The sequence below is a fragment of the Podarcis liolepis genome (genome assembly GCF_965112155.1).
Source record: "Podarcis liolepis genome assembly, chromosome: 8".
Classification (NCBI taxonomy): Eukaryota; Metazoa; Chordata; class Lepidosauria; order Squamata; family Lacertidae; genus Podarcis; species Podarcis liolepis.
This window is the reverse complement of record NC_139560.1, coordinates 87,370,726-87,947,441: the sequence shown is the minus strand read 5'-3', so window position 1 is coordinate 87,947,441 and position 576,716 is coordinate 87,370,726. Positions and strand designations below refer to the sequence as shown.

General features: G+C 42.4%; 5 protein-coding genes and 1 long non-coding RNA gene across 23 annotated transcripts; 2 read left to right on the top strand and 4 right to left on the bottom strand.

The window, feature by feature from the left end:
- The first annotated feature begins 172,958 nt into the window (after positions 1-172,958).
- RALGAPA2 (Ral GTPase activating protein catalytic subunit alpha 2) lies at positions 172,959-376,351 on the top strand. Of its 17 annotated transcripts, none has more exons than XR_014529577.1 (42): positions 173,024-173,441; positions 183,815-183,925; positions 185,951-186,000; positions 193,798-193,855; positions 196,499-196,542; positions 201,689-201,866; positions 203,132-203,247; positions 203,768-203,906; positions 204,722-204,921; positions 205,293-205,517; positions 209,038-209,208; positions 210,656-210,793; positions 211,720-211,868; positions 215,073-215,184; positions 215,907-216,144; positions 221,438-221,602; positions 229,193-229,333; positions 231,895-232,062; positions 235,553-235,647; positions 236,522-236,600; positions 236,741-236,917; positions 247,956-248,149; positions 249,429-249,527; positions 251,252-251,407; positions 271,539-271,667; positions 273,513-273,638; positions 275,325-275,383; positions 276,351-276,459; positions 277,837-277,947; positions 278,670-278,738; positions 289,273-289,410; positions 292,432-292,615; positions 296,495-297,266; positions 300,806-300,877; positions 305,029-305,152; positions 306,298-306,453; positions 312,475-312,633; positions 321,552-321,679; positions 345,024-345,145; positions 365,091-365,130; positions 366,549-366,648; positions 373,672-376,351. XR_014529577.1 is itself a non-coding variant. In XM_083518968.1 (41 exons), exons 1-40 carry the CDS (start codon positions 173,336-173,338, stop codon positions 365,093-365,095), a joined length of 5,772 nt encoding a protein of 1,923 aa, XP_083375094.1. In that variant the 5' UTR covers positions 173,023-173,335; the 3' UTR covers positions 365,096-365,130; positions 373,672-376,351. The 17 variants fall into 17 exon arrangements, 12 of the variants coding, with proteins under 12 accessions (XP_083375087.1, XP_083375093.1, XP_083375089.1 ...); XR_014529578.1 differs by having other exon boundaries at positions 366,549-367,340; XR_014529579.1 differs by having other exon boundaries at positions 366,430-366,648; positions 373,672-373,781.
- On the bottom strand, positions 322,698-325,664 carry LOC310714446. Its single transcript, XR_014529777.1, has 3 exons — positions 325,561-325,664; positions 325,011-325,141; positions 322,698-323,012 (listed from the first exon to the last, which is right to left on the bottom strand). It is a non-coding gene; the product is annotated as an uncharacterized lncRNA (long non-coding RNA).
- A 10,849-nt stretch (positions 376,352-387,200) lies between the features above and the next one.
- Positions 387,201-389,696, bottom strand: INSM1 (INSM transcriptional repressor 1). The gene has a single exon (XM_083519692.1). The coding sequence runs from the start codon at positions 389,572-389,574 to the stop codon at positions 388,222-388,224; it is 1,353 nt and encodes a 450-aa protein (XP_083375818.1). The 5' UTR covers positions 389,575-389,696; the 3' UTR covers positions 387,201-388,221.
- A 17,724-nt stretch (positions 389,697-407,420) lies between these two features.
- On the bottom strand, positions 407,421-546,760 carry CFAP61 (cilia and flagella associated protein 61). Of its 2 annotated transcripts, XM_083519053.1 has the most exons (28): positions 546,640-546,712; positions 545,849-545,932; positions 542,472-542,637; positions 542,235-542,385; positions 537,827-537,903; positions 536,210-536,277; positions 534,366-534,492; positions 525,668-525,800; positions 520,247-520,397; positions 515,889-515,944; positions 513,613-513,705; positions 508,018-508,217; positions 501,505-501,544; positions 498,183-498,322; positions 493,337-493,463; positions 492,947-493,024; positions 491,638-491,844; positions 485,973-486,107; positions 469,729-469,856; positions 457,681-457,779; positions 449,369-449,537; positions 440,874-441,048; positions 430,442-430,734; positions 426,601-426,928; positions 425,820-425,911; positions 425,079-425,284; positions 413,187-413,277; positions 407,421-407,847 (listed from the first exon to the last, which is right to left on the bottom strand). In XM_083519053.1, the coding sequence occupies exons 3-28, from the start codon at positions 542,627-542,629 to the stop codon at positions 407,647-407,649; spliced, it is 3,723 nt and encodes a 1,240-aa protein (XP_083375179.1). In that variant the 5' UTR covers positions 542,630-542,637; positions 545,849-545,932; positions 546,640-546,712; the 3' UTR covers positions 407,421-407,646. The 2 variants fall into 2 exon arrangements, with proteins under 2 accessions (XP_083375179.1, XP_083375178.1); XM_083519052.1 differs by lacking the exon at positions 545,849-545,932 and having other exon boundaries at positions 546,640-546,760.
- CRNKL1 (crooked neck pre-mRNA splicing factor 1) lies at positions 546,383-559,393 on the top strand. The gene is made up of 14 exons (XM_083519261.1): positions 546,383-546,865; positions 548,970-549,122; positions 549,988-550,079; positions 550,196-550,354; positions 550,767-550,933; positions 551,834-552,012; positions 553,070-553,240; positions 553,363-553,554; positions 554,450-554,509; positions 555,197-555,277; positions 556,191-556,430; positions 556,644-556,745; positions 558,301-558,549; positions 559,154-559,393. Exons 1-14 carry the CDS (start codon positions 546,491-546,493, stop codon positions 559,316-559,318), a joined length of 2,385 nt encoding a protein of 794 aa, XP_083375387.1. The 5' UTR covers positions 546,383-546,490; the 3' UTR covers positions 559,319-559,393.
- Positions 559,394-562,503: 3,110 nt separating this feature from the next.
- NAA20 (N-alpha-acetyltransferase 20, NatB catalytic subunit) lies at positions 562,504-572,381 on the bottom strand. Its single transcript, XM_083518230.1, has 6 exons — positions 572,248-572,381; positions 571,499-571,523; positions 569,615-569,705; positions 566,005-566,140; positions 563,438-563,583; positions 562,504-562,984 (listed from the first exon to the last, which is right to left on the bottom strand). The coding sequence occupies exons 1-6, from the start codon at positions 572,298-572,300 to the stop codon at positions 562,899-562,901; spliced, it is 537 nt and encodes a 178-aa protein (XP_083374356.1). The 5' UTR covers positions 572,301-572,381; the 3' UTR covers positions 562,504-562,898.
- Between the last annotated feature and the right edge of the window lie 4,335 nt (positions 572,382-576,716).

The window sequence follows — 576,716 nt, the reverse complement described above, 5'->3', positions numbered from 1 at the left end:
GTGTTCACTTGAATACAGGATGATGTCCTCCATCTCTTTTGTACTTTCTCACTGCAGACACAGGGGAAATAAAGTTCTCATCATGCAACTCTTGTGGAAAGCAAAATTTGAGCTCTTTAGCTTAAGTGCCGTATTTGGGCTGGATGCAACAGATTGTATAGAGAATGGGACCCAGCATGACCCAGCAGTGGGATCCATTTCCCAAAAGTCCTTTTCCAAAGGCTCAGTACACAGGCAATTAAAAAAGGAGTGGAAAGGCCTTGACCTACCTTCTGACGGTTTTAATTCAGTTGCTTTGTCTGAATGTAACAAGTGGTAGGTAACTAGTTCTATGTGAGATCTGAACTGATATAGCAGATATTACAATGGGCCTTCTCTAGTAATAACAAAGTTCTCATAAGAACTTTTTTGTTTTGCTCTAGAAGTCAAGTCAGATAATACTAGCACTCCATGTTTTATAGGTAACTACTTCCAGACCACAAAGTGGAACTGGATTACAGTATCTTGAGAATACTCACCCTTCTCTTGTGTCAGCTTATTTGGAAGTTTCTGTATTAAAAAAGAAACCATATGAAACTGACAAGCTAGGAATTAAACATAGCAATTTCAGCTCATGAGTATGTGATTATCTCCATAAAAATTTAAGAACCACTTTTGGATTTCTGGATTGGAAAAAGATGGGTAGGTGATGCCTGAGAAAAATTATGCCTGGCAGTTATATAATATGATATACCTAGATCATAGAATCATAGAATTATAGAATTGTTGAGTTGGAAGGAACCCTGAGGGTCATCTAGTCCAAACCCCTGCAATGCTGGAATCTCAGCTAAAGCATCCCTGGCAGATCGCCACCCAGCCTCTGTTTAGAAATCTCCAAGGCAGGAGAGTCCACCACCTCTTGTGGGAGTCTGTTCCACTGTCAAGCAGCTCTTACTGTCAGAAACTTCTTCCTGATGTTTAGTCAGAACCTCCTTTCTTGTAATTTGAAGCCATTGTTTTGAAGCCTGCCCTCTGGGGCAGGAAAAAGCAAGCTTGCTTCATCTCCCATGTGACAGCCCTTTAGATATCTGAAGATGGCTATCATATCTTCTCTGTCTCCATTTTTTTTCAGGCTAACTATACCCAGCTCCTTCAACCTTTCCTCATATGGCCTGGTTTCCACCCCCCTGATCATTTTGGTTGCCCTCCTCTGCACAAGTTCCAGCTTGTCAATACTGTATGCTTCTTAAACTGTGGTGCCCAGATTTGGTTACAGTATTCCAGATGTGTTCTGACCAAGGCAGAATAGAGGGGTACTAATACTTCCCTTGATCTGGACACTATACTGCTGTTGATGCAGCCTAGAATAGCATTAGCTTTTTTTTGCTGCTGCATCACACTGTTGACTCATGTTAAGCTTGTGGACCACTAAGACCCCATGATCCTTTACACATGTACTGCTAGCAAACCAGGTGGCCTCCGTCTTATATTTGTGCATCTAGTTCTTCCTGCCTAAGTGCAGAACCTTACATTTGTCCCTGTTGAAAATCATTTTGTGAGTTTCAGCCCAAGTCTCCAATCAGTTAAGGTCATTTTGAATCCTGATAGATGTTATCCTGTAGTATAGGTTTTGAATAATTTGAATGATCACTATATATAGAATTGGCAGATACTGAATTGGAAGCCCACACTTTTTTATTTTCCGTTCCCTCCTTAACTCAGCTGTTTTTAAATTTTAGGTCCTCTATCCTGCATTAATGAGGAGATACCCATGAAGGTGGCCGGTGGACGATGAGGGGCTCCAGGTGAGGGAGAGAGAGCATAAAGGAGCAGAGCGGAAATAGGTGAATACAGGACAAGCTGCATTCTGTATTGAATAAACACAGGACACAACATTTTACATTGAAATAAGGGACATTCTTGTATTATACAGGACAGGTGGCCACCCTGCCTAGTTTCCAGGCAATGCTCTTTTCTCTGTAAACAGGAGACTTTCCACATGGAGATTCTCCATCCTGAATCCCTCTGACTAGCCTTTTGGCCACCCTTTTGGTTCTGTGGGAATGTCTCTTTTTTTGGGTGGTGGTGCAGGATTCACAGATCTGCCCAGTTATGGAGCAGGCACAGACAAAGAAATTTGTTCTTTAAAAAAAAATAATAAATTGCATTTATTGATACTTATTCAGAGATATACCAAAAATACCTATCAATTACAAAGTATATTTTATAATATACTGATATAAAACAGCTACTTAGTCTAAAAAAGAATGAAGGCAGAAAGAAGAAAACACAAGAAAAAGGAAAATCTAAAGAAAGAGAAGAGAGAGAAGAGAAAGAGAGAGAAAAGATTACTGCAAGATAAAAAAGAATAAAGGGATTTCTGACTCTCTGTTCTGCAGCTAAATATAGTATTCACTCCATAAGAGCCAAACATTCTATCTTCTATAAATCAGTATTTTTTTCTCAGTCTTCAAAATCCAGCTATTCAAGTCCATTTGCTCTTTAACGGAAAAAATTCATAAGAAACTTCCAATCCCTAATCAGTGTCAGTAATGTTTTTTCTCTAATTAAGCATGTTAACTTTGCCATATCAGCCAAGTCCAATAGTTTTACCAGCATTCTTCTATAGTGGGTAAGGCTGCATCTTTTGATCTTGGTGCATATAGCAATCTCACCACTGTAATCACATTTTGGAGTAAACTTCCACAATCCTTTTCCAGCTGTTTATATTTAACCCTAAAGGAAAGAGTTATGGCTTCAACTGAATATTAAGCTTTAAAATCTGCTGTATTAATGCATGTATTTGTGTCCAATATTCTTTAGCCTTTTTACAAGTCCACCAAGCATGATAGAACGTCCCTTGATGTTCTTGGCATTTCCAGCAGTGGCAGAGCTTCATGCTCCTGCACGGGGGGCAGAGGGGCGGAGAGCAGGCAGGGTGACTGGTGCGTGTCCTGGGGGCGTGGGACACTGCCTGCGGGGGCATGGCGCCCAGCGCAAGGGGGGCAGCTGCGATGGCACCCCACCAGGACCGTGTTGCCAGGGGCGGTGCGCTCCCCCCTCCTCTTCCGCCACCACTGATTTCCAGCAAACATTTGAAACATCTTTATACATTCTGAAAAGTTTCTCAAGAGCTAAATACAATCAAAACATCATTTTATTTAAAAAAAAATCTCTTTAAGATCATAACACAATGTAAAATTTAACCCCTTAGTCCACATATGTTCCCACTGTTCTATATGTATATTGTGTTTTAATTTATTGGAAGCTGCCCAAATGGCTGGGGTCACCCAGTCCGTTGGGTGGCTATGTATGTATGTATGTATGTATGTGAATGAATGAATGAAATCCCCCCCCCCCCATTTAATCATGTATTCTTTAACCTGTTCTTCAGTTTCAAATTTCTGCAAAATTCATGTTCATCATCTGTGCACAGTTGATTTTCAAAGTCTGTCTTTTCTTGCTCTACGGCAAAATTATTTCCAGCTAGAATCTCTCAACTAACTGAATATAAGGGAACCAATGGAGATTGTAAGCTTCCATTATTAATTGCTCCCTTGTTTTAATTTTGTAATCTCCTTGATGTGGTTCTATTAACTCTTGGTATGTTATCCATTTCCCTTTGCCTGTCATCTCTTTTTCGGCAAAAGCTTCTTGTGGTGAAATGCATAAAGGTGTCTTTTGCCACAACCTGGGCTTGTATTTATTCCTAATTTTTAATATGGCACTTCTAATACAGTGATCTTTAAAATCCACATTCACTTTATCATACCACCAATATTATGTGCACAACTGAAAAGTCAAAGCATTTATTTCTTAAAACTTGAAAATGTGTTTTTTTCCTTATGAGTTACAACCGTGGGAATGTTCTTTTTACATACATTTTCTCAAATTTGGTAGGCCCAGCAGATTAGAATGTCCTTGGGCAAACAGTTGGACAGACCTGCTCTATTTAAAGTGTTTTTGTGAATCTTTAAGTGATAAAGATGTATATTCACAGGCTGGTGATGAAAATACCAAAACAATTCAAATGTTGGCATCCTTGGCAAAAACAACAAAACACTAGAGCATAATGGCATCAAAAAGACCCGTGAAGTTTTGTGTCTGGACTGATTATGTAAGTGGTGGCTGCAAAGGTGGAATATTGTTATGACTGGATTTCTGAAAAGCTCTCCGTGAGGTTTTCTGTTGTTGTTGAAAGTGGGTCTATTAAAAAAAAAACCCACACGCAATCTGAGGCCACCAAGCAACCAAAGTAATACGTATTATGTCCCATTTTTAAAAATGTAAAATTTATTTTTATTTTTAATGCAAGATGTCCAGCATATGCTTGAGTCTCCAATTGAAATTTCTCGGCCCTAAAATGCAGGTTCATGCTCATATTTTGCTGTTACCATAAGATAACAAATTAATACCAGCAATGACTTGTTCCACCTCCCTGTCCTATCTGGCCTAAGTGTCAAGAAGGAGAAGCAGTTCACCCTCTTCTGTTTAACACAATCTGTTTAACCTGGGTGTAGCCAGGATTTGTTGGGGGGACAGGCTTTTGTAGGGGGGGCAGAACCTCAGATTTGTATTGATTTTTACTGATTTGGGGGGCAGCTGCCCCCATGCCGTCGCCCATGCTGTATAAGATCACTGTCTAAAATAAAATAAAATAGAATAAAATAAAATAATATTTGCCACCACCCGCCCTCTGGGTAGGTGACAACAATTTCAAATACATTGTTTAAAACCATTCAAAATGTTATTATGTTCTTTTAATTCTATAGATAGTTCAATTACTTTGTAACCATAAACTTTTACAGACCCTCCAAGTGTCCCTATTTTCCAGAGACGTCCCTGATTTAGAGAAACCGTCCTGGTTTCTGATTTGATCCCAGAATGTCCCCTTTTTCCTTAGGATGTCCCTATTTTCATTGGAGAAATGTTGGAGGGTATGGAGTTACCCAACCCCCAAGTCGTCTGAAGGCAATCCTGTATAGGGAAGGTTTTTTAGCATTTAATGTTTTATCATGTTTTTATATACGTTGGAAGCTGCCCAGAGTGGCTGGGGCAGCCCAGTAAAATGTGCAGGGTATAAATTGTAAAATTATCATTATGGAATGGGACGTCCCTATTTTCATCAGAGAAATGTTGGAGAGTAGTATCCTTTTATATGTTTGTTTTAATTTTTGTGAGATACCTTGAATTCCAGTTCTGGGAGAAAGGCAGTATATTGATGATGACTAGACTAGATAGTTTATTACGGCCATAGGCCCACATTCAATACATCATACAGCAGAACAGGTGTAACAAGATAAAATTAATTAAATTACGTTTAAGTCAAGTACATCTCAATCTGTAAGTTTCTAAATTCCATTAAAATAAGAACAATATAGCGCTTAAAGTATCAAAATTATCAATATAAATCAATATTATTTAGGCAAAATCAATAATCATAGAGTAATCCATTTTTCTTTTTATAGGCTAATACTGTTATCAGAAATCTGGCAACAGAAAGGGACCTACTCGGATCAGAATCTTGCAATAAATGTATTAGCTGTGTTTCCAAAGAGTCACCTGAGATTTCCAGTAATAAAGGGGACAAAAATCTGCTCCGAGAAACTGAATGTAGTGAACAGCAGAATAGTATATGTTGTAAAGATTCTATAGATCTATTATCACATACACACACCGCTGAGATCCGACCATTGGAAAATCTATTGTTCAAAACATTGGAAGGAAAGGCGTTAAATCTTGCCTTAATAAAGGCATATCTATGGGCCGCTACAGACAAAGAAGTCAAATAAGATGGTATTTGCTGTGAGGGCACTATGCCAAGATTTAATGGTGAGCAAGTGCCACTACCCAAAATGGTGTTTTGTTGTAGGTCAATCTCCTCAAGTTTTTGAATGAGGTTTTTTTTTGCTGTGGCTAGGTCCAATTCCAATAATTCTGATGGAGACAATCCATAGGTCACTGCTTTGCAATGGATCTCTTTTGCCCCTAGGACGGGAAAATTATCTCTCCAGAGGCATTGAATCAAATACAGATTCGGGAGCCTATGCCTTAAGGACAACCAGTAACAAAGGCTGCGCCTCCAAAGAGTATTTTCTAAAGATGTAGTTTTTAATTCTAAGCGAATAGCTGCGTTACTAACGCACTGAGGAAGTTTTAGCAGTCGTCTTAGAAATTGGTTTTGAATTACCTCCAAGGGCATCAAGTTTACTGCGGTCCCCCATAAAGGAACAGCATATGCCAATGTTGCAATTACTTTAGCTTTAAATACTTTCAAGGCAGATGGAACATGAAGAGCTCCGTCCGAAAAGAAAAAGCGCAAAAGCGCAAAGGATAGGGCCTTGGCCTTGTTTAAAATATGTGCAATATGTGCCTTCCAACCCAGATTATATTGGAGAAAAACTCCCAGATATTGAAATTTATAGACCTGTTCAATAGGTTTTCCATCTAATTGCCACTTATAGGATTTCCGACTTTTTGAGAAAATTAGTACTTTTGATTTAGATTGATTTATGGTGAGGGAATTTGTTTTACAATATGAAACAAATAATTTTAGTGCTCTCTTGAGGCCAATTCTTGAGAAAGATAAAATCACAGCATCATCAGCATAGAGTAATAATGGGCATCGATAGTTTGCGAGACGGGGGGCATGGGTGATTTCCTGAGATTCAGCCAATGGTATCCTCATGTCACTAATGAATAAATTGAAAAGAAAAGGAGCTAGGATACATCCTTGCCGGACTCCTCTGTTGATGGGCACAGAATTTGTGAGATCGCCAGCTGGGGTTATTCTCACCCTAGCAGCTGACCCCTCATGCAGCTGGATTATTAACCATAAAAGTCTTCTATCAATTCCCCATCGGGCCAACTTTTCCCAGAGTAACCTTCTTGGGATGCTGTCAAATGCAGCCTTAAGATCGATAAAAGCCGCACAGAGTTGGCCTCGATTTGAAGAGGAATATTTCCGGGCTAGATGGTGCAAGACTAAAACATGGTCCGTAGTTGACTGGTTCGGTCTGAATCCTGCTTGCTCGGGGCCTATCAGTTTCTTTTCTTCAGCCCATTGGGTAAGCCTATTCAGCAGAAAACGTGCATATATCTTTCCAACTATTGATAGTAAACTAATATTCCTATAATTCTCCGGATCGTCTGGGGAGCCTTTTTTATATATTGGAATTATAATAGCGTCCTTCCATATTTTTGGCACCCTTCCAGTTGCATTAATAGCATCGAAAGTAACAGCCAGGATTTTTGCCCACCAGTCGGGATGTAGTTTTATGGCTTCCGCCGGAACCAAATCTGGCCCAGGGGCTTTGCCGATTTTAAGTTTAGAAATTAAATTCAAGATTTCATCGGGGTCAATAGGGGGCCAGATGGGCAGATGGCCAAATACATCATCCAAGGCGTTGGTATTAGAATCTGGTGACGCAAAATATTTCCTTAAAAAGGATTCCCAGACTGGGGCAGGAATTATTGTTAAGGGATATCTCCTTGAGCTTCTATTAACCAATTGCCAAAATTGCCGTGAGCTACTTGGACTAGAGGCGACTATAAGCGCCTGCCAGCGATTTTGTTGCCACTCTTGCTTAGCCATTCTCTGGGCTTGCTTATATGCTGTTTTTGCTTGTTGGTAACTTCTAGGTAATACTGAAGCACCAGAAGATTTATATTCATTGTAAATGGCACAAAGATGTCGTCTAGCTTGTTTGCATTTTAAGTTAAACCAAGGGGCACCGGTCTTAAAATGGGCCCGATTTACTTGGGTGGCTGGTACTGTAAAAAAGGACGTAAGATCTTCTATAAGCAGAGAAAATGAATTAATGATTTGCTCATGCCCATACAGATCTAAATCTAAAACAACATGAGTTTGAATTATCTCTTGTTGGAAAAAATCCATATATTTTTGGGCTTGAGTTACTGACCATTTTATTCCTCTCACTTGTTCTGCAGTATTTATTCCCATATATATGGGGTGTCTGGCCTCGATAGACTGCCAGTCTAGGGAAAGCTTGGCACTCAAGGGGAGATGGTCACTCATTTGGACGTTTTCTATTTTAAAATAAGAAAAGTTTGAGAATAAATCTCTGGAAACAATAAAATAATCGAGAACACTATTTGTAAGTGTGCTCAAATGAGTAAACTCACCCGGAATATCCGGGGGGCAATTTCCGTTTAAAATTATCAAATTCAAACGTAAAATCAGTTGATAAAGGAGGGTTCCCGCTTCGTTAACCCTATTATCTTTCGATTTTCTTTGTATATGGGGGGAGAGATCCGAGTTCTGGTGATCAGGTATGACCCACCATTTGGCCTTGCCTAGCGCTTCCCAGTTTGCAGCTGTACGAGCATTAAAATCACCTCCCATGACTGCTGAAATATTTGGGAACTTAGTGTAACAGAAAACTAGATGTTCTTCAAGTGTTTCCCATTTGGAATGGAGGTCCACTACCTGCCCCCCAGGGGGGAAATAAACATTTGTTACCAGTAGTTCAAATTTCCCTCCTGAAATCAATCCTGTGATCGCGTAAGGCGAGGAAGATTTAACAAGTGTAAGTTTTGCTTGTAATTTGAGGGAAATGGCTATTACCAAACCTCCCCTAGGGCGTCCACCTTTAAGAGAGGGGCTAGCTGGAAGCAAAATGGTATCGTATCCACTTATGTCAATCACCTCCTCTTCCCAAGTTTCTTGCAGGAGAATTACTTGGAATAAATTAACAAATTTTAAGAAGTCTGGGTCAGATTTCTTCCCCCTCCATCCCGCAATATTCCAGCATAAAAAAGACATCGAGGAGTGGCTGGGTTGGTCGTTAGGTAGTCAAATCATGTGGGATTCTAAATTTGGGGGAGTTTCAGCTTCGAAAAAATCAGTAATTTTCCTTTGAGAACGTGGCAGTCGTGCTATACATCCCAACTGTTTAGATTTATTGGGGTGGTTTGGCTGTAAAGTCGTGCCACTTGTCTCATTAAAGGCAGATGTTAGGCCTAAGATAGTCGACTTTTCAAAGCCAGATGGTAGAATTAGTGGGGTATTACTTAAAGAGAGTGAATTTAAGTCAACAGGTATCTTGCCACTAGTTGAGGGATCATTAATTGTTTGGATAGCTTTGTTGAAAGGACCTGTCAGGGCTTCAGCCAGATCATTCTTCGGGACTAAAAGTAAAATGGAGTCGTCTCTCATTTGTTGGTCTGGTTCAGCTGGTTCTGTTATCGGTTCGATGGTATCTATGGATTTATTCAACTTGCACACGTTGGAAGAGAGTGGGTTAATAAAGTTACAGGTAAGTGGACCCATATGGGGCACTTTACATGGAGAGCCTAATTCAGATTCGTTAAGTTCCCTCATTTTGTCCCAGGCAGATGTTGTAGTCATATTTGCCTCAGAGATGGGGTGCATGGTAGTTGGGTCTGGTGGTAAGGTTTCCGCCTCCAGAATATGGAAGAGTGGATTCATTTCCGCAACAACCAGTTGGTTGGTAGGGGTGGGTGCCTTCCCAACCCACAGGTCCAGTTCTTGGTGGTATAAACGTGGAACAGAATCTGAACCACAATCTCTATCAAGTATATTTTGTTTAGGTAATCTCAGCTGTTCCTCCGTCACTTTTGTCAGGCAGAAGTAAAGGGTATCAATTTTATGAAGTATTTCTTTCTGAGCTTCTTGCGGGAGAACGCTATAAGAGTAGAGTAAGTTATTATCAAAGCTATCAAGATCGATTCCCTGATTCTCCGCATATCTGGGCCCAAGGGATTCCAACCTTTGAGAGTCCTTGGCAACCAGGCCAGTAGGGTGTTTGGAGATGTCCTCCACAGAGTTTATATCAATTAATACGTGTTGGTCAATCTCATGTTGAGTTTTTGGCAAGTTTACGATATGGGGGATGAGTGGAATTGGAGGTGCTTCATTTTTAAAGTACCTTGAGATTCTTATACCACTCATCTCCAGTTGTTCTCTACATTTGTACACTTGTTTTGCCAGTCTCCCCTCATAGAATGAGACCACCGCTCTGGCGAGGAATCCATTGAAGTATAGATATTCCACTTGGGCCAAATCAGTAGGGTTATTAAGGATGCCCGGCATATAGATCTTTAAAAGGTTCAATAGATGGGCTTTACGCTCTTCTTGTGACAGGAGTCCTGGGGGTTTAGGATAATTTGATAAAACGAGTTTGTTTCGGTACAGCACCAGATTCCAGTTTTTGTTTGTTAGATTTATCAGATTTCTCTTCTTAGAGGGATTGGTTTCATCTACAGATAGAATGTAAGACCATGGATCTTGGATCAAGATGTCTTGCTTGGAGTTAGGTGTTGGGATAGGTGTTAAGGGTTCCAAGCAATCCATCGCAGCATCAGGGCAAGGGTTTATAAAACATTCTTGCTTAGAAGATTTCCTGGTTAAAAGTTTCTCAGTGTTCCCACTGGTCTCGGTTATTGGGATACTCTTGAGAAGATTAAAGAGCTTTTTAAAATCCATTTTTTTGTAACGCACTGCTTTAAAATTTTTAACATTTCTGCTCTTTTTAACCCTTATGGGCCTCCTTTTCAAGGCAGTAGGCCTACAAGATTTCTTGGCCTTCCTTGGTGGTCTGTTTTTGCAGGTGGTAGGAAGGAAGTTGTTATTACTTTCCAATTCCGCAGTCATCCCGCTGGACTCCCTACAGAGGGTTTTGCAAGTGTCCATCATTATAGTGAGGATTTTTGTACAGGTGGTCAGATAAGATTTTATATTTTCGATATCCTCAGTTAAAAGCACAAGCCATTTGACAACTGATAAATCCTCATCCTCATTTGTCTCAGGTTGGAAGCAGGAGTCTCTTGATGTTTTAGAGTTTCCCAAAGAGATCTCTGCAATTTGTTTCAACATTAGTTCTTCCACTTCTTGGACTTGGGATGGTTCAGGAGAAGCTTGGGATTTAAATCTATGTTTTGGGAGTACTTCGGTGACTGTACCAATTGTGTTTGGATTTACTTTGGGTTTTATTTGCCCTTTGTTATGGCATTCTTCAGCGCAGGAGGGAGAAGTTTCAGTTTCCTGCTGATTCTCACTCGGTTTAACTTTACCCCTATTCTTAAAGGGCCGAGTGCTTTTTGTTTGAGTTCCCTTTGGGGTAGCTCTTTTAGAGAGAGGTCTTAGATCACTCTGATAAAAGCCTGATGTTCTGCAGCCACTCCTGGTCGTCACCATTATTTATCTTGTAGGGTCAAGTTGGTAAAAATCTCACCTCGGTTCATTAGCTCCGTCGGGTGTTGTTTCTCGGCGTTTTCCTCCCCCTTTTCCTTTTCCTAGGACTTTTAACTTGAGCTTTCAACTCAAGCCTTGTGAGTATATTAGTTGAAGAGCAGCCACCAAATATTGTAGATAAAATACTGAGGCTGATAAGAGCTGGCTAAAAACTGATAAAACTAATAAAAACTAATAAAAAACCGCACAACTGCTGCGGAGCTCAAGCCAGTGCATATTTTTTTTGGTTTCTAATCAGTGCATGTCCCTGGGGCAGTATAGAATCATAGAATTGTAGAGCTCGTATATTGATGATGATGATGATGATGATGATAAATATAGCATTAATCCCTTTAAATAGAACCATTCCTTTAAAAGCAGTTCCTGTGTTATCTTTCCATCTACCAAAAGGTCTCATACTTTCACCATAGCATCCAAAATCTGCTTCCTCACTGCATCCCACACGGCTCCTTCTTAGATTTCCTCCTCCTCTTCCCGGTCTCTGCCCTACTGTGTTTGGAAGAGGTGTGCCTGATTAAGTACCCTGCATACTTCACGTTTTGTACACACCCAGTATTGTACTTAGCAACATTTTCTTTTGCGAAAACAGGTGCTCCTTCTCTTACTTGCCTTTGTCAGCTTCCAGGACTGGCACCCTCACCCAAAGCTTTGCTGAACAATATTCTATTCTATTCTATTCTATTCTATTCTATTCTATTCTATTCTATTCTATTCCAATGGTATTATAAAACTAGATCTCAAGGTTTCTGAAGCGATTCTAGGGGCTAATGTCATTCTAGCTAAGCTTAAAAGGCATATGTTCCATTGTTTTGTTATTCAATTGTCATTAGTAACTATTGTTCCTAGAAATATGAATTTTCCCCAAGGCCACCAAGCTTTGAAAAATGACTTGGGTAGGCACAGCAGATGTACAGCAGCACCTCCAATGTTCTGGGAGGCCTGGAAGTGGCTTTGGAGAATTTATGATGCAAACCAAAGCTTCCTTACATGGAAGTGTCCCACACAGAAATAAATCAGATTTCTATATAGCCTTGATTAGAACTGGGCTGAAAGGAAATATTTATATCACAAACACTCTTTTACAATAGTCACTATCTCTTTCAAAAGAATGCCAGGAACCACAGTATATAGTTTGATGAGAAAGTTGATAACTCTTTGTATGTGAGTCCTAGCTCTCCTGAAAGAACTTACAGGAGAGGGAAGAATTGGTGAATCATTTTAAGCCTGTTACACCATAATGGAATCTATCCAGTGCTTCCAGCAACAGTTATTACCAGGACTCAGCCACTGAGATCAGCACTACCACTACTGAATCCTAATCCTTATACCAGGGGTTTTCAAACTTTCTGAGTCCACGGTTCCCTTGACCAATCACATTCTTTCTGCGGCTCCCCCATGGAAGCCACTTACACTGGAGTTCTGTTACAGGACATTCCTAAGTGGGGATTTGCCCATTCTGCCCTGCCCCTTTTCGGCACCATTTTTCAAAAACAGAACAAAAAAACCCCAATTAGAACAGACTGCTCAATGGCAACAGAGCAGGGGTGGAAATCCCGAGGAAATAAGAAAATTCTGGAAAGAGTACTGGAATGGAGTGTCCTGTACAAGGTCATAGCTGTCTGTCACATTGTGGAAGCAAATTGCAGGAGTCTCTACAGATTTTAGAAGACAGATTCATAGATGGCAGATCCCACTCCAGCCCCCCTAATATATGCCCAGTGTTATTCCACCAGTGTCCTAAATCAACTTTACGTAAGTTACATGCAATATATAGCATCTTGGCTTCAATAATTTGTATTAAATTCTGTCATATAGTGTCATAATATTATTTCAGTAGAAATTTCAGTGCAGTTTTCATATCCTAAACACAAGGAACCAATCCGTATATGAAATACAATGTCAATCCCACATGCAAAAGTAAGGGATGCAAAAGCTACAGCTCAGGAGTGCAGGTGAAGAGAGTGGATATTAACCCATGGTTTCCTGATTAGCACCCCCTGAGCCAGCTCTCAGCACTTTCTTGGAAGAAGACTGGCTGGCATTTAGGTCAGGGATAAAAAAAAGATGCCACTGTGGGCAGCAGAGTAGCCTCCGCAGGGGACACCACCCAAGAATACAGATCCCCATATCAGGGTGAAAGTATTTCATTTTATGTGTACTGAAATTTGTGGCATCTGTGAATGTCAAAGAACAAGTCAGCAGTAAATCACACCATTCCAAGTTGGAGTTAACTATTTATTAGCAAAAATACAGAGTTACAGGTGCAGCAGCTCATCCCTGGGAGGTCTTCTCCCCATGAATTAGTTGCCCAGACTAAAGGTCCCCACCTCCCCACAGTTGTCTGAGTCCCCTCCTCTCCAGGGCTTTCTGCTCACAGCCTGCCACTGCTCTATCCATTTCAGCTCTCTTCTGGTTCTGGGAGACAAGGGAGGAGGGGTGCTTGTTGCAGCAGGAGGGGGAGACACTTATGACTCTTCTTCAGCTGGACTCATCTCTGTCTCTTGGTCTCCCACCACCCACTCACCTGCTTGAATTACTACGTCTGATTCTGGACTTCTCTCTGCCACAGACTCGTCCAGCTCACTCAGCCTTGTCGCCTCTTCAGCTTCTAATACCTCCTCTTCCTAGTCTTCTTCCTTGGCCCACTCATTGTTGTCCCACTATCACTCCCTGGGCTCTGAGCCTTCTTCTCTTGGTGGCTCCCCAGCTGGTACCCCCCATTTCTCTGCATCCAGTGCCATGACAGTGAGGTTCTTCCCATATTCTAAATATTTAAATGGTTTCTCCCTTGTGTGAATTTTTTTGATGATGCACAAACCTGTTGTGTTATCAAATATCAAGTTATTTCCATGTCCCAAGGCCTCTAGATGCAGCAGTAAGATCCACTACAGGTGGGAGAAAGAAGAGCCAAAGCACCAAGCCCAGAGGGCGGTTCCTGGAGAAGTGACTGCAGTTAGTTGGCCCCAGGAGGGGAGTGAGGCACTCTTTGGGTGGCAGCCCAGAAAGCTTCCCTTGACCTGGAGTGAGGTCTCCTCATGAGCCTGCTCAAGACTTAACACCTCTACTCAATTAATGAGCATAGCTAGATAGCCATATTTTAATAAGAGCAAGAAGAAGGGACAAGGTTTGTAATGGCCCCTTAGACCCAAGAGGTAGTCTCAGAGCCACCTGGCGCAATGCCAGAGATGCATTTTTTTAAATAACTGCAGAGGTGGCTAATTCTTCCATACTCCCACCCCTACATGCCCAGATAGAATCTCTGCCTCTGTTGCTGCTCTTTTCTTCTCAGTGGTATACAAACTGGAAATGCTTACTTAATCAAAGGGACGCCGCAGAGCACGGGATTTCCCAAGTGAGGTATTTGTAATTGTTTACATAGTGGGAAACATCTAATCACAACCACATTTTTGACAAAGCCCAATGTATACTCCGTCCATTACACAAATATGAAAACTTTTAATTACATCCATATAATTTCCCCAATGGAATAATGACTACAGTGAATGTTTCCCAAGATGGGTTAAGTTTCCATGGATACAGCTGAGCATTTCCTTAGTTTGTGGTGCTGGCAGATGTATTCAAAAACACTTGACAGTACAATCATGATTAGGTTCTTTCTGGTGAGTGAATATCTTACTTTTTCTAATTTTTATGCATTGGATGTTAAAGTTGACAGAGGAAGAAAAATATGCCTCTAATAAACTACAGTACTGCGGTGTAGTTTAAGGATATGTTTCACAGTAAGGTGCTTTTTAAACCAAAAATTTAGTCACAATATTTTTAAGGCTCTAAATTCTTCAAAATACTAAATGGCATTATAGTCGTTAAAATAAGCTATCAAAGATGGGTTAGGAATGAAAAGAAAAATTTATAAAACAGGATGGGAGGTGGGACAAGTATAATGAGCAAGTCAGCAGGGTGATTAAACAGAATATAAATGAGAGTTTAATTACTCAGGGTTCAGTTTTTAGTTTAAGGTCATGGGGAAGGGCAAACCAAGAAAGTGATATAACGGTGATAGATCTTAAAGTAGCAATATCTCAATTAAAAGGTAGTGAAAGTGGTAGTATAACACAGAGGGTAGGGGGGGGAAAGTTATGGACCAGGCAGTGCAGAACTATGAGCCCAGTATGGATACAGCCATTGGAGACACTAAAGGCATTTCTCAAAAGAATGAATTACATGCTGGACTTACATCACTCTTCAATTTATTAATTGCAGCATGAGAGCCAGTTGGGACCCCAAAGCATGGCATGCACCAGGTGAAATAATTTCATAGGAAGATCTTTGGGTCTTTACTCGCTCACTAACTCATAGATGTTATCTATATTTCTCAACAGGAGAAAGCTAAAATTAGGTTTTCTAGCAGGTGTTACAGTTACAGTGATTTTTCAATGTTGCTTTATAGAATCTGAAGCTTAGTCCAATGTTGGTAGATTCATAAAGACTTTTAAAAGACTTGAAACATAATTTGAATTCTACATTGTGTTTGCTAGCTCCACCAAACATACTAAATATTAGGTCCTATTATGGGAGTTGCAGCGATTTTTCAAGTCTTTCATGTGAGATATTTATAATACAGTCAAACCAACAATGTGTGTTTGCTAGTGTTATTAGAATTATAAGGTCTCAAATATGGAATAAATGTTGATAATCGCACAAGGTAAACATACATAAGTATTTTAGACCACATGTCTAAAATAGTACAGGAGAGCAATCCAAAAGCCATCTTGGCTCTCCTAAAGACTCTCAGTATTTCCTCTGCCTCCTTAATCCCCCTTGCCTGAGAACACGGAGGCAGACAGCAATCAGGGGAACTTCCTGAAGGGGATTCCTCTCCTATATCTATGAACCTCCTTGGTATTAATGGTCATTGTTTGCCCAGATGCTCTGCACTGAGGGATGTCTGACGGGCATCCTGATTGTCTTATCATATGCTAATGTTTTGTGTAAACTGTGCCTGGAACTATAAAACTTGCTAAATCCTCAGGAATATCACACCTTGGCTTGTTTGAGCCACAGTAACCTCACCATATGTGTGATGTAATTCTGACTCCTCTGCAAAATGCAAACGCTTAAAAGAGATGTTTTTTCTTGGTTTTGGGTCTCTCTTCCCTCCTTGCTAGGAGGGAGGGAACTCTGTTGCAACAGAAAAATAAAGATCTGCCTTGTTTTCACTGCATCCTTTCTCCATCCATTCATCTCTGACCAATCATGGACTTAGAGACTCGGTTGGGCAGCAAAAGCCATCCATCCCTATTTTTCTATATCACTCGAAAGGCACACACAAGATTAAAATTTAATTTAATTAAGATTTAATAAAATAAATAAATAATTCTATTTACAAACAAGAAACATAATATTATGTCAATATGGAAGTATATACAAATAGCAGATTGTAATACGAGATGTAATAAACCAGGGACGGAAGTTGAGGGAAGTCAGTAGGAAAGGGGAAACCAAAATTTGAATGTAATGTAATGATTACAGATATTGTTATAAGAGGGGAAAAAACCTAATAAAAAGGGTTTAAAAAAGAAAGGCACACACAAGGAAAGTTGAATCTCAGATCTACAGGAAATCCTCCCTGTGAGAGCCACTCCTTTGTCCAGCCAACCAGGTGCAAGTAGATAAATAGGTACCACTCCAGCGGGAAGGTAAACGGCGTTTCCATGTGCTACTCTGGTTTGCCAGAAGCGGGTTAGTCATGCTGGCCACATAACCCAGAAGCTGTACGCCGGCTCCCTCGGCCAATAAAGCAAGATGAGCGCCGCAACCCCAGAGTCAGCCACAACTGGACCTAATGGTCAGGGGTCCCTTTACCTTTAATTTCTATACACATCCCAACATTTTAAAATCTACCAACAGTGTACTTAGCTTCAGACTATATAAAGCAACATTAGCTCTATTTTACAGATTCCTAACAGTGCCATCTTACATATGTCTACTCAGAAGTAATAAGTTACCATATTTTTCTGTGTATAAGATGATGTTTTTTGCTTTAAAAAATTAGTCAAAAATTGGGGGTTGTCTTATACATGGATGGTGAATGCACAGGAATTTGGGCTCGGGGTCTTGAAATATGGCAACCCTAACTTTGGCAACCCTAACTATTTTAAAATATTGATTCCTTAATTTGGGGTTCAAAAAAATAGGGGTTGTCTTATATATGGGGGCATCTTATACACAGAAAAATATGGTACATGGAACTTTCCTCCAGATAAGCATGCATAAGACTGAAGCCTAATTATGATATGATCACACAAAGTTGAGATTAAAATGCAATCTTCTAAACATTGCCATTGTATTATTATTTTTAGCTGTTGCTAACATAACTGTAGATACTCTAAGATCAGATTTTCATTTATGATCCTTCAATAAGAAACATGGAAAATTAAATGCAACCATTTTCAGCTTTATGTTTATGAACTCCTCTCTTTCCTGTGGGAATGCTGTGGATAGTAGGAGAGGATATATTGATTAAATATAATCCTTCCACACGCATACTAGCGAGTCAGTAGCACATTCCCCAGAATATAGCAGGAAGCTAATTGGTAGATTCATTTGAATCTTTTTACTTAAACTATCCAATCTGGCTTTGTCCAGATTGGGTTTGATTCTGGTAAATCCCCTTTGTTTCCCTCTTAAAAAGAATAAAGGCACAACAGTATTTTCTTAAAAGGAATAAGAAGTTTACTCACATCTAGTTCACAGTTGGATCCCTGAAGGCAGGCTTTAGCTTGTAGTTACAGAAGACAGTTTGAGTTCATCCCATATGGAGATTGAGCCCATGTGCTGCTGTCTGAGAGCCAACAGACAGCAAAAGCATCAGTATTCGAAGAGAACAGCAAAAGAGAAGGGAAGATGGCTGCATGACCAGGGTCATGCCCACCTACCTGGTCACATGCAGGGGGAGGATGCTCCAGACCTGGTGTGACAGGAAGTCCTCCTGGCTGGAGTAACAGCCCCCTGCGTGTCCACTCTGGGCAAGCAGGAAATGTTGTACTTGACTGCTTATGTTACACCCCACATTTCCTTGTACCATCAGGCTGTGCACCTAACAATTATTACTCTTATGGCCCAATCAAACTTTCTATCATGACCTTAGCAGCTTTGCTTTGGAGTATAAGGCATAGATGGTGTTTTATTCAGCCTGGATGACCCAAGAATCTCTTTGGCTCACCCAAACCCCAACATTTTATCTCAAAAGAATAACAACCTGCAGATCTTCAAATCGCTTCCCTCTGACAATTTTATAGGTTGAAAGATGCTTTCAGCCTGAGATCAGGACCTAGACACCCCCTTACCAGTGGTGTGTGGTCAGTGGACTGGGGGGACTAGGCTAGTCCCCTAGATGTTCCCAGTAAATTAAAATATTAAAGTATTAAAGCTTGGTGTCTCCTTCCCAAAGCCCAGGAAGCTTCTGCCCAGCCTAGGGAGGGAGGCAGGTTGGTCACACACACGACGTCGCCCCTCTCATCACCCTTGCAAGCTGGTGCCTCTGACCCTCAGTTTACCAGCACTATATTCAATAATTGTTATAAGAGAAAGAGTTGTCATCAGTGCCAGCAACAGAATAAGCAAGTGATTGATTACAATAGCTTTCCATACTATCAAAACCTCAACAGAGTTTTTGGAGATAACAGAAGGAAGTACCGGGGAATGTACCAGGATAATAAAGTTATGGAGAGGAAACGTGCTGAGCTGTGTCGTAGGCGGGTGAAAGTTTAAAGGCATGTATTTATTTTCCTCTGGCAAGGTTTTGGGGACCAAACTCAGGAGAACGACATGCTTCTGTGTGTAGCTTGGTTTCATAAGAGTAGCAGCAAAAGAACCATCATTTTGATAGGTGGGATTTGTGTGGAGGAGGGTGGGTTTGTATACTGCAGATCTCTGGGGATTCCAATATGTCTCTGTGCTCTCTTTAGCCACTGAGTGAATGGCAGATATTCATTTATATGGAGAAAAGTAACAAAGTGCACTTGAGGATATACTGGAGTGAGGCTAAAGGAAGCCCGCCCTACATCCTGATGATGTGCATGGCTGGGTTTAGAGCCAAGCAAGCCCCATCTCTTTAATAGCATCCTAGAGTCCAACCTGTTTACTTTGTCCCATAGACCTTAATGGGATCCTGGGGGAAAGGCCAGATCTCAGGGGCGCTGCGCATACTGTGTATGGAAAAGCTCCCAGGGTCAGTTCCAACATGTGCAGCGCTGATCTCGATGGACCAATGTTCTGACTTAAGGGAGTTTCCTGTATAGGTTAATAAGCTCCAATTCACAAAAGTCCCACCCATACTATCGGCATATATTCTAATGCATATATGGAGAAAGACAGCAACCAGCAGTCAGTTTTCTTGTATATGTGGTGCTCAGCACCACACGTACAAATGTGTACAAAATTCACACTCCCTGGGGGGGTTTGAGGACAGGATGAACTCACATCCAGAAGTCCTGACTTGCATCAGCAACGAGGCTGCGGCAGCCAGGTTTGTGGAAGCCTCTCAGGCTCTGCCACATGGCATGTTTCCCACACCAGGGTTCAGAGAGGAAAACAACAGAGGATGCAGTCACGGGCAAACAGGATTCTTATGCCTATTCACTGCATGCATTCTTAACTGTGGCTTTCCAAGATGCGAGCACAATGAAATAATGATGCACTGCAAAGATTTATGTAGCACTTTGCAATGCTGGTAGCTTACCTTCCAGGGGTGTTGTAAAAATTACAGAAATATTCTGCATGGAGCAGGTTGAACATATCCCAGGTAAACATCATTATCTTCATGTTGCCGTAGAAGAAGGACTGGAAGTGAAGGGGAGTAGCTTGCCTAAGGCCCCATTAAATTAATGATTTGGGGACGTTCTCATCCAACCATTTCCCAGCTCACAAGACACATTACACATAGCCACTATGTTACCCCAGATTTTAGATACAGCATTCCCAAACATATGTGTTGTTTCTGTCAAACAGTACGCCGAAAACGGCTTAATCCTTTAGTATTCACAAAACCCTACAAACAGGTTACTGTGATTGCGCCCAGGTCTACAGGAATGGGTGTGCTGTTTCCTGCTGCAGCGGGACCTGTGCTCTCCCCACCTCTCTTCCTCAACGGTCAGGGGTGCAACCCCAGAATCTCTTTGCTCTTCCCCCTGTGCTCCAGTGGTGCTGTCCCTGTCAAATGCTTTGCACGGCATTTGGGGGGAGTCACCCCATAGGCACTTTCTGCTTGGCCTGAGGCCTTTTAATGTTACCACTATCAGGGGCGGATTGGGGTCATTTTTTGTAATATTGTGCATGCCCAAAATTTGGTGGCCCCAAATGGATCTTGTAAATTGTGGATCTAATAATAAGCCCTCTCCACAGATTATTACAGGTGAAGGGCTCCATGACAGCAATGGGTAATGGAGTTGGACTGCTGGCCCCACCCCCAATGTTATACCAGTTTGTCTGAGTCTAATCCTGACCTCTCTGTGCTGCAAGTGGATCTGAAGTGAGGATCTGGTTATATTTGTGGGGGCTTCTCCCACATGACTGGGAGCCCCAATCACACAGAGCTCGGGATCACATGGAGCAGTCTTCACAAGGCCCATCAGCTCCCCCCTCAGCCTTCTTGCAATACAAGGATATGGGGAGGGGGCTGAGCCAGGCAAGTGGTTACAACAAGGCAAGGGGCATCCAGCAGCGCAGCCCTGTTCACATTTCGTTGTAAGGCACCTTTCACAAAGAAGAAGGCATGGAGGGAGCTTTGCTTATATTACTCTGTAAAGCAATGCAGGGGAACCTGTGCCCCCCCAGGTGTTATTGGACTCCCATCAGCCCCAAGGCGAAGATGTGAAGTACCTTCCAGTAACACCTGGGGGGGTCCAGGTGTCCCCAGCCAGGCCCTAAAGCATTGCACTATATACCCACTACTACTTCTGATAATACTAACCATAAATTATGGCGTTGAGTTGAAATAAAACCAAGCATGAATTTAACTGATAACAATGCAAAATAGAAGTGAGGGAACACAGACACGGAACGGGAAGGGGGGGGGAGCCATTCCCTGTGTGGCAAGTTATCAAATCTTTAGAGCCAGGCAACCAGCAGCTTGGGGAGGTGGTGGTGGTAGAAGATTGTGTCTCTGCTTTCTCCCCTGCCAGTAAATCATTGGCCTTGCATGGCTTTTCAGGAGCTGTGCCTGAATAAAATATGACAGGTCTCTCGTAGGGCCTATATGTGTGGCTCTGTAACAAGTCCCATTACTCTCGCGCCATGCATACTGACTGCAAATTGTGTAGGTTATCATGAGACGCCATAAAAAAAATCCTTTCCTCAACTGATTATGAACCTCATGCATAGCAAATGACGGCGCAATAACGCTCCTGATTTCCAGTAGCGGAGGTAAGAAAACAAATTTACACACTGACAGGCTAATGGATACTTTCCCAAAGAGCGGTTAGAAAGAAGTAGTAAATGGGACTGCGCTGATGCAGGGCAGCAGACCCGGTCAAGGATCAAGACACCCAGCAACATATCGGATAACACATAATTGGCAGGTCACATCCAAATGAGTGCAGCCGTGCATCATGTGGATGGCTTTTGCCAGCGATAAAGACACTTGTAAACAATTCAGTCACTGAACATGGCAATAATATGTTGATCCAGCATGTAATGAGGTGTTCCTGGAATCAATAAACTAGTCATGAAGAGCAGGGAGCAAGGTCAGTGTCTGCCTGTTTGATGACCTTTCCTTGCCAGTAAGGACATCATATACTCTGAAGAGGCCTTTTTCTCATATTGCAGGAAAAGCGCCAGAGTGTCAGAACTTTCATTCGCAGCAAGCAAATGAACAAGCAAGCTCTGCATGCTAATGAAGTCCAGGCTATTTCCCACCTTTTCATCTGCACATTATGCTCTTGACTTTGGAGAAGGTGGGAATTAGGTTGGGCCCTGATGTCAGGCTGCCTGATGGCTCGGCTCCGGGAAAACTGGTAATTGAAGCTGATGACTGATGCGGAGGAGGCCTGAATTTGGAAATAAACAGTTTCAAGCACTGCATGTCATTTCTAGAGAGACTGCTGAGTGAATGGAAATGAGCTGTGTCCCTTGAATCTAATGCAGTTTCTCAGCAGGAAAATCGCCATCTTTTAGGCAACAATGCCTGTCATTAAGATTTAAATGTTCGGGTGATAATGCAAGGAATAGCTTCTGCTTTTACAAACAGCACTTATGTAAATTCCCTTCAATTCCAAGATCTGCATTTAATCCACACCCAAGAAGAGAGCACTGTTTTAGAAGAAGAGAGACCTCTAAATATCCTTTCTTGGAAGCAAAAGAAAACAGGACGTTTTTTGCCGTTTCATCAACAGAGAATGTGGTCTTTGTACCCCAGAAAACAGTCAAAGCATAGTTTTTGTGTGTGAGAGAGAGATAACACTTCTTCAGTTGGGTCACATTTTATATTACAATTCTTAATGCTTCTTTTTAAATCTATGCTCCGTACACACTCCACACACTGATTTATGGGTAGGACTGCCTATCTGGGGCCATATCTGCCATGTAGCTGCTTGGACTTGCATGAGCTGAGGATCAGGCCATTGAACCTAAAGGCTACAGCACAACGCTAATCTCTGAAGACTGTTTCTTGATCCTCAAAACCTAGTGCTCTCTGACTAGGGAATGGATTATATTATCTGTCAGCTGTCTCAAAATGCACACTGGAAATGTCATAAACTGTTTTTAAATCTTATCTGATCATGTGAAACTAAATCTAATGACTTGCTCCTTTATGCAGAAAAAGAGAGAGTGTAATCCTAGCCCAATTTATATTAGTGATTTGGATATTCTCCTTCCAAGGTAACTATTATTCATGAGTGATTTTTCCCCCTTCTGTAAGAACTTACTAGTATGAAAGCATTTATCTACTTGAATAATTGCCAATTAGCTGTTTTTTGGCAGCCTCCAGAGAAGTGCGAGGCTTCCCTTGACAGAGGAAATTGCATGATCGGAACCTGTTAAAAGCCAGCTCCTGATAACACAGCTGACACGGAGGTCCAGGCTTGGCATTGTGCAAGTCTTGTTTTACAAGAGAGGGACACCACGGATTTCTATAGAATCTAACGGGCATGAAATTTGAGTGATTACATGGTGAATTAGGCCTATAGTTGCCTGGCTAAGAGGCATCATTTAAGAATCTGCACACCCAGCCAATAAAGTCAGTAAAAATAAATACATTGTAATGCCAGTGAAATACTTATAGCGTGAAAGATGGATTGGGCACAAATGTATTGCTCCCATGTAATGGAGGTTTAAGAAAATAGGAATTTAATTTAAGAGGAAAGTTGTCATTTACTCCATTGTATCCTTCTTTAAATTTTGGGAATTTCAGAATTATAAACATTTTGGCCGAGATCCAGCACTGTTCGGTCACATAAACCCGCTGAAAAACAACATAGGTATGCTTAAGTCAACATGACATTTGTATTTAGTCCTCTTAGAACAGAGCCCGGTTTGCTGCACATTGCGTGCTGAATGGTAGCTTTATTCTATGGGAAGTTCCATAGAAAAGAATGGGGAAAATCTCTGTGGTTTGCAAAGCACTAATTGCTGGATGGAGACATCCTAACACAAGTGTGGTTATTCCCTAACCACCAATTTGCCCAACTTGCCAACTTTGCAAATTCTACTCCATGGTAAACTATATTATTCTAATTTAAAATCCAACTTTTTTGGTTGCTGCTTGTGATGATGGGGCTAGTGAAGATTCCAGGTTCTGTCAGCATACAGTTTTCAAGCACAAAGGTCACAGCACTTTCTCTGTGGTCTTGCAGTAACAGAGTAAGCTGCTATCTGGCAGCATATGAACATTGTAAATACAGTGGTACCTCGGGTTAAGTACTTAATTCGTTCCGGAGGTCCGTTCTTAACCTGAAACTGTTCTTAACCTGAAGCACTACTTTAGCTAATGGGGCCTCCAGCAGCTGCCACTGTGTGATTTCTGTTCTCATCCTGAAGCAAAGTTCTTAACCTGAGGTACTATTTCTGGGTTAGCGGAGTCTGGAACCTGAAGCATCTGTAACCTGAGGTACCACTGTAAAACTAGTTTCTCAAAATTAGTATTGAAACTTTACTTTGAATTTATATTGATACATGCACTGCCATTAATGACACTGTCTACTTTAAAAAAAGAAATGATACTGTCCTCTGTCCGAAGGAGCTTACAATCTAAGGTTTGACAGTGGAGCAAGTAGAGAGCAATGGGAAAGGCAAAGATTACAAGGCATAATGATGAACAAGACAAAAAGAACAAGGGACTAATTGTTATATGTACTTTTACTGCTACATCTATGTGTACCCACTGGTGTCGCCGGCCTGCCTCTTAAAACACATTAAGTGCTTGCTAGCCCAGTCATGGTTTAGAATGCAATGATTCTCACAGGGCATATTTCAGCCTAAGACTTTGCACCTGAGCTCATTCTCTCCTGCAGCAGTACTGAGGCAGGATTGACTTTCTCTGGGTTGACCCAATGTATTTAGGGTCAAGATGCAGTTTCCATTCCTAACACACTTAGGGGCAGATTCGGTTCAGATCTTCAGAACCTGCTTCACTGAGATAAGGGTGCCAGTATGGAATGATGTAAGTATGATGGGATGTCTGTGAGCTATAATGGGCAGCATGCTGGACTTCACTAGGGAGATCTGGGTTCAACTTCTCACTCAGCCATGGCACCCATTGGCTGATCTCAGTTGTTCATTTATTTTATCTGTGCATCACTGCCTACACAAAGTCCCAAAGTGACAAACAGCTATAATATTTGTGTGGGGTGTTTTGTGGATCGACTTTTGGTGTGTTTGTCCATCTAAAAAAATAAACAACACTCTCCTGCCCAATAAGATGAACCTCTGCTGCCAGAAAGGCCACCAAAAGCGACACAATTTGTCTTGTCACATTTGCTATAATCTACTTTACAGGATTGAGAGGGGGAGGGGGACCCATGTGTGCTTTTCTGAGATACCTGGAAGGATGGTACAGAAATGTAATAAATAATTTGGAATGATCAGGATGTTAACTGGCATTTAAAACACATCACATAGATATCAAAAGAAAATCAATGGGAGTTGCTTCTAAGTAATATTCTAAGAATTAAAGGATGTTCATCCAATTGAACAAAAGACACTGGGCTTAATACTTGCATGTTATGACAGTTCAATGCTATGGGCATGATTGTACAGCTTAAAAGAGGTTTGTAGACCAAGGTTTTACATCTTAGTAGCCCATAAATATTTATCTGGAAGTAAGCAAATACAAGGCCTTATGAAGGCAGCCTTTTTTATCTTGTTAAGATGTTGCCCCAATAGCTGAATGTTCAAATTACTTCCTTCTTTCCTGAATTCTGTTTGAACTTGAGCTGTCTCATTATCTCCTTACCCCCAAAGTGTTCTTATTACACATTGGTGGCTCTATATATACCGTAAGTTCAGAGAATGCGGCAGTGAATGGTTCTTCAAAAGGCCACATATTCTTGATCTTTCTTGTTAGTAGTAGAGTAATCAAATTACTTTTTTATTAAAAAGAAAAACAAATTGACAAGAATTGAAACAATCTCATTTCAGTGGTTTCTTATTGTTTAAAGGATGCTCTGTTATAACTTTAATTCTTCTGCTAAACTGGAGTTACTGTCCTATAGCTTTTAATATGCAAATTTGCTTCTAAGTTCTAAAAATAATTACTACTAACATAGCATCTCCAGGAAAAGTTCCCTGCCTGAAAACTTGCTTTTAGTCAATGTAGAACACACAATACTGTGAGTTAGAAGGACCAATAGTTTGATTTGGTACACATCGGATTCCTATGTTCCAACATATTACCGTAGTTAAAAGAGTTTCTTAATACAGTGGTACCTCTGTTTATGAACAACCCTGTTAATGAACTATTCAGTTTACGAACTCTGCAAAACCAGAAGTAATGTCCCAGTTTGCAAACTTTACCTCAGCCTAAGAACGGAATCTGAATGGTGGAAGGGCACCGGTGGCGGGAGGCCTCATTAGGGAAAGCGCGCCTTGGTTTAAGAATGGTTTCAGTTTAAGAACGGACTTCCAAAATGGATTAAGTTCGTAAACCAAGGTACCACTGTACTCAAGAAAGAAAATGTTGATCTCAACTGCATTTAGTAACCCCACCCCCACATTTTCTCTGAAATACTGATTGTGAAATACTTTCATTGAACTAGCTTTCTTTGTTTACCATGAATCCAGACATTTCTAGAGTATGAATGGAACCTAGTTTCTCTAAATGGAAATCACTGGTCCAAAATAGCATTCTCCCCTCTTGCATAGAAAATATATTTACCCAATTTTTGAGGATGTTTATTATTTAATTGAATATCAAGCAGTGAAATGAACATTGATCCATTCATGAAGACGGTGATTTATTAAAGAGGAAGCAGTGACAGTCACTTTGGGAAATAGCTGACAAGGATTGTAAACCTGATCTATTAAAATCAATGGGCGTTTGCTACTGATTTCTGTAGGACTGGAACTGCATTGGAGAGATAGAATTTAAAAATCACTTTACTTTCCTATTAAGCATCATGAGTGACATCCCCCCCCTTCCAGAATAATTCTCGTAAAACATTAAATTTAACTTATTGCAAAAAAAGATGTAAAATGATGTTTCATTTATTTGAATAATAATGATTTCAGGAGCTGATTTTTCACTGTATATATACATAGAGCTTGTTCCAAAATCCAGGATTCTCTTTACTAACCCCAACAAGAATTTTGAGGAAAAATAGTGTATCTTCAGTGCTTACGAATTATTCATATGAATATGAGTTTGCAACCTCTGGAGTATACCTACACCTGCCACGTCCTGCAGTTTGAAATAATCCACATAAGTGAAGTGCCTGGCGTGCTCTGGTCCAGGGGGTCACGAAGAGTCGGACACGACTAAACGACTAAACAACAACAACAACTAAGTGTGATTGTAAAGCAGCTGTAATAGAGATAATTTATTATATACATAAAGGGTACACACACACACACACACACACACACACACACACGCCCGGCCATTCAGGAGTGAGTCTGGAGCCCTGAGGCCCTTGGCTACACATCCTGGCCTTGTTCTGGGTGGATGGCTGTGGATCCTTTGCACACACAAAGTAGCAAGTGCTAGCGAGCTTGTTGGGACTTCCTTCTGAGTAAACACACTGAGGATTGCACAGTAGAAGTTATAGGTTAAAGGACAAAAATACTTTTAAAAACAGAATAGACTCATATTTAATAGTTTCTCATTCAGATTTGCCTAGAGGCCACAGTTTACATGTGATTAAATGCAGTCACTGTTAACACGATTTGTTCTGTTATTTATTTTCCTTAAAACTAGGCGTTGTCTAATTCCCCACTTCCCCCTGTAATTTTATACTGTTTAGGTTATCAGCTTCCTGTTTTCTTTTTGCCATGTGCATATTGTAGGTGGAGGCCAAATGCATTTGAGATCTGCATCAGAAAAAAAGTATATGAATTGGTGCGGCTTGGAGGTTTGTGATGAACGACATGCATATCAAGGAAAAATCTGTGTGAGAATGAGAAGAGTCTTTTTGCTTTTGTCCATCACATACAGGAAAACCTCTTCATGGTCCCCAAACTTCATTAATAATGTCCTTCTCTATGCTAATACAATCAGAAAATTATGCAGACTGTTTATATTTCTTTACAGGCAGAACAGGCTGATGACATGAATCAGCCATTAGCGATGCACATGGAGGAGTCGCCACTAATTGTGCAGAATGTAATTAGTGATTATGTAATATCTAAGCTCTTGCAACTGTCATTAATGTCCACTATTCACCAGAGATACTTCTTACTGAATTAGAGAATGATTACGGCATGCTAAATCTACTTAATCATAAATATGCTAATTAACACTGGGTGCACTTTAGCCAGTGGTTAAAAGCACTAGTCACCTCAAGGGGAAAAAATGCAGCCCACCACCATCTAAATTGCATGCAATGAATTTTCCTTTAAAAAGGTAAATGTAGTTAATTAAATGGTTTAGTAAACGCTAAGGCCGGACTATTGGCTACTGCAACCTAAGCAAGCCTCTTCTGTAACCGATATTGTTAGGCTCTGGTTAAGCATAGAAATGTCTTCTCTCCATTCGCTTTGGGTGCTTCTTCTCAGTCTCTGGTGCTACACAGCAGACATTTCCCAAGCTCTCCCTCAAATGAGGCGCAGATGAGTAAGCCTCGCACGTTTGATGCCAATTGTTCTTCCTGTGCTGTATTACAAAATAGAGAGCTAATGCATAAAGATAGAATAAGCTTCTGCATAATTTTTTCTGTTTTTTTCCTTTTTCCTTTTCTTAAAAAAGAGATTAATTTATATGAGAGTCAGTTAGATTTTTAAATGCTACCAAATGAATGGAGGAAATGCAACAATCACCTAGTTTTTTTTTACATCTTTTCCTAGTGCCTACATTATTTAATGTATTCTGCTTTTCCATATAAAAAAGATATGGCTGTCATGAACCCCTAGGATAATACCAGCTTGTGATTTATGACAACTCTTCCTGCTTATATATTTTGTATAAATAATAAACACTCCTGCATGTATCACACGGCACTCATTCATAATCAAAAGATGCACGGGCTATAAAAAGTGTTTTCCTAATAACATATTTAAAAATCATCCTACACAATTGGGCAACTCATACAGCAGGCACAAAATAAGTCACAGTAACAAATACACTGAATGAAAATTAACAGCATAATGCAATGCCTTCCATTCTTTTATCCTGGGGGGAAAATAGCAAACACAGAACACAATCCATGGGGAAGTTCTCTTGCGCAAGCTCCGTTGAAATTAAGGGAAGATACACAAACCGACTTCCACAAAATTATAATCCTTTCAGAAGATGGGGAGTGGGGTCGAGAGAGAGTGAAGGAGAAATAAGGTATGAAATAAACAAAAGCTATAATTTATGTTGGGCAGATTTAATGTTTGCAGCTAAAGATGAGATTCCAAGGGTTCTTGGAATGTCAGGAATATATTGCAGGTGATAAGTATTCTACCAAACTGCATAAATGGATGAGAAACTGGTCATGTCAACAAAGGCCAGAGCTTTTTCTCATCAGCTCTGCTTCTACCCACCAAGTTCATCCAGCAATGCACCAAGAATGGCCTAGCGACTGCCCAGGTTCAATTTAGTACACAGGCAACATTACAAAAAATATGGATTTCTACAGTCAGTAAACAATAATAGTTTATTTCATTTTAATAATTCACCTGTGGAATTTAGTCTTTTTCATGCATCACCAGCCCATTTTTGTTAACCTCTGCATCTTTACCAAAATGCAGTTGGTATTCTTACACAAAGGGAATTAAATATTGTCCCCAATTATCTTTGCTTAGTGGCTACTAAGTGAAAGTTGGGGCCCACACCCATGTGGATGTCACAAGACAGTGGTGGAAGCAGTGGGCAACTGGATATTCTTGGTCTCTGCCTACAGGGGATGTTGCTGGTGCTTCCCAGTCCTTACCCTAGGAGTTCATAGCTTGAAACCCAACTTAAGACCTGCTGTATGGCATGATTGTGTTGTTCTGTCCAGCCACACACTCAAAATGCTTCCTTTGGTACTGGGCTAAATTTCAGCAGGGAACCCTCAATTGTATGCATGACAAAGAAGTATCAGTGTCATGTTCTTCTGAATTTATGGGTATCTGGTATAAAAGACTTGGGTTCTAGACCTGTTGACACTCCTCTTTTCCACCCAAAAATGTTGTTACCAGTAGGGCAGCCCAGACATACAATAGGGGTGCCCTGCTGACAAGAGCACCTGTCAGGTATGGAAATCAAAGCAAAATCTTCTGTTGACCACTGAAAGCTGCTCTCCTACTGAGTAACCAGCCAGTACTCCCTGTTGTGACTTTGCTCTTACAGTGTCTTTTCCTCTCTGTCCATATGGTTCCATACCCTCCAACATCCAGGTGATGAAAATTTGGACACTTTTTTTGTGTCCCCCTCCCTATCAAATTTTCCCCTTGAAGGGGCAGATTTGTGTATTGTCGTCCCCAACGCACACACCCACCCTCCCCAATCCGGACCACCACTCTCAGCTCATTTTCACCCTTCTCCTCTGCACTCACCTTTGCAGGGCTGCATGCCCCCCATGTCAAGTCTCCTTTGCCCACTCGCTTCCTCCCCTATCCCAGCTGCCAAGGTCCCCACTTGGCTCCAGCCCCAACTACCTCCCACATGCCTTCATTCTTCACTTCCAACCTCTGGTGAATGCTCGCGGTCACCCACCAGCCTTCCTCCCTTACCATGCTCCCAATCCCCCGCTTGAGCCACCTGCCTCCCTCCTAGCTGCCCTTACCAGTGGAAGATGGTTGTCACTTCCCTCCCTCCAAGCTGCAGCCTCAATCTCTCTCCCCGCCCCCCGCGTGCCCATTCCATCAGGCCTCTTCCCAAGCCTTCCTTATTGTGGAGGCTCCTCCGCCATCCCCCTCACAGCCACTATCACTGTCTGCTTCAGCCGGCCGCCTGCCACCAGTACTACACATCAAGGGACTCCCCACCCACAGGCCTCCACGATAACCAGAGAGAGAGGGAAAGTGGCAGGAGGAGCAGTGCACTGGCTTCAGCTCCTGGTCCCAGTGATGTTGTCCCAAGCCAGGGAGGGGGAAGTATTTGTTGCTATTGGCAACGGACGGGCATGACTCAAGGCATTAATGGTGGTGGGGGGGAACACAGTGATGAAGTTGATATTATTAAACTTGATAAAGAATAAAGCACCCCTACCATTGCTAGAGAGAGTGTGGAGGGCCCCCTCCCCTCATATGCATCTGCCACACCAAGCATGCAAACATTGCTGCTGTCGTTCACAAGATTATGCGCTTGCTCTTCACCTGGCTCATGAAAGACCCCGGGGCAAGGCACGTCTTTGGGGTCGCACAAGAGCATCACAAAAGATGAGATTCCAGGTTCCAGTCAGAAGCTGGGATAGCTTCTGTAATTTTGGGGTGTTCTGGTCAAATTGGGATGGTTGTGGGATACGTGGTTCCTGTCCTCCCTGGTAAAATGGTGGTTCTCTTCACAAAGACACCAATATAGATATGTTGTATGACTTTTATGAGACTTAGTTGATTGAACTTGCCCTACTGACTTCAGTAGAACATAATGCATGACTAACTTGCTCCATTGATTTCAGTGGGACCCAAGTTCAACTAATTTAATCTAATTCCAACCCATTGTATGGCATGGAAGAATTAGTACCACAACAGGATTTGATAATGGGTTAGTGCAATCTGTGCACCTGAAAAATGTTAGCCACCCCTGTCTTAATAAGTAAAGAAGCTGATCTACCTGTTGCCAATGCAGCAGTCCTTGTAAAGGAGTAATAAAATTGTGTCGTGTTCTCGAAGCTACCAGCATGAGTTTGACCAAACTGCAGGAGGCAGGAGTGCCTGGTGTGCTCTGGTCCAGGGGGTCACGAAGAGGTGGACACGACTAAATGACTAAACAACAACAACAACAACAACAACAACACAAAATCGTGTAATGTACTGTATGGGGGTATTCAGTTTGCCAGTAGCTGCAGGGTGAGAGACAGAGTGAGGAGTGGGTAGTGATGGCCTGTAGCCTGCAGCAAAAGACCTGTTAAATAGGGAAGGCGGGAAAACTAGATAGGAAGGAGATTGAGATGAGAGCAGTTGATAGCTGCACATGAGGAGGAAATGCTAGTACTGAAAGGTATAGAAGCAGAGCACCCTGGGATTTGATTGGAAGGGGTATTTTTTGAGGCTAATTGTTCTATGAATTGTTCTGCGAACAATTATGGGTGCAGCTCTTGGCTGCTTGCTGATTGGGGAGTTCCAACCATGTTTCATGCCCCTTATGTATATAGTCCATTTAAATAGTTCTAACTAATTTGAACACATTTTCTTAGTAAACCTTACAGCAACCCTGTAAGATAGGTCAGTATCATTATCTTGATATTGCAGATGGGGATTGAGATAGTGACTCGCATAAAACAACCTAGTACCTTCTTGACTGAGGTGTGATTTGAACCAGGGACTTCAGGGGTTACAGTCTTAGGGTGGTTTTACTCCAAGCAGATCCACTTAATGGTCCTCCCTTAAGTTTACTCAGAGCAAAACTAAACACTTAGTTCTTAGCCTCTGCATTGCACATGCCTTTCTCTGGGTCCTTTCATAAGGGCCTGCGTGTCTACTAACACTAACTCTTAAAGCCTGACCCCCATTTCATTTTCCCCCATAGAGGTATGTCCTACTGATTTTAGCAAATAAACATGATCAGGATTTATTTGCAAAAGTGTTTGTCCGCTTTCTGCTAAATTTATCCATGTTTGATAGATTACAAGGATGTGAATTTTCAGGGTAACAGATTTATTGGTACCCTGCAAGCTCAACAAGGTCATCTGAAATAATTTCTCTGACACCAATGGGAGCTGGGCTGGCTGAGGTCCATCAAAGGTCACATATGCAATGGATTTTGCATTCATATTCATTTTAATACAAATTTCAAAAAAGATTAATTATAAGTCAGTCCGGTATGTGTGAGTGACAACAACATGATCCTTGGATTTAACTGCCCCGGTTTTATGACTTTTCAAAAAGAAGCCATTGCACTTGAAGGAACTAGATTCCTAAATAAAGACCATATCCAATCAATCAGCATTGTAAGTAATCTAGAACCTGACCTTGCAAATGCCTGCTCACTTGAAGAAGGGTCTCCAAGAAACATTCTGGTGTTCTACAATTACCTGCTCAGTGGAAGAGTGGAATGTTATAATTCCAGAAATGCAGATGAAACATTGCTCATTCAAGAGATCACAAAGTGGTTCACTTATACCTATTTCAGTTTCTTCCCTGCCCCCGCATTTTATCCTATGGGCCCAACAATGCATTGCAGGCTCTCTGTGCATGCTATTAGTGTGGGAGTTACTGGTGTCTCCACCTTTGATCTGTCTTCCAAATGCTGTAGCATTAACTCCTCTACTCCATCTTTAGCACCACTCCTGGCGGAAATGACCCTTACCTCCTTTCAGGGCCTAGAGGCCATCCTTGATTTGGACATAAAGACCACCAAGGCCACACACATGCCCTTCGGAAAAGTATTCCGGACGCTCTTCCTGTTGCAATGACTTTAATTGTGAAGAGGAAAGCAGGGGGTGTAGGAGAGAAAAAATTGCCACTGTCACCTCACCATTCCACTAGTCACTGATAAAGAAATTCCCATTGCTACTGTAGTGAGTGAGGGAAAAGGTTCCTTCCCATGCTTGGGAGAGTGTCTGGTAGCAAGTCAGACTAAGAGTGGACTAATCCATTCCTTCTCTGCTTCTCATCAAACTTGAAGAGTTATTAAAACTAGGGATTAAGGGCAAGGCAGGACTAAGCAGGTGTAATGGTACCATTAATACAGAAACTGGCTCAGTATTCTGAATTATTATTAATGCTTTTATATACCACAAGGAGCTCTCCCTCTCACCACATCCTCCTCCTCACAGCAGCCCTGAGAGATGGTGACTGGGCCAAGGTCAGCCAGTGAGCTTCCTGGCTGCCGATGGCTTTGAACCCTGGTCTCCCAGGTCCTAGTCCAACACTCTAACCACTACACCATACTTGATCCCATTGCATCCTACAGAACAGGCACCCCCAAACTCAGCCCTCAAGCTAATTTGGGACTACAACTCCCATCATCCCTAGCTAACAGGACCAGTGGTCAGGGATGATGGGAGCTGTAGTCCCAAAACAGCTGGAGCAGTGGCGTAGCGTGGGGGTGCAAGGGGGGCCGGCCGCACCGGGCACAACATCTGGGGGTTAGGGTTAGGGGGCCCAAATCCATGGGTTAGGGGGCGCAAATCCATGGGTTAGGGGCGCAAATTACTTGCCTTGCCCCGGGTGCTGACAACCCACGCTACGCCACTGAGCTGGAGGGCTGAGCTTGGGGATGCCTGCTATAGAGCCAAATCTATAGGCTTCAGTCTGGGAAATAGCAGGTTCACAAGTGATGTCCTGAAGTGCATCTCATTCATTCTTTCTGCTAAAGCACTTGCACCTGGAGACAGCTTTGTGTGCTGAGAAAACTGCTGAACACAATTGACACCAAATGGTCCAGCAACCTCAGCTGGAGATCCCACGGAAGGGGCATTATCCCTCCTTTCCATCCTGAAGGCAGCCCAGAGAAAGGATTATATTTCCAGTGCTTTCTTCCCAAACCAAAACCGAAACAGGAGCTAGCTTCAGGAGGAAAGGGGGCAACAAATAGCATATCACAACCAACAGACAACTCACATTAATTTCTTTTCCTTTACTTTGCATGGTTCCTCTGTGATGGTGCAGACAAAAAGAGCCAGCTTGCCAGCTGGAGCAAATTTCTGGAGTTCCACTGGAAATTTTATAAGGTACATCATGCAATTTGCACCAACAGAGTGTGCAAACTCCAGTGACCTCTGATATATATCTTGATTCAAATGTAGTACCATCTGGGTAAACATCTCCTGTTTCATCTTGTCCTAATCCACCCATGAATGAAACGCAAAGCCTGACTGGCTTAAACCAAAATAGGAGCTTCCGTTGGCCTTTTGCACCAGCTTAACTTAATATAATTCTTGATTTACCTAGAGGAAATTCCAAAGCAATGCCTTGTTTTCAAAACATTTGTTTCAAAATAAATGCTTTGAAAAATGCTGAAATTAATCATCTGGGGTGCAGGGTGTGGGGGGACGCTGGAAAAAGAAATTGCTCCCTTTGGCTGGACAGGGAGCCTGCACTGATCAGTAAAAAGCTTTTCCATTGTCTCCGCATGCCCCCAACTGGCAGATGGGCTGAAGGGATCTGGGAGGAAACCAGCATTCTCTAGTGCTGATCTAGACCTTACGCAGAATATTTGCAATCTATGCACGCACAAATTGCACAGATAGGAAAGCCATACTGAAAATTGATTATTCATAACAAGTCCTGATTAGGATCTACTCTTATGAAACACTAACTGCACAATGCTGGAACACCATCCTCTCCAGAAGTGCTTTGCACGATGGTACATTACACTTCAGTTCCTAAGCATATATTTTTTTCAGGAAGAAGCCATCATCACCAAATGTGTATTGTTTAACTAAAGATTATCTCAATGGAAAGAAGTCACATCATGCAACAGGGGGAATATGTAGATATCCAGCCAAGGCTGTGGCACAACTCCAGAGCTCTCCTTCTTTGTCGGATTTAAAATCAACAAAATCAGCAGACCCATCCTTAGCTTCGGTCAATAGAAATTGGATAAACAATTTATCAGAACAAGGAACTCCCATCCCTAAATCTAGAGAGTGAACATGATAAAGGTGGAGACCTAGAAGATGATAGCAACCCTCTCAGGATGGGACTGAAACTGCAGCAGCCTCTAAATGATGCTGTAAAGTTTCTCACATAAGGAAAGTGATTGCACTTCTGATGATGCACATTTACTGTTTTAGAAAATAGTAACCTCATATTAAAATGGCATTTGCAAATCTGAATGAGATTGCAGTCACGGCCAGTAAGGCAGAGATTACTAGACATTGCTGAAAAGCAGTAGATAGACATTAGGAGGATTTAAGCAGCAAATGTAAAGCTTATGGAGAACATGCAACACAGATTCTAGATCTAGGGATACTATGGTAGAGGGAATGGGCCCCATCTCCAGCCCAGGAGCTACACATTAAAATAAAGAGACAGGTAGACAGTCAGCCCTCAATCCCAACACGGACGCCCAAATTCACACAGAGTGGCACACTCATGTAGCACATCAAAACAAAAATGCTCCTGTGCATTGCAGCGCACAAGCACTTCATGCACACATCCTCTAACATGGACACTGAATCCACCTCGCCAGCCCATAATGACAAAGCTCTACTCTACTATTCACTTTAAAATCAGTGTACATGGGCACATATGCACACCCATTGACACACCCCGTCTCCAGCCTCTGCCCCTTTATGTTACCCATTGCTGAGTGTTGTAGCAAAGAATGGGAAGGCTGAGGGAGAAAGCTTTTGGGGAGCTCAGTTCCTCCATGACCCTGGAGCCCAAATGCTGAAGACAGGTTCAACTCCCAAGTTTTCTTCCATTTATTTGCAAACAGTAAGGTTGCTTACATTTTAAATTGTATGGTATCTTTTGTCTCTCTTTAAAAAATGCCTTTTATTAGTCACTATTTTCCCTCTGCAAATCTTAAAAACAGTCATATACTTTCACAATTACTCAACAAAACAAGGTTCTTCACTTTATCAGAGCTGGCCTCGCACTTCACTTTGTGAATTTGGAATTCTCAGAAAGTTTGGAAGGGTCAATATTTCAAGAGTCTCACCTATAAATATATTCAATGTTAAAGTTCAAAAAAAGGAGAGTAATATTTTCAGAGCAGTTCCTATCATTACTTTTTTTGCTTCACATAATAATAGGCTATGATACATTATAAATGCAGGTCCAAAATACAAAATTTACCCTGAGGCAAAAGGGCTCTGTCTTTGGTATCCATAACTAGCGTGTGTGTGTGTGTGTGTGAAAATTGCCATTGGCCAGCAGAGTGTGTGTAAAGCAGGCCAGAATGAGCCAACATGGTAGCTCCCCATATATATATATTAGGACCAGGGTTGGCACATTCCATTTTGTTGCTTAAGGCAAAATGGGAAGTGCTGCTATGCCCTACCCCTGCCTCAGCTCCCACCACTACCTACCTGCTCCCACTGCTGCCACCTCCTCTGCTGCTGTTGACACATCTGTCACTGGCAGAGAAGCAGCACTACCATCAGCACTGATTTGGGACAAGATTGTGTTGATTTTGGGTGAGATCTGACCCCTTGGGGGCTTCTGCAGTCTGAAACAGCAGCCTCACCCTACCTAATGACTGAACTGGCTCTAGGACTCCCATCTGTCCTGGTTCTCCATTTCAGGCTCAGAACGCAAACTGCTACCAGGACTGGAAGTTTTGAAAGCTTTATTGATGAAATGAAAGCAACATTCCCATGCAGGTCTACAGGTTATAAACAGGTAAAGGTTGGCAGAGCATTATGAAACATGGCTAGGCTTAGCTAAGATGTTGATCCAACATTTGACTATACTTTCCTGTTGAAATGCTGGAAGGCACAACTATTCATGTGTGCTACATCAGACTGTGCTAGCAAAAGGGTAGTCCTTTGTTGAGGTTGGGCATATAGAGCTTTTGCTTGCTCTGGCTGTGTAACCACCATGTCCTTGGAGATGGAGTCAGAGGAGCCAACTCACAGCTGGACTTATTCTTAGATGCCTCCCCTGAAGGGGAAGGCACTGGACCGCTTCAACAGCTGGTGATTGAGTGCTTGCAGTGTTTGGTATCACAGATGTGGCTGTTCTTCGTACAGATCACTAGGCTCTTCTCCTGGCTCCAGATCCCCACCTCTCAACCTGCTGGGACACTTCCCTGGAAACACTGGGGGAGGAAGGTGGGTGTGGTCTGCCCCGGGTGTCATCCCTGAGCGGGGGTGACATTGCCATGCCCCCCCCCCGGACGCTCACTGCTCACTGTGGGTGGCTAGCCCCACCCCCGGGTGCACAGCATGTGTGCTGCTGCAGGTGCCGGAGCAGCTAGCTCTGCCTCTGTCTGGACCAGTCCCATCCTGGAGTCCTAGGCTGTCATCCCCCAACACACTAGGACCTTCCCCAAGGCCAGCCTCCTCCATCTCCCTGAGCTCCTCCCATTCTGCACCATCACCTGACCACTGTCTTGATGACATATCCGCAGGGCGCTTGACACCATCAATCCCAGTTACTACAGCCAGTGATCAGGGACCCTGGCGGTTGTAGTCCAACAACATCTGGAAGTCAACACATTGGCTATCCCTGCCTTAGGCCTTGGCCTCTCTACCTTATACTTTGCACTGGAAGTTAGTATGGAAAATTCCAGACCAGAAGTGCCAGTAATAACTGTGATGGCTTGTGATTGTACTTTATTTCCTCCAAAGTACCTAGGACTTTATAATTATTTATAACAAGTCCCTGAGCCAGCCGAAGATATGGGGTTTTCCCAGAAGAATAACCTGGGGTGGGGTGACACTAGTGACTCTTCATCCCACCCTCCCTAAACAGTCTTATTTATGGGTATTTTCAGCCTTATCCTTTTTGTTTCCTTCTTTTTTTGTACTCTCATTTCCCTTTGTCTGTTTTGGGTTTGAACTTTCACCTCAGACCTTTTTAATAGTTCCATAAATCTACCACCCATTCAGAGCCTTTGGGAAAGGCAAGCGCTGCACATCTAAATAGCTCCTACACCCCTTATTTGTGAGTGAGGCCCCAAGCCTATGGGGCTACTTCAGAGAGCTCAGTGAGCAGGCACCAGCAGACAGCATAAGCCTATAATGCCATCGAAGCACGCCTGAGATGAAATTGTGAGGAGCAAGGTCAAAGTTCAAGTGCTTCCTGCACCTGAGAAGTGTGCATATGACACAGTGATCACACACCCTAAAGTGTGTCACTGTGCATATAAAAAGCTTTTTTAGGCATAATAATTATGGGTGATGCTTTCATTAATGAACTGAAACCAATGCAGGGCCAGGCTCGCAATTACGCAGTTTGGGATCTTCCTTTAGCGAGTCTGATTGCAACATCAATCAAGCAATTATAAAATGTGGGGAGGAGTCTGGCTGCACATTGGCTCCCTGAGGTAGTGCACAAATATTATTAAGCATGCTCCAGCCACAAGAAGCTCCTGTTCTGATCCACATCAAGACCAGGAAGGGCCCAAGACATTTTTCAGCCTGAGGTAAAGGACAAGAGAGCCCATTCCACATGCAGAATTTTACCTTCTGAGCCATAGATAGATAGATAGATAGATAGATAGATAGATAGATAGATAGATATGCCACCGAATAATATTGTTCACCGGGCAACTCTCAGATATGAAGAGTAAAATAAAGTCTTTTGAAAGAAAGATTTCAGCATTAACACTGTCAGTTGAGACAGAGGTAAAACAAGTTTCATAGCATGGCAAAACATACATGGCATGCAAAGAGTTAGTTGCAATTCAAAATATTGAAAAATTGATTTTAAAATGCCTGGGAGATTTTTTTTTAAAAGGAAATATTTCCCTAGTACTGAAATGATAAAAAGAAGGCACCAAGTGAGCCTTTCTGAGGAGGGCGTGCCAACCAGGGTGCCACCATCAAGGTGGCCACATTTTGGCAGCCAACCATCTCCCCTCCCCCACAACACATAACCAAGTTCCAATTATATTGTGATGCTGGAGTGTACAGATGGGGACAGCAGGCAGCTGCCAACCGATTACCAAGACACTGAAGTGCATTACGACCAATAGGTACCTGTTAAGGTCCAAAGGGAATTGAGTTTCAAACTCCTGCTGAAGAGGACACACAGTCTTATATATGAAACAGCAGTGGCAGTTCCACTTATCACACTATTACCAACATTTAGGTGGAACAGCTCCAATTTATGTCTACATACATCAGATTACAAGATACGTATCCCCCAAATTTGCAAGTGTGCAATTCATAGAATTCAACACAAGCTGCTGCATCCACTGTCTAGCAGTAACTGGATAGACAACTGCTAAAAAATCTCCCTGTAAAAGCTCCAGTCATGTATGGAATTAGGTCGCTTCTAGACTCAAGCCATAAATTTAATTTATAATTTGGCATTAATGAAACGGTAGAAAGGAAAGCGGATTTATCAGACATGACCTGGCCCTGGGACCAGGCGCACACCAGAGGTAAGTGAGAAGGAACAGCTTGGTTGATTACCTGTGATACAGTTCCCTGACAAGGGCCTCCAGACTCCTAAGCATGCAATGACTCAAGCTCTCATGCTAATTTTGTCCTGCCAATATTACATGGGGGACAGATCAGCAGCCAGCATTGGGCAAGAAATGGCGCTGCAAGGCCATTTGGGTGGGTAGGTGGAAACTTTGCTTCATTAATCCGTTCTAGCTTCATTTGTGAACTGTCTGGAAATGACTTCTTGCCCTGAAGTCTGCATAAAAGTATGTAAATAATGGACCAAAATTTCTTAAAGGGCTAAAATAGTAGTGTTTGGACAGTGTGGTGGTCAATACGGGATGGACCCCAAGTACCATAGGAACCCCTATCAATGGCAGGCACCACAGACGAGCCCAGAACACTCCTTCCTCCCATTTCTCAACTGCTCCAAAGTAGATAGGTAGCCGTGTTGGTCTGCCATAGTCAAAATAAAAAATTCCTTCCAGTAGCACCTTAAAGACCAACTAAGTTAGTTCTTGGTATGAGCTTTCGTGTGCATGCACACTTCTTCAGATACACTGAAATAGAAGTTGCCAGATCCTTCTATATAGTGAGAAGGTGGGGAGGGGTGTTACTCAGAAGGATGGTGGGAATGGGAGATAGGCAGATAGCTGGGAGAGCCTGTTGACGACTCTTAACGACTGTAATAGGTCTTACAGGAAAAGGCAAGGGGTGGGAAGGTGAGAAATGGTTTAGTTATGTATAGTGAGATAAGAATCCAATGTCTTTGTTAAGCCCAGGTCTTTTCATGGTTTTAAGTTTGGTAATGAGTTGTAATTCAGCAGCTTCTCTTTCCAGTCTATTTCTGAAATTCCTTTGTAGTAAAACAGCTACTTTGAGATCTTGTATAGAATGCCCTGGGAGATTGAAGTGTTCTCCTACTGGTTTCTCTGTTCTGTGATTCTTGATGTCAGATTTATGTCCGTTTATTCTTTGGCGTAAGGTTTGGCCTGTTTGTCCAATATAGAGAGCTGAAGGACACTGTTGGAAACAGGCCAAACCTTACGCCAAAGAATAAACGGACATAAATCTGACATCAAGAATCACAGAACAGAGAAACCAGTAGGAGAACACTTCAATCTCCCAGGGCATTCTATACAAGATCTCAAAGTAGCTGTTTTACTACAAAGGAATTTCAGAAATAGACTGGAAAGAGAAGCTGCTGAATTACAACTCATTACCAAACTTAAAACCATGAAAAGACCTGGGCTTAACAAAGACATTGGATTCTTATCTCACTATACATAACTAAACCATTTCTCACCTTCCCACCCCTTGCCTTTTCCTGTAAGACCTATTACAGTCGTTAAGAGTCGTCAACAGGCTCTCCCAGCTATCTGCCTATCTCCCATTCCCACCACCCTTCTGAGTAACACCCCTCCCCACCTTCTCACTATATAGAAGGATCTGGCAACTTCTATTTCAGTGTATCTGAAGAAGTGTGCATGCACACGAAAGCTCATACCAAGAACTAACTTAGTTGGTCTTTAAGGTGCTACTGGAAGGAATTTTTTATTTTGCTCCAAAGTAGTGTTTGCATGGTGCATGCACACTAAGCACAACAAATATGTACATGTAGATACATAAACAACCATTATGCTGGTACATGTAAAAATATAAGCAAATAAAATAATGTGTGGCATGGAGAAAACAGAGAAAAGATTTTCTCTCCCTCTTATAGCACTGGAACTTGTGGACATCTAGTGAACCTGAACATTGAAGAATTCAGGATAGACAAAAGAATCTCCTAATTCCCACAGGGCATTCCATTTCCTTGGAGGCAGATGTGGCCACCAGCTTGGATGGCTATCAAAAGGGATTAGGCAAATTCACTGAGGCTATCAGTGGTCACTAAGCTCTTCCTCCATGGTTTGGAGGCAGTATGCTTTTGAATATCAGTTGCTGGAAACTGCAGGATGGGGAAATGCAGTTGCATCCAGGTTCTGCTTGCAAACTTCCCAAAGGCATCATCTGTTTGGCCACTGTGAAAAAATATGGTAGACTAGGTGGGCCACTGGCCTGTCCCAAGAGTCCCCTCTTGTGCTCTTATTAAACACACATGCAGATGAGCACACAAGGACACAGACAGGACAAATGCTGTATTCTAATTGCTAATGTGGGAAATGAAATAATAGATTAGTCACACAATAAAGGCCTTAATTGCTTGCCAAAGCATTTAGGGGACATTACATCGATTTCTAACTGCTGCCAGAGAAATAAACTCCTGTATCATTAGATAACAAGAAAAGAAATGGGATATTTCCTTTTTGAAAGCATCCAATTGCCTGATGTATTTGCTCAGTAGATTATTTTCTGTCATCTCAGTTAATTGAATTTTATCCATTGCTCTTAGAATTCTTCCCTTTCATAGAAGGTTAAAAAGTTCAGAGGAGTCACATTTTTCAACTTTGTCAATTTATCGTATAAACCAACTTGAGCTGCACAAAGTGTGCTGGGTGGTGGGGAGATGGAGCAACAAAAACTATGAAATAATTGCTTTTTAGTGTCTTGGTGAATCAGTGTTCAAATAATTGTTTGTAAACCATCGCTCTGTAACATGGCACCCAACTGAGATACTGTAACAAGTACCGGTACATAAAAGACGTTTCATGGATATGGGTTCATCAATACATTTTTGCTGGGAAGTTCCATAAAGATTCCTGATGTTCCATCACTTTCATTTTTATTTGTTGTGGGGGGGGGGCGGTTTGAAACCCAACATTATGTTGAAATTTCACTATAAGTTGATTTACAATAGAATATTTACCTTGCCATGAAACACAGCCCTGGTGGAACTATTTTACAATGTGTGAACCATGCAGTTTTTTAAAAAAGTTTTTTTAAAAAAACCACACACAAACACACAAATAAACACAAATTGTACAGCTGTAGTGCAATTATATTTTTAAAATGTACTCTTAAAACTTTAACCTGATGAATATTTTCTGGGGGAAATTTAACTAACACAGCAAACTCTTTTTCTCCCAAAATAATCCCACCATTAAAAAAAGGGGGGTGTTTTGGATTTCAATCTTGGGTCCAATAAATGCCCAATGGATGTATGAATCATATTCCCCCCCCAACACCATGGCACAGCTGACATTGACACTGAAATAACAGTGTGTCAGCTAGTCAATAAAAGGTAAAGAAGACTGACAGATTAGTGCTTCTTATCTCTCTGAATCAGCTCATAGTGTAGACTGAACTGAAGGTCAACATCTAGTGACTCTTCTGCAGTAAACAAGTGTCTAGAGACTATGGATTTTCTGCTATGTAAGCTGCAGTGTCCCTCATTGTTGGGTAACACAGCACCAATTTCAAAACTGTCAATGTGTATTATGGAAAAAAAACCTCCCATGTACAAAGCCCTACATTTGTTGACATCTCTCCTCCTCAACTTTAGGTGGGGCTCACTCCTAACCACTGTGTTCTTTCACTCTGCCACCAACCAGCTTTCTCAGCATGACTAGCGAGCTTAATGGAGAGGATCAAAAAGTTTGAGCAGTCCAGATGCCAATTCTCCAACCATGGATGGATGCTTCAGATGGAAAGGAGCCTATCATTCTCTGGGACAGAGTATGTGGCCCTGGCAGTGGAGTAGAGCCGCCAACTACAAGCACATGGAATGGCACTCTAACGAAGCACTACTAAATTGGTAAAGTCCGCATTTCGAATTGGGGGTGAGGGAGAAGCAAAATCAATCAAGTCCTCTCTTATATATTATCATGACTAGCGCTCCCCCCCCACAAGAAAAATAGGTTCCAGAACTCACCATGAAGTTGTTACAGCAAGTCACCGCACAAAAAGGGGAAGCCCTGAACAGATGCCGTTTGACAACAGCTGCGTTCACTGCCCATGGAGGTGCTAAAAACTATGGCAAGCTGTCTCCCTAGCTGCTTTAGGGTTGCCCCTAGTTCTGGTGCAGGTCAAATAAATGCGCCCCCGCCTCCCTCCCTCTCCTTGATTCAGGCAGATGGCTGGGCCCTTGCGCAAACGTGTGCATGGCTAGAAACATGAAGCCTGCTTTCACTACACAGAAGAGAGATGGAAGAAAAGGAAATAGGAATTGGCTCTGCCCTGTAGATTAGGGGTAGGCAACCTAAGGCCCAGGGGCCGGATGCGGCCCAATCGCCTTCTAAATCCAGCCCGCGGATGGTCCGGGAATTGTGTGTTTTTACATGAGTAGAATGTGTGCTTTTATTTAAAATGCATCTCTGGGTTATTTGTGGGGCATAGGAATTCGTTCATTTCCCTACCCCCAGAATATGGTCCGGCCCCCCACATGGTCTGAGGGACGGTGGATCGGCCCATGGCTGAAAAAGGTTGCTGGCCCCTGCTGTAGATTGACCAAGAGTGGCTAGGAGTCGGTGGAGTCATAGGTCTAAAAAAAGTGTAGACACACAGGCTGGCCAGCTTCCATTTTGACTTGAGATGTTTGTTTTGGGCTTCTCAGAAGTACGTAAATGCAAGAAGTGGGCAGGAGGAGAGCCAGCCCGCAATGGTGCCTACCTGAGAGGTGCTGGAAATGTGCTCTGGCTGAAAAAAGCAATGATCATAGTTAACTTTCTCTCATAATAGCTGTAGTACTTTTATTAATACAGGATAGTGACCCCTCCAATTTTTTTTATTTTAAAGCAAAAGGATTTATGTCTTTTGTATGAATTCATAGTGCATATGTTCACTTTATTCCTTATAAACTATAGGCACTCAGTGCATAGAACCAGCGAACTGAGTGAGCCACAGATGTTGCTCCTGCAGATTAACCATAATATATTGTGATTCAAGGACCCGTCACCCGCTTGAGTTTAAGAAAGACACATGGACACGGTATATTAGGTTAATGGGCTAGAAAAGGCCACAACTTTATTGATCACAGCATGTGAGAGGTATTGGCTTAGGCACTGGATAAAACAACAGAGCGTGACTCCACCCCCTCGGGGAAGGGTGAGTCTATCAAGGGTTAACCAGGGAGGAGCCTGTTGATGCAAATACAACTGAAAGCTCCCCCTGATGTCACCGGGGGTCGTGCCATGGCCCTGGCCACCAGCAAGGGCGTCAGACAGGATCCACAACCGCCGGATTCCTTTACCGGAATACCCATAAAGTGGAGGGGTAGGTGATGGCCACACCCTGCCCTCCAACACACAACCATATTCCAATGCCTAACCGCCACCCGAGCCAAAGAGGCTCGTCGCCAAGACCCTCACAGCTGCAACCAATCCCTAAGGCTTCTGATGATGTCGCCCAGCCAAACATCATTGCCGAGGTCTGAAAGGTGAACTCCGTCATCACGAAATAAAGACCATTCGTTGTCAGCATGCTGAATCACTTGGCCATTCATATATCGCAATTTGCGCGCCACCACACGGTTTAAAAGTCTCCTGGATTTTTCAACGGCCATAGGGCTGTGGGAGCCACGCCAGCAGCACAATGGCTGAGAAATGCTGCTGGGCTGCTAAACCCCGCCCCCAAGCCTCCAGCCGATTGGCTGGCCACCTGGGGGCGTGGCACAGCAGCCAAAGCAGTTGGGCAGGGGGCGGCACCCCCCCTGCCAAAGCAGGAAATGGCTCCTGCTCACAACTCCCCCCCCCCGAGGAGGAGAGGCTTTATTAATTTATATACTACTTACTTGCCAAAATGGCTTCTAAGTATAAAACCAATTATCAAAATATAATCACACATGATTAAAAATACACAATTAAACAATGTCATCAAAACATTAAAACAAACACCCATAATTAAAATGTTTGATAAACAAGCCCAATAAAACAGCATAACCTTTAAGACAGTTAAACAGCAATTAATACAATTTAAGCAGGAGGGTCAAGGAGGAGATCAGGGGAATGCGTGCCAAAAGCAGGCAGGATGTCAATACCAACAGGGACCCTCCTATTTCAGTGCTGAGAACATTCATACCTAAATGGTGACCCCAAAGGTTACCCACACTTTGGCTTTTCCTATTAAGAGTAGGACTGGGGAATCGGAAGCGCAGCTGAGACCCTCACTTTCTGAATCAGCTCTCAGGCTCTTATTCTGTGGCCACACGCCTGCTGTTATAACAGAGATTACAAAGCTGGGAACAAGTTAATGTATTAAAGGAATTATGAACGAACAAATCCTTATTTCACCTAGATACAGGCTGAATTCTAATCATCTCAAGCTTAAATGGTCCATAAGTTCCATTAGCTGCACAACCAAAGGACTTACAAGTTTATTGATCCATGAAGCAAACAATCTCACCTACTGTGTAAAGACAGATCTGCAGGTGTCATATGGACAGAGAAGGTCGGCACAGGGATGTTTCTCTATGCTTAGCAGGGTTTTTTTATATACAAGAGAATCTTAAAAAATGTATTAAGCACATGCAGAGAATCATGAAGATGTCAATAGTAATATATTATTTTGATAATGATGATGATTAGAATTTATAAACTGCATTTCATTTCAAGATGAAATACCAAGGCAGTTCAGAAACAATTAAAAACTAGCAGTAAAATAAAAAGAATAAAAAGTTATGAAAATGCAGCTATGTGTAATTAAAATATATAATAGACAAGTGTGTTAAATAAAAGTTTAAGCTACCTGTTGGAGTAGGTGACAGTCTTTCAACTCCAAGTGCTTTTGGAGTATACTCCAAAATTCATTCCAGTCCAGTTTCATGACTGGATTTGGGATGGAAGCAGCTTCAGTTGCCCTGGTGGGTGACATGCTGGGGAATGGACAGAAGGAATGCAACCATATTGGCTCTCTTCAACACCTTCTGGCCTTGGTTTCCTTCTGGACAGCCCAGCTGTGTTGGGCCCAGGTGACCCAGGGACATGGTAGCTTTAATCCTTCCTGGATTAAAGGTAAATCCCAGAAAGTGGTGCTGGGGCGCTTTTGTTCCAGCCCATGGCCTTTATTTTACAGCAGGTGTGGGGAGGCTTTGCTCCTCCAGGTGCACATTTGTCAAGACAGGTATCCTGGATCTGGAGCTGCCTGGAAAAGCACAGGTCGCGATGGCCAGGAGTGCCTTTACCAGCTCAGGCTTGTACACCAGTGTGACCTGTCTAGAAAGGGTGGACCTTACCTTACCTCTGTTACCTGTGTAGTGATGACATCCAGATTAGACTGCGGCAATATATTGCATGTGGAGCTGCCTTTAGAGATGATTTTGGAATGTCAACTGGTGCAAGATGCAGCTGCCCAGTTATTGAATAGAGGCAAAGTGGTTGGAACAAACAATACTTCTACCAGTTGCCAGTGTGTTTATGGGCCTAATTTGGTGGTAATGATCTTTACAGGCCTAAAAAACTGTGGCCATCTTATCTGAAGGACCACCTTCACTCTTAAGGTTAGCTGAAGTTTCTGAATTGTCTTTAAAGGCAGCCCCACGTGCAGCATATTGCAGTAGTCTAGGCTGGATGTTACTTACTATGGTTGCTGTGTTTCTGAGCTTCCCATGAACATCTGACTGACCGCTGTTGGAACAGAACGCTGTACTGGTCTTACCCAGCAGGGCTCAAAACAGCAGTCATGTTTTGAGTTGAACAAGGGCTAAAAGGTCAGGAATATTGGCTCTTATCCTGCTCCCACTTGGTGGGGAAAGGCTGTTTATTCATTCACCCCTTCTCTCCACTGAACAGCAGCAGAGGTTTTGGCACAGTCCATTATGCCTCCTTAGTCACTCACTCTAAATATAAATAGCTCTTTAACCTATTTCCCCACATTCTAAAGAGCAACAGAGATTATGACAGAATTCTCCCCTTCCACACTTTGGCTGCCCACTCTGATGCACAGATTAAAAAAAGGATTATGAAATAACAAACTAAGAGATGGGTCAGTGGGAGCAGCCACCTAAGGTGCATAGTGGGAGAATTCTGGCAGAGCCTCTGTTGACACTGGTGGAGCAAGGGACCTATTTACGTCATGGAGTGAGCAACTAAGATGCATAGAAGGACAATCATTTTGTTGCTATTCTTACCGGAGAGGATGGAGTTAAAGAGGCTTTGCCTATGTTGGAGTTTGCACAGGAGAAAGCAGTGCAGGAAAGTGGGTGGGAATTGAGGTGACCATGCTGCAGCCTCCTGGGGGTCAGATGAGGCCGTAAGCTACCAGTTGCACATCCCAGCTGTTGAGCATCTACTGAATGGACTGTAATGCAGCTTAACTGACCACATCTTAAAGAATGTGCATTGCAATTTATTAACCAGGCCAGTATGTGTGTGCATGTGCACACTCCATCTTGGTTTCTCATTACTTTGGAGAAGAGCACCACTCAATAATGAAAGCTGATTGCCTTTACCACCAAACGATTACCCAAATAATCAGCTTGTGACTTCAGAGCTGCTTGATTTTAAACACTCTCGAAAACCAGCTCCATTTTCTGCTTTAGTGAATAACAATTCTGCGCACTGGCATATTAGAATAAATAAGCTCCAACTGTACTGCACTGTTATAAAAGTTTCCAACTATTATAAAATAGTTTCTATAAGATCAGTTTTTCTTATAGCTGGTCAAGTGGAATAATTCCTGAAGGCAATTGTTTGTGGCAGAAGAAGTGTGCTCAGCTTTCTGCCTTATGTTTCCCAATCAGAACATTTCCAATTTAACAAAAGCAATTTGAGAGCCTTTGTTGTTAAATGATTCGGAGGCACTGACGTATACAAAGACCAAATAAGAAACTAGAATTGCCAGCTTATGGAAGAGGATAGGACAGAAAGTTAGAACGCAAATGAAATGGAAAAATATGCAAAACAGTAGCAAAGCCCCTTGCACAAGTGATTGACAGCTGCCAAAATCCCTTGGGCAACTTTCCCCATACACCCAACAACCAGCTAGTTGTTGGGCACTTGGGAACTGCTGTGCAAGGCACTTTGCTGACCATATGCTTGGTGCTCAGGAAGAGCGGAGCACAGGGCAGCTGGTTTGCAAATGACTGGCAAAGGGGGGGGGCGGGGGGGATAGGAATGTGGCCCTGCAGGCCAAAAAGTTTCCACACCCTCAGGATGAAGAGCTAGAGCGAGCCCTCTTCTAGTACCCATCATCCTTACACTGGCTCACCCCAGAGGGTTTTTTGTGGCACTGCAATAAGGCAGAATGACATGAGAGTTCACCTGTCTTATTCAGGTTTGTAACTGCAACCTGAAAAATATCCATTCACTGCCATGTTGCAAGTTTCACCAACAGGCATCCTACAAGACACATGGGGCTGCTTGTGAACCTGAGCTGCTTCAGAGGCAGATTTGGGGGAGAATGACCATTTTGCCTGCACTGGGCACCAAGCCCAGAGGGCGCCACAGGGGACACGGCAACAGTGGCAAACCATGGCATGCAAGAGGCTGGGGGGCACAGGATTTTGGTGCTGCACAGGGCACGCACCACTGAAACTTTAAAGCCCAAGGTCAGCCATTGGGTGCTGGGGGAGGGGGGATAAAATGTGCTAGGTGGTGTTGTGCAGCGTTGGCAAATGTGGTAAGTGAAAGGATTAAGCACTTTCTTCCAGAGCACCATTTCTTTGCTTCAAAATGTACTCTTCCATTACCATTTTGCAACACGGAAGAAAGAGGAGAGTTAAGAGGGTAAGCTCCATTCCGTCACTTGCTGTTCTGTGTTAGCCCCCATGTAAGCAGCAGCTCTCCAGGGTTTCCAGAAGGATCACACCCTTCCCTGATGTTATAAGAATTCCAAGGTCTCAAATATAAATTAAATGTTCATAAATGTACAACGCAAACACATACATAAGTATATATAAACCTCGTGTCTGAAATAGTACAGGAGAGCAATCCGGAAGCCATTTTGACTCTCCCAATGACCCCAAATTTTCCTCTTCAGAAAGAGCAACAACAACAATTTATTATTTATAGCCCGCCCATCTGGTTGGGTTTCCCCAGTCACTCTGGGCAGCTTCCAACAAAATATTAAAAATACAATAAAACACCAGACATTAAAAACTTCCCTAAATGTTGTCTTTTGCTTGCAAATCCTGTCTTTAGGCCACATTTGGGTATGAATAGGGTGAGCCTGTGACCTGGATTCAGGAACTAACTATTAACCATCACAAAAGAATGGCAAGACTGCCTAGGTACAGTGGTGCCCCGCAAGATGAATGCCTCGCAAGACGGAAAACCCGCTAGACGAAAGGGTTTTCCGTTTTTGAGCTGCTTCGCAAGACGATTTTCCCTATGGGCTTGCTTTGCAAGACAAAAATGTCTTGCGAGTGTTCCGATTTTTTTCTGCCCCCCCTTTTTCTAAGCCGTTAAGCCGCTAATAGCCTTTTAGCCGCTAAGCCGCTAAGCCTTTAATAGCCGCTAAGCCTTTAATAGCCGCTAAACCGCTAATAGCGCTAATCCGCTAAGCCGCTAATAGGGTTGCTTCACAAGACGAAAAAACCGCTAGACGAAGAGACTCGCGGATCGGATTAATTTCGTCTTGCGAGGCACCACTGTAATGCAATCAGTGACCATTATCAGGTATCCTGGCAAACAGGATTTCTGCTGTAGACCACCTCCTCTGCTGTAGACCACCTCCTTCTGTGATATATGTATGATGTTTCAGGGGGGTGGTCTTGGGCTACAGGGTGGGCAATTTCAAAAGTCTATATATAAGGGCTTGCACACCATTGTCCAGGGATTTCTCCTCCCTTCTGTATGTGGTGAGTGGGGACCGTGTTGCAACAGTTAATAAAGATCAGGCTTACTAGCTACTTTGCTTTTCAGTATACTCTGGTTGGCCTCTGTTATTTTCTCCTACCAATAGGGGACCCACTTAAGGACACCATACGGGCTCTTGGATACCCCACCAGGGAAAAGGAGCAGGGTTTTTTTTCTTATAACACTACCTAGAGACAACCTAGACGTGAACCTGGGGTCTTTTGTCTGTTGTTATGATTGTTACCTCTGTTTTCTGTACTAGAGGAGGAATGATCACTGGGAGGAGTGCAGATAGAAGAAACAGCAGGTGCACCTGGAGCAGCAAAAATGGACACCTTCCTCTGCCCCACCTGTAATAAAACATGTCTCCACAGCCACAGCAGGAGCTGTAACCTTCCAACAGTTTTACTTTAACCCCAAAGGCATACTCTTCCATTGTCTCCTGAGACAGACTGATGCCAACAACAAATTTATATACATTATAAAATGAAATAATAATATGAATAAGTATACGCACACAGACATTAAAAACTTGTGTATCATTCTCCTTCCACCCTCTCTGTAACTATGGGTTGTATTCATTCAGAGTAAACCCAGTGAAGTTAATAAGCATGACCAACCATTAATCTCAGTGGGTCAACTCTGAGTAGAACACCTTTCCAGACACTAATGTTTTTGAAGAGGTTCTTTAGTGTGTAACTTATTTAATAAGAGTAACTAGTTCCAGTGTGGAATCTTAAAGCATTCCATTCAACATTCTGAAGCTAAAAGGGCTCTTTTAATGGTCAGTTTATTAACACAACTTGATGTAGAAGCCACTGGAGGACGAACTATTGCAGAGGATATGAATACAGAATACAGCAGCCAGAAAAGAGTCTTAATGTCTAGTGGGATGGGAGAGCTCAGGCGGTGATCCTGGGTTTCAGAATAAATGTATTATAAAACACAAAAGAATGTCTCTCTGTGAAATGTCAGAGGGTATGCATTAAGAGCTACTTATGCTAAGCACTTTTCTGAAGGTTGATCTGGGATAAGCAGCCCACACCCCTGCCATAAGGGTGGTACCTTCCAAAGCTGGCATAGCAGAATGCTAAGAGTATAAGCTGGAAAGTGCCCAGTTCAAATCTCACTTCAGCAACCAACTTGCAAGAGCTGCACTGACACACACTTATTTGGGAGTAAGTCTCAATGAACTTGAGCTGCAGGTTTCCCCAGGCAAGTCACTGTCTATTCATCTCTGCATCACACAACATAGGGAGAATAGCAACACAGACATTGGTGAAGATTCCTGAGATATAGTATATATGGCATGCTTTGAGAGCTAAGGAAGTATTATTTGACCTGAAGATTTCCAGTTCTGTGGTCCATGTGTACATCAGTGTAAGATCACAGACTTATCCTTGTAGAATTCTGCATATCATACTTTTGGGAAAGTAAATACACTTGTATGGACTCATATCATTGCCAGATTTCAAGACCACCAAGCTGTGGTTTAAAGGCATGATAGCAGGGTCAGTAACTAATTACACCACAAGTTGTAACAACAAAGAAATACCACGGAGTACAAAATTTGTCCTAACTGTGCCACATGTCTGAGCTTAAGAGCAGCTACCTTAAACATCAACAGGTTTGGATACCATCAGCATGACCCAGGGAGATATACTGCTGAGGAAAGCAAGTGGCATTCTTGCCTGCAAAAAGCCTGCAAAATTAGTACCTTGTAATAAAAAGTGCAGAGACCTTATGCCTTTGAACACCAGCTGCTTGGAATTGCAGGTGGGCAGAGGACTGTCGCGCTCATGAGCAGCTTGCAGGCTTCCTGCAGACATCCGGGTGCCTGCTGTGAGAAGAGGGTGCTGGCCTAGCTGGGCCATGGGCCTGATCCAGTAGGGCTGCCTTTTTTCTTTTTCTTTTTCCCAAGTAAAGCAGAATGGAGTTCCAGTTGATACTCTACTAGCATTTAAAAGATCATCTCTAAGTTGTACCAAAATGCACTCCCAGCAAATACCAGGCAGGTTCATCAGTTTCCCCCAAGATAAAATAAATACTATACAAACTTTCATATTGGGTATTACAGTGTCATATTGCTAAAACTTCTGCTATGGAGTGAAATCTAAAAGGCTCTTCTCTTCAACACAGTACTTCTGGTCTGAGGTCAGTAATAGAAGATGACAATCCCACTTCTTTCCCAAGTACCAAAACGAACAGGTACAAAAAACAAAGAATGATATAGTTTCAGATATTCTTGAAGCAAAACATATCACACTGCCACTCATACAAGAATATTTGCTAAATCACTTGAAATGTACAGACATTTTGCATTCAGTGCATTTGATCTATTCAGATATTCGGTTGGGAGCCGCCCAGAGTAGCTGGGGAAACCCAGCCAGATGGGCGGGGTATAAAGAATAAATTATTATTATTATATTATAAGTTCCTATCCTTTCCCCTCTAAAACTTCAGTGCCATTAATTGGTTATGGGGCAAAAAGTACAAGGGTAAGTCCGTGTGAGAGTGTTACATCTGCTGTATGAGGATCAGTAAGGACTCATTCACACTTCATCTTATCCCGTTGGGAGGAAAACCGCTCTCTAGTGCTCTATCGGAGCAAACAGCAATTGGGGTTTCCATGGATTGCCATTTGCTCCAATTTAAAGCTAAAGAGCAAGTTTTCCCTGGGAATGGAGCTGGGCATGGGGAAAACTGCTCAGACCTGAGCTTTCTAGGCATGGGACAAGCGGAAGTGTGCATGAACCTAAGACTTGTTTTATAGTATTTTGACAACTGGCAACTACTTTTCAGCAATCTAAGCTATAGGCTACACTTCCCTGCAGAGTTAATTCAGGCATCCTGTGGTAATGAAAGAGGACAATGATTTGCATTTTTAAAATGCATATGTTCTGTGTCACATGGAAATTTGCACCCTCCTTTGCAGGTGGAGTGGAGGGCGCAAAAACAAATTAGTGGCCAAACGTGTTATACAGTCTCTGACAGACAGAATGTGAATAGGCAAAGCTTTCCACATGATTGCATTTCCATACTAGAAACAGTTTAACCTGTTGAATTTCTGCCTCCCCCATAGCTGTTAAAGGTACTGGAAACTTGCTTTCACCCAATGCCAACTATTACCTAGTTTGTTAAGGGGGGTGGGGGAGGAAGGGAAAGCTACAGTGGCTTCAAATACTAGAAAACAAGTCAGAAGCTGGAAAAGTGTGCTACCACTGAGTGAAAAGCAGCAAGTCTAAAGGACCCCACAGATTCCTACTACAGGTGCCAAACAACTCACTTGGCAATCACAACTCTGACTTCACTCAGTGGCTAAAAAACACTGAAAGGTGGGAGCAGCCAGGCTGGCTGATCTCACAGAAATCAGTTAGTAGCGTACAGTACCTGTATATTCTGCTTCTGTATAAGGATTGCTCAAAGAAGAGGATATTACAGTGTGTGTAACCTTTACAGTATTTTGAAAATTAAAATAAATCAGAGGTGGAGCCTTCCTCAAACCGAACAATAATAGTTAAAACACTAGCAGTGAAGTAGGGAAAGCAAACTGTTCTGGGGCACATTAAAGGCTACCAAATTTATTATGACTGAAAGTCAGCCATGGCTCTCCTTTCTCTGCTATCTCTTGTACCCAGGAAAGGGAAAGGGGTTATTACCGGTAATACTGCAGAAGTTTAAAAGTCATCTAAGTCTGTAAATGCCATCTGTAAAAACAACAACACCACACTCTCTATGAAATTTCAAATAGAGACCAGCTTCGATTCAGCACCCCAGAAAAACAGTAAAGCAATACAATTAACAAAAAAAACTTGAGAAAAGAGATACTGATTTTTGAGCTTAAAAGAATGAATGAAAGAACCCATTGGACACATACAGGGATACTATTCATTAGACCAGCTTCTTTTGCAGCCCAGAAGGAATGAACTGTGGCAAAAACTACTTTAACACAGGTGCGTTTTAAATCAAACCATTGTTACAATTAATTTCTATTTATTTATTTTTCTAGATGAATATGCATTATTCTCAAAGTTCTCATCTGCGTGCTTAGGAATACACACTTCTATTATTCCTTCAATAAAGGAAACAAGAAAAGGAACAGGCCAGCCAAAGATTCATGTGAACCACCAACTGCAGCAGAAACTTCATTTCCTTATGTCTCCCTCTCTTTCTCCCTTTCATTGCTTATTTGTCTTGCTTTTTTGTTTCAAAAAGAGCTGTTTTGATGAATTCCTCCAACAGCAAGACCATCCTCAAGCAGTCTGGCTTTTCACAATTAAATGGTGAGCTAGAATTGTTTTTAAGCTACAAGCAGTAGCCTGACACATAGAAATTTAAGCAGGTGAATCATTTCTGAGCATACAGATAAATGGATGGGGGGAAATCCATCTGCTTAATTTTAGTATGTCACACAGCTGCTAAAGGCATAGTGAAGGCCACAATAATACCCCTTTAGTTGTTTCCCCCACCCACCCCATTTCCATTTTTTTAAAAAAAACCCTATCCATCCCTTTTGTACTTTCCTCCCTTCCCTGGGGAGCAAAAAAATATTAATAATGACAGGTACAGATGCAAAGGCAGAATAAAAACTGGCAACTCCGTTTCATTATTAATTTATTTGGGAGGTTTCTATCTTACTCTTCAGCCTGAAGACATTCCGAGTGGCTAACATAATTTAAGAATAACAGAGCATCAGTTAGATTAATATAATAAAAACAGAAGAGCTTCAGAAACATGTCTGTTGCATTTCAGATAGAAACAGCAACCTAGCCACCTAAAAGGGTCATCACCTGGTCCTGAAAGGACAAGTGATCTGGTGCCAGGCAAGCTCTTTAAGGTGAGCTTTTCAAAGCTTGGGTGCTACAACTGAAAAGACCTCTGGCTATCATCACAATCCACCTCATCATTAGCTCCATGGCAAAGGTACACGGAATGGCTTCTTTTGATGATCTGAGCATGTGGGCAGGAACCTGTGGTAGAAGTCTCAACCATGACACATCCTAGTCCCAAACCATTTGTTAAAACCAGCACTCTGAATTATGCCTGAAACTGACTAGGAGACAGTGCAATTATTTTAAGACTGGTAGGATTTGTTTTATGAGCTTAGTCCTGCTGTATTTTGTACTAGCTGAAGTTTCTGAGTAGTCTTCAAAGTCAGCCCAGCATCTGCTATATGTTTTGGAAAGTGATTTGTCTGCCTGCCTGTCCACCTGTTCTCTATACAGTAGGTTTGGCTGCCTCTAAAGGGATCATCGCTAAGTGGCATGAGGGTTCCCAAGGTGGGGGCAGTGGTTTTTGTCAACACCGGGCTGCCATTTTGAATCAAGGTGGCAGACAGAAACATGACTTTGGTGCGACTTCACCTGATTTTGGATGTGGCAGGTCCAATCTTGCTAATTTGGATTTCCCTGAAGATAGTGTTGCCCATTTGGCAGAAGAGCTCCATCCAATGCCAATTTAGATATTGTCACCCAACTCTGTATGCGGGTTACCAAGGGGGAAGCAGCAATCTCCATTTATGTTTGGATGCTGGCCAGCGTGTTGAATCAAGATGGCAGAACAAACCAGATGGTCCAAACTGCACCAGATTGGATGGTTCTCAAGGGGTTGTTGCCCAGTTTGGCAAAATAGTTCCAACTTGTGCCAATTTGGATGTCTCTTGAGATATTGTTTCAAGGGTTCCCAAAGTAGAGGCAGTGTTCTTCTATGTACATTTGGTCACTTGGTGCCTCGTTGAATTAAGATGGCAGACCAAATCAACCCCAATATTAGCTCCCACAAAAACCTAATTGATTCGGGGATGGATCAGGTCTTCCCCAGGTCAGAATCCTAGGTTGGGGCGTGTGGGTGTGTGCATGCAGCCTGACAACTCACACATTGCACCATCCAATTAAAAAATCACTATATGTTTTTCTTTCCTCAAATTCCTGGGCAGCTGCAGGACACTTCCCACTAGTATAACATATTGCAAAAATCAAAAAGGGTTATTGTTTTTCTCATGCATGGGTAACTATGACTGCTCTATTTCTGTCCAGGAAGGGTGGTTATCAGCTGGTGGAATATGGAGGCTACTTGGGCACCCAGTGATAAAGGAGGGTCCATCAGTTTCCCAGTTATGTAGGGTTAGCTGCACTGCAGAAAACCTACAAGAGTAGTAGCTCCATCTTGTCAGGCTTGAGCTTGTTTATTGGCTCTCATTACTGATCCTTAACACAATAAATATAAATATGGTTTATACAGGCAACAACTGATTCAGGCATGTCTGAATGACAAACAGTCGCACAGGCATGCATGGCATTGAGCCTGGAAGTAGCCCCAAAACATCGTGAAGACATCCTGAAAAGGGATGGAAGGGGGAAGAACAGGTGCTGGGAGGAGTGGAGCGGGCTTACCCACGCTCCAGAATGCAACTGTAGCTGTTATCGTATAGACTTGAACTAAACGGTTTGTTATTATTTTCTTCAAACAACATTTTGCTTTGTTTATCTTTAGTATCTTTTTTATTCTTAATAAAATTCCTAAAATTTGGCTGTTGGAATCTTGGGTGCTTTTCTGCCAGATGCAAAGAAAATTTTGTCCTCACACAAAATTTAACAGAGCAAGGGGTTTGACAGAGCAAGGCAAGCTATCTTGGTTCGGGGGGGGGGTAAGTTGGATGCACCCTCTGCTTCCCCTCCTAAGAATATTATTATGAGTTGGGGGGGGCAGTATGCAGAGACCCTCCTAACCCCTGGATCCAGCAAGTGTTAAAATATAAGCCAGGCTAGCTTCTTGTTGATGTGATGGGTCATGAAGGGGTACAAAGGACATTGGCCTCTGTGCGAGATGGCAAATGGGTGCCCTGCTAACGCACTATTTGTTAGGAAGACAAAAGGCCAGAGTTGGGAGTTGGGAGAGTTGCAGTGATGTAAGCTAGAAGTAAAGCAGCAAGCTGGAGAGAGAGTCAGAGCAACATTTGATTTCTGTTTGAATCCAAGGCTGCAGCTGCGGGAGAAACAAGACCCCTTGGGGGTGTTGATGCTGTGAACCCCTCCATCACAGGCTCAGGCTCTCTCTCTCTCTGTGTGTGTGTGTGTGTGTAAATATATCATAAAGACACACCATAGTCTCCACTATCTCTCATTCCCAAAGGAAACACAAATCCTAGGTAAGTGCCTGGAACCCCTGGAATCTCATACCACTCTGAGTTTGGGGTGCTGTGCAACAATATGTTTGGACCCTCAAGAAGCTACTACTGTTACTGAGCCTCTCCCAGGGGTTGTGGCAGCCGGCCTGAGAACCTATGGCACCACTGGTTTACCCAGGCTGAGAGTCATGAAAGGGAGCGAAAGGGCTCCCTGCCCCTTTTGTTACAACATAGTTGGAATTCTTTTTGAGTAATTGCACAAACACACACGTGCTCAGTCTGCCCAAGTGGCAAAGTAGGAGATAGTCAGGAATGCAATCTACCCTTAAGTTATCCCGTATAAGCGCCATACTCCTGTTCACTCGAGGCTTTCACAGGAAAGAAACAAACCTCTCTAATACTTATTCAGATCACTGGTCCATCCAGCCCAGTGTTTTCATCTCTAGCTGGCAGAGCTGTCCGGGGCTTCAGGTAGGAGTCTTCTTCAGTCCAACTGCGACCCAAGATCCTTTGTCACTGGCTCTGCCACTGAGCCATGGATTCTCCTCCTTGCTGGATTTTGCCATGTTAATGTGAGCGCCAACTACTTTGAACTTGCCCCGCTCTGAAGACAGACCCATGCAGGTGGGTTACCATTTCGACACCCTCTCAGGCCCCAATCCCTGACTGTTATTATTTTACCAGCAGTTTGGCACACTGAAATTGAGCAGATTAAGCTTTTCCTAGCATAGAGATAGCAATGCTCTTTCTAAGCAGGAAAAGATTCCCCAAATCCATTCTGAATGCCAGGCTACGGTTTGGGTCACAGGGCCAGTGAAAAGAAACAAAACCAACCAACACCCCCCCCCAAAGGGAGCAATTGTCCGTATGTCTTTCCCCTCCTCAGAAAGAAGATGCAAATGAGGCTGAAGCAAGGCCCTCCAAGAAGGGGGCAAAGAAGTCTGAGTCTTGGAGCTCAAGCAGCTCTTGCAGCCTGGCTGAAAGTGATGGACACATCCTTATTTGTAAGTATTTAATGTTTCTTAGGAGGCACTTCTCAAAGAAATTGGTATGTAATGGCAGCACTCACTGGAAAAACAGGCCGATTAGAAAATGCACTAACTTATCTGGTATTCATTTGAAAAGTAAATGGATGCAAGCAAAGGTGAGAGTTCACTATCAATTCAAATATTTTTGCTTTAACAGGCTCTAGCACTCCTGCTTTAATTCAAGCAGAAACACAAGTATGAATAATCAAAGTGGATGATGCTCATATAAAAAAAGAAACCCCTTTGTGCTTTTGCACCATTTCCAATGGCCATTGAAGCTTAATGGCACAACATTTACATTCTTCCCTTTAATTTGTATTCCGTTCCTTCCTTCCGAGTGATGCGATTGTGATTTTTCTCTTGCCCGCCGTATTATTTTGATGCAAATGTTATGTTATGTGTTGCTCCAGTCCAATTTCCTGCCTTGCCTCAAGCAGCGCCCCTCCTCTTCTCCTCTCTTGCACAGACAGGAAAATAGTGCAAAAATTGGGGTGATGGAAATAAGTTCTTCAACTCCTGCTTCTAATTAAGGGAAAAAACAAGGCAGGGATCTTGAAAAACCTTGAAAGGAATTATTATCTGCTGTACACGGAGAGAAAGAGCAGCACCAGGCAGGCAGGCCGGGGCGCGAATGGGCTTCCAACCTCCCCCCACCCGAGGAACCAAATCCCAATTCTGCCCCGTTTGTAATGCGCTGGTTTGCAACGCTTCCTTCCTCGCTCGCGGCCTCCTGCTCGCCAGGGACGGCCCGCTTTCTTGCGAGGCGCCGAGGCTCCGCGCCGCCGCCGCCTGCGCAGGGAAGGCCCCGAGGGGCCCGGCGCCGCCTGATGGATGCACGGGCTAATTGAGCATCCTGTGACTAATTTCCATTTCTTGTGCTCGGAGCTGGCTTGCTAATTACAGGGATGTTGTCTGAACTCCGGCTAATTGCGTCCGCCTGGTTTTCTCGCAGGCAGCCGAGCAAATGCAGGAGGCCTCTCGCGGCGGAGCCTCCCAGGCAGCGCAAGGCGGCGAGCGAGCGAGCCAGCCACCCTCCGCCTCCGCCTCCGCGGCCCCGATCCGGCATCCAGGCATCTGCGCCCCGCCGGGCGGGCGAGGGGGGGGAAGGCTGCCTTTGCACCCCCTCGGCCTGAGGCTCCCCGCCCGTGGGCGTAACCAGGCTTCAGGTTGGGGGGCAAAACCAAGATATCTGTCAGGCAAGTGATCAGATTTTCTTCCTTGATTTAGAGGGGCTCCTGCCCCCTGGCTACGCCCATGCCCCCCCCCCGGGTGTCAGAGCAAAAGTGGAAAGGGGGGGGGGATGCCTGCAGAGGGCAGAAAGGAAGCCCATCTGATGTGTGTGCGAAGGCCGTTCAGATGCAGGATTTCCCTTGCAGACGGATTAGGTACCAAAGATTCCGGGTTGCACCAAAGCTTCCTAGGACAAAGCTGCAGCCAGAACAAATGATGGTGATTATTCAGATCTTTCACAGGACTCTCGATGATTATGATTGGCTCTTGGAGACTGATCAAAAAGCGGAGAGTGGAGCCACACGGTGGCCCTGCGCCCACCAGACTTTCTACTGGGCTTGCTTGCTTCTCTTTTTCCCTGTGCAGGTGCCAGGCGGGCATCTTTTTAAATGTACCCACACATAAAGAACTTACTGCATATAATATGAGTTGGAAAGAAATTGTCGGGTGAAGCTTCCCATGGCATGGAGAGGAGTGATGGGAGTAGTTTTATCTGGTACATTTCTGCAGGCAAAACTGTTTTTAAAGGCACGTGAAAGGAGCAAACCAAGCTGTGCAAATGTTTAATTATTTGAACTGTCGAGATTTTCAAGTGTCAGATGTATGAACATGCCTCTGAGCATGTGCAGAATGCCTTTTCTACAACACAGAATCCTCACAGACAACTGCCAGTCAGCTCTGATTGGGAATATGGAATTTTAGGCCTGGTTATTTTGAGCCCCAGCTTCGAGTTCCAGCATTGATTTCAAGACTGAGCATTACGCTGGAGATGTCCATGTGGTAGATACATGGTGGACTTTCAGGTGGAGCTACTAGAGGAAAAGAAAATACTATACACATGAGGTGTGTGCATTTTCTGTCACAACGCCTGCTTTTAGGGCGTCAGGACAATCTGAAGGGGACACTTTTATTAGTCTGCCATAATCTGCACCAGACACAACATCCTCCTGCACAAAACTTGCAATGAAGTGGGTTATGCGAGGGTGGGTGGAAGAAGGGAACGGTTCACCCAATGCAGTAGAATGAGCTTTCCTGGCCTAGCTTGAAAGCGGCGCATGCACAATTGGCTCCCACCCCCACCCCATGCACAAATAGTTTGAAATGCCAAGGACAGCCGCAGTGAGCAAAAGGACAGCAGTGAACAATGGACATGCAAACAAACTCCTTGTATTCAAGCCCTGGGCAGAGGTTTCCAGCTCCATGCTTCCTTTCACACAAAAACAAGTTGGGGGGGGCAGGAGGAGAAAAAGACACTGTTGTTTTCAGACGGGGGACTGTACAGCTGTCATTAATAGGCCTAGACAACATTGTCCCAACTAGTGCTTCCGTTGTGGGGGAATCACAGTTCTTCAGCACCCCAAGCACTAAATCAATTATTTTTGCCTCAAGATGTGTAACTGTCCTTGTGCTAATATGGCATGAAAATACTTCTCATGGGTAGCTATTGGATGGTACCAAGTCACACCAGAGCTTTACATCAAGAAGCACACACACACATCACCAACCCATGCAATTTGGAATATCCCTCTGTTAAAAAAACTTCCCCTGCCCCCCCCCCACTGCCCCGCCATGCAATCTCTCTGGACTGGAGCAAGAACACATTTCTCTTATACCAAAATGCACATTGTCCTTACATTTAAGACTCTCTGCAGCCCTTCCTTATAAAATATATCTACCCGTGATCTTTATTCTGCTCATTCTACCACCATATGCTGCCCTCTAAGGCTGCAATCCTATGCATGCTTACCTGGGATTCAGTGGGCTTACTTCTGAGTAAACATGAATAGGCTTATGCTGTAAAACATTTTTTGTTGTTGTTGCTGTCCGCTGCTCTTGGGACTCCTAGAACAACTGTGATAGCAGCTCCCTCCTTCCAAACCTTAGCTCAAAAACAGCATTTTCTATAAAGCCAGTGGATTAACTCCTTAGCCTGTATCTCCAACTGAAATGAAGCCCAAGTATGTGTACCTATATTTGCTTTCATTTATCCCTTGTTATTTCTCTCTATCTTACATATCTCTCTTTCCCCTATGCTATAGTCAGTATGTTTATAAAGTGAGAAGATCAGAAGTCTCTCCTGATTTTATCTATGCCAACCACTTGTTCATATACATAAGATTAGTATCAAGAAGAAGAAGAGAAGAAGAGTTTGGATTTGATATCCCGCTTTATCACTACCTGAAGGAGTCTCAAAGCAGCTAACATTCCCCTTTCCCTTCCTCCCCCACAACAAACACTCTGTGAGGTGAGTGGGGCTGAGAGACTTCAGAGAAGCGTGACTGGCCCAAGGTCACCCAGCAGCTGCAGGTGGAGGAGCGGAGACGCGAACCCAGTTCCCCAGATTACGAGACTACCGCTCTTAACCACTACACCACACTGGCTCTCAAGAGTGTCAGTTACCCCACACATAGTTCTAAAGTGTTTCCACTACAATTCCCATCACCTCTGACCACTGGTAGGGGCTGATGGGAAAGTGAGTCCAACAACAGCTGCCATTGGACACCAACAAGAACTGTGGTAGGAGCAGCTTTGTCCTCCTGACCTTGTAATTGACTGGTTTGTAGTTGTATAAAACACTAAGCAATGGTTTGTTTAACCATGAGTGGTCCACAGACAAACCATGGCATGTTACTCCAAAGTGTGGTTTGTTTTCCAGCTGCCCTTGCATTCGTGCCTGGATATACATCTGGGGCATGGTGACCAAACAACCTATGTTGGGTTAACATGCAACCGAGTGATAGTTTTAAAAAAACAAACTTTGAAAGCCAACAACAAACCATAGCTTTCAGTAAACAAAATGATAGTTAAGCAACTGTGTAGTATTCAGAGAACCAAACCATGATTTAATAAGCCATGGCTTAGTGTTGTGGTTATGTGCAAGCCAGGTCATTCTTTTCTGCTCCCATACCTGATTGTGAGGGGTGATATTTCCAGGGCGTGGTTCAGTGGCAGAGCGTATGCTTCCACCGCCAGGGGCATGGAGGGAGCCCACTGCGGCTCACCGTAACCCAGTGGAGCAGCGGGGTGGCAGTGCTGCCCCTGACTCTCCTTCACTCTGCCCTGACCTGGGAGTGGAGCTGTGGCTGGGGCAAGGAATCTTCCTTGGCAGCTCCCTCGCACACCAGAGCCAGGCTCCAGTGGGAGCTTGTGAGGGCATCTGGTTGTGCCCCTCCCAAAATGTTCCTGGGGCGAAAGCCCCCCTCTGCCCACCCACACTATGCCACTGGTGAGGTTGCTCTTTGTCAGAGCTGCCACAGGCATCAGGAGGGGAGAAAGGGAGCTCCATCAAGTTCTCTCCTATGGGAATACCAAATGCCATCAAGTCAGCTCTCTGAGAGAAGGTGCCTTGTCCTCCTGACTTGGAACATGGTCCCTTCTCTGCTTCTGGATCTGATTGTGGATGGTGAACAGGGAGAGGGGCTTTTTGGGGGGAGGGGCTGCTCTGCTAGACAGCAGAATCTGCAAATTTAGAACTATATAACTGCATCGTAAGAACTATAACTTTCAGAACGGGTGCCTGGCCTTGCTTCTCACCCCCTTCCCTTTTCTTCATATGACATGCTTTCGGATTATAAACCTGAGGGCAAGGAATGGCATACTACTGATTTTTGTTACAGGCTCTGGGTGCTATAAACAAGCAAACTGGAAGGCCACAGATTCCTCACCCCTGTCTGGATCCCTTGCGTCACTTTGAGTGTATTGTGGCTGCATACATGGGGTGACTGCTTGAATTCAGTAATTCTGCAGTAATCATCTGGAATCAGTGTAAAAGCAAGTCCCTGCCAAAGTTAGACCTTGTCCCATGGGTGTTTTTTCCTGTTAATGGTAGGGAAAAGACCCTGCAAGGAACAGATGCAAATAGTGTGTGTGCACAAACACAGTGAGTGAAAAGTAGAATGAGGGAAGTTGCATTAGAGTTGCTGTTTTGGACTTCAAAACTCACAAATATCTTTCTGTTCCCTGGTGTATCATTTGGGAACTGCACTGGTACAGTCCGATAGGTGTCTACTGGGATGGATCAGTGTACCTGGCAGCTAAAGACCCTTTATCCTCCAGTTCATTTATGTTACAAGAACCAGTCCCCTGCACGCATCCTGCAGCACTAATGAAAAGCAGGGTAGTGGGCCATAGTCTTCACTGTTTTTATGAAATCCTGATCTACAGTTAACATCAAGCTGAATTCAGTCACCAAATTAATGTCTGCCCTCAGGAGAAAATTTCAGCCTGTGTTTCTTTAAAACCATATCCAACCTCTTCCCCACTTTTGATTCCTCCCCCCTGCTATGGGAAGTGTACCATAACAGTGGTCAAGCTGTATTGGCCCATAGCTCTCCCCAGAAAAGCTAGAAAGCAGAATGTAAGGCCACCAACCCCGAAGAGTTCCTTGTGTCCAGAATGGGACTCACTTCCACACAGTGCTTTTAGGCTCCTGTCCAGGGTCGATTGCCAAAAATAGGCACTCATTTAACGGGCATCAGTTTGCTTTATTAAGAAACCCCCATCTTTGGCAACTTTTCAAGATTCCAATTTTGCAATAATAAAAGTCCCCACCTTCTCCCATAGCCCGCTGTGTGTGCTTGCCTGCCCCCCTCCATTAGTAATCTATTTGTCCCCTCTTGAAAGTCTGCTGTGAAAAACAAGCCACACTCTCAATGGGACCATTGACCAAACACGAGGCTCTCAATGGGGCTTTGTTGGAAAGAAGTGTGAATAGCGTCCTTTGGATCTGGGTGAACTGGCCCACACGCCCCTTGTGACTGACGATTGTTCCTGCCTATTAATAAATCTACTTTAGCCTCTCTTTAAGCGGAGGAGCCCACAGTGGCAGAGAGACTGCCTAGCTGGGCTAGCAGCAAATATTGGCTGTTTTTCCTACCAGTTATAAACATTTAAAACTAACCCTTGGTTAAGTTCCAGCACAAAAGATGGTGTAGGAAGAGTATGATCAGTGCATTTACATCATGAATATATAAAGGAGTCACACTCCAAAGAAACGTGCACACTGCACAAATAAAGAGTCTGGGCTAAGGGCTGCCTATGTCACACTGGTCCAACTAACTGGTTTGCAAATCACTTAAAACTCACCATTATGAGAAGCCTGGGATAGCTCAGTTAGTAGAGCTTGAGACTCTTAATCTCAGGGTTGTGGGTTCAGACCCCATGTTGGGCAAATGAGTCCTGCAGTTCAGGGGTTGGACTAGATGACTGGTCTCTTCCAACTCTGCCATTCTATGAATACCCGCTTCCAAAGAACCACAGATCTGTGCTCTTTAAAAACAGTGGTGGATTTTTTTATTACTATTATTTGATTTGAGCCAAAGGTTGCCAAAGCACACAAACATGGGCTCCTTCCATGACATGCCTCGGTTCCCTGACCCTCTGTTATTGCCAGAAACAATTCTCTCCCAAACCACCTTTAAAAAACCCAACAACATCAACATAGCTGGATAGCTTTTCACATTTTAAGCATAAGCTAAGAACATGATACCTCAAGCTGACCTTAATGTTCATACACTGAAATAATTCATCCATTTAAAACTATTACGCAGATAATCACTTCCTTGAAATCATGTCAGCACTCATCTACAAGAAAAAGAAAAAGAATTCTTTCAAAAGACTCTTAGGTAAATGGGCTCAGTGCTACTTTCTGTATGATGCAGGTCAATTTAATTCTGTTCTGTACTCCCTATACAGCTAAACAATTGCTTTTCACAAACTAGAGAGCAGAGTAAATGCAGTTTGTAATATCCATCTAGAGGTGGCCTTGAACACTCTCCTTAATAAGAAGCTTGACACCTGAAATTCCACCTCTCTATTCATCTCCTATCAAAGAGTTAGGCAAGATTTCAGAAAATTAATGTTGTGTTAATCAATGGGCATAATTAGGAAATGAATGGCGTCAGACATTAAAAATGACATGAACATTGCCTCTATTCTACACACACCTTTGTTGCATCTGCACATGGGGGGGGCAGGTTAGGCTTCTGGTCCTGCAGCAGGAACAGTAAATGCACACAAAAGAAAGAAAAACCAATAAGCAGAAACAAAGCTGCAAAACAGAGTGAAAATTACAGCCAAACTGGATTCATTTGTTTACAAATGCCTGATCATTACAGGAAGTTTAGCTGGAATTGAAAACGATCACATCCATTAGCAGCAAATCTAAGAGCCTGTGACAGATCTGGGGTAACACAGTTTGGGGGTGCAGGGGCACCCACAACTGCAAAAGTCATTGAATATTAGAAACTAGCAAAGGGGTAGAAATTAGCTGATATTTGGAATATTAAAGGGAAGATGCCAGAGACATTAGATTTAAAACACAGGGTGAAGCAGTTTTCTCTTCCCGTGCTCCATTCCACATCACTGTTGCAGCGCTCGCTGCAATACCGGTGCCCAGTGTAGCTGAACCTGTCACACTACCGTAACACCACCTCTGAGGAGATTCTTGATAGTGATGCCATTAAGAACAGGCCTTGTTTCTTCTAATAAAGAGTTAACTTCCATTGACTCCTTGTCATTTATTGCTGGCTGGCTCCCTGACAGTACCTGACCAGGCAGCTGTGTGTGTGTTAGCAGAATAAACAGCAGAGTTGGGAGGGGAGGTCACAGGACACATGGGGTCACACAGGAAAAATGTGTCCTTAAAAACCCAGACCAGAGGTCTGGCGAAGTGGGGTGAACAGATGGATGGGGTCCTGGGAACAAGAAGGAGGAAGTAAGGGCAAGTCCATGCGACGCTGGCTGGAGGAGGATGTGCTGAGAGACAGGGGGCCATGACAGGCTTCCGCTTTGTATTAATCTGAAGCTAGGACAGCAGCTGTGAGGGATGCTCTTGAGGCATTATGTTCTGCACCCCCCCCCCATGAAGGCTTTAGTCTCCCCTGTGCCTTGATTTCCCAATGGAAACACAGCCCTGGGTGAGCACCTAGAACCCCCTGGCATCCAGGGGTGGGGCTGGGGCGCGTCCCAGGGGCGGGGCACCCAGCAGGGGGGGCCCGCTGCGATGGCACCCCACCGGGATTGCGCTGCCGGGCGCGGTGCGCTCCCCCCGCACTCCTCTTCCTCCGCCAGTGCTGGAATCTTGACAGAGACTGGGGAGGTCTACAATCTCTGTAACAAGCCTGTGCCTAAGCAACAATTTGCTGGGAGTAGTAAGTCAGACCCCAGTCAGCAAACTGATAGGGCTTGGTTCTTGGAGTCCCAGGTAGCTGCAATACCACTCTCTGGTAATGGGTGGTAGTGGTGAAGTAGTAGAGCAGAGAAGAGGTTAACAGTGCCTTCCTCTGGCAGATTACCATGATGGTACAGAGAGTACCCTGACAAACTCCCTTATTCAAAACCCTTGACATCTCAAATCTCCTTGGATCAGGTAAATAATTGGATGATATTGGATCCTCCTAACTATTGGATGCTTTAAAACATTTTTACTTTATGACGTCTGGGGTTTCATCATAATGCAACTAAGAAACATCAATAGCAAGCAAGCAAACAAACAAACAAACAACAAACAAACAAACAAACAAACAAACAAACAAACAGGATTGCATTCCATTGTGTCCCTCTACTTGGTGGAAGGCTCTTTGATCCAGCAGAGGTTTTTGTGAATGGAAAGGTGAGGAGGTGATTTTTGCTGCTTCCCTTCTCTTCACCCTCCTGCCTTCTTCTTATCTGCTCTAGAGGGTTGAAGAACTCCCTGGAACAGCATGGAAAGTGGTGTTTGGGCTACAGACAGTGGCGTAGCGTGGGGGGTGCTAGGGGTGCCGGCCGCACCGGGCGCAACATCTGGGGGGGCCCGGATCTGGAGCTCCACCTACAGCCCAAGGAGAGGAGGGGGCGGGGAGGCGCCCGAGGGGAGGGGGCTTCGGCTGCCTCGGCCCGTGGGGGCTCTGCAAATAATAAATTTAATAAATTCCTGCTGGTCCTTGGCTCCTTCGCTCGCCCCCAGTCCCAGTCGCGTAGCGTGGGGGGGGCAGGGGGCCGGGCGCAACATCTGGGGGGGCGCTCGCACTCGAGTGCTAAAATCCACGGGTTAGGGGGCGCAAATTACTTGCCTTGCCCCAGGTGCTGACAACCCACGCTACGCCACTGGCTACAGAAGAAAGGTTTTTTGGGGTAAAAACCACCTCCTTTGCCTTTCTGCTCACAGACGCCTCACGGGATCAAAGGACCTTCTGCGTGTGAAGGCCAGGACACAACTGGATGCAATTCATTACCGGATGAGTGTAGGGGTGATGGACTGGTTAGGGGGATGGACTCCTGGAGGCCATTAGAGCCAGTAAGTTCCATGCATATGTAATTTTTGAAATTACATTTCTCACACATTTTCACAATACGTTTCATAAGTTGACCTCCCACCCTCACACAGTGTTTTTGCCCAAAACTTTTCTACTGCATTATATCTTTATTACAAAAGTTTCTCTATTACAATTATTTTGTCATTTTTATGCTGCTGCTTTTATATCAAATCTTGCTTGCAATTTCATCTGACTGATGTATTTTTAAATAGCCCACAAAAGGCAAGTTCATTGTTTTGATCTCTTAATTTGGCTGTCAGCTTTGCCATTTCTGCATATTCCATTACTTTCAAAAGCCACCTTTTTCCATTTCTGAGCTTATAATATTCTAGCTGCTGTTGTCAAATACATAAATAGTTTGGAAATCTTCTTTAGAACACCTGTCCCTATTATACCTATAAGAAAGACTTCTGATCTTCTGGGAATAACTGATTTTAACATTTTCTTCATTTTATTTTATATATATATATAATTTTCCAAAAACCTTTGGCTTTTTTACATGTCCACCACATACGTAACAATGAACCACCTATCTGCTTACATTTCCAGCATTTACTTGACACATTTTTATACACTTGGCCAGTTTATGGGTGTTATATACTACTTTTACATCATTTTAAGATAGTTTTCTCTTAATGTATAACACGCAGTAAATTTTGTATGCTTTTCCCATAACTTCTCCCAAGAAGCCATATCAGTCTTATGACCTGGGCCTGTCTGGGCCACTGTATTGTGGGGAAATGATTGCTTGTACATGAGAGCATGAGCAAAGTTCTTATTGTTACAGGGTGATTTCATAGCTAGAAGCATCCTTGGAGCATGAACAGCGCGTGAACAGCTCGTGCTGTCCCATATGATTGGTTAACGTAGCATAGCCTGATCGCTCGCATGGTCTAGTACGAAGGTCTTTATCTGCTGACTAGAACAAATTGCTTGGCTTGTATTTTTTGTATCTTTCTGATTTCACACAATAAAAGCTGTGCTGCATTAGCCCTAGGAGCAGCCATATTTCGGAACCTATCATGGTGTGAGACTGATTTTTCTTTGGATGCCGAGCTGTAACTCGACAATTGGTGCCCCTGTCCCCTTTTCTTGTTTATATTATTAGAGGAAAAGAGGGACCATTAGTCCAAATCGTACACTTCATTGCCTAAGCGTCTACACTTTGCAACATAAATTCCTCTTGTAACCCCTGTGGTGGGCCGTGGTCGGTACCACCATGCAGTGCATTGGGAAATCAAAGAGGGTATGCATTGAATGCAACAACACACCATAATGAAGCCAGCAATACATGCAATTACAATCAATAATATTTTTCTTAACCATAATCCATTAGGTAACCAAGAAGACAACCACTCCCATGGATCAAAACCTTCAGGTGGATTCAAAGGATTATGGGCTATCATTTGTTCCATATGATCAATAGTAGCAGAGATATTGGTCGATTGATCAGTTATATACATGCAGCAATGAGAATGAATTAAGGCACAAATTCCACCTTTAGAAGCAAGGATCACATCTAAAGCATAATGATGTTGAAGAACTACATTTCTTATTTCTGATATTTCTTTGTTAATCATTTTTAAAGCCAAAATGGTGGAATTAAACAAATTTTCTGTCCAGTTTGCCAATTTATGCAAATCACGGTAATTCATGGCTGCACCTAAAGAAGGCAGAAGGGACCTAGAGATAGCTGTCCCTGTATATTGAGAAATAGGTGATTGTACTTCCCTTCTGTTACGCAAACGGACCGCTGGGAGCTTATCTATTTTATACACCAAGGGTACTACTATACCTAACGTGCAGGTACCAGAAAAGGCAGAGGGGATTTCTTTGTAGGCACGTGTGCCACAAAATAACCATAAATCAGATTGAAGCAAACATGTAGTTCTGCTGCTCTTTCTCATCCAGTCGAACCAAACATAAAAGTCTCTACACGCAGCTTGTTGTTCATAGGTCATGTAAGTTGTGACATTATTAATTAAAACCTTTGGTCTGCCACTCATGGTTGTAACATTAAGAAAACAAGAAGATCCGTTAATGTACTCATATGTCCAATTACAATATGGATAATGACCTAAAAAAATTTTTTTGCTATTATGATTAAAACGAAAACAATAAGACACTATTTTTACAAGCGATAAAAAAAAAAACAGGGGGTGAACTTATACGATTGTCCTTCATATTATTGCTAATCTTAATGAAGCATTTACTGGAATGCTAGAATACCACCACCAAAAAAAAAAAAAAGCTCAAAGCTTTGTGAAGCTTTTAAAAATCATTTTTCTCAGCAGCTAAAAGGCACTAGGTAAGCAGTAACTAAAAAGATTGCAACAAGGTCGAGAACAGAGCCCATTGTCTTCGCGGGCCTTGCTAAAGAACCACATTGCAACTTGCTTTCTGTCCGGGAACCATGCCAAAGCACAAAAATGAAACAACTGGAACACACTGAAATCCCCTCACCCCCTCCCTTGCCAAGAGTCCACAATAGTTCCAAGACAGCCCTCTGTACATGCTCAGGGGAACACATCATAGGGCAGGACTCCTGAGGGAGGAGAAAAAAGGAAGAGATCTGGGGGGTAAAATCCAAGTGATGTCAATAAGGATGAGAATGGTAAATTAGTTCAATGGCCACTTCCGAGCAACCTGTGTGATATTTCGTGGCTCGATTATTGGCATGTAAAAACCACAATCCAGAAGAAGTCACACAACCATTTCTGCAGATACAGGAGCCCATTTGCTGTAAATAAGTCTGATGTATTGCTCCTTGTACTGCTGAGTCAAAAGTCCAAGCCCAATGAAGCGTGATGATACAGATGGGATGGTTGCTATTAGGAGGCAGCAAAACTGTAATGATGTTTGGTGGTTGAAGTGGCTTCCCAGGGAAAAGGGGGGCCAATGCAGTAGGGATGAAGATGGCCTTTCAGCGTGCCAGGAAACACTGGAACAGCTGTGGAAGAGCCTCTTCCATTGCAGAGGTGATTGTGATCTTGTCTGCTGGATCCTTATGTCCTTTAAGGGCAGAAAATAGTGGAGGCAAAGTGGAGGTGGGCAGGTCCAAATAACTCTTTATCCAATTTAGCTGTCCAAGAATTTGTTGTAAATCCACCAATCTAAGATGACCAGGAAACTGTAGTTGAGGTGTAAGTGGAATGGCTGCAGATGCTGTCAGCTTGTGTCCCAGGTACGTAATGGGTAAGGTCCGCTGGATTTTTTCCTTAGCCACTGTCAATCCAACAGGTTTTTTCCTTTGCAGGATTTTGGGACATTGCGGAGGACAAGGCCGTGGCTAGCAGGCCGTGGCTAGCAGTGCCCACTGACTGGCAGGCTTTAAGCATATCAGCAATGGCTATATTTGATGTTGCCATTAGAAGGCGCAGCGCTTGCTTACAGTCCTCATTTCCATTAGCAAACGCAAGCTGGCGTACAATCAGTTCTTGTGCTGCCAGGTCCTGAACTTGCCGCTTGAAGGTATTGTACAAGCGATCAACAAATTGTCCATAGGGCTTTGCAGGACCCTGTCTGATGCTCCCCCATCGGCCATCGCGCTCATTCCTGTCATCAGGGACAGAGGCCAGAGCCTCTTGGGCTGAGGCTGTGGTGGCTGCCCAATACATAGGATCAAGGGCCAACTGTTGGGCAATAGGAAGAAAATTGCCTCCTCCCGTCAGCCCATCAAGAACATCGGTTTGGGTCAGCATGACGGGGGCTGGGGGTGCAGGAGCAATCACAGGAAAGAGATTTGGAGTATCAGAATCAAAAGGCAACAACGGAGCGGCGGCACGGAGAGATTCTTGGAGAGGAGTAGTAGAAGCGGTGCCAAATGCCTTGGGCGGAGGAGGTGGAAGAGCGGGGGGTGCTGCAGAATTTGAAGAATGCAGGGGAGTGACAGGAGGAGCCGAAGAGAGAATGTCCGGCGGTTTAGGAGGTAGGTTTGAGGCAGGCAAAGCGGGAACCGGGGGGGCGGGCGAAGAAGCTGTTGCAGCAGCCAGAAGAATGTTTGAAGGAGTTAAGCACGACATAGCTTTGTAGACGTTACACCAGGCATGCAAAACCTTGACATCAATCTGAGGATGATTTTGAAAGAAGTGTCCAATTTTTTTCCAATCGTCTAACTCCCAATTTCCGTCCTGGGGGAACCAGGGGCAGTGAGTGTCCAGGGCTTTTATAAGGGACTTAAGGTCAGCTTTCCGAACAGCAAGGTTGTTACTGGCCAAAAGGAATTTAAGGTCTTTAAAAAAAATTTTCTGTGGTGCAGAGAGAGATTTTCCCATGATTGCAAGAGTTGCAAAAAGAGCAGGGAGCACTTACCGGAGGGATCCTTAGGAGGATGAGGGAGGCGCCTTTTGCCCTGTCCGGGCGGAGATAAGTGCTGATAAGTCCGTAACGTAGTCCAGAATCACATTCACACGGGAGCTCTCACCGGGGATCCACTACGTGGATGAACGACGCGTCTGCAGCCCTGTTGGGCGAGGTGAGGCTGAACGTTGTAAAACAGCATGAAGTCCGAAAGAAATCACACGGGAGCACTCACCAGGGATCCACTACGTGGATGAACGACGTGTTGGTGAGTGCTGAATAATGAAAAACAACGTGAAGTCCGAAGGCAGTCACACGGGGCACCAATTGTCGAGTTACAGCTCGGCATCCAAAGAAAAATCAGTCTCACACCATGATAGGTTCCGAAATATGGCTGCTCCTAGGGCTAATGCAGCACAGCTTTTATTGTGTGAAATCAGAAAGATACAAAAAATACAAGCCAAGCAATTTGTTCTAGTCAGCAGATAAAGACCTTCGTACTAGACCATGCGAGCGATCAGGCTATGCTACGTTAACCAATCATATGGGACAGCACGAGCTGTTCACGCGCTGTTCATGCTCCAAGGATGCTTCTAGCTATGAAATCACCCTGTAACAATAAGAACTTTGCTCATGCTCTCATGTACAAGCAATCATTTTCCCACACTGTATCATTGTTGTCTTAACTAATTCATCTTCAGTGTCCCATTCTAATAACATTTTATACTGATTTTAAAAATCAGTTATTCATTACTCTTAAGCAATCCCATTTCAAAATCAGATCTTTCTTAAATAGCTCATTTACTCGATGATATGGAAACCAACCTGCTACCAGGTCTTGGATTTCTTCTAATTTTTTGTGCTTTCAGTATAAGTTAATATATCTCTATCAGTGGCGTAGCGTGGGGGGTGCAGGGGGGGGCCGGCCACACCGGGCACAACATCTAGGGGTTAGGGTTAGGGGGCACAAATCCACGGGTTAGGGGGCGCAAATTACTTGCCTTGCCCCGGGTGCTGACAACCCACGCTACGCCACTGATCTCTATAACTCCCCCAATTCTATTTTATTTCATATTTATTTCTTTTTGGGCACAAGCCTCTGTAGGGGGATACCCACAGTGGTGTTTTCCTTTCTAGTGGATTCTTATGCCTGGCCCATACTCCAAATAAACTCCTTACAGTTTTAAAAGTCTTTATGGACCTTTACTTTTTCATACTACAGATATGCTTGCCATACCAGATCCTTCGAGATCCAACAATCTAGTATTTTTAAATACCATCCATTCCTTTATCTATGTCAAACATGCTGCATTATAATATAATTTTAGATTTGGAAGGGGGAATCCACCTCTTTCTTTAGCATCTGTTAATATTTTAAATTTAATCATTGGTTTCTTCTCTTGCCCGATAAACTTTTACAGCTCTTTTTGCCATTGTTTTAAACACCCAATATTGCATATTATCAGTACTGTTTGGAATAAAAATGACATCTTAGGCAACACATTCCTTTTTATAGCAGAAATTCTCCCCAATAAAATTCACACACCCCAACTCAGCATATCTTGTTTTCCAGTAAGTTTCTAGCCCAGCTTGAGAAGTTTTCTATTGATTTGGCAAGCTTTCTTGTCACTATGCAATTCAATCTATACAGTACTGAATTGACCCAGACAGATTGTTTTTGTGAATTGATGTACCGGTATATCCTGCTATCTCCCATAACTCAGAGTGGCATATTGGAGTTCTTCTAAATGTGAACAGTTCTGCCCCCCTAAGATGCTCCTTCACAATCTAAGGATTTGATGCTCTTGCACAATAAACTTGCTTCTATCACTTCCAGTCTTTTTGCAGTAAGAAAAGTGATGGGGAAGAGCACTGGAAAACGTGGGGAAACAATTTCTTGATGCAACATCATATAAGGTCCCTGCAGACACATTGGAATGAATGTTCAATAAACAGCTTGCTTGGGAGTGACATAAGTGACATTTCCTACAACTTTCTTTTCTCTTAAGTGGAAAACAACAACTGATAGATGGCTATCTCAAAGGGACAGTAACACATGTGACACTGCGAACACCCAATAATCAAATTAAGCTGATTATCTGGATCCATTTCAATCTGCTTTTAAGCCTGGTTTGGGTTCTGAGATCACGCTGGTTGATGAGATGCTCCAAGAGTAAAAGGTGGGAGGCATGGCCCTGTCAATTCTTCTGGAGCTGTCAGCAATCTATCATGGTACCCTTCTGATCCATTGCATTGCATTGAGAAATTAGCCACTCCACAATTTTATGAGCAGGAGAGTGGGTCATCAGTGACAGACCTTGTGTCTCAATTTTCAGCAGTTCCTGTGTGACGCCAAAATCCAGTGCCCCCACACCGCCTCTCGCCTTCCATTGGACACCATAGTTATGAAGCCTGTTGCAGTGTGACAGAAGCTCCACACCTGGTGTGACTGAACTGGTTGTGCTCCCCTAGATTCACCTGGGGGCCCCTGCCTGGTAGTCTCACATTCCCTCCTCCACTGTTTACACTTTGGGAGGCAACTCTGTAAAGGTGAACCTGTTCTACATCCATAGACTCCTCTTGTGATGTTCAGTCAGGTTTCCACATCACAAGGGAGTCTATCTATGCAGGCTCCTCCCTACAGATTACCTACCCACCCCCAAACTCATGAATGGCAGGGTGGCTAGACTGACAGGGATACAGCAGCAGGGGCTGTCCGCAATTGGGATTGCTTATATAGGACTTGGGATGCATTGCTTTGTAGAGGCTCTGATTCTTGAGATACAAGTTTCAGACTATGATATTGAGGTACTGTTACTTCTCTCCAACTGCTGCCATTCTGCATTTTTAAGGTTCGGTATTGTCCTCCACCCTATTTAACATCTACATGCTAGGAGGGATCATCTGGATTTATGTAGCAAGATGGTACCAATATGCTGCCAACACCCAGCTTCTTCTTTTCATCCAGTTCAGGTGAGCCAGCTGCTTTCCGAAATAAGTATCTGCATCTAGAAGCTTGGATGAGTGTAAACATGTGGGAATGTTGTAGATACTAGGAGAGGATATATTGATTTAATAGTATCCTTCCTCACTCACACTTGTGAGTCAGCAGCAGAACGACATTCCCCAGTATATAGTAGGAAGCTAGTTGGTAGATTCGTTTGAATCTCTTTACTTAAGCAATCCAGTCTGGCTTTGTCCAGATTGGGTTTTGTTCCTGGCAAGTCCCCTTTTATCCCTCCTAAAAAGAATAAAAACACAACCATCTTCTTTGAAAAGTAATAAGAAGTTTACTCACATCTAGTTCACAGTTGGATCCCTGAAGGCAGGCTTTAGCTTGTAGTTACAGAAGACAGTTTGAGTTCATTCCATATGAAGATTGAGCCCATGTGCTGCTGTCTGAGAGCCAGCAGACAGCAAAATACATCAGTATCAGCACCAAAAGAAGAAGAAAAACAACAAGAAGGGGGGGGAATATGGCTGTGTGACTAGGCGCTTTTATGGGGTCTCCCAGGGTCACATGCCGGGGGAGGAAACTCCAGACCAGGTGTGACAGGAAGTCCTCCTGGCTGGAGTAACACCCCCCTGCGTGTCTACTCTGGGCAAACAGGAAGCGTTGTACTTGACTGCTTATATTACATCCCACAAAACAAAGTTCAATCCATATAAGACAGAATTTTTTGGGGGGGACGACTTAATGGAACAGTTAGTTGAGGAAATTTCCTGTTCTTCATTGGATCACATTCCCTTAAGGAAGTAGATTTATAGCCTGGAGGAATCTTATGTAGCTGACATTACTGAATACACCTCATTAGTTAGCTTTTTATTTTTGAAATATATTTACTTCGGCAAACACTGACTATGCCTGCAGCTGCTCATCCTAACTGTCTCATCCAACAGGTGGGAATTTTAAAAGAGCATACAGCATGACAAAACAAATGTAAATATTAAAAAGCGAACAAAATAGGTAATTAAGCTGCCTTTTAAAAAGTATCTTAAGCAAACCTAGTAATACGCTTTGATTTAAAGATCACCCAGAGGACCAACAACTATTTGGGGGGTCTGCTTCTCCTTCTTTCCTCTTTTCCTTGAAGACCTCAGTTGACCCATGGCTGCAGAAGGGAACAGGAAGATAATCTGGCCTCAGGCACCAGCCAGTCATCTCCAAGCGTAATAATATTTTCAATAACATTTATTAATTGTGTCATGTTATTTGCGTAGTCCTATGCAGAAAATGTAACAATGGCCTCTGTTCAATGAATTCACATCCTAATTTATGCATTAATATCCTTCTAATTCCAGATACATGTAACAGATACAAGCTACTCTCAGAATCACTGAGGGGGAAAGCTATTTTGGAGGTGTTCAGGGAAAATTAAATTTATTTGTGTCTTTCCCCCTTTTAAGAAATGTAGATGTTAAAACATGTAAGCCTCTCAGAACCTTTCAGATTGAGCAGAATATCAACCAACCAGACATCAATGAATAAATTGGTTATCTATAGGTTACAATGCATTCCCAAATTCAGACTTTGGCAGACCTTAGAGGGAAAGGCATTATAGGTCTGGGTCCGATTCATGAAAACAGAGCATCCTTACTGCTACAGAGGACTCTGTCAAGAGTGTCACTCTTGTCCCTATTACTAGGCTGTGTGCTTAACTAGTGCAGTTATATGCTGTGCTGGACGTGCCCTGCAAGTGTGCAGAGGGAAAGGGGCATGTGCATAAATGTTTGGGTGCCTGAGGTGCAGTGGGATGAATATTTCCTCAGATGTCTGCTGGCTATGGTGATACTGAGGGTGAATGTGTGAGAGAACAGGAGGCTGCTTGAAAGCAAAGATGAGAATTGCCTTGCTGGCCCAGACCTAGGATCATTCTGTTCCAGCATTGTGTCTCCCAGAGTAGCCAAAGAGATGCTTTCAGAAGCTGACAGACTGCAGGGCATGAGGCAACAACCAGGCCCCATTGTTTGTCACCAGTAACTAGCAGTCAGAGGTATAAAAACCTAAGAGAGCGAAAGGGAACAGCTTCTGGCTGCAGCTTTGTCCCCTGTTTCCCTGGAGAAGGCTGGCACACGTCCCCCTCACAGAGCAAAGTGCCCAGTTGCGCTCCCCATGCCAGAGCAGGCACACCCTTCCCCTAATCATTTCCCAACATGAAAATGGCTCCATTGTCATTACAGTGCTGAGATTGAATTCGCCTCATCAAAGCGGAGGGTGACAGGTGCCTCAATAGGCTAGTGCCAAGCGTGGAGGCAAGGAGATTAGCGGGCCACTGATATCATTATTTCCGCCTATCACAGATTCGGCAGGGAGGCAATTGTAATTTCTGGGTTTATTAGTCTGCATTCGGAGGGGAAAAAACTGCGATAAACCTCAGTGTGACAGCCAGGCATTTGTGCAGCAAGTGCTGTCATAGCGACACTTACAAAATGCCAATGCGGTTGTGTCCTCCTAATCCCCCCTAATGGAGGTTAAAGCACTGCACAAAAAAGCACTCCTATCAACGATCAGGGCACTAATAACATTTGCATTTTTAACTTCAACACAGGAAGTAAAGAATCTTCTCTGCAGTTTTGGCAATTAATGTTCCATTGGAATTATTCAGATATGATCCTTGTCAGAAATCAGTCAATCCATCTCCACCTTCCCCGTTGCCCACAGAAATAATAACACAGAGAGCTTCTGGGATGACGCCTGCCCAATCTGCAGCAACATCTCTGACTCCCCAAATATTCTGTGCCTAATGGGGAGCTGACTAAAGGGAGAGTGCCTGGCCACACGTCTGTTTTAACAGCCTTGCTTAAATCGCATCTGAAAGCTCTGAAGAGCCATCCTAGAAATTCTCCACGCCGAGAGATGGAGAGCACAGGCTTCCCTCTCTCTGCCTCGTGAGCCAGCTTGTGGGGTCTCTGGAAGCACCTTGTCTGCTGGAAGGGCAGTTGCAATCTTGGAAATGTTCAAGCACAGAAGTGCTTTCTGTGTCTTTGACTTGCTGCTTCCCCTCCCCCTCATTAGTATATATTTTGCCAATACTACAGCTTTAGTAGTTAGTATGACTATTATTAACCCATGCACACAGACCTAAGGAATGTCTGGGGGTGGGGTGGGGGGTGGAATCCAGTTGGTAAACTCTTATTACATTTACGTAATAGACCAATTAAGATGACTCTGTAATTCAGTTCTTGAGTGACTGCAACTGAATTCAATTTCTTTCAGGTCAATGAATATAATGTGAAGTCATTAACTAAAAGGTCAGGGACAGTATAAAAAATGTACACACATGACACAGGCTGCAGTTATTAGTACACACATCACATGTCCCGTCGTTTTGACATATGGTGTACAAATTCTTAACAGGATTAGATGATAATAAATGTTTGGCTCTGTGTCTGACTGAAATTGTGTTGTTTTGTGTGTGTTCTTTAAAAAAGCCCCATGGCACCTTCCCAGTCCATTGATAATTCAACACAGCATGCAGTACCAGTGATATTCCGTGTGGTTCCTTAGAAGCTTATCAGGGCTTCCTCAATTAAAAGATCTGTAATAGTGGATAAGCTTCCATGAAAGACAGCTTGTCTGCCATTATCCACTTTCCCTTACAATATGTAGCCCCTGGGGAGACTTGGGTGCATACGGGGCCTGGTGTCTGCCCTATGCAAATGGAGAGTGCACCATAGTGGGTATACCAGAATCTTCTGCAGTCTGAAATTCATGGCAGGATATACTAGCAACATGCTCCAGCAAATTAAAGCTTTGAGAAAGCTGTTTATTTGAGACTTCTCTCTCTTTAGCAGGCTGAATGGAAACATATTGTTGCATGCCACCCCGATCTCCAAGCGATGAGAGCTTCCAGGGGCTCCAGGCATTTGCCCAGGGTTTGTGTTTCCTTTGGGAATGAGGCATAGCAGACCATGGTGTCTTTATGATATATGGCTTATTTTCACATAAATACAACCTAAGCCTACGAAGAGAGGGGTTCACAGAATTAACACCCCAAAAGGGTCTTGTTCCTCCCTGTAAGCGGCAGTGACGCAACCTCCTCCTGGTCAGGTGAGTGGCAGCACCACAACCTACTCTCTGCTACCAATAAAAAGACTTCACTTTGCGTGGCTTGTGGCCACATTTAAAAACTGGTCACAGCTTTAAAAGACATCAATTGTTGCTTTAAAACATCAGTTGTTCCCCCAAATAGGAGAAAACAAAGTAGATCAGAGGTGGCCCTTCAGGTGCTGTTGGATGGCAGCTTCTTCATCTCTGTCTCTGCTGGTGGGGGCTGAAGGAAGTTTGGGGTCAACAACGTCTGTAAGGCCATGAGTGCCTTGCCCCTGAAGTAGAGAAACAAAATTTCAGAACATGAGATTGAACACAAACCTGTAACAGATTGTGTTTGAGGAAATGTGAGCATCATCAACATTAAATTTTGGGTTCAGTGTTTACATGGGTGCTTAAAAGTGCAAAGTTTATAAGCTTTTTAGAAAGCCAAAATGAGAATTTAAATATTTTAGAGTTAGGAATTTTGTCAAATTTCAAGGAAATCTGTTTCAGGCAAGAGCACAGAGAAAGTAGTGGAATTCAGCTCTTGCTCTTACAATTTGCTGTCCCATTGCAAAGCAACACCACCCACATTGCACAGCTGAAAACAAAGAAATAAAGACCGAGACATCCATTCAAGGGAATACAGTGCTGTCAGCGTGCCAGTAAATCAAAGCAATGGCTAGGACAATAAATTACCATCTGTTTGGCAACACTGTTCAGCCATCACTCTCTTCAGCACCAGAACCAGATGACTTGGCTGGGGTGTGCTTCAGCGAAGCTGCAGATAAATTCTTTTTGATAGAATAACAGGGTGGTATTTTAGGAGCCATTTCTGTCTCTTTTTCCGGAGATACGATTTTTCATCTTTTTCGTATAAGCACTGTGGCTACAAGATGTGCTGGGTGAACCAGAATTTTATCTGGTTCAGAGCTTGTTTGTGCCATGAACTTACTAAGTAACCTTTGGCAAACTATGCTTCTAAGTCTTTCAGTCTGCATTATGAGGGTCGTTATGTTGACCTTCCTCACAGGATTGTTTGTGAGTCTTGTTGAGATAATGTGAACTGAGTGTGATGAGATTACTTAATATTATATTCAAATCCAAAGAGATTGACTACAAATATACAAAGATGGAGGGCACAAGGAGAAGGGGACGACAGAGAATGAGATGGTTGGATGGTGTTCTTGAAGCTACCAGCATGAGTTTGATCAAACTGCGGGAGGCAGTGGAGGACAGAAGTGCCTGGCGTGCTCTGGTCCATGGGGTCATGAAGAGTCGGACATGACTAAACGACTAAACAACAACAACAACAACTGAAACAGGAAAACAATCTGAATGACCACGTAGCAGGAATGAGTTAATGAGACTAAAATTCCCTACTTTAAACATTATTGTATTTAATAAAGGTTTGGAAGAAGAAGAAGAAGAAGAGTTTGGATTTGATACCCCGCTTTATCACTCCCCTTCAGGAGTCTCAAAGCGGCTAACAATCTTCTTTCCCTTCCTCCCCCACAACAAACCCTCTGTGAGGTGAGTGGGGCTGAGAGACTTCAGAGAAGTGTGACTGGCCCAAGGTCACCCAGCAGCTGCAGGTGGAGGAGCGGAGACGCGAACCCGGTTCCCCAGATTACGAGACCACTGCTCTTAACCACTACACCACACTGGCTCTCAGAGACAGAGGAGGAGGAGAGGTAGGAGAGTGGTTCCCTAGGAGAGAGCTTCCAAGTCACTTGGGGACAACCATCAACCGTTGTAGCTCTGTTGGTGCTACAATGACAAGTTAATGGAGGACAGGTCTATTTAACAACTACCAGACACTCAATGGAGCCTCCGTGACCAGAGGCAGCATATGTTACAGTACCAGATGGTGGGGGGTGGGGGTGGGGCGGATGGTAGAGGACTGTTGCTTATGAACTAGTTTACAAATCACTGGCCATTGCTGGAAACAGGATGCTGGGCAAGACAAGCCCTTGATGGTCTGAGCAAGCATAGCTCTCCTTATATTTTTACGCATGCACTAACCCCTTCCTCAAGTGCAGGCTTCCCCATTTTCACCAGTGATGCAATGCAGACCAGTGTTTTGCTTGTTTTTTTGATTGCACTGTTACCTTATTTCGTACTGGGCATCACTTAAGATTAAGGCTGCATCCTCACGTTCTTCTGTGGCTTCATAAAACCATGGTGGCTGCATCCTCTTCGCGCACCCCTTCGCCACTCATGTGCGGGCTTTGATATGGAAAATGGATTTGCATCAAGCAGGGTTCCCTGCTATGCCTGAACCAGAAGAGGGAAGAAGAAGAGGGAGGGGGCAAACTTGTTACATACCCAAGGCTGCGTGTATATATACGGATGCATGGCAGCCAATAAGACTAGTTCAAATATAAGGCTAGAGGAGAAGAAAAATCCAGAAGCTTTATCTCATAGAATCACAGAGTTGGTCGGGACCCTGAGGGTCATCTAGTCCAACCCTCTGCAATGGAGGAATATGCAGCTGTCCCTTATGGGGAATCAAACCTGCAACCTTGGCATGGTCAGCACCACACTCTCACCAGCTGAGCTACACACTCCTCTTTGTTATTTCTCCTAGTCTTCTTCATGGTTTTCTTCTGTGCTTGTGGGGTAGGGTTAGTAGCGCGATATTTTTGATGCATGTCCTCCATAGTTGCATTTGTAATGTAACTTTTACAACTATGCTGAACATCTTTTATTCTCTACACCTCACTTTTAATGATTGCATCCCTTCCTATTCTTCATTTTTTCTAAAATGGTAAATCCCAGTTTTACTTGAACTACATTAAAAACAAGGTTAGAAACATCCAAGTAGATTTTCTGGTCCATTGTGGTATTCTCAGAAATAATTGCAAAATCTTATCAAGATTCAAAACACATTATATTATATGCCATATGAACAAAGCGTTAGGTGCTTCTTCTGCCTGAAGAACTCTGAGCTTGGGAGCAGGAGAAGAGAGGTTACTACCCTCACTGCAGAGACAAGGAAAAGAGGCCAGAGCAGTGAAGTAGCATGGTCAATGTTATACAAAGAGGCTGGATTTGAATCCAGATCTCTCAAGTGTATTAAGCAAAATTCTAGAACCAAATAAAATGTATTTAATATGTAAGTTGTTTAATAAATGGTTGGCTGTAGGGAACAGTATAAAGATTGGTGAAAACAGGGGCTCAAAGATCATTCTATTTCCTATTGTTTTTTGAGAGAAAAAATAAGAAAATCTGTAGCAATGAAAAGTCCACACTCCATTATTTCACTTTTGTGTCAGTATGTGATTGACTCATACAGAGTACTTTGTGATGTTTTTTCCTGTTGAGATTTTAAATCTGTAAATAATTAGTGGTTCTCCCATAAAGAAGTAAGATTCAAATTCCTCTTAATTCCATCCCTTAATTAGACTGATATAACATGCATTTTCCACTTCATAAATGAATGTTCCTCCAGTTTTTGTAGAAGATTATTGGATGGGTGGCAGTTGTTTCTTAGCTAACCTTTTATTCACCATCCAAAGCAGAATGACCAGTTCTCTGTTTTCTGTTTTGCTTTTCTCCCCTTAACTTTTTTCTGATTGTAGCTGTTGGAAACACAGTGTTGGAAAATGAAAGCAGCAGCCCCTAGGCACCTATTATATGAAACAAAAAATAAAATAAAAATGGTGCCAGGGGTGAAAATTCTCACCAGCTCCAACTTTCAAGGAAGCAAAGATTCCTGAGAGGCTCCTTTAAGCACACAGCTGACCACACGATAAAGCTCTTTCTCGACAGCACAATTCCAGACTGCAGATGGGAGAGTTCACATGACTGAATAAGCACTCCTATATATGTCTGTATATAAACTCCACCTGCAGCCTAAAGGGTCTGGTTGAGGAAGACATGATGAGCTGTTTATCCAGAAAGGATCTTGGCTGCAGAATGGCCTCATTTATGGAACAGAGCAGAGAGGCACCTCCAGCTACCATTTTGTGTGAGGACCTAGCATTCTTTGTTCCCATATTTCTATTTCTGTTGTAGAATGAACAGGCTGGTGTTGACACTGCCTTTCATGCAGACTTTTGACAATGATGCAGACATTTGAAAGACTGCAGCACCAGGACCAGAAGTTAGCGCCACCTTTCAGGTCACGTGTTGGTCAGAATGGGCAGTGCTACTCCTTTCTAAAGTGCTGCTTCATCTGCATCTCCGCATGACCTTAACTTTCCCACACATTGATCTTTCATGTCATCCCAGCAATTCTCAGTCACTTCCTTTGACACAAGGCCTTCAGCTGGGGGAGGCAGGAGGTGCAGCTTAAGTTTAAGCTAAAAAGGATCCGTGACAGTTAAGTCCAGTCGCGAACGACTCTGGGGTTGCGGCGCTCATCTCGCTTTACTGGCTGAGGGAGCTGGTATTTGTCCGCAGACAGTTTTTCCAGGTCATGTGGCCAGCATGACTAAGCTGCTTCTGGCGAACCAGAGCAGCGCACGGAAACACCATTTACCTTCCTGCCGCAGCGGTCCCTATTTATCTACTTGCACTTTGACAAGCTTTCGAACTGCTAGGTTGGCAGGAGCAGGGACCGAGCAACGGGAGCTCACCCCGTCGCAGGGATTCAAACCGCTGACCTTCCGATAGGCAAGCCCAAGAGGCTCAGTGGTTTAGACCACTGTGCCACCAGCATCCCTTTACACTGCTGCTACACAAACTTTTTTCTTTTTTTTTAATGCAAAGAAAGTTCTTAAGATCATGTTGTGAATGATTATCCAGCCTCGTCTTTCCTGACAAGAATGCAGAATGCAACCTGGGACAACCATGCCTCCCTTCTAGATGCCCTTCAAGGTGGAAACTAGCTATAAACCATGTTATAGCTATCCAACAGCACATCAGGAGCAATGGTCCCAGCTGGCAGGTGTCAGATCCAGGTGAGGAAAAGTGTCAGTTTTTAAACTTTATACAGGAGGTGATATCACTCAGGCAAGAAGTAGCACCCATATGGGAGAGGGTAAAAAACAGCACCAAATCTGAAGCTGTGTACATATTACTGCCTATTGCAGCTCCAGTACACTTCCACAACTGATGTTTAAAGTTCAGTAAACAGAGTGTTAGCTAGAACCCATATGTCTCCTGTAGCTTCTTGAGAAATACCGCTGTTTGATGCATTGCTGTATGGTGCAAGAAAGAGGCCATCCAATCTTAATGAACCTTGCAACTGCCCTCACTTCATCATATCTGTGTCCTTCAGATTAACCTGCATAATCCAGACTGCAGGATGCCATGAACAGAAAGGAGCGGCACAAGATGCGTTGCACATGAGATAACTGCAGGTGCTTCAATAAAGTGAACCAAACTATGCATTATGCCAAAAAAGGTAAAAAGTGCTATGACCTGAACCATTATGAAATTTCTCCAAATATTCTACAAGAATATAAGGCAAAATTGATTGTCACATTCACTGCTTATTTGTAGCTGGAATCTACATTGGAAGAAATGTCATTCTAAAAGAGGCTGTGGATAACATGCCCACTTGCCAACTATGTCACATCAGAAATGCAGCACTTGCATTTTCACCAGTGGGTGCTACGCAGTCTCCTGGCGCAGAGGTGTCTTGTATTTCACCTGTGGGGGGAAATGAGATGCAAGCACTCCATGCACATAAGCAGAAAGGAAGGACAGGGAACCTCCTCACTAGTGGTTAAATGTTAAACTAGTTCGGGTTTCCAATTACATACAGACTTGCAAGCATGTTTCATTGAAAGATGCCACTCCATTTCAGGAAGATAGATCCACATGTGGAAACAGGTTTCTGTGTGTATTGTTCAGTGAAGATGCTGATTTGCCTCTAGGTGGGCCTTCAGATCTACACTGCAACGGTCCCCTGGGCCTCAATGAATCTGTTTGGACGTGGCTTTTTGGTGCAAATGGGGCTGCACAGCTCCACCTGGACTCCAGAGCCAGTCCTTGTTTGGCTTGGTTGGCTGTATGCAAAATGTACCAGATTGCGCCCACTGTCTTTCCTCCAAGTGGGGAAAGTAGAGGTGGTCCTGAGATTCAGAGTAGCAGCTTCCTCTGGAACAGAAGCAGAACAGAAACTCATTATGATTGCAAGAAAGCATGGGATGACGACAACACTTAATTTTCTCAGAACAGGACACAAACCAAAGGAAAAGAGGTGAAAAGGCTAGTGGGCAAGGACTCTGCAGAAGTTAAATGGTTAACACGAAAGCTACTGCAAGAATCCATGCCGTTTAAAAAGTTACATAGATATGCAGCTTCACAGATTCCTTCTGAATGAGATGTTGGTTTCTATTTAAACTTCTCTCTCTATATATTTCTTTCTAGGATTACGGTTTGGTCTACAAGTCCAAGTGCTTTTCCTTTAAAATGTGTCTATTATGCCTCTGCTATTGCTGCTGCCCTTCCTAATACACGGCAAACAGCTACCACTAAAGTCAAACAATAGGGAGAATCAATAGCGCACAGATAAACCAGTGCAGCAAACTTTGCACACTCAACAAGTCCTCTTTACAGACAATTAGGGGCAAAAGATAAATATTGACATATTAGACTATTTTCTCAAATTTGTTTTTTTGTTGATTGCCTGAGCAATCTGATGTGGGTGAAATTCCGCTTTCCTGATGGTGGAGATTGCGTGGTTAATAGAAACAAATAAAGGAAAAGCCTTTGTCCACACTGGGTTAGGGAACATCTATTGTTAGGAGGTACTAATCGGATTAAATTGGCTCCTGGTTCCATTGCTAGGAGGCGAACGCATTCCCAAAAAATGTTCACATCTCAAGGAGATGTGTCGTTATTGTTTTCTTACTATTTAAATCTGATAGGAAGATATAAAGGAAGGCTCAAGGTTACAAGAGTGTTTGTAACATAGTAAAATATATTGTTACACACATTGCAATTAAACTAAACGTTAAAAGATAATACAAGATATGTTAATCCTATTTTCCTGTCTTGTTTTCTTCATTGTTAATAATAGAATACAAAAGGGTGGGGGACTTAAAGTAACAGTGAATATGTAAATTACATGGAAACATATTATATACAAGCAATGCAGTGCTTTCTAACCATTTAAAAATGCTAATAGAGTAAAGGTAAACGGTTTCTTTTTTAATTTTGGGTTGTTTTCTATTAGCATTTTAATATGTATCTTTTGCATTAAAAGAAACAAACACATTTATTCAGGGCATATTTTTTTGTTAGCCTTAATAGGCAGCAGCCTTAAATAATGTCACTCATCTCTCCATTTGGACTTGAGCCTCTGAGTCAGGAGGTGAATTTCTTTTTTTTTTTTGCCTACAGTCTGATAATTTTCAAAGCTATTGGCAACCTGGGAATTTTCTTTCCTTATCACTAGGGCTCAGCTAACTTCAGTAACACTAATCAGAGCTGAAATCATTCATTCAAGGATTGCATGATCATGTTTTTCTTTAGCAGTGACAGCTGCCTGAGCTACATTAGCAATGCAGATGAGTCAGCCTAATAGGTTAATGCAGAACACGCGAAAATTAGGTTTAATCCCCAGTGAAATAATCTAACATTTTCACATTTCTTGATGTTAGGATAGAGACATCGGTGGTGACTCAATTAGGTGTAATGTAGATCAAAGCAAATTTACCTTCTGGTGGAACCTTCCCAATAGTTTAGACAGTAGCATATAAGGGTTGTATTTAATAGTAATTGGTGAAGCTGTAGGGGAAATTATACCAAAAGGAGAAGGTACAACAAGAATTGCTTTCTGGTTTCACACAGCAGTTGCTGTAATTTGTAAAGAAAATAAAATGTGTTCCGTCTGACACAGCTACAGATATTTAAATCATGGCTTCTACATTAACAAATTTAGAACTATCCCCCTCTTTAAAACAACCTATTTATTTGAAATGTCCCATAGAGAAATATCACCGGTGGGGTTTGAAAAAAAAAAAAACCTTAATTATATGGGACCCATAAAGGAGAGAGACAGTGTGTATCTAGCTAATGTTTTCATTCTTGGGGAATAACATATCAAACGCCGGTCTTCTTCAGCTGTAAAGGAAAAAGAAACAAAAATTACAAGTCCTTCCTTCGTTGCCATTTTTTTTTTTTTTTTTGCCTTGACATCTTAATTCTTAATCCTTGTGTGTGGTCAAATCAGTCTACTATAGACAACCAATCAAGCTATTATTCCTAAATTATATTTGCCCAGCTCACATTGATTGGTTATTCTTTTCTTATTGGCTAAGCTCATTAATTCTGAGCAGCTTGCTTATTATGCTTTCCACATCATTTTCTTTCTGAGCCTATCTCCGCTCACCAGCCTGCTGATGTTTCAAGATGCCATACCGGGCGGGGGGGGGGGGGGAGGGAGCAGGGCCAGTGATCTACTGCATTGTCTCTTCCAGCAATTACAATTCACATTGCTGATTAACTTTGATGTGAAAACTAATGAGATAAGGCAAGTTATCAAGGCGGACCTGATCGTCATCTCATTTATACAGCATTTGCCATCGGTGAATGACAAAAACTAATGAAGATGTATCTGACAGCAGGCCGAGCCAAGACAGGATTTCGTTTCTCATCAGCAAGTGCTTTGCTTCTTACTCATCAGTCTATCTGAAACATGTTGAAATTAGCTTAATAATGAAAACACTTCATCTAAACGGGCAAATGTTTACATTAAAATAACTACATGACAAATAGATGTGGAAGATTTTTGTGCGTTCCTGAGTTTAAACAATAGAGTTAAAATGTTCACTTAGAATTCCTTTGACTCTTGAGGTTGGCTGGGGTCTCCTCCCCCTTTCATTTACAATTTATACCTGCTATAGCACAGTGCTCATTTAGTTATATCAAACATTGGGCCCATATTTCCCCTCATAGTTTTCCAGTGATACTTTAATGATTTTGCTCAACAAAAAAGTGTGGTAAGCAGAAAAAACAGACATGTCTGAGGACAGTTATTTTTCCCCATGAAAAAATATGGGGGCATCTTGCAACCGTATTATCTTCCAGATTGTTATTTTGCCCCTTTAGTACATTTCTCAGCTTGTGCAAAAAATAACAATTAGCCTGTGAGAACATATGAACATGTGAATATATATATATATGTGTGTGTATGTATGTATATATATCGGGCGTTCTACAATGCTAATTGGGTAAGTAGATGTTATACGATCCCCAGATCTTGCATCAGAAACGTTCACTGCAATAATACACCCTAGTGAAGATTAATATATCAATAAAACATAAAATCTACCTCTGTTATTCCTTTTAATGTTTGGGGTTTGGCAACTTTATTTCTGAGAAGTTATTTTATAAAGCTGGCTCAAAAATCCTGTGTGTCTTTAAAAAAAATCCAGCTCTGATTTGGCATTTTGAACAAAAAATGCTATTAATATTCTGCCAAAGGTATATTTTCTTACATTTGAGACTAGGTGTTTGTTTGGTTTGTTTTAGCAAAAGCCTTTTTTTTTTAACCAAAGCCTTTCCTTTATTATTATTTTTTGTAAATCACTTACACTGAAGGTTTTAGTTTTTAAGAGGTCATTGTCAATTGTTATGATTTTCCTCTTTCATACTCATCATTTTGACCTTCTGTGCCGCCAAACTCACGCAAAATGTACATTTATGTTAGAGATTCATAAATATTTGATCAAGTAAGACAGTCTTGCAATTTTTTTAGCGCGAGCCAAACACTCCTCTAGATTTCAGTAGAGATTAGTAATTGTGCTTACAGATCTAGCTACAAGTCAGAGCAGACACAGGAAAGCTTAATTTTAAAAAGGTAGATACCAATCTTTACCATGTGCAAACGTGGGGGTAAAATTGTGAAAAAAGATTTTAACATCCTTTTTAGACTTCTAATTTTTAGTGTTTTGATGGAGTTAAGAAAACTATGTGTCTAAACCAATCAGAATAATTCTTTTTTACTTTAGAGTATCACATCTTAAACAATTATATATCATCCTTGTAACAATGTAAACCCATATTTTATGAGTTACAGAGTGAGACACAACACATCCCCCCCCCCCCGAAACTAACACTTCATTTTCAAACTGCCTAGACAAAAGTGTCTGCATCTTGAGAAAGTTAAAAGAAAATCTTATTTTAAAGCTGTGGCAACAAATTGCTACTCCAGTGCTGGATTAAATTTAAAAGCTCTTCACATGGCTGAAGATAAATCCTATATATTAGTGGAAACCATAAAAGCACTTGCTGAAGAGACAAGGCACAAGTGGAGAATTGACCTCTGAAGATTTTTTTTAAATGGTCTACTAAATTTATAATTTGATCCAGCAAATAGGGCGAAGGCTGCCTCCCCTGTGCTACCATCCCCCCACAATTTATAGAAATGGGATGGGAGAGAGGGCTTTTTAAGTAACAAAACAAAATCAGTTTGCAACAATGAATGTGCACTATTAAATAAAACAATCCCAAAGTTTTACTTATCAAATGCACCACCACCCATAGGACCCTCTGCCTTTTTATGAGATCTTTTTATGAGCTCTAACTTTATTTTGATATTTTGGTGGAAAAGCATAAGAAAAAGGGGGCAGAGGTAAGAGGGTTGTTGTAATAGTAAGTTTTGCTTTGTTCACAAACCTCTTTGCCCAATTTTATCAGAACACCTCTTTATTATACCTGTCTCACTGCTAAATCCAACGTGGATGTTACATTCTTTAGATACATAACTAATGAAAGAAATGCATATGGGTGATTTATAAAATATTTCCTCATGGTGTTTTCAACAGTTTTGAGGCCAGCTTCATTCAGAGTGATTTCTCCTCCCTTCTTCTCATGCTCCGTGCGTCTGCTCAGTCTTAATAAAAAAATTACATATAACTAAATGATTTGTACATTTCAAAAGGTCTCACTCACACATATTTCCGAGGTTCTGCTCAAGTAGACACCACTATAATAAGAGGGGCTTGGAATCCCCTCCCCACAAGGTCTTCAGAACCTAGCCTTTAAAAAATATGTGTACTTGTAGGGGGGCAGGAGTGAAATGTACATTATACCTAAAAGCATTACAAGGTTACAGTCTCATCTCCAAGAATATGGAATGTTGATTGAGAAAAGAAGCTAATCCAAGAGAAGCTTTGGAAGGAGATTGAAAGGGGGGAATTAGATATACACTTTATATTTTAAAATGCTCATTTACATACACAATGGCCAGGATTAATCCTCTGCTAGCACAGGGCTTTCATATTATTTTTCCTAATTATCTTCTAAGTTGCCTGCCTAGTAGCTTTTGCTTTTTTCTCTACTCTATGCTTTTTAAAAAAGTATCAAGTCCTTTATTATCTGACTTTAACACTGCACAACAAGTCATTACTAACCATGCAATTTTGTTCCTCAGAAATGTGCTGAAAGGATGGATTGATACTCCTTTCTTTAGGCGCAGGGACAGCAGCCCAACTAGCTGGGAGGCTCCAGTCTGATACCGAACTCAGACAGAATGATGAAAAAGGAAATGAGTTTGGAATATTGGCTGGGGGTCCAATTTTATATATAAAAAACACCAGTGTAAATTAGCACAATGAGCGAATGTTCATTGCTATTTCACTGTACCCACAATGGGATCTCTTGGAAAGGTCCAGAAACAGATACATATTCAAAGCCATACTCAAAACGGCACTTCACAAAAGCATTGGTCGCAGGTTCATCTCAGTTTTAGCATTCAAAAAGTACAGTATTTAATGCCAAATAAAAGCTAGCTGCCCAAATATTACTCACTATAATTTCTAAGGTGTCCTTCCAAACATATTGACAGATAATTTTGCATGTACCCATGCATATGTCTGTGTATACATATATATTCAGATATTCAGGCAAGAGTAATGTTTTATTTAAAATAGTTACAGTATGCCTTTTGATTTAGAGTTTAAAGTAAATAATATTTGTACATCTGAAACATACTCAAGACAAATGAAAAGCCTCTAGATGCTTTTGTATAAGGCGTTGAAGAGCTCTACAAACTTAAAAGCACAACCTCAATTAAGCTCATCTTCATCTGGAAAAAAAATTAGCAGCTGAAAGCTGAATATATTAGATAATGCACACTTGCAGAAGAGCATTCTCTTAGGAAAAAAAATTCTTGATAACCAACCTAACGCCGGCCTAAGAGTTGTTCAATGCTAATTTTGTTTGAAACTGTCTAACTAACTCTGAATAGCTATCCATATTCAACAAAGGCATAATTAATGGCAACCTTTTCTTCCGCTTATAAGACATCATAACAAGTAGGAAAGTACAAAAAGATTTTTATAGTAACTAATTTAAGGACAAAGGGTTGACCTCTAGCATTTCATTAAATAAACTGAGTGAATAAAAGGAGACTGACAGCATTCATCCTTCTTCAATTCAAGCAGTCTATTTCAAAATGCTAATCATAATCTGCAGATGTTGGGGGCTGATTCCCCCCCCTTCAAATATCATTTAAGAACATCAGACATTCAGAGTTTAAATAAAAATCAAATACCAATTTTAGGCATAGGCAAAAGTTATTCATGGAACAGCAGAAGTCTCCAGGTTAGCTTTCTTCCTTTCAAGTGTTTAAAATTATTACTGTAAACCATTAATTTCTTATATTATTTCGAAAAGCTTTGAATGAAGACGTTCTATCAGAAAATACTCCCCCCCCCCCCGATTATCGCACTAAGTAAGTGCCAATTCGTTCAAAACCTTGTAGTGGGGGGCAGGGAGCAGCTATATAACCCAGAGACATCCTATTCAGACATGTGGACATACTTTGCTAGGCACTCCTGATTCAGTTACACAATTTAAACTGTCTAAGGGTCAATTCACACATGACCTTCCTACACTTAAATGTCTAACATGACTTTCCTCCTGACATACTTGTGGGTAGCATGATATTTCACAAGGGACAACATACATGCCAGGTTCATCTCCGTGTACTGAGGTTATCTCTGAAGGGAAAATAAATGAAGCAGACTGGAAACGGGTTTCATATGTCTATTAGAACAATGGCTCTCAATCTTTGCCTTCAGGGAACCTTTCCCATTTTCTCCTGCAGAACCTCTGTGCAGTGTAGGAAATTCTGAATCATGTTCTAGGGATGGTGCACATTCAGTTTATGCTGAGTACCTGCCAAAATTTGGTGTCCTCATCACTGCCCTTGATTAATTAAGCATGTGCCCTGGAACACATCCATTCATCTCCTGCATTTATGCAAAGCAGGGGAAGATCAGCAGAGGAGGAAAAGCACTTTTGACATGCTCAAGGGATGTCCATCATTGCTTACATATTTCAGAGCCATGACCTGGTATTGAACACAAGTTCCAGAACTAGTGAGCCCTGGTATAAATCTTGGTTGTTAATTTGATTGAACTGTAAAAGAATACTGGAGGCAGCAGAACAGAGGCATTTTGAGCAAGCACGCATACAACTGGGCTGCATTCAAGTTAAAGATGCAGGCAGGAAGAGAGCCAGCATGAGCTGGAGTGGGTGGGAATGGCATATTCCCTTAATAGTTTATGAGGGGCGGAGAGGGAGATGAGCTTCTGTTATGTACTGAGCTTGGATCCTAGAACAATAGGCAGGTAGGATCCTAGAATGCAACAACTGATTGGCCTGCAGGAGCAGACCAATCAGGCTCCAGGAGGGAAGCAGAATCAGCCAATCAGACAGAACCCATTGTGTAAATAATGGATATAAGCCTGAGGTCTGTGGGGAAATAAGATTCACTGTTGTACGAGCTGCCATAAAGAGCATGAAATCACTACACGACTCCCTGTATATTTCAGCTTCTGTTCTTTTTGTATTTTGGAAACAAATAATTTGATGGGGGTAGGAAGCAGAGAGGAAAATTTATTTGAGGGGATTCTAGGAGCAATAAATATTTGGAGGAAAACGGTTTGGGGAGGAGTCTGGGAAGGAAATGAATATGTACGGACAGTGGTGTAGCGTGGGTTGTCAGCACACGGGGCAAGGCAAGTAATTTGTGCACCCTAACCCTAACCCCCAGATGTTGCACCCGGTGCAGCCGGGGGCCCCCCCTGCACCCCCCCATGCTACGCCACTGTGTACAGAGTGGTCGTTGGGGTTGACTGTTATTAAAGGCCATAAGTCCATCTCTTGTCAAGCATTCTGTTTCCAAAGCAGGCAGATGTTTCTTCCTCTCTTGACTGGCCCTGGCTTTCAAAGGCAACCGGCCTTTGCACAAGGAAGTTTCACCTGGCTAATGGTCTTTAATGGACACATCTTAATTCTTTTAAAAAGCCATTTAAAGGGTGCACGATTTGTTTCCAAAGGCTGCCTTAATTTGTTTTTGTCTTTGTAAACATGGGAAGCTTTGGACTGGTTGGTACCAATTGCGAACCTGGCATGTTAAAATGTAATTATAAATATGCACCTGAAATCTCATGGGGAAAGCAGGTGGGGCTGGGGGTGGACAATGAGTAGGGAAAATTGCCTGTGGGAAGAAGTCTGAGAACCCTTTCCTTCCTCTAGTGACAACTGCAGCCACTCAGTTCTTAAAGCAGCGGGGTGGGGGGCTTGAGTGCAATGTGTAGTTTATCCCGTTAGCAATATAGGTGTGTTTTTTTAAAAAAAGATCAGCATTGGCAGACTTACTTAATTGTGCAGAGAACTACCTTTCAAGATAAACTCTTTCTCAAACACATTGGGAATAAAGGATGCCCTCATTTCCTTTCCACCTAATCATTGTTTTGTTTTTTACCTCTGGCCATCATGGTCAGAGAGGGAAGCAGTCATCTCGGAGGAGGCGGAGCTTGGCAAAACCACCCCCTTTTATCTGGCTGAACCCAAAGGGGCATGAGGCTCACCCCATCTACCCTTTCCATAGGCATAGTCAGGATTTATGTTGGGGGAGGCAGGTTTCATGTTAGGAGGGCACACCTTGCCCCAGTCAGAGACAAAAGGTAGGCAGAACTGCAGATCCTCCAAGTGCCCCTATTTTCCAGGGACAGTCCTGGATATACAGAAGCTGTCTTGGTTTCTGATTTGATCCCGGAATGTCCCGCTTTTCCTTAGGCAGTGGCGTAGCGTGGGTTGTCAGCACCCGGGGCAAGGCAAGTAATTTCTGTCCCCTAACCCGTGGATTTGCGCCCCCTAACCCGTGGATTTGTGCCCCCTAACCCTAACCCCCAGATGTTGCACCCGGTGCAGCCGGGCCACCCCCTGCACCCCCACGCTACGCCACTGTCCTTAGGACATCCCAATTTTCATTGGAGAAATGTTGGAGGGTATGGAGTTATGCGACCCCCTGAGCCAAGGAGATAAATAACTATACAGCCTTTAGAAAACATCCGAAGGCAGCGCTGCATAGGGAAGTTCTTTAATATTTTATTATGTATTTATATATGTTGGAAGTCACGCAGAGTGGTTGGGGTAACCCAATCAGATGGGTGAGGTATAAATAATAAAATCATTATTATTATCATTATGGAATAGGGCATCCCTATTTTCATCAGAGAAATGTTGGAGGGTATGGAACTGGCTCAAGCAATGGTCAGTCATCTTTCCCTTGCTCTTTGCCAGGAGCAAGCGCTAAGAACACCCACCCACCCACCCAATAATAAGGTGGTTGGCTTGCATTATTAACACACACCTTTCATACATTTACCCCAAATGAGGCTGCCCAGTTGGAGAACTTGAATATGGCAATTCTGGATGCAATGATAGTCACAGTCTGTTTGGAACTGCAAAACAACAGAGATGAAGGTTATCAACCACCAAGCAGGCCAGAATACACTGCAGTGTTGTCACAAATTGTACAGGCCCTGTTTACCTTGTTGATTCAAGTCCATTTTGACACATTCCTATTTTCTCTCCCTCCCTCCCTCCATTTACATCAGTGCCTCTCTGCCCCTTGCAGTGTCAAGTCAGCCCTGCAGAATGACCTTCAATAGTTATGTTCATCAAATATATTCTTCTTCTTTAAAGTTATGTAGCCGACCATCAGTAAATATTCCCCAGGTGGCTTAGTGCAAGAAACTATTCAAAATACTACCAATCTAAAACAACAGCAATAAAAGCCAAGGAAAAACAACAACCCTTCTCTACAACAGATACCACATAAAACAATTTAGTGCCTGGATATCACAGCAGGTCAACTAGTCACTGCCGGAGAGGTAATGCTACCACAAAGTCCCTTAGCCCTTTATTGTCTATATCAAAAATATATCCTACCTCACCCTTTCAGGTCAGCCCTGGAGGTCTAGCAGCCCAGATGGAATATGGGGAGTCCAAGAGAGCACACTCATAGAATCATAGAATCATAGAGTTGGAAGAGACCACAAGGGCCATCGAGTCCAACCCCCTGCCAAGCAGGAAACACCATCAGAGCACTCCTGACATATGGTTGTCAAGCCTCTGCTTAAAGACCTCCAAAGTAGGAGACTCCACCACACTCCTTGGCAGCAAATTCCACTGTCAAACAGCTCTTACTGTCAGGAAGTTCTTCCTAATGTTTAGGTGGAATCTTCTTTCTTGTAGTTTGGATCCATTGCTCCGTGTCCGCTTCTCTGGCGCAGCAGAAAACAACCTTTCTCCCTCCTCTATGTGACCTCCTTTTATATATTTGAACATGGCAATCATATCACCCCTTAACCCACACTGCACAACATGATGCTAAACAGGCTGGTGTCAGGAGGCAGCATGGCTGGGTATCTGCTGGGGCCCCTCCCTCCCCCCCCCCTTACAGGGACCCTGCAGGGACTCCAGGCCTCCTCCTTCTTCCTCTTCCTTAGGGTGGCCACTTTACATACTGCTGAAAAACAAAGAAACAAGGCGTCACCAAAGAGAGGACCAAAGAGGACGCATATTTACATAAAATGTGTACATGTTAATTTATATGCATAGATGCATATTTAGAAATAATTAGTATAATTTAAATAAAAATATGATACATCTCACCACAGAGTAGGGACGTTGGTGACCAGGTGAGCTTGGGCTTGCTGAGTGTGCTAAATGCAGGTGGGCAGGTTCAAGGGCCCTCCTCTCCCTTCTTAGGGCTTTTTGTCTGTAAACCAGACAATCCTTCATACAGAAGATTCTCCTCAGACAGTCTGTCACATGGAGGGCTGCCCTCTGTCGAATAGGACACCTACCCTCCTCCTTGCTGTTGCTGTCTGCTCAGGTGCCTTCCCCAAGCAAGTGAGGAGATGGGGCAGCTCCTTCAACTAGCCCTTTGTTCTCCCTCTGGCAGTGCCACTGAGAGGGCCCAGAGAGGGAGCATCACTGAATGAACAGCAGTGACAGTGGCAAGAAGGGACAGGCCCCCAGTGAGGACATCTTGCCTAAAGGCCCCTCAAAGCCTTGAAGTGGCACAGATGTTTATTTAAACATCTCCACAGGTCTCTGGTATTCCTGCCACTGCTGCACTTAAAAGTCTGTGCTGCAGTGGCGTAGCGTGGGGGGTGCAGGGGGGGCCGGCCGCACCGGGCGCAACATCTGGGGTTAGGGCAAATCCACGGGTTAGGGGGCGCAAATCCACGGGTTAGGGGGCACAAATTACTTGCCTTGCCCCGGGTGCTGACAACCCACGCTACGCCACTGCTGTGCTGAGATTATTTCCTTGGTAGGCTAGTGGGATATTTAAGAACCGTGCTTGTTAGGTGAGGGGAAACATTTTTTTCTTTCCTCACCCTCCCACCCCCTAACTCAGACCCCACCACACACTTTATGTTTGCAGTTTAATGTTTGCAGTTTAACTCTAAACTAGACTTGGACGGGACAGTCCTTCAAACAGAGAACTATCCTCTGCAAAGTAGGACACATTGCCAACAGAAACGCAGCTGATGAAAATGGAAAATGAAAGCACATACCAAATAGCTTTGGCTCCCCACTATGCTAGATCTTGACCTTGGCATCTGAAAGTATTGCCTCTTCTCACATGTATCCCTCTGTGTGTATTGAGATAATTGTCAGACGCCTTCTCCAATGGTCAATACCAACTGAGATATGGTGGGTGGTTTTAAGAGAGAGGGCTTTTTCAGCAGTGGCTCCTTGGTTGTGAAATACCCTCCCAAAGATGTCCGTCAAGCCCCTACTTTAGCATGCTCCCAGATGGGAGTTTATTGTGGAATTAGTGCTGCCTATGCAGGCATGTGGTTTCCCCCCCAGTGTCCATATATAGTCATTATCATCAATATGGATTCTCATGCTTTTTTTTTAATTAACCTTTAAGCAAAAATAACCCAGTATACATTTGATGTCACCGCTGGTGATGTGGAAGCTCATCAACACGTTTTTATGGTGGCTGGTCTGTCATGTGTGTGCTGACGTTTCATTGGGGGGCCTCTAACATGACACCCAACTTCTCTTGGCTCCTCAGCTGAGCACAACATAGCCATCTTGTTTCTGGCTATTTTCACCACTTGGCAGATGCTGAAAGCAAGAGCTGATGCTGTTGAGAGAGCAGTTCTCTCAAGATCTCCTTGTGGGAGGTGATTATGTATTTTTCGTTTTTAGTCTATATTTTTATGCTGTGAACTGCTCTGAGATCTTCAGATGAAGGATTGTGTACAAATTAAAAAATAAGATAAAATGAATACTTTGGAAACTGTGCTCAGTACCTGCACTTTATTATTTTTAAGAAATAGGTCTCGTGCATGACCTCTTTATCATGCTGGTGCAATACTTCAGTACTATTTCTTTTTAAAAAGCACCAAATGGAAATTGATGTTGCCCCACACCACAAAAAAGCACAAACTTCCATTTTGACCACTGTGGAACATGATAACATGAAAAATTTGCTTTTGTGCACTTTCTGATATTTTTTATTTTAATATATCTGTGCCCAGCTATCTGCATGCATATGTGGGGGATGAGAGAGGAATGAGTGAGGGAAGGGACAAATGAAAACCTACATTAAGTTCCATCCACTGGTAAGCAGCCAAATAGCAATGAATATCCATGACAGGGGGAAATGGAAAGGGGTAGAAGCTAATCACAGAAAAACCTAGGTTGAACAATGAATTTGCAATACATTGTTTATGTAATGGGAGAGGTGTGTCTCTATTTTTGTGAAATGCTTTTAAGGCATAATAGTTGCAGAATTTCAATGTTCATCTAAAAGCCTGGTTCTGTGAGCTGCTGGGTTGCTCAGGTAGCCTTAGTGAGTCCATCCTGCTGGCACAGAGCAGAGACACCAGGCTGCTAAATGCCGTGACATCTTTTCGACAAAACAACACAACAGAGTTGAACTGAAGTGAAAGATGCACTTCTACAATGCCAAGAGAAGCAGCAATAATGCTTGTGAAGGAAAGCAACAAGGAAATATAAATATGTAAAATAAAGTGGTATTTGTGGGCTTTTATGTTTTTTAAGGGAGTATAGTACCATACATTTAATTGTAAATATTCTTTGTTGATACAATTTGGAAGAAGAAAGTTAAACTAGGCAGAAATATATCTGGATTTTTTTTTAAATCAAAAGATGTCATCATGCTGTTGAGAAATAATGAGCAATTCCTGTTCTAATATCAATACTTGCTTCCTAATGCCACAAGGTGCTCTTCAAGGAAAGGGCTTTTAATAAAGAGCAACTCCAAACTATGCACAACTAATTAATTCCAATCACATCTTTATATCCTTTTGGAGCCAAAGCTGAAGTCCGCCCCTTCCGTCAGCTGTTGACTTTCTGAGTGTCTGAGACAGCTGTGCGTCTGTCTATAGTTCCCTCAAATGACTTGTCTTGCCCTGATTTTTTTAAAAGACTGCTGACTTGTAATGGGGCTTCCTGACAAAGGCTCCGCTTTGAGTCGGATGTGTGCTAGGCTCCGAGCCAGGATGCAGGAGGAGATCGGGCCAGGACCAGGCAGTGCAATCCTCCGTAACTGCCTTTTTAAAACCATGTCACGCTTGTGTGACAACTGCTTCTCTGTGCTTGTTTGAACTGTCCCTCCCAATTAGTGGTAATAAGTAACTCTGTAAAGATGAGCAAACATAGTGCATTCATTAGCTCCCTGCCAACCTCAAACCTTCCTCCCCCACCCCCAGCCCCAGCCCCTTCTTCATGGTTAATCAGTGCCACAAATCTCCCAGGGGCTCTGCTCAGCTCATACTTGGAGAAAGCTAAACAAAGCTCGTTTGGCGTGAACAAGTGCTGGCAAAAGGCAAATTAATGACAAAGAGTTGATTTGAAATTATTTTATTCTGTCCTTCCGCTGAAGGATTGCCTTATTCTCCAAGTGAAAATATGTCCAGATCAATAAGCTCAAGCCTTAGAGCAGGAAAGGCATGCTCCAGCCCCATTTATTTAATCCACTTTTTGGTGCAAAGGGGGCACATAATTTACAGGACAGGAACTGCTAAGCAAGAACTAATAACAAGTTCTGGGAAGCTTGTGCTGCCATCCATCTCCCGGGTGAAGTTCAGGTCATCACATTATCCAACCACTATCTCGGCTGCGGTGAAAACCTCCAGGTCATTGACAACAGGCCCCCCAACCATCTTGCCATCTTTGTCTGACAAGCAGATGCGCAGATGAGGAGCTTCACTCAGAGTTCCAATCGAGGAGACAATTTCAAACCTCTCATTTAGGTGAATGATCCAAAAACGCACAAACACACAATACAAGGAGAAGCAGCAGAGATGAACACTGGAATAAACATGTACATATGCTGTTTTACTCAGGTTCAGAATCTAGCCCATTCTCATATTTTAAAACGCCAGCATTTTAAAATGCTGATGTTCAGAGTGTATTTGAGGACTTTGAACATTTTGTGAAGAAAAAGTCCCTGCAGTTTCTAGTGATGAGGCGCCTCATCCTATTATCTGTTTGTGCTGCCCCAGAAGCTGATAGGCAAAGAATTGCCAGTGCTATTCTGAAGAAACAACTCAGATGCATTTATGATGGGGATAGGTAACAGGAATCCAAATCTGTCATCCGGTATCCAGGGCCAGCCCTACAATTACGTAGAGGGAGGTGGTCACCTCCAGTGGCTGATTTGGGGTGGAATGAAAGGACAGCAAGTGGTTTATTACTTAATTTATTGTTGTATTTTTACTGCCAGCAAGGTGAAGATGCATTTTCGAGATATCCTGCCGTGTACCAAAACAACAACTTGACCGATCTTGGATACTATACACCTTTACTTGGGGGCATTGAGGGACCATTTGCTGTCCACCTCCAGCAGTCAAGGTTTTGGGATCAGCCCTGCCTCCTTTGCCCCCAACAGAGTCTCTGTGGCACCAATACACAGTTAGCCGTATGATAACTGCCCCAAATTTCAGACTCTTCTTAATGACCAGTAGGCGAATTTCTCCATTTAACAACGCTTCTTCTGGAAAACATCATCTGAACATTTAGTTTTGAAGGACCTAGAATTTAAGAAGCTTAGCCTTTAGAATGCAGATATAATTTGTAACCAAGAATCTTTCTCAAAATTCCAACTCTACAATTCTATGTTTCTGTGAAATATTTGCATATCACAGGGCCTCAGTCTGTGCTTGCTAGCTTATTAGTATTGGAAGTGGCTACATTTGCCAGTCTCCGTGCAGCTTTGCAGATGCTCCACACACAAGTCATGACAAAGGGAGATTTTAACTTTTTATCCCCCACAAATTTTACCAAGGATGTAAGGATTTCTTCTCTTGGTCCTAAGGGCAAAGCATAAATAGAGAGATGCCGAGGCCCAGCCCGTGTTGAAATAAATATTTAAGGCATTAGTGCATGCTCATCAATCTAGTGTTCACTCAATCTCTGATTTCATTGCTTGGTGGTGTATTTCAAAATATGTTGGCAAATCCATTTGAATTGAATAGTTTTGCAGCAGTCGTGTTTTGTAAGAATTATTGCTTCCTGCTCTAAAGATATATCTATGCTACAGCAAACATAAATTGGTTTCAAACCAATTTACCCATCCTAGTTTCTCCCTAAAGAATCCTTGGATCGGTGTGTGTGTTTTTTTGTGTGTGTGTGTGTTTGTTTGTTTTTTGCAGGGGTGCTAAGAATTCCCTATTGCAGTTCTCAAGATTACAAAATATGCCAGTTTTAAAGCTGTTGATGATACGCCAACACTTTCTGGAAATATATTAATGAACAAATGTAAAGCACTACTATAGAGTTTCATTCTTCAGTCGCTATAACTGCAGAATGTAGCATTTCAGCTCTGAATACATTTTGTAAAAGTATACTACTGCAACAATTATTCTTGGAGAGTTTGCACAAATGTCAACAGAACCAGTCCCGAATCAAATTTATTAGCTGGTGAAGACCTCTAACAATTTTACATAGAGACTGATAAGGCCAGCTGAGAGTTCCTTTCAATACTTTGTGATTTACACCTCCCCCCCACTCACAAGACCCCTGATTCCGTTTTTCGCATATGGAAACAGTTTCTTGGTACTAAATAACACGTTACTGAAAAAGTAACAATTTGGTCATTAAAAATGTTCAATGTATACAATTTGCTTTAATCTGGAACACTTACCAGCAATTCACAGAGAGCTATTTTAAAACAGTGAACATCAATGAGCTACTGTCATCCCTTCCAACATTCCTTAGATGAAAATAGGGACATTTCTCACTCCCCTCCCAAATGACCCTTCTCAACCCCCATTTTTTTGTCCTTACACCCCGGCAGAGCATTTCCACCACCACTACACCAATGGGACACAGTGCACATAACTTCCACCATCCTGAGAAAATCCCTTAATCCTGATTTTATTTTATTGTTTTATTATTTGACACACACCAATTAATAAATTTTAGAAAGGGGCAAAATTAGACATGGACACACATAGTATTTTTTTATTTAAAAAACACAAGACTCCTTGTGCTCTGCTCCAGTCCCCCTTTCTTCCTGACTGAGGCAGCCGCACCCTCTGTCTGCACCTCAGAACTGGCACATCACGTGAGGCTGGGCTTCAGGGGTGACAACCTCTCCTGCTCCTCGCCCGCTCTCCAACAGCTGCCACAAGCTGCCCAAAGTAGGAGGCCAGCGGCCGCTGCCATGGAGAGGCCATGGAGAGGCAGCAGAGAGGCCAGGGGTTGCTCACTCGCAGCTGCAGCCGCCATTGTCACTTCAGAGAAGGACTGGCTCCTCTCCCAGCTCGATGGCCTCAGCACCGGTGGGGGAAACAGGGACACTCCAGGATCAAATCAGAAGCCTGGATGGCTTATGTAGTTCCAGTACTGTCCTTGGAAAGAGGGGCAATTTGGAGGGTATGCTGTATTATAATAATAATAATAATAATAATAATAATAATAATAATAATAATAATAGGTTATTTATATGCTGCCCATCGGGTTGGGTTGCCCAGCCACTCTGGGCAAAACATAGTAAAAACACAAGACAACATCAACACTAAGAACTTCCCTGAAGTGGGTTGCCTTCAGATGTCTTTGAACAATCACACAGCTGTTCATCAGACATCTGCTGGGCAGGCATTCCACAGAGTGAGTTCCACTACTGAAAAGGCCCTCTGCCTGCTTCCCTGTAACCTCACCTCTTGGAATGAGGGAGAGGTGTACTTTTAAAGGCCTATCTACAGTTTAACAGCAGGCTTGGAATATGCAGTGCCATCAATGGTTACTTTCACATTTGCCAGGGCCCACCAGTCCCAGAAAGCCTAGCTGAGCTCTAGCCGTTGTATTATTATTATTATTTAAAGTTTTTAAAATTTTCAAAATTTTCTATAATTGGTGCTGTAAAAGACGTATGGGTCCAGGCAGCTGCAGTGGCTATCGTATTTCCCAGTCCTTTCCATCTAGCGGCCTGGGGGGGGGTGATCTAAGTGGCATTTCTCCTCAAAGTTGGCTGAGGGGGAGGTGCAGATCACCTGGGAGGCAGGTGTGGGTGATGGGGAAGCCCCAGAGGTTGTCCTGGGTTGCTCCATGACTGGAACTCCCTTAACCTGTTGCCAAGCCTGCTTCCCCCCAATGTAATTACATACCCCCCCAAGTGTCCCAATTTTTCAAGGACAGTCCCCAAGTTATGAAAGCCAGCCTGGCTTCTGATTTGATCCTGCAGTGTCCCTATTTCCCCCATCAGTGCTGCTGCTGCGAAGTTCGGGGAGGAGGATGAGCCAGCACTTGTCCCTGGCGATAATGGCAGCTGTGAGGGAGCAACCTCTGGCCTCTCTGTGGCCTCTCTGGTCTCTTTATGGCTGCTGCTCTCGGCCTCCTTCCTTGGGCAGCTCCTAGCAGCTGCTGGAGAGGGGGCCAGGAGGAGGAGAGGCTGCATTTGCTGAGGTCCAGCGCTGTGTGAGACACCGACTCTGAGGGGCAGGCAGAGGACAGGGCTGCCCTGGGTGGGAAGAAAGGAAGAGCATAAGGAGAGGTTGTGTGTGTGTGTGTGTGTGTGTGTGTGTGTGTGTGTGTGCGTGCGTGTTTAAAAATGCTTTGTGCATCTGCGTTTAATCTTGCCCCTTTCTAAAACTTATTGGTATGTATTTTTCTTTTTGTAAATCAACAAAATAATAAAATATAATAAAATTGAGATGAAGGGGTTTCCTCAGGACGGTGGAGGGCGTGTGTGCTGTGTCCCGTTGGTGTCGAGGTGGCGGCACTCGGCCCTCCTCTGATAGGAAATGGTCTGGTGGGGGGGGGAAGCAGACAAAAATGGGGAGTTGAGGAGGTCTGTTGGGGGAGTGAGAAATGTCCCTAATTTCATCTGAGGAATGTTGGGTGGTATGTAATTAACTGGTAAATGCTATTAATCCATTTAGTACTGTTTGGGACACAACATTACAGTGCAAGCTTCTGGCCTCTATAGACCAGCTGAAGGGCCAGTGTACCAAGTAAGGCTCTACTTCATTCAACACATTGGGGCTTACTTCTGAGTAAACATGCATAGGATTGTGCTGCAACTAAGTCCTCTCATGTAATGATCCCGGCAGGTTTGTGTGTCAGAGTCCCCTTCCTCTGGAGATGAGGTCAAGGAATGAAGAGTCAGAAGGGGAAGGCTCCCTTTTGAATCCCTGCCGCCTGGCTCAGCTTTTAAATAGACAAAAGCAGTTTAATAGAAAGGTCTGGGGAAATCTGCTGTTCTTGCAGCACAGAGAGAGTGTGGGTTGTGCTTTATTTAAAGGGATCCTCAGGGGTCGGGTAACTCCATACCCTCCAACATTTCTCCAGTGACAATAGGGACATCCTAAGGAAAAGGGGGACATCCTGGGATCAAATAAGAAACTGGGACAGCTTCTCTGAGAAGTATAATATTTCTACAGCATTTAACTTGTAATAATAATTCCTATGGGAGAAACTCAGTGTCACACTATTATGATCTTTTCATCAGGGCAAGCATTTCTGCACCCCCTCTCCATCCCCTGCTTGCTGTTCTTGACAGCCACCCTCACCCCCAAACTGATTTGGGATGGCATGGTGTCAGGGGTTCAGGAGCAGAGGCAAGGGCAAGGGAGGAAACAGAGAGCGAGGGGGAGGAGGCAGAAGAAAAGATGAGTGATGACGACGACCCGAGATCTCCGAGTCTTTCCAGTGAATCAGAAGATTCACAGAAAGGAGCACCAGTGGCCAGGGCAAGGGGGGAGCCTAGGGGGACACCCCAGGAAGAAAGGGCCAGAGGGGGCTCAGAGGGGAGCAGTTGGAAATCGGGACCAGCGTCACCAACAGAGAGCAGGGGAGAGGAAGGGCGCCAGGTATCAAGCACTGGCAGCTCACAACAGGAGGGAGGGCACGAGTCAGGATTGGCCACACCTCCATCGGGGAGTGAAGAAACGGTCAGACGGAAAGTGGGAGGTTGGGCGCGCGCGCCAAGTTCAAATGCACAGGAAGGTGGCGCAGTAAGCAGCCCGGAAAGGGAGCCAGGTCCTAAAGCCCGGCGCAAGGAGACAGGAGGGTCCCGGGGGTCAGCGTCAGAAGAATCCCGGAAGGAAGAGACCCCGGGGGGCAGAGGGACCCAGAGAAGAACAGTCAGGCGGAAAAGGTGGAGTAAGGCTAGGGTATTAAGTTGGTGTACAGGGGGCGGAGACTCAGACGGAGCTTCGCCGGTCTGACCCTTAAGACGTAGAGCTGCGCGCAGCAGCTTGAGAATGGAAACTGTAACTCAATAAAAGACTTTTACAAGTGACCGCTGGCTAGCGTGATCCTCTGTGAGCTAGGATCTGGAAGCAGCTCTGACACATGGGCAAAAGAGGGGCATGGAAAACCCGGTTGCACTAGTGGGACTTGTGCTGGCTCCTGCTAAAGCAGCTATTTCACTGAATCTGGCCCAAGAAATATAAATCAGATGATGCACATTTTATGCAAATGTTTTTTGGGGTTTTTTTGTGTGGTGGTGCCTAATTTGTCACCCTCTTTAGGAGCCCCATATAAAGCTCAGGGAAAGGGAAATGTCATGTTGCTCTGTGACATCCCATGTCACATGGAGAGGGAGAATTGGAGAAGAAACAAGATGAGAATAAACCCTTTTTGATCACACACACTATCTTCTTGCAGCACCTTTGTTATCTTAATTCCAACTTTAAAGGAAATCAGTCTCGGACCTCCACTCAGGGCTGAGGTTTAAATTTCAGACTAAATATAAGTACAGTCATCCTATTAGCTTTTGTTGTAGCTTTGCAAAAATTTGTGTGTGTGTGTGTGTACAGGAAAATAAATGCAGCCAACCTCTCTCCCTCTAATTGCTTTTTTTGCACACATTTTTAAAAATATGTCATTTGCATTTTAGTCGATACAATATCTACTTTTTAAATTTAATCAATTGTTGTTCTTTTCTGTGTCCCAAAGGATAAAGAGTCTTTTGATTTCTCACCCCACATGTAAACGATTTCCCAAACTGCAGGAGAGTCATTTCAATTAGTGCAAAGCTGATCATTAGCTAACTAATAAGGACTAATTTTCTATCACAATTATTTCCTAATTAAATCCCAAACTGAGATTTCTAACCCAGATGGTCAGTGATGCTACAGATTTGTTTAAATTTCTTAGCACAGTAACAAACTGCTAATTAGGTTTTGTAAATACATTAATTCCCTTGCGATTGAGTTAATAGTATTGCATGCTGCCAGTTTATTAGCGCATTAATTGTGACAGGCTTTCCGTGGCCTGACATATAATCCACTTATCACACACTGCTACTAAAGAGATTATAAACAAAATCATAACTGAAGTCTTCCCTTTAATTTAAGAGTGCTGTTGTCAGTGTCTGACGTCACAGTTAAGGAATATTCTGTTTCTGTAATGATTAAACCCATTTATCTTTACAGTCATATTTCTTCTTCTTCTTCTTCTTCTTCTTCTTCTTCTTCTTCTTCTTCTTCTTCTTCTTCTTCTTCTTCTTCTTCTTCTTCTTTATTGCATTTATATTCTGCCTTTCCTCCAGAAAGCTCAAGGCAGCATACATGGTCTCCTCCCATTATTTATTCAATTTTGTGTATTACAACCCTCCATGTTTCATGTACTTTGACTGAGCCCCAAGAGCACTCGTTTGTCCCCCTCTTTGCTATCCTTCCACCATCAGGCAAATACCTTCTTCTTCTTCTAAGACAGGCCTTCTAGCTGATTAGTCTCTTAAAGCTCAATATATTTTGACTAGCTACTGCTTGGTGTTTTATTATTTTATTGTGTCATCCTTGATTAATTCCCCAACCCACTTTGCTCTAGTAATTATCAATTGATGTGCATTATTATTGATTATTGTGTTTTTGTTTTTATTGTGTCGTTGGTAAAACCATGGGATATAAATGGAAATAATGAATACATAATAAATGCTATAGACATTAAAGAGGGATGTATTCTGGCCCCTTAGTATTCACATCAGGTAAGATGGCTCTCTCCCTGCTGTTATTATTTTAAATTAATTAATCAGCCTTCCACACACATATCAAATCAATTTACAATATATTATATAAATAGCTAAACATAGTTTTAAAAACAGCACAAAAACAACACAAAATAAATATCTAAGCAGAGTCCTTTTCATCCAGCTGGAAAAGCTTGTTGAAACAACAACAACAAAAAAGCCTTCTGTTGTTTCCAGACAGTGCAGATAGTGAGCGCCTGTTGTATCTCAACAAGAATGTGGTTCCATAAAACAGGGGGAAGCCACAGTGAAAGTCCCTTTCTGAGTTACTGTGGAGTGGACTTCTGGGGCTTTGGGGGCCTTCTGTGTCAGTGCCAACATCCTGAACTTGGCATGGCAGCAAATCAGCAGCCAGTGAAAATCCTACAAACAAGGTGTTCTATGCTGGCAGTAGTTTGCTCCCACAAGCAACCTAGCTGCTAAGGCTAGCCCCACATAGAGCACATGGTGGTAATCCAGCCTTGATAGGTTGCCATATGTCCTCTTTTTCCAGGACACATCCTCTTTTTCATGGGTATATAAAATGAGAATCATCATAGTTAAAAGTAAAAGTCAGCAAATCCTCTTTTTAGCTCTTCAAAATATGTCTTCTAATAGACAGCTGTGGTTAAGTGATCTCGATACAGGAATGGTCATGGCTATCCCTATTATTATTATTATTATATTAATTTATTTGTTTATTTATTTACACACACGCATCCCTTGATGAGGATGCATATTGTCTAATCCTGGGTCAGTGGATGCCAGCCTATCTTCCCTGTCAAAGCTACTAAAAGGGGCTGCGGAGACTGCAACCCCATGCAGAGCAGGCAACTGTTCAGCGTCCCATACTAAAGTGTGGGATATTTAAATTGCAATCAAACCCACAATTCATGTTTTGACAGACTGACGCATGAAGGGGCTGAGGCTCACAGAGCTCTCCCCTCTGTGCCCTGACAGGAAGAGGGCATGGCTATATTTGCTCCTCCCTGCCTGGGCACCCTCTTTCCCTGTTCTTCTTCACCATGCCTAAGACATAAGAGCAACAGCAAACCTGAGATCAAGGTCAGCCTCCATATCTATATCTATATCATCTCTATCTCTATCTCTATCTCTATCTCTATCTCTATCTCTATCTCTATCTCTATCTCTATCTCTATCATCTCTATCTCTATCTCTATCTCTATCTCTATCTCTATCTCTATCTCTATCTCTATCTCTATCTCTATCTATCTCATCTATATCTATATCTATATCATCTATATATCTATATCTATATCTATATCTATATCATCTATATCTATATCTATATCTATATCTATATCTATATCTATATCTATATCTATATCATCTATATCTATATCTATATCTATATCATCTATATCTATATCTATATCTATATCTATATCTATATCTATATCTATATCTATAAAGTTTTACATTACAAATTTAAATTCAAACATTAAAGATCAAAATCATCATTTAGGATTCCCTGAATCCTTCGACTCCCCTCCACCCTTCCATGGTTACCATTATCAATCTTTTTTTCCAACTACTTCTCTTATTTTCTCTATTTAAAAAATAATAATCCATTTTTACCATAGTTTTTCACACATTACAAGCATTATTCAAATCCTGCCAAAGTTTTTAGTTGTTTACAGTGTTCTCTTAAATACATTATAATTTTTCCCATTCCTTCTAAAAGTTCTTCCTAGTTTCTGATTTTCCAGGTCAATTTCGCCATTTCGGCCTAGTCCATCATCTTCATCAGCCATTCATCTCTGGCCAGGACTTTATCTTCTTTCCATCTCTGGGCCAGTAGTATCCGCGCTGCTGTCATCGCATACATAAACATTCGTTTCTGCTCCTTTTGTATCTCTGCATCTAAAATACCTAGCAAAAAGGCCTCTGGTTTTTTCACAAAAGTTATTTTAAACATTTTTTTCAACTCATTATATATCATTTCCCAGAATGCTTTTGTTATCTTGCACATCCACCACATGTGGTAGAATGTGCCTTCCTTCTTACATTTCCAACAAACATTTGAAGTAGTTCTGTACATCTTTGCTAATCTTACAGGTGTTAAATACTACTGATACATCATTTTCATATAATTCTCCTTCAACATACAGCACTCTGTAAATTTTAAATCCTCCCTCCATAACTTTTCCCGAGATGAAAATTGGATATTGTGCCCAATATCTTGTGCTCATTGTATCATTACAGATTTAACTTCTTCGTCTTTTGTATGCTACTCTACCAATAATTTGTACATTTTTGAAAGTAACTTCATATTATTTTCCATTAAATATTTTTCAAACCTTGAAATTTCTTGACTATATCCATTTTTCTTATCTATTTTAAACACATCATTTAATTGATGGTCTTGCAACCAGTCTGTTACTAACAGTCTTATCTCCTCAAAACTTTTCAATTTCAATTGTTGTTCTACTTCCATGAGCAACTCTTTATAGGTTGCCCATTCACTTTTTGCATTAGTTTTTTTCAGGGATATCACTCCCACTGGGGAAAGCCACCATGGTGTCTTCTGCTCTAACAGGTTTTTACATTTTTCCCATACACCATAAATTGCTTTTCTTACCAAGTGATTCAAAAACCCTTCATACACTTTGGTCTTCTCATATCATAAATATGCATGCCAACCAAATCTATTATCGTGACCCTCAAGCTCCAAGATATCTGTATTTTTTAAAGTTGTCCATTCCCGTAGCCAGCAGAGACATGACACCTCATAATATAATTTCAAATCTGGCAAAGAGAAGCCACCTCTTTTTTTGTATCTGTTAATAATTTATATTTAATCCTTGGTTTCTTCCCCTGCCAGATAAATTTAGAAATGTATTTTTGCCATTGTTTGAAGTGTCCCACTCCTTTGACCACGGTATTGTTTGAAATAAGAATAACTTTCTTGGCAATACATTCATTTTCATAACTGAAACTCTTCCTCAAATTGATGAATTCACCCTTCCCCAAACATCCATATTCAGGCTCCATTTTTAAGCTACCATTTTTAAGGTTACCATTGTAAGCCTGCCTGCATCAAGCTACTGTACCTGTTACTCTTCAAGACGTATTCTGAGGTCACAATTATTATTATTTTTACTTTTACAATACTGTAATTATTATTTTAAGGGGGAGAAAAGGAAAATCCAGTCTGCCTTAAAGAATCCTGAATTACTTAAACTAAAAGGCTATTTTAGCTTCCCTTTAAGCTGCAAAGGGATAGCACTCTGCTGAACTGACAATCATGAGAAAGGAAGGATAATATATAATAAATATATCCTCTCCTAGCATCTAATCAAATCCCAACAAGAGATTCCATCTTGGCAGCATTCAAACCCAGTTCATTTGCCCCCATCCAGACAGGGAAGGGATAGAACTATCTGTTAAGTTTGCTTGTCTCTGTTTCTCATTCTTTCTGGTCTTAAATGTGGGTCTGAACATTTCTGCAGTAATCTGCTAATTTTCTTTTTAAAAGCCCTCATGAAAATTCTTAAGCATTTTTGTGAATTTCACCTGATAAACAGTTTTGTCCAATGTATACGCTTTTGCAAGCAGTTTCTTGCAATATAATACACTTTTGTACATTATTTTCACCAATAGATCCACTTTTAAGCATGCTTTTACCCGATACATGCATTTTTGTAAACACTGGCTGCATGGAGAGCTGGTTTGCAAAATTTGTAGAAGCGTGAATTTTGAAATAAGACTATGTTTTGGTTCTCATATTGTTTTGGAAAATGTGAATTTGATAAATTTGGCTTTAAACCCAGACTGAACCAAATTTCCATCCCATCCATAGCCTAGGGCCTTCTCAGCCATTTCTAATTCAGATGTTACAGAGAATTAGAGTTTGATATCATTAACATGTTAATGTCACCTTGCTCCTAATGATTGCTCCCAACAACTTCAATAGCATTGAAGACGATTTAGGGCCGTGCAGCACCCCATTGCTCAAAAGCCAGTGGGCTGAGAAAAACTACTTCCTAGATTGCAAAGCCATGCCTGCAATACTCATCTTTCATAGACAGTGCAGCAGTAGATAGTATCAAAAACTGAAGCATGAGCACAAGCTTGCATCCCCCCTGCTGCTCCCAAAGACTGGCTCATTCCCAAACCCAGGTCTGAATCCAGACTAGAATTGGACTTGATCATCAGTTTCCTCCAGTTAGGTCTGCAGTTGGCACCACAACTTGCACACAAAGCAGGCAACCCCAACCCTCTTGCATTCACAGGCTGGGATGCAGCAGGTGCCGAACTTGCCAAGGATGCGCTGCCCGGGTTGCAGCCACACAAGGCAAGCCGTACAGCTGGGATCTTCCTTTGCAGTGACTTCCAAGCCCTGTTTGGATAAGCTGAGATTTTCCTTTGCAGCAAAGGGAAAGTGGGTTATCTGACGTAATAGTGATTTCAAGTGATAGATGTGTGACCTGGACAACATGTCAAAATGGTCCCCCAGGGGTGGGGTAGATAAGGAGCTGACCTGTTGGGCTAAAAGGGTTTCTATCCATTTCTATTTTTTTATATATTTTGAAAGTTTATTGCTTTGCATAAGCAACCTGCTTAAAAAAAGACAAAGGTTCTCATTTAAAATAAGAAAGTACCCCATTGTATTTGACTTCATTTACTTTCTTATTACAAGCATGTTAATCTGCCACACATAGTGTGTGGCTAAAGAGCCTTAACTGTAATAATTCCTGTTGAGTGCCTGAAAAACAGAGTAAATGATAGATAATTCTGAATGGCAAGATTATAGAAACATTGAGGGTTTAGCAGGGGGTTATTAAAACAAAAAAATAGCAATAGTTTATAGTACTTCTTTTAATAAACAGCTTAAGAGATAGAGGAACAAAGAACAAGGTGCATTATTGTTACATTTCAGGGGAATCCATTGCAGTTCCTAATGATGAAAAAAGAGAGTAATTAACGAGCAGCTGAAATTCCCTTCAAACGCCAGTTGCAGATATGCTGTCACCCTATCCTGCTTGCCCCACTGCTTCCATTGCAAGCCTATATGAGATCATATAGAGAGGAGGGCATGACAGAGACACCAGAGGCTGCCCAACCACAATACCTGGGCAGGGTTGGCACCAGCACCAGTCAAATATGCCAGGATGCCTTATAGTAAAAATTAGGGTTGTGCATGGCCCCTCAATCCTAATTAAACCCTAAAACCCCAGTTAAACCTGTGGTCCATAGGATAGTGAGGTGAAGCAGTAGTGCCTGGCAGAGCGGCAGAGCAGGCACAGTGGCAGGAGCACTGGCAGGAGTCAAGGTAGGCAGTGCCACCCGATCTTCTGCCCAATGGTAGGGCTGGCTCCCTGCTGCTGCTATTAAACATTGGTAGTCAGAAATCCTTGCCACTCTAATGCAAATCACCCATCGATATATACTAATCACACACCCTCCCCTCTTCTCCAGGCAACTGCAACTAGCAATAGATAACAGATCAGAAACTTGATATCTCATAAAATTATCCTTGCACCTTGAATGTGGTACTAAAACAAAAGCAAACTTCCCTAACCTGCCAAGAAGCAGCCTCATTAATTGTGTGTTAAAATTCCACTCATTACGCACAGCAGGTAATAAATTCTAAGCAAAGCAGATGTTCTAATTTTTAAAACCATTAAGTTGTACGTCTGGTACACAAGGGGGAGGTGCTGTCTAGGGCGCACATAAGGCACTCCTTGAGATATGAAACATTTCCTCTCTTCTACATCTGGGTCAGACTCACATCTACTCTCTTAGAAGATAGTTTATGAACCTGGTGAATAGCAATATATATAAATATACATGTAGAACATAAACACACAATGCATATGGAGAGAATAAATAATGGCTAACTGTGAATTAAATACATTGAATGAGTTTGTTAACATTATAATAAACCATGAGAGCAATGTCTGAGTGTGCTGGGTGTGCTGCTGGACACATCATTTTCTAGTAGCGTCTTTCTGCCCAAGGAAGGGCATGGTCATGTTCCCCAATCCTCTTCTCTTGAACCAGGAGCTGGGTTTAAATGCACAGAAAGATGCCCTAGGCTGCAAATCCTATGCATACTTAATTGGGAATAAATACATTTGAAGTGGGTTGTCTTACTTCCAAATAAACAAGCATGGGCTGTAGAATCACAGAATCATAGAATTTTAGAGTTGGAAGGGACCCCAAGGGTCTTCTAGTCCAGCCCCCTGCAATGCAGGAATCTCAGCTAAAGCATCCCTGGCAGATGGCCATCCAGCCTCTGTTTAGAAATCTCCAAGGCAGGAGAGTCCACAACCTCCAATGGAGACCATTCTACTGTCAAGCAGCTCTTACTGTCAGAAACCTCTTCCTGATGTTTAGTCAGAATCTCCTTTCTTGTAATGTGAAGCCATTGCCTCGAGTCCTTCCTCTTAAGAGCAGGAGAAAACAAGCATCCTCCCTCTTCCATGTGACAGCCCTTAAGATATTTAAAGATGGCTATCATGTCTCCTCTCAGTCTCCTCTTTCCCAGGCTAAACATACCCAGCTCCTTCAAGTGCTCCTCATAAGGCTTAGTTTCCAGATCTTTGATCATCTTGGTTGCTATCCTCTGCACACGTTCCAGCTTGTCAGCATCCATCTTAAATTGTGGTGCCCAGAATTGGACACAGTATTCCAGGTGTAGTCTGACCAACGCAGAAAAGAGTGGTGCTATTACTTCCCCTGATCTGGACACTAGACTTCTCTTGATGCAGCCTAGAATAGTGTTTTTGCTGCTGCATCACACTTGTGGTCCACCATGACCCTTAGATCCTTTACACATTTACTGCTAGTAAGCCAGATGTCCCCCATCCTATATTTGTGCATCTGTTCTTCCTGCCTAAGTGCATAACCTTACATTTGTCCTTATTGAAATTCATTTTGTTAGCTTGCGCCCAGTTCTTCAATCTGTTAGACTCATGTTGAATTCTGATTCTGTTACTCCTCGCAGTTTGGTGTCATCTGCAAATTTGATGAGTATCCCCTCAATTCCTTCATCCAAGTCATTTATAAAGATGTTGAGCAACAATGGGCCCAGGACAGAACCCTGTGGCACCTCACTTGTCACTTTTTTCCAGGATGATGATTAGCCATTAATGAGTACTCTTTGGGTTCGGTCACTCAACCAGCTGTATGACCAGATAACTATATCTTTTGGCTGATGCGCAAAGTGGTGAACTCAAATCTACGCCTCCTTTTTCTTCCTAGTGTTTGCAAAACATATGGCATGACATCATAGTGATGCCATTTCCACTACCGCTGCAAATGTCCACTAAGCTAAGCACCTGGAAATTAGGTGTTCCAGTGTTCCTGTCCTCCAACCCAGACACAAAATGCAATTTTCCAACTTGGGAGGTGGGCTAGAGTTGGTATCCAGTTTGTACTACATTAATCCAATCTGGGGTTTTTTAAGCACTTCTTACACTGTCAGTCAAAAACAGTATCTTCCTAGTAACAAATCAAATAAAACCATAAGAGTGTGCTAAAGGATGTTGTAATCAAAGCTCTCCTGTGGCTTTGTGATATCTCACAGAGGCCATAACTTGCCTTTAAGGACACTGCTATAAAATTTACCTGAATCAAACATCTTTAGATAGTCCAGCTAAACAGCACAGGGTTTCACAGCAGAGCCTGCTGTGCATTAGAGATTATGCTTAATAACTTTCCAATTCCATCCCACTTGCAAAAAGAAGGGTGTAAGTATGTTCAAAAAGTCAGTGACCCTCTCATTCACTCTGGAAGGGCGTTCCTGAGATTTGTTGAAAAGTTTGCTACATTTTTTGTGGATCAAGAAGATGGTTACTGTATATCATGTGTTGGCAAACTAAGGTTCCCAGGCCGGATCAGGCCCAATTACCTTCTGGATTCAGCCCGCAGACGGTCCAGGAATCACCATGTGTATCGCCAGCATGCGTGTTCTTTTCCTCTCCCTCACACAGCGGCAGTGGCGCCTCCCCCCTCCCTCCTCCTGGCTTCTCCCCACCCTGCCTAGAGCAGGAAGGGGGCTGGGCTTTGTTGGTGCCAGAGCTCAAGCGGCCACCATTTTAAGCAGCCCCTCTCCGGAGCCCTTTCATGTGCCACTCATCGTCCCCCCCCCTGCTGCCGCCGCCGCCAGCCCCTGCCGCTCGCAAGACACAGGTAAGCAGCCACTGGTGCTCTTGCATCATTTTCCCCCACAAAATATAGTCCGACCCCCCACAAGGTCTGAGTGACAGTGGACTGGCCCCCTGCTGAAAAAGTTTGCTGACCCCTGCCGTATATGAGCGAAGGTATGCAACAGTTTTGATTACATTCCAAAATTTACACATCAAAACTGCAGAAAATAAGGATTTCAAAATATTAATGAGAGTAATGAGAATTCTTGTATATTATTAGAGGGGCATTGTGCCCTGATAGGTGCAGTTCATTCCCGTTTAGATATTGGTCCTTTTAGAGCAGGGGTGGAGAACCTCCAGTCCATGGGTCCAATAAGTCCCAGTCTGGGTCCCTATTTGGCCAAGGCCATTTCCCTAAAATCACACCCACCTGCCCAACACCTGCTGTCATATCTCATGTCAGGTGATGCAGGTAGCAATGCAGCTGTGCATGTATGGCCAGGAGCCTTAAAGTGTGCCCTTAAGCTGGCTGGTGCTGAGAGAAAGCCCACCAGCCTCAGCTGCGCCGCAAGGTTCTCCACAGGGACCTCAGCAGTGCAGCCTCTCCCTGTCCCAAGTGGGGCTTCAGGTCATCACTTCAAAGTCACCTATGGGCATCACCTGTTCTCCTGTGAATGTATTAGACACTTTGAACAGCCTTCTACAGATGCTTCTGCTCTAAGAGTTAGGGAGCAGGGAAAGAGTTAGGATTGCCTAGTTTAAGTTCAGAAATGTATCAGAAGGGAGAGCAGAGGCCAGGAAGCTGCCCCCACCAACAATTAGTACTTGTCAGAGATGTAGCTGAATTGAATGTCTGGGAAGAGTCTGACTCTGGAGATGAAGGAACACCGGTACAGAGGGAGCCAGAATCTGACTCTGGAGACAAGGGAATGCAGTCACAGACAGAGCAGGATTGGGTTAGTTTGGCCTCCCCCCCCCCCTCATCACGAGTTCCCAGACTCAGATAGAGCAGCAGACTCAAAAAGCTCACAGGCATTGAGGGGGTTGCTTTGCAACCAGGAGGGAGGCAGCATTTAGAGGGCTATTCATTTGAGGGGGGGGGGAGTCCACCCACCTTCTCCCCGAACCAGAAGAGCTGAAAGGGTTAAAATGCAACGGAAGTACAAGAAAGGAAGGACTGGACTTTGACGCCCTTCGTGCTGCGAAAGGGGCAGAGACTCAGAGCGACCAACTCACAGCTAAGAGCGGCAGGCTCAGAGCCGATCTCTGGATGTTAATTGTAAATAAACGTACAGTGGTACCTCAGGTTACAGACGCTTCAGGTTACAGACTTGGCTAACCCAGAAATAGTACCTCGGGTTAAGAACTTTGCTTCAGGATGAGAACAGAAATCACACAGTGGCAGCAGGAGGCCCCATTAGCTAAAGTGGTCCTTCAGGTTAAGAACAGTTTCAGGTTAAGAATGGGCCTCCGGAACGAATTAAGTTTTTAAGCTGAGAAGAAGAAGGGAAATGCCTTTTCCAGTGCTGCGCATACCAGAGGACGCTCAGAGTTTTGGGGGCTTGCAGGCACCCCAGGGCGTTTTTCCAACAGGAGAAACTTCCCTAAAAAAATGATATAAATTTAATCAAAGCTTTTCTTGCCTCCTGCAAAATTTCTTGGATTCTTGCCCCAAGCTGGAATGTTTTCATATTTGCCGTAGAATTTCTGAAGTGCAATTCCATTCCCTGTTCTTGCCTGACTTTTTTTTTTGTTTGTTTGATAGGGAAAAAATGGGGAAGAAGAGGAAATAATGAGCAGACATTATGTAATCTCATGGTTTGACTTCCTCTAGATTTTCTAATAACAACCAACTTCTCAGTGTATTTTTGGCTTTCATTTAACATAATCTCTGAAAGTCTTTAAACTGACAATTTCCATTTCTCACAGTGTTTCATTTTCAAGTTGAAAGTACAGTGGTACCTCGGGTTACAAACACCTCAGGTTACAAACACTTTGGGTTACAGACTCCACTAACCCGGAAGTAGTACCTCGGGTGGAGAACTTTACCTCAGGATGAGAACAGAAATCGCGTGGCGGCAGCGGGAGGCCCCATTAGCTAAAGTGGTGCTTCAGGTTAAGAACAGTTTCAGGTTAAGAATGGACCTCGAGAACGAATTAAGTTCTTAACCCGAGGTACCACTGTATCATTAAACTGCCAGAGACTAATTAATTCTTATCAGAGCTTGCTTGCCTGCCTGAGATCATTACAATACTGTTGCCAGCAGACTGGGCAGGCACACAGATCACCCAGACCTCCCTGCTATGGTGAGATGCATTTCTATTTAAAATTATAGTAAAGGTAAAGGGACCCCTGACCGTTAGGTCCAGTCATAGCCGACTCTGGGGTTGCAGCGCTCATCTCGCTTTACTGGCTAAGGGAGCCGGCATACAGCTTCGGGGTCATGTGGCGAACCAGAGCAGCGCACGGAAACACTGTTTACCTTCCTGCCGGAGTGGTACCTATTTATCTACTTGCACTTTGACGTGCTTTCGAACTGCTAGGTTGGCAGGAGCAGGGACCAAGCAACAGGAGCTCACCCCGCCGCGGGGATTCGAACCTCCGACCTTCTGATCGGCAAGTCCTAGGCTCTGTGGTTTAACCCACTGCGCCACCCGCGTCCCAGGAATAGTAGTTATTCCTAAATGTGCATCTGGTCATATAAATTGGCACTTGTAAATTGTATTCGAATCTGTGCCCCTTTTTTGGTGATGTATTTCCATTTTTTTGTTAATGCTGAAGACATAACTACTGAAGACCTACCGGTAAACTGAATTGTTTATATGGAAACAGCAGTTCTTGTATCTTAGGCCTAAGGTTTAAAGGTTTAGTGCTTTAAGGGATCAGAATAAGCACTGGTGACATGGCATTCTTGTAATATCTGTTTTTTTCCGGTGGGTAGATGGGAAGCAATTTGGCTGGGGTGGGGAGATAGCAGGTCAAATCCAATTCCTCCCCTCCAAGCTAAGTTTGATATGTGGGTGGAGCTGCCCACCAGTCAGTCACTTGTCACGAGGTGCCTTGAGTGGCGCTTTGAAGTCCAGACAATCAACTGATAGTAGGAGCACCATGTGCAGCCCTCTGAAAGCACCAGTAGTGCCTATATGCAACTTTACCTGCACCACACCTGATGTCACATCACAGGGCAAATGGTGAACCTACTTAAACCCACGGGCTGGAGGCTCCCAAACACAGAAGTAGACTAACCTACAGGTACTGCTGTGATTAAAGCAGCTCTGTCATGTCCCTCAAAAGAACCACTGCATGACTCTTGCAGCGCCCTAAGCTCCAAACTCCAACTGCTTTCCTTTCTTTCTAGCCAAATTAAAACGTCTCTCTTCTTCCCACCCAGGACGTTGGATTTGACATTAGTAGTTGCCACAGGAGCCAACTGCTAGGGGTCAAGGTCCCTTCAGCCCCCCATAAAATATTTGAGGGGGCCAGACTCCCCCAAAGTTGATGGACATTGCCATTCAAAATGTGTGTGCATCTTGTGATCGTGGCTTGATGACCCATCAAAGACCAAGCTGTTACCTAGAAAACAGGTAATATTTTTATGATCAAAGAGCATGTTTGCAACAGTGACATTTGCAATGCAGATGAACATGGATGCCCACAAAAACACAGCGCTTCAGACCCAGATCCTTCAGTATCAAGAAGTGCGGTACTTTCCAGTCAGAAGAAGTGAAATGTACAGTAATGGTGATGAGGCAAACTGGATTTTCATTACAAGACCTGTGCATACTTTCTAATATGTCATTATAAATTCAAAGATGAATTCCTCTTTGAAGGCTAGATGCAGCAGTAGATCATTAATTTTAATTACCCATAAATAGTTAGAAACTCTGTTTCTGGGAACTGGAAGTGGATATAGCTACCCAGGGAGTCCGACACAAGCCTTCCTTAAATTGTGAATTATTTTCAAGAAATATAAATGCAATTTTTTTCTCTAGCAGAAGTTTTGAACTTCATAAGCAAATAAGCATAAACCAACAGTATAATCCACTGCAATATCCAAACTATTTTTTATTTACAATTATTGTTGTTGTTGTTATTATTGTTATTTATAATAATAAACAAAAATGAATAAAACAGGTTCTACCCACTTATAAATTAACTCAACACCTTAACAGCAGAGCTGACAGTCCCTTACTATCTGGCATTCTTCATCCTCCTTAATTATTTCAAATTATACTGGCAGTCAGTCATATGAGATCCAGCTCACTTCTTTTTAAGAGGCAAAGCCACAGCTAGAAAAGTAGCTAGAGCTGCTTGGCCTGGGTGTGCAAGAGAGCTCCCTGCTCCCAAACGCCACAGCATCAGCTGCTGTGAAGGGAGGGAGAACCTGCCTGGTCCAGGTGTGCGAGTGGAACATAACTGGAAAGAGGACACTATTCAGTCTTGCTAAGGCGATTGCTTTTTGTTTTGCGTTGTGTCGCAGAAGCGTGTGCCTGACATCCAGTCTTGGGTAGAAGGCAGGTAGGTGTTCTTTGGGGACCAATTAACAAATATCAATGGCAGGCCGTGTATTGAATGATGCTTAATTTTAACAAGGCATTTTGGTCAAGGAAGTCCACACAATATGTTTCCTAGAAAATGATACTTATGCAAGGGCATTTCTCTTACATCTGAACAAAAACAGAATTCTTTGTTAGTGAAAGACATGATTTTAATAAAAGAGGATACACAAGAAGAAAATAGATATGCTTGATTTTAGACACTGCAACTAGTGCAAAGTGACAAAGCTGGCTGCTCTTGACATTATGATTTATACCTTATAAAGCATCTTCTAATTCTCACAAGATGATAAAACATGCCTGTACAAAATTATCACATATAAATAAGAGTGCATGCCTATTAGTTGCTCTATTTATCACCTGGTCCACGGGCTGTAGAGTTGTTTAGCCATTTTGTAAAATACCGTAAATTTATTTGTAGAAATGAAGACTAACTGACAGCCCAAGACTCTCAGCTGGTGTAGAATGACATCACATTGCTGAGCCTGATAAAGCAAATGCTGAGAAGCTTCTGAGGTACTTCAGGGACAAACTGAGAATACGGCTCAGTGCTTATGAACAACACAAATTCAATGGAAGCTGTGAGAGAAGGAGCAGCTGCTCTTGACACTTCCTTGAAAGTATATTTTATTTTCCCTCATCTGATCAGCAGCCCCCACCCACCCAATGCACACACACAACACGCACCAGAAAACTCAACTTTGCCACTGAGCATTCACCTTTTGAAAAAGGAAGCACAGCGAATCCCAGCTCCCTGGTGAAGCTGATGCATCTCTGCCACAAACACTGCTTGGGCATCATGTCTGACCTACGTCAACGTACATGGAGCACTTGTAACACTCTAAGCATGAAACAGTAACAACAGCAATAACAAATAGCAGCAATATTGAATATTTGGCTGAATTCGACCTTTTATATATATATATATCATTATTTAATGTCACTATATTTGATAGCTGGAAGTCAATATTATTTAAGATGTACCAATGAGTCTAAAGTTCTTAGTTGTTGTTTTTAATGAGATTAAAAGTTGAAAATAAAACGCATTTTCGATTAAGAAATTGTAAATTCTATTGAATTTGAAGTATTTATGAACATCTGTTTGAACTTTGAAATGAATGACAGTGAAATAACCATTACAGGACATTGTTGATTCCAGCAACATTCATTCTTTAAATTAGCCTACTCCAAACTCCTGCCTTCTGATGCTTTAAACCACAGTTCTCTTGAGGCCTCATTTATGGGACCATACATTATTTCCTGAGACACATAGGAAGTCACATTTTCTCACATTTGTTACTCAGGGTGCTAACGTTCAAGTGCCTAATATATGGGGAAATTAACGTTTTAAATGCATACATTTGTGGAATAGATATTTGAGGCTGAAAGAAGTACCAACGATTTCAGTATGCTGGTTTGTGGCCAGTTTTAAATCATATATGAACCACATTCCACTCGGCAGTGTCCAAAATAAACTTTGCCAATGCCAAAGTGTTAAAAACGGTTGGCCCTGAAAAAGTAAAATTTTAGGAAAAGTTGGCATGTGGAAAAGTCATCCCACCACTGCTTGTCCTGGTGCTTCTGTTGTGAGGAAACCGGGACCAGAGCAGCTCCCAGCAAGGGATAAAGAGGCAAGCTAGGGCGTACCTGCCAAAACCATATGCCTGTTATCACACCTGCACCCTCACTCAATTCCAAGGTGGCTTATGGGGCTGAAGGGAATTGTTGAAGTCTTTCCCCCACACAGCCTGACATTCCCTGAAAGGATGCACACAAACCTTGTATGGATATCTGTCAAAGAAAAAATCCTCACTAAATAAAGCTGTCAGTCATTCTTGTTGGACAAAACATAGGACATGAAGGATTACATCAGTAAAACTCTAATAAATGACTAGGATAATACAACTGGCACTCTCGCCATCAGTAAATACCACAGGCTATGTGCTAGTCTCACTCCCACTCATTTTCCCACTTGTCGGTCTTTTTATGGAAAGCTTTGCTCCCCTTCTTGGTCAAAGAGTCAGGATTCTGGAGCAGAAGAACAGGGTAGTGAGGCTGCTTTTACTCATGTTGAAAAGAACATGACAGACTTCTTGACCTTACTGCCAAGGACCATCGGCTGCGGTGAGGACTGCAGGGCCTGCTTCCTTCCAAGGCCTGGCCCAGGCCCTCCCATCTCCAGCAATGAGGACTGCAGGGCTGAGAGGGTGGGGGCTGGACTCACTGGAACAAACTCTTGGGGAAGTGCTGGGGGGGGGGTTGTTCTGCTATTGCTTCCCTGCTCCAAGTGTCTAATGTGTTTTAAGCAATCAGTTGCATTTTAAGTTTTGGTTTTGGTTTAGTTTGTTTTTGCTCTGTTGAGGGTGGGATAAACATTTAGTTGGGGCTAGGGATTAGTTTAATTTTAGTATAATTGTAAATTTTATTAGTTAGATAGTTAGTTAGTTAGTTAGTTAGTTAGTTAACCATGTCATTACTGAGAGGCAGGTTTAGTAATTGTTTGAAGACTATCCCTGCCTCCAGGTCTGGTCTTGACGGAAGGATACTGGAATCAGCAAGGGAGACCCACATGACCTGAAGGTGCTGCCGTGCAATGCCAGGTCAATGATTCATAAGACTGCTGCCATCCATCGCTTGATCATGGATGGGGGACTTGTGTAACAGAGACTTGGTTGGATGAAGCAGATGGGCCTGTCCTTGCCGCTGCTTGCCGCTGCTTGTCCACCAGGTTTCCCTTACGCACAGCAACCCAGATCATGTGGGCAGGAGGGGGTATTGCAGTTATTTTTAGGAAGTCATTAGCTTACACCAGGCACCCTATTGGGAAGACCCAGTTTTCTGAGTGCATGTTTTGGAAGTTGGGCAATAGGGGCAGTACAGGATTTCTTCTGGTGTACTGACCTCCCCACTGCACCAAGGATTCCCTGCCCGAGCTGCTTCAGGTTGTGGCAGAGGTTCTCCTAGAGACACCTAGTTTGGTTGTCCTAGGGGATTTTAACATCCATGCCGGGACTTCATGGAAAGCTGTCCCTGAATAAGTTTGGCCAACTCACAGTCGTGGACATGTGTGACCTGGTGTGCCCTGCCACTTAATGGATCCAAATGGCTTCCAGATAGTGGTAGGGGATGCTTTATCCCATGTTGATGGCATTTCAGCTGATTCCCTGGTAGCCCACTGGAATGCAGAGTTAACCAGGGCTATCAACTGTCTGCCTCTGAAGTGTCCTCTCCGATTGCATGGAGCCCAGACAGCCCTGTGGTTTTCCCCAGAGCTGAGGGTGATGAAACAATTGCTGAGACGGGTAGAGTGCTGGCGGTGGAAAACTCATTCTGAATCAGACCAGACACTGGTTAGAGCTCAGCGTTGAGCCTACTAAGTGGTGATAGCGACAGCGAAGAGGACTATTTTCACTGCTTCTATTGCATTTGCAGAAAACAGCAGCAGGAAACTCTTTCAGATGGTTCGCAATTTAATGGAACCGCCTTTGCCATCGGGGCCTGGTAAAGACCCCAAGATCTCCTGCAATGATTTTGCAAAGGTTTTTTTTGTTTTGTTTTTTTGCAGATAAAGTCGCTTAGATTCAGAAAGAGGTGGACTCTACCATGGGAGCAGGGCCAGGGCGGGAGAGTACTAGAGTCCTGTCTAGTCAAGTTGTGTGGGATCAATTCCAATCTGTTACCCCCGAGGATGTGGACAGGCTGCTTGGATGAGTGAAACCAACCACCTGTCTCCTTGATCCTTGCTCATCCTGACTCATAAAAGTGAGCTGGCGATGGGCTCTATGGGGTGGTGAATGCTTCCCTCTGTGAGGGAGCCTTCCCAGACCCTCTGAAAGAGGCGGTTATTAAACCACTTCTTAAAAAAAACATATTTGGACCCGGCCAATATGGCCAACTATCACCCAGTCTCAAATCTTCTATTCTTGGGCAAGGTGATTGAGCAGGTGGTTGCTGAACAACTCCAGGCACGCCTGGAGGATGCAGACCATTCAGATCCCTTCCAATTGAGATTGAAGCCTCATCATGGGACTGAAACTGCCTTGGTCACGCTGGTTGGTGATCTCTGGCAGGCTGGGGACAAAGATGAAAGTTGTTTCCTAGTTCTGCTGGATCTCTCAGTGGCCTTAGATAGCATTGACCATGACATCCTTCTGGACCATCTAGAGGAGCTTGGAGCTGAGGGCCCTGTTATACAGTGGTTCTGCTCTATATGGGGCTACCTTTGAAGGTGAACCGGAATCTACAACTAATCCAGAATGTGGCAGCTAGACTGGTGGCTGGGAGTGGCTGCCAAGACCATATAACACTGGTCCTGAAAGACCTTCATTGGCTCCCAGTACTTTTCTGAGCACAATTCAAATAATAATAAAATAATAATAATAATACCTTTATTGTAATTGTACAACCTGTGTAAAATGAAATTAAATGAGCCTCCCCCCCAAACACTCAATCTCTTATCAAACAACACAATTCAAAGTGTTGGTGCTGACCTTTAAAGCCCTAAACGGCCTTGGCCCAATATACCTGAAGGAGCGTCTCCACCCCCATCGTTCTGCCTGGACACTGAGGTCCAGCGCCGAGGGCCTTCTGGCAGTTCCCTTACTGCAAGAAGTGAGGTTACAGGGAACCAGGCACAGGGCCTTCTTAGTAGTGGCTCCCACCCTATTAAATGCCCTCCCATCAGTTATCAAGGAAATAAACAATTATCTGACTTCTAGAAGACATCTGAACACATCCCTGTTTAGGGAAGTTTTTAATGTTTGATGTTTTTATCATGTTTTTACTATTCTGTTGTGAGCTGCCCAGAGTGGCTGGAGAGGCCTGGCCAGATGGCCAGGATATAAATAATATTATAATATTATTATTACTCCCTGCAATATTTAGGAGTGTCATTTGGGAAACTCAATGGCAGCAGTGCACTTGACCATGTTTCAGACCACATGTGATCATTCCCCAGGAAGACTTATAGTTCTCACTAGCTTATGGGTTCTGCACATTGATTGATCATTCTTAGAAAGGGACTTGCACCAGAGAGACATACCAGAGTCAAAGGAGCCCTTTCCCCTGGCAGATCTGCACAGCTTTGCCACTGCTTGCATGTGACACGAGAGAGTGGTTAAAGCTTTTCTTTTAAATAGGCTTTTAAGCCCTTTAAGGTATTTTGGCTGCTGTGAATTTTGTTGCTTACTATTGCATACAGGAAGAGTGAGCTATACATGATTTGAAATAATTACATTAAATTCTAACAACAAATGGGAAGAAAGCTTTGTGTAGATTTCTATAGATGGATTTGTATAGATAGCATCAACTACAACATATGCTTCTTCTTTTTCACAATTTATGTCATAAATATATCATTTAAGTGTGTCTTTGCCTTGCTGTGAATTCTTATCAGCATTCAGAATATTATTGGCCCAAAAATGGAAGCAAGAAGAATTACCAACGATGGAAGAATGGAGGATGAAATTAATGGATTATGCGGAATTCGATAAACTAACAGGAAGGATCCGAAACCGGCGAGACCAGAAGTTTACCGAAGACTGGAGTAAATTTATGGACTATTTGAAAAGTATTTGTGATGATCAGTCGCCGTTTGTAGGTTTGCAAGAAGTTCTGTAAGGAGTAATATTAGAAATATTGTAAAAATGGGAAAAGAGAGATGATATGTTAACAGATTTAATGGCAATATTAAGTTAAGAAAGGCATAAGAAGTGATTAAGATGGAGGATTATCAGAGGTGCTGATGGAAGTCCAAATAAGAATGTATCTGTGGTAAACTGTGAGGTATGTTTTATAATTTTGTAAGCTAAAAACCAATAATTGTGAAAAACGGGGAAAATATTTAGTTTTTCATGTACTTAGAATCATAGAATCATAGAATCATAGAATCATAGAGTTGGAAGAGACCACAAGGGCCATCGAGTCCAACCCCCTGCCAAGCAGGAAACACCATCAGAGCACTCCTGACATGGTTGTCAAGCCTCTGCTTAAAGACCTCCAAAGTAGGAGACTCCACCACACTCCTTGGCAGCAAATTCCACTGTCGAACAGCTCTTACTGTCAGGAAGTTCTTCCTAATGTTTAGGTGGAATCTTCTTTCTTGTAGTTTGGATCCATTGCTCCGTGTCCGCTTCTCTGGAGCAGCAGAAAACAACCTTTCTCCCTCCTCTATGTGACATCCTTTTATATATTTGAACATGGCTATCATATCACCCCTTAACCTCCTCTTCTCCAGGCTAAACATGCCCAGCTCCCTTAGCCGTTCCTCATAAGGCATCGTTTCCAGGCCTTTGACCATTTTGGTTGCCCTCCTCTGGACACGTTCCAGTTTGTCAGTGTCCTTCTTGAACTGTGGTGCCCAGAACTGGACACAGTACTCCAGGTGAGGTCTGACCAGAGCAGAATACAGTGGCACTATTACTTCCCTTGATCTAGATGCTATACTCCTATTGATGCAGCCCAGAATTGCATTGGCTTTTTTAGCTGCCGCGTCACACTGTTGGCTCATGTCAAGTTTGTGGTCAACCAAGACTCCTAGATCCTTTTCACATGTACTGCTCTCAAGCCAGAGAGCAGTACTTCATTTGGCATTTTCCACATGGAAGGAAAATGACACAAAGCCAGAAGGAGCTCACTGGTTATTTTTTGAGGAACAATGTTTTAATGACCCTGATGAAATATTTTGTTGCCTTTTGGCTTTACATAACAATTTCAAGAACCACATGTACATCAGTTTTAAAGAAAAAGAAAAAAAATGTATTTTATGATGTTTCCATACAAGAAAAGCATACTCGTAACATCATGCTCTAATACTATTGCATTTGGTTTCAGAAACTTTACCTTGTTGAGGGAGCAAAAAGATTTGTGCTTGTTCATCATATTTTCATTTTAAATCATTATTATGCTTCTTTCTGTGACATATAATGCCAAAGTCCACTCATTCAGGATGCAGTTCTGCACAAATCACATACTTTGTACCGTTCATTTCAGAGAGGGTTAAAAAGCATTTATGTGGTTCATTTATATATTGTTCTTAATTTAGAAAACTCCAGAGTGGTTCACAAATTAAACTATCAAAATAGGTAACAAAACAAAACCATATTCAGCCTTAAAACAGCAATAAGTTAAAAAAAATCCCATAGACTTTTACACACATTCAGAATATTACACACATTCAGACAGTTAAAATAACAAGTTAAACATATGCATAATTGGGTTTAGGTCTGCCATGTTATGTATGTATTATCTGAGCGGACACAACCCCCCAGGAAGTTCTCCTGGGCAAACCCAAGTCAAATGAAGGGCAGCTGTGGGACAGTGTTCATTGACAGCTTCCATTCATTTACAGGAGGGGTGGAGAACCCTCTTGATGGCTGGACTATAACTCTCATAATCACTGACCACCTGGACATGCTGGCTGCAGCTGATGGGAGTTAGAGTGCAAACACACCTGGGGGGCACAGGTCACCACCCCTGATTTATAGGGTAGGGCTCCTGCGCAGCTACCATTCAAATTGATAGAATGTGCCAGAGATTGAGCCAATTGTCCTTTTTATTTTCATTCTTTATCTTCCAGAGGGGCAATGTGAATGTGTTTAAGATTTGATTCTGGATGAAATACCACTGAATATTGAGTGAACATATTTCATCAACTATATTTCTCCTAAGCACATTTGTTCTAGAAATATATTACAATATCAGTTCTGCATTATTTAATCAGCAATTGTATGCATATATCAGAACAATACAGGACACCCATGGCAGTGTAATTCAGTGGAAATCAGCAGAGATCCCTTTAAAAATGATCATTCCCTATATTTTAATCTTATTTGCCACCGAACTCGTATTGTCTCCTTTAAATTATCTTTGAAGTGCCACTTCTACAAGGTCACTAGTAATGAACTACGAGGCTCCCATTTTGCACAGTAGACCAAAAGATACGAACACATGAAGTAACTTCAAGTTTTACCCCTGAGCTGAAAGTTAATCTAAATTCAAGAACAAAAGTATTCATATTTGTCCTTGTATGTCAAGGATTACTACTATTGAAAGTGGTTTCCATTATCTGCTTGTCACTTTCTGAGCTTCTTAATCTCTTTCTTTCTCTTATTCAATGGTTGCCTCTTGCTTGCTTTCCCACTGCAGAAGTAAGTCCTTCCCCCCTTGCTCGTGTGTGTGTGTGTGTGTGTGTGTGTGTGTGTGTGACTCCCTCCCCTCCCCCCCCCCGCTCTTTTTGTGCTTCCAAAGTTAAAAGGACTAGACTCAGTCTGACCACCTGGGCATAGCAATGGAGCTTACACTCAGGTCTGGCTCCCAGCCAGTTGCCAGCTGTGACATTGTATGCAAGCATCTTATTTAATTCCATACACTTGGATTGCACTGGTTCTGTTTACAACAACCTCTTGTCCCTGCTGTGTCCAATCGCAATTGTCCCCAACGTTCCTTGTTTAATACTGTTTTGCAAATTATTAAGCACTGGAAGTCTATTAATCACAGTTCACGCCCTGTGCTAGCCCACACAACGAAGGGAGAGGACGGTGAAGCCAGGATGTGCTCAGATCCCTGAAAGAGCTTGGATGGTGGTCCATTCAGATCCTTAACGAGATCATTAATGCTAACTAAATACAAACCTGACCCCATGACCCCCTGGGAAATTATGTGGGCCAGTGCAAGACATTAATATGTATCCCAGCCCCCTACCCCTCGAATCCCTTGATAGGCTGAAAGCTAAACCTGTGATCAAAAGAGGCCTAATCACTGCTCTGATTGTAGTAAACCAAGCCGGACACAGAGTTGTCTGAATTCTCAATAGCTATTGCAGTGCCACCCCCACAGCCTTGCCCCCTCTTCCAAAAGAGCCCCGGCTTTTCAGTTTACTTGACACACTGTGTCTACTTTCTGGGACCACCTGGTAGGCTAATTTTAACATGACACCAGTTCAGCACCCCCACTTAGTGCTCTGCTCTCCCACACAGCTGAAAGGCAGGGGAATTCCTCAATTCACTAGCCCACTGGAAGAGTTCAAATTAAACAAAAAGTAACATAACACAGACTATGCAATAATAGATTACATGAATTTAACTCTCCCCCCCCCTTTTGTGGCGACACCTGGAGGGAAAAAAGTGGTGTGGGGAGGTGCAAAATAGGCCATGCAATAATTAGGCCACACAAAATGTACACCTTTTCGTGTTTGCTTGTTCAATCACAGCAGTCTGCTAACCCATCCATAAAGACTAAGTATCACAAATTTACTTGAAGCAGCATGACATATCGGACTCTTCTTGCTCACTTAAACAAGGATAAACAACCCCAGGAATATGAATGGGCTCTGCTACTTTTCACTATCTGTCTCCAAGAAGATGCTGTCATTGAAGAAGACAAGTAAAATTTTGCAGCGCTGCCATTAGTGCTTTTCAAACTGCTTCAACAACATGGTAAACTGTGGGTTGGGGAAATGAAATGCAAATTTAAAAAGGCTTCAAAAGATGCTTTTCTGTTTCTGACATTGCTAAGGCATCCATAGAAACAAGGCAGCATCCTTTACACCACTGCCATCATTTTCACTCTTTGTGCAAATGGACCTCCGCATACAGGGCTGGAGCTGTGCATACAGGCGCTCTTACTGGATTGGGGTTATGCACATGTTGCTAGGGACAAAAGATCAACTCTGATCACTATCATCATCATCAAGGATTTATTGATCACCTTCTAAACAACTCAATGCAATTTACACTAAAGATAATTAAAAGTTGTTAAAAACACAAAAGCATCAAACACATTTAAAACAAGAGTAAAACCATGCAAAGTAGACACACATCTGGGACAGCCTGTTGGGACAAAATTTTCTTCCATTTCACCCCAGAAAGCACAACTAGCGGGCACCTGTCATATCTTGACAGGTATGCTATTCCACAGAGCAGACAATGAAAGCCCTGCAGACTGGGTTTCTGAGGTTTTTGGAGCTTGCAGGAGAAGCTGTACTGCAGACCACACTGAGCTACTGGGTATGCATAAGCCAATCAGAAAGTCGGTGGTTCAAATCCACGTGACGGGGTGAGCTCCCGTTGCCCTGTCCCAGCTTCTCACAGTGTTCCACAGCTCCAGAAGCGGTAGAATCCTGCTGGCCACATGACCCAGAAAGCTGTCTGTGGACAAACACCCTTGGCCTGAAGCGAGATGAGCGCCACACCCCAGTCGCCATTTGACTGGATTTAACCATCCAGGGGTCCTTTACCTTACCTTTACATAAGCTATACACAGTGCTTTTTTCCCTGGGGGTACACAGGGGTACACATACCCCTAAACATTGTGTGAATCTTTGTACTTTTCTCCATATACTGTATTTATTTTTCCTGATCTGCACTATAAAATGGTGATTTCCTTGATTCAAAATGAGAGTACCCTCAAACATTTTTTTAGAAAAAAAGCACTGGGTATACATAAATAAAGGATAAGGCCATCTCTCAAGTAAACTGGTCCTGAGCTGTATAGGGATCTTTATGTCAACACAAACACCACCCTGAACTTGGCCTAGTAGCAAATGGGCAATCAGTGGAAATCCTGCAAGCGAGTCTTTATATGCTGGAGGTAATCTGTCCCCCAAAGCCCAGCTGCCATGCTCTGCACCATCTGTAGAAATCTAACCAAGAGGTTACCAATGCACAGTCAACTGGTCAGGCTATCCCAATCCAGGAACAGCTATACAGTGGTACCTCAGGATGCGAACGGGATCCGTTCCAGAGCCCCATTTGCATCCTGAATGGAACATAAGATTCAACGGTACATCTGCACGTGCGCGTGCCACGTTTTTTCGCTTCCGCGCATGTGTGTGACGTCATTTTGAGCATTTGCGCATGCGCGAGCAGCGAAACCCGGAAGTAACACGCTCCGTTACTTCCAGGTTGCCACGGAGCGCAACCCGAAAGCGCTCAACCTGAAGCACATTCAACTTGAGGTATGACTGTAACTGTCTTACCAGCCAAAGTTGGTAGAAGGACACCTGTGTCTCCGGTGGCCGAGTTGGATCCAGGAGCATCCCCAAACTGTACACTATGTTTAGGAAAGTTCCTGTTTCCCAGCATTCAGACTCAGTTAATAAGCCCTCATCCAGCCCACCACTACATCATCCAGGGCCTTCTTAGCCATTCCTTATGCAGATGTTACAGAGAGAAGGAGCAGAGTATCCTGCAGAACAGTGCCCCTAATGCCCCTCTCTAGTAGACAGTCTTGGAGGGCAGCATGGTTGGTGGTATCAAAAGCTGATGAGAGATCTAGTAAGAGCAAGAGGGTTGCACTCCCCCTGTCCCTCTCCTGAAAGAAGTCATATTGAGTGATCAATTGGGCATGTTCAATCAGCCTATATTTCAGATTTCATCACATATACAATCTTTGGATAAAAATACATTTTCACCCAGATCCGCCAATTGCTTCTGGATAAGGGAACTTCAATGTGTCCAGAGGGATACTCACCTGTTCCCTCATTCACTTCAAGAGAGAGGACACACCTGCTCATTCATATGTTGCCTGTGGAGACCTGTCCCCTGGCTAAAACGAACAAGGAAGTCCACCGGAATATGAGCTTCTTGACTGTTTCTGAACTCTGGATGAGTTTTTCCTCTCCAGCTCTGTTCTAGTGCTCAAGCACAGTCAATGTGTAGAGGGGAACCATTATTCCCCCAACATCCATCTCTTTGTCAACTCTTGTAGATGTATACAAATAGTACACATTTAGTATCCTGTTTGGTCATGTGAATGGGGCTTTCATATATATATGTATATATGGAAAGGAACTTCTTTAAAAATGTGCAACTCACCAAATGCATTGAAAATCATTGATCTCTTAAAAGCACATGCTACACTGAAAAGCAAGCTTTCACATGTCTCCATCTCATTCTAAAGAGTCTATGATCTGTAGCTGCCATTTATTTTAGGGAGAAAAGCAGAGGAGAGATCAATAAACAAACATCAGTTTATTTATTAGAAACTGTGCATTGCATTTAAGAGTTTTGTGGTGGGTATTGAGAATTATTATCAGTGCCCATATAAAAAACATGATAAAACTTTACAGACATTAGTAAGCAAATGGTATTTAACCTGTTCACTTTTAAAACAACTGAATACAACCTTTCTATTGTTTCCAAGTTACTGTCTGCAACTAGGTTTCTCCCATGCATTTCAACTAGTACTTAGTTTTCTCTGTCTTGTGTTCACCTCTCTCTCACCTATACTTTGAGCATAGAGTGTAACACAATCCACTACAACTAAAGACTCAGCTAAGAGTCAGATTAAAATTATCCCTGTCTGCCCTGACCTCTTTTCTCTGCAGGTGAGAGTGTCCCCCTTCACGAGCTAAATGAAGCAGAAATGATGAAGTGTTTGTTTTCCCTGACTTTTCCTCAGCCTGTCAGTAAATTTACAGGCACGAATATGGAGTGTTAATTTAATGTTCCCACTGAGCATCTCATTGTCAACAAAGGCTTCAAACCATAGCAGAGGAAAAGGTTAGCTCATGCAGAAAATGACCCTTATGGCTTGATTGCCTCGTGGTCCAGACTAACAGCGAGCAAAAAAACCAGAGAGCTTTGACTTCCAGCGTCACACATTTGATGCTAGTAATAAATGAACACTCTCCACCTTAGCTCAAATAAAGAGGCACCTGTAATGCTCACTAATTTATTATCTTTGCAGGTAATCTACACAAACTGAAAGGGAAAACGGGACTGTCTTTGCACAATAATTGCTAATTTAATTTAACCAAAAACTTAAACCCTTCATTATCCACACTTTAAACAAAATCATTTTGGTCTCAAAACATTTTTTTTAAACACACACGCACTCATGATGGCATGGCCCAGGAAATTGCTTTCTTCACCAGACAGTTTGAGTCTTTCAGGACTCTGGTGACATGTCACACAGAAAGTCCTACAAGAAAGAGTTAAAATGTTTTTAAAGGTTAAATATCTATACACATATATTTATTTGCTCTTGTTTGGAAGAAAGAAAAACAAAACGTACTTAAATAAAATATTTTACACCAGGCTAGTGTTCACAATCTAGGAAAGCAATTCGGAAACCTACACCATGGTGAAAACCATCTTGATTATAAATGAGGGAAGGAATATACTTTCCTCCAGTATATAACACCCCTCCAAGGCCACATGCTTTCTGGCATTTGAACCAACACTCCAGTTCTTTCTCACAGCTGAGTCCCTAATGGTGCCAAGGTGTTGTCCAAATGTTTCTGTCCTCCTGCACCTTACATTTGTTCGTGTCAGCTGTCCCTTTCCACCACCGCCAGACCCAGAACCTGATCACAGGTTCATAGAATCATAGAATCATAGAGTTGGAAGAGACCACAAGGGCCATCGAGTCCAACCCCCTGCCAAGCAGGAAACACCATCAGAGCACTCCTGACATATGGTTGTCAAGCCTCTGCTTAAAGACCTCCAAAGAAGAAGACGCCACCACACTCCTTGGCAGCAAATTCCACTGTCGAACAGCTCTTACTGTCAGGAAGTTCTTCCTAATGTTTAGGTGGAATCTTCTTTCTTGTAGTTTGGATCCATTGCTCCGTGTCCGCTTCTCTGGAGCAGCAGAAAACAACCTTTCTCCCTCCTCTGCTGAGGTCCTCCCTTCAGCAGATGCCCTTCACAAACCCACAGCAGCACGTTCCTCTTCCTTGCTAGCCACCCCTGCCTTCCTCTTTCCTCCCTCTCTTCCACTACCCCAACTTCACCTGTCACACTAGCAACTGGAATAATCCTTAAACCTGTGAAGGTGCAAACTCATTCCATGCAGGAAGTAAGGTTTATCTAGAAGAGTTGTTGGTTTAAAAAATACCTTAACACCAGGCAGGGCAGCACTCACCTGCTGCTTACTGGAAGGTAAAGGGGCAGGGAGAAAACAGTTTAGTGCTACATTAATGAAGAATGGGAGGAATTTTGCCCTTCACCTCAAGTGACAAACTGCCCAGGGCCAGCCCCGTGATTCATCTCAAGGCAGCCTGATCTTATACCCACCTACACATCCTTCAAAAATAAATGCAGATTGTATAATACCAATGGCTGAAGGCTGAAATATGTATACCACTTGGAGGATTTTTGTAACAATTATCCTTTGTCAAAAGAACTCAAAAACATTTTGAAGGAAATTATTTTGTCAGGGCTACTGTGGGCTCAGATGTCTTCTTTTATGCACAGACTCATGACAACGCCACAAGGCAACTGGTACAACCGATAGTTAGAAAATTGTGACTTGGGAAACGGACAAGTATAAGCAATATAAAAACTGTTACTGGACTTCAGGCAGTGTTCTGACCTAAAAGGGATGTGAGAGAATAAATTGATGAAGAAGACTGGAATCAAATACAACCCAAACCTCCCTTTAAATCAGTATCAGCCCAGGCCAGAAAACTGGGTCTTAAAACTCTTCACAAGTGGTACCTAAAACCACAGAGACTTTCTTTTAATACAGAGTCCTCTCACTTTTGTTGGAGAGGTTGTTGTGTAACAGGCACAAAACAAACAAATGAAAACAAACCTTGCATAACCTGTTTAAACAGGGGGCATAGTGAAATGGGTGTACATGACCACACCATTCTATCATTTTACTTTCAATACTCTGAACTGGCCATTGTTGGCCTCCACTAATGTTTAGTTTCTGTGGCAAAAGAAGTGTCCAAAGTTTACAAATGGGAAATTTACTACCTCACCTGCAATTTCCATTTTGCTTCCCACTTTAATATGCAATTTTGGGTCACAATGGAGATCCAGGTATAGATCACGAGACTAAGTGGCAGTGTTGTCATGGCGGGTGAGAGGAAGAGTGTGGACATGTCACAAGGTGGAGCCCAATGGACATGGAAAGGGAGGTAAGAAGTTCTCAGGCCAAGCATAATAAAATAATCTGCCACATTAATTCTGGCCTTTTTTGTATTTCTTCCCTTAGAGACCCTGAAAAGAAGGTTAAAACCTTGAAATGGGAAGCCAAACCTGCCATCTATCAACTCTAGGCCACAGTCTATGACAGAGTTAGGCCTCAGTTCATTGAAATAAATGGGCTGAAGGAGACCTAACTCTCAGCTTCATCGTGATATTAATCTTGTTCCCCGCAGAACAAATTAGATCCTGTACTTCACTGCCACTGTACCATGATTTCCTTTTATTGATGGACTGTCGTCATTTGCACTTCAGAATTATCATGGACATACTATAAACTGAATTGCATTTAGAAATCCAGTCTGCAACTGACAAAACGTTATAAACAAAAAACATCCTGTTTTTGGCAATCATTTGCCAGTTACATTGTCAGTGAACAGGACTCATTCTGAAAGCAGTGATTCATTCTCGACAATCCTTTCTTAACACAATTTTCAGCCTGCAATTTAGATGATAGGAAAATTACAACCTTTGTGAGCTATATCTTGCAGTATAAATGTTATTGCAAGCCAATGAGATAGTCCCCACAAAGCACAACACTACCTTCTCCTCCTCTTAGTCTCCTAAGTTTTATTGGGACATAATGTGGAGGACAAGGGACAAATTAATTGACATATGTAGAGTACACTTGTAAATAAAAAGTAATTAAAAAATAAGAAATATAGTTGTTTGGCCAGTGATTTGGGAATTTTAGATCAAAGCAAACAAGCTATTTTCTTGGGAGATGCATAAAATAATATAATAATAATTTGTTTTTTGTACCCTGCCCCTCTGGCTGGGTTGCCCCAGCCACTCTGGGTGGCTTCCAACAGAATATATAAAAATACAACAGAACATCACACATCAAAAGCTTCCCGATACATGATTGCCTTCAGATGCATGCATGAGGACAGAATCATTATCTGAATTTTCAAAATATTACTTAAAAGGTTGCAGATAGTAAAGAATCCTAGCAGTTAATAAAATAGAGGAAAACTGCCTTTGATACTACTCTCTGTATCCTCACTTCAGATTTAGTTTGACTCAGAGTTAGTTTACTCCTTTTGCTTTATCATGTTTTCTCATGTTTTAGGTCGCTAGCCTTCTTCCATCTATGCGTCTTTAAATCCTCAGCCATCTTTGCATCCCTCCTCTTACCCGCCCAACTTAGTAGTGTGTCTGTGTGTCTGTGCCCTGTATTTCAGGGGAGCACATAGTGTAAAAGGTAAAGGGACCCCTGACCATTAGGTCCAGTCGCGGATGACTCTGGGGTTGCAGCGCTCATCTCGCGCTATAGGCTGAGGGAGTCGGTGTTTGTCTGCACAGCAAACCAGAGCAGTGCACGGAAACGCCATTTACCTTCCCGCTGGAGCAGTACCTATTTATCTACTTGCACTTGACATGCTTTCGAACTACTAGGTTGGCAGGAGCAGGGACTGAGCAACGGGAGCTCACCCCGTCGTGGGGATTCGAACTGCCGACCTTCTGATCGGGAAGCCCTAGGCTCTGTGGTTTAGACCACAGCACCACCCGTGTCCCTGTCAGGGTATACCGTAGATTTGTATAAATGCACTATGATTGTTTTCATACTATTTTCTACTGCATTCTGCACACACCACAACATTCTCAGTTAGAAGTTCCCGCAACAGCGCTTAGCTAAGGGGCAGGAGGACTCCTTTCAAGTACGAAGAGTGGTCTGAAGACATGTAACACTCTAGAGGAAAGAATTGCAGCATCATTCTGAGGTATGGAGGTGGGGCATCATCACCTGGCATTCTTGAAAAAGAAAATATATGTGTCCTGTTGCCCTATAGCTCTTAGCAAAAACAACAAAAAGGTGGGAGATGCCCTTTCATGATGCTTTTTGAGCTTATATCCAGGACGATCATACAAATCCTTGCATGTTTATTATAACAATGTTTTGCTTAGATAAATGTCCACAGCAAATTTGATGGCTTCCCATAGGAACCTAATGGCCGCTTGGAGCACACTTTCTAGCTTACACACAGAAAGATCCAGACCTGCACATCAATCAAGTAGGTGAACATCAGGTGTTCTGAAGCTTATTCTGTGCTGGCAACATTTATGGAACCAAATGATGAGTGAGAATGTTTAGCAAAAACAAAAAGCAATGTTACTCTACCATATTTTTGAGATGGAGAAAATATGCTGGAAAAAATTAACCATAGAGATTGATTACACAGATTGGATCTTTAATTTCTGTGCTATCAGTCTATGTCCTCCAAAGAATACTTATTATAATTTGATAAATCTTTATCTTCTCTTAAAAAGGGGGGCTAGGAGTTGACTCTTAGATTACAAAATAGGTAAGGTTAATCATTTTTAGCTTACATATGAAATAATTTATTATGCCTTTTAATTTAAATCACATATATGTGAAAAACAGTTATAAGCTGTATGTTTACAAAAATAACAATTCATCCGTTTCTTCACAACATATAATTTATCCAACTTAATGTGATTCTTGTTATGATTAACTTCAAGAAGAGACAGCTTCTTGTAATGTTGGATGGTGTGTGTGTGTGTGTGTGTGAGAGAGAGAGAGAGAGAGAGAGAGAGAGAGAGAGAGAGAGAGAGAGAACGAGAACTAAAGTCTCTACTGTTGATATATCAGAGAGGGCATTGACAGTCCCTTCATAAAAAGCAAATACTTCTGAAGCAATTACATAACCTGCTCTGCTCTCTTGCCAACTATGATGGCACCATGAGGAAAACAAATAAAAACAGTCCTGACAAGGAATCTTGAAAAATAAGAGACAGCAGCTGACATAACTCTTAGTCCTTTGCATGCAGTGTAGATAATCACAAAATTGCTCTTGTGCACAAATTAATTCCTGAGGGCAAAACATCTGGTGATTTGATAGAGAGCATCTGTAGTTAGGCCTTGAAGACCAGCACATAACACTGAAAGAATTTATATTATCCTTGAAGTGCACAATGATACTGCCATTAAGAGGGGGGAGGGACTCAGCAAAGGGAAACAAAGGGACGTTCTCTGTATTTCTAGAAAAAATATCTATTTATGCATAAAGTCCAAAAAATTGTTTCTTGGCTGTTCTGTTAGCAATACTGCTTTCCTATGCAGATGGGAAACTCACAAATTATCAGGAAAAATTAGGATAAGAAAAACCCACGTATGCCTCATGTTGGAAATATAATTAAGATTTTAGCATGCACTTTCTGGACAATTTCTCTTCTCAAGAAGCAACAAACATTTGCAGAATGTTACAATCAATGCACCTTTATTAAAAAGTCCCTTGAAGAGCTTGTCATTTTCTGAATTGCCACAACTCCGCTGCAGACATTTGATGGCTGGTGCCCACAACACCTTATCAGAATTCCACATGTGCTTACAAGCCCCAAAAGAGAACTATAAAGTAGGGCGCATGACCCATACTTCTGCCTTCAACATGAAGTTCCTGACTATTACATTTGGAGACACAGATACTGACATTTTTTCATTATATCTACTTCAGTTACATTGTTTAGACAAATTCATTTTTTTATTTTTTCAAAGTCACTTGAAAAAGGAAGTCAACAGCATTTCTAACTCACAAATGTGAGAGGGTTTTCTTTTGAAGTAGGTCTGTTTACTATAATCCCTGTGTATTATTTGTTCACACTGTTTGGATTCTACACAATGCAGCTTATTTGCAAATGTTTCAACTAAGCAAACACTAAATTTAGCTGCAGTTCTGCTTGACATTCCTTCTGAGATGATTACTTGATTTCAAAAACATATTTTTATATTGCATGCATACCTGTTCCACAGCAGGGAATAATCACATGGTTCCAGAATCAGCAAAGACTCAAAGATGTAGAAAAATTAACGAGGGTAAGAGCATTTTTTTAAAAAACAACAACTGTTAATGATCAAAAAGCAACCACTGCAGGTTCAACAACAAAGTCTGAAGAAAATAAGCCTATAGGTATGCCACTATACAAAAAGTGATTATTCAGCTATTGATTCAAATAAACTTGAATGTTTTCCAGACTGGGAAAATTGATTTTCTAATAGTTTCTCTTGAGAGTTGGAAGAATTTAATGCAACTTTAAAAAATCTTTCATAATCCGAAAATAACTAATAATCTGTTGCCTTCAAATTTTAAAGTAAAACAGTAGAATTTAGAAAAAAGATGAGACAGCAACAAAAAAACCCTGTTCTAATATATATATTATTTATTGAGTGTGTGTGGAGAGAGTTTTGAAAAGAACAAAACACTGTGTGAAATCCAATTGGGGGACCCACTAGCAGAACAGCCATTCCACCAATGGGAGCCCCAGATTTAACATGGTAAAGCTGAATCCAATGTGTGGCTTGGGCCAGCAGCAATGTGTAACTGCTGGTGGAACCTCTACATACCCGCCAAGTGTCTGAATTTAACCGGGACATCCTGGATCGACAAAAGCCACCTCTGCTTCTGAGTCTAATCCTAGATGTTCTGCTTTAGCTTCTGTGCTCTGGCTGGACTTTTTGGTTCTGCGCTGCAGCTTGGGTCAGCTGGCTCATACCAGAGCGAGGGATCAAAAAACGGAAGGAAGACTTACCTTGACGCTACACGTCACCACTCCTCTTCAGCTGTGGCACCAGAGGAGGAGGAGGTGGAGGGTGGTCTCGTTCCCCGGCATCTCCCAAGGCTGTGGAGACCAGGGCAGCCTTCCAGCAGGCCTCTTTGGGCCAGTTGCCATCTCCTGAGGCTGTGGAGCAGGAGACAGAAAACAGCAGGCGAAGGAGAGGGGAGGGTGAGGGGGGTGAGCAAGTGAGCGGGATGCTGTGGCGAGTGGGTAGGCAAGGAAGGGGTCGGCAGGAGGGGGTGAGTGACGGGGTTGGTGGGGTGGTAGGGGGATGCCCCAAATTTTCCTCCCAAAATGTTGGGGCATTGGTGGGCAGATAGAATGCACTCCTCTAATTCTCCCTTTGCAACTGCAGTTGCAGCTTCAACTCAAGCCATGGTTGCAAAGAAGAAACATTTCTTTGCAGGTGCAGCTTGAAGAAGCCACGCCTACAAAGGAAGAAAGGGAGAAACTGGAGTGTACTCTGAATTGCCTGACATCATGTGATTGGCAGGTGGGTGCCCTCAGCTATGTGCCCAAAGTGTCCAAAGTGATTTCCATGGGCCTTACACTGGCAGAGTGATCACAAGTCCCTGCTGCAGTTGCCAGGGCTCTGGGGAGCCATTGTCACACCCACTGTCCAGACATTCACAACAGCGGAAGTGGGGGGAGGGGCAGGCAGATTGGGCCCAGTCTCTGCACCAGCTCCAGGCAGACACAGTGATCCTGGGCTGGCTCAGCCGCACCCCATGCCCAGCACACATTGTTTCAGGATTCCCACTGGGCTCCACTGGCAGGGATACCTTCTGGCCACATGCCCTTTTGGTGGGTGGAAGGGGGTGGTCAGCAGGAGGCGGCTGTCTGAGCTGGCAGAAGCAGACAGAGGGAAGACTCCACTCAAGCCACACACACCACAGCTCAGCGTAAGGCACCACCCAGTGTATGTGAACCATTAAGAGCACACAAGAACCACTATATAAACACCAAGTACATTGTTGTTAATACACATTAAATTACAACAACAACAACAACAACAAAAACCTTGTTATACACCTTAAGGGATTATAAAACCAACAAAAGTCAGGCACTTGAAAAATAGATTATCAACAGAGCTTTGAACCTTTAAACATAAGTACACACTTAACATATTTATCTTTGGGTGCCTAATACCTGCCTTGAAATGTAGAAGACTTAGCTGGTCAACATGCATGATGCCTCCCCACAAGCCAGGGAAACACACACACACAAACACACACACACACACACACACACACACACACAAAGCAGCCTGTAAAAAGCATTCATGTACATTTAACATTCTCAAACCATTTCCATCCAAACACATAAACAGCTTTAAATACATAGTTAATCCACTGATTTTTGTCCTCTTTCCTAACGCTACCTGAGTCATGACATCACACCTATGTGCACTTAGCATTTTATTATTTTGGAGCTGCTTAGTAAACAGACAATGCAACAAAAAATATCTTAAGTAAAACCAACATTTTCAAGGACATTAGAAGTTACAACTTAGAATGTCAAAACAATATTAAAATCCCTATGAGCATGAGTGATTTGTAAAATTCTGTTCAAAGCACTAGAAATTGGGTTTTGGTCTGTTGCTGTACCTTACAAGAATGTTTCATCTGCTTCTCTTGTCCCTTTACTGTTTGATAATGTTCCATTTAAAATCACAAGTCACTTTTCTTTCTGGCATCATCCACATTGCATAATTCAAATCAGGCTTGTTTGCATCCACATTGCTTTTATCTTGGATTTTTTGATCTATATTATAGACAGGGTCACCACAATCATTTACAAGTGACAGTTGCACAGAGCAGCTGCTAGAGCTGTGTTTGCACACCTGCGCTCTCAGTGTCAGTGCATTGAAGAAAAGTCTTGGTTGCTCCCCCATAATGCCTCCACATGAGCTAGAATCTCATATCTAAATGCTCCTAAAGCAGGCAGGGGCAGCTGATGAGGCCATGTGGTTGGGGGCTTCCCACTGCTCAGAGCTAAAAAGAGGAAGGAGGATGGACAAATACACTCAAGGCCAATGTATGGAGATGTGCTAAGAAGCCTGTAATTCACATAATGATGTTCTTCAGGCTTGGGGGAAATGCTGTCATCCAACCACCACCACTATTTACTGTGCACTCTGCAGACAAATCATGGCAAAGTATTGTGTGCTTAAACACGGAGCTGTATTCATATCCCATAGAAAGACAGAGTGGGCATCTAGTGTACTGCAAAAGGGGGTATTGAGTGACAACTGCAGAATCCTTTTTTCTAGCAGCATTTGTCTCCAGCACCACCCATTCTGATATAAGGCATCACCTCAGCTGGGTGAGAAGTGGTTGTGGAGAAGGAGGAGAGGGAGGAGAGGGAGGCGGACATGCAGAAGATCCAGCCCTCCCTGCCTCTAGGCCCTTGTGCTGTAAAAGCCTCACATGGAACTCCTGCTGCCACATCTACTTTGCCCCACTGGGCACAGATTCCTAATCCTAAAAATAGTCCTATGCCAAAGGGCTAATTTTACTTCAATAACATGCGTATTTTATAGACACAACAGAATCCATTGCTAGTAATACAACAGAATTCATCCCAAGTCAGTAGCGTAGCGTGGGGGGTGCAGGGGGGGCTGGCCGCACCGGACGCAACATCTGGGGGTTAGGGTTAGGGGGCGCAAATCCACGGGTTAGGGGGCGCAAATTACTTGCCTTGCCCCGGGTGCTGACAACCCACGCTACGCCACTGCCCCAAGTTCTGATGCAGAGTTAATAAAAGTGAAGTTTTCAAATAATGTGCAAGGAAATAATATATGAGTGAAGTATGCACTTTCAGTACTAAGGAACATTAGGTTTTGTTTTCCGCTCCAGCACTCAGAACGAGCACCAGAGAGCAGACAGAGCATCATCATCCAAAGAGACAAATCTATTGATCTATGCAATAAAAATGGATTTAGCCTGTGGTCAAACGTTTCGGGGGGGGGCTAGCAAGATGTCACCATGGGTATAAATGAAGCACCACCACCAAGAATGCCCTTTGTCAGATCACCATTCCACTGACTCCTCCAGCAGGAAAGCCAGAGGTTCTCTTGCACCTTCCCTACTGCAATAAATTGGAGACATATAAGAACACAGTATTTTTTGCAATCAGCTTAGAAAGAAGAGGGCTAGCCTGCAGACTAGATCTAGCCATTAAGCAACTCTAACATTCGGTAAGTTTATGAGGGGGTTGCTAATCAGGGTGCTGACAATTTCATTCATCAGGAAAAGAAAGCTTGAAAGACACAGACATATTCCAGATTTCAATGCTATGGCTCACAGTTGTGGCACCTTTGACGGCCTTAATGCATTGCTGACCCCAGAAGTGCTGTCTGAGGAATAGAGTAGCTCCCCAGACTACATGTGGTCATCCATGAGTAAGAGTGCACATTGTCTTAACTTTTCTTAAGCACAGAGCATCCCAGTGGGCCTTTTCCTTCCAAGATCTTTTTTAAGCTCGTCAGTTCATGAATCAATTCTCACATACTCCAAATTCTGTGTTCTGTGTTACGCAGGAGTTTCATGATCCCAAAATCACTGTACTCTTTTCAGCACCTGCTAAAAACATTCTTGTATAGACAAGCCTACCCAGATGTTTGGAACGCGGGTGGCGCTGTGGGTTAAACCACAGAGCCTAGGGCATGCCAATCAGAAGGTCGGCGGTTCAAATCCCCACGATGGGGTGAGCTCCCGTTGCTCGGTCCCTGCTCCTGCCAACCTAGCAGTTCGAAAGCATGCAGTGCAGGTAGATAAATAGGTACCACTCCAGCGGGAAGGTAAATGGTGTTTCCATGCACTGCTCTGGTTTGCCAGAAATGGCTTGGTCATGCTGGCCACATTACCCAGAAGCTGTACGCCGGCTCCCTTGGCCAGTAAAGCGAGATGAGCACCGCAACCCCAGAGTCGTTCGTGATGACCTAACGGTCAGGGGTCCTTTTACCTTTACCTTTACCCAGATGTTTAGAAAACAATTTTTGTATATTTCAAAGCATGGTTGTGATTTTTTTCTTGATTTCTTGTTTTATCTTTTTGTAAACCACATTGAGGTTTTTTAAAAACAATAATAAGCAGTGTATAAATTTTATTAAATAAATGAAATAAATAAATAAAACATTTATCATCAACACTTTTCTTTTTAAAAGAACAGCCAAGGAATGTGAAGTGATACCTAGACTTGTACATTATGGAGAGATGAAAACCAGCCCGTTGCAGTCCTGTGATCTGCCAGCTGACTTCACAACAGCAGATGTCATCTCCCTGTGGGAGCACTGTTGTCTTGTTATCAATGAGACAGATGCACAAATCAGGTAGGCTTATTAGCAACTCTGTAACATCTTAGAAGAAATTAATCAATTAAATAGGAGCCCATATGTGTTGGGGGGAGCACTTCTGAGATATAAAAATTGTTTTATTCTGTCAAAGCACTAAGATATTGTTTAAAAAAATTACTTGCTTTGTGCTGTACGCAACAGTTGCCTTCTTTGCCTCCAAAATTAAGGAAAGGGAAAGTTGCTGTGTTTTTAGCAAGTAAACTACTGGTGGGGATAGGAATTTCCAAGCTTTTGTATTACATAAACCTTTTCATCAGGCAGAAATGATTCACATTTTTTTAAAAAAAAAATCTGTACCTCCAAAAATCATTTCATTGGAACATATGCCAGCTCAACACTGAATAATGGTGTTCCAGATCTGGAGATAATATGTAATATTTTGAATGAGAAAAGCTGGATGGCTGCCAACTTGAAATTGTGCCAAACACCATCTCCAGCATTTTATCTGATAAATGATGTTTCAATCAGGAGAACAAGCACAGTGCACATAATCCACCCAGGTCTGCTTGAGGAGGGGGGGGGGGAGCAAGGAACTTGATGTGGCACCAGGGCTTCAAGACAGTATAACCCTTAAATCGGGTCTAGAAACAAATACGCCCATATTTTTTCCCTCTTTATAATAATCCTGTTGAAATATTCACAAGATTTGTACATAGTTATGTACAAAATTTCAAATAAACTTTGCTGTACTGGAAAAAGGAAAATATAGTCCCTGCAGTTTACAACATATCTGCACTACTAACTTAAAGTGATTTTATAGTCATTGCTTCTTCCTAGGAAACTCATAATTCTGAAGAGTTTTCTAACAGAATTCTTAGCATCTCGCCCAAATACAGCTCCAAGAATTCTTTTGGGAAAGACGTGACTGTTGCTTTGAGATTCAAGACCGGAATTTCCAGAATTTCCATGATGTTCCTTTACAGAAGGAGGCTGGAAAAGTTAGTCTGCACATTCACCACCATTACAGCTGCCCTAAGGTAGTGTTGCCAAATGGCCATTATTTTAAAGGTCCAATAATCTAGTACCCTGTTCTTCAGCTGAAAAGCCTGTCTCTGCTCTCAGGTGTACAATTTAAAATACACAACACAAAATGAAAAGAAAATGAGGGGAAAGAAAAGCAGACATAGGTACAAGTTTCTAAAATTCTATTTTGTATATTGAAAAGCTGGCATGCACAAAAAGCTTGTGGAGCCAAATGGAGCTGTTCTCTCTTGTCAAGTCAATGCAGTGAGCCCTGCTTGCCATCTCTCCCCTGCTAGAATACCTACTGCCACATGACAGCTGAAGGAGAGAGCAGCTGAATGGAGCTGGTCTTCCAGCAGGGCAGAAAGAGTGGGTCCTGCATCCACTTTCTCCCTCTGATAGCATGACTGCGGCTAGGTGGCAAATGCAGAAGAGCCAAAAGCAACTGGTGGCTCAAGAGAGCCAATACAGTGCTCCTCCCTCCCTCCCTCCACCCAAGTAGGTTTGTTTCCACCTATTGAACAGCAGCAGCGGTGGAGAAACAAAAGCACCTCATTCAGGTCTTATACAGTTTGGAAATGTGTTTCATAACATTAACTTCTCCTCTGCTGAGTCTCAAGCTAACATGCTGCAAAGATTTCCGTGGAATCATCCTTGCCATCATCCCTGCCACTGTATCACCCTCGGATTCCCCCGTAAAACAGGGGTCTGTGTTGACTCTTATGAGTGACAGCAAATGAGTCTCGATACATTTTCTCATTCCAGGAGTCAGCCATGATCTCAGCAGAATTGTCAGTTACAGCTGTCATGCCACCATTTTCTTTTTTAAAGAATATAATTAGAACATTGACCAGTTTAGTACTGACTTTCTTATTAGCAAACTTGAACAGTAACAGTTAATGAATTGATGCTGTTTTTCCAGTCATATTTTCTAATTAATTTTACTTTCTTTCTAATTAACTTTACTTAATTGCATGGGCTGTAGTCATCTGCCAAAGAACACACAATTGTTTATCATGGCAACAAAACATTGTAGCTTGAGTGTTGCATTCCTACAACAAAAGCGCTACCTGGCGGACAGATGTTTGGATCCTAGTCAACAAATGAGGAGCTAGTACTGTGCAACTTGTTGAATTAAAAATACAATTTTCTGGGAAGACCCAAATTCTAACATACCAGTGCGGGAAATATAATTGCTGCTTGCAGAAATACTAGTTGTATTACAAAACTCCTATTTAAATTGGGAATTCAGTTTCTTCCTGCGCAGCATCTCAAGCAATAAAGCCTTTTTTCTGTAGAATCTCCATCAACTTTCACATCCAAACCAAATACTCATTTTCAGCTCATGGCAGGTGTTCCCTAGCCCAAATAATAGACAGATTGAGATACATGAACAGAAATAACTGTGTTCCCATCATCTTTGCTTGCAAAACTCAAGGTCAACAAAAATCTTTAATAAAAATGAAGAGCTTGGAGTTTGTCAAGCTGTGTCTTGGCATCCATTTTTAAAATATTCAGGCAGTAATTAGGAAATTACTTCAGCAAAGCTAATGCAGCAGGGCAGAGGTCATGAATATGCTTGGATCAACTTCACTCTTTCTCCAAAGGGACCTAGCTCACCTCTTTCACTTTTAATCTGAGGGTGAGAATAGCCTAGTCCATAAACACATACAGACAGAACTACATATTACAAGGCAAACACAGAGTGGGCAAGGGAGCAATGCTGAATCCTACCCAGTTTTCCCACCCAACTACCTCACATTTCTGCAGACATGGGTTTGGAAACACAAATTTGCTGTGGGAATGTTCATTTCTGCCCATATGACATACAAAAAAGTGATGTATATTTGCTACAGGGGTAAGTAAATGAGAGGGCAACACAAACGTACTTTAGTGATAGAAACTGTTTAAGAATTGGCGCTTACTTTTTTCCTTAAGCAGCTACAGTATATTGAATGTGAATGCTCTGTTTCTTTAGCACAGCACAGGATTCTGTAAGCAGCCATGTGCATTTCAGACCAGGCCTTGTTGGCTCACCATTTCCACTGATGAAGGGTGCAGCTAGCAGGCAGACTATGGAAGCTTTGCAAATGCTGCATGGATGTCACTGAACCTTTCACCCCTTTAATAAGACCTCGCTCACAAAGTTCTTCTGAGTAGCCAGGCACAATCTCTGTACATCCCTTTCTGTCAGCTCCCATTTTATTGTATTGGGTTGTGGTAAGTGGTTGGGATGGCCTTGTTCAAGCTTGCAGAGTGCTATGAATAAAACACCAGATTAACAAGTTTCACAAGTGTTGTGTATATATAAGCAGAATTAATGAGTGACTTGTCAATAACACAGAGAAGCCCATAGCTTACTCAATGACCATTTCGAGGGATTTGCGCCCTTCCTTAGGCTGAACACACACCACTAATAAACCGTCTTATCAACTTAAGATGAAGCACTGGAGTGGGGTGGGGGCTAACAAGGCAAAGTGCCAAAAAGCAATAAAAAAATGTCCTGCCTGAGCCTTGTGCTTAACTCCACCAGTGACTCACTCCCTCTGTGAGGTTAGTTGCAGTGGACAACAGCCAAAGAAGAAACCATCTCCGGGATTACTATGCATCAAATATCTTGAACCCATTGATGTAGCTCCTGCGCCCCCTGCTGGATAAAATGCTGTTTATATTCTGCAGCATTCAAAAATGAAAGCAGCATCACTTGTGTGTGTGTGCATAGAACACTTCTGTTCCCCTGCACTGCCATGTCATGCACTGGCTGAGGGCTGCTTGAATTATGCTGTGTTCTCTCACCCTCTGCAATGGCTTAATCTGCACTGATTTAAAATCAATGAGAATTTTGTTCTTTATGATGACAATATACTTTAAACCATTGTCCTGTCCTATTTATTCACGATAGGCCATGCGAGCTGCAGCAAGTGAAATGGCAGGTTCACAGCATTTGTATGCATGTGCAATTGAGACAAGAATGGACCTAGCCTCAGGTATTCTTACATGCACCAGAAAGGGCGCAAGTGTTTTTGACTTGGCATTCATTCCCAGAGTAATTGACTTTTTGCAAACGAGTTGATGCCTGCAACTCACACTAGGAAGCAGTTCCCCAAAACTCCAGCCACTCACCAGACTGGTCAGGTATCAGAAAATCAGGACTGAAAATAAATACAGTCCTACCTCGGGTTATGAACGCTGAGGGTTGCGCGTTTTTGGGTTGTGGACTGTGCCGAACCCGGAAGTACCGGTACTGGTTACTTCTGGGTTTCGGCTTTTGTGCGTGTACAGAAGCACATATAATGACATCACGCGCATGCACAGAAGCGCCAAATCGCATCACACGCGTGCGCAGACGTGGCGCTTCAGGCTGTGAACACTGCGGGTTGCAAGCGTGCCTCCCGCACAGATCACATTCGCAACCCGAGGTATGACTGTATATGCAATCAACAGCCAGGATGATGCAAAGTTCAAAATGGTATCTTACTGAGACATTGACACCCGGTGGTGAAGTGGTAGACTGTTTTACTGAGATGATTTAGTTTATTTTTATTTAATCCTTTATTTTACAAAATTGTACCGGGCTTTCTTATAGGAACTCAAAGTGGCTAACAATAAAATATAAAGTATAAATAGCAACAACATGATGCATTAAGTAAACTTGACAAATGAGTATTCATTAAAAAAATGGCAGATACCAAAACAGTCAGCAAAATAAAAGGGCCATCTCCACTCAGAGCAGAAGGAAAAAAGGAAACAGGTCAGTCATTGGCCTCCCCTCCCCAAAATGTCTTCCTAAAGACGTAAAGGTAAAGGACCCCTGGACAGTCAAGTCCAGTCAAAGGTGACTATGGGGTATGGCACTCATCTTGCTTCAGGCCAAGGGAGCCAGCATTTGTCCACAGACAGCTTTCCGGGTCATGTGGTCAGCAGGACTAAACCGCTTCTGGTGCTGAACCACCTTTTGGCAAGGTTACAAGGAAGGAAGGAAGAGCAGGGAGACTTGTCTGGAGAGGGCATTCCACACTGTTGGCACCATAACATAAAGGACCCATGACACCTTATCTTAAGAGTCAGTGGGTAAACTCAGTGCAAATCCACAGGTACTGAATGGAATTCACAAGACAGAACAAGCAGGAGAAGATGGTCCTTGAGGTTCCCAGGCAGGGACGTGGACTGATAAAAAATATTGGGGGGGCCGGGAAAGCTCATGAATAATAAATAAGCTCATGAATATGCAAATAAAGTGGCGCCGCCTCCTCGTGAGCGAATAGGGGAGAGCGTGCTGCGCCTATTAATCAGCTCCGGAGCGGAAATTGGGTGGAGCTTTTGCTCGGGAGGGAGGGCAGGAGGCATGCAGCCCGACCCTGTGCATTTTGGGCTGGGGGAGGGGCGGCGATGGCGCTCTGCTGGAGGGGCGCCGGAGATTATTGGGGGGGCGGAGCCCCCCCAAAGGAATTTTTGAGGGGGCTCGGGCCCCCTCAAGCCCCATGGAGTCGGCGCCTATGTTCCCAGGTCAGGGTCACGTAGTGCTTTAAATATAGGAGCCAGTGCCTTGAATTCAACCCATAATGAAGCAGGTGAAGTAATCATAACCATCAGAAGTAATATGCTCCTCCAACCAGTCCCAGACAAAAGTCTGGCAGCGGCATTTTGGACCAGTTGAAATTTACAGACGCCCCAAATATAGCTTCTAACAATATTTGCATGAGGGGGGCTACAGAGGACCCATCAAACCTTGAACCTGTGTCTTGACCCCAGATGCAGGCTGCACATCTAACCCCAGACTCACCCACACCCCAAACCAGCAGCACTTAGGTCTTATCTGAATGAACTTTCATTGTTCTCCCTCATCCAATCCCTATCACCACCAGACATCATTCCAGGGTTTCCACTGCCTCTGATGCCAATTAGATACTGCTAAGTAGCAGCATACTTGTTATGACACCTTGGTCCAGATCTCCAGTTGCCTTCACCCAGCTGCTTTTATGTACATGTTAAAAAGTGTGAAGGGAATGGAGCCCTGTGGCACCCCTAGGCCAAGGATGACATCTGGTGGTTTAGTGGTTTAGTACACACCTGAATATATTTCAGGTGAATGTAACAAGACATATGACTGTGTGAAAAAGAAACATGGCAAAGGAGTAAGTAGGACACACTGATTTTGGCAGTATGATAAAACATTACAGTATATCTAGTTTCAGAATAATATTTCAATGGTCATCCAGGAACTATTTCCTGTTCAGAAAGTATCTTACCACCATCACCACCTTTGTGTTCAAGTATCAACTGGGAGAACTTAGCTGCTTCTGTAAATCTGTGCATAATTCTGGTCTTGAACACTACAGCACATTTTTAGAGATGAGCTTAGGGACGCGGGTGGCGCTGTGGGTTAAACCACAGAGCCTAGGACTTGCCGATCGGAAGGTCGGCAGTTCGAATCCCCGCGATGGAGTGAGCTCCCATTGCTCGGTTCCTGCTCCTGCCCACCTAGCAGTTTGAAAGCACATCAAAGTGCAAGTAGATAAATAGGTACCGCTCTGGTGGGAAGGTAAACAGCGTTTCTGTGTGCTGCTCTGGTTTGCCAGAAGCGGCTTAGTCATGCTGGCTACATGACCCGGAAGCTGTACGCTGGTTCCCTCAGTCAATAAAGCGAGATGAGCACCACAACCCCAGAGTTGGTCACGACTGGACCTAATGGTCAGGGGTCCCTTTACCTTTACCTTTAAGGTGCTCTTAAACTTGCCTAACAAGACATAATTTAGTGGCAAAGATGGATATTTTAATATCGCCAGGGGGTTGGCATTCACAACTTCCCTCTTTTTTCATACTACAACAATATTGAACATTTAAGATACCTATATTACTTTACTTGCAATCCTAAACACACTTACATGGCAGGACACCTCTTTAATTGCATCTTTAATCTGTGTATTTTATTCTTCCTTGAAAGCTCATGTTTTCAAGTGCTTCAGATTTTCAAAATGTCAGGTCCTAAGAAGTGGGAAGGAAGAGGAAATACTTGCCTTAGGGGGCTATGAGGGGTACAGAATTTCTAACCCTGCCCAGCCTCCGTGGTAGACACTAACTAAACCCTTCCAAGCAGTTTGTACAACTTTGAGGGTAGGAAGAAAGAACAAATAAAAATTTGGAGGCCAGTTCTACAAGTTTCAGAGCTTTCAGTAAATTAAACATAATAGGCAGAGAGATGTAGCTTTAAATACAGTACAGTGAGTAAGACACAGAATCCCGCATTGCAGTACTGTATAGTTAGTATCGATGGTTGGGCAGTGTTCTCAAAGCTACCTGCATGAGTTTGACCAAACTTCAGGAGGCAGTGGAAGACAGGAGTGCCTGGCGTGCTCTGGTCCAGGGGGTCACGAAGAGTCAGACACGACTAAACGACTAAACGACTAAACAACAACAACATACTTAGTATCACCAACTCATTATTTTAAATGCATGGAGAAAGTGACTAAAGAAAAGTTTTTCTCCCTCTCTCAAAACACTAGAACTCACGGACACCCAGCGAAGCTGAATGTGGGAACATTCAGGAGAGATAAAAGAAAGTTCTTCTTCACATAGTGCAGAGTTAAACTCTGAAACTCGCTCGCACATGAGGCAGTGATGGCCACCAACCTGGGTGGCTTTAAAAGAGGCTGAGACAAATTCACTGTGATAGCCTTAGGGCTATCAGCCGCTCCTGGCCACTAGGGCTCCATTCTACCTCCACAGTCGGAGGCAGGATGTCTCTCAGCACCAGCTGCCAGGATTGGGAGGGAGGCCGATGACCGAGGTGCTCAGGTCTCACAGGCATCTGGTTGGCCACGGGGAGAACAGGATTTGGGACTAGATGGGCCACTGGCCCAGTCCAGAATATAAGGTTCTTCTTATATGCTTATACATATAATGGGACTCTGGCAGTCACAGGCAAAAGCCTGGTGGGGCACAGGGCTTGGCTGAAGAGGAGAATACTCTGCTTAGTTGGCTTTTATAACTGCTGTTTATTACTGCTGCTTCACCCAGTGCTTGTTGCTTGCCAACCCCCAGTCTGAATGGCTGAAGCACTAGAAAACTGGATTATTGGCAATCCTATAACAATGAAATAGTGGCACCATCACTCACCATGATGTAGCCCTTTTTGCCGTTCTTTGGTTACTTGCGTTCCCCACCTCAAGCTCACAGACTGTGTAGGAACTGCACTTATTCCTGGCCAGTAAACAACAGGCTGGACTTTACCCTGTTAAGTTAGAGGCTTAAGTAAGGGCAGCATAGCGGGACAGAAGTAAAGCACCAGCTGTCACAGGGTCGGAAAAACATCTCCAGGGGTTTCTATGAGGACCCCCCCCCCCCGCATTTTAAACATGTTACATGGAAGCAGGTCCCACTGACATCAATGGAATTTATGTCTAACCATGGAAGAGCTGAATGTCTGTTTTTGTAGAACAATCTTTCTGCCCTTTCCTTTTCAAAAGATTGTCTTTCTGATTCTGGTTGCAATTGTATGTTTTGCTGCTTGACATATTTAATACAAGTTGTGTGTGTGTGTGTGTGTGTGTGTGTGTGTTACACAGCATGATATCTTCATTTGTTTGCTAATCCCAGTTTATTTCTGAACGGTCTGGTTGGCTCGAAACTGAGCTGCCGTGTGTGTGTGTGTGTGTGTGTGTGTGTGTAACATTATAACCTGATATTTGGTTAAACAAAATCATAAGATTGTGCAACCATATTTGCGTAAGGTTATAATGGGTATGTGTCCATATATGATAAGATTGTTACTTAACATGTTCATGGTAAAAAACAACAACAAAAACAACGCTTGATTCAGGGAGAGAGGGAATGTGTGGCATTTGCCCTTACATAATCAAGGGTAAAGGTTTTCATTGCACCTCAAAAAAGTTTGGTTGATGTAATAAATAGGATAATGAAGATGCCACTCTAGATACCACCTTTGTTAACATGCACCAGTGTAAAGAAACTGAGTTGCCCTGCTGCATGCCCTGACTTAACAATTAAACCCAGCTGAATTTAATTTCCCACTACTTCAATCATGAATTGTGATTCTTCTGTGCACATACATCCCACATTTATAGACTACCTTTCAAATAGCTGGAGCTCTTGAGTTGAAACACAGGTTAAGGCCAATGGGTACAAGCTTTTAAATGTAAGTGTTCCAATTGCAAACCGTGATCCTCGTAATCCACTTATGAATGAAAGGTTGCAACAAGATTTCACGGTGTTGGCAAACTTCTCCATGGTCAAGGAGAATTTTGTACCTGAGTACTAGTAGTCATGGTCCAATCGCTGTGCCTTGTGCCTCTCCTGTTAAGGGTGTTGTTGCTAATAGAAAGACATTTTTATTTGCTTCTGTTTACTGCCACCTTGTGGTTGTACAGTTGAATTCCAGAGCAGTGGCCTTAATATCTGCCTTCCCATGCAAGCTCCTGATTAGTTCATAGAATCATAGAATCATAGAATCATAGAGTTGGAAGAGACCACAAGGGCCATCGAGTCCAACCCCCTGCCAAGCAGGAAACACCATCAGAGCACTCCTGACATATGGTTGTCAAGCCTCTGCTTAAAGACCTCCAAAGTAGGAGACTCCACCACACTCCTTGGCAGCAAATTCCACTGTCGAACAGCTCTTACTGTCAGGAAGTTCTTCCTAATGTTTAGGTGGAATCTTCTTTCTTGTAGTTTGGATCCATTGCTCCGTGTCCGCTTCTCTGGAGCAGCAGAAAACAACCTTTCTCCCTCCTCTATGTGACATCCTTTTATATATTTGAACATGGCTATCATATCACCCCTTAACCTCCTCTTCTCCAGGCTAAACATGCCCAGCTCCCTTAGCCGTTCCTCATAAGGCATCGTTTCCAGGCCTTTGACCATTTTGGTTGCCCTCCTCTGGACACGTTCCAGTTTGTCAGTGTCCTTCTTGAACTGTGGTGCCCAGAACTGGACACAGTACTCCAGGTGAGGTCTGACCAGAGCAGAATACAGTGGCACTATTACTTCCCTTGATCTAGATGCTATACTCCTATTGATGCAGCCCAGAATTGCATTGGCTATTTTAGCTGCCGCGTCACACTGTTGACTCATGTCAAGTTTGTGGTCAACCAAGACTCCTAGATCCTTTTCACATGTACTGCTTTCAAGCCAGGTGTCACCCATCTTGTATTTGTGCCTCTCATTTTTTTTGCCCAAGTGCAATACTTTACATTTCTCCCTGTTAAAATTCATCTTGTTTGTTTTGGCCCAGTTCTCTAATCTGTCAAGGTCGTTTTGAAGTGTGATCCTGTCCTCTGGGGTGTTAGCCACCCCTCCCAGTTTGGTGTCATCTGCAAATTTGATCAGGATGCCCTTGAGTCCATCATCCAAGTCGTTGATAAAGATGTTGAATAAGACCGGGCCCAAGACAGAACCCTGTGGCACCCCACTAGTCACTCTTCTCCAGGATGAAGAGGAACCATTGATGAGCACCCTTTGGGTTCGGTCAGTCAGCCAGTTACAAATCCACTGAGTGGTAGCATAGTCAAGACCGCATTTTACCAGCTTCTTTACAAGAATATCATGGGGCACCTTGTCAAATGCCTTGCTGAAATCAAGGTAGGCTACATCCACTGCGTTCCCTTCATCTACCAGGCTTGTAATTCTGTCAAAAAACGAGATCAGGTTAGTCTGACATGACTTATTTTTCAGAAATCCATGCTGACTATTGGTGATCACAGCATTCCTTTCTAGGTGCTCACAGACTGTTTGCTTAATGATCTGCTCCAGAATCTTCCCTGGTATTGATGTCAGACTGACTGGGCGGTAATTATTTGGGTCCTCTCTTTTCCCCTTTTTGAAAATAGGGACAACATTTGCCCTCCTCCAGTCTGCCGGGACTTCGCCTGTTCTCCAGGAATTCTCAAAGATGACTGCAGTGGTTCTGAGATCACATCTGCCAGTTCTTTTAATACTCTTGGATGCAGTTCATCTGGCCCTGGAGACTTGAATACATCTAAACTAGCCAAGTATTCTTGTACTATCTCCTTAGTTATTCTGGGCTGTGTTTCCTCTGCTGAATCATTTGCTCCAAATTCTTCAGGTCGGGCATTGTTTTCTATATCAGAGAAGACTGAGGCAAAGAAGGCATTGAGGAGTTCAGCCCTTTCTGTTTCTAGTTCAGCTTCTCTATTATAGAGGGCAGGGCTTTTTATCAGGAGGTACTCAGGGGTACACAGTACTGGCACCTCTTTTGGGGAGGTTAAAAAGTGTGACACTTGCTGTAACAACTTCATGGTGAGTACTGGCACATATTTTTTCTAGAAAAAAAGCACTGATAAAGGGTTTCCATGGAAATATACATATATAAACCTCCCTCACCCGCCCCCCAACACAATGTGAATGAGAGTGTTCGTCACATATGACCAGCTAGAATGGAAACACTGAAATGAATAAAAACACATGTTCCATCTCTTATTAAAATGTACCAGATATAACCAGAGGTTGTTTTATAAAGGGTTTTTTTTTAAATAAAGGGTCGTGTTTTTCTGCACCTTACCCTCAGAAGCTGGAAACAGCTCAAAGAATTCAACCAATCTTTATCAAGCTGGTTTTAGATTCCTAACTTCCAGTAAAATAAAACCTGTAATCCAAACTCCGTATACTTGGGACTCTGGGAATAAGTCCCACTGATTTCAGTGTGACTTACCTCTGAGTTAGGATTGGTTAGGATTGCACTGTAAATTGCCTGAAAAATGGCATTTTAAAAATATGGTTTGGGGTGGTTGTGGTGAGAAGGATGAGGGAAGGTTTTGGAGTTATATTGCTGCAGTAATAGCTCTTCATGCCTAAATTGCACAACCAGAGTCTGCACACAGGAAGAGAAAGACCAGGGCAGCTCAAGGAGTTTTGGCACCTGAGCTAAACCAAAAAATGGCACACCCCAAAAGCCAGAGAAGAAGGGGAGAGTGAAGATCTACACCAGGAACGGGGGGGGGGGGGTCAAATAAACCGTCCTCAGTGGCTGCAGTAGGAGGCTGCCGGAGGCTGTTGCAGGAGGGGGCACTCTAAATCACACCAGATGGATGCAGAGCCCAGGAGACCCCAAAGGGCAGCCCCCACCATTTCTTTCCTAGGGGTGGGAGGAGACCAGCAGCGCCTCCCTTTCCCCAAGGGGCCATTGTGGAGGAGGCACTGGCGGGGGCCGTCAAGGAAGACAAAGATCTGGCTTCCAAGAAGCCCAGCCCAGCTGTTGCTGCCACTGTGACAGTGATGGTGGCCGCAGTAGCAGGGGGTGCATTCCCTGTAGACCAGATTTGCTGCCTCTGTGGATCCTGCGGCTTGAGGGGGCAGATCACAGTGAGGGAAGCAACCACCCCATTGCCTCTTATCTCCCACCTGCATCAGAAACTCCTTCTGGGCAAATCATCAGATCATGTCAAGGCAAAGAACCATCCCTTTAACCCTTTCTCTTTACCCACTTCTTCCAAAGGGCAAAGCAGCAGATCACAGTGAGATAAGGAGGGAAATCACTTTTCTCTTCCCCCTCTCCTTCTTGGCAAAGCTCCCAGACACCATCACCACTTAAGTAGGCAAGAAAAAAGGAAGCAAAGTGGGAAGGAACCCCTATGACACTCTTTGTCTTTCCCTTCCTTCAAAGACCCTTCAAAAACCTTTCTGCCACCACCACCATTTGCCCCCAAAGACCCTCCCAAAAATGCACAAGAGGCAGGCAGCCTACCTTCGGCTGCAACCACACAAACTCACAACAGCTCCTTCCAAAGAGAAGGGGGAGAGGAAAGGAAGGGGCCCCTTCTGGGACTGCTCTGCAGAGTGGTGTGAAACCCGTGTTGCCAACTTCCAACTTTTGATTCACAATTTGCCTTCTGGAAGGACTAGAGACTTACTTGGGGGAGAGAAGAAAGAAAGCTCAGGGCCTTGCTTCAATTGCACCATGGATACATCTGGCTTGCTACTTGCCAGAAACAGCCATATCAGAGGCAAACGTCAGGGAGGTGCCAGGAATAGTACATACACTGTACATTAGCTGGGTGACAGAAAAATATTCATGGGGCATCCTTATGTTTTTAGAAACCAGCTAATCAAAACTATCTCTAAAGTGTAGATAAAACAGCCATGCCACAGGCTCAGTCATCTACACCACGCTTGGAATGGTTGCATAGGAGTCCCACCTCTGTGGAAAAGCTCAGGGGTCACATGACGAGGCCCTCCTGCTGGGAGGAGCCTTCACACACACTTCTGTGGAGAAAATGGAAGGTAAAACTTGAGTGGAGCTAGTAAAATTAAATATATGCCTCTTTCCAAGGAAAAGAGTTGTGTATGTATGTGTAATTGTATCTGTGTGGTTCTGTATTAAGGGGGGGGGGGTTATGGCCCCATTCACTAGTACTGAAATACAGCCCCAGCAGCTTTCAATAAGGCAATGCCGTGCTCAGCCTGAAAAAGGTTTCCTCGCCCTGATATGCCACCATCTGTACTTAATTTTGATTCAAGACAATGCAAGTTAGATCTTGATATCATCTGTTCTGCTGCTACTGGTAGACACTGTGATATGCAAGTGTTCTCTTTAATTGGGAACTCTTTGATATAAAAGCAGCACGTGTTCTTTTTTGTTTTAAACTCAGAATGTTTTGATGTTAAATGAGATAAGACCTTACACATCAAAGCAAGCTTGGACTGTGTATCTTTGTGATATTGATTCCTTGTGGACACCTGCTGTGCTTCTGAACTTATACATCCTAATTCATGCCTCCAAGAAACCGATTTCAGTTGCTTTAACTAGGAAAGTTTCAGGGCACTGCTGTGATTCATAGAAGCAGATGCTTTGAAGTGGCGAGGTTTCTTTATTGCACTGTAGGATATGCCAAAAGTCCAAGTGACATGAACATATATTTTCTGCTCTTCCGGGTAAACAAGTGTTCAAATAACCTGTCTATCTTTCTTCCAACAATTTATATAATAAAATTATTTAAAATTTGTATATGTAAAGCTACCTAGTTATTGGATTCATTCCAGAAAAAATTAGACATGCTTATGTTCTATGGAAAGCACATAATTTTCTCTGAATGCCAGTTGCTGGGAACTGCAGGTGCTAGAACATTTGCAAAGCTAAGCAGGGCCCAAGGTGGTTCAAATTGGATTGGGGACCACATGTTGAGATTCCTGCATTGCAGGGGGCTGGACTAGATGGCCCTTGGGGTCCCTTCCAAGAGCGGTGGAGGAAACCACTTGGGTGCCTGGGGCAGTGCCCAGGGGTGGGGAGAGCCACCCATGGGGGCGGGGTGCACCGCGGGGCTGCTGGAGTCTGCCTGCCTCCCCCCATTCAGCCACCCTACAGCTGGGGGGGGGGAGGCAGCGGACGGACTGTTTGGGCAGCGCAGAGCCTGGAGAGAGGCGTGGCTCAGGCACACTGCAGGCCCCGCGGTGAGTGCTGCCCGGCATTTTGTCATCCCCCTCAGTGGTGACACCTGGGGCAGCCTGCACCCACCACACCCCCTTCCTCTGCTCCTGCCTTCCAGCTCTACAATTCTGTTGCCCTCAGGTCCGGCATACAGGCTTGCCATAGGCATCAGGCTGACTGCCCTGAGAGTGCTGGCCTGGCCTTGTCAGTAATCTTCTTATACAGTGGTACCTCTGTTCAAGTACTTAATTCATTCCGGAGGTCCGTTCTTAACCTGAAACTGTTCTTAACCTGAAGCACCACTTTAGCTAATGGGCCTCCTGCTGCCACCGTGCCGCCGGAACCAGATTTCTGTTCTCATCCTGAAGCAAAGTTCTTAACCCGAGGTACTATTTCTGGGTTAGCAGAGTCTGTAACCTGAAGCGTATGTAACCCGAGGTACCACTGTATTCTTATTGCTTTCATTAGGAGTTTGAAAAGCTTGACTTTCTTTGCCCCATCAGAGCACTCACTCCAGTCACAGCCGGGTGATGCTGCTAAGGTTGAATTGGTAACAAAAACAGGGCAGAATCTAGCACAATTCACTCATTGCTTCTCATGTGATTAACACGCATGTGAGCGCGGGAAATGGGACCATCCCTGGTTCTCCTCCTATTGCTGCCCCTACCCCTGTTGTGGAGGGGAGTGACTAAAAATCAGTCCTCCTGTCAGGGAAATGTCTCCTTACTCACCCAGTGCAATATATTCCACCTTCTCCTTCTTTAGCAGAGTTTGTCTTTTCATCCAGTGGAGTAAACAGCTCATGTACATACATGAAGCAAAGCTTTAATAGTAGAAAAATGCAACATAGTAACATACTGATGGAGAGAAACGACACATCTTGAGACAAGGGACAGTTAGTCTGACGACCTGAAGGAAGGGGACGATTCTAGAGTACAGCATAAAAGCCCTGCCAACGAGAGGCCAGGTATTCTGTTAATCAAATTAGGCTTCAGTGCTTTTCCTGCACCCCCTGGAGACATGGAGCTGATTTATAGGTGTGGACTCCCCATGCAATTTAGAAGGCCAGAACATGTAGATTCCCCTCTTCCAACTTCCTCCCCTGTGCGTGGATAGTGAGGGCCCAGCAGTGTGGATTCATCCTACAATTGTACATTACGCAAAAGTAAGCATCACTGAATTCCACCGGGACTGCTCCCTGATATGTACAGGATTGCAGTCTGAATTAGTCTTAAAGCTGCAACACAGTACTGTCAACAAAAGAAGCCATACATTTCCAGACTGGTGAGAAAAGACTATCCCCCATACCCCCACATTAGTCATCTCTACATCCCCCCCCCCAAAGTGGAATAAAGTGCAGGGATAAGTGGACCAGGACCTGGGAATTCAGGGTGAAGACCACTACTCAGCCATGAAACATCAAGGGGCTGATTAAACAGCTGTAGGAGACAGGACCTGCTTGGTGGGAATTGCCCCTTTCTCTGACACTACTAAAGTTACCTATGCATTGTTTGAACTGGCATTTCAAAAACATGAATTAAAATTTTGCAGATAATCTTCTAAACCATTGGTTTAGTTTCTGCAGGGTGGTCTAGGAAAGACCTGGACTTGGTGCTCCGAACAAGAAATGTAGCTTCCAAGCTGCTTAGTACCCCAGAGTCTATACCATGCTCAAGGTCTCAAACAATAGACGATGCTATCTTTTCACTCAAACAAACTGTCTAGCTGTCTTTATAGTCCAAATAAGAAACTGTACAGCTGATCTGTGATCAGAACTGTCAACTTGAATATAGCTGTGTTGAGGGCTTCTGAATTTGATGGGAACAATGGTTCTGGGGAAGGAAGTATTGCTTAACCCGTCTCCCCTGTGATATAGCAATATTTCTTGAGGGGGTGGCACAAGGAGAAGAGGACATACCCAAACTGGAAAACAGCAACAACCAACTCTCCTACTACCAGTACTCTGATCAAATTTGGTGTCCCGCATAACGGCTTTTGAATAAAAACACCTGAGATCTCATCAAGCCCCCCACTCCCGTTTCATGTAGTTTGGTGCTTATGTGTGACTGCACACTGGAAAAGGGAAACCAACAAATCATTTGCATGGTAGCAGTTCCCCCTTCAGGTAAAACTGTAGTATTTATCACCTCTATCTAAATAGTCAATATATAAGTGAAATTATCCTTTATATTATTCATTCATTTATTTTGTTTACCAAAAGTTTACCAAAAGTTAAGGGACTCACAGGAAAGGACTTATACAGAGGTAAATAACATAAAACTCTTAAACATCTGGTGTTGCCACCCTCTAGACTTCTTGAGGAGCAGGCACATGAAGAAGGGCATCAGATGATGGTCTCAGGAACCAGGTTGGTTCATACAGGGAGAGGCCGTCCTTGAGGTATTGCAGTCCGGAGCCATTTGTCCCTGTGAGCAACCTGGCTGCCAAATTCTGTACCAGCTGCAGTTTCCAAACCATTTTCAGAGGCAATCCTACATATAATGTATTACAGTAACCTAGAGGGCTCAAATGGGCTGCAACACAGGAATTAACCTTACAGGGAATTAACCTTACGAGGGAAACCCAGCCAGATGGGTGGGGTATTAATAATAATAATAATAATAATAATAATAATAATAATAATAATAATAGAAAAACTTCAATAAGCAAGTAAATCGCACTGCTGTGTAAATTCATAACTCATTTTAAAACTTTAGGGAAATCTTACTGCAGAAAGGAGACAATATGTATTGTCCAAACTGTTCTGAGGTAATAAGCTAGTTGCCCATAAAGGAGGCCACTCGCTGCTTCAGCTCTACCACCGAACAATATACAGTGGTGGGTTACATAAGCAGGGAACTATTAGACTTTTTTCATATATCCACATCACTAGCATTTGGGAAACACCACTGTCTTCCAAAAGGCTTTTGAAAATTTCATTCTCTTGGAACTGAAAACTAGTTTTGGTTTTAGGTGGCATATAACATGATGCTGTTTTCTGCTTCACTGTTTTTGTTGGTTGGTTTGAATTACATTTTTATTTACAATGTAACAGTGTATTATCTTGCTGTATCTATATTTATTAGCTGTTTTGATTACCTTAATGACAGAAAAGGAGGATATTTTTAACAGAACTTTGTTCATACCTGTAATTCTGCCTTTACACAAATACAGACAATATGTGTCCCTAGCAGGTTTTCTATTTATTACAGACTATGCTTCAGAAATTATGAACAGGGGGCAAAGTGTATTTCATGATTCACTCAGAGTCATCTCTCCTTCAGCTGGGCCCTTTCTTCTCTCAGACATATTCTCATGGGAAATTGCATGGAAACAGATGAACACTTTTAAAGAGTGACTTAGACTGTGTACACATTACAGGCTGAAAATGCAACTAGGCCATTATTTTTCTCAATTCGGATTAAAGCTAGCAGGGGGTAGGATACATAAAAAAGAGTATTTCCTAAGAAACAACATGATGGATAAAAAGTTATGGATTGTGGCTAACATCATGTGTACACCACTTTCTAAAACAGTGGTGGGAGCACAGGATACAGAGCAAATTGGAGTGTGTACAAATTCTTCCTTGGATCATTTCCAGAGGAACAGCTTGTTAGTTCACTTTTCATGAGCATCTGTGCAAAGTGTCATGTGACCTAGGAGTCTGAAGGTTTACCTTCCCTGAATTGGCCCTGTCAGACATCGCCACTGCCTTTGCAGCAAGGTAAAAGCCAATGCAACAAAAATAGCTTCCATTTTTTTGTTCTTTGAGGGCCTCTTACTTTACTTTCTCACAGCATTCAAGTGCATTGTGCTAGTAGGGTCAAGTCAAGTAAACTTTGCCTATAAGAATAACTTTATACTCCTATTGGTGTGGGAGGGGGGGACCCTCTTCTCTTTCTAGCAGTGCCCCTACTGCTTTTGGTTCCTAAAATTTTGGTGTGGCTTGTGCTTGCACAAGGTTTACAATTTCTTTGCTCTGATTAATCTAGTTTTGATCCTGTTAATTCTACTGAAAACTTGTTTAACATGTATTACTGACTTCTCCCCTATCTGAACAGTGTCACTTGTTTTCATTTCTCTTGCTGTTGGATCTTTCTCCTGCTGTTAATCATGCTGTTCTTTTGTCATCATTTTGTAAACTTAGCTTTTAGGGTGCTGTTCTGCATGGTTATCATCTTACCACTCCAGCCATTCCCATCATGTTTCTATTGGGGAGCATTTCTTTGATTCATTTCCTCAATTTGTTGGCAAACTCCATGGTTTTGTATTGTCATCTATTTTTCCCTGTTGTCACTTGCATGCTTCTGGTACTAGTTATAACTAGTGTAGAGGTAGGCTTTTGATATTTCTACTTGTATCCAAAAAGTCCACCATCTTCTTTACCACAGGTAACTGCATGAGTAACTCCCCGAATAGTCTGTTTTGTGCCTTTTTTCCACCTCATTGAGGATTTCATAGCATTGTTTTGCTTTTTATGTTTGAATGAAGCAGCAGATATGACTTTACTGCTTTAAAGCTGCTCCATATTATAGTAAAATCCTCAGCTGAATCAAAGTTTTACAGCAAAATGTGATCAGTTTAGACACCAGATACTCATTATTTAAAGTTTTCATTCTGCAGCATGATCTAGTTCTAAGAGCTAGATTTTGTCTCAAAAAAATAATTCTAGATCAAGATTACAGGAGCATGGTCCACAATTCCACAAAGTTCTGTCTTCATTAAGCTTATAATATTCCCCTTAGATAGAAAGGGCATAATTTTTTTTCAAGCCTGCCAAGACTGAAATGGATATCTAAGCTGTGTGCTTGTAAAGAAAAAATATTGTTATTTTCAGACATCTGGGAATGTATATAGAGTAACATGGATAATAAATCATGGAAAACTAATAAAGCAGATTATTATTTGGTTTGGTTTGATAATGCTAACAACAGTTTTATGAATTTAATGAATGCAGCTTACCATAAAGTGTATAATCAATTCTACACTGACATATTGACATTAGCAAAACCAGCAAAGACTATTTGTGGCACCTTAGAATCACAGAATCATAGAACCATAGAATTGTAGAGTTGGAAGGGACCCTAAGGGTCATCTAGTCTTAAAAAAAGAGGAGTGGTCCTCTATGCAAAGGAGAGTCTATCACCAAAATTTATATTTAAAGATGAGCAAGGAAGATTTGTTGCAATCGAAATTCAAACGCAAGGAGAAAAATTCCTGATAATAGGCATTTATGCACCAAATGAAGGAAAATCGGAATTCTTTAAAAAGTTACATGAGATCCTGATGGATTACATGGATTACAATATGATTTTGATGGGAGACATGAATGGCGTAGTGTCTACAAATATGGATAAGGCACAAAGACAGATAGTTACCAAGGATGGAAGACTACCAAAAACTTTTTTTGATATGACTGAAAACATGGACTTAGTTGATATTTGGAGAACGAAAAACCCGATGGGAAGAGAGGGAACTTTCTTCTCCGAGGCCAAAATGACATGGACAAGAATTGACCAAATTTGGGTAACTAGAGGACTGGCTCCGAAGACTAGTAAAGTTGAAATCTGCTCCAAGACCTGCTCCGACCATAATGCCGTGAAGATGGAAATGAAATTGATGCCAATTGGTTCCTTTAGATGGAGGATGAATTATACTTTGTTCAGCAATGAAGAATTTACCAAGAAGGCCCAAAAAACCTTGAGAGACTATTTCGAGATAAATATGAACACTACTGTGGAAAAAAGAGTAATCTGGGATGCAAGTAAAGCTGTCATGAGAGGATTTTTGATACAACAGAATGCAATTAAAAAAACGCAAAATGAGAAAAAAGACAAAATCTTGGAAAAAATAAAGGAAGGAGAGAAGAGATTGAGGGTGAAACCAAAGTCCCAGGAGATTTTGAAAGAAATAAAGTTATATCAAGTACAATACATGAAAATGATGAATCAGGAAATAGAATGGAAGATCAAACAGATGAGACAAAAGACATTTGAATCGGCAAATAAGTGCGGGAAACTGTTGGCTTGGCAAATGAAGAAAAGACAAAAACTTAATACCATTACGAATTTAGAAGTGGAAGGAAAGAATATACAGAATCCAGTGGAAATTAGAAAGTGCTTCCAGAGGTACGGTATTTTAAACAACTATACGCACAGGAGAAGCAGAAAGAAATGGATATTGATAAATTTCTGAAAAAGAATGGACTACAAAAAATTTCCCAAGAAAATAAATTAATGTTGAATTACAAAATAACGGAACAGGAAGTAGAAGGGGCCATTCAGAACATGCAATTAGGTAAATCTCCAGGACCGGATGGACTGACTTCTAGATATTACAGATCTTTGAAAGAATGGTTAATACAACCTTTAAAGGAAGTCTGTAATGAAATATTGGAAGGGAAAAGGGCACCAGAGTCGTGGAAGGAAGCGTACATCACACTTATACCGAAAATAGAGACTGAAAAGACGCAGCTTAAAAACTACCGCCCCATATCACTGCACAATGTGGATTATAAAATATTTGCAGACATTTTGGCTAAAAGATTAAAAAAAGGTGTTAACAGATGAAATCCATAAAGATCAAGCGGGCTTCCTCCTGGGCAGATACTTGTCCAACAATACGAGGAATATAATTAATATCTTAGAAAAATTACAAGTGAAGATTAACACTAAAGCAGTTTTGATATTTGTGGACACGGAGAAAGCCTTTGACAACATTTCCTGGAGTTTTATGAGGAAGAACCTATCGGGGATGGGGGTGGGTCAAGGTTTTGGAAACGGTATAGGTGCAATTTACTCAGAACAAAAGGCTAAATTAATTGTGAACAATGTAGTGATGGAAGAATTTAAGATTGAGAAAGGAACACGACAAGGTTGCCCAATCTCTCCATTGCTTTTTATATCGGTCCTGGAGGTCTTGTTAAATATGATTAGAAGGGACGAATTAGTAAAAGGTATGCAAGTGGGAGCCAAACAGTACAAATTGAAAGCATTTGCTGATGATTTGGTACTGATTTTACAGGAGCCAGAATCAAGCACTAAAAGAGTATTAGAACTGATCCAAGAATTTGGTCAGGTAGCAGGTTTTAAGTTGAATAAGATGAAAACTAAAGTTTTAGAGAGAAATCTAACTGAGATTGAGAGAGACAAGTTTCAGAAGGAGACAGGATTGATACTGGTTAAGAAAGTGAAATATTTAGGGGTTAACATGACTGCTAAGAATGTGAATTTATTTAAGGATAATTATGAAAAATGTTGGACTGAAGTGAAAAAGGACTTAGAAATATGGTCAAATTTGAAGCTATCGTTGCTAGGTCGAATTGCTGTGATAAAAATGAATGTATTGCCAAGAATGTTGTTTTTGTTTCAAACACTGCAAATTTTGGACAAAATGGACTGTTTCAAGAAGTGGCAGAGAGATATCTCTAGATTTGTCTGGCAGGGCAAGAAGCCTCGTATAAAATTTAAGATATTAACAGATGCTAAAGAAAGAGGTGGATTTGCCCTGCCAGACCTTAAACTTTATTATGAATCAGCTGCATTTTGCTGGCTGAGGGAATGGATGCTTCTTGAAAACACGGATCTGTTGGATTTGGAAGGTTTCAACAATGTATTTGGTTGGCATGCATATCTGTGGTATGACAAGGTTAAAGCACACAAAGCGTTCAAAAACCATATTGTCAGAAAAGCATTGTTTAATGTTTGGATAAGATATAAGGACTTGTTAGAAAATAAAACCCCAAGATGGTTGTCACCAATGGAAGCAAAGGCTCAGAAAAAACTCAATATGGAGGCCAAATGGCCAAAGTATTGGGAAATCTTGGAACAAGAGGGTGACAGATTAAAATTGCAGAGCTTTGAAAAAATAAAAAACAGAGTACGAGATTGGCTCCACTATTATCAAATAATGGAGTCTTATAATTTGGATAAAAAATTAGGCTTCCAGGTGGAAAAATCAAAATTGGAAACAGAATTGTTAGATCAGAAAGTTAAGAATCTGTCAAGAATGTATAACTTGCTGTTGAAATGGAATACTCAAGATGAAATGGTGAAATCTGCTATGATTAAATGGGCATAAGATGTTGGACATAATATTATGATGGCTGACTGGGAACAGTTATGGACCACTGGTTTGAAGTTTACGGCATGTAATGCCTTAAAAGAGAATTTAATTAAAATGATCTACAGGTGGTAAATAACACCAGTCAAGCTTGCAAAAATTTATCATTTGCCCGATAATAAATGCTGGAAATGTAATGAAACTGAAGGTACATTTTTTCACCTTTGGTGGACATGCCCAAAGATTAAGGCATTCTGGGAGATGATCTATAATGAAATGAAAAAGGTATTTAAATATACCTTTCTGAAGAAACCAGAGGCCTTTCTCCTGGGCATGGTCGGCCAATTGGTGCCAAAGAAGGATAGAACTTTTTTAATGTATGCTACAACAGCAGCAAGAATACTTATTGCAAAGCACTGGAAGACACAAGATTTACCCACCCGGGAAGAATGGCAGATGAAGCTGATGGACTACATGGAACTGGCGGAAATGACTGGCAGAATTCGAGACCAGGGAGAAGAGTCAGTGGAAGAAGATTGGAAGAAATTTAAAGACTATCTACAGAAATACTGTAAAATTAATGAATGTTAGAAGGATGCTGGAATGAAGTTATATGGTTTTAGCAGAAATGTAATAAAGAATTAAGTAAAAGTTGATTGATAATGGACCAAAAAGAAAAATGTAAGGTTAGACCGTTAAGATAAATTATAGAACAAAAATTGAGAAAGATGGAAAGAATTTGTGGAAAGAATTAATTGAATTAGAATACAAAAAGGGAGGCGTGAGGAGGTCGATGAAACAAGTAAATGAAAGGTAAAGATATGGAACACTGGGTGTATTTTTTTTAATGTTATTGTTCTTTTTTACTGTATTGTTGTATTGTTTTTTATGTTATTCTTTTTATGTATTGTAATGTAATGTTTGTCTTGTTAAATTTTTTTGTTGTTTTCTCTCTTTTTCTTTTTTTTGTAATTCTTAAACTTCTAATAATATCTGTAAAAAAAAAAGACAGAAAATTCTTCCTGATGTTTAGTCAGAATCTCCTTTCTTGTAACTTGGATTTGTAAGTTCTGGTTCTAGCTTCTGGAGCAGGAGAAAACAAGCTTGTTCCATCCTCCATGTGACAGCCTTTCAGATAATTGAAGATGGTGATGATACCTTAAAGAATGTTGTTTTTGCTGAGAGAGAATAACATTGGGAAATGAAGACATTAGGGAAACTCGTGCTGCTTCAGGCTCAGTAGAATTGTACCAGTTTGAAGAAAGCATGTATCTCAGCGTGAGCTGACTGAACTACTTAAAGGAATGGAAATCCCACAACATGGAATTTGTGCACACGGGCACCTCCTTTCTCAGGGCCTAACGCAATGTTATGGGAAGCACCTGGCTGCACAGCTCCTTGGTCATAGCTGGTAAAAGAAACACACGGATTGCTATTTGCAAAGGGTAGGGAAAGCTTCCCGTTATGACATCACATAGTGGAAGTGTGTGGGCGAGAGGTAAATGGGTTTGGCAGTAGTCTCCATAACATGCCATTTACACTGAAAGCATGTAAATGGGGCCTGTTGCTTTTTCTTTTTTTTTAAAGTACTATGCCTAGTGGTTTTAAGTGATTTATACATTGTAAGGGCAAAACATAGAACTAACAGAATTCCCAACAACCCCCCTCTTAAAGCTTTTGGCTCTTGGTCATATTTCTCAATTGTTAGTTTTATTTCATGTTTCTCAGCATCACATTACCTTCCAAGCAGTAAGCAACAGTAATCCCAAGTAGCAGTGGGACATTAATTAGTATATGAGGAAATGGCTCTTATTACTGCTCCTCTGCTGCAGCCTACGGAGGTGCTTTATAAAGCACACCACGTACAACTGAGGTATCTCATTTATTCCTTTCATCACCCAAGAGTTTACCCTTCAAAGGATGCTAAATTGTCTTTCTGCAGTGGCAATACTTATTGGTATTAAAGTCCAAACTATTGGTGCTGCATTAATGCTGAGGTAAGACTCGGGGTTTAGGTAGTGCTAAAGTACATTTGCAGTGAGCCTCACAAGAAATGGGACATGCATTTATTTGCCATGTCAGCTCTCCAGTTCATTTTCAACAGTTCCAGGCAATACACTGTATCACTTGTTCAAATTACAACTTAAGTAACTTCAAACAAGAAGCTTCTGGCATAATATACTCCTCTCGTGTGACTGTGTCACCTCATAAATCACACGAGGGGGTTCCTGATTTAAAAGTGTCCCCTGTTTTGAACTGGGCAATGCTAAACAAGTAACAGCATTCCTTCCTACCCCTCGATGTGAAATCTGACATAAAAACAGCCATGTGGAAGAACGGCATCATATCACGAACTACATGCCTGAATTTACATGGACCACCATGAAACAAGTATTCAGATACCATTGAGCATCTGTGATATGTTCCTAGGATCACTGTTAAGAGAAGAGTTCAGTGTCCTGACAGACCACTCGCACTTTTTTGCTCAAGATTCCTGGGTTGTTACACCAAAAAAAGGTTGTCAGTTCTGCCACAGCTATCTGCCTGCAAACCTTTGCAACTCAATGCTTTTCAGAAAAAACTACCTTCTTCCAGTATCTTTGTCAGAAAGTCATCTTTCTAGCATAGTCATTTTACTTACTGCTTCCACAGAAGATAATTGTAGTTACCCAAAGCTTGTATGTTGGTCACATCTGGTAGAACCAGAGGTGGTGGTGTTGTTTTTATATTTTTATTTATACCCTTTTTCCCTAACAGGGACTCATATGCAAATAAAATCATATATGCAGTAAATAGCAAATCAAAGTAAAATGTGTTCTTTTAATGTTTATCTTCATATGACCAATTCTGTTCACTCTTGCTGATTTTTAGGTTAAATTGAAGTAGAAAAATCCAAGTTGCAGATCCAAGTATTACGTGGCAGAATGTGGCTTATTAGCATAATTATTGAGGGAGCTAAACCCAAAGAACCCACAGGAATAGGGCTCACAGGAATGGGACAAACCGTGTTCCACACTTCATGTAAAACATCAGTGGGAGATGGGAGAAACTGCTGGATAAGATACACTTGAAGAATATTCTCATCCTTTTGTCCTTTTGCCAAAACAGAAGGCAAAACAATACCTGATTTCAAAGGCAGCCAAATAAATGGATGATATCTTAACTGCAGCAAGGAGCTGGTTCCAGAGCTTACAGTAGCTGCCACCATCAGAAAAACCTGTTCCGTAGGGCCCACCTGCTGACAGACAGTGGGACTCCCAAAACTATTTTCAGTGCCTGATTCTGTTCCTTAAACTTTGGCACTGGGAATTTTTTGGTGGTCTCAGCAAATATGATGTGGGTAGCCACTGCTAAACAAGCTCTGGAACCATCTCTCTGCCAAGTGTTGTTGTTTTAACCCTGTCACATCAGAATAGTTTTCAGGCTAGCTTGGAAATAAAAAGGCAAACATACTTGGATAATTTGATGAAATAACATGGTGGGATGGGGTGGGTTGGAGTAAAAGTGTAAAAGATAAAATAAAACAATTGAATTCCTGCTTGGCAGGGGGTTGGACTCGATGGCCCTTGTGGTCTCTTCCAACTCTATGATTCTATGATTCCATGAAAACAACAGGGCATTAACATTTAGAGCAAACAGTAAAACAGCACTAGACATAGTCAAACCCTAATATCAGCAGCCGATAAAACAGCAACAAACTGTTGTTTTGGTGAATAAAACCTCTTTTTCTTGTCATAACTGCATTGTATTAATAAAGCAACCATTGCTAAACAGGCCACTCTATTAAATATACTATTAATAACAATCTGGTTTCCTTTTCATAGGCACCTAACCGTTTCTGGGCTCAGTTTAAATCCCCAAACACTTTGGCATTTGGTTATCTGAAAGAAAGTTCACACCCATATAAATGGCCGGCACAGGGTACAACTAGACAGTTAAGATTTGTTTTGTTTTGTTTTCAGCAGGCTTTTATTTTTAGTTGCTGCTCTGAATTCAGAACTCTTCTGTTTTAACTTTCCTCCCTGCAATAGTTGCTTTGGTTTTATGATTTTATGCTGTATTTGGAAATATTTCTTTGCACACGTCTTTGAAAATCTCACCTGAAAAACTGGTTATAAACTGGTTAAAGTAGAATAAAAATAAATAAAAGCGGAGATGGAACACCAGGAACAACCGTGGCTCAGTCTCTTTTGTTCTGCTTGAATTTCCAGTTATACAAGAACAACAGGTGAATTTTGTTTTTGTTTTGTGAAAAGCTGTTTCCCCCTTTTGCTGGGCCTTGGACAGACAGTGTGCACTTAGTTAGAAAATACAAATGTTAGTGGCTGTGACATTCAACAGGTGACCTTTTGCTGAACTGGGCGGATTCAGCTGAGGCTTCTAAAGAACTTTCCAAGATGGGATGTTTATGGACAGACACTGCAGTACTGTATGTGTATCATAAATGCAACTGTCATGAAAGGGAAAGCATTATATTCAAGACTCTTTTCTAAATCATTCTGATCCAAAAACATAGATATTAAAACAATGCATGCTATATGATCAGTACTAGGAGATTCATCACTAGATTTCTTCAGTTTCTTCCAGCACTAAAAGCAGCTTCAAAGGGGCCCCTGGGACTGGGGGGTTTTAAGGGGGAGGGGTTAACCTGGCCCTCAACATGATTTCTACCACGAAAATGACAAATGTAGTGCTGCAGCCAAGAAACAAATCAGCCCCCTTTTACTTAAAAACATCAGCAAAGAAGAACAAGCCACATATCTCCCCAAATCTTTTCTAGCTTGGTCTTTCAGTTCACAACTGAGGCCCTGCTTTGTGACCCAGTGTCACCAGAAGTGTTGCAGGGGCCACAAGAGAGAGGACAGTTTCATCCACAGAGTGTGGAATGGCTTCCTGCAGAAGGCCACCCAATTCCTTCTTCACTGCTTGCTTGTTGGCAAACTGCAAACATGCATTTGATCTGCATTTAGCTATATTCCCCTCTTTGGCAATAGGAAAACTCCAGAAGGCACAACCCCAGCCCGATAGCCAATGTCAAGATGAACTTCAGCCCACTGAGGTGGTCTGGGGGAGGGGAGCACCCTCATCACTCGATGGGCGTCCTGGTGTTTCAAGGCTCAAGTTTGTCTGTTGGTACAACCCACTTTCCTCCACCCTGAGGGCCTTTCTCTTATTCCTGTCCACTTCTTCTTAAGGTCCAGGCCTTTCCTCTCAGTCTCAGTCGCCATTGCCCCCACCCCACAGCACTAGGCCTATTTAAATAATTGTATTTCAAAAGCTATGCACTGAAAACAAATTGTGGGCCTACACAATATCTGATAGAAGGCATGCACATCTCACAGTAAATAAATGATTTGGAATTGTCATCATACAGGGAGCCCCTTGCACACAAATTCTACTCCCAGAGAAGCCCAACACAGTGCAGCGGATTCTGGGAATGTTCAGCTCGCCTTGGACCCTGGTCTGTTCACATGGGCCTGCTACGCTTTTTGAGCCAGTGTGGTGTAGTGGTTAAGAGCGGTAGTCATGTAATCTGGGAAACCGGGTTCGTGTCTCCACTCCTCCACCTGCAGCTGCTGGGTGACCTTGGGCCAGTCACACTTCTCTGAAGTCTCTCAGCCCCACTCACCTCACAGAGGGTTTGTTGTGGGGGAGGAAGGGAAAGGAGAATGTGAGCTGCTTTGAGACTCCTGAAGGGGAGTGAAAGGCGGGATATCAAATCCAAACTCTTCTTCTTTGAAGTGAGGAGACCTAGATTACAGCCAACACACCCATGCAGCTCCAGACTGCAAAGGAAGATCAGTAACACGATGTGTGAGAATTTGCCTTTCAGTCATTTTTCTATTATTTACCTCTTTGGCTTCTACGAAATCCATGATACCATTTGAAAAAACATGACATTAAATGACCATTGAATTCACGGTAGTCAGACACCATCTCATGAGGCCCTGCAGCATGATTTGCCAAAGAACATCTGAATGTATCTTCAGGTGCCAGGCAAAAACGTTTCTCTTCAACCAGGCGATTTGCTAATTAACACTCTATGGCTTTTTAAATGTTTGTGGGAAGGGGGTTATTGCTTTGTTTTTTGTTTTATTATGTATTTGCATTCTCATTTTGTATTTTTCTGTTGTGAACTGCCCTGGGATCTTTGGATGAAGGGCAGTATACAAATATAATAAATGATAAATAAGATGATTCCTTGCTCAATTTAGCTGAAAGCAGGGCTACTCAACAAGTCACAAATTTCAGTGGGGCTTCCCTTCTCAGAAGCACGTTCAGGACTTCGTAACACTGCGCATTTTATTTCCACAGGACAGTTGCAAGAACTCGTTTCCCAAGTAAATCAATATACTGTGTTAATCAAAAGTGCACAGAGCCAGCAAACCGCAGTTTTAGGTATACAGATTGAATAAACTAACAATAAATAGAGGTAAAAACTTTTAAAGGTTAGTATTTAAAAAGCGCCTCAAGCTATTAACAGTACAATAATTAAGGAAGGCTGTTCCATATAATTCTTTATCAAAGATGTCGCCTGCAGGGTTGCAAGGACGGAAACTGCTTCCGCGCTGCCAGAGAAAGGCGCGCGACCGCGGCGCGCGCGAAGAGCCTCCTCCGCAAATACTACGACTCCCAGCATGCCCCGCGCCAGCCAAGATTCCAAAGATGGCCGCCCTTTGCGCCGCCGCTGCTGGGCTTGGCTGCGCCGTCGGATGAAGAGAAAGCGAGGCCGGCATTGGTCCGCCCCCGCCCCCCCCCCGCCCCGGAGAAGAGAAAACCAGGACGCGCGCCCGCGAAAGAGAAGAGCCGAAGGAGCTCCGCGGCGGGCGCTTCCCAGCCTGGCCAAGCCACGCCCACTTCCCTCAGGAGCGCCGCTGCCCCCTCCCCCTCCCCCCTCGCCGCCTCAGCGCGCCCGCCCGCCCTTCGCTGGCTGGCGGTGGAGGCGGCGGCGGCGCGGCGCCCCTGGGTCTCCCGGCTGAGGGCGAGGGCGACGCCCCCCCCCGCAAACTGCCCGGCGATGTTCTCTCGGAGGGGCCACGCCGATGTCAAGAAGTCCACCCAGAAAGCGCTGGACCCGCGGAAGGACGTCCTGACGCGCCTCAAGCACCTCCGGGCGCTGATGGGTGAGTGGGGCGGGGGGCGCCTCCGGAGAAGGGTCCCGGTCGCCGGAGGGTGCCAATCCGGGGTGCCCCGGGTCCCATCCCTGCCGTGTGAGGTCGTCATTGTCACAGCCATCACTACTTAATGACACGGGCGAGTTGCTTTGCCCAGGGCAGCCCAAAGCGACTTACACTCGGACAGACAGGCAAAACCAAACCAAACCCAGAGATAGGTTATAATGTGGCGCTTACCTGCCCGCCCGCCCCCAACCTCCAGAGGTGCAGTGGGTCAATGGTCAGTGGATCTGGCTGTTAACCAAAAGGTTGGTGGTTAGAGCTCACCCAGGGATGGCTGTGGGTAGCGTTCCTGAATAGCAGGGGGTTGGAGTAGATGACTGTCAGGATCCCTTCCAATTCTACAGTTCTATGATTCTCACAGCCCCCATATATGCAGTGGGGTGGGAAAGAATTTACTGTTGTAAGGAAAGCAATACCATGAACATGGTGTACTTCAAACACAGTTCAAATCCACACAACAGGGTGAGCTCCCCTTGCTCTGTCCCAGCTTCTGCCAACCTAGCAGTTCGAAAGTGCACCAGTGCAAGTAGATAAATAGGTACTGCAGCGGCAGGAAGGTAAACGGCGTTTCTGTGCACTCTGGCTTCCATCACAGTGTCCGTTGCACCAGAAGCGGTATAGTCCTGCTGGCCACATGACCCAGAAAGCTGTGGACAAACACCTGCTCCCTTAGCCTGAAGCGAGATGAACCCCACACCCCATAGTCGCCTTTGATTGGACTTTAACCATCCAGGGCTCCTTTACCTATTTTTTACTTTGTACTTTAAACACTCACTGCAGTTATGAATGCATGCTAAGTTGAACCAATCTCTGCAGCTAGTGCTTTTGTCTTGCGATGTTTCATGTCTGCACCTAAGGTCTTGCCTGTGACCTCTTCTAACTCTGTTCTTTACATTCTCTTCTCACAAAGAGCTCCCCCTTTGTGTGGAGTGTGTGTTGGATTACCCCCCCCCCATAACCTACCTTGTTGTGATGGGGTATGGGGATCAGCAGTTCTACATGGAGATAAAAAAGATGGCAGGTGTAAGCATGGGACAATGATAGGGTTAACATCCTTGTGCCTCAAACTCACATGCACTAAAAAAAAGTTGCTGGTTTGTTCTGCAGTTTTAAAAAGAAGTGTTTTTTTAAATTTCAAAGTGAATCCTGATTCATGGTATTGCATGTTGCCAGGAGGCAAAAGACAAATCTTGATGTAACTAGATCATGATAAGGAACTGGTTTCTCTGTTCAATTGTTCCAGCTTTTGTCAGCTAAACTTGAACCAAAAGCATATTGTAGAAATCTAAAACTAGGGTTCTGCCCAGCATACCCACTTCCTGTGCTCTCAGCTAGACTGAAATATGAGCAGTGTCTTCTCCTTGGGGACAATAATATTCTTGCACTCACCCCATGTGCATTCACTGTGAATTTCACAGTTTGTTTTGATCTTGCAATGGTCCCTGTGAGTTGTGTGGATTGTCCATTGCCTGCATGGGCTGAACCATCTTGCAGGGTCTTGAAGCAGTTCCACTGGCTCTGAAATCTGAGCTGGCTGGATTATGTCAAGCAGTGGGGGAGGAGGGAGTTGTTGAGTAAAATAAACATCCATTCTACCTAACTTTATCACCCTCCTATGAGTAAACAGAACACTGATCTTCCAGGAAGTTGCATAAGATAATGGCCTAATTCACAGTGTATCCCTGCTGTGCTGCTTCACACTGCAGGTGGGACTCAGCTGTCTCAATGCTCCATTAGAAAAACACCTGCAAATGGAGAATCAGGGGGAGACTAAGCATGATACCTTCTCCATGGAATCTAGCTTTATAGGTGGATAATTTTGTGTGTGTTGGGAGGTGTATCCAATTGAGTGAGCTCCTACCTGCAGGCTGCAGTAGTTCTGCTTAAACCAGGCTTCCTCAACCTCGGCCCTCCAGATGTTTTGAGACTGCAATTCCCATCATCCCTGACCACTGGTCCTGCTAGCTAGGGCTCATGGGAGTTGTAGGCCAAAAACATCTGGAGGGCCAAGGTTGAGGAACACATAGGTTTGCTGTGTTAATCAAAGCTACACCAATATGGTGCTGGAATTTTTTCCTTTATTTTCCCCCCAAAACCAGGTCGGGGAAACCGAACCAGGTCGAGGAACAGCGCGATGACGGCGCTACGCCTCCTTGCAGTCCCCCGAGCTTGTGGGGCTGGCTGATGTCTGTCCGGCGGGCGGGGCGCTCTGCTTCAGGGCGCCCCTCGTGCTGGGCGGCAGGCTGCTATCCACCGCGTGGGGAGCCCTGCGGGGAACTCCCCAGGACGCCAACACGCTGCGGATGTCTGCCCGGCGCAAGGGGCGCTCTGCTTCAGGGCGCTCCTCGCGCCGGGCGGCAGGCTGCTATCCGCAGTGTAGGGAGCCCTGCGGGAACTCCCGCAGGGCTGCCTAGGCTGCGGATGTGTGCCCGAAGCGCCGGGCGCTCTGCTTTCAGCGCGCCTGGCGCTCCGGGAAGCAGACTGCTATCCGCAGCCTAGACAGCCCTGCGGTAACTCCCGCAGGGCTGCCTAGGCTGCGGATGTGTTCCTGAAGCCTGGAGAGCGAGAGGGGTTGGTGCGCACCGACCCCTCTCGCTCTCCAAGCTTCAGCGAAAGCCTGCATTCGCCCCATAGGACGCACCCAGATTTCCCCTTCATTTTTGGAGGGGAAAAAGTGCGTCCTATAGGGCGAAAAATACGGCATATTGGCTTTGCAGGTAGGAGCACTGTATAGAGTTTGGATGAATAAATAAATATTTTTATAATCTGTTTTGTGGCCAAGGTTAACTCCCATAGTGGTTTACATTTACAATTCACAAAAGGTACAATGTATTAGGGATACTTAGAGGTGTTCATGGCAGTCTCTTCTGGAAGCTGATTACATTATCCAGATTCTAGGCTCTTCTATTCAGAGAGAGGGGGTGGAAGGAGCTGTAAATGGATGCAGAGGTTGACTTAGGGAAATATACCAGACCATAGGAGCGTCTCTCCATTGATTTTACTCTATATATTCAGTGCAAGCCTTTGCAGATTGTGTTTGGTTAGACTTACTCTCTAGTAAGTGTGTTTAGGATTGCAACCAAACCAAGCTTTTCTTAGCTACAGAATATGTAGTGGTACGTAGCATTCTGTGAAAACCAGTGATCTGTCTGTGTCATATTCACTATCACAGAGAGCCAGCATGGGTTTCTTAAGTCAGCCATGCCAGAATAACCTTACCTCCTTTTTTGATAAGAGTTACTAGTCTTGTAGGCTATGGGAGTGCTGTAGACATTGTATAAAAGCTTTGACAAAGGCTCCTCAGTATCCTTGTTGGCAAGCTGGTAAAATAGGCTAGATGATGGTCCCATTAGGTGGATTTGTAGCTGATTAACAGACCATATCCAAATAGTGCATTTCAGTAGTTCCTCGTCAACCTAGAAATAAGTGACAAGTGGGGTTCTGCAGGATGCTGTCCAGGGCCTAGTGTTGGTTAACATCTTTATAAATTACTTGGATGAAGTAGTAGAATGTATGCTCTTCAAGTATTCAGGGCAGCTAGCAAATTATGTTGTGAACCACCCTGAGAACTGCAGAACACAAATTCAGTAAACAAACAAACAAACATACTTAGAAGACTGAAATAGGATCCAAGATTATTTCCCCATGATGGAGATCTGGGACTAAACTAGCAAAATGAATTTCAACAGAGATAAATATAAACTTCTGCATTTAAGTAGGGGAAGCCAGATGTACAAGTTGTGAGAAAGAACTGGGTGTTTTAGTAAAGCTCAGGCATTAAGACAGGCGCATTGAAACATTTTCGCACCAATCCAGATAAGTAGACTTCTGCATACATACCACTTGTTGGATAAGGAATTTTGGTCACAAATCTGGTCCAGATGTTGATGTTATTCATTTGCACTGCATTGCACTGCACTGCTTTCATGTGGATGTGCATCTCCCTCCTGGCACAACTCGTAACATGAAAGTACTTGCAACCGGAACTAAATCACAGTGTTTGTATTCTAAATTATTGATATCCTTTTTTTAAAAAAATCCTGATTTTCAGAGACTTTCAGAGTGGTTAAAAAGATTAAAGCTTGAATAGCATAATTCATTATTTAAACAAAACAAGTAAAATTCCAGCATAAAAACTAATCTGAATGTTTCTGTTAAATAACTTGGGCAAATTAAAAGGTTGCCCAATAAACTTTGACCAAAGGGAATCCTGCCTGGGTAGAACCTTTCATAAATGGGATACCACATCAGCAGTTGGGTGAAGGGAAGTACCGGTAGTTTTTACTGGGCAGGAAAGCATTCAGAGTTCCAACTATTACATGTACTTAAAGCTAGATAAGAGATGAAAATGAAGAGGATGAGCCAAAAGCTGTGTGCAAGAAATTGGGGTTTGAGGAGGGGTACATTTCTTGCCATATTCATTTGTAACCAATACAGTGGTGCCCCGCAAGACGAATGCCTCGCAAGACGGAAAACTCGCTAGACGAAAGAGTTTTCCGTTTTGGAGGTGCTTCACAAAACAAATTTCCTATGGGCTTGCTTCGCAAGACGACAATGTCTTGCGAGTTCCTGCTGGTTCCCCCCCCCCTTTTCTAAGCCGCTAAGCCGCTTATCAGCTGATCCGATCAGCAGATAAGCCGCTAAAAGCCGCTAATAGCGCTAATCCGTCAATGGGCTTGCTTCGCAAGACGAAAAAACCGCTAGACGAAGAGAATCACAGAACGGATTCTTTTCATCTTGCGAGGCACCACTGTATTACAATTGGAGAATTGAAGCCAGTTCATGGCCCCTGATCTCCATTGACTTAAAGCTGCTTCTCCTTTTACCTGCATTGTATGATGCACTGATATATGTCTCAGAAAAGTTTGAGAGTGTGTCTGAAGTCTATTTGAGATATAATAGTATCTTCTTGATGGAGCTAAGTGCAAGTTAAAATGTGAATGTTTGTTCCATTAACTCATCTTAGTCATGTGTTAACCCAGAAAAAGTGCTGTCTGTCTCCTTTTATATCGAGTCATGAATTATTCAGTCTGTTCTGTTGGTTCATGTAAGAATGTTGAATCTATTAGCAGAGCTTCTAACTGTCAGGATGAACCCCAGTGTTTTGCACAAACTCTTCTTTTTTTCCATTATTACTCCTGCCTTGATACTCTTGATGGCCCTCAAGGTCTCTACATTCTTTCTCCTTGTCCGGTACCACCCTAGTACATCCTGCAAAGGATGAATTGAAGCAGAATACAAAATAGATAATAGATAAATAAAAGCATGCAATTTTCTGGCACAGAATACTTTTGATAAGAGTTCCCATAGTTTGGCAATGACTTCAGTTCACCTTGCTTGCTCTTCAAATTATTTTATGTTAACAGTTAAAACAAGTACGTAATGTTATTCTCATATGACTGACTCCTGCCTGATACTTGACCTGGGCTTCCTGTAATTCTCTAACTCCTGATGGCTCATCCAGAAGTATGTGCAGCTCATCTGAGTTCATTTGAAACTGCAAGTCAGCAGCTGCCCCACTGAACTTCCCAGCTGCTTTATAAACTTCAAGTTATCGAAAAGGAAACAGCTCCTGTTATATCTGCACTACTTTTTCAGTGAGCTTTTCCATCCACCAGACCCTCAAGCGGATTTTTGGATTCAAGTGAGTGGTGGAGATTATTTTTGTAAACCGCTTTGAGTTGGGGGTTTTTTTTGGGGGGGGTTGACAATCAGGTGGTGTGTAAAGTTTATGAAATAACTAAATAAATATGGAAACTTTAGCTATTTCCTTGGTGAGAACCCCCATTTCCAAGCTGCTATTTGCCCTGGGTCCCCAAAAGAAATGGTAGATCCTATTCCAAATCTCCATTGTTTTGTCTGATTGTTTTGCCCTATTCAGGCAATTAAATATCTGGTTGTTGTTTTAAGTCTGGGCTTGTATCCATTAAATAATCAATCAATCAATCAATCAATCAATGGGGTGACTTAATAGAATCAATCTGATTTACCCTCAGGAAATTATCTTTTTCGGCGCAGTTTTTATATTTGTTTATAAAGATGAGCATTTAGCTATGCATTCCGTTTGTTCCCAAACAGCCTTTTCTAAAATTTCAGTGTCGTTTGGATTATTTTTTAGGAATATAAATCCCTCTGCTTTCTATTCAAAACATAAAACACTGCAACCTCGAGAGTGAGCACTGATAAAAACAATAGGAAATGTAGTTTAGATATGGTACAAATATGTGGCAATGGAGCACGTGAGATTTGACAGTTGGACAGAGCCACCTGCCTGTCAGTGGCCGATGTAATGATGATGCCAGGTTTGTAAAGAGCCCTGCATAGTGCTTTGAAGTGCCACCAATCAGCTGATCTTTTCTGCTTCAAAGCACTAAGTAGGGCTGTTTGCAAGCGGCTCGCAAAGGATCCTTGCTTGACTTAGTGACTTCAAGGATCAGTTTGCTATGGAGTTCCCTGTGGGGAATGCAGTATTATTACAGCTGATCTCAGCTGTCTTGCTCAGTGGATTGGTGGTGACAACAAATCTCCCTTGCCAATGCAAATTAGGAGTGCACCTGAAGGCTCCTGCTTGTGCATTGGCAGCTCATTCTCACTTGCTCCTCACCTGATGTCACATCAGGTGTGGGGCCAGGTTAGGCCTGGGCGATATATCAATATATTGCCCAGGACCGTTATGAGGAGCAGACCGCGATGTCGGCTTCACTCAACGGTATATTGCTGGTGAAACCGCCACCGCTCCTGAGTCTCCCTGCTAGCAGTGTCCGCTGAAGGGGGTTAAGAGTTCCTTCCTCCAGCGGGTGCTGCTAGCAGAGGGACTCGGGTGCGGCAGCAGTTTCACCAGCAATATAGTGCTGAGTGAAACCACCACCCCACTCTGCCCTCATATGACAGAGAGGGAGAAACAAGCCTTATCAATGAGGCGCCAACACAGATTGTTCCTCCCTCTGCACCTTTAAACTGCTCGACTGAGGACTGTGCAGCTGCCGTTGCCTCAGTTGAGCATTTAAAGGAGTCTCCAGCGGGGCTCTGTTGAGGGGAGCATGGTTGCCGCTCCCTGCAGTGAGCAGTTAAAGGAGCTCTGATGCTCTCATCGCTCATGCACTGGGCCTGTCTGAGCAGGGGGGGGGGAACCTTACCTCTGCTCAGCTGAGCAGCGCAAACTAGCTCCCTTGTCCCAGCCTGAGAGCCTGGGTAAAACCGCCTCAGCTCTTGAGGCAAGTGCGGGCAGAGGCAAGTGCACTCCCCCCCCCAATGTTTAGCTAGCAATACAGTGTGATGTTGAAAAGCTGATATCACCCAGCCCTAGGCCAGGTAGGTGTGGCCCCATGGTCTTAATTGGGACCTGTGACCAAAATATAGATGGGTTTTTATACTCATGCGGGGAAAGTTAATACAAGCACAGTGTTTATTTTTTATTTCATTATCTGCACTATATCCTGGGCTTGCATGTGAACTTGGAGCCAGTTATAGACTTTATATATAAATTGCAGAAGCAATTTATATACCACCCTTCATTTGTAGATCTCAGGGCAGTTCACAACATAAAAATATAGCATTGGTATGAGAATGTCTGGTGCTGATATAAATATAAGTTGGAATTGCAATTCTATATGTAAAATGCTTCGTATTAATCCTATCAATTGAGAAGCACACTGTTCCACACTGTGCATTGGCCACAGATGGAAGGGAAATGGCAGAAGCAATGCAGTAAATAAAATTATCATTTATGTAATGTTTGAGTACTAAAAATTACAGCAAATACTGCTTGTATTGACTTGTATGATTTCTGTTCCTGACCTCAAATGAACATGTGAATTGCAGGAATTCCTACTCCCGTGTGTAGTGGAGTTTTTTGACATCTCTAGTCTTAACTGTGGTTCACTGAAATAAGCGAAGCAGACATTGATGTTTAGTTAAATAAACCATTGTTCAAATTAGTTCTGCTTCTGAGTAATAACTGTAGTTATTTTTTAAAAAATGTAAGTGAAAGCTTCCAACTTCCTCCTTGCAGTCACAGTGAGAAGGAGCGGGGGGAGCTTGTGAACCCGATGCTTTCCTAGGCCATTACAGTAATGCTAAATCATACTTTACTATTAGGTACATATGTAACTACTGTGTGGTAGAATCTAATTTTATTTATTTGAACAGCAAGCCTTTGTTAAGTTTCCAGCAGTTGCAAGGATGGCCAAGGAAGATGAGCCTCTTTGGAGAGCATGTTTCATGGCTGTGCATCTGTAGTGGGCATTGCTCTTTGGGTTCACAGTTCCAGTCTACAAAACCATGCACAGGGTTTGTTAAAAGGCAGTAGCTGCAAATGGGGAGCTTGATATGAGAGACCATGGCCTAAAATATGTTGAGTCCCTCCCCCTTATAGCTATATAGGAAATAAGAAACAGTTCTTACAAGCCCAGAATCCATTGCAAAGTTGTACAGCTGTGTTATAAGTGAATAATTTTTAAAGGAAGCTCTACACAGAATTTATTTCAGTAGTTGGGCCATTGTTTTGTTGCAGTTTGGATCAAAGTGACAATGTCCCTGTGTTCCTGCCTTGGGCACAAAGCATTGTCTGATCTGACTGGAAGATTGTACACATGCCTGCCACTTTAATCTCCCAAAGCAGTATCTCTTTCCTAATGCAGAGAAGGTGGCAGGACAATGCTCAGCGGGGTTATAATTTCCCTAAAACTGAACTGTATTTCCCCCCCATTTTTATTTATTAAATTTATATCCCACCCTTCCTCCCTTCCTTCCATGTTGCTTAAATTGGTGTACATGGTTCTTTTCTTCCCATTTACACCTTGGTCTTCAAGGCCCCACTACTCCAACATTGTCCTCCCCACCTTCCATAGATCACACAGATGGTTAGTGTATGTTGTGGTCATAGGGTTGGATTTGGTGAAGGGTCATTAGGCCTAATCTCATCCTGAACATAATCTGTGCATAGATTAGCTTGGTCTAGTCCATGATGTACTGTGATGGTGGAAAGGCACACTACAGTAAAGTGCATGAAGAGCAAGTGTCTTCAGAAGATGTAATTGATGGAGTCAATTATGGAGCCTTATGGTAAAGTGAATGCATTGTGAGGAACCTCAATACAGCAGCCTAGTTTCTCCACAGGTCATAAGTACCAATAATTTCTGATCCAGTGCTGGGAAATGTGGGACTGTTTCTTGATGCCTGATGCAGTTGTCCAGCCTGGAAACCACTTGCACACGCCATTTTGTGTGAATGGTTCTTGATCTAATAGGGGAGATACACATGAAAATAAACTTATCGTGTACTCCAATCTCACTGGAAGGGATGTAAGAGGATTTAATTTTTTTTCTATTTATCTAAACTTCTGATTATCTGAATGTTCACCTTAAGGTCAGGGTAAGACTGTCTTGCAAATAAGTCTACAAATGTGACTAGCTTACAAACTTCTTATTTGTTTGCCTATCTGCATATATCTGTCAATATTTTGTGACATACAGTGGTGCCCCGCGAGACGAACGCCTCACGAGACGAAAAACTCGCAAAACGAAAGGTTTTTTCGTTTTCGAGTTGCCTCGCAAGACGAATTTCCCTATGGGCTTGCTTCGCAAAATGAAGCTTGCCCCGCAAGCTCTGGGGACAGCGGGAAGCGCAGCGCGTCTTCCCCGCTGTCCCCGGACCTCTTTTGAAGCAAGGGGCGGCGGGGAGAAGCGATCTTCTCCCCGCCGCCCCTTGCTTCAAAAGAGGGGGCAGAGCGGCGCTTCCCCCTGTCCCCGGACGGTCTCCATAGGAACGCATTGATTGATTTTTAATGCATTCCTATGGGAAACCGTGCTTTGCAAGATGAAAAACTTGCAAGAAGAAAAAACTTGCGGAACGAATTAATTTCGTCTTGCGAGGCACCACTGTATTGGCAATCTGAAGGAAAGAGTGGTCCTGTTCTTTTACAGTTCATAATAGCTTCTCTGCATGGTTGCTTAGGGGAGGCCTTTACCCATCTAAGGCAAGCAGACCAGTGGCTATAGTTTCAGTATAGTGATATGAGATGAAACTTTGATTATAGGATCTAGAATAAGGGCTTAAAAAAAAGGTAACATTTATTTTATTCAGGAGGTTTCAAAGAGATTACCGGTATGTGACTTCAATAGCTGAAGTCTTGAATGTTAGGCGTGATTAAGATCAAGCCATTTGAACACTGCCACCTTATATATTGTACCATGTATTTCTATTAATACTTCTAGTGTTATTTTCCTGCTGCTTTATTTTTCTGTAGAGGTTTTAATTCTAAATTTCTATGCTGCTGATGATCTCCTTTTTCACACATGTTTTGTTTTTTACTTTTACAGATGCTATAGAGGGAAGTGAACTTAAACAGTTTTTTGAGATTAACTATTCTCAGATTTATTTTATCTTCTATGAAAATTTCATAACACTGGAAACTAGCTTGAAACAAAAAGGTAAGAATTTTAAGTGGCTTTGTTTGTTAGTATATTCTTTTAAGTTGCTTAATACTGACCTATACATACTAGACCCCAAAATCCACTCCTTGGCATATCTCTATATAATAAAAATGTAAGAATGTCACCACACAGCCCACATTGGAGGACATGTGGTGCCTCATCACAATCCTGAATTTGCCTGAATCAGAGTTGGGTGGGGCGGGGCAAAGTGAAGGCAGGTTGCCAAGCAGCAGTGGCCGTGGCACTGGAGCAATACAGGAAAAACAGAGGGGAAGACAGGCGATTTTTAACAATGCAGAGTAGAGCAAGTGTGCATGATACTGAGCAGAGAGAAGTGGCAGTTCAAAACAAGGTTTGAGTGCAGTGAGAACAGATTGGAGAGGCTCTGTTGTGTTATCTTTTTGGTGTCAGCCATCTCTATTTCTCCTTGTTAAAACTGGTTTGTTTCAAATTTTTAAAAAAGTGTCCTTCATCCCTGCTTTATTTAAACCTCTGTTGTTGTTTAAAACAGCCATTTTCCCCTTTCAGCATCCATCTGTGTAAGAGCTAAAGGATGTAAAGCCCTCAAATGCTCTATAGTATCTTCACACATGTTAGGAAAGTTCAGCAAACCTAACAGCAAGTGCTAGCACCAGCATCCTTTGGAAAACTTTGTTGTCAGCTCATGAAAAAATTGGTGGTGAGGCTCCTGGCAAGTCATTTAAACCACTCAATCTAGCTTGGGGCTCAAAAAAAAAAAAGGTATTTATTTATTTGTAGTATGTGACAGTTTATTAAGATGTAGCCCTGCTTAGCATGCACCAGAAGCACATCTTCCCCTCCCCAAACACATTTTTATGTGATTGCAAAAAGGAGGCAAAACTTTTGCTATTAAAAGATTATGTCCTTAGAAGTGTAAGATACTTTTATTTGCATTCCCTTTACACACTTGTGTGATTGTACTTAATACACACAGGTCCCGCTATCCAAACACAATGTGTTCTCTGGAAATAGTTCGTTAGACAAGCATTTGCATAACAAATCAATGATTTCTACTTATTCCTATGGGGACATTTCTCATGTGTTCATGACTGCAACATTTTGACTTCCAAAGCCCCCCTGCCCCCTTTTTAAATTACCCATGAGGAAATGTAAATATCTAAACTTATCAAACACAAATACTATATAGAGTGAGTTTTGCAAGAATTTAATTTGCTGAGAAGAATCGTTAAGTGGTATATCTTTTTTCAAGACGACAAGATAACACGGGCCTAGGATAGCTCATTGGTAGAGCAGGAGACTCTTAAGCTCGTGGTTGAGGGTTCGAGCCCCTCATTGGGCAAAAAATTCCTGCATTATAGGGGATGGGACTAGATGACAGTGTGGTCTCTTCCAACTCTGCAATCCTACGATTCTACTTCAGTTTATTAAAAAGGAAAGTATGGCTGGTCTAGGGATAGGCTGCTATAGAAAGTTTAATATATACCGTAGTTTGTTTTTGGCTACTGCTCATGGTTGCTGAGGAGAGAGCTTAACCACAAGACCCAGTTTGGAGAACATGCTAAGCTAAACCTTGCTCAGTGTTGGGTGGGAGCAAAAAGGACCAGGGAAGAGCAAAGCTTCCAGGGAGCCTGAACATTTTCACAGTCCTGGAAAACCATAGTTTGAGTTACCATGTCATGAAAACCAGGCCAGTATCCTTTTCTCCTGAATATTGGACTCCTCTTCATTTTGCTTCCCATTACATCCCAGTTTCTCTACTCACTAAATATTCCTTAAGACATAACGTGTGTGACAGAGAGCCTTTTTGTGGGCTGTCAGTTATTAGAGCAAACGGTTGAAGGAAAGAAGCTTAGATTTATCTTTAACTTTTTTCTGACACTGTACGCTTACAATACTGCTCCTTCGTACTGTTGCATACTTTTGTGTAGTAGATATGCGAGCAGAGCACTGAATTTGAAAGCTAGCAGTCTGATGGGATTTATTAACAGAGTAGTGTATTGTATTTATCCATACTGACTGGAAACATTCCTTTTCTCCCAGGGAATAAGTCACAAAGGGAGGAGCTGGACTCCATTCTCTTTCTTTTTGAAGTAAGTTATCACATTTCAGTACTTACTCAACATTATGGTTCCTTCATGAATATAGTGAATAAGTTACATTTCTGACAAACATTTATTTCCCCACAAACTGTAAAGTGAGATTTATGGCTATTTTCCTCTATTTTAAATTGTGGGCAGACCCTCTTTTTCTCATATTCAGTTTGTGAGTGATTTAAAGAAAAATAGCCTGACATCTAGTCCCTATCATGCTTCCAGTGACTTAACTGGAAGTGTGAGGTGGGATTAGAAGACTCCCTGCATTTTATGTCTGTCCTGCAAGGGCACTGAGTTTCTAACTCTTGTAGAGCAAAAGCTATGAGGCAGAATCTGTAGGCACCATTGAAGGCTATTGCTTTTTGAGAGATGAGCCACTTCCACTTCAGTGTTTTTAGTCAATGATTGAAGTCGGAGCTGTGATTGATGATTGGCGTTTTTGCAAGGCACTTGGCCCTTCTCCATACTTGTTGTCTGAAAGACCAAAGAGCTGTCTGTAGCGAATGGATAAAGAGCTCCTGGCCTGTGCTGAAACAGGGAGTGTGCTTCTGGCTTCGATGTGTCACTGTTACTTGGTCACTTCTGCTTCTAAAAAGCATAATTCACCAGGAAGGACAAGCTTCACAGGTTCACCTTGGCTGGAAACCAAGCCGCCACCCCCACACCTGGTTCATTTTGAAGGGATTTGCTTATTCTTTATAAGTGATTGTTGTACACATAAAGTAATTAGAAAATTCATGATTGTAGTGTAGCTTAGACTGGGCAGTAGCATATCTGCCCAAAAGCAAAAGGTAGCAGCAAAGCTGGGTGTTTGTGCTATTTCTAACTCAGGTTTAATTTCATGGTAAAAATGGGGGGGGGGTTTTGTCTCAACATATAAACATTTTAAAAATTGCTCTGCTAATACAAATAAAATCCATGTTGCAAAGTGGAGATGGTATTATAGTTTAGAAAACCCTGCAAAGGGGGTGGGCGTTGATAGACAGTAGTGTATGACAACCATGAAGTGTATTCCAATGTTTTCATCCAGTTTCTTGGTGGTAGTGTTCTTGGGTTTGGTTTGGTTTGGTTAAAGAAAATTGATTTGGGGGAGCTCTCGCATGGATTCTAGTAGCAACATGGGGGAAAGGGGGTTAATTGTTTTCCCAATTAAAGACTGTTTTCCCTCAGATGAACCTGCTCAGGCTCAGAGATCTTCTGTGGAGACCCTTTTCTCACAGGCACACTTGGTGGGGACACGGGAGAGGGCCTTTTTGGTGGCTGCTCCCAGACTTTGGAACTCCTTTTCTAGAGAAGTTAAACTGGCTCCTTCCTTGTTGTCCTTCCACCAGCAGATGAAGACTTCTTTGTTCCAACAGGCCTTTAGAAAAGGGCTGGTGCTGTGATATTTTTATTGTACTGATCTGTATGTTTTAATTGTGCGTGTGTGTGTGTGTGCGTGTGTGTGCGCGTGTGTGAGAGAGAGAGAGAGAGAGAGAGAGAGAGAGAGAATTCTGTTACTCTTTTTTCATTATGGTTCCCCCCCCCCCATGATTTTTGTTGTTGTTGTTGTTTTAATTTTTTTTTTATTTCAAGTAATAAAACATACCCATACAAGGAAAACAGAGCCTAATAGTTCTACAGAAAAGAAAGAAAAATAGCAGCTGATGGTTGTAGTTTTATATGTTCCAAGAAAGGCAATCAAATGAAAGTATCTCTCCATAAGGTTCTATGAGTTGGGAGAGTGAAAACCATATTTGAGTGTCTTAATAAAAACAAAAAAGGATACCATGCCATATAGAAGGTGTGAGTCTTTCCCACCCCAGATCAATATTCCTTTTCTGAAATAGCTAATTTGTCTATAAGCATGATGTCCCATACTTGCAAAATCCAGGCTTCAAAAAGATTTGCAGTTAAAGTTTTCCAATATTTTTGCAATCGCAAATCTAGCTTCTGCTAATAAATGGAGGATGAGGTCTTTATTTGTTATGTTCTCAATTTGAAGTAAAATAAGGTATTGCAGCTCATTTTGGGTCTGGTTGTAGCAATTGCCCCATCATTTGATTAATTGTCTGAAAAACTTACCAAAAGAGAATAATTTTTGGGCCAAACCACCACATGTGCACTAGAGAACCAGGCAAATTGTCTAGCCAGTGGCAAAGGCTGGATGTGTTACGTTTAATTCTGTATAATCCAGACCCTCCAAGTGTCCCTATTTTCCAGGGACAGTCCCAGATTTACAGAAGCCATCCCAGTTTCTCATTTGATCCTGGAATGTCTATCTAGCCACATAGTATATCTTTAAATATAAATTTTATTTCTGGAGCTGTAAGGGGCTTTTGACAAGTGTAGAAGTCTCTGAGCTTAAATAATCCCACTCTTTCCCACCTAGCAAATGAGCCCGATTGGGGTTTTTAGTTGTTATCTGTAAGCCACCTTGCATTCCTGTCAGGAAAAAAGACGGGATGTAAATAAATATAACAACGACAACAGGATATATTTTTATTAGGGGTTCCAACTCTTTTTGCTAAAAAAAACACCAAATAAAACGTTTGACCTGTGCTGATTGCATTACTGTAGTTATTATGACTATAAAAAATACCTGATTCTTGCTTTTAAACAGTTTAATCTTGAATCTATCTAAGCATGGACGTCTGAACCTTTCTTGCTGTAAAATTATTTTAATCACCACTAACCAACCATCTGAAATACCATACCTAGCTTTGCACTTCATGTACTGTTTCCCTTACTTCAGTTGATGCATGTTCTGTATTGGGATGGGAGACATGTGTCCCTGCAGATATTGCTGAATTCCAGCTCCCATCATCCCTGACCATTGGCTGTTGTCAGATGTCAGTGGTGGTTGCTCGTGAGTGCAAAACTATTTACAGTGCAGAGCCATCAGTTCATGTCTGCTTCAATCGCTAGCAGAATCCGGGAGTGGTCATTTCCGGGTCCTCCCCCAACATAGGAGCTTAGTCACCCCCAGCCTTTTCCTTCCTTCTTTGCATTTTACACCTCTGCGCAAGGTGGGCGATGGAAGAGGCATGCTTCCCTCCTGGCCGAGGAGGTGCGGCACTGTGGCTCCCAGCAGTGGTCCCTCTGGTCCCTTCCCCTCTTCCCCACTGGAGGTGTGGCTTTCCCCACCACAGGAAGAGGAACTGCTGCTCAAATGCGGGATGGAGAAACAGTGTAAATGTCATCTGAATTAAACATTTGTGTTTCTAAACCCTAGCAAATTAAGTTAATTGGTTGGTTGGTTGGCATATTTCATCCTATGTCAGCAGGAATAAAACTTCCCCCATGTTCTATTTTAATTAGTTAAACAGTTAATTAGGATTATTAATGTTTGGCATCTGGAATCAGAATTGAACTACATCCCAGATGAGTAAACAGATTTACATAATTATTGTACATTTTGAAACACTTGCTTATGTGTGAGTGGTGTTAATAACATTTCACAAATTAGCTTTAAATATCTTAGGTCTCCGAGATGAATAATGCTTCTGTTTGCATTAAAAGTAAATGTGTGGTGTATCTCAAGGGCACAACTCATGTCTGCCCTTAACCATAGCTGCTTCAGAGGAACCACTGGCCCTGGCAGAAAGATGGGAAGAATATCACTGGAGAACTAGGAATTCCCCCAAGTAAGAAAGTGCAGGTGGCCTCACAAAGTGTGTGGGTTTACAGTGCTCTCAATCTCTACTTGCTATCCAGTGCTTCACACGTAGAAGCTGGTGTCAGGTTGTCCTCAGACACTTCGCTCACTGATCTTTCAGTTTCCCTGTCCCTCTCTTATATTGGGGCATGGGTCTTAGTGTTCACCAAGTTTCTCTCTCATCCTCAGTCCCTCAGTGCAGCTAGCACCGACCTTTTGCATAAAATGGTATTATAACTCCTGCAAGACACACAGTTTTAGGACGATTTGTAGCATATACTGCAGTGTGTTATATGGGAGGGGGAAGGTGCCTTTGAAGACTACAGGCATCCCCCCCATTCACACGGGGGCTACACTCCGGGGCCCCACTCACATAACTGAACTAGTGTAAAGTGGGGAGCACCCTCTATAAAGTCTCTATAAAGCCTCTGCTTTTCCGCTTTCTCTCCTGCTCTCTCTCCAGTCCAAACCAAAATATCTAGCGTTGAAGCTCTGGGGTTGGCTGGAGGACACACAGAAAAACTGTGACTGCTGTGCTGCTTGGCACATCAGCTGTTAGGCAGGGAAAGGAAGCAGCCTAAACAAAGGCCTGCTGTGCCTCAGGTCTCTTCAGAGCTTCCTCCACCCTCACTGATGTCCTCTTAGGGCCCCAGGGAAGGGCTCCTGGCAAGCCACATGGACTCTCCAGCTCTCTCTCGACATTTCCTGGTATGATTCTCTTTATTTATTTATTTCCCAGCTCTGCGTGTATTCATGGTTGCACACAAGTAGAATGCACGTTAAAAACTAATGACTTTTGTCTTAAGGTTTTGTTGACTAAAGTCCATTTCATCAGTTGTATGAAGGGTTATCCTACATATAGACCTGACCACTCATTAAAAACCCCCAGATAGCAGACATCCTGGCATTGGTAAGCCAGCCAACACATGTAGTATGGTAACATTTACTTGTGCCAATTCAATCCACAAGTGATATAACAATTAAGCAGTTTTAACTTGAAAATACAACTGGTCCAAAATACACTTGTTAGGCTATTGAATGAAACTGAACTAATGGGAAATTTTGCCAATTTTAAAATAGTTTTGTTGGCTTCTGGTCTGTTACCAAGCACAATTCAAAGGTGCTACAGTGGAGCCTTGGGTTGTGGACGTAATCCGTGATGGAGGCATGTCCGCAACCCGCAGCGTTCGCATTCTGAAGCGCCGCGTCTGTGCAGGCGCTGGCGTGATTTGGCACTTCTGCGCATGTGTAAAGCACGATTTAGCGCTTCAGCACAGGCATGAGCAGCAAAACCTGGAAGATACCCGTTCCGGTACTCAGGGGTTTCCCACGGTCTGCAACCCGAAAACACGTAACCTGAAGCGTCCGTAACATGAGGTATGACTGTAGTTTTAATCCTAAACACTATACAGTTTACAGCCTAGATATGTAAAGGTTCACTTCCTCTAACACAAATATGCACCATTACAAAGATGGTCATTTGTGACCCTTTTCCAAGAGCTCCCAGCATCAAAGATCAGGTAGGTAATCACCAGAGGAAGTGCCTTACCAGTCATGGCACTCTATACACGGGACATTGTCCTCAGGCCTTAAGTGTTTATTCTGGAGGATGCTACTGTAAAATGATTCTATTATTTCAATCTGAGCTGTTATTTAATGTTATTTTTGTATTTTAAATAATTACAATGTTATATTTCAAATTTGTAAGCTGTCTTTGAATGGCTTATAAATAAAAAGGCAGGGTAAAAACATTTTAAATAAAGAAACCTAAAATAGTACACCTATTCACATAACTTGTGGGTGCAAATAATGGGTCTTATAACCAACAGTCCAACTCACAATCTTCAGTGGTGAGGTGGTGGATTCAGAGGTGGAATTGGAATAGGAGAGGGCCTGCCCCTAGAGCAAGCCGTGGGGCAAGTGGAACCCATTTTGTCTGGCCTGAGGAATGTGTGTTGCTCTCCCCTGATTCCAAGGACAACAGCTCAGAGGCCCCAGTGGACCCACAGTTTTCCCTGCTGCCATCATGGCTGTTGAAGCAGACAGGGAACTTTCCAACTAAAGAGGTGTCTCTTAACGGCATTTGAGCTATGGTTCTGTTTAAGGCTCCGTCTGAGGTTGGCTGCTGCTGAAGTTTTAATAATGTATTTGGGTTTATTTTAACCCAGATTGGGGGTGGCTACATAATGCTGGATATGGGGAAAGAGGATTATTGCAGTTGTTCTTAGCATAACATCTAAATGCTTTAGATTATCTGTAATTAAATGAAGTATCATCTGGTAAGAAATATGTTCACATTTAATTTTTTTAAAGATTTTAAAAAACTCCTCTGCTTATCAGAGCAGGTTGTCTATGTCAAAGTTATGCTTCACATTATTCTTAGTCATGCAGTAGCCTGGAGGAAAGAGGCCTATGAATCAAAGAACTGACAGATCCCCTGATGTATTTCTTTGACATAAGACCTAATTTCTATTTCAAGTGTACTAATGGATTTCCATATGAATAAAGTACAGCATAATAAGGAATATTCTGCACCATGGGGTTTCTTAAGTTATTTTGTATATCTTTACTCTGAAAATAAAAACAAAATGTCACTAGCTATTTGGAGTTCACTGCCATATATATTTATACTGGAAGAGGTCTTTCGCTTTTGTTAGGCACAAATGCCTAAGGCATATGTTTCTTGTCAGCTCAAGGTGTGCAAAATCATGTGTTAAGGATACAAGCATAGCATACTGACAGTGGGTGATAGTCAACTAAATCATACGCCAAATCAGGTCTGGCCCACCCATGAGACAGGGTGAGGCCATCACCTCAGGCAGCAGTTGTGGCCTCCAAGGAGCGTTGCCACTTGTCGCCCCCTCCTCTGCACCTACCCACCTGCACCTCTCCTAATGCATGCACACCTCTGCAGTGGCAGGGCATGGTTTGGTGGCACCCAGGACAGGGCGCGGAGGGTGAATGGAGCCTGCCAGCCCAGCCTTTGCCACCAACACCACTGGAGCAACTCCACCCCAAGCCACTTTGTGAGACTGGGGTGATCGCACCCTTCCAGAGTGTCTCGGGGCTGGCAGGGAGAAGGACGCAAGGGTTCATGGCTGTTGCATCCTCCTCCCACTGCCCTGCCAGCCCCCAGCTGCTTTGCGATCCCAGCCTTGCAAAGCAGCACAGAGCTGGTAGGGCGGTGTGAGCAACAGCCCCCATAAAAATATGCCTGGGGCCATTGCCCCAGCAGCTCCCCCCATGCTACACCCCTGTGCCTCTGCCTCCTTTGCACCCACCCACCACCTCTTCTACGTACCCACCTGCTGCCGCTGCCTCAGTTTTTCCTCCTGAGCTCCCTGACCATACCCTTCTGTTGGAGAAAGAGCTGTGTGTCAAAGCACCTTGCCCTCCACCTTTATAACTCCCCTGCTGATCCCTCTCAGGAGCAGTGCAGTGCTTTGTTATTAGTGTTGAACTAGGATTCAGCAGCCATTCCAGTTGGCCACTCAATGGGGAGTGAGTGGGTGTCATTTTGTCCGCAGGCAGCAAAATGTCTTGAGCCAGCCTTAATGGGGAAACGCTTGTAACCTAGAGCAGAGCCCAGCCTATTTAGAAGTAGAATGAGACAGTTGTTTTTTCTTAATAGCTCTCAGGTAAAAATATAGATAATAGAATCATAGAATTGTGGAGTTGGAAGGGAAGGGACCTCAAGGGTCATTTAGTTCAACCTCCTGCAATGCAGGAATTGTGTGTGTGTGTGTGAGAGAGAGAGAGAGAGAGAGACCAATTGTCATCTGTCATTAAGATTATGTATTGCCAGAGCTGCCTGAACATAAGTATTTACAATGCTTGAGCACTAGCTACTTCATAAAGGATAAACACGTGGCAGTTGACTGCTTGTTTTAACTAATTTTCCTTAACAATGATTAATAATGAATAATATTGAGCAATGTTGTAAATTCCGGAGGTAAAGTGTCTGCTAAGATTCTTATACTTTTGTTGAAGAGATTCTTTCCATGTCAACAGAAGGCTTAAGTCTAAAAGAAATTATTTGACAGCGTTGACCCTCCCTAAAAAACCCTAATCTGTATTGCACTTAAGTGATGTAAACTAGATGCCAAGTAGCTGTTTTGTCAATATGATATAAAATATGAATTATCTGTGTTCTCCAGAAAATATTACAACTACTTCCAGAAAGAATTTTCTATCGGTGGCATTTCCACAGCATAGGTAAGTGAGGTTTGGCTTCAATTATTTTTTTTTTTTAAGATTTTTTTTTTTTAGTTTAGTTCAGTTTATTAAAAGTTGGGGTACATTTCTCCACTTTCACTAAAGCCAGTGTACAAATGTCAAATGATTTTAATGGATCTAGATGGTACTCTTTTCTTATTACCATCATTTATCATTGTCTCTAAACATACATTAATGCATTCAAAGCATTTATACTTCACCCTTCAGTAGGAAAAGCTCTGAGCAGCTTACAAATCAATAAAAATAACACAGTCCCTAATTCTTAATGTTTCATTGGTCTTCTTAATGACCAGCTTGGGTGGAAATTTGAGGTCCAGGTGGCTTCTGAGTTGAAAAATCATGGAGACCCAAGCTTCTTGGAAGTGAATGTAGTACAGCCAGAAGTTGTACTTCTGAGGCCTAGCTGGAATTTGTCAGCTTCTTGTCACTTCACTCAGAGCAGGTAGGCTTAGGAGAGCCCAGCTGATATAATCTCACTCAGAGCAGCTGGTCCTGCTGCTCTGCCATAGGAAAGGTGAACTGACGGCCTCAGTGAGGGGGAAGAGGAGCTCAGCCCACCAGGTAAGATCAGGAGCAGCATCAAGTGTTGACAGTTTCTTCCTGCTTTTTGCTACTTTTCCTCACATGCCACTTGGAAAAGATTGTTCCCAGGAAACCTGATGGGATACAGGTGTACTATAATTTAGTTTAAATCAAATATGGAATATTAATAGCAGTAATTTGTTGCAGTACCAAAACATTGCAATAAGTAATCTAGTTATTACTATTATGTTTATTAAAATTGTTTACTGCCCATCCAAAGATCGCAAGGCAGTTCACAACTAAAAATACAAAATGAGAACACAAAATACAGTACATAATAAAACAAGAACAAAAACAAAGCAATAACCCCCCCCCCACACACACAAACACATTTAAAATGCCATAGAACATTAATCAGCCAAAGGCCTAGTTAAAGAGAAATGTTTTCACCTGGTGCCTTAATGAAGTGAACCTCCCTGTGGGGAGCATTCCACAAACAGGAAGCCACTGCAGAAAACACCCATTCTCATGTTGCCATCTTCTGGACTTCTCATCGAGGAGGCGCATGAAGTAGGCCCTGAGATAATGATTGCAGGGTCCAGGTCAGTTCATATGGGGAGAGGCAAATACCAGGTAATTACTTTGGCCAACATGTATAAAGAAACTTAAGTATTTCAAAGTGACATATATTATGTTTCTTCCATAGAGTCCTGAAAGAATCCTAATTTATACATAAAGTTGTGATCTTGGCTGAAGTCATAAGGTCATGGCTAAAAGAAGTGCCATTCTGCATAAACAATATGACTTCCAGGTCCCCAAGGGCATGAAACAATTGGGGTGATGGCTAGATTGCAAATGGTGTTTAACTAATGAGTAACCCAACCAAGTACGAATGGCACTCCTAGACAGTGCACCTGATCTTTTAGAGAGAGTGCAGTGCCCTCAAGCACTGGTTGAAGACCATCTCAATGGACAGAAAAATTGCCTGACAGTGGCACCTACGTCATGTCAGGATCGAGTTTCAATTTCCTAACACTCAATTCAACTTCCAAATGACAGATAAACATTTCCTCTGCATGCTGGTGAGGGTGAACCCTCATCTGCAGTTTGAAATGGTACAGTGCAGAAAGAATATTGCCATCTTATCTGTGGTTTCTGAGAACTAGATATAAATGTTAAGTATTTCTATGGAAGTTGTAAGAATAAATTGCTGTGAAGAGATGTTGAGGCTTGCTTGGCCCATCACACCACCAGATGCCAAGTAGGCAACAGCTCCTGAAGAGACCACATTTGGGCAGTGCCTGAAGTCTCTACCTCGGAAGGAGGAGGAGCAAAGTGGGGCATTTTCAATCATCTGACTGATGGGAGGGAAGGAGCCTGGGTGTCATGCCTTAGGCAGAACAGAGGGTGGGAAAACATGGAGGAGGGAAGAAGGGCACAATGCAGGGAACAGGTTGCAATAGGCAGTCCCTAAACTTAGTAAGGCTTCTCCAAGGAGATTGGGAAGACTTGGCTCTCACTCCCCTGCCAGAGGTCACCTGCAGGTTATCCCCTTAAGCCCCATTGGACAGGACCATAAATGGAATTGCAGCCTCCTGGGTTTACCCAGCCCCTCTCCTTGCAGAGGCATAGGAGTTCTGGACTTAAGCCAGGCATTGAGGGAAGAGACACTGTAGTGAGAGGTTCCTCCAGAACACCAAGGTTACTTTGGAAGTTCTTACTGTCCCTGCAGTTTGGGATTTACTTCTGAGAAGACTGGAGTGGAAAAGAGAGGATTGGAACCTCCAGAGAAGGAATTATGGAATCGCGCCCCAGGAGTGAAGCCCTCCTGAAAGGCTTTACTTATCAGTAAAAGAAATCTACCACATAGGTGGAAGCAGGGATGTGAAGCTCCATATCTGAAATAAAGCTGTATAGCTGACCAGGTGTGAGTTGGTGTGTTCTTTAACTCCTTAGGCTGATGTGGCCAATGGAAAATATGGAACACACCTCCTTTGTCATGACCCTTATCCTGGAGTATGGGTATATAAACAGCCATAATGAACTCACTTGTGGATTGAAGACATAATTTCCTACTGTATTTTTTCTTTTACTCTTCAGGTTCAGTTTTGAAGAAACTTTTGCACACTGGAAACTGTCTTAAGGTATTTCAACTCTTGTTTTAAATTCATTGTTAATTAGAAGTTTACAATCCAAGCTTACAAACCAACATATTAATTCAAACCAACATGTGAAATTCAGTACTTCTCCCCATTTACCTATTAACCCATGTTACCCTCCCTCTTTGAGTTCCTTTTTTTTAAATTAAAAGTTTATTGGCATTAACACATACAGAATACAATAAAAATTATGGATATGGTGAATAAAAATAGATTTAAAAGTACAAAAAATAAAACACAGATACAGCGGAGGAGTAAAAACCAATAAACGACTGAAATTACAATGCCACTTTCAGTTGTTGCGCAAGGAGAAAAAGGTGGGTCAATTAAGTTCTCAATAAAACCTCTCCACATACTTGTATGTAAAACAAGTGGGCTGTTCAGTTGAGTTAGCCTAGGGGAAAAACTTATGCCATATTGAGTAGAAAGGATCTATTTTCAATGAACCATTATGGTTTATGTCAGGTGTTCTGATAATGCAGTGTCCCATACTTTCGCTAGACGCCACTCCTGAGGAGGAGATGATTTGGACTTCCAATGGTCAGCCACTGTCAGTCTGGCTGCTGCAAGAAGCATGAGCACAAGAGATTTCTGCCTGATAGATAAGTTGGTCCCACACTCCAAGGATAGGAGTGCCAATGCTGGGTCTGGGGAAAGTACCTGTGAGGTAATAATGCAAATAGCATCAGAGGTTTGGATCTCTGAACTATGCAACCTAAACTGGAGTAGCCTTACCAGTTATATATAGACGGAGTGGAGTCCAATAATAATAATAATAATAATAATAATAATAATAATAATAATAATAATAATTAATAATAATAATAATTTATTATTTATACCCCGCCCATCTGGCTGGGTTTCCCCAGCCACTCTGGGCGGCTTCCAAAAGAATATTAAAATACTATGATACATCAAACATTAAAAGCTTCCCTAAAGAGGGCTGCCTTCAGATGTCTTCTAAAAGTCTGGTAGTTGTTGTTCTCTTTGACATCTGGTGGGAGGGTGTTCCACAGGGAGGGCGCCACTACCAATGTTGCTAATGCCATCTTAGCAATGTTTTCAGTGTGGCTTCCTGTATTCTTGCAGAGATAGCTTTAATTGGGAGTTTAGACCATATTGCTTCCCATGCTTGTTCCGCTATCCGAAGGCCCAGATCACTCTCCCACATTGATCGTAGCCCCTGGGAAGAGCCTGATACTTTACTAAGTAGAATTTTGTATATATTAGAAGCTATACCCTTATTACTTAAGGTCACATTAATGCAAAGTAGCTCACAGGGAGTCAGGGGCAGTGACCCTCTCCTTTGTGCTGCAGTACTGAACAAAAGAGAACGTGGGTTAGTTGGAGCTTACTGAGAGCCAGTGTGGTGTAGTGGTTAAGAGCGGTAGTCACGTAATCTGGGTAACCGGGTTCGCGTCTCCACTCCTCCACCTGCAGCTGCTGGGTGACCTTGGGCCAGTCACACTTCTCTGAAGTCTCTCAGCCCCACTCACCTCCCAGAGTGTTTGTTGTGGGGGAGGAAGGGAAAGGAGAATGTGAGCCGCTTGGAGACTCCTGAAAGGGAGTGAAAGGTGGGATATCAAATCCAAACTCTTCTTCTTCTTCTTCTACTATGTGGGGTATCTTTTAGTTTGCCCTTTAAGAAAGATGCTGACATAGGCATAATAGCTTTGATCCTATATATTCCCAGCATTGATATTGATAATATTTATCATCAAAACAGAATGCTGGATGGTCCAGAATGGGCGTCAAGGGTGACTTGGGGGGGCAGATGTATTTGCCATCTACACCACTCTTTAAGTGTTAGTTGTAAAAATGGGTTGTTTTTTGTAATGCTCGCCCAAGAGGTTTTGAGAAAGGACAGGCCTTGGAATTGACGGTTCCAATTCATTGCTAACCCAAGGAACTGAGACTGAACCATTAATAATATGTATCATTTGTTTTAATTGTTTTAATTGAGTTCCTAAGCTATGTACATGTTAATTGCTTTCAACTGCTCATTCTTTCAAGTGCTCATGTACAGTTGGAGATTTAGAGGAACCAGGAGTCTTAACTCAGAAAGCAAGATGGCCCTGTTATAATTTGGAGGTGTCTCCTGTGCTAGCAGGGACCTTTTCCCATCCTCTGCCTGTGTTCCCATTGCAGAAATGTTTCTAACCTTTAGCTATTGTGACTTTGCATCTTATAGTGATGCTACAATTAGGTAGCAGTAGAAATATATATTAAAAAATTGTCCAGTAGCACCTTAGAGACCAACTAAGGTTGTTCTTGGTGTGAGCTTTTGTGTGCATGCACACTTCTTCAGATACACTGAAGAAGAATACTACAATATTATGAAGCCTCATGAAAAGATTGGCACATACAACCTGAATGTAGCCCAGAAAAACTAGGGCTCCATCTTCTATTCACTAAAATAATCACAAATGCTTCACAAAACGTAGGATATTAAAAGTTTAATAAAATAAGTAGTAACACAGGAAGCTGCATTATATCAGGCAATACTATTTGTACATCTGTCCCAGTATTGTCTACTCTGGGGATGGGAAACTGGTCCTCCAGATGTTACTGGACTACAGTGCCCATCATTCCTGACCACTGAGCATTGTTGCAGGGGCTGATGGTAGCAGGAGTCCCACTACATCTGAAGGAGCATAGGTTCCTCATCCCTTGTCTACTCTGACTCCGATTGGCTCTCCAGGGTCTCATAAGCCTTTCCCATCACCAGCTGCTTGATCCTCTTAACTGGCAAAGTCAGTGATTGAACCTGGGATCTTATACTTGCAGAGTATTTGTTCTGTTACTGTCTGTAGGGCAGCAAGTGATAGAGCTATTTTGCATCAGCTTAAAAAAAATGGAGGAACAAAGATGTTCTGTGTAAGAGCAATATGACACCAGCATGCAGTCAGCCACACCTGCTTATAAACTTGTGACTGCAATTTGAAGCAATCACTGGTTAGACTGTTCAAAGCTGTCTTTCAGAATATGGTGGAGAATGATAGATTCAAGTATTGCATGTTCTCATCTCTTTTGTGTAGCTGTGTGTGTAAGGTATTTTGTTCATGTCCACTCGTGAAATCAAGAGAGTGACTCTTAAGCTTTGGAGTTGTTGTGGACCTGTCACATCCTTTACAACTGAAGATATGACCCGCCATAGGACTTTTCAGTCTTCAGTAGCCCCCACAGAGTGGCATGGAAGCCTCTAATAGACTGGGTGCCATCACATGCTGTGGAAACTGGTATACCTTCTATCTAAATAGTGGTGATAGCAGTGTACTTAAGCTTGCAGAATTTTGTAAAATGGCTAGAAAGAGAGTTCGCAGATCCACTACAGATTTAGCAACCCACCTGACAACGCTAATAGGGTGTCTCTTGCTGTGGGCACACTTGTAATTAGAATCGGTAAACAAAGTAATAAACCGAAGTTTTATTTGATAGGATCTAGTTGCCTGGAACACTGTATTTGTACAGTGGTAAATATGTATGAACATACCCAATGCTATTTTTCTAAAAAAAGAGGTGCCAGAACTCACCACGAACCCTCCCCTGTTCTCTTATAATGGCAGTGGTGTCCACCTGGAAGGTGCCAGAACTGAGTTCCAGTGAGTTCCAGCTTGAAAAAAGGCCCTGAGTGTATCACAGAAGTTTAATATTTTGAAATGTGCTAAGAAGCAATGATACAGATAGCCTTAAGGTCAAGAAATAAGTAGATGTATTGTAAGAAAACTTGGAAATTTCAGGTATTTCAAGACTGACACAGGGTCCAAACATAGGCATGAGCTCAGAACAAAGATAGCAAAGCAGTATATATCAAGGGTAAAAGATAGCCGGGAATCCTGAGCAGTAAGAGGTATGCTACACAAGTGCAGTGGGTGACCTTGAAATAGTCTTCAGCCCTGAGCTCAATACAAAATTTTTAGTTGCTGCTGTTTTCTTTGTGTTCTTGATTGCGGCACTTGTGTTATCCCTCTTTTTTCCATTGTTTGAGCAATGAGATGTTCTGTACCTAACATTTTGTTTTTGTGCAGTTTTTTTTCTTTCCTTGGCTCAGCAATTCCACTTCCTTTGATCTTTCTCTTTTTCAAGGTGCACAGAGATACAGCCTATTTATTTAATAGGATATCTATATTTTGCTTAATCTATAAATCTCTAAGTGGTTTACATACAACATAAAATGTTCATTAAGCAAGTAAACCTAAAAATCATCAGTTGTTTATACATAATAAGATAAAATTAAAAATTGTATGTCTGATTACATGCTTGAAACAAAAAAGTCTTTAGCTGGTGCCAGAAACAATACAATCTTAATATTCCAATATCCTTGGAATAATGGAATAATGGTTGGGATAAGAAAGGAGCAAGAAAGCTACTCATTCAGTCATTGCAGTCTTTCTTGTAAAATATGGAAACAATGGGTTGTATTCAAAATAGCACAAAGTAGCTTCTTGTGCAAGCAGAAAGACTTTCATTTGCACAACAGAACTTTCCCCTCCTCCCCTTGCACACCTGCTGAATCTTTTCTGGGGTTTACCTCAGTCCTTCGGAACATATTTGGGGACACCATGGGGCATGTGTAGGGGAAGGAGAGGGTGGAAGTCATATTGCATAAATGGAAGTCATATCGGTTCTGTCTGAAACCTGGACTTCGGAAAATATGGCAGTATTAACTATAGTGCCAAATCTTTTCTCCAATTAAACAACTGATGGCAAACTTCTTCAAAGGGGAAACTCTTTCTCTGCAAAGTGAATGCAGTGACCCTTTATGGCAGTAATGGTTGAAAGCAGTTACAACAAAGTACTTTATTAAGGTGTTAAGTCTACAGTGGTACCTCGGGTTAAGTACTTAATTCGTTCCAGAGGTCCATTCTTAACCTGAAACTGTTCTTAACCTGAAGCACCACTTTAGCTAATGGGGCCTCCTGCTGCTGCCGCACTGCCGGAGCACAATTTCTGTTCTCATCCTGAAGCAAAGTTCTTAACCTGAAGCACTATTTCTGGCTTAATGGAGTCTAACCTGAAGCGTATGTAACCTGAAGCGTATGTAACCTGAGGTACCACTTTATTTCTTATTTTCCCAGCGTTGCTGGACTGTTCTTTTTATATTGCTTTCTAAAATGTGTCTTCTTTCTAGACAAGATGTGAAGGAATCAGACTGTTTCTTCTCTGGTTACAAGCTCTCCAGACAAATTGTGCAGAAGAGCAACTGTTAATCTTTGCTTGCCTCGTTCCTGGTTTTCCTGCAGTGATGTCTTCTCGAGGTCCATGCACACTCGATACTCTCATTAGCCCTCCTCCCAGTCACACTGATGGTTTGTTTTTGCTATATTATTATTATTAATAATAATAATAATTTTTTTTATTTATATCCCGCCCTCCCCAGCCGAAGCCGGGCTCAGGGCGGCTAACAAATATTCTGATATTTTCTCAAGTATCTTAAGTTTTTAGTTGCACTGTCACCTGATTAAAGAAATTTTGTTGATTAATCATATGAATTTTAGTCAATCCATAGATTGAATCTCTCTAAATTTGCATTCGAGAAAAAATATTTTCAAAGAAAAAAATGTGGGCTTTTTTGTTTTTAGACAATGTGCAAGTATTTTGCAGGTTTCACTATAGTAGTGGCATTCTCTCTCTCACATTAGGAAATGTCTCCAGATGTTCTTATAGGTACTTCCTTTTGGCATGGTTGAGGGGTCCTCAGTACCCCCGGTATACTGAGTGTTACTTAGAAAAGAAAAAGGGAAATTGGCAAGGGAAAGGAATGGAATTTGATACCCTGGAGGAAGACATGGCTAACTAGAACCTTGAATAGAAGCACTTGTGTTAGGATATGAGGATACCCTGCAAAGTTTTGCTGCAGGTGCCACCTATTCCTTCTGATATCAACCTTTAGTAGCCCAGTGCCTGTCACTTTCTCAGTTACAAAGGGTCACCTGAAAATGACACAGTAGTTTCTGCATACTTGGGTTACTCCCAGATTTGCAGAAGCATATCAATTTACCCAGCTGAAAAGAAAAATGATTTATTTTTAAAAGTCCCACAAAAGTCTAATAAGGATCTAGTCTCAGTGGCTTCCAGAACATAGAGGGTGTCAGTTGGAAGGGGGGAAAGGAAAAAGGACACCTAGAAAAAGGATCCTTGTCTAAAAATGATCCCACCCTCATCTATATAGCAATAAAGAAATCAACTTTGTGGCTAGTACTATCCTGAGCCCTTTGGTATTATCTAGTGCAGCAGATGAAGGCTTCAGAAGGGTGAGAAAGAAATCTAAAATGTGTCAGCATGCTGCATGTGTTTGACATTGCAGACAGCCCCATAGCTGTCATGAAGTCCTGGGCTGCTCTAGATCCAGTAGCCCCTATAGGCATGGGTATTTATACCTTACTGAACAATTATCCTGGGGATTTTCTTCTACCGGAGAGGAGGAAAGCCATCTGAAAGTGGAGGATTCTGGTGCCCGCAGTCTCTACTTGAGCTGACTGAGCTCCCACCCCCAATTTTTCATTCTTTAAAAAAGAAGGTGTTTATGCAACTGTGTCTTAAATCTTTCAAAATTACTTCTTTTTTATTTTAGCAAAGATTTATCCTGAAGAAATAACTCCACTTTTACCACATGTTTCTGGAGAAAAAACGGCTGAGGACCCAACATGCTATTTCCTTCAGCTACTGTTAAAATATATGGTAATCCAGGTAATTACATGTAAATCTGCTTCTTCAGCGTTGGTTAACTTGAGGATATATTCACTTGCTCACAGCATATCTAAATAAGCACAAGATAACAAAGCAAAGTATATTGTAAGGACACAATTCCATAATTCGTTGCTGAGGATGTTCATCAGTATCTGGTGTCTTCATTATTAATGTGTGCACTTCGTAGGTCAGAGTCTAGGCTTGGGTCCTATACATTCCCTATGGCACTGCCTCTTCCCCTGGGTTCCAACATGACTTTTAAGATCAGCCAAGATCTTGTCTGTATTGACTGTGCACTGTGTTCAAACAAGAAGATAATGAAGAGAGGTGTTTTCAATAGCTACCGAAGTTACATCAGTAACCAAGTACTTTCTGTTTAGTGTCTGCTTGATTTTTAAACTCTTGTCTGTCTTGAGGCCTAAATATGGGATTGGAGAGCAGTGCATTTTTTTAAGTGTTTCATTTAGACTTATTTTTCAGTATGCTGTGTATTAACATGACACTCCTTACTCTGGTGTAGGCTGCGAGCTTGGAATGGAAGAATAAAGAGAACTGTGATACTGGATTTAAGTTTCTCTTTGCATTGTTCAGAAAGTATTACCTTCCTCACTTATTTCCCTCTTTTACAAAACTAACCAACGTATACAAACCTGTGCTTGGTGAGTAGCCATTTTATTTTTATTTTTTCCAAATAAAGTGTGAGATACATATATTTTCCGTGCGTCTCTTAATGTCTCTTTATACGCATTTGAATATATTTTCTTACTATGCTCTCTGGTTCTAAATATGTTCACTCTGATCCAGAGAACCATGAGAGTGGCAGAAGGGTGCCCATCAGGGGACACCAGGCATCTCACGGTTCTTTAGCTTCAGCCAACCACCTGCAATATGGGGATGGTATAAAATTGACCTACCTTAGAGGGTTACAAGAATGCTTTAGGGAAGTGAATGTGTTTAGGGTTGAGGATCTTACAGCCTGATCCTAAACATGCTTGCTTGGAGGAAGGCCCACTCACCTAAATGTGTTCTGCTTTCAGGTAAGCATGCATTGGATTGCAACCTTTGTCTTTTATTCAATAGTGTAGTAAAAGCTTCACTTCTCTTTAAAAGCTAAAGGCAAAACAACCTGAGTGTTATGTCTTTTTATATAATCAAGTTGTAGGAGTAGAAAGCTGGACGTGTCGGAGAAAAAATTCACATGTGAAACTTGTGACACTTTAGATCGTTCAAGTGATATATGATGACTTTCTAAATTTAAGCCACCCTTTCTGTACTTTTTGCCTGAGGAAGATAAATGATCATTTATATGGCTTTGTAATGTTTCAAACATGGAGTTCAATATTTGTACAAAATATTGCTTTCTCTGAGAAAGCTGACTTCATTGTTTTCGCTGAGTGGAAAAATTACACTGTGAACCGTGTAATTCACAATGTCAAAATTTTTAAAATTACATTTTCTGTTTTCTGATTTACAGACATTCCTGGCCTGCGACCCAAACCAGCATATGTTAGTGTAGCTTGTAATAATGAAAACATTTATAGCACAAAAATACCATACATGACAGCTCGTGTAGCCTTTATTAAATGGCTTGTAAATTTTTTTCTGGAAAAGAAGTACTTCACACCAACACAGAATTCTAAAAATGGAGGGGACGTTTTGCCCAGAATCATTCAAGTGAGTTGTAAATTGTATACATGTTTGTATTCCTTTAAAAAATGTTAAATTGGAATGTTATAGCTAATGCTTTGTTAAATGAACTGTGATATTTACATGGGCTTTACTCATTCTGTTTGTGCATTTTGAGAGTTACTGTTACCCATAATTACATAGAATGTGTTCTGAAATAAGCTTTCCTTTAATAGTAGAATAATCTTTGTGACAATTGGCAGTTACAAAAAATGAAAAAAATGGCTTTAAACATGGATTTAAACAAATGTATCTTCAACTGTGTAAAAGATTCACACATAATGCTAAGCCACTACATATTAAGTTTATAAATTATAATTTGCTGTCTTCTCTCTCCCCCCTCCCCAATGTTACTTAAGAGTGTGGGTGGTGCAATTCAAGATAAAAATTCTGAAGTGGAGAACAGTGTTGTATTGGATCAGGAGAAAAGTCATTCAACTAATGGCACGTTGACTGAGAGGAGGCTCAGTGACTCCAGCTTTTGCAGTATTGAAGAACAACACCGGGTCGTCTATGAGATGGTGCAACAGATCCTTTTGTCTACACGAGGTTATGTCAATTTTGTCAATGAAGTATTTCGTCAGGTTAGTTCTGGGTAAATGTATGTATGCTGTGGAAATGTAGTAGTGTGCTAGGTTTAGATCATGATTTCCACATTAAATCCTTGCCCAGTCCTGACATGTACTAGGAAGTCTTGGGCCAGTCTATCTCTCTTTTTCCTAACCTTCATCACTGTAGGTTGCTGTCAAGGTAAAATAAATCAATGTAATCTTCTTCTGAGGTCTTGGGGAAGTATGAGTAAAATATTTCTAGAGGTGTACGGAAGATTAAAGCTATGGTGGCAATCCTGAGCTCATGTACCTAGGGAGTAAGTCCCATTGATTTCACTGGGACTTATTTCTGAATAAACTTAGGATTGTGGTGCAAAATGTTAAAGTTGTAATAAAGGCTGAGATAATTCAGCTAAAAATCTTTTGCTTCTCTCTAGAGAGAAAATTGTGGGATATACAAGTGTGACTCTTATAGTGAAAATAATAAGTGAGTGTAGGAATGAGAGAGAAAGTGCACAAAAATGCCAAATGTGCTGCCTGTGAAAAGTCTGCTTTTTCTATTAAGAAATAGGTGAAAAACAAGGAGCTGGGTTTTTGTCCCTGCTCTTAGCTTTTCAGAAAAGGAAAACTTAAATATTGTTAGGTGGAATATGCCCTCTTCTGACATACTTTTGAATTGCACTATTTAGTTTAACTTGGACATTACTTACCGTATTTTTCGCTCTATAACACGCACCTGACCATAACACGCACATCGTTTTTAGAGGAGGAAAACAAGGGAAAAAATATTCTGAATGAAACAGTGGACGTATCATTTTTGTGCTTCATGCTGTGGCCACAGACATGTGATCTGATGGTGAATTTGGGGTGACCCAATGCAAAAATCCTGAGAATCCCTGTGGATCCATGCTTTGTAACCACGTTTTTGCACCATTGCAGCCCCAGGCAACAGTGGGTGCGTGATTTGGGGGGGGGGGCAGGCTGTAGCCATGGACATGCTATGTGCTCTGATGGTGAATTTTGGCTGACCCAATGCAAAGATCCTGAGGATCCCTGTGGATCCATGCTTTGTAACCACGTTTTTGCACCATTGCAGCCCCAGGCAACAGTGGGTGCGTGATTTTTTTGGGGGGGGACAGGCTGTAGCCATGGACATGCTATGTGCTCTGATGGTGAATTTGGGGTGACCCAATGCAAAGATCCTGAGGATCCATGTGGATCCATGCTTTGTAACCACGTTTTTGCACCATTGCAGCCCCAGGCAACAATGGGTGTGTGATTTTGGGGGGGCAGGCTGTAGCCATGGACATGCTGTGTGCTCTGATGGTGAATTTGGGGTGACCCAATGCAAAGATCCTGAGGATCCATGTGGATCCATGCTTTGTAACCACGTTTTTGCACCATTGCAGCCCCAGGCAACAATGGGTGTGTGATTTTGGGGGGGCAGGCTGTAGCCATGGACATGCTGTGTGCTCTGATGGTGAATTTGGGGTGACCCAATGCAAAGATCCTGAGGATCCATGTGGATCCATGCTTTGTAACCACGTTTTTGCACCATTGCAGCCCCAGGCAACAATGGGTGTGTGATTTTGGGGGGGCAGGCTGTAGCCATGGACATGCTGTGTGCTCTGATGGTGAATTTGGGGTGACCCAATGCAAAGATCCTGAGGATCCATGTGGATCCATGCTTTGTAACCACATTTTAAGTGGGGAGGGAAGGAAAAACACAGAAGGCTAAGAATGCAGGAGAGGGCTATAACGTGAGGAAAGGAAGGCAAAAGTTTCCCCCCACCCACCCACACAAGCCAGCCACTGTTTAAGGATTTCATCTTTTTAAATGGAAGAAAGCATATTTGAATGCTGTGTGTCTCCAAAAACAAAAAGCAGGAAGTCAAATCAGAATTTTAAGCCGAACCTGTAATCTCTCTTCCCTTCACATACATTGTTCCCTCCGGAGCAGGGACAGGATAGAGCGACGCTCTGCTTTCCTCTCTACTTGCCTGGAGGGGAGGGGCTTTCCCTGCTCTTTGTTCCGTTTGAGCAAACACAGCAACGAAACAGAGCAGGGTGGGCAGTAAGACCCTGAGGCAGAATGCAGGGAAGCTGCCACTTCCTCTCTTCAGGCTTCCCTTCTCCCTGAAGCGCGGTTTGATTTTTGCCTTATTTTTCGGCTCCAGGGACCACACATTCGCTGCATAACACGCACAGACATTTCCCCTTCCTTTTTAGGAGAAAAAATCTGCGTGTTATAGAGCGAAAAATACGGTACATATTCGAATGTTCAAAGGCAAATACAGTGGTATCTTGGTAGTTGAACGGCTTGGCTCTTGAACAAATCAACTCCTGAACGCCACAAAGCCAGAAGTGACTGTTCCAGTTTTTCGAACGTTTTTTGGAAGACGAATGTCAGACGCAGCTTCTGCAGCTTCTGATTTGAGTGCAGGAAGCTCCTGCAGCCAATCAGAAGCTGCGCCTTGGTTTTCAAACCATTTCGGGAGTTGAACGGACTCCCGGAACAGATTAAGTTTGAGAACCAAGGCACCACAGTACTTGTATTTTTGATCCCTATGTTACCCCAAGAAGGGACTAAGAAATCTAACTTATAGTGAGGTGATGAGGAATTTGTGAACCAACACCAAGTTAAATAACATGAATCCTCATTTACAATGACACAGTAGAGGAAGAAAAGTATAAAGCCAAACCAATTGTACCTGTTATAAATATCTGAATAGTTTGGTTGTTTTGTGTCACAGAATTTACCGTATTTTTCGTCCCATAGGGCGCACCGGCCCATAGGACGCAGCTAGTTTTTTGGGGGGGGAATAAAGGGGGGGGAAATCCTTTATTTCCCCCCCAAAACCAGGTCGGGGAATCAAAACCAGGTTGGGGACCAGCGGGATGGCACGGTATTTGATGTAAAGTTTAATTCTGTCTGTTTACGTGGATGTCCAAGCCTGTATGTTCAGTGGCTCTTACTTCCAAGGAATATGCATAGAATTGTGGCCTGATTTGTAGAGGGTCTGTTCTATCAACAGAAATGTTCATACTACTTACACATGGCTTTGTAAAATCAGAGAATTATTTTAATTATTTGCATATTGGCTTGATGTATTGAAGCGGTGCATTGCAGTGGCGTAACCAAATCTTAAAATGTTTTGGATAGCTCTCTTCTGATCTAAGATGGGTGTAGCACACACATATAGTACACTCACTCTTACCACCTCCAATCTATTAGAGGGGGGGAAACTTATATTGTACTGAAAAGGTGTCTTTCAAGCCTAATTGTGGCATGGGTAGGGGGGAAATTTCAGCTTGGGAGGGGAAGTCCTTGAAATTCCTCCCTGCAGCACAGTAAGGCTTGAAAAAGACTTCTAGCAGAATGTTTTTTCCAAGCCTAATTGCAGTGGGCCAAGGGGGAGATGCTGTGGGCCCAATAGGAGAGCGCCAGGAGCTGCTTCTGGCCTGCAAACATTCGTCTGTAATGTACTTTCAATCTGTACAAGTGTACTTTATTTCTCTTATGTATCAGTAATGTGTACTGTTGACATTTTAGGCTTTTTTATTGCCTTCATCTGAGATATCGTCAACAGAAAAAGTAGTGAAGGTATATAGGAAGTGGATACTCCAAGAGAAGCCTGTGTTCATGGAAGAACCGGATGTGAAGGAAACGGTTCGTGATGATGACGTCTTAGATCATCCAACAGCAGAAACAGAAGGCAAACATGTATGCTACCAGCCTTTATTAAATAGGTGGATAGTTTATAATGTGTAATTAATTGAGGTTAATTGAGGTTAATTGAGGTTTGTGTGCTTTATGATGACTAGCCAGGCTAAGAATAAAAGAACTTCACAAAGTTTCATTTGTGGCCTTTCATCTAGCTATCTACCACTAATAATGTGCCTGTTCCCGTCCTAGCTATTCTTACACCCCATAGAGGACTAAACAGATCAAATACTCACTACCTCGTAATAAGGACAAATATACTACTTTTGGATATTTTCTTCCCAAGTTTTTGTTATATTCCTCTGTGTGATAGTATGACATTTATTTATTTGATTAAAAATATTTATATGCTGCCCTTCATGCAGAGATTCCAAAGCAGTGTACAAAAGGTAAAAATTCAATGGGTTGTCTCAATGGTGTCACCCAGCTGGAGCAGATTTAGAGGTGGAATGACTGAAATTTGCTTCCCTCCCTGTTCTGATGATGGAAGCCTTCCTGCCAGCTGAGCAATATGATTGGATACAACCCAATCGATAAAACATCAGCTATGTCATGATGGAATAAATTATAAAACATCAGAGTAATAAAATGTACTTTTTTCCTTGGCTTGTCAATACCGCAAGTCATGAACTTACCCTTTCCTATTAATATATTAGACTTATAGAAGTATTCACAGAATTGCAGAGTTGGAGGGACCATGAGGGTCATCTAGTCCAACCGCCTGAAGTGCAGGAATCTTGAACCTATGACCCTGAAATTAAGAGCCTCGTGCTCTACCAACAAAGCTATGCATTCAATTACATAGATTATGTCTTCACCTGGCAGAATATCGTGGGTGGGACTTGCCAGCTGGCTGGCGCCTTGACTTCCTTCTCTGGCTGCCTCCTCCCTCTCTGTGCCAGGCGCTGGTTGAAGCAGGAGTGGCAGTGCTTTCACCCTGGCGCCTTGTGGGGCCAGGGGTGATGCTCTTTCCTTTCCAGCACAACAGTGTGTCACTATATCATGGTGTTCAGCTGGTGATACATCACAGTGTTGAAGACCTGATATCGCCTGCCCTAGTGGTAACATGTGTTGCCCAATTGTGTGGCGCCTACTCATGACAACACTGACTTTCCTGGTGGGAGCATTTACATGAAGGGATGTCATAATTTAAGGAGCATTTGGATGTGTTTATATGATACAATTATGACTAGTTAATAAAAAAAGATATTGGAACTTCAGCATAACACTGATTTCATTGGGGATGACATCCAACAGAAGCATGTTTAGGATTGGAGAAAGACATGACTTGCAGATTTTTGAAAGGCTTCAAGGGGCGTGGAAGTTGCTTGTACTTCTTGGGCTGACCTGCTGCATTTAAATTATTACACCTTAACCATTTAAAAATAAATTTGATATGCTGTCTTAACCAGTGCATATTGTCATTCCCCCCCCCTTTTTTTTAAAGCTTGCAACTGGCCATTCTGGACATAAAAGGTCATCTAGTTGGGGCAGATCACATTCCTTCTCTAATGCGGTTAATAGAGGGTGTATATTAGAAGATGAAAACAAGAATGTCAAAGCAGGGCTTCAAGCTACACTACAGGTAACATTTATGGGATATCACGATAGTCAAATGGAACAGAATATTTCTATTTCCAGTATTATTATTTCTGTGTCTGAAGATGAATGCTTTGGACAAATATCACTGAAAGTAGTATTGGGATGCTTCTTCTTTCAAGCTGCTAAAATCTGGAAATTGATGTGATTGAACTAGGTGGTAGTTGCGAGGCTTTCTGGTAGTTTTTACTTTTACTGGTAGTTTTTGTATGCCCTCCAAAAGAAGAAGTATAATAAGGTGCTCTCTAGGCTGATCCTAGATGCTAAAGACCCTTTCCTTCTGCTAAATTCTAGAAATATTAAACAGTAAAGACCTTTGGATTAACTTTACCAAAGTCCAGGGGGCACAAAACAAAAATATTGCGTAATGTTTTAACAATACAGATGTCTAGCGCATGAGGAGATTTTAGTGAGAAATTCTAAAGAAATGCCTTTTAAGACAAATTTCAAAAAATAAAGTATTTTATTGGGAGGCAAAGGGGAAGAAAAAGGGATGACAACTATTTATTTGTTTTTTTATCTTATGTTTACTATCAGATATTATTTCTAATAATCTTGGCGCAAGGCAATAATGTATTAGAACTCCCAATGTCTTTTAGAGAAAGTTCCTGAATTTCTTCTAGGAAGAGAAATGCCACCTGTAGAAAGGTCTTGTGGCTCACCAGCAATCATATATCCCACTAGGATAAAAAATGGGGGTGAGTGGTCCCAAAACATTTTGAAAACCAAACTCTGTATGCCTTTTCCCATTAAAGGAATGTAAAGGCGCTTTCCTGTTTGTGGTTTGAGAATCCATGTTAAGTGTTCTGAACAGGATGTAGTTTAACATTAGAATAACTGAATAAAATTTGTTGATTGCTATTCTTCCCACCATCCCCTTTGTTTCTTCTTTCCTTCCTTCAAAATATTAAGGTATTCTTGACAAACTCTGCAAATGTGTTTTTATTGGAACCATGTACTGAAATACCTGCACTCCTGAAGGAGCAAGTTGATGCATGCAGAGCAGTTTTGAGTATATTTAGGCGCATGATTATGGATCTTCCAATGAATAAAAAGACATGGTATGTTTTTAATGTATTTCCTCTATGTGTGACATGTGCAACATATCTCAAAAATGATCTAAAACATTGAGTCTGCCTAGGAACAAGTCCCGTTGAACTTAACGGCTCTTACTTCTAAGCAGGCTCTGCTGCTAGAGTTGAATATTTCAGAATTTTAAAACATATGTATAAATTTATAAAACATACTGTACCTTCTTTTTTTACAACCCTATCTGAAATTTTCTACATAGAAATAAGTTTTGAAATCATGACATTCGCTTGTTGTTTCCCCCCATCTTTAAAAGGGAAAGATCTTCAAATGCATATCTACATGGGGGTCATTGGAGACCTGGCAGGCCAAATTTGGCTCATAGGCTGGAGGTTTCTAACTTCTGATTTACTGCAATTCTTCATGGATACAGAGTCTCTTATTTACTGTGTTGATTTATTATTTTCCATGCATGGAAAGTGCTATTTTCCTTTGTTCGGGTTGTGAGATCACTCTTTCTCTGGGCAAGTAAGTGTCCTCACCTTGGACTTGTGCTCCACCTAGTGGTTGAAGACAAAATTGCTGCTCCAAATGGAATTTTCGAAATTCCTCTTTGGAATCATCAGTGTTTTTTTTATTATTATTTCAATTCTATACCACACTTCATCCAAGGATCACAGGGTGCTTTACAGCAGTGTTTCCCAAACTTTTTTGGGCAACGGCACACCTGTTTACTGAAAAAAAATCTCGCGGCACACCACCATTAAAGCCCCGCCCCGTGACGTCAGCGCGCAGCGTCACGCCGGGAGGGACGCACGAAAGTGAAAGTTTTTTCCCTCCCCCCTCAGTCCCTCGCTCAGGGGCAAAGCGCCTGCTTTTCACGCAAAAGGTCGCTGGTTCAATCCGCGGAGCCTGCCTGCAACCCTGGAGAGCAGCTGCCGGTCCGTGTAGGCAATCCTGAGCGAGATGGACCACTGGTTCAGTATTAAGTATTCTATGCTATCCTATGTAAATACGGATTTAGCCTCGGTTTGCTCTGGCTTTGAAGCTAAAGGTTAAAGGGGGGGGGGCAGAGAGACGTGTAGACCCGTTTGCTTAGAAGTATGTCCCCAGTGTTTCCCCATGGGGTCCCAAGGAAGAGCGGCGCCACCCGATTGGATTTCCTAAACTCCTGCCCTGAGCGCTGGAGTTCCGCGTAACCCAAATTAAACCCGGTTGCTTACACTCTGTCCAGGAGGACGCACAATCCCCGCTTGACGGATGGGTCTGTTCCAAGGCTGGCTCCGCTGGCAAAGCCGGCTTGCTGGACGCCTCTTGGCAGGGAGAGAAGCGGACGGACGAGTTTTAAGAGGCTCTCCGTCGCTCCAGAAGAAGGCAGGGCGAAGATTTCAAGGGGCATCGCTCCGGCTGCTCCCTCTCCCGCCGCGCAGGAGCGATGCCTCTCTCTGGCTCTTCCTCCGCGCAGGCTGAGGGAGGGAGGGAGGTGCGCGTGTGACCCGTCTCTGCTGGGAGACCAAACCCAGCGAGGCAGAGTCGCGCGGAGGCGCCCAGGCAGCGCTGCCGGCTGCGAGGAGGAGCGCCAGGCAGCAGCAGGAGGCGCGGCCTCTCCTCGCCGCCGCCGCCCCGCCTCTCGCCGCCCGACTCGCCCGCCTCCCTCCAGGCATCTCGCGGCACACCAGCCGATGTCTCACGGCACACTCGTGTGCCGCGGAACACCGGTTGGGAAACACTGCTTTACAGTATCAATCAATATCAATCTCCTTTATTGGCATAGACTTAGTGTGTCATATACATGGATCAGAGCACAACACAGGTAATGTCAGGGACTGGCCGGAGGAGGAAGAGGAGGAGGAGTGGTGGTAGAGACCACCACCCCAAGAGCATTCCAGAGAATGGGAAGGGGAAGAGAACGAGGTCTTGGACTGGTGGTTCGAGAGAGGTCACACCCCAGAAGAAAAGGAAGGGCGTTGGAAATAATGGGTGAAGAAGAACAGGAGCAAGGTAGCAGTGAACAGAGGCAAGTGTCAGGTGTGTTAGAATCTGGGCAGCAGCCAAGTGACTTTGCCAGAGTCCCGTCCCCCGTCCCCCGCTTCCCCAAGAACTAGATCTGCTCCGCATATCTCAGAACAGAAGGCTCAAAGGAGACTTGCCCTTCGCAGCCACCATAACCAGCAGAGGCCTGTCTGCATGTTCCTACAGGCACGTCAAGCAGGAGCAGACCCTTTTTTTCTTTCTGTCCATCTCCTGTTCACCCTCACCCCCCCCCAGAAAAAGCCTGACATTCCTTGGATGTGTGAAGTGCATTGAAGGTGTATATTTATTAAATCAAGTCCTGCCAGTCAGATACTCTCATTCCCCCACTTTCCATTCTTTCCTATGCTGGAAAGTGTTCACTTCTACTTTGACTAGGTGACTTAAGGCCTGTATTTCTTAACTTACACCTGCCTTACATTGCCACCATTTACAAAAAAAAAAAATTCTCATTCAGCTAGTGCTACAGACAGGATTTTCTCTGAATGCTGCATGCAAGAAATTTGTAGACCTTCCACCTGGACCAAAGCCAGTACTTTTATCAAGCACTACAAAATGCCCAGCCTGCCCAATCTCTAGGCAGCCTTTTCCTTGTTTGTTTGTTTGTTTGTTTGTTTGTTTGTTTGTTTTCTGCCTTGCATGGGTCACCGCTGTGTCCCACCTGAGGTCTCCATTACATGTACAGAGAAAAGACCATTTGAGTTCTTTCTTGCAAAGAGGATTTCTGTGCATGTAGACAGGTGATTTCGGGGCCTCACTCTGTAGTATGGGATTTTGCTTTGAGCTGCCTGGCTTTGTTGTTTTTCTACACGCACAACATATTACCGGAGCCTTTTCTCCTTTTCTTTGTTGTTATTTATTCCACAGAGAGTCTCATTCATTGTTCTGGTTTTGGTTGGCTGTCACTGTTCTCTGTTATGTGTCTCCTTTCTTTTGAAAATTCCATTTGGAGCAGTGCTTCATCCACCAGGTAGGGCTCAAGTCCCACCTGATGTTTACATGCACTTAAATGTCTTTTGCAGAACCCAAATGATCTTTTTTGGAACACCATCCTGTCTGAAGAATGGCAGTGCCAAACCTATTCTGAGGGAGTGTAATTATTATACTGAGCATCACATTTGCTAATATATTTTGTGTATTTTTCATATGTAAAATAAAATTATGGGATTTATTTCTAAACATGTGGTTTTTCTATTTTGTCTTAGGGAGCAAATGCTACAGATACTACTTAAGATAACAGAAGTTGTCATGAATAGATCAAAAGAGAACCAAGTAAAGGATACATTTGCTCAAAGTTTAGCAGGATTATTGTTTCGGGTATGGGCCATCATCTTGAAATAATTGTAATTACAGAGTGCTTAACTTTCCCTGTGTGTGAAAACTGCCTCTAACAGTGTGAGAGTTAGAGCAGAAAGATTTTTAGTAAGAAAAAAACAGTGTAATGTTGTTCCTCGGGAAAATGATAGGCTGGTAGCAGTAGTGTTCAACTGAACTTAATAACTCCATTATATTAAAACAAGAATTGTCTAAAAATTGGAATTAGAAAATAAAGTACAGGAATGCTTAAAGGGTATGTAAATATTGAAATATTGAAATCTATTGAAATTAATTAACATGGCTAAGTTAGGTTCAACAATTCCAAAGACTCTACTCTCTGAGTGCCTTCCTTTGTTCTGAATAGTTTTTGGCAATTTAATTGCAAATAATGTATTATAGGTCTTGTATCTTAAGAAGGAGAATTAGGAGTTATTGGTCAGAATATGAATAAATGGATTGAATGAATATCCTATATTACATTTGAAACATTTCAGACTGCAAAAATAGATAATGGAACAAGCTTTTAGGCTGTGGAAAAGTTACTGCTTCTGAGTGCAACTTTTTTTATTCCCTTGGAATCTAGAACGTGGATTAGTGATGTTGCCTTGACTGTTGGGGGGTTGCCTTTGCTTGCAAATGTATCCTTTTTTCTGTTGTCAAATTCTAGATGAAAAGTCAACTTATTCACCACTCTAATCCCCTTTCTTGTCTCCCCAACACAGACACTCATTGTGGCCTGGGTTCGTGCTAATCTGAGTGTTTATATCTCTCGAGAGCTCTGGGATGAGTTACTGCGTGTGCTGTCATCCCTTACAGATTGGGAAGAACTAATAACTGAATGGACTAACATCATGGATTCTCTTACATCTGTTTTGGCAAGGACAGTGTATGGTGTTGAAATGACCAATCTGCCACTGGATAAGCTAAGTGAGCAAAAAGAGAAAATACAACGAGGAAAAGGTAAACCTTGATTCAGTTGTGTGTGTTTAGCTGTAAGAGCTTGTCAGTCACAGCAAATATGATAATATATTATGTATAATAAATGTTAATCTACTGCTATATTGCAAAGTTAACCCCAACTTACTTTCTATCTTCTCTTGCACTTCATCTTCCTTCAGCCTTACTTCACTCAGCCGTGTTTTTTGCAACTCAGCATGCATTCTTCGTCTACTGTCCTGACAGCAGCAAATGAAGTACCAGCTTTTATGACTTAATTCTCGGGCTTTGATTGGCAGAGAGTAAATGAGCTCACACAAAATCAGGAGATTTTCATGTGTCTTGAAGCTGATCAGATGTAGCATTAAATAAAGAGCAAAATATATTCAAACTGAGTGTAGGCAAGAAGTATGTAGCTTATCTGAATGTCTGTGTTGGAAAACTTAGCAGCTGCTGAAGTGCTGGAACTTTAATTTTAACTTGAATTTGAACACAATCATTGATATTAAATTATATACATAAAATTATGAGTACAGTCCCTTGATCATATACATGTTGTATTTCTGTGATGCGGTTTTTGCACTTTCCTGTCTACATAAAAACAACTGAAGTTTGAAATGCTTTGTTAGTATCATGAGTTAAGATGAGTTCTCTATGCACTGCAGAATCAGAAAGTGAAGCTGCTGTTTACCTATTCTTATCTACTCAATGGCTAATATAATTGGAACTGGGATTCTCCAGTACGTATGAGCAGTTCTTCTACTATCTGAAGAACAGATAGTTTTTATATCCTCATTTAAATTAAAACACCTTTCAAAGTCTAGTTTAAGTTTATCTACGTTGTATACTTCTTGTACAATGGGATGTTTTTAGAAGCAGTACTTTTGTCTTGTCTCTGGGGTCGGGGCAAATGTTGAGGATGCTTTTAAATGTTTTTAGGTGTTTAATTTTTTTTAAAATCTGTGGTGTTTTGAATTTTATTTTTGTTTTGTGGGGGGTGGGATGGACGTTTGGTTGGGGCTGGGGATTTGTTTAATTGTAGTATAATTGTAAATTTTTATTATTGGTTTTTTTTGGGGGGGGTTCTACTGTTTTATTGGTTTATTGTATGGTTTGTGTTCTGTTCTTAAGGGGAGAGGTTCAGGGCTGCCTGGGAGTGGGCCCCAGCCAACAGAATGGCTGGGGCTGGGTTCCACATGGAGGGATGCACTGGGACACACAATCTCAGTGATCATGGGCTGGAGGAGGAACTACGCTAAGACCAAACCACTTCATTACCAAGGAGGCAGGTTTAGTCATTGTTTGAAGACTATCCAGGTCTGGTCTTGACTGGAAGGATACTGGAATCAACAAGGGAGACCCACATGATCTGAAGGTGCTGCTGTGCAATGCCAGGTCAATGATTCATAAGACTGCTGCCATCCATCACTTGATCGTGGATGGAGGACTTGACCTGGCATGTGTAACAGAGACTTGGTTGGATGAAGCAGATGGGCCTGTCCTTGCCGCTGCTTGTCCACCAGGTTTCCCTTACGCACAGCAACCCAGGTCATGTGGGCAGGAGGGGGGGATTGCAGTTATTTTTAGGAAGTCATTTGCTTACACCAGGCGTCCTTTTGGGAAGACCCAGTTTTCTGAGTGTTCTGGAAGTTGGGCAATAGGGGCAGTACAGGATTCCTTCTGGTGTACTGACCTCCCCACTGCACCAAGGATTCCCTGTCCGAGCTGCTTCAGGTCATGGCGGATGTTCTCCTGGAGACACCTAGTTTGGTTGTCCTAGGGGATTTTAACATCCATGCCGACACAACAAGGGGCCACTCAGGACTTCATGGAAAGCTGTCCCTGAATAAATTGGGCCAACTATAGTTGTGGACATGTGTGACCTGGTGTTCCCTGCCAGTTAATGGATCCAAATGGCTTCCAGAGAGTGGTAGGGGATGCTTTATCCCATGTTGATGGCATTTCAGCTGATTCCCTGGTAGCCCACTGGAATGCAGAGTTAACCAGGGCTATCAACTGTCTGCCTCCAAAGCGTCCTCTCCGATTGCATGGAGCCCAGACAGCCCTGTGGTTTTCCCCAGAGCTGAGGGTGATGAAACAATTGCCGAGACAGGTAGAGCGCTGGCGGTGGAAAACTCATTCTGAATCAGACCAGACACTGGTTAGACTCAGAGTCGAGCCTACCAAGTGGCAATAGCAATGGCGAAGAGGACCTTCTTCACCGCTTCTGCAGAAAACAGCAGCAGGAGACTCTTTCAGGTGGTTCACAATTTAACAGAACCACCTTCGCAATCAGGGCCCAATAAGGACCGCAAGATATTCTGTAATGATTTTGCAAAGTTTTTTGCAAATAAAGTTGCTCAGATTCAGAAAGAGGTGGACTCCACTGTGGGAGCAGGGCCAGGGCAGGAGAGTGCTAGAGTCGTGTCTAGTCAAGTTGCATGGGATCAGTTCCAATCTGTTACAGTGGTACCTCGCAAGACGAATGCCTCGCAAGACGAAAAACGCGCAAGACGAAAGAGTTTTCCGTTTTTTGAGTCATTCCACAAGACGAATTTCCCTATGGGCTTGCTTCGCAAGACGAAACGTCTTGCGAGTTCTTGCGAGTTTGTTTCCTTTTTCTTAAAGCCGCTAAGCCGTTAATAGCCGCTAAGCTGCTAATAGCCGTGCTTCGCAAGACGAAAAAACCGCAAGACGAAGAGACTCGCGGAACGGATTAATTTCGTCTTGCGAGGCACCACTGTACCTCTAAGGATGTGGACAGGCTGCTTGGACGCGTGAAACCAACCACTTGTCTCCTTGATCCTTGCCCATCCTGGCTTATAAAAGTGAGCTGGGAAGGGCTGGGCGATGGGCTCTGCGGCGTGGTGAATGCTTCCCTCTGTGAGGGAGCCTTTCCAGAACCGCTGAAAGAGGCAGTTAGTAAACTGCGTCTTTAAAAACACATCTTTGGACCCGGCCAATATGGCCAACTATCACCCAGTCTCAAATCTTCTATTCTTGGGCAAGGTGATTGAGCAGGTGGTTGCTGAACAACTCCAGTCACGCCTGGAGGATGCAGACTATTCAGATCCCTTCCAGTCAGGATTCAGGCCTCACCATGGGACTGAAACTGCCTTGGTCACGCTGGTCGATGATCTCCGGTGGGCTAGGGACACCCACTCTCAGTGGTCTTAGATAGCATTGACCATGACTTCCTTCTGGACCATCTTGGGAGCTGGGGGCACTGTCATACAGTGGTTCTGCTCCTTCCTCCCGGGCCGTGTCCAGAAAGTGGGGGGGGGGGATGAGCGTTCAGACTTCTGGGCTCTCACTTGTGGGGTGCCTCAGGGTTCTGTTCTCTCCTTCATGCTTTTCAACATTTACATGCAGCCACTGGGAGAGATCATCAGGGGGTTTGGGCTGGGGGTTCATCAGTATGCGGATGATACCCAGCTCTACCTCTCTTTTAAATCAGAACCAGTGAAGGCGGTGAAGGTCCTGTGTGAGTGTCTGGAGGCGGTTGGAGGTTGGATGGTGGCTAACAGATTGAGGTTGAATCCTGACAAGACAGAAGTACTGTTCTTGGAGGATAGGGGACAGGCAGGTGTGGAGGACTCTCTGATTCTGAATGGGTAACTGTGCCCCTGAAGGACCAGGTGCACAGCCTGGGAGTCATTTTGGACTCACAGCTGTCCATGGAGTTGCAGGTCAATTCTGTGTCCTGGGCAGCTGTTTATCAGCTCCATCTGGTACGCAGGCTGAGACCCTACGTGCCCGCAGACCGTCTCTCCAGAGGGGTGCATGCTGTATTTATCTCCCACTTGGACTACTGCAATGTGCTCTACGTGGGGCTACCTTTGAAGGTGACCCGGAAACTGCAACTAATCCAGAATGTGGCAGCTAGACTGGTGACTGGGAGTGGCCGCATAACATCGGACCTGAAAGACCTACATTGGCTTCCAGTACGTTTCCGAGCACAATTAAAAGTGTTGGTGCTGACCTTTAAAGCCCTAAACAGCCTTGACCCAGTATACCCGAAGGAGCGTCTCGACACAGAGGTCCAGCATGAGGGCCTTCTGGTGGTTCCCTCACTGCGAGAAATGAGGTTACAGGGAACCAGGCAGAGGGCTTTCTCAATAGTGGTTCCCGTCCTGTGGGACACCCTCCCACCAGATGTCAAGGAAATAGACAACTATCTGACTTTTAGAAGACATCTGAAGGCAGCCCTGTTTCGGGAAGTTTTTAATGTTTTATCTCTTTATTGTTGTTGTTGTTGTTGTTATTAATATTCTTTTGGGAGCCTCCCAGAGTGGCTGGGGAAGCCCAGCCAGATGGGAGGGGTATGTATGTATGTATGTATGTATGAATAAATAAATAAATAAATAAATTGTTATTATTAATTGTCACTGCTAATTTGAAATGTTCTAATATATGAAAATATGGAACATCCTCTTTCAGGAATAGGCTTAGTTAAAGAATTATATATTTCCAAAAGTACATTTAGAGCCCGTTTTATATAGTTAAAGAATTATATATTTCCAAAAGTACATTTCGAGCCCGTTTTATATATCTGGCTGATTTCTTTGTCTTTGGGACATCATACCTCCATATGTTAGCAGACTGTACCATTATGAATACCTACCCTTTTTGTAGCAAGTGGGTGGCTGTATATCCTCAATATGTCTCTGCAGCAAATATTTGTAACAGTAAGATGCATGTCTGTAAGCACACAGAAGAATGTGTCTGTGGCTCCCCAGTATGCAGCCATCTGCCTACAGACACACTACTTTAATATTTATAAATATATATATGTTTACTGTGGAAAGTGTGAATGGTCATAATTGCTTTCCTAAAACACTAGTGTTTGAAGAAACTGAAGAGGTGGCTTCTCTCACTTCCCGTGCTACAAGAGATTAATATTTTTTATTCTTCCACCACACTTTGTAGCTTTTTGTATAAGAACTTGGGCATGAACATGCTGAAGTGTTACTTTTCACCAGCATTCAAATGAATGTCTTGTCCATGTGTTTGATATTTTGAGAATTCTTAATGAAGGCGAATTTCTCTGAAGAAGATCCACTGAATGCATTTCCTACATATTCTCCTTGTTAATTTCCAACAGCCTTTGCTCATTGGTTGAATCACTATCTTGAAATGCATTCCCTGAATTATAATATTTATTCATCCTCTCTCTTCTTTTTCAATCTGAGATGCATCAACTGATGTTATGTTCATGAACTAGATAAATTTGTTCATTTAGAATCTTTCCTTTTGAATTGTTTTCATTTTAAAACACAGTGCAGTTACTTTCCCTCTGTATTCCATTATTTGAAAGGTGGCAATTTGGAACCTCAGAAGGGAACTACAGTTGGAAGATCATTTTCTTTAAGCTGGAGAAATCATCCTGAAGTTGTGGAACCAATGAGGTTTAGGAGTGCTACCACCTCAGGAGTCCCAGGAGTTGAGAAAGCAAGGAATGTAGTGCGTCAGAGAGCAACAGGTTAGGCACAGGCAATTTAATGTCATCATCATCAATAAAAAATTTAAATGTTGTGATTTTATGTTCATAGTAATTGGAATGTGTTTCTGCTATTTGATACTGGGTTGTTTGAGTATGTGACTTGCCTTGTAATTACTCTTCTTCTTTTTTTGGTCCTGGAGTCGCACACCTGAGACTGTACCTGCATGGCCTTGATGCAGAGCCTTCTAGGTGTCTGACAGCCCCCACCCCCACCCTTAGCTAATTGCCATTTGGCACAGTGTACATGAGTGTTTTTGGTTCCGCTATCTCTACCATAGTGGGTGTGACTGTGAGGCACTGGACCTTGGCTGTTGAGATAATGGGGGAAATTCAACATTCTTTCTCTGTGCATGTAACAGTCACCTCAGGTGGGTATGAGCTTCACTTAGTGGTTGAAGGCAAAACCACTACACCAAACAATATAAAAAGTTGCTTTCTCTTTTGGAATCCCCTGTTTCTGATTTTGCCTTCACTGAAGTGGTTCCTTCCTACCTCTGCAACTTTGTGGGTTCAAGCTTGTAGCTTTGTGTTATTCATTTTCCCATCTGTGCCTCTCAATTCTCACCCTTTCCTTCAACATTTTCATTGTGGAGCTATCTTAAAATCTCTTAGTGTTCAGTACAGGTTCCCCTCTTAGGGTTTACACACTGTACTATCAGTCTGGCAGAAGCTGCATTTCGGGCCTTGAAATCTGCGCCTCTTTCTTGCTTTCCTTCAAAGTGCTGTTTTTGGTTGCTGTCACCTCAGCTTGAATAATATCTGAGCTCAATGCCCTTTAGTGGACAAGAACCTTTGTGTTATTCCATAAGGATGGGGTAATCCTTCAAATTAGTCCTCCCCTTCCCTCCCTCCCTTGGAATTATCTCTTTTCCACAGTCAACAGTAGCTGATTTTTTTCTGTCCACACATCTGAAAACTACTAGCAGTCGCTAGGTGTGTCCTGGCAATTAAAGGTGTAGATTTCTGGGACTAAGCCATTCCACCAGTTGGATTCCCGTTTTGTTTTCCCCCCACTCTTCTTCCCTGAGCTGGAAGGTGTCCACATCTACTTAGGCTGGGTGACTTAAGGCTTATATTTATTTAGCAGTAGCTACATTGGCAACATTTTTCCTGAAGGCTCCTTTACTTGAAATTTGCAGACCCAGGACCTTTGTAAAGCATTATAAGATTTGCTTCTTTGGAAGTGGCTATTGGGAGGTGTGTGCTATTACACATTCCCTAAATCTTAGGAAGCCCTTTTCTTCTTCCCTGTAGGTTCCCAACTTACATGGGTGAGCTATGTTAGGTCCCACTTGAGGCCACTGTTACATGTGCAGAGAAAAGACTATTTTGCTTCAGCCATTAGGTGGAGCTCAGGTCCCACACCTGAGGTCATCTGTTTAAGTGCACTGAAATCCCATTCACCTGATGGTCTTTTTCATGTTGGGGTTTCACGTTCCTTAATCATCCAGACATCATCATCTTCTTTTTTATATAAATTTCCAATGCACGTTTTTTACACTCCAATCAATACAACCATACAATAATCAACTACTTCCCCTCCCCACCAATCCATAGTTCTTCTTGATTACCCAATAGTACTGCATAATTTATTTAATTCAGATTTTTTCCTCTCCCTTCTCATTATTTCTTTAAACTGTTTTTACTCTAGTCCTGCTAACGTTTTAGTTTATTTACCATGATTCTTCAGATATTCTACAAACATTTTCCACTCTTCCTTAAGATCTCCTTGTTGTTTTATTACATTAGTTAAATTTGCAAACTCTACATATTCCATCAATTTCTTCTGCCATTCCTCCTTTGTTGGTGGTGTTCTCTTTTTTCATTTCTGAGCATATACCACCCAGACTGTTCTAATTGCGTAAATGAATAAATTCATTTTATCAGTGGGGACGTCTGTTCCTAAGATTCCTAAGAGTAAGGTTTCTGGTCTTTTTATAAAAGTCTTTCTAAACATTTTTTTCCCCATTTCATTATATATCATCTCCCAGAAATCTTTAGCTAATTTACAAGTCCACCACATATGACAGAACCTAACTTCCATTTCCTGACATTTCCAACAGGTACCTGGCTCCAATTTATACATTTTTGGTACTTTGCTCGGGGTTAGGTACCACCTATATACCCTCTTCATGAAGTTCGCTTTTAGTGTATAACAAGCTTTTCCACAATTGCCCCCACGCACTTAATTCTTCATTATGTCATCTCTCTCACCCAGTGCATCAAAGCAGACTTTAACAACTCATCCCTTGTTTCCCATTCCAACAATAACCTATGCATTCTTAATCATCCAGACTTCTATCACTCAGTTGGTAAATTCAGACATTGCTTCTGTTGGAGGTGGGACCTCATGATAGAAAATGCTTATGGTGCAACAGGCTCTTCAGTTAGAAGGTGGTAGAATTAGGGTAGTCTGTCTGCAGATGGACTACAATTCCCAACACCCCTAGCTAACAGGACCATTGGTCAGGGAAGATGGGAATTATAGTCCCAAAACAGCTGGAGGGCCAAGTTTGGCCATCACTGATGTAAACCTATGAATCTTATGTATCCTGATATAGCGTTGGAGACCTTTTGTTTATTATTACAGTGCCATATAACCTACAACTCACCATGTTAATGATACTTGTTCATAGCCTAGTGTTAAAAGCTGGCATAGTGTAGTTTAATGACTAAGGATTGGATCCAGAGATCTCACAGGTGAAATTTCATTCATGGAGAGATTATTGTTGTTAAGCTCCTGGAGGCTAGGAGAACTCTCCAATAGAACGGTTGAGGTGTCATAGGAGGCTGTAGGTAGAAGGATGAATATATGGTTTCTCTTCCATAAGTAGCAGCCTCTGCTGGATTGCCAGGCTTTCCACAAATGGATGGAGCTTTTTCATTTGCTACTCTGAATTCAAGCCTAAAACTACTGCCTGCAGCCTCTGATTATAATCTGTCCTCAACGATGAAGTCAGTAAATGGTTTACTCTTTCAGTCTTTTTTCAGATAGCTATGTAACACTGAATTGCTTATCAAACCTGAATTTCATTAAAAACACGCAATATGAAAAACGTAGCAGAACCAGCTGTACTGTTTGGTGTATTTATGACATTTTAAAAGTTAAACATTGCCATTAAAAAAAAAAAGAATATCACAACTATATACAGTGTTGGAGAAGAACCTGTGAGTTGCTGAAACCTCATACCTAAATAAATATTTCTTTTTGGCAAGCTAAAATAAAAGTTGAAATTGGAAACCATCAACACTGTAGTATACAAAAGTAAGTTTTTGTCATATGGATTTAGGAGTATGTAGACATTAGTATTAGCATGCATACTAATAAATTCATAGTTTTAGAAAAGAAGCTTGAATATAAGCATTCCTGTAATATTCTAAAACCTTTGGATGTTCAGTTAAACATAATAATCCTGAGACTTCTTTTAAGAAGTATACCTCTCTTTATCTCAGTAAATAACAAAAATGCTATTATGACTCAAGTTTATTTTGCAGTTCAGAATTAATCAGAAAGAGACATAGCTTTTGATTGAGGACTTACGCTATGGATGTCAGGTTTGCATTCACTGAAACAAGCTTGTAAACTTTTTGCATGTTAGTTACTGGAGTGAGAGAGAAAGAGAATGTTCTTTGTGTTTTCAAACATTTTTCAGTTTCTTTCACTTGGTGAAGGGTTGGTCCTGATTTGCTAGTTCCAGTTCCTGGCAAATCACTTTCCTGATCCTCTAACCGTGTGTTCAAAATTTTGTTAGCATGTGCACACATCTACACTGGTTACTCTTGAAGGTGTACAGATGGATTTCCCCCCACTCATTAATATGTCTTTAACCTTCACTCTCATCTCACTTTTCTACTGCTTCCTTGTCAACTCAACACTGTTTCCTCATCACTCTCCGGCTACCCCTGAGATATCCAATCCAATCCCTCCAGATGTTGTTGGACTACAATTCCCATTATCCCTGTTCATTGACAATCCTGGTCGGGGCTAATAGGAACTGTAGTCCAACAACTTATGAAGAAAACCACATTGGCTAATGCTGGGACACCTTGTTTTCAAATACCCTTGCTTGCCTCACTGCATTGATCGTGTAGATTAGCCTGCTCACTTAAGCCAGTGTTTCCCAACCACTGTTCCGCGGCACACTAGTGTGCCGCGAGATGTTGCCTGGTGTGCCGCGGGAAAAATTAAAAAATTCGAAAGATTATTTTTTTTAAAGTCAATTTTTTGATTGGGGCGCCGTCACTAGATGACCCCTGGGGTTCCCTCCCTCCCTCCCGCTCTGTGCCTCCCTCCTCCTCCGGGGAGGCCCTTCCTGGCTCTCGGCCAAGGCTTGGCGGCTGTCACTCACTCACTCGCTCGCCCACCCGTCCCTCCATCCCTGCACCCGGCCTCTCCCCCTCCGTCCCCGGCGCGGGGGCTGCCGGGATCCGTAGTCCCCTCGCCCTTGGGCTCTGCGCCCGCGCGGGGTGCGCGAACTACGTTTCCCAGCGTGGCCTGGCGGGCCGGGCATTTTGTTTGAAGCGTTCTTCTCACGGCCATGGAATGAGCGCGGCGGCGGCGGCCGGGCGGGCAGGGGCTCTTCCGCGCAGACCCCGCGCAGCCTGCCTGCGCCCCCGCGGAGATCGGGCGGCAGGATGGAGCCCGGGGATCCCCGCGGAGGCGGAGCGGCGGAGGCGGAGGCTGCCCCCCAGGTAGGGCTGCGTCGGGGGGGGTATTTTTGCAATGCTGCATCCGCGCCGGAGGGGACGCATCGGACCGCGGGGAGACCCCTTGGCGGGCGTGCAAGGCAATGCATGCGTGCAGGCGTTGCATGGAGTGCAGTGCAATGTAATGGCAACGCAGCGCCCTGCATGCATGCATGCAACTTCCACCGGCGCTCCGGACTTGGCAGGTGAGGGGGGGTCCCCAGTGGGCGGCAGAGAGAGCCGGGAGGGCGAAGGGGAGCCGGGGGGGAGCAGCGCTGCTCCCCGAGCCGAGCCCGGGGGGAAACTTTGGCGTCGTTGCGCCGGGTGTTGGAAGCGGAGGCTGGCGGGGCCCCCTCACCTGCAAAACCTGGTCGCCTCTCATATATTTCGTGCATTGCATTCATCGCCCGCTTACTCCTCCAAGGAGCTCCCGGGGGCGCGCGTGGTTCTCCCCGTGTTATCCTCGCAACAACAGCCCTGCGAGGTGGGTCAGGCGAGTGGCCCAAGGGAGCACCCAGGGATTGTCCTGGCCAGGTGGGGTGATTTGAACCCTGCTCTCTGCCCGGTCTTCGTCCTCATTTAGCCCCCACATGTGCATGACTGTGCATGACTGAGGTTTTCCCCCCTCATCTTGGCTATGGTGTGAGTCTGTGCTGTTAATTAATGGGGTTCTGCCTTCGGAGAAGATGAGCCAGCCCTCAAGGAGGTGATTATGTAATTTGCTAGCAATTCATGTCCCTCCCGGCGTGACGCTGCGCGCTGACGTCACGGGGCTGTAATTCTGGTGTGCCTCGAGATTTTTTTCATGAAACAAGTGTGCCTTTGCCCAAAAAAGGTTGGGAAACACTGACTTAAGCCATCTTGATTGTTTTACTTAAACTATTTCTCAAGGAAGCTCTGATATAACCTGTATCAAATTATCTTGCTACCCTTTTCTGGCTAGTTTCCTATGCTTCTACTAAGGGCATGGTAGGCAAAACGTTTAAGAGGTTGTTACATCTCCACCCTAGGAAATGTTTTTGATTATTGTATTTTTTCTTGTCATTCAGATACTACCATAAATTTTGCTCTATAACACGCAGATTTTTTCTCCTAAAAAGTAAGGGGAAATGTCTGTGCGTGTTATTGAGCGAATGTGTGGTCCCTAGAGCTGACTCGCCGGAGCGCAGGGGCAAAAATAGGCAAAAATCAGGCAAAAATAAGATCGGGCGGAGGGAAGGCGGAAGCTGCTGCTTTCCTGCATTCTGCCTCAGGGTCTTACTGCCCACCCGCTTCTGTTGCTGCGTTTGCTCAAACTCAACAAAGAGCAGGGAATCCCCTGCCCTCCTGGCAAGCAGAGGGTTAAGGAAAGGATCGAGTCCTTCCTTCTAATTCTTTCCTAGTCACACTGCGTGCAGGCTCCAGCCCACCACCTCCTCCTCTCCGTGCTCTAGGGACTCGCAGGCAGCCGAAAAACATGCAAGTGGGAGAGAGAGGGGGGGGCTGGCTTGGGGGGGGGCTTTTGCTTTCCTTTCCTCCCCCCCACCCTGTTAAACCCCTCTCCTGCATTGTTAGCCAGCTGCTTCTCCGCACACCCCTCTTGTGCTCCTTGTCCCTTCTGTGTTTTTCCTTCCCTCCCCATTTAAAACGTGGTGACAAAGCACGGATCCACATGGATCCTCAGGATTTTTGCATTGGGTCACCCCAAATTCACCATCAGATAACATAGCATGTCCATGGCTACAGCCTGCACCAAAAAAATCACGCACCCACTGTTGCCTAGGGTCGCAGTGGTGCAAAAACGTGGTTACAAAACATGGATCCACATGGATCCTCAGGATTTTTGCATTGGGCTACTCCAAACTCACTGTCAGATCACATGTCTGTGGCCACAGCATGAACCACAAAAATCATACATCCACTGTTTCATTTAGAATATTTTTTTTCTTGTTTTCCTCCTCTAAAAACTACGTGCGTGTTATGGTCTGGTGCGTGTTATAGAGCGAAAAATACGGTAAATGCAAATCTCCCTACCTGCACAAACCCTACTTCCCAAAGATGGAGAACAAAATTTTCCTATTACCGCTCTCCATTTGGAAAAAAACAAACTTTTTTTGTTTTTGTGAATATAATTATTTTGAAACATAATGGGGAAAAATGGAAATTTTCATTAAGGTTTCAATTTTTAAGTTAGTTACTTTGCTATAAATCTTAGTTAAACTGGTAGATGTTCTGAGTAAATAATATTTATTTACAGAGAATCTACAGAGTAAAATAGAAGTTCCAATAAGACAGACAGATCCATTTTGCCCTTCAATCATATTTATTGTGTATGTCCCGTCCCCCCCCACTGGTGTGCATGTGCTGTCATCTTCCTACAGATATCCACATATTCTTAGGTGATGGTATAGCCCATTTGCTCAAGAGTAACTGACCATGTGGGCACAGAATATGCTTCTGACAGTACCAACAGACAAATGAATCACATCGAAGACAAATAATACTTCTTGCAAGTGAACCATTTTTGCAATTAGCCAACTTTAAAAAAAAGTCTAGAATAATTCAGGCTGTAGAACGACTGCAGGAAGTATCTTTTATATGCTCTTGCATTCATTCTGGTGAGAGGTTTAGTAAACTGTCTTTTTTTTTAAAAAAAAAGTAGCATCTTCAGTAAACAATGTGCACTTTTGTGGATTACATTTTAATGAATTCCTTTTTCACTGTTAATTTACATTGATAGAAAATTAATGCCACGTGTACATGGGAATTCACATTTAAGAATTTTCTCAGTTCCCTCGCTCTTTTTCTTTAAATGCAATATTCTGCTAAGTAAAGTATCCTTCTAACTGAAGTATTGCATTACTGTTTTGAATTTACTTTTGTCACTTCATTTCTCCCTGGAAGCCAAGCGAAGTCAGTCCATCAGCAACTGCGCTCATCTCTGTGAGGCTTTGCCAGTCACGAAAAGCGTACCTCTACTCCTCCATACTGTCAGCTCTTTCTTACCTGGTCTCTCTTACACTTCTTACTCTCACACACTTTCAGGTATGCTTCTTTTCTCAGTATTCTGTATTCATGTTTTCCTGTGTCATACACACAGTATTCTCAACTATATTTCTATTATTGTATTTTGGTCAAAAATAGTAGTGTGTAATATCATAGTTCTACCCAAAATGCTAGTATCTGTCACCTAACGTTCCAAATTCTGTAGCGCAGCTTTCATGTTCTCAGGATTCCTTGTTAATTCCTCCTGGTTCCCCTATGCTTGAACAATCTCAACTGCACCAGTTCTGCTTTTAAGATGTGCATTATGATTTCATTCCCTCCGCCTTCACGTTCATTTGGTGACATTTGTGTATTGACTGTGTGGGTGGATTTTCCAAGGGGGGGAAAGGTAAAGGTAAAGGGACCCCTGACAGTTAAGTCCAGTCATGGATGACTCTGGGGTTGTGGCGCTCATCCCACTTTACTGGCCAAGGGAGCCAGCGTACAGCTTCTGGGTCATGTGGCCAGCATGACTAAGCCGCTTCTGGTGAAACCAGAGCAGCGCACAGAAACGCCGTTTACCTTCCTGCTGGAGCGGTACCTATTTATCTACTTGCACTTTTTGGCATGCTTTTGAACTGCTAGGTTGGCAGGAGCAGGGACCAGGCAACAGGAGCTCACCCCGTCGCGGGGATTTGAACCGCCGACCTTCTGATCGGCAAGCCCTAAGCTCAGTGGTTTAGACCACAGCGCCACCAAGGAAAACTGGTGTTCAAAGAAGTTCTTCTGTGTAATGAACTCTGCTGTCTCCACAATTTTAGCAAACCTAAGAATTTGACTTCTAATAAGTGTAAGAATCTATGACCCTGAAGTCTGTTGTATATCTAACCTCTTTAATTAAAATACACCTATACTTGCTATTGTATGTGCCTCCATCATCATGTACAGTCAATTCCGTATCTCAAGTCTTCATGACAATTTTTTGTTGTTAGTTGTGTGGAGTTATGTTTTGCTTTGTAAGAATCCTAAAAATTAAGCTGACTTTCTAATCAGCTGAAACGTCAGTGCACTGGAGTTGTTGGCATTGCTGCATCTATGGCACTTCCTAAATCTGTTGGTGGCAAAGTGGCAAACCAGTTTTGTAACTCAGGTCCTTCTTTAATATAGATTTGACAAAGATTTTTGTTTGATCACAGGCTATTGAATTTGAATATGTGAATGACAATGGGAATTACATTGAAAGGTTTTATGAAACTTGCAAAATTATAAAGTAGCATTCCCACAAGAGAAAAATGTTAACATAGCATAGCCTATTAGCATTGTTATCAGGCTGCTTGCCCAGTTAAAGAAAACACATGCAAAGACGACAAAATAGTAAATTGAGGGAAGGTATCTTAGCTAAACTAGTATAATAAGAAAATAAAGGAAGAAGAAAATAAAAAAGTACTTTGTACTTACCATCATAAACCAGCAATACTAAAGGAAATGAAAACCTCCAAAGTTGGGGAACTACCTTCTTTGGGATATACATGTTAGGCCAAGGAAACATTTGCTTACAGTTCCTGTTTGTTGTTGTTAATAACCTCATACTCTAGAAATACGGATTTCCCCCCCTGCATTCAAAATACATATGAGACAGAACACGGGGTTAAAGTGGGGTTCACAAATCAAATTGTGCCTTGAACCAGATGAGTCCAAAACTTCATATTTCAATTTCAATCTATATCACCATATCTTATGCTGATGCATTTTCTGAGACTCCAACACTTAAACTTCAAATAGCTAGATGAGATATCAAGCTGAAACATTGGGGTGAAACCATGCAGGTGGAAAGGAAAATATTTTAACATTCTGGACTCCTCTAATCATGCTTATATTTGATAGAAATATCAGTGCATGTTAATGTGATTGAGCCACAGCAAAAGCGAAATAGCTTCTAGATATTATTTTTAAATTATATAATTGTTATATTATATTATATATATATGAATAATAATCCCTGAAAGTAATCTTTAAGTTACAAGTTTTACATTGCAGATCAGTGTTCGGCTTGGTTCTTTGCACCTCCCCATGAGCAACAGTAGGAGAATAAATGATGCAGGCTGAAGAAATGTATACAAATTTGCTCAAAAAACATAATTTAAACAGGTTGCAGAATTCACTTTCTCAGCACATTATTGAGAGTGCAGATTTTAAGAGACCAGGGGACTACCACAGAGTATACTCACTCAAAACACCCTGATTATTAAAGCAGTAAAGCAAAACTTAGGTTGTGAAAGACACTACACAACTCTGTTTTTCCACTATAAATAGGGAACTTGATTTGAAGGAAAGAAACAGCATCCAAATAGATGTGTTAACACTTTTCCTCATACCCTTTCTAGCCTTGAAATCACACCCCTTCCCATAATTTTAAGCAGAGGATTCCCAAATTAGCTAGGATTCCCAAATTCATGTTAGATCAGTCCCAATAGTTAACATTTTATTTTGTTTTCTCTGCTAATTAATAATGAGGTACAAATGTATTAATGATTTGAATGTCTCACAATGTTATTGATGCTATAGGCATGGGCATTTGTAATTGGCATATGACTGAAATAGTTTTGTACCAATACCTCCAGAAGCTGAAGAATATCAACAGTCCGAAAATGGAACAGGACTTGAATATCGCCAGCCAGAAAATATAGAAGGAACAGAATGTAATGGCACATTTTCAGACCAAGAACAATTAACTCGAAGTAGTAGCACCTCGGATATTAGAGACCAAAGTTATTCTGATGTTTTCCAAGGTAATTTAGAAGTAATAAGAACTGCCTCAGTGAGGAAGTTAGTTCTTGTTTTGGTTTGAAATGTTTTGTGCAACAATAGCAAGTGCTGTGTTCTCATAGCTCCATGAATATGTCACTATGCCTGTTGTATAATAGAATTCTTAAAAGGCAACAACTGTGATTTTTCACCACAATGTTCACTGTGTAAAAATATATCTTATAATGGTAACTTTGCAAGAAGATTAGTTTTAGTCTGTTACATTGCAACAATACTGATCAACTGCTTTAGTATAGTCCAGTCTGTCTGTCTGTCTGTTTATACCCCATGATCACAAACTTGGAAGTAAACCCCACTGAATTCAGGAGGACTTGTCTGCACTTGCAGCCTATGTTGGGGGGGGGATTATGCTCTCAATTTACAATGAATAAGCTGTACAAGTTTCAGCAAATCATGCTATAGAGTTTATGAATCCCTTTAATCCCATGTTCAATAATTTTGGTGGTCCTATCATTTTAGGTAACTAGTGTACAAGACATGAGAGGAATACAAACAGGTTAAAGCCAAAAAACATCTGAAACGTTTTAATATTAATGCAACAAATAATGTAATAATTTAGTTAATGTTGACTATTTGGTTTATAATTTAACTAGCGTCAGCTATGGTAAAGGGTAAAAGGGACCCCTGACCATTAGGTCCAGTTGTGGCTGACTCTGGGGTTGCGGCGCTCATCTCGCTTTATTGGCCGAGGGAGCCGGCGTACAGCTTCCGGGTCATGTGGCCAGCATGACTAAGCCTCTTCTGGCAAACCAGAGCAGCTATGACTTTAAAACAATTTGCAAGTGTATTCCATGTTTATTTTCCTTATTTACAAAAAAGTGAAAACATCATGCTTATTCCTTAATAGGCTGTTTTGTGGCACCCCTCCCTCCCCAGGGATGGATGGACCAGCCAGTTTCACATGTTCATTCATAACTCTGTTCCATCCTGTTTTTGCATTAATCTATTTTTTAACTCATTTCCAAGCACATTTTGTCTAGTTGTTGTTGTTGTTGTTTTATATACAGTGGTACCTCAGGTTACATACGCTTCAGGTTACAGACTCCGCTCACCCAGAAATAGTACCTCAGGTTAAGAACTTTGTTTCAGGATGAGAACAGAAATTGCGCAGCGGCGGGAGGCCCCATTAGCTAAAGTGGTGCTTCAGGCTAAGAACAGTTTCAGGTTAAGAACGGACCTCCAGAACGAATTAAGTACTTAACCCAAGGTACCACTGTATATCCTGCCCATCTGGTTGGGTTTCCCCAGCCACTCTGCGTGGTTTACAGGATGTGTGCATGCGTGTGTGTTTTAAAAAATACTTTGGTGCTTTTTGGAGCTGTGAGCTCTAATGTAAAATCTGGAGAAGCTTGAGGCCCAAATGGTGCTTTTATTTTCCCATCAGTGTATTAGTTTGGGAGAATAAAATTAAGGCAGAATAAAATGCTTTTGCATTCCTACTCGCTTCTAGCCCTCCCCCCACCAAAAAGCATTTCATTTAAGTATAGTTTACCTCCTCTTAATAATATTGTATATGTAACCCAGACTTTTTATGAGAGGTTTGCTAAATAATGGATTGCAAGTGGGGCCTGCAGCAAAATGTTGCCCTTGTACCACATGAGTCTGTGGCTATAAGGAGAGGGGAGTCCGAAGATAGTGTTGGATAGGAGTCCCAGAAGTAATGTGAGTCATATTCATGCACATTTTAAAAATAGTTTTTGAATCTTGCAAAGTACAACCAGTCTGCATGCAAGTCAAGGCAGCATGGAGATTTTGGATGCAACCAAATGTTTGGTTTGATGGAGGAGGAGGTCTGAGGGGACAAAATAAGCAGATTGACCTTTGCTGCAACCTGAGAGGTATGGGGGATTTTTGGCTGGGAATCAAAACTTGTCTCAGCTTCCCCTCTGGGCCACAATGCTAACTAACAGTGGAATATGTTGCAGTGCTAACCTGTTCACTCCAACGTGCAGTCGGGATATACAAGTGAATTGCAGTGCAGGGTTGCTGCATATTATTCTCTCAACCCAACCTGCAATGTAATAATAATAATATTTTTTATTTATACCCTGCCCTCCCCAGCCAAGGCCGGGCTCAGAGCGGCTTACAAGCAATAATAAAAACAAGTTGAATGATTACAACTTAAAAAGAAAATTAAAATACAACATTAAAATATTGAAACATTAAAATATTAAAATGTAGCCTCCTTGCAGGAGGAGAAGGAAAAGAAGAAAAAAGAAAGAAAGAGAGGGAGGGAGGGAGGGAATAAAATTGGCTCCAAGCCAAAGGCCAGGCGGAACAACTCTGTCTTATAGGCCCTGCAGAAAGAAATCAGATCCTGCAGGGCCCTGGTCTCATGAGGCAGAGCGTTCCACCAGGTCGGAGCCAGAGTTGAAAACGCCCTGGCTCTGGTTGAAGCCAATCTAACTTCCTTAGGGCTTGGGACCACTAGGGTGTTGCTATTTATGGACCTTGAGGCTCTCCGTGGGGCATACAGGGAGAGGCGGTCCTGTAGGTACGAGGGTCCTAGGCCGTGAAGGGCTTTAAAGGTCAAAAGCAGCACCTTAAATCTGACCCTGTACTCCACCCGGGAGCCAGTGCAGCTGGAAAAGCACTGGGTGAATATGCTCCCATGGCAGAGACCCCGTGAGGAGCCTCGCTGCAGCATTCTGCACCCGCTGGAGTTACTGGGACAGCTTCAAGGGCAGCCCCACGTAGAGCGAATTACGGTAATTAAGCCTGGAGATGACTGTCGCAGGATTATGTAGGGATTAAAGCAATGGATAACATCACAGGAATGTTGGATTCTCTGAGCTTCAACCCAATCTCAATGTACAAGAGGTGCCCAATGGCACTAGACAACACAAAAGAGTTGTTGTAAATCATTTGAAGCTACATGACAATTTTGGATTTCTTCATTGATTGCTGTGGGCAGCTCTCTTTCATCCCTGAAAACATTTAAAAATAGTGTAAACAAAGACTTGCAGAGGGTTAGACTAGATGGACTTCCAACTCTACAATTTTATGATTCTATGAAATATTATCTGATATAATGGATAATGATGACAATGGCAAGGTTCTCTCCACCATTTTCTCTTTTTATCATCTCTCCTCCATTCCCAGCCCCTCAATTTCATTGCCCCTCCTACCCAAGCTTCTGTGCTGTCCCTCAATAGTTGGTCAGCATTCCATACCCACTAAGCATAGTTAATCCTCATTAGTCTGTTTTCATTACTCTCCCCTACCTCCATTAGGGTTTTCCACCCTAAATAGCTTTTTGTACTTAAGCAAACTTTGGATTGCCAGGGTATGCTAATATCTTGTGCATGAGGATTGAAATTAGTATAAAATAGTCTAAGTGCATAGCTGACACAATGGCTTGATTAGCGTGTCATATTTATTTGTTAACTGATAATCCCAATATTTGAATGAAGTATTTTTTAAAGAATTAAAATATTACTTTCCATTTCACAGTTAGAAAAACAGAAAGCTCACAGAACTTAACTTTGGATGCTGAATGTGTTCAAGGAACTGAGAGGTCCATGAACAAGGAAAGTACAGCCCAAGAAGTAAGTTTTAATGTGCATTAAAAAGTAAAGGTACAGTGGTGCCTCGCAAGACGAAATTAATTCGTTCCGCGAGTTTTGTCGTCTTGCAATTTTTTTTGTCTTGCGAAGCACGGTGTTGGGAAAGTTTTGGAAAAGCTTCAAAAATCACCAAAGTCTTTAAAAACCTCAAAAAAGGCTACCACACCGCGTTCTATGAGTTGCTCCTCGAAGTCAAGTCACAACTGTATTAACGGTGTTAAGAAAAAGGAAACAAACTTGCAAGACGTTTTCGTCTTACGAAGCAAGCCCATAGGGAAAATCGTCTTGCGAAGCAACTCAAAAAACCAAAAACCCTTTCGTCTAGCGAGTTTTTTTGTCTTGCGAGGCATTCGTCTTGCGAGGCACCACTGTACCCGTTTGGGCCATAAGAAAAAATCCTTATTAGGGCAATGTCTTCATTAAGTCAACCAAAATAGCACAAAACAGTGTGCATGATTTTGAGTTCACCAGAGCTCTTGGTCTCCTGACTTTCCCAACAATTAGTGTTGCTGTTGATTACCAAGAGGAGGAGGGGGAGGGCAGCAGGAGCACCACACAGTGTGACACAGCAGTGAAGCCAAGCCAGTGCTCCCAACTCTGTGCCTACAACCACCCACACAGCCCCACCAGCTGCTACTGCTGCCACGCATACACTCAATCCCCTGCCCAACTCACAGAAAGGGGGAAGAAGCTGGTGCTAGCAACAACTGCTGTCCTCCAAATAATGTGTTCCAGCCCTTAATCTGCAAGTGTTTTGAGCAGTTATCTGGAAGTACATGCCTCCATTAATTTGAGACAATTTGGTAAGAAAATAAATTGTAGTCCAAACAATTTCCTGTATTTTTTTTCCACACAGGCAAGCAACCCTCCATCTCAATTAGATCTCAAAGCAGACATGCAACAATCACATGGAAATCCCAGAGAAGGAGAACAGAGTGAGTTTCAGTAAAAGAGGGGTTTATTGCTTTGCTGGTGATTTGTGGTACAATATGCTGGTGTCACCATTGCGTATACATATGTTTTTGAAATGTCTTCTTTCAAATGACTGTTTTACTCATCACTTTTGGCTATGTAGGTGAAAGTGTTAGCAGTGATACCTCCATTGGATACAATAATGAAGTAGATATCACATTAGCTCCCTGGCAAGCATGTGAAGAAAACCCTGATGTCAATATCCCAGCTGATATTTGTGTTGATCCTGATGCGTGCCAGTGGTTGCATCTGAGTCCTTCAGGTGTCACAAATTTAACAGGTATGTATGCTCAAGGAAGTGTGTTGTGTGTCTGTGTGGTGGTTTGTATAACACACACACACACACACACCACAAATATGTACACCCATGTATGGTTTCTTGAGTTGATAATAGTTACAGATAGGTAGCCGTGTTGGTCTGCCATAGTCAAAATAAAAAAATTCTTTCCAGTAGCACCTTAGAGACCAACTAAGTTAGTTCTTGGTATGAGCTTTCGTGTGCATGCACACTTCTTCAGATACACAGTGCATGCACACGAAAGCTCATACCAAGAACTAACTTAGTTGGTCTCTAAGGTGCTACTGGAAGGAATTTTTTTATTTTGAGTTGATAATGTTAGACTTCATAAAATGTACAGTTTTAGAAAGCCAAACTCTTTGGAGCAGGAATTTGTGTGGCAGAAGGTAAGTTATATATATTAATGAAAAGTGTACTGGGGAAAGGTAAATCACATTAGGCTTTCTGTAAGAGCACTCTTTTGCTCTAGGAATCAGTTTGAGAAATTACTGCCCTTATGCAAAATGTGTATAGGTAAAGGGAGATACTAGACATGCTTATTCCTTCCATGCACGTTGAAGTTGGTATTTTCACCACCCCACCCATCTTTGCTGAATTTCTCAGTATCCTATTTAGGGGCTCACCCCAGTCCTCCTCTTCCTAGATACTTGGGGGGAGGCAGGCCCAAGAAGGTTTCTACCTGTTCCATATTATCAAATTAATGAGTATTTTTCAAAAAGATCTATTAAAAGGTTTCATGGACCAAAGTTCCAACTTTGTTTTTTTGTTTCGTTTTTTGAATTTGCATTTTATTTATTTGTTAACATTCTTATATTATACTGGTAAACGTTGTCTTATTACATTATAGGACTTACTATAATATAATTTCCAATATGTATACAAAAATATATACAAATTTTATATACATAGAAAGAAAATGAAACAAAAAAGAAAAGAAAAAGAAAGTACAAAGAGAACAAACAAAAACAATTTCCCCCCAAAATCATATACGTACCAACACACTAGACTTCCTGTGTTTCCCGTTGTATATTCCTTTTTTACAAATGAATGTACTCTTATTATTGTATATTTCTTTACATATTATCTAATACATTCCTATATCAATATGTGCTCTTAGTCTTATTTCTCAACTCAATCTCACTCCAACGTCAATCAAATGCTAGCATAGATAGCGAACCTTTACTGTATTTTTGAACATATGTTTTATATCTATCCCACTTTTCCATAATTTTTTGTTTTGAATTGCTTCTCATGGTATTTGTTAATTGCGCCATTTCAGCAAAACGGCTGTGGCCGTTGCATGTAAGAATACCTCCCTAAAGGCCTTCGGGATGTCCCTGCCAACAATGCTTAACAGAAATGCCTCTGGTCTTTTTTAAAAAGTTATTCCAAACATTTTTTTCAACTCCTCATAAATTAAGCCCCAGAACACTTTGATCTTTGTACACGTCCACCACATATGATACATGTCGCCATTACTCCTACCACACCTCCAACAAGTATTTGCTAAATTTTTATACATCTTCGATAGTCTTGAGGGGGTGAGATACCATCTGTGCTGCACCTTTAACATATTTTCTTTGATGTTATAACACGCCTTAAATTTCATATGTGTTCTCCAAACTCTTCCCATTCGGCCATCATTATTGGACGTCCAATGTCCTGTGCCCATCTAATCATTGTTGCCTTAACCTCCTCCTCCTTAAACCAAAGTTCCAACTTTGAAAAGATTTTGCTTGAAGGAAGAGAAAAACTGATTTCAAAAATGTATAAACTACTACTAGAATGGGAGGTGAAATGGTGAAGTAAGAAATGATAAAATGGGCTAAATATTTAGAACATAATATAGAAATGAATGTCTGGGAAAAGTTGTGGAAAGTAGGCATGAAATTCACTGCTTGCCATGCTTTAAAAGAAAAATATATGAAAATGATGTTTACATTATATTTAACACCTAATAAACTATCTAAAATGTATAAGACATTTTCTAATAACTGCTGGAAATGTAAACAAGCAGACGGTTCTTTTTTCATATATGGTGGACTTGTAAAAAAAGGTAGGGTATTTTGGGAAATAATATATGAAGAGATAAAAAAGATGTTTAAAAAACCTGAAGCTTTTCTCCTAGGAATTATACGGATAGAAATTACAAAAAGGATGGTTAAGTTGTTTATGTATTTAACCAAAGCAGCTATTATTTACCAAATTTTGTGCTCAGAATTGGAAAGACATAGAAGTTCCCACTAAAGAAGAATGTAGAAGTAAAATAATGGACTATGCTGAATTAGCAAAGCTAACAGCTAAAATAAGAAAATTTAATGATGACTCTTTTTTAAAGAATGGAAGCCCTTTTTGAACTATTTGAAGAAATTTTACAATATGAAGAACCTGCAACCAGGTTTCAAACTATGAGCAACAGAAAGAATTCAAGATTATTATGTTATGATTATGATAAAATAGAGTGATGATAGCTTGCAGCAAAGGGGGGGGGGGAGAGAATAACAACAGAAAATGGGTTAGGAAATAGAAAATAGAAAAGATTTTTTATAATGTGTATTGGAATTTTATTTGTATTAAAAAAAAAACTTAATAAAAATATTATTAAAAGAAGGTTCCTACCTGGAAGAAGAAATTAAGGGAAGCCACATTTCCACCCATAAGATCAGGTCATTAGGAACTGCTTAGACTATCAAAGAGGAAATTAAGAGGAAGGGTTCAGAAACATAAGGTAGTAATAGGATCCATGGTGGTGAGGAGATCTAAGGTGCTGAGATCTGGCATAAGAGTCTTGTTGTGATCATTTGCTCATGCATCTCATGCATGAGTGAAGGATTTTCTCTCAACTCCAGAACAGGATCCTGTGTACATCTGCCTAGGGTGGCAGTATTCTTGGCAGATGCCACCATGGGTACATCACAGTTTTCAGCATGCTCCATGGTGGCAGGTGTCATAGCACACAGTACCTTATTGCTTAAACAGTGGTAAGCAGACTTCTTCCCTAATCAACCTCTCCATAGTGTTTTTCCATGGATCAATGCTATTTGATGAAGAAACACTCAAAGCCTTTCTTCTTGACTCTAAAGATAAAAGAAAAGTTATCGTAACCCAACAGGAGGAACGGTGCTTCGCCGACAAATCAGTCATTTGTCGCTACAGGCAGCAAGGCAGACCGAAGGAACTCAAGCCAAAACAAACCTGAAACCAGCCATGTTTTTCTCCTAAAGGTCAACAGGGAAACAAGTTCAACATCTCCACCCCTCCCAAGAACCCCCCAAGACACCAATGATGCCATTAGCAATCAAGTTGGGAAGTTGCCTAAAAGCATTCATACATACTTGGCAGCCCTCAATGATGGCTCAATGGGTCCTATGGTGACTGCATAGAATTCATCATTCACCCTCAAGCTCAGTTCATCACTCCTCTCTGCATCCCCGTCCAAATGCCAGATTGTGAGGGAATGTGTCCAGCATCTCATCAGTATGGCAGCAATAGAGCCAGTACCTGCAGAAGAACACTTGTTAGGCACCTATTCAATTTTCTTTGTAGTTCTCAAAAAAAGATCGCAAAGCCTGGAGGGCAGTACTCAGTCTGAAATATCTCAACAGCTGAGTGATGTACCCCCAAAAATCCAGATGAATTCCCTAGGACGTATCAAGCAGTCCCTTCATCTCAATGACTGCATGATTTCCATAGACTTACAGGATGCATACCTTCACATTCCTATTCAGCCCAAGTACCACAAGTGTCTTCGACTCTTCATTGGCCCACACCAGGCATAGGCAAACTCGGCCCTCCAGGTGTTTTGGGACTACAATTCCCATCATCCCTGGCTAAGGACCGATGGTCAGGGATGATGGGAGTTGTAGTACCAAAACATCTGGAGGGCCAAGTTTGCCTATGCCTGGCCCTCACCATTCAGGGCCCTCCTGTTCAGATTGGCCTGATCTCTGAGAGTCTTCATGAAGACAATAGAATCATAGAATCATAGAGTTGGAAGAGACCACAAGGGCCATCGAGTCCAACCCCCTGCCAAGCAGGAAACACCATCAGAGCACTCCTGACATATGGTTGTCAAGCCTCTGCTTAAAGACCTCCAAAGTAGGAGACTCCACCACACTCCTTGGCAGCAAATTCCACTGTCAAACAGCTCTTACTGTCAGGAAGTTCTTCCTAATGTTTAGGTGGAATCTTCTTTCTTGTAGTTTGGATCCATTGCTCCGTGTCCGCTTCTCTGGAGCAGCAGAAAACAACCTTTCTCCCTCCTCTATGTGACATCCTTTTATATATTTGAACATGGCTATCATATCACCCCTTAACTTCCTCTTCTCCAGGCTAAACATGCCCAGCTCCCTTAGCCGTTCCTCATAAGGCATCGTTTCCAGGCCTTTGACCATTTTGGTAGCCCTCCTCTGGACACGTTCCAGTTTGTCAGTGTCCTTCTTGAACTGTGGTGCCCAGAACTGGACACAGTACTCCAGGTGAGGTCTGACCAGAGCAGAATACAGTGGCACTATTACTTCCCTTGATCTAGATGCTATACTCCTATTGATGCAGCCCAGAACTGCATTGGCTTTTTTAGCTGCCGCGTCACACTGTTGGCTCATGTCAAGTTTGTGGTCAACCAAGACTCCTAGATCCTTTTCACATGTACTGCTCTCAAGCCAGGTGTCCCCCATCTTGTATTTGTGCCTCTCATTTTTTTTTTTTGCCCAAGTGCAATACTTTATATTTCTCCCTGTTAAAGTTCATCTTGGTTTGTTTTGACCCAGTTCTCTAATCTGTCAAGGTCGTTTTGAAGTGTGATCCTGTCCTCTGGGGTGTTAGCCACCCCTCCCAGTTTGGTGTCATCTGCAAATTTGATCAGGATGCCCTTGAGTCCATCATCCAAGTCATTGATAAAGATGTTGAATAAGACCGGGCCCAAGATAGAACCCTGTGGGTTCTAGTCACTCTTCTCCAGGATGAAGAGGAACCATTGATGAGCACCCTTTGGGTTTGGTCAGTCAGCCAGTTACAAATCCACTGAGTGGTAGCATAGTCAAGACTGCATTTTACCAGCTTCTTTACAAGAATATCATGGGGCACCTTGTCAAATGCCTTGCTGAAATCAAGGTAGGCTACATCCACTGCGTTCCCTTCATCTACCAGGCTTGTAATTCTGTCAAAAAACGAGATCAGGTTAGTCTGACATGACTTATTTTTCAGAAATCCATGCTGACTATTGGTGATCACAGCATTCCTTTCTAGGTGCTCACAGACTGTTTGCTTAATGATCTGCTCCAGAATCTTCCCTGGTATTGATGTCAGACTGACTGGGCGGTAATTATTTGGGTCCTCTCTTTTCCCCTTTTTGAAAATAGGGACAACATTTGCCCTCCTCCAGTCTGCCGGGACTTCGCCTGTTCTCCAGGAATTCTCAAAGATGACTGCCAGTGGTTCTGAGATCACATCTGCCAGTTCTTTTAATACTCTTGGATGCAGTTCATCTGGCCCTGGAGACTTGAATACATCTAAACTAGCCAAGTATTCTTGTACTGTCTCCTTAGTTATTCTGGGCTGTGTTTCCTTTGCTGAATCATTTGCTTCAAATTCTTCAGGTCAGGCATTGTTTTCTTTATCGGAGAAGACTGAGGCAAAGAAGGCATTGAGGAGTTCAGCCCTTTCTGTGTCCCCTGTTTGCATTTCACCATCTTCTCCTCTGAGTGACCCCACTGTTTCTTTGTTCTTCCTTTTGCTACGAACATACCCATAAAAGCCTTTTTTGTTGCTTTTAACCTCTCTAGCATAGTTGCCCTGGTAACTCACCTCCCCCTCTAGGGCAACCACATCTTCAGAACACTATGAGGACCCGCCAAACTCACAGATTCCTCATCAACAAAGATAACAGCCAACTCCTCCTCATACATATTGGTGCACTGGTAGATACTACCCAGGGCCTGGTAGTCCTTTCAATCAAGGCAGCAAATAGGATGGACATCATACTGCTGGCTTGTATCCTGGATCTATACATATCAGCCTCACAAGTCACTCTGTGGGCCACTCCAGTGGTTCCTCCTTCTATACCAGTGGTCACATTCACAGCAAGCACCACTATGTCTTGATCCCTCCACAGCTATGAGAGACCATGTTCTGGTGGACAAGGGATGCTAACCCATGGAAAGGAATTCCCCTCAGAGGTCCCCTAAAGATCACCATAACATTGGATGCCAGCCTGCAAAGCTGGGGGATGCATTGCGAGGGGTGACTGTTCCAGGCACACTGGACACCAGTCGATTCACACAGCACATCATCAACTGGCTTGACCTTAAAGCAGTATGTCTGGCCACTCAGCCCTTTTTCCACAGCATGCCCATCTATTGCATCCTAATCAGAATGGACAACACAAATGTTCACTCCTATATCAACAGGGAAGGTGGGACCAAATCAGCAGATCTACAGCAGGAGATCACCTTATTCCTACTCTGGGCGGAGAACCAAGTCTCCTAAGTGTCTCAGTAGGAGACGTCCAACACACAAGACAACTGGTTGAGCTGCACCAGACTGGACTGCTTCTGTTTGGGAGCAAGATATTTTCCTACCTGTGTACATTCACTCTTGAGCCACATAGCTGTTCTAGACACGCTAGAGACTTTTTATGGTCCTCCCTATGTAATAGACAAAAGCTCTCAGAAGGTTGGTGCTCTGAGGAGGGTAAGACAATTCTTGACCTTTATTGTCTGAGTTGTGCTGCTGGTATCATAACTGTACAGTGGTGCCCCGCAAGACGAATGCCTCGCAAGACGGAAAACCCGCTAGACGAAAGGGTTTTCCGTTTTTGAGCTGCTTCGCAAGACGATTTCCCCTATGGGCTTGCTTTGCAAGACGAAAACGTCTTGCGAGTGTTCCGATTTTTTTTCGCTTCCCCCCCTTTTTCTAAGCCGCTAATCCGCTAAGCCTTTAATAGCCGCTAAACCGCTAATAGCCGCTAAACCGCTAATAGCGCCAATCTGCTAAGCCACTAATAGGGTTGCTTCGCAAGACGAAAAACCGCTAGACGAAGAGACTTGCGGAACGGATTAATTTTGTCTTGCGAGGCACCACTGTATTGGATATGTTGCTCTTGTAGCACTAGAGGGTGCTGAATACCCACTAATTTCAAGTCTTGAGCTTGTAAGCCTAAAGGCAGGGTCTGTATACAGTTCGTTTTTGTAAGCTGCTATGGGAGACAATTTGGCCAAGAACCAGAGTGGAAAAATGTTTTAAATAGATAAGTAAGCAAGTCTGAGAAATTTTCTGACAAATAAGTGCATCAGTAGAAAAACAAGCTGTTCTGCTCTTCAAGATTTCCTGTGCTTTTTGTTCTAGTAAGTACTGTAGCTGTGATGAAGTCAGTTTTATTGCCCCTTGTTATCTGTGTGGCTTTTGATTTCTTCTAGAATAACATTAATTTTGTGTTAGACTTAGAAATATGTGTTGATGTGAGTGAAAATGTACTCCTAAAGAGATGTGTGCCTTTTGAGAACAAATTGTTTTGTGTTAATCACTTTGCTTTTGAGTGAACAAGTCATGTTAAATGGGTCGTGTGCTGGAAATTATTATAGGCTGAAATTATTATAGGATGAAAATGGATAGTTGGAGTCATATGTGCCAAACCTTCAATAACATACCTCCGGTTGTGAACAGGATCCATTCCAGAGGTCCAGCCGCATTCCGAGGTTTTTGCAACCCGAGAAGAACCGGTAGACCACTTTGCGCATGTGCGTGGGGGAAACACTTCCAAGTTTGCCGCTTTCACAACCTGAAGTTTGTGCCACTGTATTCTGCTCTGGTCAGACCTCACCTAGAGTACTGTGTCCAGTTCTGGGCACCACAATTCAAGAAGGACACTGACAAACTGGAACGTGTCCAGAGGAGGGCAACCAAAATGGTCAAAGGCCTGGAAACGATGCCTTATGAGGAACGGCTAAGGGAGCTGGGCATGTTTAGCCTGGAGAAGAGGAGGTTAAGGGGTGATATGATAGCCATGTTCAAATATATAAAAGGATGTCACATAGAGGAGGGAGAAAGGTTGTTTTCTGCTGCTCCAGAGAAGCGGACACGGAGCAATGGATCCAAACTACAAGAAAGAAGATTCCACCTAAACATTAGGAAGAACTTCCTGACAGTAAGAGCTGTTTGACAGTGGAATTTGCTGCCAAGGAGTGTGGTGGAGTCTCCTACTTTGGAGGTCTTTAAGCAGAGGCTTGACAACCATATGTCAGGAGTGCTCTGATGGTGTTTCCTGCTTGGCAGGGGGTTGGACTCGATGGCCCTTGTGGTCTCTTCCAACTCTATGATTCTATGATTCTATGAAGTTTACGTTACCTGAGGGTATCTGAGGGTAACGTAACCCGAGCTGCTGCTGTACTGATTTCATTGACAATGCTGGACACTCAGAAGGAAATTTGGCTTAATGGGGAAACTTGATTAATTTCACAAATTGACCATTATCACACATTTATGTAATTGTCAGGACAAATAAAGTCCATCATTATTATACCCATACTACATGGAGCAGGACTGTGGCTGCAAAGTAATCCAGTTTTATAATACCCACTTTTTGAAGGAAGAAGGTTAGTTGTGGATGATAATGCAGTGTAGATAACCTGCCATTTTGGAGTGGGAGAGTTGGCTTTTTTTAGGGAAATGTAGTGGGGAGGGGGCTGTGAAGATAGTAGCAGCAGTGCAGTTAATTAAGGGCTAGAGGAGACGACAAAAGGCAGGGAAATAACAGAGGGTTTCAGTGGTGTGTAGAGGAGACAGACAGGTGCCAGGTCCACCTGTAGAGGGACAGCAGGTTTACCTGTTGAGAACCAACAGCAAGTAGACTTGGAATATAATTTTCTCCAAAGCCTGGTCTACTTAGGCCTTTTCACCTCTCAGTCGCTATATCTAATATTTATTATTTATTTATTTATTACATGTACCTTTTTCTTCCATGGAACTCAATGTGGTGTATATTTTTCTCCTTCCTATTTCATCCTCACAACAACCCTGTGAGGCAGGTTAGGCTAAGAGATGGCGACTGGCCCAAGGTCACCCAGGGAGCTTCATGGCTGAGATTTGAACCCTGGTCTCCCAGATCCAACACTCCTAACCATTAGGCACACTGGCTCTCTATATCTACCAGAAATGTGTATCTGTTTCCAGATGCTATTTATTTATTTATTATGATAATTTTTATTAGTTTTTCAATTACAATAATCCAATAATAGCCTCATTATAACAATGCCAAATTATAATACAATTCCTAATACAAATCATTCAAATACCAAATTATATAATTTAGGTGGGCCCCCCCACATGCTAGAATTGATGGTGGTTTACTTTGTTTCTGCGTTCCAAAATCTTATTGGTTTCAATCACATTCCCGTCATAATAGTAATCCTTTATATAACAGCTGCAATATTTATAACTTCTATTTGTGTTGATACATTAAGTAATTTACAAGTGAACATCTCATACTGTATCATTGTTCTTCCTGTGTGTGACATTTATTCTGTCCATGATGTTTCTTCCTGTCCTTGTATGTCAATCTTTCCCCAGTTGTTGCTGCAATCTGTCATTCCTTGAGCAGACCTGATACCCCAATGTTGTTCCAGAAATTTCTCCCTTACTCAATCCCTTCCAGATTCCATACTCGCAAAATGATAATTAACACAGTCCAATTAAATTTCTCCCTCACTCAGTCCCGTGCTTCTTTGTTTTGCAACTTTAGCAATAGCTGCAAAGTCACTCTATCCCAGTCAGTAACCTGTTTTCGCCATTTTTCCTCCCAGCCTAGGAAGAGGAGTGATTTGTTATACTGCCGGTGCCCTTGGCAAGTTTCCAGGCTCCTTTCATTCCTCTGTTCAGCCGAAGATAAATAGCACATACCTTTCAGATTCCATACTCACAAAGTGATAATTAGCATAGTCCAATTAAATTAAATTCTTAGTCCTTTTAATGTTAATTGAGTTTTTTGCGCACACAGTTCTGTTTAATGTTGTATTCCATATCTGCAGTCCAGTTTCCTCTTTCTTCACTTGCTCTTTGTAGAAATTGATTTAACATTCTAGGGAGGGTTGCTGAATCATAAATGTAAAAAAGAAAACTTTATATAAAGAAGCTGTAGGCTCCCCTCCCCCCACACTGTCTTTTACACATCTTTCAAATTCAAACCTTAAAGACCTTGTAGCTGCTTCAGTTCCGCAGTTTATGATCTCATCTCTTCTAGAGCGCGTCTGTACATTAGTCCAAAATAAACTAATTAACAGAAGAACCTCTGCTTCTTAATGGTGGGTAGGAGGGTTATTGGCAGGCGGAGTGCTTTTGCACTCAGCACCTCCCTGCCTCCCACATTCCATGCCAGAGTGAGAGCCAGGTACCTAGACAAGCTGCGAGTGAAGGCCTTTCCCCCTGACCCTGGAGTGAACTTGCAAGGATAATTACCCGCAATTATCCTTGTTTTTTCTTCACCAACGATCTCCCACTGTCGTGGGAGCTGTCTCCTTTAAGGCACCGGAACTGGAAGCCTAAGTATTTATTTATTTGGAGTATTTATTCCCACCACTACCCCAAAAAGCAGCCTGCAAATGCCTGTGATTTCCAGCATTCCATCCCACATTAGCATAAGCAGGAAAGGAGCTAATTCTTTCTTTTTAAAGCTATTTTAAAATGCTTGCAGGAAGCTAACGTACAGTTTCTTCCTAAGTAACTGTATGGAGAAAAATATGGTTGCCCCGTATGCCTGGTAGCAGTAGGATCTGGAGAGGAGTAAAGCAGCCACAGCCTTTTGCGTACACACATGCTTGCTCATTGTTGCTTAAGCCATAGTTTGACTTAGTGTTACATGTGAATCAGACCACTGGGCATCCAGCCTGCAGTGGCAAAGATCCTGTGTGGAAGGTGGGATGTTTTTATTCACACTGAGATGCACCAGCCCTCCTGTACGAAAGTCCTCCTTTTAGGACACACTTGGGTATTTTGCTAGTAATTAATAACAAATAATTTTCTCTTCTAGACAGCAGTGAGTTTCTTGCTGATGATTGCAGTATAATTGCTGGTGGGAATCTCATAGGCTGGCATCCTGATTCTGCTGCTGTGTTATGGCGAAGAATATTGGGAATTCTTGGAGATGTGAACAGTATCCAGTGTCCTAAAATACACGCCAGAGTTTTTGAGTATCTCTTTGCGCTATGGTACAAATTAGCAAAGGTAAGGTTTGCTACTATAGACTTTGTCTAATGGAGAGTTAGTAGACTAATGTGAGATGCTAAAATAAATAGAACAGGAAATACCGTAACTGTTTAATCTGTGGACTCAGATAGATTGGTAAAGAAAAAGCATTTAATATGTGTTATATGGGTGGCGCTGTGGGTTAAACTACAGAGCCTAGAGCTTGCCGATCAGAAGGTCGGCAGTTTGAATCCCTGCGACAGGGTGAGCTCCTGTTGCTCGGTCCCTGCTCCTGCCAACCTAGCAGTTCGAAAGCATGTCAAAGGTAAGTGGCGTTTCCGTGCGCTGCTCTGGTTCGCCAGAAGCGGCTTAGTCCTGCTGGCCACATGACCCGGAAGCTGTACGCTGGCTCCCTCGGCCAGTAAAGCGAGATGAGCACCCCAAGCCCAGAGTCGTCTGTGACTGGGCCTAACAGTCGGGTCCTTTACCTTTTTATATGTATTGTAACACTGTGGCCCCAGATGGCATTGTAGAGTTCCATTTTTGCCAAAACAATTTCTCATACAAAGTTTACAATGCGTTTTTCGGAAATGCTTATTTGATGTGTCTAGATCCAGCCTGTCTAAAATCTTATGAATATTATATATTAAATGTTTAAAAGCTTATTTTCAACTACCCATTGAGACCATAGTGAAGATTTTAATATTTAAACAGATGAATGGTATTGGGATGAAGTGTGCTTGTAAATAATGTTCCCGACTGTACCAACCCTAATTTGTAAGCCCTCAAAAATTAAATAATGTTTCCGTTGTTTTGAGATAGGAAGGAAATTTGTGCAAAAGTTATCTGTTCAAATTAGTTGGACTACAGTAACAAATTCCATACTAATCAGAAACTGAGATTAGCAAGCTCATGATTCAGAGTGCTGTGTAACCCAGGGCAGCCCCACTATATACCTCAGGAGGTAAGAACATAAGAAGAGCCCTAGTGAATGAGACTCGAGGCTTGTCTAGCCCATCATCCTGTTCTCACAGGGGTCAACCAAATACTGTGGGCATCCTGCAAGGCAACCTGATAACCTATTGGGACTTTCCAAAGGAAAGGAGAAGCATTACAACAGCCGCTTCAGTTTCAAACTTCATGCATCACAGATTATTGATGAGAAAAGGGCCTCCTTTAGTTTGGGATTTTCCAAAACAATCAGAAAAGAAAGTGTGAGATCCTATCTGAAGAGGTTAAGAAGGAAAAACTATTCACTTTAGCTCATCAAGATTGTGTATGTCTTACTATCTATCTATTTACCTATCTATTTATTTAGATAAGGGACAATCTTGCTATCAGTCTGGATAACCAATCCACTCCCTCTCCTCCTACTTTAATTCCTCCACTCAGAATATTTGCATCGTGGTTGTTCAAGGTAAGTTTTTCATGCACCTTGGTCTGGACCAATCTCATTTGTATCCTGCTTTAGTTTACCTTCAGTCTTCTAAACTCCCAAATCGCTTTTTAAACATGGAGGAAAGAATGCCTTACTATGTTAATTTTGTAGCTACCTCTAATGTTGGGATGCGGGTGGCGCTGTGGGTTAAACCACAGAGCCTAGGACTTGCCGATCAGAAGGTCGGCAGTTCAAAGCCCCGCGACGGGGTGAGCTCCCCTTGCTCAGTCCCTGCCAACCTAGCAATTTGAAAGCACGTCAAAGTGCAGCTAGATAAATAGGTACTGCTCCAGCGGGAAGGTAAACGGTGTTTCTGTGCGCTACTCTGGTTCGCCAGAAGCGGCTTAGTCATGCTGGTCACATGACCCGGAAGCTGTACACTGGCTCCCTCGGCCAATAAAGCGAGATGAGCGCCGCAACCCCAGAGTCGGTCACGACTGGACCTAATGGTCAGGGGTCCCTTTACCCTTTACCTTACCTTTAATGTACATGTAGCTATACAGTGGTACCTCGGGTTACATACACTTCAGGTTACATACGCTTCAGGTTACAGACTCCACTAACCCAGAAATAGTACCTCGGATTAAGAACTTTGCTTCAGGATGAGAACAGAAATCGCGTGGTGGCAGCGCAGCAGCAGCGGGAAGCCCCATTAGCTTAAAATGGTACTTCAGGTTAAGAACAGTTTCAGGTTAAGAACGGACCTCCAGAACGAATTAAGTATGTAACCAGAAGTACCACTGTACTGACTATACAAATCTAAACATAACATCAACATAAGCCTTTAAAATTCTTTTGTTTCTGAATGTATGTTGAAACTTTTTTATATATATTCATTAATTTGGATTTGACCTAAATACAAAAAGTTCACAAGGGCTGCGATTTCAGTGACAGAAGCCTACATGTGACCACTGCTCTGTATTAAGGATTTTTGAGTAAACTTCAGGAGTGCACATCGCTCTATTCACATTATGGAGAAAGAGGAGACTGTTCCCTTGTGCCCTGTTTGAATGATGCCTGAAGTCCTATAATGAAAGCAGAGTCAGCATCTACAGTAATTTAGTGAATTCTGTGCAACCAGCCTGTGATGTGCAAATTAATTGGTTAATTGGGATGTAAATAAGAATATATTAAGTTGCTCTTAAGCTTTAATCTACTATTTTTATAATAAAGTATGCTGTTCTGTCTTCAACTTCCCTTCCTTAGTGTTGGTATTTTATTTATAATACAAAACGTTAATTATCAAACCTAATAATGGATTATATGCATTTGTGCTGTTCTATTCATGGAAAGTTCTTTGATTCAGGGAGGCTTCTATGGATGGAAGGGCAGGTGCCATTTTTGCTGATTCTCTCTCTCCACTGCAGCCACACACTCCTATGTTTTTCCAAAGGGTCCCTCATTCCTTTAGAGCAGTCTTCCCGGAGCTGCAGTGGAGGAAGAATATCTGAAAATTGCAACCCTCACCTTCTATTAGCTGAGGCCTTTGCTGGATCAAAGCTATTTTGTTTGTGGGTGAGAAATGTTGATGTTAAGTTCCATAAAAGTTCCAAATCATAGAAAATGTAACTTAAAATGTGCCCTTTATCATCTTGAGAAGGATGTCTTGAACAGTTGTCTTTGTTTCATATATTGTAATACAATACTCATGTTCTGATTATTTAGAAGCTGTCTTATTCACAAAACATACTCTTTTATTTTAGGCTACCACCTTATCAGATGAATATAAGGAAGGGAAACTTCAAGCCTACAAACTGATATGTGCTATGATGGCTAGACGCCAAGATTTTGTGCCAAATCCTGACTACCTGGTGCACTTTTATCTTGTCATGCATATTGGATTAACTAGTAAAGATCAGGTACAAATACTATATTTCTAGTTCTGAAAACTGAACTGCATTAATTAAACATGCTTTCTGAGGTTTGGATCCCGAGCCACAGTATGGCTTGAGAAGAACCCCTGATGGAAGAACCCCTGGTGGGATTTACCAGTTCTTCCCTTCCCCTCCAAGCTACTCCCCCTTTTCTGGAGGTTCTCCCAATCTACCACAGTATGATGGTGTGATGCAGCAAAGAGCTGCAGGGGGAATCTATGCTAGTTGTTTTCTTTTGTTTTGCTGGCACTGTGTATGGGACATTCCTACTGGTGCATGGGGAATTGAGATCCAAGCCACTGTCTCTTTGGTTTCTAATGAAAACTGAATGACTTGGAGATTTCCATCAAAAATGGCCTCTGGATGTCTCTTTCTATTTCATGCAGGTCCTGCAATCTGTCCATTCATTATGTGACAATTCAGTTATCTGAACATGAAGAGTTCTGCCCAAACCTCACTATACACACTGCAGATTCAGATAGCCAAACAGCCAGAGTTTGCCCCCTTCCTCCCTCCCTCCCTTCCTTCGTTCCTTATTTGTTTGTGGTTTGTTGGTCAGTGGCAACCATTTTCTCATTCTTTCATATGTATGAGAGAGGAACTAGAAAGAGAAATGGGACAAATCAGTTTTTTTCTTTGTCTGTCTTTTGCCGGTTGGCTATAGCCATTTTAGGAACAAACCATGATGGGGGAAGGGGAAAAGATCACAAAGTAGAATTGTTCCCATAGGAAATCGTTGAAATTGTCAGCTCATTATGCAAACACCCGCCTTACAGATGATTTCCTGGGAACACATTGTGTTCGGTAAGTGGGACCTGTGTGTATAGCCATTATTTCACTTTTATTTAGTTCCTGGTGTGAGGTAGATGCTACACAGCACTTTTAAATGGCAATATTTATGCTCAGGAGGCTTCTCAAGCAAGTAAGACAAGGTGAAGAAAAAAATTAGAGCTTGGAAATAAGCATGTTTGATAAAGGTAAAGGTAGCCCTGCCCGTACGGGCCAGTCTTGCCAGACTCTAGGGTTGTGCGCTCATCTCACTCTATAGGCCGGGAGCCAGCACTGTCCACAGACACTTCCAGGTCATGTGGCCAGCGTGACGAAGCTACTCTGGCGAGCCAGTGCAGCACACGGAACGCCGTTTACCTTCCCGCTGGTAAGCGGTCCCTATTTATCTACTTGCACCCGAGGGTGCTTTCGAACTGCTAGGTTGGCAGGTGCTGGGACCGAACGACGGGAGCGCACCCCGCCGCGGGGATTCGAACCAGCGACCATGCGATCAGCAAGTCCTAGGCGCTGCGGTTTTACCCACAGCGCCACCCGTGTCCCAGCATGTTAGATAGAAGAGGTTTAATTGTGTAGAAAAGATAAGGCTGCAGAACTTCAAGGAAAGCTGCAGGGAAAAAATGAGTTAACTAGATTTGAAGGTGGCATATTGGACAGAGAAAGTGAATCAGTTTCAGGTTTGCCAATGGTAAAGCAGGAAGTGAAAGTAAAGAAAAGGGGACCAAGAGTAAAGGAGCTCTACAGAGCACAAAAAGGAAGAGTTTAAAGAGAGATTTGAGAGTTCTACATCAAATTAGAGAGGAGAAGCCAACCAATCAAAAGCAAGGTAGATTAAGACACAAACTGATGCTACTTAAGAAAAGTACTATAGAAAAAGGTATTCCCGCTAATTTCAATAGGTAATAGATTACAAAAATCTTCAATAGTGCAAATTTTAAGTTATAAACCATATCAGTATTGCTCCACATTGCCACTGCCTTTTTAAAAAAATTCTCTTTTATACCTCTTGGTGGCAGTCTTGGCTTCAAGCTTTCCAGTTGGTAGCTATGGGATGCTAAGAGCCCATTGCGTTTTTGCTTTTCAGTGGTAAAAACTCAACAGTGTCCAATGCATATATACTTGCTGTATTTTTATCTAAATTGGCTAACCTGTGGCCCTCTAGATGTTGCTCACCTACAACTTCCAGCAACCCTAGCCAGCATGACCAGTGGTTAGAGATGATGGGAGTTGTAGCACAACATCTGGAGGGACAGATGTTAGCCACCTCTGATCTAAATGCTGCATCAGCTGAGCAGCTTCAACAAGCCTCTAGGACTCTCCAGGGTCCTCCCCACTTACGTGCATTTCACTGATGCGTGCGGAGGCCCAGAACATAACCCCTGCGTAAGTGGGGAGTCTCCTGTACATACAAGTAGAAAACATGAAGAAAAAGACCAGCACCGACTTAGGAGCTTCCAAGACTTATGGAATATTGAGGGCATAAATAAAAGAAAACTGTACAGAAACTAATCTCTTTCAGGGATAGGAGACTCCTGGGTTCACACTGAGTGCCAAAGATAGGAACTGTTGTCTTGGTTGGTATTGATTCTGCTTTGGCATGACAAATGTGCTGCCTAAGCTAAATTCTTGGATTTCTCCCTTGTTTTCTATGGGCAACTCTTTCTTCTGCCCTGTGGGAGGGGACATACTTCTATAGGAGAAAGCGTTTAGCATACCGTGCGTCTTTATAGGTTGTAAGTCTGTGGGCATGAACTAGCTTGTTTTTCTTGATATTATGCAAGATGTTCTAGAAAGCTTTTCAGTGGCAGGGTAAAAAGATTGTAAATAAACACAATTGTTTAGAAAGCATATGCGGGCTTCTTATTTACATGGGACACAGAAATTTTCAGTGCAATTGCTTCTGAAAAAGGAAGGGTTAAACCTTTCCACTTTGTGCATTCCTCATGCTAACCTGTAGCTGCAAGCCTTCAGAGTGCCATGTTTTCCTTTGCACCTCCTCAGACTACCCCCTCCCCTAGTCCTCAACAGCACTACAAGGCTCCTGTCCCAGGCTAGCTGGAGCTCTCCTAGGGAATGGGGAGAGACTGCAACATTGCATGTCCCACTTGTTCTCTCCACTGCTGAGCTTAGTTAACTGAATTATTAAATCTTTAAAAGGCAAATAAATGCTTAAAATATTTAAAATATACTTTTGTGAATAATTTTGGTTTATCTTCTGACCTATAGGTCTCTGATATCTCTTAGTAATTGCAAAATATTTCCTGAAACATGTTGATATTTGCTGTACCTTGCTTATCCTCAACTTTGCACATCAACCTTAGACACATCAGCCATAAGACTACATAAGACCGCCCACATTACACCCCATTCCAACCCTCATTCTGCCTACTTTCTGCCCACTTCTGGGTCCAGAAGGTCCCGCACGCCAGTGTTCGTGTGTCAGTTGGACGTACGCAAACTAAATTAATTCTTAAAATTAGTACCAGAACCACTATAATGCACTGCCCTCAATTCCTATTTCATGGAGCTGGTCCAGCATGATGCCATGGTCCTTAGGGTCAAAAGCTGCAGAGAGACTGAGAAGCAGGAGCCAACCCGCTTGCCCTAGCAAAACAAACTGTGTCATCTAAGAATGCTTACAGCTGCCCCACTGCAACTCTCCTCCACCTTGCACAAGAAGCGGATATTTGTGACTGGTCTATAGTTATTCTAGTCCAACGAGTCCAGGGCTGGTGTCTTTAGGGGTGGTCACACCACTGCCACTTTCAAGCCAGCAGTCATCACCCCTGTTTATGCAGTAAAGTGTTAACCACACTCTGGACCCAACCAGGCAACCCCTCTCTGATAGATTTAATAAACCAGGCAGGGCAGGAGTCAAGAGGGCACATAGACAATGGTATAACCACAAGTACCTTGTCCACATCAGCTGAATTGCATGAACTTAAACTAACTCTACAACAAACACATCACCAGCTATGACATTGGGTACTTCAGGGTCATTTCATAATTCATAAACATTTTAATGGATAACAGAGTTTACCAGTAAAATAGTAAAATGTTATCCTCTAAACCTACCAAGACATAAATTTTAATTAAATATTCTAGGAGCTACTCCATGCTCATTCTTCGCTACTTCATTCATCATAGTAGCACTATAAACAGCCTTCCCTCGAATGTGTTTCCACACTAGACAGATTCAAGAGTTTCCATTTAAACTTTTAATCTACCATAGCTAGGCTAGACGCCTGCTTCTCAATCTGGACACCTGCGCCCCTGTCCTGAATGCTGGCTACAAGCATTCTTTCTGATAAGTGTCTCTCGCCTACCAGGAGGGCCAGAATTTACTGTTCCATCCCTCTTCCCACACAATTCTTACTAGAATCACTCCCTCACTCATTTCCCCACACATGATGCCCCAAAAGGACAGCAACCAAAAAGCCATGTCCATTTTCTGTTGCCATCCTTGTAGCAACTCAGTTAAAATAACTGTTCCCTTTCATTCTGCTAATCTGAAGATGGTAAAATGTGATCTCATCTTGAACAACAAAAGATACCCTCCAATGTTTCTACATTGCAGTAAATATGAGATGACTGTGAACACCATCCTACTTTGTGCCTTTAGTAAATTTTCTATTTGGTGTGTGGGGTGAATTTAGCAAAATAATTTTCATCTATATGAATAATTTTTGGCAGTTTGTATACTTGTTGATATGTAAAAGCAACAACAACCCAACACCCTTTTACCTATTGTTTTACTTTATTTGTTTATTTAATACCCACCCTTCACCACAAGGTCCAACAACATTATTTTAAATGTGGTATAAACAATTATGTTGTAAAATCATTTACCATTTTGTATTAGAATAATTTTAAATGGCGATCAGTATATGCTGGTTATGTGTGTGAGTAGTGTGTAGTTGTAATAGCTATTTAATACCTTGTTGCATTCATTTTTATTCCCAACCCGTGTACACTGAGGTAGTTTATGAAGTAATCTTGACATACCAAATTACTTTGGAGGAGTCATTTGGTTTGTGCTCCATAATTCTGTCCAGTGGTAACCTTGTGCTGGTGAATTGCATGTAAGGGCTTTCTGACCTTTTTTTTTTTTTTTTTTTTTTTGCCAATGCGGATGATATGGAGGTTTTGTGATGCTTGGGAAGAACTCATAGCTGATTTTCTTTTTCTTTCTGCCATTTCTTCATTTACTCTAGCAACAAGCTTTATACAGTGGTGCCTCGCAAGACGAAATTCATCCGTTCCGCGAGCCTCTTCGTCTAGCGGTTTTTTCGTCTTGCGAAGCAACCCTATTAGTGGATTAGCGCTATTAGCGGTTTAGCGGCTATTAAAGGCTTAGCGGCTATTAAAGGCTTAGCGGATTAGCGGCTAAAAGGCTATTAGCGGCTTAGCGGCTTAGAAAAAGGGGGGAAGCGGAAAAAAATCGGAACACTTACAATACGTTTTCGTCTTGCAAAGCAAGCCCATAGGGAAAATCGTCTTGCGAAGCAGCTCAAAAACGGAAAACCCTTTCATCTAGCGGGTTTTCCGTCTTGCGAGGCATTCGTCTTGTGGGGCACCACTGTAGTTAGGAGTATATTCCTATGCAATCATTGTAGTATTTGCGTTCTGTTTGAGAAATCATATGCACTCTTGATCAGATCTAGGACTTTGGGAATTTAAACTGCCAAATTCTGACACCTTGACATCCATGTTATGCAAATAGCACTTTTTCATATATCCATGTAATGCATTGTTTAATTACAATTTGCAAAAAAAAAGTCACAGGTGTTTATGTAGTTCAAAATATTTTTATGTTTGTTTTGTAAGGCTCAAGGAAAGAATTGAATCACTTACCGGGTTTAAAATGACATCAATTCTGCAGTGGAAGACTTTCATGTTGGCCTCCTTAGAATTTGCTCCTAACACTGCAGCCTCATGTAATTTACGGCTTGTAATCTGTACAAGCAACTTAAGTTAAATGCAGAGGAAATAGCAAATTTTACTTTATAAACCTAAAATGCCCAACAATAGAGACAGTGTACAGAAAATAGCTAGATTTATTATACAAACTGAGATATGTCAGATAATTTGTCCCACATAATATTTGTTCTTGATAAACCTTTTATCTATATGTTTGGAAGATCTTAACTGGTTTCTTGGGTGTATCATATTTAACAGACTGATTTGCTAGCCATTTTAAATGTTGACATTGCTTTGCTACCATGTCTATCATAGAGGGTTTTTTAAATACTTAAGAACAGCAACAAACAGTTTATGAACTGTGTAGCTTGATCTGAAGTTGAGAAAGTAGAGTGTAGTTCTAAAAATCTCCCCACAGCTGCCACTTAATTTAAATGTCTCATTCCCTTTTTATAAGGAAAATATGCTAAGCTCTTCAATGACTGAAATTTTGTCCTTTTCTACATAATTAAGGGCAGGAATTAATCTGCAAAAATGCCAGCTTGTTCATGGTGAGGAACAACTCAGAGTCTTTCTGAGGACAGATGGTAGGTTATCAAGTTACATATATACATGGCAATAGGTTGAACAAGAATAGGAAAGGGGTACTTTTATAACTGACCTTTCTGTGAACTTGAATCAAGTGAGAGAATATTTTTAACTGATCTTGCAATCTTTTATTTTCATCAGTACTTTGTTAGCAGTATTTATAGACATTTAAAGAGTTCATCCATTTTATTTTGACATAAACAGGAGATCCTTCCTCCCATTTATGACACTACAGAGCATCGCTCTGAATTGCACTAGTTCTTTCTGCCCTTTTCCATAACAACATCTACACTAAATTATACTGCAATTATATAAACAATAGAAATGCTTCCAGACAAATCTCTCATTTTACATTTTCATTTCAGGTAATTGTTGAATAATTTGGAACCATAATGAACCAAAATTATTTTACACATTTATAGATCAATTATGAAAGAGGAAAGGGGGGGACCTGTGCAAATTGTAAATCAATTTCTGTTGCCATCGCTATGTGCCTTTCTTACAGCTTGTGGTTTTCTAGTTACTGTGTACCTAGCATTCAGTTAAAATGATTGATTTACTAGGCTCTAAGCTTCAAAATGCTGTTTGCTTTTATAGAATTGCATTTTGAAGGAAACAACCTAGTGTATTTGAACTATCTGAGTGTGTGTGTGTGTGTGTGTGTGTGTGGCAAAATCACTTAAGCATAAAACAGATGCTCATGTTGCTGCTTTCCTGTGAGGCAAAATCTTTCCATAATTGCCCGGTCACCACATTTTTTCATAAAATGCATTTTTGTAATCATTAAATATTTGAAATGTTCAGCAGAAAGAAGTTGGTTTGGTTAGCTTGACTCAGTCTTAGTCCATAACGTAAATTTGAGCCACAAAGGCTTATCTTTGAGAAAGTCCCCATGAAGGCTTATTTGTAGGTCATATATGCCTTTGACACTTGGAAATGATTAGAACAAACTTTTGAATAATTAGTCAAAGAGGTCCAAAAGAAAATGATGTATAACTTCCAACCAGGACTAGAGTAAAGCTTGCTAAACTCAGGGTAGGTTTGCACAACTGGCTTTATCCCTCTGAAAGGTCATATTTGCAGACATCTTGTGACTATTGATCTAAGTCAGTGGTTTTCAACCAGTATGCCATGGCACCCTGGGGTGCCTTGAATGATGATCAGGGGAGTTGCGGACAACACTGGCCTCTGTCCTTCCCTTCCCTTCCCTTCCCTTCCCTTCCCTTCCCTTCCCTTCCCTTCCCTTCCCTTCCCTTCCCTTCCCTCCCTCCTCTGATGCCCTCTCATGTCTCTGCCTTTCAAGAGCTTGCACAGCTGTCTATTGTAGTAACCCTGGCTATAAGCTGCGCAGGCGAATGGTGCCTCTGGGAGGCACCTCTCTTTGGGGCGGGGGGGGGGGGCAGCTCAGAGACCAGGGACAGCAGCAGCAGCTGCCCAGAGAAGTCCCTAAAACAGGGGAGAGGAGAGGAAGTTGAGGAAGCACAAGGGAAGATGTTCGAAAAAGGGGGAGAGCCCCAAAGGGTTCCACAGAAAGAATGCAGTTGATTAAGGGAACCATGGACCCAAAAAGGTTGAAAATCTTTAATCTTAAGTGGAAATGGGTGAATCCAAATCTTCCCACTATCTGTGAATGCCATAACTTACAAATTCAGTAAATCTAATTCTTAAATAATTACTTTCTTTTCATTGGTCTGCAAAAGCAGTGTGCACTGAATGCTTCCTACAAGCCTATCGTGTAATTGCGCTCACAATGAGTAAATGGCAAATTCACTTTGTGGTTGGATGTTGCAGCTTTAATTTCTTGGTTTACAGAATTTGAGAATGCATTCAGCTTGATCTGACTTTACTCCTGAGTGCATTTGATGCACTTAATATCCACATGATATTTTAATAAGTGGGGAAAGGATGTTAGAAATCCTCAGACCTTGTTCTGAGTCCTGGGTTACAACCTGTGTCCTGGGTTATAAAATGTCAAATTGCAAATTTCTCTATACAAAAATAATTCCCTGCAGTGTGATGCTGCCTCCAACTACACAAACACCTGATCCCAGACTGATGGGAACTGAACCCCTAGCCACACGGGGGACACAAATCAGCCCTGATTCAACTGAATATCAGAACACCATATCATATTCTGTCAAGGAACATTGCAGGCTGGGGCAGTAAGAAGGGAGACCTAGACCTAAACAATTATTTACACCAATTTGACTGTTTAGCCCTGCAGGAAACCCGGCGTTTAAAAAGTCCCGTACTAGAGGGATTCAGTACCTTTCATGAACCAGCATTCAAAATCAATCCTAATGGTCGCTATCAAGCAGGCCTGACTTTATATATATATAAAACCTCATTTGACCCCCAAATTAAAATATCCAGCTCCATGCCCTCCTTTATCCCAATCTTTGCTACTCAGTCCATCCAACTCTAACATTTTATTAATTAGCACTTACTTTCTGCCATGTAGAAATAGGAAGGAACTGACAAGCCAATGGTCTCGTCTTTCCAATTGAATGAATGAATGAATCTTTATTTGCGTCAGCCATTGGCCATAGCAATAAAACAATAAAATGATATACAAAGAATAGAAATAAAAAGTCAATTATATAAAATACATTTTAGGGTTTTGAATCAATAGTCAAATAGTGGATCCTATTCTGATTGCCCCAGCTAAAAACCTTGCAACGTTTGCTGTCACCTGCTCATCTTGATCTGCCAAGAGAAAGGACACTCTGGCAGTGGTTGGACGACCCGGAATGGACAATAAAAGAGGGGTGATAATCTCATTCCTCAAGTCTTAATTGAGAGTGCAAGCCAGAAGGGCATGTGCCCCCGATTCGGTACTGCCATCTCCACAGGGACATAAGCGTTTTTTGTGTGGAATATGTTGGAATCGTCTCTCAAGTACAGCCAAGGGCAATATATTCAATCTTGTGAGAGTAAAAGTGCGTCTATATTTTAGAATTGCTAGGTTATGCAGATAGGGTGCCAGAGAGTCGAAACAGGAAAGTGGAAAATGTTCATACCATGGGCAAAATTTCCTTATTGTGGCCAAGTTGTTCTGATGCTCGATATCGTTTAGGCGCTGACAAATTAGACTGTTTGCTTTACTAAAACCCAGAGTGAGTTGCTGTTGTGGTGATAAACCACAAGAGTGAAGTTTTTGTTATATGTTATTACTGTTAACCAGAGGACTATTGCTTTACCTGAATACATGCCTATATTGATTTTTCCTGGTATCAGAGACTGGTATAACTTGAGTCAAGAATCTGGCATACATAGAGTTGGTGATTAAAGGAATTTTCTCTTGTCAGATTAATTGGTGACCCTGTCTAAAGGTTTTTGCCCGGTATTTGCTTGAGGATTGCTCTGTGATTTACTCATCTGTCTGGCTTCATGTTTGAGGGTCTAATGTTGAATAGTCCTGCCTTGTGCCGGAGGTTAGATGAAGAAGCTCAACTTAACATTGGCACCATGTGCTATAAAAATGTACTAAAACTGACTGTTAAATTTCTAGTTTGCTTTTATCTACTGTTCAGCTCTTCAGGTTGCTCTAAAGCTTTAGGAATATAGATTTGTCAAAAATCATTATCAAACAGATTCTTAATTATTTTATGGTTTCTGCCACACAAATACAATCTACTTGGCTCATACCACTGACAAGTGTGCTGTGGTTTTATTTATTTACTTACTTACTTACTTACTTACTTACTTACTTAATTATTTACTTATTTACCTACTTATTTATTTTAAAGGGGTGGTGGTCTTCTTGAGTTGATTTTAAAAAATGGCATATGCAAAGCAGGAGATCAAAGTGCCTCTCTTTTTTCAGTACGTAGCTGGGCTATTTTGTTTAATTTAAGTTAGCAGATGTTACATAGCATGCAGACAAATTGGAGAGGATTCCAAGGAGTCAGCAAAGATTAGTCTGAGCTTGTAAAGTGTAGCATATTTATCCTAGTGAAAAGATTATGGTACTTTCCAAAGAGCTAAACTGATGTCATAAACATGAAGGGAGTAATTTTGTGGTCTAGAAGGACAATATTATGCATGAGTCCATAATAATTATTATAGCCAGACCCCATTCATTCATACTATTCCTTAACTGCCCTTCACCATACCATCTCAGGGCGGATTACAACAATATAATATAATATAATATAATATAATATAATATAATATAATATAATATAATATAATATACAGCTTTAGAAACAAGTATTACTTTTATTATTTTTTCAATTTATATAGCACCCTTTAACAGAAGAGCTGTGTACAACATTAGAAACACATTACAGAACTTCATTGATAAAAACATAATAAAAAAAATACTGACTGACAACCATAATAAAATATTCATCAAAATAAAAGTCCACTCCCCCACACTTTCACAGACCATAGATTATTTAACCTGGCCACAGAATTGTGCACCAGCTGAAGTTTCCAAACCGTCTTCAGAGGCAGCTCTACGGATAACACGTTGCAGTAATCTAACCCAGAGCTTAGGTAAAGGTAAAGGGACCCCTGACCGTTAAGTCCAGTCACGGACAACTCTGGGGTTGCGGCGCTCCGGGTCATGTGGCCAGCATGACTAAGCCACTTCTGGCGAACCAGAGCAGCGCACGGAAATGCCATTTACCTTCCCGCCAGAGCGGTACCTATTTATCTACTTGCACTTTGACGTGCTTTTGAACTGCTAGGTTGGCAGGAGCAGGGACTGAGCATTGGGATCCCTGTCGTGGGGATTCGAACCACTGACCTTCTGACCGGCAAGCCCTAGGCTCTGTGGTTTAGACCACAGCACCACCCGCATCCCTATCCTAGAGCTTACCAGAGCATAAATAAGAGTAGATAGGCTGTTCCTGTCCTGATAAGGGCACATTTGGGCCACCAGCCAAAGTTGATGAAAGGCACTCCATGCCACTGAGGCTCATTGAGCAAAGGATGCAGGAGTACCCCCAAACCACGTAGCCACTCCTTCAGAGGGAGTGTAACCCCAGCAACCTTCCAGCCATCCAGTCTAGGGAACCAGCCACTGATAGTGCCACAGTCTTCTCTGGCTTGAGTTTCAGTTTGTTGGCTCTCATCCAGTCCATTGCTGAGGCCAGACATTAGTCCAGCACATCCACTGCCTCACCTGCAAATATACAAAAGAGAAGTAGAGCTGTGTGTCAGCATATTGCTGACAGCGTACTCCAAACCTCCAGATTATCCTTCTCAGTGGTTTCATGTAGGTATTAAACAGGTATTAAACGGCATGGGGAATAAATTGAACTTAGACAAGAAGACTGTGTTTAGCGTCTTGGGAGAATTTTCAGACAGGAGTTAGCTGGAGGGCTGAGTTTGAGAAGCAGAGCTGTGAGGATACCATCTGCTTGGATCTTATTCCAGTCAGGAGGGGAGAGATCTTCTAGGAAGAGAAGACTCCCAAACCAGTTAAGAGGGATGTGGTGGTTCCATGGGTCTGCTAGAAGTACCTCAGGAGTGTGATTGATAAGAAGTCTCAAAACTGACAGAAAATACCACCTTGTTTAAGAACCAAAGTAATAAACTGTAACACCTATGCAACTAAGTTAAGGAAGTGAAGTGAAATAACTTGAAATAAGCTAAGCATTTATCAGCAAGTCTGGAAACCTGTAACATCTAACGGAAGAGTAATAACTGAAAATAAGCAACTGAACTTTAAAAGAAGCTGCATGTTTACTACCTTCTCTAGAAACCTGTAACATCCAGTAGATTTAGCATAATTATTAATAAGTTAACTGTTTCCTGAAAGAACTTTATCTCCTGACAAATCATTTGTTTTACCAACTTGGTCCAGATAATAAATCTTTCTTATTTGTTCAACTTCTGCCTGAGTCTCCAAGTATCAAGGTTTTATCCTCACACAGAAACCAATACAATAACCCATGGGGTTTGTAAAGAGTAGGTGGGATCTGCCATTATTGATGGCAGAATGGTGGGATCCGCTATATTTTTGGTAGCAGTGGTGGGATCTGCTACATTTTGGTGGCAGTGGGATCCGCTACAGGTGAACTTACAGCACACTATTGCATTTTGCTGATACCTCAGGTGTTTCAGTCCTCTACTTCTCCTCCCTCACTACCGGGAGCGAAGCCTTGTTGCAGCCTAGCCTTATGTCCAAAGCCACACTCTCTTCAAACCACAAGCTTTGTTCTTGGCTTGTCCATTGCAGCTGACTTCTCTCCCCTTCTTTCTTTCTTCCTCACCTTCTCCTTCCCAATGCTCCTTGTTTCTGGACTGAGTTAGTTATTTTGTTTCTGGAGTAGTTAATACTACCAGTATTAACCAGTGTGGTATAGTGGTTAAGAGCGGTAGTCTCGTAATCTGGTGAACTGGGTTTGCTTCCCCGCTCCTCCACATGCAGCTGCTGGGTGACCTTGGGCCAGTCACACTTCTCTGAAGTCTATCAGTCTGACTCACCTCACAGAGGGTTTGTTGTGGGGGAGGAAGGGAAAGGAGAATGTTAGCCGCTTTGAGACTCCTTAAAGGAGTGATTTAATTCATAAAGACCAGGGAGGTTTCTTGCCAGGTAGGCAATTGAAGGATAACGTGAGACATATTATTAATATATTGGAATACCTGGAAGTAAGAAATGATAAGCCAGCCATACTGATGTTCTTCGATGCTGAAAAAGCATTTGATAATGTATCTGGTCATTTATGAAGAAGAGGATAGAAAAGATGGGGATCTGTGGCACTTTTAAGAGGAATTGAGGAAATTTACTCAGAGCAGAAAGCAAAATTAATTGTGAACAACACCTTAACAGACTCATTTGACATTACAAAGGGTACCAGACAAGGCTGCCCACTATCTCCGCTGCTTTTTATCAGTGTATTAGAAGTACTAATAAATTGCCCGAGAGGAAGAACAGAGATAAAAGGGGTCAAAATAGGCGCCAAAGAATTCAAACTTAAGGCCTACGCAGATGACTTGGTATTAACCTTAGAAGAACTTCAAGAAAGTGTAAAAATAGCATTGGAAGAAATGGGAAAATTTGGGCAACTGGCAGGATTTAAATTGAATAAGACAAAGACGAAAATGTTAGGCAAACATTTAGAAAAAAGTGAAGTAGAAAGGTTAGAACAAGAAACTGAAATCAAGGTGGTCAAAAAAGTTAAATATTTGGGAATTTGGATGTCGGCAAAGAACATAAACTTATTCAGTGACAATTACCAACCAGTCTGGAAGGAGATTAAAAGAGATTTAGAAATATGGGACAGACTAAAGCTGTCAATGACTGGAAGAATGTCAGCGATCAAAATGAACTTATTACCGAAAATGGTATTTTTGTTCCAGACAATCCCGATAATAGGAAGTTTAAGACAATTTAAAGAGTGGCAAAAGACTCTCTTGCGTTTTATATGGCAAGGGAGAAGACCAAGGATCAAATTTAAAATACTGACAGATAAGAAAGAAAGAGGGGGGTTCGCTGTACCTGATCTGAAACTCTATTATGAAGCAGCGTGTTTATGTTGGATAAAGGAGTGGATAACCCAGGAGAACCCAGATTTGTTAGATTTGGAGGGACACAACAATAGATTTGGATGACACTCCTATCTTTGGTATGGTAAGGCAAAAGTGCATAAAGGGTTTACAAATCATGCGATAAGGGGTGTTCTATTTGAAGTCTGGGACAGAAACAAGAATTTGTTGGAAAGGAAAACACCGTGGTGGGTGTCACCAATTGATATGTTAACAGTTAAAAAACTGAACATAGAAGGGAGAGGGGCCACCTATGAGGAGATTCTGATGAAGGCCGAAAAAGGTTGGAAATTGAAGCCTTATGATTGTATTGCTGGAAAATTGACAGGATGGTTGCAATACCATCAAGTCAATGATGTTTTTAAAGAGGACAAAAAATTAGGATTTGAAGACAAAAAATCGAAATTTCAAATAGACATTATAGAAAGTAAGTCTAAACTACTTTCAAAAATGTATAATCTCCTATTAGAATGGAATACAAAAGACGAACTTATAAAAGAGGCTATGATAAAATGGGCTATTGATCTAGGACACAACATAGACTATGATGTATGGGCCAAACTCTGGAATGAGAGTATAAAATTCACCGCTTGTTCTGCCTTAAAAGAGAATGTTATGAAGATGGTCTATTGTTGGTATCTTACTCCCACCAAATTGGCAAAAATGTACAGAACTAGTAGTAAAACTTGCTGGAAATGCAAGGAAAAGGATGGCGACTTCTTTCATATGTGGTGGTCATGTAATAAATTAAAAGAGTTCTGGGAATCGATTTATAACGAGTTAAAAAAGATGTTTAAGTATAGCTTTCTCAAAAAGCCGGAAGAATTCTTGCTAGGTTTGGTGGGAGAAGATATTAAGAAGACTGATCAAAGATTATATTTGTACGCAACAACAGCAGCTAGAGTTCTGATAGCTCAAAAGTAGAAGCAACAGGAGATGCCGACAATAGGAGAATGGCAGATAAAGCTGGTTGAATACGCTGAGGTGGCTAAATTGACACACAGAATTCGCAATCAGGAGGAGACAAAGTACCAAAAAGAATGGTGTAAATTTTTGATCTATATAAGTGAGAACTGTACAAATTTGAAAACTTTGGCAGGATTGAAGTAAATCTTATGTCATGTTGTAATATCTAATCAAAGAAACTGTGAACTATAGAATAGAATAGGAAAACTGATGGAAGGGAAGGACGGAAGTCAACAGCTCTACGGAGCATAAAGTAGGATATATGTAATAAGATTTGATGTTTTACTGGTGTTGGTGGGTGTTGGTGGGTGATCTTAAATCTCAATAAAAATTATTTATAAAAAAAGAGAGACTCCTTAAAGGGAGTGAAAGGCGGTATATCAAATCCAAACTCTTCTTCTTCTTCTTACTCTGTGGAAAAGCACCCACCCGTGTCTCTTTAAAGGGAAATATTTTTCTATTTTCGAAGCAAGACTTGTCAGATTCATAAGAATCCAGAGAACTGGTGGTTGTGGAAAGTGGGAAGTCACTTTTAGTTGAGTAGTCAGCCACCTGGTTAAAGCCAGGACCTTTCACCTTTTAGACAAGTGGAAGGATTATCTTAAACAACTAAATCCTTCTTGAAACATCCAAGCCTATCTAGTTGCTTGGCAACTAGTCCAAAAAGCATGATATAAGGGGTTCCTCCAGTTCCTTCTATTCTAGGACATTTAACTGCTACATCTTAGTCCCCTTTCCCATCTCTACCTTTTCTATTTCCCTAATCATGGCCACCTCTGGCTCTCACTTGCTACTTTACAAGTAACTTTTTTCCCTTCCTGGGTCTTTTGCTGTGTATATAGAAAAGTGGGATCTCTAAAACTCTACCTCATAACTCCATCCTTAGGAGACTTTCTGCCTCTAGCCTTTCTCCTTTGTTTATGCAACAGTAAATAAGCATATGTTCCAGACAACATGTGGGTGGGTTAGCCTGTGCCTTGTATTATTAATCCTTTTTACTCTATCTTTAAATGCTGTTGTTGCTTCTAAATCATTGCATATTGGCACGAGCTTATCCCTAAACACAACTACCCTTTTGTTAAAAAATATTGCAATGACTACAATGGTGTGATTCTTGTTACCCTAGCAAGTTCCCTAATAATGGTCATTGCTAAATTTCTCAAAATTAGCAGTGTTAGCACAGCCAGTGCAATCCTGTGTATGCACAATTATCTCCTGTTAAAATCCCGAGAATCTTATTGATAATTTCACAAATTAGTATTTTATGTGAACAGGTGTGCAAAATACATGTTTGTGCACATGTGGGTCCAGACACACTAACAGACCTGAAAGACTATAATGCACAGAATGTCTTGTGTCACCTTTATGACTTGAACCTTTAAAGATGTCGAGCCAGAACTTATTTCTTTGGTCTTTATTATAAATGTGTATCCTGATTTTCTATTGTCATGCTTAAGGCAGCTAAAATAATTCCCCTGAGATATAACTGTGGCAATACATAAGTACAAAATTATAAGGATCAATATAAAAATCTTACAGCGATTCATAATAATGACAAAAGAGAAAGTATCGCCCCTTGTCTGCTGCTGCCAGTTATTGGTGTTGAATAGCCACAACTTAGATGGCAAATGGAGGGCTATCCTGGGTTTTGGCCATGGAAGTAACAGGGTGCATTTCAGTGGGTCCTAGACAGGAGAACATCCTGGTGAATTGTGTCCATTGGTCCTTTATCTTTCAACAAAATTATCGGATGACTAAAAGATAATGGGATTTAAAGAAAAAGTTAGAAGACTTGAGCCCTATTATCTCTCTCTGTGTGTGTGTCTTTTAAAATGAAGAGGTAAAGTTTTTTGAATGCTGAAAGATGTGGCTTCACCTGATTCTACTTGGGTATGTTCCAGAATATTTCTGGTAAAATTCAAAGAGATGAAAATAATTTTTCGTTATGTGGACACAACTTTCATGAAAATAGAGCAAGGGTTAGTACTTACTAATCTTTAAAAAATCTACTCTCTGTTGTCTTTCATCCCAAGATTCATGAGTCTTTTTATTGCAGCATATGTCAATAGAGATGTCGTCCCATCTGCTGCTGCATGGCTTGTTCAGACACTAGGCGCACAACACAATACTTACCTCTCAGTAATTACAGGTGTGTTGTGAGGAGCCCAATGCATTAATCAGGCCCTTAATTATGGAAAAGGTGGGTCTTTTGTTCTGTTTTCAGAGCAGGAGTTTACCAGCCACTTTATGAGCTCCAGCATCCATCTGCTCATTCTTTTAGAATGTTTGCATTGACTGATATTGCCTTTAAAACGTATTGTGGGAAGTGATTAAAACCAGTTTGAACATTAACCTGTGTAGTGTTTCAAAGGTGAAAATGCTCCCTGCAATGATGCTAAAATGTGTTTACCTTTTAAACAATATTTGTGTAAAAACATGTATCAGGTTGGCTTATGATACTATAAGATGAGGTTTTGCAATCTTCATGCTTCAGCTATACAACGTAGCAATGTTGTGTAATATTCTAATATTTCCTGAGGAGCAAATGTCATATGTAAGACCTGGAGACTGCTTACGCATTGGAAAACTTAATTCAGAGGAGCAGAACATAATTTTTTGACATGATTTTACTACTCAAACTGATTTTTATGTGAGATTCTCATTTCAGAAGGAGTTTTCTTAATGTTTTTCTTGTAATGTGTATTTTTCTTTTTCTTCATTCCTTGCTCTGTAATATGACTCTGGCATAGGCAGTGAAACTGATTTTGGATGTAGGGAGTAGCACTGCAGAATTCTTTTTTTAAAAATAAAATAAAAAAGAAGAACAAAACAAAAAACACAAACTAGTCCCTTTACTTAATACCTATATCTTTATCCTATCTTAGACAAGTGAATGTTTTTCTGATATGGGTGGTACTCCTGGTCAGTAAGAGGCTGAATAAAATCAAAACTGTTGGTGGCAAAACTGGTACCCAGTAAGTCCTCCTTTTCAGTTTGGAGCAGTTTCTTGCCCCCTCCATGCTCCGTTTCAAATAGTCTCCCTGTTAAACAGGGTCTGCTGGCCTTTCTTTTCAGGAGCAAGAAGCAGAACTTGAGCAGAACCTGGAAGAGCTAGTTAACCATGATGAATGGACAGTTCCTTGAAGGATTTCAAGAGGCAAAGCATGTTGTAGGTGTACTAATGCCCTCTGTTCACCAATTTTCACTCCCCCCCCCCCTTTATTTTTTATCTTGAGGTGGACAAAGAGATCCCAGATTGCTAGGCACTGAAGTCATAAGAACATAAGAAGAACTTTGCTGTGTTCAAACAAAGGTCCATGTAGTCCAGCATTCTGTTCTCACAGGGGCCAACTAGATGCCTATGGGAAGCCTGCAAAGAGGACCTGAGTGCAATTGTCCTCTTCCCTCCGCCTTAAGATTTCAAGCAACACTGCCTCCAACAGTGGAGGTAGAACATAGCCATTATGACTAGTAGACATCTTAAGGCAGCCCTGTTCGGGGAAGTTTTTAATATGTAACGCTGCACTGTTTTTAACACTGATTGGAAGCCGCCCAGAGTGGCTGGGGAAACTCAGCCAGATGGGTGGGGTATAAATAATAAATTATTATTATTATTATTATTATTATAGACACTAATAGTACTATCGTCCATGATATTTTCTAATCCTCTCTTTAAAGTACAAGTTCTTGGAGCAGTCAGAACAGGAGCAGACCTCAGTGAAAAGAAGAACATGACATGGGCTGTGAATAGCTGTACAGACAATAAAGTTAACAGACTACACAAGGCAAATGGACATCATTGATTCCATAACTCAGTGGTACATGCCTGCAAAGCAGAAAGTTTCTGGTTCAGCTTCTGCCAAATCCAGTTAACAGGATCATAGGAAATACCTCTGCCTAAAATCCTGGAGAACTGATTCCAGTCAGAGTAGATAATGTCCACACATTGTTGTTCAACATCTTTATAAATGACTTGAATGAAGGTATTGAGAGGATACTCATCAAATTTGCAGATGACACCAAACTGGGAGGTGTAGCCAATGCTAGGGAATATAGAATTGGGATTCAGAATGACCTTAACAGATTGGAGAACTGGGCTGAAATTCACAGCATGAATTTCAGTAGGGACAAATGTAAGGTTCTGTACCCAGCTGCACAAATATAAGATGGGGGGCACCTGGGTACACATGTGAAAAGGATCATGGGGTCTTAGTAGACCACAAGCATAAGATGAGCCAACAGTGTGATGCAGCAGCAAAAGAAGCTAATGCCAATCTAGGCTGCAGCAACAAATTATAGTGTCGCAATCAAGGGAATTCATAGTACCGAAGTATTGTGCCTTGGTCACAGTGGCGTAGCGTGGGGGGTGCAGGGGGGGGCTGGCCGCACCGGGCGCAACATCTGGGGGGGCGCTCGCACTCGCAGCTCTCTGCCCCTAGGGCAGAGGGGGCGCAAATTACTTGCCTTGCCCCGGGTGCTGACAACCCACGCTACGCCACTGCTTGGTCAGACCACCCTTGGAGTACTGTGTCCAGTTCTGGGTGTCACAGTTTAAGAAGGATAAGCTGGAATGTATGCAGCTTGAAGGTGATAGCCACCTTCAAATATCTAAAAGGCTGTCACATGAAGGATGGAGCAAGCTTGTTTTCTCTTGTTCTGGGGGCTAGGACCCAAGCCAATGGCCTCAAGTTATAAGAAAGAAGATTCCAACTAAACATCAGGAATAAATTTCTGATAGTAAGAGCTGTTTGACAGTGGAACAGACTCCTTCGGAAGGTGGATGACTCTCCTTCATGAGTTACTACTTTGGCAATCTTTTTTCCACTATGTATCTCTGTGTGCTGCAGGTAGAATGAGTTTATAAGTTTTTGTGGCTCCTGTTTTTGTAACTTCTGATTTCACTCATGAAGCTCATAGCAAAAATGCTTCATTTTCTCATTAAAGCCGTTCCTATGTAATCTTTCCCTTTCTCCTCTTCCAATTATTAAAAGAATTTGATGGCCATCTGTCATGTATGATCTAGCTGAGATTCCTTCATTGCAGGGGGTGAGACCTGGTGTCCCTTCCAACTGTACAGTTCTATGATTCTATTGCTGTACTACATGAACAAACAGCCTGACCAATAAGGCATATTTCTACATTCTTCCTGGGTCCATCTAAGTATGGGTCAGCTGCTTTTCAACTCAAATGCTGGATCTAGGCTAGTAAAAGAAGGAAGAATCCTTTTATTATTAATGTTTGAAATCATTGCATGGGTATGGAATAATGACACTGCTGTCAATTGGAAAAGTTCTTAGTGTTTGTAACTAATCTGGCCTTAACAAGTTCAAAAATTTAAACTTTTTCTCCTTTTCAGGATGTTTTAAATACTGTGATCAGACACTGTCCCCCCTGCTTTTTCTTCTTGGGTTTACCTGGCTTCACTTTGCTAATAGGAGACTTCATAACAGCTGCATCCAGAGTCCTGAGTACAAACATGTTGGAGGTAAGTATGGCAATGTTCGGTGTCCTGTTCCTATGAGAGTGCACAATTGTTAGCAAGGTTCAGATTTCTCTACTCTTAACAGGTGTTGACTCATTAGCACAATGTGAAACTGGGCTCTTGGGGCAGACAGCATGGCAGCTGATGTGTGAAATTGTAGGATAAGGTGACATCCTAGTCTTGCAAAGGTGTTTCATCAAAAGGACAAAATGTGAGAAATCATATCCCCACTAATACTGCAGCACATTTGCACTCTAAAAGCAAGGGTTGGGTTTCAGAATGTTATTAAGTTTTTGTTATACATGAACATTACAAATGTGTACTCGCATATGTGCTGTAAAGGATTGGAGCAAGGACTGGTTTTTTTAAAATATCCATGTTAGATACAGTAATAGCCCAAGCATAGTATCATGAGAACTAAATGAACAGGTAAGGCCTTACCATTTCTTAGTGCCCAATATTGCCATTGAGGTTTGTGTGGTACAGCTGAAGATGGTAGCTATGGAGGACTTACATTGTTTAAGAGAATTTGTACATTAACAATAACCATACACTATTAATATAGTTTACCTTTGATGAAACATGTAGGTGTGTATCTTCATTGTGATTTTTTGACATTGTGACAACATGATGCACGTAAATACAGATTTTGCTAATTCAAAAATGTAACCACATTGGGCCTCCATCTTACTGGTATATGTAATGCTCATTAATTATATGGTAGCTTGTCATATGAGCATATATGTCTTTAGAAATAACCAGATATACTCAGAATTATAATAACTTGTGTTTGCTGGTGAAATGAAGCGGCAAGACCAGTTTTTATAGCCATGTTTGTATAGCAGAGTCGACATGTGAAATGATACTGCCTGCAGTGGGATTTTTCTGTTTTGATTGCCAGTACTAAGCAACCTCTTTGTTGTAAGGTATTCTACATTTTCTGTTTAGCTGGTCATCCAAGCCAGCAAATAAAATCATGTTGAAATGTAGATGTTTTTAGAAGAACTTTAAATTGGGCCTCACTGCCATCTGGACACCAGAGATGAATAATCTTTTTTTTTAATGAAAATGAAACAAATTAGTTCAAAGTGTCCCCATTTTTATCTGAAATTTGGCAGCTCTGATCCTGGGGAGGGATGGCAGAATGCATCAAAACCCTGTGTCATTTGAATGAAAAGAATCTAAGTAAAAAGTAGCTGAAGAAAGGCAGGTGGGAATTCCTATTGAAATTGGGGTTTTTTGGGGGGTGGGTTTGAACAAAATTAAAACAAATGGAAAATGAAATGAATGAAACTTTAATATGAATGGGGAAATTATTATTTTTTCCTTGCATGCCTAATAAGAACACTAGATTTACAAGCAGCTAGTGCTATTTTATACAGCGTTATAAGGGGAGAAGTATATATTCAGACTTCAATTTGATCCAAAGTTTGCATGTAGAAGGCATCACACATGCACTATTTTTCCTCCCCCTGTAGCCACCTATACCCTCTGAAAGCCCTCTCTAGTGGCTTGACAGCCTTCCTGGTCAGCTTGGACTGTGTTCTGGGGGGCCTGCCATAGGAGAGGAACCTATTTTAGTGTCTCGTTTCCATCTGCAGCCTGTGAGATGTCTCCAAGATGCAGGGCATCAAGTCAAGTTATCACAATACTAATCCTTCCTTCATCATTTCCTTGCAGAAGGAGAATGCTAAAATTAAAATAAGCAGCAGACATAGAATATTTATGCAGGTTATGAGTTATTTTCTCTGCTTCACCTACAATGCTGGAGAAAACCTTACTGGGTTTTTATTAATTGACAAGATTACCTACTTTTTTTTCCTTTTCCTTTTTCTGTATTGCTTATAGGCCCCACGCTTAGAAGCACATACCATTCTTGGTTCTCTGGTTTGCTTTCCTAACCTCTATCAAGAAATTCCATTATTGCAACCCATTGCTGAAGCAGAAATCATCACAGGAACTACAGGTGTCAAAGTAAATGTTTTCACTATTAGCTGATTTCTATTTTACAAATTGGGGGAGTCATGTGTACCTTCCTACTTCTTACTGGTGGATTGAGGGTATCCAGAGCAGGCCATTTCTTCTCTCTTACCAACTGTTGTGGTGGGGCTTATGCAAACTGGAGAAGCCTTGCCCCATCTAGTGGGAGGAGCCTCCCCCATACTAAAGCTAAGACACCTAAAAATGTCATGGTTACAAAATAGAGAAGAGAGGACAGAGGGTCTTTTTCAAGATTCAAAATACTTATTTGCCAGAGATACACTGCAGATACTGTATCTTCCAATATATTCACTTGGCTACTTCATTATCTCACCTTCGTTTCCCCAGCTGTTTTTCAATGTAGAGCATCACAAACCTCTCAGCTCTTGGGACATCCCATTTTGTCGCACGAGCATGGCACTCCAAACCACACATTTTGGGGAGCTGTTATTTCGTGCTGTGCTCACCCCGAAAAGTGCTTTTTCAGGGTCATGATCTCACATGGTGCCCCAAAACGCGCAGTTTTAGGCTCCTGGAAAAAGCATGTCTTTCAGGGCCATGATCTCACGCATGTCATGTGATTTGTGTGGGAGCACAGCCCCAAAAGACATGCAGTGCAGTTTTTCGCCTCAGCGTGTTAGAGGGTATGTTATCATATGTACTGAGGTAAAGAAGGTTTTGCGCGCAGCAGATGCAATTGAGCAATTTAGTTGAACTAAACTTGTTTAGTGGAATAAGAGAATAGGAAGTTAAAAAAAATAGAAGGTTTTTTAAAAATGGCATCCATCCAAGCCTGCAATTCCTGGAGGAAGCATTTGCGTATGGGGCAAGAAATTTGTACTGGGGCAGTGACAGTGAATGCCACCAAACAAATTGATCTCCCCAGCCCTCATCCCCCCTACTCTCATGCCTCTTTAGGATCTTACAGAGGTTTCTTGGTAAGTGCAGAAATGGCTGCAGCATGTAGAGAAATCAGATTTCAGCCCCTAAAAAAACAAATACAAAACATAGGTAAAGGTAAAGGGACCCCTGACCATTAGGTCCAGTCGTGGCCGACTCTGGGGTTGTGGCGCTCATCTCACTGTATTGGCCGAGGGAGCCGGCGTTTGTCCACAGACAGCTTCCGGGTCATGTGGCCAGCATGACTAAGCCGCTTCTGGCAAACCAGAGCAGCGCACGGAAACGCCGTTTACTTTCCCGCCAGAGCGGTACCTATTTATCTGCTTGCACCTTGACGTGCTTTCAAAGTGCTAGGTTGGCAGGAGTAGGGACCAAGCAACAGGAACTCATCCCGTTACAGGGATTCGAACTGCCGACCTTCTGATCAGCAAGTCCTAGGCTCTGTGGTTTAACCTACAGCGCCACCCACGTCCCTAATACAAAACATACCAGTTGCCTAAAGGATAGGCGAGCCCATTGTATATTTGGCAGCATTTTGAGAGGAAGGGTGTGAATTAATTGCATTAATGAATTAATTGCAGAATTTCCACTAAGAACAAGAGAGAGAATGATTACAGATGGGTTAACAAAACAAAACAGTTTAAATATTTTAAGTAATAAAATTGAGATCAATGAAATTTGCTCCATTTTACTATATTTGACTAAGGGTAGAAATTAGAGTTCTTCTGCAATATATTTGTTTGAAGTAAATTGCTTACTGTCATGATTTTTTTATTGTAGTTCTACCTCATAAATATTCTTTTGAAGAATGCTGCAAATGAACCAAGTGAAGCTTCAAGGTAAAATACTGAATAGAACAGAAAATATTATGGAATATAAATTGAAGAATAAATTATTTGTGTAGAAGGGTTATAATTGCCTGATGTTATTGTTACTTTGTCCGCTGTAACTAAAGTGCAGTCATAAACCCAGAAAGTGGGTTACAACTGGAAATATTCCTCAGGGTCTTGCGAAAGAACAGTGTTAAACAACAACTGATGACCTCCTTCTACCGGTCCACAATAGAAAGTGTCCTCTCAAATTGTATCACAGTGTGGTACGTTGACAGCCACTGACAGAAAGTCTTTACAGAGGGTGGTGAACACAGCACATGATATCATAGGCTGTCCCTTCAGCCCGCTAGATGACATCGCCTTAGGAGAGCGAGAAAAATTATTAGGGACGAGTCACACCCCAACCAGCACCTCTTTAATCTTCTACCCTCAGGCAGGAGATATAGAAGTATAATCTGTTGTACCAACAGGCTAAAAAACAGTTTCTATCCGTGGGCTGTTAGGCTGCTGAACGGAAAATAATATCGTGCAACTGACTGGTGTGTTGTGCGACAAGCACAAAGAGTGCAATGAAATTGAGTGGTTGGGGGGGGAGGCTCGGTTAATTTCATTGTACACAGGTTGTACATTGACAATAAAGGTATTATTATTATTATTATTATTATTATTATTATTATTATTATTTACCACTTGATTCTATTCAGTGGCTGACAAAGTGATGCTTCCTTTGTTAATGTCGCTATAACAGCACTAGCATAGGAATCATTGGCCAAACAAGACCAAAGGAAGCTGCTGTGCCAGAACTATAGCTGGATTTAGGATCAAGTCCTGTATAAGACTATAGATTGTCACATAATACAGCAACCATCTGAATCCACATGTGTTGCTGTCTTTTTACAATTCAGTTGTTCATAGAACTGAAAAATAAGAGGGACATGATAGCTTACTGACTTGTATATTTCTTGTTTTCAAGGTGTTTAGCTCTTTGCTGCCTTGGGCTTTGGATATGTGAGGAACTTGTGCAATGTACAAACCATCCCCAAGTAAAGGATGCAATAAATGTTTTAGGTGTGACACTAAAGGTACCAGTATGACACAAGTTTGTATGACTTGATTGTGCATAATTGTGGCGTTTGACTTCAACCAAAGAGTGTTTTAAATACTTCGAATATTTTATTAAGCTGTTTGGAAGATTCTCAAATTCAATCTGTCAACACAAATCATGAAGTTTTGTAAATTAAACCATTTTCTGTGTACTTAAGACAATAAAATGCTTGCTGAGACATTTCTGAAAGAAACGTTCCAATTTAAGTCCCTGTTGCATTGCAGCTAACAACTTGATTCCAATATTTCTCACTGCATCTATTGTTTTCTGATGAAAATGTTGAGGAAAGCATAGAATTTCTTGACATGATTTTTTAAAACGAAACAAAAAAATGTGTTTCCAAGGTGCCAGAGAAAGGAAGTCATCTAAGACAGCACCTGCTCTTGACAATAGGCAAGGTCACATGGCATGAACTGCATGTTAATAAATATCTGCAACAAACACTAAGCATTCCACACTGCCTATGCCTGCCGAGCCGGTAACAGGTAGGAGGCGGAAGCTCTTAGTTGAGTCCATTCTTTTGCTCTTCTTTCTCACGCGTGCACACACTTTTTTTCATAAGAGGAAAAAGAAGACAACTAGTTATTTTTATTTTCTATCCCTTTCCTTAGTTCCTTCCTTAAGGAAAAAATTATCCATTAAGCCTACCTCAGGAAAGGCACGTACCCCAAACCTACAATTTCCAGATACCTTTACCAAACAATCAGTCCTCAGTCCTCTACACACTCAGTAGATCAGTAGCTGGCTGACATGGCAGAATCTTGCAGTGATCAAGGTTCAGAGTCTGAGGCTGTAGCATCTCCGGTTATGGAGTCATACAGGGTTTTGGGTTCTGAGGCTGCTCCTGACAGGAGCTCACAGAGCCATCTCCCATACCACCAGCACCTGCAGAGTCAGAGCCAAGACCTTTACAGACACGTGAGCTTGAGGAAACAAATGCTTTTCGCAGCACCACCAGTCCAACAGTGCAATAAGTACACCTGGGAGAATCTATGGCACACAGAAGGAGTGCCCATGTTCAGACAAGATGGTTGTACCTTTAAAATGAAAGTTATCTACATAAAGGCAGAGTCTGGGAGAGGTAGCCTGGGAGCAGAGGCCTATGACACAGAGATATCCGTGGTCTTTCAGCTGGGGCTATCCTGCATCAGTCCTGAACACAGGGTTGGCAATGGTTTTGTACATTCCAGATATGAGCCTGCTCTGCTCTTCATTGTGGGAAGCGGTATTCTCCAAACTGGACTAATTAAACAAGAATCTGTAGTAACTATTTGCAGTATCTGAAATGTTTCCAGTTTGTTTGTATTCCCTTTTGCTGGTTCATGATTGGTGTTTTGTTTCTTCTTCTTTTTAGTTTTGCAACAAACAGGTAGCACAGGAAGCCTGTGATGTCTTTCAGTTACTGACCTCCTATTGGGAAAAACTTGAGAAATACAAATCTTCGCTACCCAGAAAAATTATTGAAGTATGTTTATCTCTTTAAAATTTGTGTGTTGTTTTCAGTAACAGATATACTATGCTTAATTATGTACAAAAACCTACCATGTATAACACACCGCCGTGTATAAGACAAGCCTTTTTTTTAAGCCCTTAATTCACCACCGCTGAGGGACATAGACAGGAAAATCAGGGCAAGTGAGTGAGTGATAGCTAGCGACAGGGAGCAGGAGAAGGGGTCCAAGCAGAACCAGCAGCTAGAGCTAGAAGACCCTCTATTTTGGACTAATTTTTTTTAGCGAAAAATATCGTCTTATACACAAAAAATATGGTGATATCTTATTCAGACAACAGAGTACAGATCTAAGTATATATTTAGTATACATCTACAGGCACAACTGATGTAATTTAGTTATATGGTATTAGCTGAATTGTTGGCCCAAAGCATGATGACTTTTAAAACTAGATTTAAATGGTAAGCAGAGTAAGCAGGTTTGCATGATGTGTGCTTAATTTGTGTGTTTCTAGTTGTAAGATTTGGAAAGATTATTCTCCCCACCCCCCTTTTCTGTAGTACTAGAGAAGTGGAGGGAAAGATGAATGGGACACATGGGAGATAGTAGGTATTTATTTTCTTATGAACTAGGTCAGCTTCAAATTTCACTAACACTTTTGACACCTGCTTCGAGAATGACTTTGGGAAATAGAACATGTCTGTAAATTTATCCTTCTGAAATTGGATTTACACAGATCCTTGTGGCCACAATTGCATTTCTGTTGCCTAGTGCAGAATACTCCTCCGTGGAAGGTGATAAAAAGGTATGGAATATTAAACTGTCAATGGTTTGTCCTGGTATGATGGTTTTTACTGTGGAGTTAATATTTAAACACTGTTCCCATGATCCAGTGGTGGGTGGGAGTATGAAAACATACAGTGTATATTTCCCAGGCTGAAAAATCCAGTCTAAAACCTGTTGCTATAGAGCCATACCCTTAGTCATCTGGGCTTGAATGGCTGTGGCCTGGTTCTTCCTTCAAACTGCAAAAATGATGATTAGCAGTTCTTCAAAACAATTGGACTGATGGTGATAGTATTTGTTCACAGCCAGACCAAAAAAGAGAACCTCTTCTCAGTCTATTAAATGAAGGCACAAAAAACACAAGTGTGTGTATAAAGTGAAGTGCCTTTTATAACTATTGTGTAAGGTGTATATACATATTGGTATGACGTAGGTTCAGGCTGTTTGAGGACTGTATTTTCCCATATGGACCTGTCTGGGCTCTGAGATCTTCACTGGAGGCCCTTTTCTCAGTCCCACCACCCTCACAGGCATACCTGGTGAGGACATAAGAGATGGCTTTGGAACTCCCTTCCTAGAGAAGTTAGATGGGTGCCATTCAACTGGCAGGTGAGGACTGTTTTACTCCAACAGAACTGGCTGCTTTTAAAGAAAGAACTTTTCAAAGTGCTGTGCTGTTTATCTGTCTACATTTTAATAATTTTCCTTTTACATTGTTTTAATTCCATTATAGTTTGATTACTTTTTAACTATAATTTTTTATATGTTATTAGCTATCTCTGTTTTTTCCATTTTTGTTTTAATTTTTGTGAGTTGCTTTGGGTCCTAGACCTGGGGGAAAGGCAGGGTATAAATCAGGGGTCGGCAAATTTTTTTAGCAGCGGGCCGGTCTGTCCCTCAGACCTTGTGGCAGGCTGGTGAAGTGGCACCAGGAGGAAGCTAGAAGAAGAGCCTCAGCCCCAGCCGCTGAGCTTACCTTCCTTCCCAGGGGCTGCCACTGCCACCACCACCGCTGCTGCTTCTTCTCATGGGTCGGCAGAGCGAGCTCCTCCGCTCCGCTCTCTGACCCACAGGAGCACCAGGGTGGCGGCAGGGGCAGGAGGAAGAGGCTGAGCGGCGGCAGCTTTACCAATCAAACGCTGCGCCTGATTTACCTCAGCACGGCATGGGGATGTCTCTGCCAATCAAATGCCACTGAGGTAAATCAGGCGCGGCGTTTAAGTGGCCGAGCCATCACCGCTCAGCCTCTTCCTCCTATTGCCATCGCCGGGAGTCTCGGCTTCACGGCGGGTTCTGGCTTCACAGCGCGGGTCAAATTTAGGACCCAGGTGGGCCTAATCTGTCCCAGGGGCCGTAGTTTGCCAACCCCTGGTATAAATAAATAATAAAAAATGTCTATCGTCTATCTCTTTTCTTCAAAAATATTCTAGTAGACTTATTTACTGACTAGTACACCCGCAGCCTTTAATATCAGAGTAAGCGTATCATGAAAATACACTTTTTGGAAGCACTCGGAAGGAAGTGATCATGTCCTCCTGGGTTTCATGATACAGATGCAAAGGAAAGCTGAGTGCAGTTGGACATGCACTCTGGACTTTAGGAAGGCCAATTTCAAAAACCTTTAGGACCTACTGGGTCGTGCAGGCTGGGAGTTCAGTTGGAACATCCAGTGGGAGTGGGGACTTAAGGAGAATATACTAGAACTTTTCTCTGTTTGAGCTGAACAGAGTACTAAGAAGTGTGGTCTGCTGCTATAAAGAGTAAGACCTGTGCAGTGAAAGGAGAGCCCGAGGAGTCTGGAACAAAAGGGAAAGGACATTAGCACATTCTGCCAAAATCTGAGCCCTTGAGGCTTCTTAAAGATAAACACCAGGCTTTACTGTACATCTGAACTGGCTTGCCTCATACAGATAAATCATTTCTTTATATGATGAAGTCTATTGTTCTGTGGTTTTGCATTTAGCAGCCATTATTTATTAACTATTGCTTGGCTTGGCTTTTTATTTTCCTGATGGACAGGCCTAACTTAAGATAACAGATTTTAGGATAACATATTCTCACTTCAATAATTCATTCTTTTTAAACTTACTTTTTGTAGATATAGCATTTGATCACACATATTCTTATATAGAGAGATATATGAATGTAGTTTATGAATGTACCCTAATGTTTAATCAGCAGCTAAACGAAATGGGCTCCAGATAGTGCTCGTGAAGTAATTCTAGCCATTCTCCCACCCCACCCCCAAACAAAACAGCTCAAAATGGATGCGCTTTTTTGGATGATAATAAACCTACAATTCCTACCTTCAAGGTTCTAGAAATAGAACGTCCAGCAACCATATGCTGAAAATACCAGTAATCCTAACAATAACAATAACCACACAGGTGGAAGTGGCCAGGAAGAAATTAAAAACCCCACCTCTCTACCAAGTAATAGAGCACTCCTTGCTGAACAATATGATCTGGTGGCTGTAACAGTCAAAAATATCTTTATAGAGTTCAGAAGCATTTCAAATAAGATAAATAGTTTGTTATCTGTTGAAAAAATGTTCCCTCCTAAACCAAACACCAAATAATAATGTAGCTGGTCAACGTTTCCACTCTTCATAGTCAGCAGCTCCCCAAAAGATTCAAATTTAATCCTTCAGGCAAATAGGATAGCCCTAACCATTCACCCCTACAGGAAAAATATATTTCAGTGGAACACAAAAACTTGGGCCTTGAAAGACCTTAGCATGCTTTACATTTATCAGCAAAGGAGACTGACCTATCATTTATTAAAGTTCTATATGCCCATCCTTTAGCACAAAAATGCATTATAACATTTAGGTCAGATAGAATCCATCTCTGCTCCTAAAGAGGAAATATTTTTTTGGCCAGAGTTGGTGTGTCACCTAACCGAGTCTTTCTGGACACAGTGAAGAAACCTCTCCTGACCCTAAACAACTCTCAGCATGGAAGGATACAACCCAGGGCCATCCTGTCTGACTGAAAACCGTACCTTAAAAGAAGTGCCTTGGATTTCTTCCGGCAATGAACATCAGTGCATCAAGTTACACCTTCCTCCAGTAAATTCCATGGAGAAGGATTATGTTCAAGACCTACTTAACAATTCTAGAATTTCTGAAGAAGAGCACTGAATAGGTTCATACAACCAATTACCTCAAACCGAGCAAAAAGCTATTTTAGAAAGACTGGGCACGTTAAGAGAAAGACTAATAGACCGGAGCAATCCTGAGTTGGACCCAGACTCAGTGGCACCATTCCAGGCATGTCCAACAGGTCAATCGCTAGATGAATGAATCTTTATTTGCGTCAGCCATTGGCCATAGCAATAAAACAACAATACGATATACAAAGAATAGAAATAAAAAGTCAATTATATGAAATACATTTTAGGGTTTTGAATCAATAGTCAAATAGTGGATCTTACTCTGATTGCCCCAGCTAAAAACCTTGCAGCCTTTGCTGTCACCTGCTCTTCTTGATCATCCAAGAGAAAGGATACAGTGGCATCCCTGGATGGATTTCAGTCGACCGCACTATCGTCAGTCAGCCTTTGCTCCTCCTTCGCAGCTGGAGCTGAATGGGGCTTTCGAAGCAGCTGCAGGAGAGAGTTGTGGCTCCACTTTCACTGTCCTGTGAGCACGCGCCAGCGGGCTGAATGGGGCTTGCGAGGTGACTGGAGGAGGGAGGTTGTGCCTCTGCTTTCGCCCTCCCGTGAGCTCCGGAGCACACGCCTCTCCCACTTTGCTGTGCTAAGGAGGCTGCCTTTGGCTGGGCGACCCTCGCTGGGTGCAGCAGGGAAAGGGTACAGTGGTCCCCTTGGGAGCAAAGGAAAGTGGGGTGTGGGGGAGCTGATGTTCCGCATTCAGAATGAGGCTGGATAAAAGGAGAGCACCTTTCCTTCCTCCTCCATACAGAGCGGCCTGTGGCTTAATCAGCTGTCACCTCCATTTCGGCAATACGTGGAAGAAGGCAATGGAATCGAAACACAAATCTGTGCTAAGGAAAGAAAGGGATTTTCCAGGCCACCCACACCTTACTCCTTGCCCAAATGACAATGGAAGAGTGTGGTAGATCAGTGCCAGTTTTTGATACTGGATAGTAGATCACAGTCTACTTGAAGTTGGACATGCCTGGCCTACACAATGAAAACCTGACAGAACCACCAACGCTATGCTCCAGGGTGATTTGATCCCCTTTGAGACACCTTCCAGAAATAATAATGCTATTTCTCATCAAGCGCAACAGAAAATTGGTCAGAGATGAGGAAACTGGAGCCGCATGAACTAGGAGAAGGAAACCTGGAAAGGAAAGTTACCATTTCTGTAGAAGTACATCAGCTGCAATACAATCCCCATTGGCTAGTGAATGGACCAATAGAAACTACAAAAGAGATCACTGAAATCAAGACTCTTAACACAGGCTACCTCGGCCCTCCAGATGTTTTGAGACTACAATTCCCATCATCCCTGACCACTGGTCCTGCTAGCTAGGGATCATGGGAGTTGTAGGCCAAAATCATCTGGAGGGCCAAGGTTGAGGAAGCCTACTCTAACACAACAGTGACAACCAGTAAAACTAAAAACTGAAGTCTCCTGTCTGTCTTGGAACTTGGCTGGCTGGAGGATAGTGATTTTTTTGACTATATAAATAAATTTCAAATCCTGTTGTTTCAAGAAACTTGGTAAATGCAAGAAATATGGTTCCCTGGTTATGCGGCATATGCATCGAGTGCACTTCCCTCTTCTAAAGGGGGTAGACCAAGTGGAGGTTTGGCGATACTGATATCTACCTCCCGCTCAGTCTCAACTACTCAGCTTAAAGGGCTGGTGCCATCCACCATGGATGGCTGTTCTTATAAAAAATGCAAGCCATTCTTATATTTTTAGCAATACAGTGGATGCTCGGGTTGCGAACATGATCTGTGCGGGATGCACGTTCGCAACCTGTAGTGTTCGCAGCCCGCAGCTGCACGTCTGTGCATGTGTGGGTTGCGATTCGGCACTTCTGCGCATGCGCGACTGCCGAAACCCGGAAGTAACCCATTCCAGTACTTCTGGGTTTCAGCAGTCCACAACTAAAAAAAAGAAGAAGAAGAAAAGAAACGCAACCTGAAGCGTCTGTAACCCGAGGTATGACTGTATCTATGTTCCCCCTAAGAGTTCACAATATTATGATCCAGACTGCTGGAACACAAATTTCCCTTGACGTCATTAGTGGTAGCTAGTGATTTTAATGTGCAGATATGTCTAAGTAATCAGGCCATTACAAGGGCCCTTGGAAGCCTAATTGAATTGTGGGAAGATCTGGAAATTCAAAAATCTATAGACAAGAAGATTAATGACTCTGGCCTTACTTTCTTTGCATTAGCCACAAAGTTAAACTTAACATTAATTAAAGGCTCCCAACTAGATAACTCAGAAGGAGAATTTACTTATGGTACATAAGAAATTCTGGTGCAAGTGTAGTAGATTATGTGATGATTACTCATCTCTTCCAATCATCATTTCATTTCTTCACAGTAGACGCAGTAGCTGGCAGTGGCCATCAGCCACTCAGATTTTCCCTGCAGTGGCTTAATACTGCCACCATAAAACACACTACTCATCTAAATTTTGAACAAGCATTACTAACATCAAACAAGAGAATTAAATGGAACCCCTTGTTGCAAACAGGTTTAAAAACAAAGAGTTTCAAAATTAATAAACTGCTGCAAGTATCCAGCATTGAACTAGAAAATGAACTATATACATGATTAGTAAATTCCCTTATATCTTTTTTTAAGGTATCCCTGCCAGAAAATTATCAAATCAAAAGGGACAATATATGGTATGATAAGGAATGCATAATTCTAAAAAGGCAGATGAGAAAAGTTTTAAGATCTTATCACATCAGTAATTCTTCTACAATCCCTTCACAATTCTATGAAATGCACAGGAATTACAAGAGACTAATGGGTGTGCGGGTCTATTTTGAGGAACAGTGGAAGGAACTAGGTCTTGCACTCCTGCAAAAGAATCCAGCAAAATTCTGGGATATACTTGCAAGACTGGAAAAAATAACAGCTCCTGTCCTGGAAGGAACTATTGTTAAGAATGATTGGGAAAGCCATTTTAGGGAGTGCATTCAATGAGCCCACTGTCCCCATAATCACCTCAGATAACATTGCACGTAAATGGGAATACAGCTGGGGAAATACTACATTAAGTTAAAGGTAAAGGACCCCTGACAGTTAAGTCCAGTCGCGGACGACTCGGGGGTTGCTGCGCTCATCTCGCTTTACTGGCCGAGGGAGCCGGCATACAGCTTCCAGGTCATGTGGAGATCTATAAGATAAGACCTGATTTCTGGTCACCCATTTTTGCAAAATTGTTTTCATACATTAACAGCTCAGGTCGTATACCTGATGGGTGGAAGTTGAGTATAATTGCCCCAATATATAAAAAGGGCGATAAGAAAAACCCTGCCAATTATAGACCCATTAGTTTGCTAGATGTAGCCTCCAAACTATATGCCAGGCTCCTTCTTGGGAGACTAGAAGAATGGGCAGATACAAATAAGGTGATATCTGAAGTCCAGGCAGGTTTCCAAAGAGGGAAATCCACATTGGACCAGTGCTTTGTGCTGAACTTTCTGCTATGTAAATACATCCATAATTTGAAGCAAAAATTATATGTTGCTTTTATCGATCTAAAGTCAGCTTTTGATACGGTCCCAAGACACGCATTGTGGCAAAAATTGGAAAAGACAAATATAGACCTCCGTCTATTATTTCTCATCAAAACATTATATACTGACACATCAATACAAGTAAAGGTGGATCTGGCTGGCCATCTCACCACTAGAATTAAGACAACTACTGGAGTCAAACAGGGATGCGTTTTGGCACCTTTCCTGTTCAATTTTTATATTAATGACCTGGTTAAAGAACTGGAGGACCTACAGTTTGCCCCTGTCACAATTCTTGACCAAAAACTCTCAGTTTTAATGTATGCTGATGACCTAGTACTTGTATCTAGAACCCAGGTGGGCCTGAGACGGCTGCTTGCAAAATTATGTTCATATTGCACGAGGAATGTTTTAACTATAAACTATGATAAGACACAGGTCATTGTATTTGGGAAGCGTTCTAAAAAGCATGTTTGGCACCTGGATGAACACATCATAAACCAAGTAAATACGTTTAAATATCTGCGGTTGATTTATTCAGAAACTGCATCTTGGAATACACAGCTATCCAATATTAAATTGCAAGCCTTTAAATCAGCAAAAGCCATTCTGAAATTTGCTGCCTGTAAAGGTGGAAATCTGGTCAACCCAGCTCTATTTGTGTATAAAGCAAAAACAATGGCCCAGATTTTATATGGTGCAGAGGTTTGGGGTACCTCAAAGGTCTCCGGTCTGGAACCCCCACAGAATTATTTTTTAAGAGTTCTTTTAGGTTTACCCAAAGACGTGCAATCTGCCATGGTCAGGTTGGAAACTCGCATGTTGAACATAGAGAGCCAAATAGATAAAAGAATTTTCTGTTACTGGTTTAGAGTTCAACAGATGGACAACACTAGGCTACAAAAAAAATGCCTGATTGAGCTCTCAAATGGATTACCCCTTAAAAACTGGGTACACCATGCTGCCCAACTGATGGGTAAATATGACCTCTCAGTGACTGAGATTAAAGAACTCCGCTTATATTCACAGAAAAATGTTTTTAAACGAACCATAAGGGCAGTGGCAACTAAAAACGATCTAAACTCTATGTGCACATCTACATGCGCCCCATTGTATTTCAAACTTAGAGAGGTCAATGAACACATATCTTATTTTAATGAACTGACTTTTGCACAGCTTCGAAAAGCTTTTACAGAGCTACGACTAAATACAATAAGCTCTGCTTATAGAGATGGGAGACACAGAGGCATACCAAAAAACGAACGTGTTTGCATTAGGGGATGTTCTGAAGTAGAGGACCTTATGCATTATATCTTGCACTGTCCGTTATATAATGATGCAAGAAAAAGATTTTTGGTACCTATAATGACAGGGTCCCCTGACCAGAACCCCCTTGACATGATGTTATATCTCCTTGCAGACACAGATAAGTATGTGACCTGGCGGGTAGCACTTTTTGCAACTGCTGCTAGGAAAATTAGAGCAAATTATATAGCCAAGGTAGCCATTAATTGCAAAGGAGATGAATTTATTTGATCCCATCTATCTACCTCAGGCTATGCTCTATCTTTGTCACCAAACTCTGAGTATAAATTGCACACTGTATTAATTGATATTGTTTTAAACATTAGTGATCATGTGATGATTTTAGCTTATGAATTTTATTGTTTAATGTTTTTATTTGTACATTGGGGTACTTTTATAGCTTTGTTTAGAGGACGTAATGTTTTAATAATATAAATGTTTTAAGTCCTTTTAAGTCTTTTTTTACCAATTCAGTATATTTTCTTTTAATTGTCAAATAATTCTGTGTACATTGCGGCAGCCTTTGGCTATGTGCAATAAAACTGACTGAGACTGAGTGAACATTGTGACGCAGCAGCAAAAAAACCCTAATGCTAGTCTAGGCTGCATCAAGGGAAGTAATAGTACCACTCAATTCTACCTTGGTGAAACCACACCTGGAATATTGTGTCAATTCTGGGCACCACAATTTAAGAAGGATGTTGGCATGCTGGAAGGTGTGCAGAGGAGGCCAAGCAAGATGATCAAGGGTCTGGAAACCAAGCCTTATGAGCAATGGTTGAAGGAGCTGAGTATGTTTAACCTAGAGAAGGAGATATGATAATCATCTTCCAATATCTCAAGGGCTGTCACATGAAAAAGGGCACTAGCTTGTTTTCTCCTGCTCAGGAGGGTAAGACTTGAAGCAATGGCTTCAAGTTACAAGAAAGGAGATTCTGTCTCAACATCACAAAGAACTTTCTGACAGTAAGAGTTGTTTGACAGTGGAATAGTCTCCCTCAGGAGGTTGGATGGCCCTCTGTCATAGATCCTTTAGTTGCAATTCTTGCATTGTTGGGGGTTGGACTCGATGACCCTTGGGGTCTCTTCCATCCTACAATTCTATTTTTCTAAAAGATAGCACATCATAAATCCAACAAGAATAAGCATTTACATAAACATAGATTATACCCCAAAGCTGAAATACTTTTCTGGAGCTGTACAGTGTATGAACTCAATTACTTTATGCATGTCAACACTGTCCATACATACACAAGTGAATACCTTATTTTTGGGTGTATAAGACGCCCCTATGTATAAAACAACCCCTATTTTTTTGAACCCAGCATTAAGAAATCAATATTTTCAACATCAAACAGAACAACTTGTGCAAGTTTTTTTTGCAGAGTTTCACCCAAATCTTACCCCGGGCTGTCAGTGCCAGAGCCCAAACCCCTGTTATCCATATAATCCAGGTGGGCTTAGTACAGGGGGCAGCAAACTACAGCCCCAGGCTGGATCAGGCTCATCTGGGACCTAAATCCGGCCTGCGACGGAAGCCGGAACCAACAGTGAAGCCGAGACTCCCAGCGTTGGTGACAGGAGGAAGAGACCGAGCGGCAGCGGCTCTGCCACTCAAACACTGCACCTGGTTTACCTCAGCGGCGTTTCATTGGCAGAGATGTCACTGCGCTGAGGTAAACCAGGCGCTGCCTCTTCCTCCCCCCGCCGCCACCACCCTGGTGCTCCTGTGGGCCAGAGAGCGGAGCGGACGAGCTCGCTCTGCCTTCCCACGAGAAACAGCAGCCGAGGTGGTGGTGGCAGTGGCAGCCCCTGGGAAGGTAAGCGCAGCAGGTGGGGGTGGAGGTGGGGAGGAGGACTGCTTGCTCCCCTTGCCTCTTCTTCCAGCCCCCCCCCCCCGGTGCCACTTCTCTGGGCCGTCACAAGGTCTGAGGGACAGTGGACTGGCCCGCTGCTTAAAAAAATTGCCGACCCCTGGCTTAGTATATCCTGATGGTGTCAGGCACGTTTTGACTTTAGCATGGCTTAAAGTGGCAATAGCATTAAAAATGGAAAACCTTTTATTAATTAAAAGAATGATCACCCATCTGTTCTGATTTTTAAGAAATTTAAATTTGCCAAATTTATTAATGTTGTAGTAGTAAACTTATTTACATTTTCTTTTATCCACCAATTACATGGAGTCTCAAGCCTAGGTTTCCTAAATAGCTCCTCTGAATCCAGGCTGAGGATTTGTTATTTTTATATTAATTACATATAGCACATACCTGATGCACCAGAATAGTCAGGTATATTCCTAAATAGTGCTCCATATATCTGGTGAAAACTTGCAGTAATTAACATGGGCTAAATTCTGTCAATATTTCTGTGAAGACTTATAGTGGAACAAATATATACATACATCTTTATTTATATTAACATCAATGGTAACAGACTGACCTTTAGTATCTGACGAATCAGCTCAAGGAAGCTTACATGCAGCGTTCATTTGCATATGTGGTTTCCCTTACTTTATCAAGTTTTTCATATTTTCTAAGTAGAACTAATGTAATCTACATATTTCTGATTTAGTTTATAGTTTCGTTATTACTTTGTTTGTTGGACTGGTGTATGACATTACCCATGAAAATGCTGCTGGAGCCTGTGTTTATTTCAAGTCTTGAAGATCAGCATTCTTCTAAAGCTCCATTGCTTGATTACATATATAGGGTAAGTACATGTTTCTCCTCCTATTGCTTAATTGTGTTGTTTGTTGTGATCAAAGGCAAAATTATTAAGCAGTAAACTATAATATTAGTGGGATATTGTCTGCTTTTGAGCTAGATTTGATTAAATCCACTAATCCTAAAAAATGTTAACTTATTTTGTGTCTTATTCAGATTGCTTGATTCAATGGATTTGAGTGGAAACTAACCCCTACAGTAGCAGTAGAGAACCCCAGCCCATGAACCTAATTAAGTCCATTAGGGAGAAATGGTGTCCACCAGCCAATCACCTGACTTCATGTGCTCTTTAGCAGTAAAAGGCAGCATTTCTCCCGACCATGCTCCAGTCCTGGGGTGGGTGAAAATTCTGCCTTTTAAGGAGCAGGCAGAGGGTTTATCTCCACTCTTAGCATTGTGGTGTTTAGTGCTAAGATGCAGAGATAAAAATCCATCTGCCTGCTCTTTAGAGACCTCTCTAAAGAACAGGCAGAATGATCTTTCCAGCCACCTACTCCCCAGCACTGTAGTGCAAAGGCCCAGAAATGCTGTGTGTGTGTGTGTGTGTGTGTGTGTGTGTGCGCGCGTGTGTGTGTGTGCGTGTGTGTGCGCGCGCGCGCGCGCGTGTGCCTGCCTGCCTGTGGGAATGCATGAGTAACCATGAGAGAGAGGCGGGGGAAGAGTGCTGTGTGCCTGGTGTCTACATTTTTTCTTTTGAGCTTTCCCCCACTATCCACCATTGGAATGTAGACACTGGAAGGTTGGGAAAGTTGTAGTCTGGATATTGGGCTGAAACAGGTTTCTCATTCCTGCCCTTTGCATCTTTCTGAGCATCTTTTTATACATCATTTTGTACTTACTGAGACAAATAAAAAAGTTGATTAATAATAATAATAATAATAATAATAATAATAATAATAATAATAATAATTTCCACCTTGCCCATCTGGCGGGTTTCCCCAGCCACTCTGGGTTGCTTCCAATAGATAAAAAACAGAATAAAACATCAAATATTAAAAACTTCCCTAAACAGGGCTGCCTTCAGATGTCTTCTAAAATCAAGATAGTTGTTTATTTCCTTGACATCTGATGGGAGGGCATTCCACAGGGTGGGCGCCACTACCGAGAAGGCCCTCTACCAGGTTGCCTGTAATCTCACTTCTCGCAGTGAGGGAACAGCCAGAAGGCCCTCGGCGCTGGACCTCATTGTCTGGGCAGAACAATGGGAGTGGAGAAACTATTTGTTTTCAAATGCTTTATTTAGGAAAAGCAAAATCTTATTTATAAATGTACTCAAACTATCGGTATCCTCAGTTTTTAAATGGATGCATTATTTTATACGCTTCCATTTTTTTCCTGGACAAACAAGCCTCCACATGCTTTCAAAGGTCGTTAGGAATTAAGCATTGCCAAGCATTATACATAATTTTATTTTGTTATTCACTGTGCTGCATTTTTAACATTTAATCAACTTTTAAGAAAACAAAATGAGTCAATCAACTGGCGCAAGTAGGAACCATGCCATTCAGTGTGTCCACATGATTCCTTTATCTCAAGGGTGGGGTTGGATCCAGCTGGAGGATAAGTGGGCAGAGCCACTCACCTGACATCCGTGGGCCCATTGTTTTAATGGTGTCTTCTTTGTTTTTTGGATTATACACCACTTACGAAATTTCTGAAATATTAAGTCAGGGGTTGGCAAAAATTTTTAGCAGTGGCCTGGTCTACTGTCCCTCAGACCTTGTGGTGGGCCAGAGAAGCGGCACCGGGGGGGGGGGGGCTAGAAGAAGAGGTGAGAGGGGCAAGTAGTCCTCCTCTCCCCACCCTCAGCCCCAGCCACTGCACTTACCTTCCCAGGGGCTACCACCACCACCAACGCTTCTCGTGGGTAGGCAGAGCGAGCTCACAGGAGCACCAGGGAAGCGACGGGAGGAAGAGGCTGAGCGGCGGCAGGCAGAAGAGGTCAAGCAGCAGCGGCTCTATCAATCAAACACCGTGCCTGGTTTACCTCAGCATGTCGTGGGGGTGTCTCTGCCAATCAAACCTCCGCTAAGGTAAACCAGGTAGGCGTTTGAGTGGCAGAGCTGCCGCCACTTGGCCTCTTCCTTCCATCGCCATCGCCAGGAGTCTCGGCTTCGCAGCAGGTTCCAACTTCGCGACATGGGCTGGATTTAGGACCCAGGTGGGCCTGATCCGGCCCGGGAGCCATAGTTTCCCAACCCCTGTATAAAGCGATATTGAAATGATTTTAAATATATAAAGTAAATAAATAATATGGTGTTGGGTGGTTGTAACTTCAGTCTGCAGCTGCGAAAAAAGAATTGTGAGCAGTGTTCCCAATTATTTCTTTGGAGCCCCAGATTCAAATCAGTTTGTGGTTGGAAAAGAAGAATTGAGAGTGCAGTCTTCCGCAGCAGCTTTGGCTTGAAGTGCACCATGGCTGATGTCATTCATATATGACATCAGACACAGAAAAGATGGGCATGGATAGCTTGGTGACCAACCTCTGATGCCTAGAGGTTTTCCACTATTGCTTGGTTCAGACATGGCAGAAGCAGAATAGACCTAGATCCTGAAAAAGTGGCATCCTGCTGTGATGAGATTATTCAGGACAAAATGTTGGGCATGCCATCCCTAATGCAATTGTCATTTCATTTGAACCAGGAATGAAGTGAACTATCTGAGACTATTCTCAGATAGCTTTAGAGCCTGCTTCAGGCACAAAGAGAATGGAAGTGTACAGTCTTGCCCATTAGCAGGCATCATGATGTCTTGCATTTGACCTGGCTCAATGTCAGTGTTAGGAGCCTGACATGCCTTTGTCGGGCCAAGAGACCCTGTCTGCTTCTCTTCAACTTCTAGCTGAAGCTCCCAAGAACAAGTATTTATTTGTCACATTTATTTTTTTAATGTTTGTGGTACCATTGGAGGAGTTTTGGATATAGCCAACGTGCAACCTACTGAACAACAGTATAGTGTAGTATTTTCTGTTACAATCTATTTCTCATTTTCCTTTTGCTTTTTCCAGGTCCTGCATAGTTGTGTTCATGGCTCAAACACATATACACAGCAAAGTCATTACCTCTTAAGCCTTGCAGACCTCTCTAGTGATATCTATGATCCATTTTTGCCACTTGGAAATGTTAGGAATTCTGAACCCATGCAGTTTCAGTCTTCTGCGGATCTGAGCAACTTACTCACTGTTGCTGAAGGTAATAAATACTTTGAAGTAAATTGAATAAGGTGGGAAGAATGGTGCAGCAATAAGCCTAAGCTGTAAAACGTTTAAAAACATTTAAAACAATGGCGCTAAAACCATAAAACTGCCATTAATGCTGCCATTGTCGTCACCATCTTGAATCCAGGATCTACTTTGAAGAACAACAAGACATTTTAGCTTTAATACATTAAGAGACAGTTCTAGAGAGCTGTCTATGAGAAAAGTGGGTGTTTTGCAAGAACTTTTATCTAGCTATAACACATTTACTATTTAGCTTTAGCCTATGCTATTAAGATATCAGAAGGTCCATAGCTAGATGGAGGTAGCTTGGATGAGCAGGAGACCTCACTTGTGCATGGTATCTCCACCTGATTGCCTCTATCACTACAGCACTTTACCCCACACTCCAGGCGTTCTGGGGAGGAATGCTTATTTGGAGATACCAGGGAAGTTACCTGGAGCAGGAACCGGCAAGCCACTCCAGTATCCCTGCCAAGAAAACTCCAAGGACAAAGACAACAGGCATATAAAAGTTATGACGCTGGAAGATGAGCCCCTCAGGTCGGAAGGCGTCCAACATGCTACTGAGGAAGAGTGGAGGACAAGTACAAGTAGATTCAGAGCTGATGAAGCGGCTGGGCCAAAGCCGAAAGGACGCTCAGTTGTGGATATGCCTGGAAGCGAAAGTAAAGTCCAATGCTGTAAAGAAAAATATTGCATAGGAACCTGGAATGTAAGAACCATTAACGCTGGTAAGTTGGATGTGGTCAAAAATGAGATGGCAAGAATAAATATTGACATCCTGGGCATCAGTGAACTAAAATGGACGGGAATGGGCGAATTCAGTTCGGATGACCATCATATCTACTACTGTGGGCAAGAATCCCGTAAAAGGAATGGAGTGGCCCTCATAGTCAACAAAAGAGTGGCAAAAGCTGTACTGGGATGCAATCTCAAAAATGATAGAATGATCTCGATACGAATCCAAGGCAGACCTTTTAACATCACAGTAATCCAAGTTTATGCACCAACTACTGGTGCTGAAGAAACTGAAATTGACCAATTCTATGAAGACTTACAAATGACGCCAAAGAAGGATGTTCTTCTCATTATAGGGGATTGGAATGCTAAAGTAGGGAATCAAGAGATAAAAGGAACAGCTGGCAAGTTTGGCCTTAGAATTCAAAACGAAGCAGGGCAAAGGCTAATAGAGTTCTGCCAAGAGAACAAGCTGGTCATCACAAACACTCTTTTCCAACAACACAAGAGACGACTCTACACATGGACATCACCAAATGGGCAGCATCGAAATCAGATTGATTATATTCTCTGCAGCCTAAGATGGAGAAGCTCTATACAGTCAGCAAAAACAAGACCTGGAGCTGACTGTGGCTCAGATCATCAGCTTCTTATAGCAAAATTCAAGCTTAAACTGAAGAAAGTAGGAAAAACCATTGGGCCGGTAAGATATAATCTAAATCAAATCCCTTATGAATACACAGTGGAAGTGAGGAACAGGTTTAAGGATTTAGATTTGGTGGACAGAGTGCCTGAAGAACTATGGATGGAAGCTCGTAACATTATACAGGAGGCAGCAACGAAAACCATCCCAATGAAAAGGAAATGCAAGAAAGCAAAGTGGCTGTCCAGCGAGGCCTTACAAATAGCGGGGGAGAGAAGGCAAGCAAAATGCGAGGGAGATAGTGAAAGATACAGGAAATTGAATGCAGATTTCCAAAAAATAGCAAGGAGAGACAAGAAGGCCTTCTTAAACGAGCAATGCAAGGAAATAGAGGAAAATAATAGAATGGGAAAAACCAGAGATCTATTCAAGAAAACTGGAGATATGAAAGGAACATTTCGTACAAAGATTACCATAAAAAAGGGCAAAAGTGGTAAGGACCTAACAGAAGCAGAAGACATCAAGAAGAGGTGGCAAGAATACAGAGGAATTATACCAGAATTATATCAGAAAGTCTTGTACACCCCAGGATGTCTTGTACACCCCAGGTAGTGCGGTTGCTGACCTTGAGCCAGACATCCTGGAGAGTGAAGTCAAATGGGCCTTAGAAAGCACTGCTAATAACAAGGCCAGTGGAAGTGATGATATTCCAGCTGAACTATTTAAAATTTTAAAAGATGATGCTGTTAAGGTCCTACAGTCAATATGCCAGCAAGTGCGGAAAACTCAGCAGGATTGGAGAAGATCAGTCTACATCCCAATTCCAAAGAAGGGGAGTACCAAAGAATGTTCCAGCTACCTCACAATTGCACTCATTTCACACGCTAGCAAGGTTATGCTTAAAATTCTACAAGGCAGGCTTAAGCAGTATGTGGACCGAAAACTCCCAGAAGTGCAAGCTGGATTTCGAAGGGGCAGAGGAACCAGAGACCAAATTGCAAACATGCGCTGGATTATGGAGAAAGCTAGAGAGTTCCAGAAAGACATCTACTTCTGCTTCATTGACTATGCAAAAGCCTTTGACTGTGTCAACCACAGCAAACTATGGCAAGTTCTTAAAGAAAAAGGAGTTCCTGATCACCTCATCTGTCTCCTGAGAAATCTCTATGTGGGACAAGAAGCTACAGTTAGAACTGGATATGGAACAACTGATTGGTTCAAAATTGGGAAAGGAGTACAACAAGGCTGTATATTGTCTCCTTGCTTCTTTAAATTATATGCAGAATTCATCATGCGGAAGGCTGGGCTGGATGAATCCCAAGCCGGAATTAAGATTGCAGGAAGAAATATCAGCAACCTCAGATATGCAGATGACACAACCTTGATGGCAGAAAGTGAGGAGGAATCAAAGAACCTTTTATTGAGGGTGAAGGAGGAGAGCGCAAAATATGGCCTGAAGCTCAACATCAAAAAAACGAAGATCATGGCCACTGGTCCCATCACCTCCTGGCAAATAGAAGGGGAAGAAATGGAGGCAGTGAGAGATTTTACTTTTTGGGCTCCATGATCACTGCAGATGGGGACAGCAGTCACAAAATTAAAAGACGCCTCCTTCTTGGGAGGAAAGCAATGACAAACCTAAACACCATCTTAAAAAGTAGAGACATCACCTTGCCAACAAAGGTCCGTATAGTTAAAGCCATGGTTTTCCTAGCAGTGATGTATGGAAGTGAGAGCTGGACCATAAAGAAGGCTGATCACCGAAGAATGGATGCTTTTGAATTATGGTGCTGGAGGAGACTCTTGAGAGTCCCATGAACTGCAAGAAGATCAAACCTATACATTCTTAAGGAAATCAGCCCTGAGTGCTCACTGGAAGGACAGATCCTGAAGCTGAGGCTCCAATACTTTGGCCACCTCATGAGAAGAGAAGACTCCCTGGAAAAGACCCTGATGTTGGGAAAGATGGAGGGCCCAAGGAGAAGGGGATGACAGAGGATGAGATGGTTGGACAGTGTTCTCGAAGTTACCAGCATAAGTTTGACGAAACTGCGGGAGGCAGTGGAAGACAGGAGTGCCTGGCGTGCTCTGGTCCATGGGGTCACGAAGAGTCGGACACGACTAAACAACAACAAACAACAACAACAATGATAATAAATTACTGTTTATCAATTTATTGGAGTACATTCCTGATTCTTCATTTGCATCACTGGCTTAATATTCAACCAGTGAGTAAATAACTTAATCACTATCCTCAAATATATTAGGAATAGGTCTTTCTCTACTTTCCGGACTGCAGATGATGTGCTTTTAGATCTTTCTAGTATCCTAAAATTTGTGCTGATTGACTCCAAATCAGAGTATGCATCATCCCCCAAATTTCAGAGCCATATATGAACATGATTTACCTTGATCTTTGTGCATATTTTAGTTGGCTTATTTTGCTTATTTATTTTTTATTACTTTCAGAGAGGAGGAGGAGGAGTTTGGAATTAATACCTTTGACTGCACGAATGATAATGGCACATCTAGTAAACAATTTGGGCCATTATCCCCTGAATGGAGGACCTGCTGTTCTTCACAGCCTTATTAGTGAGAATCACAACAACTCATACGTGGACTCTTCAGAACTGTCTTCTGAAGTTTTCAGAAGCCCAAATTTACAACTGTTTGTATTTAATGACAGTACTCTTATATCTTATCTTCAAATTCCTTCTGAAAAGGAGATAGACAATGAACCAGAAGCAGCATTCTCAGAAGTAAGAGTAATTGTTAGAGATATCTCAGGGAAGTATTCATGGGATGGAAGGCTGATGCATGGACCATTAGTTGGTGGTCTACCAAATCAAAATAAAAGAATATCCACTGCAGTTTTGGACAATTATGAGCAGAACTTTGAGCCTCCAATGGACTTCATTCAAATATATGAAGGAGAAGATGCTCTTGATAAATTGCTAGAGAGGATTGGCAATAGTAGTCCTGAGTGCCTTTTACACCCACAACTAAAATTGAATGAGCCATCGCCATCGCCATATGTCATGAACCATGACCAAGAGAAAAATATACTAGAAGCAATAATGCAGCAGAGTTGCATAGAAAAGGAGTATGCACATGGATGCAGTTTCAATCTCAGTATGAAAGTTGAAAGTCAAAAGGCACCAAGACCTGCACAGCTCCAAGCGCCATTTCATTTATGTAGGCTCTTGCTAAATGACTTGGGAATGAATTCTTGGGACAAAAGGTAAGTAGGGTTTTAGATTACTGTTATTATTAGAAATAATACTATCTTTCCATCCAAATGGAAGTCCCCATTTTCAGAAAAGCACCTCTACCCAGTGGAAAGCAGAAAATCTTTTGAAAGGGAGGGTGCTTCTGGGCTCCCAGACTGGCCAGAAGCTAGATTTGCAGAGTTTCTTTTAACTCTTTGAAGGTGACTTGGAAACTACTACTACTACTACTACTACTACTACTAATAATAAAAGTAACTACTACTACAGCAGTGGGGGTCCCACACTGTGGTCCACACACTGCCAGTGGTCCACAGGATATATGCAGGTGGTTTGCAGCATGTCTGTAAAGAATAGCAGGAACAGCCACTGTGAACGGAGGGAGCAGTGGCTGTTCTATCTATCAAGTGTGAAAGACAGAGCAAGAGGAAGAAAGAGGAGCCCACTTGTAAGGAGTTGACAGGATTAGCAGCCAGAAAGAGGAAACAGTAAAAAAGAGTCAAGAGATGGGACAACTGAAACACAAATGCAAAGCCCCTTTTCTGTACATAGTAGTTGCACTCAACTGTTGTTGTTACTTTATAATAAACACTGCCCAGGTTTGCACTCCAGGGAGGTCACCTCAGTGCTGCTAATGCACCAGTTTGACTTCATCCCTGGAGGCACACGCCATTGTCTCTCAAGACAGTTGGATGCCAACAACATTATTTATTTATATCTCGCCTTTTCCCTTACGGGGATTCAAGGCGGCTTACAAATAAAATAGAAACAGCTTAAAACTCTGACTTTTTATCGTGCCAGATAAACTCACTAATAAGCTATTGCCATTCTTTTGTGTCTTTTACCTGATGGGAGGCTAGAATTAGACTTTCCGAATCTGGCAATGTGCCGTCAGAGGTTTGGAGCTGTTGGGACTTCCAAATTTGGAGGGAATTTGAAACATGTCTTAAAATACCACGTGGAGTCTAGTCTGGACTATGGGAAAGGGGCTGATTTGTTGAAAAGGGTCAAAAACAGTACCAAGCTGGAGTTCCCACAAGTGAAAGGAAAATATGAAGAAGAGCTGCGGAAGGGACATGGAAGAGATTTGAAGGCCTCGGATATAATGTGCCAGACTAATGGGATAAAAAGGACTGACAATCCTGGGACCGGGGGGAGGGGACGCTGGAGGAAGATTGGATTGTTTTTATTTTCGTTTTTTATCATTAGAAATGTTTTATAAAATTGATGAACGTTGGAAAAATGTTGAAATGAAATTACTTGGCCCTTGTAAAAATGTTTTAAGAATTTGGTAAAAAGGTAATGGTTATGAGAAGTTGGTAAAAATTAAGATTTAAGTTTTAAGGTATCTTATAAGATAAGATGAAAATAGAGTAAGGTAATGTAATGACAGAATATTATGAATTATGGAAAGGATTTGTTGCAACAATTATTAATCAAGATACAAGAGATTGGGAGGAGGAGGAGGTCGTGGAAAGAAGGTAATGAAAGTGGAGAATTTGAAAACGATGGTTTTATTTTTTTTTTTTATTTTTCTGTTTTTGTCTTTTTTCTTTGTAACTTTAAAAAAAATCTCTTTTCAATAAATATCATTTAAAAAAAAATAGAATTAGCCTTGATAAAATATTTGCTTCAGGTAATGGAAATACATCGCCAAAAAAAGAACAAATTTCCCCATCCTTTCATGTTTTTCTTCATGCATTATTAAGCTTGAAAGGAGTAGAGAGAATTAGTAGCATAATTGGAAGCTAGAATTAGGAAGTTAAATTTATCCAAATAAATGAACTGAAAATTGATAGAATAAAATTTATCAATAAAATACAATATATAAGAAATAAAAAAGCAATAAAAATATAATTAAAAATCATACAGCAGCTAGCACAACACAAGTCAGTCTGTCAAGACTTGGCAATATTCAAGTGGTCTTTGAGAAGAAAAGTTTGTGAATCACTGGACTAGGGTCTCTAGTTAATAAAAGCATATGCCATTATACCATTGTTTGTTTTTAATGCACCACAAGACTCTTTGTTAGTACAGTGGTGCCTCGGGTTACATACTCTTCAGGTTACATACGCTTCAGGTTACAGATTCCGTTAACCCAGAAATAGTGCTTCGGGTTAAGAACTTTGCTTCAGGATGAGAACAGAAATCACGTGGCGGTGGTGCAGCAGCAGCAGGAGGCCCCATTAGCTAAAGTGGTGCTTCAGGTTAAGAACAGTTTCAGGTTAAGAACGGACCTCGGGAACGAATTACCGTATTTTTCGCTCTATAACACGCACCTGACCATAACACGCACATAGTTTTTAGAGGAGGAAAACAAGAAAAAAATATTCTAAACGAAACAGTGGGTGTATGATTTTTGTGGTTCATGCTGTGGCCACAGACATGTGATCTGACGGTGAGTTTGGGGTAGCCCAATGCAAAAATCCTGAGGATCCATGTGAATCCGTGCTTTGTGACCACGTTTTAAGTGGGGAGGGAAGGAAAAGCACTCAAGGGAAAAGGAGCATACGTGAGGTGTGTGGAGAAGGATGCTGCTAATAATGCAGAAGAGGTGTATAAGAGGAGAAGGCTCCTCTCCTCTCCCACTTTGTGCCTTTAAAACAAGCAGGCTCTGCTTCTCTCCCTCCTCCCCGGCTTAGAGAGCTGAAAACTTTTGCTGCTGTTTAGCGAGCTGAGTGGGGAGGAGAGAGGGACAGAGAGCACAGTTTAAAGCAGCCAACCAGACAGGAGCTGCTTACACCTGTGTAAGCGGCTCCTCTCCCGCTTTGCTGTTTCAAAGCGAGCCACAGAGGAGGGAAGGAAGGGGAACCATGGATCCTCTGCTCATGACTGCACCGAATCCCCCACCCCGCCACCCGTAGGCATTCGCTCCATAACACGCACAGACATTTCCCCTTACTTTCTAGGAGGGAAAAAGTGAGTGTTATGGTGCAAAAAATACGGTAAGTACTTAACCCGAGGTACCACTGTATTGTTCTGTGTTTCTCAAATGCCATTTGACTCAAGAGATCTCCCCGCCGTTCCCCAGTCAGAAAACTATTTCCCCATGCCTTTGCAAAGGAAAGTAAGGGGGGTAGGGAATAATTTGGAAAGATCTGGTTTCAACTTTACCGTATTTTCAGTTGGAATTTTGTGGGATGAGGTTATTTTCTACTTTAAAAAGGGAAAGATGACATATTTACATATTTATAGTTGCATACAAATAGTAGAGGGATTGAGAACATACTGGCCAATCAAGCGCTCCTCATACTTGCATGGCACAGCAGGACTCTGTTTCACCCAAGTAATCTGGGTGTGGAATCCTGAGTGATTCCCAGGAGATAGTAGTGGATTGGGAAATGGATTTGGAATGATGGATTACTGGCAGGTGGAGGAAACAACAATTCAAACTTCAGGCTTTTTATTGTAATAAATATATTGATATTTTCAAAATTATATAATGTAAATGCTTTTATAATTTTCCCTGTTGGTTACTTGAGAGATTTCTGGAAATTAAAATGTTTATGTATCGTGGAGCTTTCCCACCATAACATGTTCCATATATCCATAGAAAAAGCTTTCATCTACTGAAGAAAAATTCTAAATTGTTGAGAGAGCTGAAAAACTTGGACTCGAGGCAATGGTGAGTTAAGTTTTTAGCTAGGCAACTACTAATGGATACATTTACAGAATGAGGTCCAGTTTATTATTTTATGTTTATGGAAAACTGAAATGTGTTAGGTTTATTTTTATTTAAATATTATATGTTGTTGTAGCTGGTCCAATTTAAATAGGAATTGTAAGTGGGTATTTTTGAAGAAATTCCATATTAGAACACATTTGATCCTTAAACAATTTTGGATTGGCTTCAAGTACTAAATTTGTGGAGGGTCTAAATTTTAACTTTGACTCAGTTTGTTGAAAAAGTATGAAGAAAAGCTTAAGATGTAGAATTTGGGGCATAAACTAAGCGTAAACTAGAGCTCTCCAAGCAGTACAGTGGTACCTCGCAAGACGAACGCCTCGCAAGACGGAAAACCCGCTAGACGAAAGGGTTTTCTGTTTTGGAGGCGCTTCGCAAGACGAATTTCCCTATGGGCTTGCTTCGCAAGACGACAGCCCATAGGGAAATATCCGGGACAGCGGGGAAGCGCAGCGCGTCTTCCCCACTGTCCTCGGACCTCCTCCGAAGCTGGGCGGTGGGGTGGGAACGCCTCCTCCCGCCGCCGCCGGGCGGCGGGGAGGGAACACCTGCCCCCGCCGCCCGGCTTCGGAGCATCATTCCGAAGCCGGACGGCGGGGAGGGAACACCTTCTGAAGGCGGGCGGGGGGCGAAAGTCTTTGCTCCCCCCTGCCTGCCTGTCCTGGAGGGCTTTTGAAGGCAGGTGGGGGGGAGCAAAGACTTTCGCCCCCCGCCCGCCTTCAGAAGAGGTCCAGGACCTCTTCTGAAGGCGGGCGGGGGGCAAAAGTCTTTGTCCCCCCTGCCTGCCTTCCCAGGGGCTTTTAAATCGCCCTGGACAGCGGAGAAGTCCTCCGCTGTCCCGGGGCGATTTTAAAATGCCGCCCGCCAGCATTTTAAGATCGCCCGGACAGCGGAGAAGTCCTCCGCTGTCCCGGGGTTTTTTAAAATGCTGGGGGTGGGAAGAAAAGCCCTTGTCCCCGCCCCCCCAGCCTTCAGAAGAGGTCCGGGGACAGACTGTCCCCGGACCTGGTCTGAAGGCGGTTTCCCTAGGAACGCATTAATTGATTTTCAATGCATTCCTATGGGAAACCGTGCATCGCAAGACGAAAAACTCGCAAGACGAAGAGACTTGCGGAACGAATTAATTTCGTCTTGCGAGGCACCACTGTATTTTGGCCCAGGGTCAACAGCATGATGCCCATGAAGCCTCTAAAATTCATAAGCAACAACCTGGTACCTGTGAATCCTTTCCCTGGTGTCCATGAAGCCTCTAAAATCCCCTGCTCCCTTTGTTTGTGTTTGTTGTGGGGGAGGAAGGGAAAGGAGATTGTTAGCCGCTTTGAGACTCCTGAAGGGGAGTGAAAGGCGGGATATCAAATCCAAACTCTTCTCTTCATCATGAGATGGGGGGGGGGGGCGCGGTTCTGTCTTGAAAAGTACATAGAGCTGAAGGAGGAAGTCTTTCAGCTCTTTTTCAAGGCTCAGATTAATTCTCTTGAATCTGATTTTGACATAAATCTCTTGGAAAAGCACAGTGTATATGTGTGCGCTTTCACTCTACACGGAACACTAAAGCTCACTGGTAGGGCATCTGTTTTCCTAAATGAGGTCCCAGGTTGAATCCCCAGCAACTCCAGGTAGGACTGGAAAAAGATTCCCTACCTGAAATCCTGTAGAGTTTCTGTCTGTCAGTGTAGACAATTCTGAGCTGCATAAACCAATGGTCTGCAGTGGTATAAGGTGGCTTAGTAAGCTCCTATGTTCTACTCTTTCTGTCATTTGAAGAGAGGGCACAGTAAGTGACCAGGACTGGTGGCTCCCATTTGCACTCACTCAAAAATCCTATTTTGGTCAATTTAGGGTGCAAAAATCTAATTGAGAATTAAACAGTACCAAATATGAATTTGGTGAGGTAGATGTTTTCTAAAATAAAGGAACAAAAGGAGTCTTAGCAATAATTACAGTGGTGCCTCGCAAGACAAAATTAATTCGTTCCGCGAGTCTTTTCGTCTTGCGATGTTTTTCGTCTTGCGAAGCACGGTCCGTCGCAACTGCGCCTCTTCAAGCGGCTTTAAGAAAAAAGCGCAAGACGTTTTCGTCTTGCGAAGCAAGCCCATAGGGAAATTCGTCTAGCGAAGCAATGCAAAACCGAAAAACCCTTTAGTCTAGCGAGTTTTTCGTCTTGCGAGGCATTCGTCTTGCAGGGCACCACTGTAGTAGCATATTATTCCACAATAAAGATTCACTACATATATAATATGAAAGCCAGATTTAAATAGAGGGCAGAAATGGGAAAACAATTCCATTACAATTGAAGACCTCAAATGTAAGTAGCACACTGTTCTTTAGGCACCTCCTTCAGTATATGCACTCAAAAATTGTAGCATGTTGCAGCATATGCCAATAGCTGCATCTTTGCTAAGTTGACTATCCAATTCTTGGTAACCCATCTTATGTCGCTTCTTAACCATTACATTGCATTTGCCTACAATGTGGGTGCTATTGACTCCTTGTGGAGCCTATCTTAGCCAGAACCCTTCTTGTAGACCTTTGGCTGACTTCCTTTGCATTACTGTCTGCTACATCTCTTATTCAGAAAGTTTGGTCCTGGGCCCAACTGCACCTAGGAACTGCATCACTATTGTGAGTAAGGAGGCCAGATTGTGGCTCTCTGGCAGTTTCTAAGAATGAACTATATTTTTTCTGCTTTTATGAATATCATTGATTTACTATTTTATTTGATAATATTCAGTTAAGATTTACTCAGAGTGGACTAATTAAAATTAATGTGCCTAGCTTATATGTGTTAATTAATTTCAGTGAGTCTACCCTGGGAAAAATTTAGTTAAATACCATACACTGTATTCTTTAAATGATCTTAAAATATGGTCACGCAGGCGGCATTTGCACACCACACAAAACCAAGGTTTAGTAAGATGTACCTGATGGGGAACGAGTTGCAGCAAACCTTTGCCACATGTGCTCCAAATTGCCCACTCTTCCTATTATTTGGCCTTGAGGTGGATTTTGGCAGCATTTCCATTTCCATCCTTCTTGGCATGTTGTGTTGTCTGGACCAGGGACTTGAGAGTCTGGACCTAACTTGAGAGTTTAAACAAGCCAGGTTTATTGGCTGTTTTAGAAATTGACTGCAGCTAGAGAGAAGTCACAATCCCTGGTCCAATCAACATGACAAGCCAAGATTTAAGACAGCGGAGATTGGGGCACATGAGTAGAATAGAGGGAAGGAGGATGTGCAGTGTGGTTCCTTCCTACGCCTGCATGTGTCACTAAATTATGGATTAGCATTACATGCAGATGCAAACAAAGAGAGAGAGTTTTCGTTTTAGAGTGATTTGTGCAAATCACTGTATGTGAAAGTTGGGTATGGTCAGCCGGCCATCATTATACTTTTATCTCAGTTTATTTCACTAGAGTTCACTCCTATTTTCATTGGCAGTTGCAGCTGAAAATCCATACTTTACTCTTTTGTAAGCCTGATGCATTTAAGTATTTATTTTTAAGTGTTTTAATTTCACTGCCATGTTTTATATCACTTCAGTGTTTGTCACCCTGGACTCCTTTGAAAAAGATGAGATAAAAATTTAATAAATAAAAATACAGTACTGCAAGACACCAGGGCCAAGCGGAATGTTCAGAGTGATTTTTTTTATTAAAAAATGGCTCAAAAATTGGAGCGACATGGTGAAGAGGGTAAAATTTGGGTGTGGGGAGGATGTTAGGTGGCACATGGTATGAGTATCTTGTGAGGGGATGTTTCTGCCTCTGGCAGCGGAGCTCTTATCAGCAGCCACTCTTTTATCTCTGAATTCCCTGGACGTGGTGTTGTTCAAAAGCATTTCAGGAAAGAAATGGCTGCTGCCGCTTTCCCCCAACCCTGTGTCTAGGCCATTCAGGTAGGAAAGTGGAAGCTACCAACTCCACCATTGCTGTGGGTAAGTTCACTCTCCCCTGAAAATCATTCCAAAACATTTTAGCGTGACCCTACTTCATATCACAGGTCATTTTCAGAATATTCACATATTTACAAAAATCAATGTTAATAGTTTCATTTATGGTTGCTTTGGTTTTTTTGTTATTTCCAATTGCAGCCGGGAAACTCACAAGATTGCAGTATTTTACATTGCTGAAGGACAGGAAGATAAATGTTCAATATTGTCCAATTCAAAAGGAAGCCAAGCATATGAAGAGTTTGTTGCTGGTCTTGGCTGGGAGGTAATTATTAGCCAAATATTTAATTTTGAAGTGATAAAATCAGTGTCAGCCCATGAATTAATTGCCATATTTGGAGCAATGGAGCAACTTCTCAACTGTTTGGCAGTCGCCCACTTATTCTTGCAATGCAGGGCCAGCGGCAGACTTGAGGTAGAGCCTAAACAAACATGCCAGGGACCAGAGGCACCGACTTGGCCCCCAGATTGTGAGACCCCAGTGGCCCTTGTGCTGGAAGTTGGGCTCCATGCTTGGCCGCCACAGCAGCTGGGTGGGGGCCTCCGCCGCAGGGCCTCCGTTGGGGCTGCAGGTGTGCTTCCACAAGTGCGGCTGTGGCAGGCCTCAGTGGGGCCTCATGGTGGAGGCCTTGGCCTGGTTCTTGCGGCAGGGGTGGGGCAAGCAGGTGGTTGAGCACACATCTTCTGGAGGGGGGCTCCTCTTCCCCCTCAACATTGGGTGGGGGGCTTGGCCCCTGCTTAAAAAGATTGTGGAGGCCAAGGTTTCCGTGAAGATGGCTCCTATGCCAGGTCCTGACACATGAGAGCTTGGCTTTCTTACTGGAACATGGGAAGTGGCTTGTTTGATGACATATTTTGAGCTGTGGCTTCTGGAGGCAGCTGGTGTGGGAGAGATTCTATTCTGTTGGCCCTATGCATTTATGATTTCTGTTTCGGGGGAAATGTTACTTCTTATTAAGCTGCATCAATGCTCATGGTGCTTTACAGAGTAGCATAAATGCAGGCCCTTGCTCTGCAGGGACTAAAATGGAAATTATAGTTGCTGAAGTAAGCTTCAGAAGTGAACTTCATGTTACGCACTCTATTGTTGAGATCACTGAAATATACAATTGTATGATTTTTAGACACAAGAAAAACACAAAAATAATTCAATTTCAGAGGCTATCTTTGTCAAACAGTTCAGTGAAAGACTAAGAAACTCTTTTTAATAATGTATTTTTGAGAAGTTAAGTGTTTATAAAAATACTACATTTTAATATGCAGCAAACAATACCTCTATCTCCAGTGTTAGAATTGTCACTAAATGTAAATTCTAAACCTATTTTCATGGAGATGCCCCATTAGTTTAATTGGAATTTCTTAGGATTGCAGATTGAGAGTAAATTCTTTGTTTTTACTTGATTAATTAAGGTTGATCTTTCAACTCACGGTGGATTTATGGGGGGCCTTCAGCGTAATGGCAGCACAGGCCAAACGGCACCCTATTATGCTACATCTACTGCAGAAGTTATTTTCCATGTTTCTACACGAATGCCCTCTGATTCAGATGACTCGCTGACCAAAAAGGTAAACATAGAACTAAAAGTCCTACAATATAGTGCTCATTTAAATATATTTGCTGTGGATCATGTGGACAGGGAAATTTTCAAATGTTTTATGCAGAACTTGAATTGCACAGAAATTGGTTCAGAACTTAAATAAAATGGCATACTTCGGAGGTGCTTGCTTGCTTAATTTCATTTCTATACCACTTCATATCTTGAAGATAAAATCTCAAAGCAGTTTACAACAACATTAAAACATCAAATAAAACAATCCAGAGTAAAACATTACTAAAGATAATATAACAAATATAAAGTATACATTCAAACCAACATAATTAACAAGAAACTAAAATATTATCTTAAACATTTCAAATGAAAGCATTACTAAAGGAAGTCAAATATAAAATGCACATTTAAAACAGTATAATTGACAACAGGATAACGTATTATCAACAGCATAGAACATAACTGCTGCTGTTGCTGCCACTCCTGTCATGGTGGTTCATGCCAGGCAGCGGCTGTAGAAGCTCAAGCCCGATGGATGACCTGGGTCTGTACTCATGGTGATACAGAAGTCTTTCTCAATCTGCTGCCATTTGATTTTTGATATGAAGCAAAGTCACATTTTCTTTATTTAAAAGACAAAAATCCTTCTCAAGCTGTGCAATATGTTCTTTCTGTCAAAGTATCTGAGAATCTCTCTGTTGTACAAACCCAATGAGATACCTGTAAGGCTGTTCTCCTTGGTTCAACAACGAATTACCTCTGTCCCTCACTTGTGAAATTTGGGCAATTTGTTCCTTCTGATGCTTCAAATCTTTTCCAAGCAGTGTAAAAGATGTACATAAAAGCAAGAATCAAATGAAATCCTTCCCCCTCCATTCACAAAAGCTCTTCCACCTCAAAAGTCACAGTAATGGCAGGTTCCAAAGTGCTCCTTGATAGATGTGAGGGCCTTTATGCTCCCTTTTCTCCCAAAGAACAGAAGACTGGCACAATCTCTGTACAGGTATAAATGCTGTTAGTGCAGGGGCAGCCAACAAAGTGTTCTCTAGATGCTGTCGTAGTACAACTCCCTTCATACGCTGCCTTAGCACTACTCTTTCATCCTCTTAAAGGGGTGGGACTTTGATGTGGCCAGGACACATTGGACAAGGGAAACTATCACAGTTCAGCACACATTCATGGAAGCATAGAATTGTAGAGTTAGAAGGTACACCTAGGGTCATCTAGTCCAACCCCCTGCTATGCAGGAATCTCAACCAAAGCATCCAGGATAGGTGGTCACCCAACCTCTGCTTAAAAACTTCCAAGGAAGGAGAGTCCACCTCCGGCCGAGGGAGACTGTTCCACTGTTGAAAAGCTCTCACTGTCAGAAAGTAGACTATAATGTAATAGGCACCTTTTATTACCCTGTTTATTTTTTAACTGATTTTTCAGTTAGTGTAAAAATGCTTTTCCAGCTACATTTTTTACAATATTAGAAAAAAGCAACTTGAATTAAAGTGTGTTATAGCACCATAACACTATGATGCCTTCTAAAACAACAACAACAACCCTTTCCAGAGATTGCCTTTTCAAGAATGTGGTTAGTGGCAATGGCAGAAAAGATTGTTTTTCATCATGTGCATGGAGCTTTAGTTGACGACTCCGTTAAATTGACAGTGAAAGAGCAATGATTATTAATGCTGGACCCCACCACCACCCCAGCCAATCTGGAAGCTGGCACTATCTACAAACCTTCCGTTGCCTGTTCCTGAAACTGCAACATCAGATTTTCACAGGAAAAAGAGGGAAAAAGTAATGTTCCCAAGCAGTAATGGCATGTGCCCCAAGGCAGCACTGGAAAACGAAAGTCTCTTCCATCTGTTGTTGCAGAGCTGTTTACAGGAGGGACACAGATCCTAATAAAAGGCACTCCATATATTGTGGCTTTTCCTACTTACCTTTGCTTTCTTTAATAGTATTTCTTTGTCTGCTCTTTCAAGCCACTCTAATCCTCTTTTGGGCTGGCTGTATAAATGCCACAAACAATAAACCAGAGAGTGAAATCTCCCCTTCCCCCACTCCAGCTGCTTCTGTCTCTTGCAAAACAAGTGATCAAACAATACCAAGGAAGCATTCTCCATTTCACACCTTTAGCCGGTATATTTTCTAAAAACCACAAACCCGCCATCATTTCAAAAATGAAAATAGGGACACACTCAGGAGTGCCAACTTGGCACCACGACCATGGGCCATGCCCAAAATTTGTGGGTGCCTGGCCCCTTCATGGGGAATTTTGTGGGTGCTCAGGCTTCCAGGGCCCCAGGGAGTTGGGACCGATGGACACTCTTATGCATATGAACACCCAAAGATCATTGATTAGAACGACCCACACACTAAATTTACACAGAAGCTCTTCTCTGCATTAACCGCTCCTGACTTCTGTGCAGTTTCTTATTTTAAAACAATGTTTAATTTTACACTTTAACTTTGATTTACATATTATAGTCATTACAAATTACACTCAGCAGTGCTTACTATCTGGATAAGGAGCAATGAAAAATTGTGAACACTGGTGCACGTGTGCATACAATTACAAGATAATTAAAAAAACAAATTGAGAACAGTTATTTACTAAGGTCAGGTATAAGAAAATTAAATCATACGTTGATTGCACTCTGTTAACTAGCACAAAACACTGTGTCAAAGTTTATTTTCAGGAGTCTGGTGACTGTAATTTAATTCTGATTATTTTCAATCAGATGTTTGGAAGCTGAAGTGGGCACTTTTAAGACTGCTTTCGGGTTTTTAGTAAGGTATATTTAATATATCTCTGAGTCTTTTGAGCTGTTCAGGTAATAACTTGCACTCTGACCAGTTTTGTGTCCTGGTTTTTTCTTTGCCCATTTCCAAGCATAATAAGCAAAATTCTGAACAACTTGCTTAGCTGACAAACTCAATAGCATGACAGAAGGTCATACCACCTGCCGGCCAGAAAAGCTGCCTTTAAATGTGACCATTCTGCAGCAGGCGGCATATTTTGTGACCCACAGAATAAGACAGATGTCATAGCAATAATTATTAGAGATTCTATTTTTAATGAAAAGTAGTTGTTCCCACATGTGTTTTGTAAAATAAGTAGAGAATTCTAATGAATGTATATTGTCATAAAGTGAAATAATTAGGAGCATATCCTAATACATATGCTAGTACAGGGTAACATATTTAGAAATTACATTTTTATGCTTACAAATATATAATACATGGTATTAGCTGCAAAATGATTGTCATTACTGAAATATTTTTTTCTTTTGAAAATAAGACATATTCAGCAGTACCTTTTGGAATCCAATGATTTATCATTATGAATAGTATTACTGTTTCATCCAGACATCCTGCAGCCACAATGGAAATGAATAGTAATAGCAACATCCTAATAGTTTCTTGTCAAAGCTGTATGTTGCTTTTTTATATACAATTAGCTGCAAAGAGCTTCTCAGTTCAGAAAGCTGGGTACAACCCCCTACTGAACTCTTGCTCCTTTACTCAAGAAATTCATTAGTTATAGCTAGATTAGATTTTTAGCAGCTAATCTCACTGCTGTAGGGGTTTGCAAAGTGGAGACAGAGCTGTGCTATTGGATTTGTTCAATTCATTTGACTCTAGGACTATAATTGCACTTATGTCTTACAAGGCTTTTTATAGCCTAAGGCTGGCTGGCAGCAGAAAACAAATTGGCAGTGAATACAGTAAGAGTGAAAGGGAATGAAAGGCACACATTATCAGTCTCCAGGCAGTGCTGTTCTGGCAGGAAGTTTCTTGGTTAATTTACAAATAAAACTTCGATTTTAGGATGGGCACTCTGTCAGGCAGACAATGGGGATGTCAGGACTGGCCATTACTCAGTAAAAGTAGCAGCCATGCCTACCCCAAGCAGAAGTTCTTCAATCACACAGACAACTCCTTTCTGGAGCCAGCTGGCTCTGTAATGCAATTAGTTGGAAAAGGAGGTCAGACTATTAGGTGTGTATACCATGACCACTGTTAGCATTGGTGTGTTGCCTGGGAGGCATGTTGCAGGATAGCTGAAGCAGAGTGCTTTTAATGCTATTTAATTAAGTAGGATATGTGGAATGTCACACAACTAGGTTCTGAACATGCCGTTTTTTCATAAGACTTGAAGAAGAAATTTTTTTCAGTAAATTAGTAAATTTCAGTTAGATTCAGTAAATTCAGTAAATTACAGTTAGATTCTGATGTACAGATGGTAGCTGAGGAAATTAAGTCAGGACATGATTAATAGTAAAATTCAGATTAGATTCAATCAGAACCTTTGGCATGTGAACACTCACTTTTATCTAATCCTGAAACATTAAAAACCTAAGGCTGCTTACCCATGTAGTTAAAAATGTAGGTATATATTATTTCTCCTTTTAATATTATCTGCAATTTAGAATTAATACTTCCCTATGAGCATTCTGTAAAACTTGTAAAAGTGACACTGAGCGACTCCTGAGCTCATTCACACATCACTTAAAACCATAGTTCACCTTTTAACCATAGTTTACTCTAACACGCCAGTGTGTGCTGGGGCATCCCTCCTTCCCCGCTGCTGTACCCACACTGCCAGGAGGTAAACCATGGTCTGGCCTTGAGTTGCGTCTGAACCCAGCCTTGTGCTTTGTTTCTCTCCAAAGAAACTGCAAACTGTAGTCAAGTTTGTCCTTGGAGTTTGGAGCAGTATTTTATTCTTGAAACTACCATGTGATCTGCATAATTAGTTAATAATTTGCATGGTATTTGCATAATGTGCAAATTAAGCTACCCAAATTTGAGGTACTGGAATATAGCAGATACCAGCTTTTCTACACATTCTTAGTATACTTCTTGGCTGATGAGGGGTTTAAGTCATATTCAAACTGGAATCATAGCTACTACACCCAAGTAATTTATAATACAGTTGACACTTATTTTAATATGTCAGATAGATACATTTTACTCTAAATCTTATGCTGTTAACCACACTTAAGGTCTAATGAAACTAAGCTGGGTTTAATTTTCTTCCTCCTAGTTAAACTTTGTACATCTGAAAAACATGTCTTCCCATTGGAAATCTTATTGCACAACAGGACTTTCAGTTTCTCAACTTCCTCTTCCAGGCCCCATGTGCCTCCAAACTCAGTTCCATGACACCACAGTCCTCCAGAGCACATTACTGGGGCACATGGGGGGAGGGAGAGAAGAAGCCTCCTTCTGCAACTAGCCATCCACTCACACTATATTAGATTCCACCCTCAGAATTTTCAGTTTTCATCAAAATATTCTGGTTTCAGCTATTCTGCAAAATATAAGGACCCTGAAAATATCCAGTTTCCATGGCAAGCAAGTGAAGAACTAGCTTCTTCAGTATCATGTTATCTTTTATTCCCAACCAACTGCTTTTGAATTAGCCCAAGGTGTGTGCACTAAGTGAATGTTTCTGGTTTTAAACCTATGCTTCCAACCTTGAAAGTCAGCCTTTTATGAATAGCACCATACTAATATAAGATAATCCTACAAGCTGATCTGGATTTCACTCAAAATCGGTTTAGTTTTATGACAATGAGCCATAGCAAGGTTCACTTTTACATTAAGTACCACTTGTTGTCCAAGCCCAAAAAACTATGGCTAATCAATAGTTTAATTATGGTTTGTTAAAACAAGACAACTTGAAACCATGGCTTATTTAAACAAACAGCAGTTAAGATTAACTATTCATGATGCTAAATTGTGGTTAATATATAACTGAGGCAAAAGCTTTGATCTCGCAGCCACACAGAAGGAGGAGAGGAGACACTGGAACTTGCTCCTGCACATTCTCATTACTCTAAGCCGTAGTTTAGAAGTACATCAAACTAGGACAATCTCTCTAGCCAGGGTCCCATAAATATTTTGAATAAGATGGATTCCCTTAATGAGAAAATGTACAATTTTCTTTATTGACGCATTATTCCGTTTGTCCAACTTCTCAAGTTGTGTTCATCACCCTGATTAATAGCAAGCCAATTTGCCGTTTCAGCTTCGTCACTTGGGAAATGATGAGGTTCATATTGTGTGGTCTGAGCACACCAGAAATTATCGCAGGGGTATTATACCAACAGATTTTGGAGATGCTTTAATTATTATTTATCCAATGAAGAACCATATGTTTTTCATAGAGATCACAAAGAAACCAGAGGTATGTTCTTGATTGTTTTATTTTATGTATCATGGCTAGTGTTTATAATAGTGCTCAAAGACAGCTCAGTTGAAACAAATGCTTTTTCTAAGTTGAATGGGAGCATCTGATGCTGTGTATTCTCACTTTGTATATATTATAAGAACTTATTGAATGATTGATTTGATTTATTACGGCCATTGGCCCATATCTAAAACAATACATCAAGATTTATCCATAAACAAACAATTTAAACAATTCCAAGTTAAAACACCCATATAAAACCAATTTTACTTCAATTAAGTAAACACTATATACAATAAGCTCCCTCTGTGTCAACCGTAATTCAAATCCCTCGGGGATATGCGTCTTAGTTCTGGCACTTATTGATGGTTCTTAAGTTTGGCTAAGCTGTCAGAGTCATACAGTGATCCATTTCTCCTCTTATGAAATAAGACATTAATCAGGTATCTAGCGACTGCAAGGGATCTACTTGAGTCTTCGTTGTTTAATAAGTATATTATTTGGGCTTCCTGAGGTCTGTCAGCAATTCTCGATAAATATGAGGCCAGAAACTTGGACCGTGGAGCCAAATGTAATGGACAACAGAAGATTATATGGTATAACGATTCTATAGATCCACTTTTACAGTCACAGAGGAGTGAGATCTGTCCGTTGGAGAGTCTGTTACCCAACACATTTGATGGGAAAACATTGAATCTAGCCTTTATAAAGGCATACCTGTGCATCACCACAGATAAGGTAGTTAAGTAAGCTGGGAGTTTCGTTGGTGGTGTTAAGCCAAGGTTTATCGGCGAACAGGTGCCACCACCTGTCGCAAGAACTTAATGAGTTACATCATCCAGTGTCCCTTGTGCTGAATGAAGGGGTTTTTTAATCCATCCAAGGCTTCCATCAGCAAAATTGGAAGGAAGGTGATTTTCACCAATTCCCCCTCTCCCCTGTAGCCCTTCTTACACCTATACATAATCTTCTCCATAGGATGGTGGGATCTTTCAGAACAGAGTGGGAGGTGGCACAGGTGACTGCAGGGAATTAGTGAAAAGCACTTGTCTCTCCCTTCTGGTGATGGAAGCCTTCACTGGGTCAGAAAGCCTTTCATGAGTTAGACAAACACTACTGGATGCAACCCAGTATGATAAAATGCTTAACAAATGCTTAACTTGCACTGCTTGAGTAGCTTTCCACAAAGTGACATAAAAAGTTCAATTTGAGGAAGACATGAATTTGTACTGAAAAATGTGAGGAGGAAACATTCAGGATTGCTTCTCCTAACAGCAAAAAGCACAACTTGGACTCCTCTGCTGGGAGAGTTGCCCCCATCCCTATAAATAGTCATAAACGAATGCAGAAATGTGGAGAACTGAAAGTGAGAGAAACCAAAAATGGACAGATCTATCCCTATTCAGGAATTTGAGGTTTTCCACAGAGAGGAAGGAGAACTCTCTAATGATGGAGGAGAACAACCTGTGCAACACAGGCTGTTAAGGTAGAATTGTTTTCTAGACCTCTGGGCTGTCTGGCTGACTACAGATGCAGATGCCAAGGACAGAAACAGGATACTCCTTACTGAAGGGTCTCATGGTGGTTTTTCCACAGGGGCCAAACTAATCTTCCACAGCTCCAGTCCCAGAATCCTTTCATAGGATTTTATCCATAAAATGGTTGGCTCTAGCTAGGCAACCAATCACATATTCTGCTCTGGTCAGACCTCACCTGGAGTACTGTGTCCAGTTCTGGGCACCACAGTTCAAGAAGGACACTGACAAACTGGAATGTGTCCAGAGGAGGGCAACCAAAATGGTCAAAGGCCTGGAAACGATGCCTTATGAGGAACGGCTAAGGGAGCTGGGCATGTTTAACCTGGAGAAGAGGAGGTTAAGGGGTGATATGATAGCCATGTTCAAAGATATAAAAGGATGTCACATAGAGGAGGGAGAAAGGTTGTTTTCTGCTGCTCCAGAGAAGCGGACACGGAGCAATGGATCCAAACTACAAGAAAGAAGATTCCACCTAAACATTAGGAAGAACTTCCTGACAGTAAGAGCTGTTCGACAGTGGAATTTGCTGCCAAGGAGTGTGGTGGAGTCTCCTCCTTTGGAGGTCTTTAAGCAGAGGCTTGACAACCATATGTCAGGAGTGCTCTGATGGTGTTTCCTGCTTGGCAGGGGGTTGGACTCGATGGCCCTTGTGGTCTATTCCAATTCTATGATTCTATAACACTATACATTTCCAGGGGCCACACATCTTAAGGTGCCTCTCACAGATGCTGCTCTGGTAGTGCTTTCATCTGAAGCTGCTTTTCCCACAAAGGGAGAAAGTGGGCTCAAAGGCGCAAAGATGTCCAAGTGCCACTCCTCAAAAAGCCCTATTTCTGGTGCTGTTTCCAAAGCTTTGATTAGAATATATTAATGGGCTTTAGACATGCATGCAGTTATGCATCTTTTTATTCCATTAGAAACCATTGGGCATATATACTGAATGAAGTTTTAACAGCTACAATCTCAAACCCAATAAAAACAGCCATTTTTTGATAGGAAGCTCTCATTGTACAGTTGCTTGCCTTGTTTTCCAGTGTCTTCTATCATTTTCCACAGCACAAAACATACTGCAAAACATCCAGATGAGCTGTTACAATTTTTGCAAAGTTTACACAGGTTTTCAGAATTTATCCAAGTAGCCCTATGGCCCTGTTCAATAAGGGGGAAATGTGCAGCTGCCTAATATGCTTTAAGATTATGGCAGACAGGCAAATGCTAGTCAGGCTTCCTGGGACGGGTCTTGCTGAGGCATTGGAGCACCATAGAAAAAGAAAAATTGATACAGGTGAAGAAGCAGATGATGTATAGATGACTAAAAGGCAAATGCACTCTGAATAATAAGAGCCAAGCCAGCAGCAGAAAGAAGTGTAGATGCACCTCTCATTGCATCTTAGTGACATGCAATTTTCTTGAATTTATCAATGCCTGTCCTGCCACCCAGTGAAGTCCCTTTTCCCATAAGGATAAAATAACACTTAATCACAGATCAATTCATCAGTTACTGCTATTGAAAAATGTGATTGATTTAGAAAATGTTTTTCATCCATCAGGTTCCCAGAGAGACTTTCATAGGATGAAAGTACTAAAATATAACAATTGTAAACAATAAAACATAATAAATAAAATTCAATTATTGAAGCAGATGGATATAGAAAAATGAAAGTGTTGTCACCTGACAACAAAACGAAAATAACAATGACTCTAAGCTTTCTTGGAGTGGTAAAGCAAAGACATCTGAAATAAAGTAGGAATGGTCAATTGATCACCCCTTTAGACAGCGAAATCTTAAACCAAACCAGTTTAGGACTGCAATCCTACACATGCTTACCTAATATTGAGTCCCTGTAAATTAAGTGGGAACACTTTTGGGTAGACATGCATAGGATTGCACTTTAAACTTTTTTTTCTTTTACTAATTGTTTAGTATCATTTTACTACGTTTTATTCAATTTATATACCCTTTTTCTGTACAAAGTATACTAGGCTCAATATATGAATATCAAATGCAAAATGAATGCTAAATGTACTACCATAACAGAAAGGCCATGTGTGTGTGTGTGTGTGTGTGTGTGTGTGTGTGTGTGTCTGCTTCCTTTTTGCTAATGGGTTGTGTGTTCAAAGAAGCCATGCTGCAGAAGGAAAAATGCCAAACTGTAAAATTCGTGTTAGTTTGCCTTTTAAAATATAACTATTACAATGCAATAAAACTAATCCAGGTATTTCCAGGGCAAATGTGTCTGACCTTCTGTTCACCAGCTACTGACCCCAGAGTGAATGAAAGAGGCTTGTAGAGCGAAATGACTGTTTGGCTGCAGTCCCTGGTATTTAAATCGTGTTCCCTAATCAGATGAAAAAGCTGTCGCTTCTCTGTAAGGTTTCAGGATCCATGGTAACATTTGGCCTTTTATATACATAATGTTAGCCTTTTTGTTTGCATCTAAGGAAAGACACCTGGAGCAATGTTAACATTAACCATTTTAGTATTAATAGCTTCATTATATAAGAATCTCTCATCCAATAGCTGTTACTTCTGTTACATTGCTACAGCGTGTATTGTGTTCATTTTTTATCCTCCTGCTTGGCAACCAGGCAATGATTTGCAAACTTTTTTGTCTTGATTAATTAACCAATATAATTATTGGGAACTGCGATGCAGTCTTTTGCTCAACAAAGCTTCTGAGAGAAAACAATAGTAAGTCTGTCAGTATGAATGCATTCCACGCATCACAGATGCATTAAGATATTCTAAACAATGAGACGAAAAGCTGCCCGCAAAAGCGGACAAAGAATGCCGTGCAGACTCTACATGCTGTGCATACCGCCAGGGACACACTGAGAGTTCCCTGGGACACAGATGCCTCGTTAGATTGCAGTTCGTCATCAGAGATTAATTCTCAGCCATTTGGTACAATAATTTACTCATTCACCAGCTTTTTAAACTATATTGCTTGCTATGGAAGATATGTCTTTGCACTCTCATGGTTTGTTTAAACTTGATTGTGTTTTCTAATGGGTTATAATAGTATTTTTAAAAATTCTCAATAATTAAAATAGTGTAGAAGTTGCTATGTGGGGAATCTTAGTTTCATCATGTATTCACATAAAATGTACACAAAACTACTTAAGTGATTTTAAGATCTGAAACAGACATGAGACAGACAATCTCTATTGGAATCAGTCCTTCTTCTGAGACCAGATGAGTTTCCTATGAGACTGGCATTCAGGAACACTCCTGTGCATTTTATTTAGATTTATATCCTGCTCCATCCCCAAAACTTTCCAAATATATTTTCATGTACCATGTATGTCAAGATGACCTAAAAACATGGCAATCAGTTTTAAAATAATATTGAAGTGGTTCTTCTCATTGTGCAGTTCTAGGTGGACACACTAGATAGGGCTAAACTTGCCAATTTAGAAATTATCATACATCCTAAAACACCCTTATAAATATTCATAAATTTCCAGTTCAATCCTATGTGCAGCTGCTGCACTATAGCAGGTCATAGAATTAAAATGCAAGTCATCTTGCTCTAGGCTTGTTGGATAGCCTAGATTCATAGAATTGTAGAGTTGGAAGGAACTCCAAGGGTCATCCAGTCCAACCCACTGCAGTGCAGAAACCTCACTTAAAGACAGATGGCCAACCAACCTCTGCTAAAAAAAACTCCAAGGAATGAGAGTCCACCACGTTTGAACAGCTCTTATCATCAGAAAGTTCTTCCTGATGTTTAGTCAGACTCTTGTTCCTTATAATTTGATTCAGGTCCTAGCCTTCAGAGCAGGCGAAAACAAGCTTCCTCCATCTTTTATGTGACAGCTCATATCTCCTCTCTGTTCTTATCCAGCCTAAACTCAACCCCCTCAACTGTTTCTCATTAGGCTTGGTTTCCAGACCCTTAATTATCTTGGTCACCTTCCTCTGCACATGTTGCAGCTTGTCAATATCCTTCTTAAATTGTGGCACCCAGAACTGGTCACAGTACTCCAAGCGTGGTCTGTCCAAGGCACAAAAGTGTGGTGCTATGACTTCCCTTGATCAGGACACTATACTTATGTTGATGCAGCCTAGAATGGCATTAGCTTCTTTGGCTGCTGCACCACAATGTCAGCTTATCTTAGTCTTGCATTCTACTAAGACCCTATGATCCTTTTCACATGTAATACTGGCAAGCCAGGTGTCCCTCATCTTATATTTGTACAGCTTGGTCTTCCTGCCTAAGTGTAGAACCTTACATTTGTCCCCACTGAAGTTCATGTTGTTAGTTTTGGCCCAGTTCTCCAATCTGTCTTCTGCAGCATTAGCAACTCCTCCCAGTTTGGTGCCATCTGCAAATTTGATGAGCATCACCTAAATTCCTTCATCCAAGTCGTTTATAAAGATGTTGGACAACAATGGGCCCAGGACCTGTGACACCTCACTTGTCACCTTTTTCCAGGATGGTGAGGAGCAGTCTTTGGGTTCGGTCAGTCAACCAGCTAGAAAAACCACCTAACAGTTATCTCATCCAGCCCAGTTTTACCAGCTTCCCTGCAAGAATATCATGGGGGACTTAATCAGAAGCTTTACTGAAATCAAGATACATATGTCCACAGCATTCCCGATCCACCAAGTTTGTAACTACAGTGGTACCTCGGGTTAAATACTTAATTCATTCCGGAGGTCCGTTCTTAACCTGAAACTGTTCTTAACCTGAAGCACCACTTGAGCTAATGGGACCTCCTCCTGCTGCCGCGCTGCCGGAGCATGATTTCTGTTCTCACCCTGAAGCAAAGTTCTTAACCTGAGGTACTATTTCTGGGTTAGCGGAGTCTGTAACCTGAAGCGTCTGTAACCTGAAGCGTATTTAACCCGAGGTACCACTGTATATCAAAAAAAAAGAAATAAAAAGAAGTGAGATTTGTCTGTCAAGACTTGTTTTTGAGAAACCCATGCTAGGTCTCAGTAATCACAGTATCCATTTCTAAATGCTCACAGACCGACTGCTTAATTATTTGTTCTAGAACCTTTCCAGGTATCAACATCAAGCTGACCGGTCAGTAGTTACCTCGGTCTTCTCCCCCCCCGCCCCCCCCGTTTTTGATGATGTGAAAACATTTGACCACTCTCCAGTTCGCCAGGATCTCACCTGTCCTCCAAGAATTCTTAAAGATTATAGACAGAGGCTCTGAGATACACCCGCAAGCTCCTTTAGTAGCTTTAGGTGCAGCTCATCAGATCCTGGAGATTTGAATTCATGTAAAGTAGCTAGATGTTCCCTTACCACCTCTTTTCCTGTCTTGGACTACAGCTCCTTCCTTGCATCATGTATTCTGTTATCACCAGTAATGACTAGTTTCAGCTCTGATTCAAATACCTTACAATACCTTTAAGACAACATCAAAATACCCCTTCATTCCTCGAGTATTAAAAAGAAAATCATACTACTTCCTTAGTCAATACAATAGTCGTTCTTGGAAACCCTCTCCAGGACCCTCAGAAAAAAGACAGATTCAAAAAGCCCACATGAGCAGTTGTCCAATGCCAACGTGCCAGTAAATGTGACATGGCATATCACCCATACTGTATTTAAAGTAGTTATTTTTTAAATCAGACAGCATTAATCTAGTGGCTGTATTCTCCCAAATCCATGCCTATTCTAGATCCATGTCTAGCCCAGATCTCCCTGCCCCTTCTTCATGAAATTATTAAGCTTATCTGACTCAATTTCCAGTAATGGTTGTATTTTAGAAGTCCAGCCTTTGGATTTGGATTTTGGTTTTGCCTTGTTTTCTTAACAATGCTAATAAGGTAAAGGGTAAAGGGACCCCTGACAGTTAAGTCCAGTTGCGAATGACTCTGGGGTTGCGGCACTCAACTCGCTTTACAGGCCGAGGGAGCTGGCGTTTGTCCGCTGAGACTTTTTCCGGGTCATGTGGCCAGCATGACTAAGCCACTTCTGGTGCAATGGAACACTGACACCAGCGCAGCGCACAGAAACGCCGTTTACCTTCCCGCCAGAGCAGTACCTATTAATCTACTTGCACTTTTTGGCGTGCTTTCAAAATTTGTGGAAATGTCATTCGTAACCGGAAGTACCACTGTACATGCCTGCCCTAATTAGGTTCTATTTAGGATAAATGGGTCTTCTTGGAATAAAATATAATAGAATAAACAAGTCTTCAAACTATAATATCAGTTGCTGCAAACATTTCTTTAGAAAGTTATTCAATTATAAGGCAACTGAAAAGCTAGTCAGGCTTTTCTTTTAAAAATGTGTTCCAAAGCTAAGTGATAGCTTGCTATTGCATGATAGAACTAACTCTTTGAAAGAATTCTTGTTAGTACTTCATTTCATGGACATTAATAATAATAATAATAATTTTTAATTATACCCCGCCCTCCCCAACCAAGGCCGGGCTCAGGGCGGCTAACAAGCAATAATAAAAACAAGTAAATTAAAATACAACATTAAAATATTGAAACATTAAAATATTAAAATGTAGCCTCATCGCAGGAGGAGAAAGGAAAAGAAAAAAGAAAGAGGGGGAGGGAGGGAATCAAATTGGCTCCAAGCCAAAGGCCAGGCGGAACAACTCTGTCTTACAGGCAATGCAGAAAAAAATCAGATCCTGCAGGGCCCTGGTCTCATGAGGCAGAGCATCCCACCAAGTCGGAGCCAGAGTTGAAAAGGCCCTGGCTCTGGTTGAAGCCAATCTAACTTCCTTAGGGCCCGGGACCACTAGGGTGTTGCTATTTATGGACCTTGAGGCTCTCCATGGGGCAAACTGGGAGAGGCAGTCCCGTAGGTACAACAAAATACATATCAAACAAAAATATGAAAAAAGCCTGACACATGAAATGAGTCTGAAAACATTCTTCCATTATTTATACTTTACACCAATGCACTTTTCAAGAGCATTTGTTGCACATGACGTTTCATTTTATATCAAAGTTTAAGTGTGGCCAGTTGCAGTCCTTGGTTTGACACTAGTTGTTTTGGAGATACCACAAATAGACAGCTTAAACTGAGTAGTTATTGGGAGTGAGCTATTGGACATTTTTTAAAGTGTTTTAAACTTCTGGTGTGTATGTGTATGTGTATGTGTGTACACATACATTTATCTGTATTCAAGTTGAGGAAACATCCAAACCCAGACACTTGTACCCAAAAGATAATACATAAACATTTTAATTGAATACTTTACACATTTGCTGATAAAAACTGCTATGTAACATTGTCTCCAGGGTTAGTCTTACTCAGAGTAGATCCATTGAAATTAATGGAAACGACTAACTTAAATTCATTAATTTCAGTAATTCTACTCTGACTTCCCTTAGCCTTTCATCCAGTGATAGATACTGATTTAATGATACAATGCATTTTGTTTTGACAGGTACCATTTTTTGGTCCTTTGTTTGATGGGGCAATTGTGACTGCGAAACTGCTACCAAATCTTATCCGGGCCTCGTGCATCAATGCCAGCAGAGCTGTGAAGTCCCTTAAAACTCTGTATCAGAGCTTGTATCCTTTTCTTTGTTTCTAGTTCAGGACTGGGAATTACATCTGTTCACTTTGAGGTAAGTTTTCTACAAGAATATTTGGTTTTGTGAAAGACTCTGCTGAAACCATTAAGTCTTGATCATCAATAGCTACTTGCCATGGTGAGCATCCTCTGAATATCACTTGCAGGGAATCTGCATAGCACTCTGAATATTACTTGGGGAGAGGGCTGTCGCTTCCCCATAGCATCTGGTCGGCTGGAAGAGGTGAGCCTTTGACACGATACAACAGGATTTTTCTTACGTTTAGCAAAAGCAACATTTTTAGAATTATTCATGTTTGATTTTTGAACTAATCTGATGAACAAAGACTGTAAAGATGCATTTCCCTTTGCAACATTTCCAGTATCAGCCCCTTTGGAGAGCAGAGCCTCCTTCCGGAAACTTGGCAGGGCAGCAGCAAGGGCAGGCTGTGGGGGTGCAATGCAGGGCACACCAACCTCACTGCCACCCCAACCCTTTCCAGTCAGGAGAGCAGCTTCCGCATCTTTCCTTCTATATTGGGAATGCAGCGTGGATATTGGCATTTGTATATTAGAGAGAGAGAGAGAGAGAGAGAGAGAGAGAACTTTCAGAATTCTCAGAATATCAATGCAGATTTCATTTTATGGTAGAGACTATTTTGCTAAAAGTGACCAGAATAATTTCAATCGCTGTGGTTGGTAGAATTGTAACTGAGCCAATTTAAGCCTTTGATCTTCCAAGCCCACAAAAGATACCGTATAATCACTAAATTGGCAATAAAATATTTTTTTCCGTTTTACCATATGTCTGTTTCAGCAGCGATATCGTAAAAGTCCATTTTTGTAAGGTCACGAATTTAAGCCGCACTTTAACTTTTTACAGTCAGAATTTGGGGGGGGGGAAATTGCTGCTTATATTTGGGCCAATACAGTATATATCATTTGGCGAGGCAAACTGATTTTAGAAGCTTTCTTCTTAGCCTGCTTGACTCACCTAGGCCTGTTTACAAAACAGCCCCTAAGTCATGTATTGTGGCCTGAAGGATGCTTGATAACCTGTCTGTTTTTGCAGTCCCAGCTAGGCAGCAAAACCAGGTGATTATCAACCTCCTAATAACCTGTCGTACATGGCTGGTGAGCTAGGTTTAGATCACAAATTTCTAATGTCCAGTTGAATTTGAAGTCCTCCTTGACAATATTTGTACTTGAACTATCTATGGCCACTGGCTACTGCTTGGGTGAGTTTCTGTTATTGCAGCCTGGAGATATAGACAAAGTTCATGGACTACTGCAGCAGTCTTCTGGATTCTTGCCCATCGTGGATGGTGGCAGCTTGAAAGAGAGAGCAGGGAGGGGAGAATCAAGCAATGCCATCAGATCCATTAGAAATTACTCATTGAAGGAGAGAATGGGCTTCTAATGTTCTCAGAAGGCTGTGGACGGGACTATCTTGAAGTTTCCTTTACTTGAACTGTCTGACCTTTCTTTGGAGGTCTTTAAGCAGAGGCTTGACAACCATATGTTAGGAGTGCTCTGATGGTGTTTCCTGCTTGGCAGGGGGTTGGACTCGATGGCCCTTGTGGTCTCTTCCAACTCTATGATTCTATGATTCTATGATCTGGGCAGTTATCAGTCTGCACCTAGCTAAACAAGGTATCTGAAGAGGGCTGGGGGTGGCTGTTCAGCTCCAGTTATTCCTAGATGAAACTGACATGGGTGCCACATAATCAGTCTGGTACAGGTATAGGTAGGGATGCAGGTGGCACGGTGGCCTAAACGGAAGGTCAGCGGCTCGAATCCCTGTAACGGGGTGAGCTTCCATTGCTCTGTCCCAGCTCCTGCCAACCTAGCAGTTCAAACATATACCAGCACAAGTAGATAAACAGGTATTGCTGCAGCAGGAAGGTAAACGGCATTTCTGTGCGCTCTGGCTTCCGTCACAATGTTCTGTTACGCCGGAAGTGGTTTAGCCATGCTGGCTACATGACCCGGAAAGCTGTCTGTGGACTAACAGTGGCTCCCTCAGCCTTAAAGCGAGATGAGTGCCACAACCTCATAGTCACCTTTGACTGGACTTAACCATCCAGGGCTCCTTTAATGTTGTTGTTTTTTTACCTAGGTAGAGAATAGATTTTGCTTGGTTGTTTTAGTGGCAGTAGAGGACTTTTAACATTTCAGCAGTGCACTGTGCAACGCTAAAACCCCTGCCGCCACCGCCTCTCGCTTTCCATTCATCATTGTTGCAGCACCCCCTACAGTGCCTTCTCAACTCATTGCCCATTGTGGGTGAACCGGGTGTGCTCCCCTAAATCTGCTTGTTAGCGGGCAATATTTTAAGGTTTATTTTAATTTATTCATTCAAGTTTCTGAAAGCCTTGGGGTTCCCTCCTCAATCATACTGATTTCTTCCTCTTATTTCTCAGTGTCCCCATTTTAACTACAATCCTGTTTACCACCTGAGTTTGGTTTTTTGAATATGTGATAGGTGAAAGTATTATAAATAACAAAGGGAGAAGCAGTAATCGTATTTAAAATGGCACTGAAATATTATTTTGTTCATTATGAAAGAAAACATTACATGGACCAGTTGGTTTCCTTGAGCATTTCCAATTCTTCATTCTTGAAATAAATAGATGAGCTTGAGACACCTTTGCATGCCTAGATTCTTATTGATTGAGAGATTCTGAAACATGAATTATACAATACATTGTTGAGCTACATTTTATGTTTTTTGTTATTGATGCCTCAGGGTCTCTTTTGAGAAAAAAGCATCCAGTAGTATGGTGCCACTTGCGGAGCTGCTTTTGCTTTGCTAACATAAGAGAAGCGGAGACAGTTTTCACTGAGTCCCCCTACACCACCTGAAAAAATGTTGCAGAGTGTTGAGGGACTCTCCACAGCAACATGGAAGGTGGCATGGAATTAGAGCTGTAGGGGAAAGAGAAAACTGGTGAAAATTGCCCCCCCCTTCTCTTCCGTTTCCAGATGCTTCCACTGGATCAAAAACTGTTCCATAACCAGAACATCAGCATTGGATTTCACCCTTATACTTTCATGTAATTTTGTCTTGAATATATATATATAAAATTGCAGTCACTTTTTCCCATTCAGTTTATGGGGCATGGCATTTTTCCCTTCCAAGATTATCAGTTCTGCCATCATTGGGGGAGTATAATTTGCCTTCTGTAGTTTTCAGTCAGTTGTTGTCAGAAACTATGCATGTTGGAAATAAAATATGACTCAGAATTGTTCGTAACAATCTCACCAATCTCTGTAGTGTCCTGATGAACATTATAGTGGGTCTAATTGGTGGCATAAAGGAATACTGACCTTCATTTTGAAGTGCAGTTTCCCTGCTGGAGTAGATCAATAGCTGAGCTGTCTGTCACTGCTGCTCGCCTTCCGTTCTCACAGCGAGAACATTCTCCAGGCAGCAATCAATAGCTGTAATCTGTTCCAGCCTGTAATGACATGTGAAGCTTTTAGGGTGGTATTAACATTGGATTTTTCTGTGTATGTCCTGTAGATTTGCCAAGAATTATTACATTTCATAGAAGGCCTTGGTATACCTCTGCAATAGGTAGGAAATTAAATCCTCTGTAAATTATCTGCACTTGTTTTAGGTACTGTTCCAGTTTAGACCTTGAAATCTCAGATGAACTTCTAAGTCAGGTTTAAAACATCCACTCTTATGTGTTTGCTTCTCATAATCTTTACTGTGAATTTTAAAAATCACTTTTAATGGTGCTGACCTTCCCACAATAATTAGCAGCCCCCTCATTTAAAGAGAACTGATGAACAAAAAAATATGGAGGAAAGCCACCCAATAGGTTCAACTGTATTAGTAGACTCTTAGAAGTGCTGTTTTGTTCATACATACCTTGTGATCTATGAAAGAAACATCAGTTTCATACAAGTAATTCTCCTGCCATATCAATCTCTTTTCTTGAAACTCCTTTGCAATCCAGACGCCCTTTGTGCTGGACTTGGGGTGAAAAGAGTGTGTTGAGGGCAGAGGTATCCTCCATCTGCAGTGTTGAATGTGCAGGTGGGTGGAGTGCTTCTTTGGGGTACCTGCCAGCAGAAGCCCACCCAAAGCCCTGAAATAGGCAGAGGCAGATTTAGGGAAGCGCAACAGGCTTGGTTGCACTGGGCATGGAGCCTCAGGAGGCACCCCAACTGTGATGTAGAATGAAAGGTGGGGGGCACCAAATTTTGGCATTGGCAGGGCATCACTGAAATTTGAGACTTCAAGGTCTACAACTGAAACAGGGCAGGGAGGGGCTGAGCCAGCTATGATCCTGCAAAGCAAGAGTAAAGCAATATCTGATTAAGCGTAAGATATTTAGTTCATGAATTGCTGCAGATTGCCTCCTGATCTGGACTGGGAAGCTGTCATGGGAATTAGAGGGCTTTAACCCTTTTCTTCCAGTGTAATCCAGACCTGGATTGTGGCTTCACACCTGCAATCTGCATTAGGAAAAGTATCGGGAACATTTTCCCCTTCCAAAATGCAAATGCCAGAGTGGGTGGATCCAGATTGGGACTACAATGGGAGGCAAAGGGTTAAAGCAGAGATGGGGAACCTCAAGCCCCAGAGGTGAAATGCAGCCCTCCAAGCCTCTCTGTCAGACCTTTGGGACGCTACTCAAGCCCCAGCCCCTCCCCAGCCACACCTCTTACTGGCCCTGCTCTGCATCCTCTTTTGAGAGTTTTTGCCTAGCTGGAATGTGTCCTTGAACTCTGATAATGCCTCTTGCTTGCCTGAATGGAGACTAGGGAGGCAGAACATGCTGAGCTGATCCAGCAAATCAGGCAAGCTTCTGAATTTGTTCTCAGAGCTTTTGGATACCCTGATGTTCTGCATGGTCCGTTCTGTCTCCAGTGAAGTCCAGTTCTTATTCTGGCCACTACAATTCTACTGGCCTATGCTGGGGTCTCACAGCTGTAAAGTTCCACCGGCATACTTATCCAAACAGAGCAAGTGAGGTTTCAAGCTGATGGGTTGTCAAACTGAGAATTAGAGAAGACAATCTTCATGGATGCTAGCCAGTCTTCAAGTAGTCCAGGGCACATGGTTTCTAGACAAGTCTGAACTATCAAACCAAATTAGCAGAATAAAATATCTGTTCCTTTTATTTAAATATGTACATTAATCTAACATAATATTGAGATAAAACCACAAATGTTTATTTTACAAGGAGAAAATATTTGCAGGCATTTTGCTAGGAAGCTTAATTATGAATAAATAGTAATTAGCCCTTTTCTATTCAATAATTTCTTCAGTTCCTTCTCTTCAACTTTCTAGGTGCTCTGGCACTTACAATCCTCACCAAACTATGGTTATCATTGAGCTGTCTCTCCTTCCATTTAGATTACCAGAGAGAATGTTCCAGCATAAGATATACCCTCCTGTTGAGAGCATATTAATTAGGGTTTTGCTAGCTGTTCTCCTTTTCTGACTTTTTAAATCAAAACGTATTTCTACAAAAAACTCTAAACTGAGTAAATGTTCACCGTTTTCTGTCATCTGCTGCTGTTTCAATGCCATTTTGTTTCATTTTTAGGCTGTCTTCTTTTTAGGTATAGTTTCACTTACTATTCTACTCTGTCAATAATCACACGCTAAACAGGATCTAGTCAGGACACTTAGTGTGCAGCTGATTTGGCTATGTGATTACATCATTAATAGCAAAATAAGCTAATTCATAATGTGGGAATTTCCTGAATTAATGAAAAATCCCCAAGGTGAAATATATTTTTCAGTGTGAGAAATATTTGTGAAAGTGCTCTACTGCAGCTCAGCTGAAACACATATACTGTAGCCCAAACCTGCACCAGTACTTGTTAATGGAAGAGTTATTATAAGAACAATTAAATGTGAGTTTTCAAAGCTTAAGTGAAGAAACAAACTTTTAAAAACAACAATAGTTTTGTGTTCTTTGCTAATATACTTACTGCATATTTCCTTATACTTCATAGTGTCCACGTTTATTTTCATTCTGGTTCAAAAGTGACCACCCACTGACCAATTTACTGTTCAATTAAAGTATCAAATGAGAAAATGAGTGCACAGTTTGAGAAATATTGTTTGGGTTCAGCATATAATTTTTCCACACTAAACTAGCATCAGCTTGTGTTGAAATGAGGTTGCTTGTATAGTATGCATTCTTTCTACTGTATTCTTTATAGCAGCAATCTTATTTTGTCTTCTTGGGAGTAAAGGCAATGTAGATTTCTCAGGTTTTATCATAATGAAGTTTTTCATTCCTTCAAAACATTGAGTTTCAGTGAAAGCATAGTAAACATAATAAAAAGCATACAAGGATCTTGTCAGGTAAAATGTCTTCACATTTTGTCAAAAACCAAAGTCCAGATTATGCATGTTTAAGATAGAATGAAATTCATGTAAAATGTTTGACTTTTTAACCCTTTTCAGCATATATGGCATTGTTGATGCTACTGCTAAATGACTAATCATTCTAATTCTGTTGTGTTAAAATGCAGTCAATTGTGAAAAATTGCAATGCATTTAAAACATTATTTACTTCTATATGCATTAGTCCTTTCATTGTCATGTTATGAGTTTTGTTTGCTTTTTGCATTAAAATGTTTACTTGATCTAGCTTGAGTAATTATAACTGTGATGTTGAAACAAGCAAGACGTGCATCTGCTTCAATCTAAGCCTTGGCTAAGGCTTTACTGACTCAGGAATGTACCATTTTATTTTATTTGGAAAATGAAAGAAGTTAAGGTTAATATGCTTTCAATAGGATGACAGGAACAAATTCTGAGCTTCTTGAACAATATTTATCAGTTTCTTAGTTGTGTGAACTAATGCTTAACTCAGATTCAGTATTTATGATTTCAGGAAGAAAAATCCCAAATGTTGGGCTGCATGAACTGCATAAAATAAAGTGTTTTTTAATGTCCCCCACCCCGCTCCTTTGAGGCTTGCACTGGGGTTTAGCTCACACATTCTCATTAACATTCTAGCTCTGTATTGCCCTTGCTTCTTCCGAGCTTACCAGCTGTTCCTGCTGCTAGTTACAATGTCTGATGTGTTCAGATCACTGGGTTCCTGTACTCACCACAGAGAAGAGACAGTCTTTCCATTGGGGATATCCACGTGTCTGCCTGTCAGCAATGGCACCGAATAAAGTAATAGGTCCTCGCATGGCATATGGTGTCTGGGTTCATACAAGATGCAAAACTATTCTGCCGCTAATGCACAATGACTCATAGCATTGCTAATTTTTCTAACAAAAGCGCACTTCCACACCCACACTTTTAACCCCTCAGGCTAAAAAGCTTCTGCTTTAATCACAAATCTTTGCAAATGTAAAGAGTGAACTTCTTGGCCAAATGTGAAAGATTTGACTGTACATCTGATTAAGTGAAAAGTGAAAAATTTACTCAAAAGGAAAGTGTAATTTTTTAAAAAATCTAAATCGCACAGTTATATTAGAGATTTACATATAGTTGACTAGCATTGTTCCATTGTGAGTAGCAGAAGTGGATTTATGTCATTATAATACTTTGGAAACCACTTTCCCACAAACTATCTTTAATAAGAGTGAGTTTTGGCAAATGAAGTTTTCAGCTGGGTATGTGTGCTTATACCCAACCACCTTTTTAAATGGGCAGTCTTTACTGCAGTAGCACAAACTCTTGGTGTCACTACAGCTAACAAGACATCCAGACCATGGGGAGGAAGTCATAGAGGCGTAATCGTCCACTTGCCAGGAAAGCAGGTCCACCCCACATATACAGACTTGGCAAGTGCCTGGGATGCCAAAATTCCAGAAGTGCCTCAGCTATGTAAATGCATTGAGGAGGGAAAAGTTGCTGCCTGTTCTTTTGAAGGAGATAATGTAGAGCTATATTATCAGTTTTGCTCATACTAGAACCATTGAAATTAATGGGCATGCTTATATTAGGCTTGTTTGTTTTAATGAGTGTACTCTGATTTTTTAAAAATTGAATACCACCCCTTGACTTTACATTAATGGCAAGAAGTTGTGCAAATACGTCACTTTTCCCCCAGAGGTTGGGATGGACTATTTATTCTTAATTATGTTTTGCATTGCCTGTTGTTCTTTGTTTTACCATGCTTGACATATTACAATGATTATTCAACCCATCTTATAGGTATCTCTAATTGTGATTGATGTGCAATCATTCATTTTATTGAGCTCATTAAGGGCTGCAAACCTCTGTACAACTTACAGTAATTAGAACCCAGATAGCCATTCCATCTGTTCCACAAGCACTGTTTAATTAATGAACTCTTAATGTGTTCTTTGCCCTATAAAAGACATGTAGTAATTTTCCAATTGTTGAATAGGACTTCAATGCCAACAATTTGTACAAGTTTAAAACAATTTTTTGGTATTAGTATTCTTTCTCACCTCCTGCTCCCCCTTCCACACACAAAGCAATGTTGTTGAAGCAAAGAACATCGCATATTCACTGTAGTTCTAAAGTGGATCTGCCAGTTACACCATGTACATTTTTTTAAAAATACAGTGCTGTGTCAATACCTGAGAGAACTGTCAATACTGATAAAGGAGCCTTGACAACATCACTAAAATTTAAAATATTTCCTTATCCAGGTATTCTTCTAGTATGAGATTATTGTCAGAAGGTAGCTCTGGTTTCTACTAGGATTGGAAAATTGGTTATTTTCAAATCTACATTATTAGTATTCCCCCCCCCCCCTGTATATACAGTACAATCAAATCTTATGCAAGGGTTCAGTTCCAAGGGCTCTGCATATGCACAAAGAATTGTGTATACCAAAACCCGGGCGGGGGGGGGGGATCCTCTGTCCTCCCAGAACCACGACCCCAAGCAGGCTTTCCCCCACCAAGCAAGTGTTTTCATCTCAAGACATTTCTAGGGCAGTGATTGTGCATGACTTTCCTATGAAGAAAGTTTCTTCCCTGCCCAAAAATAACCAAATAGAAGAATTGCCAATTCAGCATAACAGTCAAAAATAATTTTCCGTATCAATTCAATTCCATTGAGATTAGATTGTATATGTCACTCACCCATAAACACTCGCATTCAAAGCAGCCCACAATACGAGGGAGGAAAAAAACAGAAAACATAGCAAATTAATAAACATACAAATTGTGTCAATATAGCAGTACAAAATTTCAGTATGACAGTATAATAAAAGATAAAAATGAAAATTAATGTATAAAAACAGCAATAACAAATTTTAACAATGCCCCAAATATAAATACAGATATGTTGTGGTTATGGCCATCACAAATTTACACAGGAGTTTAAAAATTAACTGTTTATGCATAGAAGCTTGGCCAGCCTTCTCCAACATGGTGCCCTCCAGCCGTTGTTGGGCTCCACCAGAGAAGGTGAAGTTAGGATGGATCCTAAGACCCCTCAACTTGGCCATGTCACCTGGCATAAATGAAGCCAGCAAGAAGGGTAGTGTAACTCAAACAAACCCTATTTTAAAGGATTGTTTTTCCTCTGCTGGACTTGGGATGACTCCGTCAGCAGTCACCTGATATTTAGCCTTTGGCCCAGTTGGGGCATATTGACATAGTTTGTCATGCGCCTGCCTTGATCTCCTCCCTTGTGACTGTCCCCAAAAAGTGTGGAGGGTGACAACAAGAGAACATGCCTTTTCTGTGGTGGCTCCATGATTGTGGAACGCTCTTCCCAGAGAGACTCGCCTGGCACCATCATTACATGTCTTTAGGTACCAGGCAAAAACATTCCTCTTTACCTAGGCCTATGGCTCTTAAATAATCTATGGCCTGTGATATTTTGACAACGGGTACACAACAACAACAACAACAACAGCCTCACTGCTAAACAGAGTTTGGCTCTCTTGGTAACTTTATGCTGGCTGAATTTACACCAGCATGCTTTCCTCCGGCTTCAATCATAGGATTGCTTCCCCAATGTACCTTCTAGTCCTGTTGTTGAATCTGTATTTGAACAATGGGGTTAATTGAACATAGAATTTTCATTTTGAGAAGTTTTCCTTTTTTAGAGATAGCTCTTTGAAACTATTGGTGTTTGATATGTGGTTTTAAATGAAGACTTTAGCCCAGTCTTCTTCAGCATCTTAAGACCCACAACACATTTTATAATGTACTTTCCTGGCAGTAATACCAGGGGTATAGCGTGGGGGGTGCCAGAGGGGCCGTGGTCCCGGGCTTGGGCTTTTGAGGGGGCGCAAAGCAGGCGCCCCCATGCAAGTGCTCCCCATTGTGGCCCCACCACTGCTCCTCTCACAGGCGTCGGAGAACAAGAGAGAGAGAAGCAGAAAGGGAAACAGTGGGAGAGAAAGGAACTGCTTCCATGGGGAAGGTTATTCGGAGGGAGAAGGGCAGCGAGAGCCTCTCCAGCGCAGGCGAAAGAGCAACCTCCTCCCGCGTTCAGGAGGGGAAAGAGGCAGGGAAATCAGGGTTATGCAGATGTCAGGTAGAATCATCCCTCATGGATGGGGCACATTGCAAGGCTTTTTCCTTGCTGCAATGATCATTTGTCCCCTATGTGTATGTGTTTTGCTTCGCGCCAGCACAGCCCTCCTCTCCCAGGCATCGGAAGGCAGGCTCCTTCACCTTCTCACTGCATCTTGGATCTTGAAAATAGCAGCACAGCCCGAGCCTGCCATTTGTCCGCAAGAGTGAGAGTCAAACCATTCTGTGATGCAATGGGCTGCCGCTTCCCCCCCCCATAAAAAGTAAAAATCTAACCCTGCTTTGGATCCAGAGTCCACACCATCACCACCTACTGTTTCCATGCCTCCTTACCAGCATTCCTCACCACACTTTTGTCTCTGTCGAGCATTAATGCGCTTTCCCACCAATAAGATCTTAAATGTAATAATTATATAATAATTTTTAAATTTATATCCTGCCCATCTGGCTGGGTTTGTAGGGTTGGGTGCATCCAGCACCTATGATATGGAAGTGCTAATTAGCATTGATAACATTAAAGGTAAAGGGTAAAGGGACCCGACCGATAGGTCCAGTCGTGACCGACTCTGGGGTTGCGGCGCTCATCTTGCTTTATTGGCTGAGGGAGCCGGCGTACAGCTTCCAGGTCATGTCACCAGCATGACTAAGCCGCTTCTGGTGAACCAGAACAGCACACGGAAGCGCCGTTTACCTTCCTGCCGGAGCAGTACCTATTGATCTACTTGAACTTTGACATGCTTTTGAATTGCTAGGGTGGCAGGAGCAGGGACCGAGCAACGGGAGCTCACCCCGTTGTGGCGATTCAAACCACCGGCCTTTCAATTGGCAAGCCCTAGGCTCAGTAGTTTAGACCACAGCGCCACCCGCGTCCCATGATAACATTAGGCACGCATAAAACAAGAGAGGAAAGCTTTCTTCTGACCCCTTGATTCCTTGAATTGGGGGCCCTGCATAAGAAACAGTGCAGCTTCAAACATTATATATAACCAGCAACTATTTTGGTGTAATTTTTTTATTATGAAAACTGAAATTTCTGACACTGTATTTTTAGTTTAAAATGATTGCCAATTTGTTTGAGTAGTTGAAAGACTGCAGCACCAGATCTCTGCATGGCGTTTATTTTATTGTTGGCAAAGATGTCCTTGTGCTGTGCATTCTCATTTGTGTCGGAAATGGAATTCAGTTCAGTTCATGAATAGATTGTCGAAAAGATTAAAGTGTATGCTGTGCCATTTTTTACAGAAGAGTGCCTTTGATGTGCTAATGTTCATTTTCACTCCTTTCATTCAAAAGTGCTGGTCATTGTTTTGCTCTGAAGATTGTCTGCTTCATATATGCACATTCTACTAGCTCTGTAGTCAAATCTTGCTTCAGCTTGAAGGAATATAAACAAGTGGTCATAGTTAATCTTGAAATATGGTGGCATCAAATAATCGTCAAACCAAGAAGATGCCTATCAAAGAATACCTGGAACTTTTGTTAAATTAAACGTTGAGAGCAACGTTGAGGCTTAATACTGTAGCAGAGCATGGAAGTATCTGTGGTTTCCCCCAGTTCTGTGTATTGCCTCATTCAATACATTGTTACAGCTGTGTCCATTTTAAAAATGTCCAAGGAATCGTAAAATGCTATAATTTACAAAAGGGACAGTCAATGTGGTGCCTTCCAGGTGAACAGTGCAAGTATCTCTAATCTTTTCAGACCGAAACATGTACTAGGGGACTCATTTCTTAATATTTTATCATGTATTTGCATGGTGGCAGTGGTCCTGTTGTGACCCACCTGGAATTAGGCATTAACCCATCAGCTGAAGCCCAGTGCTGTAGTAGATGCTATACACAATGCCTGTTCCTTTAGTTATGAAAAGTCACAGTGTGGTGCACAGGTTAGATGAAAGATTGTCAATCTTTTCACGTCCTTGAGCATATTTGTTGCCTAATCGTTTACTTACATCAGTAGCTGGCAGAACAACAACAACAACAACATTTTATTATTTCTACCCCACCCATCTGGCTGGGTTTCCCCAGCCACTCTGGGCAGCTTCCAAAAAAGATTAAAAATACATTGAAATGTGACATGTTAAAAACTTCCCTAAATAGGGCTGCCTTCAGATGTCTTCTAAATGTCAGGTAGTTGTTTATCTCTTTGACATCTGATGGGAAGGCGTTCCACAGGTGCCACTACCAAGAAGGCCCTCTGCCTGGTTCCCTGTAGCCTTGCTTCTTGCAGTGAGGGAACTGCCAGAAGGCCCTCGGAGCTGGACCTCAGTGTCTGGGCAGAACGATGGGGGTGGAAATGCTCCTTCAGGTATACTGGGCCGAGGCCATTTAGGGCTTTAAAGGTCAGCACCAACACTCTGAATGGTGCTCAGAAACATACTGGGAGCCAATGTAGGTCTTTCAGGACCTACATTATATGGTCTTGGCGGCCGCTCCCAGTCACCAGTCTAGCTGCCGCATTCTGGATTAGTTGAAGTTTCCAGGTCACCTTCAAAGGTAGACCCACATAGAGAGCATTGCAGTAGTCCAAGTGGGAGATAACTAGAGCATGCACCACTCTGGCGAGACAGTCTGAGGACAGATGGGGTCTCAGCCTGCGTACCAGATGGAGCTGGTAGACAGCTGCCCTGGACACAGAATTGACCTGCACCTCCATGGACAGCTGTGAGTCCAAAATGACTCCCAGGCTGTGCACCTGGTCCTTCAGAGGCACAGTTACCCCATTCAGGACCAGGGAGTCCTCCACACCAGCCAGCCCCCTGATCCCCAAGAACAGTACTTCTGTCTTGTCAGGATTCAACCTCAATCCATTAGCCACCATCCATCCTCCAACCGCCTCCAGGCACTCACACAGGACCTTCACTGCCTTCACTGGTTCTGATTTAAAAGAGAGGTAGAGCTGGGTATCATCTGCATATTGATGGACACCCAGCCGAAACCCCCTGATGATCTCTCCCAGCGGCTTCATATAGATGTTAAAAAGCATGGGGGAGAGGACAGAACCCTGAGGCACCCCACAAGTGAGGGCCTAGGGGTCTGAACAGTTATCCCCCCACCACCACTTTCTGGACACGGCCCAGGAGGATGGAGTGGAACCACTGTATAACAGCGCCCCCAGCTCCTCTAGAGAGGCCAGAAGGATGTTATTATCGATTGTATCAGTCAGTTAAAACCTGGTGTGAGCTCTCTCCAAGCACCCTTCACTAGGTGCTTGGTCACCACATAGGTTTTGTGTGGCACTACAGTAAGATTGAATGACATGAGAGTTTAGATTTCTTATTCTGGATTTGTAACAACAACCTGAAGAATGAAAAAATAATAATCATTTGCTGCCATGTTGAGATTTCCACCAATAGGTATCCTACAAGATACCTGAGTTTGCTTGAGAACCTGAGATTTGGGGATAGCATGATATGGGTGGCCTGGCAGCTCAAAATGTGATGTGGAATGGAGAAGCATCTTGCAGCACACCACTTATTGCACTCACTCAGCACCACTGTGCAACAGAAAACAGCGAGTTAAGATTTGTGAGCTAGGTTCTAAAACTTGATATTCTATGTAGCAATCAACTCTTGATATTCTATGTGGGCAATCAACTCTTGATTTCTTAAAACTTGTACACTGCTTAGTAAAGGGACGCCAGGGGGTGCTGTGGTCTAAACCACCAAACCTCTTGGGCTTGCTGATCGCAAGGTTGGCAGTTTGAATCCACATGACGGGGTGAGCTCCCCTTGCTCTGTCCCAGCTCCTGCCAACCTAGCAGTTCAAATGCATACCAGCGCAAGTAGATAAATAGGTACTGCTGCGGTGGGAAGGTAAGCAGTGTTTCTGTGCACTCTGGCTTCTGTCACGGTATTCTGTTGCGCCAGAAGCTGTTTAGTCATGCTGGCCACATGATCCAGAAAGCTGTCTGTGGACAAACGCTGGCTCCCTTGGCCTGAGAGCAGAGATTAGTGCCACACCCCATAGTTGAATTCGACTGGACTTAACTGTCTAGGCATCGTTTACCTTACCTTTACCTTTACACTACTTGATTGTAAAAATCCTCAAACTCTTGCACACCATGGCTGCTGAGAGATAGCAGGATTTACTAGGTGGGTCCAGGAGGCGGTAAATATGGCAGGGGATGGTTTCTTCTGCCTCGAAGGAGATGGTGGTACAGCCCCTCATGAAGTCCTTCCTGGACCCAGAAGTATGTGACAACTACCACCCACTCATAAATATCCCCTTTTGTGGCAAGGCACTTGAGGTGGTAGCCATCGAGCTTCAGACTCCCTTGGAAGAAGCAGATTATGTATATCCATTTCAGGCCCACTTTTGGTCAGCCTGATTAACCAATATCAGGAGGACAGGGCAAGGTTGTAAATTTTCCTTGCTCTCTCAGCAGTTTTTGATGCCATTTACCATGGTATCCTCAGGGGTTGGAGCCTGTAAATGCAGTGATAGGATGGCTCCAGTCCTACCTGTGGAACCCTATCCAGGGAGGTCCTGCAGTTCACCTGCCTGGCACCTGTGCTGTGGGGCCCACTATATGAAGGCACTGGGCATGTTGATTAGGGGATTTGATTGCACCGTCATCAGTATGTGGATGACCCCCACCTTTATTCCTCACTCTCTTCTGAGCCAGCTGAGGCCATGCAGTTGCTGGATCGTGTCCTGCTTGTGTGCTTCCCATAGGCACCTGGTTTGCCACTGGGAAACAGGATGCAGGACTGGCTGGGTCACTGACCTCTTCCAGCAGGACTTTTCTTTGGTTCTTATTGCTTAGAGGCTGCAGCTGCTGCAAAATGCATCTGCCAAATTGTTGGCTGGTTCAGCTGCTTGGAACCATAGTCCTGAAGAGTTTGCATTGGCTGAGCTTAATTCAAGGTTTTAGTGCTTTTGTACAAAGCCCTGAATGAATTAGGATCTAGTTATCTGAAGAAGTGCCTCTCCTGGCCTCGTGTTAAGATGTGCTGGCAGGCCCTTTATGTTGCTTCAACCCTAACTGAAGTCCAAAGTCGTCTTAGTGCTGACATCCTAACTGTGGAAGGTACTTCCATCCTTGAAGTACAGCTGGTATGGGCACTGTAGCTTTCAGCACTAGCCTAGGGAGCCAACGTGAATATAATATTAAGGGGCCAGGTAAGCCCTGCCTCACATAATTGATCACATGGTGTGGTACACTCAGCATTTGAATGGCAATGCCCATCAACTGGGGGGAGCTGGCTTCCTCTAATATTTTATGGGGGGACGAAGGGACCTTGGCCCCTAGGAGCTGGTTCCCATGGCACCAGCTGAAAATCAGTATATTCCTCCAGTCCTTTGATGGGGATGTGAGTGGATACAGAGCCACTCGTTTTTATTATAGGGACAGGAGGAGATTCCACGAGTGTAAAATTTATTATTTTGCTGACTGAGATTACTGTGCCGATTTGTATTGTTTTGTGTGAATGTGATTGCTTGTCACAAATGGTGGGATATGTATTTTACAAATAAATAAAATGTGTTGAGAGCTTAATCAAATGCAAATAAGAAATTAGAATAGGAAATGTTTTTAATGTTTTGAGCTCGTAACATGTTGGATCAAATCATTGTGGAAACAGTGCAGATTATATTTTTATCTACATATATGTCTGCTACAATCAAGAAATATTTTAATTTAAATGCGTTAAATAAAATAAAAGTAAGCAACAATTAACAACATTGATACTGTGTTTTAATGCATAAAAGATGTTCATGCGGTTCTTGTTAACTTTAGAAAGACCAGCTAGTGTAATTGAAGTGTAACCACCTGGTAGGAAAATTTTGCAGTTAGCTGCCAAAAAAGACACAGACTCTGAGAGGACCAGGTGTTCTGTCAGGCCTCTCTGATTGTTACTGTGGCGTAAACAGCATGGGTTCACAGTATGGCTAGGAGACTAGAAGCTGAGGACTTCCCCCCTAAAAGTGATTCTTTTCTTCAGTCAATGCCTCAGTTTAGTATACCAGTAACTCTGTCCCTGAACATCTACTTTACATTGGTTGGTGCAGCAGCCTTGTTCACATGTCATACTAAGGCAAACCAAACCATGGCCTAATACAAATGCACAAGCCCCCATTGTTTAGCTTGGAGAGCCATGCAAGCCAGGCAATGTAAAAGAAAGCAACATTCGAACAGAAAAAGCTATACAGAACATCAACAGATCAGTAGCTCCAAATGGCTTAGATTGGTGAGCCAAGTGTTCCAAGGTTGTGCTGGCAAACTTCTGTATTCTCAAGAGCTGTTTTATTTTTAGGTAGCAGTCTAGAAACCACAAGTATCTCACACACCCCATTACATCAATACTTATATTTGTGTAATTGCTAATAGGTTAGGTCTGGCATATAGGCTTTCTGCTGCTATTGCTGGTGAAGAGAAAATCTCAAGGTTGATTGAGCTGGGAGCACATTCCTTCATGGTCCCAGATATGATCAGTCAAATATTTAAAAACGAGAAGTGGGAGGTGACAACTCACAGTGAGTCACAACAGTGGCTCTCAAATATAAAATCAAGGGTCTCTCAAATTTCTCTAACTGGCTTTAACCTAGTGGCATTCTTGTATTTGCCCTTCTAATGGTTAAAAGGTATCCTTTGATCTCAAACCTGAATTGGTTACTGTCTAGTTCACTGATGGCGAGTCCATTGGCCCTTTCTGGCCCACAAAGCAGTTTCGTTCACCTTTAAAAATCAAATGATGTATTTTGGGATAGAGGAGTATATTTTCTTCTTGGGAGTCAAGAAAAATATATTGGTAATGCTTCCAAATGACAAATAAGCAACTGCATGAAACATAATCAACTTGTTAGAAAGGTCATTAACTTGCTAGCGAATTTTGAAAAATATGTATTTCAGCAAGGCTGTTGAAAAAATAAAAGTCAAAGATGTAAGGTTTGGTTTCTGTTATATGTATTAATTATCATTCAATTATCACGTAGCAGGTTATAAAATAACAAACTATATAATTGCAGAACATGACCAGCAGTAGCTGTAAATGCACAGATTTATCTTCAGTTTGCTTTAATTCTGGACCTTTGGAATGAGCATGCAGCCTTTTTCTGACAATGGTGTCCTTTCAGCCTTGCATGAGAATCGACACCTGCTTTGCACATAGGCAAAGATTACAGGTGCCAAAGCCCCCTTAGTACTTGTATATCTGGGAAGTTACCATGGCAGACTTCACAATCATGCTACCTAATTGAAAACTGTAAGTCACATTAAGATCTCACTTGATACGCCTTACGTGTTGGAAAACTCATTAATTCCTGTTGCATCTTAGCAAAGCTTAATTTAACAAGCTGTTGTTTATGAGATATTAATACCATCATAAGAAAGTCCCCCCTTCAGATTTAGAGGGTGGATATACACAAGTGCTTTTTTCAGGAGGCTTGTGTGACAGCAGAACAGGCAAGTGATTTGTGATTCTCAGCTTTTTCAAGAACACCTCTCCCCATCGGCTACTTAACTATTATATTTATTGAGGGTATATCACAGGAGCATTACAGAGTCCAGTCTTCTCTTTTTCACATTCATGGACTGTTTGGGGCAACTCCATAAATTGTTGGACTACGTGTATTTTATTCAGTATTAAATAGAGGTTTGTACCTATGGCCTCTGTGGGTCTTTGTCCTTCCTTCCTACCACAAAATGGACGGGTAAGTCCAGTCAAACTTGACTATGGGGTTGCGGCGCTCATCTTGCTTTTAGGCAGAGGGAGATGGCATTTGTCTGCAGACAGTTTTCCGGGTCATGTGGCCAGCATGACTTAACCGCTTCTGGCACAATGGAACACCATGATGTTTTCCTTCCCGCCACAGTGGTACCTATTTATCTATTTGTGCTGGTATGCTTTCGAACCGCTAGGCTGGCAGGAGCTGGGACAGAGCAATGGGAGCTCACCCCGTTGCGTGGACTCAAACTGCCAACCTTCTGATTGGCAAGCCCAAGTGGCTCAGAGGTTTAGACCACAGCGCCACCTGCTCCCTTTTTACTGTTGTTATATAACAGAAGCAATAGGACTTCACTTCTGCCCCCAATTGCAGCTACAGTTGTACCTTGGAAGTCGAATGGAATTCTTTCCGCAAGTCTGTTTGACTTCAAAAATGTTCAGAAACCAAGGTGCAGCTGCCAATTGGCTGCAGGAAGCTCCTGCAGCCAATCAGAAGCCGCGTCAGCTGCATTGGACATTTGGGTTCCAAAGAATTTTTGCAAACCAGAACACTCACTTCCGGGTTTGCAGTGTTCGGGAGCCAAAATGTTTGACTTCCAAGGTACAACTGTATATATTTTTCCCCTTGGTTGAGGAAGTTTTACTGTAATGTGGCCTCTCTTGCATTTCAAAATAGACCATCATGCAAGTGGACAAACTGTTCGAGAGGTGCCAGAAGTGAAAAATAGTCATCTCTGAAGTATCTGGTAAGGCTGTGTGTACAGCAGCACACCTCCATGTTCAGTTAAGGTTTAGTTTCTAAAGCAAATACATTACTATTGTATTAATCCAGTCATTTTAAAATTGATAATATTTGAATATAAAACATATCCATCACATAAACGTATATTAAAATTAGACAAAATAGAACACAAACGACACCAAAATTAGATAAAAGCAAATACCAACTGTAGATAATTAGTATCAACGGAAGCTTTCACCCCAAAAAAATTGTTGGTGAAAGTTATGCAGAGACATTGTCTGGTGCAGTTCTTTGGGCTGGGAACCACTGTGGAAAACCCTAATGGCTTTTTGCTGTTTAAACTGAAGAACAAGGGGAGCTTGGGGGAAATCCTGTATTAGTGCAGCATGCTTTTGAGCAGTTGTTGATATCTGTCTGTCTTGAGAGACAATGGAGTGAGCTTCCAGGTGGGAAGTCAAACTGCTGTGTTAGCAGCACCCAAGTGACCTCCCCATGGCGCAAGCCCGGGCAGAATGGGTGTAGCCAGGATTTGGGGGGGGGCAGAGCCTCAGTTAAGTATTTTTATTGACTTGGGGGGCAGCTGCACCCCTACCCCCCCCCCCCGGTTACGCCCAATGTGGATAGAGGTCCTGGGCTGCCCAGATGACAAATCTAAAGACTTATTAGTACATAAGCAAAGGCACCCGAGGTTCCTGAGTGCTCATATTTCTGGGATATTAAGTTGGTTGGATCCAAACTGGCAGTTGTGTGGAAGATCCATGATCAAGATATTCTGCTTTAAATGATAATAATAATAAGAATAATAATCATGAGCTATGCAATAATGCTGATGTGAAGACCAGAGAAACAATGGGAGAGAATGTTCCTTGAGCTCCCTTATTGTTTGCCTGATCTAAATTGCTCCTTCTCCAAGTTGCTGTTTGCTCCACGAGGAATAGGAAAGATAGAGCCACAGGTACTGTAGCTATCTTTTCTCCCTCTATAGTAAATAGCAGCTTCACCTGAGCAGCACAGTTTACATAAAAGAAATAGTTAAATATCTTCTATGAGTCCCACTCCTCTATATTCAAAGCAACCCACTGAAACAGTAGAGTGAGAGACCTAATCACTGATATCCCGTATCGTATCTTCTTTGGTCATCAGATGGAGATCTTTGGGTGAGTGAAAGGGTGGGCAAAGATGTTTATTAGCAATAATTTAATGCATGCTATATAGGACATTAATATACTTTGACCCAAACCTGAAAGTGTGAATGGAGCAGGGGGGGAATTTGGGGGGAGTGACCTTTACCTCTCAAACTCATTCTTAATTTCCTATTTCAGATAAGTTATCTAAAGTTGCAGCTAAAGAGTGATTGTGTTGGTAGTTTCTTAGAAAAATATTAAGCAACTAAAGAAGACACATCTAAAACTATTGCTGAGCCATCTTATTTTTCCTTTATGTAAACTGCAGAATGATTATGTGGTACAAAGAGAGCAAGTCATTACTTCTTGTGTTGTTATTAAGCTATTCTGTTATCTGTTAAGCACTATCGAATTGCACTTATCCCAAGTGCATACAGAATTCCCCCAAAAGATTTTCAGTTAAAACTACACAGTTGTGGTTGCTACTGGACCATAACCAAGGTTGTGTACTTTGCATTCAAAGTTTCACATCTAAATAACCTGTGAAGGATACTTTTTAAGAATATGACATGGTGAATTTATTTACAGTACTTGGTGCAGTCTTCTGATTGCTGTAAAATTATGTTGAAATAATGTCCACAGTCTCTCCAATACTTTTTGTTTAAATCATGTTAATTTTTACAGGTTAATGTGGTATCATTCTTCTTTGAGTTTTCTGCCTTTCATATAACCACCATAGTATTGTGAAGTTTGTGACTGCAATCACGTATTTAAACTACCTGTGTTAATTAATTGGATACTGGATTTGTTAATTCCAGTATTCATAGCTATATGGCAGGTAGGGTAGACTAAAGGGTAGACTAAAGTTTATGTTGTCTCACACAGCATGACTTTCTCCTCTTTCCATTACCCTTGTCCCACTTTCTCCTCACTAATCTGTAAAAAAATAATGTATTCATGACAAGGGTGCCTTGAGGCATCATGTGGCTTAGTGGAGAAAATAGTTGCTATTCTTATTCCAGCAGACATCAACCCATCTAAAAAAATGACTGCTGTGAGTACCATTGGTAGTATTCATTGGGTGATGATTATCAATAAAGTTAGCAAAGAGTAGACCTTAGTTTGTCTCTCTGTTACAGAAAACACTATAAAACTATCTGTGTTCTTAGTTACTAAATGTCTACGAGACTAGTTATCTGGCACAGAATGGTCAGAAACCAGGATAAAACATTAACATGTTAAAGAAAGGAGGAATAAGAGGAATTGGGGAGCATTGCTGTTGCAGGCTGCTTTGTGGTAAAAGAAATGGATCAATGTAAGCAAACATCTAGGCATTCAGCAAATTTGTTGATTTCCAAATATTGTCAGGAAGGGATGCAGTTGCTCATTTTTTTACTCATGAACATTTTTATATGCTTTAACATTATTAATTTTATTACAACTTGAATTAATTTGCCAGTCTTGCTGCCTTAGGGTGCAGTGTTTAAATTATACATGAGCATTTCCTCCATTTATTATGCTGGATATGAAGTCTTTTTCATGGGATTTTATTAGGCGCAGCATGAAAAGAATTTCCAGTTTATCTGCCTCCGTTGAACTGAGCCCATGAGCAGACTGCACAGTACAAGGGCCAAAGAGGAATTGAGAGTGGATGGCAGGTCCACAGAGGTCCACAGGCTCAGGTGGTTTACAGCCATAAGTTTAGCTTAGCTCTTCCAGTAATTTGTCACGCCTTGGTCTTCTCCTGCTGCGCCCGCACGTGCCAGCTTAGAGGCAGAAAGTCTGTGCACCAGACGGCCACTCAGGCCTAACATCCTGCTGTTCAGGACCAGCGGCTTGCTGTGTCAGTGTGGAGCAGAGAGCCCTGGCAACAGCCAAGTGCTGTGCAGAATAAGCATAATGAGATGTGAATGGCATCCGTCAGTCCCTTTAGAAGAGGTGCTAGGCGTGTGCCTCCTCTCATGTGAAGTTTGGGAGCCTATTCATTAACCAGAGTCACCAGGAGTTCAGCCTATAACAGTGAAGCAACCCCAAATACACTGAGGCTAGGGCTTGTACTGTCTGGAATGGGGTTTGAAAGCAGAAAGCAAATAAAACTGCCATGCTCACTTTCATTCCTAAAGACACAAAGTTATTTGAAATACGTTTTCATTTTGGGGCCCTTCCATGTCAGGTTCCTTAATGTGGTGATCAGTTAACTTGGATACTACACTGTATAACTGAAAAGGACTGCTGGGATTGTCCTCAAGGACATACCTTTCAAACAACGGAAATGACACTTTTCAGTTCAGATGGTAGGAGTCACATAAAACTAAGCTCTTTTCTCATATTTAAAAATACTAGGAAACTCTGGAAACTTGTTTTTAAACTGAGTGACAGGGAATGACATTTCATACTGGCTGTTTGATTGTTTAATTCACAAAGTTGTATGTGAGATACTTCAATCTGTTGTAGATATTTTTTTTTTCAAAATGTTACCCTGTTGTTTGAAGTGCATGATTTACCTTCAAAGAAAACAGAAGCTGCACACAAAGCGAGAGATTTGCTCTCCCCCCTTCGAAAAGCTATCACAAGCGGGGGTCCTATTAAGACAGCTGGAAAGTTGCTTCAGCTTGTTACGCTTGTAAGTTTTATTGGTGACTGGTTTTTGATTATGCATTTGAATGGCGCGTGTTCCAGGTTGCCGCGTTTTAATTAAAAGGCGATACTGTTGGTTTTAGATGCTTTGTTGTCAGCATAATTAAGACTGAAGTGTATACATGCTCTATTTTTTTTAAAAGAGAATTGAATCCATCAAGAAATAAGAAATTTCAGATGCATCAAATGAATCTTCTGAAAAAGCTTTAAATATTATACTTTAGTATACTTCGATATTCTGATGAATAATAGGTGTTTTCATACTTTGATTTTTCTTATCCTTTTCTTTCCTATAATCTGTAGCTCAAGTTTAAATATATTTACTTTTTGAAAAAATGATCTATTATATAGGAAAAATATATGTGGGGCTTCTGTTGAGTTTATTGGCTATGGCAATTTTCCTTATGGTTACATAATTATTTTCATTTCTCATTTATAAAGGTCTCAAATTTATTTTGTCAATCAGCCTTTTTAATGAAGAATGAAAAAACACTACATTCATATAGTGCTTATATTTAGCTGTCAGAAAAATGTTTGGGGTTGATTTTGGGTTTTTTTGAGAAATACATTTTATTGAAGTCCTCAGAATCTTGTAGCTTTGTCAAAACTCTGACAACTGTGGCTTGGTTTTAAGTGGAAAATGCATAGGTTGAATATGAGTTCCTTTGGCTTTGTATCTGTAAGAGTGCATTTCCTTAACCTGCTCCCAACAGTTATGAGGAAAGAGCTCTGTACCTCGAAGCAATAATCCACAACCACAAAGAAGCAATGACATTTGAGGATTTTGCTGCTCAGGTCTTCTCTCCCTCTCCCAGTTACTCCCTTAGTGGATGTGGTAAGTCTCATCATGTTGTTGTTGTTTTTATTATTATTATTTTAACCGCTGAGAAGCACTTGAGCGGCAGATGTACACCTGCTTTTCACTGATAAATGGTTGCAAATTTAAGAAGAGCTTTCTCCCTCTGAATTAGCTAATGAATATCAAAAGAAATGATGACATTCATTTTAATTTGTTTTGCATCAGAGCTGTTCACTCAGTTCCTTTCTTCAGCTATCCTGTTAACCCCTGAATCTAGCAAGGTTAATGAACTTTCTCTCACTAATGTGTTCTGGTTCATTCAGGAGTGTGGGCTTCTTGCTGAGCTGAGAATATGTTGTGGAAAAGCCATTCGTGAATCAGTGCATACTAATCGGAAAATAGTTCCTCACAGTAGAAGCCATTGCTACTAATGCTAAATGGGGATTATGCTTCTGCAACGCTTGGACCAAGGATTAGCACTGGTGGGGGTGGGTGTAAGGGCAGTGTTTTGTCAGACAATCATAGTGCCAGGATGTGTGCGTTCTACACATCACAAAGCTTTCCAAGTTAGTTAAGTGAGTTTATTTTAATTATATTTACTTTTTAAAGAAACCTTTTTAAAGAAACCTTTTGTTTTGAGGGTTCATTTCATAATCCATTGCTCTCATGTACAAGGAGAACACAAGGTTAACCAGATGGATTTCTAAACATAAATTCCTTTATTCCCTGTTTATACCCATTTTGTGAAACTGACTCTTTCTAATTATATTACGATGCTGCATTGGATTGTTGATGGATTATCTCAAACCCTGGTGAATGTTCTGCGTATCTGTTTTCTTTCTCTCATTCTAACTGGTCTTTATATCTGAACTAAGAAATATAACAGAAATTAAATTTACTGAAATGAATCACTTGACAAATAGAATCAGACACGCATCACTGTTGAACATTACTGGCTTCAGTCCTTGAGCTTTTCGAGCTTTGTTAAGAGATAAGAGGTATTTGCGTGTACTTGTACTGGTCGCCAATAGCAGCAGGCAGAAGGCTTTGGAGATAAGCAAGCTGGCAGAAGCAAAGAGGAACCGGTGCTATTTACATAATCACACCTCTGCTTCCTGGAGAGGCGTCAAGAGACAGGAATGGCCTCCATTGATCTTTGTTGAACTGGAATACTAAACAACATGAGAAAAGCTTATAAGTAAAGCTTTGATTAATGTTTTCTTTATTAAAAATGTGGAACAGCTATGAAATAAACCACACACATAAATACTCTTGAGACAAAATTGTGCCATTTGCTGCATAAAAGTATAATTCTTATACTAATTTGGATATTATCAAGAAATTTAGCTGGTTACGCAATTGAAAATAACAACAGAAAGCTCAATTTTTTTAAAAAAAATCACCTACTTTAAGTCACTTATCATAGCTACCTTTGTGTAATTCTAGTATGTATTGGACATTGTGAAATAATAAAATTAGATGCGTTGGGGTCAGTGAACTAAGAACCAGTCTTGCATCCTGCTTCAGATTAATAGGTAAAGGCAAAGGGACCCCTGACCATTAGGTCCAGTCATGACCAACTCTGGGGTTGCGGCGCTCATCTCACTTTATTGGCCAAGGGAGCCGGCGTACAGCTTCCGGGTCATGTAAGCCGCTTCTGGCGAACCAGAGCAGCGCACGGAAACGCCGTTTACCTTCCCGCCGGAGTGGTACCTATTTATCTACTTGCACTTTGACGTGCTTTCAAACTGCTAGGTTGGCAGGAGCAGGGACTGAGCAACGGGAGCTCACCCTGTTGCGGGGATTCAAACTGCTGACCTTCTGATCGGCAAGTCCTAGGCTCTGTGGTTTAGACCACAGTGCCACCCGCGTCCCGCTTCAGATTAATACAAGATGTTAAATAACACACCTGTGTGTTTTGTATAATTCCCTTTTGCTATTCTGAGGTTTAAATAGCCAGTCCTTATGGAGTGAGGCTCAGCTGCCTACACTAGTTAGAAAATCATTGATCCAGCATTACTACTATTTTTGTGCATTTAACTTTTTTAAAAGCCTTAAATGTTTAATATCCCACCAAATCAAAACTTTACAACAACTTGCAATTTATATTTTAAAATAATTTAAAGTGCAACAATGTTATAAAAAGATAACTAAAATAGCAGCACAAGCCAACAGCATTAAACAGATTTAAAGAAGATTAGAAGTCTGGCACCAGAAACACATAAGGATTTGGCTCTGCATGAACCTAGTTAGGGAACAAATTCCAGAAATGGGATGCACCACTGAAAAGGCCAGTTTCCCCAGTTGGCATTTCTCATCTCCAAAGGCAGAGTTGGAGAACACAGGATTGACAATGACTTCAATATTCAGGCGGATTCCTATGGCATTAGAGGATCGTTTAGATATGCAGATCCTAAGTCATAACCAGATCCTAAATCTCAGGGTTTCTAGAGCAGCAGAGTATTAAAAAGGGGGTGTTCAAATGCAGAAGGTTAGCTGCATCTAGATAAGAAGCTATTTTATAGAAGAAGTCATAAGCTTTTTTTCCTGAACCCAAGTTCTGAAAGTATAAAGAAGAAATCCAGTTGAGTGGTTAAATTTAATCCTATAAAATTCTAATCCACATGTGTGCCTTCATTTAACTTCATTTTGTAAGAGTGTTCAGTGCTTGGTGGGCTAAATACAACGCGCCCAGCCTGACCTGAGGGGCGGAGAGAGGCTGCGGGCACAATGCTCCTAGCTGCAGCTCCTCCATCCCCTGAGTCAAGCCTGGGAAGGGGAAGAGAGGCGAGATGCAGCCGGCTCCTTCTGCGCCCTGCCCCTTTGGGGCACGTCCCGCTCCCGGCCCTGCGTGGCTGAATATGTACGTAAACAGCATGGGGGAACCCACTTGCGTCAGAAAACACGAAGATAACTTAAAATGCACATGTATTATGTAGATGATGCATAAAAGGTTCTCTATAATACATGATTTTAGTGTTTTTATATTTGACCCAGTTAGTTGACTATATGCTAAATATGAGTTAGAGCAGTGCAAAGGATAATGCAATTCTAGAAGAAGAAGAAGAAGAAGAGGAGGAGGAGGAGGAGGTGGAGGAGTTTGGATTTGATATCCCGCCTTTCACTCCCTTTAAGGAGTCTCAAAGTGACTAACATTCTCCTTTCCCTTCCTCCCCCACAACAAACACTCTGTGAGGTGAGTGGGGCTGAGAGACTTCACAGAAGTGTGACTGGCCCAAGGTCACCCAGCAGCTGCATGTGGAGGAGCGGAGACGCAAACCCTGTTCCCCAGATTACGAGACTACCGCTCTTAACCACTACACCACACTGGCTCTAGACTGCATCAACGGAAGTAATGGTACCACTCTATTCTCCCCAGCCCATTGGGTTTAGTTCCCATAGGAAGAAACAGTATTTGTACTATAACAGCTAATGCACACATGCATAATTGTGTAGTTGTGGTAAGCCTTAGTAACCAGAAACAATGTTCCATAAAAGTTCAAATAACTCAACAGTAACCAGATGTTGTTAGCTGGAGTTTATGGAGTTTGTAATCTATGTCCAATTGTCAGCGATGCTGAATGTAATCCAACAATATCTGTAATCCAGATTGAAGAGTTGTCAAGATGCAGATGATACCAGACTCCACATCTCTCTTCTATCTGAATTGGGAGAAGTGGTTGAGGTGTTAGGCTGGTGTTTGGATCAGGCGATGGGCTGCATATAGGCCCATAAATTGAAGCTGAACACTGAAAAGACACAGGGGTTTCTCTTGTCTGCAAGATGATGGGACAGCCTGTTCTGGATATACAGTGGTACCTCAGGTTAAGTGCTTAATTGGTTCCGGAAGTCCGTTCTTAACCTGAAGCATTCTTAACCTGAAGTGGACTTTCCCATTGAAAGTAATGGAAAGTGGATTGATCCGTTCCAGACGATGAAAAACACCTCCTAAAACAGCAATTTAACACGAATATTACTGTCTAACAAGACCATTGATCCATAAAATGAAGGCAGTAATCAATGTACTGTACTATAAAATAAATAAGACAGTATTTTAGATGAAAAAAATTAACATTTATATTTTTTCTTATGTGCATTTATGATAGTCAGTTTGGATGGGGGGCTTTTATCCATTTCTGAAGTCACACAATCAACCAGTAGCTGAACTAGGTTCCACACAGTCACAAAAGCGAAGTCACAAGCCACAGTTACAAAAGCGAAGTCACAAGTCAGGCCCATAAAATGAAGAACAAGTCACAGTCAAAAAACCGAAAAAGCCACACAAACTAAAATGCAAAAAGGAACCAGACGATGAAAAGCGACCCCTAAAACAGCAATTTTACATGAATTTTACTATCTAACGAGGCCACTGATCTATAAAATGAAATCAATAAAACAGTACAAAATTAAAATGTGATTCAATCACAATCGGCTTGGCTCCCGGCATTCGCGGAGGCCTCAGAGAGCTCCGTAGGCCCCGCAGATGTCCGGGCTTGGCTCCAGGCAGCGGCGAGGCCTCTGAGAGCTCAGACAACCTATTTCTGGGTTACAATCGTTCATAACCTGAAAAAACGTAAGTTGAAGCGTTCGTAACCTGAGGTACCACTGTAGATGCTCCTGGAGGCTCCGCTGGCCTCCATGGCTAGGAGTGCCTTTTTCCAACTGCATCAGGTCTGCCACCCATAGCCCCTTTTGGGCAGGAATGATTTTGCCACTGCGCTCCATGCTCCAGTTAGGTCTTAAGATCAGCAGAGGAGGCCCTCTTCGGAGTTCCACTGCCTTCAGAAGCTCAGGGAAGAGGGACTTCCGGGTTAGCGCCTCCGGTAATGGCTGAATTCCTCTGATGGGGAGGAACTTGATTCGTGGAAATTAAGGTCTGGCCGCCACGGCGAAGGCGGGGACCCACAAAAAATCACAGGCAGGGGAAGCCTGTGAACGTGGGATTCGGCTGGCACCTTTTGCGCCTCCCCTACTCGCGGGGAAACCCGAGTTCGGGGATCCGGAGCGACGTGGGATGAGTGGCACGGTGCTTTGAATTGACTGCTTCTTTCACGGAGTGAAGCCGCATTGCTGTTGCCGGAGAGCGCTGACTTTTTCCTGTGGACAAATTGATCTTAAAACAACTACCCGTGAGTAGAACGGAAAATTGGATTTTTAAACGTCTTAATTTGGCACCGAAACGGGGGAGGTTTCAAACAGGAAGTCCGCCTTCCCCTTTTGTAAATAGACTGAAGCAAAGAGGCTGCAAGCTAAAGTCTTGGAAAGCTTTTCATAAAGGATTAAACTTCCATCGGTTAAAATCATCAAACCCCCCTTGGAAGCAGGAGAAGAGGGGGAAATTTTAGACTGCGTAAGCCTGCAGGAGAGAGTGAAAGTAAGTCAAATTACTACCGTTCTGAACCTGGAAACGGGCTGCTAGTAAGACTGAAGTTTTGGATATGCTCATTGACTGTGAATAGATCGTTTGTTGACAGTAAGTTAAAGAAGAAAAATACATTGTTTCCATTGTCTCCTTCTGCGTTTAAAAAGGTGTAAAAGTAATTGAAAATTGAAACTAATTTTTGATACAAATAGAAATTGTTTCCCCCTAGATGAAGCCTTTGAAATTGTTACATGAGCTGAGCTGGGGGAATTTCCAGCTGCAAGATAAGACTGTGAGAATCTGGGATTGACCTTGGACTGCTAAGAATGTTGACAGAAGAAGCCTTAGTGGTTGCGCTATGTAAGATTAATGACTCACTGGAACAGCTCCATAAGAAGATGGATGTGATGATTATAAAAATTGATAATTTGGAACAAAAAGTGCCTAATTTGGGACAAAAAGTGAATATCAATACAGAAACTATTCAGGAATCGATACAGGGATCTATTTTGACATGGCAAATTGAGGAGAAGGCGCAGGAGAAAGTTGTTGTTGTGGAACCTAAAGTAGCACAAGCTCCAGCCTCACAGATGCAATTTGATGACTATAAGTTGATGCCTTTTATGACTGAATTTAGAGAAAGTCAGACTTTGAGGATTGGAGCCCTGCTTGGACTGGAGAAGGAAAGTTGGATAGATCCCTTCATGCAGGGATTTATTGACCTTTGGGACCTGGACTTGGGTCAGGAGGAGACTGGAGTTGTGGGGGCCGCCAGACTTGGAGGAACTTTGAAATACAACCAGAAATATCTTTTGAATTTTAGTGTTAACTATGGAGATTTGGCTGACTTGTCGAGAAGGAATAAAAACATTGCTAGGTGGGAATTTCCCCGAGATCTACTTTTCAGCATCAAAGGAAGGAAAATAAGAACAAGATCAGGAGAAGACAAAGTAAAGTGCATGTATAAATATGAAGAAGATCTGCAGAAGGGACCTGGAAAAGAGTTAAGAGCCTCGGACAGAAGATCACCAGGTTGATGGACTATATGGAATTGACAGAAATGACTGGCAGAATCCGAGACCAGGGAGAAGAGACGGTGGAAGAATATTGGAAAAAGTTTAAAATCTATATATGGAAATAATGTAAAATTAATGAGTGTTAGAAAAATGGTGGAATGGAATTATACGGCTTTAGTAGAAATGTTTTAAGGAATTAAGCATAAATATTATAGTATTAATGGAAAATAAGGTTAAAATGTTAAGATAATCATATGACAGAAAATAGAGAAAGATGGAAAGGATTTGCTGAAATAATTACCGTATTTTTCGCTCTATAACACGCACCAGACCATAACACGCACGTAGTTTTTAGAGGAGGAAAACAAGAAAAAATATATTCTAAACGAAATAGTGGATATATGATTTTTGTGGTTCATGCTGTGGCCACAGACATGTGATCTGACAATGAGTTTGGAGTAGCCCAATGCAAAAATCCTGAGGATCCATGTGGATCCATGCTTTGTAACCACGGAGGAAGGAAGGAAGGGGAACCATGGATCCTCTGCTCACGACTTCAGCAGATCCCCCCCGCCACCCGCAGGCATTCGCTCCATAACACGCACAGACATTTCCCCTTACTTTCTAGGAGGAAAAAAGTGAGTGTTATGGTGCAAAAAATACGGTAATAGAAATGGAATACAAAAAGGGAGGTGAGAGGAGGTCGATGAAACAAGGAAATGAAAGAGAGGATATTGAGATGGTATGATGTGTGTTTTTTTGAATTGTTTTTGCTTTCGTTTTGTTTAATGTGTTAATGTTGTGTTGTGTATTGTTTATATATTGTATTGTATTGTTTTTTCTTTTTCTTTTTCTTCTTTTTTCTTTTCTTTTCTCCTTTTTGTAAGGTTTAAAAGTAATAAATATTTATTTATTTATTTTTAAAAAAAAGAAGCTCAGGGAAGAGGGCATGCTCTGGTGGCCCTCGGAAGTGGGACTCCCTCTCCACAGAGGCGTCTCTGGCAACTTCACTATACTGTTTTTGGTGAATGCCAAAGATACACCTCTTTAAGCCAACCAATGGCACCTGAGGTGTATTTTTTTTTAGAACCCACCCTATTTTTGTAATTGTAAGTTGCTGTATACTGTTTTTAATATTGTATTTCGCATTGTTGTAACCTGCCCTGGAACCTTAGGGTGAAGGAATAACAATATCGCACGGCAAGGCACGATGTTGGCTACTCCTGAAATAACATGATGCAGAGCTACATAATAGAACATTTGAACCTAAAATTCATGTGCCAAAGTTATGTGGCATCTGAAAATCCATATCCAAAAACACATTTCTAATATGGCAATTGTAGTTGGTCCTTCAGAGGGTTAACTGAAATGGGCCCACTTGACTGCTGAGAGGACTGATCTAATCACAGTCGTATCCAAGTGCATCTGTTCATCATGAGGTCATTCACGTGCATGCTAATGATTTGAAAAATAAAGAATAATGCTCAGAAAAAATAAAGCTCATGCAACTCTTTTGCCAGTTGCAGAAGCAAGATACACGCTTTGACTGCTGTCACCAAACTTAAGAAGAAACTGTGGAATTCACTGTAATTTGCTGGTAATTTGTTTACTATTACAGAATAATTGAATAGCAGAGCTGTTTTGTGGATCTATGGATATCACACACAACGTTCATAAGACTTACGTTAAATGCAAATTTGATCGTCCAGAATGCTAGGTTGTTTTTGCTTAACATAATAAATGTATATTCCCCTATTTCTAATACAGTAAAGCAAAACAAACTTATTTAAGTATATCCTACATAATAATTAGCTCTATTCTTGTGATACTTAATTATAGCACAGCAAACATCATTTGTTTTAAAGGACTATAGCCGATTCTAAATATTGTTGTTGGAGTTTGTAATTAATTTAAATTCTAAGTCCCCCCCCCCTTCTCTCAGCTATACTCTTAACCAGGTAGGTGTTAATTTAGCTCGTGCGGCTTCAAGCTGACTGAGTAATTTGATAGTGTTTTTGCACAGCACAGTTTGTAAATCTAAATAAGCTTTCTCCTAAATATGGCTGCTTCTCAGCTTGTAGGCTAGGTGCAATACTGACTGCTGGTTTTGGATGATACATTTGTTGCCCGTCCAGACAAGCTATTTACTTAGCATTCATCCTGATTCTCTAGCACAAAGCTTATGCAGAGAGGTTATTCAGCATTCATTCTGATTTCTGTATGGATCAGTTATACTACAATGAGCATTTGTCCTGCCTTTATCCTGATTTGATGTGTGTACAGGTATTCCTGTACGTCATTTGTTCAGCCCACACTTTTCAACACATTTCTCCATCACTTTCCAAACTGCAAAAAATCCAGATTTTGTTTAAAAGTTGATTTATTGAGCTAGGGCAACATAATTATTTAATCCACTTTAGATGCAGAAATATATGCTTGAATCTGACCTGGAAAATAGTGATATTCTGGAGGCTTCCCTGCTGCTGCTTTGTGGATTGCTACCAAACAATGCTCAAATTATGGGGAAAGGTAAGGAGGCCCTTAATGAAAAACACAATTTCATCTTCTGACTCCTCCAAAGTAGGCAATTTGTGCCCCACGGCTTCCGTATCAATAGTTAATGGGTCTGTCTCCCCCTCCACCACCCAGTAATTCAGCTGCCGAATGATACAGAAAACCAAATTCTATAAAAATGCAAGCATAACATTACTTGAACAAAACATATAATACAGGCAGCCCCTCGTTTACACGTGTTCGGTATGTGTGCGACCAAGTATATTGTGCCAAGCCTGGAAGTGACCTGGAAATGTCATAAAGAGGTCACTGAAATGCCACTAAAAGGGTGGGGTGGGGCAGAAGGAGGTGTTTTCAGGCTTTTAGAATTATATGCAATTTCTCTGCCCCTGCCCCCACTGTGCCTCAGAACATAATCCCCATGTAAAGGGGGGGGGGCTGCCTGTACTACAATACATTCACAAGCACTTGTTTCCCAAGATAAGCTCTTTGTATAAACGCGGGTATGGGACGCGGGTGGCGCTGTGGGTTAAACCACAGAGCCTAGGGCTTGGCGATCAGAAGGTCGGCGGTTCGAATCCCCGCGACGGGGTAAGCTCCCGTTGCTCAGTCCCTGCTCCTGCCATCCTAGCAGTTTGAAAGCACATCAAAGTGCAAGTAGATCAATAGGTACCACTCCGGTGGGAAGGTAAACAGCATTTCCGTGCGCTGCTCTGGTTCGCCAGAAGCGGCTTAGTCATGCTGGCCACATGACCCGGAAGCTGTACGCCGGCTCCCTCAACCAATAAAGCGAAATGAGTGCCACAACCCCAGAGTCGGTCACGACTGGACCTAATGGTCAGGGGTCCCTTTACCCTTTACCTATAAACTAAGCATGTTGATGGGGAGTGATAATGTGCCCACTGGCCCTGCTCCTGATGTTGGATGCCATGGCCTGCCTGTCAGTGTGACATCTGAAAGGAAGTCTGTGTACGCATTGGCTCTCCCATAGGCAGCTGTGCTTGTGTAAGTTCCACTTTTTAGAGCGCAGGTATGGGGCCAACAGGTGCCATTCCCCTTCCATGCATTCAGTTCCACATGTAGCCAACATGATGCCCTTCAGATGTTGTTGGACACCAACTCTCATCAGTCCTAGCCAGCATGGAGGGCACTGCATTGGCTCACCTTGATTTAGCCTATGCATGGAGGTTACCTTGTGAAAAGTAAGTTCAATGCTTGAAGGATCAGGTCTTCCTAAAGCTGGAAGGTATATTCTTATACAAGAAGCTAGGCATTAATTTCATTCTCCCTGTTTCTCATTTTTCCAACATTAAATTCAGTTCACATTTCTGCAGCAATTTGCAATTTATTTATTTTTAATTCTCATGAGAATTACACCATTTTCATGAGAATTTCTCCTAAAAAAACACATATTTGTATGCATTTTTGAGTAGTGTGCACATTTTTGCAAGCAATTTCTACTATATAATGCATTTTTATGCTACTTTCATTAGTAGTAGTAGTAGTAGTAGTAAAAAAAAGACATTCAGAATTGTGCCACAAATCTGGCTCTTAATTTCTACCAACACAAATACAGAAACATAATTTTCCTTAGTAGATAGGTAGCCGTGTTGGTCTGCCATAGTCAAAATAAAAAATTCCTTCCAGTAGCACCTTAAAGACCAACTAAGTTAGTTCTTGGTATGAGCTTTCGTGTGCATGCACACTTCCTCAGATACACTGAAATAGAAGTTGCCAGATCCTTCTATATAGTGAGAAGGTGGGGAGGGGTGTTACTCAGAAGGATGGTGGGAATGGGAGATAGGCAGATAGCTGGGAGAGCCTGTTGACGACTCTTAACGACTGTAATAGGTCTTACAGGAAAAGGCAAGGGGTGGGAAGGTGAGAAATGGTTTAGTTATGTATAGTGAGATAAGAATCCAATGTCTTTGTTAAGCCCAGGTCTTTTCATGGTTTTAAGTTTGGTAATGAGTTGTAATTCAGCAGCTTCTCTTTCCAGTCTATTTCTGAAATTCCTTTGTAGTAAAACAGCTACTTTGAGATCTTGTATAGAATGCCCTGGGAGATTGAAGTGTTCTCCTACTGGTTTCTCTGTTCTGTGATTCTTGATGTCAGATTTATGTCCGTTTATTCTTTGGCGTAAGGTTTGGCCTGTTTGTCCAATATAGAGAGCTGAAGGACACTGTTGGCATTTGATGGCATACACAATGTTAGACGATGAGCAATTAAATAGTCCCGAGATGGTATGTGTGATGTTGTTGGGGCCAGTAATGGTGTTGTCCGGGTGTATGTGGCAGCAAAGTTGGCATCTGGGTTTATTGCAGGCTCTGGTGCCAGTGTCTGTGTTAAGTCTGGTTGTAGTATTATTGTGGGTTAGGAGTTGTTTAAGATTGGGTGGCTGTCTGTAGGCAATGAAAGGTCTTCCTCCCAGAGCTTGAGAAAGAGAACTGTCATTGTCCAGGAGAGGTTGTAGATCTCTGATGATGCGTTGTACTGTTTTAACTTGGGAGCTGTATGTGATGATGACTAGAGGTGTTCTGTTATTTTCTTTTTTGGGTCTGTCTTGCAGCAAGTTCTCTCTGGGTATCAGTCTGGCTCTGTTGATCTGTTGTCTAACTTCATCTGCTGGGTATTTTAGTTCTGAGAAGGTTTGCTGTAGATCCCTTAGGTGAGAGTCTCTGTCTGTAGAATTGGAACAGATGCGGCTGTAACGTAGTGCCTGGCTATATACAATGGACTGTTTGGTATGTTTGGGATGGTAGCTAGAGGCATGTAGATATGTTTGTCGGTCAGTTGGTTTGCGGTATAAGGTGGTGTCTATGCGCCCATCCTGTATTTTTATAGTAGTGTCCAAAAAATGTATTTCTTGCATAGACTGATTCATTGTAAGGTTGATTGTGGGGTGAAAATCATTAAATTTCTGGTGAAAGGTGTCCAGGGTCTGTTGACCATGTGTCCAGATGATAAAAATATCATCAATGTATCGCAGGTACAAGAGAGGTTTGAGTGGGTAGGAGTTCAGGAAACGTTGTTCTAAATCTGCCATGAAGATGTTGGCATACTGTGGGGCCATGCGGGTGCCCATTGCTGTGCCGCTGATCTGAAGAAACAGGTCATCACCGAATTTGAAGTTGTTGTGGGTAAGGACAAATTGGCAGAGTTTGGTGGCAAGGTCCGCTGTGGTTTTATCTGATATGGTGTTCCTTATGGCTTGTAAACCATCGTTGTGTGGGATGTTGGTGTACAGAGATTCCACATCCATAGTAGCTAGTATAGTGTTGTTGGGAAGATTATTTAAAGATTGTATTTTCCTCAGAAAATCTGTGGTGTCACGTACATAGCTGGGAGCATTGATGGCATATGGTTTCAGAACAGAGTCCATATAACCGGAGACACCCACTGTAACAGTGCCAATACCTGAAATGATGGGGCGTCCTGGATTTCCTGGTTTGTGTATTTTGGGTAGAAGATAGAAAGTTCCTGGTCGAGGTTCTGTTGGTGTGTTGGTGAGGATCTGTTCTTGGATGTGTGGGGGTAGCTCCTTAACAATCTTGTTTAGTTCTTTCTTGTATTCTTGTGTGGGGTCTGAGTCCAATTTTGTGTAAAAGGCGGTATTGGAAAGTTGTTTGTGAGCCTCCTGAATGTAGTCAGTTTTTCAGGAGGCTCACAAACAACTTTCCAATACCGCCTTTTACACAAAATTGGACTCAGACCCCACACAAGAATACAAGAAAGAACTAAACAAGATTGTTAAGGAGCTACCCCCACACATCCAAGAACAGATCCTCACCAACACACCAACAGAACCTCGACCAGGAACTTTCTATCTTCTACCCAAAATACACAAACCAGGAAATCCAGGACGCCCCATCATTTCAGGTATTGGCACTGTTACAGTGGGTGTCTCCGGTTATATGGACTCTGTTCTGAAACCATATGCCATCAATGCTCCCAGCTATGTACGTGACACCACAGATTTTCTGAGGAAAATACAATCTTTAAATAATCTTCCCAACAACACTATACTAGCTACTATGGATGTGGAATCTCTGTACACCAACATCCCACACAACGATGGTTTACAAGCCATAAGGAACACCATATCAGATAAAACCACAGCGGACCTTGCCACCAAACTCTGCCAATTTGTCCTTACCCACAACAACTTCAAATTCGGTGATGACCTGTTTCTTCAGATCAGCGGCACAGCAATGGGCACCCGCATGGCCCCACAGTATGCCAACATCTTCATGGCAGATTTAGAACAACGTTTCCTGAACTCCTACCCACTCAAACCTCTCTTGTACCTGCGATACATTGATGATATTTTTATCATCTGGACACATGGTCAACAGACCCTGGACACCTTTCACCAGAAATTTAATGATTTTCACCCCACAATCAACCTTACAATGAATCAGTCTATGCAAGAAATACATTTTTTGGACACTACTATAAAAATACAGGATGGGCGCATAGACACCACCTTATACCGCAAACCAACTGACCGACAAACATATCTACATGCCTCTAGCTACCATCCCAAACATACCAAACAGTCCATTGTATATAGCCAGGCACTACGTTACAGCCGCATCTGTTCCAATTCTACAGACAGAGACTCTCACCTAAGGGATCTACAGCAAACCTTCTCAGAACTAAAATACCCAGCAGATGAAGTTAGACAACAGATCAACAGAGCCAGACTGATACCCAGAGAGAACTTGCTGCAAGACAGACCCAAAAAAGAAAATAACAGAACACCTCTAGTCATCATCACATACAGCTCCCAAGTTAAAACAGTACAACGCATCATCAGAGATCTACAACCTCTCCTGGACAATGACAGTTCTCTTTCTCAAGCTCTGGGAGGAAGACCTTTCATTGCCTACAGACAGCCACCCAATCTTAAACAACTCCTAACCCACAATAATACTACAACCAGACTTAACACAGACACTGGCACCAGAGCCTGCAATAAACCCAGATGCCAACTTTGCTGCCACATACACCCGGACAACACCATTACTGGCCCCAACAACATCACACATACCATCTCGGGACTATTTAATTGCTCATCGTCTAACATTGTGTATGCCATCAAATGCCAACAGTGTCCTTCAGCTCTCTATATTGGACAAACAGGCCAAACCTTACGCCAAAGAATAAACGGACATAAATCTGACATCAAGAATCACAGAACAGAGAAACCAGTAGGAGAACACTTCAATCTCCCAGGGCATTCTATACAAGATCTCAAAGTAGCTGTTTTACTACAAAGGAATTTCAGAAATAGACTGGAAAGAGAAGCTGCTGAATTACAACTCATTACCAAACTTAAAACCATGAAAAGACCTGGGCTTAACAAAGACATTGGATTCTTATCTCACTATACATAACTAAACCATTTCTCACCTTCCCACCCCTTGCCTTTTCCTGTAAGACCTATTACAGTCGTTAAGAGTCGTCAACAGGCTCTCCCAGCTATCTGCCTATCTCCCATTCCCACCATCCTTCTGAGTAACACCCCTCCCCACCTTCTCACTATATAGAAGGATCTGGCAACTTCTATTTCAGTGTATCTGAAGAAGTGTGCATGCACACGAAAGCTCATACCAAGAACTAACTTAGTTGGTCTTTAAGGTGCTACTGGAAGGAATTTTTTATAATTTTCCTTGTCTAACAGCAAAAAGCACAGAAACTCGCACAGAAACTCACAGAAATTCTTTTTGTGGCTAAACTCAAATATTTTTCATGGGGAACCTTATATAGAGGTAATAATGTGAACAACATCCTCTATAGCTGTTTACAAAATACACAGAAACACTGTTCCAAGGGCAGTTCCCTCTACTGGCCATCCAGAAAAGCAGAGGTCACAACACTCAGTCTTTGTTCTGTAAGAGCAATTCTCCATGGAGCCAAAATAATTAAATATTATGTATTTTTATTTTTATGCACATCTCATCCTTTTATGTGCAATTTTTATAAACATTGGTTGGAAAACTGCATCACAAAATTTAGATAAGTGTGGATGTTGAAGGATAGGTGTGCTTTGGTTCTCATATTGTTTTGGAAAGTGTAAGTTTGAAAATGATCACTGCAGATGGTGACAGCACCCACAAAATTAAAAGATGCCTGCTCCTTGGGAGAAAGGCGATGACAAACCTAGACAGCATCTTAAAAAGCAGAGACATCACCTTGCCAACAAAGGTCCGTATAGTTAAAGCCATGATTTTCCTAGCAGTGATGTATGGAAGTGAGAGCTGGACCATAAAGAAGGCTGATCGCCGAAGAATGGATGCTTTTGAATTATGGTGCTGGAGGAGACTCTTGAGAGTCCCATGGACTGCAAGAAGATCCAACCTCTCCATTCTGAAGGAAATCAGCCCTGAGTGCTCACTGGAAGGACAGATCCTGAAGCTGAGGCTCCTAGACTTTGGCCACCTCAGGAGAAGAGAAGACTCCCTGGAAAAGACCCTGATGTTGGGCAAGATGGAGGGCACAAGGAGAAGGGGATGACAGAGGACGAGATGGTTGGACAGTGTTCTCGAAGCTACCAGCATGAGTTTGACCAAACTGTGGGAGGCAGTGGAAGACAGGAGGGCCTGGCGTGCTCTGGTCCAGGGGGGCACGAAGAGTTGGACACGACTAAACAACAACAAGTTTGAAAAACTCAGTTTTAAATGTAAACTGAATCAAATTTCTCCCCCATCCCTGCAAGCAGCCAATGTGCCAACTCAAATGTGCTGTTTATGGCATGGTGCAGTCTTCTCATGCAAGTGTGATACCTTAAAATTTGCAGCGGGGTCTATTCATAAATCCCATCTCTCCATTAGGATTATATAATAGAGAAGGATGGCACAGGGCAGTGCCCACCCACCGGATCCCCCTCAGCCTCCCTCCAGCTGGAGGAAACCTAAGGTCACAGTTGCTCCGGCGATGTTTCCTGCCCCCACGGTGCAGCACGCCCCCACCTGCCCCAGGCACCCACGGGGCACACTCTACCACTGTACAGAGGTAGCTGAGCTGCACCCAGAACAGATTACTACTATGTGTTATACATGAAGCTGCCCTTGAAGACTTTCTGGAAATTTCACTTAGTTCAGAATGCTGCTGCTAGACTACTAACCAGAGTACCTTCAGAACCAGCTCCTTCTGTATGTGCCTGCCTGATCAGTGACATCTTTGTCCAAAGCCTTTCCTAGTTGCCACCCATTTAATATCTGATAGCAGGGGCACCAAGAAAAAAGGCCCTTTGGTTATGGAGTTCACCCAGAAGGTTCACTGGTGCCAACTTTGGTATCTGTTTGGTGTCAGGCAAAAACCTTTTTTTGCTCCATTTTTAAAGCGGAAATTAACTGAGATTGATTTTAACTGACATTCTAAGTCCATATCTACTGTATTTAAAAATCACTATTTTCTTGTTAACAAACCCTGATAGCAGTCATACTTAAGGATGGGGGTATAAATCTTACCATACATAAATAACTAAAAAATTGAAGTTCTCAATCCAGTGTTGTGAAAATTGTGTATCCCATGCTAGAGATCATTCAGGAAGGAATTGAAATACAAATCTGTGTTCAGTTCTGGTCACCTCCCTTTAAAAAGGATATTGTAGAGCTGGAAAAGCACAACAAAAATGTTCATGGGACTGAAGCAACTCCCTTTTGAGATAAGGTTGCAACATTTGGGTCTTTTTAGCTTAGAGAAGAGGCAAGTAAGAGGAAGCATGGGGGACTTTCTGGAGCTGAATTGGGGAAGGAAGAGGGGCTGCAAGGAATGAAGAGGGACGAGAAGGACCATTGTGTGATGTTTGAAGGCACTCATAACTTTTTAAGACAGCCTGAACTAAATTCCATCCATGAAGTTATGACATCCCACTGGCAGTTTAGTCTTCAGAGTATTCATATGCATGGGTGGAATGGAACTCTGTGCTATTAGACACATTCTGTCTGTACAAGCATTGCAGCTTGCCAGATGGAACCACCCCTCTCCTCCCCAACACTTCTTCTGAACGCCCCCCCCCTCCCACCTGAGATGATTTCAGGAGGTGTGAGAGAAGGAGAGGGGAGTAAGCTTCATTGTGCAAGTGGGGTTCATTAGGGGAATCCACCCCATGTTCTTATTCTATGTATCGGGGTGGGGAGGGAATTTTTTTTATTAAAGTAAGAAAGGGGTAGAAATCTGCTCTATTAACTATCCTGCCATAAATCTTTGCTTTGACTACCAATCCAAGCCAATATTTTGTTGCAACTGCTTGATACTTCCAGGGTCATGTTTTCTGCCATGTAACAAAGCCAGAGTATTATGGATAGCCTATCAAAAGTAACCACAACCAAATTATTTAGCTGCAGATGTAATATATTGGTTGCATCTTTTGAAAAAGCTACACAAATACACAATAGACTCTTTGCCTATTGTATATGTAGGAGCAAATTCAGTGGTTCAGTGGAGAAAATATATTTACTTAACCAGATAAAAGGCAAAGTTGTTTTTCTCCAGTTCAATTGATTCTGTTCAATCAGATACTATCACCTCCCCATGGTAATTCTTATCCATCTTCTAGGTCCAAAAAGCTGGATGTATGTTATCACATTCATTTCTATGGCAACAGACTGATTACAAACAGAATTATGACTTCTAAAGGACCAAGAAGCAGCTGCTCAAAGAGGAAAAAATGTATTTGGGTCTTTCCCAGCAATAAAAACCCTGCAGTTTTCTTAGTGCTTTATTCATTCTAGTACCATGATTCCATAGCATGATCTATGTCCCTGTGCCACGGAATGAAGGGGTGTTTATTATTTTGTTTATTTATTCCATTTGTATACCATCCAAGGGGTGTATGGAGTGTTGGGGGAGGGGTAGTTCCTCTGGTGGGGAATATTTCATGCTCCTTCTGGAGGAGTTTATCCACCTTTAGTCCCCACCCTGTACTCCATTCTCATCTGTCGTTCCTAGAAGCTGTCAGCATGTGACAGCAGCCACACCCTGGGAAACAGCTTTGGCTGGCTGGCTAAACCAAGTGAGGGTAGCTGATGGGTCTCAAACCCTCCATGAGTTAGGGATTTACCCTGCTTGTGAAGACAGGCTCCAGTAGATTCAGGGGAGAAGGCCAATAGTGGGTCCAGTGTTCAAGAAGGTGGCTTCTGCACATGCTGTAGAGAGAAGTGAGGGGCAGATGGGGCTCATCAACCTGGGAAGGGAGCCAAATTTGGGAGAAAGAAAACTCTGGTCCTAAACCTCTGCTGCCTTGTGGGATATCTTTGGGAGAAGAAAAGGCTAAGGAGTAAACCCGACATAAACTGGGAGTAGAGTCCCTAAGATGTTTGGGTGGTGCCTTGTATGCCTCCTTCTGGCAATTTCAGCAGCCAAGCTGGTGCCAAACATATTGCTCTGCTTTCCTGGGCAGCCCAGGCTTGCGCCCCAGGGAGGTCACTTTGACTTCACCCCCCGAGGCACACTCCATTGTTTCTTGAGACAAATGGATACCAACAATACCACCCATAAGTTCTTTGGACAGTTTATAGAAACATTACAAATATGGGTTGTGTTTCACCTAACCAGTCCTGTCAGCAATGGTGTTTCCCCTCCTTATCCTCCCCACATGCACCTCCTGCCCTCAGAAAATCCACCAAAACATAGTGGAGGGGGCGAGTGTAAACTGTTTCATTATTATTTGGTGATGCTTAATTTTACTGTTTACTATTAGATTCTTATGGATTGTTGAATGTTGCATTGTTTAATATGCTGTTTATTTTAAAGTTGTGACTTTTTATATTAGATCAGATTGCTACTATTAATGTTTGATGTTTTATTATGTTTTTATATGTGTTGGAAGCCACCCAGAGTGGCTGGGGATACCCAGCCAGTTGGGCGGAGTATTAAAAAAAAAACTAGTTTGGTTTTTTTAATTCCTCAAAGTGCTTCCAGCAGGTAGAGTGTAGAAAGTTGTCAGTGTCTTAGTTTTTCAATACAGAGCTCCTTTTTATAGAGAGTTAAGTGCAATTACAGGTGGCAGCTGCCCAATCAGTTTATATATAGTGGAAGAGGTTATGCTACTTTTTGTGTTGTTATTATTGCCTACTTTTCTATTTCCTTTTTTACCCCCTCCCCCTGCTTTATGCCCCAACTTCTGGCTCCAACAGAAGATATACTTGGTGCATCTTACAATCATGTATTCTAAAACAAATTAAAATCAAGATTAGGAAACAGCAGTTATGAACTGACCCATGGGCTTATTCATCTTTACATACTGGTTTGTGTTGAGAGCAAAAATCCCATCACAAATCTCTAGAAGCAAGTATTTGGGTTAAACAAAAGCTTTGTGGATGAAATATATGACTTTTTTGAACGCTGTTTCTCCCTAGTTGCCAAATTTAACTGGTTGATCTGTGGCCCAATAAGATGAGGATCTGGATATAATGAAATCAAACAGAATTTGTCATTGCCTAGTCAGCATCTCACCAATCAAACACATCCTTAACCCTTGAAAGCACAAAATTAGGAAATTGCTACAATTTGGCACATAAATGAGGCTGTGTATGCTGGTACATAAATTACTTTTTACTCTGTTTTTGGAATTGTATGAAAATGGAAAGCTAATGATTCTATGTATAGTTTTTCCTTGAAATGTAAGTCTGTGTTTGATAACTAGACTATTTAGCACGAAGTTCCTTATAGCTGCCTGGCAAAGACTCAAGCTGATAGAGGATGTAAAATTGATTAGTGTCAAATGATGGAAGATTTTTGTAATATAATTTATATGGTATAGTAATATGCAAATAATATATACATTGTGAAGGAAGGGAATGGCTTTTTTAATTTCTCCTATCGTAATTTTCTGTCTCATTGTTTTTCAACCAGCAGTGGTGGGATCTGTCTGTGGAAGTAATTTACCACCTACCTCTCACTCAGCAATAGTGCTCATGTTCATTAGTTCCATTTCCAAATGATAGGCGCTGAAAGTATAGTTCACACAACTTGTGTTTTTTCCCATTAATAACTGTGTAAGTAATGTGTACAAGGCTGTCATTAGAGCAGCAGGTGCTCTATTCCCATATTTACATGATTTTGTGTTCTTTCCCTTTAGATTAAAATATGTAAAGATCTCATTACAGTAATTGAGAAAGGTAAGAGGTTGCTCACATGGCGTCATGCTCAATTTACTAACCAGATTCTTTCTGTTGCTTGTATAAAACTGAAACATCTCTCATTTATCTGGGTTGGTCTCTTCCTTTTTCCCTGGGTGCTGCGCTAGTGATAAGGGACCCTTCGTATCCCCCCACTCCAAGCAGCAATACGAAGAATCCCATCTCCAGCTCTCTTTGCCCCTGCATGTCTAAAGCTTCACTGGAAACCCCCCCCCCCTTCTGCTCCTGCTTGCTTCAGGCGGAATCTGACACCAACACCTGCCATGGTGGAAAATGTCTTTGTTGCTTTGCACTTCTGTTTGAATTGCTGCAGGGGAGCCAATGGGAGTTAGGTCCATTTACTTTTTTTGTTGCCTAAGCACCATGGAATAGGATCTTGAGATGGTGCAGATAAGGAGCGGCACGTGCTGTGCTGGCCCTTTGAGTTAGCTCAGCTTAATAAGGGGCTCTTTTTCTGGGAAGGGCAGATTGCTGAGCTTGGGCCTATGAATGGAGCAGCTGGGGGAGGAAAAAAGAAACAAAGGAAGGAAAACACAGGCTGCCCTGAACCTGGCAATTGGGGGTGCGGCGGTTTCGGAGCTGGCCACACGCCAGGTGTGACCTTTGCAGTCTGCTTGGTTCTGCTTGTTTGGGTAATTTCCAGTGCAGTGCTGGAAAGGAAGGAAGCTGCCCAGCAGCAGAGCATCGCTGGCTGGATAGGCTCCGTGGCTGGCTGGGTTGCTGAGGCGCTGAATTAACTCTTACAAAGCTAGCTCACAAATAAATGAGGAGGCTTACAGAATAACCTGTCAAACGGCCAGCTCATCAGGTTAATGGATGATTCCTCATTGCAATCATACATCAGCTGAAACACTTTTCAGGGTTAGATTATCTTTTTGTAAGCTCCGGCGCTTAACTGATATCCCTAAGGGAAGCAAAGCATTTGTGTATCAGAGGGGAATATGTGTTCATTAGTAATACAAATTTAACTCATTTATTCTTTGATCTTAAACACATTATTTAGAAGTCGTTCCAGTGAAATCAGCAGCTATTGCTTCCTAGGAGTATGTTTTTGAGTCCGGTTGTGCATTTTATTATTCTCAGAGGGTGACCTGTGTTGTAAAACACCTTCTTGCCAATGTGTTCCTTTTAGAGCATAGAATTGTAGAGATGCTTTCTGCTGACTGAGATGAAGGCATAAATGGGCTTTGTCCTGAGCACTTTCTCACTGTAACTTTTATGTTAATACGCTGTTTATTTTGCTGAGGCTGAGGGGCTGCTCTGTTTCTTTCTCTGAAGTGAACTGGAATATGAAGTTCCGTACTTCTGGGGAGAAGCAGGCTCAAGTCAAATTTGTGCCAGATGGCTTGCAGGTGGAATAATTATAATATTTTTATAAAAGACTTTATCTTTTGCAGTTATTTGCTCATTGTGCAGCTGTTTTCTCCCCATCAATCAAGACCTGTTTAAGGGGAGCAATGAGACTGGTTGCATAGTTAAGCACTTGGCAGAAGAAAGGTTTGACTGAAGGAATGTGCAACTTTGAAAGGCTGATGGAATGTTGTGCAAGTGATTACAAGTTGCAGCTGCCCTTTCCCGCACATGCTTGCCTGCTTGCACTGTACAGCTTTTCATATGCACAGGAGTGCTCTTGTTGTGTGATTGCATGACTGTTACTTGAACTTACTCATTTGAAGGAAATTGTGCTATTTTGACCATCTGTCACCCTGCTTGGCTTCAGGAATGTAAAACACTGCACCCTCACTTTTTTTCTCCCCAAGGAAAAACCAAAGCACCTTCCCAGTTCTACAAATATCTACATATTTTGCACAAAACTATTTGCATATCCAACCTATGTTTTGCTTGCTTTAAACTTTTTCACTTTCATTATTTAAGTACAATGTATGAGTATATAAATCTTTAAAAGGTTTGAAACAAACTCCTAGGTGAAAATTTAGCTGAACCATGTTATAAGATATTAAAATTGCCTAAGCTACTTGAATTTATTTTCCTTTAATGACTTGCTCCAAACATGAGCTGCTCCAGGGGCAAAACTATGTTCCAAACCTGACTTCTGTGAAGTGGGCTTCATAAATAAATAAAAGCTGCAGAAAAACTACAGAACTGCTGATATATTGTCCTCCAAACAGCCAACTGGTAGACTTGTCTCAGTTTCTCCCACAAGATATTACAAAATGTGATGAATAAAAGTAAGTACAGTAATATATAAATCTTATGAAATAAACTTTCCCGTTTTCAGGGTGCAGAGTCCCCCACCCCATTTGGCTCCCAATTTGTCCCATTTTTGAAGATATAAAAATTGGTGTTTGTGTGCTCACCCAAACCTGCTTGCCTTGTTCGCAACTTAACTTGCTAGCTGCTTAGGAAGTTGAGCCCGCCCTACCCTCCAAAGCCAGCTGATTGATGCTCCAGGCTAGCCAATAGTGGAGCAGCAGCCTTGAGAAAAGCTTGTTTGGCAGAGCAGAGGCAGGGAGTTCAGTAAGGAGTCCTACCAACTAATTGTTTATGAAATATACTTTCTCCCCCTTCCCATATACAGAACTAAATGCATATTTTATGATGGCACATGTCACCTGCAATTGTTAGAATTGGCTGTGGGTTTTTTCAAAAATCAGCCTTTTTCCAGCTCTTCTTACACCCCTGTATTGCAGACCAGCCTAGTTAGCCCTTCTGTCACAAATGCAGAGGGAGGGAGCAGAGACAAGCAGAATTGCTAGAACTTAGTGACTTCAGGCAAATGCTGAAACTTCAAATGGTGACCTGCTCAGGGAAACCCTTCCTGACTGTTAGGGTTGGGTTAGCCCAAGACATTTTGCTACCTGAGAAAGAAGAGTGGGATAGCAAGCAGTCCTTCTTCCCAGAGGACTCTGAGGATTATATTTCTGGGAGAGAGATATCTCTAAGCAAACTGGAGGTATTTGGGGGACTCCATGACTGTTAATGTGGTATAAGAGTGCCTTAAATGATGCATTAGTTAAAATTCCTGCATTGCTGGGGGTTGGATTAGATGACCTTCAGGGTACCCTCAATTCTATGATTCTGTGAATGCCTACAGCTCAACAATTTTGGGGTCTTCCTAAAAAAAGTTCAACAACTTTCAGGGTGTCCTGGTTTTTACTTTTTGAAATATGGCAACCCTATTGGAGGCAAAGCTTTGTGAGGAAGAGAAACAGAATTTGTTGCTATCTCCACCTCTTTCTTTCTTTGGCGGGCCATTCATCAGGTGGGGAGCATGTGAGTCACTGAAATGAATGTGCATTGGGTCATTGGCTCTACCCTATGAGTATGACCAGCATTGGAAACAACCCATTGCAATGCTTTGAAGTCATTTCATTCTGCACGAGGTAACGTAATTTTTAGTCCCCCCATTCCTCCCCACGTCCCTTATTTTGCCCGACCAAAGGTGGCAACTCTACTCACTGCCTCTCTTGTCATGAGGTGATAAGGGTGGTTACCTTCCACCACCACCTCAAAAAAGTACAGAGTTGAAGAAGGAAGTTTGTAGAGTGGCATGCATTCACACCTTCTCTTTTTTCTGTTTGATTTTCAAGGTTCCGTATTCTACATGGGCCATCAGGCTACCATGGTATACATTTGCCTTAATTTGGGGCCTTAGTGTCCTAGCCTTCCAGAGTGGTATCTCCTTTTCGGAAGGGGCATCACACAGTGGGGGAGCAAATGCTTTGCATGCTGAAGGTCACCAAAATTCACACACACCAAACTGAAAAAAGCTAGCAGTTTGTTGCCTCGCAGGACATGGGAAAGGGTCATTGTCTGGAAAAGGTTTTTGAAAGGGAAGGAATTGGTACCAAGGCCTTCTCAGTAGTGGCACCCTCCCTGTGGAACGCCCTTCAGATGTCAAGGAGATAAAGAACTACATAACCTTTAGAAGATATCTGAAGGGAAGCCCTGTATCGGCAAGTTTTTAATGAGCGGGGTATAAACAGTAGTAGTAGTAGTATAGTATTACCCGTTGCAGCTTGTAAGCACATCTTTGTAGAATAAATGAACATTGTGAGTCATCTCAGCGTAGACAGCATGAAAAGGTATGACAGAGGGACAGGCGCATACATGGAAATATTAGGCACCCATTCACAGTCACAGTGGCACAAACCAGTCTATGAAAGTGCATCATTCCAGCTAGCAAATGGCATACAGGCTGGGTTCCTATGCTTTTGCACGGAAGGGAGAATTTTGGCTGTCTTCTCACAATGAGTAGTATGGTAAGAAAAGCAGCACCTGATAATGCTTTCTGTTGTCTCTGGCACCTTTTGAGTAGTTTGGTGATGCTTACTCATGAATAAATCAACTAGAAATAGAATCCTTCCCAAGAATCCAGTCTTCGCTAGTTAAAACTGCAGCACTTCCATTGACTGAGAATGGCTCTGCTCCTGGCGACTGGTTAAAATCTTACCAACCTGAGCACACAAACTAGGATGCTTTATCATTGATCCACTGGCAGCCATTTTTAACCCTATAACTCCATCACATCCCTATCTGCATCCCTCCCACCCTGCCCTGCCCACTATTTACTTTCTTTTAAAACAGCATTTCTACAATTACTTATTGTGTATCACCATCATTTTTGTTTTGGCCTTCTGTTTCCTGAAACCAAACCCTGAAATGGAGTACTAGACAAGTACTGTGCCTGGAGCTTAGTGTGAGTGGCACTTACTTTACATGGGACCTCTCCTAGGAAAATAGCCAGAGTGAGCAGGCCTTAAGCTACCTGTCAGCATGGGTGGGAAAGAAGTTAACTAGAGCCACAGCATGAGGGAGAGTGTTTCCAGTTGGCTTGCAAACAGATATATGGAAATGGTGTGAGGAAAACATGCCTTGGGACTGCCAAGCTAAGAGCAGGCCCATTTTAATATTTCACCAGAAGTTAAAAAATGCTTAAGGTTCCATATGACCTGTATGCAGTTGGTTGGGACACAGTTTTCATCCCAAAAAATGAAATGTTTAGCTATCTATGTATACTGACTGTTGAATCATATCATGTTTGTTTTTATTTTTCCTTATGATAAATAGCCACTACTGTAACTGTTGCCCAATTGTGTGACACCATTATGGCAGACCCACTGTCCAAAGATCTTTCTGTTATCTCATCCCAAGCTGCCTCTCGTAGTAAACTGGCATGATGATAAAGCACATGGGAAGTGTGCTGTCACACAAACAGATCATGTGGTTGGGCTGTGAATCATCCTGGCATTCCATCAAGATGAAAAATTATACAAAGTTGAAAACATTAATTTTCAACACATATAATGCTGCATTCATCTGTTCCTGTAAATGGGGGTGGGGAGTTTGGAGGCTTTTAGGCTCCTACACAGAAGTGTTATCTGCTGTTGATGGGATTCTTGCTTTGCCTCTTCACTCTCAGGGGAATTGCTATATAGGAGTTTGACTCAGTATTAATAAAAATATTTATGTGAGAGAGTTGCAGGAGATGGACAGCGTTGTTTAAAAGCACTTTACTAGGAGAGAGGTGATGAAATGGCATTTGCATTTGCATAAGTCTCCTGGGACTTGTCAAAGCCACAGTAGCAACAACTGTGCTCGATTGCAGCATGCATTTTAATGTTCCTTGGAGCATTGATTATAATTGTGCCAGGGAACTAAGTACAGAAGTTGCATGCTTCCCCTCTCCTGCGTACATAATATGCACCCTCCTTAAATGTGTTCTAGCTTTTGAGTTGAGCAGAAGATGCTGCTTCTCTTTTCAGTGAGATAAGATGAGATTTAGGCTGCAATCTAAACATACTTATTAGAGAATAAGCCCTCTTGAGCACAGGGAGGAATATACTGCTGAGTAAACAGGCATAGGATTTCACTGCAAGTTCTGAATATAAGTCACATGGGCCTTTGGAGGATGACTGACTTGGGGCTTAAGAAAAATATTTAAAGTTTATATATTGCCATTTTGTGTAAGTTCCCAGGCAGTCATCCTCCAAAAGGCTATATGACTAAAATTCGTAAGTGGCAGTGAAATCCGTGCAGGTAATTTTAAACAGACATTGTCTTAAGTCCTTCAAGGAATCAGAGTGTCACACAAGGTTCTGAAATGAAATGTGAGGAGGAGATTTGAGGATGGGGTCTTAATTAAATTCCTTGAAGAAGGCACTTCAGAATTTTCAGGGGATGAAAAAGAACGACCAGCCTCAAACACAAGTTTACATTATTTGTCTTCAACTGCCTCATAACTTGAACTTGCTTACATATTGAAAGATTAGTCAGTGGAAAGAGCTTGTTTTGCATTCCAAGTCAGGGTACCATGTGAATTATACAGTGGACACCTTGAACTTCTAATGTTGAAATAAGACTGAAAGCCAAGGAGGCTTATGTTGTGGCTGTCTCCAGGGCATCTGTATCTTTTTTTACACTTTCCTGAATTTCAGCTTGCAAAAGCATCTGTTCAAAGGGCATCAGCTTACTACTTTAACAGAATTAGTGTACAGCTTGTGTAGACATACAAGATAACATGGCCAACCTTTTCACCGAAACACTTCCATTGGTTATGTTGCCTTTCTTATATGGATGTGTGTGCATGCTGATCGTCTAGGAATTGCATCATGTGACAGCAGCAAAAAATTCATCGCCCTACCTGTTAGCAGCCTAAAGCAGACAATACATTTTATATAGGTGCCCACCCTAGTTCTTTTTCAGCGGCTTTCAAACAAGAAAAAATACAAGGGACATCAGTATTACAACCTAGTTTGGGGATTAGAGCTAGATTATAATTTTGAAACAACCCCCTTGCTGTGTGTGCCCCCAGTGATGAGCCCTGAGACACACAGCCCGGGATCTATCTTGACAGGGAAATGTAACGAACAACCACAACTGGGGTCTATCTTTGCAATGGAATATGTGGACAAATAACCAGCCCACAATGGAAGTTTAAAAGCTTTATTTCCTAAGTTAGTTTGGAGGTTACCCTTGGGGAAAGGGAAATAGAGTGAAAGAATTATCCTACCCAAGCAGACTAACCCTACTCCACTAAAAATCCCAGCCCACAAGGAGAAATAGGAAAAGGGTGAAATGTGAGAGGAGAGGCTGCCTGTTTGGGTTTTGCTGTGTAGCCTTCTCCAACTTGGCCCGGAGAGAGAACTACCTTTATAGAGATACAGGATGGAGCCAAGTCGTTGCCCTCAGGATCCAGAATGCCACAATATTGCAAAGTAGTATAGCCCAGATTGCTTGCATCTTCACACCTCACATCCGCTAGCCCCAGCCTCACTTATTTGCTTTTTAGCCACTGTAAGCAAAAGATATTCATAACCACACACACAAATGTATCCTTTCTGCTATGCTGTTGCCTTGTGGTAACTAGGGCTTGAACTGCTTTCTCAAGGCTAGATTTCTTCTGCAAAAAGCTTCATTAGTTTACTAACAGCTTAAACATTTAAAAGTTAAGAGTTAATATTAGGAACAAGTGGTTTACTACAAGGATATGTGTTTTTAAAGCATTATATGTAGTAAAAAATTAATATCTCATAAGCATAAAGGCTGTAGGTTGCCAAATACACAAGTTGGCCATAGTTTTTCTGCTTATTATGGTTGGCAACTTACTGTAAGCATGTTTAAATAATACAAGATGCATTTTAATCATTACAACGCCACAGCCAAATTTTGGACTTCCCTGACAATGATTTGCAGTCCTCATGAGAGGTATGCTGCAAAATGTCAGTGCACTCTTCAGTAGCCAGAGCTACTGGATTTGGCCAACCATGCCACAGGCTTGATATAAGGGAATAAAGGAAGCCTGCATAAGGAAGCCTCTATTCCAAAAGAGAATGAAGGAAGCCCCTGGTAGGTCAGGTGAACCCCCATAGCATTGTGCAGGGGAGGAAAGGGGAGACTGTTCTGTTCAGCAAGCAGATATTATTGCGCTGATGGAATGATCTCTCTAGCATTATGTTGAATTCCACTCGTGCGTATGTGCATTGTTTTTAATTCAATGGACATAGAGACATACAGTCCCCACCTGCACTCTGAAGTGGTACAATCCTAAAATGACTATATGTGATATTTCTGAATGTGTATTTAACCTGCATCTAAGAATAACAAATGTTTTGTTAGCACACACACAAAACAAACGATTTCTTTTTCTTCGATACAGCTTAAATGTGCTTGCTTACATGCACCTTTTCTGGATACTCCCACATACAGACAATCAAAATCCATACCAATTTTCTGGAGAGGACTGCAACTATAGTGTCAGCATAGCAGCAAGCACCCCATCATCCTGATGATAGGGACAATGTCAGTGGAGGCTGGTCTTGTGCCATGGTCCTGTATATAGGGGAAATCCTTGCCCTTTCTTGTAAAGACAAAAAGCTGGAACCTGGAGTGCAGGAAGGCCCAAGAAGATAAGTTGGCCATTTGCAAGTATTGTATGGTTTCTACGTGGATTTCTTGGACTTCTCTAAGGATTATGCTTCTTACATTGTTCTCAACCAGTGAAATGTATGTTGGTTTTTTAAACCCTTTTGATTCTAATAGGATTTTCCTTATTTTTAGGCTGTCTCACTACAAGTCTGAGTGCTGACCTTGCCACATCTGTAGGGACAGAGCCAGCAGAGCAGATGCCACCAACACTGTCAAAAAACAAGCTCTCTGGGAAGCTGCGCCGATCTGCGAGCACGCTCAGTAAATCTTCAAGTTAAAGCACTTTCAAAGCTGAAAACAATGTCAGGAGACATATACTTTAAGTCTCCTTTCATTAACTATATTCCTGGCACTGGAAATATTTGGATACTGCCTAATGAACTACATTTTCATATAAAATTATGATTCCTGAAGTTTCAAACTTAACATTTTCATGTGGATCATCTGAATTATGCAACATGCCTTTCACTTGATAATTTCTGCCACTGGAACCAATGAAGTCAAGAGCTCTTTTGGCAAGTTTACCATTTAACTGTAACCCTATTTTCTTGTTTTACTAGTAGAGATTGTAGAACTGAAAACCAATGAATTTCTTGGTTGTGACATTTAAATTGCATTATAATTTGAAATTTAGTAGGTGGAATTTTTAGTTTGCTGATGAAATGCCAATTTAGCCAAGTGATGTACTTTTTAAGTCCCACTGATGCCAATAGGGAGATGAGAGCATGGTTTACTAATTCTCTTCTTTTGAAATCAATGGAACTTTGCAAAGAGCTTCACTTTGGTTGGAATGTGCCCAAATATGGATAGGTGATTCTGCTTTTCAATATATCTTCAGACACACTATTTCTTTCCCACTATTTCTTTCCAAAGACCATTCTTCTGTGCATAACTAAGTACACTTCAACAATAACTGTTCTGAGTAACTGTTATAATATAAACACTGGTAGTAAAAATAAAAAACAGAAATAATGTTGTTTTATATACAAGACATACATTACTAGGTCATTTAAATCTCACTTTGGGTAAGTTAAATATGGCACATGCCAACTCAGTTTCTGTTTCTTAATATCATTCATGATAAAATTGGACCAAAGTTAAATACTTTCTTACTCCACATGATTAGCGTGGTGTGATTTAATCATGTCTAGAAGCACTTGCTACTTGATCAGTATAGAAAGACTGCTTGGTTGACCTTCTGGAAAAATGTGGATCAATATAACGTTTATCGTGAAATCAATCCAGAACATCCGCATACATTATGAAGATAAAGCTGGTTCATGCAGTCTTGAAATGTGCAGCAGTTCAGGATCATGTACCCTCTCGCCTTCTTGCTTAGGACTTCCAGTATGACCTAAGGAAATGTTTATCCAACTAAGCAATCAGACCTAGCTGTATCTATGAGCTGTGCTAGTGCAGACCATTATTTTCTTGTTATGCATGTAGCAAATCACACTGGTCTTTCCTATCCAATTCTTGCCCAGACACTTTGTGTAGAAAATACTCGTGTGACCATCCCATCCCTAACCGCAACATTAATTGCTGTGGATTTGGAGGCTCCTCACTCATTGCAGCACCAAATTATGGTGCCCTCTGTGATTAGGCATTTTTACCAAGTTGTCACTTTGCTACAGATTAGATGTGGATAGCTTGATCTTTCTTCTTTGTTATTTTGTCATGAATTTTGTTTTGTTGCACATATTTTCATGTTGGGGAAAACTGTTCACTAGATAGTGCTTCTAGTTATTATAGCTAATAGCTAACCTCTTTTTCCATTGGCGTGGAAGGAAAAAAACAGTAGTGTCTTATATAACATATTTCCAAATACTACTGCTTATAGCTATGCTTTCAGATTGAAAGTATTCTTAATTTCGTATGTGACCTGGAGACTTTGAGAGCTACATATTTTTAAGTGACAAACTGAAAATTTTGCACAACCCAACCACTCAGTGATAAAGGTTTAAGGATGAAAAATACATTTAAAAATTGCCCCGAGAGTAAATTGGATTGAAATAGCTTGAAGCCATTTTCTCCCAGGCCTGCTAATATACATTAAACTTTGCAGTAAAAGCAACACCTTTCAGGAACAACATTGTTAGGAACTGGTGGTGGTGTGTGGAATTCTTGCTCTTTTGAAGTCAGCAACCTCAATCCAGTGTGGCATCAGTACCACCTGCAGTAAATGCAAAGCATTTCTTGACACTGAAATGAATACAGCAGCCCTATTTCTGACTACTAAGGTGCATGTATCTGGAAAGTTTCATGGGCTTACTTTGAGCCCACTCCCAGAGTTATTTAGCTGACTTCAGTCAACTACTGCTATTCACTGAGATGAAAATTATGTCCTCTTTGGTGGTTCTAAGTGTTTGTTAAGAGTTTTGAGATACATTAGACTGTGAGATTGATTTCCTTGGCCAGTAAAAAAAGGGGGGTGCATCCAATCCCTGTGACTTCTTTGATTTGTTAGGTCTGCTTTAAACAATCTGTATATCTGATGTAGAATTTGTTTATTTTTCTCTGTTTAACACTGAAATGCAATCTCAAAATGTGATGTCCCTATGTGTATTTTAATCGGAAGGGACACCCCCCTGCACCCCACCAACTACAACTCAAACTGTATGCCCCAGTGGCAACAGTTTGGTGGTGGTGTTATTTTACTTAAAACTTGTGAATATATTAATTTACAGTCTACCTATTTTCATGTCTGCAATTATTTATTTATTCTTAGTAAAAATTGTTTGAAAGCTATTGATGGCAATATTTTATAGTAGTTAAAACACAAAACTAATAATAAAATCAAGGAAATAATAAACTAGAATCAAGTTACTGTTTGATTACCAAGGAATTTACTGTTTGAGGTGCACACCCTCCAAATTAAACACTGAACTTCGTTCTGTTAGCATGAAATTCACATGCTTCTGGGAAATGTAGGCAAGCAGCATGATGATAATATGTCCAATTGCCATTAACTTTATTTTTCCATGTATAAGGCAATTTTTTTGCTTTAAAAAAAGTCAAAAATTGGGTGTTGTCTTATACATGGATGGTGAATGCACAGGGGTTTAAAGTAGTTGGGGTATTTTAATGCACATAAAGTAAGACTTAGCTGGGTAGGAACTCCTGACTCTGAGAAGTTTTCAACCCCCTAACCATAGGCTCAGATAACATATGCATGCAGGAATAGACTGCAATCTTTCATTTCCTCTATTTCCAGTGTTCAGGCTGTGGGTGCCGATGTTTATGTAACAAAAAAAAGCACCACACATTCACAGGAGAGAAGTTTTAGCAGTTTGGGAAATAACCTGAGGCTTACAGAAGAACAAGATATTGTTGAGGGAACTCCAAAAACAGCCCAGTGATGACTAAGTTTGATCTGGGGCCAAAGAATGCTGATTGGTCATCCTCCACCTTGGACACACAAAAAAGCAAAGACATTTTCTACCTGTTTTGACTTTCATTTCCCCATCTTGTAGTGGCAGTTATTATGGTGGTGGTGGCAGGGACCGAGATAATTGCAGCCCAGATTCTGTTTCTTAGCTTTACCTGCAGATTACTTTAGGGTCTGGGTAGGCTGAAATGTTTTTGGAAGCCAAAAGGCTGGTTCAGATGGAAAACAGAGGCCCCAATTATGTCTCTGTTTTCCATCCGAACCAGCTTTTTGGCTTCCAGCTCACAGAACACAACAGGATCTGAATAGCTGCTATTATCCACCATCAAGCCTCACGTTCTACTCCCACCTCACATAATCTAGCACAGGGATGGGGAGTGGTCCTCTAGAAGTTGTTGGGCATGTCTTGCCAGCCCCACTGTGAATGGCCATCAGTCCATCAACATTTGGACTGCCTAAAGTTCCCCATCATCTGTTTTTTACCTTACATCATTTAGACTACGTGTATCAAATGCAACAGAAATTGTGGGAGTAAAATGGAGTTCCTGAATTACTTTATGAAACCTTTAATCACTAGAATGGTTGTTCCTTTTTCTATAGCTATTAACTACTGACATCACAATAGTGAGGGGGTAAATCCTTAATTGTAAGGAGTCTGAAGCAAGATTTCCTGTGCTCCAGTACAGAAGGTACAGCTTCCCATCTCTTTCTCCCCCACAATTCCCTGTGCACTGAGCCTACATATCTGTGCCTTGGGTCACCCCTACGCCAAAGCAAAATTTCTGATCTTAAAAGTTTGGTGTAGTTAATGCGGCTTGATCAGACCTTTTACTTTCATACATTCTACTTCCATCCATTACTTCCATCAAACAGAACTCTAATATGGCTGAAAGCATTAGACAAAGGATCCTGTTAGCAAAGCTGCCCCATTTTAATGTGAAGTGGGTGCTCTGTTTATTCAAGATTAGCTGGTCACCTGGCACTCTGTTCGTTTAATTTATCTTGTTCCCACTGCTGTTCTGATCATTACTGCTTTAATAATCACACCAGCTAGTGAAGAGGATCAGTCATCTGGACTTAAATTACTTTGTTTGTGCCCAATTCTTGCTATGCTTGTTACTGTAAAAATATTACTTCATCACAGGAAAGCCAACTCCTGGGGGGTGGTTACCTTGGGGGGGGGACATATTTGTTTGTGGGGGGCTACATGACATCACAAAGTCTTGTGTGACACCCAAACATTGGACGCAATGCCCAGACACAACGCCATCACACACGTCCAGGCACACAACGTGCCACACAGGAGAAGCAGCCCCCAGCCCATGGCATGGGCAGGAGGAGGAAGAGGAGGAGCTGCTGTCAATAGAAGCTGAGCTGTAACACACAACAGCATCACAGCCGACGTCTAGGCATCGCATGGTCACACAAGATTGAAGGAGCCAGGAACACGGGGGCAGCTCAGCTCCTCCTCCTGCCACGAAAGGGAAGCAGCCCCCAACCCATTGTGGTGGCAGGAGGGGGAGGCGCCACATGCCATGGAAGCCAAGCTGCTGTGCAACGATTGGACATTGTGTGTGACAGCGTCGCCTCTGACATCCGGTGCTGTGCATGTCACAGCGTCACATGTGATGCCCGGATGTTATGTTGTGCATGTGCAGCCAGGCCCCCATCTCATTCCTGAGTCAGCACCTCTGCATCATCATCAGTTTATTATTTTCAACAGATCAGCAATAAGACCAAAAATAAAAGCATACAGTACACCATAGCCTTATGGGCGGAGCAAAATGCAATGCAAAATATAATTTAAATGGTACTGGCTAAAGTTTCATCTATAGAAGATAACCTAAGTAGCCCCTGAAAATTTTCTTTCCAACTTTGGGTGGTTATTCATCTCTTTGTCCTCATTGTCACTAATAAAAATTTGGCTACTTTCTATGATACCCATGGTATTTTATCTCCAAGTAATTAACACTACATTGAGCTACCTGCCTGCTTGTTTAGCCAGTAAATTGGCAATCATTTGCTAACAAGCTCCAACATAAAAATTACAAAACAAAGGCATACATTCCACAGATTCCACCTCTTGGTTCTTAGTAGCACAAAACCTCAAGAGAAAAACACCAACAAATCTCCCCCAAAGCAATTGAGAAGGCAACACATTAGATCTGGTTAGACCAGGGGTAGGCAACCTAAGGTCCGTGGCCCAATCACCTTCTCAATCTGGCCCACGGACGGTTCAGGAATCAGCGTGTTTTTACATGATTGTCCTTTTATTTAAAATGCATCTCTGGGTTATTTGTCGGGCCTGCCTGGTGTTTTTACATGAGTAGAATGTGCGCTTTTATTTAAAATGCATCTCTGGGTTATTTGTCGGGCATAGGAATTCATTCATTTTTTGTCTTCAAAATATATTCCGGCCCACCTCATGGTCTGATGGACGGTGGACGAGCCCACGGTTGAAAAAGGTTGCTGGCCCCTGGGTTAGAGTAAACACCCTATGACAGTGGTTCCCAATTAGCAGTCCAAATACACCCACAGCCCCATCCCTTGCCTCCCCCCAACTAAATATTTGTGGTTTTTGCATGGTAATATCACAAATTTTATGATCTGTTCTAGTGCTTTGCAATTTTTCAATGTATTGGCCCAAACCAGTTTGGAAATCACACCGCAATAGCAAATTTGACCCGGCAATACGCAGCAATATATCACTCCTCGCATGAGAGAGAGCAGAGCAGCCAATTTCAAGGTGTTGTCAATATCACATGATGATCTCAGCCGATAACACTGCTGATCTGAGCTGCCTTCCCTCACGCTTATGGAGAACAGGGCAGCTGATCACCCTCATTCAAGGAACTGTGGCACTACCTTCCCCTGGCACTGAGGCAGAGCGGCTTTTCTCAGTCAGCAGGAAAGCAGCAGCAGCCACAGTGGACGTGCATCTTCCCTGGCTGCCCCGCTGATCATGACTTGATGCACCCCCCATCCCAATCTCCTCCCACTCAAACCATGCAGTGGAAGTGACTCCCCTTCCTCATCTCCCACCCCCATCTGATCTCCATGGCTGCTCCTTCACTCATCCCCCCACCTGATCTCCAATTTCAGACATTGTGATATGCAGTATTGGAATATTATTATTATTAATAATAATACCCCACCCATCTGGCTGGGTTTCCCCAGCCACTCTGGGCGGCTCCCAACCGAATATTAAAACACAATACAGCATTAAACATTAAAAACTTCCCTGAACAGGGCTGCCTTCAGATGTCTTTTAAAAGTAAGATAGTTGCTTATTGCCTTGACACCTGATGGGAGAGCGTTCCACAGGGCAGGCACAACTACCAAGAAGGCCCTCTGCCTGGTTCCCTGTAACTTGGCTTCTCGCAGTGAGGGAACCGCCAGAAGGCCATCGGTGCTGGACCTCAGTGTCCGGGCTGAATGATGGGGGCAGAGACGCTCCTTCAGGTATACAGGACCAATGTTTAGCCACTGATGTTGAAAAGCAGATATTGCTCAGCCCTAATCTGTTTTTTGTATACCTAAAATCCTTTGCTTATTAAGGGCTACCCCAAAAATGACCACATGTGTACTAGAGAGCCAGGTAAATTGCATTCCCACCAGCAAAGATTTGATGTGTTATGATTAATTCTGTATAATCTGTTGGGGCACATGTACCAGCGATGTGCCATCTTTAAAGCATTATCTCAAGTTCTTATTGAGATGGATCTGAATGTAGTTTATGGGACAGCTCAGCCAGATGGGCAGGGTATAAATAATAAAAATATTATTATTATCCCAAATATGTTCCCAGAGCTGTTCCTCTGATTCTTCCCCAAAGTATTTTCCCCATTTTAGTCTTAATGAAGTAAGAGGAAAAGCAGCCAATTGTGTGAGGAATTATGTTATGAAGTAATATAAAAGCTTCATCCAGAAACTGTTTTTGTTGGGTATTAGGTACATAAATAGAACACAGTGTCAGACAGGAGTTATCTAACTGACATTTGAAGCAGCTAAATCTTCCATTAGTGTCACTTAGTATAACTTTTAACTGAAACTCAAGTTTGGGTGAATTCTAGATTGCTGACCCTCTACTTTTGGAAGTACCTTGTAAGGCGTACCAATCTCCACCTCCACTTGGAAGGATTTTGTAACAGTATTGTGTTTCATTTTTTTTTAAAAAAAGTCTCTTTTTAAAAAAATAAGCTCTGGGTTATCTTGCTTTAAAGCAAACCTTATTCTTTTAATTGTTGTACCCAGGCCATTTACACTCCAAGTTACTGCAGTTAATTGTGGCATTAGAAGATTAATTTAAAATTATGCAGCATATTAGGCCTGGGCGACGTATCAATACATTTGATTTAAATGTAAAATCACAAGAGCGATTTCAGAATTTCCAGTCAGGCAATGTATCGCGAATCCCCTGGCCTGCTTGCAGCCAACATCACGCCCTTCAGTCAGGCCGCCTGATGCTCACCCACTCCCTCCCTCCTTCCCTCCGCAGCCCAATTGCTGGCCTTGGGAGTGGGGCTTGCCTGCCAGCCAGCCTTCCAGTGTGTTGGTTCCCCCCCCCCCGGCTGCGTTAGCATTGGCAGGCTGCCTCCTCCCTCCGTTCCTCCTCACCCCGTGGAATGGTGGCTCCCAGTAGCTGCCACTTGTGCAGCAAGACTATCATTGGGGTGAGCCACAGCTGGCAGTTCTGGGGAGGCCAGCAGCTCTGTGGTACCATGCCATGCCATTTACCTTCCCGCTGCAGCAGTCCCTATTTATCTACTTGCACTGGCATGCTTTCGAATTGCTAGGTTGGCAGGAGCTGGGACAGAGCAACGGGAGCTCACTTCGTCGCGGGGATTCGAACCACCAACCTTCTGATCAGCAAGCCCAAGAGGCTCAGTGGTTTAGACCACAGCGCCACCCATGCGCTCTGGTTTCTGTCACGGTGTTCCGTTGCACCAGAAGCAGTTCAGTCATGACACGGAAAGCTGTCTGTAGACAAACGCCAGCTCCCGCAGCCTGAAAGCAAGATGAGCGCCGCAACCCCATGGTCGCCTTTGACTGGACTTAACCATCCAGGAGTCCTTTATCTTTTTTTACCTTTACCATGACATTGCAGCACTCTGGGTGCTGCGCTCCACCCAGAGCAGTGCTGTCCGCCCAGCTTCACCAGGAAGAGGCAGAAGCTGCACACAGTTACATTAACTGTCTTCTTCCTTCCCACCTCCTTCCAACATCCAACATCTGATATAGCAAAGTTTAGCTGGCAATATCACCCAGCCCTACAGTATATACCAGGCAATAGATCTATTAAGCATCACCCTAATTCCAATCTTTTAGTCCTATTCCATCAGCACAAAATAAATTCCATCATGCCTCGCCGTGATGTCACTGCCTCCATAAGTGACCAAATTAACCAATTGAATGGCACCACCAACTAACCAATTTCCCAAATACAGTATAGAATAAAGCAGTAGAAGACCATTCACCAGGCCAATATGCATGCAGGCAAAAAGCTCCTACTTGGTCCCTTGGGCAACCTGCAAAGTTCCTACACTGAGTGCTAGGAGGGTAAGGTGGTTGCTGGAAACTGAAGAGGTGGGGAGGAAGTGGCATAGCCTTATATAGCCTCAGTCCATATGCCTCTCCATGCTGTGTGTAAATGCACAGCAGCAGAGCAGGTCCTTCTCTTCCATCCTGAACACAAATATTGCATGCCAACAGGTAACTTCTTTGATAAGTAAACTTATTAAAGCACTATTCCATGTATATTAACTAAGTGCCTGAAAGGTGAATTCAAAATGCACACAGTCCCCTGCATATATTTAGAAGCATTCAGTTCATCACAACCATGACGTGCCATTACAACAGAAGTTAGCAATTCCCCTGTGTCTACCAAGTCTCCTAAGTCAGCTTCCTCCCCCATAGGCAGTACAATCCTATGCATGCTTATTTGGAAGTAAACTGACCTGTGTTGTTCAATCTATCCCTCAAAGCAATTGTATACACAACTGATTTCAATAGAACTTACTCTCAGGTAACTGTGTATATATAGAATTACAACAAAAAAACTTAATAGTGGCAATTTTAACACTGTTGATCAGAAACTATGAAGCACTACAGTGGTAACTCGGGTTAAATACACTTCAGGTTACATATGCTTCAGGTTACAGACTCGGCTAACCCAGAAATATTACCTCAGGTTAAGAACTTTGCTTCAGGATGAGAACAGAAATCGTGCTCTGGCGGCACGGTGGCAGCAGGAGGCCCCATTAGCTAAAGTCGTGCTTCAGGTTAAGAACAGTTTCAGGTTAAGAACAGACCTCCAGAACAAATTAAGTTCTTAACCTGAGGTGCCACTGTATAGCACATCACACATTATGCTGATGAAATTGCACAGCTAAAGCCCCCAAGTGAAGAAAACATCCCCAAGAACTAAACCTCAAGACAAGTGTCACATTCTAAGCTTAATCCTCACAATAAAAAAGTTTTTAAAAGCAATGAATTTCAATTATTTTCTCTGCTGATCTCAGACCTTCCTAATGTGTGTCATTGTCCCTAAAAGTATATTCAGCTGAGACAGTGTGTCAGAACCTGCTGTGCCCAGGTTCCATAACTCCCTCCCTAGACTTATCTTGCCCCCCTTTTAGCACTAGGTTGTTGAACACTTTTCTTTTAGGATAAGGCTTCTGGACCATGAGTGCTTGCATTCTCCATGATTTGGTCTTGATTTGCTAGAAGTTCACTTACTTAATTGCAGTTTGTACTTTTAATTTTGCTGCTTTTACTATTTTACTGTTATTTTATAATTGCTTTAATTATTGTTGTTAGCCACCTTAAGCTTTGTTTACGAAAAGCAGGGGATAAATATTTTAAATCAATAAAAGATTACCCTATTTCCCCCACCATTAAGTTTCACTCTTCTTGTAGGTTCCAGTTTCTGATGCTGCAAAGGAAGAAAGGTTTCCTGTAAATTTTAAAAGCATGCACTAGAAGAAGGAATTCAAGCAGGCACAGTTTCTGCTGCAGAGGTGAGAAAAGCAGACTACTGCGTGTTTACATCTGGTCTTCTTTAAAAGAGAGGGGGTGTCCTAGGTGAAAACTCTTGAAAGCACCCTGAGATACTTCCATCTTTTGGTTAGGGGAAAATTAGTAATTTTGCCATTATTGGTTTTAGAGTACTTTGAAGGCACAGTTGCAATGTGCGGCTGAGGTCAGGAACACATATGCCTGCCTATCACTTTATGCTCAGTGGTTCATTGGCAGCTGAATTTGTGGGCTGACTCTACGGGGAAAACAATGCAGATGACATGAAATTTCTCCCTATGATGCTAAAGGAAAGGGCGTCTCAGAAAAGGTTGAAAGGTTCATTATTTTGCAAACCAGGGAATAACCTTGGGAGAAAGTGTTCTAAAATTCATCTTCTCTTCCTTTCGGTGAGCCTAGTCTTCCACTGCAAACGAGCAATGAAGTGGCACTGAGCAGGAAACTGTACAGGCTGAACAAATAATGATCCATGGCTTTAAAGTGGCAAATGCCAATTGTGCAACTCTCAACCCAATGGGCACAAGCTACCACTGCCTGTGCAGCTTCTATTCACTTGAAGAACAATCTTCCGCTGGATTGGGCCCAACACCTGTGCTCATTTCATGCATAGCTGTCAACTTACAGATTTGAAAATAAGGGACGAGCAGCCTTGAAAATAAGGGACCTGCAGCCAAAATAAGGGACCTGCGGCCTCACCTGTTCCAGGCACTCCAGTCTTCCTGTCCTCCTGCAGTCTGGTCAAACTCATGCTGGTAGCTTCGAGAACACTGTCCAACCAACTTTGTAACCAGAGGTTCAACTGAATAGAATCTGAATCACATGCACCACAAGGCCTATGCAGCCTCAACTTAAGATGGCTCCCCGGCCTGGCTTTGCACTGCAAAGTTTGCAGCAGCACGTGCAACAAAATGGCGTCCAGCATTCAAAAACCTCCTCAGCTTGCATTAACTAGCCACACACAAGGCATGCAAGCTCCACCCCCCAGTCGTTCTTCTTAGACTTCTTATTGGGTGAGCAACACAGCCAAGCAACACAGTTGGAGCCTCCCTCCTCTCTGGCCGGCAGGGAGGGAGGGAGGGAGGGAGGGAGGGAGAGGAGCTGCTTCCTTTGAAATTTAAGGGACATCATTTAAGGGACATCCATCAATAAGGGACAGCAGCGGGACATGGCGCTGGAATAAGGGACTGTCCCTTCAAATAAGGGACACTTGTCAGCTATGATTTCATGTGCTTACAAAGGCTCACAAAATCACTATTTAAGGGGGACTATCCCATTCCTTCCCTTCTCCCTCCACCCTGCCCCAATTTCAGATCACAGGTGCTCTTGAGGAATAAATCACCTATTACTTGGCATAAATAAATAAGTACAAGAAATGTTATTAGAAAGGGATAGTAGCCAACCTGTTTGCCCTCTGGATGTTAAACTCCAGATGTCCCCCTCTTTTAAAAAATGAAATATCTAAGAGCAAGCCTTTGACCCTGGGTCCAAATCCCCCTTGGCTACAAAGGCCCTTCTCCTTTTTTGCCTTTTTGGCCTCCTTGCTCATCCTCCTTTCCCCGCCTGGAGTGCGGAAACAAACAATATGGCCAAACCTGAGAAGACAGAGCTAATGAGGATTCTCTTCTCTTATGCCTGCTTGCTACCTTTCTCTGCCCACCTGTGAAGGAGGAAAAGGGGCCTCTGTTCTCTCCCCAAAACGAGGGCATTGGCTCAGAGGTCAACTCCAGGGAGAGCCTCAGGCAGCAAAATCCACAGTGGGGGTAGCAGATCCCAATGTAGAGTCACGGAATCCTCCATCTTTAGTACCTCCCTCCCTTGTTCCTGATGTGATCTTCCCTCGCCTCTTTTGGCTCGGCAGGGAGGGGGGCGCCATTTTGTGGTTCTCCTCAGGTGACAAAATATATTGGGCCAGCGCTGCTGCTGCTGCTCCCTTGGCCTGGGCCTACTCCGCCTCCCTGGGCCTGAGGGAAGAGGCCTCTCGCCTTCCCGCCATTCCGCGCCCTGAGGCGCCCCTGCAGCCGGGCTGAAGGGCCAGACGCCTCCTCGTAGGCCTGCTGCTCCCCCTGAGGGAGGCGGTGGCCATTTTGAGGAGGCGGGGGGGGGGCTCGTTTCGATTTTGAAGCACGTTCTGGTGACCTTTGCCAAGCGCCTCTCCCTCAGCTTCATATACCTGGAGAAGGCCTTCTGAAGGAAGCTTGAGCGGGCTGCCCACGAGAAACACTTGCTCGCCCGTGGGGCAGCAAGAGGCTCGGCTGGGCTCCCCCCCCCCAATGGCCCGGGGTGGGAGGGGGCGCTGCGCAAGATTGGCGGAGGGGCGAAAGTTCGGCGAAAGGAGCGAAGTCAAGGCGGGCTGCAGCGGGGAGCAGGTTCGCGGCTTTCCTTCCTTCCTCTTGCCCCGCGAAATAAGCGAGGCGCCGTGGCGAACAAGCACCGCTTGGCATTGCCCCCCCCCCCGCCCCGTCCCAGGCTGACCCTGGAGCTCCGGCGGCGAAGCGCCTGCGGAGAGGGACCTCCCTGGGCGCCCCCTCGACGCTGCCCTTCTCTCGAGAGCGGCGAAGGGCGAGAGGAAGGAGGCATTGGGCGAACCTTCGCCACTTGAAACCCTCGAAAGCCTCCTTGGAAAAGCGTTTCTGGGGCTGCTCGGATGAGCCGCAGCCCAGCGGGACTTCCCGCCCCCAGCACGGCGAGCTCGAAACTCCGAAGGATGCTTGCAAAACTACTCCAACTCGCTGGCTGCCATGAGCGGTTCGTAATTTCTCCTTTGCCTGAAAACACCCGCACTCTGGTCTGAAAGATGCCGCCCGCCCGCCCCCCCCCCGGCCCTTGGGGTGGGGGCACCTCCATTCACTGCCTTAATGCGTGACTCCAAGGCTGAGCCGTGGCAAGGGAGAGGCGCGGCAGTGCTGAGGCTGTGGGAGCCTTGTAACCTACCTATTAAGCTTTTTAAAATCTGGACGCTTTATCAAAAGGCAATCTCTGAACAATAAATAATTACGGAGTCAATTAGACCCACCAGTTTAAGGATTATTAACTTTGATTGGCTTTTGCTATTTTAAAAAGAGACAAACCATGAATCGAAAACCAGGAATTTTTACTAGGAAATAAGGCTGCAATCCTATGCATATGCGGTTAGAAAGAAGCCTCCTTAAACCGCATGGGACTTACTTCCTAGGAAATGTAGATAGGGCTACGGTACGAAATGAATGTAAAATGAAAACAGAAATGAATAAAGTGTATCTGAATTTGAAAATACTTTTATTTGAATAGTAAATAGTTAGACAGTTAAAACAGTTCTATTGAAGCGTTCTATAAATAGCTAACAGTTAAGAAAATAATTGTGTAGAAAAGAGATTGCATCTAAAAGGAAGCTGAGCTCTCCGCGAGCCCTCGAAGCAAGAAGAGAAGGGTTGCAGTTGTATGTTTATTCTAGGTATAAAAATTAAACCCTTTTCAACAGATCCCTTTAAAAAAGACTTAAAAATGCACAGTGAAATGGCAGGAGGGGGCGAATTGGAGGAGGTGGTGGGAGAGAGGCAAAGCACGTCAGAAATAAACACCATAATTAATAATAAATAACGAATAAATAACAATTACGCATAAATCAACATATACAGATAAGCGTCAACATAGAGATCTACTTCGAAAAGGAACAAACATAAAAAGATTGGCATGTCATTGTATTAAGGCAGCTTCTACAACATTTTTTTGGAGACAAACAACGATTAAAGTCAAGGCATTTGTGGCTATACTAACCAAAGTTATATCTTTAAGCAGATTGATTTTGTTCACATCGAAAATTTAAAAAAAAGAGAAGAAAACACACAGCGAAAAGGTAAAGCCAGATCCCAGCGGTTCACAAGCCATAATAAAGCTAATCAAGTGGGGAAAAGGTTCAGTTCACAGCCTGTGAAGTGTAAAGGCATCCATCATTTCTCAAGATTGACTTCGGGTGGGGGGGGAGAGAGAAAAGGGGAATCTTAAGTTTAAGCCAAGCCTGAAGCTCTGGCCCCGGAGCAGCCCCCGCGAGTGCAGTGGGGGCGTAGAGGAGGGAGCTGCTCCGGAGCCAGCGCTCCAGGGGAGCGGCGAAGAGAAGAAGCCGGACCCACCGTCGCAGAGATGCTCCGGGGCCAAAAGGCCGGCGGTTCTGCGAGACGGTGCGCGCTGCCCCCGGGGCCGGCGTCGAAGTCCCGCGGTTGCCCCGCAAGCCCTCCGGGGCTGGGCGGCGACAGGGCTGCGGGGAAGGCACGGCTGGGCTCCCTCTAGCAGGCCGGGCGCACGGGCACCTGCAGCAAGATGACCTGGCGGTTCTCCGACGGGTGGCACTTGTTGATGTGGCGGGTCAGGCCCGGCGAGCTGTAGAAGGTGGCCGGGCAGTACTTGCAGGGAAAGGCCTGGGCGGCGTGGAGCAGGCGCAGGTGGCGCTCCTGGGCGCTCTTGCCGGCGAAGGGCTCGCCGCACACGGGGCACGGGTGGCACTCCCCGGGCAAGCTCAGCGGACTGGGGCGGGCGCCCGCCTCCTCGGGGGCGCAGGCGTCCGGGGGCTCCCGCGCCGAGGCCGGCCCGTCCAGCGGCTCGTGGTGCAGGGGCAGGTGCTTGCGCAGGGCGCTCTGGCGGCGGAAGCGCTTGGCACAGCGCGGGCACGCGAACTCCTCGCCGCCGCCGCCGCCGTCGGGCTCTCCTCCGCTGCCGGGGCTCGGCGTGTCCCTCTCGCTGCCGCTGCCGCCTCCTCCCTTGGCGGCGGGGGGCTCGTCGGCCGCAGCCTTGGGCTTGGCGGCGCTGGGAGGCCGCGGCTTGTGCCAGCGGCGGTGCGAGGCCAGGTTGGCCGGGCAGCTGAAGAGCTTGTCGCACTCGGGGCAGCGGTACTCGACGCGCACGATGCGCGAGCACTTGTGCTGCGCCAGGGCCAGCGGGTCGGGGTAGCGCTCCTTGCACAGCTGGCAGATGAACTCGCCCAGCGGCTGCGCGCCGCCCGCGCGCGATCCTCCGCCGGCGCCCGCCTGGTGCTGCTGCTGCTGCTGCGGAGCCGTCGAGGCGGGCTCGGGGGGGCCCTCTTTGATGCGCAGCCCCAGCACCGGCGACGTCGTCACCTCATCCTCGAAGTGCAGCTTGCGCGCCGCCTTGGCCTTCCGGCCCTGAGGCCGCTTGGACGCGCTGGGGCTCGGGCCATGGCTGCGCTGCGGGGCCACCGCCGGAGCCGGGGAGGGCGGCGGCGGCGGGGCGGCGGCGAGGGCCGCGACCGCCCAGAGCTTGAGCTCGGCCCCGGGGCCCAGGAGCAGAGGCTCGGGCGCCGGAAAGGACTCGGCCGAGAGCGGCGAGCCCAGGTGCAGGCTGCGCTCCTCGCTGACGGCCCGCGCGGGGCTGCGCAGGGGCGGCGGGGCCGGGGCTGCGGCGGGGCCGTCGGGCGTCCCGAAGTGCGGCGCGGCCGCGGGCGCCAGCAGAAGAGGCGCCTCGGCGGGTTGCGAGGCCGAGAGCGGAGCGGGGATCGGCGGGGGCGCCGGGAGCTGCGCCGGGTTGCCTTCCTGGGCGGCCGCCGAGGCCGGGCAGCAGCAGCGGGTCCGGTAGGAGATGGGCGTGGGTCTGCGGCTCCTCTTCACCAGGAAACCGCGGGGCATCCTCGGGCGGCTCCGGGAGGTGCCAAGGCGCCTGCCCGCCTCAGCCCGGGAGCGCCGGCGCCGGCGCCCCAGTCCGGGTCTCCTCCCGCTCGTCGCCCGTCCTCCTTCCGCAGGCTCGCCTCGCCCGCCCGCGCCGCCTTCCCGCCTTCCTTCCTCGCCCGCTCGCTCGCCCCCACCAGCGCGGCTCCTCCGCCGCCGCCTCCTCCTGGCCGCGCTGCCCCCCCAGTCGCCCGGCCTGGCCGCCCGCTTTTTAAGGGGGGAGGACAGCATTGTTCGTGCCTCCTGCTCCGCCCGGAGCCAATCAGCGCTTCCCGCGGCTGCTCCCTGGGCTTTGAGGCGGCGCGCTGGGCGGGCGCCTGGCGGAGGTGGAGGGCAGCAGATGTACCTGCGGGCTGGGGCGCTTCCCTCCCTCCCTTTCTTCCTTTCTTCCTTCCTTTCTTCCCTCTCTGGCGCCCCCTCCCCCCCCCCCCGGCACACGCCCAGCTCCGCCTCCCGTCACGGTCTGCTGCTCCTCTATGGGCAGGCGCACGTGCCGGGCCTTTGTGTCTCCCGGGCGGGGGGCGCCGGAGCGAAAGAGCCATCAGCATGACAATGCCGCCCCTCGGGGGAGCGGGGGGGGGGAGAGGGAAGCGCAGCTCCGGGAGCGGAATGGCAACAAAGGGGAAGAATGGAGCCGAAATATGTCAAGGAGAGGGTTTAAAATGCAGGCGAGGGAGCGGCGAAAATTGAGGAGGAGGGGGGGGGGCTGATTGTTTCGGGGGCTTCGGGCAAGGAGAATCCCGCGGAAAGATGCGCCGAGAGAGGGGGGGGGCCGAGGCGAAGGCGCCGAGCAGCAGCAGCCCCGGAGAGGGGTCGAGGTGCGCAGGCGCGCGCGCCTTGTTGCTTCGGCTGCCGGGCTCTTTCTTTGTCCGCGGCCGAAAGCAGGTCAGCGCCGCGCTGGGTCTCCTCCTCCTCTCGGCCTGCTCCCCCGCCTTCATCCTCTCGGCGCCTCGCCCCCGGGCAAGGGGCGAGGGCAACCCGGAGATGGGCGGGCGCCTTGCACTTGCCCAAAGAGCTCAGGGGAACCGGCCCCACCGAGCGCGCCCGGCCCCACGCGCAACAGGGAGTCGCTGGCCTCTTTGGCACGCGTCTTTCCACGTCGAAGGCTGGGATCTGGAACGCGCTGACTGGGGAGTTTGCCCCACTGAACACCGTGGGGCTAACGTCTTAGTAACCAGGGCTTTTTTCCGAGGGGGAAGCATACCCCTAAACATTTTGTGAATCTGTATTTTTGTCCGGATCTGCACTATAAAATGGTGGTTTTCTTGAGTCAAAATGAGAGTACCCCTAAACATTTTTAAAGGGGGAAAAAACACTGTTAGTAACTATGGATTAGGCTGCAAGGGGTGAATGCACATCAGAATTTTAGGGCAGGCCGATACCTGACAGCTGCCAAGCGCAAAAAAGCCTTTATTTAATAATAGGATGTGATGGGGGGCATTTTTTCTTCCCCGTTCCCAGTTCCTCGAGATGTTTATGGTAAAGGATCCTGCAAGGGAGGTCCCGTGCTTAACAGATTTCTTTCCACACCAGGAGCTACGAGGTGACACTTGCTCGCCAGTATTGCAATGCGCACTCAGACGCGCAAAGCGATCCATATTTCCGCCTAAGCAGCAGCAAGCAGCCTGAAGTGGCCGCAGTGCGCTTTTTTGTTCTTCTTCGATCAGAGGTTTTCCCGCCTGGCACAAGTGAGCTTCCTGCAGCAAATTTCATTCTCTTGGCGAAACTCGCGCTCTTCCACACTACAGGCCTAACCCGGCAAGAAGGTCTCCTCCGCAAACCTCGGCTTCGTGTCAAAGGAGCTCATGCAGAAGAATCCAACTCCTCCTGCTCCTCCTGGATTATGCCCAGCGCGTTTGGGTTTCGGGCATCAGCTGGTTCTAAACCCAGCTAATTTGGTTTAAGTAGGCTCCTGGTGGACGGGCCGTTCTGACACACTTTCTTCAAAGTTGATGAAGGCGCCCTCGGTGGCTCTGGCAGGGAGCGAGCGAAAGACAGGGAGAGGATGGGGCCGGAGGAGGCTCATACATTTTAATCCAGCCCGTGCACTTTGCTGTTTGACATCTGATGCTAAATCAAGGGGTCTAATCAAGTAGCCAAAAGGGGCGAAAGAAAAGAGTCTGCCTGTCTCCCTGTGCCTCTCCTCTCCCCCCGCCCCTGCCTCCCTGTCACCTTTGTCAAGGAAATTAACCTCTTGCTATTGAAAGGGAACCGCGGCCAATCTGGAAGAGCAAGAGGCACGTGTTGCTGGGGGGCCCACCATGGAGGGGGGAGAAGGGGAGAGGGGAGCTGTGCCTTCCCTCTCCAGACAAGACAACGCCTGCAGAAGCTATCGAGATGCTTCCTTCCGTTGACGCAGCAGCAAAGTCATAGCTGATCCTGCCTGGGGGGTTGGGGGGTGGAACTGGGGCTCCGCCAATCCTGATCAACAGGCCAAGGAAGCAGCCGGGACCGAGGACTCAACTTTCTCCAGCTTTCTCTCAATAGCTCCTTAAAACAGAGGAAAGATCGAGGGGGAGTCCTCCTGGCCCTCCTGCCTGCCTGCCGGTGTGTTCGCAGCTCGCAGCATCCCGAGCCCAGAGCTGTTTTTCTCCCTGGTGCTGAAGTTAGCAAGAACACCAATGTGCTTTGGTTTGACAGAGCCGCCGACAGGCAAGGAGACGGGGCTTTTTCCCCATCCCACAGAAAACGGAACACTGGTCTATGCCTCCTGGTTTATCCTGTAGCAGTGGTAACAGCAAGATGGGGGGGGGGCTTTGAAACCTCTCAGTTGTTAGCGAATTTCAGTCTTTTCGAGCTCCTTTTAATAAAAATCGAACCCGCAGGAACAGAACACACTCCAGCCGGACCTTCTTTTGCACAAACCCAGTTAAGATGACCGGAACAGTTTGTGCACTCCGTTCATTTCCGCGGAGTTTACCCAGAACTTGTTCTCCCTGGATTTGTGCCTGTGGTTTTAGTAGCTGATTAAAAGGAATGAAAGATGGGAAAGCGTCAAAGGTCGCTGAATTCGGAGTCCCCAATAAATTCAGGCGCTGAGGACAGTGAATCGTGATTCTGATGTGGAGTCCATATATATTCTCCCAACATGTTCCCTTCCATGGCCTTCCCCCTGCATATTCTTCCCTCTAATATGAATATGACGGATCAGCAACCTAATTCGGATTAAGGAGCCCTCTGGAATGCCCACCGCACAACGCTGTTCTTGCCCCACTTATAATTCTATGTCCGTGGCCTCTTCTACCGTTTTCAGCTTATATTTAAAAATAACATAAAAACACGATCCTTTTAAATAGTGTAGACTGCAGATAAGAGGGCTAAAGCATTAGGGTGCTGCTGTTTTTTAAGCCCCTCGTCTTTCTAAATGTAGAAGCAGGGGGGGAACGCCACCCCACATAAAACACAAGGAATTCATCTTTGGAGGCAGCAGGTTCAAACAGCGAGTGCCATGTATTTACCAAAGGGAATCTATTGAAAGCTATTGAGGCGCTTGGATTCAAAAGACCCTTTTCTTTTTGTGTAGTGGTCGTGCTGCTGATTCTCCCCTCCAACCCGCTCCACGTGGCCAGCTGAAATTGGGGGGATGGCGGGGCTCGTTGCTTTTCAGTCGCATACAGTAAAAATGCATTAACACTTGAAACTGGTACAAGGACTCGAAACGCATTTTCGCAACAACAGGGGAAGGAAGAAAGCACGCTCCCGAGCACCCTCTTGCAGAGCAGGTGCAAGCAGTGGCGGGCGGCCTCAATTTGCAACTAGCTGAAGCAGGCGGGCGGGGGTTAGGGGCGCGTGGCGGGGGCACCTGGAGCGGTTCCTGCTCTGCAGAAGCCCCGTTGCCTCCTGCTTGCCCCGCTTTTCCTGATGAAACAGAAGGAGCAGAGGCGCTTCAGAATCAATGCCCTTGTTAATTGCCGCGGTGGGAAACAGTGGGCCGAAGTCCAATGACTCCGTTTGCGCAGAGCGAGGAAGGTGCTGCTCCCCTAACCTGCCCAAAAGATATTTAGGATGCAGAGAGCATCCCTCTTCCATCCCTTAACGCTAATCCTGTAACCTCGAGAATAGCAAAGAGTGGATCCAACCCAAATTACAAACTGGTCAGCTCCAAGGGGAAAGCTTTCAGCACGCCCCATCTAAATCGAGAGTCCTTAAACTTCGGCGCTGGGTCGTGGCAGCCTAAGAGCCGGGAAGGCAAGAATAGTTGGAGGCTGCGCTTCGTGACCCTCTTAAAGCCTAGGCGACAGCTTCTGAATAAAGGGGGGGGGGGTCGTGGAGTATGATTTGAGTGTTCACGTTTTTAAAAAACCAACAGGAACTATGCCACAATGAGGGAAAGTTTTAAAAGCAGACCAAGTCTAGCCTCGCTCCAGTGCCGGGGTTCCCTAGAGGAGGGGGCGCCTCTGAGAATATGGAAGGATTTGCGCAAAGAGCTGCTTCCCTCCCTATACATACTGATTTGAGGGGTCCGACGTTGACAAGGTCTACTTTAAATCAGCTCCGGGTTATTAGGACCAAATACTTTTAAAGAAATAAAAACTTATATTTACACAGCTCCTGAGTACTGCAAAGTGTGCATTTCGTGCGGAGCAAAGGGGATTCTTGTGCCGCGAGGAGATAAAGGCTGTGGCCACGAGGGAATATCCAAGCCCTTCCTCCGATGGTCAGCCGCTACTTTTTATCAATAAAAAGCTAGACTCGGGCTTTGACAGCTGAAGAAAGAGGCAGGAAAGCCTGCTGGCAGTATTCGACCCAATTGCTCAGCCAGACCTCAGCGCTCAGCTCCTGCCTTTCCAGTGCTCCGGGCCGAAGTGCGCAGAGGCGCTAGGATCCCAGACGAGCAGAAGGCACAGAACTAGGAGGCCTTTTTCTTAACGCAGCACTGTTAATATTGTCAGGCATATCAGGCTGCCCGAGCTTCGCTTCTGCGCGTTCTGCACTGATTCGCCATATCCTTCCCAGGGCAGCTTTCCCCAGTCCGGCGCCTTCCAGGTTATTGGACTCCAGCTCCCATCAGCCCCAGGCAAAGAGGCCTATGCTCGGGGATTATGGGAGTCGTATTCCCATAAACGTAGCTTATATCATTTGAATTCTATAAACGTTTAATTGTTTTTTAAAAACGATTATTTCCCCTTCCCACCCTTTTATATTTTTAGCTGTTCCTATTCTTTCCTCGAACCTCTTTTTAGAGAAAAGGTCAGGGTACAAATAAGACAATGAAAAGAGTCCAGCGCCACAAGGAGGGCACCTGCTGGGGAGAGACTCCTGTGGGGAAGGGGGGCTACCTCTCCACACAGGTTACAGGCTCAGAGACCTGGCTGTAGCCCCGAAAGCCTAGTGGAGGTCCCACTGTCCCTGCGGGTTTTTTCAGGTGCCCAGCTGCATGCGCAACAGCTCAACCTCCCATGGAGAAAGGAGTGGCTTCTGGTTGGATATGAGGCCTAGGAAGCTCAAAGCCGGACGCCAGGCCTGGCTGCACCTGGGACTGGGCACAGTTGCTGCTGCTTGAGGCAGCTCCTTCTTCCTTGCCATCAGCCTCACATTTCCCTCTACCAGCCCATTTGAGCAGGGCCGGAGCAAGGGCTGCCCTGTCCTTCAGCTAAGAAAGAGGGGGGTGAGGACCCAAGGGAAAACCACCCAGAACTGGCCCAAGACATTTTTGGCACCCAAAGGACTCCATAATTCGCTCCAACCATCAGATATAGCAGTGTAAGAATACTTTTAAACATAGTAGCCTCTAAACAAATGGTCATGAGGCACAGAAAGACTGCTTTCTTGCATGGAGAATTTTTTGAGGAAATATACATAAAGCAGCCTAAAGGTTTTGTTAAACCACATGCGGCACATTTAGTGTGCAAGCTGCAAAAAGGACTTTATGGACTTAAAACAGGCTGCTAGAGCCTTGACCCAGAAGCTACATAAAATGCTAACACAACTTGGGCACAAGCAAAAGCACGCAGACAAATGCTTGTACACCAAGCCTAACAATGGACAATTTTCTTATATTCTTGCCGTCGCTGATGATTTGACCATTGCCATAGTAAATGAGAGAGACTACACACAGGTTGTGAAGCATTTAAGCAAAGATGTAGAAGTCAAGGAACTGGGAAAGATCCAGTACTAACTTGGAATTCAAGTGGAAAGAGAAGGCGGTTAATTTCTTCTTAGCCAAAAGCAAAAGATTTCAGAACTGATCCAAAGCATGCAGATGCAAGAAGCGTACCCAGTTGCCACACCCATGACTACCGACTTTTTAAGGAATCAAGATGATTTAAAGCAGTTGCCAGACAACATTGAGTACAGATTGGAAAGCTTTTGTATCTTGTTACTAATACATGTATACCTGACTTAGCCAGTGCTGTGGGAATTCTAAGTAGAAAGTTAAATGCTCCCACTGAATATGACTGGGTGGGTGTGAAAAGGGTGGTTTGGTACTTATGTGGTACGATAAACTGTAAATTAAGATTGCCAGCTGTTAGTAATCCTAAAATGATTGGTTTTACTGATGCAGATTGGGCTGCATGTATGACTGATTATAAATCCACAGGTGGATATGTATTTATGTTTGGAAATGGTCCTATTTCGTAGGGCAGTTATATACAGAATTGTACAGCTTCCACAGACTCTTAATATATTCCACAGTCCTAATACATTGCAGCCACAAAAGCATGCAGATAGATGGCCTGGCTCGATAAACTAACCAAGGACTTTAGGTTGGTGAGAAAGGGGCCTCTTAGTCTGATGGAGGACAACCAGAGATACCTAAAGCTCTTCCAGAGTGAGAAATTTCACGCAAGGACAAAGCACATTGGGGTGAAGTACCACTATGTATCTGAGGCCATTCAAGAGGGACTTGCGGAACTATCTTATTGCCATACCAAGGAGATTGATTGCAGACATCATGACGAAGCCCCTACCAACGGAGTTTCCAGAACCTTCGTGTCAAGTTGGGACTCTGGGTGCTTGAATAAAATTTATTTATATAAATGTATGTTGTATTGCCTGAGAAGGGCTTTGTGGGAGCAGTCAAGTACAACACTTTCCTGTTGCCTAGAATGGACACACAGGGGGATGTGGCTCGACAGGAAGGACTTCCTGTCATACCTGCTCTGGAGCTTCTTCCCCCTGTGCATGACCAGGTAGATGGGTGTGAACCAAGATGATCAGATAAAAGGACTGGCCACACAACCATCTCTCTCTTGGACTCTTACTCTCAGTGCTTCCCCCCCCCTCAAAAAATGTTTAGGGGTACTCTCATTTTGACTCAAGAAAATCACCATTTTATAGTTCAAATTGGGAAAAATACAGTAAATGGATTTACAGATTCACAAAACGTTTAGGGGAATGTGTACCCCTGCGTCCCTCCATAAAAAAAGCACTGCTCTCACTCTTGGACTCTCGCTCTCCATGGCTCAACATAGCTTCCCACAGGATGGAGCCCACAGGCAGAAAGTCTGAGGTGTAGCTCAGACTTCTTTTCACTGTAACCACAAGATAAAGCCTGCCTTCAGATTACTGCTGTGAACTGAATGTGAGTAAAACTTTGTTCTTACTTTTAAAGAAAACTGTGTTGTGTTGTTATTATTTTAAGAGATGAAATAAAGGGGAAACTTACCAGGAACAAGCCACACTGGATAGCTTAATTAAAGGATTCTAACGAATCATCAACTTGCTTCCAATAAGTTGCAAAGGGAGTGTGCTCTGCTGTTCACTCACTAGCGTGAGTGAGGAGGGATAATATCAAAACAATATACCCTCTCCTACCTTCCTTAACATTCCCACAATGGAGGGGGAGCCTTGAAAAGATGTCCAAGAACTGTAAGAACCAGGCTGGCAAGGGTGCTGACAAATGCCCTCCCTCCTCCTGCCTGCCTCCCTGGCAATAAAAAATGGCTCCAGGGCAAGTTCAAAGTGCCTCAGGAGGGCAACAAAGATGGGATGCCTCTTCCAGGACCAGGCAGGAAACATTGCGCAGAGGCAGAAGGGACCAGACCTCTAGGGTGGTTGTTTTCACCTCTGCTGCCCCACGTCCAGCCCCAGGAACCTTCAGAAGGGAGGTGCTGCCACAGACATTATGTGGATGTGTGAAGAGAGTGAACGTTTATGAGTCGCAGGTGGGGAGAGTGTGTATGAACTTTACAGTGCTTAGTTTATTTTTTGCTGTTTTGCTAATGTTGTTTTTTAGGTTATAAATACTGTATTGATGTGCTAATCACGTACTATGACTACTGCTTTAATTGTGATGTTTAGCTGATTTTTTAGTTGTTGTTTTGTTAGCAGCGTTTTATAGATTGAAATTGTTTCACTGAGGATTTGCTGCATTTGTGATATTCCATTATGTTCTAGCATGTTGTTTTTATTTATCGTTTGTAAGCTGCTTTGGGATTCCTTTAAATGAAAAATGGCATAGAAATATAACAGATCAGATCAAAGATCCAGCAGCATCTGAGGTTCCAGCAAAAACAGATTCACTGGGGCTTCTCCTGCTATTCCCCTCAAGCCCCCCTTCACACCGAGCCTTTCCCTTCCCTTCCTCTTCTTTTCTTTTTGCATTTCCCAGGCCCGAGCCTGTGTCTAAATTTAATACCATCCTCATGATCTGAGTGTGAATCCGGAGCTGCCTGGCACACTTACTCGATTCGACACCTTTTCCCGACCTGCATGAAGGCCAGCTCCACTTTCCGCCTGGGCCGAACGAAGCCACGCGTCGCATTCGCACAACCAGTGAGAAAGAGCAGGAGGGAGAGAAACTCGCAAAGCCACCTGAGACTCTGGAATGCCCATCGCGGATCAGGGTTACCCCTCGCCACGTGTGAACCAATGCCGCTGGCAAGCGGGGCAGCGGCCTGACGCGAGGCCGAGGCTGGAGCCAAGCGAGCCGGGCGACTTTTCCCCTGAGGAAAGGAAGGCGGGAGCTTTTTCTTCGCCGCGGGCTCCCCGTTCTGGCCGGGGCCTACCACTTCCCACGCAAGGCGGCTGCGAGGGGCCGAACGGGGCCCGGCGCCTGCGTGGCGAAACGCGAAGGGAGTTCGCGCTCGACCCGAGTAGAACGCGTGATCGTGGGGATGAGGGGACAGACGCGCGTCCGAAGCGGCGGCGGCGGCATCTGGGGTGCCGAGGAGCCTGCGGCCTGTCCCTCCCCGGCTGCCGCTTGGCCGGGCCTCCCGGCGGCTCTTGTCGCCTCTTCGGCGGAGACAATGGGCGCCTGCTCTCGCCGTGTTTGACCCGGGCCGAGCAGGTCCTCGGGAGGGAGGCCTTTGTGCTGGCAGGAATTAGCGGTTGTTGTGTCTGCCTGAGGGACACGCGAGAGACACGCGAGCGGCCGCCCTCCCCCGCCTCGCAGGCCGCCCGCCCGCCCCCGCCCGCCTTTGTCCTGCCGCATTAGCATAAAGCTGCCATGGATCTCCCGTTTAAATAATTACATACAAAAGAATGGAAGCGACAACAAGAGCCAGGCAGCGGGAGGCGCCACGGAGGACGCTTCGCTTTTGAGGCCCCCCCCCCAAGACACACGGCGGATGGCCGGCAGTTTAGAAACTAGGAACTGACACGCAATCACTTCAGTTATTCATTAAATTTCTATACAATATAAAAGCACAAAAATGCAGAATAGTCTTTGCGAGGGGGCTCGTGTGTGCGACTTGGCGCCCTCCCGCAAGGCTTCTTCCCTCCAGTTGCCCAAGAGGGGCATGAACTGCTTGCCCACTGTGGCTGCCCAGCAACTAGTCTTCTGGAGGAAATATATAGCCTGGTAGCTGTGATGATAATATAGTGGTGTCCCCAGGACCCCTGGCTTCAGAATTAGGAGGAAGAAAATACTTTCACCTTCTCTCCCTGGATCACACATATATTATGCAGGATATGATGCACATTTTTCATATCTCCCCCTCCTGGCCACTTACATTTTTTCTAAGCTAATAAGCCACCAAATGTCACAACTTTTTGTCATACGGAAGTTGCTCTGTCCCCTGGAGTGTTTTGCTGGGCCTTTTCTGAACTTTCTTCAGCTGTACAATATTCCCTCTGAAGTGTGTAGAAATGATGAAGACTCTGCACAGTAATCCAAGCGCAGTTGCACCACTGATTTGTATAACATGATACTGGCATCCACCACCCCCACTCCCACCCCCAATCCCTTTTATGTCCCTTATATCCCCAGTACAGAATTCACCTTTTTTTTTGGTCAGTCCCATTCCTGGACAATCACCAGCTCAGACCCCATTGGGGTTCAGCATTTTTCTTGCCTCAATATGCATCACTTTACACTTACATTAATCCACAGTTGACATTTTAATGTCCATTTCCCCAGCTTTTACTAGCCTGAACATTTGGGTGTCATAACTAAACTTGGCTACACCTGTATGCACCCCTAAATCCACATCAAATATGAAAAAGTTTTAAAGTTCCAGTCCCAATACTTCCCTAAAGTGAACTATCAATTTATTTCTGTTCTACTTCCTGTTCTTTAACCATATACCAAGCCTAAAGAGACTCTGTTCTCTTATCCCATGTCTAATTTGTTCAGCGGTTTCTAGTTTCTGGTCAGGATTTCAAGGCTTTTTGTAAGTCCAAGCAAATGTCGGCTGGAACATCTCTGTTGACACGCTCCTTTACACTATCAACAAACTATAAAATGTTAGCGAAACTCACACTACATTTGCAGAAAGTATGCTTATTCTTTTTCAGGAGAACATGCTCTTCTATATGCTCAATAATTTGATCTTTAACAAGACTTTCCAACAATTCATCTAGAACTTACTGATTTGTAATTTCTCCTTCCTAGATACCTTTTAAAAATGTTATGTTTCACTGGCCACTTTGCAATCTTCAGGTACAGAAGCTGATCTTAGGGACAAGTTATAACATTTTTGTTAGATGATTAGCAATTTCACATGTGTGGAACCCATCTCAAGCCAGTGATTTGTTCTTTTTTAATTTGTCAGTAATGCCTAGAGCTTTGTCTATTGTCACCAACATTTGCCTCAGTGCATCAGACTTCCTTTCTGTGAAATTTAGCTCAGGCACAGGGATCTGCCCTACAACTTCCACTGTGGAGACACTGGCAGAGGCAAAGAATTAATTCAGCTTCTCTGCAATTTCCTTTTCCTCCTTCAGCACACATTTCCTGCTGGTTTCCTGCTTCCAATATACAGTATTTAAAAACTTGTTGTTTATCTTTGCATTTTTAGTAATGTGCTCCTTCAAAAGATGTTGTGCAACCCTTACTGTGGGCTGCTTGCTTTTCTTTTGTCAAATTGTGTGTTATTTTCTGTTCTTTTAACAGGGGCAAAGCTTCCAATTTTTGCAGGAAAGCTCCGTGTCTCTAAAACCTTCATTTACTTTCCTTATTAATCACACCAGTGTCCTCTTGGACTTAGTGTCCTCTTTCCTGATTTGTGCCATACTGTCTAGCTGATCCACTAATATTGTTCTTTTGAATAAAAGCATTTCTGAGAATTTGACTCAATTTTGCCTTTCAACTTCCCTTTTATTTTTTTCATTTTTGGTCAATTCCCCTTTTGTTTCCTCTTTTAAAGTTAAAACGTAACTATACCGGACCTTATTCATGATTGTCTACCTGCATATCAGTTTAATTGGATAACCTTGTGGCCACTGTTTGCAGTTGGTTCAACAGCACTTAGCAACTCACACCAGAACCCAGGTGGCATTTAGGATTAAGACCAGGGTTGTCCAATTGTTCTGTGGCAGTTGTTCAGCTTCTTGAGAAATGCTCACCCTAAGTACTTAGTAATAATTTCCTGCCACCTACAGCAATTTTGTGGCAGGGTCTGCAATTTTTTTAATGCCCTATCTCTGACCTTATGTCAGGGGTTAGCAACCTTTTTCAGCCATGGGCTGGTGCACTGTCCCTCAGACCTTGTGGTGGGCTGGACTATATTTTGGAAAAAAAATATGAACGAATTCCTATGCCCCACAAATAACCCAGAGATGCATTTTAAATAAAAGGACACATTCTACTCATGTAAAAACACGCTGAATTCTGGACAATCCGTGGGCCAGATTGAGAAGGCGATTGGGCTGCATCCGGCCCATGGGTCTTAGGTTGCCTGCCCCTGCTTTATGCCCTCTTTCCTGTAGGGAACAACCCCCTCAGCTCCTCTCTGCCCTTCCTATAGTTTATATCTGTTGGTTAGCTCCATTCTGCTGGGTCTTCCTTATGCCCAGCACTATATTCTCCTTTAAAATAAGGCACTCCTATTTCACCCTAATGGCTGTGAGGTTTATTATACCATTCATTTCCAAAACCAGGTATGCCATAGGGAAGCTCCCTGTCTGCAGCACCATGCACAATGTCAAGGGGAGAGGATGAAAGTGTACCAGGCTGGTGTTCCATCCAGAAGGATGGCCGCCTTCCATCCCCACTGGGGGTTTCTCCAACTTGGAGCTCCAGCTGTTGGACTACAATTCCCATCATCCCTGACCACTGGTCCTGCTAGATAGGGATGATGGGAGTTGAAGTCCAACAACAGCTGGACGTTTGAGAACATGGGTTGCTGCAGGAGAGTTTCCTGCTGGATTGGGCCACCTGCTTTCGGGTGTCATCCCGACCCCCCAAACTCTTCCCGCGCAAGAGATCTTGGAAGAAACCTCAGGAGATCGTGGCCGGGACGATGCGCGCTTCCTTCCGAGGAAGCCTGGTCAGGATGGGGCTGTTCCGGGGCGCCGGCAGGGGGAAGCCCCGTCTCCCCGCGCGGGGCCCTTTGTCCCTTCCCTCGGCCCTGGCGCCTCCTCGCCGGCCGCCCCGTTGAATGAGCGAGGCCGTTGCTCCGCGCCTATTAGCATACAGCTGCCGCCGCCTCCCTCCGGGCCGAAGCGCTTTCGCCCAGCGCGATCATCAGCAAGCCGGCGCTTCTCGCACCCGACTGAGCCGCCCTCTGCTCGCACGTCGGAATCTGGTCAGGCCGGGGCCTCCGCTTGTCCGGGGAAGATTTTTTTATTTGTTATTTTAAATAAGAAAAGCAGGAAGGAAAGCGAACAGGGTGTCACAAGCCTGCAGCCTCGGCCAAACCAACATACCCCCCCCAGCAGCGCCCCCCCCCATCTCGGTCGCGCTGCCAGAGCCGGCAAGCTGGAGCGGAGCCCCGCGCGGGTTGCAAGGAGAGCTTCGCTTCCGCCCGGCGGGGAGAGAGGCTGCTGCAAGCCCAGCCAGAGATTGCAGGGCGCGGGCGCTCCTTGGGATGCCTTGCGCTGCTGGTAGGGGAAAGAAGGCCGCCCGGAGGCAGCAGGGAAGCGAGGAGAGATGGCTGTTGAGGCGCGGATTACCACAACCTGATCCTCCACTGGGTCTAGGCCAGTGGCGTAGCGTGGGGGGTGCAGGGGGGGCCGGCAGCTCCGGGCGCAACATCTGGGGGTTAGGGTTAGGGGGCACAAATCCATGGGTTAGGGGGCGCAAATCCACGGGTTAGGGGGCGCAAATCCATGGGTTAGGGGGCGCAAATCCACGGGTTAGGGGGCGCAAATCCATGGGTTAGGGGGCGCAAATTACTTGCCTTGCCCCGGGTGCTGACAACCCACGCTATGCCACTGGTCTAGGCACCACACTGGTGCGGTAGGAGAGGATGGCAAGTGTGGCAAGAAGATGGAGAAGACTTGTTCACAACTTGTAGTTTGGGACTGATTCATGTTCTTATGTAACTGCATTGTTTTATACTTTCTGGATGTCCCACGATCGTATTATAAAGTAGATGTGTTCTGTGTTATAAATCAAGCACTTTCTTTCTGTTTCCAATGTATTTCTTACCAATAAACAATTTGGTGTGGCAAGAGCAAGAGTTTATTCTGAAAGTGTGGCCCAGAGAAAAGTTTTAGAATCACTGCCTTAACGAAACCCACAAGTCCCTGCCCTACTCCCACCAAATACAGCCAAATCTGCCCTCCCTGGTTACATTGGCAAAAGCTGTCACTTAAGGGGCAGTTGCAAGAGATTCTCTCTGCTCCTGTAATACCAGTTCATGGGGCAGGACCACAGCAGAGCACAGGCTTTGTATGCAGAGTTTCTGTATTGCCCAGGCATCTCTTCTACCTTAGCCTGAGACTCTAGACTCTGCTAAGCAGATGGCTGCTTGTGATGTGCTGTGATACATAAGTAGCAGTCAAATACAACATTCCTTGTTTTGGTAGAGTGGACATGAAAGGGGGTGTTTGGTCCGGCCAGTCAGAACTTCCTGTTTCCTCCTGGACTGGGACATATTTCCTCTTGCATGTGACTAGAGGTGGGCATGACCTTACCTGTGCAGGTAACAAAAACACAAAGCACACAGCCCTCTTCCCTTCTTCTCCATCTTCCTTTCGTCATGTGAGCTGCAGTGATTGCTAGTCTGCAGTTACTGGGATTATCCCCCTATGTGGGGTAGATCCATATGTACATATTTGTAACTAAGTCTGCCTTCTGGGATCCAGCTGTGAACAGAATGTGAGTAAACTACTTTTATACTCTTTAAACAAGATTGTGGCGTGCTTATTCTTTTAAGAGGGATATAAGGGAACTTACCAGGGTGGCGTTGTGGTCTAAACCACAGAGCCTTGGGCTTGTCAATCAGAAGGTCAGTGGTTCAAATCCCCACGACGGGGTGAGCTCCTGTTGCTCGGTCCCTGCTCCTGCCCACCTAGCAGTTTGAAAGCACTTCAAAGTGCAAGTAGATAAATAGGTACCACTCTGGCAGGAAGGTAAATGCCGTTTCCGTGCGCTGAGCTGGTTTTGCCAGAAGCAGCTCAGTCATGCTGGCCATATGACCTGGAAGCTGTACGCCGGCTCCCTTGGCCAATAAAGCGAGATGAGCACCACAACCCCAGAGTCGTCCACAACTGGACCTAACGGTCAGGGGTCCCTTTACCTTTACTATTTAGAGGCTTAAACAAGCCTGCAACCAGCTACCCATTGTGCGTTTAAAAGGGGAATGTAAAACTCTGCTAAGTTATAGAACTTGCTAGCACAAGTTAGGAAGGATATTAATAAACAATATATCCTCTCCTGCCTCCCTGAACATTCCCACACTGCTGTGGCCAGAACTGCTTTGGCCTCGCTGGTATAGGAAGCTGAGATTCCTAGAAAAAGTAGATCTGGCCACTGTGCACACCTTGGTCATTTCCCAGCTAGATTTCTGTAGCACACTCTATACGGAGCTTCCCTTCTGAAGAGTATTTGGAAACTTCAGCTGGTGCAAAACGTGACAGCCAGGTTGCTTCAGTATCAGAATTTGTATCTTGCTAAATGGTAAAATCCTTTAAGCAGTTTATGTAAAATGTCTGTTAAAATTGTGGGATGTATTATTACTAGAACAATCAAGTACAACATTTTCCTGTTGCCTAGAATGGACACACAGGGGAATGTGACTCTCTGGAGCTTCTTCCCTCTGTGTAGCTTCCCACAGGATGGAGCCCACAGGCAGAAAGTCTGAGGTGTAGCTCAGACTTCTTGTCACTGTAACCACAAGATAAAGCCTGCCTTCAGATTACTGCTGTGAACTGAATGTGAGTAAAACTTTGTTCTTACTTTTAAAGAAAACTGTGTTGTGTTGTTATTATTTTAAGAGATGAAATAAAGGGGAAACTTACCAGGAACAAGCCACACTGGATAGCTTAATTAAAGGATTCTAACGAATCATGAACTTGCTTCCAATAAGTTGCAAAGGGAATGTGCTCTGCTATTTACTCACTAGCATGAGTGAGGAAGTATAATATCAAAACAATATACCCTCTCCTACCTTCCTTAACATTCCCACAAAAATTAACAGTAAAAACTGGAAGTTAAAAAAAAAGTTTAACTAAAGATTCAAAAGTCTAAATAAAACCAGCAGTTAAGAATATCCATTATAAAATGAAGTTACATGTAAGTTTGACCTATCTGGGTAGGCTTGCTTAAACAAATACATTTTTAAGCAGGCATCTGAAACAATACGACAAAGGCAAATGCCTAATGTCAATGGGCAGGGAGTTCCAGAGTGTAGATGCTGCCACAGTGAAAGATCCGTTCCTTACAGTTGCACAATGAACATTATATAGCATTTGTAAATGTGCTAGTTCTGCAGATTGGTGTATGTTTTCCTATTTGTTTACAACTCGAGTTGCTGGTGCTTACCTATAAAGCCCCAAACTGCTTAGGGTCAGGACTTTAAGCTGGCAGTGAAAAGCATTTTAATTCTGCTTGAATTTTAATGTGTTTTTTTTTTAAAAAAAGAGATTGAATCGGCTGTTCTTGGTTTCTTAATGCTGTGTTTTAATTTTGTTATGCTTAAACTGGTTTTGCAGCATTTACTTTTCTTGTAAACTACATTGGGCCAAAAATCAGTATTTATAACTTTGCACTGTCATTAATCCAGGCCATGAAGGTACCTTTGTGGAAAACACAGAACCCCCTAGAGTAATGTTGCTTGAGCCCAACTTGAATGCATTTGGAGCCCTGCTAACAGCACTGGGCCACCATTCATTATGTAACCTACATACATTCAACAACCATCAATATAGGTTAGTAGTGTTAGTGATCCCATGCCGACAGAATCATGGGCACAATTTTATTGAATACAGATTTAGATGCAAATTCAGAAGAATTAATTTATGTAAGTTTTTTAAAAAGCTTGATTTTAAGTACATGACACATTTGAGTGGTGCAACTGGGTGTTCACCCGAGGAAGGCTGGACCGCTGTCCTAGCCTGTTCTTAGGGAGAACCAGGCAACTTGACTAATGAGGTCCAAATGTAACCTCCTTTATAGGTATTTTTTGCTCTGAATATTGCCTTCAAAAAAACTTTTTGTGTAACTCAAAGCCATACTGCTGGTAGTATTTTCCTCCTTCACTTTGGTTAGTCTTCTGGCACAGTAAAAAGTACCATGCATGAGAACCAAGAGGAATGAGGTGGCAAAAGCCTAGATAAGACTACAATCCTATAGCCTTTTACTTAGGAATATAGCCCACCTGAACCCAATGCAGCCTCTGTCTGGGTAGACATGCATAGGATTGCACTGTTAGTTTCATGATTTTGTAGACCCTCCTTGGCAGAACAGAGCTCAGTGAGAATAGCTGAAAGGTCTTTGCAAGTGGTACTGAGACGCTTTGCCTTAAAGCCCCAATCCTTCCTATCTTTGGCCACACCTCTCTAATGAAACAGATACAAAATAATAATATATTACAAAAGATACCTTTGAAAAGCCTTTACTCCATCATGATGTCCCTTTATCACATCATATGCCAGTGCTGATCTGACTACCTGCTCCTTTTCACCACTAGGCACAGATGGAAATTCTCCAGATTTCATTCAACAACTTGCTTTATTTACTTTACTTTCCCACCTTGGCTGATTTTTCTTTCTTATTGGCTGGACCAGTAACAAACAATTCTAGCAGGCCAAGCTGCAATTGGTCAAACGGGTTGCTGAGATGCCTTTGGAAAGGAAGTTAACCCCGCAGCTGCTGGGTCACTAGCCAGCACATTAGAGAATTGACCTCCCTCCCACTACAATGTACCTTCTGTCCAGGAAAACAGAAAGATACAAAGTTCGCATTTGGAATGAACAATTAAAAAGCTAAAATGCAATATGCAAATCTTACCAGCCATCTGTCAGGTTCTGCTTGGGAAGGAGACTCCAGCACAGAGGAGCCCAAGCGACTACAGGGTTTAAAGGCAGCAAAACTCTCGAGCTGAGTCAGTGCTATGAAATGGAGTGACTTTAATAATAATGAAGAGAAACTGTTGTTGGTGTTGAAGGTTTTCACATCAGATAAAGAGGACTTTTACAAATATCTATTTAATGGTTACTTGACTTGTAATATGTAAGAATTGTGCTCTATAATCACATAACTGCATGACTTATTTATTTGATTTTTAATTCAGTCTTGCAAAACAACAAAATCAGGATTATGCTCCACCTGGTGGGCTTTTTAAATAAGACAGATTTCATTTTGCGCACAGGACAGTCATGAAGAGTTTGAACAAAATGACATGCAACCCACCCATCCCCCAAATTTTTGTTAAGACCCTCATATAATTTAAAGTAACAAAGGCCATATTTATTCAGCCACACTTAAACTATCCCTGGCCAGGCAAACATTGGCAGGTGATAATTGTTATAGTCTAGATAATTGAGAATGCTTTTCTCCAGTAGTTCCTTGTGGACACTTTGCTTATAGAACCGTTTGAGATATGTCTTTGGTCTCTCCATTAATGCAAGTTCACCGTCCACAACTTGGCGAACAAGTTCTTGAAGTGAAGGAACACCTTCTTCCTGTAAGCAATAAATGACAAAAGAAAAAGTGTGAAGATAATCATGAACTTGATTAGAGTGCCTGCAGTGGTGTCACCTTCTTCTGCCATATTAGTAAAACTAATGCACAAAGGATTTCAGAAGAAGCCCCAAATAAATAAATTGTGCACATGCAATGGGCAGAAAGCTGCACCAGAAAGAGGATTCAAATCTAAGGCAAAGTCAAACTGGGATTTATTGCTTTGTGTCTTTAGCCAGAGGCTATCTGTTAAGCCTCCCTTTCACCTTCTCTTATCCCCAAGGCCCTGGGAGCTAATACAGAGAGGCAGCTGCTCACAGCATTCCCTGGAAAGCTAGCAGACAGGCTGGCTGGCTGATTCCCAAAGTGCTCTAGTAGTACATGCCCTATTCACTTCCATGACAGAGAGGGTAGGCAGAAGGAAGGTGACTGTTTAAGGAGGTCTGGTACCAGTGGAAGACCATAACCAACAATCTGAAAGAACAATTTTATTCTAAAGGTGTTGTGATATGCAAAACTTAAATCAGTTCGTAAGGTGAATGGGTAACCAATATCCACAAAACCTTTCTCCTTTCTCCTGCCACTCTAACAAAATACAGATTTTGAATTCTTTTGGGACTGGGAACTATTGATGTTACTTCGTAAAGCACCAAAAAAACCAGAGACAAAATCCTACTACTGAGCCACCCCCACCCTCACCCTCACCCCAATTGCACATTTGTTTCCTCCTCCAACCTGTATCCCACATTAACAGCATCCACACATGGCAGGGATAGTGCACAAATGCCTTAAGATATGCTTGGAGTTCTTTCTTCAAAATGGGTCCCTTGAATCACAGATCAGGAAAAAAATGTATATCTGTGTGGTCAGGTACATTTGATTCACATCATCAGCACACTGACTCCCATGTGAGTGATAAACCACTTTGTGGGGTAGTTTGATTCAAAGGGGCTTCAGCAACTTCACAGACACAAAGTGCCATCTTATGTTTGGCGGCTGGCTGGTTCTGCTTCATTTGCCATTCAAATCTCTTAAAATCCCATTGCCTGCCCTAAAATTGGGGCACAAAACTGCAAACAGCCCACCTGGGATCGTTCTGGTCAGCCTTAGGATCATGCTAAAGATGTAAACCTTCTGAAGAGTGGAGGGATGGATGGGGGCAGAGGAAGCTTGTTTGCAATGGCTCATACAGCAGATTCTGTGCATGGCTGAGCCAATGCTGGGTCTGGGTCCCAAGCTCCAGTATTATGGGAGAACCAGCACCATCGTTCAGTTTGGATACGGTCCTTTACACCTGATTTTGTGAGGTGCTGAATTGTTTCTCACAGTAAGTTACTGAATCTAACCATAAAGCTCTTATCACAGATGCTCATCACTTAACGTGGGGAAGCTGCAAACTAGCAAAGTCAGGAATGCTAAATGTTAGGTGGCATTAAATCTTGCACAGAACATAAAGACACAGAACATAAAGGTAAAGGGATTTAAAGAAGATGACAAGGAGATCAAAGGAGACCACTGAATACCAAGAACAGAAAGGAAATAAAAGACTATTTGGCTATGGAAAAATACTTAATGACTCCCTTAGTAAAGCAGATGTTGAACAGGACTGTGTTGAAAGGAGTCTAGAAGGAAATTAGGGTGAGGAAAGTAAAAAAATTATATCTGAGTTCGATGAGCAAAAGTTTAACGCTACGCACTTCACTTTTACATTTGCAGAACAAATGTTACAAGAAGAAAACGTAAGGCCGTAAAATGGAATATGGCAGGGGTGGACTTGGGTCATATGGTGTCCTGAGTGAGAACAAACAGCTTTTTTTAGGGAAAAAGAAAGTCCTGTTTTTGGGGAGTTCAAGGTTAAGCTGTTGGCCATTTTTAGGGAGAAAGGGGGGCAACCACCCATCAACAGATCGCTGGGGAAAACAAACAGCCTCACTGAATAAACTCCGTCTTCCGTTCTGCAGATCGTGCAACAATGGAGGGTGGGACTGGATTCTATTTTACCAACGCTAAGGAAAGGGACACAGCAATTGATCGCGATCTACCAAAACCTCCCGGGGATCTACAAGTAGATCACGATTGACCTGTTGGACATCCTTGAACTAGGCTATTACCTATGAAATGATATCCTAATTAAATTGGATAAAATGTACTGTCACTAAGCAGGTGAATTGGCTAAAGGATCGGCTACAAACATAAAAGGTTTTGCAAAAAAGCAAACTTCCAAACTGGACAAAAGAAGTAAGCTCAGGATTAGCCATGAATAGACCCATGCATAGCAGCCAACTCTTAGGGGCCAAGGTCCCTTTGCTCCCCCAATAAAATATTTGAGGGGGTGCCCCTCCCAAGTTGATGAGCATTTCCAGTCGAATGGTATGAGCGTGCCATGTCATGTGATCCGATTATGCAGGGCGGGGCATCCCCCCAATATTCATTTCAATTGGTAGCCCTGAATACACGTATCCCTGCAAGGTGGATGGGGCAGCTTTGATCATGCTGAGCAATGGGGAGGGGTTGCCTGAATGCCTTGGGTTTTCTATCTCTGCTTGGGCCCCATGTGATTCAGTGAAAAGCTGGGTATTTCTAGTTAAAATAGGCATATTGCAAATGCTGCACCTCTGCAAGGTGGTGTTTTTTTTCGGAGGGTGTATAATTCAGATGCAATGAGGAGGGAAATGTTTATTTATTTAACAAAATTCATATACTACTTGATTCCTATTCTGCTTGCTTGTAGTAAAACCTGTAAGCGGTTTCCAAGAAATATTGACATTATCAATAAAAAAAGTTAAAACATTTAAATATCATTAAATTAACAGCAAATAAGGTCTAAACATGTCAGCATCGACATATATTTATGTGAGTATGAATGTGGACATTTGTGCAGAATAAACTCATGGCTCTATAAGGATTTGAAGGATAAGATATAGAGAAATAAATAGAAGAACCATACCATTATTGGTTTAAACAGAATGGACTTCAAGTAACATTATTTGGAGGATCAAACAAAATTAATATAAAATGAGTATGGTCATTGAAATTCATGTTGTCCTACAGATAATGTAGCTTCTACTTATTGGGCCTTATGTACTATTTATGCTTAATAAGGGAGTTGCAAGATCACCGATGGTTAGAGTGAATTCAGAATGGTGTTTTTCAAACCAGCACTGAGAATCAATTAAACATGCAGAAGAAGCACATTGTGCAAGCCCTTCCTAGATCACAGCACTTCAGACTGCAGGTGAGGAATCAAATAGTTTAGTATTCATCTACCTAAAAATCTTCCTGCACATTCACAGCTAGCATTTCAGGGACCCAGGTAACTCTCCAACATGCTAGCTTTGCAGTTAAGGGTATCACAAGTAAAAGCAAATAAAGTTGTGTTAAATATAGAGGGCACACTTGCTATGCATACAAACTTTAATAAGGCCATCGACTTCTCACATGATAGCCTCATAAGAAGCCTTGAAAAATGTTGAAACAAGCTGCATAAAAATGTGTTCACAAAAGTCCTACCTATATCCAGCAACTTCTCATGATGTGCCCGCATGTATTCTGTTATGAGCAAATTCTGTCTGATTCAGCTCAATGATGAGGGCAGGCCATCATACATATCAAAACTGAGATGACTGGAAACATTTTCTATTCCTCCATCATGCATCCTGCTATGCTCCTCTTCATACCTGGAAAAGCCTCACCTGCCCATCTATCATGTGTAACCAAGCCATTTATTGCTCCTTAAAACCCAGATCCTCTTCAACTTTCCTGTACTACTGCAGTCTCACCACTTCTGCAGAATTTGTTAACTCTCTCACACCTCCTTTATATTCTGCTTTCCTTAGGGCTGGTTCACTCAGGTATGCTGACTACTTGGTGTTTTCAGCCACAACGGAGGATTGCATATGTGAATTAGCCACTATAGATCAAACACCACAAAAATAGCTTCGTATAATCTTGCATCACCTGGGACAAAGGTTTTTCAATGGAACCAGTTCACACATCTAACTTGTGTACTGTTATGGTTGCCCCAAAGGATACTGAAATGGACCAGGATACGGGGCAGAAAAGGACCATCAAAAAGGTCATGGGGTTGGTGCACAATTGCATTCTGGGCTTTCTAATTTAGAAGAAATGCAGTGAAGGAGAGACATGACAGAAGCCTATAAAACCATGCCTGGTATGAATAAAGTAGATTGAAAGAAGTGAACTTAGGGTCCAACAATGAAGTTGATTGATAGTGGATTCAGAAAAAAAGAAAACAATTCTTCATAGAATGCACAATTTCACTGTCCCAAGATATCATGGCCACCATGCACACTCCCTTGTTCCTGCAATTGAGGGGGCACACCGCCAGAGAACTTTGTGGGGGCCCAGCCACTTCACTGAATTTTTTTTGGAGGTCCTGGCCTCCCACCCCCCTACTTGGCACCCTTGGATGGCCAAATTTATTTCAGATAGCAGCCATGTGCATGATCTGGATTGAAAATGCAGTGTGGAGAAAGTTTGTGCAAATGCCATTTCTCCAATGAAAACAGTCACTCTGAAACAGGTATCTTTTAGTAGCAAAAACATGAAGGCACATTCTGGGTCTATGTGGTAAAGTAATGAGGGAAATAGGCATTTGGATCTGGTAGTGGTACTTTCATTGGGTAAATGATATGGGGGAAAGAGTTTAAAACTTAATTCCTTTGCACTCCATTCCCCTCCTGTTGCTTTCATGCCCTCACTGCTGGCTTCCTGGAAGAAGTATGTGGGTGGCTACTCTGGAAAGAGAAATCTGACTGGATGGATCTTGGATCTGATCCAGCAGGGCTCTTCTTCTGCTTTTATGTTGTTAATCCTAGATAAATTCAGGCAGATATTAAATAGTAGAGAATGTAACAGAGTCATGGGTCCAAGCAGAAGTACCAGCAATAACAGTTGTTCTAAAAGCAGGTGTAAATAATGTGCATCTACATAAGAAGATGAGAAGAGAAGACTCCCTGGAAAAGACCCTGATGTTGGGAAAGATGGAGGGCACAAGGAGAAGGGGACGACAGAGAATGAGATGGTTGGATGGTGTTCTTGAAGCTACCAGCATGAGTTTGATCAAACTGCGGGAGGCAGTGGAGGACAGAAGTGCCTGGCGTGCTCTGGTCCATGGGGTCACGAAGAGTCGGACACGACTAAACGACTAAACAACAACAACATAAGAAGAATTTTGGATTCTTCTCAGAGTCCAAAATTAATGTGGTGGGTCATTAGATTTCCACAAGTAATAAAGAGGAAAATAAAGCAAATGGGAAGATGAAAGCCAAATCTTAAAATGATCACAGGATAAAATGCATTTGGTAGCCATTTTCTTTACCTGGACAGATACTAGATTCTGGCGCAGTTCCTTCTTCAGATCGATAAAGCGATCATGATAGATGGTCAAAGCCCAAGGTTCCTTCAAGTAGCTAGTTAAAAAAGAAGAAATTTAGTTAGCGAGTAAGCCTTTCATTAGCCTCTAATAAAGTATTTACCTGCTTTTTTGCTTTTATAAATTACAGTTCTGGACCCATCAGGATAGTTTGTTCATAAAATGCCTCCCATAACAACATGGTCAATCAATTCTTTTAATGGATGTTCCTGATGTACAGCCAGCTTCAGTAATTACATTTAAAGTGGCTTAATTCAGAGCTGTGGCAAGAGCCAGTGAAGAATCCTGATTTTATCAGAATTTAAAAGCCTGAAGACCTGTGAGGAACTGTGTCTCTATTATCTGTCCTCATTTGAGAAAAGCAGATGGCAGGATTAACTGAACTCCTGCATAAACAAATTACATTTGTGTAGACAATGACACAAAGTGTTGTTCATCATTAAGGTTTCTGGATTAATAAAGGCCAGAAAAACAGGACACAACAGTGTTGCAATATGTTCCTTGCACTAGTGCACTGAAGCTAAATTGAATTTATCATACAAGGAAATCCTCAGTGTTTATATTCCCTGCAATAAACAACATAAGAGCTATGAAAACCTATTTTCTGGGCAAATAAATATTTATGTAAGCCACCCAGGTCTTAAGGGGCAGGGGATAAATATGATTTTTTTTTAAAGTATAAGCATATAAAATATAAGCATATCTATTTTAGTAACTACTAGGTGCTGTAATATAAAGGAATGACAACTAAGTTAGTAACAAGTAAACGTTATTTCCAAAGGTCAATTTACACAGCCTCTACACTTGCATACAAGGGACGCGGGTGGCGCTGTGGGTTAAACCACAGAGCCTAGGACTTGCTGATCAGAAGGTCGCCGGTTCGAATCCCCTCGACGGGGTGAGCTCCCGTTGCTCGGTCCCTGCTCCTGCCCACCTAGCAGTTCGAAAGCACGTCAAAGTGCAAGTAGATAAATAGGTACCACTCCGGCGGGAAGGTAAACGGCGTTTCCGTGTGCTGCTCTGGTTCACCAGAAGCGGCTTAGTCCTGCTGGCCACATGACCTGGAAGCTGTACACCGGCTCCCTCGGCCAATAAAGCGAGATGAGCGCCGCAACCCCACAGTCGGCCACGACTGGACCTAATGGTCAGGGGTCCCTTTACCCTTTCACTTGCATAGGGCTGCCACACATTACCAGGATTTCAAAGTTTCCGCTTCGTCAACGACTTTCAGGGTGTCCTGGTTTTCACTTTTTGAAAGTAACCCTAATTTACAGAACTTGGACACCTTTCTTTAGTTCAAGGCAAACAATTCAGACAATTTGTTAGCAACAAGCATAGCTGGAGTGGCCAGGAAAAAGAGCAGAGCTGTTGTGTGGATCAGATCACACAGTTCAACAAGGTGTAGTTTAAGGGCACATAGTACATATGCTGGGATGTGGGAGTGAGGCTTTGTCTTGCAGGCTTCTGCCCCATCTTTCTGTGTAGACAATTCTGTATACAGTTGTGGATTAGCTTCAGCTGGAGACCAGGCCGAGGGTTTGATCCATTATTTCCTACTCAGAGCTGACCCGCCGCAATCCCAGAGTCATCCGTGACTGGACCTAATGGTCAGGGTCCCTTTACCCTTTTAATTTAGGTTCATTAATCTCAATGAGTTTACCCAAAGTAAATGCAACCCCTGGTTTCCAGTCCGTAGGCTAGGAGAGACTCGATATGTTGGTGTAGTGTAATGCTGGAGCCAGTGTGGCGCAGTGATTAGAATGTGGGACCAGGGGACCAGGGTTCAGTTCTGTCCTGGGCCATGGAACTCACTAGGTGACCTGGGGCCACTCGCTGCCTCTCAGCCTAGTCTACCTCACGGGGTTGTTGTATAAATTAAATGAGGAAAGAGAGGAAACGTTTATGCCACCTTGAGCTCATTGCAGGAAAATATAAATGCAATAAAGAAATAGTAACAGAAATAAATTGGGATAGAGTTTCAAACTGGTGAAAAATACAAACCTATGAGGCCTCTCTCAATTCAACAGTGGTTCCAGGAGAATATGGGATTTTAATCATGGATAAAAGACATACAATTTTCAGACTATTTTGTTGAGCTAGTATTCCTCTTCCTTTTATATTCAGAAGCCATGAAACAGATTTACTCCTGGACCCATCCACATTTACTAGATGCCAGAGGACAGTAACTACCTGAAGATCTCTGATTTGATTTGAGGTTGTGTAACAAAAGTATTATTATTAATGATAACTTATTTGACTTTGTTTTTTATAACAATTGCCTTGGCTTTAACGATCCTTTTCATTTGCTTTCTACATTGCCAAAACATTTCATTTCCCCCTAACACAGTGCTTTTTTCAGGGGTACTCAAAGAGTATGCAGTACCAGTGTGTTATGTACTGAAGTTCTCACCCTGGGCCAGCAGGGGGATACTGTAGATAGTTATGCAAATAAGGGATCAAAAGTGATGTTCAGTGATTGGATAGTTTTAGAAAATTGTTACAGTTACATTGTACTGGTGCTCTATATAAGCAGGCTGACTGAACCCTTCAGTTCAGTTCTGTCCTGGCCTGTGAATAAACAAGAGCTGTTTGAAGAATCGCTGATATGTTCACCCACAACTTAACACAGTGCCTCTTTTTTGTTGTTAAAAAGTGTGGCACTTACTGTAACAACTTCATGGTGAGTACCGGCACCTATTTTTCTAGAAAAAAAGTACTGCCCCTGCCCAACTTTGCAAAAATGACCAGATTGTATTTGGCCAAAATTTTGCTTTATACTCTGGTCATCTCTCAGCTCGACTACTGCAGCCTTCTTCTCCCTGTGAATTCCCTGCCAGATAGATGTCAGTCCTCTCATTCTATCCAAAATGCTTCCTTGTTTTTTCTGCACACCAAAGGAAGTATTTACTAAGACGTAATTTAGTAACTGGGATCATGCTTGCTGGTTTGTGTACAGCACTACCTTTTCCTTATGCTTCAGACTTGTGCACTCCCTTCCCCCCTCCCTTCCATAGTTTGAGATAACTGTAGGGTGGTATGATGTAATAAATGGGCAAACTATGGTTATTACAAATTATACCTTGCCTTCAAACCAGCAAGTGAAAGTGAGCTTTGAAGTAGTTTTTAGCTTTTGGTTTGTAGGCAAAGTAGGGCAGCTGACCAACACAGCTTGTCTAATTCAGATGCCACAGCAAGAAACACTAATCCCAAATTATGGGACAGAAAGGGAAGAAGGCGTGTGAGCACATGTAGAAAGAGGGAGAGGGCGGAGGGTGTCAGCCTTCAGGAATTCTCCCAATTACTGAACGATGGTTTAGCAAGCACTTGCTTTGAGGATAGAAAAAATGTTATTAATAAAAAAGATCGATTAATTCTGGTACAATGAGCGTTTCTCATTTTCTATATCGTTGGTACTAATTACAGAGTTAACAGCTATTAATATTCATGAGTTAATGTTCATGAATATTCAAGAAGGGGGAGATTGCTTCTTTTAAAGCCGGTTCACATATGACCAGTGCCAATGAAAAAAATGCCAGGGATCACATTCTCCCTGGCACCCAACATTTACTCTGAACCAAGGTGTAAATCTGTAAGCCTTCAAGAATTCACAAGTCTAAGGATGCTGCTGCCTGAGGAAAAGGGAAGGGACCAAATATTTTATTTCTTGTTTAGAATGTGTGTAAGCTGTTTCCTACTGAAGGAAGAGGTCAGGGGTCAGCAAACTTTTTCAGCAGGGGGTCTGTCCACTGTCCCTCAGACCTTGTGGGGGGCCGGACTATATGGGGGGGGAATGAACGAATTCCTATGCCTCACAAATAACCCAGAGATGCATTTTAAATAAAAGGACACATTCTACTCATGTAAAAACACGCTGATTCCCGGACCATCCGCAGGCTGGATTTAGAAGGCGATTGGGCAGGATCTGGCCCCCGGGCCTTAGTTTGCCTACCCATGGGCTAGCCTATCTAGTGCCCTTTGGGGTGGGACAGTTAACTGGAGAAGGCAGCTAAATCCCTTTTCTAAGGCTGTTGAGATTGTGACAACCTTTTTTGCACAAAGTGAAGTGCTGCTGGCTAAGGAGCTGCCATCCAACTGCTGCAAAAGAAAGTAGATGCTGAAGAAGAAGAAGAAGAAGAAGAAGAAGAAGAAGAAGAAGAAGAAGAAGAAGAAGAAGAAGAAGAGGAGGAGGAGGAGGAGGAGGAGGAGGAGGAGGAGGAGGAGGAGGACAGTTGATTTTGGGACATTTGAAGGACCTAAATTAGATTTTTTAAGCCTGGTCATTTTGTTTGACCACCTCAATATTAATTACGGCCTAAAAAACCCCCAACAACCTCTTGCTTATTTCCTTGAGACTGTGTGGGTTTGCATGTCTGATATGCAGAAGCAATTAAGTAAAAACAAATGGTAAGAATCCGGAAAATCGCAGCAAAATCAGGCAACAGAAAGATCTAAAATAAATTTCTACAGCCTGCTAAAATAAAAATGTCTTCAGTTTCTAACAAAAATGGCTTAAGGAGGGGGCCTGACATATATTCCAAATCTGAAGCACACTACAGAAAGAGTCCTGTCATTCATGCTTGGGATGACACTGAGAGAGGGACTATCTGAATCCTGAATCCAGTAAACCCTCTAGCTAAATATAACCTGTGTTTCTCACCCTCAGTCTCCTGTCTACAATACAGGGATAATAACTCTGATCTCAATGCATGTAAAAGCATTTTATGCAGATTAAAGGGCTAAATAAACACTAAATATTATTTAACAGTTTGCAATTGACATTCAAAAAGGACAGGAATATGGAATATACATTAACAACTGCTCAAAGGTTTACCTAATCAAGTTTACCTAATCATAAATTTTTAGTACAAGGAAGCTTTTCAAATTCTAATCCCTGGATTTCTTGGTAGTCTAGCTGCTCATTAGGAGCACAGTTATTCATTAAAAACCTGGTGATGTAATACAGAAAATAAAGATCTAATGCTTCCAAATATTCATTGGCCATTTATATTTATCTTTTATACACGTATGAATAGTATGATTCAAGGTTAGGATTTAATTCTAGCAGAATAGGAAAGCTGTTAGGGCTTTCATGTATTACTTTGCCTTTATTCTGTCTCTTCAAAAAATGCACACCTATTTACCTCTAATTAGGGTGCAAAGTGTACTGAGTGGCATTAGGCATATTCAGCCATGCTCACAGCTTCTCTTTTTGACAGAAAGGAAAATTGATGGCAACCTTAAGGAAGCCTTCAGGGTGAACTGAAGCGTTAAGGTGGAATCCTTTTCAATACAAACATGTCCTGATAATGCTTTGGAACTACCAGATTCCACAGAACTGCACATCATGTTCTGGCTTTAAGTAAACAACAAGCCTGATGTTTAGAACGTCTGTTTTACATCTAATCTTCATATTCAGCATCCATCCCAGGTTTAATATAATCCCTTAATTGCAATGAGGATTCTCTCTGTAGACTTTTTTAATGCATATATTTTATCAGTACTGTAAAAATAAAAGGAAAGCCTCACACTGTGTGTCCCACACCCTGCTTGCTTTAGGGATATCTTTGTAATATTTTTCCCCTATAACACTATAATTGTATAATTTAAGAGTCTATTACTCACAACTAACTAAGAGGCATTGTAAAAAGTTACTATTGTGTTTGGGTTGAAATTTATTATTAACAACTAGAGTATAATTGGAAAAATATTGGAAGAGTTATTCAACTTGCTTCTAGGTTTCAGCAAATGGCTGAGGAAAATGTGGCAGACTGCCTTGATGAATAAGTGAACATGTTTTAGGCATCTGTGAGACTGGAAAATACGCTCAACAGATGGTTTTTCTGTCACTTGATCTCCTTTTTTATTGGAACAGGGTTAAATCTGAAGAATATTTACAGCCAGAAGTGTTAGTGATGATTTAATAACGTCTTGGATATATTTTGATTGGAAATATATTACAGGTATATTATGGGAGAGGTGGATTACATTTTCTATTAACGTTTGTGTTAACTTTTACTTGACTCAATTTGTTAATCTCTTCTTGTTTTTATCCTTTCTGTATGTATTTTCACTTGTAAAATTCATTAAAAATGGAGGTAGGGGAAGAAAATTCTATCACAAAATTTCTTTTTTTTTTGAAAAATGATATTTATTGAGAATTTTAAGGTTACAAAGAAATAAGAAGGAAAAACCAAGAGAAAAAAAGGAAAGAAAAAAGTAGATAAAAGTAACAATTAAACAATACAAATCAATAAAAACCAAAGTCAAAAACAAAAAAAACAAAACACACAATACATCAAAATCAAAAAGCAAAAATAAACAAAAAAATTAAAAACAAATCCAATATTCCCAGATCCTTAACTGTCATTACCTTATTTCATCGACCTCCTCGCACCTCCCTTTTTTGTATTCTAGTTATTAATTATCTCAGCAAATCCTTTCCATCTTTCACAATATTCTGTCATTAAATTACCTTAATCTATTTTAACCTTATCTTACCATAAAAAGTCCTAAAACTTAAATCTTATTTATACCAAATTCTCTTAACCATTACATATTTTTACGTAATTCTTTTTAACATTTCTGCTAAAGCCCAATAATTTCATTCCAACATTTTTCTAATACTCATTAATTTTACAATACTTTTCTAAATGAATTTTTAAAACTTTCTTCCAATCTTCATCCATCGTCTCTTCTTCATGGTCTCGGGTTTTGTCAGTCCTCTCTATCCCATCCATCTAGTCCATCAACCTGGTGACCTTATGTCCAAGGCTCTTAAGTCTTTTCCATGTCCCTTCCGCAGGTCTTCTTCATATTTATACCTGTACTTTACTTTGTCTTCTGCTCCTTTCACTCTGGGAGACTCCAGCTTGACAATATTTTTGTCCCTTCTCGACAACTCAGCCCCTTTTCCATAGTCAACACCGAAATCCACGTGGTATTTGAAGGCATGTTTCAAGGCCCCTCCAAAGTTAAGGGCCCCCACAACTCCGAGCTCCCCCCAGCCCAAAGCCAGACTTGAAAAATCAAAACATCCCTGCATAGGGGGGGGGGGTCCATCCAGCCCCCCATCTCCAAGCCAAACAGAACTCCATCTCTCCAAATCTGACTTTTTCCAGGTTCATTCGTCAAATCCAACAACTCATGTTCCTGCTGGGCCACAGCTCTCTCCATCTCTGCCACCTCCAGCAACAGCCTCCTCCTTCATCTCATCTGTCAAAGCACATTCCTGGATTAATTCCTGAGTGGGTTCTATATAGGTACCCACTGCCTGTCCAAAATTTCTGATCGCAACAGTCATCAAATCCATCTTCTCATGTAACTGTTCCAATAAAGCACTTGTCTTGCAAAAGGCAAGCACCAGAGCCTCCGAGTACATTATTGTTCAAGGTCGAAGTCTGGTCCCACGATCTTAATCTATTACAGCTGCAAAGCTCCCCAGTTCGGTTTTAATAACAGTTTCACAAGCTCCCTCTAGGGGAAACAATTTCTTTTTGTATCCATCCTTTTTTTTTTTTAAAGCAGATCTAGTAACAAAGTTTTCATTTTTCGGATATTTTGTCAATATTTTGTTCCTTTTAAATGCGAAGGGGAACAATGGAATCAAAATGTTTCTCTTCTTTTAACTATCTGTCAAAAACGTTTGTCCATAGTCAATGAACTTCCCCAGAACGTCTGTCCTGACACCCCGCTCCCAGGTTCAAGACGGTGGAAAATTGCCTTTCTTTACTCTCTCTTCTGCAGGTTTAAACAGTCTAAAAAAGGTTCCCCCCTCTTCTCCTGCTTCCAAGGGGGGTTCAGTAATTTTAAATGATGAAATTTTGGTCCTTTACAGACGATTTTCTAAACTCTAGCTTACCGTGTCTTTGCTTCAATCTATCTACAAAAAGCGGAAGGCGGACTTCCTGTTTAGACCTTCCCGCTTCAGTGCCAAATTAAAAAAATTCTCAATCCAATTTTCCGTTCTACTCACAGGCAGTTGTTTAAAATCCAATTGTCCACAGGAAAAAGTCAGCGCTCTCCGGCAACAGCAAAGCGGCTTCACTCCGTGAAAGAAGCAGTCGATTCAAAGCACCGCGCCACTCACCCCACGTCGCTCCGGATCCCCAAAAACCGGGTTTCCCCGCGAGTGGGGGGGCGCAGAGGTGCCAGCCGAATCCCACGTCCACAGGCTTCTCCCGCCTGTGGTTTTTAATGGGTCTCCGCCTCGCCGTGGCGGTTCAGACCCTGTTTTCCACGGAGCGGATTCCTCCCGATCGGAGGAAATCCGCCATTGCCAGAGGCGCCAACCCGGAAGTCCTATCACGAAATTTCTTAACAACATTGACGCGGGGGGACAGGGATGCGGGTGGCGCTGTGGGTAAAACCTCAGTGCCTAGGACTTGCCGATCGTATGGTCGGCGGTTCGAATCCCCGCGGCGGGGTGTGCTCCCATCATTCGGTCCCAGCGCCTGCCAACCTAGCAGCTTGAAAGCACCCTCGGGTGCAAGTAGATAAACAGGGACCGCTTACCAGCGGGAAGGTAAACGGCGTTCCGTGTGCTGCGCTGGCTCGCCAGATGCAGCTTGTCACGCTGGCCACGTGACCTGGAAGTGTCTGCGGACAGCGCTGGCTCCCGGCCTCTAGAGTGAGATGAGCGCACAACCCTAGAGTCTGTCAAGACTGGCCCGTACGGGCAGGGGTACCTTTACCTTTAACATCCTCTTCATAGTCCAATGGAAGTATTATTATATGCACTTTGATTCTACCCATAACGATCAAATACCATACAAGTGTATGAGTAGATAGCATTTGGAAATATGAGAGTATTGCCAAACTCCTCTAGGTCTCACTTATATAGGATATGGGCCACAGGAAAAGCTCTTACACATGTAATATTTCCATGTATGACTCATTCATGTGTTAATCTTAACATGCCAGTGATCAATAGTCCAGGTGGGTGCAACACTAGGAAGCTCATGTTACATGCAATGGGCAATGGGCAAAGTGCATTAAAATGCAACCAATTAGCCACGCAGAGCAAGCTTCCATTGGCTGAGAGATTACCAAGTGGTCTGCATCTGATTCAAATCATGCCTTTGGTACCTGCAACTAGACAAAGGGGATTGTGTTTGTATGTCTCCCGAGAGACAACTGGGAAGTGGGTACTGGAACTTGTAGCTGTGCCGCATTGATATCAAATAGAACAGGGATTCATTTGTGAGTATGATTTCATTCTAAATCTCACTATACTTCAAGGAATGATAATTATCTGCACTGATATTCAAAAGTGCATTACCATGCCTACTTTCCAAATTGCTGAAGCAATTTTACAAAACTGAAATCAATTTACGTTTCCAGTGCAGGGGTAACTATCAAATGTAAAGGAAAAGCTCCATAAAAGTGTAGCTAACATCATGAACTCAACTGAGGTACAACAGTCTAACTTGTATATGCAATACAGGATAAGTCACACTGTTAGAACTCATAGGATGCATGTCTGTTGTGGCCTAGTTGTCACTGTTAAATTTAGAAATTTAATTAATTTTGAAACAATTTTGCTATCATGAAATCTAGCTCTACAGGGTTAAAGACTTCAACCTGATGAGTGCAAGGCAGTGAGAAAATTCATGGTTAGATATGGCCTCTAATTTAAAAGATAATTTGCATGTCACAGACAGGCAAATTAACTCCCAGGTGACAGCTGTTTTACTGAGTTCATTCCTGGCAATGGATTTTGTGTAGAGGAAAAATATAATCCTGCTACAAAAGGATGAAAATAAGCACTCTTCTGCCTTACAAAAAAAAAGAGACAAAAAGTATGCATATGAAACTTAACAGTACTACTGACAAATTTTATTTCTTTATTAAAACAATTTATATACTACTTAATTACAATAGTCTCTAAGCAGCTTCTAAAGACACAATATAAAAAGAAAAATCAGCTAAAACTATAAAATAAAATTTCAATTAAAATGCTTCCTGGAATTAAAAAAAAATCCTTTTCAGAAGGAGCCAGAAGTTCTGAAGGGGTGGTATACAGTACTAACTTTATTGTATCTTTTTCCTAAACTTGTTATCTCCTCCAACCATGGGGAAAGCTACAATAAAAATTAAACAAAACAAGCCAAAAATAAATAAATAAGCCAATATAATATTTTTGTATTTCCTGCCCAAGGAAACTATACAATTAGATAATCCACAACCCTATTTCCAAAAAGCAAGAAAGATGCCGTGACCTCCCTGTTGAATAGATGCCTATGTAAATTGGATATTTTGATAAATTTCCTTGCGCTATTGTGACATTAATGATACTACCAGGATTATGTAAAAAATTCAAGAGGTTTATGTTGCTTGCTACAACCATCTCTGCTGTCTTGCAGGTAACAGGCAAGCCAGCACAGAATACTTGCATAAACAGGTACCACTGTGGCAGGAAGGTAAACAGCGTTTCTGTGTGCTCCAGCACTCGTCAGGGTCCTCCATGCATCAATAGCTGTTTAGTCCTGCTGGCCACATGACCCAGAAAGCTGTCTGTGGACAAACGCCGGCTCCCTTGGCCTGAGGCAAGATGAACACCACACCCCAGAGTCCCCATGGACTGGACTTAACTGTCCAGGGGTCCTTTACCTTTACTTGCATGAGTATTAGTTGCAGGGCATTTTTTTCATCTGGAACTTGCCAGAACTCAGTTCCAGCACCTCTCAGGTGGGCATCATTGCCATTATAAGAGTATGAGGTGAGTTCTGGCACCTCTTTTTCTAGAAAAAGTAGCATGAGGTAGTAGTCAACTAGGTTTTACTCAGAGTAGGCTTCCTGATATTAATGGATGTAAATTAGATGTATTCATTGATTTTAAGAGGTGTACTCTGAGTAAAACTTAATTGAACACCACCCATGGTCTCAAAGCATACTGATCTTGGGAATTTCCATCACCAGCATTGAATGCAGATCGGTTAAGATATTAATAGTGTTTGCTCTATACTACAAACCATCAAAGAAATGGACTAGATTCTTACTATAAGGAGGCCTGGGTTCAGTTCCTCACTCAGCCATGAAGCTCACAGAGTGGCTTTGGGACAGCCACCAACTCTCAGTGTAACATACTTCACAGGCTTGTTGTGAGGATTAGTGGAGAGCAGGGGCAGGGAAGAGGACAATGCCTTTATCACCAGCAGCTTCATCATTTTATGTGTATGCCACATTTCCATGGTAAACAGTTAAGTTGTGGGTGAACATATCAGACGACACAGCGATTCTTCAAACAGCTCTTGTTTATTCACAGGCCAGAACAGAACTGAACTGAAGGGCTGTTTATATAGAGCTCCACTAGAACGCAACAGTAACCACTTTCTGTAACTATCCAATCACTGAAAGTCACTTTCGATCCCTTATTTGCATATGTGGACCTGAGTGAAATCTATCTACAGTATCCCCCTGCTGGCCCAGGGTGAGAACTTCAGTACATAACATAAACCATGCTGAAGTCAGCTCAAGTTTCATTGGAATAGCACTGTAAATATTAAAAAAACACACACACCCCAATGCAAACCAGATTGCTAAAACTGCTGCGACACTTGTACACTCATTCAGCATCCATTGGCTCACATTGAAACATTAAGTTCCTGGAAGGAAAAGTGAGGTGTAACTGTTAAATAAATGAATGATAAATCAATTAGTCCGGCAGTACCAGGGGAGCTGGGATTTATCTGTGCAGTGCTCTCCATGGACCTTGTGTTCATCTAACCAGACAGGGGTTCTTATTTCTGCTCCTGCCTACAACCAGGAGGAGGAGCTTTGCCAAAAGTGCCCCAATAATAACTGAATTAAGACAGACTTTATATACTAAAATTAACTCACCTGTAGAGATCTGTGATCAGTCCTTCCCTCCAGCGAGAACAAAGATTATTAAGAAGACGCTCGTGCTGTGCAAATAAACAGATGTAGTTGGAGACAGGAACAGGATCCTTTGAAAAGCAGGTAATTGTTTCTATCATACTGTACTGGTTGACATGTATTCTGAAGTAGTTTCCCTTTATCGCATCTCCTGTTGTGATTGCCATCCCCTGTGATAAATTAAGAAAAGAGTTGTGACAGCAGACAGAGGAAAACAAAGTTGGACAGCATATTGCTAAAGAGGGATTAGCAAACTCTGAGGTGTTTTATCATCAATACTCTTGGATATCTAGGAAGTTGTGGGTTATACACAATAACACCGTCTGTCTTGCTATTCGATGCAAAATTAGCTGTAGTTAAATGTTAAGGGTGGTATTCAGCTAAGTCCTACTCAGAGCAGACCTATATCTGGCAACCTCAGTGAATCTACTCCGAGTAGGACTGTCACTGAATATCACCCTTCATGTCCTGTGTTTTTACTGAAGAAGACATACACCAGGTCACCCACAACACTGGAGGGCACTGAGTAAGGTTGTCACCTTACCCTAAATACACAGAGAAGTTCAGGTGGTAAAGTTTTCACTATCATTGCATCGCTATGTGCGGCTTACAATACAGCCACAGATTTCCTAGAAAACTGAAAGCTGCAGCAGTACCAGATCACATAGGCCTGCTTTACACGACTCACATATTTTTAGAACTTACATAATTAGGTTGGGATTCTTGTACATCCAAGCGAGAGGGAATTCCAGGTTTAAAAATATGCACATAATTATATTTTCCAGGTAGAACACCACCTGTCAGAAGCAATGAGAGGTGTTGTGAAGATCTCTATAATGGCTGCCAGCATATATGACAGCTAATTTGTTAATCATAAAATATGATAATTCCACGTTAAACTCTTTGTTACATTTTTTTTGTTATTTCTAAAACAATGCCATGGTGATTGGAGCAAGAACAGGTAGTACCTTGCTGTTGTTTCATAGGTTCATCTGAACCATGTGTAAGCACCTAGAACCCCTGGAATCTTACACAGCTCAGTGATAGTGGTGGCATGGAACTATATCTATATATGAATTTGCACTTGACATCTATGTCAGATGTTCATGAGAAAAAATTCTGCCTGGGGAAAAAAATCCTCCTGATATTAAGATATAGGAAAAATATTTTTCTAAACTGATACTTCATACACCCTATACCAGGGGTTGTCAACCTGGTTCCTACCGCCCACTAGTGGGTGTTTCAGGATTCTGGGTGGACTTTTTGGGGTTCTACGGCACAAGCTGAATCCTCCTTCCATCGAGCACTGGTGGGCGGTGAGGAAATTTTACCACCAAGAAAGATGCATTCGTGGGTGGTAGGTATGAAAAGGTTGACTACCCCTGCCTTATAGAAATGTTCATTTCCTCCACTTCACATTTCATGCTGCACAAGATGAAAATATTATAGAAATGCTAGACAATGAAAAGGAATGTTCTTGGCCCACCTTGAACTTTGCACCCCTTGTATATAGGGATGAGTCTATCCAAATCTTCTGGGGGTTCAAAAACTGGCTCCAGAGTTGGATCAAAAAGATTTAGCATGGTTGCAGCAAGCTGGAAGCCAACCTCCTTTGAGCTGAAATTGCTGTGTGTCCATTCATTGGCATAGTATATATTGGAGAACTTGGTTAAAGAACCTGCAGCTCTGATGGCGATATCATTAGTATGGAAGTTGGTATCAATCACAAGCCTCCCGTCGTAAACAAGGCATGCATCATTAATTGCCTTGAAGGTCTCATAATCCACTCTCTTTTCAGTAAAGTTAAAGAATGCCTAAAAATAAGGCAGTAATTAGTCATCCTATAAAACAGGCAGCGCCAAGATGGTGTCCTTCAGATGCAGCTACACTAATCATCATGCTTGAAGGCACCTACTTTCAGCTAAGGGGCAGGGACTTTGAGTCTGGAATCTGCAGGGGTCAGCTGTGCAATTCCCATGGGGAACTCTGTCACACAGCTGATGCAGTTGCACCTCTACCTGTCTCACACCTAACGTCACATATGATAGTTATGGTTTGGAGAAAATGGCTTGTGGGCCAAATTGGGACTTATGCCAGACCAAATGTGACCCTTGGGCGGGAGGTTCCCCATCCCTGCCATAAAGGGTTATTGTGCCCCATTGAGGGACATCAAGTTATCAAGTCCACACATATGTTAGAGAAGGTGCAACAACCTAGGCACATATTTTCATATGCATTGGGAATGACTACTGCTTCATGCATTTTAGTTATGTGTCTTTAAGGAGATCTCAGAAATTATGGGGTGAGAAATATTGATGGATCCAATTAGCACTTATTAGCTTAAATAAAGCTCTGTTGTTCAAGGATCTGATTATTTGCTTGATAATAGCAGGTAGGCTTGAGGCTGCTAAAAAATGGAAGTCTCCTTGGACATTGTCATGGTATGAAAGGGTGTGGAGCATAGCATAGCCCAGCAGAAAAAAACAGACTTGTTCTGTTTAGGGCAATTGGAAATAACAAACACTGAATCTTTTGATACAACTTGGAATAGATTTATTCATTTATTTATCAGTAGAGGTGGATCTGGCCAAAATGTTCCATAATCTAAAGACATACATGGTCTGACATATGTCCACCATGTTGATTCTCTTGAATAGAGATATCAAATTTCCAGTGATATTCTCTTAATCTAATTCAATAAGATCAGCACAAGGGGCAGTCTCAAAGTAAATTTTGTCACTGCTATTATTATATGTATAATTTTCCTCCGAAAATCATAGGTGACTCGACATTCCCACCACATATGTAATAATTGCATAGTTTTAGCTGAGCACTTCCAGCATTTAAAATGATTTATGAGTAGATTTTATTGAACCTAGCTCAAATTAAGTACCAGCATAAAAGCTGTTTATATTGAGCTTTTCTTACTGATAAGCTGAGTGAGGATTCTCTCACAGAGATCCAAATCTTGACCAATTTCTGCATGGAAATACTAAACCCCAGATCTCTTTTCCACCTTGTTCTGACTACTGAGTCCCTTTTCCTAAATCCATTAACTATAATTTTTGGTCGAAATACTATTTGCCATATTATCTGATGTAATTTCCCCCCAAGGAACCATACCTTACCACACAGGTTGAACCTACAAATTTAGACAGCAGATATTGGAACCATGGGAAAATCTGTTCTCTTGTTTTTTTTGACTAATTACATGTCTTATTAACATCAGTCCATTATTTACTAGATACCCAAATTTATATATCACATGTTTTTCCAAGTTAAAAAAATCCAACAGCTGATTGACTCAGATACGATGACTTAATATAGATAAAAGTACAAAATTTCCCATTTGTACTTGACCCATTTTTTCAATAATGAATGTGGAATTTAACTTTGTTTTAATAAATTTCCCCTCTCATTTTTAGACGTTCACCTTAATGTTTCAAATGGGGCATTAAGTTGTCCAACTGATATGAATCTTTATCCTATCTTGTACAAGCCATATTTTTAATCAAATTCAGCTAGTATTATTGGTTACTCTTGTGAGACATATCCTGCTATATACATTTATCAAGAATTTTCTGCCAAACTTTTAGTTCCTGTGTATTCATTGTATGATCGCAGTCTTGATAGCATTTATCTGAGGCATTCATGACAAATTCAGTTTTTCCTATTTACAAAAATCCACTTTTTTTTTTAACAATAGTTCCCTCTCTTTTTGATATTGTTACCTAATTTTATACATATGTGTATAACCAGTTGGTTACTAATTTCCAGCGTATAATGTTGAGCAAAGGGACCCCAAGTGAAACAATTTCCACTTTCTGATTGTGTATTTTATATGCTGATACAGCTCCATACTTGTCAATTATTTGGAACCCATGATTTAAAGATTCCCTAGGGCTTTCTAAAGACAATGTGGCATCAGTTGTATATAGGAAGATCCTAATCTGACCCATTTTAAGCTTGATCCCTCGTATTTGTGAATCTTCCATTGTTGCAATGGTGAATGGTTTGATTGCCATAGCAAATTGGAATAGGGAAGGCAGATAGCCTTGTGCTGTAATTTTCTTAAATTAAATTGCTCTGTTTATTGTCTGAAATGCTTTGTAAATTAGGAAACCCATACTGTTCTTCCTGGGACTCTTTCCCCTTTGGGTATCTTTTTGGTGACATCTTAACTGAGATCTTACTGCTCCATAAATTTCTGACTTATGTACAAAACACAGTAATCCATTAATTTATCTATTTCTTCCTTTCATTATTAGCATAAACAAACATAAGCAAAACCAAAAACATAGCATATAGTTACAATTTCCTAAGCACTCCCCAAGTATTAATTTAATTCATCAGTTGACTCTAATCAACATTTAAACCAAATAATTAATCAAAACACCAATTATATTATTTTAATGGGGGGGGGAGAATACATTAATTTAATTCCTCAGTTAAGTCATTTCTCACCTGTCAAATGTACTTGACCATAATGTGTGCATTTTGATAATCATCTGAATGTATGTCCACTGAAAATAATGAAATACAGATGGAGAACATCTGTATCCAGATGGGCATCCAAGTGATGATATCATTCACCTACATTGTATTAATATTTAACAGGGTGTTGATTCCGAATGTGCATCTAGATCCACATTCTTTTTCTCAGCTGGTCAAATATAATTGCACAGGGCTAGGCTTGGAGGACGTTGAAACCACAAACAGAATGTGGAAGCATTTTCTCCTTCCATGCACACCTTCACCTTCAGAGTGAGGGCGATGAAAAAGGCTTCATCTAGCATGACATAATCATATAGCTTCACGTGGTATCAGTATTTACTAAATGATTCCTGATTAGCTTCTGACTCTTTCAAGGGCAGGGACTGCTGAAGGAAGAATGGAGAAACATTGACTGCTTTAGATGTGAAAAAATAGGCACAGGGAACAGTAGAGGGTTGGTTTTTTGGTGGATCTTCCCACCTCTCTACCAGCAACTTTTGCATCAAAACCTAAACTTCATGACAATTTGGCAAAGCAATACCTTTAATTATCATTCTGACATGGGCTCAGTTCTCAGAAAGCAGCAATGTTTACATGCATTTATTAGACATTTTTAAATGAACATTAAAATAAAAACAAGTTATGAAAATTTATTTTAAAAGTTGATTTGTGTTTTAAAAATTCAGCCACCACAAGGAAATGCCCCTGCACAGCTCTTTTTCATTTCATTGTACAAGAGGATGTCCCTGTGGATTGTTGCATCCTTTTAATTCAATAGTTCAGTGGCTCTGCTTAATGGAAGGATGTTACATAACAAAGACATATATACTTACAGAACACTGCAATCTGAATGGCTTTGTATTAGTAGTGAAAGATGCAAACTCAATTGGGTCTGGGTGGGTGCCATCATTCCACTGAGCCAGCAGACTGTCATGATACACAGTCACACCAGCTCTGGACAGGGCTCTCTGGACAGCATTTTCTATTGCGTTGTTATTAAGAGAAGTAACATTTGAGCATAATGGAGGATGCACAAGATGTATGAGGCTGCCCTTAATTCCTAATGATAAGAGAGCTGCTATAGTAGTGTAAATGTCAATTGTATTCCCATAGACAATAACATTCCCTGGGAGGGCAGAAAAGAGAAAAAAATAATTTAAGACATATAATAAAAACCTTATTAGCGTAACTCAGATGATAATAATACTGAACTGATCTGTGACCCTCTTGTTGCTCTGATGCTATGAAGTAAACAATGTTACCTAGCAACAGTTGCTAGGATAATTTAGTGAAGACTCTACAGAATACATCCGACAAAGTAGCAAGCACGTAACACAGAATTGGACATTAATTATGCCTCCAGATTTTGAAACCCTTTAGTCTGAGAACCTTTTTTTTTCGGGGGGGGGGGGGCCTTTAGCAAGCTCCTTTACCCAGCCATTTCTCATCTTTTGTTTGGTTACAGTACTTTCAAATAAAAATTAAAAGTCCTGCAAAAAGGATATGGGGAATCGGGGGAGGGGAGAGAAGAAGAAGTAACATAGCTATCAGAACTCAGAGGATTCTCTCTCATCATTCTCTCTCATCAACCAGGAAAAAAAATGTGTGTTTCTTACATATCTACCATTTCCTCGTGTTTCTTTTCCTTGGTCAAATATAATGAAATCCACAATGGGCCGGGAACATTCACTTAAGGAGTTGGGGACTTGCTGTAGGAAAACCCAAAGAAACTGAAGGCCTGTCTAATAAATATGTATAGGGCTCATTCCAAGCAAAGTTAAGCTTTCTAGCATTATACTGTATTTTGGGGCGTAGGTCCTAAATAAAGTGTGAATGGGCTAGATGCACAGGAGAAATGAACAGGGAACTTATTCAGGAGCCCTGGTTAGCTGCAGTTGTTAGTGGTAAACTTGGGTTTGCTGCCTCACAATTTGTAAAGTGGTCCTTAATCCCACTTAATTTAAAACAAAAAGTTAGGCATGTAATTCTCTTTTGCCCATTGAAAGAAAGGGATTGCCATGTTCATAAGTTTCCATTATGCTCACATGGTGTACAAATTAGGGCTAACTCCTGATTAAAGAAAGCTTAGTCAATGGCCTGGTTTACTTCTGTGGAGGCTGGTCCATAAGAGCAAATGGGGTACTGCCCCATCAACTTAAGTTTGTCTTCAACCAACCCACACCTGCCTGCCTCTTTACTTATAAGCGACTCAGGGGGGTGGCCCTGGCTATCATCTTCCTCTTCCTTAGTCTCTGTGTTGCCCTTGCAGAACTCGGCAGGGAGATGGGGACAAAACCAGAATTAGTTGGCTCAGGCTATCATTGTCTTTGGCTCCATCTGCTGTTGGCCTCCTTGCCTTCTGCTGCACCATTCCCGATGGGCACCAGCCACCCCTGGTTTAGCTGATTTAGAAATTAAATGTGCATATTAATTAAAAACATATTTATGAAGCAAAAAGGCTTTATTTTTCAAGTTATATATTTATTATTTTACTTGTAAAATTACTATCCTGCCCTTCCTCCCAAAGGAGCTCCAGGCAGCAATGTTTGTATTACAGCAAGATTAATATTAGAATACTTTTTCTGTTGTATGTGTGAGGGGGGATGCCTCTTTGAGATGACACCCACCATATGAAGCTGTTATAAGCACTTGCATTAAAAATATTTTTTAAAAAATTACCATTTATTACCTAATTAAACAGGGGCACCCTTTTGGATGAGCAAAAAGTTGATTAAATGTAATTAGCATTTAGCTGGAGGTACAATATGAACTCCCTATGGCTGCTTTTCTTCTTTACAGAAAACTGATTCCTGATACATTTAAAAATATTCCAAATTAGAGAATGGTCAAAACAATTCCTTTCAGTAGTATTAAGTTTTCTAATTATTTTGTTGTGACAGTCCTGACACCCATGAGAATTGTCTGGGACTATTTTATTCACTGTTGGCAGTACTGTAGAGATGCTACAAAGCAATATTCATTTCAAATCCTACTATAAAATCAAAAGTAGTATTGAAGATATTCTGCTATGTTAACACTGCTGAATTAGGGTAAGTAACAAAGAAATAGTTTTGGAATTTGACCACAATCCAGTCCTTCATAAAAAGGCATGAGTGGTGTTGCTTTGGAGTTGCATTTTAAAAAAATATTTACTTCATACATATATCTCTCCAAAACAGTGTAAATTTTAACGAACATTTTATATTCTTTGTAAACAGCTTAGAAATTCTATTTACATTAAGCTGTGTACAAATAAGATAAATAAATAAGACTGTAGTTTTCTCATTTTCAGAAGAATCAGAGCCAGCAAAGATTGTACTGGATTTCTCACCATTCAGAACAAGGTGAAGAAAACAATTGTATATGTCTATGTTGTTTTATTCCAAAGAAGCCATAAGGTGCTAAGAAAGGAGGGTGAAATTCAACAGCCGATTTTCAGCAATGAAAATGGATGGCAAGTTTCCAGGTAGAATGATCTGGGTCAGTATTAGCTTCTGCAGGCCCTCTAGGAGAGCTCATTGCCAGCGAAGTCAGATGTTGTTCTGATAAGGTTCAAAACTTATTTGAACACTTACACCCCCAAAGGACTGGGGATTGCCAAAGCCCAACACAAGTGAAGTTTCAGGAATTTAAAGAGGCAGGGTTCTAGTTGTGAACCACAGAGGCACTCAAGAGTTTGGTCTCTGCTTTCTCTGAGGGAGACCTTCCACCTCCAAGAGGTATTTGGGGAGTCTCTCTTCAGACTCAGAGCCCAGTAAATTCTTAGACCTCAGCACAGAGATGCAAGACATCCTCCCAGCAGCTTACTTCTTTTATTGTGCTAGCCCAACGGTCACAGTGCTGCATCTGTGTGTGAGGTGGCCTTGAAAACACCTTCACCTCTATTGCTTTGTAATGATGACGGAAAATTATTTTAAAATATAAAATAACTTCAAACTTAATTCCCAGCTGGCAGCAGGTGCTGCAGGTGTTTGCTGGGGCCACGACACCCAGAATGCCTTGCTCTGGGGAAGAGCAAAGGATAGGGCAAGAGGTCAACAGAGTTCAGCAGAAGCCTTGCTGACTGGTTGATAGCTAGCAACATAGCAGCATGCAGAGGCAGACAGCAGGTTGGGTGGTGGGTTGGCTGGCATCCAAGCAGCCATAGGAGGAGCAACAGCAGTTGGGTGGCCAGCCAGCCAACAAGACATTGCCATGGAAGCAATGGTGGCAAGTGACCCTATGGACAGCAGATTGGGTACATGATGCTCCATCCATCTCTATAGGCCACCTGAGCCATGTGGCTCAGTGTGGCTCATGGTAGGGCTGCCCTTGCTTCACCTGTCAGCTGCAGTATGTGTTCAGGTTCATGTAAGAGGAGAGAGTTCCAAGTTGTTCAGTGCTCCGAAGACAAGAACCAGCACATTGAATTGAGCCGGAACCAAACTCAAACACCCAAGCCCCTATAAATCAGTCACACTGCTGCATTGTACACCAACGGAAGCTTACTGAAGGGAAAGCCCCACATAGTGCATTTGCAGATGTCAAATCTGGATGTAACCAGGGCATGTGTCACTATGACAAGATCAACATTAACAATTTAATGTTCTGCAGTAGTGAATAACACATTATGAGCATAAAGAGCCAGCATTTGCACCATAACACAGAGAACTATATTGCCAACCTGCTACAAATCTAAGTAACTTGACATGTCAGAAAAAGGCGAGCTACTGTATCTTAAATTGATTCATGCATAAAGCATCATAGGGCAGGATTGACCTAAACAGCCTTGTCAGCAGAAGTCCTGCACAAGGACTTCTGCTTGCACCACAGGGCTTTCCCCCTTCTCCTCCATATGTGTGCCTCACATTGGCTCGGGGGGGGGGGTGTCAGGAAAAACCCCAGAACTGTGCATGGGGAAAGTGGGGTGTGTGTCATTCCTTCTGGCAAGCAGGAATGCTTGTGCAGATGGAATGACAGGAAAAGCACAACACTGAATTCCACCCACAGAGCTGGGACTCAAAGGTCATCAAATCCAATTAGCTGAACCAAAGCAGGCACATCACCCTGTCTGTCTCCAACAAAAGGACCACATAGTCCTGTGTGCAAAATAGCATAAGCAAAGTGTCTCTCAGTTATGAACAAATGTGCAAGCAAGTCAAACAGAGAAAATATTGGAATGTTGGGGGGGGGGGAGCGTAGAGGGAAGGAAGGGATTCTTCTCTGATTGCTCTTCCCCAAAGGAATTAACACCCACACCACCAAGTATCTTTCTCTATGTGTGGCTGTTCCTGATGCTCAAGAAAAAAGGAAATAAGAAACCAAAGTTCTGGAAAGGAGAAAACTCCTCATTTTAATCCTCATGGACCAGAATTGAGATACCAGAGGGGGAAAAGCAAAAAGCAAGCCCCCTTCATCCAGTGAGGAAATTTTAGTGCTACAGTTGTTCTAGATAGAGTATTCTAGGGCTTTACACCTTGAACAGGTGGGAATTTGGTTAACATCCTTTTTGTCACTATCCATTATTGGACCCACAGTCTTCTTTAACTACAGTACAACAACACTCCTATTAGCATAAATCCTTTATTTTTGAAGGCAATTTAAATTTACGTTTACTTGCCACAAGACAAATAATGTTCTCTATGTGACCTCAAGAAATAATGTTTTCAATATATTATAAACATCCTATGTATGCCTTTTAGATAGTAATTGCAGAATAAACTACAGTGGTACCTCGGGTTACATACGCTTCAGGTTACATACGCTTCAGGTTACAGACTCTGCTAACCCAGAAATAGTACCTCGGGTTAAGAACTTTGCTTCAGGATGAGAACAGAAATTGTGCGGCAGCAGAAGGCCCCATTAGCTAAAGTGGTGCTTCAGGTTAAGAACAGTTTCAGGTTAAGAACGGACGTCTGGAAAGAATTAAGTACATAACCAGAGGTACCACTGTATATCAATCCAATAGAATCGTAATATTTTCCAAATATGCTTTAACTACATGAAAACATATTTGAGAGAAAAACTTTATTATTCAGAGAAGTTACAGCAATCATAAATAAAGCCCATTATAATGGATTTATGGCTTGCTATTAGATGCTCATGTCCCACTACTGAGAATCTCACTCATTTCCTATAACTGGGAATACAAAACTTTCATGATCTTAGAATCATAGAATCATAGAGTTGGAATAGACCACAAGGGCCATCGAGTCCAACCCCCTGCCAAGCAGGAAACACCATCAGAGCACTCCTGACATATGGTTGTCAAGCCTCTGCTTAAAGACCTCCAAAGGAGGAGACTCCACCACACTCCTTGGCATCTTAGTATGACCCGAATTCTTAGGCTTGCAAAAATCACATTAAAAAGAAAGCACATTAGCTGGAGCTACAGTTTCTGTGCTTCATGATGTATGTACAACAATTTCAAAGCTATAACATTCCTTCAAGCATGTTTTTAGAAGAGCTACAAGCTGCATTTGGGTAAATAGAAAAATAAGTGATCCATTAAAGCAGTTTCGCTTCTTGCATCCACCCACTTAGCATTATTGAAAATGAATGGAAACTTAAGAATGACCATTAGAATCAGAATTATAATAGCTATCTCCTGCTTAATTCTAACAGGGAAATCTAGTACAATAGGTAAAGGGAGGGTTCCTCCCAAGCCTGGAAGTCCCTGGTACAATGCATAAAGACTTCCTAGATCACTAACATAATGATTTTTATCCACACTGCCACAGACAATGAAGAAGCACATGACAAGAGTGGTCTCTTCTTAATGATATTCTCTCCCGGGCTGTAGTCTCTCCCGTCACGTCACACACCACCCTGGAAGTTCTTGGCCCTCTTAGGAGCAGCTTCTCATGGGGCCCAGCGGAACAGGGAAAGCTCCAGCACAGATGTGGTTCTTTGCAGTGGTAGCTCATGCCCATGGGGACTGGTGGGGCGCAAAGCAGGGAGGCCCATGGTAGGGGAAGCCAGAGTCATTTGTTGCTCTCCTCCTCTCTGTTGAGTTCTACGAAAGGCAACACTGAGTCTAAGGAGGAGGAAGCTGACAGACAGCACTTGTCATTAAGGTGGCAAGCAGGGCGGGGGGGGGGGGAGCTGAGGGCAAACTGATGTTGCTGCAGCAGTGCCCCATTTGCCCTGGACCAGCCTCCATATGTTCGTTGGCTCAGAAACTTCCTGCTGCCTATTTTTGGATCTAAGTAAAAGGCAGTGGCATAGCGTGGGGGGTGCAGGGGGGCCCGGCCGCACCGGGCGCAACATCTGGGGGTTAGGGGGCGCAAATCCATGGGGTAGGAGGCGCAAATTACTTGCCTTGCCCCGGGTGCTGACAAGCCACGCTACGCCACTGGTAAAAGGTAAACTATCCCCACCCCCAATGATTCAAAGCAGGTATTGACAGTAACAACCTATTTAATTCAATGCAGAAAGCATTATTTCCCCTTCCTTCTGACAGTGTTATATGGTCCTGACAGCCACCTCCAGTCACCAGTCCAGCTGCCGCATCCTGGATTAGTTGTAGATTCCAAGTCACCTTCAAAGGTAGCCCCACATAGAGCGCATTGCAGTTATCAAAGCGGGAGATAACCAGAGCATGTACCACTCTGGTGAGACAGGGTGCAGGCAAGTAGGGTCTCAGTTGGCATACCAGATAGACAGCTACCCTGGACACAGAATTGACCTGCACCTCCATGTACAGCTGTGAGTCCAGGCTGCGCACCTGGCCTTTCAGGGCACAGTTACCCCATTCAGGACCAGGGAGGTCCCCACACTCGCCCACCCCCTGTCCCCCAAGAACAGTACTCCTGTCTTGTCAGGATTCCACCTCAATCTGTTAGCCGCCATCCATCCTCCAGCCACTTCTAGCCACTCACACTGGACATTTGTTGCCTTCACTGGTTCTGATTTAAATGAAAAGTAGAGCTGGGTAGCATTTGCATACTGGTAAACACACAGCCCAAATCCCCTGATGTTCTCTCCTAGCGGCTTCAAATAGATGTTGAAGAGCATGGGGGAGAGGACAGAGCCCCGAGGCACCCCACAAGTGAGAGCCCCGGGGTCTGAACACTCATTCCCCCAATGCCACTTTCTGGACATGTCCCAGGAGGAAGGAGCAGAACCACTGTATAACAGGGCCCCTGGATCCCAGCTCCTCTAGACGGTCCAGAAGGATACCATGGTCAATGGTATCAAAAGCTGTTGAAAGGAGGAGGAGGAGGAGTTTGGATTTGATATCACGCTTTGTCACTACCCTAAGGAGCCTCAAAGCGGCTAACAATCTCCTTTCCCTTCCTCCCCCACAACAAACACTCTGTGAGGTGAGTGGGGCTGAGAGACTTCAAAGAAGTGTGACTAGCCCAAGGTCACCTAGCAGCTGCATGTGGAGGAGCGGAGACGCGAACCTGGTTCACCAGATTACAAGTCTACCACTCTTTCACCTGTGTTCCTAGCCTGCCAGAGATCACTGACCAGCATGGCCAAGGCAGTTTCAGTCCCATGATGGAGCCTGAATCCCGATTGGAAGGGATTCAAATGGTCCGCATCCTCTAGGCATGTCTGGAGTTGTTCAGGGACCACTTGCTCCATCACCTTGCCCAACAATGGAAAATTTGAGACTGGGTGATAGTTGGCCATAGTGGCCAGGTCCAAAGATGTTTTTTTAAAAAGCAGTTTGATAAGCGGGCCTGGGAAGACTCCCTTACAGACGGAAGCATTCACCACCCCACAGAGGCCATCACCCAGCCTTGCCCAGCTCACTTTTATGAGCCAGGATGGGCAAGGATCAAGGAGTGGTTGTTTCCACTCATCCAAGCAGCCTGTTACATCCTCAGTAGTAACAGATTGGAATTGATCCCATGCAACCTATCTAGACAGGACTCTAGCACTCTCCCACCCTGGCCCTGCTCCCACTGTGCAGTCCACCTCTTTCTGAATCTGAGCGACTATCTGCAAAAAAAATGCAAAATCATTGCAGGAGATCTTGAGGTCTTCACCAGGCCCTGATGGCAAAGGTAGTTCTGTTAGATTACAAACCACCTGAAAGAGTCTCCTGCTGCTGTTTTCTGCAGATGCAATAGAGGCGGTGAATAAAGTGCTCTCTGCTGTCACTATCACCACTTGTTAGGCTTGACGTTGAGCTCTAACCTGTGTTCAGTCCTATTCAGAATGATTTTTCTGCCAATGATACTCCAGCCATTTCAGCAATTGTTTCATCGCCCTCAGCTCTGGGGGAAATCACGGTGCCATCCGGGTTCTATGCAATCAGAGAGGGTGCTTAAGAGCCACAGTCAATAGCCCTGGTTAATGCTGCACCAGGGAATCAGCGGAAAGGCCATCAACATGGAATAAAACATCCCCTACCACTCTCTGGAAACCATTTGGATCCATTAAGTGTTGGGGATGGAACATCAGAATCAGTCCCACCTACATGCAGAGGGGAAGGGTCATGGAGAAGTCCAGTTACACTAGAAAGTGATCCAACTATGGCACTTATTTTGTTTCATTTTTACTGTGTGTGTTGGTTGAGAGCTCTTTGCTGCATAGTGTATTCAATAAATTTGTACATAGAAGTTTCTGAGACTATCACAAGCATCCCAATGGAAAGTGTTCTTATACTGGAGGAAGTCAGATATGCAGTGAAAACTATAGCATCTCCAGTCTCTTGGGGTATTCTCAGCAGAGTTTAATTTCTGCCAGTGGTCACCAGGCTTCAGCCCTGGCATATTTTCAATGTTTGGGCTCAGTCTTGAAACATAGTAAGTAGAAACAAAATTAAATGCTCCTGAGCAGAAAAGATATTAGCAGAAGGTGAGAGGGGAGCCTGGTCACCTGACCTCCAGTTCCTGAGTCACGGCTGCATACTGTGACAGGGGGGAGTCTGTGTGTTTCCAACTGCGGCCTCAACACTATCTTTCCTCTTCCTGTCCCAAGATGCAGCAGCAATGCAGGTGACCAAAGGTGGAGAGTATATTTTCTATCCACTCCTGAGGTACAGATAATATTTTCTTCACCACTGGGGCAGAGAGTCCCCATAGATCAAGTCTGAAGAGCCTTTCTATATTATATAGAAAGTTATTTCTGCTACGCCTCTGCAAGGAACAAGGACATCATTATTACAATGATGTGCTCTATGTGAAGATACCCTTGAAGATGACTCGGAAACTCCAACAGGTCAGATTACTGGCTGGGGTTATCTTTAGAACTCATATAACCCAAAACACCTGCATTGTTTGCCAGTTCAGTTCCAGGTCCAATTCAAGGTGCTCATGCTAGTGTTTATTTAAAGCACGATATGATTTAGACTCCAAATAATCTGAGAGATCACCCTCCTTCCCTACAGACCCTATTGGGTGTTAAGATCAGCCTCTTGATAGTTCCACCACTCTCAGAGGTTTGGTGGAAAATGCATTATCTACAGCAGCCCGAGCTGTGAAATTCCCTCCCCACAGAGGAACACATGACAACTTAACTGTAGAGTTTTCAGTGAATGCTGAAGATGTACTTTTTTACCCTGGCCTTTGATACCTGAGATATGTGTTTTCAGGACCCACCCTATTCATGTGACTGTAATTAGCTGTAACTGTTTTTAATAATGAATTTAAAATGGTTGTAACCCACCCTGGGACCTGCTGCCGAAGGGCAGGTAATTTAATACCCCATTCTATTACAACAACTGAGGAGATCTGTTTGCTCACAATGTAGAAAACTGCATGACACCCCACTGCATATGTATAATGATGGAATTCTCTGTGGATTGGCATAGGAGTTGGCAGAAACAGGTTTAAATGTGAAAACAGTCTCCTAAAGCACATCTATGCATCTTAATGAAGGGGCAAATGTGTGTCTATATTAACATAATGTGCATGGTACCAGTGGCACACAGCGTTGGCATACTTGTACAGAACATGCAGAAAGCTCCAAGTCCAATGAATCTGCTGTGCTTCAGATCTCATATTCTTTCCAGCATATTTTAATTTAAAAATGTTGTAAATAACTGCAAAACACATTTACCAATGAAATTATCTAATTTGTTAATTAATGATTAAGGCCAGACTCTGCTTATTTCATGAAATAATTATAGATATTTCCAAACAAATTATGGATTGTTTCAAGCAAAAAAGTATGATGGCCTCCCAAACTGACATGAAGTTGCAAATTAATGCCTAAAACAAATAATGGCAGATGAAGCATTTTTGCAAGGATTAATTAGGCTATAATTATATGCTGAAAATGGAGATACACTCAGCCAAAAAATGCATCAACAGCCCCTTTCCTCCTTACCTGAGGTATTAACAACTTTGTCTTTTAAATACTTCATTGCTATTAAGGCATCTTCATCGTCAGAAATAGCAAAAAGGTTGGAAGGCACGACTCCTGTATATCTTTGCCTATAGTTTGTTGAGACCTCCCTGTTGGTGAACAATTTTTTGATATCTGCACCAGTAGGACATGGGGCCTGTATTAACAGATGAATAAAAATTGCAGTATTATTGTTTGATTACATCAGTTTCCTCATGGATTTATTTTAAAAACTGTAGTGTACTTTTCTATCACATTAGCTAGGAAAAAGTAATGACTCTAGCAGCGGGTGCACACAACAAAGTCACCAAAAATGTGGGGAAGCTACTTGTATTTCTAATTTGCTCTGAAACATTGAAAATACGGTCTGGATGCCACCAGTGTGGGAGTAAGGGCCTCCATCTTCAGATATGTGCAGCACCCCAAGGAAGCAGGTAGTCCTTAAGACATTCCAATTCCAGGTAAATTAGGGCTTTAACAGTCAAAAACAACACTTCAAATTGTGTGGGAAAATAAAGAACTGCAATGGCTACCACTTTAAGATATGGTAACATAAAGCAAAATTTATGGGAACCAGACAGTAATCTAGCAGCTGCTGTATTCTGCACTAACTGTGGAATGCCCTCCCATCAGATATCAAAGAAATAAACAACTATCTGACTTTTAGAACATTTCTGAAGGCAGCCCTGCTTAGGGAGGTTTTTAATGTTTAATGTTTTGTCATGGTTTTAATATTCTGTTGGGAGCCGCCCAGAGTAGCTGGGGAAACCCAGCCAGATGGGCAGGGTATAAATAATAAATTATTATAACAATAACTGAAGTTCCCAAACAACTTTCATGGACACCCCATATAATGCATTGCAGCAATATAACCTGGACAAATGGAGGTCAGTCAATATCAGGTTTATTTTGGAAAAACTGCAGTTAGAGAGCCAGCTGAAGTTTAGTAAAAGGCACCTTGAACCATTTGTACCACTTGGGCGCTCACCTGTAGAAGTTTACCTAACAGAGGGATCTAGGAGGAATCTATCTCCCCTGCTCCAAACCTGGTCTTTCAAAGGATGTACAACTTCACTACATCCAAATCTCCATCTTGTCTGGATTAAGCCCTCCGTTTATTAGGCCCATCTTTAGCAATTGTATAGCACAAGAGCTACTCTGTGTGTGGACAAGCTCCCACAATTGGAGATCACCGTGACAACAAACCACTTTGAGGTTTTTGTGTGTGTTTTTTTAACAATTAAATGGTGTGTGTGTGTATTTGTTGTTGTTGTTTAGTCGTTTAGTCGTGTCCAACTCTTCGTGACCCCATGGACCAGAGCACGCCAGGCACTCCTTTTTTAAAAAAAATAATATTTATTACTTTTAAACCTTACAAAAAGGAGGGGGAAAAAGAGAAAAGAAAAAAAAAGAAAAAAGAAGAAAAAACAAAAGAAAAAACAATACAGTACTATGTATAAACAATACACAACACAACATTAACACATTAAACAAAACAAAAGCAAAAACAGTTCAAAAAAACACACACCATACCATCTCAATATCCTCTCTTTCATTCCCTTATTTCATCGACCTCCTCTCACCTCCCTTTTTGTATTCCATTTCCATTAATTATTTCAGCAAATCCTTTCCATCTTTCTCTATTTTCTGTCGTATAATTATCTTAACATATTTTTACCTTATTTTCCATTAATACTATAATCCTTATTTATGCTTAAATCCTTAAAACAGTTCTACTAAAGCCGTATAATTTCCTTCCAACATTTTTCTAACGCTCATTAATTTTACATTATTTCCATATATAGATTTTAAACTTTTTCCAATATTCTTCCACCGTCTCTTCTCCCTGGTCTCGGATTCTGCCAGTCATTTCTGTCAATTCCACATAGTCCATCAACCTGGTGATCTTCTGTCCGAGGCTCTTAACTCTTTTCCAAGTCCCTTCTGCAAGTCTTCTTCATATTTATACATGCAGTTTACTTTGTCTTCTCCTGATCTTGTTCTTATTTTCTTTCCTTTCATGCTGAAAAGTAGATCTTGGGGAAATTCCCACCTAGCAATGTTTTTATTCCTTCTCGACAAATCAACCAAATCTCCATAGTTAAAACTAAAATTCAAAAGATATTTCCAGTTGTATTTCAAAGTTCCTCCAAGTCTGGCGGTCCCCACAACTCCAGTCTCCTCCTGACCCAAGTCCAGGTCCCAAAGGTCAATAAATCTCTGCATGAAGGGATCTATCCAACTTTCCTTCTCCCGTCCAAGCGGGGCTCCAATCCTCAAAGTCTGACTTTCTCTAAATTCAGTCATAAAAGGCATCAACTTATAGTCATCAAATTGCATCTGTAAGGCTGGGGCTCTCTCCCTCTCCACTTGTACTACTTTAGATTCCACAACAACAACTTTCTCCCCCGCCTTCTCTTCAGTTTGCCATGTCAAAGTAGATCCCTGTATCAATTCCTGAGTAGTTTCTGTATTAATATTCACTCTTTGTCCCAAGTTAGTCACTTTTTGTTCCAAGTTATCAATTTTTATAATCATCACATCCGTCTTCCTATGGAGCTGTTCCATTGAGTCATTAATCTTACATAGCGCAACCACTAAGGCTTCTTCTGTCAACATTCTTAACGGTCCAAGGTCAATCCCAGATTCTCACAGTCTTATCTTGCAGCTGGAAATTCCCCCAGCTCAGCTCATGTAACAATTTCAAAGGCTTCCTCTAGGGGGAAACAATTTCTATTTGTATCAATCCTTTAAGCACAGTTCAAGCAATAAGGTTAGTTTCAGTTTTCAATTACTTTCACTCCTTTTTAAACGCAGAAGGAGACGATGGAAACAATGTATTTCTCTTCTTTAACTTACTGTCAACAAATGATCTATTCACAGTCAATGAGCATATCCAAAACTTTAGTCTTACTAGCAGCCCGTTTCCAGGTTCAGAGAGGTGGTAGTTTGACTTTTTTCACTCTCTCCTGCAGGCTTACACGGTCTAAAAATTCCCCCCTCTCCTCCTGCTTCCAAGGGGGGTTTGCTGATTTTAGCCGATGGAAGTTTAATCCTTTATAAAAAGCTTTCCAAGACTTTAGCTTGCAGCCTTTTTGCTTCAGTCTATTTACAAAAGGGGAAGGCGGACTTCCTGTTTTGAAGCCTCCCTGTTTCGATGCCAAATTTGAAAATTTGAATTTCCAATTTTCCATTCTACTCACGGGTAGTTGTTTAAAGTCCAATTGTCCAACAAGAAAAAGTTAGCGCTCTCCGGCAACAGCAATGCGGCTTCACTCCGCCAGGCACTCCTGTCTTCCACTGCCTTCCGCAGTTTGGTCAGACTCATGTTTGTAGCTTTGAGGACACTGTCCAATCATCTCATCCTCTGTTGTCCCCTTCTCCTTGTGCCCTCCATCTTTCCCAACATCAGGGTCTTTTCCAGGGAGTCTTCTCTTCTCATGAGGTGGCCAAAGTATTGGAGCCTCAACTTCAGGATCTGTCCTTCCAGTGAGCACTCAGGGCTGATTTCCTTCAGAATGGATGCGTTTGATCTTCTTGCAGTCCATGGGACTCTCAAGAGTCTCCTCCAGCACCATTATTCAAAAGCATCAATTCTTCGGTGATCAGCCTTCTTTATGGTCCAGCTCTCACTTCCATACATCACTACTGGGAAAACCATAGCTTTAAGTATACGGACCTTTGTTGGCAAGGTGATGTCTCTTGTCTAGGTTTGTCATTGCTTTTCTCCCAAGAAGCAGGCATCTTTTAATTTCGTGACTGCTGTCACCATCTGCAGTGATCATGGAGCCCAAGAAAGTAAAATCTCTCACTGCCTCCATTTCTTCCCCTTCTATTTGCCAGGAGATGATGGGCCCAGTGGCCATGATCTTCGTTTTTTTTGATGTTGAGATTCAGACCATATTTTGCGCTCTCCTCCTTCACCCTCATTAAAAGGTTCTTTAATTCCTCCTCATTTTCTGCCATCAAGGTTGTGTCATCTGCATATCTGAGGTTGTTGATATTTCTTCCGGCGATCTTAATTCCGGCTTGGGATTCATCCAGTCCAGCCTTTCGCATGATGAATTCTGCATATAAGTTAAATAACCAGGGAGACAATATACAGCCTTGCTGTACTCCTTTCCCAATTTTGAACCAATCAGTTGTTCCATATCCAGTTCTAACTGTAGCTTCTTGTCCCACATAGAGATTTTTCAGGAGACAGATGAGGTGATCAGGCACTCCCATTTCTTTAAGAACTTGCCATAGTTTGCTGTGGTCAACACAGTCAAAGGCTTTTGCATAGTCAATGAAGCAGAAGTAGATGTCTTTCTGGAACTCTCTAGCTTTCTCCGTAATCCAGTGCATGTTTGCAATTTGGTCTCTGGTTCCTCTGCCCCTTCGAAATCCAGCTTGCACTACTGGGAGTTCTCGGTCCACATACTGCTTAAGCCTGCCTTGTAGAATTTTAAGCATAACCTTGCTAGTGTGTGAAATGAGTGCAATTGTGCGGTAGTTGGAACATTCATTGGCACTGCCCTTCTTTGGAATTGGGATGTAGACCGATCTTCTCCAATCCTCTGGCCACTGCTGAATTTACCAAACTTGCTGGCATATTGAGTATAGCACCTTAACAGCATCATCGTTTAAAATTTTAAATAGTTCAGCTGGAATACCATCACTTCCACTGGCCTTGTTATTAGTAGTGCTTTCTAAGGCCCATTTGACTTCACTCTCCAGGATGTCTGGCTCAAGGTCAGCAACCGCACTACCTGGGGTGTACAAGACATCCTTGGGTGTACGAGACATCCATATCTTTCTGGTATAATTCTTCTGTGTATTCTTGCCACCTCTTCTTGATGTCTTCTGCTTCTGTTAGGTCCTTACCACTTTTGTCCTTTATTATGGTAATCTTTGTACGAAATGTTCCTTTCATATCTCCAATTTTCTTGAACAGATCTCTGGTTTTCCCCATTCTATTGTTTTTCTCTATTTCTTTGCATTGCTCGTTTAAGAAGACCTTCTTGTCTCTCCTTACTATTTTCTGGAAATCTGCATTCAATTTCCTGTATCTTTCACTATCTCCCTCGCATTTTGCTTGCCTTCTCTCCCCCGCTATTTGTAAGGCCTCGCTGGACAGCCACTTTGCTTTCTTGCATTTCCTTTTCATTGGGATGGTTTTCGTTGCTGCCTCCTGTATAATGTTACGAGCCTCCATCCATAGTTCTTCAGGCACTCTGTCCACCAAATCTAAATCCTTAATTCTGTTCCTCACTTCCACTGTGTATTCATAAGGGATTTGATTTAGATTGTATCTTAACGGCCCAATGGTTTTTCCTACTTTCTTCAGTTTAAGCTTGAATTTTGCTATAAGAAGCTGATGATCTGAGCCACAGTCAGCTCCAGGTCTTGTTTTTGCTGACTGTATAGAGCTTCTCCATCTTTGGCTGCAGAGAATATAATCAATCTGATTTTGATGCTGCCCATCTGGGGATGTCCATGTGTAGAGTCGTCTCTTGTGTTGTTGGAAAAGAGTGTTTGTGATGACCAGTTGTTCTCTTGGCAGAACTCTATTAGCCTTTGCCCTGCTTCGTTTTGAACTCCAAGGCCAAATTTGCCAGTTGTTCCTTTTATCTCTTGATTCCCTACTTTAGCATTCCAATCCCCTATAATGAGAAGAACATCCTTCTTTGGCATCATTTCTATAAGGTGTTGTAAGTCTTCATAGAATTGGTCAATTTCAGTTTCTTCAGCACCAGTAGTTGGTGCATAAACTTGGATTACTGTGATGTTAAAAGGTCTGCCTTGGATTCGTATCGAGATCATTCTATCATTTTTGAGACTGCATCCCAGTACAGCTTTCGCCACTCTTTTGTTGACTATGAGGGCCACTCCATTTCTTTTACAGGATTCTTGCCCACAGTAGTAGATATGATGGTCATCCGAACTGAATTTGCCCATTCCCGTCCATTTTAGTTCACTGATGCCCAGGATGTCAATATTTATTCTTGCCATCTCATTTTTGACCACATCCAACTTACCAACGTTAATGGTTCTTACATTCCAGGTTCCTGTGCAATATTTTTCTTTACAGTTTTGGACTTTCCTTTCGCTTCCAGGCATATCTGCAACTGAGCAACCTTTCGGCATCAGCTCTGAATCTACTTGTGCTTGTCCTCCGCTCTTCCTCAGTAGCATGTTGGGCGCCTTCCGACCTGAGGGGCTTATCTTCCAGCGTCATAACTTTTATATGCCTGTTGTCTTTGTCCATGGAGTTTTCTTGGCAGGGATACTGGAGTGGCTTGCCGGTTCCTGCTCCAGGTGGATCACGTTTGGTCAAAACTCTCCACTATGACCTGTCCATCTTCGGTGGCCCTGCACGGCATAGCTTATAGCATCTCTGAGTTATTCAAGCCCCTTCGCCACAGCAAGGCAGTGATCCATGAAGGGTGTGTACACACACACATATAATTTGTTTAATCATGTTATGTTGATCTTTGATTTGTATGACTACTGAAAGAAACTTTGCCACGGCCACTGTGATATTATTGGACTTGTCATCCAGAAGATATTTGATATAGTAGGCTTCAGATTGACCTGGCCAATTTGCCAATAGTGGTTTAATCAATAGTTCCCAAGCTTGATCATACTGTCCGCAATGCAATAAAATATGCCTCATGCAGTCAACGTCCTGAGAGCATACATAGATCCTATTTTGATAAGGGATACTTCTCAGTTTGCCGTTTAAAACTTCTGATGGGAATATATTTAATCTGGCTTTGGTGAAAAGACACTGATATGTTGGTACAGACAAATGTCTAAGATATGCAGGTATCTGAAACTCGAACCCATAGTGAATTCCTACTGCTAATGGGCCACAGATAACATGAGATTGAGATCGGAGATCACTATGTGATATGTCCCAGAGCCTTCGCCTCAGAGATTCAAGGGCGGTATCATTGCCCAGATGGTACAGGAGAGAAGGTGGCATACCAATCAAAGTGGCTTTTCTAACCATAATTTTCATCCATAAAGCTGCTAAACTCCTTGTTGTTTAGGTATGGAAGTAACCCCTTCCCTAGGCCAAAGACTGAGATCTTGAGCCAGTATCTCAGGGCAGCCCACGATGCTTTAGTTGATAGAGGACATTCACCTGTCTTTAAAAATAGTATTGCATTTGTTTCCAAGACTTGGAATGATGGGATAAAAGACCTAGGTACCAGAAGAATTTGGTCTGCTCTAGTTTGTGACCATCCAGTACTCATTTACTCGGGGAGAATCTCTTCTCCACCAGCACTTTTGATTTTTCATAATTGCTGGATAACCCATTACCAGAACAGTAGTCTGAGAATTTCCTTAGTTGGTAGTGCAGGCCAGGTCTGGTTTGGGAGAGGATGGCCGTGTCATCCGCATACAACAAGAGAGGGGTCTTTCTCGTCCCTATTTTTGGAAGATGGCCATCAGGGTCCATTAAGCTTGCCTCTAAGTCATTCAGAAACAAACTGAACAAAGTAGGGGCCAAAATGCATCCCTGTCTCACTCCCCTTTCCTAAATGGTATGTAAATTTTGTTAAGTAAAATAGTTCAGATCCCTGAGCCTCAACTAACTTTCACAGGGATTCTGAGGAACTGAGGCAAATATTGATGGCAACAGATGGAAGTTCTAAGTCTTATTGACAAATTAAAAACTGGCATTGCACTGAGTCTAGATGGCATCCACTCAAGAGTTCTTAAAGAACTCAAAGATTGATAGACTTACCAAGCATACAGAAGAGCAAGTCTTGCTGAAGTAGAACCAGCATGACTTCTCCAGGGGCAATTTTGGTTTCCCTAATATTTTTTAATTATTTGAGAATGTCAACAAACATTATAGAGGTGATCTAGTTGACACTATGTACAGCACTTAGATTTTCAAGAAGCTTTTGACAAAGTACTACACCAAAGACTTCTGAGAAGCATAGCAGCCATTGAATAAGAGGAGAGGTCCTGCTATGGATCAGAAATTGGTTAAGGAACAGGAACCAGAGAATAAGAATATGTGGGTAATTCTCTCCAAGGAGTAATGTAGAAAGTGGAGTCTCCCACTACTTTGTAGTGAATGGAGCATGTGAGGGTAATTAAAGTCACCCATTACTCAGAGCAAATATCAAGAAGAGCTGTTTTATAGTTCTGATTCATTTCAGCAGGGCCTGTGAAAGAGAACAGGATTGTGCCCTTCGTGATCTCCACTAGCGGACTTATGTAGTCCGATCCAATGCATATTTGTTGAGATTTAAGTCTCACTGAGTTTAGTGAGGCTTACACTTAAGTGGAAGTGCATGGGATTGCATCCCCAACTTCTGAAATTTATTTTTTACTTATTTTTAAGCAAAATTCTGTATTAAGTTTGGTGCATTAAAGAATTGCAAATTTTCCATTGTTGCAAAGAAGTCACTTTCTCTGTGCTCTTTGATTTCTCTACATTTGTGGGTTTTCATTCATTCATTTTCCACCTTCACCTGATACTGCTGGCCAGCACAGAGAATGAGATGGTCATAAGGCACTTTTCTCCCATTGGAAACCAGTACATGTTTTGCAGCTCTGTCTATGCCAGTCATTTTTCCAACCACAACATTAATCCATGAACTAAGTGACATCAGTGCGTAGTCATTCTCATTAAAACAATGGCTGTGAAGAAAGAACATGTGATTTTTTATTAGTTGACTGCAAGCATGAATTGTATACTTGGTGAGCTGGTTAAAGTCTCAGAGTGCATCAAGTGCTCTATCTTACAGAAGTTTACTGAAGTCCACAATGAGAAATTATTCAGTATAAAGAACTTGAAACAAACAAGTAAAACAATAACCCGTTCTATTAGATCACGTTATAAAATACTGTAAATGTAACAATAGGATATTAAAATACGTATGAAGTTTGAATCATACTTTGCTTCAACTATGATCAGTAGTAGGACAATTCAACAATAAAGTGTGGAGATGCTAATTTACATTGCAACTATGTTAAACTGTAAATTCCTTGAGGTAGGGACATTATGGGCTGGATTCAACTAGTCAGGCAGTGGAAACAAGTGCAATGAATTTCACTAGCACAATGGGGCTCCCTCCCCAACCCCTGTATCAGCTTGGGGAGTGATAGGAGAGCCCAGGCCAATATGCAGGGGTAGGAAAGAGGAGACTGTTTGGTCTGGCAAGCAGAAATGCTCACACTGATGAAACGATGAGTTTAACGACTAGTTATTAAACTGGAGGAACAATCAGACAGTGAAAGAAGGGTACCCCCCCCCACTTAGGAGGCCTATAGGAGAACCAGGAAGGGGCCGACACGGCTCAATTAATGACTGGATATTCACCCTGAATTTAATAATAATAATAATAATAATAATAATAATAATAATAATAATAATAATAATTTTTATTTATACCCCGCCCTCCCCAGCCAAGGCCGGGCTCAGAGTGGCTTGCAAGCAATAATAAAAACAAGTTGAATGATTACAACTTAAAAACAAAATTAAAATACAACATTAAAATATTGAAGCATTAAAATATTAAAATATTAACATATAAACATATCAGGGGCAAAGTGTGGGGGAGGGTGTGATGGAAAAGTTTGTGTACTGAGCATGTTGAGTCCCCGAGTGTTTCTCCCCCTGCCAGCAAAGAGTTAACTGGCTCGAGTTGCAAGGGAGGCGGAGTGGCTGTGGGCGAGATTCCTGGGGTCTGTGAGGGGGATTCTGTCAGGAGGTGAGGAGAGCGAGAACTCCCAGGAGATGCTCTCAGAACCCGGTTAAAATAGACAAGACACAGTCCCACACGATGCTTTGCAGGAAAATGGGTCCTCAGAGGGAATACTCCGACAGGAAAGGGTAATAGTGTTTCTGTTGAAGAGACGCCAAGTGTTTCATATTTTGAAAAGAGAACAATTGGATTGGATTTGTCTACAAGAAACTCATGTAACCAGGGCACACAGGAAATTACTTACAAATAAAAGACTAGGACAAGAATTTATCTCATCGGACAAAGTCAAGAAAAGAGGAGTTGTGATTTATGTAAAAGAGAAATGGACCCCAAAAATGATGTTTAAAGATGAACAAGGAAGATACCTGGCAGTGGAAATACAAGTACAAGGAGAAAATTTTTTAGTAGTTGGAGTTTATGCACCAAATGAAGGCAAGGCGGAATTCTTTAAGAAGCTCCATGAAACTCTGATGGACTATTTGGACTATAATGTAATAATCATGGGAGATATGAATGGCGTGGTTTCTACAAATATGGACAAGGCACAAAGACTGACAATTTCCAAGGAAGGGAGACTTCCGAAGACCTTCTTTGAAATGACTGAAAATATGGACTTAATAGATATATGGAGAACAAGGAACCCTCTCGAGAGAGAGGGAACCTTTTTCTCCCAAGCAATGATGACCTGGACCAGAATCGATCAAATTTGGATTACTAGTGGGATGGCTCCAAAGATTAAGAAAATAGAAATCTGTCCAAAGACTTGCTCCGACCATAACACCGTGAAGATGGAAATGAAACTTACAACAACTGGTCAATTTAGATGGAGGATGAATGACACCCTGTTTCGAGATGAGGAGATTCACATGAAGGCCCAAAAAACTTTAAAGGACTATTTTGAAATAAACTTAAGGGCCGATGTGGAAAAAAGAGTGATCTGGGACGCAAGTAAAGCTGTGATGAGAGGATTTTTGATACAACAAAATTCAATAAAAAAGAGAAAGCAGAATGAGAAGAAGGAAAAGATCTTGGAAAAGATAAAAGAAGGAGAGAAAAAACTAAGATCAAAACCAAAGTCCCAGGAAATCCTGAGAGAGATTAAGTTATATCAAACACAATATATGGAATTGATGAATCAAGAGATTGAGTGGAAGATAAAGCAAATGAGACAAAAGACATTTGAATCTGCAGACAAATGTGGCAAGCTTTTGGCTTGGCAATTGAAGAAAAGACAGAAACTAAATACAGTTACAAATCTAGAAGTGGATGGAAAGAATATAACTAAACCCAATGAGATTAGAAACTGTTTCTTGGGTTACTTTAAAAAATTATACTCACAAGGACTACAGAATGAAAAGGATATAGATGAATTCCTTAAAAAATATGGACTACAAAAAATCTCTCATCAAAGTAAGGTGGATCTAAACCAGAGAATAACAGAACAAGAGATAGAGGGTGCCATCCAGAATATGCAACTAGGCAAATCTCCAGGACCAGATGGATTGACTTCCAGATACTATAAAGCTTTAAAGGAATGGCTGATACAACCATTAAAGGAAGTCTGTAATGAGATCTTAGAGGGGAAAAAGGCACCAGAGTCGTGGAAAGAGGCGTATATTACACTCATACCAAAGACAGAGACTGAAAAGACTCAACTTAAGAACTACCGCCCAATATCATTACTTAATGTGGATTACAAAATTTTTGCAGACATTTTGGCAAAAAGATTGAAAAGAGTTTTGATGGAAAAGATTCATAAGGACCAAGCAGGCTTTCTCCCAAAAAGGCATTTATCAGACAATGTGAGGAATATAATTGATATTTTGGAGTTGTTGGAGGTGAATATAAACACTAAAGCAGTTATGATTTTTGTGGACGCGCAGAAAGCCTTTGACAATATTTCTTGGAGCTTTATGAAAAAGAATCTTCATGGGATGGGGGTAGGCCAAGGATTTGAGAATGGTATGGGTGCGATATATTCCGAACAAAAAGCTAAGCTGATTGTAAATAATGTAGTAACGGAAGAATTTAAGATAGAAAAAGGGACACGACAAGGGTGCCCAATTTCCCCATTGCTTTTTATATCAGTCCTGGAGGTTTTGCTAAATATGATTAGAGATGACCAGCAAGTTAAAGGTGTACAGGTCGGGGCAAAACACTATAAGTTAAGAGCTTTTGCAGATGATTTGGTACTTACTTTACAAGAGCCAGATACTAGTACAAAAAGGGTGTTGGAAATAATTCAAGAATTTGGCCAGGTGGCTGGATTTAAACTGAACAAACAAAAGACTAAAGTGTTGGGAAAAAACCTAACAGTTATGGAGAGGGAGAAATTCCAGAATGAAACAGGTTTGACAGTGGTCAAGAAGGTGAAATACCTAGGGGTTTATTTGACATCTAAAAACTTGAATTTGTATAAAGATAATTATGAAAAATGTTGGTTAGAAATCAAAAAAGATTTAGAGATATGGTCAAGGTTGAAATTGTCAATGTTAGGCCGAATTGCAGTTATTAAGATGAATGTATTGCCTAGAATGTTATTTTTGTTTCAAATTTTGCAAATTCTTGACAAGATGGATTGTTTCAAGAGGTGGCAGAAAGACATCTCGAAGTTTGTCTGGCAGGGCAAAAAGCCCAGAATTAAATTTAAAATACTGACAGATGTTAAAGAAAGAGGGGGATTTGCCCTGCCGGACCTAAAATTGTATTATGAAGCAGCAGCGTTTTGCTGACTGAAAGAGTGGATGCTCCTCGAGAATACAGACATTTTGGATTTGGAAGGTTTTAATAATACATTTGGTTGGCATGCATATTTATGGTATGATAAAATCAAAGTGCATAGGGCCTTTAAAAATCATATTGTTAGAAAAGCATTGTTTAATGTTTGGACAAGATACAAAGATTTGTTGGAAAATAAAACCCCTAGATGGTTGTCATCCTTGGAAGCTAAGGCATTTAAAAAACTCAATATGGAGGCCGAATGGCCAAAGTATTGGGAAATTTTGGAACAAGAAGGAGATAAATTGAAGTTAAAGAGTCATGAGAAATTGAAACTTAAAGTACGAGACTGGCTCCATTATTATCAAATAATGGAAATGTATAAACAAGATAGGAAAATCGGCTTCCAGGTGGAGAAATCAAAATTAGAAACTGAATTGTTAGAACCCAATACCAAAATTTTATCGAGAATGTATAACTTGCTGCTGAAGTGGAATACACAAGATGAAACAGTTAAGTCAGCTATGATTAAGTGGGCACAGGACAGTGGTCATAACATCATGTTTGCTGACTGGGAATGGTTGTGGAACACCGGGATAAAATTCACGGCATGTAATGCCTTAAAGGAAAACATTATGAAAATGATCTATAGGTGGTACATGACCCCAGTCAAGCTAGCAAAGATTTATCATCTGCCTGACAATAAATGTTGGAAATGTAAAGAATCTGAAGGTACCTTTTATCATCTTTGGTGGACGTGCCCAAAGATCAAGGCCTTCTGGGAAATGATATATAATGAAATGAAAAAGGTACTTAAATGTACCTTTCCTAAAAAACCGGAGGCCTTCCTCTTGGGCATTGTCGGCCAATTGGTGTTAAAGAAAGATAGAACTTTCTTTATGTATGCTACAACAGCAGCAAGAATTCTCATCGCAAAGTATTGGAAGACACAGGAGCTACCCACTCTGGAAGAGTGGCAGATGAAAGTGATGGACTACATGACATTGGCTGAGATGACTGGCAGAATCCGCGACCAGGGGAAGGAGACGACGGAAGAAGATTGGAAGAAATTTAAAATTTATCTTAAGGACTATTATAAACTTGATGAATGTTAAAATGTCAAGGTTTTGAGAATGAAAGGGTTTCAGCGATATAAGAATAGATTGGAGGAAAGACTAGTAAGACATATTTCTGACAGAATCACTAGAAGTTGCTGAAAAAAATTGGACATTGGGATGCAGAAAGGGGAGGTATGGGGGAGTCTGAGAAACAAGGTTTATGAGATTAAGGTTATGAAGTTATGTGTGTTTGTATGTCTCTTTATATGTTTGTATTGTGTTTTAAAAAAACTTTGTAAAATCAATAAAATTTTATATATATATATATATATATATATATATATATATATATATATATATATAATAGTGTTTCTGAGACCAAGGAGGATTTGGGGGTCTATAGGGAAACACTCCAGTTAAAATCCTACGTTCCTGAAGTCTGATCTATGGAAGATGTGTAAAAGGAAGTAACCTTAAGCCTGAACAGCATACAGCCTATAACTTGAAACAGTACTGTATACGTTTTAATAAAAAGCAACAGCACTGTTTGTTACATGTCTGTGGAAGAAGAACCAAAACTCCTTGTTTACATCTTTATAATAAAGTTTGTTTGCAACCTGTTTTCCAAAAAGAAAAATCCACTGTCGCTTGTGATTCATTCTCCATTGGGGATTTTACCTAAGAGAAAGGGAAACAGGCCTGGCGCAGCGGCTCCAGGGAGAGAGAGGGCCGTTGTGCCCATTGCAGAGGGTGGGGGGTGCTGGTTGTGCCCACACAACAGGCACCCTTCTCCAGAAGAGAGCCCAGAGAGGGAAGCTGTGCCAGGCAGGGCCTCCGGGGCGGCTACGCCTCCTTGGCCCCATGGCCGGCGAGGAGCTTCGCCGCTGGGCTGGCCGAGAAAGAGAGAGGGCTGTGGTGTGCCCAGAAGTTCCTTGTATGACAGCCCTGCACCAGCGCCACGCCACTGGCACCAAGGACATGGAAAGATCCCATTGGGTTCCAAGAGGCAGAAGAAGAACTGATGAAGTTCCAAGAGATGTGGTAATTCTCTTTGAACACTATGGGCTCAAAGATTCAATTTGCAGAGCGCTATGGAATGTTAGAAACCTAAAATACAACAAAGCCACCATTGTAACAGGTGTAATAAGAAACCAAGAAGAAGAAGAAAATATTAAAGATTGGGGGGAAATTGTGGAATAATTGGAAAATTCATATATGCAAATAAGTTCATTAGCAGGGTAAATGTAAAACAAGCAGCTAAACATATTTTTAAGAGAAACTAAAGAATAACTTGAAGATGGAGTAATGTAGATAATGCAGTGTAAAAATTTAAGCTAAAAAGAAACCACAAAAGGGGAGGAGGGAAGACAAATATACAGTATGTGTATTAGAAATATATGTGATTTGTGTTTTTGTAATTTGTATGTTTGTAAATCTTTGAAAAACCGAAAACTAATATATATATATATATATATATATATATATATATATATATATATATATATATATATATATATAAAACAATTAAATATTCTAGGATATCAGCCCAAACACACTGGGGCAGAAGAAGGGGAACTTTGACCCTGGACCTCTTACCAATGCAGTGACTAAAGCATGTTTAACTAAATCTTTGGACCTTTAAAAAGAATGTACAATTTAGTCAGCCATGGGGCAAGCTCACTGTGAAATGCTTTTTTAAAAAGCTGCTTCTCACCAACGTAGTGCCCCTCTTTGAATGGCCATTATTGTGTCTATGTCCGACAAGTCAATTCAATCCTAGAGGGGGTGGAAGCACCACAAACATGGTGTTTTTCAAAACTGATACTACTTCTGAAACCAGGGAGATCCTATGAAAGCCAAATCATATAGGCTGATAGCTCTCGTGAATGGAGATGCAAAGTTATTCATAGAAATAATGGTCATGTGTCAGGGCAGGTGGCAGGAGCAACTGTTTCATTGGGGCAAGACCTACTGGGAAGGGTTGCTGTGCTCACTAGGCCTGAGCTGTTTTGCTTCTTTGGATAAAGAGTTAACTTCACTGACACCTTGTGAGCCATTGCTGACCTGTGAGAGATGCCAGAGGCCTCCACATGGTGTGGGAATCAGAAATAGGCCACCCAATTGAATATCACAAATGGGGGGGTAACTGGAACACTCCCGCCCCCCCCAAAAATCTCAGCTCTTACAGGAGGTCTCACTCAAGGTCATTCTCTGCTGACACTGGATGCAGTTAGACAGGCAAAAATTAACCCCTCTCTTTCCCCTTTATGTTGGAAGGGTTGTGGAAAACCTGGTTAATGTATTCATGTTTGGTGGGAATGCCCCCATGTTAAAAACTTTTGAAACAGAGTATTTCCCATTATATCCTCAACCAAGGTCATGTAGCACCAGATGTTTTGGTAACTGTGGAGCATTTTTCACCCAGAGAGCTAGGCTTAAAGATGGGATTTCCATCATCTCCACCCCCCTTCACCAGGCTCTTCTGCCACTGGGAAGAGTCACAAGCTGCCGTCTGCCCAGTTGCCTGGGGGTGAGGAGATCCTGCCCCAAGTTTGAAAGCTGATTCTAAGAACAGTAATTATTTCTTCTTCCACATTTATTTTTAAAGTTTATAGAGATGTTACTGAAATATTACAATCTACCACCATGATCATGAATTTACACAAAGAAGGCAATACTTGAATTGCTGGTTTTTGTAGAACCCTCTAGAACAGGGGTCAGAAATCTGGAACACCAGTTGTCCCCTTACTCATTGCTGAAGACTACTTTATGGAGTCATTTACTCAGCAAGACTTGTCCTGTATTGATGTAAAAGCAGAAGGTATTATTCCTTTTGGTTATAAATTTCCAATCTTCCCACAAGTTCTGATATAATAGGCTATCAACAGTTCAAAATTAAGGTTACCAGTTGCAGCAGGTGAAATGGTGAGCTACACCTGATGTCTTAATGTTCAAGTGTAAACAGTTACATGCATGTGTTCCTAAGCTAGAAAGATGCATCCTTCTCCCCTCCAGTCTGTGAGTTTTAAATTCTAGGAACATTGGGGTTATGGGCTGAAACCTGAAGAATAGAAGCTCATTCAGACTTTTACACTAACAACATTTTAAAAAAGGCAAATTGGGGAGTGATCTGGTAGGGACAGATGACAGGGATCACAGGAAAGTAGGAAAGCCAAACATGACAACTGTCCCTGTCATTCATTACACAAACCAGCCACATAACAGATATATATTTCACAATTTGAAAATAATGCTTACATTTCAGTCTGTCCAACTTTACTGAAAATGATTTAAACAAACCTGTTAGATAAAAACCGGTTATGTAGACAATTTGACTCTGCTTTCCCAGGAAGTCCATGAGTTGAAATCAAGGTTAGGTTGTTAAATTTCAGATGTGGACTAAATGAGGAGGGAAAGGGGGGAAACACCAAATCAGATTTGTTGAGGCAACACTGCTGAGACTTAGCTTACGTTCATGTTTCGTACTTGTAAGCAATTGACTTCCTCACCAACTTACAAGTTCTTCTTGGTTGTTCAGCATTTCTTATGCAATCATGCAAAAGCTAAAGGTATATGCTTTGCCAGTGTGGTCATTAGTAATCTAGTTGGCTTTCACAAACTATTTTGATGCTTAAAAACAACCACACATGCTTACCATAATTTCCAAATATTTGTGGAACCAACTCCTCAGTGTATTCTTGGTCCTAATGTTGAAATGCAGTTTATGGATAGGGTGAGACCTTCACTGAAGAGTATTAAGACAACCAAATCTCTACAGCTACTCTCTTCCCATATTTCGCAGGGCTGATTTGGATACAATGCTAAGCTATGGTTAAATTATATTTTATCATTAGGTGAAAAGGACTTGGATTTTGTATTCTCCACTTCCCTCTACTCCTCTGGCATAACCATGGAGAAGATATTTGAAGCACCCCCTTTATCTGTTAAACTAGCCAGAGTTCCTTGTTACACTGATCCTAAAAGAATTGCACTGGCTCCCAGTATGTTTCTGAGCACAATTCAAAGTGTTGGTGCTGACCTTTAAAGCCCTAAACGGCCTCGGTCCTGTATACCTGAAGGAGCGTCTCCACCCCCATTGTTCAGCCCGGACACTGAGATCCAGCGCCGAGGGCCTTCTGGCGGTTCCCTCATTGCGAGAAGTGAGGTTACAGGGTACCATACAGAGGGCCTTCTCAGTAGTTGCACCCACTCTGTGAATGCTTTTACTATTTTTTGCTGGGAGCTGCCCAGAGTGGCTGGGGCAACCCAGTCAGACGGTCCACTTCCAAAAACATTGGAAACACAAGGATTGAAATCAGGGGTGCCAACATGAATAAAATATTGTGGAGGCCCAGGTAAGCCCCACCCTGCAAAATCAATCACATGATGAAGTGCACACACATGATTTGAATGGGAATGCCCATCCACTTTGTGGGGGCCCAGCCCCCTCAAATATTTTATTGTGGGAGCTGAAGCCCCCACAGCCCCTAGAAGTTGGTTCCTATGATTGAAATCATTCAATCACACACAATCTAAAAATGGGCAGAATTAACTGCCTCAAGAAGAGGCTGATTGAAAACAACATGGCACCAGCAATTTAGTTAAAAGAAAAATGAGAATAAGTGAGATTTGAGAAATAAGATAAACTTTGGAATAACATTATGTCTAAATTAAGTATTTGAGTATTTGATAAAAATGTTTAAAGTCGGGGACATAATATTTGAACACTACAAAATAAGAGTTGAAATAAGGCGATAAATTGCTGTTTATAATTTTATAACTGGAACGCAGGATTGGGAGATGTGAGGAAGTCCAAAAGCTTAAGAAAAGATGGATGTTGGATATCTGATTTTGTTGTATGTTTTTTATTATATGTTAATCTTTTTGCCTTTTTCTGTTTTTCTTTGTTGCATTTTGGTGTTGGTTTTATATGTGTTTGGTGAATTTAATGTTTAAAATGCTTAATAAATATTTTTTTTTTAAAAAAAAGAAGAGGCTGATTGGAAGAAGCAAGGTCAGGGCAGTGAAACATGTAGATCTAGGGGACAGCCTCCTCTTTTGGTGAACATTTTGAATCACAAAAACTCTTACAATACAACATTGTGCATATTTGCTCAGAAATAAGCCCCTCTGTGTGCGTGCCAACAATTGGGGTTTTTTTTGCTTGTTGCACAGTAACAGTTCTTCACAGCACACAATTGGGAATTATTGCATTACATCTATGCAATGATTTTGATTACAGATACAATAGTGATTCATATATCCTAGGTTTATATTCCTTGCTATCCATCTGAAAGCAAATAAAACAAAAACAAATTTCTGGTCACTGGAAAAAATGAGGGAAATTATGAAATATCTCTAAGGAGAATTGCTTCTACTTTTAACGTAGGTTAAGAATACTGAATGCCATGTGTTGTACAAGCATTGGGCACCCTTTGGTTAAAAAACAAAGCTTCAAGTTAAGAGCTCAACCCAATGAAGCATTAAACAAGTGCACCTGCATCACTGAAGCAAATAATTCCAGCAGAGATTCCTGTTGCTGTGACTACAAAATGGGAAGAACAGCTCAAAGATACTTGTAAAGCAGTAGGGATTAGAGTATCTAGGGAAATAAGTAAAAGGTATTGGGTTTCATTGCCTGGTTTTAGAGGGCAGCTAGAAAAGAAGGACTCAACATCCTTGGCTTTAAAATAAAAAAGGATTATGTTGCCAATTTATTGGAAATACAAGAAACTGTAAAAGATTGCTGTTTTCTATGTTTTTCATTAATGGCAAATCAGTCAGATCATCAGTACTTTTAATGATTCCAATGGATGGGGTAGTTACTTTTTTTTTAATGAACCAAAACACACCTTTCCCCAGCAATATTCAAAAAATGTTTTTCAGTAAATGTCAGACACACTGTGAGCATTACACTAACTTGTAAATCTTAACCATTAGAAGGCAAATATTCTAGCACATGGTTTGAAGGCAGATAATGCAACCATCTTGCTGAAACTGAGTAAATCTGGCCCTGGTCAGTGGCTGCAGAGCCATCCTATGTATGTTGCTGTGAGGTCCGCAGAAGAAAAGCAGGATAGGAAGATAAATTAGTGGGGAATGTCAGATAATATATGTAAATCTCAATGCTGTTTTTGTCCCCCGTTGCCATACCACAGTCTGGTGCAAAGTGGCCTAATTGGCATGGTATATGGCGCATTTTTACACATGTACAATTATTTGGGCCTGAATACAGGTATCATGTGCACTTTGAATCTGTGAACATCTAGGTCTTGTCTCATGTAGGGAAGCCTCTGCACACTGCCATTCACACAAACACACAGAGCTGAATATTGTCTCCAACTCAAATGTCTGTGTGTGCGTTGATTCACATGCTGAGCAAATTGTCTCCTCATCTACTTCAGTGGTGGGGCTGCTCTATACCTGCTGAGGGATGGATATGAGGACCTGTTCCCTCTACTGAAATGAAGGGAAAGACATGGTGGAGATCTGTGCATAGCGAAAATAAAACCCAGGTTAGAAGAATTCAATTTATGCTAGCAAAAGAATATATTTAAAGATAATTCCCAAAAAATATGTTTGGATGTACTGTATGTTAAATTGATCGTTGCAAATTTAAGGCACTTTCTCACTGGGTTTGTGGCACAATTGTCATGGACACCATCCACTGTAAATGTGATTTCACAACAAGGCAAGATAGAACATGCCCTATTTATCTCTGTCCCATGAAAAGAGACAATATCTGAATGAAGCTACTCCAGTAAGACTGAGCACATGACAAACCATTGTATTGTTTTGCTTTGGCATAATTTACCCTCAGTACGAAGGGGGAAACAGTGGGGAAAGGGGGCACATATTTCAGCCAATTCATGTGGCAAAAGGCAGATAGCATAAAACAATAACAATTACTAAAACATTCATTACATGTTAGCCCTGTGATCAGCAAGTAAGCACTAACTATTTAATTAGTCAACTAATTAGCAGCAGGCGACATGGAAGACTCCTGACATTCTCAGACAAATGTAAGATAAAAAGCCTAATTAAACAGCAAGCATTATGCTACCTATTGCCAAACAAGACAGCTGTGCAGGATATTGTGTAATATTGTGCTACAAGATAACAGGACTTGTAGCTATTCTGTCACAAGTTAGGTTTTGGAAGCATGCAATTTCTAAGCTATTTTTAGACAGCTAAACAGCCCCAAAGGAAGGAAAAGGAAATAAGAATTCACTCTAAACAGAAAATCAGTGCTTTTACGAAATGTATCTATATATTAGCAAGGGAAGTGCTATCCACTGTGAATGGTGCGTGCACATTTAAGTGACCATTTCCCCCTGCAATATAGATATTTATTTTGAGAGATACAACTTTCCCCCTATCGTCAGTTCCATGGTTATTGGGAAAGCTGGCAATTAAAATATTAATGTGGCATTCACAACTGACAGTGCACCCTTGAAATTGTGATCCCTGGTCCTTCAGAAATGCAGAAGCTGTATCAGTAATGGAACATGGCCTGTGATGTATAAGGGCCCCTCATAGCCCCACTTCCATAACTGGAGAAGCATGAGAGGAAAATGAAAACAATGTCTATAAGACCCATTAAGGCAACACCTTGCTACTAAAACCTCTTTATGCCCACTCTACTGAAAATAAAGAAGCACCAGTGAGAAATGCAGGAGGTATTTTCTATCTCAGTGGGATATACACATTTTAAAGGAATGCTCCTTAGCCTATTTCCATGCTCAGGTAATAAGCTGAGATGCTGCTCTAGCTTGCAGTTTTCTGCTACAAAAACAGCAGTGACTAATGTTAGCACCTTAACAAAAGTAAAAAAAAAAGGGGGGGTATATCTTTCCAGCATTTTAAAAAACATTTATATTTTAAATCTTTTCAAAGCCCCAATCACAGTAACTAGCATGCCTGAAAATGAATTATATTTGTCTGCTCCTGTGCTAACTGCTTATGCGAAATAATTAGGCAGTAAGAATAATGAAGAGGAAATGGCTTCCTTTTTAAAGATTAGGTTTAAAATTGATTCTATTTTTAGCATGTGTCTCTCCTGCAAGAAAATCAAGGAAGGCTGAGTGGACTTAATATCCAGGTCCTAGGAGTGTACATAAATTCAGGAATGAATTATAAAACTGCAGCATTGTGTGGATTTATAAAAGTGACTGCTCAGGATAAAGATGTGGTTATAACAAGGCATATTTTATTAGTGCATCTTAAAAAATCCAGAATATATCAGATTCCCACCCTGCAATGTGACTGTATCTGAAAACTTTGTTCCATTTCAGAGGCTCTCTTTCCCCATGTGGCTAGTGGACACCCAAGAGAGAGCCTTATTGGTTACGACATCCAGGATGTGGAATTATACCTAGTGAGATATCACCTGCTTGTGGGGTAGGGGTAAAAATGATTTTAGTTAAGCAAACCAATTTAGAATCTTGATTTTAGTGTATATTCTGCTCCTGCGTTAACCGCTTACTTTTGCTTGCTTGCTTTTAGGATGTTTTGCTTTATATAATAATATATTTTTCGTCACAGAAAGACTACAGTATTTTATGCTTTGCACTAGAATGCTGCATAGGAAAGGCATGAAATTAAATACAAATATATTATTTCTCTTACACAAGAGCCTGCAAACGCATGAGAACTGCTACAGATTGTCCCTATTTTAGCACTGTGCAAACTACTGCATGAAGAAGAAGAAGAAGAAGAAGAAGAAGAAGAAGAAGAAGAGGAGGAGTTTGGATTTGATATCCCGCCTTTCACTCCCTTTAAGGAGTCTCCAAGCGGCTCACATTCTCCTTTCCCTTCCTCCCCCACAACAAACCCTCTGTGAGGTGAGTGAGGCTGAGAGACTTCAGAGAAGTGTGACTGGCCCAAGGTCACCCAGCAGCTGCATGTGGAGGAGCGGAGACGCAGGTATATGCAACAAGGCACTAGTGTTTTCAATTTTATAGGCAATAACCAAGGAACTGATGATAGGGGAAACTCTACCAGTAAGGAGATACAAGCTGGATGTTCCAAGTTTAGACTGTGTGTCTTATGCAAACCAACTTTGTGTTTCTATACAAATAATTAAGAAACGTGCATGGTTTTGGAACCCAAGTTAAACTGTTTGTCTTTTCTTGCTGCTGTATGAATCTGATCTTTAAAGAGTTTGTAAGTAAGCCATTTTTAACTTACTAAACATGTGGTCTCTTTCAAGGCTAAGGAAAATGGGGAATTTTGGAAGCAACTTATAAGGGGATATTTTTAAGGCCTTAATAGGGTGTATTTCCATGCTTTGTGTACTGCATATTTTGTGATTTTAAGTTTCTGCTGGAGCTCTCTCACCAAAGAGTACTTGCCCCCAAACCTGGATCTAGGCATGCAGGGAATTCTCCTTTGTATTATATCTAGTATTTTATCTTTTACCGAAAAATACAAGATTAAAACCAACAGTTTTTGTGATTCTAAGTTCTTTTAAACATATTGTGTTTTCATGTTTAAATGTTGTTACCTGCCCTGGGACCTTAGGGTGAAGGGAAGGTAATTAATAATAATACTGAGTCAAAATAGTCATTCTAGGGAATTTGCTGGACTAGGATGTAGGGAAGCTAGATTTCTATGCTTGATTGATTTTAAAGGTCTTTCACATAGTAGCTCCCAAACTCATGTTAGAACCAAAACAGGACATGCAACGAAAAAGAGATATTCACTAGCTCATTGTTGTTGTTTTGCAAAAGAGTTGTGCCTTTTGTACTGCTCCTGCTAGTGGATTAAAGGTGACCAGCATAACTGCAGGGATGACCTTGTATGAATTATGAAGGCCTTCTACTTGCTTTCACTTGAACAGAAACAGAACCCTTCATGTGATCCGGGATGCTGATAAATTAGGGTCCCTGATCATGTGAGGTGGTCTACTTCTGTGAACAGAAGCCTTTTGCAGACCTACCCCACACAACATGGAGGTGATTGGAGAAGGAAGGGGAGCAGCACGCATATGGGGGCATGAGGAGTGGGGCTTCCATGCGCACTCCTGCCCCCAGTGCTTGTGCTTTCACGCAAACACACCTTATACGTAATACATAATATATACAATAAGACTTGTAATATAGTTAAATATAGGCAAGATATTAAAAGAAAAAATGAACTATATAATAATCCAAAAATAATTCAATCTTCCCTACCAGAGAAAAATGGCAGATTAAGTTGATAGATTATGCCAAAATGGCAAAAATAACCAGAAGAATCAGAAATCAGGAAGATTATGTTGGTTGTTGGTAATTGACTGTAAAACTTTAAACTGAAAAACTATTTTTTAAAAAATAAATTTAATTTTTTAAAAAAATTCAATCTCTTGACCTTCCTGAATGGTGTTGTACAGCTTCAACCACAAATATACAGAGGATATACATGGCTTAGCTTCTCCTTCCTTGATATATTTTGAGAAACTGCTTTTGTACTGATTTTATTCATAATTGGACAGCTCTGATTTGGTATTTTAATACTGTTTGGTATTTTTAGTAGCTTTACACTGACCTTTAGCAAAAATACATATGAAAATCTACACACACAAAAAACCTATCTCTGGCAGCAGGCTGCAGTCTTTAAAATAACCTTTCAAAAAGGCGAACAATCAAGGGGACAGCGAGCTAGGAAAGAAAGGGAATAGATTAAAACAAAAACAAAAACCCACAAAGCGCAAGCTTTTCACCCTGATTCCAGAGCTTAATAGTGTACATGTGGTGCTACAATCTCACAAGGAATTCCTACTCTGGGACTGGTCATAAAGAATATTGTGTATCAAAGGAGATGGAAATGGATAGCAGAATTATAATACAGGAGGGAATGCATATTATTTAAAATAGGGTTGGCTGCCCTGTGGTAGCCATTGTACTACATTGTGCCACAGGTCCCAGCATCCTTCATCACTGGGTCATGCTGGCTGTCGCTGATGTCAGTTGGAATCCAACATAAGGAAAACAAAAAGTTATCTACCCTGGTTTAAATGAACCAAGGTGTGGGAAAGGGGAAGGTGGAGTTTAAAAGGCCTAAATTGTATGGCATAGAGCAGGGGTAGCCAAGGGGGTGGTCATTGTTCAGGGATACTGAGAGTTGGAGCACATCAACATCTGGAGGGTACATTTGCTACGGAGAAGGGAGACCAAGATAATAAAAGGTCTGGAAAACAATCTTATGAGGAACGGTTGAGGGAGTTGGGTATGTCTAGCCTGAGAAAGAGGAGACTCAGAGGAGATAGGATAGGCATCTTCAAATATCTCAAGGGCTGTCATAGAATCATAGAATCATAGAGTTGGAAGAGACCACAAGGGCCATCGAGTCCAACCCCCTGCCAAGCAGGAAACACCATCAGAGCACTCCTGACATATGGTTGTCAAGCCTCTGCTTAAAGACCTCCAAAGTAGGAGACTCCACCACACTCCTTGGCAGCAAATTCCACTGTCAAACAGCTCTTACTGTCAGGAAGTTCTTCCTAATGTTTAGGTGGAATCTTCTTTCTTGTAGTTTGGATCCATTGCTCCGTGCCCGCTTCTCTGGAGCAGCAGAAAACAACCTTTCTCCCTCCTCTATGTGACATCCTTTTATATATTTGAACATGGCTATCATATCACCCCTTAACCTCCTCTTCTCCAGGCTAAACATGCCCAGCTCCCTTAGCCGTTCCTCATAAGGCATCGTTTCCAGGCCTTTGACCATTTTGGTTGCCCTCCTCTGGACACGTTCTAGTTTGTCAGTGTCCTTCTTGAACTGTGGTGCCCAGAACTGGACACAGTGGAAGATGGAACAAAGCTTGTTTTCTCCTGCTCTAGAGGGTAGGACTCAAACCAGTGGATTCAAGTTACAAAGAAGGTGATTCTAAATAAACATCAGAAAAAACTTTCTGACAGTAAGAGCTGTTCGACAGTGGAATGGACTCCCTTGTGAGGTTATGGATTCTCCTTCCTTGGAGGTTGCTGGGTGGACAAGATGATCCTTCAGCCCCCTTCCAACTCTGCAATTCTATGATTCTATTCTAAGTTTGTTCTTAACATGTTTGCTTACATCTAAGGCAGGTTGACCAATTTTTAAAGGGAAATAAACCTCCTTATGTTCAGTTGCTCTAGTGTTAGCACTTTTATCTTTATTTTATTTATTGCCTTTATATCCCACCTTTTTCTCCCTGGAGTTCAAGGAGGCATACATGGGTCTCCCTTTCCTCATTTAATTCCCACAACCGGTGAGCTTCATGGCTGAGTGATGATTTGAACCTTGGTCTCCCAGGTGCCAGTCAGACACACTAACCACTATACCGCAATAGCTTTCCATTTTTTCATTTTTCTTTATTTTTCCACTTTTCTCATAGCTAAGTTGGAAGTGAGCTGGGCTGAGAGAAAAACCTCTGGAGCCACAAGGCACAGAGAGGTAAGGTGGAAGATTGGGTAGATGCAACTTCCCTCATCACACACTGGGTGGTTGTTGTGGCCTGTTATGCCGAAGTCCTACCCCTAGGGAGCAATGCCAGGGCTAGGTGGTCAGCCCTTGGGGAATTCCTAGGCCAGCTGCTGGAGATTGGCAGGCTTTCCCACCACCTGTTCATTTGAATTATGGCCAAACTGGCCAGGTCAGGTGAGCAGGGCTTGGGACCTGATAGAAGCTGGCTGCACCCAATCCCAGAGACTGCAGTTGGCCGAAGAACAACCCTCCCTACCCGCCACATATTCAACGATGCTGTGGGTTTGTGTGTGCTAACCTTTTCCTTCTAGGGCACTGCATCCATTGACTTTGCTGTGGTTCAGTAATGGTTGCCCTTTTCAGAACCAGGAAGAAATTTTCCTCCAAACAGATTGGCATTGGGCATGTTTGCCTTCCCCACAGCAGCAGTCACAACTTTGGCGGATAAGGTGGAATCCTTCTACTCTAACAACATGTGTGTGTTGCAGTGGTGCATCACTCTCACCTCAGAACTGTGCAATAACATGCTACACTGTTAGAGGGATCTACTAGGAAGCCTCTGTCCAAAAGCCAAGGCATGTGGTAGATGTGCTATAGAGCTTCCTTTAGTGGCTTGGGAGGGTCATACGTGTTGACCTCCAGCTTGCAGATGACCCATTAATCCTGGGCTTGAGGCTATCATGTGATAGCCCCCCACCAGAGGGTCTGTGAGGGATATATACCCAATGCCTAAGCCAAATCCAACCTATATCTGGAATCAATAAAATTGTGGCCAGTTTTAAAATCCCAGAACATTCTCCTGTCCAGTTTGTTCACCTTCTTGGCTCAGGTCTTGCTCTGGTGTGTGTCACTGTGAGTAGGTCTGCAATTACTGCCTTTGTCCCACAAAAGGACTAAAGAAGGGAAATTGATCTCATTTTTCCAGGCCTGTTTAAATGGCATGATACTTCTTTGCTGCTGTGGTATTTTTTAATTTGTTTATTTTTAGAGGTTTGATTTTATTTACAAAATTCGGAGACACCATATTTCAAAAAATAAATAAAGTAATAGGTGAAGCCACCATGAAAACTCCACAGTTAGCATTATTAAATATTATTAAATGCATTTGTTGAGGTACATATGCTTGTTTGTTGTAGGATATATGCTAGTGGTAGTAGAAATAATGGTGGCTCGGTTCTGGAAGGACTTAAAGAGTGCATATTTGGCATGTTTGCAGGCAAAACTATGGGAAATTGTCTGAATGAAAAGCTCACCTAAAATTATGTATACAAAAAATAAAAACACAGAGATACTTTTGCTGAAGACTCCTACAGTTTTATTTTCAGTAGCTGTAGGCATTCCTTCAAATACCCTAGTTCCCAAACTCTGTAGGTTTCAAAGCTAAGCAACAGAAGTTTGAATTGTGCTTGGAAGTGATCGGCAGTAGTTTAATTAAGAACTGGTGAGATGTATTCTGTATGACCCATCTTCATCAACAATCTAACAAAACGTTTTTGGACAAACTCAAGTGCCTGAGAAGTCATCAAAGGCAGACTCATTGCAGTACAGTGGTACCTCAGGTTACATACGCTTCAGGTTACAGACTCCGCTAACCCAGAAATATTACCTTGGGTTAAGAACTTTGCTTCAGGATGAGAACAGAAATCGTGCTCTGGCAGCGTGGCGGCAGCGGGAGGCCCCATTAGCTAAAGTGGTGCTTCAGGTTAAGAACAGTTTCAGGTTAAGAACGGACCTCCGGAACGAATTAAGTACTTAACCCGAGGTACCACTGTAATCTCATTTGGAAGTTATGAGAGCATGAACAACAATGGTTTCAAGTATTGTTTTAATTATTTGTTTTGCAATGTTATTTGTGTTTAATCAAAAGTAAATTATACTGAGTTCAAGCAAGCATACATAGGGTTCAGCCTTAAACTCTTATTCTGTAGACCACCTTGAGTGCAAAAACTAGAAATGTTGGCTAAAATACTTTAAAATAAACACATTGTGAGTTACCCTTAGAGCAAGAGACTCACTTTACGGATAGGGCCATCTGAACCCCATGCATAACTGTCCACACTTTATGAGGCAAACTTGCTTGCCATGGGTACACTGCTGTTACACTGCTTTCCCATCACAAACATTATTTAAATTATTATTATTATTAATACCCCACCCATCTGGAGGGGAAGATGTATGTACTTCTTAAAATAACCACACAGACACGTCTACAATACCCAGCTTGGCTGAGCCTCCCCTCTGCACGTAAACAGAGATGCACATTTATTTCTAAATCACCTACAGTATTTGCTTTGTGCAAGTCAAAAGAAGACCCTGGACCTTTCCTCAAGCAACCAGTTTAAAAGACTATGCATGAAAGGGAAGGAAAGTAGAGGGAAACGGTAGGAAGGTTAATTTGAGAATGCCACTATGCACTAAGCAGACCTGTTCCATGTTGGTACTCTGGCTGGGAGGAAAGTGTTACAGTCATCATAAATCCCTCATTCTCTAGCTGGCAACATACTCTTCTCCTCACCTCTGCATTCCCAGGGCATAAATTCTGCAAAGGAAGAAGGAAGGAAGCCCCCTGCAAGCAATGAGTGGGATTAAGTGAATATTCCCATTTCTAATGCTTTGCTGTAAGGGGTATGTTGCCTGCCCTGTAAGTGCTTGCTGCAGGAAACACCTAGGTACCTAGAGCAATCTTATTTGTTGTATACACATCAGAGGCAGCCTGAGACATCCCCAACATGCGAGTGAAGGTGGAAGGTGGAAGGAAGACTCAATGTGCACACAGAGCTTTGGGTCACAGTAGCATAAGTAAGTTAGAAAAGCTGAAGAAACTCAAATGTAGAAAAAAAACCAGAGAAATATTAAAGCATACAGGATTTCCCTAATTATAAGAAGCTACACACATTAAATACTTACCAAAAAGTCAATGTTTCTAGGAAGGAGATTCCCACATTTGATGCCCCAACTACTACAATTCTAGCATTCACCGACACTTTAGGCTCCAAGGACAACTTCCGATTAAAGTGGTTCAATGCATACTTTACCTGCAAGAGGAGTTAACAAAAGGAAGTGATGACAAAATGATGAGAACTCTTTAAATGATTTCTAACAGCATTACTAAGGAAACAGTCTCAACCATACATAAAGGTAAAGGTAAAGGGACCCCTGCCCTTACGGGCCAGTCTTGACAGACTCTAGGGTTGTGCGCCCATCTCACTTAAGAGGCCGGGGCCCAGCGCTGTCCGGAGACACTTCCGGGTCACGTGGCCAGCGTGACAAGCTGCATCTGGCGAGCCAGTGCAGCACACGGAAACGCCGTTTACCTTCCAAGCAGTCCCTACTTATCTACTTGCACCCGGAGGTGCTTTCGAACTGCTAGGTTGGCAGGCGCTGGGACCGAACGACGGGAGCGCACCCCGCCACGGGGATTCGAACCGCCGACCATGCGGCAAGTCCTAGGTGCTGAGGTTTTACCCACAGCGCCACCCGCGTCCCTATCAACCATACACAGATATTCCAAAATTTGAAGGAATGGCATACATTGTACTTCTATGGAGCTGCCACCACAGATCACGAGTAAACAATTTGTGATATAGTTAATTTCATTCCTATGAGAAAAGAACAGAAAATTTATTGAAAATGATGAGCCATTGTTGTGAAAGACAGCTGACCATTGTAGCAAGCCAATATAAATACCATATTAAAATAGCTTTGGAGAACTAAGCCCAAACTAACAAAATGAATTTCAACAGGGACAAATGTAAGGTTCTACACTTAGGCAGGAAGAACCAGCACACAAATATAAGATGGGGGACACCTGGCTTGCCAGTAGTACACTAATAAAGGATTTAGGGGTCTTAGTAGACCACGAATGTGATGCAGCAGTAAAATAAGCTAAAGCTATTCTAGGCTTCATCAACAAAAGTCGAGTGTCCACATCAAGGGAAGTAAAAGCCTTAATCTTTCCAGCAGTTTCAAACCATACCTGGAACACTGTGTCCGGTTCTGGGCACAATTTAAGAAGGATAATGACAAGCTGGAATGTGTGCAGGGGAGGGCGACCAAGATGACAGAGGGTCTGGAAACCAAGCCTTATGAGGAACAGTTGAGCAAACTGGGTATGTTTAGCCTGGAAAAGAGGGGTCTGAGAGGAGATATGATAGCCATCTTCAAATATCTAAAGGGCTGTTACATGGATGAAGGAGCAAGCTTGTTTTCTCCTCCTCTGGAAGCCAGGACCCAAACCAATGGATTCAAGTTACAAGAAATGAGACTCAGACTAAACATCAGGAAGAACTTTCTGACAGGAAGAGCTGTTCGACAGCTACATCTGCAGTGGACTCTCCTTCCTTGGAGATATTTAACCAGAGGTCTGTCTTATGATCTGTCTTTTATGATCTAATTGAGATTCCTGCCTTGCAGGGGGTTAGACTGGATGACCCCTTCCAACTCTACAATTCTATGATTTTGTGATTCTAGGTGTGACCCTGCTGTTGCTCACAACGATGATAGTGCTTGGAGCTGCTCTAAAGTTTTAAGCAGAGTTAAAAATTGGATTCTGTGAACAGGTTTAGCTGCTGACTCACTTTGCTGGCCTGAAAAACCACAAAATTCCAGTACAGAATCCAAATAAAGGAAACATATTCCTGAAGATAAAAGTGTTAACAATTTAAATGTGTGTTCTTTTTAAGAAATTTTTTTTAAACTCCAGATATATGTTTTTCCTCTGATAATACTTTTGCAGTGCAATCATGACATCCAGTGGCCAATGTCAGCGACTAGTATCAGTCAAGTGGTGTCCCTAAAAATATTCCTTTATATGTTCTACAACATTCTTTGATGATTACATACCTAGTAATTTCAAAAGATGTATTTCAGGTACAGCAGCACTGCAGACATACTAGTTTAATTCTTCCTTCTTACTTGGGATCAGTGGCGTAGCGTTGGGGGTGCAGGGGGGGCCGGCCGCACCGGGCGCAACATCTGGGGGTTAGGGTTAGGGGGTGCAAATCCACGGGTTAGGGGGCACAAATTACTTGCCTTGCCCCAGGTGCTGACAACCCACACTACGCCACTGCTTGGGATCTCTGAATTGTTGTTGAATGGGAAGAGATCTCTAACAAAATTCTTAGCACTCATATGAAAAACAATTCTCAGAAATTTGTGTGTGTGTTGATAGTTAACATTAGTGATCGGTTGTGTAGACATGCACTGAATATCTGCCCGTTACAACGGCTGCCCTGTTAAAGAGACACCAATCCACCCTCTACAGGAGCCGGAGTACTGCTGCAACTCAGCAGGCTGAGCCTAGAGAATGGCAGGGCCTGGAGCAGCTGTTGCTTTTAAAGATGAGCTCATGGAGCTCAGAGGTAGGAACAGAGGAAGGAGAGTGGTTTTCTGGGGAGAGAAAGAGAAGGGCAAAGGCTTGAGGGGCTACAGTCTCTTGACTCCAATGCTGCTTCTTTATCAGCCAGCAAGGAAGTACAGGGGGCCTTAAAAAGAGGCCTCTGCTACCACCCCATCCTTCTAGGTAGATGATATAATGGGACAGAGCTGCTGGGAGTAACTGTAGGCTATCCTAAGAAGTGGTCAGTGACAGGACTGCTGGACTGCCTACAAATGCTGAAATAAGGAAAAGACTGCTGCTCCAGAGAAGCGGACACGGAGCAATGGATCCAAACTACAAGGAAATGGATCCAAACTACAAGGAAATGGATCCAAACTACAAGAAAGAAGATTCCACCTAAACATTAGGAAGAACTTCCTGACAGTAAGAGCTGTTTGACAGTGGAATTTGCTGCCAAGGAGTGTGGTGGAGTCTCCTTCTTTGGAGTTCTTTAAGCAAAGGCTTGACAACCATATGTCAGGAGTGCTCTGATGGTGTTTCCTGCTTGGCAGGGGGTTGGACTCGATGGCCCTTGTGGTCTCTTCCAACTCTAGGATTCTATGATTCTATGAAAATGTAATAGGGTGGACAAGAGCCACCAACAACACCAGGAAAGGTAAATCAACCTAACCCCATTAGATAAAAACACCTGCTTCTAAATCACAACTTCATTCTGAACTTGAAAAACTGCTCACCCTTCTCTATCTTTTCCTGTTACTTCCCTTCCCTTGCATGTCTTGTCTTTTTAGTTTGTAAGTGTGAAGAGGATGGACTTCACCTTATTAGACTGTACTATGTCATAAAAACAGAAACCTGGGGTATAGGTTTGTTTGAGGGTTATGGGGTGGCTTGCCAAACTGACTTGTCTGGGTTCAAAGTGGGAGCTGGAAAACCCACTGAAGATGCATGTGTCATGCACAGTCTGTATGCAGCGGCGTAGCGTGAGTTGTCAGCACCCGGGGCAACGCAAGTAATTTGCGCCCCCTAACCCGGGGCAAGGCACGTAATTTGCGCCCCCCCTAACCTCTAACCTGCGAGTTGCCGCTGGCGCTGCTGCCCAAACGACGCCGCTTGCCCGGAGGAGGAGGGGGGCAGAGAGGCGAGGAAAATGCAACGGCCCAGCAGCTGCAGCAGCAGCGGCGGAGGCGGGGCTGTGAGGAGGGGCTGCCTGGCGCGTCCTCCGCGGCGAGCGCTGAGAGCCGCTGCCTGCCGGGCGCCTTCAGCCCGGACGCGCGCACAGCTCGTCAGTTCCACGAGACATGCGGCTCCGCTACAGCCTGCGCCCGAGGCTCTTCGGCGACTCCGGAGGCAGCGAGCGCCCCCCCCAGATGTTGCGCCCGGTGCGGCTGGCACCCCTGGCACCCCCCACGCTACGCCACTGTCTGTATGCAGTTGGGAATTAATACCCAAGAACCTGATTGAACCTTGATTGTGGGGCATATGAGTCACAGACTACATCTGCCAGTGTCTTGCTTTGGTGCTAAGTTTATGAATGGCAATCCTTACTAAGCTTACTGTGTCTAGACAGAGAAAATGGATGGATTTTGTTCTTTTGCTCAAAGTTGGGGAGATTCCTTTGTGTGCATATAATGTTTCTTGGGTTTAAACCTTCTTCCTAAGAACTACCTTCTTTTTATATCTTTTAAGTAAACTTTTAGCTTCTTAAAACCCTAGTCTAAAAGCTCTTACATGCTACTTTTGAGTTGTTCTTAGGGAAACTTATGAAACATTTTAGGCTAATTGGGAAAAAGCAGCACTGCAGTAAATAACTGCTTACCTGGAGGCAGCAGAAAGGTCTAAGGGCAAGCATGACCAAACTTGGCCCTCCAGCTGTTTTGGGACTCCAGTTCCCATCATCTCTGACCACTGGTCCTGTCAGCTAGGGATGACGGGAGTTGTAGTCCCAAAACAGCTGGAGGGCCAGCTTTGTCTAAGGGTAAGCAGAGCTGTGTACTCTCTCAGTCGGCCAGGAACTCCCTTCCCCCATGTGGTGCTGGGAAGCTGGAGGGCAGCGCTTACCCCCTTCTCTCTTTTTAATTGATCTGAGTCACTTTGGGATACAAATTGTTTGAAAAGTGGGTTAAAAGTATATTAATAAATGGTTGGTATGGGGGTTTACTTCCTTAATCTGCTTCAGGCCATCCGAAGAAAAATGACTGCAAGTCTGCTTTATTCTTCACAAATGGCATGTACTACTGTAGCTTGCATAGCAATCTAATGCCTATTCCATTCAATGGGATTTACTCCTACATAAGCATGCACAGAATCAAGAATTTTGCCCTTTTGGATTCTGTTCTTACAGTAGCCAACTAGATGCCCATGTCACATGTCAATAAAGCACTATTGAATATTTTGTATGTATTTTAAGTAATTTTTATACTATATGGCACAATGGTAGAAGGATTCAAGAGAAGGGGAAAGATAAAGAAGATTTATTTTTTCCATTTTCCTTCCTTTGAAGGCTACCCCAATTCTGTGAGCCCTGAACAAGTAATCATTAACTAATATGCAACAGAGCAAGATTTATTATCTGTGAATACAAGCACTAGGCCTTGTGTTGAGCTTAGCCATTCCTGCTGTGGCCGCCTGTCACATTGTTTCCACCTGGGAGGGCAGAGTGCTCTCCTGTGACTTCTCTGGCAGTTGCTGGCAAGGGGGGCATTTCTGGTGTGAAATTCAAGGATCACTTTTGCATGAGGCAAGTCAACTCCATCTATTTTAAGTAACAATTTACCTCCACTTAAAATGCATACACAGGACTTTGGGGAAGAGGCACACTATTTCACAAACTCATGGGCATACTGCAAATCTCATGTCAGCACAGCTAGTGTCTCCAGTATTAACTACTTCCTTTCTCTAGCACAACAAGCAAGATTTAAATCAATATATTATTTGTGTTCCTCTGGCCATACATTTATGAAGCCAAATCCATGATCAGTGTACATACATTGCTATCAAACTATAAATATTTATATGTGGCTTAAATACCTTTAAAAAAAAACTTTTGGTAAGGCATTTAATGTAGAACAGCTTGCCATACAAATAACCAACCACCTGCTAATTCCAGTACTATAACACCCATTCTGAGCTTCTACAACAGTGAATCTGCCTGAAAAATGCTGTTAAGGTATCTTCTATTTCATTCTCTTTTAAAAGAAGAACAAATTAGAGGTGCAAGAAAGAATAAATCAACAAAAACTGTTGTATTCCCCTTGTTCAGACTCTGTGATACAATGGATCGTTGATACAATTGCTGGCTGCAAGTTAGTCTGATGTACAAGAATGGATCACTGAATACACTACTAATGTAGTCACTCTGAGTGTGTTGTCTCTGAGCATCCTACTATATGAAACATGGCTTCCCCCAGACAGTACTGATGCATACACACATCCAATAAATGAACAGAAGATGAAGTCTGCTAGGTGATGAAATAGAGCAGGAACCCTTTTCAAGTCTGTGTTGTTTCAGGCCAGTTGGCTTCAAGATGGCAGCAGGAGGTCAGTCAGCAAGCTATGCAGTAACCATGGAAACCACAATTGAGTCACTTTACACTCCCTCTGGATTGTCATACTGGGGAGCAGAATTGTATTGCTATACCTCAGACAAAAACAGAAATTGCCTATCCTACATATAACACTTCTTTTCACTTTTTTCAACCCTCCACTGATAACTGCCCATCTACAGTTTCCTTCTTCATCTCCCACTTTCCATTCTCTTGTTCATTCTAATTCCTCTGGGCTACTCTAATCTACCCCACTTCTGTCAGTCTCCTAGCATTTTTATTACTCTTACTCATCTGATAATTTTGCCCTGCCTTTCTCTACAGGAGGAGACTCATCTCATGTCTGTTTCCTCTGCCATTTCTTTCCTTGGACCCTTGACCTCCTCAATATCTCCATTCCTGTTCTCTTGGTCTGCTGTATCCTCCACACCTCTCTACTCTTTCTTTCTATTTATACCTTGCCTTCTGAAGCTGCTACTACCTTGAAGAAGCACTTGCCTGCTCAGTCACACTTTGTAGTAAGAGCAGCTAAGCCAATGGCAGCAAAGGAGGCATCACCACTTCTTGACGACATCCACCTGTCTTTAAAGACAATCGACTGCACCTCTGGGGGTGAAGTCAAGCTGCTGCGTTAACAACACTGAAGTGACCTCCCTGGGGTGCAAGGCTGGGCAGTGTATATGAAAGTCCTGGGCTGCCCAGATGACAAGACCCTTCTCTTGGCCTCACTGATGTTTGCACTTGGGCAAAAAAAATGAGAGGCACAAATACAAGATGGGTGACACCTGGCTTGAGAGCAGTACATGTGAAAAGGATCTAGGAGTCTTGGTTGACCACAAACTTGACATGAGCCAACAGTGTGACGTGGCAGCTAAAAAAGCCAATGCAATTCTGGGCTGCATCAATAGGAGTATAGCATCTAGATCAAGGGAAGTAATAGTGCCACTGTATTCTGCTCTGGTCAGACCTCACCTGGAGTACTGTGTCCAGTTCTGGGCACCACAGTTCAAGAAGGACACTGACAAACTGGAACATGTCCAGAAGAGGGCAACCAAAATGGTCAAAGGCCTGGAAACGATGCCTTATGAGGAACGGCTAAGGGAGCTGGGCATGTTTAGCCTGGAGAAGAGGAGGTTAAGGGGTGATATGATAGCCATGTTCAAATATATAAAAGGATATCACATAGAGGAGGGAGAAAGGTTGTTTTCTGCTGCTCCAGAGAAGCGGACACGGAGCAATGGATCCAAACTACAAGAAAGAAGATTCCACCTAAACATTAGGAAGAACTTCCTGACAGTAAGAGCTGTTCGACAGTGGAATTTGCTGCCAAGGAGTGTGGTGGAGTCTCCTTCTTTGGAGGTCTTTAAGCAGAGGCTTGACAACCATATGTCAGGAGTGCTCTGATGGTGTTTCCTGCTTGGCAGGGGGTTGGACTCGATGGCCCTTGTGGTCTCTTCCAACTCTATGATTCTATGATTCTATTCTATGATTCTATGTGCTCCAAAGGAAAGCAGAGCAATATGTTTGGCACCAGCTTGGCTGCAGGAGTTGCCAGAAGGAGGCGTACATGACACCATCTAACTGCCTTAGGGACTCCACTCCGGATTTAGTTTTTTCATCACCTGACGATATCCTGCAAGGCAGGGAAGGTTTAGGATCAGAGTTTTCCTTCTCCTAGATGGGCTAGCTTCCCAGGTTGATAAGCCCCATCTGCCCTTCACTTCCCTCTACAGCATGTGCAGAAACAGCCTTCTAGACCCACTGTTGGCCTTGTCCGCTCAATCTGCCAGAGCCTGTCTTCACATGCAGGGAGTGGCCCTAACTCACAGAGGATTTGAGACCCATTGGCTACCCTCACCTGGTTTAGCCAGCCAGTTGAAGCTGTTTCCCGGGTGAGGCTGCTTTCACATGCTAACAGCTTCTAGGAACCACAGGTGAGAGTGGAGTGCAGGCTGGGGACCAAAGGAGTACAAGGTGTCTCGCACTAGAGGTACTATCCCTCCCCTAACACCCCATACTGGTAAGCAGTGGGAATACAAGGCCCCCTTCTTTCACTCATCAGAAAGAAAGAGAGACTCATTCATCCCCTTCAGGCTGTGAGGAAGGGACCCTTCCCTTTCCCCAACCCTTCTTGAAAACCTATTGAGGTTATCTGTGCACTACTTTCAGAGCATCTGACAACCTATACAAAATGTGGGTTTTTTTAAGATTAGAAATGGGGAAAGGTCCTTTCTCTACTGTTTGTCTGCTGGGCATGGGCTGCCTGTCTCTTACCTTCAACTTACAAAGTGGCCAAGGGTGATTCTGTTTTATATTTTTGAAAAAGAGAGGAGCCTCAACACTCTGTGTTGCTCCTCCAAGTTCAAGTCCATGCTGATCCTCAAGAGGCATCTAGACACCTCCCCACGGAGACAGCAGTGACGCACCCAGGCCCAGAACTACACTCATTACATGCAATGCTTTAAGAACACTGCTGCGTTTTAAAAACATGTTTTAAGAACTTTCCCCCTTTACTTCAAAAACTCTGCATGAAATATTATTTTTGATAGGCGCCTGATACTTTCATGCAGAAAACTGGTAAAATGTGATTTTGCATGCAGGGTCACAAATTTTAATTCAGTTTGCACAATCACACACATTCCAATACAATATTCAATGTTTACTGTTATAAAAAAAATTAAAATAAAACACTATTTTGCTCCTCAAAAGGCATGTTCGAATCTACTTCAGTATAGCTAATGTTGTTACATACTTAAATTCAATCTAACACTTTGATGCTCTGAGCCCTTAATAATGTGACTTCAAATGTCAGACATTTCCATTTGATATGCATTTAATTTTGAAAGAGCTTCTGTTCTGAGTCTAACCCAGGAAAGTTCCTGCTGCACCTCTGTGAAACACTCGCAGCTGGGTCCCAGAAAACACTTGCTGAGATTTAATGTGCCAAAACTCAGCAGGCTGCCTGGCTTGTCAAGACCAGCCTCTCGTTCTATCACAATATCTTGCCTACAATACCCCAGGCCTATAATGTCTCTAACACAGCTACACTTCCATACTTTCAAAGTAGGATTAAATCACAGAACCCCACTGATAGTGGGGTCATGTTTTATGTGGATGGTAAGCTTCCTGTACCTTCATTATTTCTCTTTTGTCCATATTATGTTCTCCAAATCACTGCCCTCTCACACTTTCCCCTCCCTCAGTCCAGATTTTCTCATACTGTACTTTCTCCTTTTCAGAGTATTCCTAGTATGAGAAAATCTGAACGGAGGGAGAAGGAAGTGTGGGATGACAGTGATCTGGAGCAGAACATCATGGAAGTACAGGAAACTTACTATTCATATTAAACAACTGTGGATGAGCGTACTGTCTTTTCTGTGAATGCACATAAGACAACAGAAATACACAAAAATATGTTTCCCTACTTTCAGAACTGCTATAGAATAAGTTTTGAAATTCTGTCTTGGTGTGCCATATGGCATCCAGATTTTATACTTAAATTAATAATCACAGCACAACTGAATAGCAACAATGGGATATAAACAGAAATGTGCATCTCGCTTTGGGGGCATTGCTGAGTATTAGTATTTGAAGAATAATATTTATCTCGCCTTTCCAAACAGCTCTCATCACACTCAGCAGGATATCAACCCGTAAGATTTGTGCTAAAGGTTAATGAAGAAAGAACCAGCTTTGCAGGCCAGAATGAATATTCCAGTTTATGGAAAACAACATTAACACCTGTATACTACTGACATCATGCTTTCAAAGTGAGGATAGGTCACCTTACTTTTAATTTCACACATGCACATAAGTGGTAAACATTCAGAGCATTCTTGTTAATGATGCCATCTGCTGCCTCCTCATAATTGCATAATGCTCAGGCTTCCAGACAAGATGTAATGGCAGCAATACACAAACCTGCTGACATTTACAGTGAGAAAATTTATGATCATCCATCAGCTCAAAACAAATGTGTTTGCATGACTGCTAGTGCTATAAAATCATCAACTACATGGAACAAGTGATGGTAGAATAAATAATGGGTTTTCATCCATGCATGTTTTACACAAATCATTAGCAATTTGTTACTCACGTACAACAGAATCTTGAGCAATAGTTACTTCTTGGAAAATCACTCTCTACCTTGCTAAATTAAAGCTGTACTGTTGAACCATACTTAGTTTTACATGATCTCATCTACAATATCATAGATTGATGCTTTACTAAAAGGCTAGATTCAAAAGCACATGTATCAGGGAGTAAGTCCCATTCAGCTCCTTTGGATTTCTATATTATTTTCAGCTGATCTGAAAACGACCCAATTTCCACTTCATTTTCTTGAAAACTAACTGCCCTTGTTGCCAATTTTGGCACTACTGACTCTATGGCTCTGATGATTAACAAACGTTGAGTTGCCTTCTGAAAAGACTTTTGGTTTGTGGGATTGCTATGCATTGGCAAACAAGTGAACTCTAGAGAATATCCAGCCAATGTTGTGTCCAAAACCTACTTGTCCACCTGCTCTTCCACATGTGGGCAAAGTGCAGTAATCTGCCCCCAACAGACCCATGCACCAGGGCAAGTTTGGTGTCAGGCTGAGGAGTTCCTTTTGTGAACTTAAAGATGAATATGGAGACTTTTGTGACTGAGGCCCTGCATGCCCCGATGAGTGCTCTTTCAGTTCTAACATGCCTTGAAACCTTCACACGGGAGCAAAAAGTGGTTCTGATTAGTTCTGAAAGAACTGCAGGGCTTTAGACTTGTGCTTATCTTTCTCAGCGATGGGAAGCAACTTTTTCTTATCTCAGGACTCTACTAATACCACCTCCAAAACGGAGTGCTGACTAGCCTGGCCTGTGAATCTGGGTCTACATCCCACTTCCACAGCCAAATATTCTGGTGCCCCACAGAATTGGCTGACAGACCCCTGGACTCAAACTGTAGCAAATTCCTGGGAAGAGTTAAGCAGTTAAGTTTGAGCTCCAAACAATCTTCATTTGGGGGAACTATACAGACTCCTGAAAAGATCAATTGTACAGCCAACAGGATAAGCAGCAACAGGCAAACAGGTTCATAGTGGGAGCCTCAGGCTTTGCATGGGCAGCAGAGCTGCTAATATGGAGTCCTGTGAGGTCTGGATTGCCAAACTGAAAATGCATAAGCTAATGCTTGTGCAACAGCAGCTTTCATCACATAATGGTCACCAGTATGCCATTATCCAGGCTGCAGTTGATCAGTGGACTGGGATCAATATTCTACCTGTCTTTGGATTAGGAAATGCAAACCTGTATTTCATAAACCATTACCAAGCCGAGAAATCTTTCAACAATAACAAGAGATTCTGCAGCCTTTTTGCGTTCACAGCAGCAGGAGAAACAACAATCTTGAAGTACATAATAAAACTTAACAGAGTGCAATAAAGATACAATAAAACATGAACAATGGATGGTCAGAATCAAGAAGTAATCAAATAAACATATTACATTTTTATTCTGCATCATGGAACAGTTATTACTGTTAATTATAGCACCTATTTCAGGGTCATATTCATTATTTAAAAAGACAGATGGATAGCAGACTGCTTCCAGATGGTGAGAAAGTAAGTTGAAAATAAATGTTTAAAATACAATTATTAAAAATTAGCTAATCTCAAGCTAATTATTCACATGGGATAATAATAATACTGTCAAAAGATATTCTGTTTAAACTACATTTCCCCCTTGATCCAAAAGGGATACTCTCACTGAAGAATCTGTTCTCCCTGTGAAACACCTCTAACTATTATGGCTTATTGAAGAGCCCATTGGTATCCCTATATCTGTGGAATTTCTTGTGACCTTTATTCTCTTCTAAACCACATTGTCAGGGAACTGCCATCAGAGGCAAGAGGAGAGGTAAGACGCTCCAATGATGCAGGGGAGGGAACTAGCAAGGAGAGAGAGAGAGCTTCTGCTGGGGAAGGAAATCCCGGGGACACCAGGGAGAAAGGGGAGGCTGAGAGTACTGCGGAGGGGAGGCTCCGAGACTCTTCCAGTGAAATCAGCGGAGAGAGCACAGGACCTCCGCTTGGCACGCCCACGCTGCGCAGAAGGCTTCCACGCAGGGAATCTAGGAGGAGACTTGGAGTCAAGGAATTTTTATGTTGGAGGAAGTTTAGGAGACGCCCACTGACGGATTCTGCCAGTGACTGAGACAGTCGCGTTGTAAGGGCTGTCAAACCAGGGAAAGGTCTAGCTATACAACCAGCTTGGAGCAGTTTGCAGTTTACGCACAAGCAACTCCAATTCCCATTACACACATGATCAATTTCCCCTTCCTTGGCATCCTTGGCAGTGTCCTGACAAATGAAGAAACCATTACTAATTGAATAACTAGCTGACTGGAATGCAAAAATACATTGCTCTAAATATTTATTCTTTTCTTTTCTGGAGTAAAATGGAAATATTAATAGTTGCAGACTAATATAACAGATTTTGTAAAGTTATTGACAAAACAAAAACACTTGTACAATATATAAATCAAGTTAGCTTTGTCAGGAAGAAAAAATCCAAAGAAAATTGAGCAACACACATACAGAAATATTGGTGGCAATCCTAAACAGTAAGCACAGCAGATAGATGATTTAAAAGCAGACTTATTACCAAAGGGTTGTATCCAATGTCAGTCCTACTCAGAGTAGAACCACTGAAAATAATTTTCATGAATAATTTAGGTTCCTTAATTCTAGCCTCTCTCCATATGAACCGACCCTGGACCCTGAGATCATCTTCTGAGGCCCTTCTCATGAAAGGGCCAGAGGGTGCCAACATGAGGACTGGCCTTTTCTGCAGTGGCTCACGGTTTGGGGAATGCGCTCCCCAGGGAGGTTTGGCTGGCGCCTTCACACCTTATACACACAAAAAGTTCCTCTTCAACCAGGTCTTTGGCTGACTGACATCCAGTGCCCTTTTAAAATGTATTGTGGAAAGGGGGGTTATTGGGTTGACTTTGTTTTTGTTGTTATTATGCATTTTCTTTTTTTATATACAGTGGTGCCTCGCAAGACGAAAAGAATCTGTTCTGTGATTCTCTTCGTCTAGCGGTTTTTTCGTCTTGCGAAGCAAGCCCATTGAAGGATTAGCAGATTAGCGCTATTAGCGGCTTTTAGCGGCTTATCTGCTGATCGGATCAGCTGATAAGCGGATTAGTGGCTTAGAAAAAAGGGGGGGGGAGGAAAAAACCCCGCAGGAACTCGCAAGACATTTTCGTCTTGCAAAGCAAGCCCATAGGAGATTCGTTTTGCGAAGCACCTCCAAAACGGAAAACTCTTTCGTCTAGCGAGTTTTCCGTCTTGCAAGGCATTCGTCTTGCCGGGCACCACTGTAATGTGATCTGCCCTGAGATCTACAGGTATAGGGTGGAATACAAATTTAATAAATGAATACATAATTAAACAAACAAACAAACAAACAAGCAAACAAACAAAGGGTCTATTCTGAGTGTAACTTAGTTGGATACAATCCAAAGAAAGTATTTTTTTTCACACAATAATTATCAATCTCAAACAACAGCAACTTAGTGCAGCATGCACAAGGCTTTCTTCCATCATGGAGCCTAAAGGGACATACATGTATGTTTGAATCCAAAGTAGCCCTATGTGAACATTCCGTCAGCGCAAAGTTTTCTGCTTGTGCAACTGAGTATTTCCTCCTCTCCTCCCCTTGCACATTTCCTAAATCTGGTCTAGGGGTTCCTCCCATTGTGCCAGTAGAAACCCATCTGCTGATAGGACTGCCCTTGGTTCCCAGGCAGTCTCCCATCAATGCAATGGCCAGACCCAGGCATCCTTTGTTTCAGCAAGGTATTGGCCTCATGTGCCCTGAGACATCTGGGGTCCAATACACCTTAAATGTTAGAGGCTGTGAGAGGCCAGAAAGAGATGAGTTTATTATTTGCTTCTTTATATAGCTTTAGTGCTCCTGCAATTTTCCTATAGTGTCACTTTTCACAGGCAGAGAATTGTGCATGGTAGAACAAAGGACTAATTTAGGACATTTCCCCCCCATACAGGCAACCCCCCCCCCCCATTTACACAGGGGTTACGTTCCAAGATGCATTGGTGAAATCACATAGAAACACTTTTTTCCTTATGGCAACTGAGGACAAGCCGGTGACGGGAACAACCAAGATGTAAGACAGTACACAGGAGACAAGTGAACAGAGATAGGAGAGGGCATATGGGATGCAGCTAGGACAGAAGATCTGGACAGCAATGAGATGGCTGGTAGGGGAATTTGGTGGGGAAATGTCACTGAGAAATTCTAATATGAAAATTCCAGGAATTAAAGGAAGGCATGCTGGGAAGAAGCAGAAAAGGGACATGAGAAGGGAATGTGGAAGGGATCAGAACAGCCGATAGAACAATATATATGTGTGGAGGATGGAATCAAGGCATAAATATGTTAGTATTTAATTAGGTTTTAGTCCAATCCTATTTTGAAGAGCATGAACTAATCAGAAAAGAGGGTCTTGAGAAAATGGAAACCAGGAATTATTTTAACAATAAATATATATAGAGAAAACTATATATTAATATAGATATATAGTTCTATAGACAATGAAAGAGATGTGTGTATATAAAAGGATTCTTCATAAATGAGACAGCAAGCACAAGAAAAGCAGGGTGAAATTGTGCTAGAAAAACGTAAAATGTAATGTTTCTGAGGATTACTAAAAGATTGGGACAGAAAGGAAGGAATGGAATTAGAAAATAGAAGTACAGAGGAGATTTCATCATAGAATAGTAGCAGAAAGTAAAGAAGTAGAGAAAAAGTTCCTAGAAATATGGGGGGAATTCAAAACCACAATCTATACAGTTGAGGCACAGTTTGAAACATTTTAGCTACTTGAGATTTGTGAAGCCAAAAATCTATTAAGCAAATGTGAAATGGAAAATTTGAACTGTGCTATAAGTTCTTTGTGTCAGAAAAGTAACATTCATCATAAAACCAACACAAAAACCTTTATGTATCTTTTTCTAGGTGATTTGCATGACTTAGCACCAACAAAGAAGAGGTATCTTGGCATATTTCTTCCTTTTTTACTTAAACATGGGAATGAACAGATACACAATCCATTTTCCTTGTTTTAAAAAATTCTGCATGTCCAATTAGCATCAGTACACTATTTCTGTAAACTGCTTTGTGTGCATTTGTTTTTTTTTATAATCAAGCAGTGTACATGATTTTATGAAATATAAATAAACAGCTAAGAAACTAAAAAATACACTGAGAAAAATGTAAAGAATATTGCTGAATGCAGTTGTAAATGTGGGTCCATTTTATGTCCCCCAACCAGAGAAAGGTGAATCTGTGTGCAGGAATAGGTTTCCACGCTTAGATGTGCAAGGGCCAACTGTGGGGGCACAAAATCCCCCATGTCCAACAGCCACATGAAGAGACTCTGATTTAATGATCTACATGCACAGCAACAGATGGCACACCTACTGCATCCAACACCATCCTCAATGCGCACACCACGTCTCCCTTGTTGGGGCTGGGGACATGATTAAAAAGGGATTAGACAAATTCATGGAGGATAGGCCAGCTATTTGCCATAATTTTCAACATGAATTTTCTCTTCTTTCAAAATCAGCATTGGTATATTTTTATTTAAAGTGCTGACTGCAGATACATAGCTAAATAAATAAATAAATAGATAGATGGCTATACAGCAACCTCAGAGGTGGTAAAGCATTGAGTTGCTGGGAGCTGACAGCGAGAGAGGCTGTGGGCTCCAAGAGGCATCTGTTTTTGGCCACCGAAAGGAAACAAAGCTGGGCTAGATGAAACTTTGCTGCTATGGTTCAGCAGAGCTCTTTTTATGACCACAGTCAGATACTGCTTTTTTCACTAGTGCAAATGGCCTTTTTGACGAGGGGGAAGCTATAGAAGAAATTACAAGCCCATGACTTTGTTTTTCTGGGAAGGATCAAACTGCAGAATAAAATAGTCTGATAAAATATCCATTCTGTGAATCTGACCATTTTAAATACTTAAATTATTATTATCAACATTCTGAATAATTTAAAGGCTGCTAGTTGCAATTCTCTGTTTGAAATACATGCTAAAAAAAGATAGCAGAACACGACAAAGTAAGGGCATGAACATCAGGTTCAAGATAATTAAGAAGCAGCACACCAACATTAAGACAGTAATGTCATCCCATCTGCCAAATCCTACATTTAGTTGGAGCTATGCCTTTTGCTTACTGCTGCTTCTGTTACCCACCTGATCCTTAGAGACCTCTTTTGCTGGAGCATTTATGCCAAGTTTTTCCAGAGGATAGACAATCTGTCGTCTTGGTCGCACGGGAACCATGTAATGAAGGGCAGATGTCAGGGAATGGGCACAGGGATTCTGGAACTGAAGGACAACAAGCTATATTTTAGCGCAGATAATGTCATAAAAGTGCATCACAGATGTCTGTAGCGGTGCTTTGTGAATTTAAGAATCCTTTATCCTCTTGATTAAATCCAGGAGAAATATCACCAAAAAATAAATAAACACTCTCAGAGCAGAGGAATGGATTGCAGCTAATTCCTGACACTAATGAAGATAATTATAGAATCATAGAATCATAGAATCATAGAGTTGGAAGAGACCACAAGGGCCATCGAGTCCAACCCCCTGCCAAGCAGGAAACACCATCAGAGCACTCCTGACATATGGTTGTCAAGCCTCTGCTTAAAGACCTCCAAAGTAGGAGACTCCACCACACTCCTTGGCAGCAAATTCCACTGTCGAACAGCTCTTACTGTCAGGAAGTTCTTCCTAATGTTTAGGTGGAATCTTCTTTCTTGTAGTTTGGATCCATTGCTCCGTGTCCGCTTCTCTGGAGCAGCAGAAAACAACCTTTCTCCCTCCTCTATGTGACATCCTTTTATATATTTGAACATGGCTATCATATCACCCCTTAACCTCCTCTTCTCCAGGCTAAACATGCCCAGCTCCCTTAGCCGTTCCTCATAAGGCATCGTTTCCAGGCCTTTGACCATTTTGGTTGCCCTCCTCTGGACACGTTCCAGTTTGTCAGTGTCCTTCTTGAATTGTGGTGCCCAGAACTGGACACAGTACTCCAGGTGAGGTCTGACCAGAGCAGAATACAGTGGCACTATTACTTCCCTTGATCTAGATGCTATACTCCTATTGATGCAGCCCAGAATTGCATTGGCTTTTTTAGCTGCCGCGTCACACTGTTGGCTCATGTCAAGTTTGTGGTCAACCAAGACTCCTAGATCCTTTTCACATGTACTGCTCTCAAGCCAGGTGTCACCCATCTTGTATTTGTGCCTCTCATTTTTTTTGCCCAAGTGCAATACTTTACATTTCTCCCTGTTAAAATTCATCTTGTTTGCTTTTGCCCAGTTCTCTAATCTGTCAAGGTCGTTTTGAAGTGTGATCCTGTCCTCTGGGGTGTTAGCCACCCCTCCCAGTTTGGTGTCATCTGCAAATTTGATCAGGATGCCCTTGAGTCCATCATCCAAGTCGTTGATAAAGATGTTGAATAAGACCGGGCCCAAGACAGAACCCTGTGGCACCCCACTAGTCACTCTTCTCCAGGATGAAGAGGAACCATTGATGAGCACCCTTTGGGTTCGGTCAGTCAGCCAGTTACAAATCCACTGAGTGGTAGCATAGTCAAGACCGCATTTTACCAGCTTCTTTACAAGAATATCATGGGGCACCTTGTCAAATGCCTTGCTGAAATCAAGGTAGGCTACATCCACTGCGTTCCCTTCATCTACCAGGCTTGTAATTCTGTCAAAAAACGAGATCAGGTTAGTCTGACATGACTTATTTTTCAGAAATCCATGCTGACTATTGGTGATCACAGCATTCCTTTCTAGGTGCTCACAGACTGTTTGCTTAATGATCTGTTCCAGAATCTTCCCTGCTATTGATGTCAGACTGACTGGGCGGTAATTATTTGGGTCCTCTCTTTTCCCCTTTTTGAAAATAGGGACAACATTTGCCCTCCTCCAGTCTGCCGGGACTTCGCCTGTTCTCCAGGAATTCTCAAAGATGACTGCCAGTGGTTCTGAGATCACATCTGCCAGTTCTTTTAATACTCTTGGATGCAGTTCATCTGGCCCTGGAGACTTGAATACATCTAATCTAGCCAAATATTCTTGTACTATCTCCTTAGTTATTCTGGGCTGTGTTTCCTTTGCTGAATCATTTGCTCCAAATTCTTCAGGTCGGGCATTGTTTTCTTTATCGGAGAAGACTGAGGCAAAGAAGGCATTGAGGAGTTCAGCCCTTTCTGTGTCCCCTGTTTGCATTTCACCATCTTCTCCTCTGAGTGACCCCACTGTTTCTTTGTTCTTCCTTTTGCTACGAACATACCCATAAAAGCCTTTTTTGTTGCTTTTAACCTCTCTAGCAAGCCTGAGTTCATTCTGTGCTTTAGCTTTTCTGACTTTGTGTCTACACGTGCTGGCTATTTGTTTGAATTCCTCTTTGGTGGTTTCCCCCCTTTTCCATTTTTTGTACACATCCTTTTTTAATCTTAATTCAGTAAAAGTTCTTTAGATAGCCACCCTGGTTTCTTTAGGCACCTTCCATGTTTTCGTCTCATTGGTATTGCCTGACGTTGTGCTTTTACTATCTCCCTCTTAACAAACTCCCAGCCATCATGAACTCCCTTTCCTTTTAGTATTGCTGTCCATGGGATCTCACCCAGCACTTCCCTAAGTTTTATGAAGTCGGCTTTCTTAAAGTCAAGAAATTGAGTCCTAGTATGCTTGGCTGCTACTTTCCGCTGTATAGTAAACTTCAGAAGAGCATGATCACTCGCGCCTAATGATCCTTCCACATCTACCCCACTAACCAGGTCATCAACATTGGTTAGGACCAGATCTAAAATGGCTGTTCCTCTTGTTGCTTCTCCCACTTTCTGGACAATGAAGTTGTCTGCAAGGCCAGTGAGGAATCTGTTTGACCTTATGCTCTTGGCTGAGTTTGACGTCCAACAAATATCCGGGTAATTGAAGTCCCCCATTACTACTATCTCCCTTCCTTTTGCATGCTTGGCCATCTGTTCCAGGAAGGCAGCATCTATGTCCTCCGTTTGGCTTGGGGATCTATAGTAAACTCCCACAATGAGGTCTCTGTTATTCTTCTCTCCCTTAATTTTGACCCAAATGCTCTCACTTTGGCTTTGAGGTTCTAAATCTTGGATCTCTTCACAGGTATACACATCCCTGACATATAACGCCACTCCTCCTCCTTTCTTGTCTGGTCTGTTTCTCTGAAATAGATTGTATCCCCCCATTATTACATTCCAATCGTGGGACTTATCCCACCAGGTTTCAGTGATGCCTATTATGTCATATTTAGTTTGCTGTACCAAGAGCTCAAGCTCATCTTGTTTATTTCCCATGCTTTGCGCATTAGTGTACAGACATTGAAGTCCATTAATCATTCCCCCGTGTCTCTTATGAGAGTAATTATATTACTATCTCAGTGGGAACGACAGATAAACAAGTGGTTTGGTTTATGGGATTTTGTAGCACAAGTAGTTTCCCCACAGGAATATATTCCTTCAGTGCAATCATGAATCATCTTCATCCATGCTCATTAAGGACGTTACATGCTTACTGTTCACCTCTGGTTGTTTGGCAAAGGAGAAGTTAAACATGCACATAGAAAATGCACATGAAGTAAAAAGTCATTTTCATTCAAATACAAACGTTAATGAAGTAGCATAAACGTGAAGGAAAAAATCTCCATCCTTCCATAAATACAGGAAATGATTAAAAATACATTTACCTTACTGCAAGTTTAGGTAAATAATCTGCATTTAAACAACAGTTGGGGAGCAACAGGAAATGCAAAAAACAAAAAAGTCCCCCCCCCCAAAAAAAGTCTGGAACCTGCTGTTTAAACAGAAATGACATCCCATTAAAAAACTTAATTTTCTTCAGTGTAGAAGAGAACCAAGTATTTCTAATGCTTCTTTCCTGCATAATTCCCCCCCATTTCAGCTGCATATACGGTAGTTATATTCAGGCATTCATTCACTCACTCACTCACTCAATCAATCAATCAATCAATCAATCCCATATACAATTAGAATTACGCAAGGGGAAAGGAGGGCCAACTTCTCAGGCTGCACACACACACACACACACACACATCAGACAAGGTTCTGAAGCAAGGAGTCTTCTTTACAAGCATAAGCTTCCCCCATGTGACCAGGGTTCCAAATCAACAGGCTGCCCAATTCAGTTCTTTTTCTCTGCTATGTGGATGGCGGCAGAGCCAGGCAACAGGGATGCGAGAGATGGGGCCTGCAAGCATGATCCTACTCCCCCTGCCTCATGTATTTCTAATTGTGTGAGGGCTTGAATGCCTGAATAAGGGTAACGGTAATATTTCAGGTCATAAAATGTAACTTGCTCATCTGAAATTGAGATCTTAAAAAGGGCTACGAACAGCAAGAGCACTCGGTAACTGTGATCCAAAGAGCCATGTGCAACATTCCATGTATGCACTGAGACTTGTCCTGCTCTCCCTTCTCCTGGCATCCCTTGAAAAGGTGCTTCCAGGGACTAGGGGAGTCATTTTCCAGAGCTTAAAAGAGGCAATGGAGCATGGGGAGCATGTGCAGAGGTATTTCTTTGGATCGAGGCCCATTCCTTCAGAGTTTACACTGTCTTTTTTGTACAAAGGACATTTTCTTGAGCCCTTGTTCAAAATCAGTCCATCTTCAAACATTTGAGGCTGACCTACCAAAGCTTATGACCTTTTGGTTCCTAATGCTAATGAATATCAAGATGAGAGAGGGTGCGGGGTCATGTATTTGAAGGAAGTCCTTTGAGAGTCCTCTGTCAAGAGCTGAGCATTCAACTGTTCAGTATGAGATGAGGGAGTAAGGCTGCATCCACACTATTCCTTTAAAGCACTCCCCCCCCCCTCCAAAGAATTCTGGGCACTATAGTCTGTTAAGGGTTGTTGGGAATTGTAACTCTGTGAAGGGTAAACTACAGTACCCAGAATTCTTTGAGGGAAGGAATGTGTGTTAAAAGGTATAGTGTGTGCAGAACAGACTGAAATCTGTGATCCTTATATTTTTATCCCTCAGATTTATGTCCAAGTATGGAAACTTGGATGTAAAGGTTTAAAAATAAAGCATGATGTCTAGGTGGCAGGTTTGCACCCTTATTTTATAGGGAATTTCTCTAAAATGGCTATCAATGTGACTACAGCTCTAGCTAAAGCAAGCTGAATTCCTCAGGTAACCTCATTGTAACCCAGTCGATACCATTATTTTAAGCAAGTAAATATCAATAATGAAAACAATGTAGAAAAAGCTATTTATTCTTTTTTAGGCTTTACTATTGAGCCATTTTGAAGTGAAGTATCCTAAACAAAAAGCTTGTCCTATGCACACTAAAAGGAATGTGACCCAGAAGCTCATTGGATAAACGTAAGGTTGGGCCCTAGAATTAACTATTTAAAAAGGAACTGCATGAAGAATCTTCTTTCCTGGAGGTTTTCAAGAAAGTTCACAACGTAGCTCTTGCTGATGGAAATAAGTTGAGACAACCAACTGACTCTCTTCTAATTCTAGGATTCTACATAGAAAGCACACTTCTGTGGATTTTAAAAGACAAACAGATGCGACTATACACAATACATCTAATATTAATAATTAGTAATTAATTATCATAATATATCCTTCTGTGTGAGCCCTGGGAATCTCTATTGGTTGTATTTATTTCTAACTATGTAAGTTAGAAATGGTTTCCAATTGTTACACGTAGGTGTACATTTTTGTTGGCAAATTCTATATACACCCAAGGGAAAGAGTAAATAAAATTAAAAACCAATCAGCAACATTTACATATATAAAATCAATCTACTTCTTGACTAAATGATTATAGTTTACCTTGCCATCTTCAGGCTGAGGATAAATAGGGTAATAGAGACAAGATTTGTAGGCTAGTCGAAGCATCTCCTTCATAAAATGTTTTGCATAGTGATGAAAGACTGGATTCAGTGCAAAATGGTAAAGGTGACCATGCTCTTCCTGCTGGTGATGACTGAAATAAATAAAGTCTTCAATGTTGTAGTGTGAGCGAATATATTCTATATCCTGGAAAACATGAATTCAATATACTGATTAAGGAAAGAGCTGTGCTTCTGTTTTGGAACAGCTATAATGCAAATATTTGTATTCGTTTTTCTTTCAAGAAAGAGAGATCACTACCACCAAGGAAGTAACTATACACCAGGAAACTCTCCTGCACAAGTTCCATGTCAGTGGGATTTGTGCAGATCATTTCCCAGTTGATTGTACTGTAAAATGAGACCATATAGGTAGCTTTTAAAAATGAAACAGTAGCTTTTAAAAACAGTATTGCATTTATTTGCACACTATATTTAAAATGTCTAGCTGTTTTGTGACCTAAAACCAAGACCTTATGGACAACTATTAAAAATTAAGCATATTGGTAGAGGTGGGGGTTTTTATTTAAAAAACAACATAGTATTGCTTTTATTTACAACTATATTTAAAAAGACAAGTTATTGGCTTACTAGAAACTGTGGATTGATCCTCATTACCAAATTACAGGAAACCCCTAACTGTTGGAAGCAATTAATATACCGTTAAAGATATTGCATTCCATATCATCCAGAGTTAAAGTCATATGGTTTTCTACCATATTAACAAGGAATTTAACAAGGAATTGCTGGCAAGGTCACTCAGTTTCTTAGATGGATCCTGCCTGCCTTTATAAAACTTCCTTATCTTTGTAAAATAGCAAAGGGGAGCAAATAATAATAATTCATTTCAAAACTATTTCTTCTGTTTAAAGACAGAATAAATCACCTTGAATCTCTGTTTTTCAAGAAAAAAGGGACAAAAACATACAAATTGCATTTGTATGGTAAATATTATTCTGAAATTAGTGCCTCGTTTTGTTTTAAAGAAGAACAAGATTGCGGATGAGAAAAACTGTATATTGCTGGGATATACAAAATTTTCTCCTCCAGCAATCCTGTTTTTCTTTTCTCCTTTAACTAAGGATTGTTCAAACATTATTCACACATCACACATTAGCTGTGGAAGGAAGCGAATGTTCAAAATGTTTATCTGAATAAAAACATTCCTGACTTTGAGAACATTTAACATTAATTTAGTGTTCTAAATCCTTCCATCAAAAAGGAAAAAATCTGCATATAAGAATATATACCGTTTCATTTCTAATAACTGATATTCCAACAATTTGATGCAAAACTTCTGCTACAAATGCTTGAATTGGTGTTCCATCCTGAAAAAACAAAGCAAAAGATTTGGTGTACATTCTTCTACTCTGATACTTTAATTAATGTTCTTTATTTAAACACCCATCTCATCTTAGCTCCCCTCCCACACAGTACACTCTGACATGGATTATAATAATATAAAAGGCCCAAAGGGCATTTTACTTTTTGCACCAGAAAGGTGTCTTCTGTACACTGGTTTAGTATAGCAGCAATTTTGAAGACTGCCAGTTTAGCATACACAAATGAGTAGATTCCTATTTGAACACTCTCACAATAAAGTTCAAACAGAAGCAATATAATGCAGTGTAACAACTTACTGGATCTCTTCGTGCCAATATGTAGCCATTTAGGTCATCCAATATACTTTTGTTCAATTTCAAAGTTTGGATTAGTAATTCAACACCGGCGACATCACTGGTTCTTGCTGGTCTTACAATAAAGGACCTGTTAGAGAAATAAACCCAAATCCTGTATATGCAGCAAACAATGGCATCTACAAATTGTCTCAGATTCCAGGCTTAAATATCCAAATGTGACTATCACCAGGAAATTTTTGGTTTTGGTACTGCATTATCACACTGCAGTGACATCAAGTCACTTAAAACCCTTTAATGCTGGTTTGAGTTGCTTCTCTACTAGACAAAAAGCTGAAGTTAGATTCAATATTCTTACACCTCACAGTGTACATATAAACAAACATACATCAATTTGAGATCAGTAACTGGCATGGCTTCTCTCAAAGAATTCTGGGAGCTGAATTTTGGTGTATGAATGTCTGAGCATCTCTCCACTTGCTCTGAAAAGTACTGGGTATTTGTGAACATGCCAAGCATTATGAACCAATTCTGGATTAATACTTTCCATTTTAAATGTAACTGTTATGTTTCTCTCATGAAACATAACCACCACTTGATTCTAAAATGCGCATATTAGATATCAGTGTTCAAAGATGGAGCCTCTAATTCAAAAATCCTTCCAGATCAGCACAACGCCCAATAACTTTGTTAAATATTCACCCACTCTTACAAGTACCACGTGGCCATCTCACCCAAAGAAAGCATACTGCTGGCTGAACTGATGGATGCTTGGCTGCTCCATTCAAGAACAGCGAAAAGTAGCTAAATAAAATTGCATATTTTATGATACTTGGAGATTGCAGAGCCTTGAGAAACTTAAGGATAAAGTGCGAGATTGGTTACATTATGCTCAGATCAGGGAGGTCTTTAATTTGGATAAAAAAACAGGTTTCCAGGTGGAAAAATCGAAATTCGAAACAGAACTGTTAGAACCTAAGACTAAGGTACTTTCAAAAATGTATAACTTGCTGCTGAAATGGAATACGCAGGATGAAACTGTCAAATCAGCTATGATAAAATGGGCACAGGACATTGGGCACAATATTATGTTTGCTGACTGGGAAAAGTTATGGACCACTGGAGTGAGGTTCACGGCATGTAATGCCCTGAAAGAAAACATTATGAAAATGATATACAGGTGGTACATGACCCCAGTCAAGCTGGCAAAAATATATCACTCGCCCGATAACAAATGCTGGAAATGTAAGGAAGCTGAAGGAACATTCTTTCACCTCTGGTGGACGTGCCCAAGGATTAAGGCTTTCTGGGAAATGATTTATAATGAATTAAAAAAGGTATTTAAGTATACCTTCCTTAAGAAACCAGAGGCCTTTCTTCTGGGCATTGTCGGCCAAGGGGTGTCAAAGAAGGATAGAACTTTCTTTATGTACGCAACAACGGCAGCAAGAATACTCATCGCAAAGCATTGGAAGACACAGGATTTGCCCACTCTGGAAGAATGGCAGACGCAACTGATAGACTACATGGAATTGGCTGAAATGACTGGCAGAATTCGAGATCTGGGAGAAGAGACGGTGGAAGAGGACTGGAAAAAATTTAAAGACTATTTACAGAAACATTATAAATTGTACGAATGTTAGGAGTATGCACAAATGAGGGTAACACGGCCGCAGTAAACTCAGTGTAAGACATATGAGAATAGGTGATGTTTAGGGAAATTGTGAAATCTGAAGAAATATTATGTTCAAATTTAGCAGGTTAATTTATGACCAAAATATATAAAGTTGGAATTGAATATTTGAGATTTATAAAATAAGAAATGGAAGTAAGGTAACAAATTGCTGTATTTAACTATATGACTGAGAACGCAGGGGAGGGTGATGTGAGGAAGTCCAAAGATTATGAAAACATGATTTATGAATATTTGTAATTTCTTTTCTTATCTTTTACTCTTACTCTTTTTATTCTTACTTTTTCTTATAATCTTACTTTGAATTTCTCTGTTTCTTATATGTTTGATGTTAATTTTGTTGTTTAAAATTGCAATAAATATTTTATAAAAAAATAAATAAAATTGCATATTTTGATCAACTGTACTTATTACAAATCATATTTCCCTAAAATCTAGTGCTCAAAGATTTGTAGTAGGTATACTCCTAGGTACCTGCTTATGTCTGGATAAACCACTAACCTTTCATTGACAAGCAGCAGAGCACATTCTGTAGACTCCATTATTATTTATATACCAGGGAGTCATCTAGACTGAGTTGGCACACATTCATTTTACCACTTGTTGATCCTTGCCCATCAAATGACTGAGCCATCAGAGGTTAACACAGATAGAATGTTTGGCAAAATAATAAGTAAAAAACCAGTAGTACATGCATCATTACGTCTGCGGTTGTTTCCTTGCCTAAAGAGGCAAGAACTCTACTAGTCCACAAAAACATCAAAACAGCACCATAAAAGAACTACTGTGGGAAAGTTATTGAGCATATTTTGAGGTTGCTACTATTTTTCAATGCTATTTTCCTTTTGCAAACTTTCCACAGAGTAGAGGTTGTATGTGAGAAACACTGCTGAGTTGGAAAGAGCAGTAAGTCTGAAACATGGGAAATTTTTATAAATCAGAATTGGTTGCTTATCTATTATTAATATAGTACAGGATACATTTTATGACATCTTTTGATACTTTCCTCCTATTTTTCTGGATGTCAAACACTGACTACTTCTACCTCCCCAGTATATATTCACAAAATACAGGGAGTTTCTGTACATGCAGTTAGTAATAAGCAGCTGAAAATGGGTAGAACAATACCTGAAAAATTGGTATGTACATAAAAAGCTGACCCATTATGAGAATGAAAGACTAAGAGAAGAGATATATTTAGCCTCTTTATGTTTATTTTGCCCTCAGTAAGGAATCAACTCATTCTAGAAGCCGAATTCATTTGACATTATTATGATGATTTGCTGTCAAAATTGAAGAGAAGTATCCATTAAGCGGGGACGTGGGTGGCGCTGTGGGTAAAATCTCAGCGCCTAGGACTTGCCGATCGTATGGTCGGCGGTTCGAATTGCCCGCGGCGGGGTGCGCTCCCGTTGCTCGGTCCCAGCGCCTGCCAACCTAGCAGTTGGAAAGCACCTCCGGGTGCAAGTAGATAAGTAGGGACCGCTTACCAGCGGGAAGGTAAACGGCGTTTCCGTGTGCGGCGCTGGCTCGCCAGATGCAGCTTTGTCACGCTGGCCACGTGACCCGGAAGTGTCTGCGGACAGCGCTGGCCCCCGGCCTCTTAAGTGAGATGGGCGCACAACCCTAGAGTCTGGCAAGACTGGCCCCTACGGGCAGGGGTACTTTTACCTTTATCCATTAAGCATTTCAGCCTACACCCTGTTATGTATTATTTTTCATCCCTTCTTGTTAGGTAGCAGGCCTAGAGTTGAATTTGCCATCCTCTAAATTCTGTGTGAGGACTTTTCCTTGTCAAAAGCTTTGCTAATCAGTATTTTGTTTAGAGCCATTCCTTTTATCTCTCTGACTTTGCACTTTCACAAGTCCTCTCTCTGTCTCTCTAGGCTTCCTTCAGTGGGCTTTGCTTTTCATCCATTTTCAGCAACTCACTTTTTATTCATATGTCTTTTAAAACCTCACTGTACAAAAACATCACATTGATCTTAGTTTTACTTCCTCATCAGGAAGGAATTATTAAGGGCTTGACATTGGCTTTTATGTTACTCAGAATTTTTCTATTACTGGTTAGTTTTCAGCTCACATTCACATCTTATCCAGAGACTATACTATTTAACTTGGGCACCGTATTTTTCGCCCTATAGGACGCACCGGCCCATAGGACGCACCTAGATTTTTTTGGGGGGGGGAATAAAGGGAAAAGTTTTTATCCCACCCCCCCGGTGCGGGGCTGGGGCAGGGGAAGCCCGAGCTTCCCCCGCCCCCAGCCCCCAGAAAGGGTCCGAGAGCGAAGGTGAGTGCACCTTCGCCATCGCTCCCGGAGCTTGCGGGGCTGGGGGTGGAGGAAGACCAAGCTCCCACCGCCCCCAGAGCAGGTCAGAGAGCGCTGGCGAAGGTGAGCGCACCTTCGCCATCGCTCCCGGAGCTTTTGGGGGGTGGGGGAAGCCCGAGCTTCCCCCGCCCCCAGAGTGGGTCGGAGAGCGCTGGCGAAGGTGCGCGCACGCTCACCATTGCTCTCGGAGCTTGCGAGGCTGCGGGTGGGGGAATCCGGAGCTTCCCCCGACCCCAGCCCCCCGAACGGGTCCCAGAGCGATGGTGAAGCTGCGCGCAGCTTTGGTATCACTCTGGGAGCTTGCCGGGCTGGGGGGATAGCTTCCTGAAGCCTGGAGAGCAAGAGGGGTCGGTGGGCACCGACCCCTCTCGCTCTCCAGGCTTCAGCGAAAGCCTGCATTCGCCCCATAGGGCGCACACACATTTCCCCTTCATTTTTGGAGGGGGAAAAGTGCGTCCTATAGGGCGAAAAATACGGTATCTTTATACGCGAACTAGGTGGTCTAGTTCTTTATAGTCAATCCAACTCTTGCCTATAATGCTTTCACTTTTGTCTTTTCATTTACCGGTAAATGCTTATCTTGCTTAAAGTACCCAACTCTTTTGCCACAGAATAACTATTAAAATCCTTTAAGAAACCCCTTTAAATTATACAGACCCTAGCAATAGAACTTTTTATAGATAATTTGTTTCCCACAAACAAAGCAACTGATTAGCAAAGACTATAAAAAGAAATAAACTGATGGAGTAAAAATAAAATGGTGTGACAACTCATATAAAAGCAATACCACAAAATCTTCTGTAGTAGCAAAATGTGCCACTAACTTGAGTAATCCTGAACGGTGAAACACATAGAGCTCTTGATCCAGTGTACAGCTGCTAAAGGGTATAACCCGGACAAAATTCTGGATCAGATAAAATTCAGGCACCATATGTGGAACTGAGATAATGCAGAAGTCTTTGTCCTGAAAGAAATAATAGACCACACTAGGCCACAAAAATGGAAAAAAATGTAAGCTGTTTAAGGAAATACACATAGGGAAAGACAATATTATATGCAACATATAGAATGGGATCAAAAGAAGCAGGGTTGCAACTCCTCCTTTTTGCTCAGGCTCTTGAAGGACCCTCCAGGATGGGATGGGATGTGCTGCAGGAAACTGCCATGGGGAGGGGTAGCAGGAGGAATCCTGCTGCACAAGCAGTTCTCTGGATCCAAGCCATAATGCATGAAAAAAGGACTCAATGTGATTTATATATTCACCTCATTTTCATAAAATCACAAGAAGTGTAATAGTAACTGCGGGAAAGCAGTCACAGTTCCATAAGCGCCTTGTGTATCGTAATATAGAAAGGCAGTATATAAATTAAAAGTGAAATGGAATGAAATATCTGCTTAATCCCTTATTCTCTACAGAGCTCAATTCACTGTGAAATTCTCCCGGGCAAACCCCACTAAAATGCATGGTGCTCTTGGCTGTGCTCTTGCACAATTCCTATTCATTTCAATGGGGCTTGCTCGGGAGAACATTATACTACATTATCCTCTACCAGGGCCAGGGCCCTCTCAGTGATGGCTCTGACCTGGTGGAATGCTCTGTCCAATGAGACCAGGGCCCTGCAGGATTTACAGGGCCTGTAAGACAGAACTATTCCGCCGGGCTTTCAATTTGAACCTAGCCTGATCTTTTATTCCCCTTCCTTCCCTTCCCTTCCCTCCCCCTCCCCTTTTTGTGAAGATTGCCCGCCCTGGGATCCCACAGCTGGTTCTCCCCTGGTCTCCTCGCTGGCCCAAGTGGGACTGATTTAGCCAGCTAGCCCTGGTGATCATCTAATATTTATTGGATGGATTTCCCCCCTAAATTGATTTTTGATTTTATTGTTATGTACGCTTTATACCGTATTTTATGCTTTTTTTTGGTAGCATCAATTAAGTGTTTTAAATGTGTTGTTAGCCACCTTGAGCCTGGTTTTCCTGAACCGGGAAGGGCAGGGTATAAATAAAAACATATTATTTATTATTACATTAGCCTGATGAGAACATGTTTTCCACAGAGATTAAGTGTATTTATACAAATATAATATTTTGTAATACATATAGTCCTTAGTAATTACCAGGCATTTTATGAAATAGTAAAAAACTGTCCATTTGGAAAAGGCTGAATTTGAAAATAAATATTTCAGTCCACAGTAAATAGAGATACTTTCTACATACTTTTCATTTTCACTTTCCACAATTATGACCTGTTCTTGAACACAGAATCTGTAACTGAATATGTAACTAGCCACAGAGGTTTTCTGCTGTTAGTGTTTCTGTATTTTATCTAACTATTTGGGTACCAAGCCATTCAGGCATATTGTATTGCCACTAATCTTGTGTCTGGAATTCTATGGTATATTCAAAATGTGGAAGCAGGAAGCATCAGTGGCGTAGTGTGGGTTGTCAGCACCCGGGGCAAGGCAAGTAATTTGCGCCCCCTAACCCTAACCCCCAGATGATGCGCCCGGTGCGGCCGGCCCCCCCTGCACCCCCCACGCTATGCCACTGGGAAGCATCCAAGTTACATTCTTTATTTCCGTTACACAATGTTGAATCTGGTTTTGTTTTTAAAAATTGATAATATGACTTCCATTTATTTTATTAGGAAATGAGAAAAGATGATTTTAAAAAGTGGTGGTGAACCTGTGGCTCTCTAGATGAGCGGGGTGGGAACCTCTGGCCTGTGAGGCTGATTGGCAATGACTTCAAGCCCCACTGGGTTTGGCTACACTCAGGAGTTTCCAACTGGGAACTCTGGAGTCTAGCCAATCTGTGCTGAAAGCAGAGCTTGGAGGCAATATCAACGAACCCCCTTGCTTGGATTCTCCTTTGCAGCATGGCCTGGGGAAACTGGAAAAACATGGGGGAAGAAAAAAATTGTTACCTGGTGTCTTGGTGATGTAGGTGAGCAGCCCCATCCATGTTTCAGTGGTCTGCCAGTGATGGGGGAAATAAGGATTTGGCCTGCCAAGCTGAAAAGATTCCCCATTCCTGCTCTAAATATTGCTGGACTACAATTCTCATCATCCCTGACCACTGGCCATGCTGGCTGGGGCTGATGAGAGTTGGGAGTCTAAAGGTTTCCAACAGCCCTGTGAGAGCCTGAGGCTTATAGAGGAAATCTGACAGGAATCGAAAGCACCTGCATGACCTTGGAAAGCTCCTCAAGTCCTGCTGTTGTCTCTGTAAGCACCAAAATCCAAGTGAACCTCAAGTGTAGTAAGTCTCACCTCCCCAGGGGAACTGACTGGCCATTGGCTTATTTTGCAGTGTTTGATTTTGGCAGGACTCTGGAGACAGGAGTATAAGAGGGCACTGAGGACGTGCTGTCCAGCTGGATGGAGCCAGAGCCACATGCTCCTTGTATTGTGCTCTAAAATATGGAAGGGCAAGTAGCTGAAGGGAGCCAGAAAACCTTGAAACTATTCACCCTCAACTATTAAATTGTTACCCTGCTCCACTTGTATATTTTCCATTTTTATTCTACAAGCACGAGAGCTGTGATATTGTAAATGAAAATTGATTGCATTTATGGATTTTTGTTGGTTGCATTGGGTGGGGGGGGGGAGTGGAACATATATTTAAAAATAAATATAGCAGCCCCCCGCAGAAGCTTGGAATTCTTGCATGCAAAAAAATGCCTCTGTATCAGACTCTGCACATTCAGGTATGTACAGGCATACTTTAGGTAATAAGAGACATTCTCTGGTCTCCTAGGAGATAGCAGTCACAAAAGAAATTTTAGGAAATGGAAATGGGTGTTAGGGTTTAAGGGCTGGAGACCAGAAAAAATTCCCTTGAAGTTTAGTAGCTGGATGCCTGGAAGCTAAGCTGGGTAGGAAGAGAAGGAGGAAATGTCATTTCAACCCCCTTGGCTCTGTCTGAAACCCATTATCCTAGGATCGATATCGTTTATTCTCTGCTGGTTTGCACTGCAATCCCTCTGACTTGTGCACTAGCAAATCCTTGCAATAGCCCTTAAAATCATCCTGCCATTTCTCTGCTCCCCTAAAAGGAAGTTGGCTCAATTCAAGCAAGTACAATGTCTGGTAAACTGCTTTCATTCATAAATTGCAAAGCAAAGGCTTTGAAAATGTACATACTTACTGGGAAAAGGTTGAAAACAAAATTCATGAAATCTAATGACCTGCAAATAAAAACAAATAATTTTACAAAAATCTTGACTTTTCCACTGTGCAGTATTTATTTTATAATACTCCTACCTACTCTAGAAAGCATTCTCCAACCTGTGCAGCTTTAACTACACAAAACAATACATCAAGATGATGATAAGCCTTATTCAAGTTGGAGTGAGGTTGTGCTGCTGGCCAGGATCCCAATTCTGAAAACATAAGAGAACTGCTAGATCAGACCAAAGGCCCACCTAGCCCTTCATTCTGTTCTCACAGTGACCAAACAGACCACCTCTATGAGCAGGAAGCTTCCGTGGGAAAGAAATTAAGGCAGGAGGGCAGGCCTGCTCTCTCAGCATGAAAGATAAACGGAGATGCAGAGGTAGAGACATAGGCATTGGGAGGGGACAGAACACTTGAAGAGAAGGCTGAAGGAACCGCCTCATAGCTATTAGTGCTTTGAACAGGACCATGGATAGGGGCAGGCAAGGAAGAGAATGGCTCCCTCTGCCTCAGTGACGACCCAAGTGCTGACAGGCTGGTGGCAACCTCAATTCCTAAGGGGCTGTCCTTGAAGATGACCTGGAAACTTCAACTGGTTCAAAATGCAGCTGCCGGATTACGGGTTGGGATTCCATTTAAAACACCATGGTTTTTGTTGGTTGGTTTGACTGATTGGGAAGTTTAATCTTATACATTTTAAATAAATAAAAGTCAGTAAACACTAAAGAAAACAAAAATATAAAATATACAGTCATACCTCGGGTTGTGAACGCTGCGGGTTGCGGTCTGCGCTGAACCCGGAAGTACCGAAACAGGTTACTTCTGGGTTTCGAAGCTCGCGTGTCAGGGAACTGCCATCAGAGCATCAGGTGGTGGAGGGACTCAGGCAGGATGAAAGAGACTCAACTGCTGAAGCAGGGACCAGCAGGGGGAGGAGTGGGTCTCTGAGGGAATGCGAGCAGGAGGGAGGGCTCAGGGAGGCTTCCAGCGAGAACAGTGGGGAGGTATCGGAGTCTCCCATAGGGAGACCCACACCTCGCAGGAAACTGTCACGCCGTGAGTCCAGGAGACGCGTTTCCGTTAAGGAACTTCTTTGCTGGAAACGCTTCCGCAGACAGCCACTGTCGGACTCTACTAGTGACTAGAGCAGACATGTCTGAGGAGCTCCGTCACACACGGAGGTTTGTGGGGTCGCACAAACTCTGAGGGAGCACGTTTTCACGCACAAGCAGCTAATCAAACCCTCACAGCAGTCCGACAGTCTTTGTACGCTGCCTGTGCAAGAGAAGGCATCATGAGCGAACCAACCGGAACCGGAGGAGCAGGGGCTGGAGCTGGTCCAAGCTTGGAAGATAGATACCGAGCGTTGGAGGTTCAACTGGCCCTGCAGACGGCGAGGTTGGAGGAGAGAAGGGCTCAGGATGCAGACAAGAAGGGGAGAGCCACGCAATTCCCCAGAAAGGTACCAGGATTGGTGCAGAAATTTGGGGGGGACCCCAAGGACTACCATGCTTTTAGGACAGAGATGCAATATGCCCTTAATGTGCAGTTCGATGAGTTCCCTGATGAGGAATCGCGAGTTGCTTTTGTAATTGGGCATCTTGAGAAAGGGGCTAGAGACTGGGTTCGACCCCTAATGGCAACGCACAATGACATACTAAAGGACACAATGAAGTTCTTTCGTGCAATGGATATCATGTTTTCCAGCGATATTGAGGAAGGGGTGGTGCGCAGACAGCTAATGGCTTGTAAGCAGGGAAGTCGATCTGTCCGTGAATATTGGACTGAGTTTACCATGCTGATTCACAGACTGAGTTGGGATTTATCGGCGGCACCCGTTCAAATGCTATTTGAAGAAGGTCTTTCTTCGGGGGTGAAAGACGAGCTGGCACGGAGCCCCAGGGCGGAGTCTATGGATCAGCTGACCAAATCTGCGCTGACCATAGGAGCGCGGCAGGAGGCAAGAGCCTTGGAGAGGCGGGAAGGGAGAGGGGAACGTTGGAAGGAGTTCCGCATTCCAGACATTCCTGAGCCAGCTTTCCCGCCGGCAGAGCCGATGGAAATCGGAACAGCGCGCGCGCGCGCATTTTCAAAAACCAGCGAGGGAGCTAAGAAGGAGGGAAAGGGCCCCCGGAAATGCTATCTCTGCCAACAGCCAGGCCACTTTGCCAGAGTCTGCCCCCAGAGGAAGGAATGGCAAGGGATGGTGGGAGCTGTTGAGGGGGGAGAAGAAGGGGGAGCGGAGCAGGTAAAAGCCAACGCCTGGTTGCCACAATTGGGGCACTGCAGCCAGGCCAAAGAGCAGTGAAAGTGCCCGTGCCAGAAGCTCCTCGACCTGCTCTAGTGATTGAAGTGTCGCTAGAGCTGCAGAATGGGCACCCCCTAAAAATAAAGGCGCTATTGGACTCAGGCAGCTCCTGCAATTTTATGAGCAAGGAGTTTGCTGCTGAACACCAGATACAGACCATCCCTTTAAGCAACCCCCTGCAGGTGACCACGATTGATGGCAGGGAGTTGTTGGGAGGAGGAGTCCGCTTGCAGACTGTCCCAATGATAATGAGGGTGGCAAGGCACACAGAACTGATAGCGTTTAATGTGGCCACCCTGGGAGGCGCTCCCATTATTTTGGGAATGAGCTGGCTAGCTCTACATGATCCGCTGGTTGGCTGGCATCAAAGAGTGGTGTCCTTTGGTTCAGCACATTGCCTAGAACACTGCAAAGGGGAGAAGGGTTCAGCAGGGGCCCAAGCCACCCTAGCAGGGACTGAAGTAATGGGGAAGGTGAAGGTACCACCACAGTATGCAGATCTCAGCGACGTGTTCAGCGAGAAGGAAGCTGACCAACTACCACCTCATAGACCCTTTGATTGTCAGATCAATTTACTCCCAGGAGCACAGCTTCCCGTGGGCAAGTTGTATGCCATGTCAGACAGGGAAATGCAGGAGTTACGAGGGTTCATTGACAAGAACCTGAAGAGAGGCTTCATCAGAGAGTCCAAAGCAGCAGGGGGGAGCCCAGTGTTCTTTGTGGACAAAAAAAATGCGGACAAGCCGAGACTTGTATGTGATTTTAGGCGGCTGAATGCAGTGACTGAACCGGTGGCGTTCCCTATGCCCAGAATTGATGATATTTTGACCAGGGTGAGGAAGGGAAAGATTTTCACAAAGCTGGATCTAAGGGGGGCGTACAACCTGATACGCATAAGGAAAGGGGATGAATGGAAAACCACCATGTTTACCCCTTTGGGGGCGTTTGAATACCTCGTTATGCCATTTGGATTACAAGCAGGCTCCGCGTGTTTTCAATCTTTTATGAACCACGTGCTGGGCCCTTTGCTCTACAAGAATTGCGTTGCCTTTCTAGATGATGTGTTGGTGTATTCTGAGAATGAGGAGCAACATGTGAGAGACGTCAGAGAAGTGTTGAGCAGACTGCAAGCCAACAGGCTGTGGGTCAAACTGGAGAAGTGTCGGTTCCATACCAAGGAGGTGGAATTCCTGGGGTACCGCCTGTCAGACAAGGGATTGGCCATGGATCCCGGCAAGGTACAGGCAGTGCTGGAATGGAAAACACCCAAAACCAAGAAGGATGTGCAGAGGTTCCTAGGGTTTGGAAACTTTTATCGTAAGTTCATCCGCAACTTCGCCCATCTGACGGCGCCCATCACTGACTGTCTCAGCAGTAAAAAGAAGTTTGTATGGACGGCGGAGGCGGAGCGAGCGTTTGAGGAACTGAAAAGGGCCTTCGCCTCTGAAGAACAACTTCTGCATGTGGATTTACGAAAGAAGCTAAGGGTTGAAACAGACGCATCTGACAGAGCCATAGGGGCGGTGCTTCTTCTGCAGCCGGGGAAGGAGGAGTCAGAGTGGCGTCCGTGTGCCTTCTTCTCGCGGAAGCTGAACAAATCCGAGAGGAACTACACGGTGTACGACCGAGAACTGCTTGCTATTCATGAGGCGTTCCGGAGATGGAGGCATCTGCTAGTTGGTGCACAACATAAAGTGCAAGTGTGCACGGACCATAAAAATCTAGAGTACTGGAGAACGGCGCGAGTGCTCAACCAAAGGCAGTTGAGATGGGCCCAAGAGTTCTCCAAATTTAACTTTGAGATTTGTTATGTGCCAGGCCCAGAGAATGTTAGGGCGGACGCTCTCTCACGCAAACCTGAATATTTGGAGGGGGAGGGAGCACCCGAAGAAACCCATATCATTCCAGAGGACCGCTGGGTGTGTGGGGCGACTTTGGTGGGGCAAAGGGAATTGGTAGAGGGTACGGTGCAGGATGCATACGCCCAGGGGAAACTCAGGGATCTCAGAGGGGAGGAAGACAAATCCGGTGGTTTTGAGGAGAGAAATGGGGCATTGTATTATAAGGGAGCGTTATATATACCTGAAGGGGAATTGAGGGAGAAGGTACTCAAGCAGCTGCACGATAGCCCCACAGCAGGGCACTTTGGGCAACACAAAACCATGTGGCTGGTTACCAGGGAATTTTGGTGGCCCAAAGTCAAGGAAGATGTGCGGGAGTATGTGAGAGGGTGTGAACAATGCCAAAGAGCCAAGGGGGAGAGGCAGGCGCCGGCTGGTTTATTAGAACCACTGCCCACACCTGAGAGACCGTGGGAAGCAGTGGCAATAGATTTCATGACTGATCTGCCAAGGTCTAGAGGGAAAACAGCCATCATGGTTGTAGTAGACCTGTTAACTAAAATGGCCCATTTCATAGCCTGCTCACATGCGGTTACAGCAGAAGAAACCGCCAAATTGTTTGTAGAGAATGTGTTTAGGTTGCATGGCGCCCCCTTGAGGGTGGTTTCAGACCGAGGGAAACAATTTACTTCCAGGTTCTGGAGGAAGCTCATGAGCTTACTGCATGTAGAGGTTAATTTCTCGACGGCCCGTCATCCTGAAACCAACGGGCAGGCGGAAAGAGCAAATGGGGTTCTCCAACAATATTTGAGGTGTTATGTTAATGACAGAGAGAATGATTGGGTGGAGAAGTTGGCGTTGGCAGAATTTGCCTACAACAATGCAGAGAACGTGTCCACGGGGATGAGCCCCTTTTTGGCTAATCACGGGTGCCATCCCAGAGCCTTCCCAGGGGGGGAGGGGGAGAACTGGAGCGTTCCAGCTGCAGAACAGTTCGTGGAAGAAATGGAAGCGATCCATCGCCAGCTCCAACTCAATTTAAACAGGGCTAAGGAGGAATATAAGAGGCAGGCAGACAAAAACAGAAGGGAAGGTGAAAGCATCAGGGTGGGGGACCAGGTGTGGCTGTCAACCCAAGGGTTGCCATTCAAAGGAGGTTGTAAGAAATTAAGACCCAAAAGGCTGGGTCCGTTTGAAGTCATACAGCAGGTCAATCCAGTGGCTTTCAGGCTCCGGTTACCGAACCACATGAAGCTGCACCCAGTTTTTCACAGGTCGTTGCTGTCACCGTATAGAGGAGACAGTGAGGGGAGGGTCACTAGGGGACCAGCAATGGAGGAGAAGGAACACAGCTACCATGTAGCGGAGATCCTCGATTCCAGGTGGAAGGGAGATCAAGTAGAGTATTTGGTAATGTGGGAAGGGGAACCGGAGTCGGAAAACACCTGGGTTAGGGCAGAGGATGTCAATGACGAGGTTTTAATAGAGACTTTTCATCAGAGGTTCCCACGTAAACCTCAGCCTGTAGCGAGGTTCCGAAGGGAATACTTTGCCACCACCGACGAGGAAGAGGAGTTGGAGGGGTTCCCAGATTCTGAAGAGGAGGAGGATTCAGCTGGCCAGGACGACGATCGATGGAGAGAATTGTTCGAGACGTCAGAAGATGAGGAAGATTCGTTTCGGGGTTTTAGCCCTTCACCTCCCAGGGGGGAGGAATTGGGAGGGGGTGAGGGGGGCCCTGGAGGGGAGGTGGATGTCAGGGAACTGCCATCAGAGCATCAGGTGGTGGAGGGACTCAGGCAGGATGAAAGAGACTCAACTGCTGAAGCAGGGACCAGCAGGGGGAGGAGTGGGTCTCTGAGGGAATGCGAGCAGGAGGGAGGGCTCAGGGAGGCTTCCAGCGAGAACAGTGGGGAGGTATCGGAGTCTCCCATAGGGAGACCCACACCTCGCAGGAAACTGTCACGCCGTGAGTCCAGGAGACGCGTTTCCGTTAAGGAACTTCTTTGCTGGAAACGCTTCCGCAGACAGCCACTGTCGGACTCTACTAGTGACTAGAGCAGACATGTCTGAGGAGCTCCGTCACACACGGAGGTTTGTGGGGTCGCACAAACTCTGAGGGAGCACGTTTTCACGCACAAGCAGCTAATCAAACCCTCACATCGCGTATGCGCAGAAGCGCTGGAACCCGGAAGTAACCCAGTGCTGCGGGTTGCGAATGCTGCGTGTTGCGAATGTGCCTCCCGCACAGATCACTTTTGCAACCTGAGGTATGGCTGTACTCTCATTTTTTCCCCATTTAAAATCAAATATCTAGATTATTTACGGTACTTGCCTTGTTTCATGTTTCTCATCAATACAAAAGAGCTGTATACAAAAAGCATTCACTTCTCCTTTATATGTAGGACGAAAAGGCTCTGTCTCCACAGTCAGAATGGATGGTGTCTTGGAGGTTTTCAAATCCTTGCTTCTGCTGATTTCTAAACTGCTGGTTTCTGCCCGTTCTGATGAAACTCTAGCAAGTCCTCCCTCTCTCTACAGTGAGAAGCAATGAAAAAACAATTAAGATATTTCTAAATTCACTTTTATAATGGTAGCTTTAACATTATAAATAAAATGGCTTATAGCTCCCCCCCCCCCAGAGCAACTCTAAAAGTACAGTTTTATACACTAGTACAATACAGTGGTACCTTGGGTTAAGCACTTACGGTAATTCGTTCCGGAGGTCCGTTCTTAACCTGAAACTGTTCTTAACCTGAAGCACCACTTTAGCTAATGGGGCCTCCCACTGCTGCTGCGCCACTGGAGCACGATTTCTGTTCTCATCCTGAAGCGAAGTTCTTAACCTGAAGCACTATTTCTGGGTTAGCAGAGTCTGTAACCTGAAGCGTCTGTAACCTGAGGTACCACTGTACTGGTTTTGTTTAAACACTTACTGCCATGATAAATGCAGAAAATTTGATGTGAACAACCCATTATTCAGAGTTTGAGTGTAACTTTTCTCTGATTGCTACTTGAGGCTAGGATGAGGATGAGAAATGGTGAGTGTGGAGTAAGTTAGTCCTCTCTATGACATCTGTTTTACTTTTCAAAATCATCCATTCAATGTGCTTCCCCTCCCTTCCCAAGAGGAAAACATTCCTGTGTTTTTTCTCACTGTGAAGAGAAAGGCAGTTTGAAAGAGGTAATTTCAGAGGAAAAACAGCCAGCGGCTGAGCACCTCCTCCCAGTGGTGGAGGTGTTAGGATTCTTGCTCCGTGCTTGCAGTCATGGGATTGTTTTCTATCACATGACAGTGTATGTTTTCATTCCACAGTGTGGGAAGTGATGGAGACAGGATGTTTGGAATACAGTGGTGCCTCGCAAGACGAAAAGAATCCGTTCTGTGATTCTCTTCGTCTAGCGGTTTTTTCATCTTGCGAAGCAAGCCCATTGAAGGATTAGCGGATTAGCGCTTTTAGCGGCTTTTAGCTGCTTATCTGCTGATCGGATCAGCTGATAAGCGGCTTAGCGGCTTAGAAAAAGGGGGGAAAAGGGAAAAAAACTGCAGGAACTCACAAGACATTGTCGTCTTGCGAAGCAAGCCCATAGGAAATTCGTTTTGCGAAGCACCTCCAAAACGGAAAACTCTTTCGTCTAGCGAGTTTTCCGTCTTGTGAGGCATTCGTCTTGCGGGGCACCACTGTACTGTGTTCCGTGATGTGGGACTACTGTATTGTCCTTTGTTCTTTCTCTTTGCTGTCTGGTGAGAAAGAGGAAGGAGCGGAGTCAGAATGCTCCGGGTGTATTATATGTAAATAAAGTAGTTTAGCCAAAATGCTGCGTTGCTGAGTCTGTTACTCAATCTGCTAACACTCTGCGGATCCTTAAGCATGCTGATGCCTCTTAGTATCAGCCACTGTGATGTTCGGGCTGGAGAAAGCTTTTGAAGCTCCCGAACGACCGATCAGGAGGGAGAGAACATGCCAGTCGGCATGTGTTTCTATTGAGGTCCTACATGCAAGTAGGACGAATCCTGACAGGAGGAAGGGGGTGGAGCGGGCCGTCCCATGTGTCATCACTGGGGTGTGTGTGACAAAATGACAAAACTATGAGATTTTAAAAAAACCATATTGTATTAAAAAATGGGCTCACGAAACTTTTTAGTTCAGTCAACAAACATAAAGAAACGCGGCTGGCACTGGGCACCACACCGCGGGGGCTGGGAATTACCACCGGGCCTGCAGTGTGCCCGAGCCACGCGTCTCTCCTGAAAAGGCAGCGTGGGGCTTGTGTCTGCCCACCACCTCTCCCTCCACCGCCCCACAGCTGAGGGGGAGGTGGTGGAGAGGCTCCACACAGCGCACCCCACCCCCATGGGCATCTCGCCTCGCCCCCGGCTGCAGGACGTGTGTGCCGCACTGGACACCCGAGCAGCTAGCTCCACTGCTGCCTCCTCCTCACATGCCACATGATAGGATGGTTCCACTTGTCAATCACAGGTGTTCCACCAATGTACCTGTCATGATAACAGTGTATCAGGCATCCTGCTGGTTGGCCAGGGCTTCTGTCTAACCCTACAGCCTATCAGCAAACAGATCTTCAGTATAAGACTGAACCCTAAATATAACTTACAGGGAGTAATATCATTACAAAATAGCAATCTATCTGCATTCTTGGCAAAATCATCTCATCAGTTGAAAAATGGATCTAGAAAAGGGGAAAATATCTGCTTTGGTCACAAATAAGAGTCATGTTAACCACTTCAGAAGCATGGCATGGTGTTAAAGGAGAGATTTATGCAGTAACTTTGAAGTGTACAATATCTGTTTGAATATTAAAAGTGAAACCATTACATCTGGTTAGATCACTTATATTAATGCTACATAAATTGAAAATCATCACTTAAAATTAAATGGCGATAGAAAGGAGAATTAAGTTACGATGAATACAAATCCTAGCACTAAATAAGAAAAGATGCCAAACACGGTTGCAGCGATGAACTGGCACCACATTTGAAACCAAGCCAGTACTTTCCAGAGTTTAATCTGATTATCTCCCCATATGTTCAAGGCAAGTTTCAGAAACAAATCAAGTTCAGTCAAAATACTATAAAACATGGGCCCTGAATTCACCTGAACCCAATGAAACCAATTTCAAATTATGTACAATACCCAAGATAATATCAGCGGGTATGAAAAAGACACAATAGTCTAGTCACATATCAAGCCTGCTGGTACGGAGAGAGCACAGTTGAAGCTCACCCAAATAGTGCACTTGGTACTTTTGTGAATGTGCAAGACCAACCTTTTATCTGTGAATGGGAGCAACCGAAAAGGTGCACAGGGGGGGGGGGGGACCTTTCTGAAATGGAGAAACTGAAAAGCAAGACGAGGACAAAAAATTACATAAAGAAGATGTGTAGAAAAGGCTAGTTTCTTGAAAAAGAGGAAGTAGCCTTTGAAGGGATCCATGTGACGGTCATCTCCAGGCTTGACTACTGTAATTCGCTCTACTCGGGGCTGCCCTTGAAGCTGTCCCAGAAACTCCAGTGGGTGCAGAATGCTGCAGCGAGGCTCCTCACGGGGTCCCTGCCATGGGAGCATATTCACCCAGTGCTTTTCCAGCTGCACTGGCTCCCGGGTGGAGTACAGGGTCAGATTTTGACCTTTAAAACCCTTCACGGCCTAGGACCCTCGTACCTACGGGACCGCCTCTCCCGGTATGCCCCACGGAGGACCTTAAGGTCCATAAATAGCAACACCCTAGAGATCCCGGGCCCTAAGGAAGTTAGATTAGCCTCAATCAGACCCAGGGCCTTTTCAACACTGGCTCCGGCCTGATGGAACGCTCTGTCTCATGAGACCAGGGCCCTGCAGAATCTGATTTCTTTCCGCATGACCTGTAAGACAGATTTGTTCCGCCTGGCCTTTGGCTTAGAATCAATTTGATTCCCTCCCCCTCTTTCTTTTTTCCTTCTTTTCTAAGGCTGCATCTTAATGTTTTAATTTGAATTTTAATATTGTTTTTTAAGTTGTATTTTAATCAACTTATTTTTATTATTGGTTGTTAGCCGCCCTGAGCCCAGTCTTGGTTGGGGAGGGCGGGGTATAAATAAAATTTATTATTATTAGTAGTTGTCAGAGTTGCTTCCAGATCCTAGCTCACAGAGGATCACGCTAGCCAGCGATCATTAAATAAAAGTCTTTATTGAGTTACAGTTTCCATTCTCAAGCTGCTGCGTGCAACTCTACGTCTTATGCTTAGATCGGCGAAGCTCCGTCTGAGTCTCCGCCCCTTGTACACCAACTTAATATCCTAGCCCTGCTCCACCTTTTCCGCCTGACTGTTCTTCTCTGGGTCCCTCTGCCCCCCGGGGTCTCTTCCTTCCAGGATTCTTCTGACGCCGACCCCCCGGACCCTCCTGTCTCCTTGCACCGGGCTTTAGGACCTGGCTCCCTTTCCGGGCTGCCTACTGCGCCACCTTCCTGTGCATTTGAACTTGGCGCGCGCGCCCAACCTTCCACCTTCCGTCTAACCGTCTCTTCGCTCCCCGATGGAGGTGTGGCCACTCCTGACTCGTGCCCTCCCTCCTGTTGTGAGCTGCCAGCGCTTGATCCCTGGCGCCCTTCCTCTTCCCTGCTCTCTGGCGGTGACGCTGGTCCCGATTTCCAACTGCTCCCCTCTGAGTCCCCTCTGGCTCTATCTTCCTGGGGTGTCCCCCTAGTCTCCCCCCTTGCCCTGGCCACTGGTGCTCCTTTCTGTGAATCTTCTGATTCACTGGAAAGACTCGGAGATCTCGGGTCGTCGTCATCACTCATCTTTTCTTCTGCCTCCTCCCCCTCGCTCTCTGTTTCCTCCCTTGCCCTCGCCTCTGCTCCTGAACCCCTGACAGTAGTAGTAGTATTATATACAAAATCTAAATGCAAAGCAATATGTTGCTCCAAACACAAGAGAATGCTGGGAATTGGTGTGGAGGGATGAAGGAGACAGAAGACTTAAGACAGCCAGCGGCGGAGCTATCCGCTTGGGCACCTGGGGGTGGGGGTGATCTGCCCAGGGTGCGGGGCGACTGCATGTGGGGGGGGGATTCGGCACAGCGGCGATCGCACCTGGGGGGATTTTGTCACACCCCCTCAGGGATGACACCTGGGGCGATCCACCCCACAGCCCGCCCTTCCTACTCCCCTGAAGACAGCTGGTTGCAAAAAAAGGGGCAAGAGAGACAAGCTGACTCAGAAAAGAGAGGGGGAAAGTAGAGAGGGTGAAGAATAGTGAGACCTGCCTGAAGCGCTTGAGGCCTGGTGCCAGAACAGAGAAGCCTTAGGGATCATATTGCCTGATATTAACCTGATGCCAAGAGAAGGTCCACTGCCAGAGGCTACGCAATAAGACCCAACCCTTGGAGAACACTCCAAACTGCAATGCCTGAGTGGGACATCAAACTTACCTGTGGTGGGATCCTGAGAGAAGAGACAGAAACTCTTACTGGCTCACTATCAACATTCCCTTCCCTGACTGACCTATTTCACTCAGCCCACAGTTGACTGATTTCTCCTAGTGCTGTAATTTGGGTTATATAAATTTTCCTTCTTTTGCTGAAACACAACAATGAACAAACTAAAGTATTGTATCACCAACTGTTGTGTATCAATTTGTGATCAAAATGGGAGTGATTTAAGTAAGCTGGTTTTGTTACTTCTAAGGTAAGCAGAACTGGGAGAAGTTAAGATGCAGAATTTTCAGCCATTTAGCTCTAGATTCCAAGCACCATCACAGCCATTCTGCACCATTCTAGTCTGAGCTACCACCAGTACTGAAGTCTCCCATATTCTGAACTAGTGATAATGACTTAAATTTTGACGTCTAGCAGCAGAGAGAACATTTTAAAAATAAAGTATCAAGATATGAATAACTAAGGCTGTAAACTATTAATTTCAATGGGCCTCACCTCTGACGTTGTACGAAGAATGCTTTCTCTTTTACTAGCATTTGCACTAGCATGTGAAGCTTGAGAAAAGAAGCTCCCAATTTTGCTACCTCTCTGAAGAAATACAAATAAAAGAATACAAAATGTTTTGTTAAACACTATGTATACATCTCTATGGTGAAATAATCAGTATCAATGTTTTAAATAATTTCCAGAGGGACAGCCATGTTAGTCTCTTGCAGCAAAAACAATGAAGAGTCTTTATGGCACCTTAAAGACTAACAAAGTCATTATGAAACTTTTGAAGCCCCACCCCATACAGCTGGTCTTTTTTAACTGATCTCCTTTAAATTTTCCTTATCGGTTTTTATTCATCCATTATCTATGCTTAATCAAGAATTCTATGTATATGTTTTAATCTACGTTTGGCTCTTGTTCCCAATTAATTTAATAATTATCTGCTTAGAGATACTGTTATGCTATTTATTTAGATGCTTTGCTTATGCTGATCTGTGGCCATAATAAAGTAAATTCATTCATTCATTCATTATGACCCAGAAACTCCAGCGGGTGCAGAATGCCACAGTGAGGCTCCTTACGGGGTCCTTGCTGCGGGATCACATTCAACCAGTGCTTTACCAACTGCACTGGCTCCCGGTGGAGTACAGGGTCAGGTTTAAGGTGCTGGTTTTGACCTTTAAAGCCCTGCAGGGCCTGCAAGACAGAGCTGTTCTGCCTGGCCTTTGGTTTGGACTCAGTCTGACCCTTATGTTTTCCCTCCCCTTACAATTTTGATCCATGGGCTACTTTTAAAATGAGGCTGCATTTTAAATTGCATTTTAACCTGTATTTTAAATTGTTTTGTTGTTGCTGTTTTCCCCTATTATGTTTTGCTTTATTATAATTGTATAATTATAATTTTACTAGTGTTAGCCGGCCTGAGCCTGGCTCTGGCCGGGGAGGGTGGGGTATAAATAATAGTAATTTTTTTAAAAAAATTATTCCATAATTATCGTTATGATAATTATTATTATGAAACAAGCTTTCATAACAATACAGTCCACTTCATCAGAGGCTTGAAGTATTATCCTATGTGTGAATACCAGGATATGGGAGACGGGGGTTCAAATCCCCACTGGGTGACCTTGGGCCAGTCACTGCCTCTCAGCTTAAACTACCTCAGGTTGTTATTGGGATTAGCTGAGGAGAGGCCTACAGACTGGATTGCTGCAATGTTCTCTATGTGGGGCTGCCCTTGAGACTGCCCTGGAAGCTGTAACTAGTGCAAAATGCAGTGGCTCCCTGCGGAAGAATATCACCATATTACACAAGAGCTAAAAGAATTGCACTGGCTGCAAATTAGCTACTGGGGCTGGTGCATAAAGCCCTATATGGCTTGTGACCAGGACACCTAAAAGACTGTCTCATCCCTTATACACCCAACTGATCACTGTACTTTGCAGGAGAGGGCATCTTGCAGGTACCACCCTATCTGTGGGTGCATTCCGCATACTGTAGGAACCTGGACTTTAGTGTAGTGACGCTACCTTTAGAACTCTGTCCTATTACATATATAAGACAGGAACAATTTCTGCTGTCTTTTGGACATCTGTTGAAGACTTTCAACTTTCAACAAACCTCATCCCTAGCTCCACGCCATTCCTCTTCAAGTCTGCTCCAACCCTGTGTTTGCCTGACAGAGAAAGACTTTCCCCTCATATTAGCCACACCCTGCCTGCCCTGGTCTCCCCCAGGTTTCTCAAGCTATCTTCACTGCTTATTGGTCTACTTCAGTCTTTTTAAGGGGCCAAGGATCTTGGGAGACTCGGGCAGCTGGGTGCCTTACTCTGCACATTATCATGGAAAATATGCTTCTCTTTCTGAATCACAGAGCTAAAAGTGGGCACAAACTAGACTTACATTTATGTCCCACCTGTATCAGTGAGGTAGATAAACATGCAACTAGTTCACTCTTCTGAAGTGCAAATGGACTCAAAAGTGACCGTGTTTTGATTGTACTTAGTGTATATTGTCAGTTAATTGCATGTGAACTGCCCTGAGACCTCCAGGTATAGGGTGGTGTATAAACTGAATGAATGAATGAATGAATGAATGATAGTTTCTGAGAATTTTATATGTTTGTATATTGTTAACAATACACTTTTTAAAAATGTGCCTTTCCATCATTCATTTCCAAACGCTGTGAGACATCACTTACACCATGTCATGTGATTTCTAAAGTCACCTTCTGTTCAATCGTTTTGTTTTCGGTCTAATGAATTCTTTGTGATATTTACCTCACTATCCATATCTGGTGTTTCTTCTTTTTGACTTGTTACACTGGTTTCATCAGCTGGATGGAGGTGAGAAGTGAAGAGAGAATAAAAAGAAGAAAATTAAGAGATTAATAATGGGATCAATAATGAAATAGAAAGCCACACTAAGTAATTTCTCTTGCAAGCTTGTGTTCTGAGTTTTTATATTCTGTGCTATACATTTATTCAGTTTTTTTAAAATAAATATTTATTGAATTTTCACAAATTATAAAAACACACACAATACACAATACAAACATACACACACAAAAAAAACCATGTATAATTTCAAATCCTTTTTTCCCCTTAAACCTTGTTTCACCGACTTCCCCATACCTCCCCTTTCTGCATTCCAATTTCCAAATTTATTTCAGCAAATCCTCCCCCTTAATTTTATCCAATTGTCTCCTTTTCTTTTTCTTTTACTTTATCTTTTTCAGCTGTAATCCCTTACTTTCTATAACCACAACATTTTAACACTCATTAATTTTACAATATTTCTTAAGATAAATTTTAAATTTCTTCCAATCTTCTTCCACCGTCTCTTTCCCCTGGCCTCGGATTCTGCCAGTCATTTCAGCCAGTCCCAATACATTTATTCAGTTTTGGACAGCAGGAAGGGTACCCCACGGCCCTCCAGATGCTGCTGGACTCCAACTCCCATCAGCCTCAGCCAGCATGGCCCATGGCTAAGGATGATGGGAGTTGCAAGCCCAACAACATATGGAGGAGGACTGCCTCCCCACTTTGAGGCAAGGTAATAGTACAGTGGTACCTCGCAAGACGAATGCCTCGCAAGACGAAAGAGTTTTCCGTTTTTTGAGTCGTTCCGCAAGATGAATTTCCCTATGGGCTTGCTTCGCAAGACGAAACGTCTTGCGAGTTCTTGCAAGTTTGTTTCCTTTTTCTTAAATCCGCTAAGCCGTTAATAGCCGCTAAGCCGCTAATAGCCGTGCTTCGCAAGATGAAAAAACCGCAAGATGAAGAGACTCGCGGAACGGATTAATTTCGTCTTGCGAGGCACCACTGTACCTTAAAATTTTTAGTATCCCTCATTAGATGCTGAAACTGCTGCTTTGAGAGCAATGTTACCAATTTTCTAAAGACTTTTGTGACGCAACACTTTTGCATTAAAAAGTTCCTGTTGCTTTAGGCACTGAACAAAATACAAATCTATTTGCTATTCTCCTTGTTCTATCTTGCTTTCTTTATTTCTCTGCTGCCCTTGGTATATTCAAAATGGTATAATCAATTCTTCTATTATATCCATCCTTAAAACTACTTACGGCTGAGGTTCTTCTTTTCCTGTTACATGTTTGGCTCTTTTCTGCTTTCCCAAATTTGAATTTCTTTTTAAAAAGGGGATGGGGCCTAACTCACTCCTTTTCATGCATTTGAGTGTACTTTCACATTTAGTTTGGCATAATGTGAAGGATATAGTGAAATAGTGAAGATTTGGTCATTCAAGAGTACAGCAGTACCTCAGGTTAAGAACTTAATTCATTCCGGAGGTCCGTTCTTAACCTGAAACTGTTCTTAACCTGAAGCACCACTTTAGCTAATGGGGCCTCCTGCTGCTGCCGCGCTGCCACCAGGCGATTTCTGTTCTCATCCTGAAGCAAAGTTCTTAACCTGAAGCACTATTTCTGGGTTAGCGGAGTCTGTAACCTGAAGTGTCTGTAACCTGAAGCATATGTAACCTGAGGTATTTACTATTTTGCATCTCCTTGACTGCCTTGACTGATATTGCAATAAATTTCTTCATTGGTTTCCCAAACGGACATCTGGGGATTAATACATGTACATTCCAGAAAGACTAATAGGACTTGAGAGTCTGTTAATTGCCTGCACAACTAAGATACTGTTATGATACATTATTCACATTTATTTATATATTGCTTTTAAACCGCCAATGCCTCAAAGCTGTGAAAATCTTAAAACAAAATACCTAATACAGTTCATTTAAGTGACACAGAGAAATTACTGTACCATTGGACGCACCTAGTTTTTTTTTTGGGGGGGGGGAAATTCCCTTTATTTCCCCCCCCAAACCAGGTCGGGGAACAGTGGGATGGTGGCGCTGCGCCTCCCCGCTGTCCCCCAGCTTGTGGGGCTGGCGCTGGGGAGAGGCGCGCTTCTCCCCAGCGCCAGCCTCCAAACCAGATTGAGGAACAGTGGGATGGCAGCGCTGCGCCTCCCCGCTGTCCCCCGAGCTTGTGGGGCTGCCCGATGTCTTCCTGAAGCGCAGGGCGCTCTGCTTTCAGCGCGCCCTGTGCCCCGTGCCCCGGGAAGCAGGCTGCTATCCGCGGCCTAGGGAGCCCTGCAGGAACTCCCGCAGGGCTCCCTAGGCTGCGGATGTCTTCCCGAAGCGCCAGGCGCTCTGCTTCCAGCGCTGGGCTCCCGAGGGTTGCGCAGAGCTTCCTGAAGCCTGTATTCGCCCCATAGGACGCACACATATTTCCCCTTCATTTTTGGAGGCGAAAAAGTGTGTCCTATAGTGCGAAAAATACGGTAGTAAGCAAAGCAATATGACAGCAAATTCACAACATATGAGAGCCAGAGTAAATCCTTCCCAAGGTAGAGAATTAAAGGGTATTTTCATAAACCTCATATCCTACACACTTAGGCTTCAAAATCAAGTCCTATTGAATTCAACGAGGCTTATTCTCAAGTAAATGTGGTTTCAACTGCAGCCTTAGGAAACATGAACAGATAATGAAAAACACTAACAGTAAAAAAACAAGCTTACCCTACATAGCATAATTAAGGATGCTCTAACCACAACATATTCTAACTATTTTGGGTGAACAAGTAATTAGCATACTTAACTGCCAAATAATATTTTTTAATCTAATAGGGTTACATTTTATATGCAAATTAATTAGAGCTTCAGAACTTCCTTTAAACATGCTTATAATTCTCCAGCATCAATTTAATTACTGCATTATTACTGTGATTTAGATATGCCAAGAATAAATATTGGAGGACCATAACCTTCATTTTAACTATATTTTTAAAAAAGTCCTTAAACAATATAAGAGGAAGAGATGAATTAATACTGGAGGTGAAAATCAGCAGGTTGGCTGAAAAAGTCAATTCAATGTGAAAGCTACAACAGAATAATTCCTTCTCTGTTAGAAATGCTGTAACTACTAATTTCTAATTCCAGATACAGCAACAACCAAATTACTATAATTATTGTGAAAAATACCACTTACATCATGATGGCTCAAGAATGGTTTTTTATTACATTTTCAGAGAGAAAAAATATATAATCATTTTCAAGCTAATCAGCTCAAAACCCTTTTTTATTAAAGCTGCATGAAAACATAATTATTTGTAACAGCAAACTTATGAAACAGCATTTGTCAAACCAAGTGCAAAACATAATGGTAGCATCCCCTGCTGGTGTAAAATTTTGCATGGGTTAATTTAACCACATTTCAAAGCTACACACAATAGCGTAACCACAAAAGCAGGTATTGGAAGCTGTACATTTACTTGCAAGAGCTCAGTTAAAGCCCCTGATGGGAATGCATTTTTCCCAGGCTCATGCAGGTCATTATTCTTTCAGTTATAAGTTAAGAATGTTCACACTTCAATATGCTAGAATAACTTGAGAAAATAGAAAGTTTACAATGGGTGTATTTGCCTTATTGCATGACACTGTGACTGTGCTCCAACCTGCACAGCTTTAACCATGAAAAATGGATTGCGTTCAAATAGGGTCGCCATATTTCTAGAAGTAAATTCAGGACAAAAAACTTATTGAGCTCTTTTTGGGAAATGTCTGGGAAACTCCAGGTGTATGGCAACCCTAGTTCAGGTGAAGATTTCTCCACAGGACAACTGGAGCATACATAGAAAAACTAAGGTCTACAGTTAGAGCAAGCTGGAATTAGCTAGAGAAAGGTGCACCTAATGGACTGAAGGAGCACAGGAAGTAGCTGCTTACTCACTGAGTTTGAGTATTTCTTGCCTTGGACTTTGGTGCAGATATTAACCCATGTGCCTAATGCCTAATGCCCATGGAAAACATTCATACCAAGTACTTCCCCTTGTTTCTCACTGGAGGCAGCGGGGGGGGGGTTAGGATTCTCTCTGTAATAACAGACTCTCACCTGGGGGCTAGGTATAGAAACCATTTTCTCAAACCTTCTGACAGACTGGGCAATTTCACCTATTTCCTTTCTCCTCTGAACAAAAAAAGAGGAAAAGATCTACTATAAAAATGAGTTCCTTATATAAATACCACCTACTTCCCTTGTCTCTCACCTGAGCGTTTAACAATATTCAAACCAATGCAGTTAATTAAACTGTACAAAGTGTTGCATTTTTACCTGTGTCACTTGGCTTCCGTGGTGGCTTCAGAATGTCATCTGGGTGTGGTTTACATAGTCCGTGGAAGGGACCCAAGTCAAAACAGTCATGAAGCAACTGTATACTCACTTCAGAGCATACACTCATGAAGCCCACTGCTACGCCATCATCCTGAAACATGATAATTGAACAGATGTCAATCTTTTTTAAAAACGTATTTCAAAAGCTAAGAAGGAACATCAGTGCTTTTTTCTGGGGGGATGCAGGGGTACGCATACCCCCTAAACATTTTGTGGATCTAAGTTTGGCCTCATTGAGGGGCAGTATTTCAATATGAGTAGGAAAATGAGAGTACCCCTAAACATTTTTTTTAGAAAAAAAGCACTGAGGGAAACCATTGGCCAATCTAATTCAATATGCCCTAAAGAATGCTTTCTATAACACAGCTAAAGAATATCTTAAATAGAAATATTTACAAGAAATATCTATTTATTCTGGAGAAATTTTAAGAGCAAACCGAGCAATGTATTATAATGTAGAATTTGATTAGAGAAGTGTATTTGTTAATATGCAATGCCAAATGCAATGTGAAATACAGTGGTACCTCGGGTTAAGTACTTAATTCGTTCCGGAGGTCCGTTCTTAACCTGAAACTGTTCTTAACCTGAAGCACCACTTTAGCTTATGGGGCCTTCTGCTGCTGCCGCGCCACTGGAGCACGATTTCTGTTCTCCTCCTGAAGTAAAGTTCTTAATCCGAGGTACTATTTCTGGGTTAGCGGAGTCTGTAACCTGAAGTGTATGTAACCTGAAGCGTATGTAACCCGAGGTACCACTGTAATTGAAATTAGAATATTATTTTCATGGGAAATGTTTGCTTAAAGGTAGCTGCGGACAGATATAAATTAACCACGTTTTAATGTGCTTGTAACTGCCACCGTGCTAACCCTGCTATGTGAGAGTAAAGAATCACTCTTCCAAACCTCTCTCTCCAACGGTCTTGGCAGAAATAAATACTCCTGGATGGGAAATGCCCAAAGACCTCCTGATTGTATTATATGGACCCCTCAAAGTGGTAGAAATTACAATCTATTTAATAATAGCTTACTGAATAGTCATTTGTCAAGACTGAAAAATATCCCATTACAACAAAAACATGCTTAATAAGAACCTGGGAAATTAAAAAATACAAGCAAAAATAGATACTTGGATGAATCCTAAGCAGGTTTATTCAGAAGGTCTCCTTGATAAATACACAGGATTTTCCCAGTCAAAATTTGTATAATGAAACTTTAGAGCAAGTGTGGGGAACCATCCCTCACCTTCCTCTCCCAGGACTAATTTTCAATGGGACAATTTTCGTTGGCACTGCACCCGGGAAGAAAAAGAGTAAACTCCTCCTCTGCATTCTGTGTTTCCAATGAAAAGCAGGGCTGCCTGCCTTTACTGCTGCTGCTGCTGCTGCTGTTTAACTAGAGTGACTTCGTGTTTAGTGCTACATCTTGTTTGGCCCTTTGTTACACACAGAAGTCATAGCACCAAGGAAAATGGCTTTGTCTTTTAGCATCATGCAATTGTTTGACCAACAGTATTAGACAAAAATAGCTTTCCAAGTGGTTCAACTTTTCGTCTAGGTCCTAAACCAATATTTTTCTAAAGAACTGAATTGACACAGCTGGCATCAACACTTCAATAAAAATAAAAACACATATAGTTCCCCTTCCCCCTTGATCATTTGTTTGCTTAGCTGAACAAAGCTGGAGCCCTGCAGTTGCTTGGCTCCAATGTAATTTTAGGCCCAAGGCTCAGCTGAAGCTGATTAAACAATCTATCTGCCATATGTGCAGAAAGAACCCGCCAGCTTCATTCTTTGGAGGGCAAACTGACTTCTATCTTGGCCCACACGGCAGTGCTTTCCCAAGCTACAGCAGCACTGATGAACCTCTGAAGGATTTTCTTGGGTTTGTATTGATAATTGCCAGACAAGGGTGCAATATTTATAAGATAAGCTTTGAACAAGTGTTTTACTCTGCTAAATGATTAATTGAAATCAAGCTGTAAGCAAGCTACACTGGTGTCGTTTAAACTAAGGAGTTTATTAAAAATACTCTGCACCACTGTTTTTCAACCTCTTGAGACTGATGAACCTTCGTTGCACTCAAAATTAAATAGGTCCATGAACTCTTAACACTTGAACACATGGTGATGCATCTCCCTTAAAAACAGACAAATAGATAAATACATAATTTATGACTAAAATTGACATACCACTGGCTAGTATTTTATTTTTGCTAGCATTTTTTAAGCTAGTTTCACAGCTATACTCTGCCAATTCCTTAATTCTTTACTTACTGATAATTAATTGCTGCATTGATTCAAGAGCGGCAGGCAAAGCCCTGAAGATGATTCACCAAGAGGAAAGTCCCCCTGGAAGTACTAGATCCTTAAGATGATGTAAAAGAATAAACACTTTTCCTCTAATGAACTCCAGAGCAGAGTTTATAGTTACTACTGCGAAACTAAAACAAGAAACTGGCTGGCAACTGCTTTTCAATCATAAGCAGTCACTTCTGCCTAACCTTAGCAATACTAAGGCAAAGAAACTAATGTTTCATTGGACTGAAGTCAGAACATGGCAGAGAGCACTAGCAAACCAATGAAATCCAAGGGCTTATAACAAACCTAGAATAATTATTCTATTACAGTACTTATTATTCTGTTGCTTGGAGACAGAACTTCCCAGTTACTTCTGATGCTATGACAAATCCCTATATTCTGATTTAGACCAACAGTGGCATCTAAAGTATCTGGGAATCTGGATTCTTACATGGAAGCCATAGTTTTTGTTTTACTTCCATTCAACTTTCTTTATACTCTGCCAAAGGAAGGATGGGTTTCTACTGGCCTCAGATTACCACAAAAATATGAAGCATCACCCTAGTGCTTTAGTCTCCTTTGGAAGCACATTAAACAACTGACCAGAGATGCTCTGTAAGCGACTAAGTGTTCTCAGACTGTGGTTTTGCTTAAATTTAAAAGCCTATGAATGTGATCTGCTGCCTTATCTTCTTCCTCCTCTTCCCCACCAAACAAACAATGACAGTTAACCTCACTGGTTTTAAAAAGGCATTTCTCCAGTATTACTCACTGAAATCTTCCTCGTGTGCTAGACTGCACAGTTATAAGCTAGCCCTTGTGCTCTGTTTTACAAGGATTTGTTAAAGCCTGTGTCCTTTGGAGTTTGGGAAAACTTTTTATTTTTTCTAGAAATGGAATAGAGGAAGGGCACTTATCAGTAGGGCTTAGAACAGGGACGGAGAACCTGTTGCTGGGCAACCACTCCCAGAATCCCTGACCCCTGGCCATGCAGGCTGGGGCTGATGGTTTCCTATCCCTGACTTACAAACGCTTCTCCAAACAGACAGCCTCAACCAGACTTACCCAACCTGGTGCCTTCTAGATATTTGGACCACAAGTCCCATCAGCCCCAGCCAGCTTGGAAGTTGTAGTCCAAAACATCTGGAGACCATGTTAGAGAAGGCTGGCCTCGGGTTTGTCAGGCTAGGTTCAGCCTGACAGGTAGCAGCCGGTCAGGATTATTTTGGGGGAACCTCTACAAAAAGGGGGGGTCCACCCTCCCTCCATCAGCAAAGATGCCACTAATTTTGTAGCTGACCTGAGCTCATAGGAAACAATGAGAAAATCCATGATTTATTTGTACCACTGCCCTTCCCACCAGGAAAAAAGACGGAAGCAAAGGCAGTTCTGTTCTCTTATTTTCTGTGAATGTTTTTGTTTTGTATGTGTAGATTTTCCAATGAAAATGCAAATATTGTTCTTTGTTATTATCCTAGTGTAACAAGTTGAAAAGGAGTTTGTGGCTCTGCATGGTTCATGTCAGCTCTGCAGTGTAGTCTGCTATTAACATTGCAGGTGAAAGGTTAGGACAAATCAGAGATATACACAAGAAACTTGCAACAGAATTCAGTATTATTATACCTGAATTGGAGGTACAGACAGCAATCAGGGAAGGAGGACTATAAAACAGATTGCAACAGAAGCACTGGGGAAGGGAGTGATCAACTCGTTATCTAAAGGCAATGTTTGCAATCAAAATGCTCCCACTTTGCGCCCACAGGTATTCATTAGCAAAGCGTAAAATGAAAACCCCAAGTCAAACTGGGTGCCAGGGGCTGTGTTTTTATTGTTGCATTTATATCCAAGCTTTTCTTCCTCCAAGGAGCACATGGGATGGGTCTCCCGCTCCTCATTTAATCGCCACAATAACCCTGTGAGGTAGGTTAGGCTGAGAGGAAGTGGCTGGCCCAAGGTTACCCAGTGAGCTTCATGGCCAAAAGGGGATTTGAACCCTAGTTTCCTAGGCCCTAGTTCAACACGCTAACCACTATACTAGACAGTCTAGATATTTATAAAGTGCTGTTGAGTGAGAGATGAGATAATTTTTTTCCCCAGTTGTTAGGCAGACTCCGTAGTAAGTAACTTTTTTAATGGAGTTGTGTTTTATAAAACCTCGTATTTTCTGTACTACTATCCTATAATGTAACTGTAGCAGATGATTTAAAATGGAAACAAAAGCCCAGAACCAAATATCCCATAAAGGAATCAGTTCAGTTCAATATAAAGAAATTAACAGATGCCAAACAAGCATTAAATAATTCTATACTAAAAAGTGAAAAGCCAGTAGAATCCTGGTTTTGCCAACTCAACCCTTGATACACCAGATTCTGCTAAGCTCTATCCATGCTTTACCTAGTGCCAATCAGCTTTTCCCATGCTCTGCCCTTGACATGCCAGTTTGTGCCATTCCTCAGCCTCACATGGGAGGGGCAGGATTTTTAAAACCAGAAGTTAACAACCCTAAGTAATACCAAAGACTTATGGTATCTAAAAATATTTCAGCCTCTAACTGCTTCTCGGCTGCTATTATCTGCTGAGCACACATCCATTTTTCTGGATGCTGTATTTCTTTGACATGTGATGCAAATGTGTCTAAATAAGTAAAATTTCAACACTAAATTATGAAAGATAACACTTATGACAAATCCTGGCTGGAGTCATCTATCAAAGGTATGCCAAAGACAGAATACATGTATTTAGCAAGGTGGGGGCTACCCATTGCCTCTGCTTTATTTTCCTTCTCAGGAGAGGTGAATTTCTGTGTAAATTTAAGATCAAAGACTGCTTGGATTATTTCTTTCACAGAAACAGAGGTGTATTATAAGCAACCCTGATCATCCAAACACTGCAGATCATATGCAAAAAATGAAGTGATGGCAGTGTGTCCCAACCTCCAGATGAACTGTTGTTCTCAGGTATTTGGAAATTAATCCAAGCCACCCTCCTATTGGCACATACTGTAACCATCAAAAAGGCAAAAAAGTAGTAGACCAGCAGCTTTTTTGTAATAAGATTATGACTCACCTCACAAACTACAGCACGATTCTCTTCATCTTGTGCTTCTATCAGTTCAGCAAGGAAGTAATCTCCATAGGTTTTTCTCAGGGTATCATTGTGGCGTGCAAAGATAGGGGTGAGATCATCATGGTCTTCCACTCTACAGATGAGATGACTTGTTTAAGAATGTCTGGAAACAATCTACATTTTACTTTGCAGAAGGCAAAGTTTGCAAAAAAATCATGTGGAAAGTGTTCAATGTATAGAGGATCTTCTTAAAATCAGGATGAGCATTTAGAGTAGGTGACCTTGAAATATATTCCAGTTAATTTGATATTTCAGTGCACTTGTGAAATGGCCCTTGCACCCAAATTCAAATCATTCAAATGAATGACTTCATTTGAGCCAAAGCTTACCACACACCAACAAATTTCAGTTTGTGTTTCAGCACTGCAGCATGCAAAACAATAAAACAGGCACAGGCAAACTCGACCCTCCAGATGTTTTGGGACTACAACTCCCATCATCCCTAGGTGGTCCCATCAGGACCAGTGGTCAGGGATGATAGGAATTGTAGTCTCAAAACAGCTGGAGGGCCAAGTTTGCCTATGCATGCAATAAAACAGAGTTTCTCTGATCACATTTAGAATGCCTCTCTCTCAAAAGTAATGAAAAAATATCAGTTTCGGTTGGGGAAACAGACTCTGTTACTTCAAGTGACTATTTCAAGTGGTTAAATTTAAGAAGGTTTATACTACCCCGAGGGACTAAGACCTCTTGGGGGCTAATTGAAAGCTGAATAGTTTAACTATAAGGAATACATTTACATATTTTTTTTTTTCGGCATAAAAGGAATTCCCAAGGTTTAAGGACAATGTCACATACGCAGAAGAAAGGGGCAGAGGGAGGTACCCCAACTGATAGGAGAGCTTCAAAACAAGAAACAGAATTTAGGACAGAAATACTGAGGATGTTCGCAGAAATAAAACAAAGCGAAAAAAATCTGGAAACAAAATTGGAACAGGTGGACAACAAAATCGGAAAAATGGATAAAAAGATTGAAGAGACAGTAAGCGAGCTAAAAGGACAGATTAAAGAGGTTTCAAAAAGAGTGGACGAGGGACTAAAAAAGACAAAGCAGGAAATGAAAGAGATGAAGCGAGAGGAGGAAAGATTGAGAAATGAGATAGTAGAGTTAAACAAAATACAGGAAGAAATTAAAGACTCCATCGCAATGAACGATCTAAAACAGAGGGAGACTAACTTAAGATTGAGACAAATTCCAGAAGTACAAAACGAGAATATAAAAGAAAGATTAGTGAAGGAAATAGCACAGTGGATGGAAGTGGAAGAGGAAGATGTGGCTAGAACAATCATAAATGCGTATAGAATGAAAATTAAAACAAATAAAGCCAGGAAATATCCAGGGGACTGTTTAGTTACATTTAAAGACAGAGAGATGAGAAATTTGGTTTTGCAAAGAAACAGGGAAAAAAGATTATACATCGATGGGCATTATATTATTTTATTTAAAGACATCCCCATAAGGCTGCTTAAACGGAGGGAATCGTATAAACCACTAGTTCAACTACTTAAAAAGAATAGAATTGACTTCCGATGGGAATTTCCGGAAGGGGTCTCTTTCTTCTATAAAGGTGTTAAAAGAAGATTGACTAGTCCCGAAGAAATAGGAAAATTCACAAGAAGATATAAAGAGCTCCAAGTGGGAGAGGAAGAGGAGAAGGGTGCAGAAGGTAGATCTAGATTGAGGGAGGATTTAGAGTTAGGTGAAGAGGAAGAACAAAGTAGAGGAGAACTAGAAGAAGAAGAAGAAGAGGAGGAAGAAGGAGAGGAAACAGAAAGGTTACAGAGTAACACCTAACTCAGAGTAGCACCTAAAATAATATGTCTTTAAAACTATGGAATTGGAATGTTAATGGAATGAATGATAAGAAAAAACGCAATGGAATTGAACGCATTCTAAAAAAGAAAAATTTAGATATCATATGCCTTCAAGAAACCCACGTGGCCAGTAAACATAAGAAAATCCTTATTAATAAGAGGTTAGGAAATGAGTTTATCTCCTCCGATAAAAAGAAAAAAAGAGGAGTAGTATTATATATTAAAAATAACATTGAAACACACCAGCTATTTAAGGATGAGGAAGGGAGAATGATCGCAGTCCGCATTAAATGGCAAGGGGAAATGATGATAATAGTGGGAGTCTATGCACCAAATGGCAATAAAACAGAATTTTTCAGATCATTGGAAGAGAGATTATTTGACTACATGGACCAAAAAATCATAATAATGGGAGATATGAACGGGGTGGTCTCAACAGAAATAGATAGATTAAGGAAAACTAAGACAGAAGGAGGGAAACTACCTAAGATATTTTTTGAAATGGTGAAGAACTATAACTTGGTAGATATATGGAGATTGAGACACCCCATGGAGAAACAATTTACATTTCATTCAGGACCGAATGAATCACTGTCAAGATTAGACCAAATTTGGATATCAAATGAACTAACAGTAAGAACTACAAAAATTGAAATACAGGCCAAAATTATCTCCGACCACAACCCCATAATAATGGAGATGAAGGGGGTTGAAGGACGAACTTTCAGATGGAGATTAAATGATAACTTATGGGATGACCAAAAATTTGTGGAAAAGATTCGGACGAAATTATTGGAGTACTTCATAGATAACCAAGATAAAGGGGTTAAAATAAATGTGGTATGGGACGCGAGTAAGGCAGTCATGAGGGGCCTGCTCATCCAACAAAATGCATGGAAAAAGAAAAATAAAGAAAAAAGAACTAAGGAGATTTTGAGACAGATTATGGATTGTGAACAAAAACTAATTAAAAAACCAAATAATGAAAGGATATTGCAGGAAATAAAATCCCTCCAAACCCAATTTGCAATGTTGATAAATAAGGAGGTTGAGTGGAACATCAAAAGATTAAGACAGAGAAATTTTGAATTTGCTAATAAGCCAGGAAAATGGCTTGCGTGGCAAGTCAAAAAAAGAAAGGAACAAAACACAATAAACAAAATACAAATAAACGGAGAAGAGATAACTGAACCAAAAGGGATTAGAAGAGGATTTGCGGAGTTTTACGAGCAACTATACAGGAATAAGGATAGAAACAACAATAGGAAAATAGAGAGATATTTAAAAGAGAAAATGGTAAGGAAGATTTCGATAGAGCAAAGAGAAATGTTAAATGCCCCCATTTCCAGAGAGGAAGCAGAGGAAGTGATAAAGGAACTGAAAAGAGGTAAAGCCCCGGGCCCAGATGGGTTTACTGCGAGCTACTATAAAGAAATGAAAGATATATTGACGGTTCCGTTAGTTGAGGTGATGAATAAGACCCTAAAGGAAAAAGAGATCCCAAGCACCTGGAAGGAGGCATTTATCACAATAATTCCAAAACAAGATACTGACCCAACCCAAGTAAAAAATTATAGACCCATTTCCTTATTAAATACAGATTATAAGATTTTTGCGGGAATTTTAGCAAAAAGGTTTAAAAAAATATTAGTGAAGATAATGCATGAGGACCAAGCGGGTTTTCTACCGGGAAGGCAAATAAAAAACAACACAAGAGGCATAATTAATATAATAGAATATTTATCGGACAGAATTGATAAGCCAGCTAGTCTGATTTTTATTGACGCGGAGAAAGCCTTCGATAACGTCACCTGGGACTTCATGCTGAGAAATTTAGAAATTATGGAAGTGGGTCAAGAATTTTGGAATGGGATAAAAGCAATATACACCGAACAGAAAGCGAAGCTGATAATAAATAATGCCATAACAGAAGATATAAAAATATCTAAAGGGACAAGACAGGGCTGCCCGCTCTCTCCGCTGCTCTTTATAGTGGTGTTGGAGGTTCTGCTAAACGCAATAAGGCAAAACAAACAAATTAAGGGAATATCATTAGGTTCAAACGAATACAAAGTTAAAGCATATGCTGATGACGTGGTATTAACGGTAGAAGATCCTATAAACAGCTTAAAGGGAATTCTGGAGGAGATGGAGGAATTCGGGAAGTTAGCTGGATTCAAACTAAATAAGAATAAGACAAAGATGATCGTTAAAAACTTAGACCAAGACAAGATAGAATTATTACAGGAACAAACAGGAATTGAAGTAGTTAAAAAAGTTAAATATTTAGGACTCTGGCTTACCAATAAAAATATTGACCTATACCAAAATAATTATATCCCAGTGTGGAATGAAATTAAGAAAAATCTGGAGATTTGGGCAAGGATGAAATTATCACTCTGGGGTAGAGTGTCCATGGTCAAAATGATGGTACTCCCCAAAATGCTTTTTCTATTCCAAACAATCCCGATAATAAAGGGCACAAAAAACTTTAAAGAATGGCAAAGGGTGATTTCTAGATTTGTCTGGGAAGGAAAGAAGCCCAGAATTAAGTTTAAGATATTAACAGATACCACTGAAAGAGGGGGCTTCGCCCTGCCAGACATGAGACTGTACTACGAGGCAGCATGCCTTTGCTGGATTAAAGAGTGGATAAAGTTGGAGGATACAGAGTTATTGGATTTAGAAGGGTATAAGAACAAATTTGGATGGCATGCCTATTTGTGGAGAGATAAGATAAAAGTACATAAGGGATTTTGCAGCCATATCTTTAAGGGACCTTTGATAGAAGTTTGGAATAGATATAAGAACACACTAGAACCAAAAACCCCACACTGGTTATCACCAGTGGAGTTAATAAGTGTAAAGAAAGTCAATATGGGGAAAAAATGGGGTAGGTACGAAGAAATGGTATTGAAGGAAGGAGGGAAGTGGAAAATTAAACCATACGACCAGGTAAAAAGATATACATACGATTGGCTGAGTTACTATCAGATAAATGAGATATTTAAAAAAGAAGTGAAAGAGAGGGGCTACGATGAAAAGACATCGAAATTTCAGAGAGAGATAATAAACTGTGATCGGAAAAATCTGTCAAGTATGTATAAAATACTGTTAGAATGGAACATGAAAGATGAGAAAGTCAAAAAAGTGATGACTCAGTGGGCAAAGGACCTCGGTTATGATATTCAATTGGAGAACTGGGAAAAATTGTGGAGAGTGAATATAAAATTTACAGCATGTGTACTGTTAAGGGAGAATATGTTAAAAATGTTATATAGGTGGTATATAACACCCGTTAAACTAGCTAAGATGTATAAAACAGATAACAAATGTTGGAAATGTAGACAAAAAGAAGGGACGTTCTATCACCAATGGTGGGAATGTGGGAAGGTTAAAAGCTTCTGGGACGAAGTCTATAATGAAATCAAAAAGATATTAAGCTACACATTTGTAAAGAAACCCGAAGCTTTTCTATTAGGTATGGTCGGAAAAGATATTAAAAGAAAGGATTGTAAAATCTTCCAATATGCGGTAACAGCAGCTAGAATCGTGGTGGCGCAGAAGTGGAAGCAGGAAGAAAGCCCAACGTTAACAGAGTGGAGATTAAAATTGACGGAATATGCGGAGTTAGATAAATTGACAGGGAAAATTAGATATATGAAGGATCAAAAATTTATAGATGACTGGGGAAAATTTGCGGATTATCTGGAGAACAAATGTTTAGTAAACACAACGCTAGTAGGATTTAAAGAGGCACTGTAAAACACTAAGAAGTATTGCTTATGGAAAACAATGTCTGAAAGATGGTACTAATGGCAGTACGAAAGATTGGAATGCGTTATAAAGAGATAAATACGAATGAATGTCAAGGACGTTGAAGGAAGTCCAAAAGAATGAGATGTATGAAACACGGATTTAATGTATATATATGGAAAGATTAATAAAAAATTTTAAAATGCAAAAAAAAAACAAAAAACAGAAAAAATATCAGTTATTTTCCATTCTCTCTCTCTCTCTCTCTCTCTCTCTCTCTCACACACACACACACACACACACACAGAGTTCCAACAAGGTGAACATGTTCCATGTTAGAAATTAGATACAGCAATTTCTTATCCTCTTTTTTGTCCTACATAGCAGATTATTACTGGGATTAAACACTTAAATAACATTTTTAATATTGAAAAATATCATATATAAAAATGATTGGACTTCACTTGCTCATTCGTGGGAATAGCAAATATGGTCTGTAAAAGAGTCAGAGTCACTCTGATAACTGGAGATCTGAAAATGAAGAAAGACTGGATATCTAAGTGTCTAAACATGTGATGTGTTAACTTTCGTAATAGCAGACAGGATTTTAGTAAAGAGAATTCAAATGGAAAAGAAAAGGGTGTCTCCCCTTCACAGACTTGATCAGCCTCAGATTGGTGAAAGGCATTTGACTTGGAGCTAGGAACATCTCTTTACATGGACAAGCTGTTTACAAGTAAATCTAACTTGGCTTTACAACACACACACACACACACACACAGCTATTGATGAATATATTTTTGATGCAGTAGCACATTCTAGAAGCTCTGTTTACAACCAAATTTATTTTAAAAGCAGCATAAAATTAAGTAAGCACCTTGTATACACAAAACTATACAATCTAAGTGCTCCTGGAATCATCTGCAAAATGCCTTGGTTACTTGGAACAAACCGCTCATAGGTTGGAACAGAACACCACAGAAGTTATTTGATCATAAAAAGTGGGGGCTTTAAAAATACCGTATTGGGTGCTCGCTTTGGCAGCACATATACTAAAAATACCGTATTGGCCTGAATATAAGCCTCACCTTTCCCCCAAATTCCGACCGTGAAAAGCTAAATTGCGGCTTATATTCACGACCTTAAGGTATGCAGCCAGGAGCACGGGGCAAACAGCGCCAGGAGCATGGCAAAACGGCACCCATCCTGTGCATAGTCCCCTGTCCTCTCCCCCAAGGCCGGGAAGGGCGAGAGCGAGGAAGGGGAAAGGCCACTGGCAACGCAGCGCGACACCCCCCCCCCCAGTATGCAGCCAGGAGCAGTGAGGAATGGAGCGACTTATATTTGGGTATTTTTTCTTTTTTTTCTCCCCCCCCTCCAATTTTAAAGGTGCAGCTTATATTCGGGCCAATACGGTACATAACAAAGGAGAAGGCATGGGAATGTTGGTGATTTCTTTTCCAATCAAAATGGCACAATACCATTCTGGCACAGATTACTGTGTAATGCTATAGTACACCATTGCTGGAAAGAGGTCCTTGTTAGTTAAGGTTATACTTATTTGCACTGACTGCAGCCCAGAGATGGGAGTTCCCTCCCTTCAGAGTCTCTTTGAGCAATGTGAGAGACACCTGGTTTTCAAGCAGAAGGTCCAAGGTTCAAACCCTGGCATATTCATGGATAACTGGGAGAGACCTCTGTGAACTTCTTGAGAGCCATTTCCAGTCAGTGTAAATAGACAGTTTTCTATGTCACTGATGATTAGCGATTCTTTTGCACTGTCGTCATCCAGCATCTCTAGAAAGGAAAGGTGAAATAATAGACAGTAAAAGGAGAAGGGGGGGAACTGAAAGGAAGGAAGGAGTATGGAAGGGAATGAAAAGTACCCCCCTCCTGCCACAGCCATACGCCCACCCCATATCCACCCATCAAACTGACATGCCATTAACTAGCATTTAATTAAACTGAATTTGGTAAACAAACCCAAAGCTAAAGAGTGCTTTTAGACACTGTGTTAATGTTCTGATATGAAAAGTACTTCTGGCCATTCATTAATCCCCTCCCTCCAAAGGGATTTCTATAGCACAGGTTCTTTGTTACAAGGCCTATGATGACCTCTACTGGTGAACTAACTATTGTGTTTCTTCCATTTTGGTACTCCTAACTCATTTATTGCTTGCTGGTATTTGAAAATATCATACAGTTCAATAAACTATTTCAGAAATCTACTAGACAATTGAACCCTTGAAAATGCTCCAAATCCTATAATGAATTTAATATAAATCTCTTCATATTTTTTTTTAATGATGTGCATGGGACGAATGAGAACACTTGCTGAAGTTAAAGAGGTCTTGTTGCCAAAAAGGTGGTAGACACACAGCGGACTGGTTCACAAGACAAACCTTGGCTTAGTTCAGTGCAGAATGGGAACAAAAAGAACTAGTGAGAAGCAAAGCAACTGTGAGCTCCTCTTTGGGAGCCAGCAGCCTGCATATTTTGTGCTCCCTATAAGCCATAGGTTGGCTTACCATATCAGATGAACCAGGCCAGGATACGTCAAATGGCAGGTGGGAGTTCAATTCCTCCATACAAAAACAACCAGCCAAAAACACTAGAAACTAAAATGATTCTCCCTCACACTTAGTTTTATACATATAGAAGGGGTTTTTTTAAAAAAAAATGTGGCAGAACATTCAGTCATGTGCACCCTCATCTGAAGAATAAAGTGCTGGAGTTCGGACACAAAAAGACTGCCCCAGTGAGAACTAGGCCACAGGAAGTTCCAGCATTTAGAAATTGCTGGAGAATGAGTACTCTGAAATATCACTGGTTTCTTTGCTTATGTAATACAGAATTTCTTTGCAATATAAAAAATATTCCACTTCGCATTTAAACATAGGGAAATTAGCCAACTCATAACCATATAAATTATTGACCCAACTAAAACTTGGAAAGGAATGAAAGGTATATATGAAAATGACTGACTTAGAATTTGTGAGGCTACAAATGAAGAAGGGAGTAGGAAGTTAACTATCACAAAAATCACATAATAATGCATAACTGTTACCTGGCACAGCGGACATACAGCTGGGGACAATATTGGTGCCTGTGTGACACATACAGATTACAGTCGGAATCCCACGTTGAACCTGCTATGCTCTCCACTGGTGAAAAAGCAGTTGCCAAGTCTATGCCTGAAGACAATAAAATATTCTGAAAATGATTCATGATTTGCACTAAATATCTTCAGCCACTAGTAAACATGCTTCAGTAAACAATGGTTTCTGGTACAAATCTTGCTATTAGTTGAACATTTTTAATAAAGAGCGACATCACATATTTAAAGTGAAATAAGGATTATGAACCAAGATAGGCTGGATGATTTGTGTTAGTTTCTCAATTTTTCCTCATTATACTTTTTTATTAATTCATTATAAAATGAATAACTACCAAGAGCTTTTGAACAAAATATGAGCTCAAACCCAAGCTAATACTTTTATATTAAATGTTGATGTCAGAGAGGACAGAAAAATTCTATAAATTTTGACTCTTGTCTTAATTAGTACACACGTGTTTCCATATCTAGTATATGCTAGACCTGCTGTTGTCATTTAATCATGGTATATTTTCCAGATGCTCTTATTATAAAATATTTTACTAGTTCATTGTTTTTCTCAACTTTTGGCAGGTATTATCCAGTACAGATCAATAAGCATTTTTAGAGTGCATGTTCTGTCTAGATGTATAGAATGGCTTTTTACAATAATACTAAAAATATAATAAAATAGTATAATCCTATACATGTCCACTCAGAAAGAAGTCACAGGACTGAAGACTTAGAACCTGGTTGGTAATTTAGAACTAGGTTTTGCAAAGATGTAGTTAATGACTGTTAAGGTTTCCAGTATGTTAACACCGCCAATAACTAACAATATATATACTTATAGCCCGATCCTGCATTGGAAGCTGGTGTTGTTTAGGGGCTACAGCATGAGGGCAAGTTGGGAAATGCTTGCTTAATATCTCATTTCAAAAGGGAGCCTTCATCAAGCCATTATATCTCAGCCTTGGTCTCCCTCCTGCTGTTATAAGAATTACTGAGATATTTTGGGTGGTATCCAACTGAGTCCCACTGAGAGGAGACCCATTGAAATCAATGGGCTTCAGTAATTATTGACAAGTAGTTTTACATAATTGTTTATATTGGTACCAAGTAAAATATAGGATCTGGAGTTCAAGCTGAAGAACTAGGATAGTAGGGCACTATATTTGCTTCCTCTTTTACCAATATTGAGAGCCATCTAAGCATAGCTGTCAACATTTCTCTTTTTAAAAGGGAAATTCCCTTATTCTGAATAGGATTCCTTGCAAGAAAATGGAAAAGTTGACAGCTATGCATCTAAGGCACAGGAACATGGGTTTGCTGACGAGCTTTCACATTACATCCAGGAGTGTATTGGAGGAGCCCATATTACAGGACTTTTAGGGAAGTAAAATTGTAAAAATAAAAAACAATGCATAGCTGTGCACACTTATGCAGTTTGAAGGCCAACTGCAAGCTACTTGTTGATATGTATCATTTTATTTCATTTTTAAAGGATCCATTGATCCTCATATTTTTTTTCCTCCACTCAGAAAAACTGGGGGGGTGGTGGTTTTATTTTTATTTTGACTAAATGAATAAGTGGTTGGAAAAAGATTAAGTAGTCCCCTCCCCACAGCCGACCATCCCTCCCATAGATGCTATTCCTTGGGGGTGAGAAACATGTTTGGGAAAATAACTACATTATATGCAGTTTAGGCCTTAGATGATCTGGCAAAAAAACCCCACACCTCTGCTTGAAGCACAACTATTCAAGAGAAACCATGCCACCAGCTCCCTAAATGTTTTAGGACCTCAACATGTCTTACCTAAATCCTCATCACATGGTATAAAGAGAAGTATGAAATGTAGCTCTGGGATAGTTTTAAAAACAGTCCTGAATAAAAAAGAGAATTATATATAGCAATAGTTTCTGTTTTAGCTTTGAAAAACATTTATTTTGCACTCAAATATTGGTTATTGTGTTTGAAATGTCTCTGTTAAATAAGATGGGCAATAAGATATAGTAAAACAGGAAGGCATTTTTACAAAAGGAGAAAGTGTACCACATCAAATGATGAAGAAATTCCAGAGACAATTTATTTTAAGGCCAGATGAGAGCTTGCAGAAAACCAACCTGATTTCTGGCTGAAGCAAATAAATTAAGCTTAATCATTCAGGCAAAATCTGCAGGTTTCTTATTAAACTGAGGTATGAGCTATAGGAAACTTAAGAGGTATTATGTAATTCAGCCTTATCCTGATTTCAGGCCAAGGTTATCTAAATGGAGCAATGAGTTCTACCAAACACACTTTTAATATTCCACAGGAAACTGCCCCACAGCCTACTGAACAAAGTGGGACTACTGTCACGATATCTGCTTCATCCTATTAAAGACTGAGTCCGTATACTTTATATGGGATTGAAAGAATTAACTGCAAGATGTACTACATGATGAAGCACAGTAAACATTTATTTATTTTCATTCTGATAAATGTTTCCAAAGCTAACCTAACACACGTTATTTTTCATAAAGAAGTCTGATTTTGTCCTCTATTTGGAGAATTCAGACTGTATTTTTCTTGTAATTTCTGTTCAAACTGCACAAATACTGGCTAGCTGAGCAGAAGACAAAATGAACCAAATACCACATGATCAATTACAAAATTCAAAGTTAATTCTGTCTGTCTCTATGACACACGCACACAGCATGTGAATCAATACCTCAAAGTTTGTGCAAATACAGTGGTGCCCCGCAAGACGAATGCCTCGCAAGACAAAAAACTCGCTAGACGAAAGGTTTTTCCGTTCACGATTTGCCTCGCAAGACGAATTTCCCCTATGGGCTTGCTTCGCAAGACGAAAACGTCTCGCGACTTTTTTTTCTTTGACTAAAAACAAAGACATGTTTTGTTTATAAAGTTAATTTATTTTCCCTTAAATTTTTGAACTGCTCTTTACAGTATGTGTGACTTTAAAGAGCAGTTAATAAACTGTTGTTGTACCAAATTTGGCTTTGTTTGGACTTTTTTTGACCATAGGAACGCATTAATTGATTTTCAATGCATTCCTATGGGATTTCGTGCTTCGCAAGATGAAAAATTCGCTAAACAACAAAAATTGCGGAACGAATTAATTTCGTCTTGCGGGGCACCACTGTACTTGGAACCAGTGGCTAATTCACACAGATCTTTTTGTCTGTCACTAGGAAGGTTGTTATGCTTGTGAGAACTAAAATAGATAATGTAGAAGTTACCTGTTTACCTAACCAAGACTCTCCTTGTGACAGTAAAACTTAAAAATAGAGACTGAAAACAGCATTGCCTACAATCCAGTGAATATTTGTACATACATGCTACCAGCTAAAATGGGATTTAAGCACTTTCATTTTTACTTAATTAAAACACCAACCAGGACCTCCACATTCGCTATATAAATCAACTTACGTCATAATTTCATGGCAACAGTCAACAGCATATCCATCTGTTGCCACAAAAAGATGCATAAATAGTGTATTTAAAGGCTGTGAATGAAAGAGACAAACAATTCAGCACAACTTCCATTCAATTAAATAAATTGCAAAATGTCAACTTAGGGACTGATCTTGTAAAATATGTGTACAAAATGCTGCAACAAAATAGTCACATAATTAGATAGCTACAGAATTAAGTGATTTAAAAAACATCTATTTAAAGCGCAATAGTATCAATTATAGATAGGTAGCCGTGTTGGTCTGCCATAGTCAAAATAAAAAAATTCCTTCCAGTAGCACCTTAAAGACCAACTAAGTTAGTTCTTGGTATGAGCTTTCGTGTGCATGCACACTTCTTCAGATACAAGAAGTGTGCATGCACATGAAAGCTCATACCGAGAACTAACTTAGTTGGTCTTTAAGGTGCTACTGGAAGGAATTTTTTTATTTTGAGTATCAATTATGTTCATTAGCAAGGATAACAGTGCAATCCTATGAGTCCTACACAGAAGTAGGCCCATTGATTCCAAAGAACTTACTCTCAAGCAAGTGAATATAGGTTTGCAGATAAATAGCTTAAATTTACAGATAAATAGCTTAAATACAGATTAAATTTCCACAGGGCTGCCAGAATAAACACAGAACTCCTGACAGAGGTATCCCATGGCTGGAAAAGGTTGCTGACCCCTGCTGCTATTCAGCACTGAGGACAGCTCATACTCTAAAGAGATACTGGATTAACAGCTATGGTTTTGTGGAGCTAGACCTTGCATAGAATCATAGAATCATAGAGTTGGAAGAGACCACAAGGGCCATCGAGTCCAACCCCCTGCCAAGCAGGAAACACCATCAGAGCACTCCTGACATATGGTTGTCAAGCCTGACCATCATCACTCTCTCAATCAGCTTGTCCAGGAAAGGGATAGCTGAAACTGGGCAAAAATTATCACGGGGCTAGGAGGACCTTTTCAGGAAGGGCTGCACCACCAATACTTTCAAGTGGGAGGACATCAGTCTTTCCAGCAATGAGGCATTAACAATTCCGAGGACGCACCCATCAATTCCCTCCCTGCTAGATCTTAGAATTCATCGTGGGCAAGGATCAAGAGAACATATGGTTAGCCCAAACCTTGCAAACATCTTATCTACATCATCAGCCTGCAGTAAGTGAAACTGATCCCATAAAGTTTGACCAGAAAGTGCTCTAAACATCTCCACAGGACCTTCATAAACTGTAGTATTAAATTTGAGTGGAAACCAGCAACTCCTAAGATGGACCATCTTAATTACCCTACCCCTATAGTGGGAGTCAGTTTCAGCAATCCAAATTTCACAAGACAGCAGGGTGACACATATCTATTCTACCGCTGGATCACTCATGATCTGCTCAGCAGGAAAGACCAGATCAAGAGCATGTTCTACAAAGACTCTCCTCCTGGAAGAGAGGGGAGTGGTTGTGGGCGGGAACCCGAGCCCCACCTCTAGTAGGGGGCGTTAGCCCCCTGCCTTCCACTCACCTGGGCTGGCGCCCACCAGGTGCCTCCGAGGGGGCGTGTACAGCAGCCTAAATGCTGCGGCGCCAGCCCCTCCTCGGCCTCACTCTTCGTCGTCCCATGGCGAGTCACCCACCCTCCACTCCCTTTTAGCTCAGGGTCTTAGTTTTCCTTGGCCTTGCTATGGACCTTAGGTTGGTCGCCCTGGTAGGAATTTTTCCATTTGGCATTAGGCTTTTTGGTTTTTTCGCCTACCTCGTAGCAATCATCACAACTTTCGTGGTATTGGTGGGTAGGTTAGGCATTGGAATAATGTGTTGTGGTGTCAAACAGCTAGGTGTGGCCATCGCCTATGCCTTCAATTTTTGGGTATTCCGTTAAAGGAATCTGGCAGTCGTGTATTCTGTCCAATGCCTGCTTGGCGGGAGGCCATGGCACGACCCTCGGTGACATCAGGGGAGAGCCTATAGTTGGATTAGCATCAAAAGGCTCCACCTACTGGTGAATAAACTCCCCTTGTTTCAGATTCACCCCTCTCTGAGGGGGTGGAGTCAGCTGACGTAATCCAATGCCTAAGCCAATGCCTTTTCATTTGCTGTAATCAATAAAGTTGTGGCCCTTTTCTTGCCCATTAACCTTATATCACGTGTCCTTGTGTATTCATTCCACTTTGGGGGGATCAGGTCCTCAAGCCACAATAAGGCGATAAAGAGGGCAGCTGAATGAATTGATTCCAGTGGCAAGCAAAGTGATGTCCGCTAGAGACTAAGAGAGAAGTGCAGAAGCAATGGGGATACATCTTGGACATATATATATATATATATATATATATATATATATATATATGTAACGAGAACGGGAAACTGGTTTTAAAGAAATTGTATTATATGAAATTAATTCAGTTTGATTTGTAATAATTAATAAAATCAATAAAAATAATTGGCAAAAAGGAGGATTTTCTAAAATGAGTGCTGGGCCCATGATCAGATAAGGTGGAGCAGTTGCAGGACAGTGGAGTAAGTGGTAGATCAGAACAAGACCAGAAGCACTATAGAAGTTTACTATGAATATACAATGGCTACTTAAAAAAAGGTAAAGGACTCCTGGACGGTTAAGTCCAGTCAGAGGTGACTATGGGGTTGTGGCTCTCATCTCGCTTTTCAGGCTGACGGAACTGGTGTTTGTCTGTGGACAGTTTTCCAGGTCATGTGGCCATCATGACTAAACCGCTTCTGGTGCCATGGGACACCGTGACGAGTGCCAGAGCACATGGAAACACCATTTACCTTCCCGCCACAGCGGTACCTATTTATCTACTTGCACTGGTGTGCTTTTGAACTGCTAGGTTGGCAGAAGCTGGGACAGAGCAAAGGGAGTTCACTCCGTCGTGGGGATTCGAACCACCGACTTTCTAATCAGCAAGCCCAAGAGGCTCAGTGGTTTAGACCACAGCGCCACCTGCTCGCCTTATGATGGCTATATATAGTGTCAGTGAGAATATATGTTAGAAGACATGTATATGCTTCTGACAGCAAAACTTGAGGGTGCACATGCTAGCTAGATAGCATTTTCATGTGAAGAGTGTAACATCAATGTGTAAATTCAGCTCTGTTCAGAATTGTGGGGGCTTCTCCACAAATAGGCAAAGAAAGCTGAGTGGAGATTATACAGGTGCCACCTACTTTGGCTTTTTGTTGTTTTTCTCTTCTTATCTTATACCTTCCTCTCTCTACCAACACTTTGGGAAAATTAGCTGCTAAAGGAGATATATAAAATGCATGAAGAAAACTTACATTTGATAGTCTCTACTTTTTCTATTTACTTCAGGGAGTCTTCTAAATTCTTTTACCATTTAGAGCCCAGCATGCACAGAGGATGGTTTTGACATGATCAGTAGAATAGACAGACAGGACTTGAGTTGGAGTGTAAAATAAGCCTCTTCTTAGATTCTATAGATCCCACCCCCTTTGGCTTATTACCAAGAAAATGTTTATTTCCACTTATCTTCAAACTGTAGTACATCTTTCCAATGAAGAGTGTGGCTATTCTCCAATATATTCAAGGAGGTATTCCACAGGAAAGAGGCAATGAATCAATGAATTAAAGCAAAATAGCCTGGTTTGGACATAATGCTAAGCCAAAATATGGCTTAGCATAAATGAGCAGTAGAAGAAGAAGAAGAAGAGTTTGGATTTGATATCCCGCCTTTCACTCCCCTTCAGGAGTCTCAAAGCGGCTAACATTCTCCTTTCCCTTCCTCCCCCACAACAAACACTCTGTGAGGTGAGTGGGGCTGAGAGACTTCAGAGAAGTGTGACTGGCCCAAGGTCACCCAGCAGCTGCATGTGGAGGAGCGGAGACGCGAACCCGGTTACCCAGATTACGTGACTACCGCTCTTAACCACTACACCACACTGGCCCTCAGTACAGGTACAGAGATCAAAAACCAGACTGCCTCACTCATCCCCTGTTCTGCTGTTGTTATGATATTAAAAGTGACGCATAGCATTATATGTGAATCAGGGCTTGTAGTTTATTTGGTGTTTACTACTTATGGTTTGCTTGGAATAAGACAAACCACAAGCTGAGATTCACACATAATGCTAAGCCAAATCATGGCGTAGCTCCACATACTGTGGCAACAGCAGGAAAGGAGTGAAATGGCTGCATTTTCACTCTGTGGAGCAGCACACTTGCTCATTAATGCTTAGCAGTGGTTTGGCTTAGTGTCATGTACATTTCCACATTTACCTTCTTGAACAGGACAATTAAGATTACTGTACTCAAGCATGCACAATATAAGTGGGCCTTGTCTATTCTCTGCAATGACCACACACAATATGTAAAATCTTTATCATTAACATTTTGAAGGGAAAAAATGTTCCTTACCGTACACCGGTTTTGAACGTAATTTTGTTCTAAGTACTGTTCCCAATTGGCTTGATCAACAACATCCCAGTTGGGATAGTCCAGAAATACAGCATGAGCAACAGTTACATTCTTCTGATTAACTAAAGTCACTGCAAGATTGGCTTTTTCTCTGTAAAACAAACATTTAACTTTTGTTAATGAAACAACTAACAGGAAATTAGATGCACTATAAATGGTTGCAATGTTGCTACTTACAAAAGATAGATGACATTAATTCTGCCAAATAATCTTTCTGTATTGTATTTCATGTGTTGGACAATATTAGGAATATCATGGGATTCTGTTCTTCTAGCACTGAATATGACAGAAGATGGTGGGGTAGATGATGCTGTTGGAGGAGACAGTGAAGACATTGTGCATTCTGCAGCAAAAAATAAAAGAAAATATTTCCTATTCTTCAAATAAATGACTGACAGTAAAACATATCACCGAGAATCACAAAAATGAATTTATAAAATTTAAACATAAAATGATTTCAACAGCCAGATACTAGCAACATTTCCCTGAAAGTAGGTCAGATGTATTTGAATTAAACCTACACTTGCAATGAAATAAGCTCACTTAGAATTGTAGGCTGACGTTTATTTGGTTAGGATTGGGAAATTTGTGATTTATGCTTTATCTGAATAAATGTTACAAAATTTCTGTAACTGCTCTGCTTTCACAAAGCAGGTCTACAACACCACCACAGAGTCTTCTTGTATTTGTCAGCTGTCACACTTAAATAATGGGAGTTACTGTTTTGTACAGAGACTGACAGATCAGTCTAATTCTCATAGAATCATAGAGTTGGAAGAGACCACAAGGGCCATTGAGTCCAACCCCCTGCCAAGCAGGAAACACCATCAGAGCACTCCTGACATATGGTTGTCAAGCCTCTGCTTAAAGACCTCCAAAGTAGGAGACTCCACCACACTCCTTGGCAGCAAATTCCACTGTCAAACAGCTCTTACTGTCAGGAAGTTCTTCCTAATGTTTAGGTGGAATCTTCTTTCTTGTAGTTTGGCTCCATTGCTCCGTGTCCGCTTCTCTGGAGCAGCAGAAAACAACCTTTCTCCCTCCTCTATGTGACATCCTTTTATATATTTGAACATGGCTATCATATCACCCCTTAACCTCCTCTTCTCCAGGCTAAACATGCCCAGCTCCCATAAGGCATCGTTTCCAGGCCTTTGACCATTTTGGTTGCCCTCCTCTGGACACGTTCCAGTTTGTCAGTGTCCTTCTTGAATTGTGGTGCCCAGAACTGGACACAGTACTCCAGGTGAGGTCTGACCAGAGCAGAATACAGTGGCACTATTACTTCCCTTGATCTAGATGCTATACTCCTATTGATGAGGCCCAGAATTGCATTGGCTTTTTTAGCTGCCGCGTCACACTGTTGGCTCATGTCAAGTTTGTGGTCAACCAAGACTCCTAGATCCTTTTCACATGTACTGCTCTCAAGCCAGGTGTCACCCATCTTGTATTTGTGCCTCTTATTTTTTTTGCCCAAGTGCAATACTTTACATTTCTCCCTGTTAAAATTCATCTTGTTTGTTTTGGCCCAGTTTTCTAATCTGTCAAGGTCGTTTTGAAGTGTGATCCTGTCCTCTGGGGTGTTAGCCACCCCTCCCAGTTTGGTGTCATCTGCAAATTTGATCAGGATGCCCTTGAGTCCATCATCCAAGTCGTTGATAAAGATGTTGAATAAGACCGGGCCCAAGACAGAACCCTGTGGCACCCCACTAGTCACTCTTCTCCAGGATGAAGAGGAACCATTGATGAGCACCCTTTGGGTTCGGTCAGTCAGCCAGTTACAAATCCACTGAGTGGTAGCATAGTCAAGACCGCATTTTACCAGCTTCTTTACAAGAATATCATGGGGGCTATCATAATTCTGTTTGGTTTCCCTTTTGCATGGTTTGCCCCTCGTTCCCTTCCATCCCATTTCTGCATAAATGTGTGATAATAAAAAACCACACAAACCTCTGGATCCCCCCACCCCCCACTTACATTTTCACAACATAGTCTGCCATTTACAGTTTTTATAATCCTGGTAATAGCTGCTTGGAGCAGCTAGGAAGCAAAGTTCTTGTGATAAGAGTGGAAAACAGAGCTACAAATGGTCTTGGGAGCACTCCACTCAGAGCAACTCATAGAACTTCTGGGTATGTGTATGTAGATTCCCATGAAGAATTTGTCTGATCTGTCTGTTATCCAGGTGGTATGGATCAGGTGAATTCACCTGAAATAGAGGACAGGAGAGGAATCCCACCAAATTTCTCCAGAATCCCTAGTTTTGTAAGGTTATGCTACTGTCCTTAGCACCACTACAGAACTCTAGGAATGGCAGTTGAAGTAGCTGTCTGTGCAAACTGATGGGAGAGTAGGCCTATATGTATTGAATGGAGATTATTTCAAAGTGAAGTGTGCATAGAACTGGTCTGCCTCAAGTACATTCAGGTATAGAGAAGGAAGTTGATAATTTTTGGAGTGTTACTGAGTGTTAAAAGGAGTCAAAACATGAAAGGTTACACTAACAAATGCACACTATGAATTACAGACTGAGGTTTAACAATCAGAAGTCTGGTGGTCTTGAGATATTTGCTGATGCGAGTTTTGGAAGTGACACTACAGACAGGAAAAGCACGTCTGGAGTTTGCTACATGTGCAATCAGGGTCTATTTGATTGGTCATGCAAGAAGCAAACAGTTAGCTTGAGTTCTTGTGAAGCTGAACTGAATGCACTGTCCTATTCACTTGTGGATTGTGAATGGTTGTTACAATTGTGTAAAGACATGAGAATTCCTGTAAAGTGTCCAATCCAGGTTTATCAGGACAACAAAGCATGTTTGGCTTTGCTGACTTCTGAAGGTTGTAAGCAAAGCATGAAGCACTTGCAAAGCTGCAACATGCTAGAGAATGTGTTCAGAAAGGACTCGTAACGGTGTCCTACATGCCAGGTAATGAAATTCCTGCTGATTTATTGTCCAAGGTTGTTCCAAGGGATCAGCACCGTACCAGTATACAGAAATTGGGTTTGTACTGAGATTGTACTGACACGCTGCCCAGTGGTGTTCACAGAAAGGGTGAGGATGTTAGTTTCTGTTTTTATCACTGTGCAGCTGCTTGGAGTCACAGGACTCTGTTTACATTCCAGGGCTTCCAGACTGTTGGAAGTCTCATGGGAGAAGGGAGACGGATGTGATGTTTACTGGTTTCCTGTTTCCTTTGTTCCTTTGTTCAGTTGCTCTCTGCTTTCATAGAGAGAGGATGTGTTTTTTGTCTGTGTAGTTAGGATAATAAATCTCTTTGCAATGTAGCCCAAACCTCTCGTCTCTTCCCTGTGCTGGGAACTCTGCTGAATGGGGGAACGTGCCTTGAGGCCTTATCAGAGGCCTTATCATTCGTTGGAGGGCGATTCTGAAGGACTCGGCCGGAAGATGAGCTTTATCAGCTTGGCCGAGTGGAGATTCCGACACTAGCTTACTAGGTGGAGATCATTACAAGACATGAGCATCTCCAACCTGCAGGCTGATGCAATACTGAATTTTATCACCTCATTGCTGTTCTTGGGCTGTTCTACAGACCTTATGTAACAGAGAAAGATGGTAGAGTTATTGTGAGGAGAGTTCTCTGATCTTCACCCTGGATGAAAGAGTTCCAAAGTTTTACTGCAAATTGTCTTTAAACTCGGTACAAAAAAGTACACGGCATAAATACAAACCAACACATTGCTCTTACACACAAACCAACAACTAGCAAGGTTGTTCAGTTACCTTTAAATTCTTATTCTTAATATGGTGCAAGATAAGCAAGTTACTTCTGAGAGAGAGAGCCAGCCTCCCTGTTAACATAAACACTAAAACAGAGGCTCCACCCTCTTCTTCCAGCTTTAGCCGCGCCAGCACCTCAAGTGGCTTCAGCCACTGCCTCCCGGGGCAGCAGGATCCCGCCCAGGCCCGCCTCTGCCCCTTGGGAGGAAGGGGCGGGGGCTGCCCCCCTCAGGGGTCTCCACCTGCTGCTCGGCGTGACGCAGAGAAGCCACCTTGACGCAGCTCCTCCCCCCCCCCTTGTTCCCGGTGCCGCTCTGCACCGACCCCTCCTTCCCCGGGCGAATCCCGCCCCGCAGCAAGTTCGGGGTTCGCCTCAGGTGTCAACACGTCGCCGTTCTCTCCCCTGCAAGCGCAGACCTCCGCCTCGCATTTCACGCGCGTGCCGTCTGGGTCGCGATGAGGGAGCCCTGCCCGGGAGCCCTGTTCACGCTGCCGGCCTTAGGGCTCCCAAATGGCGGGGTCAGGCCAGGTGCTGCAGCAGCTTCGAATCGGGGGTCCCTGAGGGTCACCTGGCTTCTCCGGGGGGGTGACAGCCGGGGACTCACCTGCCCCGCCGGGGCCGCCGCCCGCCCGCGCTCCGCTCGCGAACTAGCTCGGACGCGCTTGGCCGTTGCTATAGCGACGCGGAGGCCCGGCCTCCCGCCGCGCGCGGCATTCTGGGATGCTGACGGGGTGAAAGGGGCGGGGGCGGGGCCGGAGAGCCGCTCGAGACGAGAGGGGAAGATGGCGTCTACGGCGGCCGGGAAGCAGCGGATCCCTAAAGTGGCGAAGGTGGGGCGCGGGATGCGGCCTGGGCGCGGGAGGCCTTTGCTTCCCGAGCGAAGCTGACTGGGGGGAGGAAGCAGGCGGGTGAAAGCCGAGAGAGATGGCAGGGACCGAAAAGGGCGAGGCAGGAGCCTTCCTTCGGGCTCTGGGCGGCCGAGTGCTATGGATTTCCTTCGAGCAAAAGGCTTACACGAAGTGGAAACAAGACATTCCCCCCCCCCCCGCAGGCTTCTATTCTAATGAACAAGCAAACAGGCAAATGAATACAAATGCAACGCACGAGGAAGGAGGAGGCAAGTGGGAAATAAAACGCTAAAAAAGGCACCAGTTTCTAGACAGTTAACTCTATCTATCATGGGTCCCACTGCTTGGCCTCCCGTGGGTGCCTCGCTTGAGATTCCCTCATGGCAGAGCTTGGATTAGGTGACCCTCCGGGAACCTTACAGCTCTGCAGTTGTCTGATAGTACAATAGTGGTAGTAGTAAAGATGCTTAGGAAGGCAGGTGCAACCTGAGGCAGAAGAAGATGAACCTGGGACCCCCTACAGGAAATACCGGAGTAGACATGCAATGTTTCCACCAACAGACCTAGTGCATTGAAGTAAGAGAAGAGGATGCGGTCAAAGTTCCCCCAAGTATAAGGCAGTGATAATGAAGAACTAAGCCTGGGAGCTGGAACCCCCACCCCCAGTTTCCCTCATGAGACTGATCTGCATCATGACATCAGTCTGCTCAGAGGGAGGATCATGGGGGGGAACAAAACCCAGATGAAGACCACCAGCAGAACACTGCTGCTGATGCCACCAGTGAATTTTGTGCCCCCTAATTTCACTCTTCGGGAAGGCAGTCCAAGTGCCCAACCCTCATTTTTGCCACTTGCAAAATGGGATAGTAAAGTGGGAGGGATACCTCCTATTGGCTCATTCACACAAATACAACCTTTTCCCATGGAGTTGCATGCTTATTCAGAAGTCAAGCAACACTACTAGGTTTGACAATACTGAAACCCTAAATGAGGGGTTTTGTTTTGTTTTGTTTATTAAATGTATATGCCACCCTTCATCCAAGCATCACAGGATGGCTTACAGTATAAAAGCACAAAAATACAGTTGGACTGGGGCTTGCTTCTGAGGACCAGGCTTAGGTTCCATGCACATTTGGTTATACGTAGTGGGATTTGGTTCTGAGTAGACGCGGGCTATAAAGTAGTTTTGTTTACTTTTTTAGAGAAGAAGAAACTTTAGCAGGCACAGTTTGTTGTGCAGAAAGCAAGAAAAGCTGCACTTGCTGAAATTTCTTTTCCTTCACAACTGTTAAAATGAATGGGAGTCATTTGTATCTTGCCACCCTCCCTGAAAGGGAAGTTGAAATAAAGTATAGCCACCACCCTTTTATTAAGCAAATTTTGGGTGACCCAACCATTTGCTGTCTTGAGCAGCACAAAACAAGTGGACCAAAAAGGATTTTATTGTGACCACAGTAAAACTATAGGTTGACATTATTTTTTATTGTTGAATTCAGAGGCAACACCTGCCCTATCTGGCAACATTGTGTCAAACTGCATGCAGTCAGCCACCATCTAAATGGCAGGGCATTGGTAGAGGGCATGCTGATTAATTCTACCTTTCCTAATGATCATTGTGATTCGTGCAAAATGTACAGTTATCTTTTTTTAATGAGAAATTGCTCCTGACAGCAAAAACAATGTCTGTAAAAACTCATTGTGAGGGTAAAGAAAGGGTTAATTCCTCTTCTGGTGAATGACTTAATTTTTTATTTTTGAAAGGCAAATTGACCTGAAAGATTGCATTTTGTCATGGCCAACATTTCTATCATAGCATCACATACACTGCATGAGCGAACTTTATTGGTTTTTTTAAAATGACTTTGCGCATATATTTCTGTTTCACAAGAAACCCTCTAGGTAACTTTTAAGAGTAAAATAAAATATTAAGAATATCTGTTGCAGTGTTGTGCTGAATTACAGGAGGTTTCTGGTACTTTTACATAAAATATTTTACATATATAGTGAATACTTGTGAAATTACATTTGTTACCGCCACGCATAGAATTCTAAAATATGTCATTACAAGAAATGGTTTGTCCCCCAGGTGAAAAACAAAGCCCCAGCCGAGGTACAGATCACAGCAGAGCAACTTTTAAGAGAAGCTAAAGAAAGAGAACTTGAGCTTCTTCCCCCACCTCCTCAGCAGAAGATCACAGATGAAGAGGAGCTAAATGATTATAAACTTCGAAAAAGAAAGGCAAGTAAACATCATGCTTATCGAATGCTAAATATTTGGTTTTATTTATTTGAACTTGTATCCCAGAATCTCTTGATGTGTAATAACTTGTTGAAACATACTGTAACCTTAAAAAACCCTTTCCCTGCATGGCTTAAGTCTGGCTGCCTGATGCTAACCATACAATACATTGCTTCCTAAAAGGTTTCATTCTAGGGATGCTCAAGAGGAAGGAGTTCTATACATGTGGAAGAGCTACTCCAGACTTTCGCTAGCTATTAAGAACACATCTTCATATGCAGTTGTCACTTGCTGGGTTTTTTGGGGAACAGGATGATATATAAGAAAAGTAGTGTTCTCTAAGATAGCTGCTTCTGAGAAGTGCTATCAGTGGATCGATTGATAAAATTATCCTTTAATAGTGGCATTTCAGTATTTGTCATTATTCTTTCAACAACATATATCATTCAACACCTTAGTCTCTAAGCAGTGTACAGTAAAGTTAAAAAGATACAATAAAGATAAAATAGGTAAAGCCATAAAAAATTAAATGCCTGCTGAAATAAAGGTGCCAAAAGTTTGACAGGGAGGGGGCCTGTCTGATCTCAGCTGGGAAGAAATTCTACAGAGTTGGGCCCACAATACTGAATACATAGTTGTGCATCTGAGGCATGGGACCCCACTGTCACAAACTCTCCTGAAGACCTCAGTGATAAAGGCAGGGTTATAAGGAATCAGGCAGTCCTTGAGGTGTGCTGGACCTAAATCACATGACTGAATACTTCTCTATGATTAAAAAAAACACACCAGAACTCAGACAGTCAAATTCCTTACCAATCTCCTTTTGGTTACACAGTACAGTTACACACTCTACTTTTCTCCCTAGACCTTTGAAGATAATATAAGAAAAAACCGGACAGTTATCAGTAACTGGATCAAGTACGCACAATGGGAGGAAAGCCTCAAAGAAGTACAAAGGTATGTTGTTAAGAGTTGCATTTCAAGCACCACCAGCCGTATGAATGACTTACAGTGCCCAGCTCTCTGTAATATGAATCACACATGTATTAATTTCAACAATGTTTTGCTCTCAGGGCTCGTTCCATCTACGAACGTGCTCTAGATGTAGACTACCGCAATGTCACCCTTTGGCTGAAGTATGCCGAGATGGAAATGAAGAACCGCCAAGTTAATCATGCCCGAAACATCTGGGATCGTGCTATTACTACTCTACCGAGAGTCAACCAGTTCTGGTAAGCGAAGTATGGTTTGCTGCTTGGCAGACAAATCAGTAAACCAGAGTATATCTTCCTCTCTAAATGGGTGACAAAGCATCTATTTCTGATCATCTGAAAAGTATTTGATAAAGATAAATAAATACTGTATTGGAAAGTGTATTTATTGTATTCTATAGATTATAGTTTTCTGAAAAAGAGATATCACTGCATCTTGCATGGTTATTGGTGAACTATTTTCTTGCCCTGGGCGATGACCAGGATCCAGAATAGGAATCCTTACTTGGGTGTGCTAGATACCAAATGTGCAAGCACTCTGTATTCAGGAACCATATGTGATTTTTAAAAAAGATATTAACTAGAACATAGACTTGTGTGTGGAGAGTGATTAGCCTGGGTTAAGCTTCTTGTGTTGCTTTTATTTGGAAAGGTACAAATACACTTACATGGAAGAGATGCTGGGGAATGTTGCTGGAGCCCGCCAGGTGTTTGAGCGCTGGATGGAATGGCAGCCAGAAGAACAATCCTGGCATTCTTACATTAACTTTGAGCTGAGGTACAAGGAGGTGGACAGAGCACGCTCTATATATGAGAGATATATCCTTTTGAGGCTGCTTCTATTTCAGCCTAATGTTTTACTTTTCTGTTGTTGCTTTGTTCACATTTTGTCTTTAGGCCAAATGAAAGCAGCATCTTTCCAACCTGGTTATCTGCGGCATGTAGAAATTATAGGAATTTGGATGTTGAAGGAGAAGGGTACTAACTTACCTGTCTTCCTGACAGCTAATTTCCAATGTTGGGGAATATTGTTTTTACTTTGAAGGAGCCTTCAGTCATGAGATTATTCTCTTGCCATCTGAATCCTTAGAGGCCAGATACAAGTGTATCACTTCAGAGACAATTAGGCCCTGATTGTCACCTTTTCATCTGCTACTGAAACTTAGCAGCAAAAGACGCCATTCCAAAAGCATGATCCTATGCAGACATAGGTGCCCCTTGGCTCCCTGTTGGATGAGACTACATGTTGTGCATTCAGTTATGCTCAGTGACCGCAATGCTTTCACTAATTCTGCCTGGTATGAATTAGGCTTTGAAGAAACCAGTTTTTATCTTGAATGTTGTTGGGTTGAGAGTAACATAACAGGAGACGTGCTTAAACATGTGAAAAGCATGCAACATTGGAAGGAAGGGATTTGCTTTCACATCAGGACCCACATGCACAAAAGTGTATTGGAGGTTATATAGGATAAAGGTGCCCCTAAAGTGCTGCCAGCTTGATTGAGATTTAAAAACAACAACAAATTATTTGAGTCTTGCTGCATTTGCCAGTTTCCCAAAATCTTAGATCTGTATCCTAAATCATTCTGTTTCCCCATGAAATATAAAACTTCGCCATCCTTTTGTTAGCCTTGCATAATATATTTGTGGCATTTTATTCTTAAAAGTTAGAAGTGAAAATGAAATTCTTCATACTTTGAATTCCTTAACATCTTCCACTTGTCATTGTGCATCCCGATGTTAAGAACTGGATCAAGTATGCCCGTTTTGAAGAAAAACATAGTTATTTTGCCCATGCAAGGAAAGTATTTGAGAGAGCAGTGGAGTTCTTTGGGGAAGAACATATGAATGAGCATCTGTATGTAGCTTTTGCCAAATTTGAAGAGAACCAGAAAGAGGTAACATTTTGCTTATTAGAAAATATAGCTTGCATTTTGCAATCAAAAGTATGTTTTTGACTGATACTGCAAAACCTTCCTTTCCCAATCAATGTTTCCCACCGCCAGATTCCCATCCATCTGTGCTTGTATCTCAAGGCAGTTTGAGGGTTGGGGGAGGAAGTGGGAATGGGGGGGGGGGAGTTAAAATTTTACATATTGGGCATGATTTATAGAATCATAGAACTGTAGAGTTGGAGGGGGCCAAGGACCATCTAGTCCAACCCCCTGCAAGGCAGGAATCTCAGCTAAAGCATCCATGAGAGTTGGCCATCCAACTTCTGCTTAAAAACCTCCAAGGCAGGAGAGTCCACCACCTCCCAAGGGAGTCTGTTCCACTGTCAGAACAGCTCTTATTGTCAGAAAGTTTTCCTGATGTTTAGTGGGAATCTCCTTTCTTGTAACTTGAAGCCATTGGTTCAGCTCCTACCCTGTGGAGCAGGAGAAAGCAAGCTTGTTCCATTTTCCATGGGACAGCCCTTGAGATATTTGAAGATGACTTTCATCTCTCCTCTCAGGCTAAACATCACAGCTCCTTCAACTGTTCTAGACAAATTTAATATGGAAATAACATTATTTCAGTAGAACATTACTTCCAAATAAATTGTTAAAGTATTGTGACTTGGGTCTATTTGTTTCTGTTGTCAGTTTCTAGCAACTAGACCACAGTGCAACATAGAACTTATATTGGACTTCTTGGTTTTATAAAAAATGTTAGCTTATATATATTTGAGCAAAATGAGAACCTTGTTATATGCTCAAGCTGATAGTTGTATCTCTTGCCTTGTAGAACTTTACTCTGAGAAATGGCTGAGGATTTGAGTTGTGAGTCAGTGCACACGGAGTCAGATTGTTGGTTCATCTAGTCCTGTACTGTTTATTCTTCAAGGTCTCAGTCAGGGTTCTTTCCCAAGATCATCTGCCTATCCTTTAACTGAAAACCTTGTGCCAGAGAGTTTTACTACGCATTCATGTAGAGCATATTTCTCCATGCTTTCTAAGCTGTTGCTTTTTCCAGTTTGAAAGGGTGAGAGTAATCTATAAATACGCCCTGGACAGAATCCCAAAGCATGAAGCTCAAGAGCTCTTCAAAAATTACACCATTTTTGAGAAGAAGTTTGGGGATCGACGAGGAATCGAGGATATTATAGTTAGCAAGAGAAGATTCCAGTATGAAGAAGAAGTGAAAGTGAGTGCAGCAACTGCTGGGGGCAAATGGAAGCATAAACTTTGATGACAGTTCCCTGAACTGCCACCTCCAGAATACTACTAGGAGCTTGTATTTCTGAAGTTCTCTATTCTCTCTTAAAGGCTAATCCACATAATTATGACGCCTGGTTTGATTACCTGAGGCTTGTGGAAAGTGATGCGGATCCTGATGCTGTACGTGAAGTTTATGAACGAGCCATTGCCAATGTTCCTCCAATTCAAGAAAAGAGGCACTGGAAGAGGTATATCTATCTGTGGATCAATTATGCACTGTATGAAGAGCTAGAGGCAAAGGTACAACTCCTGAATTTCTTTGATTTTCTGAATAACCAAATGTGACTTGCGTTTACCTATGGAATTATTTTAAATAAATTACTATTTTTTGTGTGTGTATGTGTATATATGTGTATATGTATAAATGATGACTCATTCAAGTGGGCAAAATCCATTTGCTGCCCTTCAATTAATTCTGCCCCCTCCCTGTCAATTTAAAAACAGTAACAATCAGAACAACATAAACAGTAGAACAGTGATTAAAAGCAGCATTTAAAAACTAAAACGGAGATAAAAATATGCATCGTTTATTTAAAAGCCTTGGAAGGAAAAAGGCTTCCACCCTGTGCCCAGAAGGATAACAGCATGGGCACCATGTGAGCCTCTCTGGGAAAAGAGTTCCACTGCCATGGTGCAAGAAGGGAAAGGAGCCCCTAGCGTTACTTTCACCCTCTGGTTACTTCCAGAGGTCCTGTTAAACAGTCTCAATGCATAGGCAGTTTGGTGTACAAGAAAATGGTCTCTGAGAGAAGGGGGCCCCAGGTTGTATAGGGCTTTAAAGGAGTCTGAATTGTGCTCCGAAATGGAGCAGAAAACACTGAAACACTTCAAGCCACTGGTGTGATATGTGCCCAATATCTAGTTGTAACTAGTAGTATAGCAGCTATATTTTGAACCCCCTAGAGAGTAAAAGGGGGGATGAGGAGAAATGGGGACAGGAAGGGAAGGTGAAGAGGGGGGAAAGCTGATGGTGGAGAGCTGTAAGCAGGTCTAGGTTTCCAGAGTAGGAGTACAGGTTTAAGTAGTATAACTAACACAGGCATCAATATAGACAATTTTCCTAAGAGGCATTCTGAATATAATTGCTTAGAAGCATTTGTTCTGAATATGTGACATAGAATGTGTTCTTTCTCAGGATCCAGAGCGGACAAGACAAGTGTATCAAGCTTGTGTTGAACTAATTCCTCATAAAAAGGTACTACATTCTGTTGTATGCCTGGGGTTCGTACATAAGGGTGTACATGTGTGAGTGGAGGTCATTTTTCACCTCAGTTCTAAGTTCAAGAGTCCCCTTATATAGAAATATTGGCCCTGTTTTGGCTATGGTTCACTGAAGCAATAAAAGCTGGTTGCAGTTGATTTCTCCCATAGTCTAAACCTGTTCACATCCACTCAGAAACAAGTTACACTTTGCCCCATGGGACTTGCAGGAAGGTAAGTGAACATAGGCTTGCCAGAGACAAAAAAAAGACAGCTACACAATGACGTGAGTTCTCTGGGAAAACTTGAATTGGAAAATTGCCTATGCAAATTAGAACATTTTCTGATGTCCCTAGAGAGTGATATTATATGGCAATGTATTTACTTCTATTTATTAAACTAATTAAGAATTTTGAAACTGCCAAGCTTTTCTAATATTTATTTGCAACTGGCATCCATTAATTGTTACTCTTGAACTTATGAAACAAAATATTCAATGGAAAAGAAAGCACTGGACACTCTCCATGTGTTTCAAAAAAACTCTTTATCAGGGAAAATGCTTTGTGCTTGTTAATAACCATTCTTTGGGACAAGTTTTCTGCTTTGGCATATTTAAGAAGACTTTATTTTAGTTGAATTGGAGGCATTGCTCTCAGAGAATCTATATTATTTCTCTTTTCAGTTTACATTTGCCAAAATATGGCTGTTGTATGCTCAATTTGAAATAAGACAGAAGAATCTCCAGTTTGCCAGGCGAGCATTGGTAAGGAAAATAAAGTGATTGTCCAAGTTAATTCCTTTGTGATACAATGAGGGTGATCAGCTGATCTGTCATGATTTGTCATGATTTTTTAAAGAAAAATGTTTATTGAATTGTATTTGCATATTGAACAACAGTTACAGCTAACAAAACTTGCTATCTGGTTTCATATAAAAGCAACAGTGTTACTCCAGCTCTGTAATTCTATAATTATGGGGCTATACAATTACTGAAAGTATCTGATTCGAATGGTTAGTCGGTACACCTAAAGATCCTTCCATATTTTATCAAGGGGCAGTTTTTGAATTTTGTTGTTAGCTGTTGAAGTGAGGGTTAAGTGTAACACTGCATTTCCCAATGCCATAGATAACCTTCTACCAGTGATCATTTGCATTTGTCCCCAGGGATGAACCGATCTACCCAGTGGGGTTTCTAAGCTGAATTGGAAGGGGAGGGTCAGGGCACTTCCTTCCCGACAAATTGATTTAGCCTATAGAAATGCTTCATCCCTAGTTTGCTTCTTTAACCAAGTTCTGGTAAGGAAAAGGAACCCACTGGACCTGATCCACACTATGGGCACCACAGGGTAATTGACTTTCATTTAAGGAAGTGTCTTTATACCACCATTAGCCATTGGACCACTTGATTCTCTGAGGTGCCAGAAGCTTTGTCTCTTCCTCCTGCACACGTTTACTGGTGGGTCTGACCTTCTTTTGTAAAGTATATTGAACAGCCCCAAAATATAACATTCTAACCATGATAGCTGTAGTTGTCAGGGCATGTCAAAACTGGGAGTGAGAATCAGACCTTAGAAGGCCACTCACTGTAATTTTGGGTGTGCCTCAAAAACGCATGTTTGAATCTCGTGCTCTTTCTCTAACAGGCTTTGGGCAATTTCTGACTCTACTCTTTACAGGGAACATCCATAGGTAAATGTCCAAAGAACAAACTGTTTAAAGGCTACATTGAACTGGAGTTGCAGCTACGAGAGTTTGATCGTTGCCGGAAACTGTATGAGAAATTTCTAGAGTTTGCACCTGAAAACTGCACATCCTGGATCAAGTTTGCCGAGTTAGAAACCATTCTTGGTGATGTTGATAGGGCCAGAGCTATATATGAGTTGGCTATTGGCCAGCCACGATTAGACATGCCAGAGGTAAGAGGGGTGCTGGAGTTTGCCGTGCTCTGCAACATATTTTTCTCTGGAGGGAATATATTATAACTCGGCTCATATGGGAGTAATAAACAGATTTGGATTTTGAATACAAAGTGCGATGGTCTGCTGCAGCTGATTGCCTAGACAACCTATTTATGTGGGAATGTTCACTTTGCTGTACCTTAATAACTGGCCTGTCTGCTTTCCTACTAGGTTCTTTGGAAATCTTACATAGACTTTGAAATTGAACAAGAGGAATATGAGAACACAAGAAATCTTTATCGGCGATTGCTTCAAAGAACGCAGCATGTCAAGGTATGTACTTGGTTAGGCAGAACTAGATTCCACTGTAGTTCATTGGTACAAAAGGCTGTGTGCAGTTTTTTTGAAGCTTAAGTAAGCCCACTGGAGAAGTCAGCAAGCTTGTAATTTAGGCTACCTTGATAGAACGGTTAATTTAATTCTGGTTTGCTTAGAAAATGAATGAGTTTATTTCGATGGGGTTGCCTTTAAAATTGCTACAGAATTTTAAGGCCTGGGGCAATATAGGCCAGGAGAACTTACCGAGCTCTTAAAGAGCATTCAGCGTGGCCCACATCCCACTCAAACTGATCCATCTTTCAGGGCTTTGGAACCAATAGAGCAAAGAAGCCAACTTACTACGACATACAGTGGTACCTCGGGTTAAGAACTTAATTTGTTCTGGAGGTCCGTACTTAACCTGAAACTGTTCTTAACCTGAAGCACCCCTTTAGCTAATGGGGCCTCCTGCTGCTGCCGCGCCGCCAGAGCACAATTTCTGTTCTCATTCTGAAGCAAAGTTCTTAATCCGAGGTACTATTTCTGGGTTAGCGGAGTCTGTAACCTGAAGCGTATGTAACCCGAGGTACCAGTGTGTTGAAAAGCAAATAGTGTGGTGCTCGGTTTAAGAACAGCCCTGTTTACGAACAATTTGGTATATGAAGTTCGCAAAACTGGAAGTAGTGTTCCGGTTAGCAAACTTTACCCTGGTCTAAGAACGGAATCCAAATGGTGGAAGCGCACCGGCGGCAGGAGGTCTCATTAGGGAAAGCACGCCTCGGTTTAAGAACGTTTCGGTTTAAGAATGGACTTCCGGAACGGATTAAGTTCATAACCCGAGGTACCACTGTTAGATGTTGCCAACAGTGTAGGGACAGCTTGCATTTTTTCCAGTTGGAGTGATGGTCCAATAAACAGTCTGCCTTTCCTGTCTTTGGCCACAAGGTGGAGCTACAACCTGTCATATCCATGACATTTGTCATGCGGAGTTTAGTGAGGGGAAATGTGGATAGGGAATTCAGCCATCCATCATTTTAAGTTTTAATGCCTCTGGTATAGGGAGTGACTAAATTAGAGACCTGCTCCATAATCCACATCTTCATACCTTTGTCCAGACACCCCTCACAATCACGCCTGAAGCTACTGGGCAATACAGTCTTTGTTTAGCAGATCCCCTATATGTCTTGTTCCTCCATTCAAAATGTATGACAATTCTTCTGGTCAGATGGTACTTTCTCTCCCTCACCTTTCCTTACCCAGTTTTTTTAAAATTGTTATTTTTGTGTGTGCTTTTGAGAGCAATCTGATTTCTAAGTCATACACTTAGAAATAAAATAATTGAATTCAATGCTCCATTTTAATAAGAACAATAAAAAATCCAAAGCACCTTTTCTCACATCTATAATATATTCATTGCTGTGAGCGCTGCATGCAACATATACAGCTCCAGAGCAGAGCACTTGATATGCATTATATAACAATGGATTCGTGTTAAACCCTTTGGCAGCCTGTTTTCCTGTCTAAAGATTTGCCATATACCCTAATACGGACTTATTTGGTTTTGCTGTAGGTGTGGATCAGTTTTGCTCAGTTTGAACTCTCAGCAGGGAAAGATGACAGCTTACCACGGTGTCGGCAAGTATATGAAGAGGCTAATAAAACAATGAGAAATTGTGAGGAAAAAGAGGAGAGGCTTATGCTTCTGGAATCCTGGAGAAACTTTGAAGAAGAATTTGGAACCGAATCCAGCAAAGAGAGGGTAGACAAACTCATGCCAGAGAAAGTCAAGAAGAGGAGGAAACTTCAAGCTGAAGATGGGGTAAGAGCACACGCTGGAGACCTGGCTTTGCATGCTTGGTGGTGGCTTTTCAAGAAACAATTTATACACCAGCAGAATCAAGTGAAGGTTTGTGTGAGCTATACTAGTGTGGGCTGTGTGGAGTGTATAAGTGTTTGTGCGCACACACAATTCATTGATTTACCGTTCAATTTTGTTCATAAGTTCTGTTGTTCAGTAGGACTTGCTATCAGGTACACATGTATAGCAGCCATAATTTGTGTACTGCTTCATGGCAGTGCTTTTGAAGTGGTATGCAATAAAAATTAAAAACCACTCAAACCAAAACCTAAGTCTTCACACAAGTAATAATATAAAAGTTTCCTAAAACACATGGCAGGTGGAGCCTAGGCTTCTCCCTGGCACTAGTTTTCCATGGGCAGCTTTTTCTGGAAAGGGGGGCATTCAGAGATGCAGCTTCTTAATCCGCAGCATGAAGTGCTACTGTGCTGCTATTTTAAACTGTCTATGAAACATCAACTATTGCATGGAAACACTAGTGAGAGCAGGAAAATTTATGTCTGATAAAGAAGCAAGCAGGCGTAATGTTTTGGGTGTCTAATTATGTTAACTTTTCCCCTTCTAGTCTGATGCTGGCTGGGAAGAATACTATGATTACATCTTCCCAGAAGATGCTGCCAATCAGCCCAACCTCAAACTGCTTGCAATGGCTAAACTCTGGAAGAAGCAGCAACAAGATGATGATCCAGAGAGAGATCCAGACAAGGATGTGGATGAAAGCAGTCCCTAATGCCACACTTGCTTTCCCTGTTCGCTTTTGTACAGAATTTTTGCCAATGAATACAATAAATATTTCCAAAAAATATCACTGGCAATGTTTGAAATGCAAGAAAGAACCATTAACACTTCATCTAGTAGTAGTAATGTTATGTGTCCATGTGTGGGGAAAAGAGATGGGCAGCACCAGAAAACGAAATTAGAAGTAAAGCCCTGAAGCATTATTCACAGATGGAAATTTATTCTTTTATAAAAGATTTCCATTGCCCCAATTACAAAATCTATAGATCGGAGAGGTTCAGGCCTGAGAAATGAGCTATTACTGCTAGGCCTGTGTGATATAATGATACATCATTCAAAACCTGTTTGAAGACCACATCATGATAACTGTTTCATTATACAGTGGTACCTTGGATTAAGAACTAAATTTGTTCTGGAGGTCCGTTCTTAACCTGAAACTGTTCTTAACCTAAGGTACCAATTTAGCTAATGGGGCCTCCCACTGCTGTTGCATGATTTCTGTTCTCATCCTGAAGCAAAGTTCTTAACCCGAGGTACTATTTCTGGGTTAGTGGAATCTGTAACCTGAAGGGTCTGTAACCCGAGGTACCACTGTATTTGACCCAGCAATACATTGTGAACAGCATTCAGAATTTCAGGGGGTGGTATAATTGTGAGCAGTTTGAGAAGTCAGCCTCGGCACCTCCCCTTAACCATGGTGTTGATGCTTTAAGAGAGCCCTGCCTGCCTGCCTGCCCCTTCCTTCTCCTAGTTGCTCCTCCTGCTAGGAAGGACAGCCGAGCGCTGCCAGCCCAGCATTGCCAGCCCAGGTACAGCGATCAAGGATGTGTTGCTGGGAAGCAAAGAGCACTATCAACCCAAGTGGTACGATCCTTCATAGAATCATAGAGTTGGAAGAGACCACAAGGGCCATCAAGTCCAACCCTGCCAAGCAGGAAACACCATCAGAGCACTCCTGACATATGGCTGTCAAGCCTTCCTTCCTTCTCCTGGTCGTTCTTTCCACTCCCTAGCCCAGGTGCCTTGGTTGTGCATGCTGCTGGAAAGGACCACCCAGAGCTTTAAGAAAGAGCATGGAGATGATGCAACAAAAAGCCTCCCTCCCTCCACAGCCCAGCCACCCCTCCTTATTTCACACATCATGCTATACTGGTATATCATGATGGGTAGCTAATGAGATGGTGTTGAAAACCTGATATTGCCTAGCCTTAATTGCTACTGCAAAGTGAGATGACTGCAACTTATTTTTACTGATTTCCTGTTTCTTCAATCTGGTTGCATACATGGTCCATTCCATGAGCACTGATGTAGACCATTTAAGCACTCCTACAGGCTGTGAAATCTTTATAGCCTATTATCAAATGGCTTACGAAATACAACATTTTGGAAGTTTGTTTTGAAGTATGCATGGCTTCCAAGTGAGAAATGGGCTTCCAGGAGACCCTTGATAGTGCTTGTTTCATTGAGTTCTGGGGATACTGTTCATTTTGATTAGCCACCCACTGTATCTAGTTCTCTTCTATGTAATGGCAGATTTATTCTTACATCTGTGTATTGTGTGCACTGGGTACCAAAATGAGGATCAATATAGAAAACAACAAAACTTATGCCAAAGCTATTTCTTACTCATTACAGAGTTGTTTTTCTTGACTGGGATTGCCTGAGTACAAAATTCTATTAAAACAAGGCTAAGGAGTGCTGATTATAGCCACTTTACTTGCATGTTACTATTACTATGGCTAGAGAAGCAGCCTACCTACAAACCAGAGGCCCTGATAATAAGAACCCTATCTGAGTAAGGTGACATATTAGCACCACTCTACTTACTACTTTGCGAAGCAGCCACTGGCAAGAATAATAGTCTGAATAACTCAAACAGCATTCATACTAGCAAAACTTACCGTATTTTTCGCTCTATAAGACACACTTTTTCCCTCCTAAAAGGTACGGGGAAATGTGTGTGCGTCTTATGGAGCGAATGCAAGCTGCGCAGCTATCCCAAAAGCCAGAACAGCAAGAGGGATCGTTGTGTAGCACTCCCTCTTGCTGTTCTAGCTTCTGGCTTAGCTCCTCAGTCCCTTCCCCAACCTCCCGGAAAAGCCCCCAAGAGCTACGTGGGGTGTGTGTGCGGCTCTTGGGGAAAAGCCTGCAAATGCCGCACACACGCTCCACGCAGCTTGTGAAAGGGAGCGCTGAGCAGAGCCTGGCTCTGCTCAGCACTCCCTTTAAAGAATATTTTTTTCTTGCATTCCCCCTCTAAAAAATAGGTCCGTCTTATGGTCAGGTGCGTCTTATGGAGCGAAAAATATGGTAACTTTTCATGATGCTTTTTAATTCATTAAAGGGCAAACTGCCTATCAATAACAGATTAAATAAACTTTCGGCTTATGCAAGGGTTGCGGGGGGAGGGGAGAGCATCCACGTATAGATGCATAAAGACAGGAATCCCTGGAACTGAACCCCCCTCCCCCGCTCAGCAAGGTGGAAGGCTGCTCCCTAGAGCCATCATACTGCCTTCCCAAAGTAAGCCCGCAATTGCAGCTGTGCATTGGAGGGAGGAATAAATACCGTATTTTTCGCCCTATAGGACACTTTTTCCCCTCCAAAAATGAAGGGGAAATGTGTGTGCGTCCTATGGGGCGAATGCAGGCTTTCGCTGAAGCCTGGAAAGCGAGAGGGGTTGGTGCGCACCGACCCCTCTCGCTCTCCAGGCTTCAGGAAGCTATCCGCTAGCTGTGGGAGACACAGCTCTCCCACGGCTAGCGGAGAGCTTGCCGGCACCCAGAAGCTTGGAGCCGCTGAGCTCAGCACGCCCCAAGCTTCGGGCTTCGCGCAGCGCTCCGCTAGCCATGGGAGAACTGTGCGACTTCGCGCCGGTCTCCCAAGGCTTGCGGATTGCTGCCTGTTCTGGGGGCTGGGGTTGGGGGAAGATCGGGCTTCCCCCGCCCCAGCCCCGCACCTGGGGGGGAAATAATTTTTTTTTTCAAAAAAACTAGGTGCGTCCTATCGGCCGGTGCGCCCTATGGGGCGAAAAATACGGTAAATTTAGAGTGAGTTTTCTTTGTTCTCCACTTATTTATTTTCCCCCACCCCACAAAAAGCTGTGGTTGCATAAGTGAAAGAAGTGTAAAATGTGAGTTGCCTGTATTTACCAAAGTGAATCAAGTACAAGAGGAATTCATTTCAAATCCGTTGATTTTATTTCCCCCCAATATATACTTTAAGGCTCCAATGTTCAAAGCATGAATGAGTGACACCAATGAGCTCCAGGCTCCTAAAATTTTTAATCTACTAGATTTTTAGAAAGAGTTCTGTACAGCCAAGGATTTAATGATTTTTGTAAAAAAGATTAAACCCTAAGTGGCCAATAGTGCAGCTGCAAACCTATGTGGGGTTTGGGGGCATCAGCCCAGTAGCCTAAAAATGAAGCTTTTCCTTCGTGTCTGCACACATTTTCCTTGTTGCTCTCGGGTTTCCAAGTACATTCATAATTAAACACCATTTTCCATAGATGGTCCAAAATGCTTTCAAAGATGTTATTTTCAACACGTCTAAATATCCACAGCTTAAGCTTATTCTATGTCTTCTGGTCTGACAGGATGGGGTAATGGTATAATTGATTTCTTCTCTGTATCTCTGGACAGAGCTTTCCTCATATCTGTGGAAAATGATTAATAACATATTTACAACATAATACACTTCAAGTGGCCGTCTATTTCAGTGGGAGAAGACGGAATACTTCTTTTTGGTCAGTTGTGCCCTTACACTGGCTTATCATTCTACTCGAGATCAAGAGTGGGGAACCTCCAGCCCTCAGGTCTCTCTGTCTAAGCTCAACTCCTCAGGCTAGGAGCCCCTCGAGAGCTCTGGCTCACAGCTTCCTCAAGTGATTTTGCCTGGCTGGAATGAGTCCGTGAAGGGTGGAGAGCAGGCTTCTGCATGCCTGGAATACACCCTGCCCCACACAGCTCACAGTCACATCTCCTGTTCCACCCACTTTGGGCAAAAAGCTTTGCTCATCCCAAGCAATTTCACATTTTCATTTTAACGGCATGGGAACTTATTACATCACAAGGACTGTCCAAAGTGTCTCTTTCTGCACAACACTTACCATAAGCATCTTCGTCAGGCTCCCCGTTGCTGGCAGAGTAGTATTCTAGCACTGTTCTGTACACGCTGTAGCCTAGTTGTTTGTACATGTTCACTGCAACCTGATTTGATACTCTTACAAAGAGATCCACAAAAAATCCGCCCTTTCTTCATTAAGAAAAGAAAATGACACAAGAAGACAAAATAACTAACAGAAAACAGCATAGTTTGTAAGAGGCTACATAGGGATCTACATAAAAAAACATAAGAATTAAGCAGTGAACAATGGGGGTGGGTGGGAATTCTGCACTAAACAGGCAAGCTGACAAATAGGCCATGCCTCATGACAAACCATGTTTACATTTAGTTTGTCTGAACTGGCAAACCAGAATAAGGGGCACTTCTGATTTAGTATGATGTTTGTCTTGATAATCTGTTCAGGTTGCTGCTCCAGCCTCCAGAGGCCATTGAGCCTTTGGGTTAGAATACTTTGGAGCAAATGGAAAATGAAACCAAGAAGCAGCTCCCGTTTTGCCTATTTGTCTGGATGTTAAAACAATCAAAAACCAAAGTTTGATTCCATGACTTCGTTTAGCTGTAACAAACTATGGTTTGCCTTTAAATAAATGAGCTTCGGAAACCATCATCCTTGTACTTATTTCATTCTTCTGTCCTGATTTATCAGTTTAGAGTTATGTCTGAATTTGCTTTATGAAACTAGCTTATTTCAATATACCATAATTAAGATGAGCCAAGGAGTTCTGGATTCAGGAATAATGTGGAATTCTACTTATTAGATAATGGAAGAGAAAGGTTCTAACACAGCTACTCTGGAGGAAGAAACAGGAGTCAAGTCTCAACCAGGCTCATTTCTGTAATAACAAACCATAGCTTATAATTGCTTCCAAATGCAGCCAGTGTTGTACCACGATGGGACGCTAGTAAATTGCAATTAAAATACGGAAATAAAATGAAGTCTTGAAAACCTAGGAATATATCAAACTAAATCTTTGTGCATGTGGAACAACTTCCGTGAACATCCCCATCCTCTCCTTGCATAGCCCCACCCCCTGCAAATCTGATCCAGAGGATTTGGGGGAACCCAGAGCAGATTTGGGATGTGGGTGGTGCTGTGGGTTAAACCACAGAGCCTAGGACTTGTCGATCAGAAGGTCAGTGGTTCGAATCCCCACGACAGGGTGAGCTTCCATTGCTCGGTCCCTGCTCCTGCCCACCTAGCAGTTTGAAAGCACGTCAAAGTGCAAGTAGATAAATAGGTACCGCTCCGGCGGGAAGGTAAACGGCGTTTCCGTGCGCTGCTCTGGTTTGCCAGAAGCGGCTTAGTCATGCTGGCCACATGACCCGGAAGCTGTACGCCGGCTCCCTCGGCCAATAAAGCGAGATGAGCGCCGCTAGCCCAGAGTCAGCCATGACTGGACCAAATGGTCAGGGGTCCCTTTACCTTTTCCTTTAGAGCAGATTTGGAGGACTTACTGGTGGAGGAGAGAAGCAGGAAATTCAGTTTGATGCAACACATAGCTTAAAGTAGGGGAAACAGTGCTGATATAGTGACTGCTATATAACAGATGAATTTGAAGGGCAAACACTGGCATCGGAAGCCCTGTGCCAAGGCTCTCCTCCCCCTGTGCTCCCCCAAGTTGGTTTAGGGAGGGACAGGAAAACCCTCCTAGCACAGCACGTGGGGGGAGCAGAGGGGAGACTGTTCCTCTAGCAAGCTTCTATGCTTGTGCAGATGTAACATTTGTAATTGTGTAATGCTGAATATGGCTCCTCTCCCATTTATCCATTTGCTTTAAAAAAAGTTTTTTGTTCTTTTACTGGCTCTTTGCTATGATGCCAAAAATTTCCTGCCCCCCCTCCAAGCACCCCCTTCCCAATCAGTTTGTAAAAATTGGCCACAACCACTTTTGCACAAAAGGGTTAACGTGGCCTATAGGTCAACAAGGCCCTTCACTCCCAAAATGCCTATTTAACCCTATTTAAAAGAATTTCAATAAATAATTGGCGGCTGGGGGAGGAAATAATTCAATAATATATATTTACCCACGACCACAACTCTATTCACTGGCACATATTTCTCGCTAACGGAAGTACCAGGGAAATATCATGCAGCCAATTATATGGGAGATTAAATCCCAGTGTTCAGTGGGGCTTAGCCCAAGTAAGTGTACACAGGATTGCAGCCTCCACCACTTAGGTAGTCAATGTGGTTCCCTCCAGCTGTTGCTGGATGCTCAACTCCCATCAGTCTCAGCCAGCATGACTGCTGGGAAGGGCTGAAGGGAGTTGGCTATTCTAACTTAGATAAAAGCGCCTTTTATTTGACACTGACTAACCTAACCAGTCAGCTGAGCAGCACCCCCAACACTCCTAAAATAAAACTTCCTTATGAAGCACTCCTGACTTTATAAAGCTCTCACTGAGTTGTTTTCTTAGAGTCCCCAAAATAATTCTCCATATAATTATGATGCCTTCAGCTGTTCTCATCAATAAATCTGCAGGAATTCAAACAGATCAATACATCGCTAAGAGAGGAAAATATATGTTTATCATGCAGGCATCCCTCACCTTTCTGATATTTCTTCAAGCAGTTCCATCAACTTAGCAGCCAGACCTAGCCGCCGAAATTCAGGTGCAACGGAGAGTGCAGTAACATGGCCATGCCACTCTTCTCTGGCGACTGAACCTTCAGCTTTCCCCATGACTACAAGGAAAAGTAGGATAAAATGGGTTAGTTTGTTTGGACTAGACCATGGCCATCCCACAGAAACTTAGCTACTGGATTTATGGTGTTTGACATAAAACCAGAAAAAAATGCTTTACTACAGATGCAGGCAATTAAAAAGGACTCAACCTAGAAGTTGAACATCAGAGCTATACAGATTCCAGAATGTCTCACACATACCAAATTAAGCACTGAACAAAAAGTTCAGAGAGTCTCCAATTTCAAGAAAGAAACAGAATGTTTCTAACTCTTATGTCTCCTAAAACCAGCTTTAAAGTGAATGAGCTTTAAAACCCTGAGCAGGGTTTCTAGTGGGTAGAGAGCAGCAGTCTTTCAGGTCAGTACCCTAGCAGACTCTTCTTGCCACCTTCCTATCATTACGAGGAAATACTAAAAATGTATGCAACTCTTTGACTACAGACAACATCAAAGTGAAGTCTGTGATTAGGACTCCAGGGAGAAAGATACTAATAGATGCGGAACTGGGAGAGGTATAAAAATTTGTTGGAACCAAAACTCTCCCATTGGCTTTCACCATTGGAAGTGATGAGTGTGAAAAAGATAAACATGAGGGGGAGGTGGATAACTTATGGAGAATTGATAGTAAGAGAGGGGGGGAAATGAAGACTTATGAAGAGGTGAAAGTATTTGTTTATGATTGGTTGCACTACTGCCAGATTAGTGAAATGTTTAAAAAAGACTGTAAAATGTGTGGATATGAAGGGAAAGAATCAAAATTTCAAATAGAGGTATTGAATAATGAGTATAAAAATTTGTCTAAAATGTATTGAATGTTGTTGGAATGGCATACAAAAGATGAAGAGGTGAAATCAGTAATGGTACATTGGGCTAGAGACTTTGGTCATAATATACAATATGATGATTGGACGAAATTATGGAATGAAAGGTTAAAATTTACGGCGTGTACCGCGTTGAAGGAAAATGTAATGAAAATGGTATATAGATGGTACATAACGCCAGTTAAATTAGCTAAAATGTATAAAACATGTAACAAGTGTTGGAAATGTAAAGAAAAAGAAGGAACTTTCTATCATATGTGGTGGGAATGCAAAAAGGTGAAAGGCTTCTGGGAAACGATATATAAGGAATTGAAAAAGATGTTGAGATATACATTTGTTAGAAAACCAGAAGCCTTCTTACTAGGATTGGTAGGTAATGAAATTAATAGAAAAGATTGTAAACTTTTCCAATACGCTGTAACAGCTGCAAGAATACTTCTGGCGCAAAGATGGAAGCAGGAAGAAATTCCAACTGTGGAAGAATGGAGAATGAAACTGACTGAATATGCAGAACTGGATAAATTGACTGGGAAGGTTCGATATCAGAAAGACCAAAAGTTTATCGAGGACTGGGGGAAATTTACAGATTATATGAAAAGCATATGTGATGCACAGACAACGCTTGTTGGTTTTGAAGAGTCTCTGTGAAAAAATTAAGAAATATTGTAAAAAAGAAAGTAGGAGAAAGGAAGAGGAATGGTTAAAGGCAATAATAAGTTCAGAAATGCGTTAACAATAGAAATTTTAACGAAAGATTGGCAGAGAAACTGAGGGAAGTAAAAAATTGATGAATGTGAGAGTTAATATGAGTTGATTGTATAAAAATGTTTGGAAAATGAATAAAAAATTATTATTAAAAAAAATAGATGCAGAACTGTAGGAGAACAACAAAAGCTATAATTGTAAGTGTATTCACTTCCAAGTAATAATAATAATAATAATAATAATAATAATAATAATAATAATTTTATTTGTATGTCACCCGTCTGACTGGGTTGCCACAGCCACTCTGGGTGGCTCCAAACAGAATATTAAAAACATGATAAAACATCAAACATTAACAACTTCCCTAAACAGGGATGCCTTCAGATATCTTTTAAAAGTCAGTTGCTTATTCCTTGACATCTGATGGGAGGGCTGAAACCCAATTAAAGAAATTCTAATTGATACTCATACTCATACATAGTAATACTCATACTATGTATCAATTAAATTGGGATACATTTGCATATGGTAAAAACTATTACTAAAGCAAGAAGCACATTTTGTGTTTAGAAGATACATATATGGATGTGCTGTAGCCAAATGCACATCAGATGAAGCATTCATTTTGGATGTGTGAGAGAAGGGGAAATACTTTAAGACAGGAGCTGCCAGCCTTTTTGGACCAGGGGGCACATTTCAAATTTTGAGGAAGTACTAGTCACAAAATAGCTGCTATGGGAGGCATGACATATCAGTTAGAGAGAGAACCATCACTGCTGCTTCCAACACACACACACGGACAACTTCAGGCTTACCAAGGAAAGTCACTACATCCTGCTGGTCCAGACTATGAAGATCACAAAATATTGGCTTTTGCCCCATACACACAAGGATGCTGTTGCTAGCTAATAACAGAGAGCATCCCCTTGAACCAGGGAAAATATCCAAGGTGGCCCCACCACACTCTCACACACACATTCATGCACACACTCACTGATCACACATGTATTGCTCATACACTCATACACACACTTCACACACACATACCTCTCTCTCTGCCCAAGTCCATTTCCTTCTCTGACCACACATTAACAGATTTATACATACCTCTCTCCCTCACAGATCACATATGCATACAATCTTCTTCTCTCTCTCTCTCTCTCTCTCTCTCACACACACACATCTTTTCCTCTGCTCCCAAGTGTGTAGCACCATTTCTCTCACAAAGGGGCTTTTGCAAGTTTTTTGGGGGGGAAGGTGCAAGGTGGGAGACGTGTCAGTACGGGTGGTACGGACAAAAAAAGAGCGTGTACCATTTGCCTCATACTGGAGATTATAAAAACTAGAAAGTTACTTTTAAAAAAAGGAAGACTGTGAATCTGGGGGCTATGGTTCACCCTTACAGGATGCCTGCAGGTGATGGGCTGGCAACCCCGACCTTAAGATGTTACTTTCCATATGCGATTTTTATATGCTCATACACTGGTGCCCCGCAAGACGAATGCCTTGCAAGACGGAAAACCCGCTAGACGAAAGGGTTTTCCGTTTTGGAGGTGCTTCACAAAACGAATCTCCTATGGGCTTGCTTCGCAAGACAACAATGCCTTGTGAGTTCCTGCGGGTTCCCCCCCCTTTTTCTAAGCCGCTAAGCCGCTTATCAGCTGATCCGATCAGCAGATAAGCCGCTAAAAGCCGTCAATGGGCTTGCTTTGCAAGACGAAAAAACCGCTAGACGAAGAGAATCACAGAACGGATTCTTTTCGTCTTGCGAGGCACCACTGTACTAAAACTAATATTAACAAAAGGTTCTGCCCAATTAATCAAGGACATCTTCATGGTTGATAAAAAGCCCTTAAAAACTGAGTAAATGTTGCAGTGCTACTGCCAAATAATTAGAAGGTTATTCAAAGATTGGTCACACAGAAACAAGGAAAATTAACCTACTTACTGTAGCCCATCAGTTCTCCGCCAGGAGCTTCTGCAACAATAAAATACTCGGGCCAGTGAGCCAAGTACTGCAAGTAAAATGGAATTCCATACTATGGAGTATTGCACGTTAAGAAAATATCACCTCAGTAAGCAAGTGGGGGGTGAGAATCTGTAGCACGCCGTCTATTGCTGAACTCCAACTCCCATCAGTCCCAGTCAGCATGGTCAAGGGTAAAGGACTATGGAAGTTGTAGTTCTGTAATATCTGGGGGACCCTAAGTTGCTCACCCCTGAAGTAACTGTTTTCCAAACAGTTCTGGTTTTGCACAGTAAAATACTAAAATAATTGTTGACTACTGTCTGTTTCTGAGTAAAAAATAAATAACAACAATACAATTTCTGACAATATATCACAGGTAAACAAAGAATGTAAAATCAGAATAAGAAGAATGTTTATTTGCATCAGCCACCAGCCATAGCAATAAAATAAAATTTAAAAAGTGATTAAAAAAATTAATATGATTAAAAAAATTCCAAAACATTTGTATTGATTATTTAATATTTCTAAGAGCCACCTGCAAAATTTCATATTGGGATCTCAGTGGGATCGCATTAAAAAATTTGTACATCCATGTCTGCCTTACTGGGTTCTATGGGTCTTCTTGGAGTAAGATATAACAGAATAAACAAGACGTCAAGTTATAATATCAGTTCCTTCAGGCATTTATTTAGAAAGTTATTCAATTAAAAGGTATCTGAAAAGCTGGTCAGGCCTTTCTTTTAAAAAATGTGTTCCAAAGCCAAGTGATAGCTTGCTATTGCATGATAGAATTAACGCTTTGAAAGAATTCTTGTTAGTACATATTGTGAACATTACAACAAAATACATGACATCACTTGATATGGAATGACCCATTTTAGAAGGAAAAGCAATTAAGAGTAAGAACTGATAATTCTCTGGTTCGTCTCTCTCCTCAGCTTCAACTATACCACTATTTATCAGCCCGGCTGCATCCACAGCAAAGAAGTGGCTAATTATACTGATTTTCCTTACAGGCTATTGGATGGGTTACTAAGATACATATTATTTGACCACTTGAAATGTACCAGTTCTAAATAAGTATTGATTACTATGACATTTTTTAAATCTTTGAGACATAAGACACTATATAGAAAAAAGGAAATACAGAACCTCTTACATGAAGTGATTTTAGCTTGGACATAATATTGGGGGAGAACACTGGGCTACGAATCAGAAAGTGTCTCGTTCAATTTTGCCATAAGCTGATTTGTATTATAGGGATAACATCACATACATTTACAATATTACTGTATGGATTACAACTAAACATTGTATAAACAGTCAAAGTGATACATTCAAAATATTACTTCTGAGGGTGGGAAGCTGATATTATTAACTTTCAGAAGAAACTGAAAAGCATTCCTGTTTATCCAGGCATTTGATGGTCAAAAGATACTTGATCCAGATATTATTTGCTGTGGGGTTATATGACTGTTTTAAGTGTTTTAAATAAGTTTTGTTTATTTTTAAAAATATGATTGTTTTATTATTTTGGTGTTTGCTGCCCTGGGCCCCTTAGGGAGGGTGAGATGGAAATTTAATAATTAAATAATAAATACAACACACTGCTATTTGGCATCCTTAGTAACTTCCATATTACAAGCTTCTCAAGGCTGCCCCATATATTGCATTTTTATGGACTGTCCATAGAAGAATAAAGAATGAACGCAAACATTTCTGTCATGTAGGTAGATGCCAGGAATAGCTGCAGCTCCCTGATAAAAATATTCAGGGACAAACATGTTTTCTGTAGTATAATGTATGAAGAGGCTCACAGGTACTGCCATTAGCATTCAGAGGTCTTGAGGCTTAAAAGGATACAGTTTCTGTGAGGGGATCCAAGTTGCTGTGGGAAACAAGAACTGATTAAACACCCAAAGTATTACTAGGGAGAAACTTGGAGCCACTTACAACTGGGTATGGGGCAAGCCTTTCAATCTCTTCCATCCCACACACCAATTTGCCTCTTGAACTATTATTAATTTTGTGATCTAGCCTGGGTCTACAACTCAGTTGGTCAGGGAATGAAGTACAACCAAAGAAGAGCAGGAGGCAAGTTCTAACATCCCTTTAATTCCAAGAGATCCTGAAATATTCAGTAGAGGAGAGCTATTTCCTTGTGCCAACTAAATTGCCAAATTTTAAAATAACCCCTGTAGCTGTGCCTTTAACCACAGTTGGGGTCACAGAAATGAGCAGGTGATAATCCTTATCTTTATCTGCAACAAGCTTCATCTGATTTCTGCTCATCAATCTGATCTTTAAAGGTACAAGTAACTGATCAAGACTCGCTGCTGGGCACTTGGCAATCCGAGGCAAAACTCAATTCCCCCTTTTCTCAGGTGGCAGCCCAAAGAGGCTTCTCCGAAGCGGGCCGGCTCGGGTGTTGTGTGGGCGGTAATTTCGTCCCTCCTTCGCTAGCAGGACCCGGGGGGGGGGAGGAAGGCGGGTGGGAAGAGCGCCCTCACGGCCCAGGACAGGCCACGGAGGGGCCTCCAGGCCAGAGACACGCGCCGCCCTCCCGCCGCCCCTCCCCGCCGCCCCTCCGGGCCCCGAGGCCTCCGGCTCACATGTTGTTGAATCGGAAGAGGTCGTTGCAGGTGAAGGCGCGCAGCGAAGTCATCTTCTCGCCCGGCAGCCGAAGACCCGGAACCACTTCTCGCCGGCGCCGGGCCACGCCGACGCCACTTCCGCTCCACCGGTTGCCAGGGCGACCCTTCGAGAAAGAAGCGAAGGCCCAACCGGGGCGGAAGCCACGCCCCCTTGCGTCAGAAGTGTCCACAGAGATAAAAAAAAGGGGGGAAGGAGCGTCGCCCCCCCGCCCCGCCCCCCCTCCCCACAGGGAGGTTTCCTTCCTCTGTTTTTCGAGGTTCTTTTTTCTGTGGGCCACCAGGAGTCTCTGTCGGGGGAAATTGGGGGCGGCATGTTGGATTTTTGCTGCCCTGCATATATGGAAACCTATTTGTGGCCCTCCTCCTTTGAGGATGAGCAACATTCAAAGACCCCCCACAGCCGGCTGGGTTTCCTCTCCGGGAACGGGTAAAAGGCGGATCCAGCTGATTTTAAACGGACCCGCATGAATCCATATGATTTTTTCATTCAAATTAAATAAAACTGCCGTGATACTGTAGACCATGTCTTCGTCTGTAGGCAGTGAAATATACTCAGAACTCAGTACATAACAGGCAGCATCCAAAAAATCACGCACCCACTGTTTCGTGGGGCCGCAATGGCCCGAAAACATGGTTTAAAAAAACGGATCCTCATGATTTTTGCACTAGATAAGCCCGAAGTCCCCCTCAGATCAACTTCCCCAAATCTCTTGCTAATCAGCAAAACTGCATTGCTGGGTCTGCCTGCTGGCAAATATAACATCACAATCACAAGGGTACAAAATAACTCAGCAAGCTGACATTTATCAAGAGTTAAACAAAGGTTAGTGTACTAAATATTATTTTCAATTCTAGGTAGTTTGCTATTGGAGAAATACGGGCCATATATGATTAATGCTAAGGGCATTTTTGTGATTTTTGTAGTGCAACTCATGATTTTTGTGGTGCAGGGTGTGCCCCTGGCTATGATGTGTGATTTGATGGCGAGTTTGGGGTGGCTCAATGCAAAAAGCGTGAGGATCCATAAGGATCCGTGCTTCAGAACCACGTTTTTGAGCCATGGAGTTGCCATGAAGCCGTGGATCCATGATTTTTGTGGTGCAGGCTGTGCCCATGGCCATGATATTTGATCTGATGGTGACTTTGGGCTGATCTAGTGCAAAAATCATGAGGATCCATGAGGATGCGTGTTTTTAAACCATGTTTTTGCACCATTGCAGTACCACAAAACAGTGGGTGCATGATAAATTGTTGCAACTTGCCCTCAGACTTTAGCGTGAAGGGCAGGTAAGATATTTAAATAATACGAATACCAAAACACCACCACCAGGCCCAGCAGTTTGGCCCCAGGACTGCGGGTGCCCGAGGCCACGCACGCTGCAGGCGCCTGACATTAGCACACCCCTGCGGCGTGAGGAGCCCCGGTGCAAAAATTTGTGGGTGCCCAGCCCTTTCATGGGGAGTTGTGGAGACTGGAGCCCCCAGGGCCCCTGTGCCTATGAACAACACCATTATGTCTTACTAATTCAAAGGAATTGCAAGGCTTATAAGCTTATGTTTAAATAAATATCAGGCCTACACTTAAAAAACACTCAATACAGCTATCCTGACAGATGAGAGCAGTAACAGCACTGCCTCTAGAAACAGTATTAAGGCGCCAGAAATCTGCTGGTGGAAGTCTAGCAGCAGAGCCCTATTGTTCACTGGTACCATAGGGGTCAGCAACCAGAGGCACAGGAAGGTTGGATAACATCATATAACACCTCCTAACTCGGCAAATTGGAAAGGTATTTCGAAATGTTTTCAGAACAGAGCTGCAACATATAATTATGAATTTAAATTAGCCCATTAGTGAACTGTTCGATTCAAAGGCAAAATGTAATTCAATTTAAACTCCTGACCGTTAGGCCCAGTTGTGGCCAACTCTGGGGTTGCGGCGCTCATCTCGCTTTATTGGCCGAGGGAGCCGGTGTACAGCTACCAGGTCATGTGGCCAGCATGACTAAGCCGCTTCTGGCGAACCAGAGCAGCGCACGGAAGCGCCGTTTACCTTCTTGCCAAAGTGTACCTATTTATCTACTTGCACTTTGACGTGCTTTCGAACTGCTAGGTGGGCAGGAGCAGGGACTGAGCAACGGGAGCTCACCCTGTCGCAGGGATTCGAACCGCCGACCTTCCGATCAGCAAGCCCTAGGCTCTGTGGTTTAACCCACAGCGCCACCTGTGTCCCACGAATTCAGTTTACAAATCTGCTTATTAAAAGGCTGAGGTACTGCTTAATGACACAACTTTAATGTGGGAATATCAGTGGGTGGGAATCTCAACATTAAGATTCAATATGAGAGTCTGAATCCATTTTCAGTCATAGAAAGATACATTGTGCAGCCTTCAGACACTTAGCAGTTCCTAAACTTGGTTGATTTATGCAGGGGATTTTTGAGCACATTTGTAATAAATTGGATTTAACTGTTGCTGCAAATTAATCTCATTGAAGTCTGTGGTTTACATGCAAACTATCACACATCTCATAGTTAAGGAAGCATTCCCTGCTTTAGTCATACTTTCTGCTAATATACTCAGGTGACTTGTTTTTAAAGCTGATAAATCTTCTCTGCCACTCCTTTCTACCAGTGAGCATTCTCGAAAAGTTATCAAGTGTCTTAATATTTTACAACACATTTTTCTTCTGCAAGGATGGAACTTGCTTTAACCATCATGCAGACAGTATCTTTGTCACCTGTTTCCAGCCACGGAAAGAAATAGGTTTTCACTTAAGAGTGGAAATTAATGATTACATTTTTTAAAAATGCGCACCATTAAACAAAGATGCCCATGATCTTGAGCTTTTTGACTGCTTCAGCTCTTTCTCTGCCCATTGCAGTCCACCGATTTTCAGTTTAATTCAGCTATTTCCCCCTTTTCTCCACTGCATCAGTGTTGTCCATTAAGAAGAGAAAAGATAGGAGTTGATTTGGAGGCAATGATATTTTAAGCACAGCAACCACCAGCAGGGTATGCCTAATCTTCTGATTTATTTATTTTTAAGTAAAATGACATGAAGAATAATTAGGTGTTGGTTCTGAATTGTGGCGAAAATTTCAGTTTTGTTTAGTACAGAAGAAGCAAATTGTAAGTGTGTATAGGAGCATGGCAAAGAACACGAGATTGTTACAGATACAAGGAATAAATGATTCAATGCCAAAATGTTTCTGGAAGGGAAAACAGAGTACAAAGCACCCACCTTAAAAGAATCCTGAGTGTGTGGTTTCTTCCATCCAACTCCTCAGATACAACTCACCATTTCAGAAACACGAACTTTTCTCACATATACAGTGGTGCCCCGCAAGACAAATGCCGCGCAAGATGGAAAACTCGCTAGACGAAAGAGTTTTCCGTTTTGGAGGTGCTTCGCAAAACGAATCTCCTATGGGCTTGCTTCGCAAGACGAAAATGTCTTGCGAGTTCCTGGGGTTTTTCCCCCCCTTCCCCCCTTTTTCTAAGCCGCTTATCCGCTTATCTGCTAAGCCGCTAAAAGCCGCTAATAGCGCTAATCCGCTAATCCGTCAATGGGCTTGCTTCGCAAGACGAAAAAACCGCTAGACAAAGAGACTCACAGAACGGATTCTTTTCGTCTTGCGAGGCACCACTGTAGTATCCAGTTGTGAGTCGCCTCCTGCACTTGTTTCAGTCTTCCCATGGTGCCAATTTCAGGAAAATTAAGCATTTATTCCAGTGATGTATGGTGATTTTTTTCACAGGGGAACAGTTAGGGCCAGAGGCGCCAGCTTTCAAGGGCACTTGGGAACGGGCACAACATTGTGATGTCCTGATGTCGCGTGTGTGAGCATTGTGCCTTCCTCCTTAAGCCAGCAGAAGCTTCCCAGGCTTTGGGAAGGTGGTGGAAGGGCTTTTGGACCCGTCAGAGCATCACACCTCCCTCCCTAAGCTGAGCAGAAGCTTCCCAGGCTTTAGGAAAGAGATGCCAGGGGGAAATTTAGGGGACTATCCTAGTCCCCCTAGTCCACTGACTGCACACCACTGATATATGCCTAAAATGAAAGAGGATCAAACGACACAAATCATTTTCAATCTAAGGCAGAGCTGTCACTATGTCCTTAGGATGTTCCAGATGTCCTCATCCTCCAGATATTGGAGTGCTTTTGGCCAGTGTGAGCTCTGCTGATCCCTACAGTGACTGTTGCTGGCACGAGGTTACTAGTAGCACTTGGCGCAGGGGAACAAGAGCCAGAGCTCAAAACATGAGAGCAATAATTTCCACCCAACCTGTTCACATTAAAATAGGTATGCACCCAAGATGTTTTTAAAGTATAATGTGTGAATTGGTCCTCGGGGCTAGTTCACAGATCTATAGCCATTATTGCAGCAGAAGTTATCACAGATCTGTAACAGGAGAAAGTGCCATATAT

Coding starts and splice junctions, on each gene's coding strand:
- RALGAPA2 (XM_083518958.1), top strand. CDS start 173,336: ATGTTCTCTCGGAGGGGCCACGCCGATGTCAAGAAGTCCACCCAGAAA. Junction 186,001..193,797: donor CCATTCTCTTTCTTTTTGAA/GTAAGTTATCAC, acceptor TGTGTTCTCCAG/AAAATATTACAACTACTTCC. Junction 216,145..221,437: donor GAAAATACAACGAGGAAAAG/GTAAACCTTGAT, acceptor ATTATTTGAAAG/GTGGCAATTTGGAACCTCAG.
- INSM1 (XM_083519692.1), bottom strand. CDS start 389,574: ATGCCCCGCGGTTTCCTGGTGAAGAGGAGCCGCAGACCCACGCCCATC.
- CFAP61 (XM_083519052.1), bottom strand. CDS start 542,629: ATGTCTTCACTGTCTCCTCCAACAGCATCATCTACCCCACCATCTTCT. Junction 508,218..513,612: donor TTCTTCGTACAACGTCAGAG/GTGAGGCCCATT, acceptor TTCTCACTGTAG/AGAGAGGGAGGACTTGCTAG. Junction 498,323..501,504: donor TTGTTTTCAACCTTTTCCCA/GTAAGTATGTAC, acceptor TATTTCTTTCAG/GACAAAGACTTCTGCATTAT.
- CRNKL1 (XM_083519261.1), top strand. CDS start 546,491: ATGAGGGAGCCCTGCCCGGGAGCCCTGTTCACGCTGCCGGCCTTAGGG. Junction 550,934..551,833: donor ACGCTCTATATATGAGAGAT/ATATCCTTTTGA, acceptor AACATCTTCCAC/TTGTCATTGTGCATCCCGAT. Junction 555,278..556,190: donor AGTTTGCCAGGCGAGCATTG/GTAAGGAAAATA, acceptor TACTCTTTACAG/GGAACATCCATAGGTAAATG.
- NAA20 (XM_083518230.1), bottom strand. CDS start 572,300: ATGACTTCGCTGCGCGCCTTCACCTGCAACGACCTCTTCCGATTCAAC. Junction 571,524..572,247: donor CTCTTCCGATTCAACAACAT/GTGAGCCGGAGG, acceptor TGTTTCCCACAG/CAACTTGGATCCCCTCACAG. Junction 562,985..563,437: donor GCCTGACGAAGATGCTTATG/GTAAGTGTTGTG, acceptor CATTTTCCACAG/ATATGAGGAAAGCTCTGTCC.